Below are 576,716 nucleotides of genomic sequence, written 5' to 3' on the forward strand. Positions count from 1 at the left end.
ATCAGCAGGGTCCCTTCTCAATGCACCTGACGTCTTGTGGAAGGTTCTCAGACAACAGGATATGATTATGGTATTGAGCTGGTGTCACAACCCATTCCAAAGGCCCACGATAAATGGGAGACCTACATGCTTGTAGATCGCAGTAGGGTGTGAGCAGTTAAACATAGACAGGCTCCATTTTTCTCTGCCCCTCTCCCACCTCAACCTGAGCCCTGCTTTACGTGCACCCTATGCCCTTGGATCCGTCCTTGTAGGCCCACATTGCTTCCTTTAAGAGATTTCTTCTCCAGCTCTCTCTCCCTCCCACCAGTCTTCAGCCTTGCCCACCCTCCCCCATTCCAGGTGGGAAATCACTAGGGTGATCCTGGGCTGAGGTGGTAGGGGTGGGAAGATTCGCCAAGGGCTGTTCTGGAAGACAACGAGGCCTCCTGTGAGAGAAAGGCTAAGGGTCCCACAGAGCACATAGGGTTTCATTCAGCATAACCTCAACCTGCAGGAGACTTCAGCCTTGTCCCCTATCAGGATCTGACTCTGCAAATGTACAGGGTGAGCCTGCACTGCACCTTCTATTCCTCTTTTCTCCCCAGTCCTTCTGCTCCACCATTGCCCTGATCAGGGAACTCAGATGAACACTCCAACTCCTGGATCAACCTCAGTTCCTATCCTGCTACAAGATTCCCATGGACCCTTACAGATCTCAGTGATACTGTCTAGGGGTCTTGGGTTTGTTTTCTCTGCCAATTAAATTATTAAAAGGTGGGAATGTAATCTAAAGAATAAAGTTTCTTCCAGAGTATTTTAGAGAATAGGGAAGCAGAAACTGCAGACAGCTGGGGACTCAGGGGAGGGGGGATTTTCAGAGTTGGAAAAATCCACAGTTTCCATGGGAACTCAACTTTTATTGATTGGGAAAGCTCACCCATCCATAGTGTAGGATTGATCAGCTTGAGTGAAGTGAAAAATGCTAATTGGTTCATGGTGTGTCTAGTGTTGTGCATGTCCCAGGAAGCTTGCCAGCCAGCCTACCAACCAGATAATTCACCCATGCCACGAAGAAGGAAAAGCTGGGGTCACCACCCCCTTCACCATCTTGGGTTACCAAGGGCTTGTTTCTCCATGTTCTCGGCATAGCTAAGGAAACTGGCTGGCTCCTGTAGTGGTTCACAAACTTTTTTTTTTTTTAATTTTGGTTTTTCAAGGTAGGGTCTCACTCTAGTCCAGGCTGACCTGGAATTCACTATTTAGTCTCAGGGTGGCCTCGAACTTGTGGCGATCCTCCTCCCTTTGCCTCCTGAGTGCTGGGATTAAAGGTGTGCACGACCATGCCCGGCTGTTTCACAACCTTTTGATTCACATCCTTGCTCACACATGACACATGAAAAGACAAATGCCAGGTAATCTTCTCAGGAAATAAACCCAAGGATTATACAAGGCACTAGTCACATTAAATTTTTTTTTTTTGTCTATTTATTTATCTGAGAGTGACAGAGAGAGAAAGGTGGGGGGAGTGAACGTTCCAGGGCCTCCAGCCACTGCAAACGAACTCCAGATGCATGTGCCCCCTTGTGCATCTGGCTTATGTGGGTCCTGGCGAATTGAGCCTCAAACCAGGGTCCTTAGGCTTCACAGGCAAGTGCTTAACCGCTAAGCCATCTCTCCAGTCCGCTAGTCACATTTTTAAACTGTGCACTACAGTGCATGTGCTGACCATGTGGACAGGCAGCAAGGTCACTTCCAGTGCCAAGCCCCCTCCCCACGCTACCAAGCATCTCTCCCCACGGCCTATGAGAGCCAGTGCTTCAGGCCATATTTGTGCTTCTTCTGCCACCCCGATTCCTACATGCCAGATGACTTCCATGTCCACCCTGGGAACGCTATATGTAAGCCCTCAACCTTTCCCAAAAGGCTCCAAATGGAATCAGAGGCAGAAGAACATGGGTGGTATGTTTGTCCTCCAAGAGCACCCTTGGTTCCTGCTCCACTGCTGGTTCCTCCCAGTCTTGCTCCTCAAGGAGTGATCTGTGGACTCATATCATGGGATGTGTCAAAGCATGCATAGATGCAGATTCCATTTTTCCTCAGACTTTCTGTCATAGTCCAGGACACAGGATACGGGACCTGGACTGTGAAGCTAAGAAAATGGTTCAATTTTCCTTTCCTAAAAGTTATGTTTACAATTATTTTTGAAGGTCACACACGCTTTGGCTTATGTCTCAACTAGGGAAGACCGAGTGTGGGGTCAGAATGACAAAGTGTGCAGGAGCCCTACCCTAGCATCACCTAAGGCTCCTGCCTGAGCTGATGCCCCTTCCTGCGGGCACTCATGCTCCAGTAAAGCTAATCTACCCTAGGGGAAGATTGACCCATTCTCTTAGCTTCACAGTCCAGCTCCATTCACCAGGTGACCAGGTCTACCTTGAACAAGTTTTGTTGTCCAGCTGAAACTCACTGGTCTTTACTTCAGACGTTAAGGGTAGAACCAGAAACAGTGTCCTGGATTTTCTGACTTTCAGTCCCAGATGGAATCTCAGAGTGACTCAGATCACTCGGGATGGCTTACAGCAAACACTTTACTTCTCTTCAAAATGTTCTGATTGGGGAAAATGTTACAGTCCCTAACAAAAGAGATTTCAAAGATGTCAGTGTGCTGGCCCTCTGTCTCCACTTCAGAGACTTCACACACTCCCCTGCTCATCTGTAAGAGGAGCATTCATGCTTGAACAGGTTTCTGCTATTGCAGCAGTGAAGGAACCCATTGAGTGGGGAGGCATTCCTAGAGCCTCAGAGGACGGACTAAGCTCTCACCTGAATACTAAAGCCCTAGGATTATTACTTTCACACCTCCTGCAGGATCAGAGCAGCCTCCCTACTGTGTGCAGGGCAAGGGAACAAGCAGCAGCTGCCCTGGGCCACTATGCAGTGCCAAAGGAAGGGCTGGAAGTCAACAGCCACAACGTGGGACAAAATACCTGTAGAAATGCCATACTGACCACCTGAAATGCCACATTCTACAGAAGCCTTTAATTACACTATTTAATGAAGGAAAGTACCCTGACACAGGATAGCACGAGGCAACGGATCGCAGGGCCAGCAGATCCTGATGTCATGTGGCACAGGCAGGTCCTGTTCTGAGCGTCAGTCACTCCTCTCTGAATGAACATTAAACTTCCTTTGCTCTTCTCCCTGTAGGGGAACTAAAATCGACCAAGTGTGAGTTCTCTGAAAATGCCACGGAGTTGTAACTCCATCACAAAATGTAACAAATGAAGCATTTGTTATGCAAAATGCTCCACTGTGACAGCCACAGTTCTGTTAACGTAGAAGGAGGCAGAGAGTATCACAAATGGACTGTCTCTAAAAATAAAAAATAAAAAAAAATACTTGAGAACTCAACTAAGTTAAAAAGTTTGGGAATATTTGAATCAACACCCAAAGACCATTCTTAGGAAAAGGAAAACCTAGTTGTCCTGGAGGGCATCCAAGGAAGATTTCCACACTTACAGGGCAAGGGTGAGCCCCCCGGGAACTGGACTTCCATTTCTCAGAGCGCTCGCCAACTTTTCCAGCAGGCGCTGAGCTGGTTCAGGACAATGTGCATCATGGAACACTTCCGGAGGAGGAAGCATCGGAGGTCGCGTGGAAGGACCTCCCCAGCAGCGGCTTGGAGAGGTTGAGCCCTCTGAGCTTCTCCCCTTGCTCAAGTCATCATCCTGCTTACAGAAAAGTACAGAGCAGCATCCTGGCTCAAGACCAGGTGCAGAGCAGTGGAAGGCACTTTGCTGGAGCTAGCTCCCCAGCATTCTCGCGTGACTGTAAAGAGTGACTCTGTGAAGAGCCGGACCTTGTCCCAGGGCACCCTCTGCCAAGTCCCATCTCCAGTTGAATTCCAGCCAAGGCATGTAAAAGGATGACCGTTGTTGTGGTCCCTTGTGGAGCTCCCACACAATAACAGTAGAGCTCAGCTCTTGGAATGCCTCGCTATGGTGTCCATCGGGATGTGTGCCTCGGTCATATGATCAACGGCTTAGACCCAGATGTCCTCAGCCTACAGGGGGGGCTGCATGCAGCAGCTTCGTGGCAGACAGCGCCACCCGCTGCAGGCCAGAGGCAGAAGAATGGAAAACCACATGATGAGGGTGGGGGTGAATCCTCAGTACCTTGAATACAGGCCGGCCAGCCCTGCCAGATGTCATCACACTGAACTTAACCCTGTTTGGGATGAGCCAACTGGGCACAGTTGATGAACTTTCTAAGGAGAGAGTCATGGGCAAATGTGCTCAGGAGGGTAGGACACCACGTGTGAGGGCTGAAATGCCAGTGGGCCCAGTAAGAGATACAGGACAAGGAGAGTCCACTGCATCTCGGTGAGACAGGCAGGTTAGACTAAGAAAAACAACCCCATATCATAGGGCCAAGAGGCCTGTTGACAGCAAAGTGCTTCCAGGCTGTGTAGAAGCCTCCCCAGCCTCCTTATTTGGACTCCGGCTGCCTGTTCACCATCTACATGGCAGAAAGAAAGAAGTGGGCAATCACCCGTAGGTCTTGACATTCTCTTTCAACATCTTTCTTGTTTCTGTGCATAAAGTTCAACCATTTGCCAGTGACAATACTGCCTCTCTAAATTGGGGGCCCACAGCTCCCCAGTATAGCCCTCTTCCTTGCACACTCATCACATAACCACTATTCCCCAGGACATCAGCAGAGCCTGTGCTCCGCGCCAGGACAGCACAGCACAGCATGAGTTCTGCATGTGCTCCTTGGCCTCCTGTCCTGCTTTGTGATGTAGTTCAGTAAAGAACCGCCACTTTCCCCAGACAACAGGGGCTCCCAGTAACTCTGCAACTTCACCTCACCACTCCTTCCTGGGACTGGCAGTGGACACAGTGGTGCTGTGAGCTTGCATGTCTGCCTTTGCCTCTTTCCCATCTTCTTCCCATGAAAGCTCATCTTAGGAGAACTGCAGTCCATCAAGGTTGTCACAGGTCATCTCTTCTAGGAAGACATTAGCAGAAGCAGAGACTACAGAGCCAGTTCTGGCCACTTAGAAGAAAGGTTTGGGACTTCTGTACAAAGGAAGTAGAGATGTGCTTAGTTTCTTCTTTGAGCAGCTGTGCTGGATTCAGCTGTATGTGGAACCAGGAGTGAGACTAGTATTCCATGAATGATAGAGAAGCGGGCAGCATCTGGACCACTGATGACATGAGTGGGCCAGTGGGGACAGACATGAGGCTTCCTGCCTCTGGATGTGCCACCACCTGAAGCCATTACTGCTGCACTCCACTGGAGGGTAATCTTCTCTCAGTTAGGATTTCCAGAACCACTGGCCACATGTTCCTCAGTGGTTCAGCCTTGGAGGCCTAGTTTCAAATTGTGTGACCTTAACAGGCTCTCTGGTACACGTAGCCATGGGCCTGTCCAAACCCTTCCCAGATGGAAGCGGGTCTGGGACATTCTTCACTTGTCTCATTTGACCAGCTGAATCCCAGGTGTAAGTTCTTACCCTGCACACTGATATTCAGGACACCAAAAAGACTTACCCCATTCATGATGTGGACAGAAGCCTTCTTCTCCAAATGGATTCCTGAGACCTGGTGCTGCTGGAGAGCCCAGTCAACTGTAGCTCACCTCTTTTGTCAGCAGAGCTTTTCCTGTCAGCTGGATACGGTGGTGTTAGACAATATTACAAACACTGAGGACACTGAGGCATAAGGATGGCCACGAGTTAATGGGCTGCAAAGTGAGTTCTATTTGAGCTGGGACTGTAGTGCGTGAGAACTTCCCATCTTCATCCTGCATGTGGACAGGTGCTATGTGGCCCCTCCTGTGGTCACCAGTGGAGCTGACAGACAGAGGAGCCAGCACACGCGCTGAGTGTCCCTGCAGAACCCAAGGAAAGGATAGGGCCTTCCCCTGGATTGCCATGGGCTTTGGAGAAGGCCTTCCTGGGCCCAGAAGTGGGAGGTGTCCCCATGGCTTCAGAAGACCGAAATACAAGGCCAGGGCTTGAGTAACTCAAGGGAAACAGTAAATGACACTTCCCAGTGGAGTGAGGGGACATCTGCTCTCAAGCAAAATCAAAGCTTTCAGCCCATGTGCCCTCTCTGTACAGGAGCTTTGGAAGCCTGGTGCCACTTCTCCCGAGAACAAGTCACCTTGTGAAGATGCCCAGCGCATGTTGCCAACTTCTGTCCTGGGCCAGATAAAAGCCTCTGGTTTGGGCCTGCAGGGAATGTAGCAGTGCTCTCAGGCTCCTTGCTCGTGGTGCCTACTGCTGTTGTTACCCCCCCCCCCCCCCCCGCTGTAGTGGATGCATCTGCTGGTGATCTTGTTGTACCTCCTGCAGATCTTATTGCCACTCCTGCTGTTCTTCTTGCCTCGACTGCTGTTTATGTTGTCCCTCCTGAAGATCTTGTCCCTCCCTGAGGTCTTGGTGTACCACCTGGTTTTCCACAGAGTAGTGTGTGTCCTGGCTGTCTATGTAAGCTGCAAGGAGATGTGTTAGACTATAATCACTCTGCTGTCTAGAGGTCTCTATGCCTGATGCTCGGGTCTGAACATTTGTTCCCTGTGACCCACACTAATTTCCCTCTCCTCCCTACCCCTAGCCTCTGGCCATCGTGCTTCTACCATCTACATCTACATCGACTTTACATTCAACACACGTAGGTTCTGTGTGATTACTTTCTGAGCTGGTACCCTAAGCAGCAGGACTTAATTGTACCAGCGCTTGAATCTACACCTCAAACTTTATCCCATAAAATATGGACTTATAAGGACATTACTAGAAACATTGGTCAAATAAATTTGCCCACATCCAGCCTGCCCTCCATACCCGCTTGGTCCCCTGTGGGGATCTGATCTCTGAGATGTTCAGTGGAGTGACCTTGTTGCATAATCATGGCTGAGGTTTCTGCTTGACAGGCAGCAGCAGAGGCTTGAGAAGCAAGCCTTAATCCTCCCACCCCCCTGCCCCACAAACCTGCTCCGAGCGAGAGATTGTTTTTGGTGGGCTGGTTGGTGTCCTTTCTGGAGGTGGCCCAGTGGAGAGGGACATTTCTTCTGAGAGTGGTGTACTGTTCTCTCTGTGGTTCCTCATGCCTGCGTCATCTTCTGCCTGCTGTTCTAGAATCAAGTATGTCCCCATGTACTCATCATACTCACTGCTTTGCCATGAACTTATTAAGGTCCTATCCCATGAGGATTAGTGAAGCCGATAAGCTGGGGTCAGGATGGTTCATGTTGACCTCATGTGGTCGTCTGGCAGGCAGTTCCTCTCCTTGATTTAGCCAGGGATGTCTGATAATTTCACTCAAGGTGGGTCTCTCCTCACATCAACTATTAGTAGTTTACGCCTACATCTTTGGAAACAAAAGTTGGAAGCTCATAGGTTCCCTTGCAGATCTGCTCCTTTACCTCTGTAAAGCTTTTCCCTTTGAAGAGGTAATCACCAGTGATGATTTTATATAACACAACCCCCACGCTCCACACATCCACCTTCATGCCACACAGAAACCAGTCCAGAAGATTTCCCGGGGTACTAAATGAGTAAGTTCCATAGCATGTCTGCAGCCACTAACCAGGATTGTACTTGGTGGTCAAGCCAATGTCACTGACTTTTGCATTGTCCTCGCCTCTAAGATTTTTTGTTTTGTTTTGTTTTGTTTTTATGTCATGATGCATGGTATCTGCAATTTGTCTAAATATTCTCTGTGCCTCTTCCTCCTGCAGCCTGCCGGTCCATTTGATCCACTGTCTCAGCTCTCCTCCCTCTACCTATTCCATGATGATATGGAGACAACGAGGTGTTACAAGAATCCGAAAGACCTTGATGATGTTTCTGTCTCAAACTTTTCATTATCCCCACTTCATAATAAATGTGGTGGAGGTTCTTTGCTTCATTTGTCATAATCTTCACAGTCACCAGCATCCCTGTGAGGTGGTGATCAGCCAATTTGACAAAGCAGGTGGCGTCCAGTCCAGTGGTTCAATGGACAGCTACTGAGTCATTAGGCTTTCCTCAAGAGCGAAGGTGGCTATGAGGCTGGCTGTGCTTTCCCATTACTGCTTTAATTTTTGATTTATTAAAAAAAAATCTCCAAACACTATAACCACAAATAAAGCTGGAAACCTGTGGATCCAACAGGTCACCAGAAAACTCCCTGCTCAATATGGACAACAGACAGCTTGGCCAAGCCATTATATACACGAGGTCTCTTGTTCCCTCACAAGGGCTCATGGTGAGGTCAGAGCTACAAACCGACCAATCACAGCTGAGCACATCCCCCAGAGCTTTCACGGTGGGCCTCAAGGACCCTCTTGACTCTCACAGTAATGAACTCTTATCTCCTTCCTTTTGTTTCAAGGTGTAAAGGAGACTTCAATTTTCTTAGTAGATTATTATATCCAGAAGGATGCTCCAGTGTCTGTTAGTTTAGGAGTCTGAAAATATAAAATAATTTTGAGTTCTGAAAAGGCCAAGTGGTATTCATTGTCAATAAGCCCTTTACATATGGTTTGCCTTGTGACATGCCAGCTTTGCACTGGAAAGAGGTTCATCTAAGATGAGCTCTTTGTGAGTGCCAGGCTTCTGTTTCTAGGAAGTGAGGGATCCTAGACAAAACTAATTGTTTTGAAGCAGTAAGGTGTTTTGCCCAAAGGAGGTAGAGCCTAATATAAGTTGCAGTCATTGATTTTATTTATTCCTGTGATTGTGTGATGTCGACATTATGGAAATATCCTAAGGTGTATAACAGGAAGCTGGCCAGAGTCACTAAACACTTCTGGAAGGTCATGTGATCCCATGAGTGAGTATGCATTAGTGTCCATGAGACAGGGCAGCCTACTGAACAGGTGGAAGCTCATTTACCCGTCCTACTCAGGATGGGAGCCAGCACAGGTTCCAGTTGAAAGCAGACTGCACTCAGGATAAGGTGTTAACAGGTTCCTGTTTTCTGCCACCCCCAATTCCCAGGTCGAGGGTTGTGTACAAGCAGTCACCATCTTGGAATACTGGGTGAGAAAGATACTGGGTGGGCTCAGACCCCAGAAGAGCACAAAGATTTGGTTTTGCAAAAATGCTGAGCCTCTTAGTTTGGCCAGACCCAGAATGGCCACAAGGGATTGGAGAGACCCTCTTGGATTAAATGAAAGCCCAAGGTTTGATGAATGCCCTTCCCTGGACAGAGTCATGGACAGAATGGACGAAATACCTGCTGCTCTTGGAGTATTCTCCTTCAGGCCAGCCAGAAGCACCTTTACTTGGATACTATGTGTGGTGGTTTGCTCAGGTGTCCCCCATAAACTTAGTCGTTCTGAATGCTAGGTTCTCCAGCTGATGGAGATTTGGGAACTAACGCTTCCTGAAGGCAGTGTATTGTTGGGGGTGGGCTTATGGGTGTTATAGCCAGTTTCCCCTTGCCAGTGTTTGGTACACTCTCCTCTTGCTATTGTCCACCTTACATTGGCCAGGGGGTGATGTCCACCCTCTGCTCATGTTGTCATTTTCCCTTCCATCATGGAGCTTCCCCCTCAAACTTGTAAGCCAAAATAAACCTCTTTGTCCCATACAAGTTGCTCTTGGTTGGGTGATTTCTACCAGCAATGTGAACTTGACTGCAACACTATGTCTTCTGTCTAGGTCTATGTTGAAGAACACTATTTATAAGGACTCATGAGGTCCTCAGTGATCCTAGGTTTCCCTCCTCACCTCAGTACACTGTCCCAGATCCAGTTATGGGATACTTTTTTTGTTGTTTCTTTAACTGTACCCTGTTGTTGCATTAACTAACTGGTTGGGGGAAATGTGAGCCAATGTGTGGTCATGGCACATATAGTACTTAGGGCAGACCAAAAGAAGGATTTCAGCAAAGCTTGTTAGTGCAGCCTGAGGGTTTGCTTGTTCCTGGGTAATCCACGAGGGTAAATGCAGGTGCTTAACTTTGCCACAGAAAAGAGGGGGGCACATGGAGCCAGTTTGCAGCAGCTTCAGGGTTTAGAAGGAGCAAGTTTAACAAAGGTTGCAGCGCGGGGCATTAATGAAGAGGTCCTTCGGGAAAGAATGAAATCATACCCAAGCCTGAGTGTGGATTTCTTGAAAAGGGGGGGGCATATTTATATGATTTTATAATTCTTTTTTTTCTTAATTTTTCATTTTAGTTTTTTGAGGTAGGGTCTCACTCTAGCCCAGGCTGACCTGGAAATCACTATGGAGTCTCAGGGTGGCCTCGAACTCATGGTGATCCTCCTACCTCTGCCTCCCGAGTGCTGGGATTAAAGGCGTGCGCCACCACACCTAGCATGATTTTATAATTCTATTGATAAAGAGTTGCTAAGGACATTCTCCTCTTCCTTGTGATAGACAGTTCCATGTTGCTGGGGTGAGCATACAAACTAGGCACAGTCTATAGGAGGAAGGAATTTATTTCAAGCTTGCAGATATAGGGAAGTTTCATTAATGGCACAAGAAGCTGGCTTTCATTCTTAAATCCGAGCAGAAAGAGAAACCATCATCGGCCAGCAAAACCAAAAGCAGCAAGCACAACTGGCAACAAGCAGGACCCCTGAGCTTAGACTGCTCTCTCATACTTTTGGGCTGAAATTCAAGTCTAGTCTAGTGATACCCCCTCTAGCCAGGCCGCTGGAGACCCAAGTTACCAGCTTTTATAAAACCCCTGAGCCCATTGGGGACATACATTCACATTCAAACCGCCACATTCAAACTCTGGCTCCCATAGACTGATAACCATACCACACTGTAAATTGCATTAGCTCAACTTCAAAGGTCTCCATAAGCTTTACAACTTCTAGACAGTCCAACATCACAAATTTCATTTGAGATTCAAGACTGGGTCTTTGACTGTGATTCCTTTAAAATCAAAACAAGTTACATGCTTCTAACACATAATGGTACAGACTAAACATTTCCCTTGCTATAAGGCATAACAGGGAGAGACTGGACCAAGGTAAAAATCAATAACCATCAGGTATACATTAAACATCTGCAGTTCAAGTCCAACATCCATACCTGTGACAACAGTCTGTAGATTTTCTAAGTCAGGCCCCTCCAGCTGGGCTGAGTAGCCAGGGAATGCTTCAACCAGAGCCAACATTGCTCCATGGTAGCCAATGTACAGCCTAGGTGTATCCAAAACATCTTCTTGTCTCCATTACAAACCATGGACCATCCTCAGCTACATACATTGGATTATCCAGCATTTAAAACAGGACTATCCTGATTCCCTTGCCTCATCTCTGCAGAGGCTCCTATTCAACTCCAGGTAATGGTTTCACTTGTCACACAGGGAAACGACCCTGTTTCACTTGCCATGTTTCAGTAGCAGCTCCTGGAACCAGGCCCACGTCATAACCCACTTCCATGCATTCTTCATGCTTCCAAATCAATATCAAGTATGTAATGACACAGCCATATTGTTAATCCACCAACAAAACAAACTGTGACCTCAAGGAGCAGTTCCTTCCTTTAGAAAGAGTCTGCATTTCTACCCTTAAGTCTTTCCTGGGTGGAATCACCTCAGGCATTTTTTCACCAATGTAAGTATGTGGTCATCATTAATCAAGGAACTAAAACCTGTCTCTGTGCCAGGAATTATAAACTCACTTGAATTTTTGAAACTTTAAATCTTGTACCTTTCAGTTCTATATCTTCTGCCAAGCACAACAGTCTGTTACTTTCAAATTTAATGTTGATCATACTCTCTGGGTCTGGGTAGCAGAATGCAGCCGGCCTTTATGCCAGTAGCCCAGTGCCAACAAGGTTCTCTGCTGTCTTTCCTTCCCCTTTGAAAGTCCATAACCAAAGCCTCCAAATATAACTATCATTACATTTAACATTTTCAAATTCTCACCAAAATATCCCATAAAACTTGGCTTATTGCTCTCTTTGGACCTGTAGTCCAAAATGCCAAGTTCATTCATATTTCTCCTCCAGAAGTTCCAAAAGAACAAAATCAACATGGTTGGATTCACCTCAGCAACATTACACCATCCTGGTATCAAATTTCTGTTTTGGATAGCTTAATATTGCTGGGATGAACATCCAAACCAGGCACAGTTCATGGGACAAAGGGGTTTATTTCAAGCTTACAGATTCAGGGAAGTTCCATCAATGGTGGAAGAAGCTGGCTCCCATTCATAAATCCACGCAGAGAGAGAAACCACCACCAGCCAGCAGCACCAAAAAGCAAACACAGCCTAGCAGCAAGTAGGACCCTCAGAACTTAGATTGCTCTCTTACACCTTTGTTCTGGAATTCAAGTCCACCCCCCAGTAACACCACCTCTTGCCAGGTGCTGGACACACATGTTATAAGTTTTAAAAGCATTTGAGTTTATGGGGGACATACATTCACATTCATACACACCTCCTGCAAATCTTTCTCCCTTTTTGGTAAGCAAAATCATAGGTTGGCCCTGGAGGGTGCTTAGATGGAATAAAAATCTGATAAAATAAAGGGGCACAAATATTGCATAATGGGGTCAAAACATATCTATTACTATAAATGTTTTTGTGACATTTCTAGATCATTGCATGTTTATAGTTTGGAAAGGAGAATGCCCATTGGTGTTGACAGCTGCACAGTGCTGGGATGAACATCCAAACCAGGTACAGTTTAGAGGGGTAAGGGACTTACTTCAAACTTACATCCAGCGGGGGAGTTACATTAGTGGCAGAGAAAAAAGCTGGCTCTCATTCCTGAATCCAAGAAGAGAGGAAGACCACCACCAGAAAACAACTACCAAGAATAAAAGTAGAAATGGGAACCCTAACAAACACAAAGCAACAGCAAGCAGCGAGGACCCTGCCAGAGCGCAAACCACTCTGCATACCGTTTGGCTGGAATTCAGACCTGCCCCCAAATGCACCTTAAGCCTGGACTCCAGGACCCACCGCCAGTGACATCTCTTCCCACCCCACCAGGTGGCTGAAGAACCTACTAACAAGCTTAAAACACCTGAGTCTATGGGGACCTACATTCAAACCACCACATCCATATAGATGCTGAGAACTGAAGTATGATTTATTTTTATTTTAACATTCTTATTTGATAAGATTATTGGTAACCTTCACAGTAAATGCTGTTTTCTTGAAACTGATTTTAACAAAACAAGGTCTCATATAATTGAGGCTGGCACTGAAATCAGTACATTTCCCAGGATCAGCTTAATCTTCTGGTCCACATGATTCTCTTCCTCCACTTTATATTGATTATCAACATGTCCTATCATGCCTGCTTTACACAAGCCTGGAGATCAAATCTGGGGGCTTTGTGCATGCCAGCCAAGATTTCTGTTACCCAAGGTATATCCTCAGCCCTTCTGGAGAGGGGCTCTGACCAGACTCAGAATTTGTCTGTTTTACTTTAAACAGTCTGGTTTAGATCCCATAGTGCCCACATAATGCCAGGTGCACAAAGTGAAATATGCACGTGGATTTCCTTTGCAAGGTCAGAAGGACCTGGTACACCCATTGCCATTCTCATGTACCTCTAAAGTAAATAAAGTAATTCATAAAGGAAGCCGTGCTAACAGCAAGGCCCTTGCCGTCTCTGAGCAGGATCTAAAAGAGTTAAAGCTTTGGCTTTAGTCTATCTTACGGACCCTGACATTACAGCACACAGTCCCACTCTTCAATGAGCACACTCTCAGAAGTTTCACCATGCTTGCCTTGCACAGATACCCAGACCTAAGGCAAAACAACCCACACTTAGCAAAATAAGGAGAATTCCACCTAACTATCCACATATGAACCCCACACAGGTGGCTCACCTAGTGAGACTTAAATGATCATTCCAATTGGATATTAGGATAGAGGTAAGTAAAAGCTAAGCATGGACACCCAGATGTCCATGTGGCTTTAGGAACACACAGTTTTTTTTTTGTTTTGTTTTTGATTTTAAACTTATTTGAGAGCAACAGAGAGAGAGAGAGAGAGAGAGAGAGAGAGAGAGAGAGAGAGAGAGAGAGAAGAGGATGGGCAAGCCAGGGCTTCCAGCTACTGTGAATGAACTCCAGATGCGTGTGACCCCTTGCGCATCTGGCTAACGTGGGTCCTGGGGAATCAAGCCTCGAACTGGGGTCCTTAGGCTTCGTAGGCAAGTGCTTAACTGCTAAGCCATCTCTCCAGCCCCCCACAATTTTTTTAAATTTTTTTTGTTCAATTTTATTTATTTATTTGAGAGTGACAGAGAGAGAGAGAGAGAAGGAAGAGGATGGGCAAGCCAGGGCTTCCAGCCACTGCAAACAAACTCCAGACGTGTGTGCCCCCTTGAGCATCTGGCTAACGTGGGTCCTGGGGAATCGAGCCTCGAACCAGGGTCCTTAGGCTTCATAGGCAAGTGCTTAACTGCTAAGCCATCTCTCCAGCCACGCCCCCACAATTTTTAAACAACGTTCTTAGCAACCTAAGACCCTTACCTACAGTGGATGCACACAACTCTTCTCCAAATAAAGCAATACCAACTCTCTTCAGTCTCTCAGTGACTCCTTCTTTGTGGTTAGTTTCCAGTCATACATGTCCTCGAAACATGTCCTCTAACTAAGGGATATGGGGTGATCTGGTTTTTGGTACATGAACAGTAAAGTAGACTTGGGTCTTCTGAGGGGTCGTTTAGGGAGAATCCTGCATGTACCATCTTATGCCTATGCACGAGTCAGCATAAGATTGAGTAAAATCCCATGCATTGTGGGAAAGTACTTGCAAGAGTCTGTCGAAACAGAAACCCACACCTGCAGCATCTCTTCCTCCTGGACCCCCTCCAAAGGAAGCCTGGTCAAGCCTCTCCTGTTCAGCCCTTTTAGCTGCTCGGAGTTCCAGCAACTCTTGAGGCCTGGAGGCCCGTGGCCATGCTATTGAAATTGTCTGCTGCCTCAAGTTCCCGGAGGAGGTGTGTAAGTAATAAAACCCCAGGGCTTTGGGTTCCATGTGAAAGCTTGAGTCAGTCCTCTGAGACTCTAGGAATTCCTCCCTTTTCAGTGGGTTCTTTCTCTGCTGTAAATGAGTAGAGACAGTTGTTCATCCATGAGCACTGCTCCTAGTTGGTGAGCACAGGGTGGAGTGTGAGGTCATAGAAGTAGAAGGAGATCACCACCACACTCACATGGTTGGATTCTCTTTTTCAGAAAACCACATTAACCACTTTACCTCTCTGAAAGAGGCTCTGATTACGGGCAAATGGAGTCACCTGATGTTGGCCAGGAGGTGATGTCCACCCTCTGCTCATGCCATCATATTCCCCTGCCATTGTGTAGCTTCCCCTCAAGTCTGTAGCCCACATCTTGGTTGGGCGATTTCTGCCAGCAATGTGAACCTGACTGCAACAGTAAAATTGTTACTAAGGAGTGGTGTCAATTGCTGCTAGACACCTGACTGTGTGGTTTTGGCCTTTTGGAGCTGATTTTTAAGAGGAATGTGGAAGGATTTGAAACCTAGGCCTAAGAGACGTCTTGCAGTGCTGTAAGTACAGCTTGATGGACTATTCTGGTCAGAGTTGAAAGACCTGAATGCTGAAGGAGTGTCCTGTTCTTCAAAGTCTGCTTTATTTCTCCCCTAGATTAGCAAATTGGCACCCCACCTGGTATTATGCTGTATAAGAAATGCAGGAAAGAGAGGGTCATTGAGTTTGCAACACCACCTTGTGTTTTGGAAATGGCCATAGTGTAAAGCAGTGTAAAGGAGGTTTGCTAGATGCCTGTATGGAGAACTGATGGCGCCGTGAGGATGAACCGTGGGTTGCAGTGGAGACCCAGTGGAGATGCCGGGACCACAAGATGGCTGCCAAGGAGAGCTGCCGGCCCCATGAAGTTTTCCAGGATTGTGAGTAGCCTAGCTGGAGGGGCTGAATTGGAATGCCAGAGACTTGTTGTTGGTTAGAATTATTGGACTTGGAGATTTGTCACTGACTAGAGTTGTTGGACGTGGAGTTACAGAGTTTGATGTTTGCCCTGGTTGTTTTAAATCTTGTATTAGTTGAATATTTCTTTGCTATGCAAATGCAATCTTTTGTAGTATGAATGTTTATTCTGTGCCGTTATGGGGTTTGGGGGGATTTTTTGGTATTACAGCTCAGTTAAAATACCTTGGATTATGGGGGTGTTTGAATATCATTAGGATTGATTAAAAACTATGGGGACTTTGGACTGAATGCATTGCATTTTACATCATGTATGGATATCAGTTTATGGGGGAAAGGGGCAGAATGTGGTGGTTTGACTCAGGTGTCCCCCATAAAATTAGGTGTTCTGAATTCTAGGTTCCTAGTTGATGGAGATTTGGGAATTAACACATCCTGGAGTGGGTGTATTCTTGGGGGCAGGCTTATGGGTGTTACAGCCAGTTTCCCCTTGCCAGTGTTTGGCATGCTCTCCTGTTGCTATTCTCTGCCTTATGTTGGCCAGGATGTGATGTCCATCCTCTGTTCATGCCATCATTTTCCCCTGCCATTGTGGAGCCTCTCCTTGAGTCTGTAAGCCAAAATAAACCTTTTATCCCACAAGCTGCTCTTGGTCAGGTGATTTCTGCCAGCAATGTGAACCTCACTGCAAACTCTAATGGCATGGATTCAATACCCCAGTATCTACATAAAAAAGCTAGATGCACAGAATGCTACATGCACCTGGAGTTCATTTGCAGTGGTAAGAGGCCCCTGGCATACCAACTCTCTCTTTTTCTCTGCTTGCAAGTAAATAAAAGTTTTAAAAATGTAATTGGGCGAGAATGAAAATACTTAGTAGCAGAGGCCAGTAAGTTGAAAAGGAGACATAAAGGGTGGAGAAAGGAAGGGAGGAGGATTGATATTGTATATATGTAATTACAATGATTGTAATGGGGAGGTAATATGATGGAGAATGGAATTTCAAACGGGAAAATGTGGGGGTGGGGAGGGAGGGAATTACCATGGGATATATTTTATAATCATGGAAAATGTTAATAAAAATTAAAAAAAAAAATAAATTTAAAAAAAATGTAATTGGCTCCTCACAACATCCAATTAGGAAACTATTCCTCCTAACCACAAGACTCAACATGGCATGGAATTAAAACTCTGAACTTCTATGAGTTTCTCTTCCAAAAGGTTAAATGTGAAAGAATGCATAAAAATGATCATAAAGAGCTGTGTGTGGTGGCACACGCCTTTAATCCCAGCACTTGGGAGGCAGAGGCGGGGGGATTGCCATGAGTTCAAGGCCACCCTGAGACTACATAGGGAATTCCAGGTCAGCCTGAGCTAGAGTGAGACCCTACCTTGTAAAACAAACAAACAAAAAACGAAAAAATCATAAAAATAAAATATTACAAGACAGCCTATATAGTGTAATTTCTAAATCAGTATACTTAATAGCTGTTCTCATGTTTCCAACAATGCCATGAGACAACAGAGGTTTATTTTACAGACAATGAAAGCAGGCTTGTGAGGAATAAGCATCTGCCTAAGGACCAGAAGCTGAGAACTTCAGCAAGATTTGCCAACTCCAGAGGATGAATTTGTTCTATATATGTTCTATTTCAAAATTTTATTTATTTGCACATGTGTTATGGGGACACCAGGGCCTCTGTCCACTCTAAAAGACCATAAGATACTTGCACCACACTTTTGCACCTGGCTCACGTGGGTGGCTTGGAAATTGGATCAGTGGCAGGCTTTGGAAGCAAGCACCTTTAACTGCTGAGCCATCTCCTCAGTCCCCTGAAGGCTGTATTTAACATGGTAAGTGAAGAATTGCATTTATTTACTCTTTTTCCCTATGAATTTTATTAGACTGAAATTCACTGTAACAGGGACAGGGGAACAAGTCACTTGCACTCTATATCTAGAAGTTCTTTAGAATGTGCACAGTTGGGAGGATACCCCATAGAACCAAACTCTTAAATGTATTTTCTTTGCTAATTTTAAATTATATTAATAACACTGGTATTTTTTTAAGGCTTCAGATCATGGTGGACACGGTAGCACAAACAAAAGAAAACAAACAGGTTCTAAAGGTAGAATTAAGAGGCCATATATATATTTACCTAGATAGCTGCTTACCTGTGCCCTGTCTGGCCTCTGATACTGCGGCCCAGCTCAGCACTTCCTCTTTAGTACTGCCCAGCACCATGCCCAGATTCCTAGAATGTTTCTTCGGTCTTTTTGAGGCAGGGCCTAACCTGTAGCCCTAATTGGCCTGTAACTTGCTATGTGACCAGGCTGTCCTCAAACTTGAGTTGTCCTCCTGCCTGTGCACTGTAATGCTGGGAATACAATATGTGTCACCACACCCAGCTCAAGACAGTGAACAATGCATGTTCAAAATCAAACACATAATGAAGCCAAGGTGTTTGTAGCAGTACCTGCCATGTTGCATCATGGGATTTGGCTGCAGCCTTGAGTGTGAACACATGGCACACACTGCACTGTGCCCGCCCCTCATGACACCCAACACTAACCGTGATGGTTGTCAACTAGACAGGACTTATGATTACCATGGGGGAAAAATATCTCTGATCCTATCTATGAAATGTTTTCTAGATAGGATTACTTGAGGTGGGAAGGCCTACTCTAACTTTGGAAGGCTGATGGGCTGACGCCCTGGACTGTATGAAAAGGAAAAGGCATTCCAGTTAAGATGGCAGCATAGGAACCATGCCAAAGTAGCACAGGGGAGAAAAAACCAAAAAAAAAAGCCAGCAAAATATACTCTTCTACTAAAAAGTGAGGTGTATAAGAAATTATCAACTATAGCAGAGAAGCAGGAGAGATCCAGAGCATCTAGAGCCCACAGAAGCAGGCAGAAGCAGCTCCAGCAGTGGGGCACCAGGTCTGCATGGTCACAGATACCAGGCTTGGCCTGAGCCACAGGAAAAGCCAGGTGAGGGGATTCTCCACTCACACCGGCCTGCTCGCAAACTTGAGAAACATGGAGGGAGGACGGCAGGGAAGAACGGAGGAGCGGCTAGTGAGGAAAAGGGTCATGTGGACCAGTGAGAGAACTAGAACCACCATCCACATCCTCCCCTTCCCCACTGCCAACGCAAGTGTCAGCAAGCACCAAAGACCTGGGGAAGGGAGCTTACCAACACAGCACCTGGCACCTGGCACAGGTGACCAGAGCAGTGATCCAGCACCCCAGCCAGCCTACCTGAGCCCAGAGTGCAGCAAAGAAGGACCCAAACAGGAGTGCAGCATAACTGAGATCAAAACAATCCCAAAAGGTAACTGGGAATACACCAGGTCAGTACCCACCAAATAAGCCTGGTATATAGTCTTGAATCAGAAGTGTTAATTGGGACTTCCGGTTAGGATGGCGGTGTAGGTACCACGCCAAAGCATCCTAGGGGGGAAAAAGACCAAAAAAACTCAGCAAAATACACACTTTTACTAAAAAGTGAGGTGTATAGGAAATTGAGGCGGCAGCGGAGAAGTGGAAGAGATATAGAGCATCCAGAGCCTGCACAGGCGGAAAAGCGGCTCCGGCAGCTCAGCCACCCGCCGCAGCCGCGGCGCAGCAGAAAGCCGCCAGACTCTCGGCTTGAGCCGCAGGAAAAGCCAGGTGCGGGATTTTCCCCTCACACCGCGCTCTCCGCAACTCGGGAAACGTGAGGGGAGAGCGGCAGCGAGCAGCGGAGGAGAAGACCGCGAGGTAGAAGAACACGTGGAGCAGCGAGACAACCAGAGCAGCCGCGGCTCCCTCCCCTCCCCCACCGCCTGAACCCAGCTCCAGCGAACACAGCAGCAGCCCGGGACCCGGCCACGCCAACTTGGGCTGACAGCGGGACCCAAGCAGGAGCAGAGTTTGGCAGCAACTTCAGCGGCTCCAGCACCGGTACCAGCGGCCCCAGCAGCAGTGGACCCAGGAGCGGCAGTGGCGGCAGATCCCGCAGCAGCGGCTTCGGGGGGAGCAGCGGCGGTGGACACGGCAGCGGCAGCTTCAGCAGCGGTGGTGGGTCCGGTGGTGGCAGCTACGGCAGCAGCAGAGGCAGCAGCAGCGACTCGGTTTGCCCCGTAAGAAAAGCAAGTGCCCAGCTCCAGAAATCAGAACAGCAGCCCGACGACCCAGGCAGCAACTTGACTGAGACCAAAATGACCCAAGGTAACTGGGATTGCACCAGGGAAGGGTCTCACTTGGTCACAAGCTGACTTGGATACCTCAACAGACCAGAAATCTAAACCTCTTTGTTGATAGAGGATCTGGTCATTATAATAACTACTCTTGCATACATACTCGGGGCTGTTTTTGATGGAATGTGTACAGTGTTTAGTTAAATTTTAGAATCTACCTGTATTTTATTCCACTCAGCCTGCTTGAATATTCCTAAAGCAGGGAAACTCAACCCCTAAGAACATCTTTGTAGATACTCTGAGAGTCTTAAGAGCCACACCTAATACCTTAAGGTCCTACCCTGAAAATATATTACATCAAATCAATTGATACAGCTAAGAATACACAGCTAGCTAGAAAATCCAAGCATTAACTTAATCCAAGATGCAAAAATATATACATTATAACACAAGAAACACTAAAAAGCAAGATGATATAAATCCACCTAAAAGTATTAATGCATCAGAAATGTCCTCCAGTGAGAAAGAGTTAGAGGAAATGCCTGAGAAAGAGTTCAAAAGAATAATTATAAATATGTTCAAAGAGGTCAAAGAACACATGAAAACAATCAAAGAAGAAATCAAAGAGGAAATCAAAGAGGAAATCAAAGGAATCAAAGAAGAGGCAGGACACCGATTTAATGAAATAAAGAAGGCAATACAAGACATAAATAGGGAAATAGAAATAATAAAAAAAAACCAGTCAGAATTACTAGCAATGAAGAACACAGTTAATGAAATAAAAAACTCTGTAGAAAATCTCACCAGTAGGATGGATGAGGGAGAGGACAGAATATCTAAGCTAGAAGACCAGGTGGCAGACCTAATGCAGTCCAACAAAGAGAAAGACAAACTTATAGAAAAGTATGAGTGGGAATTTCAAGATATTCGGGACACTATGAAAAGATCCAGTATAAGAATTCAGGGGATAGTAGAAGGAGAAGAACTCCACTCCAGAGGCATAGTAGGCATCTTCAACAAAATCATAGAGGAAAATTTCCCCCAAATTGGGAAAGAGGTGCCAATACAGATACAGGAAGCCTTTAGAACCCCAGCCAGACAAAACCCAGAAAGAACCTCTCCTCGCCATATTATAATCAAACTTCCAAACACACAAACCAAAGAAAAAATATTGAAAGCAGTTAGAGAGAAAAATCAAGTTACCTACAAAAGCAAGCCCATCAGGATTACAGCAGATTATTCAACACAAACTTTTAAAGCCAGAAGGGCTTGGAGTGATACATTCCAAGTTCTGAAAGATAACAACTGTCAACCAAGGTTACTTTATCCTGCAAAGTTATCCATTCAAATAGATGGAGAAATAAAGACATTCCATGACAAAAGCAGGTTAAAGGAGTATTTGAAGACAAAACCAGCTCTACAGAAAATACTTGATAGAATCCTCCATGCTGAACAAAACGAAAAGCACACATATAAGGAACCTAGAAAAAACAAGCTATACTCAAATACCAGTTAACAGAAGAGAGCACAGGTAGAACCAGTAACACACACACACACACACAAATGGCAAACATAAATACACACCTTTCAATAATATCTCTTAATATCAACGGCCTCAATGCCCCAACGAAAAGACATAGATTTGCAGACTGGGTTAAAAAGCAGGATCCTACAATTTGTTGTCTCCAAGAAACTCACCTTTCTACAAAGGATAGACATTATCTTAGGGTGAAAGGTTGGAAGACGGTGTTTCAAGCAAATGGGCCTAGAAAACAAGCAGGGGTTGCTACCCTAATATCAGACAGGGTAGACTTTAGTCCGACGTTAGTCAAGAAAGATAAGGAAGGTCACTTTATATTGATTAAGGGCACACTCCAACAGGAGGACATTACAATCCTAAACATATATGCACCTAACATGGGGGCTCCCAAATTCGTCAAACAAACACTATTAGAACTAAGGTCACAGATAACACCAAACACAGTGGTGGTGGGTGACTTTAACACCCCACTCTCATCAATTGACAGGTCATCCAGGGAAAGAATAAACAGAGAGGCATCTGGACTAAATGAGGTCATAGAAGGAATGGACCTAACAGATATATACAGGACATTTCATCCAAAGGCTGCAGAATATACATTCTTTTCAGCAGCACATGGAACATTCTCTAAAATAGACCATATATTAGGACACAAAGAAAATCTTAACAAATTCAGGAAAATTGAAATAATTCCTTGCATTCTATCTGACCACAATGGAATTAAACTACAAATCAGTAGCAAGAAAGGCTATAGAGCATACACAAAATCATGGAAACTAAACAATACACTACTAAATGATGAGTGGGTCAATGAAGAAATCAAAAAGGAAATCAAAAAATTTATAGAGTCAAATGATAATGAGAACACAACATACCAAAATCTCTGGGACACAATGAAGGCAGTTCTAAGAGGTAAATTTATAGCCTTAAGTGCCTATATTAAGAAATTAGAAAGGTCGCAAGTAAACGACCTAATGCTTCGCCTTAAAGCCTTGGAAAAAGAAGAACAAGGCAAACCAAAAATTAGTAGACGGGAAGAAATAATAAAGATTAGGGCAGAAATTAATGAGATAGAAACAAAAAGAACAATCCAAAGAATTAATGAAACAAAGAGTTGGTTCTTTGAAAGGATAAACAAGATTGATAAACCCTTAGCAAATCTGACCAAAAGAAAGAGAGAAGAGACACAAATTAATAAAATCAGAGATGAACAAGGTAACATCACAACAGATTCCAGAGAAATTCAAAAAATCATAGGGACATACTATAAAAGCATATACTCCACAAAGTATGAAAATCTGAAAGAAATGGATGATTTCCTTGATCTATATGACCTACCTAAATTAAATCAAAATGAGATTAATCACTTAAATAGACCTATAACAAACATGGAGATCCGAACAGTTATCAATAATCTCCCAACTAAAAAAAGCCCAGGCCCGGATGGATTCACTGCTGAATTTTACCAGACTTTTAAGGAAGAGCTAACACCATTGCTTCTTAAGCTTTTCCAGGAAATAGAAAAAAAAAGGAATTCTACCAAACTCCTTCTATGAGGCCAGCATCACCCTGATACCAAAACCAGGCAAAGATAGAACAAAAAAAGAAAATTACAGACCAATCTCCCTCATGAACATAGATGCAAAAATTCTCAACAAAATATTGGCAAACAGAATACAAGAGTATATGAAAAAGATCATTCACCCTGACCAAGTAGGCTTTATCCCAGAGATGCAGGCATGGTTCAACATACGCAAATCTATAAATGTAATACATTACATAAACGGGTTGAAGGACAAAAATCACATGATCATCTCATTAGACGCAGAGAAAGCATTTGACAAAATCCAACATCCCTTCATGATAAAAGTCCTACAGAGACTGGGAATAGAAGGAACATATCTCAATATAATAAAGGCTATTTATGACAAGCCTACAGCCAACATATTACTAAATGGGGAAAAACTGGAAGCTTTTCCACTAAAATCAGGAACAAGACAAGGGTGTCCACTGTCCCCACTTCTATTTAATATAGTTTTGGAAGTCTTGGCCATAGCAATAAGGCAAGAGACACACATAAAAGGGATACAAATTGGAAAGGAAGAAATCAAGTTATCATTATTTGCAGATGACATGATTCTATACATAAAGGACCCTAAAGAGTCTACTAGCAAGCTGTTAGAGCTGATCAAAACCTACAGCAATGTAGCAGGATACAAAATAAATACACAGAAATCAGTAGCCTTCATATATGCTAACAACAGAAGTGTTAATTGTACCTTCCATATCAGGATAAGTCATATGTTAAATCTGATGGATGGTTGGACTTGCAATTCTTAAATAAGCTACATCTGGGGCTTGCCATTTGTTGTTTCCTGATTTAAAGTGCCTTTGTTTCCTCTTCTGTTGTTCATTAGGGAAGGGTCTCACTTGGTCACAAGCTGACTTGGAATCCTCAACAGACCAGGAATCTTAGCCTCCTAGTTGACAGGGTTAAGGGTGTGGGGCAACACACACCCTAAGGGACTACGACTTTGTAAGAGACTCTGGTTATCATAATACCTATCCCTGCATAAATATTCTGTGCTGTTTTTCAATGAATGTGTACATTGTTTAGTTAAATTTTAGAATCTGCCTGTATTTTTCTCCCCTCAGCCTACTTGAATACTCTTATAATAGGCAAACCCAACATCTAGGGTCACTATTTCAGAGTCTTAAGAGTCACACCCAGCACCTTAAGCTCCTCCTCTGAAGATAACATCATAACATCAGATTGATTGATACATCTAATAATGCTGCAGCTAATTAGAAAATCTAAGCATTAAATTAATCCTTATCTCCATGCACAAGAATTAAATCCAAATGTATCAAAGACCTTAATATCATACCTGAAACTCTGAAGCTCCTAGAGGAAAAAGTAGGGGAAACCCTTCAACATATTGGTCTTGGCAAAGACTTTCTGAATATAACCCCAATTGCTCACACAATAAAGCCACAAATTAACTGCTTGGATCTCATGAAATTACAAAGCTTTTGCACAGCAAAGGACACTGTGAATAGAGCAAAAAGACAACCTATAGCATGGGAAAAAAATCTTTGCCAGCTATACATCTGATAGAGGATTAATATCTAGGATGTACAAAGAACTCAAAAAAATAAATAAGAAGAAATCAAACAAGCCATTTAAAAATGGGCTATGGAACTAAATAGAGAGTTCTCAAAAGAAGAAATATGGATGGCATAAAGCATCTAAAAAATTGTTCTACATTCCTAGCTGGGAAATGGAACCAGCCTAGATGTCCCTCAACAGATGAGTGGATAATGAAGATGTGGCACATTTACACAATGGAGTTCTACACAGTGGTGAAGAAAAACGAAGTTATGAAATTTGCAAGAAAATGGATGGATCAGGAAAGGATTATACTAAGTGAGGTAACCCAGGCCCAGAAAGCCAAACGTCACATGTTCTCTCTCATATGTGGATCCTAGCTATAGATGATAGGACTTCTGTGTGAGTAGGAAGAAAACTCAGTAGCAGAGATCAGTAAGCTAGAAAGGGGATATAAAAGGAATAGAAAGGAAGGGAGAGGGTGACTTAATAGGATGGTATTGTATGTATGTAAGTAGAAAAATAGATTAATGGGGGTGAAAAGGCCTAAGTGAGGTCAAGGGAAGAGACTGAGTACAGGAAAATGGAAGGAGGCTAATCTAACCTAAGAGGATATAAATAAATCATATGAAAACCTATTTTTTGGACAATGGAATACACAGGAGCCAGAGATTGTTACTAGAAAATTTTCAGTGCCAGGAATGAGATACTCTCCAGTGAGTTGTTGGCCAAGGAGGTCCCTGACGCCCCCACAACATTATAGGCCATTGCTAAGACCCTTGGTTTCCCACCAGGAATTGACGGTAAGACCCTATTGCTGAAGACTCCACATACTAGGGCTGCAAGATCACTGAGAAATCCTGCTGGAACTGAGCTGAAGACCTCCTCCATGTAGATCACTGACAGAATCCTGGAAAAAGCCACACTGCATGAAGCGCAATGGGAGAGAGAGAAATCACCAGTGAAGATACTCCTCAGTGGACACTGCAAGCCTTGTATTTGGCCAAACAGGCCAAATGAGCCAATGGGTGTTATTGGGGTAAACCAACTGCCCTCTAATTTGACTGGAGGCCTGCTCCATGGGAGGGAATACATCCCTGATACTGAAAACCTGCAACAGGGGTAGTCATGAGCCCTAGGGGTGTAACATCTGCTGCTGTCTGGCTAAATGTATATACTGTGCTCATGAAACTGTCCAGTAAGCAATTCTCTTAATGTTCATGCCCTCATGTTAATGCCACTCTCACTTTTTATTAGAGAACTTTCTCTTTTCAGATGGCAGTGACCTTGGGATGGCTCAGAAGGCATCATGGTGCTAAGAAGAAGAGACAGGAGTGCTCAGCACTGCAACATCTCTGTCACACCTTCCAAGGCTCAGGGTCCATCACGAAAGAGGTGGTGGAAAGAGCGTAAGAGCCGAAGGAAGGGTAGGACTCCTTACAACGTGCTCTTCCAGACACAAAATGGCCTGGATATCCATGACCTCACAGTGCCTGACACTATCTACACAAGATCATCATAACAGGAGGAAAAGATGACATCAAAATAAAAGAGAGGCTGATTGAGAGGGGGAGGGATATGATGGAGAGTGGAGTTTCAAAGGGGAAAGTGGGGGGGATGGAGGCAATTACCGTGGGATATTGTTTACAATCATGGAAGTTGTTAATTATAAAAAATTAAAAATTAAAAAAAAAAAAGATTAGCCAGGCGTGGTGGCGCTCACCTTTAATCCCAGCTCGGGAGGCAGAGGTAGGAGGATCGCCGAGAGTTCGAGGCCACCCTGAGACTACATAGTGAATTCCAGGTCAGCCTGAGCTAAAGTGAAGCCCTACCTCAAAAAAACAAAAGGAGGGCTGGAGAGATGGCTTAGCAGTTAAGCACTTGCCTGTGAAGCCTAAGGACCCCGGTTCGAGGCTCGGTTCCCCAGGTCCCACGTTAGCCAGATGCACAAGGGGGCGCACGCGTCTGGAGTTCGTTTGCAGAGGCTGGAAGCCCTGGCGCGCCCATTCTCTCTCTCTCCCTCTATCTGTCTTTCTCTCTGTGTCTGTCACTCTCAAATAAATAAATAAATTAAAAAAAAAAAAAGAGCATCGTGCAGGTGGGAGAAAGCAGTTATCTGTCCTTGACTTAGGGTCTAGGGGCTCATGATGGTTTCTTTTTGCCCTGTCATAAAGGGACTTTGCCAGGAAGACAAAGTTTGGAATCCATATTTTAAGGAACCCAGCAAAGCCGAGAAAGGAGAGAATTTCTTCCTTAGAAGTAGGTGGGGAGAGAGAGCAAAGATGTTGTTGTCTAGGGTGAGTTGTCGTGAGGTGGGGTGAGGAGAAAACCCAGGCATCTGACTTGGGTTAAGGAAAGTTGAGCTTTTTTTGGGGGGGGAAACTCGATATCCCTTGGATCCAAGAAAGTTAAGAAGTTTGTTGATATATAGTTTAGATAGAGAAAGAGAGGGTGAGCAGAGCAAGAAAATCATGTACATATTGTAAAAATGTGCTGGGCAACAGGTCCAGGGACAAAAGGTCAGTGGAGAGAGCTTGGCCAAATAAGTGAGGGCTGTCTCTAAAACCCTGGGGAAGGACAGTCCAGGTGAGTTGAGAAGCAGTATGAATGTCAGAGTCCTCCCAGGTGAAAGAGACTGTAGGAATCAGGGTGGAGGGGGATGGAGGAGAAGGCATCTTTGAGGTCAAAAATGGAAAAATGAGTAGTGGAAGGGGGAATGTGAGAGAGAAGAGTAAAAGGGTTAGGGACTATTGGATGAATGGGCATCACAGCAGCATTGACTAGGTGCAAGTCTTGGACTAAGCGGTAGGTCCCGTCAGGTTTAATAACAGGCAAGATCGAAGTATTGCAAGGGGAGTGAGTGGGGCGAAGGAGTCCAGCTTGGTGCAGGTGAGAAACAATAGGTTTGAGACCTTGGCGAAGTATAAGTGAGATTGGGTATTGAGGGCGGCAGAAAAAGGATGTGGGTCTTTGAGTCTGATGAGGATAAGTGTGTGATGAGAGGCTAGTGCTGGTGAGGAAGTGTCCCACACTTTGGGATTAACTTCGGAGATGGGGGAGAGGAAGTCTGGATCCTTTGTAAGGGAGGAGTTTGGGGTGAGGAGGAAAGGAGACTGCTGGCAGTAAGTCAGACAGAGAGAAAATTTTTACATAAGATCCCAATCCAGGAGAGGGACAGGACAAGAGGGTATTATGAGAAAGGAATGGGACAGAGGAGTGCCCCCGATTACCCAGGGTAGGGGAAGTGATGCATGGGGAGTGGAATAGGCCATCAATACCCGACATGGAGATCTGAGAGGAAAAAGTCATACCAGAATAACGTTGTAGGACTGACAACGTGGCCCCCTTATCGACCAGCAGCGAGATAGGCCATCCTTCCTGCCTGGGTTGTGACCCTGGGCTCCTCCATTTTGATATGGAGAGTGTTGGTGGGGGACGAGGTCCCAGGGCCCATCAATCTTCGGCTGCCAGGCCCAGAAGATCAGCAATTGGCTCTCATGAGGAATTAGGGGAAGGGGCTGGCACACCTTGTTGAGACAAAGAAGGACAGTCCACCTTCCAGTGTCTGGCAAGTCTGCAGCGAGGGCAGGGTCCTGGTGCTGGGTGTGGGTTGTGGCAGGCTCTTGCCCAGTGGTCAGCATGGCTGCACTTGAAGCAGGGCATTGGTAGTGAGTGTTGCGGCCCCATTGTCTTCTTTGGAGGAGGCCTCAGGGCTGCAGCCAGGAGCTGGAATGGATGCCTGTTTCTGGTCAGTCTGTTCCTGGTCCTCTCTGTCATTAAAAACTTTAAATGCCAGGTCAAGCAGATCTCCCTGAGGGGTTTGAGGGCCCTTTTCTAGGTGTTTAAGTTTCTTCCTAATGTCAGGGGCAGGTTAGGGCAGGAAATCAATATTAAGAACTATCATGCCCTCTTGGAAAGTAGGGTCAAAGCAAGGGTATTAGGTGAATGCCTCAGTTAGGTTCAGAAACTCAGCTGGATTTTCATTAGGTCTTTGGGTAAGCATCTGGAGTTTGTCAAAATTGACAAACTTATGGGTTGCCCTTTGGAGGCCAGCCAAGAGACAGAGAATCATCCTATCACAGGCCACCCTTCCTGAGGAGTTAGCAGGAATATGGTATTTCCAGTCAGGGTCCTCTCTGGGGACAGCAACTGTCCCCACTGGGAAAGTGTTATCAGTTAAGCGAGCCTCATCAGCACGAGCCTGAGTGGCCACCCAGACACATTCTCATTCATCAGGAGTGAGAGTGGAGGAAAGAACTACAAAGAGATCATGCCAGGTGAGGTCATAGGTTTGGGTGAGGTAGCGGAATTCTTTGGTGTAGCAAGTTGGGTCAGTGGAGAAAGACCCTAGGCACTTCTCAATCTGGGATAAATTGGACATGGAAAAAGGAATGTGAACGCATACAATTCCTTCAGCACCTGTGACCTCATGCAAAGGGTATTCACCATCCCTGTGAGAACAAGTACAGTAGGTGGGAGGGGATAGAGGAGGAGAGGATATGGGAGATGGTGGTGGAGGTCATGGGGAGGGAGCAGGAGGTAGATGAAGGGAGGGAGGGGGGCAGGGTGTGAGCATCAGGCAGGGGATCAGGAGGGGCTGTGGGAGCTGGAGGAGCTGGTGGAGCTGTTGGAGGCAGATCTTCTATGACGTCTGGGTCGAAAGCAAAGGGTGAGGATGAGTATGGAGGAGGGGTTGAATTGGAGTGTGTTTCTGAGATTTTGGCCAAAAGGACCTGGTGAGAAGAACAGGCAGAACAGAGAGAAGGCTGTGCATACAGAGTTAAAAATGCTTGGATATAGGGTATTTTGGACCATTTGCCTGTATGTTGGCAGGAGTTTTCTAAGTCAGTGAGAATTTGGAAATTAAAAGTATCATTCTCAGGCCATTTGGACCTGTTGTCCAGCATATACTGTGCCCAGGCAGAGTTGCAGAGAAAGATTAGATTATGAAGTTGGATGTCATCCAGGAGTCATAGAGGTTTTAAGTTTTTAAGAAGACAGGCTAGGGGGTAGTAGGAAGTGGCTTGGAGTTTTTGTTCCCCATGGAGGTGTGAGAGTATAATGAAAGGGCTGGTGAAAGGAGACAGAGAAAGAACAAGACAAAGGTTATGAGAGAGACCAGAGCTTAAGCCGGATTCACACAGGATAACAATGACACCCCTGGCTGGTTAGGGTGAATGGGGCCTGCACCTCCCACGTGGGCAGAGGCTGTACAGGTTGCAACTGTCAGCTTTTTAGCTTGTTTAATGGGCAAGGAGGGCACTTGTGCTTCCGATGGAGAAAGCCACTGGCAGTTGAAAGAAGAGATCTCATGAGTGAGAAGAAGGAGGGAGAGGGAAAGGAGGGAGGGGGGAGAGAGAGTATGTCCTGGGATGGTGCAAGGGAACCAAAAGGCACCCTTTAGGGGGTGGTTAGACCAGAGAACAATAGACTCGAGGTTTATAGAGTGCTTCTTTCTGTCTTTCTCAAAAGCTGGGGTGGGGCCTCGTGGCCAAGGGGTGTAGCCTGGTGTGCTGGCATGGCTTTCCTGAGGAGGGGTGAAACCCGAGACAGACTAACCTGAGAGAATGGGACACTTAATTGAGAAGGGGGGAGACTGAGAGGAGGACAGTGAGGCAGAGTGGGACACTTACTGAGGCTGAATTGTGGTGGGTGTGAGAGCCTGTATCAGGCAGAGATGGCCCGAAGCCCTCAGAGGGTCAGATGGCAGCTTGGTGGTCTGGTCAGGGGAAAAGGAGGTCTGGCCACCCAAGAGGGCAGCCAGAGGCCTTCCTATCTGAGTCATGGCACCAGATGTAAGGTTCAGGAGTGACTAAGGACCACGGAGAGCACTCTGAGGCAAAGATGGAAGCTGTATTCTGGAAAAGCATGAGCTGCCAGCACTGACTCTCGAGGGGGAGCAGACAGTCTGGGGTTACAGATAGTGGGCTTTACAGACTTTTTTCAATTGGGGGAAGGTGAAAAAGGGGAAGGAGTGAGTTTTCTTGTTGGGGCAGTAAATCTCTGTTCTTTTACATCAGCCATATGGAGAGACCAGGAGTGACCTGGTGAGAGATAAGTCTCTGATCTCAGGGTGAGACCAGAAGTGACCTGGTGAGAGATAAGGAGGAGTGGTAAATCCTGTTCTTGGGGCATTGTTCTTTTTTGTTGTTGTTCATTTTTATTTATTTATTTGAGAGTGACAGAGAGAGAGAGGGGGGGGCAGATAGAGAGAGAGAATGGGCGCGCCAGGGCTTCCAGCCACTGCAAACGAACTCCAGATGCGTGCGCCCCCGTGTGCATCTGGCTAACGTGGGTCCTGGGGAATTGAGCCTCGAACCGGGGTCCTCAGGCTTCACAGGTGAGCATGTAACCGCTAAGCCATCTCTCCAGCCTGGGGGGCATTGTTCTTGAGGAATGTGGATGATCCATTTCTTTATATCTCCCTGTAGCCATCCTGTTTTTCTTTTGGTGATTCCCTTTTGGGAAGCCCATTTTGACCTAACACCACCTATCCCTCATGGGGTAATATCCCATGAGATCAATCCATCTTAGCAGAGGAGAGAGTCAGATGAGCACATGGGGGACATACCTTATGTTTAGAGCAGCCAGAAGGGCTCAGGTCCAGTTAAGCCCTGAGGTTATTCCATGCCCAACCCCTTATGATCACTAATCCTCCCATATCTCTCTTAAAAAGACCTTAAGGTTGCCAGCCCTGAACACCATCACACTGGCATTACAAAAACATTTGCCCAATAAGTAAACACATCAGCCAGGCAAAAGCCAGACTTCATGTCTATAAATGCCCTCTGCTACTTACACAATGGGACCCTGCCTAATAGCCTACCCAACTATGGTAGTTTGAATACATGGCTCCCAATATATTCAGTGTTTTATTAGTCTGTAGTTTTCATCTGCAGCCACCTGGCTGGAGGCAGTGTCATTGGGTGGATCTAAAGGTGTGGTGGTGGGTTGGAGATTTCAATCTAAAGATATGCAAGGTGTGCCTAGCTGGAGTTCCTGAAGTGTGCTGTGCTGTGTGGCTTTTGGCTTTTAGGCCTGTGATTCTCTCTCTCTGTGTTTGGTCCCGTGAAAGCAAGCAAGCTTCTTCTGCAATTATGGAACTTCCTCTGGATCTGTAAGCTTCAATAAATCCTTTCCTTCATAATTGTGCCTGGTCTAGAACTTCATTTCAGCAAGCCTGAAGCTATACCAACCAAAGTGGGGATATGGCTGCCCCCAGGACAGCAGTAAATAGTCTCTGAAGAAATGCCTCTCCCCATGTAGACAATCCCCTGAAGTAACACCAGCTGCCCCACCAAATGCCATCCCAGTCTGGAAAAGAATGAATTGAATTGGGGCATACTTTCCAAGACTCACGGGGCAAATGCCAGGCAGCACTCCTGTGGAGGTGGGCCCCAACCAACAAAACTCCAAATTACTAGCCATACTATCTATCCTTCATGGGATATGACCCCATAAGATCCATCAATAACTGAAGGGAGAGTATGATGCATACAGTTATGTTTAATGTTCTGGCTTGAAGTATGAGTGAAGCCCATGGACACTGGGGCTACACCATGCCCCACCCTGGATAATCACTACGCCTCCCCTATCTCGTTAAAAGACTCCAAATCTGCCAACCATGAACACCACCACCACCCAGCCATTACAACAACACTGACACCTCCCCAAAGAAACACCATCCAAACAAACGATTGCAGAAGTGACACCATGACTGTTAGAAGCCTGAAAAGTAGAGGGTTAGGGCATGCTTTTCAAGATTCTGATGTACCTGCCATGCCAGAAATCTCAGGAAAAGGTTCTCTAACAAAGTTGAGCTTGTGATGATCCAAGAAAGCAGAACCTGACTCAAAACCATGCAGGTGGTGTGTGTCAACTGTGCATTTTATTTCATCTATGTCTGTATCAATGCCCTTTTCAGTCCATATGCCTATGGACTAAAATGTGAGGTATAGCTATGTAGCCTCGGCATGATTATGTCCTGCTTAGTGCTGCAGCTCAGAAAGACACCCCACTAAATCTACACATGCAGAGTATAAAGGTGACATACAAGTAGACAGTAGAAGCATGATGGCTAAAGGCAAGGGGTGGGCAGGGGAGGGAAATTAGTGTGAGTCATTCAGCAGGAGCTGGCATAGAGATCTACTGGACAGCAGGGAGATTATAGTCTACTAGGTCTCCCCACAGTATACCTAGACAGCCAGAGGTCTGTGGAGCTGGACAAGAACAGCAGAAGGAAGAACAGGAGGGGCGCCTAGAATAGCATGAGTTGCACCAAGCAGAATGTTAATACTGCTGCATTTCCTGCCTACCCAATCCAGAGGCCACCATCCAGTGCAGGGGAGCAGTGGGCAATGTGTCCTAGGACTCTTCACAAGGCCATTCCAGTCCTCAGTACAGACAGCACCAGGCTGGCCTTACAACACGCCTGTGAACATGGCACAAATGCCGAAAGCTGTCATCTTCCTGGTGACCATAAAGCCTCCACTCTCCACTGGAAGACACTACACTGCTCCTCTTGTGACATCTACCCTACTCTTCCCGCTGCAGTGCTTCTATTCCCTATAACTCTTAGTTACTCCTCCACCCTCTGGGCTAAGGAGAGGTCTTTTCCATGGGTTTCTTGGTGGAAAGGGGCCCGGTACCACCCTACCTTTGTGGTCTGCAGGGGCACTCAGCTTATGTGCTGGCTCCATGTCTAGGAGCTCCCTAGGTAGCATCAGGAGGAGCTGAGTGACAATTCCAGCAGCTCAGTACCTGTCCATACACAGGATAAGGACTATAAGGACTAACTATATTTGTGGTGGTTTGACTCAGGCGTCCCCCATAAACTTAGGTATTCTGAACGCTAGGTTCCTAGCTGATGGAAATTTGGGAATTAATGCCTCCTGGAGGCGGTGTATTGTTGGGGGTGGGCTTATGGGTGTGCTACAGCCAGTATCCCCTTGCCAGTGTTGGGCACACTCTCCTGTTGCAGTTGTCCATCTGATGTTGGCTAGGGGGTGATGTCCACCCTCTGTCCATATCATTGTTTTCCCCTGCTATCATGGAGCTTCCCCTCAAATCTGTAAGCCAAAATAAACGCTTTTCCCTCCAAATCCGCTCTTGGTTGGGTGATTTCTGCCAGCAATGCCAACCTGACTGCAACAAGTCAAGGCTCAACTCAAACTCACAGAGCAGCTGAGCAGGCTGGTCATGGAATCCCTGCTGTGTGTTAGAATACAAGCGAGTACCCCATATCCAGCTGATAAGTGTGCTTCAGGGGTCCAAGCTGTAGATGCCACGGGGGTCTGTTGAAGGAACAGATCTCAGGTATCCATGAGGTTTTGATGACAACTACATCAGGAACGGTGAGTCTTTTAGGTATCCTGAAGACCTAGTGTGTGCTAGCTCTGGGGCCATAGAAAAGCAGAGATCTGCTGTCCTGTTTTGATCCTGGTATGTTTCCTGGACTGCCTGTGACAGAAGAGCTGTTCTCTGGGCCTTGTTAAATCTTTTCACTGAGGGAAGCATTCGTAGTTCACAGCACAGTTTGACAGTCCCGGGGGAAAGACAGAAGATGCTCCTGGGGAAGCCCCTACACCTGACCTCTGATGCTTCCTCCTCTCCTCAGGAAGTGTTTGATGATGAGGAACGTGAAGTAGTTCCTGTACTTGCTGGACAAGTTGGCAACATCTCTGGGAAGCAGAGAACATCTCTGAAAGCCTGGTGATCAGCTTTTCTGGATCATGAGGACGTGTTGATCTTCTGTTTCCCAAAGAATTGTGTTGATGTTCATTTTGTAAATTTTCATTCTTTCTAACTTAGTTGAGTTCTTTTTTTTTTTTTTCTGTATTTTTTATCAGAAAAAGAGAGAGAGGGAGAGAGAGAATTGACATGCCAGGACCTCTAGCCACTGCAATCCAACCTCAGAAGCATGCATCATCTTGTACGCATGTGCGCCCGTGTACGCTTGTGTCAATGTGGAGAGTCAAACATGAGTCCTTAGGTTTCATAGGCAAGCACCTTAACCACTAAGCCACTTCTCCAGCCCTAAATTCAGGTATTTTTTATTTGCCAAATGTTCTGCCTCCTGTTATTGTGCCGGACTTTTGTGGCTGTCACAGTGCTGTATATTTCATACTCACATAACATTTTGTGGCATAGTTACAACACACAGGCCTCTGACCATGAAACCAGCATCTGCCACTTCCAGACGTCGCCCTGGGTTGATCTAAAACTAGTTTAGTTAGCTTGAACATCATTCTTGGAGGACTCCACATCTCCAAACCCAGTGGAAACTGATTTAAAAAAAGTCATCAGCTGCTGGGCTCCCCCAGCAGGTACTGCGGACGAAGGACCAGGCCCGCTGGTTCCTCCCACAGGGTTGAGGAGGAGGGTGAGTGTCGATGGCCAGGAACACACCACCGAGCCGAGAGTCTCATCAAAGCAGGAACTCGCTTTATTGTAACAGGCAGCTGTTTATATAGTGGTGAGGACGAAGGCGGGGATCTCGGGAGGGGATAAGGCGTAAGGGGCAATAGCATACTGTGACTTTTGAGATGACCGGTTCTAAGCACGCGCACGCGTGGGAACTCTAACTTTCTATGTGGAAGTAGCAGGCCAGAGGCTATCTGGCACCCTGCTGAGTCATAGCTGGCCAGAGGCAGGTCGCCAAATTTTAGCTAGGCTCTGAAGGCCCAACAATCAGCTGCCTGCTTTGTGCAGGCCCCTAAGAGACAGTAGCACCACTTCTTCCCTTCCTTCTCAGCTTCTCCCTCTGTGTCCCAGTGTTTGCACTCATCCCATGGCTCAACACTTACATTCCTTCAGGGTTTTCACCCTTTCCCTCTCTAATTTTGGTTTTAGTTCCCTTTTCTGTTGTGTATACTTCCTGCATCTGCAGTTGTTTGGTGTCCCTTATAACCTCCTGTGTTTTGAATGCCTGATCACCAGCTGATGGAAATTTAGGAGGTGGAGCTTCCTGAGCAGGCGTGTTGCTGGGGGTGGACCTTGGAACTTCATCAGCCCTAGCTTGCCAGTGTTAATTCAGTTCGTTCTCCTGCTTCTGTTTTCCACCTGCTGTGGCAGAAGTGATGTCTCGCTTCTGCTCATGCCATGCTTTTTCCTGCCATCATGGAGCTTCCCCTCGAGACTGTCAGGCAAAAGAAACCACTTTCCTCTAAACAGCTGCTTTTGGTCAGGTGTTTTGTGTCAGCAATGAGAAAGAAACTACAGTCACATCTTGGACCAGACTTAATCCCCTCAAGGCAGACTTCCACAAACTCTTAGAAACCACAAGGCCTTGGTGTGGTATCTGGCAGTCATCCTACTTTCAGAAGCCTTTGTCATGTGCTAGGTTGGAAGCTAACCCAGCAGTGACCTCCTGTGATGAAAATCCCTGTCCAGGGTAGGAGTATACAAGTACCCCTCCTAGATCTTGTGTTCTTGGGAAAGCCACACCCACACCCTGGACAGAGGCTACCATGGCTTAGAAGCCTCCTCTGTAGCTGTCTTTTGTTGTTGTTTTTCGAGGTAGGGTCTTACTCTGGCCCAGGATGACCTGGAGTTCACTATGTAGTCTTAGAGTGGCCTCGAACTCATGGTGATCTGGCTATTCTGCCTCCCAAGTGCTGGGATTAAAGGCGAGCGCCACCATGCCTGGCTGTAGCTGTCTTTCTTGCCAGCACACTTCCTCTGGGCCTTAAGCTCTGCCCATATTAGTTATGGCACTGGTTCGTGTAAATAGCTGATCCTGAGAGGTGGTTTGGGAAGTGCCTTCCCTGCACTGTCTCACACACTGTCAGGAGTGCCACTCCGAATGAGTAGCACAACTTGTGATGTAGGCAAACAATAAACAAGGCTTGAAGTGTGTTGCACAATATGTGTTGAATGATGTAAACAAGGCCACACAATGGCAATGAGTCATGTGTACAGATATGTTACAGTCAGGTTCACATTTCTGGTAGAAATCATCCAACCGAGAGCAGCTTGTGGGAGAAAAGAGGTTTATTTTGGCTAATAGGCTGAGGGGAAGCTCCATGATGACAGGGGAAAATGATGGCATGAGAAGAGGGTGGACATCACCCCCTGACCAACATCAGGCAGACAATAGGGACAAGAGAGTGTGCCAAACTGGCATGGGGAAACTGGCTATAATACCCATAAGCCCACCCCCAGCAATACACCACCTCCAGGAGACTTCAATTTCCAACTGCCATCAGCTGGGGAACCTAGCATCCAGAAAACCTGTTTATGGAGGACACCTGAATAAACTACCCCATTCCGCTCCTGGCCCCTATAAACTGATATACATACATGGTATAAAATACAATGCATTCATAGTCCAACTTTATAAGTCCCCATATTTTTTATCAGTTCCAATGATGTTCATACATCCCCAAAGTCCAAGGTCTTTTAACTGAGCCATAATACAAAAAAAAAAAAAAAATCCCCCTAAAAACCCATAATGGCACAGAATAAACACACTGCAAAAGATGACATTGGGCATGGGCATAGCAAAGAGATATTCAACCAATACAGTTCTTATTGCATTCAGGTTTTCAACTCTGACCAGAATAGTCCATCAAGCTGTACTTACAGCACTGCAAGGCATCTCTTAGGCCAAGGTTTCAAGTCCTCACACATTCCTCTTGAAAATCAGCTCCAAAAGGCCAAAGCTGCACAGTCAGGTGTCTAGTAGCAAATGACACCACTTCTTGGTACCACTTTACTGTTGCAGTTGGGTTCACATTGCTGGTAGAAATCACCCAACCAAGAGCAGCTTGTGGGAAAAAGAGGTTTATTTTGGTTTACAGGCTCAAGGCGGAAGCTCCATGATGGCCGAGAAAGTGATGGCATGAGCAGCGGGTGGACATCACCTCCTGACCAACATCAGGTGACAACAGGAACAAGAGAGTGTGCCCAACACTGGCATGAGGAAACTGGCTATAATACCCATAAGCCCGCCCCCAGCAATACACCACCTCCAGGAGACTTCAAATTCCAATTGCTATCAGCTGGGGAACCTAGCATCCAGAAAAGCTAAGTTTATGGGGGGACACCTGAATCAAACTACCACAAGATGTAAACACAAATATGACTGCACTATGGATAAGACCAAGACATTCCACGTGCCCAAGATGTTAGAATGTGCCAGCAGGTAAAGTAAGGAAAACAAAAACAATCAGACACAGCCTTATCCTCAGCTGCCATCAGTCATTCCATTGTGTTACCATGGACTAACAGGCCATCTAAATCGGGGATAAAGGCATCCCCCCCACCCTCCACCGTTCCAAGAAGCCATTAGAACAGGGAGCTGGTGACCTCAGTGACCCCTGCTGTCTGACTCCACTTCAACCTTGGACTTCCCACCCATCTACAAGGAACTGCCTGTGCCCTTGGCTGCTCATCCCATGGCCAAGACTGAGTAGTTCAGGAACCAGACTCGAAGCTGGTGAGACTACTTGGGACTCAACTCAGTCCAGGCTAAGCGGATCCTGTCCACACAGCCACTCCAACTGAATGAAGAGGTGGAGCAGTACTCCCTGCTAAGGCCTAGCCAGAGGCAGAGACTGCAGGGGAGCGGACCACAAAGCAGAGGGAAGCAGTAGTTGATGATGTAGTTGAAGACTTCATGTGGGTGTGAGCCCATATGATAGCGGCTCCTGTGTCCCACCCCAAATTTACTGTCAGGGTAGGCACCTCTTTTTTTTTTTTTTTAATTTTTTATTTATTTGAGAGCGACAGATACAGAGAGAAAGACAGATAGAGGGAGAAAGAGAGAATGGGCGCGCCAGGGCTTCCAGCCTCTGCAAACGAACTCCAGATGCGTGCACCCCCTTGTGCATCTGGCTAACGTGGGACCTGGGGAACCGAGCCTCGAACCGGGGTCCTTAGGCTTCACAGGCAAGCGCTTAACCGCTAAGCCATCTCTCCAGCCCAGGGTAGGCACCTCTTACCCCAGCACCAGGTCTCGGGAGCTATAGGAGCTGGCCTACTTGGATCATACCCGTGTGAGGACCTGCAGAACACGAGGAATGGCTGTGACAGTCCAAGGCTTGGGATGGCCAAGTCCTGGGCTATGACTGCCACTGTGCAGATGGTTTTTGTCATCTCCCAATGTTTTGTGGTTACACCCCCATCACCCACAAACTTCTCTGTGATATTACTGACAACACAGCTGTTGGCCTAGATGCATAAAACATTTCCTTGCTCTAAAGCCTGGGATTCCAGGTGGGTGAGAACAGATACTAGTCAACCATGTTCTGACATTGCCAGCCTAGTACCTCATCCCCACCCCCGGCAAGAGACCATATTGATGGAAAAACTGGGCATGAAGGCTAGGACCCAATCCATAGGCAAGGGTGCAGTTGCTGCTGCCCCCAAGATGAATTACTGGGACAGATGGGTAGTTGGAGCACGAGGGACTTAACCTGCCTTATCTTTCACTTGAGGGCCTAAGGAGTATACTACAGGGAGGGACTTGCCCTCAGCAGCTCTCTAAGCAGGGCCATCATGCACCAGAGGGACTGCCAGCATCATGCTCCTGGACCAGCATCATGCCTACCCTCTGTCCTAGCAAAGCCATTGTGATCTGAGACTGTGTAAGGTCAAAGCTACCTTTGTATCCATTTGTCAGGCTTGCCCTTTCTTCCCTCCAGAGCCTCCCCAGCCTGAGATCTGGCTTCTTACTGCCTTTCATTTCTGCAACTCCTTCCAAAGGAGTTGTGTCATTCTTGCTGGCTGGCCATGCTCATGTCTGGCTTGGGTTCTTCCTTTGTCTGGGCCTGTCTTGGTGCTACAAAGGTGAACATCATGTTCAAAGCATCGAGGTGACAAAACCTCCTAACACTCAATGTCCTCTAGAGCCCAGTTTCCACAAAAAGGCCAGCAAGCGCAAATCTGACACCCCCAGCTTGACTGTCGTCATCCAGCAGGTGGCCCAGCAACTGGGGGGATCAAGTACTTCCTTGGGTGCTCCCTGAACAGCAGCTAGGAGATGGGTAGAGAGAGAAAACAGTGGTGGAAACTTCTGGCACTGGCCCTGCTTGCCCAGCCTAGGGCAGCTCAGTCTTTGGGATTTAGTCTTACAAGTTAGCAAGGGCAGTTCAGCTTCATGTCTGGCCTTCACAGGAGGCTGTGCAAGCAGCAGCCTTTACCCTTCTCAGGTGCCTGAACTTTGTTCTACACATTTCAACCTCATTTTCAGGGTTCTAATATTCATAAGGACACCCTGCACACACACACACACGCATGCATGCACGCACTCGTTTGCTCTCTCTCTCTGGCCTCACTTGCTAACTGCAGGCCAATCCATCATGTGTTCCCAATCCCTTGGCAGTTGGAGCTCCTTGGCTAGGTTCCAGTTCCTTCTTGTGAGGACAACTACCCATCAGCATTGACTCTAAGGGCTATCAGCCTCCCAGCATGACTGTTTACTATGGAAAATCCCCCTTCCTCCCTCCACCTACAACAGTTACTCTGATCTATTCTTCTTGCCTTTACCCCAGAAAGTGCTCCTGTCTGGGACACCCTGCACAACTGCATGAGAGCACACAGGTAGGAAGACAGTATACTCTGAGGTGCTATCTGCACCTGGCAAGTCTACAGTTACTTTATTGAAAAGTGCACTGCTTCTTGGGCTCAGGTCTTGAGTTATTTTATTTCTTCACACTGCTGTGTACTCTCAATCTCTTTAGACAAGAGGAAACCACCTCAGGGGAGGGGCAGGTAAGGCAGTCACATGAGCCCAGAGAGACAGCAAATACAGCCCCCATCTATGAAGACAGGTCAGGCACAGATCCGGAATCATCGACCAGCCCCCAAGGCCTCTGTTAGCAGCAGTAGCTGTGAGGGCCCCTGGCAAAGGAGCCTCTCACGCTAGTCTCACTGGCAGGAGAAGTGTCTCAGCCCCGCTACGACTCCCAGTCATCGTCATCCTCCTCTCCTGGTGGCTGTTGTGGGGGTGGCAGAGGTGGAATGGCATCTGACATTCGGGTGAAGGCTCCACCTGGCCCCTCACTGGACCCGGTCCCCGGTCCTTTTCCAGAGATACCTGGAAGGGAGAAGCCAGGGAGTGAGGATCTCTGAGGACCACTTCACCAGTCCCTGAAGATTTTAAAACAGGAATGAACAAAGGGGTGTGTAAGATGACTACCTTTGCGCCTCATGACAAGCTTATTAAAGAGATCAGACATCAAGTCCCCACCTTGGCTTGTGGCTCTCACTGCAAAGGGAAAGACAGGGGTTAAAAGAGGGTGAAGAGATCAACAAAGAAACTCTGGGGGCAGTCACATAATCTGGGCTCACTTATTCCAACCCTAGCTACATTTGGCCACCTGTCCCCCAGGTCTTAGCTTTGATCTGTCCACAGGCCCCAGCTTGGCCCTAACAAAGTAGTTAGTATATGAGTTCTCAGCCCCAGTGTATGCACAAGAACATATCATAAGGCCCAGGGCCACCCAGCATGTCAGAAGCAGGGCTGGAACACACACACAAGACTGGCATGCTGGGGCACTGTGAACCAAGGATGCCAAATATGGTGGCTTATAGAGCCTCATAGAAGAAGTTCGGGTATAATCCCAGGTCCCACCTCAGGATTTCAGGATTGACGACTCTTGACCAAGGTTCTACTTTCTCACGGTTTGAGCTCGGAGAGGAAAGTGAACCAAGGAGGCCACAGCCCAGGCCAGAGGGATAAGGACACCTGTCAGTGTGGCCATGAGGGGCATCTGGCAAGTCGGCTAGACAACCTGACCAGGTTGAGGGCAGATGGTCTTTAGCTGGGAGTCCTGAAACCTCAACAGAACACTGGCCCCTCACCTTGCTCTTGCTCCTTCTGTTTCTTTTTCTCCAGCTTGCGCTCCTTGACACTGCGCAGCTTGGCCTTGCCAATGCCCCCAGCTTGGCGGATAGATTCCAGCAGAGTGGCCCGGCCACTGGAGGGGTCAACCACTTCCTTGGGTGCTCCCTGAACAACAGCTTGGAGGAAGGGATGGGTGCAAAGATGAAAGAGTGTTACCCATAGCAGGACAGTATTCTCAGCCTAAGGTCAGGAGTTACCTTGGGATCATGGCTGATGGTGGGAAGCCAGCTGCTAAAGCTGAGGCTTTCAGAATTGTGCAGTGACCTCTACTGTATGGACACAGAGCTTGTAGGACTCATGTCCAGCCATCCCTGACCCTGCTCCAGCACCCTTTATAGGTGCCACTTTGAAGGGTAGACTGTGAGGTTGATATGCCTACAGTGTCCTAGCAATGCACACAAGCCAACAAAGGATGTGATGTCCCTCAAAGAGGGTGGGCACACACACGTATCACCTTTAAAGCTGACATTCTAAAATTCAGTTTCTTATAGACTCCTGTTCCATCAGTTTGACTTGTAACAGGAGATGCACAGCTGCATCCTTTTAGGTTCCCACTATGGTGGAAGTCAGAAATCCACAGCTCTGCAGACAGTGAGGAAACCACTGTTTCTTGTGCCCAACGGGATAACTGAAATGAAAACTCTCTGAAGATCTAGGACTTAATACTGTGTAACCTCCAGAGTGAGATAGGCATTGGACAGACAGAGGTGCCACATATGAGGAGACCCAACAGCCCCACCAGGCACTGCCCATACCTGCAGTTGGCATGCTGCTGCTGTTGTCATCCTCCCTGGCAACCTGGTCTGCTGAGAGCGTGGACTGGGTGAACACTGGACATGGAGGAGTGCTGTCTAGCACCGTGGGAAATGGGGGAGGGGGTGGTGGTGGTGGAGGTGGGGGTGCTGTCACCACTCCACCCTCTACATCTAGGAGGAAAGTTAGAAAGTGTGACAGCCTGGGGATCGCAGTGCGTAGGACATCCTGGACCAACTCCAGCTTACGTCCCAGCTCACCTGGCTGGAAAGGCTCAGCTATTTCTGTGTGGAAGGTGGGCAATTCAGGAATGGCACCAGGGGCAGAAGGGGCAATGCCTGGCTCTAGGTCGGCACTGTACATGAGGTCATCTGCAATGCCGGGAAGGTCAGGCAGGTAGGATGGGACATCAATCTCGGGTACTTGGCCCAGGTCTGGTACATAGAAGTAGTTCTCTGGAACCTGCAGGATAGGGGAGTAGAGAGAGCTGAAGGCTCTGCAAGAGCACAAGGCTCACACTGTGAACCTGAGACACTCAGTGGGGCCTGGACTGACATAAAACCTGGGTGGGCAGAGGGGTTGGTAGAACCCTCCCACACAGCTGTATTATGGCAGGGCACACCCACCAGAGCCCATTCAGTCCCCACCTGCTGCTCCAGCTGCTCTCTCTTGCTGATGGAAAGAGGGGCATCAAACAGCTTCTCCTTCTCTGTGCCCAGCATCACATGAGTCTTTGTTACAGCCCCAGCCAGGGGGTCTAGAAACACATATTTCTTGTACCTGTGGGTGGGGAGACTGGGTCAGGAGGCCATAACCTGCCCTGGTCTTGGGCTCCTTACAGTTACTCCCACTGCACCAGGGGTCTACTTTGCCCTTAGGGCTCCCAGGTCCTAGAAGCCAAACCAAATCTGTCAGCTCTGACTGCTGCACCAGTCTGAGGTTCCTGGTGCCCATAAGCTAGCTTCCCTTCTTCCCAACCCCATTCCCATGACTGTCTCTTTGACATACAGATTCTCAGTCGTGTTGAATAGTAGCAGTGAGCTGATGGAGCTGATGTTGCTGGGGAGCCCCCCAAGTCCCTCCTCAGCTTCATCCTCAGGCTCTGGCTTGGTGTTCACACACACAGGGAAGTACTTCAGCTTCTCCTGGAGGAAGATCACCGAGAGTGGCTCACGAGTGTCACCCCTCAGTCAGGCAGTGCCCCATACCATGCCAGTCAAAATGCACTTGAAGGAGTGGAACCTATTTTGGATTCTCCTCACTTCCTGGCTCCCATTAACCTGAGCTCCAAGGGTAGCTTTCAGACCTGCAGGGCACGTTCATCCAGTGGGCGGTGCTTGCTCTGGATCCTGTGGCGGGGCCATTTCTGCAGGCTAGGGTCCTGTGCACCAGTGAAGATGGAGCCATATTCCTTCAGATGCTCTGGAGCTGGGAACTTGGCACTGGAGAACACCTGAGGACACAGGAAACCTCCAAGGATTGAAGAGACTTCAGACAGCCAAGGGACTGTAGGCTGGCACTGGGAGGGGAATGGCGATGGGCTGCGGGAAAACTAAGTGTAGCTGAACAACAGGGCCACATAGGAAGATGGATGGACTGTGTACCAGCCATGAAACATGGGCCACAAGAGCTACCTTGATGGCCTTCTTGCTGCCCTTGATCTTCTCAATCTTGGCCTGGGACAATGAGACCCTCTCCCCAATGGCCTGCAGCTGGCGCCGGCTCAGCTCCACTCGCTGAGAGATCCTGCCACAGAAGAGAGGGAGAGGCTGGGGTCTGCTCCCAAGCTCTAGAGCCTCCATGCTGTCCTTACCTAAAAGACTTGCAACTCACTATGGCCTGGGCCTGGGCACTCAACACAGTGTTAACTGCCTGCCAGGGCTGGTCTTGGGGTCATCCGTGTGACTTTTACCTCCACTACCCAGCTCTAGAAGTTCAGGAATTGACTGCCATTAGGACCTAGGCAGGGAAAGTGGCCATCATGCCCCTAATTTGGCACGTACACATGCCACCTGAAAGGATGTGGCTCCTGTCACCAGGGCATTACAGCTCCACACAGGGCAGGTCTTGAGGATCTGCACAAAGGCACAAACTATAGTTGGCAGAGCATTTATACCCACACTTCCCCTCATGTTCATGTCATGTCAATTGACTTTGCAAAAGGGGAAACTAGAGTTCATTCATCCAACGACAGAGCTGCTGAGGAACTGTGCTGCATATAGTGAAGCCACATGGGAGTACACGGAACACCAATGCTGCGACTCAAGGCTCTGCGCGGACCTTCACCTCACCTCACCTCACCTCACCTCATTTTTCATGGGTGAGTGGTGTTCTCAGTGGCAACCAGTAGCCCTGCTGTGCTCTAAGAACAATCACAGTCTTGTCTCAGGACCTTTGCATCAGATAGGGTGTTGGACAGTACCCATGTGACTAGCCCATTCTCTTCAATAAAAGCTCCTACCCACTAGAGCTTCCCTGACCACAGAATCTAAAGACAATGTTCCTAGTACTTCCCAGCCTCCTAGCTTGCTTGCTTTCCCCACAATCCCTAGTGACAAGATGCATCTGTGACGTAAGTATGCCATGGATGTCAGGCCTTCCTTGTTTCCTGCTACACTTTGGGTACCAGCTATGAAACATGGGCCCTAAAGGCTACCTGGCACTCTCAGACATGTGGCCTCTGCACTGCTGAGCCACTGAGACCCATGCTGGCATCTGTAGTTCACAATGCATTTACAGGTAACTGTAACTGACATCCACAGGATTCACTGTCACTGACAAGTGACAGAAACACACAAGTCTTTCACTCAAAGCAAGTAATCCTTATACATGCTTTTATATATTGCTGGGCCGTAGAAGAGATTACCTCACAGTGAAGTTAGTTCTGACCACATGTGGCACACTGTTGTTTTCCCACAACTCTTCCAGCACTTGCAGCAAAAGTGCCTATCACCACCAAGTTCCCCATCATCCACAACAGGCCTAACATTAACCCTGTAAAAGCCAGAGCATGTTTGAAGCCAGACACTGAAGAGGAGAGGCCATGTTTAGTTCACAAGAACAAGTAGGAAGATGGTGAAATGACAGCAAGACCCCAGGGCCAGGGAATAGTGCGATTTCATTAAAGGATGAACTCAACTGTGAGGAATCTAGTTTAAAGCTCACAAACCATCTTGCCTGGAAACACAGGGTCTATAAGCCCTGCCTAAGTTTGCCTTACTGTTCTTGGTTCCCTCTTGTGTGGAGCTCAGTGAGGTGGCAGAGCTGGGGCACACAAGGACAGAAAGCATCCTGGTTGTCCTCCACAGGCCTGACAGTACAGAGGAGAAGGAGGGTGCTGCCTCACCCACGGGAGAAGCAGGGAGGATGCACACTGGCACTTCATCTTCTCAGCAGGGCGAGGTCTCCATCCATTGAAGTGGGCTTGGGGACAGTGGAGCTACCTCCCTCCAGATCCCTCAAAACCTCACTCTACCAAGGCAACCTCAGCAATATGTTACCACCACTTCTATGGAGAGAGTGGGAAGACACAAGAGCAAGACCTGGACAGCCTTTATGTGGGCACAGAACTGGCACGAAGAATAGGACAATTCTCACAAAGTTGCCAGCATGGAGCTCTGCAAATTTATAGAATGTCTGATTAAATGGAGGATCTGCAAGCATGTGAGAAAAGGTCAGTGGGTACCAGGGACCAATCCTGTTCTAAACTCATAGTTTTTCTCATTGTGAAGGGTCACTGCTGTGGTGTTTCAGGGGGAACCTTCACATTGGCACATGCTGGGCTGACAAGGATGTCCACAGGTTCCACCTGGACACCACTCCGGTGTGAGGACTGGAGGAACACACAAGGGAAAGATCAGAGCCAGAGGAAGGGCAGCCGCACAGGGCCTGAAGAGGAAAGGGGAGATTCTAGTCTGGCAAGCAGGGCCTGGACCCTGGGCAGTGCATTTGACATTTGGTAGAAAACTAGTATTTTGAGCGGAGTGGTGTAAGAGGACACCATGCAATCAGGACTCAGTTGTTTTTTTTTTTTTGAAAAATTAAAAAAAAATCCACAAAATTTCATTAATAAGGAAGAGATCAAAAGAAGGCATTTAGACTTAAACTCTTGAGTGCAAAAATATACAAGGTGGGATGACTTCTCAGCAGTTCAGGAAAGAAGGACCTGGAGCTTTGGGTTCACTGTGTCTCAGTAGCAGCTAAAAGCATTTATGTAGTTTCAAGGGGCATGAGATCTCAAAAGCACAAAGCTTCAAGGTTCTCTCCTGCCCCATGTTCCACCCTATAGACACCTCCTCTTGGAAGTGGAGACAGAAAAGATCCTGGATAAGGAGAGTTGTTCCAGGCCAGGCCTCACTCCCACCCATGGACATGTCTCCTTCCCATGGGCCCTGAAGCCCTTCCAGTCCATACAGCCTGTCTATTGGTTGCTAGGCCCCTACTATCTGGGACCCAGCCTGACAGAGCACAGGCTGAACAGAAAATAACAAATGATTAGATGTCCAGAGGAAGGAAAAGAGAACAATGAAGAGTGAAATACTCGTATTATATGAACACACTGGAAAGTGTTCAGCTGACATGAGATGATGTACAGCCATGGCAACTGCCCCCCCCCCATCCATGGGGAAGTTTCTTGCCCATGGGAAAGACAGGAACAGGAAGAAAGAAGGGGACCAGGGAACATTCCCTCTCCTAAGAGGAAAGACACGTTGGGGTGCTGCTTCTACAAAAATCACCAGATCTGGGCAGGCGGGGAATGAGACTAGGAGGTTATAGCATCCACATATCCACGCAAACTGTTCAGCTCCTTGCAAGGCACTCTAATGTCTCCCATGTGTCACTGAGGGTGTGGCAAGCTCTGATGGCCCTATTTGGGTACCTTGGCACATGACATCTTCAGGTGAGGGTGGAGCAGAGGGAGGGGCCAGCTGAGGGAGCATGTGAGAAAGGCCCCAGAGCTGCTTGTCTTCTTGTCCAGTGCAGGGGTCCCACTCAAGCAGCCAGGGAAAGCAGACCACCTCCTAGAGCTAATTAGAGCTCATCTTTCTGAACCGTGCCTAGTCTGTGCTGGTGCCAGATGCCATTAGATTTCTCCACTCAATTGTCTGTGCAAAATGTTCCCCAAAAAGGGGACTAAGTGTGTTTGTGTTGAGGAGGGGGTGGTGTATGCATGTGTCTGCAGTGGGGTATACCCCTCTGGGTTGGCAGGAGCTAGAGACGGATCATTTACTACCTCTTCGCTGGTTCTTGATCAAGCCTGAGTCTCTTACTGATCCTAGAGTTCGTTTTGTTTTGTTTTCATGAGCTTCAGCAATTCACAAGTCATTGCTACCCCCTGGACTGAGGTGACAGGCACAAATGGCCATGCTAAGCTGTGAAAGGTCAGTTCTGAAGAATCACACTGAGGTTATCTGAGGGCCCCTCAGGTCCTCAGGTCTGTGCAGGAAATGCACAAACCCACTGAGCCATCTCTTACAACCCCCTCCCCCATACATCTTTTCACACGTTGCTGGTGTCAGATGTCTTGAAACAGTGACAGAAAGACAACAAACATAAACCTCAAGCAAAGGTGACAAGGGCCTTGCTAACCTCAGCATCCTCTAGTGGCTCCACTTACACTGGCCTCTTTTCAAGTGCTTCTTGCCTCAAGGCTTGCACACAGTTTCTTCTTCTTTCTAGTGTTATTTCTCCTGTCCTACCCCCATGCCTCTCACATTTCACAGTAAATGTTACCTCTCACAACCCTCTTCCTGATCCATCTAGATCAACCAGGAAACCCATTACAGACCTGCAGCACCTCATGCCCCTTCACAGAGATGGCACACTCCCAGAGAATCAGAAGTCACAGTGCTTGGGATTGAACCCCATCTCTGCAATGTGGTCTAGTCTCCTGGCTTCACTGTGCGGAGCTTTTTTTCTCTATTAAAGGGAGTTCTCTCTATGCCTGTTTTTAACGCTAACAACTGGGAAGCACAAGCTGCAAAATCAGCAGTCCAAGGTTATCCTCAGTTACACTCCAAGTTCAGGCCTGGCTGGGCTACCTAAGACCTTATCTAGAAAACAAAACAAGGGCTGGAAGGATGGCTTAGTGGTAAAGGTGTTTGCCTGCAAGGCCAAAGGACCCAGGTTCAATTCCCAGGACCCACGTTAGCCAGATGCACAAGGGGGCACATGTGTCTGGAGTTTGTTTACAGTGGATAGAAGCCTTGGTGCACCCATTCTCTCTCTTTCCCCCTCCTCCCTCTTTCTCTGTAAATAAATAAATAAAATATTAAAACAACAACAACACACACACACACACCTGGGAGAAATAGTATTTTCCCTGAAAATGTCCCAAAGGTAAATGAGTAAATGCATCTAAATCAATCACTATTCATTGTTAATGGTATGTCAATATTACTGAAAATCCTAAATTTTATGAAGCTGTAGTTAATTACATACACAACTAGTTAGACTCATGTGGCACATAGTAATAGCTCAGGCAAAGAAGGACCACAGAGTGACAGTGGTCCCATAACACTACAAAGGAGAGAAAACCTCCCATCACCTAGTGATGCTGTAGCCATGGCAACACTGCCATAGTGCACTATTAGTCTGTTTGAGGAGATACTAAAGAATAAGCTTCCAGCTCAGCCAGTGCACACAACTATGCACAGTGTATAATACCTGGTACCGATAATAAATGACTCCTGCTGGTGTATGTTTTTCTATACTTTCTATTGTTAGTTAAAAATATATTCCATCTGCTTACAGAAGTCTACTATAAATGGCAGTATGGGTTGAACCAGCAATTCTGTCCATTTCACATTTATTATCAAGAAGCCATCAAAAATGGGTGACCTAAGCCATCCACAAAAAGACAAAATCATCTAGTGACGCGTTTCTCGGCTGGGGTTCAAGAAGACATGACTGTTCATGAACCTCTCTAGTTAGATCCTGCACTCCAGTTGGAAGGGGACAGCAGCTTCCTCAGTGGGACAGCTAGAACAGTGCACTGGGCTACCCACCTGACTGCAGACTCAGTAAAGGAGCAGGCTCCGGTAGGAAGACGCACAAAGCCACCACTGGGGACAGTGAACCGCAGGAAGCCCATGGGCTGCATGGGCTAGTAAGTAGGTGGTGAGAGCTCTAGCACACATGAAAAAACAAGCTTGCAACCTGAGCGTCTCTGACCTACCCTCCTGCTGCAGTCAGGTTCACACTGCTGGTAGAAAACACCCAAACAAGAGCAGCTTGTGGGAAAAAAGGGTTTATTTTGGCTTACAGACTCTAGGGGAAGTTCCATGATGGCAGGGGAAAACGATGGCATGAGCAGAAGGTGGACATTGCTCCCCGGCCCCCCGGCTAATATAAGGTGGACAACAGCAACAGGAGAGTGTGCCAAACACTGGCAAGGGGAAACTGGCTACACACCCATAAGCCCGCCCCCAACAATACACTGCCTCCAGGAGGTGTTAGTTCCCAAATCTCCATCAGCATTTGGAACACCTAAGTTTATGGGGGACACCTGAATAAGACCATGACACCTGCCCACACAGGGATGCCACTAAGTTCCCAGGACAAGAGTTATTAAAAGGAGCTGTTCTCCAAGCATGCATTCCTGAGACCACAGAGAACCTGCTCAGAACAGGGGTGGCCCTCTATTTACCTGCTGAAGATGTCTCCAGAGACGTTCTGTAGGTACTGCAGGGCATCTGCCACTTGCTGGATGGTCTCTTCTCGGCGCAGGTCTGCAGGGATAAGTGGTATTGCGTAGGGCTGACCTGCTGAGGAGTGCTGGGTCTTCAAAGGAGTCATGGTGCCTGTGGGTGGGCAAACTGAGGCACATCAGCTATAATGGGCCATACTGCTCCATGACAACCCATAACAAGGAAAGGTAATGTCACAAATAAATCCTAAAATGGGGCGTGGTGGTGCATGCTTGTATCCCTAAAACTTGGCGGGCGGAGGCAGAAGGATCAGTAAAGCCTTAACTACACAGCGGGTCAGAGGCCAGCCTGGGCTACATGCTACACTACTTCATGAGTGGGGGTGAAGATGACCTGGTGCCTGTCCAGCTTTAGTGTTTGTAAGGAGCATGAGGGTCTAAGAGCACTGAGGCGAAGCCATTATCTTGCTGCAGAAGGTCCTTTGCAGAAACTATTGAATGAATGGAGAGAGGTAGCAGCTTGGATTGGTAACTGGCAGGAAGTACAGAGAAGTTCACAAAATGAGGGGAACGCTATGACTCTACCCTAGTATGCTTGGTATCTTAAACACCTGTCCACACATTCAGTTCTGTTCCCCACACCCCAGGCCTGGGTAAACACAAAAGAAACTATGGCTGCAGAGCTCAAGGGGCCAGCGAAAGGGTCAGTGAGGATCACCAGAAGCTAATGTCAAGTGGTCCCAGACCTAGGAGACAGCAGGCTAGTAGTTACTCTTTGTCAGCAACTACCTACTGATCATCTACCAAGTTCAGACCCTGCCCTCCACCCAGAGGAATGTAAATACCAGGCAGGGAAGTTCAAATACAAACCTTCAGCCACAGGCAAGTGTGGAACACTCCTGAGAATAGGGGAGTCCTGCATAAGCCTTGCAGCACCATAGGTCCTCTCAACCATGAGACAGGGTGCAAAATCTGGAGTTCTGTATTACTATCTACTTTTACATAGGGGAAACTGAGGCTTTAAAAGGTTGACGGTTACCAGTGGAAGTGCCTATGAAATCATGTAAAAAGGATGGACACCTCTTGTTTACAAGAAAACAAAACAGCGGTTAAAAATTTACCAAATGTCCTCTTCTGTTAGGGAATTTGGTCATTCAAAACCCCAATTCCTTGCTTTCCTCACCATGGAATGCAGTTCATTCTGACCTTCTGACAATCCCTGCTTACTCATTTTCTTTTTTCCCATCCATTCCAGAAACACAGCCTTACATAACGGTATTTCCTCTTGGATCTAAGCCATGTTGATTAGAACTCCCCCCCCCCCCACATTAAGCTGACAAAGACTGTAAACAATTAATGGTGTCTGACATAGTTCCAAGGGTCCTGCCGGGCCTTGGTGCCTGGTACACAATAAGGACTGACAAACACCTGCGTCCTGTGCGGTTCCTCACTTCCACAGTCTCGGGCTCCCCGCAGCGCGCGGTCCTCGCCGAGCCAGCTGCAGGGAGTCCCCCTGCCGCCGCAGGCCACTAGAAGCCAGCCGAGGCCGCTCCCAAGAGCGGGCGCGGAGGGAACCGTGGAGGAGCTAGGGCGGCCCCGGACGGCGGCAGACACCGCGGGCGGGAGGCCTGGGGGACCCCCGCGGGCCCGAACCTGCCCGGGTGGGGCGGCCTCAGCGTCTCGCGGGGCCTACGGACTAGGGGACCGACTCACCGGCGCGAGCGCGTCCCGCCGACGGCCCTGGGATCCCGCGCTCCACTCGCCACGGGCTCGCCCGGCCCGGGCTGGGCAGCAGCTCACCCCGACTTCCGGTCCCGGACTTACTTTCCAGGGTGGAAACCCGGAAGCCCCGCAGCCCGGCATCGACGGGCTTCAGGACACTTCCGGTGCACGCTCCGCCCCGCTATCCCTTCGGCGATCCGGGTGTCGCTGGGTCCTAGCGCCATCCTTTCCCACTGCAAGGCCTGAGACGACTTTCTTCTCCCTGCAGTGCACCCTGACACCACGTTCACACGTCTACCTATGCTTTGAGTTTCCCAAGCTCCTAAAGGGACAGATCACTTGTATTCTGAGCTCAGGGAAGTCTTCCCCCATTACTTTACAACCTCAAGTTCAAGTCCCCCAGATGCCTCCTCCCCTCCAGCACCTATTTCCTGTTCTTACCCCTTGTTGGTGGGAGTGAGGGATGAAGATAATTTGGTTCTCCGTCTCCTTTATAAGGTTAATATAGAAGCCAAACACAGCGAGGCAAATAGTTGATCTGACCTGGTATAGACCAACATAGAAAGAATGGCAAATCCTGTTTATCAGGGCTGGGGAAGCAAAGCAGAGGGATGGGCACTTAATGCTTGCTGGAGTTTGGACAGTGGATACATTTGGACAACTGCATTTCTTGTCTAATGCTTTCTTCCCAACTCCCAGTCCGTGCTGCCGCTTATCCCTTCCAATTAATATGACAGATCTGTGCACAGTCCTGTCTCCTAGGAGCTCCTTTACTCCCAATGGGAGTCCCTAGCCCCCATATGCTGGTTATATGGGTAAAACACTGCACACAGCAGGTCCTATCCTTGACACCAGTAAGTAGATGGACTCTGTGCTAAAGTATCAATAGCAAGCACACCACAGTAGAGACATAAAGTAGCATGAGATATTTATTATCATTACCAAGTATATACTGTGAAAAACTGTACTGCTGGCTTGAATTTGACTGACCAAACAACAGATTTTTTTTTTTCTTTTTACTTTTTGATTTTTCCAGGTAGGGCTTCACTCTAGCTCAGGCTGACCTGGAATTCACTGTGTAGTCTCAGACCGGCCTCAAACTCACGGCGATCCTCTTATCTATGCCTCCCAGGTGCTGGGATGAAAGGTATGTGCCACCACACCGGGCTGCAATAGGATTCTTCTCACCAGCATCTCCTCAGACCAAGGAGCACTGTGTGTCACTATGGTGCTGTGATGGCTACAGTATGGCTAGGTGATTGGAGCATTTGTGCTGCACTATAATCTTACAGGGCCATCATCAAATTGATGTCTCTTCAATGAGTAAAATGTCATAATGTACACATGGATGTAATGAATTGTATGATGACTTAACTACGGCTTTGGTAGATCACAACATTTTGGGTACAAGTTATGATTGAGCATCATTGATCAAGGTATATGAATTCATTTAACCTTTTTGTAAGGTTTCATATTATATCTGAATTTTTTTTTTTGTCAATTGAACCTAGGGCCTTGCCCATGCTGGGTGTACCTTTTTACAGAGAAGGAAGACTCTATAAAAATCAAACAGACCACAGTAGGTCAAGAGTCATGAACAAACAGCAATGCCAGGGTTAAAACCCAAGGACCATGGCTCCAGACTCTGTCAGAACATTGTCATCTTTGAGAAGGGAGAAGACGAGCTAGTCTTGTTGTGGGCCTCCTGGCTTAATCTAGAGGGATCAGGAAAAGGGGTATCTGAGAGGTGACATTTACCAGTAAGATCCAGGAGTCATGAGTATAGGGGAAGAAGAAATAACATTCCAGAGTGAAAGGCAATCATGGAAGGCCTGAGTTGTGAATGACTGTGAAGAGGCTGGAGTGGCTTTATGAGGAGAGGCTCAGTGAGGTGGGCAGGGCTTTGCAGCTCAGTGGCAGTTTTGTAATTGTCAGGTTTCTGTCACTGTGGAAACACACCCACCACCATAAACTTACAGGAGAAACAGACTTTTAGGCTCACACATATAAAGGTTTCTGTCCCTTGATGCTAGGCCACGTTACTTTGGATCTGCGGACTGTGATCACACAGTCCATCCTGATGGGAGCAGATGGTGGAGAAGTCTGCTCACCTCAACGTAACCAGAAAGCAGAGAGAGAGAGAGAGAGAGAGAGAGAGAGAGAGAGAGAGAGAGAGAGAGGGAGGGAGGGAGGGAGGGAGGGAGGGAGGGAGGGAGGGAGGGAGGGAGGGAGAGAGGGAGAGAGGGAGAGAGAGAGAGAGAGGTATTAAGAGGGGAATGGACTGGTATTTCTATGCCTCCCCCACAATGGCATGACTTAGTCCTGCTAGACTCCAGCATGTAAAAGTTTCCTCCACCTCCCAATAACCCCACCAGTTTATCATGAAGCTTTCAACACCTAAACCATAGCCACTCCGGAGCAGCACAGTTTGCTGAATCTGCAGCACATGTTGATCACAGTCTTGGGGCTATAGTGATTCTTGTTTGTGATTGTTTCAATATGATTGAATGAATGAATGATGATGGCTGTTCTTTGCCAAGACATCAGATTTGTCTACCAATCACATCTTGTGTCTGGTAATAAATCAACTGATATGAATCTTAGTGTCCTACCTAGCTCTCCACACCATGCCCTCACATCATTTGTAATGACTGCCTGACTCAGATTCCCTTCTAACTTGTCATTCCCCATGTTTAAAGTCAGATCGGGACCCCACCTCTATCCCATGTAATCTCCTCTTCATTCAGCAGTTGGACATCTTCCTCTTCACAGATGTATCCCTGTCAAGTGAGGAGACATGGGCATTGTCTCCTACTGGACCTGGAATAAAAATTAGACCCTTGCACCTCCTTTTCACCTCTTCTCTGACCACTCACTCACCTGCCAGACCTAAGTCTGTGCAGAATGTGACCATAATGAGAGGCAGTGCACTGACAGTGTTAAGGGAGTCACCTCCGGGGTGGCTGCCGATGCTGAAATCTGGCCATTGATTTGCTCTGTAACCTGGTCATGTTGCTTAGCCCTTCTAAGCCCTGAATATTGTCATCTGCAAATGATAATAATGGGGACACTTCTCTGTAGGATTGTTGTGAAGATGGAATCAATTAAATCAAAGAAGCCATCGGTGCCTGGCACACAGTCAGCATTCAGTGCAAAGTCAGTTGGATATATTGACAGCTCTTCTGCTCCACCCTTGCCGTGTGTAGTCACCGTTAATGTTAAGATGCCCTTTTGGCTACTCATGTCCAGTGACAAAACAGGATGAGGAGGATATAGACTTAAAGAGACATCGGCCCAAGTTGATGATTACATTCCCAGGCATGTAAGCCAAATCCTCAGAAATGGTTGTATATCCTCATGAGACCTGTGACCTCATGGTTGCCCGTCTCCACTCTTTCCCCATGTCCACACTTGACATCTTATAGACAGCTGTATGTTCCCATGCCTGTGTAAGAGTAAGGAGGCCAGGGAGTAAACGTTCTAAGCAGGTGCTTAGGCACCTCACATGTCTGAGAGGACCTGGGCCTGCAACTATGTCTAGGCTGTCTATCATACAGTCTCATCATGCTGGGCCCTGAGGCATTACAAAGATGAGTAAGACATGTGTCCTTTGAGAGCTTAGAGTCGATGGTTGGAAAACAAAGAACTAGTTAAAATGCAATTGCTGGCATGATTTTGGTGAATTTAATTTAGAAAAATTTATGTGCTCCCATAGAAATCCTCATCTCCTTATAAACTACCTAGTAATCGACTCTATACTGATCACCCCATTGCTTGACAATCATTAATGTATTTTCTTTTCTTTTTAAAAAATATATTTTATTTATTTATTTGGGAGAGTGAAAGAGGGGTGGGGAGAGAATGGGTGTGCCAGGGCATCCAGCCACTGCAAATGAACTCCAGATGCATGCACCCCCTTGTGCATCTGGCTTATGTGGGTACTGGGGAATTGAACTGTGATCCTTTGGCTTTGCAGGCAAATGCCTTAACTGCTAAGCCATCTCTCTAGCCCATGTATTTTCTTTTTTTTTTAAAAAAATTTTTATTTATTTGAGAGAGAGGGAGAGGCAGATAGAAAGAGAGAATGGGGCACACCAGGGCCTCTAGCCACTGCAAACAAACTCCAGACGCATGTACCCCCTTGTGCATCTGGCTTACATGGATCCTGGGGAATTGAACCAAGGTCCTTAGGCTTTACAGGTAAACACCTTAACTGCTATGCCATTTCTCCAGCCCCACTAATGTATTTTGTATCTGGATAAATTTGTTTTTTCTGAGCCTTTTACATCAATGATATGATACACTGCATTTCTAAGGATCAGTATTTTGTGAGCTTTTAAACATAGTGCCCACAGTAATGGGCTTCATGGTGGCATTTTCCTACATACATGTTATTGTACTATCTTCTTCCAGCCCCCTTCCCTCTGTCCTGCTCCACCTTTCCTCTCTCTTCTTGCTTGTCCTTTTTGTCCAAGTGTTTTCCAGTTTTTTGTGTGTCATATGTATTCTATTGCCTTCTACATTTGACACCTTGTCCCTCTTCATTTATCTGTTTCCCTACTCTCACAGTTCCTTATATTTCATGACCTACACACACACACACACACACACACACACACACACACACACACAGGAACACACTCTTTAAGTCTAGATTCTGCACATGAGAGAAAACATGTAGCATTTTTCTTTTTGAGTCTGGCATCTTCTGGTTGGTGGGCATCTATTTGTCATTGTGGGTCCTACTTATTAGAAGTTATAAAAACATATGAGTTTATGAAGGACATCTGATTCAAACAACCACACTCCAGTAGAGGAATTTGCCAGTTTGTTAAGGTTTATTTGTAGGGTCTCTGAAAAACATCTTATTATGAATGCTTTTTTCCATGATTTATTTCTCAACAAGTTTGTAGTTTATGTATAGAAAAAATACAGTTGTGTGATAAAGTTGGGGTGTTTGTTGGGTCTAAGAGGTTTCAAGTGGAGTCCTCAGGAGCTTTTAAGTAGAGGATCAGGTCATCTGCAAATGGGGATTCTTGGTCTTCATTCCTATTCTATCCCTTTTGCTTGAGATTTGCAAATGACAGGCAGTAGCAGAGTCTTAAGCAGCATGTCCTCATCCTCCTCACTAGCTTCCAGTCAGGTGTCGTGTTGGATGGCCTGGCTGGTGTCACTTGAGGAGGTGACCCCCAGAGGAGGGATGTTTTTTCATAGACCTTGTTACTTCTCTCCATAGGGCCAGCCACAGCACCACTTGTGTTGGCTGGGATCTTAATGGGGGGTCTCACTGTCTGGGCAGCCTAGGGCAATGTCAGACCTGGAGGTGCTTCTGTGTATCTTTTGACTGGCTGATATTTCTTCTTCAGGCATGGGATGTTTCGCAGACAAGGTGATGTGATTCAGGGATGGAAAACTTACTGTCCTTTCAGGGGTGTAGGACTGGTGTAGTGATCAACAGGGGTAGGGCATGGTGTCACCAGTGGGTACCTGGGCATCTCTGGTTCCTCGTGCCTGGGCTTTTCTTCTGCCTGCTGTTCTAGCATCAGGTATGTCCCCATGTACTCATCATACTCTCGTTTTTGCAGGGACTTCCGGATCTTATGAAGGTCATATCCCATGAGGGACAGTACAGCTAATAAGCTGGGGTCAGGATGGTTTGTGTCGATCTCACTTGGTCCTCTGGCAGGCAGTTCCTTTCCTTGTTTTAGCCATGGGTACTCAATAATTTCACCCAAGGTGGGTCTCTCCCCTGCATCAATTGTTAGTAGTTTACCTATGAGGTCTTGTATGTCTTTGGAAACAAAAGTTGGAATCTCATAGGTTCCCTGGCAGATCTGCTGCTTCAGCTCTTTATAGCTTTTCCCTCTGAAGGGGCAGTACCCCGTGATGATGTGAAAGAGCACAACCCCCACGCTCCACACGTCCACCTTCATGCCGTCGTAGGGGCCAGTGCAGAAGATTTCCGGGGGGATAAATGAGTAAGTTCCACAGCGCCTCTGCAGCCGCTTACCAGGTTTGCACTTGGTGGCCAGGCCAAAGTCACTGAGTTTTGCATTGCCCTCTCCATCAAGTAAAATATTGCTTGTTTTGATGTCACGATGCGCAATGCCACGTTGGTGGCAGTAATGCACGGCGTCGACGATTTGCCTAAATACCCTCTGTGCCTCTTGCTCCTGCAGCCTGCCAGTCAGCCTGATCCGACGTCTCAGGTCTCCTCCCTCCGCGTACTCCAGGACGATGTGAAGATGACGGGGCGTTACCAGAATCTGGAAGACCCTGACGATGTTGCTGTGTCTCAGCCCTTCCATTATCCCCACTTCGGAATAAATGTGGCGGAGGTTCTTTGCTTCGTTTGTCATAATCTTGACAGCCACCGGCATCCCTGTGAGGCGGTGTTCGGCCAGAATGACTTGGCTGGTGGCACCCTTGCCTATGATTTGCTTGATCCTGTACTGCCTCTTCAGGCTGTTCTCACCAGGGAAAGTGGCCATGGGGCCCGCCCAGACCACTGTCCTTATCACTCCATACACAAGGTGGGGAAACCCCAACTCAGCAAAGGGACTAACATGCGAGCTACCCAGAAAGCTCCCACCTGGGCCAAGCCCTTATATGCATGAGGTTGCTTGTTACCTCACAGGGGCTCATGGTGAGGTCAGAGCTACAATCCCACCAATCACAGCTGAGCACATCTCCCCTGTGCTCTAGCATTGGGCCTCAAGGACACGTTTTACTCTCACAAAAATGAACTCTGTCTCTTCTTTTTTACTCCAGGACATCAAGGAGACTCATATTTACTTGTTTAGAAATTACAGCCAGCAGAATGCTCCGGTGATCTTCTGTTCTGGAGTCTGAAACCCTAAAACAATTTTTGGTTTTGAAGTGTGACCGTGGGGTGAGGGGGCTGCAATTTCAACAAGCACTCTGCAGAGGGCTTGCCTAAGTGTGACATGCCAGCTTTGCTCATCTGAAAGAGGCTCATCTGAGGTGACCTATTTGTGATCGCTAGGCTTCTGTTTCCCAGAGCAGACTTAAAGGGGTAAGGTCATTTGGGCAGATGAGGTCGGGCCCACACCAGTAGCACTCTCTAATGCTATTTATTCCTGTGATTGTGTGACTTCTGGGCTGTAGACATGCCCTCGTGTGCACATAACAGCTAGAAGGCTGGCCAGAGTCACCGGACCCTTTAGGAAGCTCTTGTGACCCCATTATGATGCATGCATTAGTGCCTGTGAGACAGGGCAGCCTTGTGCCTGGGTGGGGGCTCATTTAACAGCCCCTACTGAGGTGGAAACCATGTCAGTATTTCAGTTCACAGCACACTGCTTTAGGCGGCTGGAATCTTGGAAGACTGAGTGAGAAAAATACTGTGTGGGCTCAGACCCCAAAAGGGGACAAAGCGACTCTGAGTGTGGGGGTGAAGGTACCTTCTCCCCACTGGGCATGCGGTGTGGAGGCTCCTCACAGACTAGGAGGGATTTGCTCATCATCTATCAGGCCCAAGCCCAGAGCTAGGCATACCCCACTGCTGTGTTATCAGTCTTTCCTAGAAGTTTTTTTAGTTTTAGTTCCTGGTTGGGATAGGTTATGTGAAGCTATGGCTCAAACACACAGAGGAATTGCTCAGTATATGCTCCTCCAGGCTGCTAAAAGGAACATTTTAGTAGCTTCTTGTATCTCCTTCCACAGTTCCTTTGTGTTACACAAGAGAATACATCTCCCACACTGGCCCTGTCTTATGGATAAAGGAGAAGGAGGTGCGAATGCTGCTATATTCTGCTTGGTTCCTTCAACAATGCTCTCTGGACTTCCTCCACGTTAGCACCCAGAGCACTTCCCATTTCTTCGCAAGGCTGCGCTGTGTCCAGTGTGGGAGGAGCCACTAGGTCACTGGAGCTACTTTACTGGATTTCTCATCATGATGTCCCCTCTCTCCACCCCTTGGCCAGTCTCTTTCAACCAGGGCTTCTCCCCTCTCTTGATCCAATGCTATCAGCCTGGTATGGTGCCCTGTCTGTCCCCAGCTCGTCCCCTCACCTGTTTTCAGCATCCATTTGAGGACCCTTTCTTTTGCAGAATATCTCGGCTTCCTACTGGGACCCCATTGGCTCAGGGTTCTGTAGCCACAGGACGCTGACTCTACCCCATGCTTCTTCCCTGGCTCATGCCTATCTTACCCATGTCTTGCTCTAACCCCAAGGCTGGTTGCTCATGCCTCATTAGCTCCCAGGGAAGCAGCATCCCTGGTCTCCTCCTCTCACTCTGCAGGCTGCCAAGAGGGCCCTCCTTGGCACCTGACATTCCAGCTCTGAGCCCAGGACATTATCTCATCCACCCACCTGCTCACAGAATCACACATACCAGACATGTCAGGCCACCAGTGGTGACCTTGAAGTCTGTCACCTGGGAGTAGGCTTCAGGAGACCATGAGTTCTTCATTTACCTTTTTTCTTTCTTCTTTCCTACAAATGCTCTGCCTTCCCTTCCATGAGGGAACATGTCCTCAAACCATAACCCAGAACAAACCCTTTGTCCCTAATTTGCTTCTGTTACGTATTTTTCAGAGCAGTGAGAAAATTAACTATACAGAAAAATGGGTTGTGAGGAGTGGGAACCAAAATCTTGGTGCAAGTCAGAGTAGGAACTTGTATGCTTGGTAAAGATTTCAAATAGTGCCACAAACTTGCAGGGTAGACTGGGAGTTGGGAGCAGACCAATGACAGGTCAGTGCTGGGTGGGGTCACCCCTGACCAGTATCGCCTAGTTGTGCATACCTCTAGCCCTCTATTTAAACCTAAACCTCGTGTCAGTGTCCCCCAAATAGACCTCTGGGTCAATAGTCCCCAAATTTACAAAAACAGAGAGAGATTTATTTTTTTTTCTTTCTAATGTGGACACGTGGAATAAATCTCCTTTCTACTTTTCACTATTATATTTCTTTAATTTGTGTGCTTCAGTATGTCTGTCCAAACATAGACACATGGGTACACAGGCAGACCCTCCCCAGCTCCACATCTCATGACGTCTTCCTGTGTCTTCTCACCAAAGTGCTTATAGACTGTACTCTGGAACAAGAAATAGATTCATTGGACCTCCAGACTTTTAACCTTCAGTTTCCTAAAGGTTTTCTAATTGACTACTAATAATTCTGCATGGAATCAAGTTTTTTTGGTTTTTCGAGGTAGTGTCTCACTCTAGCCCAGGTTGACTTGGAATTCAATATGGAGTCTCAGGGTGGCCTCGAACTCACAGCAATCTTCATACCTCTGCCTCCCAAGTGCTGGGATTAAAGGCGTGTGCCACCATGCCTGGTGGACTCAAGTTTTAAAATTCCCTAGGAGCTGAATGTCATAGACGTTTGCTCTTGGGCCCTTGAGCTGCAGTGGAATCTGGTCACAGTCAAGACAGAGACAAAGTAGGTGCCATTTCCATGCATGGGTACGGAAGACCTGTCTGTTTGCCCTTGTTGGTCATCTTGAGTCTCAGCACACCTGGACAGGGCAGGTTATGGGACAGTCCTTGTCTTGCTGAGACTTGCTAACACTTCCAAACCTCTTCGACTCCTTGTGATCCAAGAGTGAGGAGACATAGCAGTATGACCAAACATAATGACAGAATCATCCAAATATGATCAAGCTGTACCAGGTCCCAGACAGAGAAACATGTCTGCCTGCAATGAGACTTGGAAGAGGAGGATAGTTATGGCTTCATGCCATGAAGATCACCTGCTGCAGGAGGGAGTAGGCCTAGCCATGTAAGTACTGCCACCTAAAAAGGGCATTGTGCACAGAGATCAATAATCAATAATGCCAAATAATAACCTGCTGTATAGTGGAAGCAACCTTCCGTTGAAGGTACAAAGAAAGCAGCAAAGGTGTGACATTGCATCTTGTATTCCCTGAGTGCGAAGCATCATTCACTGGTAATTAAAGGTCCTCCTAATGGATGGACCCATGCTAGAGCTCACTGTGACGCATCCATGGCTTAGCCAAATGAGTAGTTGCCAGTAAGTGTGCTAGCAACTCTATTCCCAACAATCAGAACCCCACAATCATGCTTGTCATGTCTGACATAAGCTTAGGCCTTTCCCCTCCCTATAATCTGTTCTTCCACTTATATATATATACAGTACCATCCTCTTAAGTCCTTCCCCCTCCTCCCTCTCTTATAGCCTTTTTCTAGCTTATGGGCCTCTGCTACTGATTTTTGGTCCCAGATCACACACAAGTCTATACATCTGTAGCTAGGATCCACATATGAGAGAGAACAAGTGACGTTTGGCTTTTTGGGCCTGGGCTACCTCACTTAGTATAATCCTTTCCAGATCCATCCATTTCTCTGCAAATTTCATTTTTCTTTACCACTGAATAGAACTCCATTGTGTAGATGTACCACATCTTCATTATCCACTCATATGTGGGGGGACATCTAGGCTGGTTCCATTTCCTAGCTATTGTGAATAGAGCATCAATAAACATGGTTGTGCAAGTATCTCTAAGGTAGTGAGAAGAGTCACTAGGATATATGCCTAGGCGTGCTATAGCTGGATCATATGGCAAATCTATTTTCTGTTTCAAGAACCTCCACACTGCACCACTGTACCAGATTACATTCCCACCAGCAGTGTAGAAGGGTTCCCCTTTTACTGCATCCTCTCCAACATTTATTGTCATTTGTCTTCTTGATAGAAGCCATTCTCATGGGAGTGTCCCTTGCCTTATTGCTTTGGCTAAGAATTCCAGTACTATAGTAAATAAAAGTGGGGACAGTGGACACCCTTGTCTTGTTCCTGATTTTTAGTGGACAAGCTTCCAGTTTTCTCCATTTAGTATTATGTTGGCTGTAGGTTTGTCATAAATAGATTTTATTATGTTGAGACATGTTCCTTCTAGTCCCAGTTTCTGTAATACTTTTTACCATGAAAGGATGTTGGATTTTGTTGAATGCCTTTGCTGCATCGAATGAGATGATCATATGACTTTTGTCCTTCAGACCATTAATATGATGTATTGCATTTATTGATTTGCATATGTTGAACCATCTCTCCATCCCTGGGAAAAAGCCAACTTGGTCAGGGTGAATAATCTTTTTGATATTTCTGGTATTCTGTTTGCTAATATTTTGTTCAGAATTTTTGCATCTATGTTCATGAGGGAAATTGGTCTGCAATTTTCTTCTTTTTTTTTTTTTCAAGGTAGGGTCTCACTCTGGTCCAGGCTGACCTGGAATTAACTCTGTAGTCTCAGGGTGGCCTTGAACTCACAGCGATCCTCCTACCTCTGCCTCCCAAGTGCTGGGATTAAAGGCATGCGCCACCACGCCCAGCCTTGTAATTTTCTTTTTTTGTTCTGTCTTTGCCTGGTTTTGGTATGGGGGTGATGCTGGCCTCATAGAAGGAGTTTGGTAGAATTCCTTCTTTTTCTATTTTATGGAAAAGTTTGAGAAGCAGTGGTGTTACTTCTTCCATGAAGGTCTGGTAAAATTCACAAGTGAATCCATCTGAGCCTGGGCTTTTTTTTTTTTAGTTGGGAGACTATATAATTGCTTGGATCTCTGTACTCATTATAGGTCTATCTAAATGGTTTATCTCATCTTGATTTAATTTTGGTAGGTCATATGAATCAAGGAAATTACCCATTTCTTTAAGATTTTCAAACTTAGTGGTATATATATTCTTAAAGTATGTCCTTATATATAATTGTCTGAATTTCTTTGGTATCTGTTGTAATAGTGCCTTTTTCATCTCTAATTTTATTAATTTTTGGCACTTTCTTTTGGTCAACTTTGCTAAAGGTTTATCAATCTTACTTATCCTTTCAAAGAACCAACTCTGTTTCACTGATTCTTTGGATTTTGTTTTCATTTCATTAATTTCTGCCCTAATCTTTATTGTTTCTTCTTGTCTACTGATTTTTGATTTACCTTGTTCTTCTTTTTCTAAGGCCTAATGGTGACGTATTAAATTTCTTATTTGTGAACTCTCTAATTCCTTAATATAGGCACTTAGAGCTATAAATTTCCCTCTTAGGACTGCCTTCCCTTCATTGTGTCCAAAGTTTTGGTATGTCGAATTATCATTGTCATTTGATTCTATGAATATTAATTTCCTTTTTGATTTCTCCAATGACCCATTGATCATTCAATAGTGTACTGTTTAGTCTCCATGAATTTGTGTATGCTATGTAGCTTTTCTTGTTGCTGATTTGCAGTTTAATCCCATTGTGGTCAGATAGGGTACAAGGGGTTATTTCAATTTTCCTGTATTTGTGGAGTATATGACTGCCAGGTCCAGGGCAGGCCCTAGAGGTTGTCCTTGTATCATCCTCCTTCCCCATCCTAGCCCATACTGTCTGATGGCAAGGGACATTCCTGAGCCAGAGGACTTCGCCTTTCTCTTCCCCCTTTTTCCTCCCTTCTTGTTCCTCTCACCTTTACACATTCAGATGTGCAAATCTGGCCCTCTTACCACTCAGACCACTTGTTGAAGATTGTTGTAAGCAAGGCTGGCTTCCTCAGCTGGGCAGTTCAATGACACATGATGGGATTGGCCAGACATATTCACCGGATAGATCGTTACAAGTTCTTAATGCATCTAGTTGTACTGTGGATATTAGGATTCCCCTGAGGCCACACCAATGTCCTGGAGGTAGCCCAATAGGATCGTGGTGTGACTGATTTTGTGAAGCACTGTGTCAAGTTAGGCTAAGTACTCTGAAAAGAAATAAAGGGGAGAAGGATGCAGAGCCTTGACGGGGACCACTTTATAAGCAGTTATCTGTTCTGGCGGCCACTTCATAAGGTATGTCCTGGAAGATGTGAGGGAAAGAGCTGTGTGCCTAAGAGTTTGCATTTGTTAGGAAGCCCCCATGGAGAAGGTTGAGAGGGTGGAGTGAGTTCGTGGAGCTGAGAGGGAGAAGGACTAATGAATCATGTGTGTTCTGGGATGAATTCAGACTTCGCTTGAGTGTTGTTGGAGGGAATGCAAACTGGGGAAGTGTTCACAGGCTGCCAATGAGCTATGTCTAGGTGACAGCTACATGGCCGGAGGTCCTGAATCCTAGTTATAGAGCAGTGCCATGGGGATAGCGGACATGAAAGACCAGGAGCCATGAGCCCCAAACCCCTCTGCATATAGGTCTCAGCCCAGAAATGCTGCAGACATTGCATGCTGTCAATACTCAGAGGCCTAAATCAGTTAGCTTGTCTGAGTAACAACCACCCCAGAATGTAGGATCTTGCACAGCAGGACGCACTGCCGACTGCTGCTGGAGGCTAATTGGGGTTTCTGTATGTGGCCATGCAGGGCTTCTGGTCTTGCCAAGCCACAGACCCCTTGAGACCTTCTCCAGAAAGGGCATAGCATCATTTCTACCACATGCTGTTGGCTGGAGCAAGCCCTGGATCATGTATGGATGAACATTGTGGGACTCAGACCCAGTGGGAAGAACCTGAGAGTCTAAGGAAGGGGTGAGGGGACAAGGGCATACTAGACACATAGGGAGGATCATGTTTCTGGGGGGGATGGTGGGCATCCAGGCAGCAAACGGAGGTACAAGGTGGAGCCTTGGACCAGACCACCCACCTAGGCTGTGTGTGCTACAGTGAGGGAGTCAGTGCAGGCACTTAGTCCCCAGGCTTCAGGCTCAGCCCCTTCCTTCCTTCAACACTGATAGTACTCTGCATGTACTGTCACCACGCAGAGGGCAGAGTCTCCACTAGGTACTGTTCCTTGGTGGCCTCTTTCTCCAGGCTGTGGAGAGTATGTGTGACTGAGCTCACCCTCCAGTATCACCTTGTCAAAGAAGATCTTGGTGGTGTGGTCATCTTCAGCTGTCAGCCTCTATCACCAGAAAGGCTGGGCTGAATACCCCCAGCAGGGATTAAGGAGGGCAGGCAGTAAGGTGTAAGTACTCATGGGGCGGGGGTGGGGGGATGGGGGAGCAGGACTTACCTGATAGGATATCATAGTCATGTGATGCGTCACAATGAGTGCTGCTTTTGAGCCTGTGGGCATCTTGATCCCTGATGTAAAAATGAGTCTTTTTTTTTTTTTTTGCTTTTCTCAAATCATCTGAGGTCACTGTGGCTCAAAAGAACTCTATGCCTGTGGGATGCCTCAACCTCAGCCTGGACATGACAGTTGTCACGTTTAGTAAGATTTGTCCTCCCATCCACAAAAATGATATGTGAAAGAGAGAGAGAGACTTGTTCCCAGAGGCACTTACCTGGGCATTAGGCAGAGACCTTAATCCCTTGGTGGGACCTCCGAAGCAGCATTCAGATCTCAATGGCAAGATGAATGCCTATGGGAGGATCCTAGGCCTGGCCCTGAAGCAGAGGCTGGAGCTGAGGCCCTGCTAGGCTGTTGTGGCTTTCTGTAAGGTACAGGTATTTATCACAGGGGTGGCTTCTGACTGGGTGCCCTCCTCTCAGGCTGAAGTTTTACCCAGTGTTCAAGATACCTTTTCAGTAGAAATACAGCCAGAAGCTCCCTTGCACACAGCTTTGTGGAACAGACAGCTCCCCCCGCCCCCATTTCTCCAATGCTGTCATTAGACTCCTTCCTCAAATGCAATTTTGGTGCCTTTCATCCAGAACAGGGCCTGGAAGAAGGTGGAACTTACTGAGGCCTCTGAGATCTTCCTGTCCCTTCCTTTTCCAGCCACAAAAGCCCCCTGGATCCACCTCCTTCATTTGTGGAAGTCACTTCTCTGGAGTCTGACAGGGTCAGGATCTCTTCTAGAAAAGCGGGACAGTGCTTCCCCTGGGGCCCTTACCTCAGTGTCCAGCCAGTGGATCCTGCAGTTTGGCGCTGCCCTTAAGAGGCATCTGGGAGTGCATTGGGGACTATGACCATGGGTCCTTGGTTTCCAGGAGCTGCTGGGAAGGTCTCTGAATGCACAGCAGCAGGGAGAATGTGTAGAATCCTGAGGAAGATGCCGTAGCCTCCTTCCACAAGTCACCAGCTCAAAGCCCTATCCACTCCATCCTTCCAGGATGCTGTTTTTGGAGATAAATTCAGGTTCAGGAGGTGTGTTATACAGACACCTGCCACATGAGAACAAAGTTATTAACTCCACGTACAAGGGGTAAGTTACTCCTCAAAAATCAGACAAGGACTTGTCACCTCCGAGGAGGGAAATGCCATAATCCTGACAAAAGTTCCTGGTGGGGTTTCCACTACCTGAGGTAGGACTCACCAACACACATACTTTTAGCCACTGAAAAGCAAAAGTCACCTGGGAGGGCTGGAGAGATGGCTTAGCGGTTAAGCGCTTGCCTGTGAAGCCTAAGGACCCCGGTTCGAGGCTCGGTTCCCCAGGTCCCACGTTAGCCAGATGCACAAGGGGGCGCACGCGTCTGGAGTTAGTTTGCAGAGGCTGGAAGCCCTGGTGCGCCCATTCTCTCTCTCTCTCTCCCTCTATCTGTCTTTCTCTCTGTGTCTGTCGCTCTCAAATAAATAAATTTAAAAAAAAATTTAAAAAAAAAGTCACCTGGGATGTGGTGACTCTCCTTGGCCTTGGCGTCTATGCCACCACAGTGGAAACAAACCCAACCCAGTTTCTCCCCCACCCACACACATACCAGAGGCAGAGGCAGATAGAAGGGGGCATTCTGGCATCCCCACTGAGTGCAGAGTGTGGACCAGTGTGGCTCACGGTTGAGTAAGACAGGCCTACTATGTGTCCTGTCCTGCCGGCTCTGCTACTAGTGCTCCCCTGGGTTGCCTGGCCCATCCTCCTCTGGTCAGGGAGTTTACAGCCTTTGCATTTTCTTATTTATTTGTTGATTTATTAGAGACAGAGAGCGGGACAGTGGGGGGCACGTCAGGGCCTCCAGCCACTGCAAACAAACTCCAGAAGCATGTGCCACCATGTGTATCTGGCTTACGTGGGACCTGGAGAATTGAACCTGGGTCCTTAGGCTTCGCAGGCAAGTGCCTTAACCACTAAGCCATCTCTCCAGATCAGCCTTTGCATTTTCTATCTGGTTGTTTGAACTTAGACACCCAACTATTCCAAAGTCATCGATGACCCTGAACTAGTTTGCTGGATCATGTGCCTTCTAGGGGGACAAATTACATAACTAGGTGTGTGTAGCTGGGTCCCTTCAGCTGCGTGGGACAGGACCAGACCTGGAAAAGGTACGGACTTCCAAGGACCATAGGATGATACAAGAGATTGCACTTTAGAGAAGGAGTACTTGAGCCCACACATTGGAGAACACTCTGAACAACTAAGTTTGACCCTGTTTTGAGACAGAAAAAAAATATTAGTATTGAACTATTGTAAGATGTTTCATGATCTTACTTTTTTAAAATTTTTGTTTTATTTTTTGTTCATTTTTTATTTATTTATTCATTTGAGAGTGACAGACACAGGGAGAAAGACAGATAGAGGGAGAGAGAGAGAATGGGCGCGCCAGGGCTTCCAGCCTCTGCAAACGAACTCCAGACGCGTGCGCCCCCTTGTGCATCTGGCTAACGTGGGACCTGGGGAACCGAGCCTCGAACCGGGGTCCTTAGGCTTCACAGGCAAGTGCTTAACTGCTAAGCCATCTCTCCAGCCCAAATTTTTGGTGTTTTTGAGGTGGAGTCTCACACTAGCCCAGGTTGACCTGGAATTCACTATGTAGTCTCAGGCTGGCCTCAGACTCACGGTGATCGTAATTACTTCTGCCTCCCGAGTGCTGGGATTAAAGGCGTGCGCCACCATGCCCAGCTCATTCTCATTTTTTAAGCTGAGCTCCAACCTCCACCCTACGTCCTGCACTCACAGGAGAAACTGACCTGTATATTGGGGTAGGGGAAGACAGGAGGGGTACAAGTACAACAGGGTCTTTTATTTTAACTTGCTCTGAGACCCCACCCCCTTTGTGCTGTCCACTCCATCCTTTAGGGATGCTGTCTCTGGTCATAAATTCTCTGTCTGATTCTCTGGACATCTTGTTCTTTGCTGAGTCCCCTGGTCCAAGCATCTCAGAAGGACCTTCTTCCCCACCCACTAGTGGTATAAGCAAGAGAGATGCAGAGTGCAGGGGCCAAACTGCTGCTTGAGAGTCACGGGACTCAGTAACACCTTGAAGTCAGGGGAGGCCTCGGGTACTCTGGGGCACACTCCCATGTCCCTTCTCTGACTTTCAGTCCAGGTTGGGGCTTAGGACTTCTGCCTCTTAGGACTGCTTGCTAAATAGAATCACAATGGGCTCACAGGACCAAAAGTTATCATTGACCCTCCTACAGAAGGTCACACTGAAGCTTACAATTCTGCCCTGAATACAGCTTAATTCCAGATCTGTACCTTCAGAAAAACCAGTCATGGGCTGGAGAGATTGCTTAATGGTTAAGGCACATGCCTGCGAAGCCTAAGAACTCAGGTTTGATTCTCAAGGTCCATGTAAGCCAGATGCACATGGTGGCACATGTGTCTGGAGTTTGTTTGCAGTGGCTAGAGGCCCTGACACCCCCATTCTCCCTCCCTCTCTGTCTCAAATAAATAAAAATAAACCTATTTTTTTGGTTTTTATTTGAGAGCAACAAACAGAGAGAGAAAGAGGCAGAGAGAGACAGAGAGAGAGAGAGAGAGAGAGAGAGAGAGAGAGAGAGGGAGAATGGGCGTGCCAGGGTCTCCAGCCACTGCAAACAAACTCCAGATGTGTGAGCCCCCTTGTGCATCTAGCTAACATGGGTCCTGGGGAATTGAGCCTCGAACCAGGGTCCATAGGCTTCACAGGCAAGTGCTTAACCGCTAAGCCATCTCTCCAGCCCCCAAATAAATCTTTTTTGAAAAACAAAATGAAAAGCTAGCCCTCTAGCCCTTGGGGAAGATCATAATCATTATCTGAATTTCACCTTTAGCTTTATTATTGAGGATTGACTGCAAGGACTATGCACTGCTCCAAAAGCAGGTGCAGCCTAGAGTCTGTGCTAAGAAGCAAACAGGGATGGGGAGATGGCTTAGTGGTTAAGGCACTTGTCTGTGAAGCCTAAGGACCCATGTTTCACTCTCCAGATCCTATATAAGGCAGACGCACAAAGATGAGGAAAGCCCAAGGTTGCACATGTCCACTAGGTGGCACAAGCATCTGGAGTTAGATTGCAGTGGCTGAGGCCCTGGAGCGCCAATTGATGTTCCATATTTCTTTGGAAGGGTGGAAGGGACACCCGTGCCTTCTTCACAGGCTCTGTTATGACAGGTCCACTGAGCTGCCTGCTTTAAATAAGTAGGGCCCCTGATTTTAGTACTGAGCATGACTTCCAGGTTCTAGTTGTCGGTGGGAGTGCGGGTTCACAGAGACTTTAGCCTCAAGAGTTTTGAGAATTAACATGAGGAAGTGTAGCAGAATGACGAGGTTGAGACTGCAGTCACTAGAGACATGTGCCAACGCCTCTGAGACCCTCTGAGGCCCGAACTTTGCTTTTTGTCTCCAAGGTTATTTATTTATTTGTGTGTGTGTGTGTGTGTGTGTGCTGCAAATGAGCCTCAGACCCATGTGCCACTTTTTGCAGCTGGTTTACATGGGCAGCTTGGGAATTGCAGAAGGCTTTGAACTGAACCATCTTTTCAGCACCTGGTTCCCCATTTTGAGAGCCACTGGGTGCCACCATGTGCTACAGGAAGAATTCTCTACATACTTACCCATTCACAAAGAGGAGACCACAGCACCACATCTGGTACCAATCTTCCTGATTCCCAAGAACACTCAGGATGCATCTTCTATGAGGGAAGGAGTTACAGTCCTCTGTGGGGATATTTAAATTCAAAAGTTGGGTATTAAAGGCAATACTGAGGGGAAGCAAATGGACCTGTATCAGTAATTTTCTTGTTGTTGGGACAAAATACCTGATAAAAATCAGTTTAAGGGAGGAAGGGCTTAGTTCAGTTTCTAGTTCTAGGTTACAATCAAGCATGGCTGGGTAGCTATGACAGGAGCTTGAGGCAGCTGGTCAGATTCAGTCCACAGTGAGGAAGCAGAGCGGAGCAGAGCAATGAAAACTAGTGCTGTTAGCCTTCTCCTTTTATCTAGTCCCAAATGCCAGCCCACAGAAAGGTGCTGCCTATGGCTAATCCAACCCAATTAACCTAATCAAGATAATACCTCACTGACATGCCCAGAACCTCATTTTCTAGATAGTCTAGGTCATGTCAAGTTAGGTCAAGTTAGTAATCATCATAAACCATCACAAGTCCATCCCCTGTCAACTTGACAGCCAATATAATACTTTAAAATCATTATAACCTTATAATCCCTGTCCATGTAGCTTCCTGTACTTTTCATAATGTAAAATGCATTCAGTCCAACCTTAGAAGTTCCTGTAGTCTTTAATTGCTTCAACGCTTTTAATTTATTTTTATTTTTACTTATTTATTTGACAGTGACGGACATAGAGAGAGAGAGAGAGAGAGAATGGGCACCTCAGGGCCTCCAGCCACTGCAAATGAACATCAGATGCATGCGCCACCTTGTGCATCTGGCTTACATGGGTCCTGGGGAATTGAGCCTTGAACTGGGGTCCTTAGGCTTTGCAGGCAAGCCTAAGCTTAACCACTACGCCATCTCTCCAGCCCCAATACTGTTTTGAAGTGTAAGTGCAAAAACTCTTTGACTGTGAACTCCTACCAGGATCCAAGTGACACCACAGAGGAATTGACAAGTTAAACCTGAGTGTGGCTGTCACAGTGAGCCTGACAGCCTGTGCTAGGGATATGGGGATAGACACTGAAGACACTCACATGTATCTAAGCAAAAATCCAGAAGTTGCTGAGAGCTGAAGACTAAAGTAGACTCAGGGAACATTGTAGAAGAGGGGAAAGAAAGAACCTGGGGCCACAGGGTGGGAAGGATCTTCCAGGGGCATTTCCCCCCTCCCAGTGACGGACTGCTGCATTCATAACCCATAAGCCCATGGTGAATACCAGTAATTCCACTGAGAAGGGGTCTCAGTGGAATGGAGGCAGGGAGGAGGGGATATAATACAAGGGGAACAAGACTAACACATGATTTGTCCATATAACAAAATTTCCAATTAATAAAAATAAGCAAAAAAAAAAAACTTTCAAAATACAATAACACAGAATAAGCATTTCCAATCCAAAAAGGGTAGAATGGTGCACAAGGAATGACTGAGCCAAAGCAAGATGAAAACCCAGCAGGACAAGCTCTAATTCTTGGTGCTTCATGACCAGCACCTGACACTGGTGATGGGATCATGTGTTCTCCACAGAGTTGGTAGAGCTCCATCCCCCAACTCCACTGCCTACAGCACTCACAGTCTCCCTCTTGGAGCAGCTCTGCTCACAGTCTGTTTTCCTCTGCACACGTGGTATGGCTCTATAATCTCCAGGGTCTAAGGGCTTCCACTGCAAATTACAGTTGACCTTCATGACTCCATACAGTGGCCTATCATGCTTTCCTCCAACACTACCACTATAGGTTTGGCTCTGTAAAACCGTGGAGCAAGACTCCATGACCTCTCCCTCATCAATCTTACATGTTTCATGCTTCCTGAACCAGGACCACATGTACAACGCTGCTAAGTTCTGCTACTAGTTTAGGATGTAAACTGGTCCCTTTGGACTACAGCTGTGGTGGCCTCTGTGTGCTCCCCAGGCTGACCTTGGCGAAGCATTTCCCCTCCTGTTTGTGTCTGAACAGGGAACCCTCTCAGTTTAGGCTTTCTTCCTTCAAATAAATTTGGATCTTCATAGGAAGAAGCCTCTGATGGGTGGTTTTTTTTTTTTCATCAAGAGGATATTTTCCTTGTTAAAAAAAAGGGCAGGTAGGAGGAAGAGATTGCAAAATGTTCAGAAAATATAATCTGGGGCTGGAGAGATGGCTTAGTGGTTAAGCGCTTGCCTGTGAAGCCTAAGGACCCCGGTTCGAGGCTTGGTTCCCCAGGTCCCACGTTAGCCAGATGCACAAGGGGGCGCACACGGCTGGAGTTCGTTTGCAGAGGCTGGAAGCCCTGGTGCACACATTCTCTCTCTCTCCCTCTATCTGTCTTTCTCTCTGTGTCTGTCGCTCTCAAATAAATAAATAAAAAAAAATTTTTAAAAACCAAAAAACAAAAAAAATGTATTAAAAAAAAAACAAAAAAGAAAATATAATCTGAAGGCGTTTTAAAGACCTTTTCACTTCTACTCTGAAAAATCTATAAATACTTTTGGCTTGAGTACTAAATTCCTTTTCCTTTAAACCCAAAACGATGGCAAATGCCCAGCTTGCACTGGGACCTGGGTTTGAACCTAAACAATGCCAAAAAAAATGTTAAAAGGAAACTGATGGTAGCATTTCATCAATACTATGTTACCATAAGCAAAAAGCCTGTTCCCTACGACACTGCTATAGTTTGGATCTGGAATGCCCTACCACCTCCCCACACAAGGCCCACACTTCATATGTTTTGTTCTGAGCCCATGGTAGTACTGGGAGTTTGATGACTCCCCTAAGAGGTAGGGCTTTGGGACAGTGTCATTGGAGGACATACTGGGAGCCTCCTCACCTTGACCCTTCTCTCTATGTTTCCTGGCTTCCATGAGGTGAACAGGATTGCATGGTTGTGGGTTCCCACAGTGATATGCAGGGCTTCACAGGCAAGTGCTTAACCGCTAAGCCATCTCTCCAGCCCAGCTGTCACTCTTTATACTCAGGCATCTTTAGACAATGGAGCCTCAAATTGTTCCTGGACAAGGTGTCCCAAGTGAAGAGGACACCTTCCATCTATGTGTTAAGTGGAGAGAGCAGCTCCACTGACTTGCAGTCTTCTGGCTTCAGGGACATAACCATTTTCATGCTCAGGTCCTTTGGGTCTGAATTATGGTGGTATTTGTGCTGAGTTCTGTACTAATGCAATGGAAGATCAAAATCCTGTGAGGGGATCTATCTAATGGAGAGAGAAAATGGCCATTGCTGCATCAAAGTTTGCTATTTTTTGGATCTGTGTTGCCTGCCCTTTTCCTGAGGAGTGGATTTGAATCCTTATCTCTTCCTTTTCTTCCTGGATGTGTTTTTCTGCTGTGATTCACTATAATACAAAAACAAAATATATTTAACCTACATAATGAGTTAAACGATCTATTTCTTGTTATTGTTATAAAAAAGCAGATAAACAGGAAGCTTATCTCTTTTTCATAAAATGAAATTACTTTTGAAAAGCAAGAAAACAAAACCAGATGGCTTGTAACTATTTTTTTCTTCCCTCATTGTGGATTAATAGTCCTTGATTTAAAGAAAAGTTCCTCAGCCCTATTTTAAGAGATAATTATACCTATATCAACAGAGCTCAGAAGAACCAGGGAGAGATTGTCTCCTCTGGACTTGTAAGCTGAAATAAATCCTTTCCTTCATAAACTATGTCTGGTTGGATGTTACTCCCAGCAACATGGAGCTGAGTATAACAAGTTTTTAGTGACTGAGAGAAAAGAAATAACTATCGTGCAAATATTTAAGAACAATCAAATTTTTGGAGTTATTTTTTGTTGTTTTTCAAGGTAGGGTCTCATTCCAGCCCAGGATGACCTGGAATTCCCTCTGTAGTCCCAGACTGGCCTTGAATTTATAGTGATCCTCCCACTTCTCCTTCCCACGTGCTGGGATTAAAGGTGTGTGCCACCATGCCCAGCTAACAATTCAATATTTTATTATCACTAGAAGCTATCCTATTATTTAGTGCCTGAATATAATTAACTAAATATGTTTGGTTCTATTTCCCTGGCAAGCACTCAATGCTCAGGTTTTTTTTTCCCATAATTTTTAATACAAAGCTGCGGATAGTTGGATACATGTGACCCTTAACATCTAAATTATTTTGACATGTATCTTACCCTGTTTTCTGTCTATTGTTTTTATTTTATTATATTTGATGTTCTGGGGATTGAGCCTGGGGCCTTGTACATTATATCATTTTCAAACTTTCTGCTTTTATTTTAAATTTTGTAGTATCTGACATAAACCATACAGATCGTTAAGTGTATAGCTACTATAGACCTAAGGTTATGCATGAAATTTCTAGAACTTATTCATCTTGAATAACTTAAGCTTTATGTTTATCAATCAGCAATTCTCCAGTTCCTCCTTCTCTTAGCCCCTGGACCCACTACTCTGTTCTTTGTTTCTTTGCATTTGCCTATTTTAGATACCTTATATAAGTGAAATCATACAGTGTTTGACCCTAGTGTTGGTTTACTATGCTTAACATGATCTTGAGATCTATCCATGTTGTTTAATAAGACAGGATTCCCTTCTTGTTAAGACTGAATGAGTCTTGCACATATACACTACATTTTAGAAATCTATTCATAGATTAATAGTTACATCCTGGTTATTGTGAAATAGTGATGCAATCAACATACAGCACGTGAACATTAATACCTCTGAGCTTGTAATATCAATCTTTCCTCCCACCCTTCCTTCCTTCCTTCTTTCCTTCCCCCCACCTCTTTCTTCCTTCCTTCCTTTCTTTTTTCATTGACAATTTCCATACTTACAGACAATAAGCCAAGATAATTCCCTCCCCTCCCTCACATTCCCCTTCTCAAATCCACACTCCAGCCTATCCCCCCCCATTAGTCCATCTTTTATTTTGAAGTTATCATCTTTCCTCCTATTATGAGGGTCTTGTGAAGGTATTGCTAGGCACTGCGAGGTCATGGATATTGAGGCCAATTTCTGTCTGGACGATTGCATTGTAATTAGTCCTACCCTTCCGTTGGCTCTTACATTCTTTCAGCTACCTCTTTCACAATGGACCCTGAGTCTCAGAGGGTGTGATAGAGATGTTTCAGTGCTGAGCACTCCTCTGTCACTTCTTCTCAGCACTATGGTGTCTTTTGGGTCATCCCAGTGGTCACTGCCATCTGAAAAGAGAAGTTTCTCTAGTTAAAAGTGAGAGTAGTGTTAATAAATGGGTATGACTGTTAAGTAAAGTGTTTACAGGGCAGTCTGGGGAGCATAATATATGTATTTAGACAGACAAGCGCAGGTGTTACACTCCTAAGGCTCATGATCTCTCCCACCATAGGCTTTTGATTTAGGTTTTCAGTACCAGGCATGTATTCTCTCCCATAGAGAGGGCCTCCAGTCCAGTTAGAGAGCCATTAGTTTCCACCATAACAGACATGCCACTATTGCACCCATTCAGTCATTTGAACTTGAGGCTTTCAGTGTTCACTGTTTTCACTGCTGATGACTTCTGTCTCCCATAGGGCTGCATGCAGTACAGCTTTTCTAGCTTTCTTTTAGCTGATCTATAGGGAGAAGGTTTTCAGCTCAGGCCCAACTTGATTTCTCAGTGACATGTGGAGTCTTCAGCAATAGGGTCTTACCATCTATTTCTTGTGGGAAACCAAGAGCCTTGGCAATTGACTGTAATGTTTTGGAGGTCTCAGGGACCTCCCTGGCCAACAATTCACTGGCAGGTATCCCATCCCCGGCACTGAAATTTTTCTAGTAACAGAATATGGCTTCTGGGTATGCCATTATCCAAAAAACTAGGTTTTCACATGGCTTATTCACAATATCTTGGATTTTGATTAACCCTCTCCATCCTCCTTTCCTTTTTTTTTCCTTCCTTCCTTTCTTTCATTCTCCCTCTCTCTTTCTCTCTTTCCTTATTTTTTTCCTTTTGACGCTAGATATTGAACACACAGCCCTACTGAGCTATATCTTAAAACTCTTATTTTAAAATATTTTTTTGTTCATTTATTATTTATTTATTTGAGAGCGACAGACACAGAGAGAAAGACAGATAGAGGGAGAGAGAGAGAGAATGGGCGCGCCAGGGCTTCCAGCCTCTGCAAACGAACTCCAGACGCATGCACCCCCTTGTGCATCTGGCTAACGTGGGACCTGGGGAACTGAGCCTCGAACCGGGGTCCTTTGGCTTCACAGGCAAGCGCTTAACCGCTAAGCCATCTCTCCAGCCCAAAACTCTTATTTTAATTCTTTTGGATAAATACCAAGGAGCCAGATCCATATGCTGGATCATATGGTAGTTCTATTTTAAAGTTTTTGGGGCCCATCCATACTATTTTGTATGGAGACTGCACTAAACTGCATTCCTACCAATAATGAAAGGGGTCCCAATATCTCCATATTCTTTCCAATGCTTGCTGTTTTTACTTGTTATATTTTTGAGGGAGGGGAAATAGTTATTGTACTGGTTTTTAGACCATTAATTAACTGGGCTGCTTAACAACTACAATTAATGAGTTCTTAGGTCATTTATATGTTGTTTTTGATATTGAGTTGTGGGACTTCCTTGTATATTTTGGAAATTAATTTCTTATCAGATCTATAACAATATTTTCCTATTCTCTGTTTTTATTACACACTATTTACTTTCTTTTTTATACAGAAGCTTTTCAGTTTGATACAGTCATTTGTCTATTTTGCCTTTTGTTACCATGCTCAGTATCACCAAAATAAACTGCAAATATTAATGTGTGAAGCATACCCTTTTTATTTTTAAAGTTACTTGTTATTTATTTATTTGACAGAGGAAGAGGGAGAGAGAGAGAGAGGGAGAGGGAGAGAATGTGTGCATCAGGGCCTCCAGCCACTGCAAACAAACTCCAGATGCGTTAACCCCCTTGTGCATCTGGCTAACATAGGTCCTAGGGAATCAAACCAAGATCCTTTGGCTTTGCAGGCAAGCACCTTAACCATTAATCCATCCCTCCAGCCCAGCATACCCTTTTAAAATCAACATTTTATTTACCAAAAATGTAATGGTTTTATTGTTACATTTTCATGGACATGCCATTATACTTTTCACGGTTACATTTTCATACATAAATGCCACTTGTCATGGCCAGCTTCACATTACTGGGATGAACTTCCAAACCACACACAGTTTATGGGAGGAACAGGATTTATTGAAGCTTACAGATCAAGAGGAAATTCCATAATGGCGGAAGAAGCTGCTGCCCATTTACAGGTCTACACAGAGAGAAATAATCATAAGCAGCACCATAAGCAAGCACCCTCCAGGATACTCCAGGCAAAGCCTACCTTTAGGCTGGAATTCAGATCTTCCCCTAGTAACACTTGAACCCCAGGATCCACCCACAGTGACACCTCCTCCAGCCAAGCTAGAGATCTAAGCTATAAGCTTTAATAAGCTCCTGAATTTATTGGGGGATATCTATTCAAACCAGCATACCACTATACTTGCCTATTTGTCCCCCACTGCCCCATCCTCCTCCTCTATGCCTCTTGATTGGCCACTTTCTCCCCTCATATGTTCTACTCCTCCTTCTGTTTTCACGTCACATACAGTCCTGTCATGCTCCCCTCTCCCTATTCCCTTAGGCATACTCCTCCTGTCTCATAGTCCTCTTTTCTATTCTCGTCTCCATTAGTTTCTTTTCTCCTTGCCTGTATTTGACAAGAAGCCACTTAAGGAAGAAAAGGTTTATTTTGATACGGAGTTTAAGAGAAGATACAGTTCATCATTGTGGGAAAGAAATGGTGGCAGAAGCTTGAGGAGGCTGGTCACATTGTGTCCACGGTCAGGGAGCAAAGAGTCGTCAGGAAGTAGAGAATTGACAGGAAGTGGGGACAGTCTATGAAAGGTCAGGCCTATCCCCAGTGACCCATTTCTTTCTTTCTTTTTTTTTTTTCAGTGACCCATTTCTTGTACTGAGGCACCACCTCTCAAAGGTTCCACAACCTCCCAAAAGTGCCACCAGGGAACCAAGTATTGAAATACATGAGACTGTGAAGGACATTTCACAGTTTAACCATAATAACATCCTACATATAAGCATATAGGTATATATACATTCCTGTATAAATTTAAAGTCTGAACATGCAAGTAAATGTGGTGCTGATCTTTCTAAGTCTGTCTTATTTCACTTCACATGGTGATTTCTAGTTCCATCCATTTTCTTGTGTTAGCCACAGCACTGTGAGGACCTGTCTTCATGCTTTCAAGGCCTCTTTGGTTTTCATCTACTCTGCTGGTGGGGGGTGGGGGGTGGGGTGTGGAAATACAGCTGTGGCTATCAAGTAGACCACTGGAGCTTCAGAGTTTGGGAGCAGTGGTGGTTTGAATGTAAAATGTTACCCATAGTCTTCTATGTTTATGACTAAGGCTTATACTTAATCCCCAACTAGTGGAGGCTTTGGGAGGTGGAGACTTGCTGGAGGAGGTGTGTCATGGGAAGTAGACCTTGTGGGTTATCAGTCCAGTCCCACTAGATGTTTTGAGGGCTCTTGCTGCTTCCTTCCTGCTGATTTAACAAGATGTGATGCCCAGCTATCTGCTTGTGCCGTGCTTTCCTGGCCATGATGAAATTTCCTTTCAAAACAGCTGAAGTAAACCCTCTCTTTCCATAAGCTGCTTCTGATTGGGTGGGATCTATCAGCAACGAGCAGGTAACTGCTACAAGGGCTGTAGAGCAGTGAATAAGGAGAAGTGACTCTAAGGTTGATTGGCCTCCTGTCCTCAGGCTCCAACTATCTTGCTCATTTTTCTCAGCTGATGAGATCTGCTCCCCAAGGAAAAGTGCTCCCCTAAGCACTTCACTGTGTGAGTTGAGCCTCCTTCTGCCTCCACCTTGATTTTTCTTTTTTTCTGAGGTAGAGTCTCACTGTAGCCCAGGCTGATCTGTAGTCTCAGGGTAGCCTCCAACTCACAGTGATCCTCTTACCTCTGGGATTCAAGGAGTGCATCACCACTCCTAGCTTTCCACTTTTTTTTTTTTCTTTTGGTTTTTCGAGGTAGGGTCTCACTCTGGTCCAGGCTGACCTGGAATTAACTCTGTAGTCTCAGGGTGGCCTTGAACGCATGGCGATCCTCCTACCTCTGCCTCCCGAGTGCTGGGATTAAAGGCGTGCGCCACCACGCCCGGCAGCTTTCCACTTTTTGACCTGTCAGAGTCAGGGCTTCTTCCTTTCTACAACTGTCTCCTAGGGGTGCCTCACATCCTGGGGTAGTGGCAGATTAAATTCAGTCTCCCCAATTTGTGATTGCTCCTTGCTGTTAGAATCCCAGGGCAGTGACTGCCTTCCACCAAGTCATACAGAGTAACAACACGGGGTCCTTCTTTGCCTCCATCTGACACTTCTTTGACCACTGGGTTCTCTTTCTCAAGGCCTGACTGATGGAACTTTTGGCTGCTTGTATTCCTTCCCCCAGCCAGGAAGCTGCATGACTGGAGTTATGTTGCACTTGGCTTTCTCAGTTTCCATGTGTTATCCTGCCTCCTTCTCTTCCCCTTTCACTCTGCCTACCCTCCATGCTTAAAGCCTTTCCACCCTTACTATTCCCTCTTCCACTTTCTACTACCCTTCCCCCAACCCTCAAGCCCATTTTTCTCCCTCTCATGAGCCCCATTCTCATTTCCTAGGCTCTACAGGAATTCATTCAGATATACATGCATGTATATTAAAATTAGCAGCTAAGATCTCCATTTGAGAAAGGACATGTGGTATTTCTCTTTCTGAGCCTAGGTTACCTCATTTAATATAATATTTCTCAGTGCCATCCATCTTCCCCCCAAACTGAGGAAGACACTAGAAGGTGGAAAGGCCTCTCATGTAGAAGGATTGGAAGGTTTTGAGAGTCAGGGCTAGCTCACAGAGACAACACCCAGGAGCCCAAATGACTTACAGTGATGTCAGGATATGAGCAGTCAATGTCCCTCCCCCATTTCAGAGGTTGGGACCACAATTCCTGGAAACCTAGGCCAACACAACACTGATAGAGAAGGCATAAAATGCAAGCTGTCCTTAGCCACCAAGAGGGCACAAGCAGAGACCAGGAACTGGCTGCAACATGTCCTAAAATTCTGAGCCAAAAAATAATTCTTCCTACATAGAGAGAGCCAAGACCCAGGTATGGCCATACTGGGCTGCGTATTTCCTTCAAATAGGCTGAAGAAAGATACCAAAGCCTGTTTGGTACGTAAACTGGCCCCTCTCTTCCATGGATTCCATATCCACAGACTGAACCAGCTACAGATGGAAGATGCTCAAAACATTTGCATCTGTACTGAATATGCTGAGACATTTTTCTTGTCATTATTCCCTAAAGGATAAAGTTTAACAACTGTCTTCACAACGCTTACTTGTATTAAGTATTGTAGGTAAGTAAATATGGTTTAAAGTCTACAGGAAGGGCTGGAGAGATTTCTCAGTGGTTAAAGGAATTTGCTTGTGAAGCCTGATAGCCTGGGTTAAATCCCCCAGTATCCATGTAAGCCAGAGGCATAAAGTGACACATGTATCTTGAGTTCATTTTCAATGGTAAGAGGTCCTGCTGTACTCAGTCCCTTTCTCTTTCTTCCTCTCCAGCTCTCTTTCTCTCTGCTTGCAAATAAATAAATAACATTTTAAAAGGTAAAGTATACAGGAAGACAAGCTCAAATTATATTCAAATATTAAGTATCTTATATGGTACTTGAACATCTGTGAATTTTCAAGGGCTTCTTAAGGAGTCCTCATACAAATTCATCATAAATGCAGAGTGCTAACTAATTTACACTTTGCTCGTATGTAAGTAAATTCATGCTCATATATATTTTATTCAACCATTTTAGAAAAATATTATCTGAATATATCTATATAGATTATCTATATATACTATAGCCAGCACTCTGATAAATGAATAAAAAGGCATTTCCTCTAAGATAAGAAACAATGTGAGGGTGTGTCCAGTCTTTCCACTCCTATTCAATATATTGCTTGAAGTCTTAGCTACAGCAATAAGACAAGACAAAGGAAATTAAAGATATACAACTAGGAAAGGAAGAAGTTAAAGTTTTGTTTTTTTTTTTTTCTCCTCGAGGTAGGGTCTCACTCTAGCCCAGGCTGACCTGGAATTCACAATGTAGTCTCAGGTTAGCCTCAACTTGTGGTGATCCTCCTATCTCTGCCTCCCAAGTGTTGGGATTAAAGTTGTGTGCCACCACACCTGGCAGTTAAAGTACTTTTATTTGTAGAAGATATTATTCTAAGCACAGGAAACCCTGAAGACTCCACCAGAAATTAGAGTTGATAAACACTTTCATCAAAATGTCAGGATACCAAATCAACATGCAAAAATCAGTAGGCTTAATATACATCACTGTAGTCATTTGGGCTCCTGTGTGGTGTCTCTGTGAGCCAGCCATGACTCATAAAACCAAGAAGAGCAAGCCTCCTCTGGGAACAGTTTGCAGAGGCAGTGGGTGGGGCCTACTCCAAAGAGCCCAGCAGTGAGCAGGGAGGCTGATGAAGGAAGTTGGGAAACAGAGTGCCAACTCAATTGTACAGCCCTGCTGTTCTGGTCACGTGGACTGAGAAAGGATTTTCTGTCATCCTGGCTGCGCTGTGAAAGGATCCATGTTTGGCAGTTGGCCGTGGAACCCTCACGTGTGTGCAGCAGACACCCAGAGACAGTCTTTCTTCCCCTCTTCACCCTCACCCTCTTCCTCTCTGAAGTCTAACTCGTAATGATCATTGGCTGCACTGGAAAGAAAGTGCTACTAGGAGGAAAAACACCTGTGAATTGTGTAAGTGGAGCTGCATGGCTGGAGTCAGCCTGGTCTCTTGCTGATAATGAGCAGAGCAGACCCTGTGCTGAGTAACAAATCAGCTAAGAGTTGCGTGTGCGTGTGCGTGTGCATGTGTGTGCGCACTTCCCTGGTGGAGTCACAGCCAGCCCAGTAGGACTCAGCAGTGGTCACTTCCTGCCATGTCTGTGAGTGACCGCAGAGGGGATAGCGTGGGGCTCCTGTCCACTCTGCCCTTCTGGAGCTGCTTCTCCTCTCTCTGGGTTCAAGTGAGCCTGTGGGGTGGGAGCGGGACTTTGGAGGGAAAGCAATACCAAATGGGAATTTTCCATGTGATGTTGTGATGTGTAAGGCAAATTCCCTTCTCTTTGTGCATTTTCTTTTCTTGCTTTCTTTATTTTTATTTTTTCAGGTAGGGTCTCACTCTAGCCCAGGCTGACCTAGCATTCACTCTATAGTTGCAGGCTGGCCTTGAACTCACAACAATCCTCCTGCCTCTGCCTCTGAAGGGCTGGGATTAAAGGCTTGCGCCACCATGCCTGGCTTTTTTTTTTTTTTTTGAGGTAGGGTCTCCCTGTAGCCCAGACTGACCTGGAACTCACTATGTAGTCTCATGATGGACTCGAACCCATGACCATCCTTCTGCCTCTGCCTCGTGAGTGCTGGGGTTAAAGGTGTGCACCACCATGCCTGGCTCTTCGTGTATTTTGAAAGACATTTCTGTAAAGACCCAAGGGTTTTCAATTTGTATCGTGCAGATGGCCCAAGAGAGGCCATCACCCCATCGGCCTGTATGTCAGTGTGTGTGTTGATTCAGAACGAAGTTGCAGCAGTAGGTGGAACCCTTGCTCTTGGAACTGCCCCCAGCGCTGGGAAAGCGACTGGGCAGTTTGCATGCCAGTTTCTTCTCTCGTCTCTCATTGTAGCTTCCGCTCCAAGGCATTCTCCCCTCCCTGTGTTTCCAAAGCCGCTCTGGGAAAGCCTCCAGACAGTCAGAATCTTTGGGGGCCTGCTTGCCTGGGGCTGTGGCTCCACCGGGGGTAGATGCCATGCTGAAGCCCAGCTCCTCTGTCAGGGGAGGCAGAGGCGAGTGACAGGGTTGGGTGGATGCCCTGGTTGTATTCTTAGGCTTGTTGCCTCTGGGAGCTGACCCACCTTGGGGCCTATAGCAAGTGCTTTCCCATCTTCCCCTCCCTGAAGCTGAAGGAGGAGATTTCTGTTTCACCATCTACTTGGTTCATTCATTACCCCTTACTTCACTCCAACTAGCTCTACTACCTCTACCATTTGCATGTGGAAACTCAACATACTAGTTTATTTTAAAATAGGCATCTTGCCACACACTTTGGTTGCAGGACATAGAGAAATGTAGACCATCTCAAGGCAATGTCCTGTGAGCTCTGTGTTCTAAAGAAGAAGGTAGAAAAGCTCTATTCATTTTCTCAGCTGTTCTTTTTTTTTTTTTTTCCCAAGGCAGCATCTCACCAAGCTGACCTGGATGTCTCAGGCTGGCCTTGTACTCACAGTGATCCTCCTACCTCTGCCTCCCAAGTGCTGGGGTTAAAGGCGTGTCCTGCCACAAACACCCATATTAATAATAATAATAAAGACCTTATGACCCTTCAAAATAAGTATTTTTTCTGATACTTTAATTCCATCTTATTTTATCACAATCCCTACACCATTATTCTGTTATTATTGTTTGTAGGAAATGCTTGTTTAGATTTACCAATGTGTTTACCATATGCTTCTTGCACACTACTCAAACTCATTCTTTTTATGCCATACTTATTTATTTATTTGAGGCAGTGTCGCGATCACCTCGACCAGCAAGAATGACGCGACCCGAGAGCTCTTCTTTAAGCAGTTTATTCAGGAACCTTGAACAATCGACCCACAAGCTAAGTAGTCCTGCGCTAGCCAATCCTAGTGAGCCACGTGGCCCATGCAGATAGGTCCACGATTAAGGAAGCAGAATTAGTTAAGCAGCCTCAGCCAAATAAGGACTTGTTTATCCCAGAGAGCGCTCGCTATCGGCTAGCGGTAGGCGGAAGGCGACGCCATCTTTAGGGCACGCACATCGCAGCTCTCCACACCTGTTTATGTACACATATGATGGGTGTGGGGATGTGGCGTGCATACCCATGTGGACTTGTGCCCATGCGTGTGTATGCATATTGGGTTTATATGTACATACGGTGTTGATGCGTGCGTGCCATGCATGTGCACTTGTGTACATGTAGTCTTTAAATGCACATGTATTGCATTCACGTGTATATGTCATGTGCTTGATTCCCTTCTGTGTCCCATAAAGAGGCATCAGGATGGAAGAGATGGCTTAGTGGATAAGGTGCTTGCCTGCGAACCCTAAGGACTCATGTTCGACTCTTTCAGGTCCCACGTAGCCAGATGCACAAAGTGACACAAGTGTGCAAGCTCACACATGTGAACAAGAGGGCGCAAACGGCTGGAGTTCAATTACAGCAGCTGGAGGTCTATCCTCTTACAAGAAAAAAAAAAAAGTCAGGTGTGGCGGTGCACACCTTTAATTCCAGCACTTGGGAGGCAGAGGTGGGTGGATCGCTGCCATGAGTTGGAGGTTCCCCTGGAACTACACAGAGAATTCGAGGTTAGCCTGGGCTAGAGTGAGGGAAAAAAACAGAAAAAAGACAAAAAAAAAAAAAAAAAGAGTCTGGAGCAGATGGTGAGGGTTGATGGCGGCACCTGGTGGTCATTTATAGGTATTACATGTAGGACTTGGAGGGTTTCCCTGGAGACACCTTGTCACCCACCATCAAGCCTCGCTTTTTTTCCTCCTCCCCCTCCTTTTCTTTCCTTTCCTCTTCCTCTTTCTCACTCTTCTTCCTTCTCCATCCTTCTCATTCTCCTCGTCCCTCCTCTTCCTTTTTTTTTTTCCACTCTAGCTCAGGCTGACCTAGAATTCACTATGTAGTCTCAGGGTGGCCTTGAACTCACCACGATCCTCCTACCTCTGCCTCCCAAGTGCTGGGATTAAAGGCATGTGCCACAACACCTGATATTTATTTTTGATGTTTTTATTTTTACTTACTTGTAAGGAGGGGTGGAAGGGGGTTGGGAGGGGAGATAAAGAATGGGTACTCTTGCCAGTGTAAATGAACTCCAGATGTATGTGCCACTTTGTGCATCTGGCTTTATGTGAGTGCTTGGGAATCGAACTCAGGCCATCAGGTTCTGCAAACAAGCACCTTGAACCACTGGGCCATCTCTCCAGTCTCATCCTCCTCCTTTTACACACGTGACCCCTTCTGCACCTGACTTACATGGGTCCTGGGGAATCGAACCTGGATCCTTTGGCTTTGCAGGCAAGCACCTTAACCAGTAAGCCATCTCTCCAGCCCTCATCTCCTCCTTTTAGACAAGGTCTCATGGAGTCCATGCTGATCTTCAACTCTGTGAATGACTCAGAACTTCTGATCCTCCTGTTTCCACCAAATGGTGGGATTACGGCTGTGCCACCATGATGGGCACCTGGCTTCTCCACTCTTAAATCTGCTCACACACATCCGAGAAGCCACCCAGTGCACAAAGGGGCACATGCATCTGGAGTTCATTTGCAGTGGCTGGGGGGCTCTGGCATGCCCATTCTCTTTCTCTCTATCTGCCTCTCTCTCTAATAAATAAAAAATATATATATTTTTTAAAAAGAAGCCATCCAGCAGGGCAGTGTCATAAGCACACTCTGTGTGGTTTTTTTTATTTGTTTGTTTGTTTGGTTTTCTGAGGTAGGGTTTCACTCTAGCCCAGGCTGACCTAGAACTTGCTCTGTAGCCCCAGGCTGGCCCATGAACTCACAGTGATCCTCTTACCTCTGCCCCCTGAGTGTGGGATTAAAGGCGTGTGCCACCATGCCTGGAGCCGCACCCTGACTCTTACATACTCCACTTACTGCAGTCCAGTGGCTTGTCTTCCACCATGCAATCCTGATGCTCCAAGGTGCTTCCCAGAGTGAGACCCAAGATGGGCATGGTGACTAGCACCCTAATCCCTGCACTCAGGAGGCAGAAGCAGTAAGATCACAGGTTCAAGACCAGCTTGGGCCACACAGTGAGGCCCCCTTCCCATCCCCCCCTAAAACCCCAAAACCATGCCAACAGAGACTGTTCAGTCTACTGACTTTACTAAGGGCCCTGCAAACTTGAGGAGCTGAGCTCAATCCCCAGAACCCATGTAACACTGGGCATGGTGGTGCCCATGTCTCGGCACTGGGGACGCAGAGACAGGAAGGGGCTCGCTGGTCAGTCAGTCCAGTCTAATCGATGAGCTTCTAGGTTCCAGGGGAGACCCTGTCTCAAATAGAGGTGGATCGTGTTCCTGACGATGGCACCCAAAGTCATCTGCTAGTTTCCACATGCACACCATGTACACTCACAAACACTCATGTTCACACACATACCTGCAAAAAAACAAAAGAAAAACAACCAAAAATAAACGAAATCGAGTCCATTGTATTATTAGAAACAGAAGGCTTGTGGCCTCTTCAGGCACTGCTGATAACTTCTGGATTGTAGCTCCCCCCACCCCAAGATAGGGTCTCACTCTAGCCCAGGCTGACCTAGAATTCACTCTGTAGTCTCAGGCTGACCTTGAATACACATGCTGTACCTCTGCCTCCCGAGTGCTGGAATTAAAGGAGTGTGCCACCAAGCTTGGCTTGTGGGTTTTTTTGTTTTTAGGGTTTTTTTTTTTTTTTTTTTTGCTTTCTGAGGTAGCCCAGGCTGACTTGGAATTCATGATGTAGTCTCATGGAAGCCATGAACTCACAGTGATCCATCTCTGCCTCCCAAGTGCTAGGATTAAAGGTGTGTGCCACAATGCCCGGCTTCCAGCCCATCTTTTGAAAAGAGTTTATTGGTGTGTGTGCAAATGCATACTCACATAGAAGTCAGAGGGCAACTATGAGCTTCTGTGCTCTACCTTGAGACAGGGTCTTTTGCAGCTGAGCCACGCAGCTCCCAGCCCCTCCCTGGGAATTCTAGGCAGGAGCTCTACCACTGTGCCATGCCCCCAGCCCCTCACTGGGAGATTCTAGGCAGCTCTACTACTGGGCTATATATAGTCTTACTAACTCACTAAACTTGTGAATGCTCTTATCTAGCTCATTGATGTGGATGGGCAAATATACCACTTTGCATGTCCAGGTGACTTTCACACACCCCCCTTCTTCCTCCCTTCCCCCCCCCCCATATGTTCAAGTGCAAAGCCAGGTTTCCTGGGAGTCTATCCCGTTAATGATTTTCCCTGCCTGTTCCTGTTGAGGTTCCTCACTGAGGACAAGGCATTCCATTCCCTGTGGCCCCAGCCCCGTGGAAGCCCTCCCACGAGCCCCTAACGCTTGGGTAGGAGATAGTTGGTGTCAAAGAACCAAGTTAAGACCTTGAGTGCACTCCTGAGCTAGGGGTCGAAGTTGTGTTTGGGGGAGCTGAAAAGGGTACCCCACAGAGAGAAGCAGCTGACTGCAGGGCTCCTGCACCTGTCACAAGCTTTATTGTCCATATGAGGGACTAGCCACACTTCCACAATTCCATCGAGAGGGAGGGAGAGAGGGTAGGGGCTTGGAAAAGGGACGTCACTGAGCCACACCTTGGCAGCCACACCGGGCAGGCCGAGAGGCCTACGAATGCCAACGCTCTTGTAGGGAAATGGCTTCTTGCACACACACCTGCCACAGGCAAGGCCACCCTCCCCAACCCTCGGGGCTAGGGGTGCTCAGGCCCTCCTGGTTCCTTGTGGGGCCTTTGGCTGTTAAGATTTGACAAGTCAGTCCTGTCTGTGCGTGGCACGAGGCTGCCCGACTTTGCTGGAACAAGAGCAGTACTCATCTCTGGGTTAGACTGCTAAAGCATCGATTCTAGGCTGTTAATGAAAACCACGTTGCGACGACTACCTAATACCAACAGGGAGTTGGAAGGAGGCCCAGTGGGATAACTCACTCCCTCCGGATTGGTAAGAGCACGAGTGCCCCCTACTGGCCGCTCATCGTGCTTGCAGAGAGGCCACATGGAGGGTTCCAGGACTTGTATAAAGCAATCCAGCTCAAGGGGGGCTCGAGGCCACCCTCTCTGGTCACAGGCGGAGCTGGGAGCTAGGAGCTGCCAGTGGCTTCGTGGGGGCAGGGCACTCTGGGCTTGCAACAAACACAGAGAGCCAGTTTGATTCTCCCCCTTCTCCTCCCCCCCCAATCCCAGAAACAGCACGTGTTTGTTGAAAACATTGGCTCCAGGCTCTAAGTCAGGACTGGCTCAAGGTCGTGGTGGGACGGACAGAGAGGCTTTGTGAGCTCCACTAATACTGTAGCGTTGTCTGCCGAGGCTGGCTGCACCTCAGCTGGGAGGTGTGTAAGCATGTTAGCCTGGTGTAGGGGAAGAGGGACCCTGTCCCCTGAGTCCTTGGGCCTGGCCCCTCCCTGGTCAGAGAGGCCCCTGGGACCTTGTACTACTGTGGAAGGAAAGTTGGCATGTGGGGTGAGATGCCCCGGGGACTGCCTTCACTTGGATTATACCACAGATGAGTTTCCACTGGGCTCTTGAAAACCAACCGCACCTGTCCTTGGACGGTGTGCCCATAGAGAGGCTGAGCCCTGCTCTGCCCCTCAGAGGCCTGTGGGGGTCCTGGGGACTTCAGAAGGACAAGGGGGAAGGGAAGTACCCAGGACACCCAGACAGACCTCAGGCAGGGCAGCCCGTTGGAGGAAGAAAGGCCCAAGGGGATGCCTCAGCCTCCATAAATCAATTCCAGAAGGTTCTGGGAAGGCCCAAGAGAGGTTCCTTGGGCCAAGCCTCGCTGTACTGCTTTCTGTGGGAGCCTCCTGGTCCGGCAGGGGGTTTGGGTGAAGATTGTCCACGTGTGAGGACATTATGGTTACAAACACAGTCTTGTCTCTGAAGGGACACTCCTGGCTCACTGCCAGGGCAGCCTGGCAGGGCTCTAGTGTGAACTGGCCACTCGATGGTGTCCCTCAGGGTCAGTGTTTGTCCTGGGAGAGAACAAGAGTTTGATCAGCAAGGTTTTTGTGTGTGTTTCCATATATGCATGTGCAGGTGCATGTGACCAGCACATGTGTGTGCGTGTGTGTGTTTGTGTGTGTTTGTGTCTGGAGGGCAGAGGAGAACTCGGATATCTTCCTCCATTGTTTTCCCATAGGTTTCCTCCAAACAGAGTCTCTCATTGAACCTGGAGCGGTGGTTTTCGGTCAGACTGGCTGATCAGCGAGTCCCAGGGATTCTGTCTCTGCTTCCTATGGGACTGTGGTTAAAGGCATGCATGCGTGGCTGCATCTACTCGTTTCCATGGGTGAGGGAGAATGGAACTCAGGGTGAAGCAGACCGTCTTGGGCCCTCATGCTTGCATGACAAGGGCTCTTACCCACTGAGCCATCTCTCTAGTCCTTTCACTTTTTTTTTTTTTTTATTATCCACCTATTTATTTGCAAGCAGAGAAAGATAGAAGAGAGACACTGACTGAGTGTGCCAGGGCCTCCAGCCACAGCAAATGAACTCCAGACACGAATGCTACTTTGCGCATCTGGCTTTCCATGGGTACTGGAGAATCAAACCTAGGTCGTTAGGCTTTGCAGGCAAGTGCCTTAACCGCTGAGCCATCTCTCCAGCCCCCTCACGTTGCTTTTTGAGATGGTCCGACTGAACCTGGAGCTCACTGACCCGGTACCTAGCCAACAAGTTCTGTCTTGGTGTCTCCAGCACCCGCCCCAGCACCATGGCCTGCCCTATCTCCAGCCCAGGGTGCCTGTCCTGCCCTCAAATATCTGGACAAGGACTGGCTTCCTTGCCTTTGTCCCCAAGCCTGGTCCTCAGCTGAATGTGTCACAGGTAGAAAGACAGAAGGCACGCTGACTCTCTCTGTGCTCCAGCGACAACTACCTGGATCACACTGCAAGCCATGGGCACAGCTGTTCCCAGACCAGGGGCTGTGCAGCAGGGGTAACACAAGTTGGATGCCTGGGACTGAGGACAGGGAGGAGGCGATCATGCTAGACACTTTCTCCAAGAAACCATGGGCTGAGGGCGTGGCTCAGTGGTAGAGCTCCCGCCTAGAATTCCCCAATAAGGGGCGGGGGGCGTGGCTCAATGGTATGATGCTTGCTTGCTTAGCAAGTATTAAGTTGCTTGGTTCCATTGTATTACCACGGGGGAGGGTGAGTGGGGAGACAGGAAAGCAATACCATGGCTAGAGCCCTTCCTAAGCAACCTTGCCGGTAGGGGACTCAAAACACACACACACACACACACACACACACACACACACACACACACACACACACGCTCCTCGTCCTTTTGTCTTTCAGTGACTTCTCGAGCTTCCTCAAAGGCCTGCAGGGGACTCAAAACACACACACACACACACACACACGCTCCTCGTCCTTTTGTCTTTCAGTGACTTCTCGAGCTTCCTCAAAGGCCTGCAGTTCTTACCTCCTGTTTGTGGGCTTTATCCGGGTGGTGGATACCATTGGCAGAACCGGAACTACCGAGGTCTGTGAGGGATGGGGGTGCGGGAAGGGGAGGAGCCCCTTAGTAGGTGGCCAGGGTGCAATTCCGCATCTACCCACTAGATGGCGATGTCTTCCCAACAGCACCAGCCAAGCTCCGAATTCCCAACCCCTTACAAGAGGGGTGCTGCCTCGTTCCGCACCCCGGGTTCCCAGGTCACGGTTTTCTCCTCCTCCTCCTCCTCCACGTGGGGGCTCCCCATGGCGCTTACCTGGGCCCGGTCCGAGCATCCCCTTAGGGCCTCCACGAGTCTCTCCACCTGCTGACCCTGGTCCAGGGCGTCCTGTAGCGCGTCTTCGGTGCTGGCCAGCTGATGCTGCAGCCGGAGCAGCTCCGGGCAGAGGCCCGGTGGATGAGGGAGTGCTCCGATAGCGACTTCTCCTTATCCTGGGGGCAAGGGGGCGGGTGAGAGGGACATGCACACACAGGAACACGCGTGGGTGGCCCCACCTCACCTCTGGGTCAAGCCTGGGGATTCCCCTGGTGTCCCTTAAGCTTCCCTCCCCGCTAAGGCACCTGGCCTTGCCTTCCCAACATGGCCTCATTTCCACCCTCTTCGTTTTTTTTTTTTTTTTAATTATTTCAAGTTTAAAAAAAATTGTTTATTTATTTTTACTTGAGAGAGAGAGAATGGGTGTGCCAGGGCCTCCAGCCACTGCAAATGAACTCCAGATGCATACATCCCCTTGTGCATCTGGCTTACGTGGGTCCTTGGGAATGGAACCTGGGTCCTTTGGCTTTGCAGGCAGACGCCTTAACCTCTAAGCCATCTCTCCAACCCTTATTTATTTATTTTTGAGGTTTCACTCTAGCCCAGGCTGACCTGGAATTCACTATGTAGTCTCAGGGTGGCCTCGAACTCACAGCGATGCTCCTACCTCTGCCTCCCGAGTGCTGGGATTCAAGGCGTGCGCCACCACACCCAGCTCAGTCTTCATTTTCAAGTCCCCGAATCGAGAACACCTCTCCTCGCATCCAGGCACCCTGAGACGCACCTGCTGGGCTGGCCTCTTTGCTTCCACCCCAGGCTGGGGCTCAAGCCCTCCATTCAAACCTTCCCATCACCCCACATCCTCCTACCTTCACGTGGCTTCTAGTCCCCCCCCCCCGCCCCCCAACAAGTTAGAGTGCTGAGAAGTTAACTAGACCAGTCTGGGCTCCAGGGTTATGGCTGTGAACCCAACACCTCGCTTCTCCAGAATAAAACTTCTGGCCGCCGTCCGCCCACTGCCCGGGGCCTGAAGCACCGGGGGCCGTGCGGCGGAGGACACGCGCGCCGGGCTCGGGCTCAGAGCGTGCGAGGACCGCGGCCGGCCCGGCGGCACCTGCGGGGAAGACCCCGAGCCGAGGCGGGAAGATGGCTGCAGACAAGCCCGCAGGTGAGACGCTTCGCCCGCGCCCCGGGCTCCGGAGCGGCGGGTAGGATAACTGTGGACATCACTTCTCTCCTCCACCCCCTACCTTAGCTGTCTCTGATGGGGGGGGTCTCTGGTCCCCAAGCCCAAGAGTTTGCCTTTTTCTCATTTACTGATCTATTTATTTATTTATTTTTGCTCAAGCTGACCTGGAGCTCACGATTGTAGTCTCAGGGTGGCTTCGAACTCTAGGCGATCCTCCTGCCTCTGCCTCCCGAGGGCTGGGATGAAAGGCGTGCGCCACCACGTCCGGTTTTCCAATAGTTTTTTAAAGTGCATTGTGTCTGCTCTCCCAAAGAACTCCCGCCTAGGCGGCTGAAACCCATCTTCCCGCTTCACAGACCCTTCGACTTTGCCCGATGTGTGTGTGGGGGGGGGGGGCGGGAGGCAGATGAAGGGAAGGTCCTTCCCACGCACGCAAGTTCAACCCCTTCCCCGACCTCCTTCCCCAGCTTCGGCCTGAGCTCTTTACAGCGTTGCATTGCAAAAGGAACTGTCAAAACTAAATAGGTATGAAATTTCAGTCTTTTGTTTTGCTTTTTAAAAAAAATTTTTTTTAAACTTATTTACGAAAGAGAGAATGGGCACGACAGGGGTCCGCAGCTTCTGCAACCAAACTCCAGATGCGTGTGCCACCTGTGCATCTGGCTTGTGTGGGTCCCGGGGAAATCTAACCTGGGTCCTTTAGTTTTGCAGGCAAGCGCCTTAACCGCTAAGTCATCTCTCCAGCCCCCTGTTTTGCTTTTTTAAAGCAGGGTCTTTGCTCTAGCCCAGGCTGGCCTGTAACTCACTTTGTAGTCTCAGGTTAGCCTGGAATTCACAGCTATCCTCCTACCTCAGCCTCCTTGTGTGCTGGGATTCAACCACCATACTTGGCAAGTTTCAGTCATTCTTACTTTATTATTATTATTATTTATTTGACAGAGAAGGAGGTAGGGGGAGAGAGAATGGGCGCGTCGGGGCTTCCAGCCAGATGTGTGCACCCTCTTGTGCATCTGGCTAACGTGGGTCCTGGGGAATAGAACTTTGCAGGCAAACGCCTTAACCGTTAAGCCATTCTTCTAGCCCTAATTCTCTTACCCTTGTTCTCAGATGTCTTCTGGTCAGTTACCTGCTTTTTCTCTAGCTCTTCAAGATGAACGACTTAGTCACCATAATTTTCTCTACGGATTAATTGCCCATTCCTACAATTTCCCCCATTAGGGAATTTTTTTTTTTTTTACAAGTCCACGTTTTTGTAAGGTCTGGCATGTTTCCTGCAAGAAAGTAATATTTCTCAGTGGCATTCAAGTTTTAGTGCAAGGAACTTAATTGACAGAACTTCTTACAGTAAAATTTAATTATAATAATAAAAAGACCTCAGTGCACTGGGCATTTAAAGTGAGTCCTGATCTCAACAACTGAAAAATAAACTTCAATTTGGAGTTAAAAAAACCAAAAAACAAAAAAACTTCTGGGGAGGAGAAATGGCACAGCAGTTTAAGACACTTGCCTGCAAAGCCAGAGGACTCAGGTTTGATTTCCAAGTACCCACATAAAGCCAGATGCACAAGGTGGTGCATGGAGTTCGTTTACAATGGCTAGAGGCCCTGGAGTGGTGGTGCATGGAGTTAGTTTACAATGCCTAGAGGCCCTAGAGTGCCCATTCTTTCTCTCTTTCTTTCTACTTGCCTCTTTCTCTCTCTCTCTCTTAAATAAATAGTACTTTATTTCAAGGTAGGGTCTCACTCTGGTCCAGGCTGACCTGGAATTAACTATGTAGTCTCAGGGTGGCCTTGAATTTACAGTGATCTATTTTATTTATTTATTTATTTTTGTTTACTTTTATTATTTACTTGGGAGAGAAGAGAGAGAGAGAATGGGCACACCAGGGCCTCCAGCCACTGCAAACAAACTCCTGATGCATGCGCCACCTTGTGCATCTGGCTTAGTGGGTCCTGGGGAATCAAGCCTCGAACCAGGTTCCTTGGGCTTCACAGGCAAGTGCTTAACTGCAATGCCATCTCTCCCAGCACTATTTTATTGTTTTTTTTTTAAGATTTATTTTTATTTACTTATTTGACACAGAGAGAGAGAGAGAGAGAGACAGACAGACAGAAATAAGCCCAGACGCGAGCGCCCCATGGTGCTGTGATTACAGGAGGTCATCACTGTGCCTAGTTGATGAGGCACTGGGGATCGGACCCAGGGATTCATGCATGCTAGATGTGGTAGTTTGAATGGATGCCCCCCCCACCCAGCAGATTGAAGATTTATTAAAGCTTGTAACTTGGCTGCAGGCGGTGTCACTGTGGGCAGATCCTAAGGTCCAGTCCTAAGGTATGTTTGGGGTGGATCTGGAATTCTATCATCTAAGGTGTGCAGAGTGCTTGAGCTCTGCCTGGGCTTCCTGGAGTGGGCTGGCTTGCGGTGCTGGCCGTGGTATTTCTCTCCGCGAGGACCTGTGAAAGGGGGCCAGCTTCTTCCTCCGTTAGGGAACTTCCCCTGGATATGTAAGCTTCAAATAAAAATAAAAAATAAAAAATAGTCTGTTCCTCCTGTAAATTATGCCTGGTTTGGAAGTTCATCCCAGCAACGTGTAGCTGGCAACCACACTAGGCAAGCACTTTACTGACTGAGCCACATACTTGGTCCCCTAAGAGTTCTTGATGGTCACTCCCTCCTCTCCAGCCTGTGGACACCCCCAAGGCTGAGCCCCATTTCTTTCAATCTCCCCCACATGGTAGAGGACAGGAGGCCTAATGGTCCCAGGTCCCACCTCACCCAAACGTTGCGGCTGGCCATGGAGGAAGACGGAGGAGACAGATGGCTTTGTCTTGTGCTACCAATGTGACCACCTGTCTCCATCCCGTGTGCAGACCTAGCTGAAGGCCAGGTTCCCATTTCCAGTAGAGAAGGAACCTCCCTCGGCATCTGGAAACCTGGGGCTGGAGGAGGCTTGAACGTCCTCTTCGTGAGAACCCCTGGTTTCTTCTGCACAGAGAGCTCACTACTGAATTGGCCTTTCTGGCTTCCACACAGGCAAGACTGGCTTGGTTTTTCGAGGTAGGGTCTCGCTCTAGCCCAGGCTGACCTGGAATTCACTCTGTAGTCTCAGGGTGGCCTCGAACTCACCGCGATCCTCCTCCCTCTGCCTCCAGAGTGATGGGATTAAAGGTGTGCACCACCAATGCTGGCACGATTTTCAATCCCCACTGTGACGTGGTGAACTTCCCACTCTTGTCTCCCACCTACCAGCCCCGTCAGCTTTTCACGCAGGCCCGGGATGTCCTCCTTGAGTTTCTGCTCTTTCATCCGCCATTCGGCCTTGTGCACCTCGCGGCTCAGGTCCCTCTCAGGCCTGGGGAGTGGCGATTGGCCTCTAACAGCAGCACCCGTGGCTCGTTCAGACTCCTGGGGGACAAGGTCACAGGGCAGCAGTCATAGGAACCCTCCTGGCCCCCACCACGTCGTGCAACGTGCCTGGACACCATCCACCACCAGGGGGCGCCGTCCACACAACTTCAGTGCCCCCAGGGACCCGGTGGAAGGGTGGGGACTTGAAGCTTCAGTCACAACCAAAGCAGCAAGATTAGGACACAGGACCATCAAAAGGGCGTGGCTGTTTCTGGAATGTTCTTTTCATTTTATTTACTTTACTTTCTTGCTTGGTGTTTTCAAGGTAGTGTCTCCCTCTAGCCCAAGCCGACCTGGAATTCACTATGTAGTTTCAGGGTGGCTTTGAACTCACAATGACTCTCTTACCTCTGCCTCCCAAATGCTGGGACTAAAGGCATGCACCACCATGCCCGGCTATTTTATTATTATTATTTCTAATTTATTTGAGAGAGAGGCAGACAGAAAGAAAAGAATGGACACACCAGGGTTTCTAGTCGCTGCCAGACTCATGAGCTAACTTATGCATCTGGTTTTATGTGGGTATTGGAGTTGGTTTGCAGTGCCTGGAGGTCCTGGTGTGCCTACTGGCTATCTGCCTCTCAAATAAATAAATAATAAATAGAAGAGTGTGGGCTAGAGACATGGCTTAGCGGTTAAGGCCCTTGCCTGCAAAGCCAAAGGAACTACATTCGATTTCCTAGGACCCAGATTAAGCCAGATACACAACGGGGGTGCATGCATCTGGAGTCTGTTAGCAGTGGCTGAAGGCCCTGGCATACCCATTCTTTCCATTCCTTTCTCTTTCTCTCTCTCAAATAAATAAAAAAAATAATAATAACTTTTTTTTTCAAGGTAGGGTGTCATTCTAGCTCATGTTGACCTGGAATTCACTATATAGTCTCAGGCTGGCCCCGAACTCATGGCGATCCTCCTACCTCCTAAATGCTGGGATTAAAGGCATGTGCCACCACACCCAGCTCCAAAAATAACATTTTTTTTTTTTTAAAAAAAGGATGTGAGGGCTCCTGTATGCCAAGCCCATGATGCACTCACCGTTCCTTCCTCAGCAGTTCTTGGCTGATGTGGACCAGCTGGCCTGAGGCATCATGAGTCTTCGGTGACTCAGTCTCCAGCTCCGCCTCCAGACCTCTCTTCTCCTTCAGAAGGGAGTCCACCTTCTTCTCTCCCGACTTACACTTGTTCTCCAGGGCTGAGGGGAGCCATGGGGGAGGGAGAGGATGGGTTAGAACATGAATGAAACTCCACCCAGGGACCCCACCTTGATCAGGATGCCCAAGGGGATGACAGTAGCATCACCCTTCAGAGGCTGGCAGTGCCAACTGCGCCACCTATCATCCCAGAACTGGAGAGGCTGAGGCAGGAGGAGCACTGATGTTTCTAGGCCAGCAAGAGCTACATAGTGAGACCCTGTATTAAACAGAGAGAGGACCGTAGGGCTGGGGGGACAGCTCAGTAGATAAAGTACTTGCCTTGAAAGCAAGAGAACCAGAGTTCAATCCCCACAAGCCACATAAAAACAAAACAAAACAAGCAAAAGAAACTCCAAACCTCAAGTCGGGCATAGTGGCGCAAGACTTTAATCCCAGCACTCGGGAGGCAGAGGTAGAAGGAACATGATGGGTTCAAGGCCAGCCTAGGACTACAGAGTACCAGGTTGGCCTGGGCTAGGGTGAGACTTTACCTCAACAAAACCAAACCAAAAACAAGGGCAGGACAGATGGGTTATCAGTTAAGGCACTTGCCTACAAAGCCTAAAGACCCAAGTTTGACATTTCAGTACCCTTGTAAGCCAGGTGCACTAGGTGACGCATGCCATCTGGAACTTGTTTGCAGTGGCTAGAGGCCCTGGGAAGCCCATTCTCTCTGTATATGCCTCTCTGTGTCTCTCAGTCTTTGTCTTTCTCAAATAAATAAATAAATAAATAAATAAATCAATAAATAAATCAATAAATGAATGAATAAATCACCACCACCACCTCAGTGTGGTGGTGCATACTTGTAATCCTAGCACTGGAGAGGCAGAGATAGGAGGATCCTAGCTCACTCTCCAGTTAGTCTAGCCTAATTAGTGACCTCCAGGCCAATGAAAGACCCTGTCACAAAAAGAGGTAGATGGACTAGAGAGATGGCTTAGCAGTTAAGACACTTGCCTGCAAAGCCACAGGACCCAGGTTTGATTCCCCAAGACCCACGTGAGCCAGATGCACAAGGTGGCACATGTGTCTGGAGTTTGTTGGCAGAGGCTGGAGGCCCTGGCAAGCCCATTCTTTCAACCTGTGTCTGTCTCTCTCAAATAAAAAAACCACCTGAGCCGGGAGTGGTGGCACATGCCTTTAATCCCAGCACAGGGTGGCAGAGGTAGATGGATTGCCATGAGTTCGAGGCCACCCTGAGACTACATAGTGAATTCCAGGTCAGTCTGAGCTAGAGTGAGATCCTACCTTGGGAAAAAAACAAAACAAAACTTTGAGTCTTCAAAGCCACAGGGAAAACCCAAGGTGGGTGGGACGTGAACTAGAGACTAATTCTGGGGAGAACTCAGGGCCTCAGCCCCATTGTTGACTGTACCCATCGCTGTAGCCCAGGTACATGCTCCAGACACATGGACTGGCTTGTGTCACTAAAGTCACACCCGCCGCTCCCCCACTGTCCCATCTACTGCACAGGAGAGAAACTTACCACTTACTTGGCCCTGAGCATCTCGATCTGGGACACCAAGGCTGCCACCTCTTTGTCCCTCTTGTTGAGCTTGTCCTGCAGGCCTGGGAGAGATGCCAGTGAAAGTTCCAGGACCAGGGCGGCATGGCAAGGGCCCGTGCCCGGGGAGGTCATAGGTCCTGGTGGGGCAAGGAGGACCTACCACCGATGCCAGTGTGCCGCTTCAAGTGTTACTTAATCTTGGTAACTTTCCTGCTAAACAGCCCTTGATTGGGCACTATTTACATAAAGGCTACCCCTTTTGTGGAATCTGCAGAATGGGAACCTTTTGAGTTGGACTTTATTTATTTTACTTTAGTTACTTATTTTTGTTTTGTTTTCATTTATTTACTTGGGAAAGACACAGAGGGAGAATGGGCTCACCAGGGTTTCTAACCACTGCAGATGAACTCCAGGTACATGCACCATCATGTGCATCCGGCTTACGTGGGACCTGGGGAATCGAACCTGGGTCCTTAGGTTTCTCAGGTATGTACATTAACTGCTAAACCATCTCTCTAGCCTCCATTTTGTTTTATTTATTATTATTATTATTTTGATTTTTTGAGGTAGGGTCTCACTCTGGCCCAGGCTGACCTGGAATTCACTATGTAGTCTCAGGGTGGCCTCAAATTCGGCGATCCTCCTACCTCAGCCTCCCGAGTGCTGAGATTAAAGGCATGTGCCAGGCTGGAGGAATTGCTTAGCGGTTAAGGCATTTGCCAGCAAAGCCAAAAGACCCAGGTTCGATTCTCCAGAACCCACGTTAGCCAGATGCACAAGGGAGCACACACATCTGGAGTTTGTTTGCAGTGGTTGGAGACCCTGGCATGCATTCTCTCTCTCTCCCTTTCTCTGTATAATAAATAAATAAAAATAAAATATTTTTTAAAAGGCATGTGCCACCACACCCAGCTACTTTATTTTTAATTTTTAATTTTTATTTTTTTCAAGGTAGGGTCTCACTCTAGTCCAGGCTGACCTGGAAATAACTATGTATATCTCAAGGTGGCTTCGAACTCACGGTGATCCTCCTACCTCTGCCTCCTGAGTGCTGGTATTGAAGATGTGAACCACCGTGCCCAGCTATTTTACTTTATTTCTGCTGAATTTCTGGTGCTTTTATCACCATTTACTTATTTATTTGAGGTAGGGCCTCCCTCTAGCCCAGGCTGACCTGAAATACACTATGGGTGGCCTCGAACTCACAGCTATTGTCCTACTTCTGCCTCCTGAGTGTTGGGATTAAAGGCATGTGCCACCATGCCTGGCTTCTTCTGATCTTTTAATTTATTTGTTTGCTATTTGCATGTAAAACTTTATCTGTAGGGCTGGAGAGATGACTTAGTGGTTAAGTGCTTGCCTGTGAAGCCTAAGGATCCCCGTTCAAGGCTCGCTTCCTCATGACCCATGTTAGCCAGATGCACAAGGGAGAGCACGTGTCTGGAGTTCGTTTGCAGTGCCTGGATGCCCTGGCACGCCCATTCTCTCTCTCTCTCTCTCTCTCTCTCCCCCCCCTTTCTCTCTCTGTCTGTTGCTCTCAAATAAATTAATAAAAATAAACAAAAAATTTAAACAAACAAAAGACAGGTCTTAAAAAAAAACTTTATCTGTAGGGTTTCTTTGAAGTCTTTGCTGTCTCTACATTTGCCTTGCTCATAGACAGGGGGCGCTGTCCCATGATTCGCACGACAGCATCACCTGGGCCAGGCTTCCTTCCAGCCAGCTGTGCAGACCACTGCACTCTCTTTCCCACCGCTTGACTTTTTGTCTTAAAGTGCCTTTTATTTTTGACAGTTCATTCTTCACAATGCTTTTTTTTTTTTTAAGGTAGGGTCTGGCAGCAATTCACTATGTAGTCTCAGGTGGCCTCAAAATCATGGCAATTATCCTATCTTTGCCTCCCAAGAGCTAAGATTAAAGGTGTCAGCCACCATGGCCAGCTACGATGGTATTTTTTAAACTTTTTTTATTTTTTATTTTTTTTTGAGGTAGGGTCTTACTCTGAGCCAAGCTGAACTGGAATTCATTATGTCGTCTCAGGGCCGCCTCAAACTCACGTGTGGCATCACACCCTGCTTAAATTATTTTTTAAAAGAATTTTATTTTTAAATTTTTATTTATTTATTTGAGAGCGACAGACACAGAGAGAAAGACAGATAGAGGGAGAGAGAGAGAGAATGGGTGCGCCAGGGCTTCCAGCCTCTGCAAACGAACTCCAGATGCGTGTGCCCCCCTGTGCATCTGGCTAACGTGGGACCTGGGGAACCGAGCCTCGAACCGGGGTCCTTAGGCTTCACAGGCAAGCACTTAACCACTAAACCATCTCTCCAGCCCTAAAAGACTTTTATTTTTATTTAGTTGAGGGAGAGAGAGAGAGAGAGAGAGAGAGAGAGAGGGAGAGAGAGAGAAAGTGAGAATGGGTACACCACTGCAAACGAATTCCAGATGCATGTGCATCTGGCTTATGTGGGTTCTGGGGAGTCAAACCTAGGTCCTTAGGCTTCCTAGGCAAGTGCCTTAACCTCTAAGCTATCTCTCCAGCCCTACAATGCTATTATTATTATTATTTGTTTTTTTTTAAATTTTTAAAAAATTTTTTATTTATTTATTTGAGAGCAACAGACACAGACAGAAAGACAGATAGAGAGCGAGAGAGAGAATGGGCGCGCCAGGGCTTCCAGCCTCTGCAAACGAACTCCAGACGCATGCGCCCCCTTGTGCATCTGGCTAACGTGGGACCTGGGGAACCGAGCCTCGAACCGGGGTCCTTAGGCTTCACAGGCAAGCGCTTAATTGCTAAGCCATCTCTCCAGCCCTGTTTGTTTGTTTTTTAAGGTAGGGTCTCACTCTAGTCTAGGCTGACATGGAATTCACTATGTAGTCTCAGGGTGGCCTCAAACTCACAGCGATCCTCTTACCTCGCCTCCCAAATGCTGATTAAAGGTGTGTGCCACAATGCCCAGCTCTCCTATAATGCTATTTTTAAAAAATACTTTACTTAGAGCCGAGTCTGTTGGTGCACGCCTTTAATCTCAGCAATCCGGAGGCAGAGGTAGGAGGACTGCCGTTAAATTCTAGGCCACCCTGAGACTACATAGTGAATTCAAAGTCATCCTGAGCTAGAGTGAGACTACCGCTCCCCACCAAAAAAAAAATTATTTATTTGAGAGAGTGAGAGACAGAGGAAGAGGCAAATAGAGAAAATGGGCTGTGCCAGGGTCTCCAGTCACTGCAAAGGAACCCCAGACACATGTGCCACCTTGTGCATCTAGCTTATGTGGATACTGGGGAATCAAACCTGGGTCCTTAGGTTTCACAGGCATGCACCTTAACAGATGAGCCACGTCTCCAGTCCTTACAATGCAATTTAATTATTTATTAAATAAAAAGGCCTAAAATAACTATGCTTATACACATAGGTTAGAGCTGCTCTGAGTTGGTCAGAAAAGCTTCTTTATTGCAGTGGGTGGTGGTTCGCGCACTCACACGTAATTGATCAAAACACTGAGTATACAGGACTAGTGTGTGCTCAGACCTACGCAAGGGGTCGTCTGCATGGCCCCTCACCAGCCCCAGGGCTCAGGACACATGGAAGAAGTGGTGGTGGCATGAGAAGCAGAGGGCAAGCATGAGTGCTGTGGACGCCTGTCTTCTGAACACAGCGTGGCCACTAGCTAACTGCGCGCCCACAGCAGCGGTGGCTATGAGCATGGACCCGCACAGAGATGGCCCAGTCACCGTTCTGTCCGGGAAGGGGAGGGGCTCACGAGACCTCCTCCACTTGTCCCAGAGGCGTTATTGGTTGCTGGGGGAAATGGAAGCATTTTCTTCACTGGTGGAACCACTAGGAAGTTGTCCACTCCAGGAAATAACCCCCACCCATGCTCGTACAAGCAACCCTAGTTAAACTCACTGGGACACACACACACACACACACATACACACAGCATGAAAGTAGAAAGAACACTAGCTGAGAAGGAATTTAGCAGGTGTGGAGTAAGAGGGGTTAAAGAAGCCGGGCATGATGGCGCACGCCTTTCATCCCAGCCCTCGGGAGGCAGAGGTAGGAAGATCGCAGTGAGTTCGTGGTCACCCTGAGACTACACAGTGAATTCTAGGTCAGCCTGGACCAGAGCTCAAAAAACAAACAAAAACTTAAAAAAGGGTAATAAAGAGTGAAAATGATAAAACTTATTATATATATATATATATATGTATAAAATCCCCAAAAATAAAATAAAAATTAGATCCCACCCAACCCAGGGACCACCCACCCTCTATGGTCTCCTTCATCCGGATTGTTTCCTCAGAAATATAATTGGAGTCGATCACCTAAAAGGACAGTCCTGTAAGGGAATAAACCTGTGCTCATGAGAAAGGGAGGGTCAGGGATGCAGGGGTCTGGTGTGCCAGCAAGGGGTGCAGGATCTTTGCTAGAAGTACCCCCCCTCCCTAAGGATGCCTGGGCAGCTCCAGCAGGATGCCTTGATCTACTCTGTGGGGGGGTGGGGTGCGGCGCGGTACTGAGGATGGAACCCAGGAACCAGCTAGACAAACACTGCCACTGAGCCACGCCCCCAGCCCCTCACTGGGGGATTCTAGGCAGGAGCTCTACCACTGAGCCACACCCCAGCCCCTCACTGGGGGATTCCGGGCAGGAACTCTACCACTGAACCACACACCAGCCCATCACTGGGGGATTCTAGGCAGGAGCTCTATTGCTGAGGCCCATCCTCATCCTTTATGTAAAAATTTCGAGACAAGGTTTCACCAAGTTGTACAGGTTATCCTTGAACTTGCATTTCTTTTTCCTGCCAGTCTCCCAAGTAATGTAATACTTCATGCCTGGGCCAATGTGAGAAGGGTTTGAAGAGGCTAGAAAGATGCCTATAATCCCAAGGGTATGTCTGTTCAGTTGAGCACCCAGCAGGACCACACTGGTCTGCTCAGACCACACTGGTCCCTACTATCACTGTGGCTTGTCACCCTGCTGATGAAGGAAGGAAGTTGGCAGCCCCTTCTCTGAGGCCACTTGGGCATCCTCCTCTTGAGGTAAAACCAAACCAAACCAAACCAAACCAAAAAAGTGGTGAGGGGGTGGGCTGGAGAGATGGCTTAGCAGTTAATGTGCTTTCCTGCAAAGCCAAAGGACCCAGGTTTGATTTCACAGGACCCACGTAAGCCAGATGTGCAAGGTGGTGCACGCGTCTGGAGTTCATCTGCAGTGGCTGGAAGCACAGGCATGCCCATTGTCTCTCTTATCTGCCTTTCTTTCTCTCTCTCTCTCTCTCTCTCTCAAATAAATAAATACATAAACTTCCCCTTACCAGGCACACAGCAGTACACGCCCACCCAGACCCTCCCCATCTGGGGTCACATGATGAGTGGTGTCTACGTGGCTATGCTGGGCAGAACACAAGGATTCAACCACCTGGAGTCTGTTCTCGGCAACCAGAAGCTTCTCCCGGAGTAGCTCAGCCTCCTGCCTGCTCTGGGCCTTGGCCCGCTGTAAGAGCTCATAGTCCAGCATCTTCTTCTCAGCCAGCGAGATCTGCTTCTTGAGGAACTCGATGGCCTGCGCCTGGCCCCGGTACTCGCCGTCGAGTCCCCCCAGCTCCTGCACGCGCAGCTGGGCGTCGCGGCACTGGTCCTGGGCTTCCTGCAGCTCGAGCCGGTGCTGGCTGGCCTGCGCCTCCAGCGGACCCGCCAGTGCTGCTGCAGGCCGGCCAGTTCGTCCTGGGACTCCTGCAGCTTCTGCCGCAGGCCCTCCTCCTTCCCACGCATGGCCGTCTCCAGGTCGTGCTTGGCTTGCAGGTTGCCCAGCTCCAGCTGGTGCTCCATCTTGATGCCTTCCAGGAGTGCCTTAAGCTCCCCGAGCTCCTTCTGCTGGGCCCCAGGGCCCGAGTTCAGCATGGCCTTGAGGTCCTCCAGGGACTTCTGGTGGTCAGAAGCCAAAGAGTCCAGTTTCATCTTCCAGTTGTCCAACAGCCCCACGTTCTCGCTGGTGGCCTGCTGGACCTTGGCTTTGAGGTCGGCCACCTCCCGCGCGTACCTGTCGTTGGCGGCGCGGAGCTTGTCCACCTCGGCCTGGTAGGACTTCAGGGCCGCCTCGTACTTCTCCCGGAGCAGGCTGCTGTCACGCTGGTGCTCCCTGCTGGCCGACAGAAGACGCTCTTGGAGCCGCAGGGTCTCGGCGGCCTCGGGGTGGTCGGGGGGCGGGGGGCCCGGGTGCCGCAGGCCCTGCTGAAGTTCTTCCATCTCGCGGTGTTTCAGGGTGAGCTCCTCTTCCAGCTGCAGGACCCGTGACTTCTGGGCCACCGTGGACAGCTAGCGGGAAGATGGGGGGGGAGACAGGGGTCAGTGGATAAGCCAGAGGAGGACAGGACACACCAGCCCCAATGGGGGAAGGTCAGGTGGAGATGGGAGGGTGCCCACCCTTGGCTGGGTGCCGTCGGGACAAATCAGTGGGTGAGAAAAACCTATGGGGAGTTAATGGCTTTCCAGAACTTTTTTTTTTTTTTTTTTTTGGTTTTTCCAAATTCACTATGTAGTCCCAGGATGGCCTCAAACTCATGCCAATTCTCTCACCTCTGCCTCCCAAGTGCTGGGATTAAGGGTGTGCGCCACCATGCCCAGCTTTTGTTTTTTTCTCTTTTGAAACAGTCTCACTATGTAGCCTAGGCCGGCCTCAAGTCGGCAGTCCTCCTGCCTCAGCCTCCCAACTGCTGTGATTACAGGCGTATGCCACTGCTCCCAGATCAATAAATCTTTTCTGATTTGGAATCTGGTTGCATCACAGATCAGGGTGTCTGTTTGGAGGGGCTTGAACCCATCCATCAAGAAAGGCTGGGGAAATTGCTCAGTGGTTAAACGCACTTGCTTGCAAAGCCCAAAATCCCTGGTTCAAGTCCCCAGTACCCAACTAAAGCCAGACACATAAAATGGCATGTGTCTGGGGCCACCAGGCAATGGCCAGTTGTAAGTGAACTTGTGTTTCTCCAGACACGGCATGTGTACACACCCACTTGTGATTAAATGGCCGCTGTTTCTCCCAACACCCCTACCGTCTACAGAGCCTTTTCCTGTCAATGCTGCCTGGCCAGTCTCCTCACCAGCAGAGCTGTGCTGTATACCAGGGCCAGTGGGACACTCTGAACTATCCTCCCAAAGTGGGTTAGTTTCCCAGGGTCTCCCTGACCTACTGCGTTCCTAAAGTCAGACTGCAAGCGGATACCCTTCCATTCCCCGGGGAAACAACCTCACCACTTCCTGGACCCCAGGTCCTCTGTGCCCCGTCCTCACTGGCCCCTTAAGCACTCCCTGGGCTAGAGAACCTTGGATCTGCACTCCTTTCTTCCCAGCCTCTACACCTTCAAGAGCGTGGACAGGATGCCCTTTTCAGCTCATGTGAGGGGAGAACATTCCAACTGTGAATACGCCAGTTTTGTTGGGCCAATGCACAAGGGAGGGCGGAGTCTCACAGGGCCACCTCGGCTTATGGGGCCATGAGCTGGGGAAAACTCCAGGGAGCCAGGAGCCCTGTCCTATTCAGTACCACATGGCTGCAGAGCCCAGCATGCCTCTAACTCTATTATTGTATTGTAATTATTATTACCATGTGTATGAATACACACATGCTCTAGTGTGCATAGAGAGGTCAGGGAACAACCTTGGGGTGCTGGTCTCCCTTCTATCTTGTTTTGAGACAGGGTATATTTTATCCTTTTTTTTTTTTTTTTTTTTTTTCTGCTGGGAAGGCCAGACTAGCTGGCTCCTGAGCATCAGAGTTCTCCTGACTTGCCTCCCATTGCTGCAGGCACACTGGGATTGCAGATGAAGACACCTCCACATGGCTGGTTTGTATGTGGGTAATGGGGATCTGCACTCTGATCAGAAGGCTTGCAGGGCAAGCATCCTTAACCAGTGGGTCTTCTGGCCAGAGCGTTATTATCCCCCCCAAGCCCCCAAGGTAGCATCTCACACTACCCCAGGCAGACCTGGAGTTCACTCTGTTTTCTCAGGCTGGCCTTGAACTCACAGCATCATCCTACCTCTGCCTCCCAAGTGATGGGATTAAAGGTGAGCGCCACCACACCTGGCTTTGGCTTCTGTCTACCTTTTTTTGAGGCCGGCTCTTTCTGTGGCCTAGACAATTAGGCTTAACCTGTTTGGTGGGAGAGTCCTGGGGGTCCTCCTGTCTCCACCTCCCCAGCACTGGGATTATAAGCATGAGTCACAATGCCTGGCTTTTTTTTTTTTTGGTTCGTGGGGTCTGGGGATCGAACATAGAGAGCCGAAATGGCTCCCGACAGTACCCAAACCCTCAGAATACACGTTTGGACCCCGACACTCCTAATTCTTTCTGGCTTGGCTTCAGCAATTTTTCCCTGGGCCTCTAAGGCATAAAGAATGTTGATACTTGCGGATGGGTTTGACATCACTCGCAGTTTGGGAGGACTCCTGTGTGCCTACTGCCTCAAACAGACGTCGGTGCTCCTGCTAGGCAGGGGCTCAGGACTCACTGGTAGGTTCTCTCTTCACCTGGAAGCTCTGCCTGTCCCATGTGGATGTGACCACTTGAGTCCCATGGGTGTCAGGGGCCTTCTTTCCCTAGCACACAGAGAGTCCCTGCATCTTCATGGCCTTCTCTTTGACCTAAAAGCTCCTGATTCTCTAACCTAAGGTGAGAGCTCCCTATGTTAGAGAATCGGGTCTCTTCAGAAAAAGGGTCAGATTTATATAATTCACAAAGATGGCCGACGCAGGGCCGTGGGCCAGCCCGAGTCATTCTTGTTCAAACTGAGCAAGTTTTGCGGGTTCAGCCCCTCACAAGTGGTGAGCCTACTGTCATGGGGCTGTCTGAAATGCGAGGGAGCACATTTTCATCCCCCCCACCCCATCTCAAGGGGGAGAAAAAGTATTTCACTTATTTAAGTCTGAGAGAGAAAGAGAAGAGAAAAGGGACAGATACAGTGAACACACCAGGTGCCCTAGCACACACGGGCACCCCCTTGTGTCTCAGACTCGTGGGCGGCCTGGCGATTCGAACTGGGATACTTTGGCAGCAGACCTGGGCCAACATCCATGCATGTTTCAGAAGAGGCGACACCTCATCAGCACCAGTGACAAGGGTAAGTGAGCAGTTCACGGAAGTGGACTGTTATGAGCATGTAAGGACCAGCATATGGTCCAGGGACAGTTTAGATAAATAAGTTTTTTTTCTTTGTGTGTGAGAGTAAAAATGCAAAGTCAAACTTTGTAAGCAAAAACTAAGAGTAAGCTGAGTACAATGACATAGTAAGAGATTAGCAGAAGGTTTGTGTGGAACCCTAGATAAGTAGTGGAAAATACAAGAACCCCAGCTGCTCAGCAGCCGTTGTCCCAGTCCTCCCGACACTATGACTGACTGAACGGCTGCTCAGCAGTCCGGACTGAGACCTCCGCGAGATGCATCACCGATCCGAATTCATATGCCCGACACGCTGTCCCAACGACCGAGACTTGCCTTGAAACACCGCGAACCGAGAGAAAAGTCGGAGCACGGACCCGCACCACCAGGTTGTAACGTCAGAAATCTCGTAGACTGAGTCTCGCGTTACTGCGTCCCAAGTCTCGCGATATCAGGTTGTATACATGTTAGACTCGTTAGAAATATTCTTGTGTTAGTAGTGATGAATATAGTTTGGTTATATATTATATTAGCTATAATATTAGTTGTGATAGTTTGGACTTGCTTGTGTGTGCTTTCATCCCAGTAAACTCCTTTGCGAGTACACCAGCGTCTGAGTATCATTGACCTTCGTGGGCACAATCCTCTCAACCAATCATCTTTGAGAGTGCTCGCGACAGTGGACTCAGATGTTCTCGACGGTTTTCAAATCTCTGAATGTTGGATATGTGAGGCAGGCTCTCCTGCTCTATCAGCTGGCTTGGCGTGCGGGGAGGCCCTCCTCCTCCCGCCAAATAAAGGATACTTTCTGGAGTTCTCTTATTCCCAGAGAAACACACCCTCCATGCCCTGCTCCCTCCCTCTTTGATTTGACCTTCTGTCTCACCTCTGCAAGCCACTCTTGCAGGAGCAGCACAAAGAGGAGAAGATATGCAGGGCTTTGATGTATACCCTATTTTTGAACAAAAAGATAGTCAAGGGAATAAAGTAAGATCTCATAACCCAACAGACCCGACCTCAGTTTCCTGAGACATTATCTTAAAGCCCCAGCAGAGGCTGGTACTCAAAGACGGGTAAGATTCTCTCGAGTTAGGTCAACCTAAGACAGGGCATGAATGATGGAATTCATGTACCAATGACAGATAAGGCCTAAATGTTGTAGAGAACAATGGAAGACAGACACAGTCTTTCTGCACCGAGGCCCAGTGGGGCCCGGTTCATAAAAATAATAAATAAAAAATTGGGAATTGTCCAGAGCCATTTCGCTGGACTTGTATCCATAGCTCTGGGCTTCTGGCAGCAAGACATTAGCAAAACTATAGCAGCCTACAGGTAAACAAGATTATATAAATTCAGTGTGGAGAAGCCCTTAGGCAGCAAGACCTCAGCACCTACTTGTAAGCAAGATTATGGATATTCAGCCATTTGGCTGGTCTTTTGTACTGAGAAGTGATTGAAGTGCAAAAACTCTGTAACAGGAAGGGTTTTTTGATAGAAACTTGTGAAGCTCATATAATCATTGTCCATGGAAAAACAGTTTGTAAAAAGATATAAAATGGAATGCTGTGAAATGAACCGTGTTTCCAGTACTGGCTTGAGGCCTTGTTTCAGCCCTGAACTGGGGTGAATCCTTTCAGTCTTTCTTCTGTCTTTCCTTAATCCTCACTCCCCAACAGGCTCAAAATCTTTCAGCTAGCAGGCTCCAGCAGGGTACAAACTCACAGGCTCCCTAGAACAATCCTGACCTGACAACGGATGCAGGTAGATTGTAACACAAGAAGGGTAAGTATTGGATAATCACGGACGTGCCCCTGGTTCATTGACTAGCCTTCACATATATCTAGGGAAATACGGTAAGTACATAACAAAGGGTCCATTGTGAACACAGTTAGAATTTGTTGCGGCCTCACATGCTCCTCACAATCATGAGAAATCCCTTGTAACATGGGAGAAAAAAAGCAGGCATGACTATGCTTTATGGTGACAGTGTATAAGGCACTGCACACCAGCATCTCCAGTGCTCCAAACAGGTTTTTGGGTATTGCACTGCAATGCTATCTTTAGTTGCCAGAAAATGATAGCAATGTCTTTGTGTCAAATATAAGTCACGTACATATTTCTTTCTAGGATATCCCCGTTGAAGGACAAATATTTAGGGCTGTTTGTAAAGTTTGAAAATCTGCGTAGTTTTCATTGAATCTCTGATTTTCAATAACCAGAGCATTTGAGTATGATAAACACAGGGAGATGGAGGTCATAGGAGGCACTGATAGTGCCAGTAGAGATAAGAGGATGGAAAAAAAAAAAAAAAAAAAAAAGAGGATGAACGTGACATTGCCGCCACCCTGTGGCTACATGCTGAATGGCAGGTCACCCTATGCTAGAATTTAAACCCAGCTGCAGATAGAAAGGGCAAAGGAAACCAGCCAAGGTGATGTCGTAGGCGGGAAGTGGCACAGAGGTTAGTCCTTTTGACTCTCAAGCCACAGGACCCCGGTTTGAACCGCTGGGCCGTTAGCAGGCCTCAGACACAAGGGGGCGCTCGTGTGTGCTAGGGAACCTGGTGTGCCCATATCCTGCATGTGTCCTCTTAACTCTTCTCGATCTCTCTCTTTCTCTCTCCTAGTTAAATAAGTAAAATACTTGGCCACCCCCCTTTTGTTTGGGTGGGGGGGGCGATGAAATCTTGCTCAACACAGGTTTCTGAAGAGACAGGGCCTCCTTGGCCAGCACCTGTACTGTGTACTTAGCAATTTGACTCTGATAGAAGGTAAGCAAATCAATTCCTATTCAAGACAAGTCAAGAAGGAATTCAAGAACCTATGGGAGTGGCATTCAACACACAAGCAAGAGTCCTAGCGCCTCTGTCATTGGGTGGAAAGAAAACAGCGCTCCTGACAAGTCCCGGAGTTGCCAGGCTCTCTCTCAAGAAACCTGCACCAGCATCCCTGCACGTTTCCGAAGAGGTGACACCTCATCATCACCAGTGACAAGGAAGTGGACTCAGACGTTCTCGACGGTTTTCTAATCTCTGTATGTTTGATATGTGAGGCAGGCTCTCGTGCGCAATCAGCTGGCTTGGCACTCGGGGAGGCCCTCTGCCTCCAGCCAATTAACGGAGACTTTCTGGAGCAGTCTCATTGCCAGAGAAACACAGCCTTCGCGCCCTGCTCACTCGCATTTCAGACAGCCCCATGACAGTAGGCTCACCACTTGTAAGAGCATTCGCTCTCACCCTAGGTTAGAGAATCGGGAGCTTTTAGGTCAAAGAGAAGGCCATGAAGATGCAGGGACTCTCTGCATGCTAGGGAAAGGAGGCCCCTGACACCCATGGGACTCAAGTGGTCACATCTGCATGGGACACGCAGAGCTTCCAGGTGAAGAGAGAAGCTACCAGTGAGTCCTGAGCCCCCGTCTAGCAGGAGCACCGACGTCTGTTTGAGGCAGCAGGCACACAGGAGTCTCCCGAAAATGTGAGTCACGTCAAACCCATCCGCAAGAATCTATATCCTTTATGCCTTAGAGGCCCAGGGCAAAATTGCTGAGGCCAGGCCAGAAAGAATTAGGAGTGTCGGGGTCCAAACGTGTATTCTGAGGGTTTGGGTACCCCCATACACAGGCTCTGGAGAACCATCCTGCCCCGACAATGCATGCAGGTGGAATGGACCAGAAGGCTAAATATTGGATCATCACGGACGTGCCCCTCCTTCATTGAGTCACGTCCACAGATATCAAGGGAAATACGGTGAGTACATGACACACGGTCCTCTGTGAACACAGTTAGGGTTTGTTGCGGCCTTGCATGCTCCTCACATCATGAGAAATTCCCAGGTGACATGGAAGGAAAAGAGCAGGCAGGACTCTACTGTATGGTGACATTGTACACGACACTGCACACCAGTGTCTCCAGTGCTCCAAACAGGTTCTTGGGTATGGCACTGGAATGATATCTTTACTTGCCAGAAAATGATAGCAATGTCTTTGGGTCAAAGGGAAGTCACATTCATAGTTCTAAGATATCCCCGTTGAAGGACAAACATTTAGGTCCGTTTGTCACCATTGACACATCTTGCATAGTTTTCATTTCATCTCTGATTTTCAAAGGTCAGAGCAGGTGAGTATCATAAACACAGGGAGCTGGAAGTCATGGCAGGCAACTATAGTGCCAGCAGAGATAAGAGGATGGACAAAAAAAAAAAAAAAAAAAGAGGATGAACATGACATTGTAGCCACCCTGATGCTACATGCTGAATCACAGGACACCGGTGGTAGAATTCAAGCACACCTGGAGGTAGAAAGGGCAAAGGGAACCAGCCGCGGGCAGCGTGTCAAACGGGAAGTGGCGCAGAGGTTAGTTCTTTTTGTATTTATTTATTTGAGAGCGACAGACACAGCGAGAAAGACAGATAGAGGGAGAGTGAGAGTATGGGCGCGCCAGGGCTTCCAGCCTCTGCAAACGAACTCCAGACGCGTGCGCCCCCTTGTGCATCTGGCTAACTTGGGACCTGGGGAACCGAGCCTCGAACCGGGGTCCTTAGGCTTCACAGGCAAGCGCTTAATCGCTGAGCCATCTCTCCAGCCCAGAGGTTAGTTCTTTTGACTCTCAAGCCACAGGATCCCCGTTTGAACCGCTGGGCCGTTAGCAGGCCTGAGACACAAGGGGGCGCTCGTGTGTGCTAGGGCACCTGGTGTGCCCATATCCTGCATGTGTCCTTTTAACTCTTCTCTATCTCTCTCTTTCTCTCTCCTAGTTAAATAAGTAAAATAGTTTGCCACCCCCCTTGTGTGGGGGTGGGGGGGGGCGAAGAAAACGTGGTCAACACAGGTTTCTGAAGAGACAGGACCACCTTGGCCAGCACCTGTCATGTGTACTTGGCAATTTGATTCTGATGGAAGGTAAGCAAATCAATTCCTATTCAAGACAAGTCAAGAAGGAATTCAAGAACCTATAGGAGTGGCATTCAACACACAAACAAGGGTCCATGGTATGACAGAAATACAAAAAAATCATGAGATGGGTATGGATAAATACCCATCTAGACAAATGACCCTTTCTAGAAATGTAATCTATCATAACTCTTTCATGAAGCAAAAGAAAACAAACAGATCAGTGAGTAAGGAGATTGAATCAGTTATCAACAACCTCCCAACAAAGAAATGCCTAAGACCTGATGACTTTCCTGCTGAAGTTATCAAATACTTGAAAGACCAATCCTTCTCAGATTCCTGCAAAAAACTGGAAAAGGAATTCCTCCAGATTTATTCATGAGGTCAGCATAATCTGTTTACCAACTACCAAAAGAAGTACAGGCCAACACTTTTGATACATATAGGGCCAAAAATCAACAAAATACTATCCAATGAAATTCAAAAGCATGTTTAAAAGGTCCTGCATCTTGACAGAATGGGATTTGCGCTAGGATGCACAGATGGTTGAACACATGGTTCCTGTGGTACTGGTACCAATTCACTGCCTGGGGGTCTACTGCTCTACAGTAGTCTACACAGGTACAAGTCATGGAGAGTCGGGGAGCCGCCAGAGCTTTTGTGTTTCATGGCAGCTAGAGGTGGTGCCGCATTCAGCTGGGCGCAGCAGTAGCTGGGGCTCTAGTTACAGCTCTTGTACAGACCTCAAACACCAGGATCCCTAACCTACCGTCAAGGCCAAAATTCCTCAGCCTTTGACTGTGACTGGTGTTGCTGCTTCAGGTCGAGGTGTACCCCTCAGGTGCTGGAACCAGTAGCCCTACAGAGATCCGTATTTCCACTCTTTTTATTTATTTATTTATTTATTTATTTATTTATTTATTTATTTGAGAGTGACAGACACAGAGAGAAAGACAGATAGAGGGAGAGAGAGAGAATGGGCGCGCCAGGGCTTCCAGCCTCTGCAAACGAACTCCAGACGCGTGCGCCCCCTTGCGCATCTGGCTAACGTGGGACCTGGGGAACCGAGCCTCGAACCAGGGTCCTTAGGCTTCACAGCCAAGCGCTTAACCGCTAAGCCATCTCTCCAGCCCCCGTATTTCCACTCTTATGCAGGTCTAAGATACCTGGACCCTTATCCTTGCAGAGAGAAGCGTTACATACAGCTCTCATGCAGGTCTTGAGCAGTTGAGATGCCCCAGCCTTTCACAGGGGTTAGTATCACACTAACTAACTAACACTCCTGCGTTGAGGGTATCCAAGACTCTTGGCCCTTAAAGCCACTGTTGCTACTTCTGCTGGTTTCAGAGCCGATGCTGCCGCTCCTGCAGCCTGTGTTACCTGCTGCTTGGCCGCTGCTGCTGTGCAGTACTGCGAGGCCGTCCCGCGCTCCGCTTCTCCCGCCGTTCTAGCTCTCCTGCCCTGCCCTGCCCTGCGCATGTGCCGGCACTGATCTACCGCCACACTTCTAACAGCCCAGCTGTTTCACTAATGACTGGGATCAAAAATAGGCACAAAAAAAGACCCCTGGGAGAAGCCTTTTATTAGACTTCAAGTTGCAATACTGTGTGTGGAGGAGGAAACGCAAGAGATGGGAGGTCCTACAAAAACAAACAAACAAAAAAGCCGGGTGTGGTGGCGCACGCCTTTAATCCCAGCCCTCGGGAGGCAGAGGTAGGAGGATCACCGTGAGTTCAAGGCCACCCTGAGACTACATAGTGAATTCCAGGTCAGCCTGAGCTGGAGCGAGACCCTACCTCACCAAAAAACCAAAAAAACCAAAAAACCAAAAAAAAAAAAAAAAATGCTGGGCGTGGTGGCACAGGCCTTTTAATCCCAGTACTTGGGAGGCAGAGGTAGGAGGATCACTATGAGTTCGAGGCCATCCTGAGACTACATAGTGAATTCCTGGTCAGCCTGGGCCAGTGAGAGACTACCTCAAAAAAAAAAAAAAAAAAAAAAAAAAAGAGGAGCGAGATGGGAGGACATCTGGCCAGGTCACAAAGTAAGCCAAACTTCCTGCTTATATATATCCAGTAAAAGGGTTTTGGCCCTCCATGCAAATGAAGGATTACATTCACACCATTCATGACATTATCCTCCCCTTTTGTGACACCGGAGTTTAAAGCTAGGTCCTTGTGCATACTAGGCAAGCTGTTTAGCGGGTCTAGCCTGGCATTGCCCCTTTTGCACCTGCCACAGCAATCCCTCTGCTAGGTGAAATTCTCTCCCCTCTGGCTTGGGTGGAATTTATTGCAGGACAAGTCAGGTGCCAGCTCTGATATGGTTTGGTCACAATTTCAGGAATCAGAGTGAGCATTCCAGCAGCAGCTGTAGTTGCTGTATAACTTCCTCAGACTTACCATGGAGTGTTCTAAATGTTGGTGCTAGCATAACGGTTGTCTGACCCATTGTTAAACTGGCAGTCAGTTTGGTCAAGGCATCTAGAGAACTAGTGAAGACTCTGATATATACCAATTAGGGAAGTCAAATTGCTCTATCTCTAGTTTTTTCTTAATTAAGTGAAAATAAATAGCTAGAGAGTATTTATTCTAAGAAGTTATTAGTAATATTAGCATTGATTTTAAGTGTTTAATAGCACTTTGAACTTCATTGCAGTCAGGTTCACAATGCTGGTAGAAATCACCTGACCAAGAGCAGCTTGTGGGGGGTGGGAGAAAGAGGTTTATTTTGGCTTACAGGCTTGAGGGGGAAGCTGCATGATGGCAGGAAAAATGATGGCATGAGCAGAGGGTGGACATCACCCTGTGGCCAACATCAGAGGGACAACAGCAACAGAAGAGTGTGCCAAACACTGGCAAGGGGAAACTGGCTATAATGCCCATAATCCCGCTCCAAACAAAACACTCTCTCCAGGAGGCATTAATTCCCAAATCTCCATCAGTTGGGAATCTATCATTCAGAGCACCTAAATTTATGGGGGACACCTGAATCAAACTACCACATTCTGCCCCTGCTCCCCATAAACTGATAACTATACATAATGTAAAATGCAATACATTCATCCCCATAGTTTTTATCTATTCCAGTGATGTTCATACATCCCCATAGGTCTTTTCACTGAGCCATACTACCAAAAAAATAACCTCAAAAAACCCATAATGGCAGAGAATAAACATTCACACTGCAAAGGCTGGCATTGGGCATAGCAAAGAAATACTCACCCAATATATGATTTAAACAGGGCAAACACCAATCTCTGTAGCTCCAAGTCCAACAACTCTAGCCAATGACAAGTCTCCAAGTTCGCCAATTCTAACCAGCAACAATTCTCTGGAGTTTCAATTCCACTGCTTCAGCTAGGCTACTCACAGACTTGGAAAACTTCATTAGGGCCTACAGCTTTCCTCAGCAGCCATCTCGTGGTTCCAGCAGCTCCACAGGGTTTTCACTGCAATCCACGGTTCATCCTCATGGCCCCGTGGGGTCTCCATGCAGGCCTCCAGCAAACACTGCCCATGACCAAATATTTCCAAAACACAAGACCGTGTTGTAAACTCAATGACCCTCTCTTTCCTGCATTTCTTATTCTCCACGATACCAGGTAGGGTGCCAATTTGTTAATCCAGGGGGAAATAAAGCAGACTTTGAAGAACAGGAGACTACTTGAGCACTCAGGCCCCTTCAAAAGAGTCTACGTTTTTCCTCTTTCCCCAGTGCAAATCAGCTGGCCCAATCTCAAAAGGTTGTAATCTCTCAGTTGCAGCTGAATGGGCAGCAATTCACCCAAAGATTTTTCTTTCTGTGCCATATCCCTCTCCATACACCAGTTCATTTCTATGCAAAGCAACCCTGCACAACTTCTCAGGACACAGGCAATTTAGCAGCAACCTTCTCACACAAACTGCTAGCCCAGTCCCAGCAAAGCTCTTTCTCACCCTCACAAGCCAAACCTCACAGTCCATCATTCTTACTACATTCAGCTGTTTCAACTATGACCAGAATAGTCTATCAATCTGTACTTACAGCGCTGCAAGGTATCTCTTAGGCCAAGGTTTCAAATCCTTCCACATTCCTCTTGAAAATCAGCTCCAAAAAACCACAGCCACACAGTCAGGACTAGCAACAATCCCACTCCTCTGTACCTCTTTTTTTTTTTTTTTTTTTAATTTGAGAGCGACAGACACAGAGAGAAAGACAGATAGAGGGAGAGAGAGAGAATGGGCGCGCCAGGGCTTCCAGCCTCTGCAAACGAACTCAGATGTGTGCGCCCTCTTGTGCATCTGGCTAACGTGGGACCTAGGGAACCGAGCCTCAAACCAGGGTCCTTAGACTTCACAGGCAGGCGCTTAACCACTAAGCCATCTCTCCAGCCCACTTCTGTACCTCTTTAGTGTTGCAGTAAGGTTCACATTGCTGGTTAAAAAAAAAAAAAAATCACCCAATCAAGAGCAGCTTGTGGGAAAAAGAGGCTGATTTTGGCTTACAGACTTGAGGGGGAAGCTGCATGATGGCAGGGAAAACAATGGCATGAGCAGGGTGTGGACATCACCCCCTGGCCAACATAAGGTGGACCACAGCAACAGGAGAGTGTGCCCAACACTAGCAAGGGGAAACTGGCTATAAAACCCATAAGCCCACCCCCCAAAATTCACTCTTTCCAGGAGGCGTTAATTCCCAAATCTCTATCAGCTGGGAACCTAGCATTCAGAAAACCTAAGTTAATGGGGGACACCTGAATCAAACCACCACATTCCATTCCTGCTCAGTACTCCAGTGAGGGGTTGATGCCTCTAATCTGTCTTAAAACCATAGCTCTTTGAGCAGTACATCTTAACAAAAAGATCCTTAGAAACAGTGACTAACAACCATGATTGTTTATTAGACTTTTCTTCACTGTGAGAATTGCATGAGGGAATTTTATAGGAGGAAACATTTATTTTAACTCATGTTCAGCAGTTTCAGTTTACTGTTTCTGGGCCTGTGATGTGAAGCAGATAATTATAACAAGCAGGCATGGTGGGGCTTAGCAGCTTATCCCACGAAAGCCAGAAAACAGAGAGGTAGCAATAGGACAGGGACGAGATATCCTTCAAAGGCATACTCCCAACCGCCTACTTCATCCAACAGGCCTTTCCTTCTTGCATTTCTACCACTATCATAAAGCCCATCCTTTGATGAGGGCAGAACCCTCATTCATGGTCCAGTCACTTCTCAGTGATTGGATCCACAAGCTGGAAAACAGGCTGGTAACATCTGAACCTTTTTAGGGGACAGCTCATCTCCAAGCCATAACATTCTGTCCCTGGTCCCCAAAGTCATATGTCCTTGTAATGCATTGCAAAACAGTATGTATCCTGCTAGTTCTAATATATCCTATAATGTCAGTTAAACCAAATTAATTTAGTCTCTAAGTCTGCAATTAAATTTCTGCTCCAGCATTACTGCCTTATGTGAAATAGAACTCAGACAGTGAAGAGACAACCTATTGGATAGGAATAATATTTATAATCCATACATGAAGAGGTTAGTATCCAAATATATAAGTAACTTAAGTAAGTCAATAATAAGAAAACACAAAACTATGAATTGGGCACAGGATCTGAGTAGACAATTGTCAGATGAAGTCATATCGGCCAAGTGGTATATGAAAACAGGTCCATATAACAAATCATTCGAAGTCTAATCATTTGTATCTAGGATCCACATATGAGGGAGAACTTGTGACATTTGGCTTTCTGGGCCTGGGTTACCCCACTAAGTACAATACTTTCCAGATCTATCCATTTTCCTGCAAATTTCATAACTTCATTTTTCTTTACTGCTGAGTAGAACTCCACTCATCCTAGCTACAAATGATTGAACTTCTTTGTGAGTAGGAATAAAACTCTGTAGCAGGGGCCAGTAAGCTAGAAAGGAGATATAAAGGGAATAAAAAGGGAGAGAAAAGGGACTTAGTAGGATGGTGTGGTGGTTTGATTCAGGTGTCCCCCATAAACTTAGGTGTTCTGAATGCTAGGTTCCCAGCTGATGGATATTTGGGAGTTAATGCCTCCTGGAGGGAGTGTATTGTTGGGGGCGGGCTTATGGGCTTTATAGCCAGTTTCCCCTTGCCAGTGTTTGGCACACCCTCCTGTTGCTGTGTTCCATCTTATGTTGGCCAGGGGGTGATGTCCACCCTCTGCTCATGCCATCGTTTTCCCCTGCCATCGTGAAGCTTCCCCTCAAGCCTGTGAGCCAAAATAAACCTCTTTTTCCCAGAAGCTACTCTTGGTTGGGTGATTTCTACCAGCAATGCGAACCGGACTGCAACAGATGGTATTGTATATATGTAAGTAGAAGAACAGATTAATGGGGGTAAAAAGGTCTAAGTGAAGTCAGGGGAAGAGATTGAGTAAAGGAAAGGTTGAGAGAGGGCTAATCAAAATCTAAGAGGATATAAATAAGTCACATGTAAACCTACTTTTTTGGACAATGGAACACTCAGGAGCCATAGATTGTTACTAGAAAATTTTCAGTGCCAAGGATAGGATACCTTCCAGTGAGTTGTTGGCCATAGAGGTCCCTGATACCCCCCAAAACACTACAAGCCATTGCTGAGGTCCTTGGTATCCCATCAGGAATAGATGGTAAGACCCTATTGCAGAAAACTCCACATACTTGGGCTGCAAGGTCACTGAGAAATCCTGCTGGAGCCAAGCTGAAAACCTCCTCCATGTAGACCAGCTGACAGAAAGCTGGAAAAAGCCATGATACATGCAGTTCAATGGGAGAGATAAATCACCAGTGAAGATACTCAACAATGGACACTGCAAGCCTTAAATTTGGCCAGCCAGGCCAAATGAGCCAATGGGTGCAATAGTGACATGTCTGTTATGGGGGAAACCACCCACTGTCTAATTGGACTGGAGGCCTGCTCCATGGGACGGAATACATCCCTGATACTGAAAACCTACAACAGGGATAGTCATGAGCCCTAGGGGTGTAATGTCTGCTGCTGTCTGGCTGGTATATACTATGCTCATCAAACTGCCCAGTAAGCACTTCTCTTAATGATCATACCCATATATTAATGCTACTCTCACTTTTGGTTAGAGAAGCTTCTCTTTTCCGATGACAATGACATTGGGATGACTCAGAAGGCACCATGGTGCTAAGAAGAAGTGAAAGAGGAGTGCTCAGCACTGCAATATCTTGATCACACCCTCCAAGGCTCAGGGTCCATTGTGGAAGAGGTGGCAGAAGAATGTAAGAGCCAAAGGAAGGGTAGGACTCCTTACAACGTGTTCCTCGAGACACAAAATGGCCTGGATATTCATGACCTCACAGTGCCCGACACTATCTACACAAGACCATCATCATAGGAGGAAAAGATCATGACATCAAAATAAAAGAGAGAGTGAGTGAGAGGGAGAGGGGATATTATAGAGAATGGAGTTTCAAAGGGGAAAGTTGGGGGAGGGAGGGAATTGCCATGGGATATTGTCTACAATTATGGAAGTTGGCAATAAAAATTAAAATTAAAAAAAAGTCATTAGAGACCTGGGCATGCAACCCACAGTGAGATGCCACATTGTTAGGATGGCTATTACTAGATGCCAAAAGGTGACAACTGCTGATAAAGATTCAGAGAAAAGAGAACCTTTGCATACTGCTGGTAGGAAAAAAATTATTACAGATAGTACATATATCAGTATGGAGAGTCTTTAAATATTAAAAGCACACTATCATATATGACCTAGTAATTAAAGCATGGAATATATAATAAAATCAGTATAGTGAGGACCTGTCCTCATATTCATATTCGTATTCATGTTCATATTCATATTCATATTCATATTCATATTCATATTCATATTCATGGTAAGTGGGCTCTCAAAAGGAATTGTGATATATACATGTGGTAGTTTAAATGTATGTTCCTCCATAGACTCAGGTGTTTTTTTTTTGCGGGGGGGGGTTGGTGGTAGGGTCTCACTGTAGCTCAGGCTGACCTGGAATTCACTATGTATTCTCAGGATGGCCTCGAACTCATAGGACCCTCCTATGTCTGCCTCCTGAGTGCTGGGATTAAAGGCATGCACCACCATGCCCGGTGACTCAGGTGTTTTGTTAAAGTTTGGAACTTGGTTTTCCAGCCATCTGGCTGGAAGAGAGGTCTCTGTGGGTGGATACTGGGGTCCAGCCCTAAGGTGTGTTCAGGGGAAGATCTGATGTCCAGCCTAAAGGTATGTGGAGCAATCTGAGCTCTGCCTTCGGTCCTTGTTGCCCATTTGTGCTTACTTGTGATGCTGGCTGTTTGGTGGTGTCTCACTGCTTGTATTTATGAATGGGAGCCAACTTCCTCTGCCATTGATGGAACTTCACCTGGATCTGTAAGCTGAAGTTAACCCTTACTCCTTTATACTGTGTCTGATTTAGATGTTCGTCGCAGCAACATGAAGCTGACTACGACAATACACAGTGCATTTTTTAGCATGATGCTGATTAGCCCACAAAATAAGAGGACACCCCAACAGGTAAGCAAGTGCTTGAAGGTGACACATAGCTAAAGTTTATCACTTTCATTAACCTCTGAACAGTCATGTATGGCAGTGATAATGGTCCCCGTGAGCTCTCCCCTCTTTTCCATGGCTAGGGCACCATGAAAGAAGCCAAGTGGACAATGGGTATTCTCAATTCAGGGATTCTTCTTCATGGGTCTTCGAATTTCTGTGGAGTGCTAAGGTGACAACCTGTCCACCTAGAACCTGTGTTTGCCTGCTAAGGACAGAGAGCCTCACAAACTGCCACATGATTCCACATCAGTGATTGGACTTCTGATTTACACTTTGTTTCTGTTCCTGACATTGCAGTTTATTTGTTTTTAACCAACTTGTAAGACGCATCTTTAAACATCAGATCCACAATGCCAAAATTAGGGCTGAGAAGTGGGTAGGAGCACTTGCTGTGCAAGTGTGAGAACCTGACTTCAATCCTAGCACCTGTATAAAAAGCTAGGCATGGCCGGGCGTGGTGGCGCACACCTTTAATCCCAGCACTTGGGAGGAAGAGGTAGGTGGATTGCCATGAGTTTGAGACCACCCTGAAATTACATAATGAGTTCCAGGTCAGCCTGGGCTAGAGTGAGACCCTACCTTGAAAAACTAAAAAAAAAAAAAAAAAAAAAAAAAGCTAAGCATGGTTGTGCATATTTGTAACTCCAGTGCTGAGGAAGCTGGAGACGACAAGAGGGTCTCTTGTCAGCCAGCCTGACCAAAAGTCAGCAGCTCCAGGCTCAATAAGAGACTCTTTCTCAAGTAAATAAGACAGAAGAGCAATGGAGGAGAGCCTCCAGTGTCCTCCTCTGGCCTTTACACACATGCACATGGGCCATACATATGCCCAAATACACACACATAGGTAAGTAAGTAAATAAATAAGTATGTGTCTTTCACCAAGTCATCTTTTCTTTTTACAGGTTCTGGGGATAGAGCCAGGCATGGTGGCACATATCTTTTATGCCAGTACTTGGGAGGCAGAGGGAGGAGGATCACTGTGAGGTCAAGGCCAGCCTAGGACTACAGAGTAGTTCCAGATCAGCTTGACCTAGAGTGAGACACTACCTCAAAAATAAACAAAGATACAAACAAACAAAAGCAAGGTTCTAGATGAAATCCAGTACTCATGTATGCTAGTGGGAGCTCTACCACTGAGCTACATACCAATCCCAGCACTGATTCCCTTTTAGAGGAACAGAGGTTACATATAAAATAAATACATAGAGCAAAACAGCAAAGTTATGACTTCATAACTGAGTTCTTCAAATAGTTTTTGATAAAAAGGGAAAATTGGGACATGTTTAGATGCATACCAATATTGCAAAATATAACAGTCAAACCTAAATCCCTAGGATAATATAGTTTATCAGATAAGAAAACAATCACATTGCCTAAAATGTCTTTCCAGATACAATAATTCATTGTATAAAACTGATCAATCTAGGCCATAAATAACTTAGGGAAATAAAAGCTCAAGTAGGTGGAGAGATAACTTGACCTCAGCAATTATACTTTAAAAATTAAATCTACTGGCATTGCAATTAGATATGACCTGTTTGTGAGAAATGTTTGCATGATTATTACCTTGCTAAAAATAAGCACAGCTTAGAAGGTGGATCTAAGAAATTATGTCAAAAGTGTCTAGTGGCACTGTTGTCTGGTGGGTCAGTTGCCTCGTTGGCTTATTTCTAGGTCCATTTGCTACAGGTCTTGGTTGTGTTTCCAAAGGAAAAATGGATATCATATAAATTCAGGGCTTGTCCCCAGCAAATTAAAAAAAAGTGACACTGATACAAGGTGACAAGCCAGCTAAGATTTTTGTTTTTGTTGTGTGTGTGCATGCATGTGTATATACATGGATGTTATATGTGGTGCACAGAGGCCCAAAGACAATGTCAGGTGTCCTTCTTTATTGCTCATCTATATTGTTTCCTTGGGACTGAATTTTTCATTGAAAAATTTTCCTTTGACTATCTGACCTGAGAGACCCAGTGACTTTCCAGTCTCTTCCTTTTTTTAAAATTTTTTTGTTCATTTTTATTTATTTATTTGAGAGTGACAGAGAGAGAGAGAGAGAGAGAGAGAGAGAGAGAGAGAAAGAGGCAGAGAAAGAGAGAGAAGGGCACGCTAGGGCCTCCAGCCACTGCAAATGAACTCCAGATGCGTGCGCCCCCTTGTGCATCTGGCTAACGTGGGTCCTAGGGAATCGAGCCTCGAACTGGGGTCCTTAGGCTTCACAGGCAAGCGCTTAACTGCTAAGCCATCTCTCCAGCCCATCCAGTCTCTTCTGTCCAGTTACAAGTATGCGAGGTCATACCCAGAGTTTTATGTGAGTGCATCATCTTTCTTGTGTAGAAACTGTTATCCATTGAGTCATCTCGCTAGACTAATCTTTTCTTTCATTGGAGGAAGGTGTAACAGTTACCTTCTCATTGCTGGGACAAAGCACTCAACCTGAAGCAACTTATAAAAAGAAGAAGTTTATTTCCAGCTTACAGTTTAAAAATATTTTTATTTGCAAGGAAAGAGAGAGACAGAGAGAGAGAGAGAATATGTATTTACAAGTATGCCAGGACTTCTTGCAAACAGTCTACAGATGCATGCACCACTTTGTGGATCTGGCTTTATGTGGGTACTGGGAAATCAAATACTGGGCCAGCAGACTTTGCAAGCAAGCACAGTTAACCACTGAGCCATATCTCCAATTTGGCTTACAGTTTTTTTTAAATTTTTATTTATTTACTAGAGACGGCAGGGGGGGGGAGAGAAAAACAAACATAGAGAGTAAGAATGGGCTTCCAGCCACTGCAAACGAAATCCATATGCAGACGCCACCATGTACATCTGGCTTATGTGGGACCGGGAGAATTGAACCTGGATCCTTAGGCTTTGCAGGCATGCACCTTAATCACTGAGCCATCTCTCCAGCCCTGGCTTACAGTTTTTAGTGGAAGTTTCATCATGGTGAGGAAAGCATGGCAGGAGCCATGTGTCACATCTTCACAACAGCAAGGAGGAAGAAGAGAGGGTGAGCTAAGTGCAGCAAAGCAGGGCTAGGCTACAGCACTCCATGGCCCACCCCCAGTGACACATACCCTTCAGCAAGGCTCAACTCTCAAAGGCTTTACCAGCTGGGGATTCAGTATGAGGCTCTATCAAAAACATAAGAGAAGGTGGGTGGTTTGTTGGCCCACTCCTTTAATCCCAGTATTTGGGAGGCAGAGGTAGGAGGATCATCATGAGTTCGAATACAGAGTGAATTCCTGGTCAGCCTGGGATAGAGTGAGACCCTACCTCAAAACAAAAGAAAACAACAAAAACAAACAAACAACAAAAAAAAAGCATGAGAAGTTGAGGCTGGCAAAGGGCAGGCAGTGCTTCTGGATAGGAGTGAAGTGCCCCCTGCTGCTGCTGGCATTTGTGGGGAAGCAACCCTGTGGGTGCACCTGGCATGACACTACCTCATCCGGCTGCTCCAGTGTGAATGGGACATCTTCCCCTGCTTCTGGCCTGCGAGCCTGAGCAGCACTTGAAGCACCTCCAACTATGTGAAAGCAAAGTGCATGACTGCGTTCCTTCTGTTGCTCCAGGGAAAGAAAAGGCGGGAGAAGAAGGAAGCACGAATAGCCCAAGGCAAGGGAGATGGGGAGGTGGCCCCCCAAAAAGCCTTGTAGGGATCCCTCGCCAGTCTGTAGACCTGTCAGTGATACAAAAGCCTCAGGTCATCTTGAGAAAGAAAAAAAAAAAAAACACATGTGAACTATGAGAAACTTTGGGGGAGCTCCTTGTGATCTATGAGCACTTCTTGTGAGAGGTCTTTGGGAAAACAGGTGTGTGTGAGAAGATTGTGTCAAGTAGTGGAAGGTCAGTGCATGACTCCCATCTGTGAGGTCTCTAGTAAGGTCCCTGTGCTTGACCTTTGTGGAACTATGTCAGATTCTGATCTTTGTGAATAACTATGGGAGGTTCTCCTGGCTGTCTCTGCATGAGGTCTCCCAGTTAACTTGGTCTGTGGGAAGGAATTCTCTGTATGATGACTGGGAATAACTGAAGGAATCTTTGCAAATCTGTGGGGTTTGAGGAGCCTGCATGTTGAGGTCTCTGTGGGCTGTGGGGGATCTTTTGTGTGTTTACTACCATTGTGAGAGGTCTTAGAGGGGTGTGGAGGAGTCTTTGTTTACTGAGAGGCCTGTGTGGAAGGTCTCTTTGTGGCATGGGATATCCTCTGCATATTTTCTAAGAGATTTCTGTTGGTCTCTGTTGATTGCACAGGTGTCCATATAGGTCTTTGTGGGTTTGTGAGGATGCCTACTTCAGTGAGGAGGAGGGACATCTGCAAATCAGGTCTCTGTGGGACAGACGTCTGTGTGGTCTTAGTGAAGGCTTCAGTTAAGGACACTATTGTAAAATTTCTGTGTAACAGCTTTCAGGGACAACTGTGTGGGATTTTTGGGGCTAACATGTGGGCTCAGTGAGCTGTGAGGTTCCTGTGGGAAGTTAGCACAGATCTCAGTGCATGAAGACACTGTGCAGCAGCGAGAGTTCTCTGTGTTGCGGGCATGGAAATCTCGCCAGGAGACTCCTTTAGATCTTTGTTGCCGACCTCACTGTATCTCTTGGAAGATGTCACAGCAGAAAAGCAAAGGAACTGTGTCCTTCTTGTCTTCTGGTCAGTGTTGCTAGTGTATTACCTGTTTTCCCAGCAGGAACCACAGGGTCCATGACCACCATCCAGAATTCACCTCTTGGTGTCTTGAGAGACAGACATGGCCTTTCCTGAAGTCAGAGTGTGTCTAGGTCTGCAATACCTCTCTGTTCCAGGTTCCATCCCTAGCTCCATTTTCACTGCTGGATTTACCCTAGAGAGTGACTTGGTCATCTGGATGGAGAAGCCTGGGGTGTCAGTATCTAGACCATAGGGGCCCTGTGCCTCCTCCTTCCACCAAGGTTCCAGCTCAGTCCCGAATATGAAGATAGAGTCCATCCATGTTGTCATTAGAATCAGTGATGCAGGTCCCTGGACCCCTGGGCATGAGGCCCTGGGCTGTACCTGTGGTATATCCCATGTGACACAGCATAGCACATGCTTTCTGTAGAAGCGGTTCCTCCTCATTTTCCCACATGGACAGGGCCTCCAGGAAAGGAAACCATTACAAGTGGAATGGAGAGCAGAGCCCAGTCCTTAGTTGCCCTAACCCATTTTGAACAGATACTTACAGCACAATCCCATCTGATTGCTTCTTTCTTTCTTTTTTTTTAAATTTATTTATTTATTTATTTGAGAGCTACAGACACAGAAAGACAGATAGAGGGAGAGAGAGAATGGGCGCGCCAGGGCTTCCAGCCTCTGCAAACGAACTCCAGATGCCTGCGCCCCCTTGTGCATCTGGCTAACGTGGGACCTGGGGAACCGAGCCTCGAACCGGGGTCCTTGGGCTTCACAGGCAAGCGCTTAACCACTAAGCCATCTCTCCAGCCCTGATTGCTTCTTTCTTGCTAGCATTGGTGATAAGCAAGGGTTCAGAGCCAGGGAACAAAATGTGACACCTGGCTGGGCTAGCCCTTCCATCCTTACAGGTTCCCACCTCTCCCCTACGGGTCATTCTGGTGCCTATAGAGCTCAGGGTCACCAAATGGAGGAGGCCCATTGTAATATCTTAAGATCTGCAAGTCCTAGCTTTTCTACCCATTGTAAACTCATCCCTTCTGGGGAAGCCATGGATACATGCAAACTTATTGAAGATATTAAGAAATGTACCTTTTCTAATTTGCTTTGTTTCTGCTGTAGTCTGGTCTCCTGTGTGGGAGCTACAAGTACCTTTGTATTTGCTTCAGGTCTGTGATCAGGAATTTAATACAGATATAACACTTGGATGGGGCCAGGATGAAGCACTCAACCTCTGTCATGTCCTTTCCTCAGCTTGGGTCAGGGGAACCTGAGAGATTCTTTCTTCATGGAATATTTATGGTACCCTCATGCTACTTAGTCTCCATCTTGGGCTCCAACTTTTTCACTTCTGTTCTTGGTCCACAGTGCCTACCTCTCTTCTATTCACCCAGAGTCCCTCCCTGGAGTTGACATAGATATGAGATGGACCAAGGCTAGTAAACTGTATTCCTTTGTGGGTAGACAGGGCCCTCAATGGCTTCTCTGAATAGGATGTGTGTTGGTACCCTGCTGCCCAACCCCCCCCCCCCCTAGTTAGAAGGAGCTGTTCTCTGTAGTGAAAATACAAGGTGGTGGAATGGAGGATGACTAAAGTTCTCCTTAAGGATGAACTAAGAAGGCCCATCTGCATTCCAATTTTTACCCAGAGGAGAAAGGGCTTTCCCAGGGGTAAGCATTAAGTCTTCTCTACCAGGAGAGCCACAGGCAAGCTTTCTCCTGCTCTGAACTCTTTACCTGTTTTGTTATATTTGCCTCTGGCCATTCCTTGATCCTGTGTGGGAATTTAGGCCTTTAGATGCCTGTGTAAACATGGTCCCTGCAGCTAATTAAAGCTTAAGGCAGAAAGAAAGAAATGAAAAGACATATTGAAGGAAATCCAGTCATCAGTTTTCCACATTTTATTTTTAGAGTGTTTTGGTAATATTGTTTCTGTAATAATGATACTTGGGGAGCTTAAAGTTCATTGAAGGAACTCAAGATGGAAGTGAGCTTGCAGTATCCCTCTCAACCTTTATTATGCTCTATTTCTTCTAAAAGCCAAACCATAAAACATGAAACAAACAGAAGTCATTACACACTTATGTGAGACACGTATCAATTTTATTGGGCTACCTTAAATACCTTGGATGAACTAATACGAGAAAAAAATTATTTTTTCTTTCAAATATTTCCTCCTAGCAAAGACTAGAGTGGAACTTCCTAGTTGACAAGAGCAGTTCTACTCTAAAGAACATGGTGCTTGGGGCAGTGTCAATGGTAGCTTGAGGAGCCTGGCTGAGGTCCCATGCTGGGAAAGATGCACGAGGACAAAAGCCTTGTTAGTGCGCTTAAGGAACAGCTGTTGTGGTACCTGTTGTTCATTGTTGAGTTGTGTGCTTTTCAAGGACTGTTTGCCTCCAAAGTGACTTTCCGGGGTGGAATACCTGTGAGTGAGGGTGTGGCTCCGTGACTGGGTATTCTCCTTTGCTCTAAGTAGGAGGGAGGCCTGTGGTCACGGGGTTGAGAGACTGGGGCTTGAGGATCCTCTTTGTGCTGACTGGCCTTTGAGGCCAAAAGTTTATGGTGAAGCATCATTTTCTTTTCTAGCATCTCCCCAACAGTCGCCATGAGCTTTTGAGCTTCTGTCACGCTGCTGTCTACATGTGGCTTCTTCCTCACTCCTCTCTGGCTCTGGGTAGTGGCAGATGGAGGTTTACTTTTTGTAGGGGGCTCTCCCTGCACTTTGATTGCATTTGTGGGTAAGACCCAGCAAAGAAAGCACCTCATGATATTTTGGAAAGGGTTTACCAGAGGACGCTGCTTGTGTTTTGGAGGGAGCTTATGGTATTTATTGTCAAAGGTACTTTCTGGTCCCTTGACCTGGGTGAACTTGGAGTTCTTCAATTGTTTAGCCCTTTCTTCCTGATTTCCTACCTTCTGTCTCTTACTGTCGTCACCTTCATGCAGAGGGGCAAGTGCTTTGTCTTGGATAGTTCCTGAGTCCTGCTGCTTTGGGACACTGGATTCTGGCTGTCTTAGGCTGTTTCTCCTGTCCTCTCCAGCTAACTGACCTAATCCCCGTGAAGCCAAATGATTGGCAGCATGGAGCAGGCCTATGGAACAGTGTGGAAAGAGCACATCCATGGCATAGAGTTGAGACTGGTCTGCCAACTTCATCTCCATTAGGGATTCAAATTGACTATCAACTTCTGCTTTAAGGCAGGGTGCCCTTGGACATTGGGCACCAGACCTTCTAGGTAGTAAAGAAGCTGCTTGTTTCTCTCTCTCAGTCTCTAGGACAGGCCTGCTCTGGCAGATTCTGCCCATGAGGTTATATGTGAGAGTTGCAGAAGGGTGCCTGTTTTCTTCTCTGGTTGGAGGGGCCTTTGAAGGGCTGTAGCCATCAACAGATGGGTTCCACATCAGGGGCCTCTCAATGTCCTGACATGAAGGAGAAAAGACAGTAAGACTCCCTGATGAGGAAGAAGACTCATCCATTATTGTGTTCTTTAACTTAAGGACATTAATGGGTTTAAGAACCTTGAGGGGTAGGCACCACCAGTGCCTCACCCAAAACTTTACAATGTGTGCTTCCAGGGCCTGCTGAATGTATGGATTGAGAAAGCCAAGATTCTGGGAGGTGCTCACAGAGTTTTCAGAGCTCTTTGAGGATGCTAAATGTCTGTTTTCCTTGTTGGTGTCAGACATGGAAAAGTCATTAAATAGAAGACATGAGTGACGCAGACTCGAGGGGGGAAGACCTTGGTTAATCTGTCCTGACTTTGTGTCCAAATGGGCTTCCAGGATGTTTTCTTCATTCCCATCTATGTTTCTCAAGGAGCCATTTCTTGAGTTACTCTTCAGGTCCTTGGCCAGGTTTCTTTCTAGTTCACCTGTGGTTGTTCCCTGAGCCTTCACTGGGGATCTTTCCAACCCCCTGGCTAATCCTAGAATCTGTCCTAAATTCTTGTCTGAGTCCTTCCCTAGTTGGAACTTCACTTTTTGGGCATCCTTCCTACATTCGTTGGTATACACAGTAGATTGTGAGGGGCCAGGTTTGTTGTGGGCCTTACATATCCTTGTTAATTCCTCCTGAAGTTGCTTACATTCCAGGGGTTCTTGGATCTTGTGGGGTAGGTCCCAATGATGTTGAATGGGCCATGTTTGAAGGTGTTTCTCCAGTTTCTCTTGGAGCTCAGGGCTGAGTGGGAGATTGTCAGGAAGGATAGATGACACCACCTGCTCTTGGGAAGGGTTGGGAGTAAAGGCATTATAGACTTGAGGTCTTTTGACCATTGAGGGGAAAACTGACTCACTTTCTTGTTGTTTCATCAAGGAGGGATTTTGTGAAGATGGATTTTCAGTGAAGATGAAAGACTTTGGCTTATTCTGGGACTGAAAGAATGATGTTTCACAGTCCCTAATGTGGGGTAAAGAAGAGGATGGTGTTGCTGGGGAGGAGGACTGAAGATGAGCCTGGACCTGATTGAGAGGTAGACACTGGATTTGGGGTAGGGACAGGGTTAAGGATGAAGAGTGGGACTCCACATAGGACAGGGCATGGGCCTGGGACAGCAGAGGAACCATTTTATCTTGCCTTGGAACCGGGTGAACATTTGAGATTCCATTGAACATCAGGAATGGAGACAGTAGAAGAGAAGCTCTGTGCGAGATCCAGGCAGCAGCTACCAAGGATTCACTATGCAGAGAAGGGAGACCCCAGAAAAGCTGGTCATATTTCTGCTGACTTCCTTGCAGCATCTTGGGATCTGAGAGTTCCTGTGTGCCCATTAGCTGCTGTGTTTTTTCTTTCATGTTACAGAAGGGTGGCAGGGTGGTGGTGTCCTGCTCAGCACTTGGGGACTGAAACGCATTCTCTAAAGAACTAAAGTGGTATCCTGGACTCATTTGTTCAAGACATGATCCATCTTTTTCTTTTTCTTTCAGCTTTTTAGGGCAGTCTCCACAAGCTGGAAAGCAGAAGATGCGGTTATGGTTGTGAAGAGAGAAGAATGATTTTTTTTTTTTTTTTAACAAGAGGCTAAATTATTTAGTCTGCCTCATTAGAAAAGACTGGTAAGTTAAACTCTGGAGCCTATTCATTAGTACCCAAGTCATATGATCCCTGATTGACAGTAGCTATGGGAAACAGGATGGGATCAGTTCAGAAAGGAATCATCCTTACTCAAGTTGAACAGCCCCACAGTTGACCCTGGAAGTCCCACCTCCAAATATTGGCTGCTTTGCTCTTACTACCCACAGCACCCCTTCTAGGCAACACCTAGCTCCTGACCATCATCACTTCCTTCTGTGCAAGGAACTGGATAAGTATAAAGGTTCTGATTTTCTTCCCAGGAACTTCCTTCTTTTGGGTTCTGCAACTGACATACTGAGAAGTATAGTGTTGGAACCTCAGCAAAAGATGTCTGCCTGTTGACCTTGGGCCTCAGGACTGAATGGCAGAGCCTTACCTTTCCAAGTGCAATACTTCTTCCTGTTTCTGTGCCAGGTCAACTGCATCTGATGAGAGAGAGGGAGGAGGAGGGCAAAGGGGTGGGGAGGAAGGGAGGGAGGGAGAGAGAGAGAGAGATACAAAAGGGACTGAATCCCAATTATTACTTTCTTCTATAGTTAAGGTACAGACATTCAGTGTCCATGAGTTTCATAGCATACTACATGGAATTAGTGCAGTTCTGTTTTTAACTTTTTAACTCATTTTTAAAGTATATGAAAATACTTTCTTATTCTCTTTGAGTGTGAGCTGATGTATCCCCCCTCTTTTCATATAGCAGTTTAAATCCTATTTTTTAAGGCTAGGGAGATGGCTCAGTCAGTAAAGTACTTGCCTTGCAAGCATGGGAACCAGAGTTTGATCCCCAGAACCCATGTGAACACCAGGCATGGTGGCCTATACTTATAATTCCAATGCTGGGGAGGTAGAGATGGGCAGATTCTGGGAGCTCACTGACCAGCCAGTTTAACCAATAGGCAATATGGCAAGCTTCAGGCCAGTGAGAGACTCTGTCTTAGAAAGAAAGGGTGGATGAAGAGCAATATCCAAGGTTGTCCTCTGGCTTCCCTGGACACTTGCACATGTGAACCCCCACACTTAAACACATACCATACCACATGCACAGTGATAATAATAAACACATAAAGGGATTTTCCACACTGAGATTGAGCATGGTTGTCCATAGTCAACTCTGCTCAGGAACCACAAGCTCCATAGGTGCCTCTGAACTTCCAGGCAGAATTTTGATTTCTTAGAGGCCAGAAGTGACTCTAGCTTTGGGCTCAGTTTGCCCCTCAGATCAGACAGATGAACCAGCACTCAGGGCCCTTCCCATCTCTTAGTAATCCAGTTCTTGCCCTGTGAGCCACAGTGTTTAATTTCTACCTTGGAACCTCTAGCACACCACACAGTTTAAGAGCATCAGGTAGATATCCTGCTTCCCATTTTACTCTTGTTGTGCTCTGCCAGTTCCCAGAAAGATATGGTTCTATTCTTTCCTAAGATTTCCCCTCAGCTGTCTCTACACCCGATTTGTAAACTTGAATATTGTAATAAAAGAAGATATAGAACTATTGGGCTGAAAGTTCTTTACCTTTCGAGTGTTTTTCTTTTTCTGTGGTAGTGGTGGTGATGGTAAGGGTGGATTACCCTGGAAGAAGGAGGATAAGAGATGGAAGAGTCCTAATCCACACACAAAGGCAAGGATCATGTCCACTGCCCACGTAGTGGAGCTGGGGCTCAGCCATGGGGCATCAATACTGTTCTGAGTAAAGATAGTCTCCATCTGAATCACACTGCTGCTCTCAGGCAACTGAAGTCTGGGAGTTCTCTCTGCAAGTTTGTATAAGAACCCAGGCCTGCATCATAGAGTCAGTCTCTGCATCATAAAGGGCTTCTGAGAGCAGGGGAGGGGCTACAGCCCCTCCCCCACCTCCAGCCCAGTAGGCAATCCTCCCTCATTTTTAGCCTTCTGGATTCCTTCTTTCAACTCTACTCGCTCAGCCTGACAGAGAAAGACTGTCCTTTATTTTCTGTACATCCTCAACCCACAACTCAGATTTTACCTGGTTCCTTTTCTCTATTGCCAAGCTTGGCTTGAGATCTACCACTTACATGTGTATGGGTATGTGTACATGCACATGCCTGTGTAACGAGGTCAGGTATCTAGGCAGAAATTAGGCTTGATGTCATGGAAGGATTGACCCAGCTACCCAAACTTCTGCTTCTCTGGTAACATTAGAAAGGAAAATCACAAGTGTTCCCCCATAGGATTTAAACTGCTATATGAAAAGAGGGGGGATACATCAGCTCACACTCAAAGAGAATAAGAAACAATTTATCTGAAGCCAAATATGAGTGGCCATGGCCTGAGAACACAGATTCAGGTTACCCCAAATTCCATGTTACAGTGTATAAATAATTTCAAGGAAGCTTTATAGTTACAGAACAAAAGAACCATAAACCAAGGCCATTTTCAAATACATTGATAGTTGTTGAGGGGCTGAAGGTATCCCTGGGTAATTTGTCTCTAATCTTGCAACAGTCTGCTTCTCTGTGATCGCAGGAGTTTTCTCAGTCCAATCAGCCTTGTTTGAAATTGATGTAGTGCTTTTCTGAAACTTTAGTTCACAAATGTGTCAGGCTTTTGTTGAGGCAAAGCTGATGATAGTTTTGTCTTTTGGTCTGTATGGGGACATGACATTCATTTAACATGAAACATGACATTATGGTCTCATTTCCCCTCTAAAGTTAGTCCAACTGAGTCTGTCCATCACTTTGCCAAGAGATAACCCCTCCCCTGCAGACATGCCAAGGAGGTGGAGGAATCTTTTTCTAATGAGACAAAGTACTTCAACATGTGGAAACCCCACCCTCGTTGCAGTTCCTCACAGACTCGCTGCTGAGCCTGCCTGGTTTTCTGAGTTCTAACCCAAAAAGCCTCACACTTCACCACCTCCAACCCCTACCACTTCCTTTCCTCATTTGGATGCCAGCTGAAATTCTAAGCATCCTTGCCCTGATAAAATCTTTTTCTTTCCCCCCTACCATCTCTCAATAGATCTCCTTTGCTTTATGCTGCAATTACTTTTTTTGTGGCTGGGACAAACATCCAACCAGAAGGAGCTTATGAGAGTAAAGGGTTTATTTCAGGCTGACTGATTCCAGGGGAAGCACCATCATGATGGAGGAAGCTGGCTCACTGTATTAAACATTTAAAGCAGAGAAACCAGAAGCCAACATCAGCAAGCACAAACAGCCACAGTTCCAACTGGCTCTCAGCACACCTAGTAGGGTTGGATTTAAGATCTGTCCCCAGTGAAACACTTCTTACCAGGCAGGGCTCTGCCTGATGGAGACTTAAGAAGCAAGATCATACTTAACCAAAAATCTCTGAGGCTATGACGAATATACATTCAATTCAAACCAACAATTTCTGCCCCAGCTCCCATATAGTCATAATCATCTCAAAATTCAAATTGCATTCAGTCCAACTTCAAAGGTCCCCAACTTTAACATTGTTCAAAAGTCCAAAATCTCATCTACGATCCAAGACTGTCTCTTAAATGTAAGTCCTGTACAATCAAAACAAGTTACATACTTGCAACACATAATGGCACAAAGTAGACATTTCCAGTGCTATAAGGCATAACGAGGAAAGACTAGACTGCTGCAGAATCAATACTCAGCAGGTAAACATCAAGTACCTGAGGTTCAAGTCTGACATCCATAACCAATGATGAAAGTCTTTGGATTCCAATTCCACCCCTCCAATTGAGCTGTTCACAACCCTGAAAAAAATCCATCCCAAGTAAGCAGTGCTCCATTGGCACCCATTACACAGTGCTGGTATATTCAAAACATCTTCAAGTCTGCACTTCAAGCCATGGTCCATCTTTATAGCTCCATACAATGGCCTTACTTGGCCTCTGTATAAGGCTTTATATCTTCCTTCATATCTCAGTAGTGGCACTTGGCACCAGCTCATCTTCATACATTGGTTTTACTGGTACTCCACACAGGGATTTCAACACTGCTTCACAATCCTGGAACTGTGTGTAATTCATGACGCACTTCTTTGCATTTTTCATGTTTCCAAAACCAGTACCAGGTATGTGGCAAAGCCAAATTTGTAAATCGAGGGGGATATAAACCTTGATCTTGAAGAACAAAACACTCACTTAGAATTCTTTCTTTAAGCCCTCTCCTTGTAAAAGAATTTGCATTCTGACCAACTTGAGCCTTCTATGGTTCACTCTCAGGGCATCGTTTCTATGGTTTCAAAGCAAAATGGTTGTCTCATCCTTAATGGTGTTAGTCTGTTTAACAGTTTCAGCTTAAGTGCACTAGACCTACTCTTTGCAGCAGTAACTTCAAACATGCCTAAATTTTTCCTGCAATAAACTATACTTATTTCAAATCTTCTGTTTTATACCTTTCACCAAGCACACCAGCCCATTCCCTTTTTTTTTTTTTTGCTTTTTTTTTTTTTGATGTAGGGTCTCTCCCTAGCCCAGACTGACTTGTAATTCACTATGTAGTCTCAGGGTGACCTCAAACTCATGGGGATCCTACTACCTCTGCCCCTAAGTGCTGGGATTAAAGGCATGGACCACCATAGCTAGCTTATTTGTAAGAGAAAGAGAGAGACAGATAGAAGAAGAGAGAGAGAGGTGGGGGGGGGGGGAGTGTGTTTGGGCATACCAAAGCCTCCTTCAACTGCAAACAGACTCCTTATGCATGTGCTACTTTGTGCATCTGGCTTTACATGGGAATTCAGGAATTGAACCTGGGCCATCAGGCTTTGTAGCAAGTGCCTTTAACCACTTAGCAATCTCTCCATCCCCCAGTCCATTACTTTTAAACTTAACCTGGCTCAAATTCTTAGGGTTTGGGCAGAATGCAACCAGCCTCTTTATTCTAACAAAGTTCTCATTTTCCCCTTTGAAGGTTCATAAACCAAGCCTTCATAGTCCACAATACTATCTGTATTTAACATTTTTAAACTCTCACCAGAACAGCTCTTCAAGCTCTGCTTATAGCACTATAAGGCTTCTCCAGTCCAAAGTAACAAATCCTTCCAAGTTCCTCCTGCAAACCCCTTCCAAAAGACCAAGCCACATCGTCAGGTTTATGTTAGTAATGAACCCACTTCTTGGTACCAATTTTCTGTTGCAGTTACATTTTCATTGCTCAGTAAACATTCAGCTAGAAGCAATTTATGGGAGGAAAGTGTTTATTTAGGTCTATTGATTCTAGGGGAAGCATCCTTCTGGCAGAAGAAGCTGGCTCACTCTATCAAACATCCATAGAAGAAAGACCTAAACAAACATAAGCAAGCATGAATAGCCAAAGCTCCAACTGTCTCTCAGTGACACACCTCTCTCCCAACAGGGCTCTGCCTGCTAAAGATTTACATAGCAAACTCAATATTAATCAAAATATCCTTGAGGCTATGGAGGGCATGCATTCAGATCACCACACTAAACTCATTCTTCCTTGTCTGCATTCCCTAATTTTTCTTGGACATGAGATGAACAACTCATCTGTGAAAATCTGCAACAAGAGAACAAACTTGAGTGTCATTTTTGCCTTCCACTTTGTTTGAGGCATGGTCTTTTTGCTGTTTTTCACTGTGTCTGCAGGGTGGTATGTCTATGAACTTCCAGGAAATATTCTGTCTCTGCCTTCCATCTCATTGTAGGAATGATGAGATTACAGACAACTCACTGCTGTGTCTGGCTACATGTGGACTCTGAGCATCTGAAATCAGGTCGTCATGCTTGCATGAAAAGTACTTTACCCACTGAGCCATCTCCCCAATCTGGGGTCTACCAATTTTATGGCTCTTAAAACTGTAAGGCTGGCCGGGCGTGGTGGTGCATGCCTTTAATCCCAGCACTAGGGAGGCAGAAGTAGGAGGATTGCCATGAGCTCAAGGCTACCCTGAGAATTCCAGGTCAGCCTGAGCTACAGCGAGACCCTATTGAAAAACAAAAGCAAAGCAACAACAAAAATCAAAGCCTGACCCTATAATTTCCATAGTTTTGCAGGACATTTTACTCTCAGCATCTCCTTTGTCCTCAAGTCTAACTTTGTTGTAAAGTGTTTTTATCTTCTGTAACTTCAGGGAAAGAACTTAAATTTTTATTATATTCATGTATAATGTTTTCTGGATTTTGAAATATTTTGAAAATATTGTCAATTTTTCAAAAGAGGAACATAAGTACTTAAAATTAAAAATTCATAAGCATAAATGAATTATAAGTATCCAAAACTTCAAATGGTATTTCTTCTTTCTTGTCATGGAATGAAGGGTTTATTTTGGCTTATACTTTTGAGAAGAAGCCTATCATGGTGGGGAAAGCATTACAGAAGCAGAGACTGGACATCAACTCCTTGCTGCAGCAGGTGGAAAACAGAAGCAAAAGAATGGGCCAAGCTCAAGCAGGAGGGAGCTGCAGATAACACCGTAAGCCTGCCCCAGCAACACACCTCCTCCAGCAAGGCTCCACCTCCTAAATTTCCATCAGTGAGGATCCAGCATTTAGAATATGTAAGTTTATGGGAGACATCTGATCCAGATCACCACATTCAGCCTCCAGATGCTGAGTTTATGGGTATGAGCCACTGTGCCCAGCTTCAAGTAATATTAGTACATGTAAAGCATAATGCTGTACTTGATAAAGCTTCAACTGTACAGAGGCTTTTGGCATTGTTCCATGAATTTACCCATGCACATTTGTCTTTATATACACATACACATATGCAAACACAAACACATATGCCATATTCTTTCATAAATCAATCTGGTATTTTTTAAAATACTTTATTTTATTTTTTAATCTAGGTAGGGTTTCACTGTAGTCCAGGCTGACCTGGAATTCACTATGAAGTCTCAGGGTGGCCTTGAACTTACATTGATTCTCCTACCTCTGCTTCCCAAGTGCTGGGATTAAAGGTGTGGGCCACCACACCATGCCTGGCATCAATCCCGTGTTTTGTTTTGTTTTCATTTTTTTTTTTTTTTTTGAGGTAAGGTCTCAGTCTAGCTCAGGCTGACCTGGAATTCATTATATAGTCTCAGGATGGCCTCCAATTCATGGCAATCCTCCTACCTTTGCCTCCCGAGTGCTGTGATTAAAGGTGTGCACCACCATGCCCGGCCAGTATTTTTGAGTCCAAGAATATACTATTGTTCATTGTCTTACTTTATATATGTATGTTTTACCTTTGTTTCATTTTTACAATTTCTTAAATTTTATTTTTTTCTGGAGAGAGAGAAGAGAAGGAGAGATAAAGCATGCCTCTAACCACTGCAAACAAACTCCAGACACATGTACCACTTTGTGTATCTGGCTTCACATGAGTACCAGGGAATCAAACCCCAGACCAAATGGCTTTGTAAATAAGCACCTCTAACTGGTGAGCCATCTCCCCAGCCCTCACTTTCTCATTATCTTTCACAGCAGGTCATCAAAATTGCAATGAGTTATCTCACCCCAGTTAGAGGGCATCATGTTCCTCCTCAAGAGTCTTGTGACTTACCCTTATCCCTTCTCCAGCTCGTATTAGGCATCTGATGTTAGCAAAGGACTTACCACTCAGGTTTCTTCTACTTCTGTGGCTCTTCCCTTTCTTCCAGGGGGGCTCGGGTGCTTGGCACAGACGTGACCTGCCAGGACCTCTGCACACTGAGCTGCAATGAGGATCCTCATTCCTGTCCTCTGAGCCCTGCAACTGCTCTTTCTTTTTGGACTGGCCCTGTACCCCTGCCAGTTATGCCCACAAATGCAGCTTCGGTGCTGCTGTGTACTCCATGGAGGCCTTCATGGTGCTCCCCTCCTTTTCCACTCCAACAGTATTTCTTGTTGGGTTCAGCTCTTGTGAGAACCTCAGGTTTCTGAATGGGTCCACAAAGAGGCTATCCCCCACTTCCTTCAGCATGTGGCTGTTGGCTACCAGAAGTCTTTCCAGTGAGGGCCACATGACCAGGTTTGGTTTTGGACCTGTGGCTCCCGACTCCTATCCAGCTCCAGCTCTCCAGTACTCAGCAAGGTGACCCCACAGGAAGCTATGCTAAAAGGACAGGCTCTGTCCATCTTGTCCATAGCCTGCACTGTGGCTCACAAGCAAGGCAGAGACCTAGCTGGGGCAGCTCAGCTGCCACTATCAGTGCATCGATGCTGGCCAGCAGATCCCCTAGGTCTGTCAGGAGTGGTTCAGAGCTTGACTCTTCATGGTGGCAGGTGTTACTGGAACAAGGCTTTAAGGTTTAGACCTTGGCTGTCTCTGGAAGGAGTGTGGCAGTTCCAGGCTAGACTGGGACTCACTCAAGACCATTTGGGTCAGGCATTCCTTTGACCCTGCTGCCATGAGCCTTCCCAGGGACCCCTCCTTAGTCTTTCCCAGTGACTGGTACAAAAGCTGTCCCCAGCACCAGAGTGGCACTGCACCAAATTCAAACAAGGCTGAAAGGATAGATAGAAATCCAGTGATCGCAGAGAGGTGGTATGTTGCAGGATTAGACACAAATTACCTTGGGATACCTTTAGCCTTCCAACAGCCGTCTATTATTACCCACCTCTGTGTTTGACCTAACATCCTTGTGGCTATTAAGTGACCAGATTAAACCTTTTTAGAATGTACTAATAACAGACCACCAAATTCCACTGATTCAAAGGCTAAGAATTCCAGAGACAGCAGCTTTCTCTTGCTCTTGGCCTTGGAATTGCTGCTTGCTCTATCTGTCCTGGAAACTATAAACCCTGCAGGAAGCTGCAGTGGTTGCCTGCAGGAGACCCAGGCACTGAGCACCACTGGGTACAGCCATGGGGAGCCTTCTAAGAGGCCAGGCTTTGCAGGGCGTGGAAGTACAGACCAGGCAGAGCCTCGCATGGCCATTTCAACTATGTTGGTGGAAATGTTAGCAGGTAACAATTAAGCAGGGAAATCTCTACTATAGGTTTTAGATGCTGTCTGATGGCATTCTTAGCTTTTGGGTTGGTGGAAGCCAAGTGAGAGCAATGGACTTACCAGAGATAGGCCTGGGACTTGAAGGTACTTATACTGAGAGCTGGTCTTAATATTTCTTTTGAATAACATGAGTGTATCTGACCTTTTGTATTATTCTTTAAAATCTTGTTCTGAATATTTTATTTATTTATTTGAGAGAGAGAGGAGAGAGAGAGAGAGAGAGAGAGAGAGAGAGAGAGAGGGAGAGAGAGAGATTGAGACAGACAGAAAGACAAAGAGAGAATGGGCATGCCAGGGCCTCTGGACATTGAAAATGAACCCCAGATACATGCACCACCTGTGCATCTGGCTTACATGGGTGCTGGGGAATCAAACCTGGGTCCTTAGGCTTTGCAGGCAAGTGCCTTAACTACTAAGCCATATCTCCAGACCCCTTTTGAATTATTGTATAAAGCTGTAAGCCAATGTGAAGACATGTTTCTGAAAATATGAGACTGATTTGATCCGCTGCTATGTAATTATTTACATATTTTAATAGAGATCTTAGAAAGTAGAGGCTATTCATGTATTTCTTTTCTTTTTTATTAAGTAAGAACTTTGTATGGACACCTTGTGTGTTGGTACCATCATTTCCCTCCTCCATGCCCCCATTCCCCTGAGGTTCCTCCTCAGCATGATTGCTGGTATTCAACATGGTGTTGTAGGACATGAGTTGTGAGAGCAGCAGTCAGTGATTGTAGGGGGAGGGAGAGGCAATGCCTCTGGATAATCCTTCCTACCCCATGGCTCTTAGAATCTTTCTGTCCCCTTTTCTGCAAATTCCCTGAGCCGTTGTGGGTATTTTAAGTCTACTTTAGTTTTGTGCTCTCAGCAGCTTCTGGATTTCTGCTTTGGTACATGTTTTTATTAGTTATGTATATATTGTGTATACATTGTTAGCCTTTTCCCTGTCATCCCTCCCTCTGTGGATTATGGGTGTAGCATTGTGGGGGTGGCCTTCAGTTATAGGGGAGAGGCAATGTCTGTGCATAATGACCCAACTTATGGCTCTAACAACCTTTCTACCCCGTCTTCTGTGAATTTCCCTGAGCTATGTTGGGTTAATTTTAGGTCTATTTCAGTGATAGGAGGTCTTGGGAGTCTCTGTGTCTCTGGATATCTGATTTGGTAGGAGTTGAGTGTTCTCTGTGTCTGTCTCATTCACCCTTGTGCTGGTACCATCCACAATGAGCTGTTGATCAGAGAGACCTACAAGGTTTTCCAAAAGAAGACAGAATTATGTCAGAGTACTTGATGACCCAGCAAAGTGTCTACTGCTGAAGACACCATATGCTGCTGGGATGGAAACTGGCTGGAATCTGGAAGAGAGTCAATCCCCAGATAGTTAGCTTGTCTAGTGCCAGAAAGTGTTATATAAGCGACTGGGGGAAAATGACCAACATTTGTCTAAGCAACTCGTGGTCTAAACTACTCAACAGCAATCAACCTGACATGATGTTCACACAAATGCAATAGTGGCACACAGCCATAGTGGGTAACCAACTGCTCTTGATTTGGCTAATGGATCCACTCAGTAGAACGGAACCCATACCTGGGATGGGGAAACAAGTGAGAACCATATTCAAAAACAAGTCTGCTCTCCAATATCAATATTCTAGCAATAGTGGGCTACAAGAGGGCCTGCACCTGTTAAATTCTCTCTAAAATAAGAATGTGTATCCATGTATTTTGCACTGACCTCGCTCTCCAATGGAAAATTTGCTTCTCTTTTACAGATGGACGTAGAATCTGAGGAGAGAATCAGCCCATTGTACCCCACCTGGGCACCAGCTGAAGCCATAGAGTTAGGGGAGTAATGAGCAAGAGCTGCTTTCTCTGTGAACCTGGTACCAGCACAATTTGAGTGTACTCAGTGTCTGCTTCCATGACCCCAGTGCAGGTTGTCAGGCTCGCCATGGAAGCATTTCTTAAAATACTTTCAAAGTGTTATTATTATTATTATTTTGCCTACAGTATAGGAATTTGACATCAAAAGGCATTTTCTATTATTTATATATCTAAATATTATTTCTATATCTACAAAGATAAACTTTATTAAAGATGTTTTAATGTGGGTTTTGCCATGAAAGTGATTTACAATTGTGTAGAACAGCTGGGCCTGGTAGCTCAGGTCTATAATTTCAGGCATCTGGGAGGTTGAGGCAGGAGGAATGCAAGTTGAAGGCCCATCTGGGCAACTCAGATCATGCCTTAAAATAGAATAAAATGTAGCTCAGTGGTAGAGCAGGCACAAGGCCCCAGGTTCATTCCCAGTACCAAAAAACAAAAAACAAGAAAACTAAACAACAACAACAACAAAAGCCAAAAAAGTGCAGTCACTGAAAGGTTAATGTCTTCCAAGATTCACATGTCCACAGGAAATGTATTTAAATTTTGTTCAATCAACTCTTTATCCCCAAATTACTGAATAGCATTACTGATGCTTATAGGCTAAAATACAGAAGAGAAATCATGACCCACAAAGAGCACAAGGTCCTTATGTCTATATGGGCAGTGTCAGAGGTTTAAAATGACATTGCGTCTCTATCTCTTATTAAGAACACAATCTTCTGGGATTACACAGAATTATTGGATGCTTGAGAGAAATGATGGTAGTTTCTCAATTAAACAGAGGTCACTGTAATTATGTAATTAGTAATTATAGCCATCAGCCACACGAAACCTGTGGCATACCAAGAGTACTGGAGGGAGTCTGTAAAAGCTGGGATGGGTCGAAAGCCTCATTGGACTTCTTGAGTCAGCTAGAGATTAAGAAGGAGATGGCCAGTGAGGAAGAACAGATGGCAGGCCAGGTAGACAAGGCTTTCTTCCTCGCAAAGCGGGACATGTTGAAGTCACTCTTCAGGTTTCACCCAGAGAGGAAATGGAAATCCACAGAGGGTGCTGGTAGGAAGGGCAGGAAAGCCCTGGCCAAAGGCCTCTTGGCCTGTCTCCAAAACCCTCCAGAGAAAATCAACCGGAGAGGCACACCAAAGCCAAGCAGACAGAGGTGGGGCTCAAGGCCAGAAGCCAGTCCAAGTCTGGCCATTCCTCACTCTGCTCACAAGTGAGCATCTGCTTCCACAGTACGCAGTCAGAGGAAGACTTCATGAAACATGAGTGGTCTACTCAAGGTTCCTCTAGCTGCATACTGACCTTTGTCTCCTGTGAGGCATGACGGCTGTGATAGTTAAGGTGTTGTCAACTTGATCTGTTTAGTAATCCACAGGCTGCTTCTAGGAAGGATCAACTAAAGGAGGAGGTCTTTCTCCCAGGGTGAGCCCTTCCCCCAGAGTGGGCGGCCCCGCTCAGAGAGGGACTTGATATAAGGAAGCTCTGGGTAGAAGAGTTCCCTTTTCCTTCCTTCCTTCCACTTGGCTGCCAGAGCTGCTCCCTACCTTCTAGCGTGGATTGAAGACCAGTGCGGACTAAAGACCAACATCAACTGAAGACCCACGTGGATCGAAACCCAGTGGCTCCTCAGGAAGCCTCCAGGCTTTCCGGCTCTTCAGGAGGCCTCCAGGTTTTCTGGCACCATCTGCAGTGCCGGGTCGGGACTGCTGAGGCATCTGGCCATGTGGACTGAGCAGTTACCAGGTTCGGTGATTCTCAGGCCTGCAACTGCTAATGGACTACTGTAAGCTAATCCAATAAATTCCCTTTATAAAATAATTCATTCTAGTAATTCTGTTCCTCTAGAGAACCCTGACTAATACAGATTTTGGTACCAGGAGTGGTTCTAGAGAAACAGAATTGTAAGGATGGATTTCTCTAATGGGCTTAGTGCTATCTGGGGTTGGTTCTCCAATTTCAGTGCTACCAAAGGCCCTACTGGTGATAAGGAGAGTGCCTGTACTGGAAATAAAGAGGGCACTAATAATCCATGGTGTGAACTTTTTAAAGAACTCCATGAGATAGATGTATTTGGTGACCCTGACTCATGTCTTGTGAGGAGCAAGGAATTTAGTGACTCTGTATTTAAAACATTTGAATATTTGTGGAAAAGTAAGACCAATGATGAGGCTGGTTGGTTGCTTTTAGCATCTCTAGACAAACTACTGAGGGAACAGCAGAAGCTCAAAAAACAAAATTCCAAGCTTAAGACCCACATACATGATCTCAAGGTTTCTAAAGGTGCCCTGGAAGAGAGTCTCCTCTCTAGCCAGAACAGGGCTCAAATTGCAGAAAACCAAACCCAAGCTCTCATTGTGAGATTAGCTAACTTGCAACGTAAGCTTAAATCCCAGCCTCACCAACTATCAGAAGTTAAAGTGAGGGCACTGATTGGAAAAGAGTGGGATCCTGTGACTTGGGATGGTGATGTGTGGGAAGACCCTGAAGAACCTGGAGACATTGAAGTGTTAGATTCTGAAGATGTTTTGGATGAAAATATGACCTGCCCTCCCTTAGCACCAGTTGTATCCCCACCCCCACATCCTGAAGGATTATCCCCACCCTTGCCTGGGGGAATTCATCCCTCTTTGTCTGAGGAATCAGCAGAAAATGCTGGTGATTCTCAGTTCCCACCCATCTTTGCCTCTAGGCCTATAACCAGATGAAAGGCTAGGCAGGCTCCTAAAGGTGAGATAGAAAGTGTGACACAGGAGGAGGTGAGGTACACTCCTAAAGAACTTCAGGAGTTTTCTAACTTGTACAGGCAGAAGCATGGGGAATATGTGTGGGAATGGATTTTAAGGGTGTGGGATGATGGAGGAAGGAACATAAGATTAGATCAGGCTGAATTTACTGAAATGGGCCTATTGAGAAGAGATTTTAGATTTAATAATGCAGCTCGTGCAGTTGGAAGGGGTGCCAAGAGTTTATTTGATTGGTTGACTGAAGTATGGCTCCAAAAATGGCCTACTGTGAATGAGCTTGAGCTGCCTGATATCCCTTGGCTTAATGTCGATGAAGGGATTAAAAAGCTCAGAGAACTTGGAATGCTGGAGTGGATTTGCCATGTAAACTCATCTTTGCCCCCACAATGGGAGCGACCAGAAGATGTGCCCTTCACTAAGACCATAAGAAACAGATTTGTGAGGGGAGCGCCAGCATACTTAAAGTCCTCTATCATTGCTCTTTTATGTAAAGAAGACCTCACAGTGGGAGCTGCAGTTGCTGCATTAGGTGATTTAGATGCAATGGGCATAACTGGATCTCGGGGTAACAAGGGCCAAGTGGCAGCGCTGAATCGCCAAAGGCGGGGTGAACGTGTTTTTCATAATAGACAGCATAGGCAAAATTATGCACATAAAGGTATGACTCGTATGGACCTTTGGCGTTGGCTGATTAATCATGGTGTTCCCAGAAGTCAAATAGATAAGAAGCCTACTGAGTTTCTTCTTGATCTGTATAAGCAGAAAAGTTCCACAGCAAGGGGACATAAAGCCACTTTGAATTATAGCAACAGAGAATCAAGGCCTCTTAATCAGTTTCCAGACTTGAGCCAGTTTACAGATCCTGAGCCCCTTGATTGAAGGGTTGGCCGGGTTCCCTCGGGGAAGGACCCCCCTACAATTGCCAAAAGTTTCAATATTAAACTTACACCTATCCTTCCTCAGAGGGACCTGAGGCCTTTTGCTAGGGTAACTGTACACTGGGGGAAAGGAAATAATCAGACCTTTCGGGGCTTACTGGACACTGGCTCTGAATTGACATTGATTCCAGGAGACCCCAAAAAGCACCATGGCCCTTCAGTTAAAGTAGGTGCTTACGGAGGTCAGGTGATCAATGGAGTTTTGGCGAATGTTAGACTGACAGTGGGTCCACTGGGTCCCCGGACGCATCCTGTGGTTATTTCCCCTGTCCCAGAATGCATAATTGGGATAGATATACTTAGCAGTTGGCAGAACCCCCACATTGGTTCCCTGACTTGTGGAGTAAGGGCTATTATGGTTGGAAAGGCCAAATGGAAGCCATTGAGGCTCCCACCACCAGGGAAAATAGTGAATCAAAAACAATATCGCATCCCTGGAGGGATTTCGGAAATTAGTGCCACTATAAAGGACTTGAAGGATGCAGGGGTGGTGGTTCCCACCACATCTCCCTTTAACTCTCCTATTTGGCCTGTTCAGAAGACAGATGGATCCTGGAGAATGACAGTGGATTATCGGAAACTTCATCAGGTGGTGACTCCAATTGCAGCTGCTGTACCAGATGTGGTTTCTTTACTTGAGCAGATTAACACGTCTCCTGGTACCTGGTATGCAGCTATTGATCTTGCAAATGCTTTCTTCTCCATACCTGTCCATAAGGACCACCAGAAGCAATTTGCCTTCAGCTGGCAAGGTCAGCAGTACACCTTTACTGTTTTACCTCAAGGTTATATTAACTCTCCAGCCCTGTGTCATAGCTTAGTTCGCAGGGACCATGATCGCCTGTCCCTTCCACAGGGTGTCACATTGGTCCATTATATTGATGACATAATGCTAATTGGATCAAATGAGCAGGAGGTGGCAACCACTCTGGAGTTGCTGGTACAGCATATGCGCATCAGGGGATGGGAAATAAATCCATCCAAAATTCAAGGACCTTCCACCTCAGTGAAATTTCTAGGAGTTCAGTAGTGTGGGGCATGCAGGGATATTCCTTCTAAGGTGAAGGACAAGTTGTTGCATTTGGCCCCTCCTACCACTAAGAAAGAAGCACAACGTCTAGTGGGCCTATTTGGATTTTGGAGACAGCACATTCCTCACTTGGGTGTCTTACTCCGTCCCATATACCAAGTGACTCGGAAAGCTTCTAGTTTTCATTGGGGCCCAGAACAAGAGAAGGCTCTTCAACAGGTGCAGGCTGCTGTGCAGGCTGCTCTACCCCTTGGGCCATATGATCCAGCAGATCCGATGGTACTTGAGGTTTCAGTGCAGACAGGGACGCTGTTTGGAGCCTTTGGCAGGCCCCCATAGGTGAATCACAGCGGAGGCCCTTGGGATTTTGGAGCAAGGCCCTGCCATCATCTGCAGACAATTATTCTCCCTTTGAGAGACAGCTCTTGGCCTGCTATTGGGCCTTAGTGGAAACTGAACGTTTGACAATGGGCCATCAAGTTACTATGCGACCCGAGCTGCCCATTATGAGCTGGGTATTGTCTGACCCACCAGGCCATAAAGTTGGACGTGCACAGCAGCAGTCCATCATCAAGTGGAAGTGGTATATACGTGATCGGGCTCGAGCAGGCCCTGAAGGTACGAGTAAGTTACATGAGGAAGTTGCCCAAATGCCTATGGTTGCTACTCCTGTTGCAATGCCTTCTGTCCCCAAGCATGCACCTATGGCATCATGGGGCGTGCCCTATGATCAACTGACTGAGGAGGAGAGATCTAGGGCATGGTTTACAGATGGTTCAGCACGTTATGTCGGCACTGCCCAGAAGTGGACAGCTGCAGCATTACAGCCCCTTTCTGGGACAACTCTGAAGGACTGTGGTGAAGGGAAGTCTTCACAATGGGCAGAACTTCGGGCAGTGCATATGGTTGTGCATTTTGCTTGGAAGAAAAAATGGCCAGATGTGCGGTTATACACTGACTCATGGGCTGTGGCCAATGGTTTGGCTGGATGGTCTGGGACTTGGAAGGAGCACAGTCGGAAAATTGGTGAAAAGGACATTTGGGGAAGGTGTATGTGGATAGACCTCTCTGAATGGGCAAAGGATATAAGGATACTTGTGTCCCATGTCAGTGCTCATCAGAAGGTGACCTCACTGGAGTATGACTTTAATAATCAAGTAGACAAGCTGACCCGTTCTGTGGATAGTGGTCAACCTCCTTTCTCAGCCACCCCTGTCATTGCCCAATGGGCCCATGAACAAAGTGGCCATGATGGCAGAGATGCAGGCTATGCATGGGCCCAACAACATGGACTTCCACTAACTAAGGCTGACCTGGCTACGGCTACTGCTGAGTGCCAAATTTGCCAACAGCAGAGGCCGACTCTGAGCCCCCGATATGGTAGTATTCCTCGGGGTGACCAGCCAGCAACCTGGTGGCAGGTTGACTACATTGGACCTCTTCCATCATGGAAAGGGCAGCGTTTTGTCCTTACTGGAATAGACACTTATTCTGGGTATGCATTTGCCTTTCCTGCACGTAGCGCTTCTGCCAAAACTACCATCCGTGGGCTTACAGAATGCCTTATCCACCGTCATGGCATTCCACACAGCATTGTTTCTGACCAAGGAACTCACTTCACCGCCTAGGAAGTACGGCAGTGGGCTCATGATCATGGAATTCACTGGTCTTACCATGTGCCCCACCATCCTGAAGCAGCTGGCTTGATAGAACGGTGGAACGGCCTTTTGAAGAAACAGCTACAGCGCCAACTGGGTGGCAACAGCTTGGAGGGCTGGGGGAGTGTCCTCCAGCAGGCTGTATATGCTCTGAATCAGCGTCCTATATATGGTACTGTTTCTCCTATAGCCCGGATTCACGGGTCCAGGAATCAAGGGGTGGAAATGGGAATGGTCCCACTTGCCATCACCCCAAGTGACCCGTTAGCTAGATTTTTGCTTCCTGTTCCCGCAACCTTATGCTCTGCTGGACTACAAGTCTTGGTCCCAGAGGGGGGAAGCGCTTTTGCCAGGAGACACAAAGAACATTCTATTGAACTGGAAGCTAAGACTTCGCCCTGGTCACTTTGGGCTCCTAATGCCCTTGAGTGAACAGGCTGAGAAAGGAGTTACAGTGATTGCAGGGGAGATTGATCCAGATTACCAGGGGGAAATTGGGCTGCTCCTCCACTATGGCGGTAAGGAAGAGTATGCCTGGAGTGCAGGAGATCCTTTAGGGCGTCTGTTAGTGTTACCATGTCCTGTTGTCAAAGTCAATGGACGACTGCAACAACCCAATAGAAGTAGTGTGATAAATGGCCCAGATCCTTCAGGAATGAAGGTATGGGTTACCCCTCCAGGTAAAGAACCAAGACCTGCCGAGGTGCTTGCTGCAGGTGGAGGGAATACAGAATGGGTAGTAGAAGAAGGCAGTTACAAATATCAGCTAAGGCCACGTGATCAGTTACAGAAACGAGGACTGTGATTGCAATGTTTCTGTCCTGCCTTGATAACAGAGTGTTGTATCTACACCAATATTAAGATTGTATCATTAGCTAAACTGTTGAATTTATATTAGACCCATTGTATTAGAGACTAAGCTTGTGTTGGGGGGAAGATTTTGCGGTTCCGGTTGTACGTGGGATAGTTATGCAATGTTAGGCGGAATTATGAGCTTGCTACTGTTTTCATTTGGAAATTAAGTATGATGTAAGGAGACATGATTTGATGCCAAGTTGACAAGGGGTGGACTTGTGATAGTTAAGGTGTTGTCAACTTGATCTGTTTAGTAATCCACAGGCTGCTTCTAGGAAGGATCAACTAAAGGAGGTCTTTCTCCCAGGGTGAGCCCTTCCCCCAGAGTGGGTGGCCCGCTCAGAGAGGGACTTGATATAAGGAAGCTCTGGGTAGAAGAATTCCCTTTTCCTTCCTTCCTTCCACTTGGCTGCCGGAGCTGCTCCCTACCTTCTAGCGTGGATTGAAGACCAGTGCGGACTAAAGACCAACATCAACTGAAGACCCACGTGGATCGAAACCCAGCGGCTCCTCAGGAAGCCTCCAGGCTTTCCGGCTCCTCAGGAGGCCTCCAGGTTTTCCGGCACCATCTGCAGTGCCGGGTCGGGACTGCTGAGGCATCTGGCCACGTGGACTGAGCAGCTACCAGGTTCGGTGATTCTCAGGCCTGCAACTGCTATTGGACTACTGTAAGCTAATCCAATAAATTCCCTTTATAAAATAATTCATTCTAGTAATTCTGTTCCTCTAGAGAACCCTGACTAATACAACGGCCAAGAACAGCAAGCCACTCACAGGCCCCATGCTGACCAAGAGGGGTCTGGTGGTCAGCAAGAAGCAGCCCTTCTCTATCTGTATCAAGAGACTAGGGTCTCTGTCAGTGACTTTTTGGAGGATTGGTTTGATCAAGGTTGCCAACTCCCAAACACAAAACGCCTTCCATGTTTTAGGGCTAGGGTGAGTGGGAGCGAGCGAGCCAGAAGGTGCAGATGGCTACCGAAGGGTGGCTCCAGGTTCTTGGCAGAGTAATCTGCTTGATGTGTCTTGGTTTGTTTTTGGTTTTAATTTGTACTCTACCATGGTGATAGCATCATTAGTAGCTCTTCCAGAGCTCTCATCACTGACCTGTTTTTAGTCTTCACTTTCCTGCACCCTCCTCCCTCTACGTTCCCCCTGACAGTCTGAAGACCAAAGTCCTCCCAGACCCCAGGTGGTGCTTGGCACAGACCTAGTGGAGGTGATTGCAAGAGCCTTGTATAAATGGACTTCTGCTGTGTGAGCATGTGACTGCAATTTTGGTGACATCAGATTTTTTTAAACATATTGAGATCATTAAAACAAAACAAAACAGAGTTGGCTGTGATGGCACTTGCCTTTGATTCCAGTATTCTGGAGGCAGAGGTAGGAGGAGTACAGTGAGTTTGAGGCCAGCCTGAGATTACATAGTGAACTCCAGGCCAGTCTGGGCTAATGTGAGACCCTACCTCGTAAAACAAAACAAACAATTCTTTGTAGGCTAACCAAACAATTTATTTAGAAATTTAAAAATATATATTAACAGTTGTTACTGTTTATAAATTTCCATAAAGTCAGTTTAATTATTAATAACACATTTTAAAATCATAGGATAAACATGACAAAACAACACGTGTTATAGAATTGCATGGAATGAAAAAAAAATTGTGTTTCTTTGCTATGTTTATTCACTTTATGTCTTTCCAGTGCCCAACATGACTTTATGGCTACTTTGATGAGAATGTAAAGCATGAGCAGGAGAGCAGTAGTGTAATGCAGGACAGTGTGCTGCCTTCCGCGTCCAACACAGTATGAGGCCTCAATTCCAGGTCAGTTTTCATTCATCTGCCTACATCCTGAACACATACCTGGAGAGTTTTCTGACACTCCACCATTCCATCCATCAATATTTTAGTGTCTATCTGCAGAGGATAAGTGTCCTCCTTCTAAAAGCAACACCTTAAAAATTAATGAGATTCCGTCTTACCCCAGTAAGGATAGCAAACATTAAAAAATCAAATGAAAACAAATATTGGTGAGGATGTAAAGAAATAGGAACCCTCATTCACTGTTGGTGGGAATGCAATCTGGTACAACCACTATGGAATTCCATATGGAGACTCCTGAAAAGGATGAATAGAGAGTTACCAACAGACCCACTTATTCCCTTATTAAGCATTTACCCTAAGAGCTCCACATCTCAGTTCAGAAATATTTGCTCAACCATGCTTATAGCTGCTCAACTCATAATAGCTAAGAACCAGAATCAACCTAGGTGCCCATCACTGGACGAATGGGTAACCAAGGTGTGATATATATCTACATGATAGAATTTTACTCAGCAGTAAGAAAAACATGACACAATGAAATTTTTAGAAAAATGGTCAAACTTGGAACAAATCATACTCAGTGAACGCATTCAATCACAGAAAGACAACCATTGCATGGTCTCACTCATCTGCAGTTCCTAACCTAGATCAGTCTGACTTGCTGACATAACTGAATAGTATCTTGAGGCTTGGACAATAGGGAGGGTAGGGCTTGAGGGGAAGGGAAGGGTGTGTGTGTGTGTGGGTGGGGGACACAAGGCTGAACCTAAATTCAACTGGTACCATAGAAACCTATATCCTCGAAATGGACTAAATGGTTGAGCCTTCAAGAGGACTTTAGGGGAATACCTGAATCAAAGGGCCCTGGAGAAGGTGAGATGAAGCCTAACCTTAAATTTTTCCTATTTCTTTTTCTTTCCTTTTTTTCTATTTTCTTTCTTTTCCCTTGGTACTGGCCTGTAACTTCCAATACTAGGATGCAGTTAACACCCACAATGAGCTGTTGATCAGAGAGATTACAGGGTCTCCCAAAACAAGACAGACTTCTGTCAGAGCACGGGATTGCCCACCAGAGGTTAATAATAAGACCCTACTGCTGAAGAGACCATATGCTGTCAGCATGGAACATGGAGAGACCTGGCTGGAATCTAGAACAGAGCCCAGTTCCCAGACAGTTAGCCCATCTAGTGCTTGAAGGCACTACATGAACTACTGGGGGATAATGGCCAACATCTGTCAGAGCAACTTGAGTTCTAAGCTACTCAGAAACAAACAACCTGACATGATGCTCACACATGTGCAATAGTGGCACACAGCCATGGTGGGTAACCAACTGCTCTTGGATGGGCTAACCAATCCATTTAGTGGAAAGAAAATCATATTTGGAACTGGGAAACAAGTCAGAATCATATACAGATAATAATGTTGCTTTCTAATATCAAACTTCCACTAATCTTGGGCTATAAGAGGGTCTACACCCTTTGGATTCTCTCTAAACTAATAATGGCTATCCCATTTAACCTGAGCTGACTTTAATCTCTGTTGGAGAACTTGCTTCTCTTTTCAGATGGGAACAGGGCCTAAGGAGATAAATGGCCCATTGCTGTTCACCCCAGCCCCAGCTGAAACCACAGAAGAACTTGGGAAATAAGCAAAAATGCTGCTTTCTTGGTGAACCTGATATCAGCACAAGGGTGAAGGAGATAGATACTGAGGACACTCCACACCTACCAAACCAGAAATCCAGAGGCTTCTAAGAGCCCATCACTGAAGTAGACTTAAAATGCATCCAACATGGCTCAGGGAATTTTGTGGAAGAAGGGGGGGGGGCAAGAGATTGTTAGGGCCACAAGTTGGGACATTATGGACGGAGACATTGCCTCTCCCCTATATCTGACTGCTGCCCCCAAAATGCATGACTCACAATCCCCATGGGGATGACCTGTATGCCCAATTGAGGCGGTCCCCTTTGGGAAAGGGGCAGGGATAAGGGAAAAGATGTTACCAAATGTGGTGTTTACATACTAAGTATGTCCATAATTAATAAAAATAAATTTCAAAAACAAAATTAACACTTTAAACCAAAATTCAATGGCCAAATTTTCTTTCTTACAGAATTTTTCCCATTATAAATAACCTAGATTCTGGTAAGATTCTGACACAAAAATGGATAACTGTCTGTAGGACATAACTTTTTCTTCCTCTCTGTTTCACACTATTTTTTGAACAAACTGGGATCGTTACACATCCTGAATATTTATGATCTTGGTACTTCTGTTGCATGTGACATGCTACTCTGTCTGCAGTATTTTTATAAAGCCCTGAGGTCATGATTATTTGCTCCTTTAGTTTACTGTCACATTTCCAAGCTCGGAATAGAGGTAGGTTGAAATTTCAGCAATCAGTTACGGACAGCACAGTATTTGTGGAACTTGAACTGAACGCTAGAGGGCAGTGCAGGCCGGCGGCGCGAGAGTGCGGGAAGTGCACCAGCCTGGAGCCTGCAACTCCTGAGCTATCCCGAGCAACCTTGTTCCAGAGCAAAAAAGGGAAGAACATTTACAAAGGCTCTGCAGGGGATCCATGTTAGCTGTGTTTGAGGGGCAGCAGGCTCATGCAGTTGGGAAAGATTTTAGGAAATGAGGTGTCAGAGAAGCTAGATTATGGGGTAACACGCAGACTGGTCTAAGGACTGTGCATAAGGAAGCCACTGGAGGCTTCGCCTGGGGGAGCAAGATCACCGACAATTTGTAAGGAGCACTCTGCCTGCTGACTTATAAATAGGCGGCAGCTGCAAGGCCAATGAGGAGGCGACTGCAATTTTCTGGGGTGGCTGATGATTTCCTATCTTGGAAAGCTGCTTACTTCATGCCTTTTTATTTCAGGCAAGTTCATCAGCGATTGTTTTGCAAATTCTTAATGAGCCTTTCAGGCTATTCAGAGAAGAAGGCATGTGCCTAAACAATCAGCACATAGGACTAGAAGAAAGAAATAATCCCAATAACAGGTGCCCAGAGAAGGCAAAATGAGGTTAGACTGCAGCTAACTTGGCATAAAAGAATGATACAGGCTTTTCCTTGGGACGGTCACAAATTCAATTACATATTACAGTTTTTATTTTAAATCCTCAGTAATACTCCAAAAAGTATAATTTTGTATTTATTTTTCCACAAAAGCACAATATATATATGTGTGTTGGGAGCATTCTGTAACTGTAACAGATGCCTGAGATAATCAACCTAGAAAGAGAAGCGGCTAGATTTGGCTCCTAGTTGTAGAGGCTTTAGTCCATGACTAGGTGGCTTCACTGCTGGGTCCTCTCCACAGGGAGCACCTCACGGCCAGCAGCCCCCGGGGAGAAAACTGTGCACCTACAGCTGGGGTGCAAAAGAGAAAGAGACCTGGGTTCCAAGTGTCCTTGGAGGATATGTACCCACTCATGTAAGACTTCCCACAGCCCCAATTAACGTTCCAACCTAGGGAACAAGCCTTTAACACACTGCAGGTGGAGCCAACTCCAACAATACACTATAACCTTTTAAAGTACATTTCAGTCCAATGAGTTAGGGTATGTACATACACACACACACACACACACACACACACACACACACACACGCTTGCGCGTGCGCGCGCACATGAAGAACACATTCTTTTTTGAGATATTTTTGTTTCGTAACCCAGTATTTTCCAGCCTGCGTTGAGTTGGGTCTCCAGACAGTCACAGCCAAACTTTGATCTTTTTGTTTAAGTCTCATGATCTGCCCTAGTCCTGTTCTGTGGGGAGTTATAGGAATCCAGGGTGTTTCTGATGTGGAGAACTCTGCAATACTTTTTGATTTGAGGCAGGGCTTCACTCTATTCCAAGCTGACCTGGTGCTCACTTGGTAACCCAGGCTGGCCTCAGACTCAGGGCAATCCTCCCACCTCAGCTTCTGGAGTACTGGGATTATAGGACTGTACCACAACACCCAGTTTGTATGGTAATATTTTTTAAAGATTTAATTTTTATTTATTAGAGAAAGAGAGAGAGAGAGAATGGGCACACCCTGGTCTCTAGCCACTGCAAACAAACTCCAGATGAATGCACCCCTATGTGCTTCTGGCTTATGTGGGACCTAGTGAATCGAACTGGGCTTTCCAGGCAAACGCTTTAACCACTAAGCCATCTCTCCAGCCTTTGTATGGCAATTTTTTTTAAAAATTTATTTATTTATTTATTTGAGAGCGACAGACACAGAGAGAAAGACAGATAGAGGGAGAGAGAGAGAATGGGCGCGCCAGGGCTTCCAGCCTCTGCTAACGAACTCCAGACGCGTGCGCCCCCTTGTGCATCTGGCTAACGTGGGACCTGGGGAACTGAGCCTCGAACCGGGGTCCTTAGGCTTCACAGGCAAGCACTTAACTGCTAAGCCATCTCTCCAGCCCTTGTATGGCAATTTTTGATGAGCGTTGCATGAGTGCTTTGAGGAGGAATATAATGAAATATACTTAGAATGTTCAGGAATAGATTATAAAAGGCTTTGTCCAGATTGATAGAGAAATACCAGAGTTTTAAATAAAAGGACACCAGTGACAGTCTTTTAAATGAATGGTGACATGATAGAACTATGGCTCAAGAACCATATGTTAACAACCATATGTATTCATTACTGATTGATGTGTTGGGGGTCCAGAAATAATAATAATAAAAACTTCTCATAATGATCCAGGAGAGTAGTAGTTGGTGGTATAAATAAGGAACTGTTCACTAGGATGTAGAAGTTGGAACGAATGTGAGAGAAGACATGGCCAATGGAAAGGAACGAACAAGGTCCAAAGGCCTCATGAGGGTTTTGAACACAGCAGTCTGAGGGAATAGGCCAGCTGGCTCTGCAGGTAGATGATAAAGAAGAGGCCTAAGGACAATTCAGTTTGAGTTGTAACCAGCTATGACTAGTGGGAGATGTTAAGAACATAGTTCTAAGTATCTTAATGCCAATGTCCTTATTCTTTTAATTTATTTTTATTGAATGTCCTCATTCTTAAATTTCACCTGCTTGTTCCAGAATATTCTATAGATATATTGATTAAATATACTAATTTAAAATTTGTAGAATAGTTTCGGCATAGTTTCCTAAGTAGATCTAGGTTCTTTATGAAAATTATAGTAATTTAAAATTATTTTTTACTTAAGGTCAGAATTGTCCCTTTTAAAAACATTATTGCTTTTTAACCTATTTATGCCATGACTTTAGCAGATTATTCATTACTCTGAATCCAATTTTGATTTTAAAAACTCTAAAAAGATCTAACTTTGGGTACAGTCTATGATATTTTGAGAAGTCAAGGAGAATATTTCAATGTAGCACCTAGTCTCACACTCCACGTGGGAGAATAAAAGCAGGCTATTACTGGTCCAGGTAAGTCTATCTCCTTTGCGTCTTCTTTTTAAAAAATGTATGTGTGTGTATGCATGTTCATATGTGTGTGAGGTGCACATGCATGTATGTGCACATGTGTGTGGAGGTCAGAATATTGATGTTGAATATCCTCCTCAAGAATGAAGAGCTCACTGATAAGGCAAGGCCAGCTAGCCAGGGAGTCCCAGAGATGCCTTGTCTCCACCTGCCCAGCTCTGGGATTACAGGCACACGCCACCTGGCCTTTTCATGTGAGAACAGAGGATCCAGACTCAAGCTCTCAGGCTGCAAGCATGTTATCCACTGAGTCATCTCCCCAGCTCCAGTGCTGGAGATTGAACCTACAGCTTCACACACACTAGACAAGTACTTTTCTGGCTTCTGAATCCTCTGTGCTCATTTTCTACTTTGCCAGAAAAAGAATTTGAACTTCATATTTTCCAAAGGCCTTGACTATTGGAGGGGAATCATAATTCTGCTATTAAAAAAATTAGAAAATATTTTATTAATTATTTATTTATTTGAGAGAAAAAAGGGAAAGGAGAGAGAGACAGAGAGAGAGAGAGAGAGAGAGAGAGAGGGAGAGAGAGAGAGAGAGAACGAGTCCTCCAAGACCTCAAGCCACTGCAAATGAACTCCAGGAACATTTGCCACCTTGGCACCTGACTTACATGGGTACTGGGGAATCTAGCTTGGGTCCATAGGCTTTGCAGACCAGTACCTTAACTACTAAGCCCTCTCTACAGCCCAATTCTGTTCCTGATCAGGTTTCCAGAGAAATTTACCTGGTGAGGGAGGGAAAAAAATGCATGTCAGTGTTCTGTTACCATCTCTTCATCTTCAAGCCTTTGGAGACCACTGATGTCCCAAGGTCCAAACTGGGAATTTACATTGGAGGGAGAATTACTACACATGTAAACTCTCTTCTAGAGAATACTCACTGGTCTCTTGTGGGCCAATAGTCACCCACCTTCAGTGCTGTCAGCCATACATTTCTGTGAAACCTAAATTCATCCAGAATGTGGAAAAGGAAGATGGTCAACCACTGCCTAAAATTATCAACATGTGACAGCAAACCATAGATCTACGAAGATGCTACTTTCCCACTGACATGAATTAAATGTTTGATTTACTGAAATAAATGAAATAACCACCTAGCAGAACACAAGGATAAACTCCATATGTCAAAAACTTATAAAAGGCTATTACTGTGTTGGCACTAAAGCCATCTAATAAAGAGACAGAAGTCAATTCCTACTTGTGTAACTGTGGTAAATAATTACTCTATCCATTGCTACACAGTGATGAGCTGGGTCATCCAGGGGAATACACAAATAAGGGTTTTTTTTTTTTTTTTGAGTGAATGAACCTTTACTCTATGAAGGAAAAAGTAAATATAGATCAAAGCTCATCTATATATCAATGATGTAGAAAAATCTATAAATTGAAACAACAATCTTTTGATGATGGAACTATTTGAAAATAGCTCCGCCAGATTTAAAAGCTAAATCAAAAATCTTCTTAGACCAGTCACGGGATTTAGTGTTTTGAATGATCATGTATAATTTCTGTTAAATGGAAGTTCCTAATTTAGAAGAACAGATCAAACATGTCCTTAAAGTGAACTGATCATTATTTCCCAGGCTTATAACATCATTAGCATACAACAGGTTTAATTTTCCTTGTTTTTTTTTTTTGCAGTTGGATTATAGGACTTATGGCAATATTTAGAGACTTTTACGTTGAGAGTATTTTTCCTTTTTTTTTTTTTTTTTTTTTTTTTTGGTTTTTTGAGGTAGGGTCTCACTCTGGTCCAGGCTGACCTGGAATTAACTCTGTAGTCTCAGGGTGGCCTTGAACTCATGGCAATCCTCCTACCTCTGCCTCCCAAGTGCTGGGATTAAAGGCATGCGCCACCATGCCCGGCTATTTTTCCTTTTTTATTTGGGGTTCCATGTTCAGATGAATTTTTACCTGTCAGGACACTAATGCATAACTCACTGATCAACGAAACATATAAAAGGTTATGCTATGTTACAAATGATAACTCTTTCTTAGGATCCATGGGATATGGTAGAGGGGAGCAGAAAATAAAAGCATGAGCGTGAAGCTTTTGTTAATTTGATCCCAATATGCATGTGCTTTGTTAGTTCCACGTTTAGAATGTGGAAGTTCCTAAAAGTGCAACAAGATATGTTTCAGATAGCTCAGAAGCCAATATTTTGGACTTCATAGGCTTGAATACTTGAACAACTTGAGCTGCAGGGCAGAGTCTATGAGACAGTCACATAGTGTGAAGGGGAAAACCACAAAGATTCTGTATGCCTTCCTCTTGAATAGTCTGGATGCTTATGTCCTCAAGGCCATCTCTTCCATTTCATCATCAATTCCTGAAAAGAAGTGAACAAAAAAGAAAAAAAAAAGTGTTATCTAACAACTCCCACGAAGATGCTGGGACATGCCTATAGTTCCAGCAATTGAGAGGCTAAGGAAGGAGAATTGCCGTGAGTGCAAGGCCAGCTTGGGCTACGTAGTGAGACCCTGTCTCTTAAAAATAAAGAACTGTTTTAAGTACTTTTGTTTCTAAAATACATCTAAATCCCACAATAAAGTATGAAGTCAGCTGTAGATTTTTTGGGGTGTTCTTTAATAGTTTTAGGATCTTTGTTTTCATTGCCTTATTTCCTGTGAATTTTATCATTAATGTATATTCGATATTGTCAAATGCTTTTCTGTATCAATTGTAATCGTTGATTTTTTTCTTTTCTCTTGTTAATGTGTTGGGTTACACCACTTGGGGTTCCAGTGTTGAACTAGTCTTGCATTCTTAAGGGAACTTCCAGTTGATCATGGTGCATAGTTTTTAAATGCAGTATTGGATCCAGTTTGTTAAAATTTTGTTCAGGATTTTTTTTTTTTTTTTTGTATCTATCTTGATGGAGGATATTATTCTGTAGTTTTCCTTTCTTGAAACACCTTTGGTTTTGATATGAGTGCAATCCTGGCCTCACAGGATGACTTAAGAACCTGCTTTTCTTGTTTCTCTTTCAGTTTTTAACCTAATGTCGGTTTTTAAAAGAAATAAAAGTAGCTAATTATGCTCTCTTGGTTTTAATTTGCATGGAATATTTTGTGTGCATGTGCGTGTGTGTTATGTGTGGTGTTTGTGTGTGCACACGTGTATACAGATGTTTTGGGTATCCCCTATTGCTCTAAAAGCTTATTTCCTTGAAACAGGGACTCTCACTGAACTTGGAGCTTGAGTCACTTTTCAGTTACATTGGCTGGCCAGTAAACCCCAGTAATCCCTTGGTTTCCACTTCACCTTGGTGAAGGTGTTACAGGTGTGTGTAGCCACAGTTGGCTTTTTATGTGATTGCTGGGGATTGAGCTCAGGTCCTCATTTTCATGCAGCCAGTGCTATTACCCATTATGCTAATTCCTCAGCCCTTTCATGCAATATCTATTTTTAACCATTTGCTTTCAGTTTATTAGTGTCCTTTAAAGTTAAATGAGTGTCTTGTAGGCAGCATATAGTTGGGACATTTTTATTCCATAAACAGCTACTACATGTCTTTGGATTAGAAAATTTAATACATTGGCTGGGGAGATGGCTCAGCAGTTCAAGGACCTTTCTTGCAAAGCTTGAGGGCCCAGGTTTGATTCCCGAGGACCCACATAAATCACAAATGGTGCATGCATCTGGAGTTCATCTGTAGTACCCAGAAACCCTGGCATTTTCTCTCTTTCTTTATCTCTCTCCTTCTCTCTGCTTGCAAATAGATAATAATATTGGGCTGGAGAGATGGCTTAGCAGTTAAGTGCTTGCCTGTGAAGCCTAAGGACCCCGGTTCAAGGCTCGATTCCCCAGGACCCATGTTAGGCAGATGCACAAGGGGGTGCATGCGTCTGGAGTTCATTTGCAGTGGCTGGAAGACTTGGTGCATCCATTCTCTCTCTCTTTTTCTCTGCCTCTTTCTCTCTTTGTCTGTCACTCTCAAATAAATAAGAATAAAAAATAAAATAAATAATATTAAAATAACAATATATTATGTGCAAAGTTATTACTGATAGGTAAGGACTTACTAGTGTCATCTAGGCTTTGATTTTGGATTTGTTGATCCTTTGTTTCTTTCTTCTTCTAGTCTTTTTTTTACCTTTTTGATTTGAAAAATTTCTATAGCAGTATGCTTCAAAACTTTTCTTTGTATCATTTGTCATTACATTGTTTATATTCTAGGGTTTTGCTTTCTGGTTACTCTGGGGTTAACATAACATTTACTTATAATCATAACTAGACATTCTAAGATGATAACTTTGATTGTATGTACAAAGTCTACATTTTTATTCTACCTCTTTCCTCTGCTTGTTTGATGTCACAATTTAGTTCTTTTAATTATTTGTATCCTTTAACTAGTTATTGTTTCACTGTATAAATAAAGTTTTAGTAGTGAAAAGATGATCCAGTGTTAGGAAATCATGATCACTTCTATAGATATGACCATATATTTGGTTGCATTAAATAAAATTCAGAAATACTCATTTAATTATGATATAACATACTTGTACTCCAAGTCTATAATTACACTAATGGTGAAATAATATGTATACTATTATTATGTTAGGAATTTAAATTTTTATTTTTATTTTGAATATCTGAGAGACTAAAAAAATTTAGCAGTATGTTGTATGTAATAGTAACATTAAGAACTCAATTTTGCCAGACATAGTGGCTCACTTCTTTAATCCCAGCACTCAGGAGGCAGAGGTGGGAGGATCACTTTGAATTCAAAGTCACTCTAAGACTATATAGTGAATTCCAGGTCAGGTTGGGCTACACCAAGACCCTACCTTGGAAAGCCACAAAAATAAAAATAAAAAAATCCACCATATATATCTATATATACACACACATAGATAGATAGATAGATATGAAAGAACTCAATTTTATTCTATATTATTGCTAAGTAATTAAAAGCTGTAATTGAAAATAAATCCCTGTTAATAAATAAATAGCAACATTTATTTTATAGTTACAACCTATCTTCTAATGGAACAGCATGCATTTTATTCTGTTCATGCAGGAGGCACTTGTCATTTAGTGTTGTTTTAATTTACAGCTTCCATAATTATAGACAATAAACCATGGTAATTTATGATTTAATTCTTTTTTCACCATTAAACATGGAAAAATTCCAATATATATTCATGCAGAATAGTATAATGAGTCTTTACCTCCCTTTTATCTAACTTTAATAATTCTTTTTGTTCAATATTCTTTCATTCAAATGCCAAACAACCTCCTACAATTCACTGGATTTCTTCTGAGTTAAATTTCAGGCATCATATAATTTTTTATATAAATATTTCAGCAAAGATTGCTAAAAGAAACATAAACTTTTAATTTGAGCCAGGTTAAACTTTTAAAAATCCTGTTGTATATCTATAACACATTTTCTTTTTCCACTCATCTGCTGAAGAATATCTAGGCTGGTTGAATTTCTTAGTTATTGTGAAGAATCCAGCAATAAACATGGGTATACGAGACTTTATGTGGTAGGATATAGAGTCCTTTGCATTGATTTCCGTAGTAGCTGCACAGTTTACAATCCTACCACAATCCCAATCCCCACTAGCATCTTTTATTAATGTTAACCATTCTGACTGAGGTGACATGTAATATAATGGTCATTTTAATTCTCATTTTCCCAGTGATAAGTGTGTTGAATATTTCCTAAAAAGTGTTTATTGAGAATTTGGTTTTTTTTTTTAATGAGTTCAATTCATTGCTCCTTTTACTGATTAGAAGAATTTTTTAGAGTTCAATGTTTATAGTTCTTTGTGTACTAGTTCTTTGGAGGTAAGCCCAACAGACTGGCTTTTTCGTTTTGTTTTTTGTTTTTTTGAGGTAGGGTCTCACTCTAGCCCAGGCTGACCTGGAATTCACTTTGTAGTCTCAGGGTGGCCTCAAGCTCATGACAATCCTCTTACCTCTGCTTCCCAAGTGCTAGGATTAAAGGCATATGCCACAATATCCAGCCAGACTGGCCTTTTTTTATGTGAGTGAGAAAGAGGGAGAGAGAGAAAGAGAAAGAGAGAGAGAATTGGCTTGCAGGGGCCACCAAAGTTGAATTCCAGACATGTGTGACATTTTGTGTGCATGTGTGACCTTTTATGCATGTGTCACCTTAAGCCACCAGTTTATGTGGACCTGGAGATGCAAACATGGATCCTTAGGCTTTACAGGCAAGTGCCTTAACTGCTAAGCCACCTCTCCAGTCCTCTTTGTGTATTCTGGGTATTTGGTGCCTCTCTGAAGTATAGTTGCCAAAGATTTTCTCCCATTCTGTAAGCTGATAGTTTCCTTTGCGGTACTGAAGCTTTTTTCAATTTAATATAATTCCTTTTGTCAATTCTTGGAGTTACTTCCTATGTTTTGTTCTTTTCAGAGTCTCTCTGTCTATGACCATATATTAAAGTATTGTCCCTATATTTTTCTCTAGCAATTTTGGTATTCTATATTAAGGTATTTGATCCATTTTGACTTGACTTTTGTTCATGTGAGAGACATTGATCTAATTTCTTTCTTGTGAAAGTGGATATCCAATTTTCCAATCATCATTTATTAAAGAGACTATCTTTTTTTTTCCAATTTTTTTTGTTTTTTCGAGGTCCAATGTGTATTTTTGATACTTTTGTTAAAAATTAGGTGGCTATAGCTACCTAATTTTATATTTTATAGTGTTGAGTTTGTTTTGGGATCCTTTATTTATTCCATTGGTCTACATGTTTGGTTTTGTTTTCTACTACCATGAGCCTATAGCATAACTCAATGTCAAATATTGTAATGCCTTTAAAATAGCTCTTTCTGCATAGGATTACTTTGGCTATGCAGGATCTTTGTTTCCATATGAATTTTAGCATTTGTTTTCTACTTCAGAAAAGAATATCATTGGAATTTTGATGGGGATTATATTGAATCTTTAGGCTGCTTTTAGTAACATTTTTACAATATGAACATCTATTTCTTTCTTCAGGTCTTAATGTTTTTATTGTACAAGTCTTTCACTTCCTTTGTTAGGTTTATTTCTAGGTATTTTGGCATTAAAATTTTTTTTGTGGTTTATTTTATTTATTTATTTCAGAGTGACAGAGAAAGAAAGAGGCAGATAGAGAGAGAGAGAGAATGGGTGCGCCAGGGCCTCCAGCCACTGCAAATGAACTCCAGACACGTGCGCCCCCTTGTGCATCTGGCTAACATGGGTCCTGGGGAATAGAGCCTCGAACCAGGGTCCTTAGGCTTCATAGGCAAGTGCTTAACTGCTAAGCCATATCTCCAGCCCTATTTTAGCATTTTTGAAGCTATTGTAAATGGTATTTTCTTCTCTGATTTATTTAATTTATTTATTTAAAAATTGCTATTTATTTGAGAGAGAGGCAGGGAGGGAGAAAGGAAGGGGAGGAAGGGAAGGAGGGAAGGAGAGAAGGAGAGAGAGAGAGTGGGAGAGGGAGAGAGAGAAAGAGAATGGGTGCACCAGGGCTTCTAACCACTGCAAACTAACTCTAGATACATGTGCCACCTTGTGCATCTGGCTTCATGTAGGTACTAATGAATCAAACCTGGGTCCTTTGGCTTTGCTGGCAAGTGTCTTAACTGCTGAGCCATCTCTCCAGCCCCTGATTTATTTCTAGACAACTTCATTATTGGCACATAGAAAGGATACTTACGTCTGTATGTTGATTATACATCCTGCCAACTTGCTGAGTTTATCAGATATAAGAGGTCTTTTTTTTGACATAGTACTGAGAACTCTCTCTATATATATCTGTATACACACACACACACACAGACACACACACACACACACATACATACATGTGTGTGTGTGTGTGTGTCTGTGTGTGTGTGTGTGTAAGCAAAAGGTCTACTTCAGATGTTTTTCTCAATTTTTCTCCACCTTACGTTTTAAGAATTTTACTGGCAACTCCCACACATCTACACAAAATTCCATGCTCATAATTCCTTCCCACCACCCTCTTTTCCTCCCCTTTCCCAATATCTCTTTAAACTCCCCTCTCCACTGAACCCCTTGTTTTTCCCAAATAGTCTAATCTTCTATTTTGGTGTCATTATTTTTTTTTTAACTTATTTTTTTTTATTAACAACTTCCATGATTGTTAAAAATATCCCATGGTAATGCCCTTCTTTCCACCACTTTCCCCTTTGAAACTCCATTCTCCATCATATCCCCTCCCCCTCTCAATCAGTCTCTTTTATTTTGATGTCATGATCTTTTCCTTCTATTATGATGGTCTTGTATATGTAGTGTCAGGCACTGTGAGCTTATGGCTATCCAGGCCATTTTGTGTTTGGGGGGAGCACATTGTAAGGAGTCCTACCCTTCCTTTGGTTCTTACATTCTTTTCATCACCTCTTCCGCAACGGACCCTGAGCCTTGGAAAATGTGATAGAGATATTACAGTACTGAGCATTCCTGTCACTTTTTTTCTAGCACCATGATGCCTTCTGAGTCATTCCAAGGTCACTGCCATCTGAAAACAGAAGGTTCTCTACCAAAAGTGAGAGTAGCATTAATATATGGGTATGAGTATTAAGAGAAGTGTTTAGCGGGCAGTTTAATAAGAATAGTATATACATTTAGCTAGACAGCAGCAGGTGTTAGACCCCCTAGGGATCATGACTATCCATGTTTTAAGTTTTCAGTGTCACGGATGTATTCCCTCCCATAGAGTGGGCCTCCAGTCCAATTAGAGGGCAGTTGGTTTCACCATGACAGATGTGCTACTATTGCACCCATTGGCTCATTTGGCCTGGCTGGTCAAATATAAGGCTTGCAGTGTCCATTGTTGAGTATCTTCACTGGTGATCTCTCTCTCCCATTGAATTGCATGCAGAAGGGCTTCTTCCAGCTTTCTGTTAGCTGGTCTACATGGAGGAGGATATCACCTCAGTTCCAGCAGTATTTCTCAATGGCCTTGCAGCCCAAGAACATGGAGTCTTCAGCAATAGGATCTTACCATCTATTCCTAGTAAGAAACCAAGGGCCTTGACAATGGCCTATAATGTTTTGGGGATATTAGGGACCTCCCTGGCCAACAATTCACTGGAAGGTATCTCATCCATGGCACTGAAAATTTTGTAGCAACAATCTATAGCTCCAGAGTGTTCCATTGTTCAAAAAGTATGATTCCATATGATTTATTTATATTCTCTTAGATTTTGATTAACCCTCCATCCACCTTTCCTTAACTCCATCTCTTCCCCTGACCTCACTTGGGCCTTTTTACCCCCATTAATCTATGCTTCTACTTACATATATACAATACAATCCCATTAAGTACCACCTCCCTTCCTTTCTCTTTACTTTATATCTCTTTTCTAGCTTACTGGTCTTTACTACTGAGTTTTCTTCCTACTCACACAGAATTCCAATCATCTTTAGCTAGGATCCACATATAAGACAGACTATGCAACGTTTGGCTATCTGGGCCTGGGTTACCACACTTAGTATAATCCTTTCCAGACCCATCCATTTTTCTGCAAATTTCATAACTTCATTTTTCTTTACCGCTGAGTAGAACTCCATTGTATAAATATGTCATATCTTCATTATCCACTCATCAGTTGAGGGACATCTAGGCTGGTTCCATTCCCCAGCTATTGTGAATTCAGCAGCAATAAACATTATTGAGCAAATATCTCTAAGGTAATGAGATGAGTCCTTAGGATATATGCCTAGGAGTGGTATAACTGGGTTATATGGTAGATCTATTTTTAGCTGTCCTAGGAACCTCCACAATGGCCATGCCAGATTGCATTCCTACCAACAGTGTAGAAGGGTTCCTCTTTTTCTATATCCTCACCAGCATTTATGGTCATTTTTTTTCCATGATGGTAGCCAATCTAACAGGAGTGAGATGGAATCTCAACGTAGTTTTTTTTTTTTTTTTTAAATATGTTTATTTATTTGAGAGTCAGAGAGGGGGAGCAAGAGAGAGAGGCAGACAGAGAAAGAGTGAATGGGCACTCCAGAGAAATATATGATTAAAACATAATTTTAAAGAGTATACTTTCTACACATAAAATTTTAATAAAATCATCTTTTCTCCAATTCCCCCAATTTTTTTTTTTTTTTGGTTTTGTTTTTCGAGGTAGGGTCTCACTTTAGCTCAGGCTAACCTGGAATTCAGTATGTAGTCTCAGGGTAGCCTTGAACTCAAAGCAATGAGACGACATAGTGAATTCCAGGTCAGCCTGGGCTAGAGCAAAACCCTACCTCAAAAAAGAAGGAGGAGGAGGAGGAGGAGGAGGAGGAGGAGGAGGAGGAGGAGGAGGAGGAGGAGGAGGAGGAGGAGGAGGAGGAGGAGGAGGAGGAGGAGGGAGAATCTTATAGACTTCATGGATTTTTTCAGATACATATAGGGAGCTCTGCATGTCCCGCAGACCCAAACTCCATCATCCCCTTCTCATTCCTGCATTCACCATCTCCGGTTCCTATAGCTGTTCTTCACAACAGCGTGCCCACCCATCTGTCCCAGTTTGCCAGCAATAGTTTTGGCACACAAGCCTGCCATCCCAGTTCAACGTAGTTTTAATATGCATTTCCCTGATGTCTAGGGATGCAGAACATTTTTCCAGATGCTAATATGCCAGCCCTATTTCTTCTTTTGAGGGTTCTCTATTTAGTTCCATAGCCCATTTTTAATTGGCTTGTTTGATTTCTTATTATTTAGTTTTTTGAGTTCCGTTTATATCCTAGATATTAATCTTCTATCATATATACAGCTGGTAAAGATTGTTTCCTATTCTGTAGGTTGCCTCTTTGCTTTATTCACAGTGTCCTTTGCTGTACAAAATCTTTGTAATTTCATGAGGTCCCAGCAGTTAACCTGTGGTCTTATTTCCTGAGCAATTGGGGTTATATTCAGAAAGTCTTTGCCAAGACCAATATGTTGAAGGGTCCCACCTACTTTTTTCTCTAGCAGTTTCAGAATTTCAGGTCTGATGTTAAGATATTTAATCCATTTGGACTTAATTCTTATGCATGGAAAGAGAGAAGAATCTATTCTTATCCTTATACAGATAAATATCCAGTTTTCCCAGCACCATTTGCTGAAGAGGCTGTCTTTTCTTTTCTCCAATGAGTATTTTTTATCAAATATCAGGTGGCTTTAGTTGGACTTACATCTGGCTCTATTCTGTTCCATTGGTCTATATGTCTGCTTTTGTGCCAGTACCATGCTGTTTTTGTTACTATGGCTCTGTAGTATAGGTTAAAATCAGCTCTGGTGGTACTGCCAGCCTTATTTTTGTTGCTCAGTATTGTTTTAGATATTTGAGACTTTTTGTGATTCCAAATGAATTTTTGGATTGTTTTTTCTATTGCTGTGAAGAATGACATTGGAATTTTGATGGGGATTGCATTAAATGTATAGATTGCTTTTGGTAAGATTGCCATTTTCAGAATATTGATTCTTCTGATCCAAGAACAAGGGATGTTTTCCCATTTCCTAGTGTCTTCTGTAATTTCTTGTTTTAAAGTTTACATTGTAGAGATCTTTCACTTCCTTGGTTAGGTTTATTATTTTTTATTGATGCAATTGTGAATGGGAGTGATTCTCTGATTTCATCCTCTGTGAGTTTTTTGTTAGCATATATGAAGGCTACTGATTTTTGTGTATTTATTTTGTATCCTGCTACATAGCTATAGGTGTTTATCAGCTCTAACAGTTTGCTGGTAGAGTCTTTAGGGTCATTTATGTATAGAATCATGTCATCTGCAAATAATGATAACTTAATCTCTTCATTTCCAATTTGTATCCCTTTGATGTGTGTCTCTTGTCTTATTGCTATGGCTAAGACTTCCAGTACTATATTAAATAAAATGGGGACAGTGGACACCCTTGTCTTGTTCCTGATTTTAGTAGAAAAACTTCCAGTTTTTCCACATTTAGTAATATGTTGGCTCTAGGCTTGTCATAAATAGCCTTTATTATATTGAGATATGTTCCTTCTATTCCCAGTCTCTGTAGGACTTTTATCATGAAGGGATGTTGGATTTTGTCAAATGTTTTCTCTGCATACAATGAGATGATCATGTGATTTTTGTCCTTCAGTCCACTTATATAATATATTACATTTATCAATTTGTGTATATTGAACCATCCCTGCATCTCTGGGATAAAGACTACTTGGTCAGGGTGAATGGTCTTTCTGATATATTCTTTTATTCTGTTTGCCAATACTTTGTTGAGAATTTTTGCATCTATATTTATGAGGGAGATTGGTCTGCAATTTTCTTTCTTTTTTTGTTCTATCTTTGCCTGGTTTTGGTATCAGGGTGATGCTGGCTTCGTAGATGGAGTTTGGTAGGATTCCTTCTTTTTCTATTTTATGGAAAAGCTTAAGAAGCAATGGTGTTAGTTCTTTCTTGAAGGTTTGGTAAAATTCACCAGTGAATCCATCTGGGCCTGCACTTCTTTTAGTTGGAAGAATTTTGATGACTGCTTGGATCTCCATACTTGTTATAGGTCTATTTAAATGATTAACTACATCTTGATTTAATTTAGGTAGGTCATATAAATCAAGGAAATCATTCATTTCTTCCATATTTTCATACTTAGTGGAGTATATGTTTTTATAGTATGTCCCTATGATATTTTGAATTTCTCTGGTATCTGTTTTGATGCTGCCTTTTTCATCTCTAATTTTATTAATTTGTGTCTCTTCTCTATTTCTTTTGGTCAGATTTGCTAAGAGTTTATCAATCTTGTTTATCCTTTCAAAGAACCAACTATTTGTTTCATTGATTTTTGAATTTTTTTTGTTTCTATTTCATTAATTTATGCCCTAATCTTTATTATTTCTTCCCATCTACTGATTTTTGGTTTCCTTTTTCCTTCTTTTTCCAAGGCTTTAAGGTGAAGCATTAGGTTGTTTACTTGAGATCTTTCTTTCTTTTTTTTTTTTTTTTCCTAGATAGGGTCTCACTCTAGCTCAGGCTGACCTGGAATTCACTATATAGTCTCAGGGTAGCCTCGAACTCTTGGAAATCCTCCTACCTCTGCCTTCTGAGTGCTGGGATTAAAGGCATGCACCACCACGCCTCGCTAATAGGCACTTAAAGCTATAAATTTCCCTCTTAGGACTGCCTTCATTGTGTTCCAAAGGGCTGATATGTTGTATTCTCATTATATTTGACTCTATGAATTTTTTTTAATTTTCTTCATCATTTAGTAGTATATTGTTTAGTTTCCATGATTTTGTTTATGCTCTAAAGCTTTTCTTGCTATTGACTTGTAAGTTTGATTCCATCGTGGTCAGATAAAAGGCAAGGAATTATTTCAATTTTCCTGTATTTGTTAAGATTTGCTTTGTGTCCTAATATATGGTCTATTTTAGAGAATGTTCCATGTGCTGCTGTAAAGAATGTGTATTCTGCAGCATTTGGATGAAATGTCCTGTAGGTATCTGTTAGTTCCATTTGTCCTATGACCTCCTTTAATCTACATGCCTTTCTGTTTATTTATTTTTTTTGCCAGGATGACCTGTCAATTGATGACAGTGGGGTGTTGAAGTCACCCACTACAACTGTGTTTGTTATTATCTGTGACCTTAGTCCTAATACTGTTTGTTTGATGAAGTTGGGAGCCCCCATATTAGGTGCATATATGTTTAGGATTGTTATGTCCTTCTGTTGGAGTGTGCCCTTAATCAATGTAAAGTGACCTTCCTTATCTTTCCTAAGTAATGTTGGACTGAAGTCTACCTTGTCAGATATTAGTATAGCAACCCCTGCTTGTGTTCTAGGCCCACCATTTTCCAACCTCTCACCCTAAGATACTGTCCATTCTTTGTAGAATGGTGATTTCTCGGAGGCAACAAGTTGAAGGATCATGCTGTTTAATTCAGTCTGCAAACCTATGTCTTTTGTTGGGGCATTGTGGCCATTGGTATTAAGAGATATTATTGAAAGGTGTGTATTTATTTTTGCCAGATTTTGTAGCTCTTCCTGTTTTACTTTTGCTCTTGTATTTACTAGTATTTGAGTATTGTTTATTTTTTCCAGGTTCCTTATATGTGTGCTTTTCTTTGTCTTCAGCATGGAGGATTCTTTCAAGTATTTTCTGTAGAGCTGGTTTTGTCTTCAAATATTCCTTTAGCCTGCTTTTGTTGTGGAATGTTCTTATTTCTCTGTCTATTTGAATGGATAGCTTTGCAAGATAAAGTAACCTTGGTTGATAGTTGTTATCTTCCACAACTTGGAATATACCACTCCAAGCCCTTCTGGCCTTTAAAGTTTGTGTTGAATAATCTGCTGTGATCCTGATGGGCTTGCTTTTGTAGGTAACTTGATTTTTCTCTCTAACTGCTTTCAATATATTTTCTTTGGTTTGTATGTTTGGTAGTTTAATTATAATATGGTGAGGAGAGGTTCTTTCCAGGTTTTGTCTGGCTGGTGTTCTAAAGGATTCCTGTATCTGCATTGGCACCTCTTTCCCAATTTGGGGGAAGTTTTCTTCTCTGATTTTGTTGAAAATGCCTACTGTGACTTTGGAGTGAAATTCTTCTCCTTTTAATTCTTATGTTTGATCTTTTCATATTGTCCCAAATATCTTGAAATTCCCATTCATTCTTTCCTATTAGTTTGTCTTTCTCTTTGTTGGAGTGTATTAGATCTGCCACCCAGTCTTCTAATTTAGATATTCTGTCCTCTTCTTCATCCATTCTACTGGTGAGATTTTTCTACAGAGTTTTTAATTTCATTGATGGTGTTCTGCATTGCTAGTAATTCTGACTGATTTTTCTTTATTTCTATTTCCTTATTTATGTTGTAAACTCTTTATTTCATTAAGTTGGTGTTGCAGTCGGGTTCACATTGCTGGTAGAAATCACCCAACCAAGAGCAGCTTCTGGGAAAAAGAGATTTATTTTGGCTTATGGGCTCGAGGGGAAGCTCCACAATAGCAGGGAAAACAATGGTAGGAGCAGAGGGTGGACATCACCCCCTGGCCAACATAAGGTGGACAATAGCAATAGGAGAGTGTGTAAAACACTGGCAAGGGGAAATTGGCTATAACACCCATAAGCCTGCTCCCAGCAGTACACTTCCTCCAGGAGACATTAATTCCCAAATATCCATCAGCTGGGAACCTCACATTCAGAACACCTAAATTTATGGGAAACACCTGAATCAAACCACCACCGTTGGTTTCCTGTTTCTTCTTTGATTCCTTTGATTCCTTCTTTCATTCCTTTAATTTCCTCTTTGACTTCTTTGAGCATATGTATAATCATTCTTTGGAAATCTTTCTCAGGCATTTCCTCTAACTCATTCTCACTGGACACCATTTCTGATGCTTTAATACTTTTTGGTGGATTTATATTGTCTTGATTTTTGGTGTTTCTTGTGTTATAATATATATATTTTTGCATCTTGGATTAATTTAAGGCTTGGATTTTCTAGTTAGCTGCAGTATTAGTAGATGTATCAATCAATCTGATGTTATATATCTTCAGGGTAGGAGCTTAAGGTGGTAGGTGTGGCTCTGAAGACTTTCAGAGTATCTACAAAACTTTGATGTTGGGTTTGCCTGCTATGAGAGTATTCAAGTAGGCCAAGTGGAACAAAATACAGGCAGATTCTAAAATTTTACTAAACAATGTATACATTCAATGAAAACATCACAGAGTATTTATGCAAGAATAGGTATTATGAGAACCAGATCCTCTAACAAAGCCACTGTCCCTTAGGGTGTGTGTTGCCTCACACCCTTAATCTTGTCAACTAGGAGGTTAAGGTTTCTGGTCTGTTGACTCTTCAAAGTTAGCTTGTGAACTAGTGAGACCCTTCCCTAATGAACAACAGAAGAGGAAACAAAACTACTATAAATCAAGAAGCAACAAATAACAAGCCAAAATAAAGCTTATTTAAGAAAGGCGGCCTTGGTCCCATGCTGCGGGCCCTCATTCTCAATGCAGGAGAAGGAGGAACAAGTATTCAAGTCCCAAAGACCTCTTTAATGACCTGCGTCCTCTTCTTGACATTTCTCTATGGCGTGGTGCAAGTCTGCTGAAAGGAGGCCAGGGGTGACTCTGTTTATCTTTAAATCAAAATTTAAAAACAGATTGGGAGGACTTGCCAGAAATCAATGCTTTGTACATTTACCTAGTTTTTAAATTGTGGAATCTGCTGCTTGTTCTGTAACATCGTAAATAATTTATATCTGAAGACAGAGTAACTGTGATATTCTGTAGATTAAATGAAGTGTGACACTTGAAAAGAAGAAAAATAAAAGGTAGAGAGCTTTAAAAAAAAAAAAAAGAAAAAAAAGAAAGGCAAATCCAACCATCCATCAGATTTAATATATAATGTATCCTGATATGGAAGGTGCAATTAGCACTTCCAGTTCAGGCCTATATACCAAGCTTATTTGGCAGGTCCTGACCTGGTGTAATCCCAGTTATATTTTTGTATAATTTTGGTCTCAGTTATGCTGCGCTCCTGCTTGGGTCCCTCTTTGGTGCACTGTGGGTTCAAGTAGGCTGGCTGGGTCCCTGGTTCACTGCTCTGGTCACCGGTGCTGGGTGCTATGATCTCCCTTCCCCAGGTCTCTGGTGTTTGCTGGTGCTTGTGCTGGCGGTGGGGGAGGCTGTGAATGGTGGCTCTAGTTCTCCCACTGGTCCACGTGATCCTCTACCACATGATCTGCTCCTCCGTTGTTTGCTGCGGTCCTTCCTTCATGTTTCTTGAGGTTGTGACAAGCTCCTGTGTGAGTGGAAAATCCCCTCAGCTGGTTTTTCCTGTGGCTCAAGCCAAGCCTTATGTTGCAGTCCGGTTCGCATTGCTGGTAGAAATCACCCAACCAAGAGCAGCTTCTGGGAAAAAGAGGTTTATTTGGCTTACAGGCTGGAGGGGAACCTCCACGATGGCAGGGGAAAACAATGGCATGAGCAGAGTCTGGACATCACCCCCTGGCCAACAGAAGATGGACCACAGCAACAGGAGGGTGTGCCAAACACTGGCATGGGGAAACTGGCTATAAAGCCCATAAGCCCGCCCCCAACAATACACTCCCTGCAGGAGGCATTAATTCCCAAATATCCATCAGCTGGGAACCTAGCATTCAGAACACCTAGGTTTATGGGGGACACCTGAATCAAACCACCACATTCTGCCCCTGGCCCCCATAAACTGATATCCATACATGATGTAAAATACAATGCATTCAGTCTGACTTTAAAAGTCCCCATAGTTTTAATCAATCTCAATGATGTTCATACATCCCCATAGTTCAAGATCTTTTAACTGAGCCATAATACCAAAATATAACCTCAAAAAACCCAGAATGGCACAGAATAAATATTCACACTGCAATAGATGGCATTGGGCATAGCAAAGAAACATTCAACCAATACAAGATTTAAAACAACCAGGGCAAACATCAAACTCTGTAGCTTCAAGTCCAGCAACTCAAACCAGTGACAAATCTTCAAGTCCGATAATTCTAACCAGCAACAAGTCTCTGGCATTCCAATTCCGCCCCTCCAGCTAGGCTACTCACAGTCCTGGGAAACTTCATCGGGGCCGGCAGCTCCTCGGCAGCCATCTCATGGTCCCGGCATCTCCACTGGGTCTCCACTGCAAGCCACGGTTCATCCTCATGGCCCCATGGGGTCTCTATGCAGGCAACCAGCAAACCTGCTTCACACTGCCCATGGCCATTTCCAAAACACAAGACCGTGTTGCAAACTCAATGACCCTCTTTCCAGCATTTCTTATACTCCACAATACCAGGTAGGGTGCCAATTTGTTAATCCAGGGGGGATTAAAGCAGACTTTGAAGAACAGGACACTCCTTGAGCACTCAGACCCTTTCAAAAGAGTCGACATTCTTTTTGTTGCCCCAGACAGGTCAGCTAGCCCAGTCTCAAAGGTTCTAATCTCTCAGTTGCATCTGAACGGGCAGCAGTTCACCCAAAGATTTTTCTTTCTGTGCCATATTCCTCTGCTCACATCAGTTCATTTCTACGCAAAGCAACCCTGCACAACTTCTCAGAACATGGGCACAAGAGCAAGCTTCTCACACAAACTGCTAGCCCAGTCCAGGCACAGCTCTTTCTCACCCTCATAAGACAAACCTCACAGTCCATAGTTCTTACTGCATTCAGGTCTTAGAGCTCAGACCAGAATAGTTCATTAAGCTGTACTTACAGCACTGCAAGGCATCTCTTAGGCCAAGGTTTCAACTCCTTCCACTTTCCTCTTGAAAATCAGCTACAAAAGGCTGAAGCCACATAGTCAGGTGTCTAGCAGCAACCCCACTCCCGGTACCACTTTACTGTTGCAGTCCGGTTCGCATTGCTGGTAGAAATCACCCAACCAAGAGCAGCTTCTGGGAAAAAGAGGTTTATTTGGCTTACAGGCTCGAGGGGAAGCTCCACGATGGCAGGGGAAAACAATGGCATGAGCAGAGGCTGGACATCACCCCCTGGCCAACAGAAGATGGACCACAGCAACAGGAGGGTGTGCCAAACACTGGCATGGGGAAACTGGCTATAAAGCCTATAAGCTCGCCCCCAACAATACACTCCCTGCAGGAGGCATTAATTCCCAAATATCCATCAGCTGGGAACCTAGCATTCAGAACACCTAGGTTTATGGGGGACACCTGAATCAAACCACCACACCTTACATCTGTGGTCCTGCAGATCTGGTGCTGCCACTGCTAGTAGAAGAGTGTATTTTGCTTTTTTTTTTTTTTTTTTTGGCTTTTGGCTTTTTCTCTCCTAGGCTGCTTTGGCGTGGTTCCTACGCAGCCATTTTTTAAAAAAATTTGTTTATTTTTATTTGAGAGTGACAGTCGGAGAGAGAAAGGCACAGAGAGAGAGAGAGAGAGAGAGACAGAATGGGCTCTCCAGGGCCTCCAGCCACTGTAAACGAACTCCAGATGTGTGAGCCCCCTTGTGCATTGGGCTAACGTGGGTTCTGGGGAATGGAGCCTCAAACCGGGGTCCTTAGGCTTCACAGGCAAGTGCTTAACCGCTAAGCCATCTCTCCAGCCCCCTACCCTGCCATCTTAACTGGAAGTCTGTCATTATTATTATTTTTTTGTCCTCATATTATGTAGGTATGTTACAGGGTGCATTATCTACTGTGAGATTATGAATGCAGTTGTTGGTTTGTGTCTGTAAGACAGAGTTTCAAGTCTCTCTTCCCCATCCTTTGGATCTTACATTCTTTTTACTAATTTTTCCAAGGTGGTTCCCGAGACTTGGAGGGTATGATATAGATGTCTCTCAGTGGAGCGCACACCACTGTCACTTCTTTACAGCACTTTTATGAGTTTTTATTCTCCCCATTATTCACCACCATCAGAAAAGAGAAGTTTCACTGGGCATGGTGGCACATGCTTTTAATCCCAGTACTTGGCACGTTGAGGTAGGAGGATCACACTGGGTTTGAGGCCACCCTGAGAACACAGAGTGAATTCCAGGTTATTCTGGACTAGAGCAAGCTCCTACATCAAATACCAAAGAGATAGAGAGAGAGAGAGGAATAGGAAGAGGGAGAGGGAGAGGGAGAGGGAGAAAGAGAGATAGAGATAGAGATAGAGATAGAGATAGATAGATAGATAGATAGAGAGAGAGAGAGAGAGAGAGAGAGAGAAGCTTCTCTAAGTAAACATGAGAGTGCTATTAATATATTGACATAAACATAAATATTTAGAGGGCAATTAGGTTGGCATTAATAAACCCATTTAGCCAAACAATAGTAGTAGCTTTCTCCCAGGGCTTATGGGCTTTTGATGATGTTTGCAGGTCCAGGCATGAATTCCCTCCCATGACGCAGGTCTCAACTCCAGTCAGAGAGGCTTTAGTTTCCCTGATAACAGACATGCCACCATTGCTCCATTGGTATATTTTGCCTAGTTGCCAGCCATGTAACTTGCAGGGTCTATTGCTCATAAAGCCAATTGATCACTTTTCTGCTCTACTAGCCTATATAGCAGTTTTTATAGCACTATGAGAGTCCACAAGGAAGAGGCTTCCAGCTCAGGTCCAGCTGGATTTCTTGTTGTCCTGCAGCCAGTTCAAGTGGTATATTCAGCAATATGGTCTAACCATCTAGTTCTGGTGTCAACCAAGATCTTTGTCAATAGCTTGTATTATTAGCTAACAGATCACTGAGAGGTATCCCACCTCTTGTACTGAAATTTTGATTCTATAAAATTTTTGATACTTTTCTTGATTTCTTCAATGACCCATTCATCATTCAGCAGTGTATTACTTAATTTGCATGAGCTTGTGTATGTTCTATAGCCTTTCTTGCTTTTGATTGGTAGTTTTATCCCATTGTGTTCAGGAAGAGTACAAGGAAGTACAATTTTTCTGCAGTTGTTAAGAATTGCTTTGTGTTCTAATATATGATATATCTCAGAGAAATTCTATGTATTGCTGAAAAGAGTATGTATTCTGTAACATTTGGAAGGAATGTTCTGTAGAATTCTGTTAGGTCTATTTTGTTCTATGATATCACCTGTTAACAGATGTTTCTCTGTTAATTAATTGAAATTATCTGTCAATTGGTGAGAATTGGGTATTGAAGTCACACACTACTATTAAACTTGGATTAATCTGTGAGTTTTTACATTTAGTAGTGTTTATTTAATGAAGATACGTGACCCCATATTTGGGGCATACATTTTGGAATTGTAATGTCCTCTTGTTGGAGTCTCCCCTTAATGAGTATAACATGGCCCTTATCTCTTCTGACTAATGTTGGTTTTAAGTCTATACTGTCAGATTTTAGCATAGCAATACTTGCTTATTTCCTAGGCCTATTTGCTTGAAATACCTTTTTCCATCCTTTCACCCTAAGGTAGTGTTTGTAATTTTGCTTGTTTTTAATGTAGGATCTGACTTTAGCCTAGGCTGATCTGGAACTCATTCTGTAGTCCCAGGCTAGCCTTAAACTCAGTAATCCTCCTACCTCTGCCTCCCGAGTGCCTTAGTGTCTGTATTTTGTTAATTTTTATTTTTATTTTTTGACAGAGAAAGAGAGGGAGAGAGAGAGAAAAAATGGGTATGCCAGGGTCTCCAGCCACTGAAAATGAACTCCAAGCACATATACCCCCTTGTGCATCTGGCTAATATTAGTCCTGAGGAATCAAACCTGTATCCTTTGGCTTTGCCGGCAAACACCTTAACCTCTAAGCCATCCCTGCAGCACAGTGTCTGTATTTTAAAGAGAGGTCATTTCCAGGAAAGAGAAGAATCTTACATTTTAACCCTTCTCATGCTAGTCTGAACATCTTTTGTTAGATTGAGACCATTGACATTCAGAGTTATTATTGAAGGGTGTGTATTATTTCCTGTCATTTTTGATTTTATAGCTCTTGATGTTTTTCTTGCATTAACTATTACTCAAATCTGGCTTATTCTTTGCTGTTGTCTTGTGTAATGCTTCTCCTTCTCTTCAGTATGGATTCCTGAAGTATATTCTATAAAGCTGTCTTAGTAGTATGTATTCCTTTAATTTGTTTTCAATCATAGAAAAATTCTTTCGCCTTCAATTATGACAGATGATTTTTGCTGTATGTAGTAGTTTGTTGACAGTTTTCAGAATTTGGAGTACATCACTCCAAACTCCTCTGGCTTTTAAAATTAGTGTTGAGAAATCTGTTGTTACCCTGATGGGATTTTTTTTCCTCATACTGCTGTCAGTGTATTTTCTTTGGTCGGTGTATTTACTTGCTTCATTATAATATGGCAATATTCTTTTCTAGTCTTGTATATTTGGTGTGCTAAATGCTTCTTAATTTTATATTGGCATCTGTGGTGATTTGAATAGATGGCCCCCAATATATTCAGTTCTTTATTGTTTGTAGTTTGCATCTACAGTCACCTGGCTGGAGGCAGTGTCATGGGTGGATCTTAAGGTGTGGTGGTGAGTTTCAGATTTCAATCTAAAGATATGCAAAGTTTGCCTAGCTGGAGTTCCTGAAGTGTGCTGTGGCTTTTGACCTTTAGGCTTGTACTTCTCTCTCTCTGCTTGGTCCTGTGAAGGCAGGCCAGCTTCTTCTGCCATTTATTGAACTTCCCCTGGATCTGTAGGCTTCAATAAATATCCCTTCCTCCATAACTGTGCCTGGTCTGGAAGTTCATCTTAGCGAACCTGAAGCTGTCTGCTACAGAACTTGGTACCGAGGAGTGGACTGAGATGAACCTGACCATGTGGATGTTGATCTTTTGGAAATTTTGTTTTGGAGGAATAGGCGTGGACTTGGTGCTTGCAACTGAAGATGTCTTCTGGAGAGGTAAGCCAAGTTTTATGGACTATTCTGATGAGAGTCTGTGAATGCTAAGTGCAGATAGCATTGGACTTTGAGGCTTGGCTTATGAGCTTTCTAAAGGGAAGAAAAGACTGCAGAGGACTTTGTTGGAACTGGGCTACTGGAATAAGGGCTGGCTGCATCCTGCTGCCCAGGCCCAGAGAGTTTGATAAAGGTTAAATTTGTAAGGGACTGATGTGCTTGGTTAAAGATATTGGACTGAGAGATCTAAGATTTTAAGATGGAAAACCTCAAGCAAGTTAAAATTACAGGCACTGAGACTGGTTTTAGGTTACTGAATCTGCTATTGTCAAACACATTAGCAATCTTAAAGGAAGATGGTCTAATTGATTTACCATGGAAAGGATAGCTGAGGAAAGACTATCATAGAAATGCAAACTCTTTTGGAAAGAGTTGACTGGAGAAGGCACATACTTTTCAAGGTTAGGATTTATTTTGTCCCTGAATTAAGAATATGGTTGTGTTCTCATTATCGTTTGACTCTATAAATATTTTGATTTCCTTCTTGATTTCTTCATTGACCCATTCATCATTTAGTAGTGTATTGTTTAGTTTCCATGATTTTGTGTATGCTCTATAGCCTTTCTTGCTACTGATTTGTAGTTTAATTCCACTGTGGTCAGATAGAATGCAAGGAATTATTTCAATTTTCCTGAATTTGTTAAGATTTGCTTTGTGTCCTAATATATGGTCTATTTTAGAGAATGTTCCATGTGCTGCTGAAAAGAATGTATATTCTGCAGCCTTTGGATGAAATTTCCTGTATATATCTATTAAGTCCATTCCTTCTATGACCTCATTTAGTCCAGATGCCTCTCTGTTTATTTTTTCCTGGGATGACCTGTCAATTGATGAGAGTGGGGTGTTAAAGTCACACACTACCACTGTATTTGGTGTTATCTGTGACCTTAGTTCTAATAGTGTTTGTTTGATGAATTTGGGAGCCCCCATGATAGGTGCATATATGTTTAAGATTGTAATGTCCTGTTGGAGTGTGCCCTTAATTAATATAAAGTGACCTTCCATGTCTTTCTTGACTAACATTGGACTAAAGTCTACCTTGTCAGATATTAGGATAGAAACCCCTGCTTGTTTTCTAGGCCCATTTGTTTGAAACACCATCTTCCCACCTTTCACCCTAAGATAATGTCTATCCTTTGTAGAAAGGTGAGTTTCTTGGAGACAACAAATTGTAGGATCCTGCTTTTTAACCAAGTCTGCAAACCTATGTCTTTTTGTTGGGGCATTGATGTTAAGAGATATTAATGAAAGGTGTGTATTTATGTTTGCCATTTTTTTTTTGTGGTTCCGGTTCTACCTTTGCTCTCTTGTGTTAACTAGTATTTGAGTATTGCTTGTTTTTTCCAGGTTCCTTATATGTGTGCTTTTCCTTTTCTACAGCATGGAGGATTCTATCAAGTATTTTCTGTAGAGCTGGTTTTGTCTTCAAATATTCCTTTAACCTGCTTTTGTCATGGAATGTCCTTATTTCTCCTTCTATTTGAATAGATTGCTTTGCAGGATAAAGTAACCTTGGTTGACAGTTGTTATCTTTCAGAATTTGGAATATATCACTCCAAGCCCTTCTGGCTTTAAAAGTTTGTGTTGAATAATCTGCTGTAATCCTGATGGGCTTGCTTTTGTAGGTAACTTGATTTTTCTCTCTAACTGCTTTCAATATTTTTTCTTTGGTTTGTGTGTTTGGAAGTTTGATTATATAATATGGCGAGGAGAGGTTCTTTCCAGGTTTTGTCTGGTTGGTGTTCTAAAGGATTTCTGTATCTGCATTGGCACCTCTTTCTCAATTTGGGGGAAGTTTTTGTCTATGATTTTGTTGAAGATGCCTACTATGCCTTTGGAGTGAAATTCTTCTATTCTTAATCCCATTCTTGTCCTCTTTTCAGAGGATTTTAATATGAGGCCTTTTCTTTGTTTTTCTTTTAACACTGAGATTATGACAAATTACACATGAATATTTAATGTACATTTTCTGACATTTAAAAATCATTAGTTCTTTTATGCATATGTATACCTTTCATATGTGTGTGGGCACATGTATACATGTGGCCTGAGGTCAACATTGAATGATCTTCTCACTCTCTCTATGCTTTATTCTTTGAAGCAATATCTCTTGATGAACCTAGAGCTTACTGGTTTGGGTCGATCAGTGCGACCCAGGGATTCCCTGTCTCTGTCTCCCCAGTGCTGGGATTACAGACATGTGCCACCATAGCTGGCACTTTAATCCTGAATCAGGTTCCCATCTTGTGTGGCAAGCATGTTACCTACTGAGCCATCTCCCCAACCCTTGATTACTTCTTTTTTTTTTTAAATATTTTTTTGTTCATTTTTTATTTATTTATTTGAGAGCGACAGACACAGGGAGAAAGACAGATAGAGGGAGAGAGATAGAATGGGCATGCCAGGGCTTCCAGCCTCTGCAAATGAACTCCAGACGCGTGCGCCCCCTTGTGCATCTGGCTAACGTGGGACCTGGGGAACCGAGCCTTGAACCGGGGTCCTTAGGCTTCACAGGCAAGCGCTTAACCACTAAGCCATCTCTCCAGCCCTTGATTACTTCTTAAAAACCCACAGTGTGATATAAGTTGAGTATACATTTGAAGAATGAAAAAAAAATGCTTTTTCAACTTCTATTTGTATAGTCAATGTTTGATTATCAGATGTCTAAAATCATGTATATTCTGAGATTTTTTATTTCTGTTGCTATATCACTACCATCATGCTAGTGCTTAAGCAGCATTGTGAGATGAGCTCTGGAGAGCCTGGATATCCTTCATAGACGACCCACCCACAGGAGTCTTCAGAAGCATGTGCTGCTATTGCTCCTGTTTAAGGGGGGAAGAGCTACTTATCAAGAGCTGCCTCATGAACCATGTCTCATAGGAAAATAAACTTGGCCTTTGACATAAGCCACACATGCTTAAAGGTATATTAGGAGGGTAATTTTTTTCATTTTAGTTTTTTTTATTTATTTATTGGTTTCTTAGCGAATACAGTCAGTTTGGTACCATTATTAGGTTCATCCGTGACCTACCCCTTCCCCTTGGCCCCTCCTTGTTGAAGTATATGGGTCATGCATTCTGGAGTTAGCCCACAGTTATGGGTAGGATAAATGTCTCTGCATATCATGACCCAACATGTGGCTCTGACATTCTTTCCGCCCCCTTTTCTGCAAAATTTCCCTGAGCCATGTTGGGTTCCTTTTTGGTCTGCTTCAGTGATGAGGTGTTGGGGGCCTCTAGGTCTCTAGATATCTGATTTGGTAGGAATTGAGTTTTCTCTGTGTTGATCTCCTTCACCCTTGTGCTGGTACCCAGTTTACCAAGAAAACAGTACCCTTGCTTGTTTTGCCAATTGTTCTTAGTTTCAGCTGGGGCCCTTTTGAGGCATGATGGGGTGGCTCTCTCCTTAGGATCTACATCTATCTGAAAAAGAGAAGCAGATTCTCCAACGTAGAGTAAGTTAGCACCAGACAAATGAGATAACCCGTACCTTTTTTATAGAGCATTTAATAGGTGTAGGCCCTCTTGTAGCCCATGATTGATGGTGGCTTGATAATGGAGAGCGGGCTTATGTTTGGTTATGGTTCTGACTTGTTTCCCAGCTCCAGATATGGGTCCTGTACCACTGAGGGGATCAGTTGGCCAAATTGAGAGCAGTTGGTTCCCCACCATGCTGTAGGTCACTATTGCACTTGTGTGGGCATCACAATGCGTTATTTGCTGCTAAGTAGGTTAGACCATGAGGTGCTTGAACAGATATTGGTCATTTTCCCCCTAGCACCTTCTGACACTAGATATGCTGACTGTCTGGGGACTGACTTCCAGCTTCCAGCCATGCCATTCCATTTTACATGTCAACCACAAAAGGTGTCTTCAGCAGTAAGGTCTTACCACTAGCCTTTGGTGGGTCATCAAATACTCTGACAGAAATCTTTCTTTCTTTTAGGAAACCTTGTAAGTCTCTCTGATCAAAAGCTCATTGTGGATGGTAGCCACATGCTGTTACTGGGAGTTACAGGTCAGTGCCCACTAAGAAAAGGAAAAAAAAGATCACTAATATAAAAGAGTTAGAGAGAAGAGAGAGAGAGAGAGAGAGAGAGAGAGAGAGAGAGAGAGAGAGAGAAAGAGAGAGAGAGAGAGGCTGTAGAAGATTAAGGTCAGTCTTCATCATACCCTAGGAAGGTAATTTTTTTAGGAGGAAGTCAAACATCAAAATTAACTGGTCTAGATGGGGACAAGTCCAGTGGAACTCTGTCTTCTGGCCAAAGCAAGGCCATTGTTTTTGTGACCTCACAGTAACTGTTGTACACACACAAGACCGACATACTATTTGGACCTCTCAAAATTCCATTCCATCATAGGGGTTGGGAAGATGGCTCAGTGGTTAAAGATGCTTGCTTGGAAAGCCTGCCATTCTGTATTCAATTCTCTAGCACTCATGTAAACCTGGATGCAAAGTGGCATATGTATCTGTGATCCCAATGCTCTTACGACAATGAGAAGTGAAGCCAGAAGAACCCAAAGCTCATGGGCCCATTAGTCTACATTCCTTTGCAGTCTGGAAGTTTGTTTGGAGAGGCAAAAGAATCTGTCTCAAAGAAGGTGGAGCAGATACCTCCAAGTTGTCCTTGACCTCCAAACACATGCACCCATACACACATAAATAAATAAGTAATTAAAAAAAATTAAAAATAGGGCTGGAGAGATGTTTTAGCAATTAAGGCACTTGCCTGCAAAGCCTAAGCACCCAGGTTCAAGTCAGATGCACATGGAGGCACATTCATCTGGAGTTTATTTACAGTGGCTAGAGGCCCTGGCACACCCATCCTCTTTATCTGCCTCACCCTTTCTCTCTCTCAAAATAAGTAGATAAATAAGATATTAAAAAATAAAAATTCTGGGCTGGAGAGATGGCTTAGCGGCTAAGTGCTTGCCTGTGAAGCCTAAGGACCCCGGTTCGAGGCTTGATTCCCCAGGATCCACATAAACCAAATGCACAAGGGTGTACACACACTTGGAGTTTGTTTGCAGTGGCTGGAGGCCCTGGCACAAGCATTCTTTCTCTGTTTATACAACCTGCCTTTTCCTCTGTCTCTCTGTCTGTCATTCTCAAATAAATAAATAAAAATATCAAATAAAAATAAAAATAAAAATTCCATAATAGATGCTGGAGGAGGATATGCAAGCCTCATCCTTCCCTGAGGAGTTATTGGCAGTTAGTGGTTGCTAGAGGGGGAGATATTTTCTTCAGTGGTTGAACTACTGGTAAGTTGCACGTGCTCATGCAAGCACACTTATTTAAGTTCAGGGAACACACACACATACACATAGAAAAAAGACATCAGGGCTGGAGAGATGGCTTAGCAGTTAAGCGCTTGCCTGTGAAGCCTAAGGACCCCGGTTCGAGGCTCGCTTCCCCAGGTCCCACGTTAGCCAGATGCACAAGGGGCGCACACATCTGGAGTTCGTTTGCAGTGGCTGGAGGACCTGGCGCATCCTTTCTCTCTCTGTCTCTTTCTCTCTGTGTCTGTTGCTTTCAAATAAAAAAGTAAAAAGAAGCAAAACAAAAAAAAAATTTAAAAAAGAAAAAAGACATCAAAGTAGAAGAAGGAAAAGAAAGAAGGGGGATAAAAGAAAGTAATGGAAGGGAATTATGATGAAATACATTATATACATGTATATTTGTTTCAATCAAGAAATAAAAATTAATTAGCTTATACCTGAAAAAGGAGTGGGTGTACTTAGTAATCAACTGAATACTTTGACAGTTTACTCAACCATGGCAAAATTTTGAGAAAACTTTAGGGCTTCCTTAAAATGACTCTTCATGGTATTAAATTTTGATTAGAGATGAAATTGGCTTAAGAAGCTAGAGCTTTAAAGTCTGTTGGCTACCCACTAGAGAGCATTCTGAAGCTGTGCTTTTGCTATGAAAGACGACCCCCTGCATCACCAGGCACCATATGCACTAATGGGCACTCAACAAGTTAACCACCTGTTAGACTTATCCATAGAAACAAGAAGTTAATAAGAAAAAAACCATGTGAAACAAAACAAAAAGCAGTCCTGGCATGATTGTGAATCTATATTTAATGGTAACTATGCTTAGGTGTTTATTGTGGGGTATGAAAATTTTATCATTTCACATTGGCCATTCAAGAGGATTAAACACATTGGCATAGACACTTTGAACCACAAAGAGTATACCTGATTCATTATTTATGTGGAAATTGTTCTAATGTAGCCTCATTCTGTAGTCCTAGGGGAAACTACAGGAGCCTAAGAAAGCAAACTGCTTATATTTACCCATAGATTTTCCCAAGGACTAACATTTTTACAAAATCAGTCTTAATATGTTTATGTATTTACTCATTATTTGGTTGTGTGTGTGAGTGCTGGTTTGTGTATATTGATTCTTTATGAAACTATAAATTTTGTCAGCTATGCAAACTTCCTGATAAAACAAACATCTAAGAATACAATACTCTCATATTGCCCAGAAAGTGTGGCAGTTTCACTATATATATCTAAGAAGCTATCTCCTCTTTTGTATTTGATTCTAGCTTCTAGATTGTGCTTTTACAGTGTTTGCACAGGCAGCGGCTGGAAGGCAATGGGAAGCCTCTATCAGTAAACAGGAAGCACGGCACTCCTGAGACAGAAACACTGTGATGGCTAGATATGAATATCCTGGATCTTCTCCGCAGAAAGTTAGGCCTGGAGAGAGGCTGTTCTTAAACACAATGAGAGAAAATCTCAAATGCCTTCCACTCCATATCTATTAGTTCTTGTCTTTTAAGAAACTGAGAAGAAAATTTAAACTTTTAGTTTACATTTATTTGCTTGATATTTATTTATTTGACAGAGAAAGTGGGGGGGAAGGAGAGAGAGGAAGAGAGAGATTGGTTGTGCCAGGGCCTCGAGCCACTGCAAACAAACTTCAGACATGTGTGCCCCCTTGTGCATCTGGCTAACGTGGTTCCTGGGGAATCAAACCTGGGTCCTTTGGCTTTGCAGGCAAATGCCTTAACCGCTAAGCCATTCCTCCAGCCCTGCTTGTTTTGTTTTAAACCTCCTATAGTTTGGAAAGATTAGGTTTTTAAATTAGTTTGTTGATTTCACAGAAAAATCCCTACATTTTTATAATTGCATAAAATTATATAATGTTTTAATAAAGAAGTATTTGTGGGCTGGAGAGATGGCTTAGTGGTCAAGGCATTTGCCTGTATAGACAAAGGACCTTGGTTTGATTATCCAGGACCCACATAAACCAGATGCACAAGGTGGCATATGCATTGATGTTTGTTTGCGGTGGCTGGAGGCCCTGGCACACCCACTCTCTCTCTCTCTGTCTGCCTGCCTCTCTCTCTCAAATAGATTTAAAAAAAAAAAAGCAAATATGTGCCTTTGTATTTGAGTTTAAAATTTTTTTTGTTTATTTTTATTTATTTCTTTGAAAGCGACAGAGAGAAGGAGGGAGAGAGAGAGAAATAAAGAGAGAGAATGAGTGCACCAGGGCTTCCAGCCACTGCAAACGAACACCAGATGCATGCACCCCCTTGTGCATCTGGCTAAGGTGGGTCCTGTGGAACTGAGCCTCAAACCGGGTTCCTTAGGCTTCACAGGCAAGCACTTAACTGCTAAGCCATCTCTCCAGCCCATGAGTTTTTTGATTTTTTTTTTTTTTTTTGTAAAATGCTGATTGTACTTGTGAGCTTTTCTCATAGCTGTGACAGAATCCCTGATAAATTGCTTAAGAGAGGAAAAGATCTATTTTGGCTCACAGTTTCAGAAGGATCAGTCCATGGTCAGTTGGTCCCATGTTCTTGGGAAGATATCATGGAGGCAGGAGAAAAGCTTCTTACCTCATGACAGACAGTAAACAGAGAAAGAAAACATACCAAAAAGCCCAGGTAAGATAAAGTATGAAGAACACATTGCCAGTGACATACTTCCTGCAAATAGGCCACTCCTCCTACCTCTTTCCACTGCTCCCAATGCTATCATATTCTGAATACACAGGCATTATTCTATTGGTTACCTTAGAGCCCTAGTGATTTAATTACTTCTGGAAATGCCATCATAGACATAACCAGAGGTGTGTTTTCCTGATCTAGATGTCTCTCAGTGCAGTTGACAAAGAGGAGTAACCATTGCACTGATGGATGTCATGAGACCTCACCATTCTCTGCTCTATGAGAACATCAATCTTCCTGTTTCTGGGGAAAAATAAGGCAAGGTAAGTAGACTCAGGTGACTTTCTGATGCTGAGGTTAATAAAAAGCCCTACTTTGGTATTCAGCACACTCAATCTTTGCTGTTACTATAAATAGAAAAATGAATAATCTGCTAAGTTCAGAATTCTGGTTTGATTTCTAGCAAGTACAACCACCCCAGCTCTTAAATTAAAAACAAACCCAAACAAAACTTTAATTTTCTGCTCCTAACCACTACTTTATGTGTTATTCATTACAGCACAAAAAGAAATCATTCCCACAGATGATATGATCACTCTGGTTTGATAATGAATGCCTGTGTTAATATGATACACTGGCTTCTCTTTGTTGAGCCCTTCCATATCACTGTCTAACCTTCTGCCATGACATCTCCCCAGAGACACTCAGCAACAAGAGGGATTCAGAAGTCTGAGCTCCAAGTTCTTCCATTTCACTCCCACTTCCAGCTCTGGGGCAACTTTTCACATCTGACTTCAGATCTCTCTAGAGATCTGTCCTTTGTGCCTGCAGATTTCTAAGCTGTAGCAACAGTTCTCCTCCTTCTGTGCCTCTGATTATGTGTGGTCCTGACTTCCTACCATGGCTATCTATTGGCACCACAACATGACTTGTTGGGGTCTGTTCTGGATTGCATGAGTGTCCCTCGAAGGCTTGATTCCAGACCTATGCTATGGGAAGTGATGGAACCTTCAGAGGTAGGACCTAGTGAAGGGAGAGAGGGAGGCCTTTAGGCCACTGGGCTGTGCCTTCGGAAGAGTGTATAGGACTCCAGTCTCTTAGGTTCTCTCTGGTTCCTCATTTATTCATAGTACGTTCTGCCTTGTACTCTGGCTATTAGGTGCTCTCTAAACAGAGGCCTCCAACAACCCAGTCTTGATTGGAACCTTCAGAACCATAAGTAAAAGTAAACCTTTTATTTTCTATAAGTGCCTCTGGTACTTTTGTTACAATGCAATGAGGCTGACTTATACAGAGCTTTTTAACGTTTACATTCTTTTTTTAACCAACCTCAGTGAATTCTACACCCTGCCTCAACTAATTAAAAAAAAAATTCAATAAAAATTGAATCAATGTCACATTACATTACTTAGGAAAATAAGAAAAATATTTTTGTACGTATGGTGTATGTATGCATGTTCAAAATAGGGTGAGTGCACAAGTGTGCAAATATTTTACATGTGTGTGGAAGACAGGCTGACGTCAGATGTCTTACTCAATAGCTCTCTATGTTACTTTTTATTCAAGTGTTTTAAAAATAATTTTTAATATTATTTGTTTATTTGAGAGAGATAAGCAGATAGATAGATGGGGGTGGGGGGAAAGAGGAGAGAGAGATTGTGCCAGGGTTTCTAGCCCCTGAAAATGAACTTGAGACACATGTACCACCTTGTCCATTTGGCTTATGTGTAGACACTGGGGAATCAAACGTGGGTCTTTAGGCTTCACAGGCAAGCACCTAAATCACTAAGCCATCTCTCCAGCCCCCATGTTAATTTGTTTTTTTTTTCAAAGTAAGGTCTCATTCTAGTTCAGGCTGACCTGGAATTTACTATGTAGTCTCAGGGTGGCCTTGAACTCATGGCAATCCTCCTACCTCTGCCTCCTGAGTGCTGGGATTAAAGACATGTGTCACCACACCCAGCTCCATGTTACTTTTTAAGACAGTATTTCTCACTTAATTCAGTGTTCATCTATCAGGTTAGACAAATTAACTTTTAGTATCCTGCTGTCTCACCTCCCCAGCACCGAGATTACAGGTAGGCTCAACCATGCCTGACAATTTTACATAAGTGCTGGGATCTGAACTTAGGTCCTCATAGAAAACACAGAAAAGAAAAAATAATTCTAAAGAGATGTGGCAGGGGTTATTGGAGCCAGGTATGGTGGCACATGTTTGTAATCTCAGCACTTGGCAGGTAGGGACAGGGAAATCAGGAGTTCAAAGCCAGCCTCATCTACTTGGCAAGTTTGTAATCAGCCTGAGCGATGGAACAAAGAACCCAACAAAATTTAAAAAATATAACAAAAATATGAATAAACAATCAATAAACAACAAGAAATGGAGCATAATTGCAAGAGTAGACCTATTTAGGACTTAAAGTGCCACTAGATTGACAGGCAAATGTGGTCGCGTTGTTTTAAGGTGCTCACGCTAATGTTTAGAATTGAAGAATAGACCACTAAATTGCAGCACACATTGGGACACACAGTTTATTACTAAGAGAGAGGATGGCAAGAGTCAGGGTAAAGCTGTGTTGAGATACAGTGCACACAACCTCATGTACAGGGTTGCATTTGCTTGGACACGAAAACACATTGCAAAACATTGTTATTTTGTTGTTTCACCTTTGGCCAACTTAGAAAATGACTTCCGTTTTCTCAGTTCCTATCTCACTCAAGGTAATTAATCTGTCAATCAAGAATTTACATTTACAAAACTTTCTGCAGTGAAAGGAATGATTTACATAGTTTTGTGCAAAGCTAGTTTAAGTGAACCCAATTAATAATTCAAGAATGGCTTCTTAAGATTCTTGAATTAGTATTACATTTGAATCCACTTTACAGAACGAAGGGCTTTCAAGCATACTTTCAGAGCTTTTTTTTTTTTCCCCAAAGAAAAGACAAAAAATTAGACATAGCTATTATTTGAGATAGTCCTTTTGTGGAACTTCACAATTATACTGTGAATTTAGGAAATACTCCCTTCCTTCCCCTTCCCCAGGCACACAGTAAATGGAACCAGCTACTTCTGCTCTGAACTCTCATTCCTGCCCATGAAGAAGTTACTTCTTTTTTTTTAAAAATAATTTATTTATTTATTTGAGAGCGACAGACACAGAGAGAAAGACAGGTAGAGGGAGAGAGAGAGAATGGGCGCGCCAGGGCTTCCAGCCTCTGCAAACGAGCTCCAGATGCATGCACCCCCTTGTGCATCTGGCTAACGTGGGACCTGGGGAAGAGAGCCTCGAACCGGGGTCCTTAGGCTTCACAGGCAAGTGCTTAACCGCTAAGCCATCTCTCCAGCCCTGAAGAAGTTACTTCTTTGCGCTGACAACGTGTACAACTCACATTCTAGCAGGGCCAGCACTAGGGTGAGAGGCATAAGGTAGCAATCTCAAGGTGCAATTTGGGTTTTGACACAGGGTCTCATTCCAACCCAGGCTGGCCCTGAGTTCCTACCTCAGCCTCCCAAAGTGCTAAGATAAAAGGAGTGAGCCACCATGCCCGGATGCAAGTTTTTCTTTTTTTAAATTTGTGTATATTGGTGCACACTTACCAAAGCTTGGTGTGGAGGTCAGAGGAAACCTCAGGGTTCGGTCCTCTCCTTCCACCTTGTCATATCTCTCGCGTTTGGCAGCTGGGAGGCCAGACTGGCTGGTTTGTGAGCCTCAGAATTCTCCCGACTCTGCTGCCCCTTGCCTTGGGAAACCACGTGGGATTACAGGCACAAGAGTTGCTCTCCAAGGGCCTTTACGTGGGTGAGTGCTGGGCAGCTACAGTCATGCCCTCAGAGCAAATGTTTTCTTAACCAACAAGCCATTTCTCTAATGCCTCCAGGCACAAATTGTAAGAAAGACAGTGAAAAAGAAACAATTTAATACGTTATTGAAAAAAAAATAATTTTAAAAGAGTCATCGTGGAGGTTGGGGATATAGGGGATGTAGTCAGTAATTGAGTGCTTGAACTATTTGTTCACGGCCCTGAGTCCAATTCTCAGGACACACACACACACCCATCATTGGGGAGGGGGGTGAATTAAACTTAAAGATTGTGACAGTCAACCAGTTTCACTGGCCTTGCCTAATCCTGGCCTTTGGAGTACCCAGAACAGCAGAAGTGCGCAACTCGTCTGGAGTCTACCTACAGAGTTCTTTCTATTCCCTCTTCTCTTTTGAGACCAAAAGCAATAGGATTTCCCTGGGTGAGCCCGGAGATACCGCCTGGCAGTTTCATCCAGCCGGTGGAGATTGGCAGCGAGGACCAAACCGTGAGTCAGGCTGGGAGCGGGAGCTGCGGGTGTGCGCGCGCAGGGCGGCTCCAGTCTCTGCTCACACTCGCATTGGCACCTGCCTCCTCCAGGGGCGGGTGTCGCGGGCCGCCAGGTGCAGGTGCGCAGCCTCGGAGAAGCGGGGGATGGGGACGGCGGTCCTCGCACGCGCAGCTGGAGCCGGGCTGGGGCTGCTCCTCTGCAGCCAGTGAGCACCGGAGAGCCGGAGCCGCCTGGAGGGAGGCGCGTGCGTGGAGCCGGGGCAGGGCTCCCGGATCCCGCCCGAAGCAGCGCAGGAGCCGAGCAGCCGCTGCTCTCGGATCTGCCGGGCGGCCGACCAGCCTGAGCATGGCCCGGGTCGCCGCAGCCATCCTCCCCGCGCTGCTGCTGCTGCTGCTGCTGCTGCCCACTCCTACCCGGAGCCCTGGAGTGGCAGGAGAACCGCGTAAGTACAGCCACGCTACAAACTTGCAGTAGGCTATCTGGAAAACTTTGCATTTAATTTCTGGCAATATTTGGATCTGGACTAGCAGAGCATGCGCCTGAAAATAAAGACCTTTCCAAATAAACCTTATTGACTTGCAACCTGAAACATGGAATTTTGTTGAAGACTTTCCTCTTGTGGGCGAGCCTATCTGACTTTTTAATCTATGCAGTTGAATGCTTATTGAGAAAACCGCTGTTTTCACAAAACCAAAGAGAACACCGTAGTAAGCCAATTCTGGCATTTATTCCTTTTGAGGACTGGAATATTTTAAAGGAATTAAGTCTAACAAGGCAATAACTGGCAGACATTACATCATCCTGCATCACTTTAGGTGTTAGCAGCTTAGTTTTGCAGACCACGGCAGCTTTAGAGTTAAGATGCTAATTAACTGCTGTGTTCTGGAGAAATGGAGCACCTGTAGACGAACCAAACTGTAGGATCCAAATTTAATAACTTGCCCAGCTTGCTAAGGAGAAAACACTCCCTTAACAAAGGGATTCATTTCAGGGCATAAAAGTTCTCGCTTAATGACGAAACTTAGCTAGTCGTTTAGGTCTCTGAATGCTGACCTTTTCCATTAAAAAAAAAAAAAAAAAGGCTTTTAGCATCCTCTTCCTGACTTGCCAAATTTTGGAAGTTTTTACTTTTTGAATGGATCATATTCTAATGTAATGATTGGTCTCAATAAATAGTTCAGGAAACCCAAAGCAGTCATATCTTATCATACATAAAAATGTCATAAAATGTCAACTTTTTTTTGGGTCTCTTCTAATTTAAACCACACACGAGGTTGTAATTGTTAAAAATATCTTCCTTCTTGAATTAAAATTAAGTGTTTTTTTTTCCGGCACTCCTAGCCTTCACACCTTCTTTCCAAAAACTCTCTTGAGATCAGCACAAGAATGGTAATGGTAATGTTCGGCTCCAGCGGTCCCATAACCATCCGTATAAGCTTGCTTAGCCAGGGTTCTCTCTTCCCTGAAGCTTGGCCCCGACATTGTCCCCACACTCTGACCCAGGCCCAGCCTGCACTGAGCTGTGCTATCAAGTCACACCTCATCCTAAAATATCAGCTCCTGACCCCGTCGGTCACAAGTTGTATTGTGTTTCAGATTCAACTTTAGTTTGGTTTTGTGAGAAGACTTTGCTAATAAAACGTGGATATTTAGACCAAATCAAATTCCTTGGGCATTGTTTTGCTTAAATAAGTCCATGAAGGAGAAATGAACTCCTGGTAGAAAGGCTAATAAATAGTAGTGACACACCAATGAGCTGGTAGAATCCAGCAACGATAAAACAAGTCACTAGAGGTCACTCTTACTATTCATACAGGACTTCAGAAAGACTTCCTGTGGAAACAAAGCAGTGAGATTGGTGGGAGATTCTAACAGCGCTCTCCCGGGTTTTGTTACTCTGTGGAGATTGCTTTTCCCTGGCAGCGTTAGTTGTCTTGACAATATTTTGCTTGGAATCAGATGGAAGGATTAAGGACTCAACACCAGTTAAGCTGTTCTCTCATAGTGAGCATTCTTGGAGGGGTAGGAGACATCTGAGAGGAACTGTGTCCACCACACTGATAAATGTTCAAAATGGGTTTGTTGTTGAAGTTGGCTGATGACACTTAAAAGTTCAGTACTAGTTTTGTGATATATATTTCCATCAAGGAGGTTTTAATATTTCCATATTTAATATATTTTTATTAATTTAAAATTACCTTTAAGATTGAAGAATTCCTCGATATCCATGACCTCATAGTGCCTGACACTTGCCTATCCAAGACCATAAGAGGAGGGAAAGATCACGACATCAAAATAAAAGAGAGACTGATTGAAATGGGGAGGGGATATGATGGAGAATGGAGTTTCAAAGGAGAAAGTGGGGGGAGGGAGGGTATTACCATGGGATATTTTTTATAATCATGGAAAATGTTTTAAAAAATTGAGAAAAAATAAAATAAAATAAGATAAAAAAAGATTGAAGAATTCTTACTATTCTTACAATTCTTTATTGATATATTACCAAGAAAGTGAGCCCATCTTGAATACAAATAAGGAAGTTAAAGCCGGGCCTGGCGGCCCATGCCTTTAATCCCAGCACTCAGGAGGCAGAGGTAGGAGGATCACCATGAGTTCGAGGCCACCCTGAGACTACATAGTGAATTCCAGGTAGGCCTGAGCTGGAGTGAGACCCTACCTTGAAAAACAAACAAAACAAAACAACAAAAAAAAAGAAAGTTAAAAGTCTCCTCCTGTTTGTGTGGACATCATGACTAACAACCACCTGGAAGCAAAATCAGTTATTACCAATGCAAATTGTGGCTAACAGCACAAAAAAAATGGCTGTTTGTTTGAAATGGGGTCATGAAAAGAGTAAACAAAACATTTTAAGGACTCTGTGTATTTAATTTGAATATTAGTTGCTCTGACAATTAAGTGGATAGTCTTATGTTAGGGGATTTTGCTTGGAAAGAAGTATTTTATTATCTTCAGTCCTCATGAATTTATTCTTTCTTTTTCTTACCGATTTTTGAAGGCTAGTTGGAGTTATCCTGTATACTTGTTATCTTTCTGAAGATGAAATATCTAAACACACCATTACAAAAACACTGACTATGCCACCTGTTCTTCTGAACTGTCCATGGAAGTGCTTATAGGATTGTAAACACAAATCTTCAGTTAGAGTTTTGTATTTTCTTTATGTTATTTCATGTGTTATTGCTACCAAAGGGTAAAATCCTGCCTGTGCCTCTCACGCTGTGATCATCCTTGCCCTGCGACTATTTCTGGACATTAGGACATTGTGGAAGGTGGGGGTAGTGCCGGGCAACTTGACTTCATTGTGCCTTAAATTAATCAAAATTGGTGTCCAAAGGCTGGAGAGATGGCTCAGTGGCTAAATATGCTTAATAATAATAATCAGGGCCTGAGACCCTCATGAAGCCATATTAAACAGCTGGGCATGGTCTTGTATGCCTGTAACCTGAGTCTCAGGTTATAGACCCAGGCATTGTCAGAACTGTCAAAAGAAAAGCCATAACAAAACACTGCAAACTACAGAATCAGTAAAAGATTGTGGCCCAAACAAGAACAGTTTGAAGAGTGATGGAGCAGGACATCTAATCTCCAATTTCAGCCACTGCAGCCGAGTGTATAGAGTGCTGCAAGGGTATATACATGTGTATGTACCATACACACACACACACACACACTCTGAGTCTGATAATAATCAGGCCTAATTTGTCTTAGCTTTTTTTTTTTTTCTTATCCTATCGCTTTGTCCACCTGTCTAAGAGTGACAAACAGGCCACTTATTGCTCTCACACAGAACCTGAAGATAGAAGAAAACAAAGAAGGATTCAGCTCTGGGCTCTGAACTTAAGGATGCCTAATCAGATGATTGGGTGAACCTTATAGAAGTGCCTAGGATGCTGAGCAACAGAACTCAATGTAACATTTATTTATTTATTTTTTTGAGAAAGAGAAGCTGGTCACTGGATCATTTATATTCATTGGTTAGCTAAAAACAATCATAGTGGTTTACTTTTTCCCAAATAGCTATGTTTTTCAAATTCACCAGATAGTCTGGGAAAAGAAGGATATGCCATAGAGCATGTGGTTTAGTAAGCAAATTCATTTAGGATATTACACAGTGACCCATGTCAGGAAAATTGCCTCCTATGAGTAGAGGGATAATTATTTTAGTAGGTGCTTCAGTATGGACCTTTTGGCAATACCATTTTTATAAAAAGCATTTGCAGATGAGTAATAGATGTCTAGTTTGTTAAAAAAGTCAGGACCTGGAGAGATGGCTTAGCAATTGAGGTGCTTGCCTGTGAAGCCTAAGGACTTATGTTCTACTCCCCAGATTCCACATAAGCCAGACACACAAAGTGACACATGCTCAAGGTCATGCATGAGCACAAGGTGGTGCACCCTTATAGAGTAAGATTGCAGTGATGGAGGCCCTGGCATGCCAATTCTCTCTCTCTCTCATAAAAAAAATGGAGTTAATATAACCTTCATACATTATCTCCTAACTGTGTGACAATCTTTACATAGCCTAAATACTCCATGCAAATAATAAATTCCAAAATTTTAATTCAGTTATGAGTCAAACAATTAAATTGCTTGTTCCTTGTTTCCCCTGTCTTCTGGAACAATTTGGTCATAAATCCCTTTGTGGAGCTGAGCAGGTAGACATCTATGTTGGCTAATGATGTGGACTAAGAACACTGTGCATCATTTAGGCACCTACCAGAGGCATCCACAGAGTACAAGGGATGGGGCCATGAGGAGGTGGCCCTGGTGGAGACTTAATAGCTGCCTGTGAGAGGTTCAGTCAGGTGAGGGTAGAAGCATTCACTGAAGGAGGAGAAGAAGGTGTAGCAGAGTAATGCTCTGCTTAGTTCTGGACTGGATGCTTACTCTACAAAGGACATTATCAGGAACCAATTAAATAGGACAAAAGATAAGGATTAATACTTGGAATTATCTTTATTATAATGGTGATGGTGTATTGTGGTATTGTGGGAGAATAAACTTTTTTGTAGGAAATACATACTAAAACAATCATAAATGATGAAGTATAGTTCTTCTATCTTTTGTAAATTGTTTCCAAGTTTGATGTGTATTTGTTTAAAAACATTCAAATTGCATTTCAGGGAAACATGGAACTATAGAATAACTCAAATAATTAAGTAAATTTAAATTGATACTTCTTCCCTGAGGGTGATACAGAGTGAGCATCAAGGAGATTTTTAAGAAGTCAAATAATTAGTGAGAAATAACATTTGTTTATAACTCTGAATAAAATTAGCCTAAATTTCTGAATAAAATAGGGTATTTGCCTTTGTTTGGGGTTAGTCTTCCATTCTTTTCTGGAATGTTTAGTGGCTGTGACTTTTCTATCACACACCTTCAGAGCATCTTCTAAGGTTTAGACATCTGGATGAATCCCTTAGACTGACAGGACTTGGTCAAGTAGGTCAGCTTCCTCACCTTTGGTATGACTTTTCACCTAAAAGTTGATTGAGCTTCAACCCAACTGGTCTGTGTTACTCAGTATTTGAAAACCTGGGTTGTATTCAGGCCAGATGTGCCTTAACATGACATTAGAATAGTCCTTTTCCACTTGGTGTGCAAAGCATACAAATGCTTCTTGTAAATATTTTTCTAAAGGATTTTATATATTTATGATATATATGATGTACTGGCATGCAAAAGTATCTATGAAATTCAACAGCCACTATTACAGCCCCACCTGGGCTACCATAGATTTAATTTTCTAAAGAATGGAGTATATGCTTACTTTGATTAAACATCCATGGTGAAACCACTTCTCTGGTAATAAAAATAGAATTTCCTAAAATGGAGGTAGAAATGATCTTGTTTATATTCTAGTTCATGAGTATTCTTATTGGAATCATATGCAGAGCTATTGAAGAAGTGGTTCAAATCTCCTATCACCTTGACTTCTCTTGTATGTTGCCAGAACCTCTTCATGGCCCTTTCAACATAGATCCAAACATTTATGGAATTCCAGACACAAATAAATGGATTTCTTTGGAAACCAAATAAGCAAATAGAGTTTCTCTTTGGTATGATTTGGTCTACAATATTAACTATACTTTAAGATACCTGTTAAATCAGAGATGCTTCCTACATAAAGAGATAATCTTTACAGACTATATTATCCTTCAGAGAGCTGGTAAGATTTGAGCTGCATGTAGTGACTAATGACAGAAATGCACAGGGAACTAACTTTATTTTTATGTAAGTATACATTTGCTCAGAGTGTAAAGTTGTAAAATACTGTAGTTTGGATCTTGAATATCTCCAACGACCATGCATTAAAGGATTAGTCCCCAGGGTGTCACTATTGGGAGGTAGTAGAAACTGTAGTAAGAAGTCTTTTGGTTAGTGTTGGCTCAAGAAGGGATGTGGGACACGCCTGTGTCCCTGCTGTTACCAAATGGTCCTGCTATTGTGTGCTTCCTTGCCGCTGGCTCAAAACAATGGGTTCAATTGATGATAAACTGAACCCTCTGAAGCAGTGAGCCAAAATAAACCTTTATCTTTATAAGTTAATTATCTTGGGTATTTTAGTATTGTGACCAAAAGCTGAGTAGCACATAGGTTATTAAAAACCTACTGTTTTAATGCTGCATGAAGTAAAATGATAATTAGCAGTTAGATGCATATGTTTGAGGATTCCTTCAAAATCAGGCTCCAGCTAACACCTCTGCAGCACACCTACTCAACGTACCATCAAACTATGGAAAAGGTATGTCCTCTTATACATCCTTCAATTACTCTCGTTTCTGACAGCTCCCTTCAGTCTAATCTTTTTGAGCACAGCAGTGAAGACAAGGAATGGGAATGAAGGGGCTTCGTTTAAAGGCCATTTGATATAATAGTACCCCAACTTATTTTGAAGACAAAGTAATTAACAAAGCCACAGCAATATTTTAAGTAAAGTTTTATTATGGCCGATGATCTCTTTGGGGTTGTTGTTAATTAGTCATGTAATTCTGTTATCTCTTTTTTATTTCTAAGTTATTTTATTTTGACTATTTTACATATGTACATAATGTATTTTGATCATATTCCATCTAATTATTCTCTCATACCCCTCTCAGTCCTAGTGAACCCCTTTTCTTCCTAACTAGTCCCACCTCTTCTTTGATGCATGTTTTTTATTTGTGTTTGTGACCTACTTAGTTTAATTGGGTTGCTTACATGAGTATAGGTGTGTTTTGATGTGTGTGTGTATGGGGGGGGGGTATTTAACAGAGCATAGGAAACTTGCCAAGTAGATAGACACAGAAGCCACTATTTACTAACAATTGCTCCTCAGGGAAGGAATGTCAGAATTTGATGAACCCAAGACAGATAACCTCTTAGGGATTGTTCACTTTGGGTCTCCAATTTTAGGTGACTTAAATATATATATATTTTCAAGCAGAGAGAAATAGAGAGAAGAGAGATGGACAAAGAGAATGGGCATGCCAGGGACTCCAGCCATTGTAAACAAACTCCAGATGCACATGCCACTTTTTGTGTCTGGCTTTACATGGGTACTGGGGAATCAAACCTGGGTTGTTAGGCTTTGTAGGCATGCTCCTTAACTGTTGAGCCCTCTGTCCACCCCTAGATGACTTTTTGAGGAGTATATATCCATAACAGAAATATATCTAAATGCTTAATATTTCTCAATGATAAGGACTTATGCCATAACATCATATTTTCTATAACTTAAATGCTTAAAATTTTATTATGAGGAGGTTGGGTTGGGCACGTTGGATCATGCCTTTAATCCCAACACTTGGGAGGTTGAAGTTGGAGGATTGCTGTGAGTTCAAGGCCAGCTTGGGCTAGAGTGAGACATTTCTTTTAAAAAAAAGTTGGTAAAAACTAATATATTGTCAAATATAAAAATAAATAAATATGTAATATTAAAAACTGTCTTGTTGCATGTGGACATGATTCTTGTGCTAATTTGAACTGGTGTTCAACACCATGGAAAAAGCCCACAGTTAATTAAGAAAGCCCTAGAGCTCATTAAATTTTATAGCACAGCTTGTCATATAGGCAAAAATCTGCAAGCACTGCTAAAACTTGGGAAAAGTTTTGAATTTTCCAATAGAAAACAATGTTGCTTAGCTTTAAAAAAATAACCAATTTACCTCCTTCTGTTCTCATTGTCTATGAACAAATAATAAGCCCAAATTATATTTTTTTATTTTTGTTTATTTTTATTTATTTATTTGAGAGCAACAGAGGGAAAGAGGGAAGAAAGGAGAGAGGGAAAGAGAGAGACAGAGAGAGAATGGGTGCACCAGGGCCTCCAGCCACTGTAAACAAACTCCAGATGCATGTACCACCTTGTGCATTTGGCCTATGTGGGTGTGCATTTGGCCTATGTGGGCCCTGGGGCATTGAGCCTCAAACTGGGGTCCTTGGCTTCACAGGCAAGTGCTTAACTGCTACGTCACCTGTCCAGCCCTGCTCAATTATCTTTAAATTTGTAGTAAAGCCAGAAAAATATCACATGCATTTTTCAGATAGTATGTATAAGAATGTAATAATGATTTTTTATTTTTTATTTGTAAAACTAAGCTTGGCATATGAGTCTTACTGAATAAACTCCACCTTCACTTGTTTCTCTTGGAAGTGTCAAATTTAATTTGTTAGAAGACTGATTTTATGCATTGAAAGATCATTCTCTATGAGTCTTTTCATGTTTCTTTACCTGTTGTGAATGAGGCATCATCTTTTCAAGGCTGCTTGCAGAGCACAAAGAAAAGTCATACGATACTTACATGACGACAGCAAAGAGCCAAGTTTGCTCAACACAGGATTCCTTTCCTGTACTGCAACCCACTGTGTGTGCCTGTGTCCATGTGTACCCATGTATGTCACCCCCAATGGACCTGCAGGCAGAGAAGCTCATTTAAATACGTTAATGCTCCTGGTGTTTGCTGTGCTGTTAGGAATAAGGTCTTTTTCTTGCCCAGAGACTTCTGCTGCTGTTGAGGTGGATTTCTTGTTCCCTGACTTCTTGAAGAAATGAATTCAGTCAAGACATATATTTTGAGTAGAAATTTATTCAGAAGCAAAGTGCAGCTAAGCAAACACTCCAAAGTGAGGCTGGAGTAGGCTGCCCCAGGTAGGGAGCACCAGAAAGGAGCACAGTGGGTCCTGCATTGTGGATTTTAGAGGTGCCTTATGAATATGGGGAGGGTGAAATATCCGTGAGGTGGGGTGACCACTTTCTTGTCCTAAATCTTTTTGGACTGGATTTTCCTTATAGGTGTTTTGTCCATAATCTCTACAAAAGAGGAGGGATGTCACCATCACAACACAGGTGATATAGTCACGTCAGGTGTTTTGAGAATACAAACCTTTGGTGAGTGTCTGTGTGTGGGTGAGTGCCCAGGTGCCATAGCTTCTGACGCAGTGGAAACAACCTAACTGTAGCTTCAAGCAAAGGACAAAGGGACATCCTGATTGCTAGCAGACAGTTACCAAGATGTGGTTGCAATTTTCCTTGGTTGCGTAGCTTCTTGCCTATGGGTGGTCTGAGGTGGTCTCCTTCCTGGAAGAGATGGAGGCTTTGTTACAAGCTGTTCTTTCTCATAGTGTAGTCTTCTGCAATAAGACACATAGAGTACAAGGATTTGTGAAAGGCAGTAGTGCCTTGCCTATGTTCCTGAAGGACGACTTCATGGGAGCCAGCCAGAGGCTGCTCAGACCATCTTTGCTGCTTTCCTCAGAGCATTCTCCTTCCTCTTATCTGGCCAGCTTGGGTGAGCTGACACCCAACTGTCAGCTCTATTTACCATCTTCAGTGTGCCTGACCTCATGGTTTTAGCCATAACCTTCACCTCATCTCTAACACTGGCATTCAGCAAATTGGCAGGCTAACTTTTTAGTTCATAAGTAGGGTAAGAGATCAGATCCTTTATAGGTCTTGCTTGTGAAATGATCATTTGCTTTATGGACATAACTGTAATGTGATATAGGAAATACTGAGAAAATAATACCTATATCTTAGTAAACATTTCATATCAGATGGCATTTGTTGTTTCATGAGACACAGCTAATGCCTACAAAAGAGGCCAAGAGGTGGCTCCTTTATCAGATAGAACAGTTGAATCTACTGCACACATTTGCTTTTCTGTATTCTCACAGATGAGGAAGTACTGCTCTGACAAAGTTAGTGTGTGTGTGTGTGTGTGTCTGTGCATGCATGTTTGTGTGTATGTGTAGCTATGTGTGTCACAGCCTAAACAGATTCCCTTTCCTTCTTCTTTGCTCTCTGTGACATCCATCCATTTGATTTTCTGCTATATATCATGCCATTACTTTAAAATGCCACCCATATTCACTTCTGAAAAAACCTTTCATCCTAATGAGAGTTTCTTCCAAAAGCTGAGCCTATGGTGGGCATATGTGCAGGTAGTCTGTTCTGGAAAGTGAGTTCATAAAAGAAGAGTGGGCAGAGCATGGAAAGAGTCAAGTAGAGAAGGAAATGTCAGCATAAAAGAGTGTCATTAGCTGGTCATTGCTGTGAGCAACTGGGGCTTGACCTGCCAGAGAACATTCAGAAGCCAGTAGAGTACATTTCAGAATTGACTCTTGCGGGATGGCTGGAAGATCACTTACCCTCCAACCTGTCCATGATAGAACCACTCTTTGCTAAGGGTTGAGGAGAGTGAGGAAGATGTCTGCTGGGTATCCACATGCATCCTGGGTATCTGCATGCATCTAAAATGCCAAGGGTTCAAAATTGAGAGAACATGCTTCTTGCCATTCCAGATGGTGCTGCCTCCTTACACTTGTGAGAAGCTGGGTAGCTGAGCCTTGAATCAAAAGTGAGCCAGGAGGTGCAGGAGGTGACCTGCCACACTGTTGTTCATAACCCCAGTGCCTTTGTTTATTCAATGTGAATTTATTAAAATTTGCTATATTTATATTTAGAAAGTCAGTTTGGCCTTCATGCTACAGTTCATTGTTAGATTTTTTTCAGCATTTCATTCAAGGTCAGAGAAAAAGCAAATGAGGATCTTAACAGCTGACCTTTCCACTGTTTCCTGAGGTACTAATTACCCTCTGCTTTCATCTGCCTCCAACAAGACAGGCTTCTTCCAGCCAGACACTTAACTTTATCCCCACTGCTCTATCTTATCATACTTGTCCAACTCTTGCTAAAATATCCATAACATATTTCCTCTAACTTCTGGAGGATGAAACATCACTGCTTGTATGATACCTTTCCCAAATTCTCTTCTTTACTTCATCACTCTATTAATGGAAAATCCCTACTTCCCTGATAGGCACCTCATTGTACCAGACATACTGCATGGCCATGGATTTTTTTGTTAATGTGTATGATATGTGTCTGTATGTATATATACATACATACATATATATATATATACACACACACACATATATTTATATATATACACACATATATATTTATATATATACACACATATATATTTATATATATACACACATATATATATTTATATATATATGTGTGTGTGTGTGTATGGTGCATGCATATACATTTGCACATGCCACACCTCATGTGTGTGCCTGCAGCCAAAGGATAATGTTTAATGTCCCCCTTCATCTGACTGCTGGAGAATTCTCTTAATTCAGAAGACTAGTTTGTTCTATTTAGCTCTTAACTGACTGGATGAGGACCACTTGCCTCATCAAGAGCAATTTGTTCTACTGAACTAATTGAATTGTTAATCATATCCAAAACCACATTGCAGAAATATCTGAAGTAAGTCAGGTGTGGTGATGCACACTGGGAAGCTCCTGTGGGAGGATCTTGAGTTCAAGGTCACCTTGGGCTATATAGTGATACCCTGTCAAAACAAGACAATAAAATAAACAACAAAGCCAAATGAAACCAAAAGCAAATGAAAATGCTGAGAATTATGGACTAAATATGTGGGTGTCCCTTGTAAGACTGATGTGGAAAATTGACTGCCAATAGCATCTTTATTTTTGTTGATGACTTATGTACCATGTGAAGTGTGTATTAGTTGTGTATATGTGTGTCAGAGTGTGTGTGGGTGGAAGTGCATGGATGTATGTATGAAGGCAGAGGTCAACATCAGATGTCTTCCTCAATCATTATCAACCCTAGTTTTTCTTTTTTTTAAATTTTTATTTATTTATTTGAGAGCGACAGACACAGAGAGAAAGACAGATAGAGGGAGAGAGAGAGAATGGGCGCGCCAGGGCTTCCAGCCTCTGCAAACGAACTCCAGACATGTGCACCCCCTTGTGCATCTGGCTGATGTGGGACCTGGGGAACCGAGCCTTGAACTGGGGTCCTTAGGCTTCACAGGCAAGCGCTTAACCGCTAAGCCATCTCTCCAGCCCCCCTAGTTTTTTTTTTTTTTTAAGAAATAAGTCAAGTTTTATTTCTCATATAAATGAAGAATGCATTTGTCTTATTTCAAATTTTATTTAATGCTTTTGTTCTCACTCCCATTTTCTGGTGCCCTCCCCAGTGAGGCTATACTATTCACTGTGGAATCATGAAGGCCTCAGTTTCTGTGCTGAATGGGGGTGGGACAATGCCTCTGGGTATTCCTAGCCACTCTGGCTCTTTCTGTCTTTTGGCCTAACTCCTGCAATGTTCCCTGAATAATGGATGGCCTGCTAGCAGTGTGATTTAGTGTTGAGTTCTCTGTAGTCTCTGGATTTCTGTCACCATTACCCTGGAGCTGGTTGTCAGGCTAGCAGTGAGAGCAGTACTTATGTCTCTGCTTCCTCTGCAGTTTCTCTTGGGCCCCAACAGATGTGGTAATAGTTGGCATATATGTCAGTCAGCTCTTTTCTTATCATACTGATGGATCTTGGATTTTCTTTGTTTTCTGTGCCATCTGTAAAAATAAAAAAAATGATTCTCCAGCCAACAGTGAGTGCAGCTTGGGTTAATGGAGGTATGCATAGTTATTCAAGAGATTTTTTTGGTATATAAGCCCACTCTTCTTATCCAGAGAGCAGTGGGGGCTTCTGTCTAGAGTACATGAGTTTCCTGACCATGGGACTCGGTTTCAAGTACCAGGTACGAGTTCCCTCCCACTGAGCAGGCCTCATGACTAATCAGGGACCAGTTACAAAGGCTGTATGCCACTATCACATAAGTGTCGACTTCTTGTCTAGCTGGCTGGTTTCATAATTTGCAGGGTTCCTTGCTTATTCATGCTGTTGGTGACCATTTTCCTCCAGTGGCTCCAACAGTGCTTTTCAGCATTATGAGGGTTAGCGAGGAGGGTGCTGGTCTCCCCCTTGGTTCCAGCATGGTATCCTGATGTCTTGGGACCACATCCTGAGGTGTTTTCAGCAATAGTGTCTTTTTTTTTTTTTTACTTCTGGCAACCATCTTAGCTTTAAAAGTATATTTTATTTATTTATTTTTCAAGCAAGGAGATACAGACACAGAGAGAGACAGATAGAATGTGTACACCAAGGCCTCTAGCCACTGCAAATGAACTCTAGATGCATGCATCACTTTGTGCATCTGACTATGTTTGTACTGGGGAGTTGAGCCAGAGTTGTTGTGCTTTATAGGCAAGTGCTGTTGCTGAGCCATCTCTCCAGCACTCATCTTAGTTTTTGAGACAAGGCTTCTCACTGGGCCTGGAGCTCATAGATTCAGCAAGACTTGGACCCTGTGGATTCACCTTTATCTGCCTCTCAAGTACTGGGATTACAGGCATGTGCCACCATGCTTGGCTTTTATGTGGGTTCAGGGATCTGAACTCAGATCCTCATGCTGACATGGTGTTGCAGTCTGGTTCACATTGCTGGTAGAAGTCACCCAACCAAGAGCAGCTTCTGGGAAAAAGAGATTTATTTTGGCTTACAGGCTCGAGGGAAAGCTTCACGATGGCAGGGGAAAACGATGGCATGAGCAGAGGGTGGACATCACCCCCTGGCCAACATACGGTGGACAATAGCAACAGGAGAGTGTGCCAAACACTGGCAAGGGGAAACTGGCTATCATACCCATAAGCCCACCCCCAACAATACACTCCCTCCAGGAGGCATTAATTCCCAAATACTCATCAGCTGGGAACCTAGCCTTCCAAACACCTAAGTTTATGGGGAATACATGAATCAAACCACCACACATGACAAGCACTTACTGACCTGAGCATGTCCATCTGGTATTGGTACTTACGCGCATCACATCAGCTTTAGAAAGAGATAGCTATTGATGAAATGCCAGTAATGAAGCTATCCTCTTTAGCACAATATTAGAGCACTTCTCCCAGATTCCCCTCTGTCTTTGATCCCCACAGTACAGAGGTCACCTGCATTTATTAACTTTCCTCATTATTCTGTGAAATAATATGGTTGGATATGAAGACAAATTAATTTGAACTCTTGACATTTTCGTACCTCACCATCACTCATCTTGAATTTTGGTTCTGTTTGGCTGGCATTTGTGTCACATTTTCCCATCTGAATATTTTCCTTTACAGATGGTGGAAACAAAGCCAAAGTTATTTATTTCTATTTTCTTCTTGAATTTTGGCAAGAGTGTATCTGCAGCTTCTTTGGCCATGATTTTTTTTTCTCTTTTATTAAGACCTTGGTGTATGTGTGTGTGTATGATGTGTTCATGTGTGTGAGTGTAGGCATGTGCATGCCCAGGTATATGTGGAGGTCAGAGGACAATCCCAAGTGTTGGTCTTTGCCTTACATTTGTTTTGAGAAGATCTATTATTGTTCATTGCTTGTATCCCAGGCTAGTTGACTGTAAGCATCCAGATTCTTCTGTCTTCACTTCCCATCTCAACACAGGAAGACATACTCCATGAAACAATGGAGTTATATTCAGACATAAGGCATATTTGCATAGAATTATGCCTACTGTTTTCAAGATTCATTTTTATTTATTTTATTTGCAAAGAGAAAGAGAGAGAGAGAGAGAGAGAGAGAGAGAGAGAGAGAGAGAAAGAAAGAAAGAGAATGGAATGAATGAGCATGCCAGGGTCTCTAGCTACTACAAATAAACGCAAAACAAATTCACCACTTTGTGTGTCTGGTTTTATGTGGGTACTGGGGAATCAAACCCAGGTTATTAGGATTTACAGGTAAGCACCTTAACTGAGCCATCTCTCCAGCTCTGCCTGCATCCTTTTGAAGTCTTAAACATTGTGTATTTTCAGGGTTCTCTCTTTGCAGATGTAATTTTAGTGTTTTTTTTTAAGCATTGTGTTATTTTTCCTTTAGTAACCAAATTAGAATCATGTGTAGACTAATGAATATGGTTGGATATTTTGCAAGTTTATTTCTTTGGACTGATAAAACTGTAGCTGATGTCAGTCATATTGGTGGGGTCCATCTTCAGAGTGCAGTTTGGAATACATCTGCTAACTCCTGCTTTATTCTCCCTCAAATGCTCATCTTTAATTTGCTCCCACATGTCCCTACACTTCCTCACAAAGTCCCTTGGAAGGGTTACAAGTCTGACACAAATTTCTTTCTAGCTTTCTGTGATGTTTTGAGAAGCTGTGTCCTTCTCAGATCTTGCATTCTGTTTCAGACCTGAATCCTGTCAGGTCTCAGAGATACATGAGAAACTTGGTAGGTTTGTTGCTATTTGTCTTTGTTTTTATTATTTCATTTTTATATCTTTGTTTAGTATACAAATAAATGAGTTATTTATATACTTAACCCTGTACTCCCATTTCTAATAATTAATGGTTAGAACTTCTTTAAATTAATTTGTTTTTAAATTCTATGTACCACTTTTAATGTATGATTTTTCTGTGTCATGAATGATGTTTTTCTAATGAAGTTAATTTTGCTGTTTGGTTTTTCCTTTTTCTATTTAACAGTAAGCCTCAGAAGAAGAAGCTTATCTTATTTTCACAGTAGATTCTTTATCTTTAGTCAGAAACATCTACAGGGTACATGTGTGCTTGTGCATCTGAGTGTGTGGATAAAGAATCATACTCATTCCACTCTAGCAAATAGCATGTTTTTCTCTTTATTGACCTACATTTTTATGCAAATAAATACCTGGCGTTGGTAGCTTTAGTAATGCTACTAAGCTAAAGGGTTGTTGTCATGTGAATATCCAACAATATCTAAAACCAATTGCTTTCCAGCACTGTGCATTATGATCCTTTTCAATATTTTCCAAATGCCATCAGATGTAATGTGACTTTTTTTTTTTTTTTGGTTTTTTGAGGTAAGGTTTCGCCTTAGCTCAGGCTCTCCTGGAATTCACTATGTAGTGTCAGGGTGGCCTTGAACTCATGGCAATCCTTCTGCCTCTGCCTCCCAAGTGCTGGGATTAAAGGCATGCGTCACCACACTGGGCATACTGTGACATTTTTGATGAGAAGGATTATTCTTACTATGATGGAAGCCTGCTTTACCCACAGAAGTGGGATGCCTGCCTGGGTCTAGTGCTGTGGCTCAGGGAACCTCTGGTGAGGCTGACGTTTGCTTGCTAAGCAGCAAAGAACAGTGAAAGAAGACCTCCAGCTGCCCTATGGCTCAGTTCGGCCTCCAGTCACCTCTGCTTGTGCTGGAGTCTGAAGGTTCTGGTATCCCTGATGCTTTGTCCTCCACATGAATACTGTAAAGACAATGTAGTGTGGCTGTCCCTTGGCAAGCCCATATACCACACTTGGGTAGGTCTTATGTTACATTAACTTTTCCTGGGGAGACATTCACCCCCTGATAGGGCACAAAGTAACGACTATACCAAAGTCCAACTTGATGAACCAGTGAGTTCATTGAGGTTACTTACAGAGCATGGTGAGGGTTGCTTATAGGAGCAATGCAGTTGTGTCACTGAAAAGACCAAGCTGCATCTCTGGAACTCACTGAATGAATTTCAGGCATTTCTGCTGGGTGCTGATGCCGGTGGGGGAGTCTCTATCCCCAGCAGTTGTTTACTGCTTGTCTAACTCTAGAGAGGAGCCTTATGGATCCTGTAACATTCCATTTTCCAGGACTTGTTTACCAGTCTCCTGAGCCTCCCTCCAGGAGAGAATGTTTCACTTTGAAGAAAATAGCTACATAACATCTTAATGTCTGTAGTCTTACAGAATCCTACACTGGAGCTCTGGGGTGTGTCTTTCTTTCCTTCTGAGCACCTCTCTTTCTCTTAATTCTCATGCTTAAAAATCTGTATTAACAGGGGCTGTGGAGGTGGCTCAGTAGTTGAAGGAGCATGCTTACAAAGCCTGCAGCTCGCACCCCCATTCATTCAATCTCCCAACACTCACATAAAGCCAGACACAAAATTGACACATACTTCTGATGTTTGTTTGCAGTGACAAGAGACCCTAGCATATGCATACTCACACATGCATGTGCATAATAAGTAAATAAATGAACAAATAATCTACACTCGCTAGTGTTGAAATTCTTATCTGTGTCAAAGCAATGAATCCTGGGTTTTGTCTGAATTGAGGTCCCTAAAAGATGAGAGAGCCCCTCAGACTGCTGAGGGTGGCAGTGTAGAGCTGTGCCTCTGTCCTCCATACCTTGGATAGCTGTGTTGAGGTCTGGTCAAACATCAGTGGCTAGTGGCCCAGGCAGACAGGAAGTCTGCTAGTGAGCAACCACTCCTGCTCGCCATGTGTCTTTTAGGGAAACACTAGACTAATGTTTTGATACTTCAACCCTTAAAGTTTACCTCTTACTCATGAGTTCACTTCCAGAAAGTGAAAAATGTGACTTAAATGCTGAATCAGGGAGCATACTACACTCACTTTCTCACAATGCATACTTAGGTGTTGTATCAGTTACTTTTTCACTGCTGTGAACAATTACCTGATCAAAATAAATTTAAAGGAAGGGAAATGTTTAGTTTGTCATATAATTTGAAGGGGAATTTCAAAGCAAAAGGGAAGGCATGGTGGCTACAGTTTGAAGACAACTCATCACATTGGCAGGCAATAAGTAAAGGACAAAAAGGGAGTGAGACTCACCAGCTGGGACTAAGTGTTCAAATACGTGAGCCTATTTCGTATTTAAACCACAACAGGAAACCCCCTTTCTAAAGGGGACTTTTAGCTTCAGACCAGTTCATCATTCATTTTTCTTTTAAAAATTTTTTTGTTTGTTTTTATTTATTTATTTGAGAGCAACAGAGAGAGGAGGAAGAGAGAGAGAGAGAGAGGGAGAGAGAGAGAATGGGTGTGCCAGGGCTTCCAGCCACTGCAAATGAACTCCAGACACGTGTGCCCCCTTGTGCATCTGGCTAACATGGGTCCTGGGGAATGGAGCCTCAAACCAGAGTCCTTAGGCTTCACAGGCAAGCTAAGCCATCACTCCAGCCCTCATTTTTCATACTTAAGTCATTCACCATGCAGGGGCATCTCTATGTCACCACTTCATTTCCTTACTTCGTTTAGTGCTTTAGACAGATGTTACTTTCAAGTCCCCTCTCTTCTCATTACTTTCCCCTCTCCCTCCTTCTTAATACAGTCAGCTTGTTATCACTATTTTCATCATGGTTATATTTGCTTGTTAAGGGAAGGTTACCTGGTACCCCTGGAGCTTTTAAGACCGGTGCCTCACAGCTTGTGGTGGTTTGAATGTAATGTCTCCATAGCCTTAGGTATTTTGGGTATAGATTAAGCTTCCTATTTAGTCTTCAGCAGGTGGTACTCTGCTGGAGTGTGTCACTTGGGGAAGATCATGAGCCCAGCCACATTAGGTTTTATAGAGTCAGCTTGTGCTTGCTGTTTTTTTTTTTTTTTATTCTCTCCTGTGAATGTATGCTGAAGTGAGCTAGCTTCTTCTGCCATGATGAAGCTTCCCTTGGAAGTTGTAAGCTTGAAGCAAACCCATTCCTCCCATAAGCTTCTTCGAGTCAAGTGTTTGTCCCAGTAGTGAGAAGATAACTGCATCAGAAGACTGATACCAGGAGTGGGGTTGTTGCTGTGATGAATCTGACCATGTGGGTTTTGGTCTTTTGGAATGTGTTTGTGAGTGGAATGTGGAAGGATTTGGTGCTATGGACTGTAGGAAAACTTGCAGTGCTGTAAGCAAATCTTAATAGGCTATTCTGGTAAGAGTTAGAAAATACTAAATATAGAGAGAATTATAGACTTGAAGTCTTGGATTATGAAGTTTCAAAGGAGAAGAAATAAACTTTGTTGGAACTAGGCTATTTGCAAGAAGGTTGGCTGTGTTCTGCTCATGCTCTAAGAGTTTGATGAAAGTTGAATTTAAAAGTAATGGACTTGTGTGTTTGGTGGAAGGTATAAAACATAAAGATATGATAGTTTATCACAGGAAGAAATCAGGAAAGTTTGAAATTACAAATGTAGACACTGCTTTTAGGTTATTTGAGCTACGATTTTTGAGGAGATTACCACCATTAATAATGGGCCAACTGTTTTGCACTGGCACAATGGAATTTATGCCCTGAGAATGAGTCATGAAAGGCTCATGCTAGTAAGAATGAAAATTCTTTTGAAAGGAGATGGCTTGAAGACTGATGTGGAGGACTATCCTACTCTTCAAGGTCAAGCTCTCCCCACCCCCCAGGCCTACTTGTTTGTCTATGCCTTCCACTTGGAGCTTATTTTGAAAGCCTGAAAAGTGCAGGGAAGGTCATGAAATGCACTGGTTCCAGAAGCCTCTGAGGTTTGCCATGTGAAGCAGAGTAGAAATCCATGTTTGGAGGCCTAGTAAGGCCATTGTATGGAGCTATAAAGATAAACCATAGTTTTCAGTGTAGGCCTGAGGATGTTTTGGATATATCAGGACTGTAGAAGATCTGCTGGATCAGGATGGAGTTCTCTCTGGGCTTTGAACAGCACAGCTGGAGGTGCGGAATTAGAAGCCCAGAGACTTCATCTCTGGTTATCGAGAATTATGCAGATGTTTGATGTTTACCTGCTGACTGTTTGCATTGGTCTTGTCTCTCTTTATTATGCTTTTTGTTTTTACAATGGAAATGTTTACTCTGTGCTGGAAGTATGTAACTTGTGTTTTGATTTAATAGGATTTATAGTTAAGAGACAGTCTTAAATCTCAGATGATACCTTTGACTTTGAATAATGTTAAAGTTGGTAAAGACTATAGAGACTTTCAAAGTTAGGTGGAGTGCATTTACATTTTAAGTTGGTCATAAGTTTATGGGCCAGGGGCAGAATGTGGTGGTTTCAATGTAATGTCCCCATAGCCTTTGGTATAGTTTTTAAAAAAATGATTAAGCTTTCTACTTAGTATTCAGCAGCAAGTTAACATGAAAGGAGAGCCTGTTCCTGCAATTATCCAAGTTATACTAGGTGCTGCTAGCAGAAACATCCAAACAATATAGGGCATCCCTGTCCGGGTGGTCATAATAGTATAGCATGCACCTCTAGGTCAACACCAGCTTCCAATAAAAATTGTAACGCTAAATGGGTCTCATATGGTAGCAATTACCTCACCAGTATGTGGTCAGGTAAACAGTGTGTGAGTCTTTTCCACATGGCAACCTATGCATCTGTGTGGGTGGCACTGCTCACAAAGCACAAGCTACAACCTGGCAGAACAGCCTGAGCTCAAGCTATTCAAAGCAGAAGAGCATAAGAGGGCTGGAGAGATGGCTTAGTGGTTAAGCACTTGCCTGTGAAGCTTAAGGACCCCGGTTCAAGGCTCAATTCCCCAGGACCCACATTAGCCAGATGCACAAGGGGGCGCACACATCTGGAGTTCATTTGCATTGGCTGGAAGCCCTGGTGCACCCATTCTCTCTCTTTCTCTCTCTATGTGCCTCTTTCTCTCTCTCTGTCACTCTTAAATAAATAAATAAAAATGAACCAAAAAAATAATAAAAAGAAGAGTGTAAGAGCCCTGAATGTGGATGTTTCACCTGCAGCCACAAGGGTAAAGGGGATTCAGACTAGCTGCTGGGAGAGTTTCTCTTACTTTCGACATTAATTTTGTGGTGCCAGAAGGAGACACTGCCACTCAAAGGAAGGGGCCAGCATCCTTTGGGTGAGTAAAGGGCTCAATGGTTGGTCTTCACCTGTCTGAGCTGAAAACACTACCCAGGTGACCTTCAAACTCCTTATAGTCAGAAGTCATACTCTAAAAATCCACAATAGCAGCCCTGGCTCCAGAGGTGGCATCTCCCACAGAGTGCTGTCTAGGCTTCCACCTGTGGGTTCAGCTTTTACAACAGGCAAGAACTCCTGGCCATGAGAAGCCTCCTGTGAGAATGCATAATCAATGCTCCCTGCAAGCTGATCTCAGCAGGCCGGACTGTCCTCCAGGGAAAGGGCTGGAGCAGCTGCTGGCCACCAGGACCCACCAGCTGTGGCTGAGAGACAAGACAATATGTTGTTGTTCTCTTGTGGAGTTAGGATACTTTGAGGTGTACTTTCTTTATAAAGTAATAGGCTCCTTGGCTTTCACATCACTCCGTTTCTACTCTGGAAGTTTGACAGTTCCAGAGCCTTTCCTGTGGACTTAGCTGAGGAAATCAGCATGGTTCTTTTGTTGGCTGCTGTTTTCAGCCTATGGAATGGTCTGCTCTTGTGCATCCTGCAGCATTCAGGTGGCACTCCTTTAGGTCACCTGTTCATTTCTGTGTTATAACAGTTGCCTGACAAATTCATCCTACCTCATGTTAGTGTGTAGGGTGACCCAGGCCAAAACTGCACTGATCTGTGAGACCTGAAAAAGCAGAGAGACCAAAGGGCTAGTTAGGAGCCTTTGAGCTGCACATACCTGTTCTTAGTTGTCATTTTTTTTTTTTTTTTTTTTTTTTTTTGGCATCTGGATTTACTTGGGGACTGGGGAATTGAAATAGGGCTGATTGGCTTTGCAAGGAAGTGCTTTCAACTGCTGAGCCATCTTCCCAGCTCTATTTGCCCAGCTTTTGGTGTCTGTCTATTGTCCCTGGCATGTCATGACAGGGTCATGGTTTTTCAGTTCTTAGGATAATCATCCTCATATAATTGGTAGCTATTCAAAGTTGTTGACTTTAATGAAAATTATCATATTCAAGTTTATAATTGTAAAGGATGCACAAATTGCATTTTAACATAAAACATATATCATTTGACAGAAACTGGGCATAGTTCAATTCTCTAAGATAAGTGAGTGATAAATCATTAATTTATACATTTTAGGACAAGTTATCCATCATATTATGCCTTCCCTTCTTTTTTTCCTTGTATTTCATTCCTTCCTGGTTTTGTGGAGCTAGTGAAGCTTATCCTGTTGCTGCGTCGGTCCCTTGCTACCTTCCCCTGTGGGGTGTCTCTCATGTGTTCCTCCTACACCTGGACTTGATGTTTTGCTATTTTCCATGTTTGTTTGTGTGTGTGTGTATGTGTGTGTGTGTGTGTTGTGCATGCATATCTGTATATGTGGGAGTGCATGAGTAGATGTACACACGTGTGGGACCCAGAAGTTGACATTGGGTATTTTCCTAAATGTTGCCCCCCTTACTCTGTGAGACAGAGTCTCTCACTGACCATAAAGCTTACTGATTTGGTTAGTCTAGCTGGACAATATGACCCAGGAATCCTCCTGTCTCTGCCTCCCCAGTGCTGAGATTATAGGCATATGTGGACGATAATGGCTTTTATGAGAGTGCTGGAGATCCAAACTCAGGTCTTCTTCATTTTACGTGTCATAAGATTAGGAAATGTGTATTCTTTTATTTGTCTGTTGACACTAAACTATGTGTGTGGTGGTTTGTTGTATGGGGCACATACCAGGGTAGGTAACAGAATTAGTAGCCCACATCTTTTTGAATAACATTATTTGAAATAGCAATCTGTTTTGAATAAATGCCTGTGGATCATTCATTCACACTTGTCTGTTCCTTTTCTCTTATTGTTAATATCTAGCTCAGATTATCATCATCAATCCATTGCCATTGATCCCTCCCAGATAGGGGACTGTCCCATTCAAATTCCTAAGTCTTCCTTGATGACTCTGAGGCAGTGGACTGGACTTTGTCTTCTCTGTCTGCCACTATGAAGACATGATGATGAACCCTTCCCCCAGTTCCCCAGAGGTAGAACTAGAACTGCAGAAGGTGCACAGTTGGCTGAGGGAGCCTCCTGCCTCCTGCATCTTGGGATGATGCTCAAGGTTACCCTGCTGCATCAGTGCTGGCCAAGGTCTGTTGTGTCACTGTAATTACAGGATGAGGGCAGTGATTTTCCTCAGTGCGGATAAAATAGCTAGAGCTTACTGTGAGGCAATTGTTTCCATTATAGAAATGCTAGGTTCTTCTAAGGATGAACGTCAATAACACAGCATATAATTCCTATAGCTGTGATGTAACTTGTCCAATAGCATAGACAGAACTCTCATGTGCTCAAAGTCCTTGAGGAATCTGTGAAAATAGGATGCTGTGTGTAGATAGAGTTGTGACCTCTTAATTAAAATATATATATATTTAGATTTACATCTGTCTTCCCAGAAAGGCCAAGTATGGCAAATGGCCTTGGACTCATCATCTCCCCAGCACTGAAGAATCCACCTTTAGGTGCTGGGATTTACTGAGCTCCATCTGCCAGAAGAAAAGGAGAGTTTTTTTGTTTGTTTTCTGGATGTTTTTCATCAGGACTTTATGTACTATGGGTATTTTTAGCCCTAGAGAGTCTGTGGAAATCATCTGAAATGTTACCATCAAATCCTTCAGGATTTCTGATAATTAAGGCTGGCTGGCTGTGTTACAAGGATCCCCTCCACTTAGCTTTACCCTGCCTCTCCTCCTGTGCCTCCTGCCCTCACTCTTTCATTTTCCTTTTTGCTCATCCAAAAAGACACAGGCCTATGTTCTTCATACAGATACTTCCAAAAAACAACCTACTGGGCTGAGAAGATGGCTCCATGAGTGAGACACTTGCTGTGCAAGCATGAGGACCCGAGTTCAGTCCCCAACACCCATATAAAAATCTAGGTATGGCCATGCATGCCTATAAACCCCTGCTAAATGGGGCATGGGGCAGAGATAGGAGGATCATTGGAGCTTACTGGTCAGCCCATCTGACCAAAAAAACTAGGAGATTCAGGTTAAGTTTTTGACACTGGCTCAAGGACGTGAGGTGGAAAGAGTGATAGAGAAAGATGGCAACATATACTTGTAGTTTCTGTGTGCTTGGGCATGGGACATGCACATCTATACAACATGTGCCTACAGTGTACTCAAACACACACATACACCCCTAGCTAGCATCTAGTAAGGACAGACTAATATGGACTTAGACTTTAATCAGCTTAACTGTAAGGACATGCAAAATATAAGGATAGAACAACACACCAGGTACGTTGCCAGAAGCTTCTGTGTTGGAGTCTGTATGCTTCATGGAGTTGGGGCCTGTAGGTTTTAGGGAGCTAGAGTCTATAAGCTTCATGGAGTTGGAGTTTGTATGTGTTCCCTTTAATACCAGTTTCATGACTCCACATCATGATGGGTGGGGTATGAGGGGCAGGACGAGGCTGCTCTCCTCATGTTTGTATGGAGAATCATTTTGTAAAATCTTTGCTATTTGGAAAACTGACTTCAGGAAAGATTACATGTGACTTGACACAGTAATGAGAACTGGAGGTGCTGCTTGGAGTATTTAAAAATCATCCTGTGCTTAGATTGTTTCTTGTCCAGTCAAGCCAGAGCAAAAGTGAGTAGGAAGCAAGACATCACATTTTATTTCATTTAAAAAATTTTTTTTGTTTATTTTATTTATTTATTTGAGAGCAACAGACACAGACAGAGAAAGAACAGAGAGAGAATGGATGCGCCAGGGCTTCCAGCCTCTGCAAATGAACTCCAGACGTGTGCGCCCCCTTCTGCATCTGGCTAACGTGGGTTCTGGGGAATTGAGCCTCGAACTGGGGTCCTTAGGCTTCACAGGCAAGCGCTTAACCGCTAAGCCATCTCTGCAGCCTAAGACATCACATTTTAATGAATAACTTTGTAGCACAGTGAGTGTAGCAAGACTGGATCTTGCAGACTTGGAAGATGGAAGCCAGCCAGCCATAGGGATGAGAGAGAAGGTTGCTGATCTGACTAAAAGCACCAAGGAGCTGGCATGGTCTGTATGTTCTTCACTGGTTGCTATCAAATGGCCATTAGAACTGTAAGACTATGCAGGAAACAGCCATGGGATAGTAACAGCTATCTAGGTGGCTAGTGCTCCTGGGGCATAGGCTGGAGAAGAACTAGGGAGATACATCAGGGCACCCTTGACTTTACTACACACCAGTTGCTGTATTAGGAAAATCATCTACATATTTGAAGAAACTAGATTTCCTACTGTATGTTCAATGAAAAGTATTCTTTTCAGGAAATAAAATCACTTTTCAAAAATATTTACCAAGCACCTCCTTAAATGTATCTTCTTTTATTAAATAATAGCTTACCTGATTTGTATGCACTTCTGTTTTGTAGTTCTTTTGAGATTGTTTTAAATGACATTACACTTTCAGAAGGGTGTGCATGGCTTAATAGGATGTGATAACAGAAGCTAAAAGAATTTTAAAAAATTAAAAAAAATAAAGAAAACTACCTTCTATTAGCAGCTTGTAACAATGCATTGCAGAGACTCAAGAATGAGTTAATAGTGCTTACCACCCTTTCCTCTTCAGAACATGTGAACGCACACACACACCACTATGCACATGCCATAGCACACACATGGACCTTTGAAAGCAATGCATGATCCCAACTGCCAGTGTTGAAGGGCACTTTCTCTGAGCAAAACAGACATTGCCATCTTCATCGGAAGCAGCTATGACTAATAGCCAAAGAGCCTCAAGATCAGGCCCATTGATGTTTCCCTCATAGAAAGAAAGGGTGGGAAAGGTCATCAGACTCTCGCCGAGATCTCACCACTCCATCCTGCATCTCCCTGTCAGCTGTATGTCACGCTGCCTCCCTGCACTTGCTATTATGGTCCTAGGAGGTGATGATGATATAGTGGATGTAAGGCTAGCTAAAATGGGAGGGGGCCTCCGTCCATGCAGCTGTAGGGAGGTCATTGTCTGTGCCGGGGTAAAACTTTTCAATAGTGCAGCTATGTTGGGTCACCCACATTCCTTTAACCCCTCACCTGTGCTCAGTAAGTAACCTCAAATCCAGGGCTCTATAACACACTAGGAAAGCACTCTATCACTGACTGCTTATCTGAGATATGATTTTATTATATAGCTCAGGCTAGCCTCAAACTTGTCATCCTCCTATCTCATTCTTCTAAGTGTTGAGGTAACAGCCATATGGTATATGTGTTCTCTGATTTTATAGATTTTTCTCTTTCAAATTTGTAAATTTTGGTAAGAATCCAGGTAAGATATCCAGTTCCATTTATGCCTTTTTCCATATTTTATTTTTTTATTTCATTTTTTCACAATTTTTATTACCATTTTCCATGATTATAAAAAATATCCCATGGTAATTCCCTCCCTCTCCCCCCCACACTTTCCCGTTTGAATTTCCATTCTCCATCATATTACCTCCCCATCTCAATCATTGTACTTACATATATACAATACCAATCTATTAAGTACCCTCCTCCTTTCCTTTCTCTTCCCTTTATATCTCCTTTTTAACTTACTGGGCTCTGCTACTAAGTATTTCCCTTCTCACACAGAAGCCCAACACCTTTTTTTTAAGGTAGCATCTCACTCTAGCCCAGGCTGACCTGGACTTCACTATGTAGTCTCAGGGTGGCCTTGAACTTATGGTGATCCTTCTATCTTGCCTCCCAAGTTCTAGGATTAAAGGCATGCGCCACCATGCCCAGTCCATATATGACATTTTAAAAGGAAGTTCAACATTTTAAAATAAGTATAAAGTACTGTTAAAGAAAACATTTTGTATCATTTTTTATCGTGATCTTCTAGCAGCACCACAGCATAAATACAACTTGGTGGCAGTGATCCCTACTTTCCTATGGTGAGTGTAACTGCAACAACACAAAATGTACAATAGCATGTTAAACCCAAAACTCTCTGTATGCACCAAATGTGCAAAACTACAGTGATCTTAACCACATTTCCAAATAAACTTCAGGAGTGTCAGGGCTCCTTAAACTCAGGTATGTTTGCCATATTTTTCACTTTGAATGTCTTAGATACTGTTGAGTTCAAAACAATCAAGGGAGGCCAATGAAGAAACCTGGGTATTAGGTATATTCTTTTATAAAATATATTACCTTTCTAAAGGGCGTATTTCTTCATGCCTATGTGTATAAATTTTCCTCATCACAAGATAAATCCTTGGCAAGCACATGTTATTGACTCTTGAATTTTCCAGAGAAGAAACTGAAATTTTCAAGAATTTTGTATCCAGCTGTCTTTATAGGTTTATTCTTTAGAGGTTTATACATGAACCTTACGAATCTTGCAGATCATCTGAGACCAGTGAAACCCGTTTGGAAAATTAATTAAGGAAGACCAAGTGAAAGCAGAGCAATGATGTTATGTTACATTTCTCCACAATTCTCTCTTGAGGTCATCTTAGAGATATGCATCTGTTGTATATATCAAGTCTTTATATTTTCTTAAGTTGTTTTCTGATTTTTTTTTAATTTATTTGAGAGTGACAGACATAGAGAGAAAGAGGGAGACAGAGAAAGAGAGAGAGAGAGAGAGAGAGAGAGAGAGAGAGAGAGAGAGAGAGAGAGGAGAGAATGGGCATGCCAGGGCCTCCAGCCATTGCAAATGAAATCCAGATGCATGTGCCACCTTGTGCATCTGGCTTATGTGGGTACTGGGGAATCGAGCCTTGAACTGGGGTCCTTAGGCTTCACAAGCAAGCACTTAACCACTAAGCTACCTCTCCAGCCCCTGGTTTATTTATTTATTTATTTATTTATTTATTTGAGAGCGACAGACATAGAGAGAAAGACAGATAGAGGGAGAGAGAGAGAATGGGCGCGCCAGGGCTTCCAGCCTCTGCAAACGAACTCCAGACGCGTGCGCCCCCTTGTGCATCTGGCTAACGTGGGACCTGGGGAACCGAGCCTCGAACCAGGGTCCTTAGGCTTCACAGGCAAGTGCCTTAACCACTAAGCCATCTCTTCAGCCCTCAACTCTTATCTTTTAATTTGAAAAATAAAAATCAACCTAATTAATAAGGAAGACAAGCTAAATTTCCTTTTTGTGATAATTATACTTGTTTACTTATTCAGTTAAGAAATGTTCTGCAGTAGCTCTTTTGACATGTGCTATCTTTCAGATTTCTGTGCCAGATTTATAACACACAAAGCTGCCTAAGGCTTGAACTGCATCTTCCAAGAGCTCATGATTCCACAGGGAGAACTAGACATGTCAGATATTAACCTGGACCCCTAAGGACATATAAAAGACTACTGCATCAGCATGATGAGCATAGTTAGCAGTTTTTAGAATGATGTAAGAATGTTTTTGGTGTGTGTAGTATATGGTGTATGCACATATGTGCAGATGCGTGTGTTCCTTATGCACATGTGTGGAGGCTTGGGGAGGATGATGAGGGTCCTATTATTCTCCTGCCTTATTTCCCTGGGACAGTCTCTCATGGAACCCAGAGTTCCCTATTTTTGGTTACACTAGCTTATTAGGGAGCTCCAGCAGTCTTCCTGTTTCTGAGCCCCTTATCACTGCAGTTACAGGCAAGTATGGCTATGCCCAGTGTTTTGTTTTGTTTTTTTTTTCAGGTAGGGTTTCACTCTAGTCCAGGCTAACCTGCCATTTACTCTGTAGTCTCAGGGTGGCCTTGAACTCATGGTAATCCTCCTGCCTCTGCCTCCCGAATGCTGGGATTAAAGGCATGTGCTACCACATCCGGCTCATGCCTAGCTTTTTAATGTGAATGCTGGGGATTGAACTCAGCTCCTCATGGCTAAGCAGCAAATACTCTTACCTACTGAGCTATCCTTAGCCCTGAGAATAGTTCTTATCTCATATTTTTACAAATATTTAATTTATTTATTTGACAGAGAGGAAGAGAGACAGAATGGGCACACCAGGGCCTCTAGCTACTGCAAATGAGCTCCAGATGCATGTGCCACCTTATACATCTGGATTTACATGTGCACTGGGGAATCCAGCCCAGCCCTTAGGGTTTGCAGGCAAGTGCCTTAACCACTGAACAATCTCTCTAGCCCTTATGCAATACTTTTGAATCCTACTTTAGAAATTGTACTCTGCTTTGTTTTTACCTCCAGCACAGAGAACATTAGACAGTCAGGAAATATTCCCCCAAATGATGTCCTCCTTACATTCTGCTCTGACTACTCATGGGGGCAAAAGACCTACTGTCTGAAGATGAGTCCAGGGTTAGTTCCCCTCTTGCTTTTTAGCTTCTTCACAGTGTTAAAATGTCCTTTTGGAAAACTTAAGCACATTTTTCAGCAAGTTGACTTAGTATTTCCTTTTTTTTTTCCTACCTATTATGTAGTGCATTTGATGAATTATGAAATTCTCACTGCCCAAGGCACACAGTATGTGGTCTGGGAAATCAGGAATTGCCTTATGGGGAAAATATGTGAGGGGGCATTTAAGAAGGCCTCAGAAGAGCAAACCTGTTAGATAGGCATGATCCCATGGTTGGCTTGCTGGGTACATTGAGAAAATCACAGGTGTTTCTTACCCCAAACATGTTAAATGGTTTCTATTCAGGTTGTGCTAATTGGTATGAGTTAAAATCGCAAGTCAAAGTGCCTGAGGCAGCAACATCAATATGATACTACCTCCAGGGAATATACAAAAAGATATTTCTATGCCAAATATTTGTATTTTTAAAATATTTTATTTTTATTTATTTATTTGAGAGGGAGAAAGACACAGAAGGAGAGGGAGATAAAGAGAGAGGGAGGGAGGGAAAGGGAGAGAGGGAGAGAGGAAGAGAGGGAGAGAATGGGCATGCTAGGGCCTTCAGTCATTGCAAATAAATTCCAGATGTATGGGCCACCTTGTACATCTGGCTTACGTGGGACCTGGGGAATTGAACTAGATCATTTGGCTTAGCAGGCAAACACCTTAACTGCTAAGCCATCTCTCCAATCTCATTTGTATTTTTTTTTATTAGTTGTGTGTATAGTGTGTATTCAGCCATGATGGTACCATTATTAGCCTCCCTGTCATCTCCCCCATGAGGATTGTGGGTGTTACATTGTGGAGGTGGCTCTCAGTTATCGGGGAGAGGCATAATGACCCAACTTACAATTTTTCCACCCACTCTTCTGTGAATTTCCCTGAGCCATGTTGGGTTCATTTTAGTTCTATTTTAGTGATGAGGTCTTGGGAGTCACTGTGTCTCTGGATGTCTGATTTGGGAGGAGTTGAGTGTTCTCTGTGTCACTACCCTTCACCCTTGTGCTGGTACCAGCTTCACCAAAAAAGCAGCTCTTGGTCATTACCCCACTAACTGTATGGCTTCAGCTGGTGCTCTGGTGGGTTGCAACAGGCTGATTTTCTCTTTGTGGGCTATGTCCATCTGAAAAAGAGAAGCAAATTCTCCAACAGAGAGTGAGGTTAGTATAAGATACATGGGTATAATAATAAATAATAATACCCATTATTATTTTAGAGAGAATTTAGTAGGTATAGGTCCTTTTGTAGCCCACTATTGGTGGGAGCTTAATATTGGAGAGTGGGTTAGTATTTGGATATGGTTCTGACTTGTTTCCCTGTTCCAGGTGTGGGTTCTGTTCCACTGAATGGATCTATTAGCCAAATCAAGAGCCGTTGGTAACCCACCATGGCTGTGTGCCACTATTGCACTTGTGTGAGCATCACATCAAGCTGATTGCTACTGAGTAGCTTAGACCACGAGATGCTTAGACAGATGTTGGCCATTTTCCCCTAGTCGCTCATGTAACATCTTCTGGCACTAGATAAGCTGTCTGGGGATTGACTGTATTCCAGGTTCCAGGTAGGTCACTCCATCTTCCATCCCAACAGCATATGGTGTCTTTGGCAGTAGGGTCTTACCGTTAACCTTTGGTGGGTCATCAAGTACTTTGATAGAAATCTGTCTTCTTTTGGGAAACCGTGTAGGTCTTTCTGATCAACAGCTCATTGTGGATGTTACCCACATGCTATTACTGGGAGTTACAGGTCAGTGCCAAGGGAGAAGAAGGAAGAAAAACATAGGTAATATAAAAGAGAAAGAGATAAATGAAAGAGAGAGAAGCAGGAGAAGATTGAGGATAGTCTTTATCATACCCTTTACAGACCCCTATGAATCAGGAATTCTCTCTAAGCACCTGATGAAGGTTCGACCTTTTAGTATGTCCTTCAGGATGTAGGATTTTGTGGTGCCATTTCCATTTGGGTCCAGTTTTTTGTCGTCTCCCCACATTACCTTCCCCTTCCACCCCATCATCCCTATTGTCCAGTCCTCAAGATGTTTCTTAGGTATGCCAGCACCATGGACAGATTCTGGTTAGGAGCCACAGAAGAGTGAGACCATGCAATAATTATCTTTCTGTGATTGGGTGAATTCACTGAGAATGATCTGTTCCAAGTTTGACCATTTTTCTTCAAATTTCATTGTGTCATTTTTCTTTACTGATGTATAGAATTTCCTCATGTAGATATACCACATCTTAGTTATCCATTCGTCTAATGATGGACATCGGAGTTGATTCCAGCTCTTAGCTATTATGAATTAAGGAGCTATAAACATGGTTGAACAAATATCTCTGAGCTGAGGTTTGGAGCTTTTATGGTAAATATCCAGTAAGGGAATAACTGGGTCTGTTGGTACCTCTATAGTTATCCCTTTTTAGGATTCTCCATATTGCTTTCCATAGTGGTTATATCAGCTTACATTCCCACCAAAGGTGAATGAAGGTTCCTACTTCTCCACAACTTTCCTAGCATTTGTTGTCATTAGATTTTTTTTTCATTTTTTTAAAATTTTTATTCACATTTTCCATGATTATAAAATATATCCCATGGTAATTCCCTCCCTCCCCACCCACACACTTTCCCATTTGAAATTCCATTCTCCATCTTATTACCTCCCCATTACAATCATTGTAATTACATATATACAATATCAACCTATTAAGTATCCTCCTCCCTTCCTTTCTCTACCCTTTATGTCTCCTTTTTACCTTACTGGCCTCTGCTACTAAGTATTTTCTTGATACTTAGTCATTAGATTTTTTAATGTTTGCTATCCTTACTGGGTTAAGGTGGAATCTCATGTTTTAATTTGCATTTCCTTGATGATTAGGGTTGTTGAACATTTTCTTAAGTGTGTGTTTGCCATTTGAATTTCTTCCTCTGCGAACTCCCTGTGCAGTTTTATGCCCCATTTTGTGAGTGGGCTGTTTGCTTAGTTTGCTTCAGTATTGAGACAAATTGTACATGGGTGTGAACACACACACACACACACACACACACACACACACACACAAACTGCTTGTACAATGTATTTAGCTTAGAATCTTTTTTTTTCAGCTTAGAATCTTTTAATGACATATTCAAGGTATATCATTCATCTTTTACTAAAATATTCCAGTATTTCCACAATTAAAAATACAGTGTTAAAATTAATTGACCAGTAGCCATGCTAGAAGAGGCAGCTCCTGAAATCCACCCCCTCCAAACTTGAATAGGACCTGAAATCATTCCTACCTTGGGGAGCTCTTTGCTGATGTGGACGTTGAGTCTCTGTCCTTCAGTCCAAGCCTGTTTCATGTTCAGACATTCCATGTATTTTATCATAGCAAGGCACTTATTATAAAGGATAATTCATTTTCAAAATTGGTTGGATTGAAGGATGTTTGAGGCAGATTTTTGAATTTTGAAGTTTTAAAAATGTTTATGGGGTGCTAGGATAGAACCCAATGCTTCATGCATACTAAGTGAGCATTCTGCCATCCCAGCGACATGCTGGTTCTGATAGATAGTTTTTTTTTTTTTTAAATTTATTTATTTGAGAGCGACAGACACAGAGAGAAAGACAGATAGAGGGAGAGAGAAAGAATGGGTGCGCCAGGGCTTCCAGCCTCTGCAAACGAACTCCAGACGCGTGCACCCCCTTGTGCATCTGGCTAACGTGGGACCTGGGGAACCGAGCCTCGAACCGGGGTCCTTAGGCTTCACAGGCAAGCGCTTAACTGCTAAGCCATCTCTCCAGCCCTGATAGTTTTGAGAGGGAGAGGAGGCTGGCTCAACCAGAGGCACTGAGATGAATTGTCCTTTTAGAAGTAGAGCTTTATCTGAAGAGGCCTCTTCAGAAAAGGGGTGGGGAGGAGGGAAAGGATGGTACCAACATGTGTTGTTTACATACAAAATATGTCCATATCTAATAAAAAACAAAAATTAATAAATGAATATAATAAAATAAGTAGAGCTTTATAAAGGTAGTTGTTAGCATCATGTAACAGATAGCATAATGGGATTCTGGAAAGAAAGAGAGAGAGAGAGAGAGAGAGAGAGAGAGAGAGAGAGAGAGAGAGAGAGAGACACCAGAAATCCGAGGAGCAAGGTGTCCCTTTTTGTGAGTTTCTGGGGACATGGGGGTGTGTCTGGACACAGTAGAGGAGAAAGCATAGGCAATGGAGAGTCAGAGATATAACACACTCTTTAAGGCTCAGAGAACATTGTGCAATAAGGGACGCTGAAAGAATGTTAGAGCCACATGGTGGAAAGTGACTCTGAGGCAGGCATTGTTCCCTGGCCCCACAGAGACTGACTGGTATATTCACTACCCCACAGTGACTACTGATAACCCCGCTGAGAAGGGCCCTCAGTGGAATGGGGGAGAGGGCACATGAGAGTATAACCGATGGGAATATGTCCGATTTGCAATATATTCATGTAACAAAGTTCTCAATGAAAAAAAAAAAAGCATTGGGAAGTTCTACTGAATTGAGAAGTTGTCAAAACCCCTCCCCCATCATTGTTAATCACAACAAGCTGTGTAATAAATCTTAGATAAATGGCTCAAAATGTGGCTAATTTGTTTTATAAATCTCATAAGAATCAACACAAGTTATAATAAAAAGGTATGTGGTCCTTCCAGGTCTTCCTGTGGGGCTGGAGGCAGTGGTTTTCTGCCATGTCACTCTATAGGAAGGCACTAGATAAAGGAGTTATAATTCAAGGTTGCCTTTGGCAGCAGGGTCTCTTCAAGTGCCTACATCTGTGTTTGAACATCCCCAGCCCTGATATTTTTTTAAGGCAAACTGCAAGCACTATAGGATTGCCTGAAGGTAATAGTGACATGCAGGGGTCTTCGGAATGAAAAGGCAGAGACACCCTATAGGAAATGGGAGATGCCAGGGCAAAAGGAGGAGCCTGCTAACCCTATAGGCAAACATCCCCAGTGTTTGCCTCTGAAGATATCCGCAGTGAAAGGTTGCCAGGTTTTCCCCACAGATGCTGTTGTTGATGGGTCCTGACCTCCTGCCAGGAAGTTTGATCTGAACATCTGGTGAAGGCTGTGTTTTGTCACTGATGGGGTCTGTGCAGGAGCTCTGTGACAATTACTAACCACAATTATGATTTGGGCAGAGAATTTCTACTACCTGTGTGTCTATGTGCATAAATAAATCAAGCATCAAGTTCAGTTTAATCTTGCGTTTGTGATGTACCCAGACAACACATGTGGAACATGAGGATATTTTGAGGCTAATGGACCTGCATGCACATAGTTGTCAAGGCTCATAGGACTATACAATTTAAACAAATTTCTTAAGAATTTTATTCTAAGTTATAATAAAATACATATATTTAATGTAAAACTTAAGAGCGATGATTATCCTGTATAGTGATTGTTTCTGAGCTATGGCTTTCCAGGCTGTATCACGTGTACTAACATATCCTGGCATTTTCCCCTGGCAGTTGATTGCGATGCTCCACTGGTCTCTGCTTTGCCTCTGACATCCTTCAGTGGCTCCTCAGAGCTGTCCAGCAGCCATGGTCCTGGGTTTGCCAAGCTTAATAGAAGAGATGGTGAGTGTACTTTTTGCTACATATTGATCCTTAGTGACTCCTAATGGATTTTCATTTAATCAAGTAATCATAATTTATTGGTGCTTTGTTCAAGGAAATAAAAGTTCAAATAAACTCATTTATTCAAACCCGGAACTTGGAGGATGCATGTGGCATTAATAGATTGATCACTTAGGCACCTTCATCTGCATGGGCCTCTCTTAGTATAGTCTCACTCCTGATTGTGATGACAGTTGATCTTTTTAGTCATTTTGACATTTAGGTATTGATTAAAGGTTTTACAAACTGCTTTGTTCTTTTGTATTCTTTTCTCTATGTCAAGCATCCATTTCTGTGTGTACATTGCCCCAGATTATTTTATTAGCTCAGTTTGAACAAGAAACGTGGCAAAATAATGAAGCATTTGAAATATTTTTATTATGCTTTAGTTACAACTCTTAGTTTCTCATTATGGCTTGTTACTTCTTTCTTTAGCATTCACTGAGGAGAAATAAATATATAACATTTTGTTCATGTTCTACTGTGCATATCTGGTTATATTTGTAAATATATCTCATGAGGAGTGTGCTTTCTTTTACATACATGTAAATACAAGGATAGGAAGTCAAATGTTAATTATCATGTGCTGTGGTTTGGGTAAGTGCTCTCCAAATACCCATTGTGTTAAAGGCATTATTGGATGGTCTTGGAACCTTTGAGAAGTAGAGCCTGTTGTGAGGAAGTTAGGCCATGGAGGATAACCTCAAAGGGGATATTGAATATTGGAAATTGAATCTCTCACTCACTGTCGCTATTTCTCAAACACAAGCACTTTCTCTCTTTCTCTCCCTAATTCCTGGATGCTATGATGTGAGGACTTTCTTCACTTCATGCTCCCACCATCATTTCCTGCCTTATCACAACCCAAAGGTCATAGGGCCAAGTAATCATGAGCTGAAACCTCTGTCCCCAGCAGCCCTTCTTCTTTTTAATTTGTCTTGGAGAAATCTGTTATACTAGTAAAAGGTTAACATGCTGTGTGCAAGAGAGATGTAAATACCACATATATACTGACAAGCTATCATCCTGGACTTCTTTAAGCAAAAACCAAGGTGAAACTTCTTTGATTAGAACCCTAGAAACTTGAAATTACACCATCCAGAGGAAATATTTACAGACATATATGAAGAAGATGTACAGTATGAATAGTGTGCTTCCCCATTTCTCCATGCCGCTTTATTATCCCTGCCTCCCTTGTCTTTAATTCCCTGATGCCTTCCTTGCTGTTTTCAATATATGAGAACATTTAGTACATTGCACATTGGACAAACTGGGATGTTATGGGCAATATGTTTACTAAAAATGAGCAGCATAGCTTTTGATTTTTTTCAAATATACTAATTTGTATATCTGCATTTACAAATCTACCAATAACATCATATATAAATTTTCAAATAACACATAAGCAAAAACATTTGCTAAAATACATTTTAAGTCTATTTCATTCATTGCTAAGATTTGGTTCTGGTTATTTACTGTAGATAATATTCTTGCAGAGACCAAATGAATGAAACCATTATCATTGAAACAGTGATTGCCACAGGGCACAGGAGATGAAGGAGTGAAAGGTCACTTTAAGCCATAGCTGTTATTGAAGCCAAATCAAATTTCATATTAAAGTGCATCACTGTGAGGTTTCTCCATCATAGGGAACATGTTTATTCTTACTTTATTTTCTTTCAATGCATACACTTCAAAGGCATGATAGCAATCTTAACAAAATTTATTTTCATATTTATGAAAGAAAAATAGACCTACATTTTACTTTAGTTATCATCTGAGTTGATCACAGTTCATTGTTGCCTTTTGTGTGTATAGGTGTATATGGGCATAGTCTGTATAACACAGTACGTGTGGTATTTGTATACATATGTTGTGTGTGTGTATGTACATGTTTGTGCAAATGTATACACACTGTGCACATGTCTATAGAGGCCAGAGGAAGGCACTGAGTATCTATCATGCTCCCCCTTTACTTGCTTGAAAGAGAGTCTCTTACCACACCTGGAGGTGAAGGCGACTGGCTGAGATACTGGGAGGCCCAGGAGTCTTATGTCTTTGCCTCCAAAGCACTGGGATTACTGGAATATGCATCCGATTGTTTTTTTTAAACATGGGTTTAGAGATAAAACTAAGGTCTTCATGCTTCTGCAGCAAGTTCTCTTAAACATTGAATCATCTTCCCAGCCTTCACGCTTGTCATCTTTAAATTAGTTTTGACTTTCTCCTTTCCCTTATGGTAGCTTGCAACTCTCAAAAAAAGAATTTCGAACAGAGTGTGGCATATGAAAGACTATAGATTACCTCCAGTGTATTAGTAAGCTGGCTTAGATTTATAGTGGCTTGTGGAAGAGTGACCAAACAAGTAGGCTGATCATAACATGTTACACCAGCACTTCTGGGTAAGATGGTGGACTAGGACAGCTCAAGTGTGAAGGGATAATGAACAACTGACCCTGGTGGACTATCAAAATTTCCTGGAACATAGCTTGTAAGGGGCATCTGTTACAAAGCACGCTCATAACTCAGATACCTCAAGAGCTATAAGGCCACCTCGGGGATGGCCCTAATCTACTCTAAAAGGTCTTATCTCCCCATTCTTCACTCCCAAGGAAAGCAAAGAGAAGATAGAAACTACCAAATGTTTAACTCTACCCTCATCTTTGTCTTCACTGGAGTCTCGCCCTTTAAATCTCCAGTCCTACACATTCATACATGGTAGTTTCATCCCAGGAGAGCTCCTGTCTCTTCAATAAAAATAATCTGTACTGTTGATGCTGACTTTTTTCTTCCCTCTTGTATTTCTCATATGGCTGTAGTCAATCCCAAATACCAACACAGTGCAAGCCAGTGAAGGGAAAAATTAAGAAAAACAAAAAACAAAGAGACTCTTGTCTCTAAAAGGGAAATTAAAGAACTCCAGAACACAACAAAAAAGTAATAGCAAAACAAAAGAAGAAAAAAAATATTCCAGCAACTCAGAGATTGGTATCTGTGATCCCCAGCATCCTGAGCACAGCTTAGAGCTCTTGGCCACAGAGAAAACTTCCCAGGGACTTGAGCACCAGGTACTGGAAATGAAAATTTGATGTTAAAGGGTCCCCAGGAGAGTGCAGGCAAGCATCAGATGAGGGGTTTGGAAACGTGCAATGAAGAGACTTACAATGCACAACCCCTCCCCAACCCTGCCACAGACCATAGGAGAACAAGATCACTTCCCGACTCCACGGGCTCCCAGATGCCAGAGGAGCTGCTCAAAGTGTAACAAGAGAACTCTCCTCCAGGGAGTAACCATGGACTACCCTCATCCACAGACTTGGCTCCAGAGAAAGGGAAGTTTGCAGCCCTGTGTAGTGGCCTGACTTCAGAACTAAGCGAACAAGCTGAACCGCCTGTCCCAGGAAGAAAGGAAGTCCCAGTGAAAGTCACCATTCCAGGAGCCAAGGAAGGCCAAACTAGATATAAATATCAGACTAGCCAGTTTTCAAATTCTATCTCTGTCCAGCTCTTGCTGTAGCTTATACTCATGCTATGTCCAGCACCTATTGTCATCCTGGCAGACCAGCATGGCCCCCACTCTACTTTTTCTCTGAGGCTTCCTTTGTTTTTAGCTGTATGAGGAAGGATGGTTTTGTACTTTGTTTTTTATTTTACGCATGTTGTTTAGCTTCTGTCTTCTCTTTTCTCCTCTTTCCCTTTGCATCATCCTCTCCCAAAGAACATTATGTGTTGTGATTTATAGGAACTCTGAGTCTCAGCTCCAAAGATGAAACTATTCCACGTTAGCTGTGAACATACTTTCACCCCATCTCTTTAGTCTATCTTTAGACAAAATCCTCCCATCATCCCCCATTTTTTCTCTTATAGCTCTACTTTTTATTCCCACTTTTTTCTTTTTTCTCCTACAGCTCCACTTTTTACTATTGTCCCCTCCTTGACCTTTTCTATATTAACCCAATACTGACTAATCATTCTATGAAATTTTCTTTATCTTTGTCTCTCTCTACAAACCCCCAATAACCAACATATTACTACATGTAATACTGTCAATGTTACCTTAATCTCTACAATGTTAGCATTTAAGAGGTGGTTGTTTTATAGTAGACTATCACTATAATAGACTATTACTATCTCAAGACAGTGACTATTACGGGGATTGTTCTCAAAGGGGAAAACTGGGGAAGAGTCTCGTGTCCTGAATACCGGCATAACAGAAGAAAATGACACCTTAACCCTATTAAAAGCCAGTCCTTTTTGCATGTAGCAAACACTTTAACTGAAAGAAGGAAGATAACCTAAGTTTAAAAATAAAAGGCCCAAAGTGAGGTCAGGGGAAGAGATTAAGAGATTGAGTAAAGGAAAGGTGGAGGGAGGGCCAATCAAAATCTAAGAGGATATAAATAAGTCATATGGAATCCTACTTTTTTGGACAATGGAACATTCAGGAGCTATAGATTGTTGCTAGAAAATTTTCAGTGAGTTGTTGGCCAGGGGGGGTCCCTGATGCCCCCAAAACATTGTAGGCCATTGCTGAAGCTCTTGGTTTCCCACCAGGAATAGATGGTAAGACCCTATTGCTGAAGACTCCACATACGTGGGCTGCAAGGCCACTGAGAAATCCTGCTGGAACTGAGCTAATTACTTCCTCCATATAGACCAGCTGACAGAAAGCTGGAAGAAGCCATTCTGCATGCAGTTCAATGGGAGAAAGAGAAATCACCAGTGAAGATATTCAACAGTGGACACTGTAAGCCTTATATTTGGCCAGCCAGGCCAAATGAGCCAATGAGCGCAATAGTGTCACATTTGTCATGGTGAAAACCAACTGCCCTCTAATTGGACTGGAGGTCTACTCCATGGAGGGAATACATCCCTGATATGGAAACTTAAAACATGGGTAGTCATGAGCCCAAATGTGTAACATCTGCTGCTATCTGGCTAAATATATATACTATGCTCACCAAACTGCCCAGTAAGCACTTCTTTTAAGGTTCATACCTATATATTAATACTACTTTCACTTTTGGTTAGAGAAACTTCTCTTTTCAGATGGCAGTCACCTTGGGATGACTCAGAAGGTGCCATGGTGCTAGAAAGAAGTGACAGGAAAAGAAGTGACAGGAAACATGTCCCCTCCAAAACCTACCAATCACAGAATGGATGGCCTCTCATGATAGAGACTTAGATAGGAAAGAATTCATAAGAATGATGATGAATATGAGCAAAGACATGAAAGAATTTTAAGATAACAGAAATAATCAGCTGAATGAAATAAGCAAGTCTATGGAAAAGATGAAAATAGAATTCAATAAAACAAAATATTGAAGTGATGCTAGATATGAAAAATACAATAAGTGAAATAAAAAAAAACTCAGTGGTAAGCCTCACCAATAGGGTGTATAATGAGGAGTACAGAATATTATGGCTTGAAGATGAGGTAAGGGAATTGATGTTTCGTCAAGGAGAATCATAAGCTTACAAAAATATATAGATAGTACATTCAAGATCTCTGCGACACCATGAAAAGAACAAATCTATAGATTGTGGAGATAGAAGAACACAATGGTAAAAGAATAAAAAATATTTTCAATACAATTACAGCAGAAAATTCTCCAAACCTAGGAAAGAGATGCCCGTCCTGTTGTAAGAGGTGCAAGAGAACAACAAATAGATAGGACCAGAAAAGCCACTCCCCACATCACATCATAGTTAAAATACTAAATGTGCAGAACAAAGAAAGAATATTGAGAATTGCAAGACAGGTACTCCGGGTCACCTATAAAGGCAAGTCCATCAGAATAGCAGATGACTTTTCATGGAAATCTGAAAACAGAAGAGCTTGGAATGATGTATTACAAGTTCTGAAACACCACAATTACCAACCTAGACACTATACTAAGCAAAGCTAACTGACATAATTGAAGGAGAAAAGAGAACTTTCCATGATAAAAATAGACTAAAGGAGCTTAAGACCATAAAGCCAGCTCTACATAGAATAGTAGAAGGAATATTTCAGAGGGAAGAGAAGGATAAACATAGTTAGGGAGCTATGGAGAAAGAAAGAAATGATGCTAGGATAGTTGTTTAGCAGCTAAGAACTAAGAAAACACCAAACACTTCAAAATGATAGCAATCATCAAACACCTTTCAATAATAACCTTGAACATCAATGATCTCAATTCCCCACTCAAAAGAAACAGGCTAGCTGAATGAGTTAGAAAACAGTCTACCATATTGTCTCCAAGAAACCCATGTAACCATGAAAAACAGACACTGCCTTAGGGTCAAAGGATGGAAAGAGATATACCAAGCAAATGGAACCAGTAAACAAGCAGATGTTGTTCTTTAAATATTTGACAAAACAAACTTAAAGTTCAACAAGAAAAGATAAAGAAGGCCTCTTAATATCAATTAAGGGAAAATCCATCAGAGGACTTTGCAGCTCTAAATATATATATGCAACAAACAGGCACACCTAATTTCATAAAACAAATGCTGCTAGATGTAAAGTCAGAGATCAACCTGAATACCATAAAGGTGGAAAACTTCAAAATCACAATATCACCGACAGGTCATCTCAACAAAAAAAAAACAAACAGAAATATCACAGTTAAATGGCATCATAGATCAAATGGATCTAATAGACATTTACAGACCATTCTATCCAAATTACACAATACATTCTTCTGAGCAGCCGATGTAACTTTCTCTAAACTAGAGTGTATATTAGGACACAAATAAACTCTCAACAAATATAAGAAAAAAATAAGTTCTTGTAATCTATATGGCCATAAGAGAATAAAGCTCAAAATCAGTATCAAGAGAAATTAGAAAACCCACATGAAATCATGGAGATTAAATAATACAATTTTGAATGATGAATGGGTCCTTGAAGAAATGGATAAGTAAGTTAAATAATTCCTAAAATTGACCAAAATGAGAACATACCATACCTGTACCTATTGGAGACAATAAAGGTGGTTCTAAGAGGGAAGTTTATAGCTCTAAGTCCCTACATTAAAAAATTTTTAAAAAGATCTCAAGTAAACAGCTAATAATGCACCTTATACCTTATGATCTTGGAAAGATAAGAACAAAACAAACCTCAAACAGTAAAAATAATTTCAATCACAGCAGAAATTAATTTAAAAAAATTAAAAGAATCACTGAAACAAGTTCATTCTTTGAAAAACAAAATAAACAAGATTGATAGACCCTTTGACTATTTAACCAAAAGAAAGATAAAGACCCAAATTAATACAATTAAAGAAGTAAAAGGAGATACTATGTACCAAAAACTTTCAGAAAATCATAAAGACATACTTTAAACATCTCTATTCCACCAAATTGGATGATCTAAAATAAATAAATGAATTTCTTTATACTCATTACCCACCAAAATTAAGTCAGAATGTGATCAATAATTTAAACAGATCTATAATAAGCAACAATTTTGAAGTAATGGAAAAAAACTATCAAAGGAAAAGTTCTGGTCCATATGGACTCACTACAGAATTCTACCACATATTTTTACTTTCTTTTATGGTGGGCTCTTACTTTAGCCGAGGCTGACCTAATTCACTCTGTAGTCCCAGGCTATCCTTGAACTCACACAATTCTCCTACCTCTGCCTCCAGAGTGCTGAGATTAATGGTGTGCACCACCACTCCCAGCTTCTACCAGAAGGAAGAGCTAAAGCCTATACTTCTCCATTTACTCCAAGAAATAGAAAGGGAAGGAGTACCAACACACTTCTACAAAGCCAGTATTACTCTGATGCCAAAACCTGACAATGACACAACATAAAAGAAAATTACAGGCCAATCTCCCTGATGAACATAGATGCAAAAATTCCCAATAAAATTCTTGTAAACTAAATTCAAGAACACATCAAGAAGATCATACACCATGATGGAGTGGGCTTGAGTCTACAAATGTAATTTATCACATAAATGGACTCTAAGGACAGCAAGCACATAATCATCTCAATTGATGCAGAGCAGGCCTTTGACAAAATCCAGTACCCTTTCATGATAAAAGTACTGGAGAGTGTAGGAATGGAAGGAACCTATCTCAATACAATAAAGGCTATATACAACAAAATTATAGCCAATAATCATGACAGATGGAGAAAAACTTGAAGCATTTCCGCTAAGGTCAGGAACAAGACAAGCGCTTCTAGTTTCTCTACTGCTATTCAGCATGGTGCTTGAAGTCCTATCTAGAGCAATAAGACAAAAGGACATAACAGGGATAAAAATAGGAAAGGACAAGGTTAAAGTATCCTCATTTGCAGATGACATGATTCTATACAAGGAACCCTAAAAACTTCAACAGAAAACCCCTATAGTTAGTAAACATGTTTAGCAAAGTGGCCAGATACAAAACTAGCATAGAAATATCAATAGCTTTCTTTTATACCAGTGAGAAATATATGGAGAAAGAAATAAGGGAAACAATTCTATTCACAACAGCCTCCAATATGATGGATGGATTATAAAGTTGTGGTACATATACAGAATAAAATTTTATTCAGGTACGAAGAAAAATAACATTTGTAGCAAAATGGATAGAGCTGGAGAAGGTCATACTGCGTGAGGTAACTCAGGCTTAGGGACACAAACACTGTATGTTCTCTCTTATATATGGATTCTAGCATTGACCTTCTAGATTAGTGGCTTGAAATTGGGAGCTAAATAGGCGTCATGGGGCTGGTTTGTAGAGGGATAGTGGAACTTGTGGGACATGAAAGAATCAAGGGTATAGTGAGAGGGAAAGGCTTAGTGAGGGATGGGGTGGGAGTTAAGAGAAAGAAGGGGTGATGGGAAGATGAGTCAAAACTACAGATATATGAATATGCCATATGGAATCCTATTACTTGGTAAGCCAATTAAAATATTTAAAATTTTAAAATGGTGTTTGAAGGTCCCCTATGTGCGTGCTTCCAGAAGCCATAGGTTATTAATCAAAAACTCCAGCACCAGGGATGAGATACTTCTCAATGTATTGGTGGTCACAGAGGCTACAAAAATTTCTAAAGCAATACAGGACATTGTCATTACTCTTAGTTGCCCACCAAAACTGGACAGTAATTCCTTATTGCTAAAGACACCACACATTTTTGTTGCAGGATAGTAAGAAAAAACAAAAACAAAAACAGAAGTGAGCTGGAAGTTTCCTCCTTGCTGACTACCTTTCTTTGTACCAGAAGGGTCTGTGCAGGCTACTGGGGGAGAAAAGCGATCAATAGTACATCTGTGTGTATTCTACAACCAACCTGCCAGGCAAGATATACCCACTGGTGCAATAGTGGCACGAATGGTATGGTAGTCACCACCTGCTTTCTGATTGGATTGAGGCCCACTCCACAGGAGGCACAGGAGGGAATTCATGCCTTTTACTGTAAACTTAGCCAGAAGCCTATGGTAGGGACATAGGCCCTAGGGGAGAAATACACTATAGTGGTTATGCTTGTTTCCATAGATTAGTACTGTTTGAAGCTTCAATACAGACCTTTCTTATTACAATGGATAGTGGTTAATGCAGAGATGCATACCTGGCAGAACTGCTGAGAATAAGTGACTGCTGTATGCACAGCCTCAAACAAAATATCAAAATCACCCACCAAGGCCCAGGGAGCCTCATGGAAGAAAAGGCAGAAAGAATTTAGGAGCACGAGGAGGCCTGAAAATGCTGTCTTCCTGATTCACCATGGCCATTAAAGTCATGAATTCATAGCAGCTGTGATTTCCTGAATAAGAATGAGCCTGTCAGTATGACACCTTTGATAGGGGAAGGATACTTAAGGCCCTGCATGTCTCAGAGTAGCTAATGACAGCTAATGGTTTCTGGGAGAGGGGAAGTCAGGTTTATTAGTGGTGTATCCACTGCAAAGTTGTCTATTTTATGGAAATTACCTTCCATTCATGGTTATGTAAGCAACCTGACTTTAACTCAACAGGTGGAAAAAAAAAAGGCATGAAAGTAAAATAGGGATTGATGTGAAAGAAGAAGGGTATGAATGGAAGAGGAGAAGATGAGAGAGTAATTGGGGGGTTAGGGAGATGGCTTAGTGGTTAAAGGTGCTTGCTTACAAAGCCTGACAACCCAGGTTCAATTCTGCAGCCATCCACATAAAGCCAGACTTTCCCTCAAAAGTGGCACATGTGTTTGGTATTTGTTTGCAGAGGCAAGAAACCCTGGCATATGCATAAGCACACATGTACAAATATATATATGAAGAAAATGTTAAAAAGGGGCTGGAGAGATGGCTTAGTGGATAAGGTACTTGCCTGTGAAGCCAAAGGACCCAGGTTCAATTCCTCAGAACCAAATAAGCCACATGTACATGGTGGTGTATGCACCTGGAGTTCATTTGCAGTGGCTAGAGGCCCTGGTGCACCCATTCTCTCTCTCTCTTTCACAAATAAATAAATAAATAAAATATTTTAAAAATATTTAAAATGGAGAAAAGCTATTTAAGGGGAATAACATGAAAATATATTGTATACATTTGTGAAAATGTCAAAATGGAAAATGACAAATGTAAAAAATTAATAATTACACCAACAAGTAAATGACCTCATGTCATAGACATTAATGCCTTTCTCTATTGGAGTCTAGTCAGTTAAATTTAACAGTCAGAAAACAGGCAGTCTTCCAGTTATACAGCCTAGTAGTTTATCTCACATGATGGGAAAATGCTGTGAAACCTTGTGTTGTTGTTACTAAAGCCCTAAAATGGGGAATAGTAGTGGTAACTATAATAAAAATTCCACCTGACTCATTTTAAGGGATTAATATTTATATTTTTGAGGTTCTTTCATGTCTTTTGGATACTCCTCCATCCTACTGAATGAAGAGCCCATGGGCCACAGGTTAACATGCTTATAAAACCAAGTTATTTTTTTTCTCTTTTCATGGAGAAGATCCTACAGCCAAACATTTCCCAGGTTATAAAGCAAAAATCCAAAATTGCTTTGTGTTGTTTGAATATGAAATATTAAAAAAAAATCTCTGCCGGGTGTGGTGACATATGCCTTTAATCCCAGCACTTGGTAGGCAGAGGTAGGAGGATCACCATGTGTTCAAGACCACCCTGAGACTACAGAGAGAATTCTAGGGTCAGCCTGAGCTAAAGTGAGACCCTACCTCGGAAAAAAAAAAAGAAAAAAATCTCCCACAGTCTCATATGTTAGAACACTTAGTCTCCAGCTGGTGGCGCTGTTTGGGGAGGTTGTGTAACCTCCCGTGCAGCAGTGGGGCTAGGGGTTGTAGCCCACCACCCATCTCACACAGTGCAAAGATGTGAGCAAGTTGTGTGGTGAGCTCCCACCACCACAGACCGAATCAAGTCTTGTCACCATGTCTTCCCTACCAAGAAATGGTGAGCCAAAAGAAATCCTTCCTCCCTTCTTTTTGTTAGGTATTTGGTTAGAGTAATGAAAAAGCAACTTGCAAAATTTCTATTTATGAGCTGGGCGTAGCGGTTCAGGCCTTGAAGAAGAAATAAAGGGGATGGACTTTCCTTGGTGGTGGTTTTCTGTTGCTCACACGATTGTGTAAAAGTGTTTGAAACTTTGGCTTTAGGTATTTTGTTATTAGTAGTTTTCCATTACTGGTCGATGTTTTTAAAGGTTTAGGAAAGTATTCATTAACATGACAATTATGTCAAAGCTGACATCAAATGATTATAAAAATAGAAGAAAAGGGGGAGAAAACAGATTCCTTGTGCTTGAAGAGAGGTTTCAACATTCGGTGCTAAACCTTTTGTGAGTTTCACTTAACTCTCATGGCTAGTGGGAAGAGCCAAGGGGAGAGGTGATGGGTGAAGTCCTGCGTGTCTATGGTCACAAGGAAGGCCATGTCTGTGGGTTGGTGTAGACTGAAGATGAGACCACCTTGCAGGGGAAAATGGAAGAAGATAGAGGCTCAGGTCTAGGGCGACAGGTTAGGAGGAGGACTATGGCATGTAGTGCAAGCATGTGTAGATGGCCTGCAGCCCATTTGCAGTGGGATGCTCTTACTAAAAGGCCAGAGAGGGCTGGAGAGATGGCTTAGTGGTTAAATGCTTGCCTGTGAAGCCTAAGGAGCCTGGTTCAAGGCTCGGGTCCCCAGGTCCCACATTAGCCAGATGAACAAGGGGGCACACGCGTCTGGAGTTTGTTTGCAGTGGCTGGAAGCCCTGGTGCACACATTCTCTTTCTCTCCTTCTATCTGTCTTTCTCTCTGTCTCTGTCGCTCTCAAATAAATAAATTAAAATGAACCAAAAGGCCAGAGTCTCATGCTTATCGAATCCCTAAAAATGCTGAGCCCAGGGTAGTCCCATGTCTGCAAGCATCCTCTGGCTCCTCCCTCATCACAGCTCATGGATAGCCACACCAAGATTTGTTAGTCCTTCAACACTAAAAGATATTTTATAAATATAGGAAAGATATGCTTACTTAGTGTTGCTTTAATTAATATGTGCTTGCTGTGTGTGTGTATGTGTGTGTGTGTGAGCACACACACACGTTATATGTGTTTGTATGTGGCTATGTGAGCTTGTATGCCACAATATGTGTATGAAAATCATGGTACAACCTTAGATATTGGCCCTCTTTCATCTTTTTTTGAGGCAGGGTCTCTGTTCACCTCTGTGTTTCCCCCAGCTGGCCTATGAGCTCTGGGTGACTCTCCTGTCTCCTCCTCTCATCTTGCCATAGGTGCACTGGGATTGTAGGTAGCTGATACAGCACCCAGCTTTATCCAAGCTCAGATACTCATGCCTGTGTAGCAAGTGCCTTAACCCCCGAGCAAGCTACCCTTACCTGTTTAAGACTCTAAATTTGTAAGTGATGTAAATCTTATAGAACAATTTGCCACAGGTTCAAGCATCACAAACTTGCTCTGGCCATTGGTAATGAAACCAAAACACTACTTTGAGCATGATAGCATGATGGTTAAAAGTAAACAAGAAGATAATGCATTACAATGAATGTAAAGATATTTTTCAAGACTTGTTTGTACAGGTTTGGACATACTATCTTGTCAGCAGTTGTGGTAGTTTGAATAGATGGCCCCAAATATATTCAGTGTTTTATTAGTTTTTAGTTTGCATCTGCAGTCACCTGGCTGGAGGCAGTGTCACTGGGCGGATCTTAAGGTGTGGTGGTGGGTTTAAGATTTCAATCTAAAGACATGCAAAGTGTGTCTAGCTGGAGTTCCTGAAGTGTGCTCTGCTGTGTGGGTTTTGGCTTTTAGGCTTGTGCTTCTCTCTGTGTTTGGTCCTGAAGCAGGCCAGCTTCTTCTGCCATTATGGAACTTCCCCTGGATCTGTAAGCTTCAATAAAAATCTCTTCATCCATAACTGTGCCTGGTCTGGAAGTTCATCTCAGTGAACCTGAAGCTGTCTACTACAGCTGCATGTAAAATTGATGGTAGGATTGTCATGGGTCCCAAATGGCATATGTTGCAGTTACCCTCTTGTTTCTGGGACAAAACACCTGACCAGCAGAAGCTTATGAGAGGAAAAGTATGTTTAAGGCTTATAGTTTCAAGGAAAGTTTTTTTTTTTTTTCTTTTTGGTTTTCCGAGGTAGGGTCTCACTCTGGCCCAGACTGACCTGGAATTCACTATGGAGTCTCAGGGTGGCCTTGAACTCACAGCAATCCTCCTACCTCTGCCTTCCAAGTGCTAGGATTCAAGGCGTGAGCCACCACACCCGGCGAGGAAAGTTTTATTCTGGTGGAGAAAGCCTGGCACAGCAGAAGCTAGGAATCACATCTTGTCACTTTAGGGACATAAGTCATAGCAAGAGTGAACTTGGTATGAATACCCAGTAGTTGACTAACAACTCTCTAAGTCCCCCTACAACCCCAGGGCTGGTCAGTGCAATATCTGAACCATGTTGCTGGAGTATTTCTTGTTGACATTTGACTGCCCTGAGCTTCTAATATATTAGCTTGGCTCATTGAAGAGGAAATTGGCCTATTGTAAATTTTAAGATGCTCAGAATCAGTATGCATTTCTGTATCTCTCATGTTGCATGACTTGAAGTTAAGAAAAACTGTGTGGCAGCATATATAATTCAGATAAATGGATAAAGCCTCAGGACAAGAAGTAAGATTTCTTTTTTAGCAGCACTGGAAAAAATGTTTTGAAAGTAGTAGCAAAGAAATTCAGTGTAGTAATCAAAACCAAACATTTAATTTTGTTGACATTATGTTTTTATTCCTTCCTTTTGCATGTAGTGTGTGTATGTGGTTGTGCATATTCATATCTGTATGAGTGCACACATATGTTGATACATATGCATGTGTGTGTGCATGCATGTGGAAGCTAAAAGTTGACATTGGGTATCTTCCCCAGTTGCTTTTCATCTTAATTTTTTTTTAAATTATTTATTTATTTATTTATTTGAGAGCAACAGACACAGAGAAAAAGACAGATAGAGGGAGAGAGAGAGAATGGGCACGCCAGGGCTTCCAGCCTCTGCAAACGAACTCCAGATGCGTGTGCCCCCTTGTGCATCTGGCTAACGTGGGACCTGGGGAACCAAGCCTCAAGCTGGGGTCCTTAGGCTTCACAGGCAAGCGCTTAACCGCTAAGCCATCTCTCTAGCCCTTCATCTTAATTTTTAAGACAGGGTGTGTCATTGAACCTAGAGCTCACTGATTTGGCTAGAGTTGGTAGCCCTGGAATTCCAGGGACCTGTCTGTCTCTACCTCTCCAGTACTAAGATTAGAGACACCTCTTACCATGCCCAGCTTTTATGTGGCACTGGGGTTCTGAACTCAGTTCTTCATGCTTGAGTTACAAGTACTTTACCAACTGAACTTTATCTCCAGACCCCTAATCTTTTTTATGTAATTGTTTTGGGGGACACTAACTGAAAATCTGAAAATTAACATGATTTAAGATATTGAATGCAGGATAATTCAAATGATATCTATGGTGGTTTGATTCAGGTGCCCCCCATAAACTTATGTGTTCTGAATTTCAAGTTCCCAGCTGGTGGCAATTTGGGAATTGGAGTCTCTTGGGAGAAATGTCTTGTTAGGGGTGGGCTTACAGGTGTTGCATCCAGCTTCCTCTTGCCAGTGTTATGGAACACTCTCCTGCTGCTGTTGTCTTCCTGATGTTGGTGATGTCTATCCTCTGTCATGCCATCATTTTCCTTGCCATCATGGAGCTTTCCCCTTGAGTCTCTAAGCCAAAGTAAACCCTTTCCTCCATAAACTGCTTTGGTTGGGCACTTCATACCAGCAATGTGAAGCTGAATGCAACAATATACTAGCACATAGTAAATTTTTGAATTTTGAATGAATGTAAGCTCTAAATTATGAAAATAAAATCTGTATATGATAAACGTATGTGACTAATTGTAGACTGGCTTGCTCCATGGCCAGAAATTGACTTCCAAAAGCTACTTAACTCTGCATCCACTGTCATTGGTCTTTTTTATCTTCATTGATGGATTGACCTATATTTTTTGTTAGCAGACATACTCATAGACGAATTGCTTTTACCTTTTTTGTTAGGTCTGCCTTTTCATGTTCTATAGTTATGCCTTGTGAAGTGAATTTATGAAAACCTAATGTCTTATTTTAGGTTATTTCAACAATTAATGGACATTATTATTCTGTTTTTAAGATGAAAAGAAATAGTGGTTCTGTATATCCTTTCATGTATTGGCTAATGGTGCATACTTATTTGCATATTTATTTGCACATTTTGGATTCCTTGCCTCCTCTACACATATTCATTTGCAGACTGAGCTCAAAGTTTATTTTTCTGTACTTCAAATTCCCTGCTTTGCACACTGATTGTTGTGAGGATAAATTTTTCTAAAATAAAAACAAAAGGCTTTCTTTGTTATTTTCTTTCTAGGTAACACTTGAGCTCTTTTATGCAAAATGATAGGCTGGAGTAAACGGATTGTAATTTATTTACAATGGAACAAATACAAGATACCTGAACAATTTTACCCACCCCCATGATTATTTATCCTTATTTTGAAACCTGAAATTCCTTTAAAGTTAATCTTATCAATAGCCAGGATACTACTGTCTGTCAGTAACTTTCTGGTCTTGTCCAAATGAGGCTTTCTCTGAGATAAATTGCAATTTCATTTTAAACAACATATAGTCTTATGGAAAATGGATTATCACTTTTGTTCAAATTGTAAAGTTAGAAAACATCTGAGATTTCCAAATGGAATAGTGCCTTGGCCACTTACAGACCAACATGAGTTGAAATAAATGCTGTGCTAATCCGTTTTCTGTCATGATAACAAAATGCCTGAGGTAACCAACTTATAAAGGAAGAAGGTTTAGTTTGACATGCATGTGTCCAACATACATGTTGGAGGTCAGAGGACAACCATGGGATGTGGGTCTTTATTCATTCCTTATTTGTGGCAGAGTCTCTCTGATATTTGCTGCTGTGAACTCCAGACTAGCTGGCATGAGCTTTGGGATTCTCCTGACTTCACTTCCTATTGCTGCAGGCATAGTGGGATTACAGACATATGTGCTACTTGTGTCTAGCTTTATGTGAATTCTGGGGATTTAAACCCTGGTTGTCAGGCTTATACAGTAAGTGCTTTTAACCAGTGAACAATTTCCTCAGCCACTTAAAACCTGCTTGGAGAGGGAGAGAGAAAGAGATACGTAGCCACAAACATATTTATTGTTCTAACTGGAGCATCTTCTGGCACGGTGTTACTTAGTTCTTTGTAGGATTTCTTCTTCTATTTATGAGTTTTCCACTTCAGAATAAAGGAATGCAGATATTAGCAGAAGTAGTAAGAATGAAGAATTTGGAGATTCAAAGCCTAGAAACTATGGGGACAATTTGTTGGCCAGGGAAGAATTAGCAGCATGTTATGGCATCGTACGAGTGGCTCCCCTTATCTACAAATTCTCTAGCTTAGTGCTCAAGCTGAGATGTGAAGAAGGTTGCTGCTTCTTTGTGACCCTGCAGTTAACAGGGTCTTATTCTATCTCTAGTTATATTGGCTTTACCAGACTTAAGAACCATTCTTAGAGAGCACAATTTAAAGAGAACAGAAAGAATTAATGAGGTGTGTCAATGTGTGGAAATGAGAAAATATCTTATGTTCTTGTATCCTGGGCAAAATTCAAGATTTTGCACTAACACAAATTCCAAATGCACCAGTAGATAGCCATATATTTTCATGGTCTAAGGAAGCTGGACAACACTATTATTCACAGAATGACATTTAGACAATTGTTCCTTCTAAAAATTACAAAGTGAATCAACAATACAAACAGAAATCTAAGATTAGCAAGGATAAAACTTAGCATGAAACTTAGTACTCAAGATAAGGAGACATATAATGAGTGAATTGACAAGTAAAGAAAAAAGGTGCACAGACATTTCTGTAAATGTCTATGTGTGAGAAGACCTGCTGAAATCATCCTGGAAGTTTTGACACAGGGCTTGAGAATACACACATTCCATGAGAAATTGCCTCTGCCAAGCCTATCCCATGAAACCACTGGATGAGTTGCTCTCTATTACTGTCAAAAGTGAAATGTCGATTCAGGTTTTATATATTTATTTGTATGTGTATGTGTGTGATGTTCATATGTGTGTGTGTGTGTGTGTGTGTGTGTGTGTGTGTGTGTGCACGCTCACATATGGAGGCTAAAATTTGACACTAGGTGTGAGGCAAGGTCTCTCAGTGCACCATGATAACAACTTAGGTAACTTAGCTGGCTGTCCCACCCTGGTTTGTGTCCATTCCCCAAGCAGTGGGATCACAGGCATACACAGGCATGCCTGGCTTTTATGTGGATGCAGGAACAGAACAAGATAGAGAGTATATAGACACAAATACATCTAACTCAGGTCCCCATGCTTGACTGATTAAGTCACCTCCCCGCCCCTCCCTGTGTTGATTTCCATTGCTTCCACCTGGATCCTCCTCTCTTTTCCTTCCCAGCAGTGACACCTCTCATTGCTGGCTTGATTGTTCATCTCATGGAAAACTTTCTGTGTTTAAGATTCTGCCTATGCAACTTGGGTCCATTGTAAACATATAAAAATTCTGTTATGAATTTCTACATTCTGCTAATTTCCCAAGATACAATCACACAGCAATCATGGCCACACATGTAGCACTTACAGAAAGGCATTGTCTCAAAAAATCCCTACCCAGTGAGTATTAATTTAGGTCACTCATTTTGAAAATATGTGCTTGCTCTCACAACTCAATTCTTTACTACTGCTGTTGTTGTTTTTGGTGCTGCAGTTGAACCCAGGGCCTTGCACATGCTAAGCTTTTTTCCACTAGCTATAATCCCAGGCCCAGTTCTGACATTTATTTTAGGAGGAAAATAATTTTGTTGCAAAAATGTAATCTTAAGAAGAAATAAAACTTTCTTACTTATTTAGCAGATCCCTTCTTTAACAAGCCACTCAGAAAAAAAAAAAAAAATGTCTGGAGGTATGTGTCAGGTTCACATTGCTGTCAGGAAACACCTGTCCAAAAGCAATTTGTGGGAAAAGGGCTTATTTTACAGACTCAAGGGGAAGGTCCATGATGGCAGGGGAAAAGGATGGCATGAATAGAGGGTGGATATCTTAATACCCAAATTTATGGGGGACACCTGAGTCAAACCACCACATCATGCCTTTGAAGAGCTAGAAGAGAGAATGAAGTGAGCTTTCGGATAATGACTTGCAGTAAATGATAGGAGATTCTTAAATAATCCACAAAATATTATTGCTACCATTTGACAAAAATAAGGAAAGCATGAAGAACTAAATGACCTAATAATAGTAAAAATAGCCGGGCATGGTGGCACATGCCTTTAATCCCAGCACTCAGGAGGCAGAGTAGGAGGATTGCTGTGAGTTTGAAGCCACCCTGAGACTACATAGTGAAAGTGAATTCCAGGTCAGCCTGGGCTAGAGTGAGACCCTACCTCCAAAAAAAAAAAAAAAGGAAAAATAGAAAATTAACCCCATTCACTAGGCCTGATAAGGGTTCATGAAGGCTTTCAGGGAGCTTTCAGTAATGAGACAAGATGTTTTATGCAGGAGTCAGTAAACAGCAGAGATGATATTGTCTAAGGCCTTTCTGATGGTGTAACACAAAACATCAATTGGCAATGTTTTGGGGATTTTTATACACTTAGAAACAAGGAGGGTTTGTATTTGGCTGTCAACTTGACAGAATCTAAAATTATCAGTGATTAGGTTACTCTGTGCAAATGCCTGTTAGGGATTATCTTGATTAGGTTAATTGAGGTGAAACCCACCTTCACTGTGGGCTGCAGTATTCTGCGGTCTGGGGCTTTGGACTGTGCAAAAGGGAGCTGGCTGAGCTCTCTCACTGCTTAGCTCTGCTTCCTCACTGTTGGATTGGCTGTGACCAGCTCCTATGACCATGATTTCCCTACCACGATGGACAGTACCCTGGAATTGTAAGCTGAAAGAAACCCCTCTTCTCTTAAACTGATTTTTTAGGTCAGGTATTTTTGTCTGGACAAAGAGAAGGTACCTGATACAGAAGCCATGTAGCCATCACCAGTGTCACTGAAGAGTATGGCATCAAAGAGGGAGTGCATAAGGAGGATGGACCTGAGGAAGTGTCACATGTTTGCAACACTTCACCTAAGATCTAGATATATGGAGGAACAGTGTCAGTACTCAGAACCTTGGAAGAACATTAGATCATTCTGGAGAGAGTCATAATGCATCCATGGCATTGCTGTCTGGGGTCCCCATGCAGCTGCCCCATTTGAGGCACTGCAGTAGGCCTGACAGTGACTATGATCAGATGACAATATAGAGAAGATTGACGAGCTATTGAAGAATTTTATAGGTGATCATCAAATGGTACTCAGAACTCTTCTCTCTATTCTCTGTCCTCCTTTCTTCTTGAGTTATTTTGGAAAACCTCATGTACTGAAGGTTCAGAAAAAGGGAAGGGGGACTTCTGGCCAAGATGGTGACCACCCAGCTGCGCTGCAAATCCCAGGGAAAGAAAGGCAAGACATTAAGGGTTTTCTGGGTCTTCTTATCAGTGGGAGGGCACCGAGGGGGGGGGGAACAGGGAATCGTGGATCCCCTCGTGGGTGGGTAGACCACCCCTAACACCAAAAAGCTGTCGTGCCCGGGGAAGGGCAGGGAGCTTAAAGGCAGTAAGTAACATGAATGGTGCCCAGAGCTAGGGCTGCATAACAAGCCCCTCAGATGGTGCCAGTTGACATACTGTGTCAGGTATCCACTGTATGTGTGGCTCTGCAGAAGCAAGAAAGGGGAAGAGATCCAGCTCCTAGTGCAGCCCAGCATTCAGCCTTCTGGGAGCAGACATGTACTTTCTTTTATTTGCACAAATAATTAAGTCGGCAAAAAATAGCAGTCTACATGGAATTGTCCTGAAAACAATGCGTGAATTTGCTCCTATTCAGTAAATATAGCAACACAGTTGGAGGTTTTTTCATCAAGTAAAGAAAAAAATTTTGTTAAGGGTTTTTCCATGTAAAAACTATCAGTATTTTGGGACCAGACAGTTATCTGTTTGATGTAATAAATAGAATAGATTCCAATGTCAGTAAGATAAATACTTTCTGCTTCTCTGAAGATGTCTCTGCTATAACATGGAGTGAAAAATGGTTGAACTTTGCTTGTATAAAATCCAAGGATCAATTTGTTACAGGAATAGCTATACTCCATGGAGATTGCAGGATATGAATACAAAATGGTATCCATTAAGGTTGTGGGGAAAACAATCATAGAGTCCTCGTTTTTTCCTCTCTCTCCCTTTTTCCCACATGCCCCCTTTCCCTTCACAATCAAATGCCAAATTCAGTGTATCCCTTCCTTTGAAATATTTTATGCTTTAAACCTTTTTTTTGCATCATTTCCATAGATTTTGCCCAAATTTGGTCCCTTAATGTTGCACTTAGATTGCCTTCATAGTCTCATGATTGTCCTACTTTTGAAAATTTCCTGAATTGAGTAAATCTTGCGCGGCATCTTCAATCAGTCTTCTTTGCAGCACTGTCTGCTGTTGTCACACATTGGCTCCCTCTCTGCATGACACCATCCCAAACTGTACTGCAGCAGCCTCCTCCCTCCAGTGAAGGTGGTTTAGGAAATGTAGGAGAAGCAGAAATTCACATTTCCCAACATTAAAAAGTGCAGTTAGTGAGAACATGGCCAACATTTAACTAAAAAAGCTGTCTCAACAAATGCTTCTTATATCTTTGTGTATGCTATCAATTTATTTAAGATTTACACTAAGCTCTTATTACTAAGTTGCACCATGTCTCTGCTTTGTGGAAATGAATCAGTAACCCTAAATGATTCTTTCAGGCGCAGAAATGAAAACAACAAAAGAAGTATATACTTCTGAATGTAGGTTGGGACCATTATCATTTACTAGTACTCACAAATATAAAAAGTGTCTTGATTAGCTTGAGCTGAAAGTATTCCTACATGTGACAGTTTTACCCAGCTGACCAAGGAATTAAATGTAGGAACAGTGTTTTGCTCTCTATGCATTTCTGGTTCTCACTCCTATTGCCTACTTGTGCCAACTGGGAATAGGATGTTTTCAACTAAGTTTAAAGTAAAATATGAACAATATCAGAATAGACATAGGATAATTTTTTCCAACATGAAATTGGTGGTGAATATAATGAGGAAAGGTAAGAGGTCAAGCCTGGGCACGTAGCTCAGTGTTGAGCATTTTTCTAGAATGCATTAGGCCCTGGGTTCAACCTCCAGCACCTCACATGTGTGTATACAGATGCAAACATACAAAACAGGGTGCTTGAGCCATACAATGAACCAGCATGGTGTTTAACTGAGGAGAGAAGTCCCACCCTATGGGTAGCACCATCCCATGGCCCACAATCCTAGAATCAACATCAAGGGGAAGGCGAGCTGGGTACCAGCATTCTCTCTCTTCTTTCAAACTGTGGATACAACCTGATCAGCTGCCTCAAGCTCTGCCACCATGCCTTCCTTGACATGCTGGACTGTAATCTTCAGATTGTGAGCCAAAATACATCCTTCCTTCTTTAAATGGTTTTGGTCAGGATTTTGCTTTTTTTGACACAGAAATAAGAAAGCTAACTAATACAGTGACATGCCCAATGCCAACAATGTGTATGCTACTTTATTGTGCCTATAAAATTTTAAAATTCACCATTAAAATCATGTTTTGAAGAACACATAGAACTAGCTACTGGCAATTTTTCTTTGGTTCTTTGGTTCTTCCTATAAGTGGTTTTGGTGAAAATAGGTTTCCATTTCAGGATGAATCATCTGGGGAGTCATTGTACAAATCAGAAAGAGTGGCAGCTACAGGAACTGTAAAACATAAAGTGAGCTGCAATGTGAATGAAAGTTGCCTCTGAAAGCCATTTGTGCTACTCCAAAGTTCAAGCAGAGCTGTTAGATAGTAACATTAATGAGCCTGTAAATTGTGGCCATTGAAAAGTCCAAAGTGTGTTAAATGTGTGTGTGTGTGTGTGTGTGTGTGTGTGTGTGTGTGTGTGTATGTGTGTGTGTACTTAGCTGAAGAAAGAAGTTAACATATTAAATCCATGCTGTTTCATATCACAGTACACTTGTAATTGGTCAGGAAACCATAATTGTTTGCTGTCAGGGTTAGAAAGTATAAAATCTTTCTTCATTACACACCTAATTCCTACAAAGGTCATTTCTAGATCAATGTGAGTGACTTGGTTCCTAGCTTACTGGATTCTTTCAGGGTACCTTAGGAACTCAGCTTTTGCTCCCAAATTGTGGATTCCTGGATTCTTGGGGCCATGGTTCCCTGAAGGCATCCAGGCAACCATGGAGAGCAGGGTCTTGAGCAGCCATGAGCATGATGGGAGGTTTTCCCCTCTCCACCCTGGGAGACGACTTCAGAGGGTTGTTCCTTGTATTCAGTAGGGAAATGGGTTTATAAGCAGTTGATAACAGGAAGAGGGTGCTAAGGGGATTGGTGGTTTCAAAGGTTGCTAGCCAATGCCAAGAGACATTCATTCCAGCACATAGGGAGAGAGTTGGGTGATCTACATAGTGTTGGGAAGAGGGTCACAGGGGGATGGGCTGAGTGAAGGCTGCTGGCTGACACCATATAAGGAGTTTCCTAGGCTATTGTCCAAAGGTCACAGGGCTATGGGCAAAGCCTAAGTCTCAGGACATCCAGGTGTCCCCGGCTGGGAAGAGTGTGGCCTCCTATAGCCCTGGGGCCCTTACGTGTGCCTGGTATCTCAGGCCCATTTCCTGAAGGCTGCAGCCTGTGTCTGGCAGTGCCCGACACTGAATCTGTTTGCCAGGAGTTGTCCTGTGCAGAAGAAAAGGGACTGCCCATGAACATGGGCAGCAAATCCTCAGTTCCTAAGTCCATATGCAAAGCCTGCATCTGAGGAGGAATAATACTGAGAGGGAATTGAGCAGGCTGAAGAGACATTGATTTTGTTTCTGTACCATTACTGTGGCTGGATGAATATATTACTCATAAAAATATGTCAGTTTTTTTTGCTGTGGTTTTCACCATGTGTTAAAGGCTTGGCATTCTGGGAGGTACTCTTGGGAACTGGCAATATGGCCTTGCTAGAAGGTGTTGAGGTTCCATTGAAGGGGATTGTGGGAGCTTGCTCTCTCCTTCCTTTAAGCTTCCAGGCTCATGAAGTGAGTAGATTTGTTTTGCTATGTTGTACTGCCTTGCCAGAGGCTAAATACAATGGGACCATTGATTATGGGCTAAAACTTCCAAAACTGTAAGACAAAACAAACCTTTTCTTGTTATAAGTCATTTATGCCAAGTGTTTTGTTCTAGCAATGTGAATCTGACTAACACAACCAGAGACTAGAAAACCTTGCCAGGGTTGGACTTTAGCACAGGCCCTCTACAGCGTAGCCTTCATGCTGGCACCTTAAGGAAGCATCTTGCTGAAAATCCCCACTGAAGCTCCTATGTGAGTTTTCACATCCACAAGTCTCATGGAGAAGGTGCATTCTGTCCTCCAGAGAAGTGTGTGCAGCATCCTGATGATGGGGTGGGTGGGACACAATGCATCAGCTGTGAGTGGCAGGCACAGGCAGCTCCAAATATTCTGAACTGGCCCCAGACTTTGTGATCAGTTTCAGTCTCAGCCAGAACTGGAGCTTTCATTTAAAACCTACTTGTGTGGGGATTGAGAGGATGGCTTAGTTGGTAAAGCACATGCCATGTGCTTTGTTGAGGATGTGACTTTGGAGCCTCAGAATCCATGTTAGTGCTGGGCCAGGTGTTGTGGTGGGTTGAATACATGGCCCTATAAACTCAGGCATGTTTGATTACAATTCCTACTTGAGCCCCTAGCAGGTAGATTCCTGCTACAGTGGCAGCGGGTGGGGGGGTGAGCTGGTGGGGGGATGTCACTGGGGCAAGATCTTGGAGTCCATTCCTAAGGTGCATTTGGGGGCAGGTCTTGCGTCCAGCCCTACCGGGTGTGTAGAGAGCAGTTGGAGCTCTGGTGGTTCATGGTTGTGGTGTTGGTTTTCCTCTCTCTGCTATAGATGTATGATGGAGCCAGTTTCCTCTAGCATTGATGGAACTTCCGCTGGATCTGGAAGCCTGACATAATCCCCTTTCCTCCCATAAGCTGTTTCTGGTCACATGTTTGTCCAGCAATGTGAAGTTGACTGCCATAGGTGTCTCTCTCAATTAGTGGCACTCTTGTATTTTCACGGAGGCAGGATCTCTCACTTGAGCTCACAGCTCACCAGGTTGGCTAGTCTAGCTAGCCAGCTTGCCCCAGGGAAGCAGTATCTCACCTCCTGTGTGCTTGGGTTACAGGTAACTGCAGTGTCCAGTGGCCCTTTCCCTGTGATTACAGGTGACTGCAGTGCTCATTGGGTCCTTCCCTAGGATTACATGCAACCACAGTGTCCAGTGGGCCTTTCTCTGGGGTTACAGGCACTTATAGTGCCCAGTGGGTCTTTCCCTGTGGTTATAGGTGACTTCAATGTCCAGTGAGTCTTTCCCTCAGGCAGTGATCTGAGCAGTACAGTGTCTACTGAATCATCACCCGAGCCCCAAGGTTCTTTTTGGTGTTTCATATTTTTGTTTTTCTTTGTAAAAAATGAAATATGATGCAAAAATGCTTGCAGCAAAAGTATTTCACACTTGTCCATATTAGGGCCAAGCACATCAAAGATGTGGAATCAAACCTTATTGGCCACTTTCTCCCAAAGTAGAAAGCTAGAATTCAGATTTTATATGTGACATTTGGAACAATTCAACATTTGACTGTCTACACAATGGAAGACAGCTCTGTGTGATTTTTGTATTTATAGTATATTTGGAATTATCTGGCACAGCCAGTGTCATTCCCAGGGGCCTATAGCTATGAATTAGCCTTTCTACTTTATAGGTGTAATGCAGTGAATTCACTGCTGCTCCTCATTGAGCACATTGAGCTTGGTATCATAAGTTTGTAAGGTATGACAAATACTGATTTCTCTCTCATCACCATAAATTATTAATATCATTCAATTTTTTGAAACACTGGTTCATTGCTAAGATTAAATTTGTAACTATCCTCTTTGGATATTCTTATAGTCTTTGACCCACACAACTGGTGAGTATTTACAATGTTCACAGTTGAGCACCTGTCCTCTGGACGAGTGTGCGGCATCTTCAGTGATGAGGTTCCCTCGCCCTTCTTGTGAGCATCCTAGCCCCTCTCAGAGCTCTCAGTGGACTGACTTGCATCCATCTGCTCTCATATCATTCATGTTTTTTGGGATCTTTCAGCCAAAACAACTCAATTCAGCTTCTTAAAATGCTATATTAGTCCATGGATTAAGTGCCTTCTCTTTCCCAGTCACCTCAGTCAATGAGAATCTTACCATACTTCACAATGGGAGCTGGAAAATATTCTTTGTAAAGAGACAGGTGGGGCCTGGGGAGATGGCTCATCAATCCAACTAGCTTGTTTGCTAAGCCTTCCACCCAGGTATGATTCCCTAATAGCCCATGTAAAGCCAGAGACAAAGTGGTGCATAAGTCTGGACTTCATTTTCAGTGGCAAGAAGCCCAGACATTCTCTCTCTCTCTTTTCACAAATAAATAAATAAAAATTTTAAAGAGAGACAGATTGGAAATGCTTTAGCCCTTGAAGGGAACTTAAGGTCTCTGTTGCATTCTCCTTCTCTTTCTTTTACACACACACACACACACACACACACACACACACACACACTTTTCAAAATGTAAATCCATTCTTAGTTCTCTATCTGAATAAAAACTGGTCATAATCCAGATTTAAGCTGCTTTCCAAAGGTTACTGATTCCTGAAAACTAAATATGTCTTTTTCTCCCCCAAATTTTCACAATATTTATCACATGCCAGTGTATTCATCACGTGTGTGTGTATGTGTGTGTTTGGGTACTCACATTCCTTAGCACATGTGTGAAGGTCAGAGGACAACTTCATCCTCACCTTCCATATTGTCTGAAATAGGGTCTCTCGTTTACTGCTCTGTGCATCAGGCTAGCAGGAGAACATCCAGTGATTCTCCCACGTCTGTCTCCTGTCTAGCCATAGATACACTGGGAGGACAGATATTTGCACAACCCTGTCCAGCTTTTTCATGGACTCTGGGGATCTGAACTCAGGTGCTCATGTTTACACAGTAAATGCTTTATCAAGTGAGCCATCTCCCTATTCCACTCCATGTTGTTTTTGTCTTATTCTATAGTCCTCTAGGGAAAAGAGCTATCTTACCCTTAATGATTAGTAAGAAATTTAGAATCACATGGCTCTGTTTATTACATTCTTTTATTTAAAATTTTAAGAGCCGGGTGTGGTGGCACATGCCTTAAATCCCAGCACTTGGGAGGCAAAGGTAGTAGTAGGAGGACCACCTTGAGTTCAAAGCCACTCTGAGACTACATAGTGAATTCCAGGTGAGCCTGGGCTAAAGTGAGACCCTACCTCAAAAAACCAAAAAACCAAAAAAAAAAAAAAAAAAAAAAAGGAGAGTGGGGGAGAATTGGTGTGCTAGGGCTTCAACCACTGAAATCAAACTCCAGACCCTTGACCACCTAGTGGGCCTGTGAGACCTTGCACTTGCCTCACCTTTATGCATCTGGCTTATGTGGAATCTGGAGAGTTGAACAGGGGTTCTTGGGCTTCACAGGCAAGTGCCTTAATTGCTAAGCCATCTATACAGCTCTGTTTTTAATTAAAAAAAATTTGCTTCTACCAACCATGTGACTTTTTGCCTCTACCAGGTATATAACTTAGGATAAATTTCTTTTTTTAAAATTTTTATTTATTTATTTATTTGAGAGAGACAGACACAGAGAGAAAGACAGATAGAGGGAGAGAGAGAGAATGGGCGTGCCAGGGCTTCCAGCCTCTGCAAACGAACTCCAGACGCGTGCGCCCCCTTGTGCATCTGGCTAACGTGGGACCTGAGGAACCGAGCCTCGAACCGGGGTCCTTAGGCTTCACAGGCAAGCGCTTAACCGCTAAGCCATCTCTCCAGCCCAGGATAAAGTTCTTTATCTTCCTGAGACATTTCTTCCACAATATCAAAAAGAATTAATAAAGAGTAGTAAGAGGTAGTTGTTAGAAACTGGCTGTATGTGAGTTAGGGGAAATAATACATAAAACCAGGAAATTGTACACTAGTATTCACAACACTTTCATTCACAAGAGCTAAAAAGATGGAAATGACACACTGGTATATGATTGGGTAAACAGGGTGTGATTGACATATGCGGTAGGATACTGATCCGTTTTCAAAGGAAGGGAGTTCTAACATATGCTAGTGCATGGATGAACATGAAAGTCATCCACCTAGTAAAACAAGGACAAGCAGTATATGACTGCGTCTATATGAAGTACCTTGAGTAGTCAAGGTCATGGGGACACAAGCTAGGCTGGTGGAAGAATGAGGAAGGGGAGTTCGCAATTGGTGGTTAATGAGGATGGGAACATGAAATGCTGTAAAGACAGATGAACCAAAGGTGACTGAAGAACAAAGTGAATTTGCTTAATATCACTGAACTGTGCACTTAAACATTTTGATGGTATGTATATCTTACAACATTAAAAAAATATGTTCTCATCCCAAGTAGCTAGTGTTTATTAAGTGCTTCTGAGGAAAAAAGTAGACAGTTGTATGAGGAAAGCCAGTAAGCATATTATGTGTCTGTCCCAAAGCCTTACAAAAGATAAATCCTAAACAGTATGAACCACTGGAGTTAAATCTAAGCCTCTGTAGTAGAAAATGCCAGAAAAAGCCAAGAAACAATGCCAAATAATGTCAGTTGTTATCAAAGAAATGTTAAAACCCTGAAGGAGCTTGTTTAATTAAATTATGGCAACTCCTGGGGCTTTTGTGGTATACAATTAGTTTACACGGCCTGAAACCTGGTGGTCTCATTTAAATTGGCTACCACTCTGCCTGCAGTGTGACAGCGAGAGAGGTTTTAAAAATTCAGGAGGAAATCTCCCAAAGACTGATGAATACATTTTTTCATGTCATTGACAACTATAATAAATATAGGAAAATATTACAATCTTATTATGCAGCTGGACACCAGTTTTAATACCTATATTAGGAGAATATGCATTTTTACATTTTAGTTAATTTCCGAAGGAATTCTAGTCATGGAGTGAATAGTTTTAGAATTATTACTCTAATTCTCAACCAGCTTTTCATTATTTACTTGTACTTCATTGAAAATTAAAGCTCAGTTATGGTTATACAGTAATATTTTATAAAATATTTTATAGAATAGTCCCATTGAGGGATTATTCTTCCAAAGAATGTATGTCTAGATATAATACCTACATAAAGTGAGCTCAGCCTCCCACAGTCAGTCTCATTTGATGTTTGTATATGTCTGTGCCTGTGACATTTTCTGTTTCGTTCAGATGGTAGAATATAAAATGAGGATGTGGGGTCTGTGCCTGTCATTCTCTGAATATATGACAGTTTAAAAGTTTATTATGGGGCCCGGAGAGATAGCAGCAGTTAAGACACTTGCCTGCTAAGCCTAACAACCCAAATTCAATTCCCCAGTGCCCACTTAGATCCAGATGTACAAAGTTTGTTTGCAGCTGCTGGAGGCCTTGGTATGTCCATTTTCTCTCTCTTTTTCTCGGTCTCTTCATCTCTGTCCCTCTCTGCTTATAAATAAATAAATAAATAAATAAATAAATAAATAAATAAATAAATATTTATTGTGATCTAGTGGAGAAGATACTTAAGCCAACTATCTTTGATCATGAAGCTAAGAATCAAAAAAAAAAATCTACTTTAAAGGGTATAACCTACTTAGAAAATTTATTGTTATTGGGGCTTAAAAGAATGCATTGTCTTAAACTGGGCATGGTGGGTCACAAATATAATCCCAGCACTCTGGAGGCTGAGACAGGTGGATCATGAGTATAAGGCCAGCCTGGTCTACACAGTAAGTTCAACACAGCCTGGAGTACAGAATGAGGCAGATATTAGAAAATTACAAAAACAAAATAACAAGAACAAAACATGATTTTCTTACTTTCTACTTTTGTGATGCCCAAAGTTGCTTAGTTTCCAATTTCTTTTTCTTTTGGTTTTTCAAGGCAGGATTTCACTCTAGCTCAGGCTGACCTAGAATTCACTATGTAGTCTTAGGCTGGTCTTGAACTCATGGTGATCCTCCTACCTCTACCTCCTAAGTGCTGGGATTAAAGGTGTGCATCACCATGCCTGGCTTCCTTTCCATTTTTTAATTCAGAATTAGAGATGCCATGAATACCAGAGCTCTACAAATTGAATGTGTGCCATCTAATTATAGTATTCTTCCTAATATCAGAAAGTTGTAAAAATACATTGAAAAATTAATTTAATTGGCCTGTGAAATTAATTTTTAATGGATCTGTAATTGATCCTAAGCAAGAAGAATTTTATGGCTTAAAGTAGCAATATGTATGAAACTGAATTCACACTATTGTTTAGATACTTAATAAAATTAGAGAAATGAATGTAAAATATACTTTAGGAAAGAAGCTGCAGCAGGGAAAAAGCAAGTATCTATGAGGTAGGCAGGGGGGCTGTGGTGGTTTGATTCAGGTGTCCTCCATAAACTTAAGGTATTCTGAGTGCTAGGTTCCCAGCGGATAGAGATTTGGGAATTAGCACCTATTGGAGGCAGTGTATTGGTGGGGGCAGGCTTATGGGTGTTATTGCCAGTTTCCGCTTACCAGTGTTTTTGACACACTCTCCTGTTGCTGTTCATCTGATGTTGGCCAGGAGGTGATGTCCACCCTTTGCTCATGCCATCGTTTTCCCCTGCCATCATGGAGCTTCCCCCTTGAGCCTGTAAGCCAAAATAAACCTCATTTTCCCACAAGTTGCTCTTGGTTGATGATTTCTACCAGCAATTTGAACATGACTACAACAGTAATACTGGTCCTGAGCAGTGGGGTTGCTGCTAGACACCTGGCTGTGGCTTTGACCTCTGAAGGTGATTTTCAAAAGGAATGTGGAAGGATTTGAAACCTTGGCCTAAGAAACACCTTGCAGTGCTGTAAGTACAGCTTGATGGACTATTCTGGTCAGAGTTGAAAGAACTGAATGCAGTAAGAACTATGGACTGTGAGGTTTGGCTTATGAAGGTGAGGAAGAGCTTTGCCTGGACTGGGTGGGCTAGAAGCTGTTTGTGTGAAAGGCTTGCTGTTACCCATGTCCTAAGAAGTTGTGCAGGGTGGCATTGCATAGAAATAGACTGGTGGAGCAGAAGGATATGGCACAGAAATGAAATCTTTGGGCTGAAACTTCTGCCCATTCAGCTGCAATTATATGAGAGATTACAACTTTTGAGATTGAGTCAACTGACTTGCATTGGGGCAACAGGAAGAATGTAGACTCTTTTGAAGGAGCCTGAATGTTCAAGGAGTGTCCTGTTCTTCAAAGTCGGCTTTATTCCCCCCTGGATTAACAAATTGGCACCCTACCTGGTATTGTGGAATATAAGAAATGCAGGAACAAGAAGGTCATTGAATTTGCAACATGGTCTTGTGTTTTGAAATAGCTATGGGCAGTGTGAAACAGGTTTGCTGGATGCCTCCATTAGATGGAGACTCAATGGAGCTGTGAGAATGAACCGTGGGTTGCAGAGGAGATGCTAGGACTATGTAATGACTGCTAAGGAAAGCTGCCAGCCCTGATGATGTTTTCCAGGAATGTGAGTAGCCTAGCTGGAGGGGCAGAATTGGAACTCCAGAAACTTGTTGCTGGTTAGAATTATCAGACTTGGAGATCTATCATTGACTAGAGTTATTGGACTTGAGCTGCAGAGTTTGATGCTTGCCCTGTTTAAATATTGTATTGGTTAAATATTTCTTTGCTATTCACAATGCCATCTTTTGCAGTATGAATGTTTATTCTGTGCCATTATGTTTTTTTTTTTTTTGTTTGTTTTTTTTTTTTTTTTGGTCTTGGACTATGGGAATGTTAAACATCATTAGGATTCATTTTTGGTCTGCTTCAGTGATGAGGTGTTGGGGACCTCTGGGTCTCTGGCTCTCTGATTTGGTAGAAGTTGATTTTTCTCTGTGTTAATCTTCCCCCTTGTGCTGGTATCTGGTTCATCAGGAAAACAGCACCCTTGCTTGTTTCATGAATTGTTCTTAGTTTCAGCTGGGGCCCTTTTGAGGTATGATAGGGTGACTCTCTCCTTAGGATCTACATCTACCTGAAAAAGAGAAGCAGATTCTCCAATGGAGAGTAAGTTAGCACCAGGGAAATTTTGCGGAAGAGGAGGCGGAAAGAATGTCAGAGCCACATGTTGGGTCGTGATATGCAGAGACATTTAGCCTACCCATAACTGTGGGCTAACTCCACAATGACCCATATACCTCAACAAGGAGGGGGCAAGGGGAGGGGTAGGTCATGGATGAGCCTAATAATGGTACCAAACTGACTATATTTGCTGAATACAAAACTAATAAAAAATAAAAAATTTAAAAAAATCATTAGGATTGATAAAAACTATGGGGACTTCTTTAAAATGCTTTAACTTTATTTTTATTTATTTACTTATTTAAGAGAGAGAATGGGCACACCAGGGTCTCCAGCTACTGCAAAGAACTCCAGATGTGTGTGCCCCCTTGTGCATCTGACTTATGTGGTTCCTCAGGAATCTAACTGAGGTCCTTTGGCTTTCTAGGCAAATGTCTTAACCACTAAGCCACCTCTCCAGCCCAGCCCCCTTTTTGCTTAAAAAAAATTTTTTTTAAACCATGGGGACGTTTAAAGTTGGATGAATGCATTGCATTTTATATGTGAGTCAGGGGCAGAATGTGGTGGCTTGATTCAGGTATCCCCCATAAACCTAGGTGTTCTGAATGCCAGGTTCCCAGCTAATGGAGATATGGGAACTATGCCTCCTGGAGGCAGTGTACTTTGGGGGGCAGGTTTATAGGTGTTATAGCCAGTTTCCTCTTGCCAGTGTTTGGTGCACTCTCCTGTTGCTATTGTCCACCTGATGTTGTCCAGGGGCTGATGTCTATCCTCTGCTCATGTCATCGTTTTTCTCTGCCATCGTGGAGCTTCCCCTTGAGTCTGTAAGCCAAAATAAGCCTTTTCCCCCCCAGAAGCTGCTCTTGGTCAGGTGATTACTGCCAGCATTGTGAACCTGATTGCAGCAGGGGCCTGGATAAGTAAGGAGAGGACAGGAAGCACACAGCGTGACCTGATAAGAGGACGGGCCAGTGGACTGGGGTCTGACCTGACCCTCGGTCATTCACGATTCCTGTAAACCTTCCTATCAGATTCCTCAGTGAAACTTATGGATATTGTAAGAGATAATAATTAGAACACTGCAAAGCAAAGAGTTGTGGTTCTTGAAAACACTATCAGACAAATGTGTCATTTTTATAGTCCTGATTTATGGGGCCAACAGTTGATATTGCTTCACATTTCCTTCAGAAAAGTCCTACTTGGAAATTTGGGTATGTATGTGTTCCTTTCTCATATATCATAGCTTGTTTCCTTCTTTATGTAAAGACCAGTAAAGGAATACAAAATTAATCATGGGCTGGAGAGATGGGCAGGAGTTAAGACCACTTCCTGTGCAAGCACACGGGCTTGAAGAGGTCTGTTATACTGCTTGAGTTTGATGCCCAGGACCCAGATAAATAGCTAGGTGCAGTCACACGTGTTGGTAATCCCAGTCTCAAGGGGAGTAGAGACCTGAGGATCACTGGAGCTCATGTTAAAAGATGACAAGCTCTAGGATCAGGAAGAGAGCTCCAGCTCAAGTAAGAACATTGAAAGAATGATGAAATGGAAACTCAATGTTCTGCCCTGCCACTACAAGTCATTGGGCACCACATGGGCATACATACTACATACCACCATCTTACACACACACAAGCAAAACCAATCACAATGATATGACTCATTTTGCCTAGCTTTGAAAACTGAAAAGTATAACATTGTTTATAAATAACTACAAATATGTTATGTGTGTCCCAAACCTGTGAAAAAATATAACTTTTTGAAATTTGAGAAATTAAACCTGCCCTTTGTTGTTATTGAATTTACATTGCTAGTTCCTAGCCTAGCACATACTAAGTCTAGCGTCTACAAAGTCAAGTGTCTTAAAATATGGTGGTGCACTCCAAACACAAAAACCCCTCTCCCCTATAAAAAGGAAAAGAAAAAGTTGTACTTCATTTTCTAATTTCAAGAAAACTATGTGAGTCAAGGTTTCTTAGACAAGAGCTCAAAAGGTAAAAATGGTTATAATTCGTGCTGGTATTTGATGATTCTTTGTACAACAGTTTTGATAGTGTGTGACTGTGTGACTGTGTTGTATGTATGATTTTGTATGTATGATGACAGGGGTGCATATGCCATGACACACATGTGCAGGTCAGAGGACACCCTCGAGTGGCAGTCTTTTCCTTTTGCCTTGTCTTTTAAAAATATTTAATCTATTCATTCATTCATTCATTCTTTTGCAAGGGGGAGGGAGAGAGAGAGAGAGAGAGAGAGAGAGAGAGAGAGAGAGAGAGAGAGAGAAAATATGAATGTGGGCACACCAGGGCCTCTAGCCACTGATACGCATGTGCCACCTTGTGCATCTGGCTTTATGTGGGTACTGGGGAATCAAACCTGGGTCCTTAGGCTTGGCAGACCAGCACCTTAACTGCTGAGCCATCTCTTCAGCCTTACTTTTTCTTCATTCATAATTTGTCTTTGGACATTTTCGTTCATATACATTATGTTTGGATCATAAGTACCTAACAGTACCCTCCCTTATCCCGTCAAAGTCACTGTACTCCTTCTCATCACTTACCAGTGGTTATGCCTCATAAAAGAATGACTCTTCCTCCCCAGCAATTTGGAGGTATCATTATCTCAGTAGTGAGGGGCTTCCTCCCAAGACCCTCACTATCTATAGTGGAATATTGACTGGCCCCATTATGTGCAGGTCTTTTGCATGTCAACCACATCTGGCATGAGTTTATGAGTACAGTGGCCTTGTCATGTCTGGACACCACAGTTCCACAGCACTCCTGCCAATCCTGTAGCGCTCACATTCTTTCCATCCCATCTTCTGCAATGTTCCAAGCCCTGCAGGGGATGGTGTGTATATGTCTCATTTAAGGATGAGCATTCATCAGTCACTTGTTTCCAGCACTTGACCAGTTATGACTCTCTGCTTTGACTACCTTGTTTTTGACACAGAGTCCATCTTACTGTTTGTCACTGCATGTGGCAGGCTAGGTGACCCACATGCTTTGGGATTCTCCTGCTTCTGTCGCCTTTTTTGACCCCTGTGGATGTGTTGGAGTCACAGGTGCTCATACTACACCTCTGGCTTTAATTTAGCTCTGGGAGCCTGAACTTAGGCTGTCGGGTTAATGCAGGAAGCAGTTTACACACTGACCCATCTCCCTGGCCTGTACCCGATGATTCTTTTGGATTATCCAAATCATGTTTTATGATGACAGTGCCTCCCATGGATATATGCATTGGTTTGGCTCAGTAGCACTTTATGAGAGCGATCTTCACGTCTCTAAGCACACGCCTTCCTCTGCTAGTATGACACAGAAGTGCAAGATTGGAGGTGAAATGAATACCATGCCAGAAGCAGCTGAAACTGGCTAGGCCCATGGTAAACATATTTTGTCCTCCTTTCCTGTTTCTAAGAAGGGCTTGCATTGACTCTTATTCACAGCCAGAGGCAATACTTTATTAATGACTCAGGAGAGCTTTATATTCTCACAACCAAGAATTCTGATGGACGTTGAGAGGCCAACAAGCAGCCAGGCCTGCAGAGTAGACTGAAAGCCAGCAATGGTGTGTAGGAAGCAGCTTTGCACAAAACAAATGAATGCTGGATAGTTTTCCTCCATTCCTCATATTTCTCCACCATCCAAATGTGCATTCACTTAATCATGTTTCCTTATGACATTGACTAGTTTCTATGAGTAAGAGACTGAGAAAATATTGATGTAGTGCTTCTGATAAAAAACAAATATCTCAGAACATTTTTAAGGGCCACTTGATAGAAATATATTCATTTTTCATGTTAGGAATTATAACCCCCTAGTGAGAACTTAGTGTCATACTTTAAAATCTGATTAATAAATAAATGAAAAATCCTTTCATTGGGAAATGACCTTTAAAATGTTCTGTTGTAGCATATGAAATTTCCACTACTCTGCACAGTGCAACATCCCCAAACAGAACTGAATATGAAATTTGTTTGTTCAGTGTGAAGTTTTCTTTGCTAAACTATAATCAATTCTTAGATATGCCACATTGTTTATATACTCACCAGTTGATGGATAGTGAATTTTTTCTCACATGAATAATGTTCTTATGAACGTTTATATTTTAGAGTGGACAAAAATTTTCATGGAGTGGAGTGGCTGGGTTGTGTGTCTACTCTAAAACTTAAATGTTCACAACAAGATTATATTACCTTTAGTAACAACATTTTATTTTATGTTATTAAATATTTTATTTTTATTTACTTATTTGAGAGGGGGGAGGCAGATATCTCTCCTCTCCCAGAAAAAACATTTTTAAAAACCCACTTATTTATTAGTTAAAAATATAATTATGAACAAAAAAGAGAGCTCTACTTAGGGCAGAATCATTTTATGGAAATGGATAATGTTGAAATAAATACATATACATACATATACATGTACTCATGCTCATACACATATACATAGACTGCATATATATAGGTAGAGAAATATTTATGCATATAGTTATAAGTATATACACATATGTAGAATGTTTATCTGAATTGAAACAAGATGTAGAGGAAATGCTTAAATTCCCCTCAATCAGAGATTGATGTATTGATTAAAACCTAGGAAGTTTAGGGCCTGGAGAGATGATGCAGTGGTTAAGGTGCTTGCCTATGAAGCCTAAGGACCCAGGTTCGATTCCCCAGTACCCATGTAAATCCAAATGCACAAGATACCATGTGCATCTGGAGTTCATTTGCAGTGGCTAGAGACCCTGGCATACCCATTCTCTCCCACACTCCTACCTGCCTCTCTCTTGTATCAAATAAAAAAACTCTAGGAAATTTAAAGTCCATGAATCCCAGAAGCAGAACAAGGAGTTTTCTTAAAGGCAATCCCTTCTCCCTTCCCCAGAAATGCTTGTGATCACTCTGGCATGGAGGGGTGCTGATGACTGTCACTCCTGCCTCCTGCTCACCATCAACAACACCTGAAATCTAGAATGATTCTGCTGTGGATTAAGATTCAATTATACAGGGAAACAAACATGCATATTTGGGCAGAAGTACATTTGAAACAGTTATCTTGGACAGAAGTGTTTCTTTGCAGGAAAATCCATTTAGTTATTTGTTTATCACATAGAAACCCCTAAGTGTGTTTATCTTGAAAACTACTTGGTTTACATTTCATGCCCTTGAGCGCCCTCTCATCAGACGTTGAAGAAAGTATATGATAGTGGTGGTGATGAGAGTGGTGGGTTACCTCTCTAGTTTCCTGTGTGAGAGTCTGCGCACTCTCTGTCATAGGGTACTGTGCTCATGGCTTTTTGTCATGGAGGGGCTAATACTCAGTCCATCCCCTTCACACCCTCCAGGTAGTAAAATAAGACCAGTGACCTGAAGCAAATAGAAAATTTTAACACAGACGCAGACAACTTATAAAATAGAGATGTAATTTGACCAGATATGTCTAAACAAAAAGCACTAAATGACCTAAAATGAACCCAGCATGGCCCAGGGAAACTCCTGGGGAGGGGGCAGCAAGATTGTTAGAACCACAAGTTGGGAGATTATGTAAAGAGACATTGCCTGTTCCCCATAACTGATGGTTAACCCTACAATGCATGATTCCCATTCCCAAATGAAGAGGGTCCCTTTGGAAGGAGACAGGGAGGAGGCTAAGGATGGTACCAACATGGCTGTTTACACACTGAGTATGTACATAACTAATAAAGGAAAAAAAGCAGTCAGTGATTGATAAATCACATAACTGTATTCTTGGGCAGAGCTAAAACATAAAAAGGAACTTATTTTAAATTAATATAATTTACGTGTTTCTAAATCATCTATTTTACTTTCTCATTGAGAAAGTCAAACCACTGAATGCTTTTAAAAATAAAATATGACAATGTTAAAGGAAGTATCTGTAGCATTCTCATAAAAAGTGAGCTTTGTAAGTTTTTTTGTTCTCTTTCTTTATTTTGTGAAATAAACAGCCAAAGTTTAATAATTTTCTCAGGGTTATGAACTTTAAAGTACAGAAATGGCAGGAGAGGCAAGAACATATGTGATTATTTAGAACAAAACAATTATGAAGTGTGGTGTACCTGCTATAGTCCTCAAACCAGCCTTTATGCAAGTAAGAGCCTTGCACTGGAGAGATGGCTTAGTGGTTAAGGTGCTTGCTGGCAAAACCAAAGAATGCAGGTTCAGTTCCCCAGTCCCCATGTAAAACAGGATGCACAAGGTAGCATATGTGTCTGGAGTTTGTTTGCAGTGGCTAGAGGCCCTGGTATGCCCATTCGCTCTTTCTATCTGCCTGTTTCTCTCTCTCAAATAAACACATAAAATATTTCTTAAAAAGAAAATAACAGCCCTTAAGAAAATAACTTCTACTGTTTATCAGGTGATATAATGTATGAGCAGATTCACAGTAGCTCAGCACAATCTCATTCAGGCACTAAAATGGACATGTCAGAAAATATATTTGTAACTCACAGGCTCTCAGAGTAGACAGTACATGTCAAGCCCTCTGGAAATAGTTCTGTAGAGTGCAATATGAACACTGCTTACCTTGGGTGCAGTGCCATGGCAGAAGGCCAGGTAAGGAAGAGGGTGAGGCAGAGAAGGCATGCTCGTGCTGAGGAGAAAGACTGAATGGGAAAGATGTATCTGTTCTCCATATATTGTGAATAAAGCTTTAGTGACTATGGCTTAGGAGGGCAGTATGGAAGATGTTCCAAGTGAATGACAGTCAGTATATAACCTTGTCACTACCAAAAGAAAAACAAGAGACAGTTTTTATTTAAAGCCAAAAAATTGAATATAACCTCTGTTCTAGTTTATTTATATTAATTGTTAATTTGACATTAATTGTTAATTTACTGAGAGTGAGTTAGCTTCTGTGCAACCCTTTGAAATCTTGGTTAGGTTGAGGGAAGACTGTTTTAACTACAGGCAGCACTGTTCCATAGGCTGGGGTTCTAGGTTGTGTAAAAAGGAACTTGCTGAGCAGCATTTGTCACTCTGCTTCCTCACTGTGGACTGAATAGGACGAGCTTCCTCAAGGTCCTGCTACCATGTATTCCTTGCTAAGAGACTGTGACCTGGGACTCTAAGCTTTTGTCAGGTATTTTGTCCCAGCAATGAAAAATGATATAATATTATATTTCACGATGTCCTTAGCATTCTGTGAGATGACTCTTAAGGCTATTATTATTCTACCCTCTTTCTCCGTTTTGTCTTCCTGCTTCCATTCTCTTCTCCTTTCTCTGCCTTCTCCTCCTCCTGTCCCTTCCCTTCCTTCTTCTTCCTCCTTGTTTTCCTTCTCATTCTTTCTTCTTCCTCATTTCATCTTTCTCATTCCTTTCCCCCTCTCCTTCTCCTCCCTCCTTCTTTAGAAAAGACAACTCTTTGTCCCAGAAAGTGAGTGACTGTGCACTCAATCACATATTCCAGAATCAGCCAATTTCCTATCTTTTCTTTTGCTTCTACTACCAAAGCAGCCTTTAATAAGGACAACTGGACTGGTGCTATTCAACAGTGATTTTATAGTACCCACCATTGCTAGTCAGCATGGAATTAAGCTGTGTATAAAGCAACACATCTTTAAGACCCAGCTGGGAGTACAAGTTTCCTGAGGCTGCAACATCCTGACGAGGTTTTCACCTAATGATATGGTTTCATTACTTTAGCAGTAATGAAACTATAGCTAAAAACTATGGCTTATTTGGGTAAGAATATGAGCTCTGGGTATCAAGTAGAATCAATTACCTGAAATGTGTCACCTTTGTTAGTAGAAGTGTAACTATTAAAACGAAGCCAGGAACTGTGAGAGAGCAAAGAACTAAAGCCCACATGGGCTCCTGTTTCATCTAAAGAAGACAGGACCCCAGTACAACAGGGTCATGTTGACTCATTTTCCCTCCTCCTGCTTCTCTACCTGTGTTTCCCTGTTAATTACTTATTATGGATCAAAAGTGAGAGGGAGGGAAAATTCCAAAAACATATTACAAGGAAATGCAAGTAAAGAAGGTGTCATCAGTGGTAACTCAAGATATGAGGCTGTGGATTTAAAATATTTCATAGTCCCTAAGAATTTTGTTGCAGATTTCTTACTAACCTTTGTCTCCCAACCATGAAAATTATACATGTGGATTATGAGCACTAAAGCAAAGAAAATTTATCTAGAAAAAGCCTCAGACTGCTAGGGCAAAAATGCTTGGGATTTTGATGAGTATCCAAAGAAGAGAAAGGAGGAGAAAAAGAAAAGTTATTCTTCCCGAGTTAGAAATCAGAGAAGTGGAAATGCTTAGCAGTGAAGACCAGTAAGCAACTGCACTAAGGGAGGGGTTTCTGGGTGCATACTACATTACCTCATTCAGAAGTTAATTATTCCTCCACCTCCTCAGCATGTCTTTAGGTGAGGAATGGTGTCTTGACAAGATGAGTTAGTGGCAGTGTCTGATTAACTCTTAAGTGAGAGGACAATAGCTCAGTCTTTCATATGGTATTTTAAATGTTCTTAAAAAACTAATCATCTATTTGTAAGGAGAGAGAGAGAGAATGTGTATACCAGGGCCTGTAGCCACTACAAACATACTCCAAATTCATGTGCACTTTGTATATCTGGCTTTACCTTAGTATTGGGGAATCAAACCCATGTCTTTGGGCTTGTAGGCAAGTACCTTAACCACTGAGCAAATCTCTCCAGCCTGTATTTTAAATCTCATGTCAATATTACTCTGATGTTTTTCTGATTGATCTTATCAGGAGGACAGGAGGTAGTGTTCCTTCATTAATGACCTCCAAGCCTGCTAATGTCTGCCTCTTACAACAGTTTTCAATTGATGTGTGTGTGTGTGTGTGTGTGTGTGTGTGTGTGTGTGTGTGTGTTCCTAGTATATTATATCAAGGTGATGAATTGGCTGATAGCATCTCGTTTATTTTTTCCCAACCCTTCTCTGAAGCCACCATGGGTTGGGGGATCATATAGTTAACTCAGACCTTGGGACTCTTGGTTAGTAGTTAACATAGACCTTGGGAAGTTTTTCACTCATTATATTTTTCAAAGGTACAGGAGAAAACGTAGATCTCAACAGAAAGATACAAGAGAAACATTCCCAAGCTGAGGAAATTGGCATACTTTTTATTTTTCTTAGTCCTGACACTTTCTTGAAGGCTGATAAAAAGATCTAAGGTCTAGACAGTTTATTATAATAAGTGGCGCAGATATTACCAGGCTTGGAGGTCATCAAAGAATGGGCCTTTTTTAGCAAGTGAAGTGGGAAACCGAAATGGGCAGAGGGAAGAAAAGAAATCTTAGAAAGAATTTGTAAAATTGGAAAGCATAAAGAAATAGCAGACAAGTGTGTGACCATCAACCTCAAAGAGGTGGCTATAAATATACTTTTCTGTACTTTCCCCTAATACCTTCTACTATAGTACAATATGCTCATTACTTGTTTCTCCTCTTAGCTATGTTACAATAGAATCAAATTTATTCAAACATGTATTTTATATTAGACATAGTACTAAGAATTTTATAAATGATAGTTTAATTATTTTAAAAACCTTTAAATCTTTAAATAGAAGATGCACAATACAGCTCAGTTATTACAATAAACTGTCTAGAACCTCTGACCTTCTATCATATCCTTCCAGAAAGTGTCTGTAATAAGGAAAAGAAAAAGTCTGTCAATTTATTCAGCTTGGAGATATTTATATTTTTAAATTGATAATTTAAAAAGTAGTGGTTAAGGGAAATCCTCCAATTTTAATTAGTAGTATGGAAAAATAACATATATCAGTAAGATATCACCAGGAATTCTTACTCATATTCTTGCTTTGGATGTGGCACTGATACTAACAACAATGGCAAAATTTATATTCTACCCCTCAATATTTTAATGCCTGACACCCCTTTCCATTAACCCTGAAAGCCCTCACACACTGAGGCCATCCTCGCTTTCCCTGTGATAGACAGAGTCAAATGACTTTACCCTGCTGTAGTAGACAGTTCCACAATGCTGGGATGAGCATCCACACAGGCAGAGTGCAGAGGAGGAAGGGATTTATTTCAAGCTCACAGATCCAAAGGAAGTTCCATCAAAGGTGGGAGAAGCTTCTTCCATCCATTCAAGCAGAGAGAAAAACTGCAGCAAGCCAAACACCAGCACCAGCTCACACAAGTCCACCAGAGCTCAGGCTGCTCTCTTACACCTGCAGGCTTGAATTCAGATCCACTCCCAGTGACACCGTGGGGTTAGACTCCAGGATCTGCCCCAGAGATACCTCCTCCTGCCAGGTGGCTAGAGACCCAAGTTAAGTTTAATTTTTGCCAGGCATGTTGGTGCACACCTTTAATCACAGTACTTGGGAGAGAGAGGTAGGAGAATTACTCTGCATTTCAGGCCATCCTGTCACCACATAGTGGATTACAGGTCAGCCTGAGATACAACAAGACCCTACCTCAAAAAAAAAGTTTAATTCTAACACCTGAGTCAGTGGGGGGATGGGATGTACAATCAAACTACCTCACCTGCCTATGTCTCACTTGTACACTAGCTATCCTATACTTGTTAATTAAAATTTTGTTCCATTTTCTCTCCATACTGATAAAACACCACTATATTCTCTGCTGCCAAGTTCCATTTATTTAGACTCTACACACCAGTAACACTTATTAAACAAGTACTGTATATTTTGAGTCATCCCTTTAATTTTATTTTTCATACTAAGCCTATAACCCAGGGCCTCACACATGTAAGATCACTTAGCCTTTTGAACTGTCTTTTTAAATGTCTATTTCTCTTGTCAGTCTTTAAGCACGTGTGTTTACTTAATGCTCAACACTGTACTTCCTGCTGTAGAAGATTAGTTTCCTGTATTTGGCAAAGAATAAATCCTGAACATGGACTAATGAATACACTAGCTTGAAAAAGTGGCAGGAACGTTGAATTTCTCTGACATCATTTTCTCTACTCAGGAGACACATGTACTGTAGGATCAAGAGGTTATCTAGCCAGGGCTGGGGAGATGGCTTAGTAGTTAAGATGCTTTCATGCCAAGCAAAAGGACCCAGGTTCCATTCCCCAGGACCCACATAAGCCAGATGCTCAAGGTTCACAGGCATCTGAAGTTCATTTGCAGCAGCTAGAGGCCCTGGCATACCTATTCTCTTTCTCTATCTGCCTCTTTCGGACTCTCTCTTTCAAATAAATAAAAATAAAAAAAGAGGTTATCTAGCCAAATGTGAAAACAATGTAGGGTCCATCCATTTACATATAATTCTAATGTGATTTTCTTAAATTTAGTATACATATTGATAATACTATAGTTTTTAATCCAAAAATAGATTTCTTCAATATTTTCAAAAAAATATTTTCATCCTCTTTACTATTTTTTTTTTTTTTTACCTTTTCTGTTCCAAAAAGGAGCTGGTGGCTGGACCCCACTTGTGTCCAATAAATATCAATGGCTTCAGGTTGACCTTGGAAAGAGAATGGAGGTCACTGCTGTGGCCACCCAGGGAGGATATGGGAGCTCCGACTGGGTGACCAACTACCTCCTGATGTTCAGTGACGGTGGGAGGAACTGGAAGCAATATCGTCAAGAAGAAAGCATCTGGGTATGTTTTCTCATAATTACTAGTAATAATAATAATAATTGCTGCCCACGCATGAAGAAAACATATTGTTTTTAGTTGGCACAACAATCACTAATATTCATAGGAAAGATGTGATATTTTAACACTTACCAGCACTACATAATAACCAAATCAAGGTATTAGTCTGGTGAAAGGTAATTTTGATAAGATTTCACCGAAGCAAACATATGAAATTATATCATCTGAAGCACAGTGCAGAACAACAGCATGGAGATGTTGCGGGGAGAGAGAAAATAACTAGTCAGTGTGCATCTCATGAGAAACAGCATCTTAAGGATCCCTTTGACAGTGTTTTCTCAATGGAAGCAAGGCATCTGTTTCAGGAAAACTTTGAAAAATACTATTGCTATAATAAGCAGTGTGGTAATTTAAGCATAATTTATTTTCTCTTCTTTTAGTTAATAAATTTATAATTGCCTTTGTATTATTTTGTATTACTATATTGAACTCATTCTTTATTTTCTCAATACTTTTGAAAGACACTGAAAATTTAACAAAATTAGCAAGTTATGTTTAACAAGTTGAGGAAGGAGACCTTGAGGTAGAAGTACTGTGTGCTTTTTACTACACAGCACAAGGAGTAATGCATAGGCTATAGAGCTCAGCAAGATCTCTGGAATACTTGGATGTTCTCAAAGCAGTGGTATCATTTCTAGCTCTGATTGTATGTGAATGTCTCGTTGGGAGAATCACTTTGAATTAATTTTTGTGACTATTATAAATTCATTTAGCTTATTAAAATATGCTTACTATAACATATTTGGAAGTAAATGTGTTTAGAATCTTGCTGTGTATAGATTATTGATATTTATTTATTGAGGAGAGTTTCCCTATAAAATGATATTGTGAAATGTGGATCTTTTATACTCTGCACACTATTCATAGCTGGACTCTCTTCTTCCTTTGCAAAGAATATATAAATGATGGAAGCACCATGAACATTTTTATTGTTCCATTAAATACTCCAGAGAGGAAGCCATCTGCCCTGTTACCCAATGGCAATACTTTCCGTCTTTTATCACCTAACTCTTGAAGGTTATGTGCCTATGGGGAAACAGTGTAAAGGGTAAACTCTTAGTAGAAAGGAACAATGATGCCAGCTCCCTAGTCCCATTCCCTGTAGGAGTGTGTCACACGTTACTGGAGTGATGATCCACTTTTCTGATGAACCATCACAGCATGAGCATCCCCTGAATGCCACAGTGTCTTTCATTCTTGCTTCTCTGCTATGGGTTGGATTGTCATCCTCTCAAACAGATACATTGGTATGTCCAGTACCTCAGTTGTATGATGTTATTCAGAAGATAGGTCTTTAAAGAGGTAACTAAGGAAAAAAATGAGGTCAGTAGAGTTTGTGGTAATCCAATATTACTGATGTCCTTACTAATGGAGGTCATGGGACACTAAGAGACACACACAGTGAGAATATGTCATGAAAATATGCAAGGAGAATGCCCTAGCAGACAGATTGGAGTGGTATGTCTATAAGTGAAGAAACCCTTGAGGCAGCCAGAAACTAGGAGATGACATGGAATAGATCCTTCTAAAGTTGGCATGGCAATGTGGACACCTTGATTTTGAAGTTCTGGCCTCCAGGACTTTAGCTAGCTAGATGTACTTTATTATAACAACTTTAGAAAACTGATATAATCTATAAGCATAGATCTTCCTTGTAACAACTAGATATCTTGAAATATGTACTGAATGAATGAAGAACATTCATGCTTTCCTATGATGCCTTTCATGAATAACCACATTGAAAGGAACTCCTCCTGACTCTGCTCATTTCAGGACTTATAAAGCAAAGATCAGGATGCTTAGGAGGGTTTGGGACTCTCCCACCATTTTGAGCTAGATAGTGTTTGAGGATAGAAATTAATCAGCACATCTTGTACATCCTCCATTACTATGGCTGGCAAATACTTCCATTTACTGAATTTGTTTCCTACTTCTGACTCACTGCATGGAATTTTGCATGGTGAGCAAAATGTCAATGCTACTGAAAAGATGGAATCTACAAAATAACCCAGAGATGATTATATTTTTAGAACTGAACTATGAGACACATTCCCTAAGAGATTTGAGAATGAAGTGGGGCTCAAATAGGCCTTGAAGAAAGTGCTATAGTATGGAGTGTTGGAAGAGATCCCAGAAGGCAGAAGTAATGTGAACAAAAGCATGGATAACTGACGGGACAAAAAGCAAGTAATGAAACATGAAAGATGCCTGGTCACAGTAAGATGGAGAAGGTGATGGCTTTGGCTACAGTTGTAAAACTATAAAGAGCAAGGGTCTTGAGTTTGCATTATAGAATCTCCATGAAGATAGGTGGGCTTCTTAAGTATGATGTCAGCATCTCCGGGTCCACAGTTCTTTCTTTTAGCAAGCAAGTATGATAGAATTCAGTAATGTACCCGGAAAATAGGACTGAATCATAATTATATTCTTGGTGATGTAGGGTCCTTCTTTTTTTTTTATCATAGCTACTTTTCTGAAAAATAAAGTTCACTATTTGTCTGTTTTATAATTACCACTTTCCTAATGATATGAGCTGATACTGTTATTTCTCCAAATTTACCACAGGGGCTTTACAATCATACGTTTGCCCTTTACCTAGGTATTCATTTTAGAGGTAGGTAAATGGAGTTAAAAATTCATAAACTTGGGGATGAGTAGATGGCTCAATGGGAAGAACACTTGCTGTATAAGCACAAAAATCCAAGGTAAATCCCCAGCATCCACATAAACAGCCTTAGACCATGCATACGTGTAACACCAGTGCTGATGGATAGAGGCAGGAGGATTGCTGAGGCTGTGTTACCAAAAACTAGTGTGAGCTCCAGGTTCAGTGAGAGATCCTGTAACAAGGAAATAAGGTAGAGGAGTAATGGAGGAAGACACCTGATGTCCTCCTCTGTCTACATGCACATGGGATGTGCACATCTGCTCACATGTGCACACACTGCACACACCCAAACTAGGTTATCCCTCAGACAAGTTAACAAAAATATTTTGATATGTAAAATGCTAACACTGTTAAAAATATTTTATAAAGAAAATTAGCTGGGCATTGTGGTACTCGCCTTTAATTCCAGCACTCAGGAGGCAGAGGTAGGAGGATCATAGTGAGTCCAAGGCCACCCTGAGACCACATAGCACACAGCAGGTCAACCTGAGCTGTAGCAACACTCTACCTCAAAAAAAAAAAAAAAAAAAAAAAAAAAAACAAAAAACGAAAAGAAAGAAGAACATTATATGTTCTAGAAAACACTTCACCATGATTCCTAACATGACCTCATACAATGACTCCTCTCCTGCCTTAAACTCATTGCATTAAACTTCCTCCCCCAGGAGAAGAGAATGCATCCCCAACTCTCTTCTAAGAAAACTGTTTTCTTCATTCTTCTGTCCAAGAGACATTAAAATTTCATTATCTGGATTTATACATTTCTTGGATGGTTTCCTTATCCTATCCTAATGGCCTTTTTATTTTATATTTTGATCTGGGCCCATCCATTATCCTTACTAATGTTTTCTATTATTAAAGATCTCTAGTTACTTATCTGTAATTTTGAATTCCAGAAGTGAACTTATTAAAATGATAAAATCCAAGCTAGACACAAGCACATTTAGAGGCAAAATCTGAATATCCTGACTTTGAGGCTATTTACATTCTTTATTTACCCTTTTAATGTGAATATCCTTATGTTTTATTAAAGAAACAGTAATGTGTGTAATTTCTACCTAGTCACTGATACTTGTAGGCTCAGTATGACCTTTCTAAAATCTGAGGAAGCAGCAAAAAACCCATCTGAATCTGAAACAAATCTGGAATTAAAATTTAGATAAGAAATATTGCACCTGTCATATCAATTACTGGCCAAACTCTATTCTTACTGTAAACCTCACATTGACTGCTTCAAGTGCTATGCTGGGTTTATAATGGAAAATGCCCAAGAAAATCAGAAATAATTGTCATATTTATGATTTTCAAATAACAAAAGCTATGCTTCAAAGAGAATAACCCAGTTATATAAGAACATGTGAAAATTTTCTACATAATAGGAAAACATTCACCATGTATCATATTTTTAATTAATAAAACATACTTCATGACAGATACATAGTTGGTATGAATAGATACCTTAATTTAATGTTACAGCACTTTAAAAGGTAAGGTGATTCAAACAAGGCCACAAGAATTAATAAGGGAAAAAGGCAGATAAAAGTGATTAAGATTATTTTCTGGGAAAAGTTGACAGTGTTTTCTGTTTCTTTTTTAATTTTAATTTTTTTTATTGACAACTTGCATAATTGTAAACAATAGTCCATGGTAATCCCTTCCCTTTCTCTACTTTCACCTTTGAAACTCTACTCCCCATTATATTCCCTCCCCCTCTCAATCAGTCTCTTTTATTTGGATGTCATGATCTTTCTTTTCCTCCTATTATGATGGTCTTGTATAGATAGCGTCAGGCACTGTGAGGTCATGATATCTGCCCCAGCCAGCAGGGAGTCAAACAAAGAAACGAGGGGAAAATTAACCTGAATGAAAGAAGGCAAACAGACACAAGAAGGAGACCATGCTAGATGTTTGTCACGGCCTCAAGAGTTTATTCTTATATGTAGATTTATATAGGGTTGTAGGGGGAAGGGGATGTGGTCAGGGCAAGGAGTTGTAGGGGGGAAGGGGACATGGCCAGGGCCAGGAGTTGTCAGGAAACCTTGAGGGGATGTAATGAGGTGTTCATCTAATCTTGCCTCACTGGCTTAACATCCTGACTGCACCAGGCTTCACATCCTGACCATAAACTGGCCTTTTGCAAAAGATAAGATTCTGTAAGCAGTCTGCTGACCCATTCCAGAAGTACCTAACAGAAAGCTGGATGGACCAGCTGAGTAATGAGTCAGTTTATAAGCAGGCCCAGGCAAAATGGAGAGGCTTTTGCTCTATGGCTCCGACATCTCCTCCCTTCTTTTATACAAAAGAGGGGGAGGCCCACTATTCAACGGGTGGGCTGCAATGCCTTTGTTTCTTCATCAGCTACCAACAGCATGGGAGAGTATTCAGCCAAGTGTATGATCCCCTGGTAGTTGAATATTAGGTGAGGAAGTAGAACCTTAACTTGCTATATGGCAGTCTTTGTTTCTGGTAGTTGAGTATTAGGTGGAGAAGTAGAAACTTAACTTGCTATATGGCGGTTTCTGTTAACATGGCTGAGGTTTGGTTCATAGCTCCCAACATCTCCTCCCTTCTTTTATACAAAAAGAGGGGGAGGTCCACTTTGCAGTGGTGGGCATCAACCAACTGGGAGAGTAGGGACCCAACTCCTCCTGTGGGATGTCTTTTTCCCACAATCTTTGGCCCTTGGTACCTTTGGGGAGGGGAGGCAGGGCCATGTGGCCGGAGACCAAGGCATGGCCTTAGTGATAACAGTTATGGTAGCAAACTCCATGCAAGCCTCCATGCAAGGTATACCTCTCAGGGAATCCAGAAGTGGTCAGATAAGGACCTTCCCTTGCAGTGCTTTGCCTCACACCCATGTTGGTGCCCATATCACACTCACTTTATTGTGAGCTGATATGTATAGGCCTGAATCCTATGCAGCTCCTAAAGGAGGGGTAGCTATTTGGCCAAGAGAGGTAGACCGCAGCGATAGCAGAGGTGTAGAGGACAGCAGTATAGTAAATAAGTACAGAATGTAAGATCAAGGGAGAGTGACAGCTGCAGGTGGCAGGTTTTCAGTGGCAACGCCTCGATCCGCCAGCTCCAGTCTGTGATAATGGACCTGTAAAGGCTTCACCTTAATGGCTTTAATCTGTTGACATATAAAAGACACGATTTTAATTATAATAATGGGTCTGATTGTGAGTGAGAGAATTAAGATAAGTAGAGGTCCTTCCAGCTTTGTCCTGTTAGGGATAAAGGGAGATTCTCTCAGGGAAGGGTTTCTTCCCTGGATATGTGAGATGTCACTGGAGGATCATCAGCTTGTTTTACAAGTCTCTCTGGTAGCCATCTCGCAGCATTTACTTTGGTGTCAAGCAAGCATACTGATCCTCGGCCCCAAATGAGTACTGGGTCTGGGCTATTCCATTTTAAGGTTAAAGGATCTTTCCACATGGCTTTGGCAAAGGTATTTTTTGTATTTGTGTGCCAAAAGCGATCAGCTGCTGCCTTTCCTTCAGCATCAAGGGTTAAAAAGTTTAGGACAAGCCGGACGTGGTGGCGCACGCCTTTAATCCCAGCACTCGGGAGGCAGAGGTAGGAGGATCGCCGTGAGTTCAAGGCCACCCTGAGACTACAGAGTTAATTCCAGGTCAGCCTGGACCAGAGTGAGACCCTACCTCAAAAAAACAAAAAACCAAAAAAACAAAACAAAAAAAAAAGTTTAGGACAAACAGTGCATGATGAAGAATGTTTTTGGAGAGCCTTCTATGGGATATAAATCCCCCGTTTTTAACTTTTGGAGGATAAATGTACCCAGAAGAGGAGCCCCTCCTGCCAGAACACCCGAGTGGGTGTAAATTCAGTAGCACAAATGACCAGGAGAAGAGGCTTTTTATAAGAGACAAAAGTGACTCTTTGGCTCAGAATTGTAGCCTCCACTATCTTCAGGGCCTCTAAAATTTACCACAGGTAAACTAAATGTAAAATGCTGATGAGGAGTGTAAGGGAATTGTAAAAAAGCAATCCTTTAGGTCAATAATGATTTTGCAATGTCCTGCAGGAATTGCTACTGGAGTGGGGAGGCCTGGTTGTAGGGCCGCCATAGTTACCATGGCCTTATTAATTTCTCTAAGGTCCTGGAGCAATACAAAGATAGGAGTATTCCAAGGAGAGGTGGTAGGTCCAATATGGCCTGCAGCAAGTTGTTCCTGTAGTAACATCGTGGCTGTAGCTAATTTCAGAAGTTAAGGGCCATTTATACATTTAAGGTTTTTTTTTTTTTAATCTTTGGTTACAGATATCTCTCTGAGTGTTTAAGACCATGCAGATAGCCAAAAGTTAATTAAGGATTAATTTTAGAGGTCATTAATGGTTCTCCAAAGAGACTTCAGGGACACAGGAGTAGCCGCATAGTTTACTGGTGTCTTGCCTGTTAGGATGAGTCAGGGCATGCTGGCCAAGTGATGTTCCCTTCTTTGGGAAGTCAGGAGGGCCGATTATTCCTCAATTGTGACTCTCCTGTTTTAGAATGTACACCAATTTTGCTTGGGTCTCCATATCCTCCCTGCTCAGGAAGACAGGTGACTTACCATGGGGCCAGTGTAGAAGTGTCCCATCATCTCCAGTGGCCTCATGACATGGGAGTACAGGCCAAAATATTGACACTTTTTACTCTAAAGATTCCAGTTGGCTTTGGCTTATACATAGGTGATTAACACAATCAGAAAGGAAGTTACATCAGCCTGGATGTGTGTACATATAGAGCACATTTGATTACTGAAATAGACTTAGTTAAAGAATGGTACAAGGGCTTCTAAAATTGTTTTGTCCTATCTTTAAAATTTTTGTTGTACTGTGGCAGCATAAGCCATATATCTGAGGCATAGGAAGTAGGCACATCTCACATTTTAAATATCTAACATTTATAAATATAGGCAGAACCTGTTACCAGTCTTGAAAACAGTAGCAATTGATTTATAAACTTACCTAATTTAACCTAGAAATTATCAGAAAAGAACAAGTAAGACGGTATAAGGTCTTAGCACCTGTGTGAAAACATCTCTGATTAGTTCAGATACCTGTGTGTGTACCAATTACCAAGGGAACATTGGAAACAGAACCATGGAGCTTGAATTTTATATATATATATATATATATATATATATATATATATATATATATATATATTTTTTTTTTTAGATGAGCACCATTGTTTGAGCATGAGGCTGTACCCCAAAGTAGGGAATATGTCTTAAGAGTTAATTTTGTTATAAGCACTGAACTTAAGATGCAAAAATTGAGACAGTTACTTTACATCTAATAGAGTAGAATTTGGCCTTTTTTGAGCCAAAATAGCTAGCTAAATATTAATATAACCCTTGATAAATTTTTTTGAAAGAAAAAACATTATTTGACTACCAATGATTTTGGTTTGAACTTGGTAGCTATTGATTTTATGAACCACATAAATATTTATTAACATAAAACAATTTTATGTTTTACCCATGACTTAAATTTGATAAAGTTTAAGTAAGCTATCCCAACAAATCCCAGAAAGATGAAAGTTATTATTACTGAAATTAAATCACTTAAACCTAAGTGATTAAACCTAGTTATGACCATTCAATAAAATTAGCATAAATAAGACAGAAGGTATCTGTAAAGTCACAATGTCTTTAGGTATGAGTACTTCACCTTTGGAAATTGACCGTTTCTATGTGAGCCTTTATCTTTAGAATAGTTAAAACCTTGATGAAAAGAGGAACCTAAATTACTTTACTGAGAGAGTCTTAAAGCCAGTTATATAACCCTTAAATCATAACAAATTAGCATCAGTGACCTGTTAATGAGTGAGGCCTTATCATATGACTCAGTTTATCTATTTAACATTTTGTCTAGTGAGAAACTTTATATAACAGATGTGACTTTAGGTGTTTACAAGAGAGGAACTAAAGAGAACCACAGTTATATGCTGTATTCCTTTTTCCTTGTCAGAGACAATTGGCCATTTTTGTCTCTAGTCAGAGTCTGGGGGACACATGGCTTAAACTTGCATGGGGTTTGAGATAAAGGGGGTTCCATCTGTTTTTTTTTCAGAGCCCAGGTTTCCATGAATTTAAGTAGCATATATTGGAAAGCAAGAGCAAAATGAAATTGCAGAGCAGAGAGATAAGCATCCTGACATTTCTTTCCTATTCCGAAGTTGTTTGTTTTTACATAGCAAATTTACCCATTTGCAAAACACAAGGTGATAGACTCTTGTCTATGTTTAACCTGGTTAAACCTCCAATTACATCTGTACTTATGACTTTGTGACCCACCTAACATAGGCATCACCTGTGTCTAATGTAAGATGAATTTAGATTAGGACTATGTCCCTATATAAAACTTTTAGAGTATCCTTAAGAGTCTGTAAACAGTTGAAGAATCTCTAACTTTAGGCATAGCATTTAGGTTTAGCCTGAAAATTCTTTCCTACATACGCACATCTTTATCCACATACTTTAACATTCTCAGTACCACTCACAAAGCATTTTTAACGAGCATTCTATGTCCCAACATTGAAAAATTCTTTTCCAGTTCCTTCAATCAATTCATCTTACCCCATCATTAATTATCTTTTCTCTCTTTTTTTATTTCCCCAAGGGGGTGCCCCATTCCTGGAAGTACTGCAATACCAGGTCGATGCGTGGAATGGACGGAGTAAGCTCCTATTCCAACTCCAAGCTCCAAAAAATCCATTTAATATATTGTCCTTGGATAGAGGACATATCAGATATTAAACTGAAAAGAACATATACTACACTTGATCTTAGCCAAAAGGCCGAGAATTGATTATCTTTCTTATAAGGCTATTAAAAAATTACACCAAATTGATTAATCCTATTACTAAAAAGAAAGCAGTTGTAATACAATTTTATATCATTAATACCAATAACACACTTGGGAATGATTTTATTAGGAGTAGTTAAGGCAAATTGTATTGTTATCTTGAGGCAGGCTGGCTCAGAAGTCAGATCAGTTGCCTCCTTCTTTTAAGTAACAGGACATTGCAATCTTTCTAAAAAATATCTGACAAATTATAAGTTACCTCTTTAGAGGAAGTTTTGTTGTTTTTAATGATCCTCTATGTAAGGTGAACTTGATCTAGAACAAATATCTGGCAAATTTACTCCTGTAAAAGACATTCAACTTTTCCTTTTTAATTTCTATGCTTAGGTCTTTGATTTCCCTGAAATGGTTCTCTAGAAGAGAAAGGAATGTCACCTGCGTCCGTCTCATCTCTTTAGTTACAAACAGTCACAAACATGACACTACTAGCAAGCACAGTGAGCACACATAAACACATATACACACACATGAAAAGAACAAATCCTCCTGATAAAATCAAAAAGCACTTGAAGCAATCTCAATTCCTTGTGTTTTTAAAATATCTTTTACTATGGCAATTAGCTCCTTTTTTTACTGTTTGTTAAATCTCTCTTTTTTTTTTTCTTTAACCCATGTTTCTTGTGCCTTGAGAGAAGTTTTAAGCCTTTCAACAATTTATGCTTACTTAGGGTCTGTCCCATGATAGAAAAGGAAAGGAGGAGAAACTGCAAGACCAGAGGGCAACATTCCTGGTCAGAGAACCGGCATGGGGGTTCCCTGGTGGGCCTGACCGTAATTCTAAGAGCTGGCAGCCTCTCTAAGAGCATTTACTGGCTGTTGTGTACCCAGTTTTGTTGATAGGAAGAGAGGCTAGATAGGAGGTCTTTGCCAATGCCTGAAAGGGTTGTCGGGATTCACACAGGGGGATAAGGGCCTTCAGCCAATGCCAGAGAGTAGCTCTGGCCAAGAGGCTTCAGTTGCCCTGTCGCTATGTTGCAATTCCACGTGATGGCACCAACCAAAAATAAAAGGAGGAAGAGAAGTGCAAAAAGGAAGTCCCATAGTTCTTGTGCATTAAAAAAATGACTCAATAGTCTTTACTTTAATTGCCTAAAATTCGTCACTTACCTCAAGCGGATCAGTTTCACGGGTGGGCTTTTTCTGTGATGATCACAGTGCGGGTCTGTATTACAGGTGAATTGCCTGTAGTGACCTCTATGCAGACCTTCACTCACCCCTCTGGTGGGGTGGTGGTCTAATGGCTGGGACGGCTGTCCACTTAGAGCAACATTCAGTTCACACTTCGTACCTCGGGCCTCACGTTCAGGTGCCACTTGCCCTGGCCAGTGGGGAGTCGAACAAAGAAACGAGGGGAAAATTAACCTGAATGAAAGAAGGCAAACAGACACAAGAAGGAGATCATGCTAGATGTTTGTCATGGCCTCAAGAGTTTATTCTTACATGTAGGTTTATATAGGGTTGTAGGGGAAAGGGGACATGGTCAGGGAAAGGAGTTGTAGGGGGAAAGGGACGTGGCCAGGGCAAGGAGTTGTCAGGAAACCTTGAGGGGATGTAATGAGGTGTTCATCTAATCTTGCCTCACTGGCTTAACATGCTGACTGCACCAGGCTTCACATCCTCACCATAAACTGGCCTTTTGCAAAAGATAAGATTCTGTAAGCAGTCTGCTGACCCATTCCAGAAGTACCTAACAGAAAGCTGGATGGACCAGCTTTCTGAGTAATGAGTCAGCTTATGAGTAGGCCCAGGCAAAATGGAGAGGCTTTTGCTCTATGGCTCCTGACAGATATCCAGGCCATTTTGTTTCTGGAGGGAGCACGTTGTAAGGAGTCCTACCCTTCCTTTGTCTCTTACATTCTTTCCTCCACCTCTTCCACAATGGACCCTGAGCCTTGGAAGGTGTGATAGAGATATTTCAGTGCTGAGCACTCTTCTGTCACTTCTTCCCAGCACCATGTGCCTTCTGAGTCATCCCAAGGTCACTGCCACCTGAAAGGAGAAGCTTCTTTTTACAGTAGTAGTAGAAGTAGGAGTAGTAGTGGCAGCTACCTAACAAAAACAAGTTCTTAGGATCAAGGAGAGAGAAGATATCTGAAAGTCCAGCCCATCACTGCTGTAAAAATGTCTGAGTCATGCTGAGAGATCACACAGTAACATTTTACAGACCAAGTACCAGATTAGCAACCACTGACATGGCTTCTTCCCTTGTGTTTCGTTTTCACTTGTTTCTATGAAAATAAGCAATCATACAAGGAAATAGATGTGATTTCCAATTACTGTGAGATTTTTCTGCAGGTTCTCATTGCATATATTTACATCATGTCCTGTCCTGACTGACATTTAAGCTTTTTCTCTAAGTCAGATTCTACTTCTGTTTGGATGTCCAACAGACATTTAACAATTAACATGCTCACAAATACCTCCTTCCTTTCACTACTAACCCCTTACCCTCCCACAGCTTCTGCTCACCAGTAAATGCCATAGCATGCACCATCAGCTTGAACCCAAGCCCTTAGAATCACCAGTAATATCCATTCCTTCACACTCCACCAGCATATGTACATGCCTGCATATAGATACACACACACACACACACACACACACACACACACACACACACACTCATATAAAGAACAAACAGTAGTCAAAAGGAAAAGGAAAAATAACAGGTAGTAAAATTGTATGGGAAATATATATTTTATTTTATTTTATTTTTTATTTTAGAGATAGAGAGAGAATTGGTGTATCAGGCCCTCAGCCATTGTAATAAAATACCAGACACTTGTACCACCCAGTGGGCATGTGCAACCTTGTATTTGCCTCACCTTTGTGTGTTTGGCTTATATGGGATCTGGAGAGTTGAACATGGCTCCTTATGCTTCACAGGCAAGTATCTTAACTGCTAAGCCATCTCTCCAGCCTGTTAAGAAATATTTTTTAATCTTTAAGTGTGTGTGTGTGTGTGTGTGTGTGTGTGTTTGTGTGTGTTAATGTCCATAAATTTAGGCACACACATGGTATAGCATGTGTATGGAGGTCAGAGGAAAATCTTTGGATGTCAATCCTTACCTCCTAAGGGAATACTTTTTATTCTAATGTTATCCACCAAAGTTTAGTTAGTGTGAGGGACAAGCCCTCCACCACATGAGGCCAGGAACACAGAGGTACTACCTGCCAAGACGGACTGAAACCATTGATGGTGGTTTGAATGAGACATGTCCCATACAGCTTCCTCTATTTGTGATTAAGCCCCCTACTTGATCTCTAGCTGACAGAGCCTGAAGCTTTATTGGAGGAAGTGTGTTGCTGAGAGCGGGCCTAGGGATATTACAGCTCAGCTCTTTTTGCTGAATTAAATTCACTCTCTCTGAATTCAGCTATTTCTACTTTCTCCTTGCTAATTTGGAGATCACCAGCTGTCTTCTCCTGCCAGGCTTTGCCCTCCAAGATGAAAGTTTCCCTTGAAACTGTAAGTTGAAATAAACTGTAATCTGTGAGGAAATCATTAGAGGTCTATAAGGCTTGGGCAGTTCCACCCCCACAGCGTCGCTGCTTGCTTGGGTAGATTCCTCCTATAAGTTGCTTCTGTTTGACTGTTTGGTCCTAGCAGCAAGGAGGTAATTGCTATAAAAATTGGTACCAAGAAGTGGGGTAATTGATGCAGTAAACCTGACCATGTGATTTTTAGTTTTTGGAGCATGTTTATAAGAGAAATATAGAAGGATTTGGAACTTTGGCCTAGAGAAGCTTTCTAGTGCAATAAGCTTAATGGGTCATTCTGGTGCAAAATGCAGAGAGAAGATGAACTGTGTGGCTTATTATATTTCATAGGTAAAATAGGTTTATATAGAACTGGGCTAGAGGCAGGTCATGTGATGTCTGGTAGAGAGGCTAGCTGCATTCTGCCCATATACTAAGAACTTGAACAAAATTGAATTTAGAAGTAATAGAGTGGTGTGTTTGGCAGAGGAAAATATAGAGCAAAAGGATTTGATAAGTATAGTTTGGCACTGAAAGAAATGTGAACAAGTTCAGGTCCCAGGCCCAGAGTGAATGCCATTGCTTTAACTACAATCATTATAGAGACCTCCACTACTGAGGATGGGACACCTTCTCTGCATTGTGATATTATGAAACATGCCTTGAGGGCAAGAACCAACCCATTGAAGGTGCAAGCTAGTAGGAATGTTGATTCTTTTGAAAAGGGGCCTCAAGGAAGAATGCTAATGAAGTTTCCTGCTCTTCAACATTGAGATCCATCCCCACCTGCAAAAACTATTAGCAGTGTTGCCTACGTGGTACTGGTTTCAGAAGTATGGAAAACTGCAAGAAATAGGAGGCCATGGGTTGCATTATGGTTCCATTGAGAGTGCAATGTGAGGCAGGGTTGAAATAGCTGTGAGGCCATTGCAGGAAGCAGTGAAAATGAACCATGGGCTCTAGTGGAGACCCCAGGATGTTAGAGATACCAGGACTATGAGGCTGCTGCCAATGGGAGCTGATGGCTTGGGTGAATTCTTCCCACAAAGCAAGCAGCAAAGCTGGAGCAATGGAATTCCCCAAGCATTTTAGAGCTCTGAAGATTTCATCACAAGTCCCAGGTACCAGACATAGAGATACAGGATTTGATGCTTGTCCTGTTGGTTTTCAGCCTTGCGTTTGTCCACTCTTTCTCTGCTATGTCCCCATTCCTCCTTTGAGGGAATGGGAATGTTTACTCTGTGACATTATGTGTTGGAAGTATATAACTTGTGCTTTGATTTTACAGGGCTCAGAATTAAAAGACTGTCTTGAGTCTCAGATAAGACTTTGGAGATTCAAACAGTTTTGGGACTGATTAAGACCTAATTATACCTAATGCATTTTGTGTCATGAGACGGCTATAAGTCTATGAAGACCATGGGGAAGAATGCAGTAGTTTAGAGTGTGAAATGTCCCCCCTGACCTCATGTGTTTGTGGTTAAGCTTTTTACTTAATTTCTAGCTGGTGGAGCCTTTGGGAGATAGAGACATTATGGAGGTGTGTCACTGGGGGCTGGCCTTAGGGCATTAAAGCCCAGCCCTTATGGCCACACTCAGGTCACTCTCCTTCTTTCTTGCTGATGTATAGATGTGATGCTCAAATGTCTGCTCGTGCTATACCTTCTCCACCATTATGAAAGTTCCCCTCGAAACTGTAATCTGGAAATAAGCCCTTTCCTTCCATAAGTTGCTTCTGGCTGGGTGTTTTGTCCCAGAAACAAGAAAGTAACTGGTATATCATTGTTGCTATGACTGAGTAAAGGGTTGATCCATAAGCCCCCAGAGCAAACACATGACCTTGAGAGATTATAAAAAATATCTGAATTTACAGTCATGTTATGTTGAAAGTAAGTTGCCTGAAAATTTTATAGATAATCAAAATGAAATTATGGATTGATATTATGAAATGATCAAAGATAGAAGTCAGATAACCACACCTTCAATGGACAAACTGTTAATCTTCCAGGTTTTTTTTTTTTTTAACCACTCTCTGTCCTAAACTTTTAAAAACAGTTGTGAGAATTTCTGAAATAACAGGGCTTTCCCACAATTCATTTCACAGCAAATGATCCTGTTTTTATTAGAGATTCTGTCCTTGGCCAAATTTTAAAATCAATAGAGCAGGTCAGTCATTTTGTCATAGGAATAGTAAAAATTCTCAGCAATTTCCTTAAGAAAACTTGTACCACATCCCCAAAGGAGACCTCAATAAAAGTCTAGCTTACTAGCCAGTCTTCAGATTTCCCTCTAGGTCCCACATTGATTGGAAGTCCTTTAGCCTCCTGACAAGAAAAAAAAAAATTATCCTGCGACTGTTCAGCTATCTTAAGACATAGCAGTGTTTATTTTAATTTAGTGATATTGGCAAATCAGAGCAGTTTGTTGTCCTAAGCAGTTTTACTTCGAGTGGTAGCATCTTTTCTACTCAAGATATTGATGGACAGCCTCTTTCTTTTTTCCTCCCTAAACTGTGATTTTGGTTAACTGCAATAAATTATGTCAATGAAAGTATAAGCATCTATATACTTATTGAGAATTCTGCTTAAATAATTATGAAAGTTTCTAGTTTCATATATACGTAGTTACAAGACAATGATTTTCATTTGTAGAGAATATTTTTCTATACTTCTGTAGAAAATTCTTATGTGATGTGTATTTTTGCATATTGGTCATCGTTCCCCTCACCTTACAAGTTACTTTCTCATTGCTGGGAACAAAAACCTGACCAGAAACAACAAATGGAAAGAAAATTGTTAATTAGGCTTACAGTTCCAGAGGGCAGAGTCCAGCATGGTGGGGAATTCATAGCAGGCTGGAGTAGGAAGCCACAGTCACTCTGTGGACAGGAGACAGAGAAAGCAAACAACACACGTGACAGGGATATAGACCTAAAGTTCTGCCCCCATGACAGCTCCCTGAAGCGCTGCTTCGCCACCTAAGGTTCCACAGCCTGCCTGCAGAGTCAGTATCCAAACACATGGGTCTATGGGGGGTATTTTGCATTCAAGCCCCACACCTACCTTTTCCTTTATCCATATTAAGTATTCTACTTTAGGTTGTATTTGAATGACTTGCTTTTAACTATAGTTCATTTAAGATTACTTCAGAGCAATAATTGCTCATGTATTCTTAACTACTACAGAAAATGCAAATGTACTGTGGAGGTCTAAATGGGAGCCTGTGCTGGGCCTTTAGATTCTTACAGAGCTGTTGTTTTGAAAACAAAAATCTTATAAATTATGTAAACATGGGGAATTCATTTTTTCATTTTCCTCATTTATAAAGTGGGCATGATTTTTTTGTGAGGAAAATAACATAATCTTCTTAATGAGCTTAATGTCATGCTGAGCCAAAAAATAAGCTTTCATATGGGCTTTGTTGTTATTTTTTCTTCCTCATACTTCTATAGAAGTGTTGTTGTACCACTGAAGATATGTTCTAAATTTTTTTTATAGTTTTTCTCATTTACAACATGTTATGCCAATTTTCATAAACATTGCTGATTCTATGTTATTGTATAGCAGAGTAAATGTACATAGGTAGAACATTATACAATATATACATATGTAATGGTTCTTTTAAAGTAGCTCATATTGTCTAAGTTCCTTCAAATTAATCCCTAGGAGCAAAGTGAAAATAATCTGCAGGGAAACATTTAACACAATAGAAACTTGGGTCTTGCTCCCTATTAGAAGTACACACATGTTTTTCTTTTTAATTTTTATTAACATTTTCCATGATTATAAAATATATCCCATGGTAATTCCCTCCCTCCCCACCCCCACACTTTCCCATTTGAAATTCCATTCTCCATCATATTACCTCCCCATTACAATCGTTGTAATTACATATATACAATATCAACCTATTAAGTATCCTCCTCCCTTTCTTTCTCCACCCTTTATGTCTCCTTTTCAACTTACTGGCCTCTGCTACTAAGTATTTTCATTCTCACACAGAAGCCCAGTCATCTGTAGCTAGGATCCACATATGAGAGAGAACATGTGGCGCTTGGCTTTCTGGGGAAGTACACACATGTTTAAAAGGAGAGACCTGACCAAAGCCAGGTCTTATGTAGAGAGAAAATGTTTCAACAAAGACACTGTATATAGAATGGGAGAAAATATTCACAAACTATACATCTGATACAGATTTAGTTTCTAGAATATATGGGAGCTCAAATCAGTAGCAGAAAGCCAATAATCAGGAAAGCTAGGTGTGGTGGTACAAACCTTTAATCTCAGCACTTGGGAGGCAGAGGTAAGAAGATTACTGTGAGTTTGTGACCAGCCTGAGACTACAGAGTGATTTTTCAGGTCAGCCTGGACTACAGTGAGACCCTACCTCGAAAAAAATAACCAGGAACTGGGGATTTGGTTCAGTGGATGAAACACTTGTTGCACAAGCCTTAGGACTGGAGTTCAGACTTCCAAAATTTTGGATGTGTGGCATGTACCTGTAATACCCAGGTTGAAGAGATAGAGACAGGGTAAACCCCATGCAAGCTGGCTAGCTATTTTAGTCAAACTGGTGAGCTTTGGGTTCAAATGAGAGACCCTGCCTCAATAGATAAAGTAGAGAATAATGTATGAAGACAGCTGACATCAGCTTCTGGCCTCCCCACCTGTGCACATGCATACTTGTGTCTATGAACATACATAGTCATATGCACCCACACCACATACACATTGAAAAAAAGAAGAAAAATAATTAGTGGACAAGCATCCAAAATCGACTTTTCCCCACAGATGTGTACATGAGTGATGGGTCCATGGAAAGTGAGCACTAGCACTGATCATCAGGGACATGCAGGTTAAAACCCTGTTAGAAGGCTGGAGAGATGAGTTAGTGGTTAAGGTGCTTGTCTGCAAAGCCAAAGACCACGGTTCAATTCCCCAGGGGCGCATGCATCTGGAGTTCTTTTGCAGTGGCTGGAGGTCCTGATGTGCCCGTTCTCTATCTGCCTCTTCTCTTTCCTTCCTTCATTCTCTCAAATAAATAAAAATTAAAAATAAACCTTAAAAAAGTAAATTATTGTATTCTACTGGTAGAAATTTAGGACATCCTAGTATTATGAAAAAGTATGGAGGTTCCTCAAAATGTTAAAATATCACTACTGCATAATCTAGCAATTCTACTATTGGTTACATATTCAAAGGAAATGGAAACAGTGTGTCTAAGAGTGATCTGCTTATTGAAACATTATTCACAATAGCCAAAATACATGCAATGTGTATCTCGATCAGGTTAGGTGAAATTGTACCATTGTAAGCATTACTAGTGGTTGTAAATTCAGTGGGAATAGTCTAAGACACAGAATTCTAACCTTAATATTTATTTTAGTGTTTTAAAAGTGAGAACATCTATTAATTTGTTTAATATTGGTAAAAGTTATTTATTCATTACCTAAATCACCCAACAATCTGCCCGTTTTATTATGTGATGGGAACAGCACCTGGCTAAAGGTAAAACTGGGCCTTGATCTTAAAGTGACAAAACATTTGACTAAATCCTCCTGGTGCCTGCCAGCTTCCTTTCCTTTCCTTACGAAGTAAAAGGTGGGAAGGAATCCAGTCACAGTAATGTTAAAACAGGACTCCCGTACAATCCTGCAATACTACTATCAGATATATATTCAAAGCATACAGAAGCAGTGTGTCTAAGAGAGATCTGCTTATTGAAACATTCACAGTAGCCAACTTACGGAATTGATCTATGTGGTCATCAGTAGGTGAGCAGAGAAAGAAGGTGTGGCATATCTATAATGAAATACTATTCACCCTTTAAATTTCAAAATGGAAACCCTGTCACTTACATCAGTATGAATGAAGCCAGAGGGCAATAAGAAGTGTAATAAACCGGACACTGAAAAACAAATGCTGCATGACCTTATGAATGGGAACTAAAAGAGTCGAACTCAACAGAGCAGTGTGAGATCAGCCAGGCAAAGGGTTGCTTAGAAAGGTGTTTCTCAAGGGATACAGAAGTTCAGTTATGTGAAAGAAGTTTAAGAGATCTGTTGTACAACTGAGTGACTTCAGCTTATGTCTTGTCTTCTTGAAAACTGCCAAGGAGAGATTTCAAGTGTTCAACCACAAAAATGATAAATGTGTGAAGTGTTGCACATGTGAAATGGCTTGATTTACTATTTCACAATGTGTACATATTACAAAAGTCCAGGTTGTTTGCAATATTTATTTGCCAATTAAAATTACATTAAGAAATGGCACAATAAAGAAATTAGACCAGAAAGTAGGAAAGTATTTAATAAAGCTGGATTCTGAATTTTAGAATGCTAGATATTGATATAGTGATATGTGCAGGAAAACAAAGTGTGCTAATGCAGCAATACAAATGATTAAATTTACTTCAACAAGAAGAAAGAATTATTCAATAAATGGTGTTTAGATAACTAGCTATCAATCTGGAAAAAGTGCTGCTGGATCCTTACCTTGCTCATTATATCAAAATAGATTTCATATAGTTAAAGATCCTAAGGTGAAGACTCCACAGAGACAGCACTAGAAGGTCTGGGAGAAGTCTGTATGTAGAATGTAGGTAGTCTCAGGGTGACCTTGAACTCACAGCAATCCTCCTACCTCTGCTTCCCTAGTGCTAGGATTAAAGGCATGTGCCACCTCACCTGGCTACCTTAGGTATTTTTGATTACACTTCCTGCTTAGTCTTTACCAGGTGGAGCCCTGCTGGAGCAGATGTGTCATTGGCAGTAGCTCTTGACTCCAGCCCTACTAGATATATAGAGAGCCAGTTTGAACTCAGGATTCTCATGACTGCTGGTCTTGGTTTTGTCTCTCTCTGCTGTGAATGGATGCTGAAGTCCACCAGCTTCTTCTGCCAGATGAAGCTTTCCCTGGAATCTGTCAGCCTGGATTAAACCCTTTCCTCCTATAAGCTGCTTCTAGTCAAGTGTTTGTCCCAGCAACTAAAAAGGTAACTGTAATGTTATATTCTGGAATAACATGCAGTCTTGAAAATCCATGAGGTAAACATATTTACTGGTATTAAACTTAAAGATTATTATTTCCTTTTTGTGATGTGGGGACTGGACATTGCCCATGAAGTCAAATGTTCTACTGCTGACCTATATCCCCACTCTAAGAAGATTGTTTCAAAGGCGATCAATAGAATAAGATATAGTCCCATCTGAAATTCTCTAAATGAATATATATTATGTGAATATAAAATAAAAAATATTTCTGGAAGAAAGCAGAAGAAAAATCATTATAGCCTTTTCCACTTTGCTGAATGGTAATAAGTATAAAAAATAGAAAATAAACCCATAAATAGTTTAAACTGCATGCATCATAGACTTTTCAGTTAAATACAAAGCTAAGAATTGTTCTAAAAAATAGTGATTTAGGGGGCTGGATGTATGGCTTAGTGGTTAAGGCATTTTCCTGCAAAACCAAAGGACCCTGGTTTGATTTTCCAGGACCCACACAAGCCAGATACACAAGGTAGCAGATGCATCTTGAGTTTGTTTGCAGTGGTTGGAGGCCCTGGTGTACCCATTCTCTCTCTCTCTCTCTCTCTCACACACACACACGCACACATACACTCTCTCTCAAATAAATAAAACTTAAAAAAATAAAAAAGTTTAATAAATATAAATAGTGATTTAAATGAAATTCCACTACTCATTGAAATCTTCCAAGGTGAAAGACAACAGGTAAAGTATTGCATACTGATAGAAAATGTGAGTATCCTGCTTTGATCTGAAAGTGGATGGATGGGTTGTAAAGAGAAAGGAAGGAAGAGCCAGGGCAAAGAGTAGGATGTATGAGCTTCAGAGGAAGGAAATGTATTCACCTGAGCTTTCCAAGGGGAAACAGTAGCCTGATGTCAGGAGAAGAACCAGGCAGGGAAGCCTCATGTAGTAACATGAAAGGAAACCATTGGAGTCTATTTTTTAGAAAAATTATACAATGTGTTTCTGAATCTAGTTAAATGAAATTATACCTTAGTGACATTTACTGGTGGCTGTCAACTCAACGGAAATAGATATGAAACATCAAATTCTAGCTTTAATATTTATTCTAATGTTGTTTTAGAAATCTACTCATTTGTCTAATGTTTTATGATTCATGACCTGAATTACAGAAAAACCTTTGACCATTACAGATGTTTTGGGGGCAGCACCTGATAAAGGTAAAATCGAACCATAAAACACTTGCCAAGCCCCAGGTGCTTAGGGTCCGCCAGCTTCCTTTCCTTTCCTCACAAAGAAGAGAAGAAACCTAGTCACTTGCTATGGGAAGAACCTATAAAATCATTAATATCTAAGTATTTTACCTCCATGAACAGAAATTCTATAAGACAAGAAAATCATGTTCTGAAATGAACAACATTTGTGGTGGTTTGAGTATATGTTCTCCAAAGCCTCGGGCATGTTTGATTAGGGTCAAGCTTCCTGCTTAAGCCTCCATCAGCCTGCTGGAGGCTTTGTCATTGAGAGCAGCTCTTGTAGTCCAGTCCCACTGAGGTGTGTGGAGAGAGCGCTTTGAGCTCTGGTTGTTTGCTGGCTGTTGCTGGTGTCTCTCTGCTCTGTATCTATGGAGGTGAGCCAGCTCTTCCACCATGCTCATGCTTCCCCTGGATTCTGTAAGCCTGAAAAAAGTCCTTTCCTCCCATAAGATGCTTCTGGTTGGATGTTTTTCTCAGCAATGGGAAAATAACTGCAACAATATTTTAAATAAAATCTAGTCTAAATGGCCTATGGTTTCACTAGTAGCACATAAATAGAATATTGAATCTAATATGCAGTATAAATATAAAAATGCTCTTATAAACAGTAGAATTTGAGCTACATGATGTTCATGTCCTTCCTTCCTTCCTTCTTTATTTGTGTGGTGCTTTTGTGGTTTTATATGCTAGGCAAGTGCTCTACCACTGAATTGTAACCCTAACCCTCACAGGGTTTTCGTATTTCCATTTGTATTTCCAATTCTTTTCTTAATGTGCTTTGTCTTTTCATTATAATATTAAAAATGTATTCCTGCTAAGCATGGTGAAGCATGTATGTAATCCCAGCATTCAGGAGGCTGAGGCAGGAGATTAAGAGTTTGGGCTACATACCCTATCTCAGAAAAAAAGAAAAAAAGAAAAAAAGAAAAAAAAGAAAAAAATACAGTATATTCCTCCCTCCACAAATGTCCTTGTGCAGTAATCTTTGGGTACCATGAAAAAGAATTATTTGGAAAAGATTGAAATGTCAAGCCATTGCTTTTGAAATTGCTATGAGTATGAGAAGAAAGATGGCCATTGGAAACATCACTATTCAGCTTCTAACTGTTTCTATTAAACAGAAACATTGTGGAAACAAACCTGTTTTGCTATGTACTCTAAAACAGAAAGTAGTTTTTGGGTGAGAACTCCTATCCATTGTTTTGTGTTCCTTAATGTCCTTATTAATCATTCAGATCAAATGCCTTATCTTTATTTCAGAGCCTAAAACATTCTAAAGACATAATGTCATTCTTTTTTTAAGAGAGAGAATTTAAAACATCACTTGAACAGTGAAAAAGAATCCACAGGGAGCTATTGGGCTACACTCTAGAAAATGCTTTGTGAGCCAAACGTGACTGAGAGGAAAAGTACGCTCACATTTGGGAGACTTCTAGTTATTATAAGGAAGTTTGCAAAGATTCCCCTAAAAATGTGTCAAGAAAATAGAACACTTTACTCTGGCCATATATCTTCCACACTTTCTGTCCTAAATAATAAACAGTGAAATGGTCAATACATTTCGATTTTCCACCCCTCACGCAGAATCAGTCCCTTAACTAGTTAATTAAGGAAGCTTAAATAAAAACCAGATTCCTTTATGAAGAACTTCCATGTCAGATATGCCAAGCCCCAATTAGAACACTTCTAAACAGAAGAATGAATGCTACTATGTTAACCTCATTAATTTGATGTAGACAAATATTTGAATATATATGTTGAGTTCTCACAAGAACTACTGTGCATTTCTCTCATTGTTCTATTTAGAACTTTTTCTCTATCAGAGTTAAATTTTTTAAACTATGAGACAAGAGGGTCTCTTCCTGAAAGGAAACATTTGTGCTCTGTGATCAGCTCAGGCAAGCTCTAGGAGCATCTGATTTCAGGCTTGGAAAATTGTATGTTCTCACCCTCCCTCAGTTTTTTATGTGGTACCTGCTTTTAGCATTAATGGAAGCTTCTAGTGGCCCTCTCTATTCAGGCTCCTTGGGTTGCAGCAGTGTGCTAGTTGGCCAAGGTTAGTGACAGCCACAAGTGCCTTTCTTTTTTTTTCTTTTAGTCTTTGTACATTTTTCTTCATGTATATAGTAGTCATTACTTTACTACATACCTTTCAGGATCACTTTCAGAATGAAACAGTCATTTTATATATAGTTATGCTATGAGATTATCAATGATTTTGTCAGTTGATAAGAATAGAGGCCTGAGCCAGCAAAAGGGACATGAATGAGCAAAATGAAGGATTTAAGTAGAACCCGGAGAGACCTGTGCACAATTATACCTGGATATTTTAGTGCATTTCTATTGTTATCACAGCATGCCTAAGGCTGAGTTATAAAGAATAACATATATTGCTTTTTGCAATGTGTATGTGTGTGATACACATGTATGTATGCATGTTCATATGTCCAGGAGCAAGTACACATGATACACATGTGTGCATGTGTGAAGACCAGAGGGCAATGTCAGGGTCTTCCTCAGTTGCTCTCCAACTTATTGAGAGAGGGTCTCTTGCTGAATTCAGAGGTCACTGATTCAACAAGACTATCTCATCACCAAGCTCCATGGATTCCTTTTTCTCACCTTCCCAGGGATGGAGTTACCTGTGCATGCCACAACTCCCAGCATTTTATATGGGTCCAGAAATCTCAACTCAGTTTCTCATTTTTGTGAAGCAAGCACATTACCCACAAAGCAATCTTTTCTACTCTATTGTCATGTAAAGAAGATCGTATAAAGAGGACATTATTGTGGCTCGTAGCTCTGGGGGTTAGGAAGCCCAGGAGCATGGTACCTGCACGTGCTCAGCCTCCAGTGAAGGCCTGTGCTGCTTATTTTCTCAGAAAGCAAGAAGCCGAGTGGGACTGCAAAGCAGAAAGCAAGGGGCAGCCTTGCAATATAGCAGCCCACCCCAGAGGTAACTGATAAGTGACATTAGTCTCTCTTCATGACCTATCTTCCTCTTGAAAGCCTCACTCACAACTCTACTACAATAGCATTCAAATTTCAAAATGAGTTTCAGAGGGACAAATCAGTCATCCCATAGCACTGAGGATGGTGGTGAAAGTCTGAGAGGTTGAGTGTAAGAGACACATGGAGTGGCTGAGGATCAAGGTCCCAAAGGGGAAGATATAAGAAGGATCCAGAATATAGAGGGCAATTTAAAAAGACAGTACTTCTTCTGAGACATGAGGAAGAATTATATGTGTTCTACTTTAGATTTCCTTCTTTTGTGTGGGTGGTGGGTACCTGTATGTGTGAGAGTCACATGCACATGTGTGTGTGTGTGTGTGTGTGTGTGTGCCAGTGGAAGGCAGAGGTTGACATCGGTGTCTGTTCTGATTGCTCTTCTTATTTTACTGAGCATGGTCTCTCGCTTGAGCCTAGAGCCTTCTGATTCAGTTAACCTGTTTGCTCTGGGGATCTCCTATTTCTGCTTCCCACGTGCTGGGGTTACACACACACATTTACATGGTGCTGGGTATCTGCACTCCAGTCCTGGAGCTTGCGTGGCAAGCACTTTATTGACTGAGTCATGGGGAAAAATTTGAACTGGGATGAGATGTCTGAATGTGTCTGTGATGACAGATGTGGAATAGAAATAGAAAAGAAACAAACACGAAAATCCTCTAGAATAGAACCTTCTACATTGTAAGTACTGACCCGAACATTTTTCAGATCAATCGCACCTGAATCTCAGGTGTGTGGCATCTGTCTGAACAGCATCTTTTATGGTTGACCTGGTGATTCATTACTCAGTCAAGGTTGAGAACCGCTAGCTGGTAGCATGAAGACCTCAGTTGCAAGCCAAAAATCAAGGCCTCTGTCTCAACTCAGAAACCATGTACACTACCAAAATGGAGATGTCAGTCTCAATGTGTTTTGGCTGCACTGGAATCCTCTGAGGTAACATTAAGTTCCTTTTTAGTTCCTTCTTCACTTCCCTTTCTTTCCCTCTATTTATCAGTAAGGATGAGTCCAGTGTGAGGCAAAATGCATTCCTACTTTCTGAAGAGATATAGATTTTCCCAAGTAAGGGCCAAGGGCATCTTCATGGGACAGAGCAGATGGAAGGAAAGACAAGTGTTGGGTCTTTGTAGCTCCCATTATAAGAAGCTCCTCACCTCTGCAGTCTTCAGTCATGGGGTTCTCTAAACAAATTTGAGCCCAAGCAGCAGGTCATAAATAAGCATGCTACTCTGGGAGTCAAGAATGAAAGGGAGACAGAATTACAAGAAAATGCAGAAGATGCCTGTTGGGGCACAGTGGACTCATTATTGCCAAGACTAAGGGAGGAGGTGACCTGAATGCTGCTATCTACCTCCCCTGTCTCCAGGTTTGAGGATGGAGAGCCCCACAGACTTGGTCCTTCATTTAGAATTTTTCTGTCACTCTAAAATTTCATTAAGTTAGTTAATTGATTAAATCTGTCTGCATATGATGTGTATTTGTGTGTGTGTGTGTGTGTCTGTAGCATGTGTTCATGTGCAGGTCAGCTTGTGGGCATCTGGTATGGGTATTTACCTTCCACCTTATTTTGAGGCAGGATCTGTTTGTCATTAACCACTGTATAGGCAGACTAACTGGTCTCTCTCCATCTCTCCTCTCACCATAGGTGGGTCAGGATTATAGATACTAGCAACTGCATCTGACCTTTCTGTGAGTTCTGGGAATCCAAACTAAGGTCATCATGCCAGTTTATACCCACTAAGCCTTCTTTTCAGTACTGGAATTTCATTTTTCCCCTATTTAAACTTATTTGGGGTTGGTATTGCTGTGGTTTTGCTTTCTGCTTTTCTCTACTTGGTTTTATCATTATTAATTCCATATTATATGTTTTTCAGTTGTCACTTTCTTATTATTGTCATTTTATTTTGTATGCCAAAGGCTTCTTTTTTCAAATTTCATTGATACTGTGACAACTCATAACACACAATCCCATAGTGAAGACCAGCAATCCCACTGAGGAAGACCCTCACTGAGGTGGGGGCAGAGAGGAGGGAAATGATGGTACCAACATATGATGTGCCCACACAAAGTTTCTGCTTAAAAAAATTCACTCATAGTGTTACATGATAGTACAGAGGGTCTGATTGCCCTTTATAAACATGACAGTATTTTATAAGTTAAGTCACTTGCAACTTGAAAGAAAATGTGTGCTAGATAGATCCTGAGAATTACTGCCCCTGGGGACAACCTCTGAACACTTATGATCGACATCTCATGACTTAGATCTTAAAATGTTATATATTATTTATGAGGACTGCAGGAGTTTGTGATTTATTTATTATTTGTTTGTTTTTGAGACAAGGTCTCACGTAGCCCAGGCTGGTCTGAAATTCACCATGTATCTGAGGATGCCCTTGAACTTCTGATCCTCTGATTCTCTACCTCCACCTCCTGAGCTCTGTGTGCCACTGCCCCTGGTGTTACGTGATACTGGGGACTAAGCCCAGTACCTCATGCACACTAGGCAAGCATTCTACCAACAGCGATACATCCCAGCCCCAAATCTATGTCTTGACTTTTCTAATTTATTTGTGGCTTTAATTTCCCTCCAAATCACTTACTATACAACAAGATATTAGGAAAGAATTGAGACTTCTGGTAATGACAATCTTGAGAAACAAACAAGATGTTGAGGGAAAAAAAAAATCTGCAGTGAGAACTGAAAATGACTGAGGATGTTGTGATCCAATGAACAAGAAAGACATGTTAAGGGTTGAGAGATGGCTTCGTGGTTAAGGTGCTTGCCCTCCAAGCCCAAGGACCCAGCTTTGATTCTCCAGGTCCCATGTAAGCCAGATGCACAGGGTGGCACATGTATGTGGAGTTCATTTGCAGTGGCTAGAGGCCCTGCTGTGCCTATTCTCTCTCTCTTTATCTCCCTCTGTCTCGGTCTAATAACTAAATAAAAACTTTTTTTTTAAAAAAGAAAGACAAGTGAAGAAGTTGGACCTGGAGGTGCAGTTTTGTAATCCCAGCTACTCAGGAGGCTGAGGCAGGAGGTTCACAAATTTAAGAGCAGCCTGAGCTCAGCAACTTAATGACACCTGTATCAAAAAAAATCTATTAAAAAAAAAAAAAGGCTGGAGATATGGCTTAGCAGTTAAGGCACTTGCCTGCAAAGCCAAAGGACCTAGGTTTGATTCCTCAGGATCCATGTAAACCAGATGAGCAAGGTGGCACATGCATCTGGAGTTTGTTTGCAGTGGCTGGAGACCCTGGCACATCCATTAAAAAAAAAAAAAAATCTAAAAAGAGAGTCAGGGTAAAGCTCAATGGTAGAGCATTTGCCTAGCTTGTTTAAGGTCTTGAGTTCAATCTTCAGTTCAAATAAAGACAAAATCTTGAGCCGGGTGTGGTGGCGCATGCCTTTAATCCCATCACTTGGTAGGCAGAAGTAGGAGGATAGCTGAGAGTTTGAGATCAGCCAGAGCTATAGTGAAACCCTACTTCGAACCCCGCCCCCCCCCGCCCGACAAAAAAAAAAAAATCTGAAAAGCATATGGCTTGCTGAGCTGGGCGTGGTGGCTCATGCCTTTAATCCCAGCCCTTGGGAGGCAGAGGTAGGAGGATATCTGTGAGTTCAAGGCCACCCTGAGACTACATAGTGAATTCCAGGTCAGCCTGAGCTACAGTGAGACCCTACCTTGAAAAGCAAAAGCAAGCAAAACAAACAAACATATGGCTTGCTGAGTACGGTGCATACCTGTTATTCCAGCTCATGGGGTGGGAGGAAGTTGGTGGCTAAGGCAAGATAATTGTGAATTTGTGATTATTCTGAGCTAAATAAAGAGACTCTGCCTCAAAAAAGTCTTATCTTTTCAAATTAAGTTTTCAACCTTAATTCTCCTTTTGTATGGTGACTCTGGGAGAATTCAACTCTGGGAGAATTTAGTGTAATTTTGAAATACAATTGCAGTAAAAGTTAAAAAGAATAAATTATTCTTTGAAATATACATTCTGCCACAGTTTCTTTGCAAGTTCTTAGCATATCAGAGATGTGATACCTAGTAACTGTATTCAGTTCCATTTAAACCCCTCAGAGAATTTGGTAGCATGAGATCTGAGAAACAAAGTCAAAACCTTTGCCTTCCTTTATTATTTTTTCCACCTCCTTCCTACCTTGCTTCATCCCAAAGTTGATTTGAAGTGGAAATCACTTTCCATAGTATGTCATCATATTTCTCACATGTATTTCTTCACAGGTAAAATGTAAAATTCTTGGTGAATGCATGCCTTTCATTTTGTAAACAAAGACATGGACATGAGGAGAGCCAGTGAGTCACACTGTAGTTGAAATTGTGATAGGCCCTAAGCTCAAATTTAGATCATCCAAGATTTTTTTTAAAATTCCCATACAATTCCCCCAAACCATTTCTGAAACAGGGTTTTTGGAGTTTAGGAAAACTTTTTGAACTCCAGCTTTTAGGTTTTTTGTCAGCTTTTAAGAAAGAATTGAGATACACTGAGAAGGAAAGATTCTCAATGATTGTATTCATTTAGGGGTATCTGTGAATCAAGGGAGGAGGCTGAGGATGGGGATGTACACCCACAGGGAAACAGGTCCTGGGAACCATGCAGGAAGCTAAGTGTGTAGGTGGAGGAAAAACATGAAGGGGGCTTTTCCAGGAAAGTTGGGAAGGAGCTAAGGCTTGAAAATAACTAAAAGATAAAAAGAAAATAATGAAATGAAAAAGAACAAGAAAACCTTTTCCTCCCGATTTCAGCAGCTGAAATGATGGGGTAGCAAGCGTTATTGGTACAGGGACTCCGAGGCTCAGGTGAAGCAAAGGGGAAAGCCAAGAGGAAGCAAAAAAGACCTTACCCATCTGGTAAGCCCCATTTGTAGCTCACTGGAGTGGGCTTAGCCCCCCGGCTCAGGTAAGTTCTGAGAGAGGGAGCTGATTGGTTTGGACTCAGGGCTGGCCAAAGAGGCCAGCATACTTGAGTAGAGGGGGCTGTCACTGAGAGATGAGACTGGATCAGATGCTGAGTTCCAGTTATGCTGAGACAGGTGGTGTGACATCTCTTTTGTTCTCTCTTTGGACCCTTCTCTAGTTGACTACCTATCAAAAGAATTACCTTGGGCTGAAGAAATGACTTAGTGGTTAAGGCACTTGCTTGCAAAGCCAAAGGACCCAGGTTTGATTCCCCAGGACCTACGCAAGCCAGAAGCACAAGGTGGTACATACATCTGGAGTTCATTTGCAGTGGCTGGAGGCTTTGTCATGCCCATTCTTTCTTTCTCTCTCTCCTTCTTTCTGTATCTCTTTAAAATAAATAAACAAAAATCAAATATTTCTTTTTTTTAAATTACCTTGCTCCCATTTTTCACTCATCTACATCAGCTTTTAAGAGGTGGAGCTCACTATTTATCCAGCCTAGCTGTTGTCAATACAAACGAAACAGCTCTCACCTCAAAGGGGATAAGAGATAGTTTATTCTGGAGGCAAATAAGAGTTACCATGTTCCAGGAACACAGATTTAGGTTACCCCAATTTCATGTTCCCACATGTTAACAATTTCATTTTATAGGTTTTACAGAAAGTCATAAATCAAGCCACTTTTAAAATACATTGGCTGACCATTAATTAGGTGGATGGATTACAGCAAAGTGGGAAATCTCCACCACAGGTTCTGGATGCTATCTGATGGCATGCTTAGTCCTTGTGTTGGTGGAAGCTGGCAGTCTGCTGGTACATTCCCAAAAGGTCACACCTGGTCAACTGATAGTCACCAGGATGTGAGGTCAGACACAGAGGTGGGCAATAAATGGCTATTAAGAGGCTAAAGGCAGCCCAGTGTAATTTGGCTGTGATCCTGCAGCACTTGTCTCCTGTGGTCACAAGAGTTTTATTAGTCTGTTTAGCCTCATTAGAAGCAGATGCAACAGGGCTGGAGAGATGGCGTAGTGGTTAAGCGCTTGCCTGTGAAGCCTAAGGACCCCGGTTCGAGGCTCGGTTCCCCAGGTCCCACATTAGCCAGATGCACAGGGGGGCGCACGCGTCTGGAGTTCGTTTGCAGAGGCTGGAAGCCCTGGCGCGCCCATTCTCTCTCTCTCCCTCTATCTGTCTTTCTCTCTGTGTCTGTCGCTCTCAAATAAATAAATAAAATTTAAAAAAAAAAAAAAGCAGATGCAACAGATGTAGCACTTTTCTGGAAACCTTAGTTCACCCTATAAAATGGCTCAAGCTCCAGGTTCAGTGAGACTCTGTCTCAGGAAAATAAGTGATAAGAACACCCTGACACCTTCCTCTGTTCTCCACATGTGTGTGCACAGGGTGTAGGCACTTACACATGCACGTGTGAATATAACACATGCACACACACAAAACTCAGTGGTTTTACTACACTGTATTTAACTAAATTTTCAATATGAGATGAGCTGAAAAATATCATATAAGAATATTAAAATTTGTTGAACTAAAAAAAATTGTTGAACTAATTCTGTCATATCCACCTTACTTATTCATTTACATTTATAGAATTTCTGTGAATGTGCTTCTATGAACATAAGAGGACAAATATAAACTGCTCTTTGAGATCCCAAATTTAATTATTTCAGATATATTTGCAGAAGTGTCATTTTTATTTATTTATTTATTTGACAGCAATAGACAGAGAGATAAAGAAGCAAATAGAGAGAAAGAATGGGTGTGCCAAGGCCTCCAGCCACTGTGAATGAACTCCAGACGCTTGTGCATCTGGCTAACGTGGGTCCTAGGGAATTGAGCCTCGAACCGGGTCCTCAGGCTTCACAGGCAAGCGCTTAACCGCTAAGCCATCTCTCCAGCTCAGAAATGCTATTTTTGAGTTATGCAGTAGTTCTGTTTTTTAAAATATTTTTGGGTTTTTTAAAAAATTTATTTGAGAGCAACAGACAGAGAAAAAGATAGAGAAAGAATGAGCATGCCAGAGCCTCCAGCCACTGCAAATGAACTCCAGGCACATGTGCCACCTTGTGCATCTGGCTTACATGGGTCCTGGGGAATAGAGCCTCAAACAGGGGTTCTTGGGCTTCACGGGCAAGCACTTAACAGCTAAGCCATCTCTCCAGCCCCAGTAGTTCTGTTTTTTAATCCTGTATTTGAGTGTGGTATGGGCACATTTGTGTATGTGAAGAGCAGAGAGCCAGAGGCTGATGTTAAATGTCTTCCTTGATCACTCTCCACCTCTTTAACTAAGGTGGGGTCTCTGACTTGAATTCAATCGAGATCTCATGTAATTGGCTAGTCTCGCTAGCCAGCTTGCCCTGTGACCCCTTGTATCCACCTCCCCACTGCTGGGATTAAAGATGTGTCAACTCGTAGTCGCACTCTTGAGTGCACAGCCTTGTGAATACAGGCACAAGACCTGACCAGGTCCTGCCAACCTACTGCAATGGGGGTGGGAGGAATCACCCGACCCACTATGAAACCACAGCTGGAAATGAAGGAAAAAGTCTATCACAAAGCAGAAGAGCTAAACAATGTTTTTAACTAAATGAAAGGGATGCATCAGATTCTCTCTCAGATCTCTTGTTTTAATGTTTTTATTTTATTTATCTATGAGGGAGAGAGAGAGAGAGAGAGGAAGAGAGAGACAAAGAGAGATAAAATGGGCATGCCAGGGCCTCCAGCCACTGCAAACAAATTCAGACGCATGTGACACCTTGTGCATCTGGCTTGTGTGGGTACTGGGGAATCAAACCTAGGTCCTTAGGCTTTGCAGGAAAGTGCCTTAACCACTAAGCCATCTCTCCAGCCCTTCAGATCTCTCTCTCTTTTTTTAAAGTTTTTGTGTGCATGTATGTGATGTATTGCAGGTGCACATGTGCAGGTGGTGTCTGTGGAGGCCAAAGGGATAAGCTCAGGTGTCATCTTTAGGAATGATATCCACATTTTTGGATACAGAGTCCCTATTTGTCCTTGAGGTGACCAGTTAAGCTGGCCTGGCTGGCCAGTGAGCCCCGGGAATCCTCATGTCTGTGTCTTCTCAGTTTTGGGCTTACACGTACTGCCCCACCATGACGAATATTTTCACTTGGGTTCTCAGGATTGGACTCAGGTCCTCTTGCTTGTAAGGCAAGCATTTTATGGACTGAGCTCTCTCCCTAGCTCCTCTAAGTTCTCTTAAATGAGTTTTATCTTGATGAAGTCAGGAATGTACTCCTTGAGGTTTTGCAGATTTGATGTGAGCCTAGCCTGTGACACAGACTGGCTGCTAGGATCAGAGCAGATCGGATTGAAAAGGTGACTCTTTCTGTGTGCGGGGCGTTGTGTGGATATGCTATGTGCGTATATATGCTTGAGAGATGTGTGCATATGTGTTTAATCTCTCTCTTTCTCTCCCCCCTTCTCTCTCTCTCTCTCTCTCTCTCTCTCTGTGTGTGTGTGTCTCATTGTTCTATGTTGCCACATTGGTGGCCTGGGAGCCACTGAGGATTCTCCTGTTTCTGCCTCCCATCATGCTCTAGGCACATTGGAATCACAGATGCCCACACAACTGCTTTGATTATCATGTTCAGTTTACATGGGTTTTGGGGATCCAAACTCAGGCTTGTGCAACAAGGGTTTGATTTCCTCTCCCTTTCCAAAGATGAAAACTGAATTACAGGGGGTGCCACACATGAGAAGTCCTCCTGAACTTGTTTACTAATATGTAAACTAAAAAGAATAAAGGGAGCTAATGGAAGACTTAAAAGAAGTTACAAACTCCCCACTCTTAAAATTCCCTCTTCATAAAATTATTTTTTAAAATTTTTTTGTTCATTTTTTATTTATTTATTTGAGAGCAACAGACATAGAGAGAAAGACAGGTAGAGGGAGAGAGAGAGAATGGGCGCGCCAGGGCCTCCAGCCACTGCAAACGAACTCCAGACGCGTGCGCCCCCTTGTGCATTTGGCTAACGTGGGACCTGGGGAATCGAGTCTCGAACCGGGGTCCTTAGGCTTCACAGGCAAGCGCTTAACCACTAAGCCATCTCTCCAGCCCTCTTCATAAAATTTGAGATCAGAATTCACAGAATTCTGAATTTATTTTACATAGTTATTTAGTCTCAAAAGTGTTTTCTACCATCATAAATATGATCATCTAAGAATTTGAGATGTGTGGGGAGATATTTAGAACAAATTTCTGAATAATCATGCATCATAATACATGTATAATTCATCATCTAAAATTTTATATAGGTGGAAATTGTATTTCAGAAACAAACCCTGAAGACTAAAATTATTCAAGCAGAATTTAGTGTCATCAAACTTAACTTGAATCAGTCTGATATATATAATTCATGAGATTGCTTGTTTCTCTAGTTTGCCTTATGTTAAATATGAATAGTAAATAGGTCACAAAATAGTTGTAATTGGTGCCTTTTTGAGGTGGTTAAACAAAATATTTCTGCAGTCACCCTGGTGAAAGAGATGAGCTTAGATGTTTTTTGCTTTTAAGACTGAGGAGAGCGTGGCCAAGGCAGACGTGCTGTGCTCCTGGCCGAGGGGAGGAAGGCGCAGAGAGGCTGCCTGTGAAGAGAAGGGACGGGGTGTGGCTGCACCCCCCGAAGACCACTTTCTGGTGGGGAGCAGGATTTAACAAGTTTTCCCCATACTATCCTCATGACCTTGTGGTCTAGTTTCTTTAGAATATTGTGAATGTTAGAGGTGAATCCCACAAGGAAGAGAAAGCGCTATTGTTCCCCATTTCTGCTTCTCTTCTGTGCATGCTGTGGGAGTTCCTATCACATAAATCACAGATAAGGGTGGGGAGCTACTATAAAATCTAGAGGTTCTGAGAAAATATTATCTTTTTGGTGACAGAGTCCCACTGTAGTCCAAGCTGACCGAGAATTCACTCTGTAGCTCATGCTACCTCAGACTACCATGTACTGGGATTAAAGGTGTGATCCACCACACCTACCTTGAAAGGATTGTCTTTCAGCATGCCTCTTGCTTGGCTCAAACAGAGAGGTGGTGCATGCCACTTCCTCCTCCTAGAATGTTGGATGTGCCAGTTACTTCTTGTTGCTGGGACAAAATACCTGACAAGAATCAGTTTAATAGAGGAAGGAAGCTGGGCGTGGTGGCTCACGCCTTTAATCCCAGAACTCGGGAGCAGAGGTAGGAGGATCGCGGTGAGTTTGAGGCCACCCTAAGACTACACAGTGAATTCCAGGTCAGCCTGGGCTAGAGCGAGACCCTACCTTGAAACAAACAAACAAACGAACAAGAGAGGAAGGGATTATTTCCTTCTGCACATCCAGATTACAGTCCATTGTTGGGGGAATAGCATAGTGGCAGGGTCTTGAGGAAGCTGGTTACTTCTAGTTCATAGTGAGGAAACAGAGCACGAAGAATGCTAGTACTAAACCAGCTCTTTCCTTTATATACAGTCCAGGACCCCAACCCATGCATGGTGCCACCCACTGTTAAGGTGAGTCTTACCATCTTAACTAAGCTAATTAAAATAATCCCTCACAGGTGATTCTGGGTCCTGTCAAGTTGACAATCCATACAAACCACCATACTCTACCTCTAAGGTTGGTAATAGATACTGGATAGAATTTTATAAGCTTTAATTTCATCAAGCACTTCTCTATAACCCACAGGGTACTAGATACTAGAAACTCAGAATCTAAATGAGAGAAGACGTTGTTGAGAACTGGCCCATATGCATCTGAAAATAGACTCAGGAAGATAGCACTTGAATATCATAAGTGCTATTAATGATGACAGTTACAATAGGGGTAATATGTAGAGTGGAATGGATGGGAATGGCAGGGTAATGAGAGGCCAAGCAAAGAAGTGATACTTGACCTAAAAACTGGATTGTAGGAGGACCTGCCTAAGGCATAGCAATCAGCTGAAAGTACTTAAAAGAAATAAATGTGTTCACTATAACTGGAGATCAGAAAAGTGAGAAGGCTCTGAGAGATAGAATGAGGGAGTGAAATTACTGTAGGCCTGTGATGGAGGCAAAGAACTGAGGGAAAGGCATTTGATTTCTTAAGAGTGATGTTCGTGTTTATTGTGACATCATGAGAAGCTGGGAGCAAAAAGATGGTCAAAGTTTGTATGAATCTATGGAAGTGAGCCAGCTTCTTCTGCCATTGATGGTGTTCCCCTGAAATTTGTAAGCCTGAAATAAAGGCTTTACCTCAAAGCCATTCCTCCCCTTAGCTGTTTTGGTCAGGTGTTTGTTCTAGCAATGAGAAACTAACTGCAACAATATAGGTAAGAGGCATTAACCAGAGAGCAGGCAGACAGATGTGTGTGTGTAAGAGAGAGAGAGAGCAGGCACTAGCTATGTGTCTTTGTTGACGCTTCTTTCAGAAGTGTTAAGATCATCAAAAGTGTCCATCCTTCAAAACTGTGCTGATGGGCTGGAGAGATGGCTTAGCGGTTAAGCGCTTGCCTGTGAAGCCTAAGGACCCTGGTTCGAGGCTCGGTTCCCCAGGTCCCACGTTAGCCAGATGCACAAGGGGGCGCACGCGTCTGGAGTTCGTTTGCAGAGGCTGGAAGCCCTGGCGCGCCCATTCTCTCTCTCTCCCTCTATCTGTCTTTCTCTCTGTGTCTGTTGCTCTCAAATAAATAAATAAAAATTAAAAAAAATTGTTTAAAACTGTGCTGACGTGTGTCAGAATGTCAGCATATAGTATCACATACTTGAGACAGATGTTGCCAGCGTATAGATATTTTATTAAAAATATTTCTACCACATGCTGTGGTATTTTATTAATTCACCATTGTTGACAATTTAAAAATAGCTGCACAAAATTAAAGTCAGCACCATTTTAGAGGTAAAATTCTTCACTGAGCAGGCTTCTGGGGAATGAGAAGATGAGAAGCCAGTGAGCGGTGTTGTGGCCCTGGATGGGTTTGGCAGACCGCGTGTGTTTGTAGCCCTTCCAAACCTCTCTCCCTCACAGTGACGCAGACCCAAATTACCCATGAAGCCGAAGATCACCAAGGATTCTGATATTTAAAGATAATATCAATTAAAAGATAACATTTTACATAACGTTTTGAAATTCTTGGTCTAGAGTTTATTAGATTATTTTTATCCTAACTATATCACATGGCACATAAAATATATGCATGCATGTGTATGAATGTTCATGGGGGGTATGTGTGCGTGAGGGGTCTGTGTGCTTATGTGCACGTGCATGTGGAGGCCTTCAGGCGTCATCCTCAGGAATGTCATCGGCTTCCTTTGAGACAGGGGCTCTGATTGGCTGGAGCTCACCAATTAGGCTAGACTACCAGCCAGCAAGTTCCTGGGATTCCCTTGTCTTTGCCGCCTCAGCATTGGGATTACAGGCTCATGCTGCCACATGTGGTATTTACATGGGCTCAACCTCAAGTTCTCACGCCTGAGGAAAGTATAGCTTTTGTTTATTTGTTTGTTTTTGGTTTTTCAAGGTAGGATTTCACTCTAGCCCAGGCTGACCTTGAATCCACATGTTGTCTCAGGCTGTTCTCTAATTCGCAGCAATCCTCAAATCTCTGTCTCCATAGTGCTACGATTAAAGATATGCCCCGCCACACCTGGAGAAAGTACAGTTTTGCAGGACCATTAACCATCTAATAGAACCATTATTTATAAGTTGGCACTTTTCTGTTTTATAAAATTCCACCATATAAAGTTTGTATGGAAAGACAGATTTTTATTTTGTGTTTTTCTACAGCTAATATTTTTTAGCTCTTAGCTTCTCTGTGTTATTTCTTCGAAAATTGTCCATATGGGGTGTCCTATGCACATAATTGTGTTTCTTCAAAATTCATATGTTGATGCTTTCATCCCCAATGTGACTGTAGTGAAAGGCAGGGTCTTTGACAATATAATTAAGGTTAACTAAAGGCATAATGGTAGATTCTGTAATCTGTGGTCTTCTCGGAACAGGAAGAGAGCGAGATTCTCTCTTCATGTCAGGACAGGGCACCAAGTTGTCATAAGCAAGCAGGAAAGAAAGTCCTCACCAGAAACCAGCCATGCTGATACACTTAACTTGGATTCCCCAGCCTCCAGATCATACTTTAGGCCATCCTGCCTAGGATAGTATGAGGCTATTATTTCTAAACAGTAATATTTTACATTCTTCTGGGCTGGAGAGATAGCTAAGTGGTTAAGTGCTTGCCTGTGAAGCCTAAGGACCCCAGTTCGAAACTCAATTCCCCAGGACCCATGTTAGCCAGATGCACAAGGGGGTGCAGCCTTCTGGAGTTCGTTTGCAGTGGCTGGAGGCCCTGGTGAGCCCATTCTCTCTCTCTCTCTCTGCCTCTTTCTCTCTCTGTCACTCTCAAATAAATAAACAACAACAAAAAAATTTTAAAAAATATTTTACATACTTCAGCCATTACCATGAGGAGTTAAATTCACCCTGTGATTAAAACTAGACAAACAAAGAGGAGATGAACTCCAGGGGTTCAAATGATTCTCCTGTCAGCCTGCTGAGTGGAGGGTGCCTGTCCTTTGGCTTGAATGTGAAAGGTCCTCTGTAAGTTCATGTGCTGAAATTAGTTCTCAGCTAGTGGTGCTGTTATGGAAAGTTCTGGTACCTTTAGGAGGTCAGGCATCATTGAAGGAAATGGGTCACTGGAGGCAGGCCTTGTTTGATAGCTGGGTTCCACTTCCTGTCTCTTCTCAGTTTCCTGACTGCTGACTGAAATGAGATCAGCTGCTTCAGGCTCCTTCTACCATCTCTGTCATGATAGGCTTCACTCCTTCAACCTGTAAGCCAAAATAAGCCCTTCCTCCCTTTAGGTATTTGTTACAGCATGAAGAAAAGTAACCAGTGCAGTGCCCGACAGAGTTTCACTGAGGGAGGGTTTCAGCCTTAGACCTGTAAGTTGGTAAAGTTCAGGGTCAGCCTGGGCAACATACTAACACCTTCTTGAATGCTGTCAGGGGGCTTCAGCTTTAGACCTGTGAGTTGCCCATGAAGTTGAGGGACAGCCTAGGGAAGATCCTGGCACCCTCCTGTATATAGTCAATGGGCATTAGCCTTAGATATGTGAACTCAAAAATTAAAATATTAAAATAACTATATATATGGATAAGTGATATCAAACAACTGATTTCCCCCTTCCAACCAATACATTTGTTTTTTGTTTATCTTGTGAAAAAACACTTAGAATTTTATCAATAATTTTTGAGTAAGAAAAATTAAACTCTAGTAAGCAAATTTCAAGATTAATAGTAATCAAACTCTAAGTATAAAAATCTTACATCATACATTATTTTAAAATTCAGAAGACACGTCTTATTAAAAGTTTAAAGTTCAGTTTTTTAAAATATTTACTTGAGAGAGAGGGAGAGAGAGAAAGAGAAAGAGAATGGGCATACCAGGGCCTACGGAAACTGGAAACAAACTCCAGATGTGTGTGCCATCTTGTGTATCTGGTTTATGTGGGTACTGGGAAATCAAACCTGGGTCCTTAGGCTTTGCTGGCAAGCCCCTTAACCGCTAAGCCATCTCTCCATCCCCAAAGTTCAGTATTTTTAAAGCCAATTTACATGTCTATTTTTTGCTGAAAGTTGAAAAATAAACATAGAGTTTTCTTTTCTGACAGAAAGTGCTGATATTTTTCCCCAGACTGGCCTGGAACAGTTGTAAAATGTAAATAAAGAAATTTTTTTAATATATATATTTTTATTCCCAACTTCTATACTTACAGACAATAAACCATGATATTTCCCTCCCCTCTCCTTCCCTCTCTCTCTTTCCCCTGAATAACTCTGCTCTCCATCATATCCCCTCCCTCTCTCCATTAGTCTCTCTTTTAGTTTGGTGTCATCATTTTTTTTTTTTCCTATTATGAGGGTCTTGTGTAGCTAGGCACTGAGAGGTCTTTGCCAGCTACACATATGATAGAGAATTAATATCCATTTTATACAAAGAACTCAAAAAACAGAACAATAAGAAATCAAACAATCCAATTAAAAAATAGGCTGTGGAACTAAATAGAGAGTTCTCATTGGAAGAAATACAGATGGCACATAAACATATAAAAAAGTGTTCTACATCCTTAGCCATCAGGGAAATGCAAATTAAAACTACTTTGAGAAGTATAACTTTTAACACTGGAGGGGTGGCTTAGCAATTAAGGTGCTTGCCTGCAAAGCCAAAGGGCCCAGGCTCAACTCCCCAGAACCCATGTAAGCCAGATACATAAGGTGCCCTATACATCTGGAGTTCCTTTATAGTGGCTGGAGGTCCTGACACACCCATTCTGTCCTGTCTGCCTCTCTCTTGTTCAAGTAAATAAATAAAAATAAATAAAATAAATAAAATAAATGTAATTTTAAAAATCAGTTGTTTGGTATTTTATAATTAATCTTTTTAATGCTGTAGGTGATTGTTGCAGTCAGGTTTGCATTGCTGGTAGAAATCACCCAACCAAGAGCAGCTTCTGGGAAAAAGAGATTTTGGCTTACAGACTCGAGGGGAAGCTCCATGATGGCAGGGGAAAACAATGGCATGAGCAGAGGGTGGACATTAGCCCCTGGCCAACATCAGGTGGACCACAGCAACAGGAGGGTGAGCCTAACACTGGCAAGGGGAAACTGGCTATAAAACCCATAAACCTGCCCCCAACAATACACTCCCTCCAGGAGGCATTAGTTCTTAAATATCCATCAGCTGGGAACCTAGCATTCAGAACACCTAAGTTTATGGGGGACACCTGAATCAAACCACCACATTCCACCCCTGGCCCCCATAAACTGATATCCATACATGATGTAAAATACAATGTATTCATCTAACTTTTAAAGTCCCATAGTTTTTACCAATTCCAATGATGTTCATACATCCCCATAGTCCAAAAACTAACCTCAAAAAAAAATAATAGCATAGAATAAATATTCACACTGCAACAGATGGCATTGGGCATAGCAAAGAAACATTCAACCAATACAAGATTTAAAACAAACAGGGCAAACATCAAACTCTGTAGCTTTAAGTCCAGCGACTCTAGCCAGTGACAAATCTTCAAGTCCGATAATTCTAACCAGCAACAAGTCTCTGGCATTCCAATTCCACCCCTCCAGCTAGGCTACTCAGAGTCCTTGGAAACTTCATAGGGGCCGGCAGCTCTCCTTGGCAGCCATCTCATGGTCCTGGCATCTCCACAGGGTCTCCACTGCAAGCCACAGTTCATCCTCATGGCCCCATGGGGTCTCTATGCAGGCAACCAGCAAACCCGCTTCACATTGCCCATGGCTATTTCCAAAACACAAGACATGTTGCAAATTCAATGACCCTCTTTCCAGCATTTCTTATACTCCATGATACCAGGTAGGGTGCCAATTTGTTAATCCAGGAGGGAATAAAGCAGACTTTGAAGAACAGAACACTCCTTGAGCACCCAGGCCCCTTCAAAAGAGTCCACATTCTTCTTGTTGCCCCAGTGCAGGTCAGCTAGCCCAGTCTCAAAGGTTGTAATCTCTCAGTTGCAGCTGAATGGGCAACAGTTCACCCAAAGATTTTTCTTTCAGTGCCATATCCCTCTACACACACCAGTTCATTTCTACGCAAAGCAACCCTGCGCAACTTCTCAGGACATGGGCATAAGAGCAAACTTCTCACATAAATTGCTAACCCAGTCCAGACAAAGCTCTTTCTCACCCTCATAAGCCAAATCTCACAGTCCATAGTTCTTATTGCATTCAGGTCTTTCAGCTCTGGCCAGAATAGTCCATCAAGCTGTACTTACAGCACTGCAAGGCATCTCTTAGGCAAAGGTTTCAACTCCTTCCACATTCCTCTTGAAAATCAGATCCAAAGGCTGAAGCCACATAGTCAGGTGTCTGGCAACAATCCCACTCCTCAGTACCACTTTACTGTTGCAGTCAGGTTCGCATTGCTGGTAGAAATCACCCAACCAAGAGCAACTTCTGGGAAAAAGAGACTTATTTTGGCTTACAAACTCGAGGGGAAACTCCATGATGGCAAGGAAAAACTATGGCATGAGCAGAGGGTGGACATCACCCCCTGGCCAACATAAGGTGGACTACAGCAACAGGAGGGTGTGCCAAACACTGGTATGGGGAAACTGGCTATAAAACCCATAAGCCCACCCCTAACAATACACTCCCTCCAGGAGGCATTAATTCTCAAATATCCATCAGCTGGGAAACTAGCATTTAGAACACCTAAGTTTATGGGGGACACCTGAATCAAACCACCACAGTGATCAATGACAGATAACTTTTAAGGTCGTGAAGTCTCTTTGGAAAGATGTATAAGAATGCTGACTTTAGTATTGTTGCCAGACAAATGAAGGCTCCGGCAGAGACTCCAGGAGATATGAATGACAGAGCCTTTGGACAGGTCACTTTAGTCCAAACTGCCCACCCGTCTAGCATAACTAACTACTTGGTACAATGCTCAGATCCAACTGCAGATTCAAATATGAGGGGCTCCACCTGCTTTATCTACAATACTAAAGGAAAAATTTATCAACATCACCCCTATTACTTTTTCAAAAATAGACTTCATCAAGCCAGACATAAAGCAGTGAAAAGAAAGCCCATGGAAAAGGAGGAATTTATTGAATATAGCCAACTTTAGGCATCCCTAGGATAACTAGTTGTCCCCATGGATACTGGCATGTGTATATTGTAGTCCTTTATGGAGATGACCTCCACTTATCCTCCCATACTTTAAGTAATCTCTAGACTCCTTATAATACCTAATGCAGTGCAATAACTAATAGCTAATTAATGTAAACACAACTAATTAGTTGTGGTACTGCATTGTTTGGGGAATAATTACAAGGAAAGAATGTGCATATTCAATGTGTATTTGATATTGTTGATCCTTGCTTGGTTGAATCTGTGGATGTGGAACCCACTGATATAGAATGCAGACCAGGTACACATTCTTTTTTAATATTTACTTAATTAATTTATTTGAGATAGAGAAAATGAGAGAGAGATAGAAAGAAAGAGAGAGAAAGGGCACGCCAGGGCCTCCAGCCATGGCAAACAAACTCCAGATGCATGTGCCCCCTTGTGCATCTGGCTTATGTGGGTCCTGGAGAGTTGAATTAGGATCCTTTGGCTTTGCAGGCAAAAGCCTTAACTGCTAAGCCATCTCTCCAGCCTCCCAACACCTCCCCCCCCCCACGCCCAGGTACACATTCTTATGAGCCAAGTCTGAAATGGTTCACATTTATCAAATTTCACTTTTAGAAGATATAGGAAAAGGGAGAATTAACTGAGTAAGAAAACTTCACTCAAGTTTACTCATACTAACTCAGGCTGAACAAAGGTAGGATTAATTTCTGAGAGCCTCTCAGGCAGATTAATTAGTGGTTTTTATCTCCAATATGTGCATCTGGACTCTGTGGAATAGTCATAATTTTAGCAGTTATTCATGTTTTGCTCCCTATTTTCAGTTTATTGCTGAGCCCTGTGTCTCAAATTTAGACCAGTATATTTGGAACCATTTCTTGGCTGAAATTTATATTGGCATTTTTGCATGAGAAGTGCAACATTACAGTAAATATTCCCATTAGTAACAGATACAGAACTCATGTAGCTTGAAGCTTAGGCAGAGCCAAGTGATTTTAAGTCAGAATTGCTGCTAATCCTACCATCTACCAAAACTCTGGTGGAGAGCAGAATGGAAAGCCAGGGTGGAGAAGCTATTTAGAAATTTCCTGAGGCTGGGCAAATAGCTCAGTGGATAAAATGCTTGAGGTGCAAATGTGAGTACCCAGCTCAGCACCCTAGCACTCTTGTAAAAAGCCATATGTAATGGCAGCTGTTTGTAATTTCACCTATGCCTATGGACAAGAAAGGAGGTAGAGGGCTGGAGAGATGGCTTAGCAGTTAAGCGTTTGCCTGTGAAGCCTAAGGACCCTGGTTTGAGGCTCGATTCCCCAGGACCCACGTTAGCCAGATGCACAAGGAGGCACACTCGTCTGGAGTTCGTTTGCAGGGGCTGGAAGCCCTGGTGCGCCCATTCTCTCTCTCTCCGACTCTTTCTCTCTCTATCACTTTCAATTAAATAAATAAAAATGAACAAAATTTAAAAAAAAAAAAAAAGAAAGGAGGTAGAGACAGAAGCTGCAGGAAGCTCCAGGCCTGGCCAGCTAGCCTTGTGAAAGCCACAGTAAATATTTACTGTAATGTTGAGATTCTGCTTCACAGGAGGTAGATGGTGAGGACCAAGACCTGAAAGTCTTCCTCTAACCTGCATGTGTGCACCGTGGATCATGTGCCAGCGCTCCCATATGTGAACATGCACACACGCGTGCACACACACACACCCATACACACAAATACCACTCCAAACATACATACATACATATATATATATACATACATACATACATATACATATATATATATATATACATACATATATATATGTATATATATATATGTGTATGTATCCCAGTTTTTATAAATAAAAAAAGGTGGAGGCAACTCACCAAAGTGACTTAATGTTTTCACAAAGTAAAAGCATATCATGAACCAACCCAAATGTGTTAAAAATATTAAAATGACATTTTGGTGATTTGAGATTGAAAAGGGGAAAAAATGAGAGAAAAAAATCAGACAAGATTATTATCCTAGAGCCTCAAACATAGAGATAATTATACTTTTTCTTCTTTCTGTTTTTATTTAAGATATCTACAAAAGAAGTAATTTTACTAAGCAAAAGGTGAAAGAAGATGAATACGAAATACCATTACTTTCCATCTCCTCATTTGTGTCGGAGCTCTCTTTTAGTTATTCTCTAAGTATATAATCAATTATTGTGAACTATAATTACCCCACCATGCATTACAAACTAAAATTTATTACTTCTGTCTGGGTTAATCAAAATTTTTATATGTTTAAAGAAATGGAAATGTTACCTTCCTTGATTTGCTACTATACTATGCATGTATTTAATTACCAGTCTGTATCCCATAAATACATGCAATTAAAATAACAAAATATAAGAAGTACCCTTTGAGGGATTCTAAGGTCTTGGAAGGGTCTAAGAACCCTACATGGCCCCACTGGTCAATCCTAAGGTCTCTCTGTCTGTCTTTCCCTCGCTTGCTCATTGTGTCTCCCTCTCCTCTTCCCTCCCCACTCCCTCTCCTCTCTGTCTCCTCATCTCTCTTGTTCAACCCCTATTTTGGGACAGAAGAAGCCGGTTTTGTTTTTGATTTGTTTCCTGAGCTGGTGAAGCTCTCTGAAGCCTGAAGCACTTGGCACAGATGAGGGAAGGGGAGAAAGGATGGGAGAAAGTAGCAAATGTTTCTGCGCCTCACCCTTAGGCAGGAGAGAACTAATCCTGCCATCCTGAGATCCCAGAGTGTAGTCGAAGTGTGGAGAATGAGAGGGCCAAGGGCATACAGAAATCCAGCCACATGAAAGCCCAGAACCCTAAGTGTTCTTGGGGAGGACATGGGACAAACAAACACTCTGAGTGGGATAATGTCACCACCTGGCTAAGGATGAAAACATAAATTCAAAAGATTACCAAAGCCCCCAGAGTGACTTTTTATTGACTAGATGAAAGGATGGCTAATACCTATTTATCTTAATCTTGCTGCATTGTTTTAAATTTCTGTCTTTTTTATGTTGTTTTTAAAATTTTTTTGTTCGTCTTTATTTATTTATTTGAGAGTGACAGAGAGAGAAAGAGGCAGAGAGAGAGAGAGAGAGAATGGGTGCTCCAGGGTCTCCAGCCACTGCAAACGAACTCCAGATGCTTGCGCCCCCTTGTGCATCTGGCTAATGTGGGTCCTGGGGACTCGAGCTTCAAACCGAGGTCCTTAGGCTTCACAGGCAAGCGCTTAACCGCTAAGCCATCTCTCCAGCCCCCGTTTTTATGTTTTGACACATAAAAGTTGTACATACTTATGGGTAACTAGAGACATGCATACACTGTATGATGATCAGCTTCATAATCCGTATTTCTATTTCCTTAAACACCTACATTATATTTAAATTTTTATACTAAATGTGTATATTGCTTTATTAATACTTATTTTATGTCAACGGGTGTCATCTAACTAGTAAGCTTATGAATCATATTTTGAATTTGTTTTGCTCTATTCAAAAACAACAAAAACAAATATGAGTGAATCTTCCAAATGGGCATCTATCGGGCACTGATAAAAATAAAAGACATTTTCCCTCATATAAGAAACTATTAGAGTGATATGTTAAAAATGGAGACTTTCCTGTTTACTTAAATGATGTGCATTTGATTGCTGTCCCACAGGGAGTCAGAGAACACCTCCTGGGGCATTGGTTTCCTACACAGGCTTGTACAGCTTCCAAGTGAAGTACGTAGGCACGTGATGTAGAGCAGGCACAGAAACAGACCGTCACATGTTCTTTTCATTTGCCTTTTCACATGAGCAGTGCATGGGTCAGTATTCTCTAGAACAGAACCTATAGGATAGATAGATGATACATAGATTTGATTTAAATTAATATCTCCTTTAAATGCAAAGCTACTATTTTTGAGAAACTTTAGATGTTATTTTTACTTTGCTTGTGTGTATATGCGTATGTATAATGGGGTGCAGTGTGGTGTTTGTTGGTATGGTGTAACATGGTGTGGCACCCCATGTGCTTGCCTGCAGCAGGGGGTGCTTGCCTATGGTGGCCAGAGCTGAAGGCCTGGGAGCCCACTCCACCACTCTTCTGTCTGGTCTTGTTTTGGACTGGAGGCTCAACTGATACTGAAGCTATCACAGCTCAGATGATTCTTGGGTCTCTGTTCCCCTGTGGGACTTGGGTTACAGGAATGTGTGACTAGACTCAGCTGTTTATGTGGGATCTGGAGATTTAAACTCTAGTAGTCTTAAGCCCTCTCAGGCCCTCATACAGTAAGAACACTTAGCTACTGAGCCATCTTTCCAACCCTAGCTACTATTTAATGTGTAACAACAAACACCTATGATGGCATTTTTCTTTTTTCTTTCTTTCTTTTTTTTTTGTTGTTGTTTTTTCACAGTAGGGTCTCACTCTAGCCCAGGTTAACCTAGAATTCACTATGGAGTCTCAGGGTGGCCTTAAACTCAAGGCAATCCTCCTACCTCTGCCTCCCGAGTGCTGGGATTAAAGGCGTGCACCACTACACCTGGCTAATGGTATTTTTCTCATAAACAGTATAAAATTTAATTAGCTCCACTTGATCTACTTAATAAAATGCCTCAGGTAGGCTGTCTTTGTAAAGAAAAGAGGTTTCTTTGCTTGTAATGTTGGAAATTCAAGGTCATGGCACTGGCATCAGTCCACCTCAGATGAGAACCCTTTTGGCCACATCATCTTATGGTGTGGGAGAGAAACAGACATTATATCTCAGACTGAGGAGCCTCAATGCCTTTTGAAGGCATGTCCTCAATGACCAATAGACCTCCCACTAGGAATTACTTCTGAGAAGACCCATCTCTGACACAAGAACTTTTGGAGGGCTAAACCACTTAAATCATACCAAATACACATCTAGAAGTTCTAATTTGAGAAGAAATTTTTGAATAAGATAGTTTTCATTTTATTTTTGTGGGATTGTTTCTTAATCACCAAATGAACTTATACTCTACAAGATAAAAACTAAAGCTATAAAAATTGGTTTGGAAAAATGTTACTAATTTAGGAGTTAGTGGATGAATGTATTACTCTTGATTGGGAAGTTATTGAACTTTTTGTCAAATGATATTTGGTCTAATTTAAGGTGATTTCGCATAAATTGTAGTTGAAATTATTGCTGAGAAAGGGAGTATTGTTTTTCAAGGCCACTCCTGTTCTTGTAGCCATTTTTTTCTTATGATATGAACTCATTTCAAGTTAGTTCTCTAGACATAGTATATGCTTTTCAGCTGGAGTCTGGTGGTCTCTGAAGATGCTAGAGCATTTTCTTATTTACATGTTGTCAACACATGTTGTAAGCACAATGAATAATCTTAATCTCAAAAACACATACTTGTTCTTTTGGCTAATTCTTGGGAGAGCAATTAATAGTTGTTCCTCATAAAGTTATTAGAAAATACAAGCAAATAGTTTTAAGGCTCTTCTTTCTGGTGTCATGTTGATGGCAATTTAGAAGTATGGCTAAGGCTCAGCAGGTGAGAGCGCTTGCTGTGATTGCGTGAGGACCTGGGCTCTGTCCCCAGCACTGTACAAACGTGTACACATACTACCTGCACACGCACACTCACCACGCATGCACACAAAACAATGTACGTCTTTTCATTTTTCCTTAGTACAGAAGGCATGTTTCTGTCAGGTGGAATGGGTCTATATAATAACAGTATTTAAAATAAATTCTATAGAAGTTATATATTGCCTTTGTCCCCATTAAACATAGATTATTATTTGCCTTTGGTACTTCTATTTTTTTTTTTAGTCCAAGAAAAATTATTATTTCCTAAAATTACTTATCTCCCTCTTTGTCATGCATACACTCTTAGAGTTCACCTCGTTTGTGACCTATTTGATTTTCCACAAAGTGTCATTAGCATACCTTTGTATCTTTTAAAGTCTGAATAAATAAAAACATGTTCAAACACACACCACTTATTGATTAAATTCATTTTAAGAAACAGAGAATCAAATCATTACATTCAGAACTTTAACATTTTAGGAAATGAAAGCTCTGAATGGATGTGATTTTAACAACTCAGGCAGTCATTTCATTTTAAATATCCTTGTTGCTTACAGGGAAGATGTTGGCTGGGCTTTTGCATAGTCATTGTGAGGACCCCACCAAGCTGAACCGGGGGGTTCATGCTGTAGAGAAGCTGACCTTGGTCCAGACGTGCTGATGAATGTTGAAAGATGGGGCCCTCCTCAGTACTGATGCACTGTTAGGAGCAACAAAGGCTTCTGACAGAAAATTCTGAAGACCATGACCTCCGAGCCAGCCTGAGAGTGAAGTATGCAGAGCAGCACGACTTCATTGCGGACTCAGTGTAACTTCTGGTGCCTGTCCAGTATCTACTGCAGGGCTGCTAAAAGTAGAATGCATAATCCCAACAACAACTTCTCACTCCATGTCGTTAGAGCTCGTGGGATACCAGTTTGTATCCAGAGTGTCTGTTTGTTCAGTAATAGGATAACTAATCCTACCTTTAAGAACTGCCATGTCTCTTTGGATCTTGATTGTTTCCTTTCACCAACGATTTTGTGATGAGTGTGAAATTCGTTTTCCTTTCTTTGTTTGTTCCTTCCTTCCTTCTCTCTGTGTGTGTGTGTGTGCATGCCACATGCCAGTGTGGAGTTCACATGTTGGATCACACTAGGATTACAGAAACCTGCCACAGCTTCTGTCTTTTGCTTGGGGTCTGGGGATAGCAACACTGGTACTGAGAGTTGCACAGCAAGTGCTTTACCCACTAAGTCATTTCCCCAACCAAGGGTGGGGATTCTTGAGTGAGTCTTTATTCTTTCTCTCCCTTCCTCTCTCCCTTTCCTCCTCCTCCCCCTTCGCTCTCTCTCTTCCCCGCTCTCTGTGATAAAATACAGGGTGTTAGATTTAGCTCAGTGTTGTAGTACTTGCCTAGCCTCTGTGAAGCCATGGGTTTGATTCCTAGCACTACAAAACCTAAAACAGAATAAAAATACAAAATCAATTAACCCCAAAGGGAAAGCTACCTTTGTTTACTAATGTTTTCCTTCATCTACTTCTGCATAGAAGCATTTGCGTTCACTGGAAAATTAAAACCTTCACTATGAATTTTGAGCTACTATTGAGCAAAATGTTTAATATGGGCTCTAAGATCTGGTTTGATTTTGTGTCGTTTTTAATGTCAGAATAATTGAGGAAGCCCAGAATGTTGAGGGCAAGCTTATTCCTTAGCCTGCTAATTTTTCTCTATCATGCATGGACCAGGCATATAAAGTAGCACATTGCATAGGAGTTTTGATGAAAAATACCCATCCAGTACAAATGCTTTTTTTGTATCCCCAGGATGAATGTTATTCAGTAAACAACAATAAATGGTTACAAAGATGGATTTAACAACTGGAGGAAGAAGCCAGAAGCATTGTCTGTCCCTATCTCTCTCTCGGGTCACTGTCATTCTGATTCTGCCCTGTCCTGTGCTCCTTCTGCTTCCCTTTATCCTTGTTTGCCTCAGTCCTGAGCTTCTGAGGAGGGAGGGAGCGGTCTCTTGGATGGATGGTACTCCATGGCTTTGTAAACCTATGTGTGGTTAAGTCCCTTTACCCTCCAAAGAATCACTAGAATAGACAGACAAAAACAAATGAATTGCAGTACAGGTACACATGGAGGCAATTGTAAGGTGTAATTTCCCACTGGCTCACAGAATTCACAGATCATGTACTTCTCCGTATGGAGGAGGGAGAATGCAGCGCGCAGAAATTTGTAGAGGAACAGCAAATTTAAGAGAATGCAGTGGACTTGAAGAAACAAGAAAGGGTCTTAGGCAAAGTCCCTTGGGCCTGTGCTTAAACCTAAAGCTCTGTTAGCTCTTCAAAGATGGGTTGAAATGCTTAATTTTCATGTTCCCAAATGACCATTTTGGCTAAAAATTCCCTTTAGGTCAGTTCACCATTATATTTGCTTGCTTTCTTTGGAGCAAAATGGCTCCAAAGATGTGATGCTGGATTCTGAGTGATTCTGTTTAGAATATTGAATGCAGAAGAGACAAAGGACAATTGCATATGAAGAATGTCTGCCCAGGTGTGTGGACATGCTTCTGCCCTCTTCCTTCAGCATGAGTTTGATTTTAGTTAACAAAAGCTGTGGTAATAGACCAGAGCAATTCTCTCTTCTTTGTAGGGTATGGATTTATAGCCCTAAGGAAAATCTGTAGAAAGCTTCTCCCTGCATTTGGAGTTGGCATGAAGAAGCAAGACAATGTTAGAGGGACTGTGATTCTGTGCCTCTTAATCTCCTCTAGATGAATTTGTTCAGTATGTAAATGCACTGTATTTGGGGAGTCTCGCTTTCTAAGTCCCAACATCTGTGATGACTGCTCCTTGGAAAGGGAAAATGTCAGCCTTATGAGACTACTCTGAAATTGGGTGTCCCTGTCCCGACCCAGCTCTGTAATTCCCTGTAAATCAAATTTGAAAAAACAGAGCTGAGGAACCATAGATGATTAAGAGGGAAAATCAAACAGTCATTCTGCATTTAGGTGAGAGATTGTATCTAGAACATAGGCTTTTAGTTGTTGGGTGGTTGCCCTGGTAACCTGGAAGAAAGAGGGGAAAAAAAAGGAGTGACATTCCTGTGCCAACACTAGTGCTGAGACTGTAGCTCCAAATCAACCAGCTTGGTTTTCATTTTAGTATGAAGAAAAACAGATTTACCCTTTTGCCTCTCCAGTACTGAAATGCCAGCATCCATATGGCCTTCCCGAGGTCATTGTTACCCGTTTAAAGACTTCTTTGCTATTTCTCTTAGAAGACTGACAAAACTTTGCAGAAGTTGTCTGCAGCATCTTTTCAGTAGACAGCCATACACGGGGCTGGGGGTGGGGAGGGCTGTGCACTGGCTGCTGTGTGACATCTTGCATCTGGGTGTCTTGCTCAACTAATATAACAACAAGTTGGGGGCACATGATGATCCCCCTCAACAGAAAGTTCCATGACCTCAGGGAGCCACATAGTGGCCTTTGCCAGTAATGTAACTGGAGTCCAGGTAGAGGCCGGACTTGGGATTTCATCATGCCAAGCCTTGCCATTTGCTCTAAAGAAAGCAAGAAAAAATAATGGTGAACTGACCTAAAAGGAATTGTTAGCCAAAATGGCCATTCGGTAAGATGAAAATTAAGCATTTCAACCCATCTTTGAAGAGCTGACAGAGCTTGTTCAAGCACAAGGAAGTGTTGTGGTATAGGTTAAAAGTGTCCTCACTCAGCAGTCTTGGTTGAAGGGTGATCTGGCTATTCTGATTCTTCAAGACAGGCATGGGGAAGTTCTTATCATTGAATCGGGACAACCCAGTTCCTAGGAGATGGCTGCTCCGGTGGCATCATCTCATGATTTGTCTGTGAGGCTCTGCTGTGACTAGAATCCAAGGACTGCAGATGTAAGACAATAGGTGAGGAGATTTGGGTGATTTCTGTGAGGTCTGAAATAGGACTTCGTAAAAGCTGACAGGAGGTTACTTTAGTTACTCTTCTTTTTTCTTGCATGTGTATGTCTGTATGGTGTACATGTGTGTGTGCGTGTGTGTGTGTGTTTATGTGTGGGAAGGGTGCACATGCACATCCATGTGCGTGTGTGTGTAGTCCATAGGTTGACATCAGCCTCAATTACTTTAAGTAAAAGTACTAAAGGAAAGATTGACTTAAAACAAGGGCCTGTTTGATAGAGAGAAATGAAGAAAGACATTTCTTTCCTTGGTCAAAAAATGTATTCAAGGAAGTCAGTAGGCTGTAAAAGAGTATGGTGGAAGCCAGAGAGGCTTTGGATTCTGAGGAAACAAAGAAAGCTTCTTCCTTTTCTAACTTTTGGGAGTATGTGAGAAAATTCCATTCCATGTGACTCAGGGTCCCTGTTAAGAGCCACGAAGGCACTAAAGAGGAATAAAAGCCATGACCCAGGTGGACTTGGGATTCCTTGGCAACAGGAAGCTGCCCTTCTATAGCAGGAATGGAGGTTGGAACAAGGCAGGAAATTTCGTATATAAGAAAGTAAGTTATAATTCAAGGTTGCCTCAGCTCTAGCAACAGTGGGGCTCCTAAAGTGACCACATGAGTCTCATAATCCCTACCTTATTCTTTGAGATAGAGTCTCTTAGTGAACGTGAATCTCACCAATTCAGCTAGACGAGCTAGCCTTAGAAAGACCCAAGGATCCTCCTGTCTCCACCTCCCTTCCCAGGGCTGGAATTATAGGTGCTTGCCACCATGCCCAGCAATCCAATGGTTGCTTGAGACCCTTACCCAGGTTTGCATCATGAGGACTTCACTGACTGAGCCATCTCCCCAGTTCCTAAATTAGGTATCTTTTCTTTTGTCTCCAGTCTTGAAGCAGGATGAGATAGGTTATAGATTTTTCCACACTCTGCGTGCTGAGTTGAGCAAGAGTCTGATCCAAAGTGAAGGAGACAGATATAAAAGTGAAGGCAAAATGTTGGCTTCTATCCTCCTTAGTTACCTTGTGGCCTAAGTGAAAAGCCAGGGCCTTTCAGCAAAAGCAGTTTCTAAGCACCTGGTTTAATAAGTCCCATTGCTGTCTGTGCCTTGGAAACCCAACCTGATGGGGAGTGGAGGAGAGGCTGCTTCTAGAAATGCTGCCAGCATATACTCCCTGGCCAGGCATGACCCCTGCTGATTTCACCCGGAGTTCACTGAAGTGCTTTCTAAGTGTGCATGTGGCAACCCAGGAGAAGATTGGAATGCAGCCTGGTCCCCTGCTATTTTATAGCTAGGTTTCCGCGCACCCCCTCCCCCAAGAATTTCTTGCCTGGAACTTTCAGAAAAAAAAATATAAAATAACTGTATGCCAAGGGAAGACATTGCTTGTGATTCTTCCAGCATCTGTAGTACCCAGCTTTACAGATACCAGAATTAAAGGTACTTTTTAGTTCTCTTTAAATTAAGAATCAAGATTCTTCTTTGCTTTTACCTACACCAGCTTCTTTCAATATTTGTGACAAGGGACCCCAAAGGATTTAGAGATTCATCTCTGTATTCTCTATGCATTTGCAAGAGAACATAATTTTCCTCACCTCAGGACTTCACACTAATTCAGTATGTGGGTAATTTATTCATAGCTGCTGACACTGTACCTGTTTGTAAAGAAAAAATTAACTTCACTAAAATGTTCGACTTCCCAAGGACATAACACTGTCCCAGATAAACTGTAAGACAGTCAAACTAAGACATGTATTTCAGACATTTGTGGTGAAGCAACGAAAAATAATACCATCCTAGTCCCACTATTTTACAAATAAGACCACCTACCACCAAAACCAAGTTCGTCGGCTAAGCCTTGAGATTTGGGCATCTGGCTAAGGTGTCACATGAAGCACGCCAGTACCCTCACTGTTGTCAGGAGAAACTGCAGGAGGTTTGCAGTTCCATTAAACATCCATTGCTTTCCCATGTGTGCTGCCAATTCCTAAGCTGGCAAAGCACCCCGTTTTCCTTTTTGTTTGCGTGTGTGCGTGCGTGCGTGCGTGCGTGCGTGCATGCGTGCGTGTGTGTGTGTGTGTGTGTGTGTGTACACATCTGGAGGTCAGAAGTTTATTTTGGGTAACTCACTCCATCGTTCAGCACCTAATTTTTCTGTGTGTGTAGTATGGTATGTCATGGTATGTGTACGTGTGTGTGGTGTATACATGTATATGTACAGATAGGCTCACAGGCCCAGAGAAGCCAGAGGAGAATGTTGGGTATTATTCCTCTATCACTCATCATGTATTTCCTTGAGATGGGGTCTGTCTTTGAATGCAGAGCTACAGTTTTCCTAAACCCAGCAATTCCCAAGTCTCTGCTTCCCACAGGGCTGATGTTATAGACCTGTGGTGTATAGCCACAACTGTGCTGTTTATATGGGACTTGGGGAATCAATCCCAACCCCAGTGTCAGGACCTCACACTTATAGAAACTACTCTTTCCTGCTGAACCAGCTCTATAGCTCCTATACTTTAAGTACCCATTGTGTTCTCATTCATGCCCAGAATTCCCACAATGGCAAACTACTTTTTCTATCAGAAAAACAAAGGAGTCACTAGAAGTATGCTTACTCAAAACTTAGTCTCCTAAACATGGGGCTGCTGGTTGCTTTTCTGGGATGTTAGGTTCTGTTCTTCTGGGGACACTGGACTGTCTATAACATACTAGCACTCAGGCATGCCCAAACTGCAATCCTGGGATAGCCATGAACATGGCCCAACACATTTACAATGTTATGTAGTGTCATAATGTCAAAAGGTTGGCCATCCCTGTTAGATCTTCTGGTTGAGAAAGCTCAGCTTTGACTCCAGAACACAAAACATCCTTGTGTCCCACACTAATGCTGTTCACTCACAAAGTGATGCCCAGCCTCTGCTCATGCCACCTTTCCCCTAGCAGCTACAACCATGTCTCACTGCCTAACTCTATGTGTTGATGGGAGGTAGAAACTTTTGCACCCAGCTGCTTCTTTGTCAGGTCCTGATCATATAGATGAGTATGATGGCATTGTGGTCACAGGTGACACATAGCCTTGCTCTGATTTATGTCATGCTCCTATCCCAGTGACAGTGAAACTATTCGTGGATGCAGCTTGTGTGAGAGACTTGGAGGGAAGTGGTGTAGTTACCTTCTCTGTGCTGGCACAAAGTACCTGACCAAAAAGCAGCTTGTAGGAAGGAAGAGAGTTATTTATTTTGGCTTACAGATTCAAGGGGAGACTTCATGATGGCAGGGGAAAATATGGCATAAGCAGAGGCTACACCTCACCTTCTAGCCAATATCAGGTGGACAACAGCAGCAGAATGCCAAACACTGGCAAGGGGAAGGTGGCTTTAATACCCATAAGTCTGCCCCCAACAACACACCTACTCCAGGAGGCTTCAATTTCCAAATTGCCACCAACTGGGAACCTAGCATTTAAAACACATGAGTTTATGGGGGACACATAGTTCAAACCACCCACATTCCGCCCCCGGCCCCGTTAACTCATGACCATCCATGATACAAAAGCAATACATTCAGTCCAACTTTAAAAGTCCCCATGGGGCTGGAGACATGGCTTGTCTGTTATGGACACTTCCAAACTGTGAAGGCCTAGGTTCAACTCCCTAGTACTCATATAAAGCCAGATGAACAGAGTGGCTGTGGTGATTTGATTCAGGTGTCCCCCATAAACAGGTTTTCTGAAAGCTAGGTTCCCAGCTGATGGAGATTTGAGACTTAATCCCTCCTGGAGGCAGTGTATTATTGGGGGCAGGTTTATGGGTATTAAAGCCAGTGTCCTCTTTTTTTTTTTTTTTAAATTTTTTTTTTATTTATTTATTTGAGAGCGACAGACATAGAGAGAAAGACAGATAGAGGGAGAGAGAGAATGGGCGCGCCAGGGCTTCCAGCCTCTGCAAACGAACTCCAGACGCGTGCGCCCCCTTGTGCATCTGGCTAACGTGGGACCTGGAGAACCGAGCCTTGAACCGGGGTCCTTAGGCTTCACAGGCAAGCGCTTAACCTCTAAGCCATCTCTCCAGCCCGCCAGTGTCCTCTTGCCAATGTTTGGCACACATCCTATTGTCCACCTTATGTGGCCTAGGGAGTGATTTCCACCCTCTGCTCATGCCATCATATTCCCCTGCCATTGTGGAGCTTCCCCTCAAGCCTGTAAGCCAAAATAAACCTCTTTTTCTCACGAGCTTCTCTTGGTTGGGTGATTTCTACCAGCAATGCTAACCTGACTGCAACAGTGGCAAATGCACCTGGAGTTCTTTTACAGCGATAGGAGTCCCTGGTCTGCTCATGTTCATTCTCTCTCTTTGTATGTTTCTTTCTCTCTGCCTCTCTCTGAATGAATGAATAAAAATAAATATTTGTAATGTCCCCACAGTTTTTTATCAATCTTGATACTGTTCAAATGTTCCTATTATTTAAGACCTCTTTATTGAGCCATAATACCAAAAATATAAAATCAAAAATCAAAACATAGTAACACAGAATAAATATTCACACTGCAAAAGATGGTATTGGATGTAACAGGGAAAGTTTGAATGAATACAAGACTTAAAACAAACAGGGAAAACATTAAATTCTGTAACTCCAAGGCTGATGACTAACCAGTGACAAGTCTCCAAGTATGATAAGTTCTAATTCCACCTTCCAGCTGGGCTCCTCACAGCTTGGGTAACAATGCATCCCAATAACAGCTCTTCTTGGTGGACATCTCACAATTCTGGTACTTCAATAAGTCCTAGGGTCTCTACTGCAACCCACAGTTCATCCTTATGGCTCCATGGAGCCTCCACACAGGTAATCTAACACACAGTAATCTACACAGGTAAACCAGCTTCACATTGACTGTGGCCATTTCCAACAAAATAGTGTTGCAGATTCAATGACCCTTTCTGTCCTGTATTTGTTATATTCCATAGTGGCAGGAGGGCTGCCAACTTGTTGATCCAGATGAGAAAGAAATAAGTAGAACACTCCTTCAGCATTCAGGCTCTTTACTTCAAAAGAATCTGCATTCTTCCTATAGTCCCAATGCAGGTAATGTGGCCCAAATTCAGTAGTTGTAATCTCTAAAATAATTGTAGCTTAACAGGCAACAGTTTTAGTCCAAAGAATTCTTTTTTCTATGTTATATCTATCTACTTACACCAGTCCATTCAGGCTCAATACAACCCTTCACAAGTTCTCAGGACATGGGCATAACAGCAAGCCTCTCACACAAACTAGCTTCAGCCCAGTTCACAATCTTTCTTCCTGTCATTAGCCAAACCTCACAGTCCATAGTTCCTGCTGAACTCTGGCCAGAATCCATCAAGCTGTACATATAGCACTGCAAGGTATCTGTTAAACTAAGCTTTCAAATCCTTCCATATTCCTCCTGCAAATCAGTTCCAAAAGATCAAAGCCACACAGTCAGATTTCTAGCAGCAATGATCCCCCACCTCTCAGTACCAATTTTATTGCTGCAGTTAGCCCAACAACAAACAGCTTGTGGGAGGAAAGGCTTTATTTTGGGTTATAGACTTGAAGGAAAGCTCCATAAGGCAGAGGAAAACATGGCATGAGCAGAGGCTGGACATCACCTCATGGCCGATATCAGGTGGACAACAGCAGCAGGAAATGATGCCAAATGGTAAGATGAAAATAGCTGTAACACCCATAAGTCCACTCCCAACAATATACCTGCTCTAGGAGGCTTCAATTCCCACGCTGCCATGAGCTGGGACCTAGCATTCAGAACATGTGAGTGTAGGGTGGTCACCTAGTTCTAACAACCACAGAAAATAAAAATACATCTTTTGCACCTGTTATTTTCTAGAGAGGACTTTTTCTCAGAATATTCTGTGACTACAAGTGTAATGTGGTGATGGACTTAAGAGATGGCTCAGTGGACAAAATGTCAGATGTTCAGAACCCATGTAAAGCTGTATGTGGTTGCTCTCATTTGCAACCCCAACATATCTACAGCAAGGTGGGAGGCAGAAACAAGAGAATCCCCTGAAGCTTACAGTTCAGCCAACCTGAAGAACATAGTCATGTACAGGAGACACTGCATCAAACAAGATAAAAGACAAGGATCTATACCTGGGGTTGTCCTTTGACTTCCACATACATGCCATAGCACACACATGCCCACAATCCATATACACACAAAGATATAAAAAGATGTTATGAGGGCTTGGGAGATTGCTTAGTGGCTAAGAATGCTTGCTGCTTAAACATAAAGGCTTCTCATACCAGAGACCACTAAGTTCAACTCCCTAGTATGCATGTAAAAAATGGGTGTGGCCATGTACAACTTGAGGGGGGAAGATGAGAAAAAAATAGTTAGGGTTCACTGATGGACAGTGGCTCTGGCTTAAGGGAGAAACCCCATCAGAAAGAAATACTCAAATGAGCAATAAACTAAGGATATCCAACATTCTCCTTTGAGCTCCACATACATATGCATGGGGCATGCACATCTGCACACACACAGGCATATACTACATATCATACATACCACACCACACCACACAGTTCATACTCTACACACACACACATACAAAAATGTGATGAAATAAAATATTTTTGCCTTCTATATGACTTTAATGGTTGAAAAGTCAAATAAAAATAGTAAACAAGTATTCTAAAAGTTCTGGAAACTATTGCCATAGCTGTTATTAGACTGTCTGGACTATAAGAAACTTTGTATAGTAGCACACTAATCATGACTATTTTAATGTGCATATATTATATCTCATACTCAAAGAGAATATCACATGGGTCATCTAGTTTGAGGCCCACAAATTTTTATATAAAAGTAGATAAATGAGATTTTGCCTTAAATGGACAGAGTAAATTAAATCTATTGGGTGGACAGTTACTGACAAATAAACATGTGATTAGAATAACAAAAATACTGAGAACACTGATTTTATAATAGACATTCATCAGTTATTTATTTATTTATTTATTTTTGGTTTTTTGAGGTAGTGTATCACCCTAGTCCAAGCTGACTTGGAATTCACCATGTAATCTCAGGATGGTCTCAAACTCACAGCAATCCTCCTAAGTGCTGGGATTAAAGGCATGTGCCACCATACCCAGCTCATCAGCTAAATTTTTAATCTGTATATTTCGGGATCACCAAGGATGAGAAAGAATGAAATTATTCCAATTACATACATTGCTCAGTGGCTTGTGGGAAAGTACTAATTAATTGAGTTGAGATGTGTTGTGGTTTGAATGTGCAATGTCCCCCCATAGGCTCATGTGTTTGAACACTTGGTATCCATCTGGTGATGCTACTTGGGAAAATTGTGAAGTCAGTGCTTCAGCCTGATGGAGAAAGTGAGTAGCCAAAGGTGGGCCTTCAAGGTGTATAACCCAGACTCACTTCCTATTCATCCTCTGCTTCTTTACTGTGGCTACAATGTGACCAGCTACCCTCCTGCTCCTGAAGCCATGCCTTCCCTACTATGATGGACTTTATCCCCTGGAACTGTATGCCAAAATAAGCCATTTCCTTCCTTATAGTGCTTCTTGTTAGGCTTTTGCTTATTGCAATGAGTAAAGTAACTAATACACAGTGATTGTAAAGGTGAGGATGGAGGCAAAGGAAGATAGATGCTAGACTATACAGCAGAACTACAGCCTGGTCCAGCAAGACAGAACAAATACAGTACTACAAGACTGATGCTAACAACTGGGAAAAGTGTTAGACTTAAACTATGTGTTAAACACTGGTAATGGCTAGGAAGTGTTCGAAAGCAGTGTAAGTCTTGGGGACCACAGCATAAGATTCAACATAGTAGATGCTTGTTACCCTTGGAGAAGTGCTGTTTCTAAGTGATACCTCCTCTGTGTCTGATGAGGTTGGCCACTGAACATTTCTAAGAAATTAGAGATGCCCCAGTGAGACAGCCTGAACCTTAACAGAGCACAAAGGATCATACTTATGGTAGGGATATCAGATCAGTGTTCCAGATCCAAGTCAAGTATCAGATGAGATGACTCATTTGCTTTTTTTTATTTAATTTTTTTTTGTTTATTTTTATTTATTTGTTTGAGAGTGACAGACAGAAAAAGAAGCAGAGAGAGAGGAGAGTGGGCGCGCCAGAGCTTCTAGCCACTGCAAACAAACTCCAGATGTGTGCGCCCCCTTGTGTATCTGGCTAACGTGGGTCCTGGGGATTCAAGCCTTGAACTGGGGTCCTGAGGCTTCACAGGCAAGTGCTTAACCACTAAGCCATCTCTCCAGCCCTCATTTGCTTTTTAAAAATGTATTTTAGCATTTAATGGTGTCATTAAAGTCAATAGCAATATCTCAAGAAGAAAATGCACTAAGATATTTTATATATTAGTTATAATCAGTAGAAGACTAAACAGTCTATTCTCTTTATTATCTGAATTTTTAAAAATCTTGGTGTGTATGTATGTATGATGTATGTATATTTATACATGTGTTTGTGTGTATGAGTACAGGCACATGTACCATGGCACTTGTGTGGAGATCAGAGAGCAATTCTGGGTGTCAGATCTCATCTTCCACCTTGTTTGAGGCAGTGTCTCTTGTTTGCCATTGTATATGCCAGGCTAGCTGGCCCACAAGCATCCAGGAATTCTCCTGCATCCACCTCCATCTCTCTTTAAGGCACTGGGATTACAGACCCATACTTCCACACCTAGCTTCACATGGGATCTGGGGATCCAATCTCAACATATATGTTGAAAAACAGTCTTAATGCTGCCAGGGTTTCTTGTTCAATTTCTCTATAACAATCTCAGGTCACCATGCTTGTGCAGCAAGTATTTTATCCGCTGTGCTGTCTCCCAAGCTCCAGAACTATTTTTAACAACATTTACGTTCATCTAAATTTACACGTTGGATGCTTCATGTTTCTGACTGCTATTTCTCCAAAGCTGTCAATAGTTAGCATGCACAGGAAGTATTTATTTATTTATTGATGCAGTCATTTATTTTTGTGGTTCTGGGAATTGATCACAGTGTATTATGTATACTACATATACTCCACCGCTGAGCTACACCCCCAGACTGTCAAAACTGTCATTTTACATACAAGCTGCACTTTGTTTTAGCCCTTTTCATTTGCAACTCAAATATGGTGAATTAATTTCTTTCTTTTTTTAACTGCAGAATACTCAAGTATGAAATAATATGACATTATTTGTGCCTCATTTTTCAAATAATCACATATTTAAGAAATGAAAACACATGTGTAATATACATAAATGTTGCAAATATAGTGTTAATGCTGCCAGAGAGTATTATTTAATTTCTCTATTACAATTATGCTATTTGTACCTGAATATTAACTTCTAAGTGTAAGGATTACAGGTATGCATTATTGTACCTGGTTTCATGCAAGGCTGGAATCCAACCTAAGACTTCATGTTTGCTGGATAAACCTCTATCAAATGATCTATATCTCTAGCCCAGATCATGGGATTTTTTTGTTTGTGTGTTCTTTTTTATGCATTTTCTTTTTTTTTTTGGGGGGGGTATTATGTATAAAATCAGTATATAGTATATTTATACCAAAGAACTTAACTTCTGTGGGGTTAATCCACCAAGTTAGTGATGAAGAGGAACTGTTATTAATTTCTAATAGGACTTGGAACTCTCCACTAGCTTTTTGTACCCACTTAAACAATTTAGCAAGAGTGGACTCTACACTTGTTTGATAGGCTTGAGACTTCAGGAAAAATGAAGTTATCGGTGACCACCAGGCCCAGAAACCATCAGGCTGAGCAAAAGGATGAGGTCAGTGCTGATTATGAGAAGTTACCAAGACTATACCTTGGTTTCACCCTTAACATGAAAATGTGTAGTTCCCTTAACATGACAATGTGTAGTTCCCATGAACAAATATATTTTCTTCAGTGTCCACAATACAATTGTCAGGTCAGGAAATTTAACCACAATACATTCTTTTACCTATTCTACAATCCATATTCCACTTCTTTCATTTATGTCAGTGCAATTCCATATAGTGTTGCCTGCCCCAGAGTGCACCTCAGCCAAAGATCACACAGGTAGTTAGTTGTCAAGTTTCTTTGGTCTTTAATCAGGAACATATTTCTTCATTGGTATGTTCAAAGAAGCCAAGTCAGTTATTTTAGGAAATGTTATTGCTCTTGTTTGCTGTTTCCTCACAATTTTATTGAGGTTTGCAATCCTCTGAGAGGGTATGGGCAAAGAGCTGTGTGGTCTCTTTGTCTTGGCATCTTAACTGGAGGGCACCATGTCACTCTGCCCCCAGGAGTTAACAGTGTTCACCTGATCCAGGTATTGACTGGTTTCTCCACTGAAAAGCTACAATTTTTCCTTTGCAAATTAAAAAGGAATTGTTGGCTACATCTTCTTTTCACAGTTGGTAGTGACTTGTGAAGGTGCTGAGAACAAATGACTGGCAAGTGTTTGGTGCCAAACATGACATCCATATTACTCACTCCACGGCTCAGGGGACACTGTGGAATGGAGATGCAAAAACTGTTAAGAGCCAGAGAATGGGGAGCGAGTGCTCTGGAACACTGTCTCTGGATAGGAAGAGGCTGTTGCCTTCATGACCACACCAAGACTAGGTAAGACAGTTTAGGAAGAGATACAGTCCATGATGTCAGGGGAGGCATAGCAACATGAGCATCAGACAGCTGGCCACATTGTATTTGTACTTGGGAAGCCTAGACCATGGGTCTTGAGTGCTAAAGAGAGAAGCTTTGGGTTTCTCTGTTGTACCTTCCAGATAAACTGAAACCTGGATATGCATATGTGTGAACAACCTCAGGTGTCCTTCCTCATGTACCATCTCTTAGGCCTAGAACTCACCAGCTAGTCTAGGCTATTTGACATACAAACTCCAGGGATCCTGTCTTGGCCTCTTCAGGACTGGAATTACATGTGCGTGCTATCATACCTGGCTTTGTTTTAATGTGGGTTCTGGGGAATCAGACTTAGGTCCTTGTGCTTGAAAAGTAAGCACCTTACCATCTGAGCTGTCTTTATAACCCTGGTTAATAAATTATTATTATTATTATTAATTCAAGGACATTTCTTTTAAAATAATTAAGTATCAGTATGCATAAACTCAATTACATATATTAATTTAAAGAAGAAGTTTTGCATTATATCTCACTATCTATAATCCTCTGGAAATGGCAAGGAAAAAAAATCCCTATTCCTGCCACTGCTGCAGACCTACAAGATGAAGATGAGTCTGCGTTAGAACCAGGGGCAGGTCTAAAGACTTGTGGAAAATAATGGGGGTGTGACTATGCTTATTTCCCAATCAATCCCTGATTCAGAGAACAGTGCTATAAGAATAAAAGGAAGTATCATTTAACACAGCAACAGTGATAAAAATATGCACTGTGAGGTAAGATATTTGCATGCTGGTCTTGTTCTAAGAACTTCCAAGACATGAGAATCCTATATCTGGGGTGTAATTATTCCCATACCCATGAAAATGGATGGATACTCTATGTGGCTGTGTAACTTGGTCACAGTCACAGAACCAGTAAGTGTTATGACTTACCTCAGACCCTGGTCTTCTTAACTTTGAACTTTCTGTATTTTCCACTTAAATAACACTCCAAAACTAATAAAAAGCCTTTGACTGTGTTTTAGTCTGTGTTCTGACAACAGAGCGCCACAGACCAGGCAATTTATTAATAGAGATGTATTGGACCTCTGTTCTGAGGGATGGGTGTTCAAGGCTATGGTGCTGGCATCTGATGAGGGCCATTTTGCTGATCATGACATGGTTGAAGGGCAAGTAACAATGTGAGGATTGGGGAAGAAGTGGACCAATCTCATCCTTCTGAGTGTGCAAAATGTATGTGGTGTGTTATGTATGGTGTATGCAGATTCACATGTCTCATGTGCTTGAGTATCAATTTCAGATGTCCTTCTCATATCACTCATCCAATTATTTCTTTCCTTGAGAAGGGGATTTTCCCTCAGCCCTAACCTGTTCAATCCATCTGTGAGTCCCATGCCCCCCGAACTGGGGTTACAGATGCATGTAACCATGCCCAGCTGTTTACATGGGTTCTGAGTTGTCAAACTTGGCAGTCTCTGCCTGAGAAGCCCTCATGCTTAAGCAGCAAATGCTCTTGACCACTGAGCCACACCCTTGCTCAACCACGTTCTTTTTATCAGAAACTCACTCCAGTGGCAACTAATCCACTCCCACCATAGCTACATCTCTTAATGCTCTTAGAATGGCAACGAAATTTCAACATGAATTCTGGAGGGTGCAACAGAAGGGTAAAGGATCCTGAGGTAGATACTTGAATCCACAGGCTGGATCTAGTTTATGCGAATGTGTTGGTTTTATTTGGGCAGATGCCACGGGTTTGGTGAAATGTCTGCCTCAATGAGGTGTCAATGAGAAATGATTGTTCAGGTCTGGATAAGGTGCTGTCCTCTGGCATTACTGTTCATTCATTCACTCACTAACTTATTCATTTATCATTCCTTTGGTTTCCATATTTTACCAGCCCAATTTGTATGTATTCTTTTAAAAAAAAACATGATTCTTTTGTTTATACACACTTAAATTTATATGCAGTGTTGTTTTATATTTTTAATTTTGCTTTATATTGATTAGCTTTTATATAGATGTAATTACACTATTCAGAGTAAGGTAATAAATATATTCATTTTTTAGTAACCTGTAGAAATACCATTTTAACTGCTTCATAAAATGTTCTCAGGGCATATGCCAAGGTAATTACATCATTAATGTACATTTTTTCTAATAATACTTACATATTACAAAGTAACTTAATCAAATAGTCTTGTTAGCATAACTTAATGGGGAGCAGCTTAATTGTATCTTGCATTTGTATCACTCCTTAGAATTTTCAATGGACTTTTAAAAATAATTTAAACAAAAATAATTATAGTCAGCTGGGCATGGTGGCACATGCCTTTAATTCCAGCACTCAGGAGGCAGAGATAGGAGGATTGCCATGAGTTGGAGGCAACCCTGAGAGACTACACAGTGAATTTCAGGTCAGCCTAAGCTAGAGTGAGACTCTACCTCGAAAAAGCAAACAAACAAAAAATAATAATTATAGTCATTGACTACAGAACTACAGAGCACTTCTTTACCAAGACAACTTTAAATAATAACATTATATTGGAATTCAGAATCACATTTGCTACATTAAAGTATTCAGAAAACTTAATAAGTTGCTGCAGAATCAAAATCATTTTTAAAATTTTATTTATTTGTTTGTACATGTGTATCCAGGGCCTCTTGCCACTGAACACACCTCTAGTGCCCCCCAAATTAACCAAGAAATGCTTCAACATAAGAAAAGTGTAAGACATTTTTAAAAATAGCTGCTGATAAATCTTATACTGACAGAGCAAAGTTTCCACTGAAGACTGCTGACTGCCTATCTGGCATATTACTAATCAAGAATATTGAAGAATTTCTCTTTTGTTTGCAAGAGGAGGAGGTCACCAGGGTGTCAGAGCCCATTCTGCCTGAGCTTGATGGATGGGACCAATGCAACTGTGAGAAGCTAATCAAAGTAGGAATTCAGAAATATCTAAGTAATATCATCAATGCCTAAATTATTTAAAGAACATATTTACAGTGTGTGTGGACCCCAGTCATACAGATTTCAGTGATGACCATGTATTCATAAGAAACAAGTTATAGAAACTGATCATGTTATCTGAAAACATTCACTTTAAGCTTTGCATATAACTCAGTTGTGATGTCTTCAGTGAAAAAACACACATCAAATTTGACTTTTCACCTTTCAATAAGAGGGATACTCTCACTCACACATATGCACATCTCACACAATACACTCATACATTACTCACAAATGCACACACATGTACACAGTACTCACTCACAAACACTTACACACATATGTGTAGATATACCACTAGCCGCAGAATACTGTACAGATTCACTGTGCATATATTTTCAGATAGCTATTATTTTTCTACTTTAGAAAAAATGATGACTTCCACCAAAGTCACATGTCTAAAGAAGGACAGAAAAAAATTTAAAGGACTGTAGTCTAAAAAAAAAAGTTCATTCTCAACAGTGTGCTGTCTTCCATATGTCTCTAAATGGAGAGTTAAGCAAAATTGCCGACAGCTGTGTGTTTTCATAGAGTGTTCTCCACCCTATTCTTCCACAGCCTTTCTTTTCTAACCTTACAAAACAAGGCAGAAATAGGACTTTATGTCAAATGCTCTTTCTATAAATTTGTATCGGTTTGTCCTGGAAACTCTCAAGGCAAACTTTGAATTTAATAAATAAAAAACTGTATTGTTTTATAAATACACATTATTATATTGCAAACCATAAAGAACATTTTTAAATGATTTTATTCATTAATTAGTCCTAAATGTTATGTCAGTAAAATATTAACATAGATTTTTCCTCTCCAAAGTATATCCTTTAAAATTTCTATATCATCCAAGAGCAATAGTTCATTGAACTTATCTACTGTGAAATTAAAATGTGATTTCTCAAAATTCAAAAGAATTAATGTGATTATATCCAAAAGTTTGAATACACACAGAATACATGCACACTCACATTCATACATTTGAATTTATATGTGTGGGTGTTCCATTCATTTTTATTTTGAGGTGTCTAGGTCCTTGTTCATAGTGAGAATGTGCTATATCACTGAGTTATATCTTAGCACCTTAAATATGTTTTAATTACATACAATAAATTTTTGACTTTGTATTCAAATCTCTAAATTTGATGTAATATTTCATCTGCTCTGCTCATATATTATTAGCTCAGGTCTGTTTAAATTTCTTAAATAGTAACTAATCTATTTAAATTCTACTATAAAAAAAATAAGACAATGTATCATTTTGCTGCATTATGCTATGGTCATACCAACCATAAGTATATTTTCCAGAGTTTGAATTTTAAAATAAACTTGAGGGCTGGATAGATGGCTTAAATATTTTAAATATTTTAAAAATATTTATTTATTTGAGAAAGAGAGTAATGAAGAGGCAGAGAGAAAAGGAGAATGGTCGTGTCAGGGGCTCCAGCTGCTACAAATGAACTTCAGATGCATGTGCCACCTTGTGCATCTGGTTCACATAGGTTCGGGGAAATCAAACCTTGGTCCTTTTGCTTTGCAGGCAAGTGCCTTACCTTCTAAGCCATCTATCCAGCTCTAAAGTAAAATATTTTAAAAAGAGTAAAATAAGGGGGCTGGGAAGATGGATTAGCAGTTAAGGTGTTTGTTGCCTACAAGCCTAAAGACCCAGGTTTGATTCCCCAGAACCCACATAAGCCAGATACATATGGTGGTACATGCACCTGGAGTTCATTCCCAGTGTCTAGAGGCTCTAGTGTACCCTTTCTCTCTCTTTTATCAAATAAAGCAATAAAAATTAATTATTTTAAGAAAAAATAAAATAAACTTGAGATAGAAATAATATTTGGTATGTAAGAACAACAAAACAAGACTGTTTAGTAGGATTCCTTGGAAAGTTTTTTTTTTTTTTTTTTTTTTTTACTTCTTTTGCTTCTTAGTGTATTTGTAGTATGTGGGATGTATGTGGGAGGGTATATGTAATATGTATACAAGTGTATGTACACAATGGTACATGCTTATGGAGGCCACATGAAGATATCAGGTGTCCTCCTGTATCATTCTTTAGCCTTGTGTCCTTGATACAGGATCTGTCACTGAGCCTGGAGCTCACCAATTTTCATTTAGACTGGACCATCAGGGAGCCCCAGTAATCCTCCTATCTTTGATCCCCTCAGCATTGGGATCACAGTTATGCATGGCCATGCCCAGTTTTTATCTGGCTCTACAAATTGAAATCAGGTTCTCAAGCTTGCAAAGCAAGTACTCTGCCCATTGAGCAATCTCCCTGTCACCCAAACATATTCTTTCTTTTTTTTTTTTTTTTGTTTTTTTTGTTTTTTTTGTTTTTTGAGGAAGGGTCTCACTCTGGTCCAGGCTGACCTGGAATTAACTCTGTAGTCTCAGTGTGGCCTTGAACTCATAGCGATCCTCCTACCTCTGCCTCCCGAGTGCTGGGATTCCCCAAACATTTTCTATTGTATTGCTTATACTGAAAAAAATTTAAAATATCAGCTACAGGCAAAATTGATTTTAATGCTTAGAATTTCAGTGTTGAAGGCAAAATGCCCACGATAGATAATGTCCTTGGGTTATCTGAATGTCTGATATTAAACTCCAGTGAGAACCTGAATGGTAGGATTTACATATTGCAGTGACCAGATACTACCGGCCTCTACCTAGAGCCAGGAGCACTTCCTTCCAGCTAGCTGATGGACAGGTTGATAATTATGGTACTTAATTTTTACTCCAACTGTTGTTGGGACAAAAGACCTGGCAAAAGCAAATTAAGGGGGAAGGGTTTGTGTCAGTTTGCAATCCAGGCACGATGCCATCCATTGTGGGGAAGGCATGGTGGCAGGAACTTGAGGCAACTGTTCATATTCAATCCACAGCCTAGAAACAGAGAGAGATTAATGTGACGTTCAGCTCGCTTTATCCTTTTATTCATTCAAGGATCCCCAATCCATGGAATAGTACCACCTACATTTAGTATTCTCACCTCCATAAACATAATCTAGAAAATACCTCACAGACATGCCCAGAGACTAGTTTCAGTGGTGATTCTGAATTCCTGTCAAGTTGACAGCTAAGATTAACCATTGCACCAAACTTAAGAGTTAGGTTTTATTAAGCAAAGCCTGTAGGCAAGAAAACTACAGCTTGCAACAGAGAATAATTGCATAAAGTCACATAGTGTAAAGAAGTGGTACTGAGATATAATTTCTGATATTCAATAGGTTATCCTAGATGCCCAGTTGAAAAGTTCAGGGTGGACATGTTTGTAACTTTGTTTTGAAATGTAGAAAGGCTGCAAGTGCTAACTTAAAAAAAATAATGTTCATGTAAGTGAAGATTTCACTTTATTTTGGGTAATAGTTCCATGATTAAGTATTGGTATTAACTATCCATAAAAGATCTGAGTGCTTTGACATATACATGGAAATTAAAATTGACCATACTTACTTCCATTTTCTAATTTTCAATTATTTATACCAAGTATATTAATAAGCATTCTCTAGAGGAACAGAGCTGATAACAGAACTGTTATATATTATATAAATGGGATTTCTTAGGCTGGTTTTCGAATATAAGCTGGCAATCGAACAAGGCTGTCTGCAAGCTAGAGAGCTGAGAACTGGGCAGCTGCTCAGTCATTAATTAAGAAAGCCCAGTCTGACACTGATGGTCTGGAGGATTGCTGTTGAACCTCTGGTCTTCAGTCCATGTTGGAAACTGGTGAAACTGGGTTCCAGTGACCATGAAGAATAGCCAAAACAGGTCAGATGCACATACCAGTGAATAGCACAGGCAGCTAGCAAAATACCCTGTGTCCTCTTAGAGTGTCTTTATATATAGTCCATCATGAGAAGGATTGCCTGCTCTGGGGGAAGGCTTTCCTCCCTCAGTTGATCCCTCTTGGAAACACCCTCACAGACTTGCATAAGAGAATTATCTGTCATTTGATGCCTAATCTGATCAAGTTGACAATAGAATTTTACCATCACATATGAGTAAGCCCACATGTGCTCTGATTTTTTTCATGCCTATGTGTGTGTGGTATACATGCAAGTGTGTATTACATGCCATGTATGTATACACATGTGTATTCAGGGACACACAATTTGAGTCTCTGATGGGCAGAGTCATGCTAGAGTGGGGAAGGTATATGTCACTGGGGTGGATCTTGGAGTCCAGCCCTAATAGGTGTGTAAAGAGCAGTCTGATCCCTGGCCTGTGCTGGTATCTCTCTGCTGTAAATCTATGGAGGGAAGCAGCCTCTTCTGCCCTGATGGACATTTCCCCTGGAATCTATAAGCCTGAAACAAAGCCTTTGCCCCAAAAGCTGCTTCTGTTGGATTTTTGTCCAGCAACAAGAAGACAATGGCAACCATGAGTATTGTATTAACTTTTTCTGAGGAGACATGAACAGACATCTATTTATCCCAGGTAGGGTACAAATCACAGACCAAAGTACCAGCCCCTCAAAGTGAACTTGTTGAACTAATGAGCCTATTGGGATTATTGATAGAGTGTGGCTAGTTACAGGAGCATAGAGACCTGGAAGCAGCTGCATCGCCTCTAAGTCCCCACCCCACAATGGACCGCAGCCTCATAGAAGCTGTATCATGGAGTCCCCATTTCAGTCAACCTTCCACTTCCTATAAGCTCTGTCATTTCCCAAGATTCCTTGTGGCTGGGAGAGGGAAGAAAGGAGTAATAGCTGGGCACCCAGGTGAGGAGGCTGGGTCTGACTATCATCATATTACTCTATTTGGATTAGCTGTCATGGCTACTAGGCCAAATTAATGTCTACTCCAAAAAAGCATCATGTCAAGTATATTGGGAAGAAAAAAGAATGCCTTACTTAATAGTAAGACAAAAAAAGTATTAAAAACAAACTTCTCTGCTCTCACTCTGGTCCTCCAGTGTTCAGACAGCAACATTGGGCAACAGAGTATCCCTTTGTCCTGAAAAGGTAATGGTGATGTGTTTCTTGTAAGCACTCACTGAACACTGGCCCCAGGATGCTTTGGTGAAATGGATTCAGGCTGATAACATAGAACAAATGCTGTGATTGAAAATGTCCTGGATGTAATCCTACCTGATCTACATGATAGCTTCCCTACCACTATCCAATCCTTTCCTTCTCTAGTCTGTATTTTCTCATTGATAACTTAAGGGAGTAGGGCTAGGATAATGCTTTAGGTCCCTTCTAGCGCTCAAATTCCAGCCTCTAAGACTCCCTGCAGATCTACTGAACATTCGTTACTGTGGTGCTTTGTCACCCTCCACGAGGAGGTTCTGTGGAACATCTTTACTTCTTGGGCATTGGGAATGTGGTTGTGAGATGGGCGTTTTAGAAAAGCAAGTATGATAGTAGTTACCATGTTTATGGACGCATTAATAGTTCTGCTATTTAGACTACCCTGTATACCCAGAAACAGACAATGGTGGCTCATCCTGGACAGAAGCAAAGTCATGATATTTGGGTTAAAAATTAACAGAGTTCTTGGAAATAAGGCAGCCTTTCACATATCAACAGAGTGACTATGTCACCATTCATGTGACATCATAGTGATGATGTGGAGATGAAGCTGTATAGATACATTGACTCTCCCTTCTTTTCTCCCAGGGCCTTCCAGGAAACACAAACGCAGACAGTGTGGTGCATTACAGACTCCAGCCTCCCTTCCAAGCCAGATTCCTTCGCTTCCTCCCTTTAGCCTGGAACCCCAAGGGCAGGATTGGCATGCGGATTGAAGTATATGGGTGTGCATATAGTAAGTAGTGTTTATTTTCCATGTGGCATCATCATGTGCATGAGATGTTTTTAAAGCTAATTGAACTTGACCTGCTCTAACTGTTTAAATAGCTAACAAGTAGCACTTATTTTAAATCTTTTGTTTATTATTTATTTATTTGAGAGTGATAGACAGAGAAAGAGAGAGAGAGAGAGAGAGAGAGAGAGAGAGAGAGAGAGAGAGAGAGAGAGAGAGAGAATGGGTGCGCTAGGGCTTCCAGCCACTGCAAACGAACTCCAGACACGTGCGCCCCCTTGTGCATCTGGCTAATGTGGGTCCTGGAGAATCAAGCCTCGAACCGGAGTCCTTAGGCTTCACAGGCAAGCACTTAACCACTAAGCCATTTCTCCAGCTCTAGAACTGATTTTTTTAAGAAGAAACTTCAGTTGTTATCGATTTTGTTGACTTTTATAGTTGAATTTAGAAGTGGACCTGAACCAAAACTATCTTTTTATTTTTCAGAGTTTAACAAAGAAAATCATTGTGATATTGTATGCATTTAGTAAAGCCAATACAATTCAACTAATAATAGATGGTGCTAGTGTTCTGTAGCTTAGATGGATGGCGCTCAACATACGGCACAGTACTGAAGTTAGGGACAAATTTTTTGTGCACAGTATCTGCTCCATAATGGTGTAGTTCTAACTCTTCTTTATCAACATCACTGTGAAACATATTTGTATAGTACACTGTAACTTTGCTTGATCTTCATTTGGTGGGAATATATTTCTGTTTTAAAGTACCTTTTTAAAATATTTTATTTATTTGTTTACGAGAGAGAGAGAGAGGGAGGAGAGAGAGAATAGACTTGTCAAGGCCTCCAGCCACTGCAAACGAACTCCACATGAAAGCACCATCTTATGCATCTGGTTTTATGTGGATACTGGGGAGTCAAACTTGGCACTTCAGGCTTTGCAGGCAAGCACCTTAACCACAGCATTTTAATCATCTGTTAATTGTAGTCACAGTGTAAAGAATGGAGCCATAGAGATATAACACAAACATAAAAAGTAAGCATTGAATTATATGTCAACACTTACTCAGTTGTTACTTGATGATCCAAAATGTGCTTGCATTATTTCTTTACATCATCATCAACATGTTTTGCAATATTATAAAAATGGCACAAAAGTAAAATATGCATATGGACTTTAGCATGTGTGCACAGAGGCATCTGTCTGCCATCTTTGGATGCAAATTGAACATATATAAAAAAGCGTTCCTGTCTGTTGTTTTAGCCTTTCAAGTATGTGCCATGACCTTGAGTTAAGCATACCTAAGATTGTGATGGCCACCTTTCCTTCTTGAGCTATGACCTTAAACAGAGGATGCTCAGGAATGTGCTCCTTAACTGTCAGCCTCAGGGACCTGCCTGCTTCCAGGGTGCTTTCTTATATGAATGTGCACAGACTCCCCAAGAAAATTCCCAGTGCTCCCTTTGTTTTAAGGGGCACTGCTTCTGATGCAGGTAAAAAAAAAAATTCTTGACTCCTTTACTAAAATAAAAAAAAAATTGTTTTAGGATCTAACTCATTTGGTAAAGTGCTAACTTAAGGTACGTGAACAGGGTTCAGTCCCAATACCACATAGACTAGGCATGGGAACAAGCACCTGTAATCCCAGCTCTCAGGAGGTGGAGGTTCATATTTTCTAAGTCATCCTCAGCTATATAGCAAGTTTGAGGCTGACCTGGACAACATAAGACTGTCTCAAAAATAAAATAAAAATAGATAGATAAATAAATAAATAAACATGTGTAGAACTAGACTGGATAAAATGTCTTAAGCTTTTTAGATTTGAGTCACAACTTCCAATGGCTCTGATTCTTTGCCAATTGTAACTTTAATCTTGAAGAATGATAATTTTATGCAATATAATAATCCTTGAAACATTTAATGTCTTGGTCACTATTCCTTATGATTTATTATCAAACCCCTACACAACCCAGGTAATTTCCCATCTCTGACTCTATTTCTAAAGTCAACATCTTCATGAAGGATTAAATGGGATGGTGGTGTTTTACTATCAACTTGTTTTTCTTGCTCCCATCAGCCATTTCCTTCCATCACTGTGTTCTCAGATCTGTACCTCTGCTCACTGTTGCAGTGGCTATGATGTCTGATATGTAGAATTTCTCTTTGATGCCATGAAATTAGCTTGTCCTCCCATTACTCTGAAACAACTTCAGGTTTACTCACTTCAAAGCAGAACATGCTCTTTGATGGGGATTTGCCATTAGCTTTATATTCCTTCATGAGCAGATATTTCTCCAGTTCCTTGGGCTCAAGGTCGATATCAGAAGGATCAAAGCTCTGTATCCAATTCTAAGTAGGGCTGTGCAGCTGTCACAGATTTTATAGGCACAGTTCCTGCAAACACAAACTATGGGGAACAAGAGGCTGGCTACTAGCAAAAAAAGTGCACACAGGCAATATATTATCATAACTAAACAATCTATCACCACTGTTAGCTAATTCAAAGTAACTTCTCTAGAAAGAGTGGATCCCCAAGTTATGCTTTTTATTCTTAGAGTAATTATTGCCCAAGTACATCCATTTTATTTTTGATACATTTTACATTATGATTTTTGTTGATAAGGGTGAGGGATTTTTTATGTTGTCCTTTGAATTTTTTAAATCTTGTGTGTATGTGTGTGTATACATGCATAACACCGTGTTTGTGTGGAGACCAGTGGACCATGCCAGGTGTTGGGTCCTCGCTTTCCAAATTTTGTGACTCTTGTTTGCAGTTGCCAGGCTAACTGGCTGAGGAGCTTCCAGGGATTCTCCTGTTTCCACCTCCCATCTCACCATAGAAGCCCTGGGAGTACAGACATATGCTACCATGCTCAGCTTGACATGAATTCTGAGGATCTGAATAAGGTGTTTATGCTTATAGAGTATGCACTTTACCTAGTGAGTCATCTTCCCAACCCTCATTTGTATTTTCATTGCCTTACTTTTATTCAAGAATTATGCTTATCATGGGATGTGATGTTGCTTAGCATTTTCTTTTCCAGTTTTATCTACTTTATTCCATTTCATTGGTACTAAGAGACTCACTACCTTTTCATGCATTGTGGGATTTTATGAATTGTTGGCTTAGCATATACATTTTCTGAACTTCCATTCTTAGACTGAATTTGGGTTAGTTTGTATTTGCAACCCAGATTTGAGGACCTTTAATAACATTTTCCCCTCTATCCCTCCATGGAGCACTTCTCCTTCCTGGGCCTGTGAACTTTAAGGGTAAACTAAATTAGTATTCCTATAGTTTTCTCTCTTCTGTTATATTCTATCTCATAAAATTGTACTTGTAGCCATCTGTTGACCTAAGCTTAGTCCTATCTTTAAGTATGTATTGGATCTGTCCATCAATCTCTTTTCAGACAAGAGAGTCTGAAGTTCTCCTTAGCCTGCAGTAAACAGAAGCTTCTAAGGAAATGAAAGAACTCAGGGAAGTAAAGTTTTTCTCCTTTTGCTTTTCAGAGTTCATATTACAGGAGGTTAATGAATATGGACCCTGTGCTTACCATTTCTTAGAAGCCACTCCAGATTAAATACCTATTAGCAGAATGTCACCATGAATATGGTAGAAACAATTATATTTTAACATCTATGTCCTTCTTTCTATAGTGAGTTTCTTAATCCATTGCCTCTGCATTTTCATCTCCCACCCAGCATATGGTTAGTCTTCAGTAATATCCACTGCATGAATGAGGACATAACACATACTTTAGTAAAATTAATTCTGACACAGTTCTTCCTAGACTTCTGTGACAGAGTTCTTTATCTTATAGGAAGTACTATTTGAGAGCTTTTGAACACATCTGTCCTCAGTTCTTTTCTACTATTATGAGAGAATGTGTAGAGATAATATAATTGCATGAATAATCCTTAAGTATCATTTTTAAACTCTTCTCCAACACAAGGAAACAAGATAGTCAGACTTCTGAGAAGATTTAGGCCAGCATTGATTGTAACAGTAAACCCAGCAAGCACACAGCAGCTATAGGGATGGAGCTGCACAAGGACAGAGTTGTAAATCTCAGTCTTTGTAGATCAGGTCTAACCATGTGGCTTGAACTTTGAAGATCTCTTGCATACTTCAAAAATACAGCTTGTATTAGGCCACTTATTTTCCTCTAAATCCTCCGTGTGCTATTTTAAACTAATTTCCACTTATCTGCCTTGTGCTTTAACCAGCATCCACTGGGATGGCGGGGGGCATTCCAGTGCCAAATACAGTTGTAAAACTGTACAGGTATTAACTCATTGAACTCTCTCAACAGTTTGTGAGAGGTGACATTTTAATCATGCTGCACAGATAAGGAAATTGGGCCACACAGAGGGTATGTGACCTATCCAAGATCGACTCCTTATGCTATAATTTCTTAGTCCTATCTCCGAACTATAATACTATATTACAATAGGAGCCATTAAAGGAAAAAAAAATGGCTGGCAGTAAAACTATACCAAAAGTCTAAATATAAAAGCCTAAATTTAACCTCCACACTAGAAAATGTAGCTTCTGATTCTGAACCTTTTTGTATTGGGATGCACATTGTTAGTAATAATATAGCAACTAAAGCTATTGTCAGCAGTGAGCAAGGCTGAGATTAAACCCATGGTTTCTCTCAGCTGCCAGAGAGTTCTGATTTCAGTAGTCTCCACCTAGACAAATCCCTGGGTTCATGGGTTCAGTGCTAGGATGAATTCTAGGAAGAGCCAATTGATGAAGTAAAGTTGAGAAATATTGGTGCTCTAGGAAAGGGACAGAAGTGTATGCAAAGTAGAACAGAGGTGAACTTCTCCAGAGTTAGAGTCTAAGAAAAAGAATAAGTCATATCCAAGTTGGGTGCAGGCTCCTGAAAGCAGGGTCACAATTACTTTTCTTTGTAGTGTGTGCATGCGTGTGTGTGTGTGTGTGTGTGTGTGTGTGTGTGTGTGTGTAAGTATGCATGTGTGTGGTCTTGGAGCCTCTCAAGTTATATCCCTAGAGGTTGCTAGGAAACTACCCTTTACTTCTTTTTAACATTGTTCAAAGAATGTAACATGGCAATGTTAAAAGTTAAGGGATGTTTCTTAGTAAACAAAGTTGTAAGGTATATTTAGGAGGGGTGTTCCTTAGGTCCAGGAGAGAGGAGTGCTAGGAACTTAAGGTTATAGATCATTTTGGCCCCAAGTAATGCAATTTATTTGCTGTCTTTGACAAGATGTCTTTAAGACAATATAGATCATTTCCATGGGCCATCTGGTCTTACTACAGTCAGTAGCATAGGAAGTTTCCTACCATTATCAATAGAGAGGGCAAGCCACACTCCTCGGATGGTAGGTAACTTTCCTGTCCCATGCTGTTAATATATTTCCCTGTCTGTCTAACCTGCTTCATTGTGACCTCATTAACAATGTTAGAAGTTGTAGACTAAACTCATAAAATAAAACAAGCACTTCCTACTTTAAGCTGAGTTGAGTTGATTTATTTATTCATTTGGAATGGCCAATTCTGAAAACTTTAAGAGATTTTAGATATGCATTATAATCATAAGTACCCATCATTTCCAATGTCTTACCACATTCTCTATTTAAATAATTGAATTTCATACAAATGATTGTTTCTGAGGAAAGACTAAAATTGTGGTACTAAGTGATATTATTTTACTATTTTCATTTCAAAACATATCGTGGTAGATTTTGATATATGTTTATATTTGATGATGACCAGTAAACTTGTTTGAGCTAATAAGTGCTTTAAACTTCAAAAAAAATGATTTGGGGGGTAAGTGAGGAGAGGGTTTGCTTGTTGATTACTTCTAAGCCCCATGACTTCAAAGCTTTTTTTTTCCAGTGACTGATCACATTTGAAAGAGGGTGGGAGCTTTCTCTCACCCTGGAGAGTGAATAGCTGACAAGCTTCTGAACTAAATCTTCTCTGCCCTAAATAGCATTTTTTGTTAAGCTTCATATTTTCATGAATTTACTCCACAAGTAAGAGTTCAGTATTGTTTACTTCTTTTAAAGTTTACTGATTTTGAATTTTACTATATGAACTTTTGGTCATATTCCCATAGGGTTATACTCTTATGTTCTCTATCTCTGTCCCCATTCCACTGAGGGCCCTCCTTCATGGGGTCATTGGTTTTAACTGTTGGGTCATGAATGTACCAGTCACTCTCTGGGGTGGGGAACATTGCTTTTCCACCTGTGGCTCTTACAGTCTTTGCCCCCTTGCAACATTCCCTGACCCTTGTAGGGTGGACTGTCATCTCCTTTAGTGTTGAGCCCTCTGCATCCTTTGATTTTCCACTTTGTTGAGTTTTGAGTCTCCTCAGTGTCTATTGCCATCTCCCCAGAGGAAGTTTTTGGGGTACCCAAGAGAACAGCACTCTTCCTGTGGTGTCTCTTGGGACCTGGAAGCTGTGATAGAGATGGCCTCTCTCCTGCTAGACACTTGGCTTTCTTTTTTTTGCAGCACTTATGGATCGTGGGTCTCCCTGATATTCATCACCATCTATAAAAAGCAGATTCTCCACCCAAGATAAGAACAGACATTTTAAAAACCTTTATTATTATTTATTTGAGAGAGAGAGAGAGACAAAGAGGGAGAGAGGATGGGCGTGCTAGGGCCTTCAGCCACTGCAAGTGAACCCCAGATGTGTGTGTCCCCCAGTGTGCATATGCGACATTGTGCACTTGCTTCATTGTGTGTCTGACTACATCTAGAGATTTGAACATGAGTTCTTAGACTTTGCAGGCAAGCACCTAACCACTTAACCATCTCTCCAGCCCTTAATAATCCTTTTGATGGCTACAACCTCTCATTTTAGTTGAGAGCTTCCCTCTGGTCTATGTTCTTCTTATCTATAGGCTTTTGATTTTGTTCTCAGTATGGGGTATGGATTCCCTCCCACTGTGTGGGCCACCTGCCACTTAACCTGTGTGTCACTGTTGCACAGGTGTGTACATCTTGACTGGCTGGTTGATTTTGTGGTTTGTATGCTTCCTTGTTTGTTCATGCTATTGGTGATCATTATCCCCCAGCAGCTCCCATACGCTGCACTATGAAAACCAGCCAGCAGAATGTCCTCAGCAATAGTGTCTTACCATTTAGATCTGGTCAGTAACCATGTGTGTGCTTTGGCAATGGTCTGCATTGTCTTGGGGACCTCATGGGCCTCCATGACCAACAGATCTCTGTGGGGGTAACCAAGTTCTGGCGCTGGGATTTAGCAGGAGACTGTGGTTTTAGGATTAAGCTCTCTCTATCCCCTACAGGGTGCTTCTGCCTGGACAATTCCCAACCCTCAACCCCTGCCTTTAATGGAGTTGTACCTTTTAATTAGCCAAACAAGAAAAACATTTATACAGTACTGATTCAAGCTGTTGTTAGTTTTGTGAATTTCCTCCCTCCCACTTTTTTTTTTTTTTACCTCAGTTGTCCCCAAGACTCTGCCACCCCTGTATTCTGCTCCTCCACTTGCTGTCACGTAGCTCCTCCTCTCATCCCTACCTGTTTCCACTCTCTCCTAACCTCATTCTAGTTCCTTCTCAGTGCTAATGATGCTTACTACAACTTACAAAGAAATCATGCTGTTCCATGTTACAATCTGCATATGAGAAAACATGCGGCATTTTTCTGTTTGAGTCTGTGTAACCTTGTTTAGTATGACTTTTTCCAAGTCCACTTATTGTCTTACAAATTTTATTATTTCATATTTTGTTACCACTGCTTTTTACTGCTTGATATGCTTGACATTTTATTAATTTTTTTTCATTAAAACATACATAATAAGCTAGGTAGGGTGGCTCATGCTTTTAGTCCTGGACTGAGGTAGGAGGATAACTGTGAATTTAAGGCAGCTTGGGTTATAGAGTGAGTTTCAGGTTAATCTGGGTTAGTGTGTGACAGTGCCTCAACAAACAAATAACTAGTAATAAAGGTATAATAAAAGTATGTGATCAAATTCTGAGATATGAGCATTAGTAGTAATCGTGGAAAGTTCAGTCATTGCGTAAAGAACAAGAAATTTAATGTAGAGATATGACTCAGTGGTTTAGTGAGTTTACTGCACAAACATGAGGGCCTAAGGGGGCCTAAGACAGCCAGAGTTCAAATCTTCAGATTCCAGGTAAACAGATGGGCATGGCCATATGTACCTGTAACTACACTCTCTCAGGAGAACAATGATCCCAAGAATTATAAGAACCCCTCAAGCTCTGGAATCAGTGAAGATCCTCAGGCTCATAAACAAGACGGGGTTAAAAAAAAAAAAGCCATGGAATTCCACTCTGATGAGTGCCCCTCACTCGTAAGTGAGCACCTTTGCTGCAGAGGGGTGATACCACACTGTACGCACACACACACACACACACACACACCACATACATCACATTACAAATAAATTTCAATCAAAAAGAGAAGGGGCTGGAGAGATGGCTTAGTGGTTAAGCGCTTGCCTGTGAAGCCTAAGGACCCTGGTTCGAGGCTTGGTTCCCCAGGTCCCACGTTAGCCAGATGCACAAGGGGGCGCAGACGTCTGGAGTTCGTTTGCAGAGGCTGGAAGTCCTGGCGCGCCCATTCTCTCTCTCTCCCTCTATCTGTCTTTCTCTCTGTGTCTGTCGCTCTCAAATAAATAAATTTTTAAAAAAAATTTAAAAAAAGAGCAGGAGTTTCAAGATTACTACTCTGTCTCTTTCTTCTGCTAACTTTTTGCTTTTCTATTTTGCCTGAGGAAAACATCCCAGGAAATATTCTTCTTTTGTGTGAGAAGATCAGTATGGCCATTGCAGAGGAATAATGGTCATCATGAGAACGGGGGAGACAACACAACAGGTTGAAATAATTTAGCGCAAACTTTGTTAGAAAACTTAAAAAAAAACATAAAGCTCAAACATTACACATTATGTAGACAAAATAAGACAAAGATAATGGCTTGCCAAAATGTGACAATCTTTCCTCATCTTTTAGAAAGTTTCCTCTGTTTATTGCCACCTCATAATCATAGATGGCTTCATTTGGATTCTCAGGGCTGTGTATTTTTATTCATGCACAGCTACTTTATACATAAGGAGGGATAATTGGTTAGCGTATGTGTATATCACAGAGGACAGTGATGAATTACATGTATTTTACACAGTACAATGATGTGTGCATGCATTTGATACACTCAGACCTCATAAATATTCTCATTCCATGGAAGAAAAGGACACTTCTACATTTTCAAATAATAACTGTATAGTTTTTACATATTATGAATGAAATAGATAATCACAAAAGGGCAATAATGATATTTTTGTGAAATTAGACATGGTAAATAATCTATCTTGTTGATTTCAAACCAGCTCCAAATAGATTTTGCACTCTGTTTCTTGGTTCATCCTCATTGATTGAACAAATATGTTTTACCAAAGATGATGGCCTCTTTCTTTTCTTGTCAGTTTTGAAAAAATAATAAGAGATTTTAATGGTAAAATTAACTTCCTAGGCCATTGTTCAGCATTCATCTGATTCTGACAGATATTCTTTTATATTATTTATAAAACACACGTGTTTTCTGAGGAGCCAGAATGCTTATGACCTTTATAGAGAAACTGTAAGACACTGTCACAGAGTAAATGTCAGAATTATAGATCTGACAGGCTATAGCAGAAAGCTCCAAAATAGTGCCAGTGAAGTTATGCTCTTAGCAAACCTTCTAAGTAAAAAAAAAAAAAAAAAAAAAAAAGTGGAAAGAAGAAAAATATAAAAATAATTTATCTTCATTAGTTAGGCTTCTCCAGAAACATAGAATTAGCAGGGCATATATGTCTATTAATGTGTTTTTACAAATTAGAAAATCTTTCAAGTGCATGTTTAGAAGTCAACCACTAAAGACAAGAGCTAGGGCTGGAGAGATGGCTTAGCGGTTAAGCGCTTGCCTGTGAAGCCTAAGGACCCCGGTTTGAGGCTCGGTTCCCCAGGTCCCACGTTAGCCAGGTGCACAAAGGGGCGCACGCGTCTGGAGTTCATTTGCAGAGGCTGGAAGCCCTGGCGCGCCCATTCTCTCTCTCTCCCTCTATCTGTCTTTCTCTCTGTGTCTGTCACTCTCAAATAAATAAATAAAAAATTTAAAAAAATGTTATGTTATTAAAAAAAAAAGACAAGAGCTATAGCTTATGTCTTCATCCAACCTGCCTTGCTTATATATTTATATCATCATGTGCCATGGAACTTCATTCCTTGGAGTATAAGATGTGTCACGAAGATACTTTCCCTGCCCTTCTTCTCTCTCTTTCACTCTACTTCTCATCTACTCTCCTATTCATTTATCAAAAGGCTTTAAATCAACCTATAAAAATAACGGATTTTTTTTTCTAAGAGGTGAGAAATCCCTCCTAAAGGGAGGTAAATATGGTAGAGCCATGGTAATATGAGTACACAAAACAGCAAGATTTTAGATGCACAGAATTGTTTGTGACTGCCCAGCTTTAATAGATACAGATCTAACTTCTCATCTTATTGACATTATAATGTGACACTTTGTCAACTATTTCTAATATTCTTATGGGTATAACTTTCTGTTCATAATAAGATTCTATGCATCCTGAGGCATATTATTTTGGCCCCTAATATAAGACTTAAATTCCTAGTAGATTCTCTGTCAACATTTATTAAGTTGAAATGACTTTCATACATTAGGAGTTAATAAGTATTTCTGGACAAAAAAAAGAAGTTAAGGCTATTGAGCATGAGACATTTAATATAAGAATGATATTTAAATTAAAATTAATATAATGGAAATGCAAAATTCCTTAGTTTTGAAAAATACATTTTTCATTTTTATTTATTTGAGAATGATAGAGAGAGGAAGAGAGAGAGAGAAAGGTAAATAGAGAGAATGGACACGCCAGGGCTTCCTGCCACTGTAAATGAACTCCAGATGCATGCACCCCTTTGTGCATCTGGCTAACATGGGTCCTGGGGAATCAAGCCTTGAACCAGGGTCCTTAGGCTTCATAGGCAAGCGCTTAACTGCTAAGCCATCTCTCCAGCCCTGAAAAATATTTTTATCAAGCCACGCATGGTGCTGCACACCTTTAATCCCAGCACTTGGGAGGTAGAGGTAGGAGAATCACCATGAGTTTGAGGCCACCCTGAGACTATGTAGTAAATTCCAAGTCAGTCTTAGCTAGAGTGAGACCCTATCTTGGACCCCCCCCCGCAAAAAAAATTAAGTTTATTTACAGAGAGGGGGGAAGGGCATACAAGGGATATTGACACTGGAAACAAACTCCAGACACATGTGACACTTTGTGCATCTGGCTTTGTGTGGGTTCTGGGCATGAAACATGGGCCTCAGGCTTTTCAAGCAAGCACCTTTAACCACTGAGACATCTCTCCATCCAGCCCTGTTTCTTTCTTTCTTTTTTTTTTTTTTTTTTTTTTTAAATGAGGTCTTGCTATTTAGCATGGCTGACTTTGAGTTCATGGTCGTCTTAGCTTCCTGGACTGGGATCACAGCTACACCATACGTGGCCTGATTGTTTAAAATACAGAGTAAGAAGTGACCTACTATTACAGGAACTGCTTATAGGAGATTAATAAAAGTATTTCTAGATGATTATGCTGGGGAAAGCCTAACTGTATAGGGCATATTAATTCATAATACCAACAGAAAATATGTTATTATAGATTTTTATCTGTAATGAATAGACTAGAAATGTAATATAGTGTGTTTATGTGTGTTGTGGTATATTAAGCCACACATTTTAATGTATATCATGTTTACATTCAGTACTGATTTTTAATCTTTCTTTTCTAGGATCGGAGGTTGTTTACTTTGATGGACAAAGTGCTCTGCTCTACAGGTTTGATAAAGAATCCATAAGACCAGTCAGAGATGTTATTTCTTTGAAATTTAAAGTAACACAGAGCAGTGGAATTCTGCTCCACAGAGAAGGACCACATGGAAATCACCTTACTCTGGAATTAGTCAAGGGAAGGCTTGTCTTTTATCTTAATTCAGGTAAAAAGTATTTGCATTTTTTATTTTATTTTTATTTATTTATTTGACAGCAGGAGAGAGAGAGAGAGAGAGAAAGAGAGAGAGAGAGAGAGAGAGAGAGAGAGAGAGAGAGAGGGAGGGAGGGAGGGAGGGAGGGAGGGAGGGAGGGAGGGAATGGGCGTGCCAGGGCTTCCAGCCACTGCAAATGAGCTCCACACGCTTGCGCCCCCTGGTGCATCTGGCTAACGTGGGTCCTGGAGAATTGAGCCTCGACCTGGGGTCCTTAGGCTTCACAGGTAAGCGCTTAACAGCTAAGCCATCTCTCCAGCCCAGTATTTGCATTTTTTAAGTTTGTGTAGATAAAGATGAATCAGTTGCTACTTAACTTTTCAGCTCAGTAAAGGAACAGTATCATTTAACATCTAAGCCAGAATATTTTTGAGAGTTAAAAGAAACACTTCGGTAGTTACTTGGAAATAATGAGTGCAAACTAGGATTATCCCAGGAAATGTCCACAAAAGATGAGCAGCATTGCTGAGGAAAGCACTATGCATGTGCACATGTCTCCAGTGTTAGGAGACATATGTAAAAAGCAAAGGTCTCGATAACTGTGCAAGTCCATTATAAATCCATGATGTAAGATATGACATATTGTGATTATATCTAACCATACTGATAAGAATAGAACATTGTAAAATTATGAAATAGTGTTATAAATGATGTTTTGGCAAAGAAAATTCTCATAAATGGGAATGTCATAAAGAGTAATAAGAAATCACTAAAAATGAATTTCAACAATGCATAGATATGAATAAGAAAGAAGTCACAAGAGATGTAAAGATACTGTGTTCAAGCTGAAGAGAAAGTCAGATGACACCCATGTGGGACAGATACGCATTGTAATGTCATCTAGCAAGGGGAAAACATGGCCTTAACAAAACTAACTCAGTGGTGTTTTTCTTCTTTTTTAAGGCAATGGGAACCTGCCCCCCACTCATGCTCATACCAACTTCACATTGGGCAGCCTGCTCGATGACCAGCACTGGCACTCGGTCCTCATCGAGCTCCTGAACACACATGTCAACTTCACTTTGGACAAGCACAGTCACCATTTCCATGTGAAGAGAGAATCCAGTTATTTGGATCTTAATTTTGAGGTTATTATACATTGTATCATTTAACTGGAATTATAATCTGAAAAAATAGATCCTGTATGGAAATACTACTTCATAGTAATTCAGACATGTGGTGACTAATAACATAGTGTTAGGTATGTCCACTTGCTAGTAAGATGTAGATTGATTATAGTTTAATGTCATAGGCCACCTTTCAAATGAAAGGAAGTGACAAGTCACAGCATTAGGTGAAGGGATTTGTGATGGTTAAGGTGTTGTCAAGTTGATCTCTTTAGTAATCCACAGAAATACCTCTTGGGTGAGTCTCTGAGGTTGCATACAGGATCATTCTACTAATGAAGAGGTTCTGAGGAAGAAAACAATATGATTAATGTTTTTCCTTGGGCTGGAAAGATGGCTCAGTGGAGAAAGTGCTTGCTAAACAAACCTGACCTGATACCCCAAGTTGGGATGCTCAGAGCCCACAGAAAACTTGATAGTGCAAGAGTCTGTAATCCCAGCATACCTGCAGGGGAAAAGAGACAGAGACAGAGAACCTGAAGCTCACGGGCCAGGTTTCCTGGCAAATGCAAGAGACCTTACCTCAAAACAATGTAGAAGACAAAGACTGGCCCTCAAGGTTGTCCTTTGGTCTCCACACATGCACCATAGTCTGTACGCACCTGTGCGCACACACACACAAACCCTCTCTCACACATACATACAAAAATATTTTTGTATTTCATCTGATATATTTATCTTTTGGCTGTAAACAGATTTCTAGGGCATTTTTTCTTACATTAGTATATCATAACCAATATAATATTATCTAGGATGGCTTTGAAGTTACCAACCTATATACAATAAGTTTGTTAAATAAAAAGAGTCAAATGAATGCATGTAAATTTTTTAAAGGACATAGCTTTTATTTCTGCAATATGTATCTAATCTAGACTACTAGATAACATGTACTCTTCCAGTGCTTTAACTAGACACTTCCAGTGTTTGAAGGATTAGAGCAAACCAGGACAACTGTGGTATTTATTTTGCACAAATTGTTTCAGCACAAAATATCTACAGAAGACCCGGGGCCTAAGCCAGATTACCGACAGTTTTAGTCCTTGAATTTAACAGTCTAGCAATAAGGTAGTACCCAATGAAGAGATTGTCATTTTAAGAGCCTTTGGGCCAAAGCTGGCCTTTTAAAATTATTGCTTAGATATAAATGGCTTCTGATTTTTAAAAATGTTTTATTGGAACATATGTCAATGTTCAAAGAATGCACATCATCAACTGCTGCTTTGATGGTATAGTGATATCACTAAGTGATGAAAAAGAGACCGTAAGACCCTAAAACCCCACATTTACTAGGTGGCCTTTTAACAGGAAATGTTTGCTGGCCTCTTTCTTTCAAGTTGACTTGCAAAGTCTAGTGCCAAAAATCAGACTATCAAAAAAAAAAATGCTGCAATATTAGGATACTCTTCTGAAATAAAAATGCATAGAAATAGCGATGGAAGTGGATTTGTGACAGTGAGTAGTGTGCCTGTTCACCACAGATGTTTCAAGTAGAAAATAGAGGATCACTAAACGAGGTTTTCAATGTTCTTCTTTCTAAGATCAGCTTTGGAGGAATTCCGATGCCTGGAGGATCACTGGCATTCTCACATAAAAATCTTCATGGATGTTTAGAAAATCTTTACTATAATGGAGTTAATCTCATTGAGTTAGCCAAGAAACACAGACCACAGCTCCTCATAATGGTAAGGGAACCAAAGAGTAAAGGGATATTATCATTTCTGTGCTTAGGAAATGTTGCTGTTAGGTCTCCGTCTGACATGATAGTTTGTTTGTTTTTTTTTTTTTAAACTCAGCTTATGTTTCTAAACAGCTGCATGTAATATAATGACTTATTATGCATAGAAAGTTAAAAGTAAGCCTACCTAATGGGATGTGGTTATTTAATTTCAATATGAATTAAGATAGCATCTTATTTTTGCATTGAAATCAGAATTCACGTCTCAAGTATTTTATGTATTATTATTCTCAGGAGACCAATTATTTTGCAACGAAAATCCCTAATGAACTATTCTCTAATCAACTATAAATGTTTCCAGATAAATAGTTTATAAGCTTCTTTTTATGTTTAAAATTTAAAATATTTAACTTTTGGGTTACAGGCCAAGTTCATGCTTTATGTCAGCAAATCTTAGATGCATACTCTACTGTTCCTGAAAATGTTTGCTTTCCTGTAACTTACCACCAGAAGTTGGGTGGTAGTGCTCAAACCTGAAAATATCTTTGGTTCTGATGCAACAGGACACAAAATGTCTACATCACTTGGGTTAGTATGTGATATAGGGCAAGAGTAATCCCAAGGCCTATGAATCTTCTAAGAAGGTTAAGAGGACAAAAAAATGAAGAAATAAAAAAGATATGTCTAAAACCGACTACAAGCAGCACTGTGCTGAGACGACACAAGTGACCAATGGTATCAAGATGCGGGAGAAGGGAGATTTCACCAGGAAGATTGCAAAGACCCCAGAGAAAGCAGGTGTCTGTGACAAGAATAAATGTAAATGGAGAGCAGATACATTGGCCAGTCCTATCTAAAGTGCCTGCTCAAGGAGAGACTGAACTATTAAGTAGTTCTTGAGCAGGAAAGAGAAAGGAGGTAGCTGGTCACTGACATCAGCTTCCTGGGAAGGACTATATTGGAAATCATGCTTATGCAAAGATTTGTCTGGCCAATGGGAAACCATACCTGCAAGCCCAATGTAGCACTTTCTGAAACTAGAGTTGTCTTTTGTTTGCCATGGTGCGGTATGAAAAAGAATCACCCCAAACGCACTAACGTCTCTGGGCTACTATCCCAAGTTTTGTTTTGAAATAAATGGAGTAAACAATCACACAAAGAATATAAACAGTAGTTTTTCATATTAATTTCATATTACTCTAGATTATGGATGGATTTATTGATGGTGTTACTTCTAGCCAATCAATCAGGGGAACCACAATTATCCCAAGCTCTCTGGAATCCTAACTATCCTAACAAAAATGGGTTGACTAACTACATTGTAGAGAGATGTTGAAATGTTTGAGTTTTACAGAAAAACAGACCAGAAGAAAATACTTTCTAAATTGAGCTATATAAAAATAATTCAATTTTGAAACCTTTATACTTTTTATGTATTCTTTGTGAAAAAAGAAAAATAGTTGTTACAAATTTTCCAGGAAAATATTTCACAATTTAGCAGAATTGTATCAGATATGGTTCATTCAACTTTCATCCATGGCAAGAAACTGTTTCTGTGTAGTAGTGAGCACCTGCCCACTAATCAATGAGGTCAAATGTTCCAGAACAACTTGGCTCCAACCTATGACAACCAGCCCCATAGTGCAGCGAGAATGAAGAAAAAGAAGTGGCACATCAAGGATTGACAGAGCAAAATTTACTGAGGGCTTACTCACAGGAACATGGTTCCCAGTACTAGTAAGACCAAGTAGATTCCTGACTGAGTCAGAAGTATATGCAGGTTATACAAAATGATCTTAGTCCAGCCAGAATATACCTCAGTTAGATTAAGCTAACATCAAAGAATTATGTATATTTGGGGGACCAGGATCAGAAGATCATAGAGGTTACCTCTCAAGTTGGCTGCAGTCATGTTAAGCTAAATCTGTACAATCAATAAACCTGGAGCTGATAAGAAAATAAAAACCCTAATGGTCAAATGACTAAATGTAAACTGTGTAGAAGTGTCTATTACTGTTAACCTTTTTGTGTTTATTAAAAAATATTTTATTATAAAAACATTTTATATTCAGCAGATTTTTTTAAGAGGTAAAAATAAATGTTCTGATATACATGCATGTATACTTATATATTAAAGAATATTTTTAGATGAAAACTCAATTTTGTTAGTTTCTGAAATACATTAGGACAGATATTTGAAATATATATGTAATTTAGTCTTAAAAATGACACCAATTCCTTCACCAATGTTTCTTAAACTTGGATTTATCTTGAAAGGATCTGAAGCTTAAGAGATAATGTGACTTGAATCTATTCACAGAAATTGGGATTTAATGGTTCTGGTTGTGGGGTTTTAATAGGTCTATGGTTAGTTGGCCATTCAGCAAGGGTTGAACTACTGCCCTTAGCTTATCTATATTGCTTTAGTAATGTTTTTCTCTAAATTTATATATAGTATAATAATAAAAACAATTCAAAGAAAATTCTAGTTAGGACCAGGATTTCTGGAATTTCCCTATTAAATTAAAATTCGCATGTATGAATAAATACCTAAATATTCTCTATTCCACCACCTAAAATAAAACAAAACAAACAAATCAGTAACATGGGTAGTAACATGGTTAGATATTAAACAGCTAAGAACCACTATATTGGAATCAACATGATGTTGGATAGGAATAGACAAGTTGATAGAATAAAGTAGACATCCCTGAGAGACCCTAGAGCCCATGCAGAGTCATAGTGATAAGATATATGTGTCTATTCAGTGCAAAATTCATGACTTATCTCATAAATTCTGCTGTAACAAATAAATGTCTACATGCAGAAAATAATCTGAATCTCTTTTACATATTTCATATAGCAAAACATATGTAAATTTCAGGAGGATGATAAACAAGTGACAACAATAAGAATTCTTGGAAGAATATCTGAAGGGTTATGTGTTGAATGTAGTAGAAGGTGTAAAACTTTTCTAACAAGACTGGAAACTGAGAGTTATAAAAGGAACCACAGATTGTATAAAAGTTAATATTTTCATGCTAAAACTATGCAAGAAAACTGCTAGATATAGAAAACATTTGGTATACCATCAAAGTATAATTTCCCAAAAGCTAAAAAAACATGTCTCATGCAAATATCAAACAAGCATGTATCAAAGATAGAACCAGCTCATTAGCTAATGGAGGAATGAGGAAAAGAATGAAGCTTCTACAAAGCAGATTGATGTTTAGGACCAAATGGAGCTCAGAAAGACAGAACATGGTACTGTCCTGCCCTTGCAGCCTCAGGCTGAGCAGAGGGACTGAGAAATAAATGACTCGGAGTAAACCCCTATTGAGTTGGTCATGTTATTAAGTCCTTTGCTAAGTGGAGAAATTCAACAACAAAAATGCCTTATGGGTTGGTTGGCCAGATGACAATAATGCTTACAATGGAAGATAAACATAACCTTGATCGGGGAGTTTATTAAGACTATATGAACCTTTGCCAAGCCTATCTCTAGCTGGACAGAAGTACATGCTAAGGTTTTTAACCTATCCTTTGGTTTTATTTATAGGGAAATGTGTCCTTCTCGTGTCCACAACCGCACACTGTTCCGGTGACATTTCTGAGTCCCAGGAGTTATCTGGCTCTTCCAGGCAACCCTGGGAAGGATAAAATATCTGTCACTTTTCAGTTCCGAACATGGAACAAAGCGGGGCATTTGCTTTTTGGTGAACTTTGGCATGGTTCAGGAAGTTTGGTCCTCTTTCTTAAGGATGGAAAACTCACACTGAGTCTCTCCCAGACAGGACAATCCCCAAGGAACGTCACAGCAGGTAATACAATATCCCATAAACCTTACAAACTACCAGAAGATTGTTGAGCCATTTTGTAATAAGTGGGATAACAAGATACTCGAGGCCTTTATTCAGAAGAAGGGGTTTGTCATCTCCATGTTAGGATGTTCCAGGCTGCTTATACCCACAGCCTTTATTGCTATAGTAATATGTCACAAAAATTATCATGTACAAAAATAAGAAATACACATTTAATAAAATCTCAATATTCATGAAAAATTTATATTACTCTTAAGCGCTATTTCCTGACAAAAGCAGCCTACATCCCAAAACATAGAAGAGACTTCCTGAAGCAGATACCACAAAGAAGCATTCACTTTTCCTCTCTCTTCTTTACTCTGATGGGTAAATGTCCACTAGTACAGTAGGCAGTGGACAATCGTCACCTTCTCCTGAAAGGAGCCATCAAATACCGAGCTGATGCTCATGCATGTTCTCAGCAGCCCACGTATGAGTTAGGGATCTCTGGAGGAACAGGTTGAATATATGTACATATTATGAAAATGGCTTACATAAGAGTCTGGGTAGCCCAGCAATGGCCAGCAGACCTTGGAGAGGCAGAGACCCAGGAGCTGCTCAGTTTAAGGAGGAGCCTCCACAAGCCCAGCTCATCATCGAGGCCCTCGAAGCACCCTGGAGGGTTGCTGGTATGGAAGCCAAAGAAGCCAGCGTCCAGTGCTCATGAGAAACGGCATCAGGGCAGACGCAGCAGAAACAGACCTTGCACGTGGGCACTGGCATCCTTCTCCTCCAACTTTTTCTGTCCCATCCTCAGTCCATTCAGGGGTGCCACCCACACTCACAGTATCCCACATGTCAATCCTCTCTTGAAATGCATGCGAAGATTCACTCAGAGGTGCACTTCCCCTCCGCTGGGCATCTTTCGATCAGCCAGGTTGACAACCAAGACAATTCTCACAGCCTAGCACTGAGCTCCTCTACCGCCCTTGGGATTGAAAGTCACAGGACCTCAGTTGTCTTCACTTAAGAAGTGGTAAGCCTTAGGTCTTTTTTTCAGGAAGAACACTTAGAAGGAAATCTACTTTTATTAGGAGGATGCCTAACCCCTGACGGCCCTCTTTTGTCCCATTTCCTATTAAGGATGTGGTTGGGCATATATTTTGCCTACTGAGTTAGGAGTTCAAATCCCCTTTACATGCTATATGCTGAGGGCAAATTTTGCGACTATGGAGCTAAATGTTCTGATTGGATTGGCAAAGTTAGGACAAGATCTAAGTCCTATGTCAGCATCATGCCAAAATTGCCATCAAATTACATGAGAACTTTTCTTATAATAGCAGGAACTTTTCAGGGTTTTTTGTTGTGGTTTGTTTAGTTTTTTTGTTTGTTTGTTTTTCGAAGTAGTGTCTCACTGTAGCTGAAGCTGACCTGGAATTCATTATGTAGTCTCAGGGTGGCCTCGAACTCATGGAGATCCTTTTACCTCTGCCTCGAGACCAGGCATTTGTCATACTTAAAAAGGGGGATTACTTTTGGCTCACTAGAGCCACCTTTGAATAGACGTTTTTATGGCAGGAGGATTTTGAGGCCTGTGAAGAAAATTTCAAATGGCGGGGCCTTATTTCATCATTTCATAACTTCTGGAATCATCTAGCAAGCCCAGATATTATAATTCGTACCAACTACCTCAGTTCCTTAGTAAATAATGGGGGTGAAACAGAGATATTCGTAGAAGATATCGATTTTCTTTTGTTGTTTTATTGTTTGTTTGCTTAGACAAGGTCTTATGTAGCCTAGACTTACCTCAAACTCTCTGTATAGCTGAGGAGGTCTTTGAATTTCTAATCCTTCTGCCTCTGCCTTCCAAATGCTGGGACTATAGGCAGGTGCCCCATACCAGGTGATATATGTTCTTTATCTTTTAAAATTGCAGACCTATTTTCTCACTGACAGGGCTTGTCCCTTAAGAAAGTATAAAATCATGACGTATATATAGTGACTATGTGTCAAGGATTTTATTTACCTCATTAATCAATGAAGGAACCAGTTTTGGGGGAAATAAAGATAAAATTTCCTGTCAGCATAGTGAATTCCCTTCACAAGATAGAAAAGAATGAAATAGCTTTACTACTGCTTAAGTATCGAACCAGACTGAGATGTATGCTTCAGGCAATGCTAAAGAGATCACCAAGGCAGAAAGCCATTGCCTGCAAGCCAGTTTAACCCATGGTACAGATGTCCTTGAGATAAAAAATGAGGACTTCATAGTATTGTTTGCCACCTATAGTCCATCTTAAATTTCCCTAGGAACCGGAGAGAAAGGTGAGACCCCTGCAGCATCTCATAGGAAACCCAGCAGTTCTCCTATCTCAATAACAATCAGAGAGTTAAAACTTGTACTGTATCTAAAATCCCACAGAGAAATATTGTTGCTGAAGAGAGCCTTGAGAGGGCTTTGAATTCCCCAAGTCAGTGGCTCTCATGTCTTAAGTTGTTGTCTATGAGTCGCAAAGAATTAAAAACTGCAGACACAGAGAAGGGTAAATTATGAAAGATTTATATTAGGAGAATAAAAATAAAAGCGAAGAAAAGCTCCCAAGCCAAGAGGGATCACCCACTCTCAGACAGGGAGAGAAGGAAGGACTGAGAGATTCATGGCAGGCTTGGATCAAGTCATTTTATCATTAAGCATCCAATCAGGATGAGTCTCAATGCCAGGTTCAAATGTATATAGTGGACCTTGATTGAGTATGGGTCTAGGAGGAGGGTCCAGGAGGCTCAGAAAGGGCCTGCCCATGAGTGGCAACCCTGCTCCCCCACCCCTCCCCCACAAAGTTCAGGAAGAGCTTTCAGGAAGAAGCAGGAAGCTGCTGCTACCATTATCTTGGAGGAGGCTGAATCAGATAGTTCTAGTCTCTCCAGGGCAGGGCAGAATCTGTGATCTTTGTGGCCTGTGTTGCTGGCCAAGTACTTGCAGAAGAAAATTACCTTGCTTGTACTCCATGCCAATATGCTAGTTTTTGTGTTTTGTTGTTTTTTTGTTTTTTTTTTTTGACATCTACATTTCAAAGTAATGTCTGCAAAGACCTCAAGAAAAAATGTTTCTTAGGTCATAAAACTAGGAAAAAAACTAAACAAAAGTGAAAGAACTTTTAAACAATATTTTTAAAAGTTGTTTTAAAACTGAACTTTTAGGGAAATAACTTAGTGGTTAAGGCACTTTCCTTTGAAGCTTTAGGATGTAGGTTTGGTTCCTCAGAACCCATGTTATCCAGATGCACAAGTTGGCACATGTATCTGGAGTTCATTTGCAGTGGCTAGAGGCCTTGGAGTGCTCATTCTCTCCCTCCCTCCCTCTCTCTCTCTCTCTCTCTCTCTCTCTCCCTGCTTTTCCCTCCTTCCCCCTCTCTTTCTTTAAAATGAATAAATAAATACAAATTGGACATTTTTTGTTTTGTTTTTATTTTTATTTATTTATTTGAGAGCAACAGACAGAGAAAGAGACAGATAGAAAGAGGGAGAATGGGTGCGCCAGGGCCTCCAGCCACTGCAAACGAACTCCAGGCATGCGCCCCCTTTTGCATCTGGCTAACATGGGTCCTGGGGAAATCGAGCCTTGAACCGGGGTCCTTAGGCTTCACAGGCAAGAGCTTAACCGCTAAGCCATCTCTCCAGCCCTAAAATGGACTTTTAAAAGTATTTGCATGTACCTCAAAGGAAAAAAAAAACAAAACCAGAAACAGCAATAGGTTTTTCAGAAGGAAGTGCTCTAAGAAAAAGAAGAGTAGATCTCACCCTAAGAGAGGTTGCTGTTTGTGTTTTTGCTCTTATGTATGTTGTTTGCTTCTTTCTATCCTAGTAAAGTCAGTTTAATAAAGAATTTTCAAGTCCCACGTGTTTCTAGTTGAAAAGGAATGCTAACATGAAATTACAGGCAATTGCAACCTCACAAAACCTGTCAATATTCACAGCAAAGGAAAAATTGACTGTTCCTTTCCTGCAGAGTGTGGACTGCAATGGACAAGCATAATTTACATCCCTGCCTGGTTTCTACAAGTTAATTGCTATCACTACACAGCTGCAAAACAGCTTTGTCAAGAATAAAGGTTTATCACCTGATGAAATCAGAATAATCCTTCCCTCAAGAAGAGAGGTACCCAGTAATCCCTTTTGCCCAATTCAAAGGCATCAGTCTTTTCCTACATTAATTAAATCGGAGTGAGGAGCTGAACAAGCATTTTCTGCAGTGATCGTTTGCACCATAACTAGAATTAAAGATAATGAAAGTCCTTAGAGGCTCAGAGAGATGTCCAACAGTTAAAGGCACATGCTTACAAAGCCTTGTGGCCTGGGTTCAAATCCCTAGTACTAACGTAAAGCTAGATGTACAAAGTGGCATATGCATCTGGAAACTGTTTGCAGTGGCAGTAGACCATGGTGTGCCCATTCTCTCTCCCTCTCTCTCTCTCTACTTGCAAATAAATAAAAAAAATATTTAAACTAAACTAAATAGATAAAGGTTCTTAAGTCAGTCAGCACTTGCTTTAGCTCAGAGTTTTGTGAAGGTGACTATGTTCCTCTGAATTGAAAAATGTTACAGACTTGACACAAGATCATACAAGAGCTTTAAAGTAGTATCTCAGTTATAGAAACTAATTTGGAGTCCACCCAGGTATGCTAAAAAATAAACGATTTCAATAATTTACTTGTGGTTCCTAGGTTTATATCAGTACATCAGAGCATGTATATGAAAGTACAAGTAAAACTGTCTAGGGGAACAAGGGGTTAATGGGAGGGGCAAAAGGAAGGGAAGGGGACAATCTGGGAGAACATGCTGAATGCATAACACATGCCTGTATGAAAATGTCTTTATGTAACATAGTACCATGTACAATTAATACACACACACACACACACACACACACACACATATATGCATATATAGAAAGTTTTTAAAGAACGAGTTTTCCTCTACATTATTCTTACATATTTCTGTGTCTGATTTACACATCACTGAAGGCTAAAAGGGAAAACTGTGATATTATTGATTTTTTTAATCCTAAGAACTAGTATATGTGAAATGCTGATGATACATTAATGATACAAAAATGCATGTATGGAAAGGAAATCATTTCCACACAGTCATTCAATAATTAGCAGGTTTCCTAAGAACATTGTCTAAACATCAAAGTTACAGAAATCTCCTATAAGTCTAAAGGTTATTAAAAGATATTTGGTTCCCATATTAGTTTTTATCTTGGCCTGTTATAAACATTAGTGCAATGTTAATAGGACAAGTTGATTTTAACCTATTTATCAACATGTACACTTCACATATTGAGATTACCATGTGAAAACAAAGATAGACTACCTGTAGTGATTTTTAATGCTTAAATTTATGATAAAGAACAATTCATATCATATTATTTCAGAAGTAAAATTAAAAGTAAGAGTAATATAATAATTTAGATGTAAATGTAAGCACTTAAAAAGAGTATACTTATATGTACAATATACCTCTAGTAATTGTCTGAGCTTTCTTGTTTGCTTGGTTTGGTTCTTTCAAGGTATCGCTCTAATTTAGGCTGACCTGGAACTCATTCTGTAGACCATACACATACATACACATATATATTGGTTTTTTGAGGTAGGGTCTTGCTCTAGCCCAGGCTAACCTGGAATTCACTATGTAGTCTCAGGGTGGCCTTGAACTCACAGCGATCCTCCTGAGTGCTGGGATTGAAGGCGTGTGCCACCATGCCTGGCTCCGTCTGAGCATTTTCAATCAAACATGAAATGATGTTTAAAAGAAGGTTCAGTCATACCCATAATCATAATGTGTTTATTCCTATGACACATGAGTATATATAAAGAACTTTACTTGGGCTGGGGAGATGACTCAGTCACTAAAGTGCTTTCTGCACACATATGAAGTATGAGTTCAGATCCTCTGGACCCACATGAGAGCCAGGTGTGGCAGTGGATGCCTGCAATGCCAGTGCTGGGGAGGTGAAGATGGGGAGACCTGAAGTTGCTGGCTAGCCAGTCTAGTCCAGTCAGTGAACTCCAAATTCATTGTAATAAAAATAATATTGGGTTGGAGAGATGGCTCAGAGTTAAAGCACCTGCTTACAAGGCCCAACAGTCTGGGTTCAACTCCCCAATACCATTGTAAATGCACAAAATGATGCATGCATATGGAGTTCATTTGCAGGGGCAGGAGGCCCTCATGTGCCCATTCTCTCTCTGCCTGCCTCCTTCTGTCTCTGTCTCTCAAATAAATAAAATATTTACCAAATAAGATAGAAAGTGATTGAGGAAGATGCCCAATGCAAACCTCTGGCATTCATACACATCCACACACTAGTGAGTATGCATTTGCACACACACACACCTGTACCCATACACATATGAACACACATATACATAGACACAGGCACTACACACACATACACATGCAAAAATTAATTTTATTTACCTCATTAATTAATGAGTAAATTAGTCATATAACCAGTTTAGGAGAGAATTCAAAGTATCAGGCACATAAGCAAATAAGGATTGCCAAAATAAATTTATGGGCAGATATGAATCAGTACAATAATGAGTTGCATCTCACAGGCAGAGTAATTTGCATTTGTTTGGACAAAAATTATTTTGCATTACTGTCAGTTTTCTGCAACTGGCAGAGCTATGAAGTTGCTCTCACAGGAAAAGCAGCTTGCCTGAGTGGGCCCCAGGGTAGGCTGCTCATGATCTTTGCTTCCCATTCAAAGCCTTTCACAATTATTCTTGACTCTATTTTATCAATTCTCTTTCCTAACTCTTTGAAACTATTTCTTTTTGTTAGAGTCAATGAAGCAAGTAAATTTTGCATTTGAAACTGAACTAAACTACCTTTGAATCCCACTGAAAAAGACACCTGACACACTTATTTGAATAATTAAATTTAAGTGATACTTTCAATGCATTGTCAGCACTGATGATAGTTGACTCTTTAGAGGGAAGGCTTTTTTATGCATGTGTTGTCATAATAAAAACAACCCTTTCATTAAGGAAAAGTGGCTACTTTTTTCCTTTCAGTAAGATATCTACACATAAATCATACTTTTCTCCAACTTATTCAGTGATCTGGAAACAGTTCTCAAGTGGTTTCAAAGTTCAGAATTTAGATGTCTGTATGTAATTTTATTTCTTCCAGGTGCTGGACTAAATGATGGACAGTGGCATTCTGTGTCCTTATCTGCTAAATGGAGCCACCTGAGTCTGGGGGTGGATGGTGACACTGATGTTCAATCCCTGGTGCTTGAGCTCATTCGTTCAGGTGACAGCTATTATTTTGGAGGTGAGTGAAGGCAACTCAACTGCACTGGCAGACAGTGAGACATTTCTCCTTTACTGCCTTGCATTCTGGGCCTCTCACCACATTTAATCGAGTTAATGCTAAGAGATAAATTATGTCTCTATCACATACCACATATCTTTGTAGGTTTATTATTTATTTATCTTTATTTATTATTAGTTTTGTACTCAGTGAATACAGTCAAGTTGGTATCATTGTTAGTCTTCTCCCTGTCCTCTCCCCCCACACTCCACAGAGATCCTTCTTGTTGGTCTTATAAAGGTATATAATTCAGCACCCCTAAATCTCTCGAGGGCTCTTTCCATTATGTTAGGACATAGCAAGAAATCACCATTTATGAGTCAGAAAACAGGCTCTTACCAGACACCAGATCTTTGGGCAATTTGATCTGTGAGAAATGATGAGTCCATGGCATTTAGTTATAGCAACAAGAACTGACAGCAATCAGTTGCACCCAGGAAGACTCTTCCTAGTATTATTCTGGATAAAAATGTCCATTTTTTTCCAATATAGAACTCAATCTGTTTCCATATGGGATATAGTATGAATCAAAATATTACATTTATGTACCCTGGAAACCAATAATCAAGTGAGAAAACAGAGCACATTAGCATGGATCCCTGCACATTCAAGAATTCTGTTTTCATTCCATAGAAATAAGAAAACTCATTTTTAAGTAGAAAAGTCTTCAGTAGAAAAATCCATGGCAAATGTAGACTTAGTCTCACAACATATTTGGCGAATGCATAAACACTTGGTGCTAGTTAAGTAATTCAATCATGTGTAATACAGCCCCCCTTTCTTATAAGAGCTAAAAATCCTACACAAGAAGAACCACAGATCTAGGCGAAAACACTTTCTGCACGCAGTTATATATATTCTGCATCATCAGTATCTGTAAAATTTCACAAAGAATGTGTGCACTGTGAATACTCAAGCACAGTTTTTGAGGTTAGAACTGATTTTGTTTTATTTGAAATGTGCCATGGTAGAGTTCTTTGTTATTTTTGTAACATTGTTAATTAGGTATGCAATAAGTACATTTATTCAAAGATTTCACTGATGTGTTCTCTGCCACGCAGTATATATTTGTGTTGTTGAAATAAATTAAAATTGACTGAAGAATCTCTGAGCAAACAAAACCAGGTTGGCCTCATAAGTGACTTGAACCATGCTTGGTTTACAAACAAGTAAAACTTAATTTGGGTTATTTCTTATAAGTAAATGTCTATATTGCAGCCTAGTAGGCAGTAATGGCGAGTTCAAGCCACTATTTTTGTGGATATTTGGACTATGGGAGGCAAAAGTGCTTCATATGAATCATAGTTATGGCCTTGCTCATACTTCCTATGTATATGTGTGTGTATGGATGTATGTGTGTATGTGAGTATGTATTTTTATACTGGGGATTGAGCCAAAGACCTTGCATATGTTAGGTAAGTGCTCTACCACTGAGTTACATCTCCAGAACTCTTTTTGAGACAGGGTCTCATTGAGTTGCCCAATCTGGTCTTGAACTCGTTATGTATCCCAGGCAGGCCTTGAACTTGTGATCCTCCCTCTCCAGCTTCCCAAGGACCTGGGATTGCAGACCCATGTGACCAAACCTGGCATTCATGCTTCTTGTATAAGTATTCCTCTTCCAGAAAGCCTACACAGTGAACAGAAGCTATGTCATAAGCATTACTATTTGTATGTGACCTTGGTAAACCTAATTTATGTGTGTGATGAGACTCATTTTAAACTTATACTCTCAGAAATAATCAAATGTCAGTTCCATTTCTTTCTATTCACGAGGCCTTCTGTGCTGGTAATTATCTATTTATTATTATGTACCCTAACTCTGTGGTGGCTCCTATTACTTTTGTGTTAAATTAGGATATTGTCTTTGGTTATATAAGTGATTACAATATTTCCTTTAAAATCACTGGAAAATATTTCAGTCCAGTCAGGATAGATTTTTTTAATATTCTCAAATGTACATACATCATAACAAACAAAATACTTACTGAGTACATGTTTAATATATTTTAGCCAGATGGGAGCATTCAACTGTGTATTGTAGCCAGCACATTTCTTGCTTCATAAGTCCAGCATCTCTTAAATGAAACATAGCACATAATTTATTTAATTTCACCTCCATTTTCATTTCTTTCACTTATACACCAAAATGTTAAGTACACAATACTAAAATGCATCCTAATGTCTTAGGCATGATTTTAAAGTCTAGCTTTTCTTCACCTGGATAAACAACAATTCTTGCTATAGAAATGTTAACTTTTAATTGTAACCCATTTTTTAAAAAAATTCTGAATTCTAGGTATTATCGTACAAACAAACAATTCTAATACGTGTCCTTATGGCCTTTCTAATGAATGATGTAACATCACATCCAACTTTGTGCCTCGGGAACGTCAGCAAAAGGAAGCTGCAGTCTTCTTATAGCTGACTGTGGAATTTTGTTATGGTGTCTGACCTCTTACTGTTGTGTCTTGATTCAGGCTGTCCCCACAACAGGTCTAGTTCTGGTTGTGGAAGTCCCCTGAGAGGGTTCCAGGGCTGCCTGAGGCTCATCTCCATCGGTGACCAAGAGGTGGATCCTATCTCAGTACAGCAGGGGGCGCTAGGGAGCTTTGGTGACCTCCAGATTGACTCCTGCGGCATCACAGACAGGTGAGGGCCATCCTAGGTCGTTTTTAGCCTATTTTCAAACGCGGGAGAGGAAAACAAATGGGGTGAAATTCCATTGTGTCTTTTTTCTATCATCTCTCTTCAGAGAATAAAATAAACATATATACAGTGAAGATTAGAAAAGCGCCTCTTCATATCTTCAATTGTACAAAACACAATTTTTTTCAAATGATAACTTTTTTGGGGGGGGAAGGGTGTTGTTGAGGTATGGTCTCACTCTAGCTAAGACTGACCTGGAATCCACTATGTAGTCTCAGGGTGGCCTCGAACTCTGGGCGATTCTCCTACCTCTGCCTCCCAAGTGCTGGGATTAAAGGTGTGCACCACCACGCCCAGCTTATCAAATGATAACATTTTTAAAAAATATTTTTACTTATTCATTCGCAAGAGAGGGAGAGAAAGAGATAGATGTGCACACTAGGGCCTCTTGCCAAAGCAGACAAACTCCAGATGCAAGTACTACTTTGTATAACTGGCTGTATGTGTACTGGGGAATCGAATCCAGGGTAGCAAGCTTTGAAACCCAGTGCCTTTTCTTCACTGGGTCATCTCTCCAGCCCAATGGTATCTTTTTTTTTTTTTTTTGGTTTTTCGAGGCAGGGTCTCACTCTGGCTCAGGCTGACCTGGAATTCACTATGTAGTCTCAGGGTGGCCTAGAACTCACGGCGATCCTCCTACCTCTGCCTCTCAAGTGCTGGGATTAAAGGCATGCGCCACCACGCCCGGCTTTCATTTTTAAGAAGATATTTCCCTCATGAACTTTAACTTAAAATGGCCCCAGGTTCATGATTTTCAAGTCAGTGTTTGCAACCACACCTTGGGGGTTGGATGATATTTGGGGGCGGAGGAATTGGACAGGCTACCATTCTTTCTACTTGCAGCAGCATCAAATTCCACCTGCTCTGCAGAGCAAGTAAGAAGTCACGTCCTTGCAGAAAACACTGAGCCCTAGAGGCTGAAGATGTGTACACAGTGCTTCAGTGCAATGTAGAGACAAGGCAAACATGTTTACGTGTGTGTGTGCATGTTTGTGTGTGGGGGCACGTGTGTGGGGGCCAAAGGACAATGGATATCAGGTAATCCCCTTCTATTGCCTCCACCTTAATGAGACAGGGTCACTCACTGAACCCCGGGCTCACTCACTCAGCTAGTTTACCTAGCCAGCTTACACCAAAACTCTGTCTACCTCTGTCTCCCAAGGGCCTGGACTACAGGTGTGCACACCCAGCTTTTACATCGTTTCTGGGGATCCACACTTAGGTCCTCATGCTTGCATGGCAAGTATTTTATGAACAGAACCATACCTTTGGCTCAAACATTTTAATTTTGTAAAACTAAATATTTTTGTTGCCAGTTGTACTTTACCTCTGTAACGATTTTGGTTGAAAGTAATCACTTCTCAAACATGACAGAACCCTATATCTACATAGAATATGCCTTAGTGTCTTGCCTTGGATGTCTGTTGTCACTAAATAAATGCTTATCATTACATACATACATGGATGAAAACATTATACTGCACCCCCAAATCTGTACCATTATTATGTATTGGCTAAAAATTAATTTATTAATGCCATAGATTAACATTTAAAAGCTTATATCCACATGTAGAAGACTCTTCAGAATTCATTTTCTTCTACTTCATGGAGAATAATCTGTTAGTCATCCTGTTTTAAACATTTTGTATAAAGCCACAAGCTAAGCAGGTTTTAGTCTATAATCGTGCGTAGTGATGTATTAAAAGAACATAATGCCCACCAAATGAACAATTCACTCATAAGAATTTGATTAAACACAGAATAATGTCCCTAAGAACATTTTATTGACTTGTAGGAAAAAATTAATTGATCCAAAGATGAAGAGTGTATATGTAAGAAGCTGTTCCAATTACTATCACTCTTGCCAATGGCATTAGAATTCTTGGAACAGACTCAAGACTGCATCAGCTTGTGGTTATGGTCACGGGGAGTTTGTTGGGATGGCTACCGGTTGCCTTCTCACCAAGCAAAGTGCAACCCCACACTCAACTGTCACTGGGTCCCAGGAGATGCCTGACAGGCTCACATTGTCAGTGCTGAGAGCTGTCAGCTCAAGGGTGATACCTCCACTTGTAAGTCATTGTTGTGCTATCTTGCCAATGACTCACAAAATATGTTCAAATTAAATCTGTTATGAAGTGCTATAGATAAGTGTCCTCTCCAGCAGAGGTCTAGGTACCAGCCTTTGGTTCTATTGGGAGGTGGAGGGGAATATTTAAAAGGTGGAGCCTAGGGTAAGGAAACTAGGTCACTGGTGTTTGCATTTTGAAAATACAGTATTATATGTAGTAAAAGATAAAACGAAGACTTCCAGTTAGCAAACCATTTTTATAAACATTAACAAAAGAGCTTCACACTAGAGCTTAGGCTAGCCTGGACTTCAATATGTAGTCTTGGTTGGCCTTGAGCTCACCTGTAATCCTCCTACCTCAGCCTTGTGAGTTTTGGGATTATAGGCATAAGCCATCATGCTGGCCTCAGATTCTTAACCTCTGCTCTTGGTGCTGTGTGATAAGCTGGAAATGGGACTCTGTACTTGCTTGCCCTGTGGAGCTCCCTAAGCAGGGAGGTACCCCATCTCCTCGCCTAGATGGTCCTAAGCAGACTCTTTCTCCAGCATCTTCTAGCTCACTTTGTGCTCTTACCCCCACACTGCATGTAAATTCTTCCTAATTGAGAGCATTCGGTTGGAAGACTATGATCATGATGTGCTCTCCATTGTTTACATAGCTTTTATGTTTAAATATTGTAAAATAAAGTTACACTGTCCTTGTTGACATCAAGCTGTGGGGACTTCTTATCTTTTTAAAGTTTGTAGAATCCTCAAGTTAGGTATGGTCTTAAAGTGTTCCATTATCTTCAGAAGTGGAAGTGGGGAAGGGAAGGAGAGTTGCTATTTTAAAAGGTGGCATGGGGGACTGGGAAAACAGCTCTGCAGTTTAAGGCATCTGATTATAAGCCTGATGGCCCAAGTTCAGTCTTCCTCAGTACCGTTGAAACCCAACACAAAGTGACACCCGCCTGTGTAGTTGCGATGTACCCACTGCAATGGGAGGTGGGGCCAGGAGAATCCCGAAGATCAAGCTAGCAAATAGTCTTGGCAAGAGAGAGACCTTTTCTCAAAAGAAGGTGGAAGGAGCGCAGAAACACCCTGAGGTTGCCCCCTGACCTGCACGGCGCTGACCCTGGCTGTTACGTGGGTGCTGGGGTCTGAAATCATGTCCTCATAACTATGCAGCACTTCACTGACTGGAGGCTCTACTTTTTGTGACCTCAGGCTCTCCTGTGACAGAGATCATTTCCCCCCACCGCCCCCCTCAGCCCAGATTCTTCTAGTAATCCCTGGAGGCAGAGGGTCTATGATTCTATATACTGTGTGCAAGGGGAACAAGGAATTGAGTTAGAAAATTTTGTTAGTGTGATATATCTCTTTAACTTTGTTCATTTTTGATGATTGTTTTGGCTATTCTGGGTCTCTTGTGATTTCTCTAAAGTTTAGGATGGACTTTTCCAGTTTTGCAAAAATACCATTGAGATTCTGACAGAGATTTGATTGAATGCACAGATATATTTGAGTAGTACACACAACAATACTCTCTTCCAACAAATGATTTTAAATCTAAGAGGCAACATACTGACCTAAAGGAAAGTTCAAAATTCCTCAAACTGGTGCTATGTAATAGAAATGATCCTGCCCTTGTTCCCCTGTCTTGTCCTTTCTGCTCTTTCTCCATTCTTTAAAAAAATGTCCACAAAGGGGCTGGAGAGATGGCTTAGCGGTTAAGTGCTTGCCTGTGAAGCCTAAGGACCCTGGTTCGAGGCTCGGTTCCCCAGGACCCACGTTAGCCAGATGCACAAGGGGGCGCATGCGTCTGGAGCTGGCATGCCCATTCTCCCTCTCTCTATCTCCCTCTTCTCTCTCTGCCTGTCACTCTCAAATAAATAAATTAATTTTTTTTTAAATGTCCACAAAGTAGTAACTGAGCATGCCAAATTTTATGCTTTTATGAATTCAAATAATTTTGCTAGCCATATGTTAATCTAGTATTTTGTAACTTTGGACAAAATTTTTAAAATAATTTTAAAAGTATGCTTTTAATTTTCATCTTTAATTCAGTGATCATAGATACACATATCACATGCAAATAGCTGTATTACATAAAATTTATGATTTTTAAAATCTTGACAGTGGACTTAGTAATCACTAGTCATGTCAAATTTTCTGACTATGCCACAATTTCACATTAATCCATGTTGATACTTGTTTTATAATGATTGACCAAGGAGAATAGCAGATATGTTCATTTTCTTGTAGGTGTTTGCCCAGCTACTGTGAGCATGGGGGTGAATGTTCCCAGTCATGGGACAGCTTCTCCTGTGACTGTGAGGGCACAGGTTACACAGGAGTGACCTGCCACTCCTGTAAGTATTACACCTCATTGTCCTCGCTTCTATGTCTTTATCAATTCCATATCATTTCATTTTGTGCATTTGCATATTTGAATCACGTAGAATATCAGAACAAGTATTTTTGCCCCCAGCTAACATCTAGTTTATTCTAAGCCACTTTATTGATTATTTAGTACTGGAGCGTGAACCTAGGGCCTTGTTCATGCTCGTCACATGCTCTACACTGAGCTACACCTTTCTCCAACAAGCGAGAGGGTGCACAGAAACACATACTACTAAAGAAGGGCAAAAAGGGAACCTGGTGGGCAATGGCACAATAAGTATAGAAGAATGACTTATAGTCAAGGGTAAAAATAGGATTTAATTAAATGAAAATGTGTGGTGTAGCATCTTGTTCCTTTACTTGAGTTTTAATTCTGAGAATCCTTCAGTCAAAGAAAGGCAGAAAAATAATAATTTTCCAGGCTCTCAAGCTTGAATGTAATAAAATTAATGATTATTAAATAACACTGGCTAAAAATGCCACATGATAAAATTTCAGAAGAGGCAATTAAGGTCTCTTACAACTGTGATTTTCTTTGGTGAAGATAATGATGAATAATCATAAAAGTGTGCACTTACTGAATACTTAAACGTATCTGTTCTCTTCCAGTGATTTCCATGAATTCCCTCCTTTAACCCTAAAGGAGCTTCAAGAATAAAATACTATTATTATTTTCACTGCTAAGATAGGGGTAGAAAGTTATTTCCTAGGTTATTGGGTCTGGTTTTTCTGATCTGGTTTTAATATGCCCTGTGCTCATGTAGCCCCAACCTACTTTGCTAAATTTGTAGTTGCATCTCTCTACTTTTAGGGAAAAGTTGTGTATCCATGGGTGCCTTTGGGTGGTGCTGGACAGGTGACAGTGGGGAGGGAAGCTTCTGTGGGCATCAAGGTACAAGATGCCTCTGCACTGCGCTCAAAATGGAGCCAATGTTGCGTGTCAACTGAAGTCACCTAAAGCAAGGCCCAGCCTGAACACTGCTGCTTACACAATACAGAGTCACTTAGAGCAGGGCACACCTGACGGTCCATTTTAACCAACCTCCCGTGGGCTTCTGATGGACATTACAATGCAACATTTCAAAGCCATTTAACTTGTGGTAAAGGTTAGTTGGCCTTTAAAACCAGGGGGCTTTGTAACTTGATAAGATCACAGAGCTGGCACAGATCTGTTAATTCCAGGTGGTCTTCCATTCTCCAAGCTATCAAACCTAAAATACATGCCTATGGCTAGAGAGATGGCTCAGCTGTTTAGGTGCTTGCCTGCAAAGCCTGCTGACTCATGTGAAGTCCCCAGTACTCACATAAAGCCAGATTCGCAAAGTGGGCCCATGTACCTGGAGTTTGTTTGTAGTGGTTGGAAACCCTGGTGGGCCTGTTCTTTTTGTGTGTCTCTCTTCTCCCTCTCTCTCTCTCTCTCTCTGCTTGCAAATAAATAAAAATAGAAATATTTTCATACAAAAATGAAAAATAGATGCCTAGTCCCGTGCTTTACTTAATTCTGTGTCCTCCGTCATACTCATGTCACCTCCTTTACATTGTATTTAATGAGCTAGACTTGTCAATACATAATTATTCACCATATCAAAATATAACTCCAAAATTTCTGAGGGAAAATTTTGGAAGCTTGAAAATAGAGATATTTAAATTACTATTTGATTTGGTAGTTTGGTTAATAATTGTGGCTTTCAAACATATACAAATGAAGGAAGAATTTCATTTCATGGTCACTGACCAGGAGAGTACACACAGTTAGTTATACTTAATCATAATAGGTCAATTTGTTTTGGAAAGTCATATAGTTAATGTACATTGTTATTTAAAATGTTAAGCCATTCATATAAAACAAAAGTTCTCCTAGTAAGTCACCATAATATGTTTTCACTATCCAAGCCAACAATCCAAATCTAGCCATTGTTATAAACCCAACTGGACATGTGCACCTACTTGCTTAAATAAATACACACAAGTGGAAAAAATAATAGCAGAAAAGCAATCCAGTTCACAAGTTCAGCTGCCAATGCTCTCACTTTTAAATCTGGTAAAGGAACACTATCAACTCAGAGAATTGTCTCTGGGGCCATTCTCAGATGACAATTGGCTCTATTTACCTTAATGTTGTTAGAGTTGTGATTTCTTTTTGCAAATAAACCATCCTGGGGTCCTATTAAATGGAAACTATATTTAAAGCTTTAACCCAAAGGGCAGAAGGTCAGCAGAGATTTATGGTGCTTAAAGGCTGGCATGTGTGGGAGTGGGCTTGGGCATGTCTGTAGCCCAGTTCACAGATTCAGCTGTAGGTATATCTAATAAATACATGATTAACAATGCTCTTTGCTTCCCATCTTAAGTGCTCTGAAGCAATACTACTCATTTTGGTTTATTTCTTTGACATCCTTAAGTGCTTCAAAACATTTTTCAGGTAACAGGGATGTAAATAATTCAATTAAAAATGTCCTTGTTGTGGGCTGAAGAGATGGCTTAGCGATTAAGCGCTTGCCTGTGAAGCCTAAGGACCCCAGTTCAAGGCTCGATTCTCCAGGACCCACGTTAGCCAGATGCACAAGGGGGCGCAGGCGTCTGGAGTTCGTTTGCAGTGGCTGGAAACTCTGGCATGCCCGTTCTCTCTCTCTCTCTCTGCCTCTTTCTCTCTCTGTCACTCTCAAATAAATAAATAAAAATGAACAAAAAAAATTTTTTTTAATGTACTTGTTGTAATGGTACAAATATATCCCCTTACCTCTCCCCCTTTTTTGTTCACATTTGTTTTTTGTTCTATTTGTCTTCACGAACTTGGCCTGTGCAGAGTCCAACCTGGGCTGATGTAGCTGGGCCTGGCCTTTAGGGCTCTAGCAGAGGGTCCACCATGGTTAGCATTAGTCATGCTTCCTCTCTAAAAGCTATTCACGTCCTTCATCTTCTTCCAGTACATTCTTCCCAAGAGGCCAATATGTTATTTTGCTGATTTTTCTTTGAAATTTAAACTGAAGATTAAAAATGTCCATTTCTGCACAAGTTAATACCATATCTCGGTAAAACATTTACTTGTACAAATGAAAATATTCAATTATGTCAAAATAAATTAGCATCATATAGGCACATTTTTCATAAGCTTTTTCTCTCCTGTTTTGAATTATTTTGATTTATAATTCGAAAATAATCAAGGAAATTTCTTTTTCGCATCAATTTTAATTACTTTTTGATGATGAGAAGTTGTTGGTTTATAAAGGATATTCATGTCTTTTAAATATTCAATTTTAAATATTAAATATTAAATTTAGACTGTTTTTAAGTAAGTAAAGAGTATAATTACTGAATTATTTAAAAATATTTTACAGCATACTTGTTGGATAATACCATATTGCTTCAGTAGGTTAAGCCTAATTAAAGTTTGTTAGATATTGTTTTTAGAGGTAGAATGAAATTTCCTTTGTAAATTGTAGCACTTACTTCTGAAGTATAGTTGTTGTGATTTTGAACCATTGGAAAAAGCATGTGGGATGTGAATTCGTAGTTTCCCTAGAATTCCTCTTGCATCTTTTGCACTGTGAGTTAGAAGGTGTTTTTTTTTTTTTTTTTTAACTTAAAACCAAAAAAGAACATTGAAGAGAAAATACAATTCCTAGGTATTGTCAATGAATGACTATCTCTTGGATAGTATGACATACCCACAGTTAACCTGTAGCTTCATGTTGCGTGTGTGTGTGTGTGTGTGTGTGTGTGTGTGTGTGTGTTACTATGCAGACTCCTGTGCCCTGTGCACATGTGTGTGGAGTCCACAGTAGAACACTGGGTGTTCTCCTCTACCAATCTCTCTTTCCTTTTAATGGAGTCTCTCACTGAGCCTGGAGCTGCTGTTTGACCAGAGAGCCCCAGTGATTTTCCTGTCTCTCTACTACTCAGCACAGGGGTAAAAAGCATGCATGTCCAAGCCTGAATCTTTATGTGGATGCTGGAATTAAATTCAGGTCCCCATGCTTGCACATCCAGCACTCTTACCCAGGCAGCCATCTCCCCAGTCATCTATCTTCATTTTAGGTTATCAATATACTATTTTCTTCTTCTTCAAAATAGAAACATATACCAAATATTTATTCAGCACTGAATAATGATCTTAATTTGGTAATTTCCCTCTCCTTTATTATTAATAATTTACTTTTTATCTAATCAAATACAGTGCCATATGAATTAATAAAATGATGTTAAATAGTAGATATCACATGTTCATAATTTAGAAACAGGAATCTTTTGTGCACTGGGTGGAATTACTGAGAACTCATTCTGTTTCTGATGGGTGGTGTCCCCTGCAGCCAACTATGAGCAGTCTTGTGAAGCTCACAGGCACAGAGGCAGCCCCTCTGGCCTCTACTACATTGATGCAGATGGAAGTGGCCCCCTGAGACCGTTTCTTGTGTACTGCAATATGACAGGTATGTTAGTCGTTTTACATTTCTATATCAGTTGTTTATAAACAGACTTGAAATTTATAATGTTGACAACAGTAAAACATGTGGTATAAAGTAATATATTTGTATAAAGTAGAAATATTACATACATGATTATTAATTTTGTTGTCATAAAATTCCCATGTCCTGTTTACCTGGATTGGGCTAGAGACAAGACTTAAGGCTGTGCTAGGTCAGCCCTGTGGCTTCCGCAATCTGAAAATTATATTGTTTGCATACATAAAGCTTTGACTCTGGAAGTTACATATTTGTACTATTGAGAACAAAACATAGGTATTTAATAATGCTAAGAAATAATATGTATGTTCAAGTATGTACTCATTTATTAGATAATTCAGAGATCTGTATGGCATACATTTTTTCCCTAATCAAGGAGATTTGATTTTTTAAAAAATTATTTGATATTATGGCCCACTCCAGGTTTTGGTGTTATTACAAATGAACACAGCTTGATTATGGAAGATTGCATTAAAATTCCTTAGATAATTAAGTTTTTACAGAAATTTGCTGTCACCTAGCTCTTGCAACACTCAAGAAAGAGGAAATCTGAAATAAATAGCTCTCATTTGATATGCTGAGAAAATTGTTTCAAAGCTTCATAAATTTGGACTGTAACCAAACAGGTCAGCAAACACCAAGAAAAAAAAGCAACCGAATGAAAGAACGTATAAATTAAAAATGCTTTAGTAAAGAGTGCCAAACTATTAAAACAGGGGAAGCTTAGATGCCTCAGAACCACCTGCACAAAAATGGACTGAACATAATGAAGCACCAAAGTCTGCCAAGAGACACTAATTATCTTGCCAACTCTGGGTTCAGACCATGTCTAGAGTGAGACTGCATCATGTGTTTTTCTCCTCTTCTTAAAATGGTAATGACAAAGGTCCTTCGTTTTGAACCTGGTGGGTCCTCTGATTTTTACCAAGTCAACTTTATGGAAATAACCCATTTAAAAAAGCCAGAGAATGCTAATGTCTCCTGGGAAAACTATACCATGTAGCTTTTTTTTTTTTAAAAGGGAGGAGAAACTCCACTGTTTAAAGCCAATAAAATATTCTCTAGTCATTTGAATCAAGCAATAGCAATTCGAAAAGGTCAGCAATCAAAATTCTTTTCTTGAAATTTGAAAATGCAAATGTGGAAATAGCTTTGAAAAATAGTAGTTGGGCTAAGGCAATGGCTCGGTCAGTAAAATGCTACTACACAAATGTGAAGGTCTGAGCTCAGATTTCCAGTCCTCACATAAACGATGGGTGTGGTAGAACACACCTGTAATCTCAGGTCTCAGGAGGTGGAGACAGGTGGATCCCCTAGGTAAGCTGGCCAGCTGGACTAGCTGAATCTGCGAGCTCTGGGTTCAGTGGGAGACCTTCTCTCGATAAGGAAGGTGGAAAGCAATTGAGTACACCTGAGATTGACCTCTGGTCTTCACATTCATGTGAGCATGCATGCAATTCCAACCACACGCATATGTGCACTCACACACATCTGGATATCCACATACACACATATGGGCACTGCATACACATACATATGCAAAAAGGAAAGAACAGGTCTTCTGTATGGCATATTAAGGAGCTTAGATGTCATCATTCCTTTTTAACAGGTAAAAGGCTAAACAAAATGAAAAGTTAGCTCTTTCTAGATCCAGTAGAGAAGTGAGACTGCAGAGAAAACCCCTGTTGCCCAAGTTAGAGAGACATACAGCAGATAGAGAGAAGCACAGTTTATCTGAACAGATACTAGACAGCAGACACTGCCATCAGAACAGTGTCAGACCTAAATTGCAAGGGACAAATTTCTCAGAGGGGACATGTCTGAGAATTAAAAACCCAAGCAAGACTATATTATGGAAGCTCCCCATACTTTTACGAACTTCCCCACTTAAGAGCTTGAGCAGAAGAATCTCACAATGAGCATTAGAGAAAAAAATCTATCCATGCTTTTAAAAGAGGGTGAAGACCTATTTTGAAGCATACTAGAACATCCAATATTTCTCAGCAAGTCTTTTTCTCAAGAGGAAATATTTTATTAGCACCTAAACCAGTGGGATCATTTTTTCAGCTCTTAACTACCTGGCAACAGCAAAATGCCCAACCCCAGCCCTCTCTAGTCCCATCAAAAGGTAGGGAGGTGATGAGAAGTACTTACAAAGTTCCTAGTCCAGGGGCCATTACAGGATTATGGAATGCCTCCCTTCCTCCTGCCTCTTATATCACTGGAAGTCTAATTACAGCTATTACTTTGCCCCAGTATATCATGTCCATCTACCAGGGAAAAAAAAATTAAGGCATATTAAAAGGGAAAATGTGCACCATTTGAAAAGACAGAGCAAGCATTAAAAACAGATGTAGACACGGCAGAGATGTCAGAATTGTCAGAGGGGAATGTAAAATCACTAAGATTGATATGCTAAAAGCTCTAATAGGTAAAGTAGACAGTGTGCAATAATAGAGGAACACTCTAGGCAGAGAGATGGGGAATCTAAGAAAGGAGCAAAGGAGAACAGTAAAGAGCAAGAATGCTGCAACGAAAGTGAAAAATGTGTGCAGCAGGCTCATTAGCTGATACAGCAGATGAAAAAAAGCTTCCCAAGCAAGAAAATATGGCAATGTTAACTTTCAAAATTGAAAAGCAAAAAGGAAGAAAAGGCTGGAAAACAAAGTAACAGAATATCTGAGAACTGTGTACAAAAGACGTAACTTACCTGTAAGTGGAATATCAGAACATGACATAGGGGCTGGAGACGTGGCTCAGTGATTAAAAGCACTTGCTTGCAATGCCTGTTGGCCCAGAGTTCTTGTTTTTTTCTTTTATTTTTTGTTGGCAGCTTCCATAAGTATAGACAATAAAACCATAATATTTTCCTCCCTCCACTTCCATTTTCCTCTCTCAAATCCACTCTTCATTCAATCTCTTTCCCTCCCAATTAATCTCTCTTTTCTTTTGATGCCATTATTTTTTCCTTGTATTATGAAGGTCTTGTGTTGGTAGTATCAGGCACTGAAGTCGTGTATATCAAGGCCACTATGTGTCTGGAAAATTTGTGTCCATGTAAACCTGATGAAAAAAGTTGCACACGCATGTGGAGTTTGTTAGTAGCGACAAGAAGCCATGGCACACTCATATACCATACACACACATGTGAAAATAAGTTAAAAAATATATTATAAAAAAGAGAAAGAGAGCTGGAGAGATGGCTTAGCAGTTAAGGCAATAGCCTGTGAAGCCTACGGACCCAGGTTCAATTCCCGAGTACCCACTTAAAACCAGACACACTAGATGGCCCATGCATGTTGAATTTGTGTGCAGTGGCTAGAGACCCTGGCATGCCCATTCTCCGCCCCCCATAAATAAGTAAATAAAGAGAAAAAGGAATGGAAAGTAATTGTTTTATTTTTATATATAACAAGTTATACTCTTTTATCCCTTCACCCTTGCTCCCATTACCCTGGGGCCCTCCTCAGTGGGTAATGGTATTTACTATGGTTCATGAAGTCCTCAGTCAGTCACTGTGGGGTAGCGGGGGAACCATATCTTAGGTTATTCCTATCCACTCTGTGGAAATTAATTTCAAATTATTTCTGAGATTTCTTATAAGTTGATGTCAGTCCTTCTATTAGCTCCTTTCCTCATTGTTGTCCAATAAATCAGTTATTCAAGCAACAGGGCAATGCTTTACTTTGCCAAGCATCTTTTATAAATTTAGAGAAACAGATCACAGATAAGGAAAATAATTCATTTATGAAGGACAGACGTTCACTCTTAGTTGATGTCATAGTTTTAACATGACGTCACAAAAGCGTTCTCATCCCCTCTCATCCCCAATCCAACTCAAAACTTTTTTTGCTGCCAACTCGCTGCACTGCCACTGTCCCTTGAATTTCACCCACACTGCCCCCAGTGATGCTCCTCTCTTCGCCCGTTGCAGACGCCGCGTGGACCGAGGTGCGGCCGAGCGGGTCCGGCGCGGGCACGGTCCGAGGCGGCCCCCGGGGTGGCGCGCGCTCCGCGGCCTTCGCGTACGCGGCGAGCGCCGGGCAGCTGCGCGCCCTGGTGGAGGCGGCCGAGCGCTGCGAGCAGCGGCTGGATCTGCGCTGCAGGGCCGCGGGGCCCGCCGAGGCCGAGGCGCGAGGTAAGCCCGGGCTGCCAGCGCGTGGTGGGGACAGGCTCCGCGGAGCGGGCAGAGTTCCCCGGGAGAGGCCAAGGGAGCGCCGTTTAGAGCTCACCTGGAGGACAGGGCGCTGAGGAGCCCTCCTGCAGTTTCCTGCGCAAGGCGGAGCCTGCCGGGGTTACATCGTGTATGGGGAAGGGTCCATCAGACCCCACACCTCCCAGAGAAGCCAGGGCAGCGAAGAGTCGCTGGGGGAGGCCGTCGTGTTTCACGTTTTCAGCCGCTGCTAAGTGGAGGCCCATACTCCAGTCAGTAATCTGCCACCCATGCAGATGCAAGCAGCCCTCATTTAACTCAGTGGGTAAAAGCAAACAAACTGAAAACAAGCTGTGAGCGTGGGATGGGGATGAATTGGGAAGAAGTGCGGGTTTTACAAGGGAAGATGAGAGATGAAAGAGAGGGTAAGTGGGAGGAATGTATCGAAATACATTATGTGAAAGTATCAAAAATTAAAATTAAGAATCCTTGCAGTTAGTGAACACTCAGCATTCGTGTGCAGAATTAGTGACATGGTGTGTGTGTGTGTGTGTGTGTGTGTGTGTGTGTTGAAATCTAAGGAAGCTTAGCAAATAACATTATGGTTTTCTTAGCCTTCTGCCCACAGTTGGGGGGTAATGCTAATTCACATGGAGGTCATCTAGCAGTCCTTCGTGGAGTCCAGCTAGAACCCCTATTGCCTCCTTGTGCTCCAAGATCTACCTCTGCCTCTCCCTGTACCATTTTGTTTGCCTCCTTTAAGATTACCTAGCGAGGGCCGGAGAGGTGGCTTAGCAGTTAAGGTACTTGCCTGCAAAGCCCAAGGACTCGTGTTTGACTCTCTAAGGCCCACAAAAGCCAGACACACAAAGGTGAGGCAAGTGCAAAGTCACACGTGCACATCTGGAGTTCGATTACAGTGGCTGGAGGCCCTGGTGTGCCAATTTTCTCTCTCTCTCTTTCTTTCTCTGTTTTTCTCTTTTGCATAATAAAGGCCAGTCTGCTGGGTTTGCCTCAAAAAAAAAAAAAAAAAAAAAATCTAATGAATGCCAGAATGTCATTGTACTCCCCAGGCCCATTTCTCCCATGTTTCTAGGTGAAATAATTATTGAAGTTATTGCAAGAGTTTTTCTACTGACTTCCCATTTCCTGCAATTTATCCAATGTAACGTCTTAGTTCTCCAAGTGATAACCTTTAAGGAGCTCCATTTACATCATAAGCCTTTTATGTCATGGTCAGACTTTTCTCCTTTCAGGAACCCTGCAATCTCCTACAGAGCCCCCCACATTGTTCCCCAGTGTGCTTGTCATACAGTTTGCTGCAGATAGATTACTGATAATCAGTGCTGAAGTTTGCCACTCGTTCTGTAAATGCAATCAGAAATAATGTATGTTAGTAGCAGGAGAAAGCCACCCTTCAATTCTCAAACCAGTCGTCTATTAAAATGAGTTGAAAAGTCTTGAGGCTTGATCTTGTCCACTACTGATGTGACTTGCAGTACCACTGGTGTACACGCTTCCTTATTTTCCTCACTTGCATCAGCTCCTTGGGATATTCCAGACCATGTTTTTCCTTATGGAAAAAGCTTCCTCCACCTGGATGGGTCCCTCTCACTTTTGACCCTTAAATCATACCCATTGTGCCAGACCTAGATGGCCTCCCCATGGGCCGTTTTCTGTGACCTGTGTCCTCTTCTATGGTTGTCACCAGCCAATTCGAAGTACAAGAAAGAACTCAGGACTTTTCATTTTCATTTGCAAGCTTGAAGTCCAAATTCTAGATCTGTTCCTTTACAATTACAGAAATCTAAGCAATGGCTTAATCTGTCCAAGTCTGCTTCCTCTTCAGAAAAGTGGGTGCCAGAAGTGGGTCTCCTGGGGGATTCCTTACAGAAATGAGGTAACAATGTTGAGTTCAGGAGGAATATCTTACTGCTAGATGTCCAGTAGGTTTTTTTTTTTTTTAATGTATAGTTGACATTACCAAGTTCATTTATTTGTTAGTTTATCAATACTGAATTTTAATCAGAGAGATAATTACAGGACTTTGGACCATAACACATTGGGTAACTAGCCAAGAATATGTGTGTGTGTGGGGGGGGTCAAGATACATGGCAGTTAGTCTGTAATAGAACTGGAAAGCCACATCTCCTAGTATTCAGTGAACAGGTGCTACACAGGGACTAGTCCATAGCCTGGATTCACCCACCAGTCAGCACGGAACTTGTCCTGAGGGCTAGTGCTTAATCAGTGTATTTGCTAACTATTGCTCATTGGGATTTCCTTTCTGACACGGGATTATTGTAAAACAACCAAAACACATCCTTTTTAATTTGGAGCATGGATGATTTTGAAAGTGAAAAATCTTTGAATATATGAGCATCCCTTATTAGTATGTCATATAGCTGCCACTGCAGCACTGCCACTGGGGAACTTTAAATACAAACTTAATTCTGATGAACATCTAAAATGGGCCTGTTTCCAGAAGTTCTTGATTTGGGTAGAGATGAAGTGGGAGGATGACTTCGCCTAGGATGACAGGTCACAGTTAGAGTGTGGCCAGCTTTGCCTTGCTGGTGCATAAAGGAGACTAAGAGGAGTGGTGCTCATATACTCTGTAAGTGTGAAGTGAAGTCACATTTGACTCTGGAAATATCCTGATGCTGTGTCTTATGTCCAGAAATTTAATTGACCTGTGGGGTAGCTTGGGCTTTGGAATTTTAAGAGCCTCTGGTGAATTTATGGAAGCTGCTATAGTAGGGTTTAAAATTGCTAAGGAAATAGAACATTCTATTTCAGTCATGAATGAGTTTAATTCCCTTTGATAGGTTTTTCTCTTCATTCCCCTCCATCTTATAAGTGTGTAACCCTAGAGTGCCACTACTCTGTTCTCAGTTTCAGTGCATTTGTAATTGTTATTTTTATTTAAAGAATACTATGTAAATGTGATTGTATAGTATGTAACTTTTGGAGTTGACTTTTTATACCCACCATATTCCCATTCAAAGTCATTAATATGTGTGAATCAATAAATCATTCCTGTTAATTGCTGTGTAGTAATTTCTGGTGTGAATGTACCAGTATAACCATTCATTCACTTAAAAGGGACTTGGAATCTTCACAGTTTGTGGACATTTTCTTTCCCAGGGATAAATTCCCAAGAGTGCCATTGCTTGGTAGTAGGGTAATTGAATGACTAGTTTAATTTTAAAAGAACCCTAAAGATGTCAAAGTAAACCAACAGAAACATCCTATGTGTCTTCCAGAGTGGCTGTAATATTTACATTTCCAGTGGTAACTGAGAAGTCATTATCTTTCAGATCCCCCATTGTATTTTGCAAAGCTGAAGTTTTCACTGTCATGAGGCTCACCTTATCACTGTGCCTTGTGAGTTGTGTATTTGGTTCAAATCTAACTCTCTTTTATCCTACTTCCAAAGATTAGTTCTGTTTTCTCTAATAGTCATATTGTACTTTTAATTCCATAGAAGTCTGAGGTTTTATCAAGTTTGCCCATTTTGGATGTATGAGATTAGCATTTTGCAATTAGTTTCTCCAAGTTTGTGGCTTGTCTTCTTGTTATCTTAAAGTAATATCACAGAGGACTTTAATTTTAATGAATTCCAATTTATAAAATTTTTCTTTCATTGAATTTTTTTCTGTTGGTCTAAAACTCATCAATATACCCAAGATCACCTTGACTTTCTCCTGTTTGTCTTTAGACATTTTATATTGTCTTGAATGTCCATCATTCATTTTGAATTAACTTTGCATAAGATGTAAAGTGCCAAGACTCACTTTCCTTGGCACAAGGATTCGTAGTCATTTTAATACTGCAAGTTGAAGACTTCCTTTTCCAGTGAGTTCCTTTGCTAACTTTTAAGATCTGTTGATTCTTTTTGTTTGGGTATATGTCTCAGCTCTCTCTTCTGCTCTGTTGATCTGTATAATAGCAGTGTGTCTTGAATACTGCTGTCTTAAGTCGCATCAGCCTTCCTACTCCATTCTTCCTCACAGTGTGTTGGACATTGTGACTTTCTTTATAAAACTTTAGAATCAATTTGTCAATATCCACAAAAGGACTTGCTGGGGCTGTGATCTGGACTGCATTCAGTCTAAAAATCAACTTGGGAAGAATTTACACCTTCACACTAAATATTAGGTATTCCTATACATGAACATGGGGTAGCTCTTTATTTTTTTTAGACCCTTGACTTATTTCTTCAAAATTTCATAGTTTGCTTCATATGGATTGGGTACAGACTTTATTAGATTTATAGCTAAGTTTTTTTTTTTTTAGTTCTAATGTAAGATATACCACACTTTTAATTTCAACTTCTTTTTATGTATTGTTGATATATAGGAAGAAATGGACTCTTGTCCTACAAATCTTGCAATAATCATTTTTAGTTGCAGGAGTTGATATTTTCTATACGTATAATAAGTTATATGTGAAAAGTATTATATTTCCTTCCTATCTATTTAATTTTTGTTTGATTTTTGGTTTACCACTCATTTCCTAGAACTTAATGTGGAAAAGCAGTGGCATGGAGTGACATTTCTTTTACCTTGTTCAAAGTCATTGGGAATCAAATCATTTCTCACCTTCAAATGTGATGCTAGCTGTGGGAGTCATATAGAAGTTCTTTATCAAGTTGATGACTCTCTCCTTTATTCCTAGTTCTCATGAAGCATTAATTTTTCTTCTATTGATGAGAGATAAATTAAATTTTAAACTTTTAAATTAATTGAGTTTTTAATGTTAAAGATATACCTAGAAACAAATTCCACTTTGGTATAAGTCATAATTTTTATATGTTGCTGGATACATTTGTTTATGTTTTCTTGAGGATTTCTCTGTGTTTGGGATATACCTTTGCCTGCCATTACCATTCCTCCCCTCATTTATTGTAGTGTATTTTGGCATTAGGGTGATGTTAGCCTTTTGGAAAGAGCTAGGAAGGAAGTGTTCACTCTGCTTCTGTTTTCTAGAAAAGATTATAGAGAACTGGTATTATGGCTGGTAGACTTCTATGGCAAAATCATTTGGGCTAAGGGTCTTTTGTTTGTGAGTTTAATAATTATTACTTATTGGTCCACTTTATTAGATATAGTTGCATTAGTTTCATATAGCAACTATACCAAAGTCCCAGAATCAGGGTAGTTTAATGCAGCAGGAACTTGGGCTGGAGAGATGGCTTAGCAGTTAAGGCATCTGCCTGCAAAGCCAAAGGACCTCGGTTTGATTCCCCAGGTCCCACATAAGCCGGATATACAAGGTGGCTCATGCGTTTGGAGTTCATTTGCAGTGGCTGGAGGCCCTAGTGCACCCATTCTCTCTCTCTTCCTCTGCCTTTTTCTTTCTCTCAAGTAAATATCTTAAAAAAGGAAAAACAGTAGGAACTTACTGTCTCACAGTTCTAGATGCAAGATGAGCAAAATCAAGGTGTCAGCAAAGCTGTATCCCTTTGTATTCCTTTTCAACAAAACTGAAGACCTGTAGCTTCTAGTGGTTTTTAAACAGTCTTTGGCTTTCTTTTGCTTGTAGATTAATTACTCCAAGTTTCTGACTTTACATGACATTCTCCCTATACGTTTTCACATCTTCCTTCTGTATGTCTGTTCTTGGTAAATGGCCTCTTTCAAGTGGTTTATCCTTTTCATATAAGTTATTAAAATTGGAGATATAGAGTTGTCCTTCATTATTATTTAAATGTCCATGATGTCAAACATATTATATCTTTCATTCCCAATATGAGTAATTATCCATTTTTTATTTCTTTTCCATAGTTATCCTGGGTAAAAGTTTATGAATTTTATAGACCTTGTCAAGGAACCACTTTTTACCTTCACTAATTTTTCTCTGCTAATTACCTTATAGTAATTTTTCTGGTCTCTGCTATAATTTTTTCAATTTTTCTTTTTTTCATTTAATTTGCTGTTTTTGTCCTAATTCTCTAAAATGAAAGCTTAAATTATTGATTTTAGGAGTTTTTTATTTCTAAAATAAGATGTAAATTCTAAACACTGCTTTTACTTTATATCACAAATTCTGATAGATTCTATATTCATTTTCTTTTAGAAGAATTTTTCTTCTCTTGAGACCTGTCCATTGCCTGTGTTTGACTTAGAAGTGTGCTGCCAACTGCCCACAAAATTTTGGATCTCTGGAATCTCTTTCAGTTACTGTTGCTTTGGTTATATTACTATCCATACTTTAGATGAATTGTGTTCTCTTAAATTCATTCAAATGTACCTTATCAACTTGAATGTGATCTAACTGAACACATCATGAATGTGTATTCTGCAATTGTTGGATTAAATAATCTACAAATGTCAATTACATCTGTTTAACTGCTGGTGCTTTTTAGCTTAAGCATATTATTTATTATTTTCTGCCTACTGTATCTGTCAATCCCTGATAGGGGTATTGAAGCCTCCAGGGGTTAACAGTGGACTTGTCTCTTTGTCCTTGGAATTCTATCATTTTCTACCCCATGTGGTGCAATTCTTACATTATTGTATCATTTTAGGGGACTGACCGCTTTATCACTGTGTCATATTCCTCTTTTTCCCACGCTCTGAAGTTGCATTTGAAATTAATATAGCTACTCTGTTTCCCCGTTAAATAGTGTTACCCACAGGATAGCTCTCTCCATCCTTTTGTTTTCCTCTCTTGTTTTTACATGTAAAGGGGATTTGGGGAAGCAGCACACAATTGGATCTTGTTTGTTTATCTAGTCTAACAATCTCTGTCTTTTAATCAGCATTAATTGGAATTAGACCACTCACATTTAGGGTGACTATTGATGCTTTGATATCTGCCACACTGTAACTCTTCTTCATCACTCTTGAAAAAGATGCATACTATAAGGCTGTGTACTGTTTAACTACCCCATTTCCATTTTTATACAACATAACTCCACCTTATTGACACTGCTGGTCCTCTCTGTTCCATCTCTTGTTATACTGCAGTCCTTTAATTTCACTTACCCATAAACTATAACTACTTAATACATCATTGCTATATTGTTTTTAACTGTTATCTACCACTTAAGAATAGATAGTGTATTTTGTTTTAGCTTCACTTATTACTTCTCTAGTGGTCCTTTATTTAGATCTGAGTTTTCTAACTTATGCCACTTTTGTCTCTCTGAGGAACTTCCTTAACATGGGTGAGGAGTTGTAATGAGACACAATGCAAGACACAATCATTTTCCTCTAGTTCTGGGGTTCCATCCAGTTGACCTTCCCAGTGATCATTTTATCATCTCAAACAGATATTCTCAGTGAAGTAATAAGTCTGTTTTTTTTTTGTTTTGTTTTGTTTTGATGGTAAATTGTTGCATGTTATTTTATGGAGAATATCCAGTCTCATGTGCAAATAAATTAAGGACTCATCTTTGAATGAAAGAAAGAGAAGTGGATTTAGTTAAGCCTTATATCAAAACATTACAGAAGGCTGTTCAGTATCAGTAAAGAAAAATGTTCTTGTTGGCAGGGGTAAAATACAACCTCTCAAGTACACATGTGCGTGTGTACACCTGTGTGTGTGTGTGTGTGTGCATGCGCGCGTGTGTGTGTATCTTTCCTGGGAGTAAAGGGGACTGTATTGAGGTGGTGGTGTTGGTTCGTTCAAGATAGGTGTCATCTTTCCTATACCTGTCTTACAGATGGAACCCCGCTGAGCTGGTGGGTTGGAAGAACCAATGAAACACACACTTACTGGAGAGGCTCTCTGCGAGATGCTCAAAAGTGCACTTGTGGATTAGAGGGGAACTGCGTTGATTCTCAGTATCACTGCAACTGTGATGCTGACCGGAATGAATGGTGATTTCTGCATGATTTCCCTGCACAAAAATTCAGTTTTTATTCCTTCATTGTGCATATCTAATTAACTATTGATCAAGGTGGGATATAAAAAGCAACTAGTGTTCAAGCAAGTTAAAAATATGTTTAGGTAAATTATGATCAATGAATTTAAAGATTTAATTTCATGATAAAAGATTCACTATTTTACGTTTAATAGTATATGTTATAGATAATGTGCCTTTTACTCGTTTTACATTGGAAATTCTTAGTAAGCTTCCCACCCAGTAGATGTCAAAGTCTCTAAGGTTCATTTTAGCACATCAAACTAGTACTCATGTACTACAGCAACTCACAATGATAATTCAAAAGGTAAATTCCTCCAGGCCTTTGTCTCGTATAGATTTAGGTTGTAATTCTGCATGTCCACCTTAACACAGTAAAACTCTGTGGGAGCCTGCATACAGACTGTTGTGCAGTTTCCCACACTCCTTGGACTCTTCTTAGTGTGATCCCAAGGCCTCTGGAGCAGCTAACACACAGGACTGCAAGGGAGTTTGAATTAGACTTCACATTTTCTTAAAGGAGAATTTTCTCATGGAGATTGCAAAGCTTCCTCCCACAGGAATTATTTTTAAGGTTACTCCTGGAATATATTCTCATTTGTAATATAGACATGTTTAAATCTCTGAATTCATTTCAGCCTTTCAAAACACATTAAAATAACAAGACAGTGTAGAGTATACTCTTAAAAAAAGTTCACTGGTTAATCAGAGGTCCAGATAGTCAGCCTATATAGCATTTGGAGTAATTAGTAATTTGATTCAGGAAAACAGAGTGCATCATTTTGACTTTGTGGTATTCCATGTGTCTACCTTGCATATACAAAGCCTGATCTGTTTTACTTGAAAAAATAATGCTGAACTTGAAAAATACACTTGGCTACATTAGAGATATAAATGAAATACATATTATATTACTACATAGAGAACATTTTTGGCCCTCTTTAAGTATAAAATTTAAAAATATGTCAATTAATTTATGATACAGTCCTTTTCAGTGTTTTGATATACAATCTCAATACATCTTTATTCCATTTAAACACATATATAGTACAGTGAGAAATGGTAGGGGAGATATGACCTGTAATTTCAAATTGTATTACTGGTAATTCCAGGTCTTCACTAATCTCCATCAATTAAAATACCTTTGTAAAATTTAAGATAATCTATTAGACATGTCTGGTATTATAATGACCCAACACTTTTAACTTTGGGCCCCTTCACAAGAGAAATGTCCACATTCAAATCTTTCTGAAGTGCCTCTCTAGCAGTCCTAGAGTACTCCTCTTCCTCCCTACACATGGGCTTCTGGCTGCTCAGGAGGCTGGGATCTTGGGCCTGTTCCCATCACTGGTTTCAACAGGGCAGATAGGAGAGTATAAGTCAGAATTGACTATGATCTAGTAGTTCTGTGTACAACAAGCTGAAAGAATGTTAGGAGATTTATTGTTTACATTATAGAACAATGAATCCTCACTAAGTGCATTTTTTATTTTAGACTTCACATTCACTCAAAGCAGTTGCCAGAGAAACACATCATCTGAAGAATACAACCATCTCTACAATGAGTGACCTTCCTACCTACTGAGGGAGGGAACAGGGAAACTAAGAGTCCTTGCTCCATGGCAGCCTCTGCCTAGTTTATTCAGGTCTTCTTAGTAACAGGCTACACTTGTGGGCAGAGACACTTGGAGGACAGTTTGGGATGGAAACAGAAAAAGTCACGTGTTAGTTTCAGAAGAGTGATTGTAGAGATACATCCTTTTTCAACTTAATTACTTTGAAGATTCCAGTAGACAGATCTTATTCAACTCTAAGAAATAACCATTCTCAAATTTTGTCCCAACCTTTGCAGAATATGTTTTACATATGAGGGTGTATGAAAGAGAAGTGCTGGGGAATTTCAGAAGGATTTCAGGTATTTGCGGATTTAGGAATATTTTCATATACCTGATGATATATCTCAGAGATGCAACCCAAGTCTAACTGTGAAATTTTCTTAGGTGTCATGTACATCTTATGTACATGGGCTGAAGGTCATTTCATACAGTATTTTTAGTGCACCTGAATTTTGACTTTGTCACTCATAGAATTTTACCCTATTGCAATATGTCATAATTCAAAAAGCTTGCAATTCTGGAACATTTCTTATTTTGGATTTTCAAATGAGTAGTGCTTAATCTGTAGTACAAACTTCAGGAACTGAAAGAGAACACAGAGTAAAGAATGATAGTCCTATTGATGAGAAAGTTTTAAGGCAAATCCTCATTGTTCTATATCAGTTTTAAAGGTTGGGATCTGCCTGTACCAATGACAAATTAGTAGACATGTTATACATATTGTAGCAGACAGCTTTAGGTTTTCTGAGATGAACTACCAGACTAGGTATGGTTATGGAGGAAGGGACTTATTGAAGCTTACAGATCCAGGGGAAGTTCTATCATGGCAGAAGAAGCTGGCCTGCCTTCACAGGTCCATGTAGAGCGCAAGAAGCACAAGCCAAAAGCCACACAGCACAGCACACATCAGGAACTCCAGCTAGGCACACTTTGCCTATCTTTAGATTTAAATCTCAAACCTACCACCACACCTTAAGATCTGCTCAGTGACATCGCCTCCAGCCAGGTGGCTATAGATGCAAACTACAAACTAATAAAACATTGAATATAGTGGGGGCCATCTATTCAAACTACCACACATACTTAACCCAAACTGAAAAACAGTACTACATGTCTGCTCAAAGGCAATTAAATGCAGTTTCTTCTGTGTCCTGTTACACAGCTCAGTGTTTCATACACTATTGATGTTAAAAGTAGAATGACACTTGCAAATTGGTCTTTTAAAATTCAAGCATCTTGACGAGCAGCTAAGGGAATTATGCTTCCTCTGCCAGACTATCTGCCTACAATGGTGCTCACAGATACTGAAATGTTTTTTGACACCTACCATATTAAGGACTTCCCAGAATGAGCTTTTCCATTGCCCAGGAGATATATGTCTAGCTTGTCTACCATCAATCCATTTCAAAGCTGACTTTTATTCATCCATGCTCTGTTCTTTGCACAATTGTTGAGTTACAGAACCTTAACTAGGGAAGCCAGTGAGGTTTCAATCTTGGTTTTAGAACAAATCTTTCTTCATCAAATATCTCATATGCTCCAGAACAATTAATTCATATTAGTTTACATCACTTTATATGCATTACAGGTTGCTTCATGTGTTTTTACAGGATGAAAATCTTAATATAGCTATTTTATTTTAGTTCTATATTTTCAAGCTGGTTCCCAAAGTCTTTTACAAAAATTCAGAAAATTTTAGTATTACAAATGCCAAGGATTACAATGAAGAAATACTAGGTATTCTGATCTTTTGCCACAAATTTATAAGAATGTAGATAGTGGAAATAAATAATTGGAAGAAAATAGTTTTATCTTCTAGAGAGTCTATATCAGAAGGAGTAATTAGGCTGAGAGTGTTCTATCTGTAAACCACAATATATGTGCAATATGAGTCACATATTTTGGTCAGAGAGGAAATTAGGGGAATATTTGAGAAAAGAACCCCATGGTCTCCAAGTGTCTCTTCCAGCTTTCTTTAAATTGAGCCAAAAATGTAAATTTATTTTCAAATCATTTCCATGTGGGATGGTTATGATGATGAAAATATTGATGATGACAAAAATTAATATTCAAAGGGTTCAATGGACTATATGCTTTTAGGGGACAAAGTCTGTTTTCCACTGTGGGTCTCCAGTGCCTGGCAGCACCTGGTCCATCGCAAGCAAGCGCTGTGGTCCTCTGAATGAAGCAGCCTCCACAGAACAACCCCCACTCACCAGGCTGTGTACAGGGAACATTTCCCATTGAAACAACCACGGCTACTTATAGTGGTATTGGATTTATTTTAGTTTAGAATCTGTTAGTTTGGCTTACATTTTACAGAAAGAAATGTACAATCACCACAAAAGACTTAAAAATTAATGTTAAAATAAAATCTGTGAAATAGCTAAATCTAGAGCATGTTACTTGCAATGAGACTCATTTAAATATTATCCCGAGCCTATTTTAGGAAGAGCAGTTGGATGCTTCATTATCTTGAAACCAATGTTATCCTGTGCTTACAGAATGACCAACCATCCTTGTGATGTGTCCCTTTCCTTTTGTTTTTCTTTGTGGTCAGGGATTGACAAATGGGTCAGGATTTGTTAATCTATTGCTATGGCTCAAATCTACCCACTGGCCTGCTTACTTACAGCCCATTAGCTAAGATTTTTTTTTTTAAGGAAGACTTTAAGGCACAGAGAATTTTCATGAAATTAAAAGTTCAGTGTCTGCAAGATTTCATTACAGCATAGTGATGCCCACACAATACCCATGGCCACTTTCATACTTTGGTGTTGAGCAGGGATTCCAGAAGCTGCATGGCCCCGCCAGTCATAGTCATTTGCCAGGTGACTCTTTATAGAAAATATCTGCCAATTGCTGACCTTGATTCTTCTTTTTAACTTTTTATTGATGTCTTGTGTATATACAGACAGTATACCATGATCATAACCTCCTCCTACCACATTCCCTTTTGCCTTCTTGAATCCCTCCTCTACTGAATCCCTTCTTTTTTTCCAGCTAGTCTTTTTTAATATTACCATTTTCCCCTCTTATTTTGCAGGTTAGGTTCTTGACAGCATCTGTGTTATCAGAACACTCAAGCATTCAATTAGGCCCTGTAACATTAGTTTTAAATTGCAGTAAGAGGTCATAGCTAATTACATCTGTATGTGACTTAGAATGCTTTAAAAGGCTTGGGTCATTGTATTTTTTAGGACCAGTGATACAATAGTCCTTTCCCATAAGGAGCACCTGCCAGTCACTGAGATTGTGGTGACAGACACAGGCCATCCACATTCTGAAGCTGCTTATGCACTAGGACCTCTGATTTGCCAGGGGGACAGTAAGTAGTGGCAAGAAAATGCTTTCTTTTCTTCTGTTCCTTTTTTTTTTTTTGGTGGGTGGATGGGTGAGTGCATGCATGCATGTGTGTACATGTCAGAGGACAACTTCCAGTATTGATTTTCGCCTTCTCCATGTTTGAAGCAGGGTTCTTATTTCATTGCTCACTGGTGCATTCACCAGGCTAGCTGACCTGAATGTCTCTGGGAGAGTCTCCTGCCTCTGCCTCCCCAGGACACACTGGGATTACAGATGCTTGCACTACAGCATTTGACTAAACTATCTTTTCATAATATGTTTGGATTATTAGAAATAAAGAAATGCCTTTGTTTTGGCTACAGAGAAAGTGAGTGGTGATTCTAGGACCAGGATTTATTTGAGAAAAGTGCTGTCATAGGTAGCTTCCCATTGTTGTGACCAAATACTCGAGATAAATGACTTAAAAGGAGAAAGTTTTTTGTTAGCTCATGGTTTCAGACCATGGGTTCCATTACTCTTGGGACCCGAGGTGGGATGAAACATCAGGTAAGGAGTATGGGGTTAAGTGCCCAGGAATTTGTGACCAGGAAATGAGTTGAGAGAGGATAGCCCTAGAATCCTAGTCTTCTCTCCAAGGACATCTCCTTGATGACTGCCTACCTTCCATTACGCTTCTAGCACATAGGCCTTTGGGGAATATCTGAGATCTAAACCAGAATAAGCGTATTGTCTTTGCTGAATATCAGTGGTTCATCAGTGAAACACAGTGAAATATCCCTCATAGAAAATATTTGAGATCAGTTTTTCAAGTTCTGAAATATTTGCCTATACATAGTATCATGGAAATGGGACTAAAAATGTCTAAGTGTAGAAATCATTTATAGTTCTTATCAGCTTACATGTGTAGAGTGAAAGTAATTTTATATAATAATCTTTGTGCACTTGTGGTTTGACTATAACCTGTCATGTGAGCCCACGTGTCAATTTTTCTGCTTAGGGTATTATTTCAATGCCTAGAAAGTTTTGGATTTGGAATGTTTGGATTAGTGATGCCCAGGCTGTATGAGCTTATGGAGAGTGAGATATGCTTGCTGCTTGGCTGACTGCATTCCAGATTTTCTTCCAGAACAGTGTTTAGGTGAAGTGTTCCCTGTGTCTGGGGCTGCTTGAGAATGTTCATTTACCATCCTTATGCCCTTAAAACCACTTGAATAGTATAAAATTGTTGAAATGCCCTCTATTGTTCAGACCTTTGTAATACTATTTTACCATTATGTGGCAGTGTGTTAGAGTAGTCTTTTTTTTTTTTTTTACAAGATATTCATCTATGATTCCATTCCACAGTCAAGAGGTTCCTACCCCACATAGGATCCATTACCACCATATCCCCAGAACTCTTTTTAATCTGAAGTTCTGCTTATTTCTTTAATAGGTAAACTAATACTAAACATGATACAAAATTCTCTACTTGGAAAAAGTTTAAGTAATTATGTTCCTTATTTAGTAACATCATATGTTGCAGTGGAGAAACATAAAAGTAAATTTATTTTAGTTTGTTTACCATTAATATTGGAGGATAGTGTCTACAGAGATCATAGTCCAATGGGGCCCTAAACACCCTTAAGTGTTCTTGCTGTGTGTTCTATCCCCTAATGCTGAGCAGCTTCTGTGACTAACTGTGTAGGTACCTCAGTAAGTCAGGGGTTACAAAATCATTACCAATGACTACATACTCCCCACAAAGGAGGCCATTGGCCAGCTAGCTGCTTTCCCAACAGTTCTTTGTTGGCTGGGGAGATGACTCTGCATTTAAGGGTGCTTGCCAGACAAGCATAAGAGGGACCAATGCCATCTGAGTTTTATTCCCCAGAACCTATGTAAGCAGCTAGGCATGGCCATGTGCACTTATATCCTTGCCCTGTGGAGAGTGAAGATAGAATTACTGTGTGTTGTAGTCAGCTTTGCATTGCTGGCAGAAAGTACCAGAACAAAAGCAGCTTACAGGAAGAAAGGATTTATTTTGGCTTACAGACTCGAGGGAAACTCCATGATGGCAAGGGAAACCGTGGCATGCACAGAGGCTGGACATCGCCTTCTGGCCAATATTAGATAGAAAACAGCAGCAGAAGATTATGCCAAACAGTGGCAAGGGTAAGCTGGCTATAACACCCATAGGCCCAACCCCCAACAATACACCTCCACTAACATTCTGATTCCTAAATTATAATCAGCAAGGGAATTGAGCATTCAGAATGAATTTATGGGGGATGCCTGAATTAAACTACCACATTCTGCCCCTGGCTCTCATAAACTGATAACTGTCCATCATGTAAAATGAAATGCATTCAGTCCAACTTTAGAAGTCCTTGTAGTTTTATCAGTCCCAATACTGTTCAAATATCTGCATAGTTTATGTTTTCTTAACTGAGTAGCCACACAAAAAGAAAAAAAACACAACAGCAGCACAGAATAAACTTTCACACTATAAAAGATAGCAATGAGCATAGCAAAGAAAGACTGAACCAATACAAGATTTAAAACAAACAGGGCTAACATCAAATTCTGTAACTCTAAGTCTGACAACTCTCCAACCAGTGACAAGTCTTCAAGTCTGATAATTCTAACCAATGACAAGTCTCGAGTTCTGTTTCGACCCCTCCAGCTGGGTTCTCCACAGCATGGGGCACGATGCATCCCAAGCTGGCAGTTCTTCTTGATGGACATCTCATAGTCCTAGCATTTCAAAAAGGCATAGAGACTCTACTGCAACCCATGGTTCATCCTCTTGGCTTCATTGGGCCTCCACACAGGTAATCCAACAAGCCTGCCTTATATAGTCTGTGGTCATTTCCAGAAAACAAAACCACTTTGCAAATTCAGTGACCTCCTTTTGTATTGCATTTGTTTCACTCCATAGTGCCAGGTATGCTACCAATTTGTTAGTCCAGGGCGGAAATAAAACTGACTTTAAAGAGCAGGACACTCCGTTACCATTCAGGCACCTTACTTTCAAAAGAATCTGCATTCTTCCTGCTGTTCTAATGCAGAACAGCTGACCCAATCTTAATGGCTTTAATCTCTCAAATGATTGCTGCTAAACTGAGCTTTTGGCTTTAGCCTGAAGCTTTTATTTCTTTCTGTGCCATATCCATCTGCTCACATCAGTTCATTTCTACACAAGCAACTCCTCACAAATTCTTAGGACACAGAGAGGAAAAACACAGAAAGCCTCTCATACAAACTACCTCTAGCCCAATCCCAACAAAGCTCTTTCTCACCTTTATAAGCTGAACCTCACAGTTCATAGTTCTTATTGTATTCAGGCTTTTCAACTCTGACTAGAGTAGCCCATCAAGCTGTATTTATTAAGCTACCACATTCCTCCTGTAAATCGGCAAAAAAAGGTCAAAAGCCACACAGGTTTATAGCAGCATTGACACCATTTCTTGGTACCAATTTTACTATTGCAGTTACCTTCAAATTGCTGGCACAAAACACCTGTTCAAGAGCAGATTGTGGGAGGAGTGGGTTTATTTTGGTACAAGGGGAAGCTCCATGATGGCAGGAGAAAATAATGGCAAGAACAAATGGTAGATACCACCTCCTGGCCAACATCAGGTGGACAACAGTGCCAGGAGATTGTGGCAAACACTGGCAAGAAGAAGCTGGCTATAATACCTATAAATATGCTCCAACAATACACCACTTTCAGAAGGCTCTTATTCCCAAATTACCACCAGCTAGAGACCTAACATTCAGAGCACATGAGTTTATGGGGGACACCTAATTCAAACCATCACCCTGGGTCTCTCAAAAAGTGTAGTTCTGGGTTCAGAGAGAAACTCTGTCTCAAAGATCATACATAAATGAGTGATAGAGGGGGACATCCAGTATTCTTCTCTGACATCCAAAATGCACACATCTGCACACATGCAAACACACCCACACCCACATTATACTACCATACTGTTTATGCACATGCACAGAAAAGTTCTGTTAATTTGTCCCTGGGTCCTCATCTGAGATGTGAAGTTCCAGTGTCTAAAGGACCCACCTGGCTGTGATCACACATATGTAGGTCATGGAAGAGTGAGGCTGTGATTTGGCAACTGAAGCCCATGCCACTTTCTGTGCTGGGTGTAATGAAGTCCTTTCACTCTGACCAGAGTATATATTTTCTATTAGTGTCCGTGTAACTAACAAGCTATGTTCTCTTTTAGTTTCAAAACCTACCATCCAGAATATGCTTCAGTCTTATGCATTCTGTGTTGTTTCTTTTAAAACAAAAATCATCTTTCAGCTAATAATTTTGACTTCCTTTAAGAAGAATGAATTCATTTGCTTTGAATCCACGTTGTGTAACATGTGTTGGATTCTCTGCACTTGAGATGTGTTTATCTTTGCCCTCCAAACATTTTCTGTTTTCTCCAGTTGCTTTAATCTCTTGTCTTTTCCATCTGCATTCAATGTGATAAACTGAGCTTTTCCTCAATGTCAGTGATTTGATATCAGGCATATTGGTTCTATTTCTATATTTTACAATTTTTCTACTACTTAAGCTGGTGATCTTGTTTGAGTCTCTATTATGTTTTTCTTTGTAATATCTTTGTATTTATTTATAAACTGTCTTCTTTGTCCTTGCTTTATAAGAAGAGGATTTCATTATTTTCTTTTTATTGACAACTTCCATTATTGTAAACAATACCCTATGGTAATCCCCTCTCCCCCCCACTCTCCCCCTTGAAACTCCACTCTCCATCATATCCCCTTCCCTCTCAATCAGGCTCTCCTTTATTTTGATTTCATCATATTTTCCTCCTATCATGGTGGTCTTGTGTAGGTAGTGTCAGGCACTGTGAGGTCTTGGATATCCAGGCCATTTTGTGTCTGGAGGAGCACCATTGTGAGGAGTCCTATCCTTCATTTGGCTCTTACATTCTTTCTGCCACCTCTTCCACAATAGACCCTGAGCCATGGAAGGTGTGATTGAAATATTTCAGTGCTGAGCACTCCTCTGTCATTTCTTCTCAGCACCATGGTGCCTTCTGAGTCATCCCAAGGTCACTGCCATCTGAAAAGAGAAGGTTCTCTAACCAAAAGTGAGAAAGTGAGAGTAGTATTAATATCCAGGTATGGACATTAAGAGAAGTGCTTACTGGACAGTTTGGTTAGCATAGTATATACATTTATCCAGAAAGCAGCAGACGTTACACCCCTCAGGTTCATGACTATCCCTGTTGTAGGTTTTCAGTGTCAGGGATATTTTCCCTCCCACGGAATGGGCCTCCAGTTTTCTTGCTTTGAAACTTAGGATTTTCCTTCCCTTGGATTGTAATTTTTTCCTTCCTCTCATTCACTTTACTCCATTTGTCTTCTTTCTTTCTTCCCTCTCTCCTTCACTTCTTTCTTCCTATACATTTTGGTTAAGAACCATACTGTACTATTCAGAAGCCCAAAGTCTTTTCTGAGACTCACTGTAACCTATAAGGACCTGGTAAATGAAAAACAAGTTTCATACTCCCAAAGCAAGGGCAAAGGAAACATTACAATTTCAAAAGGGAAGAAGGAAGACAGAAAGAGCAGGCCAAACCAAGACTGAAATCTAACAGGGCAAATAGAAAATTCTGTGAAGATGTCCATACTCTTGGAATTACAATAGCATCATCTTGGATAATGTGGCCTTCCCCTATGGCCTTGCCACCTACAGCATGCATGGGTTGTCTTGGACCATCTCCACTCTGTGCCTGCAGCTTTCCTTAGTGCATGACCCATGGTCCCGACATCTCCAATACTTTGGGGTTTACATTGCAACTAAGGCGTTACCTTCATAGGCTTACACAGTGGCCTCTCAGGACTCCTCTACAGGAACTACCACATATTGCGTGGCTATCCAGCTGATCTACTAGAGCATAACATAGCTGCCATGATCTCATGACTCTTTATTCTACCTGCCTGCAAACCGTCATTGTATTGATGATGGCAGTTCTACTACCAGCTTGAGATATAGTTTGGTTCTGTTTGATCACAACTTCAACAGTCCTCAAGTGCTTGGGTAGCTAAACTGGGGAAAGCATTTTCCTATGTCTTTGAACAGGACTCCCAGAAGCCCCTGTCTGTGCTTTCAGATGAATTTACCTTTTAATGCCCTGGAGTTTATGGTGGATGGGGTCTTTGGTTTCTCCTGAATCTTGTTAATCTCTTTAACAAATATGGTTTCTATTTTGTCCTCACCTACTCTGTCTGCCCTGTCTGTAACTTTAATCACATTTTCCCAAATGACAGATTTTCCCATCTTTCTGCTCTTTTTTCTTTCCATTCATACACAGTGAGCACTAACCATATCATAGCCTGACTGCTATCTTGAAATCCCCTCTCCCAAACAGATTAGTCCATTACTTTTAAACTCAGCTTCATTCAAATTCTCAGAACACAGGAAGAATGCAGCCAGTTTCTCTGCCAGAATGTAATACAAATGTCAACTAGTGCAGTTTCTGATAGAATCCTTGTTGCCCCCTTGGAAGCCCAGGTACAAGGTATTAGTATCTACATTTTAATTGGCATTCTGCTCTTCAAAGTCCCACCAGAATGATCCATTAAAGTCTGGATACAGTTATAGGACTTCTATAATGGACAGTTCCACAGTCTTCCACATTCCTCCCGTAAACTCATTCCAAAGACCTGAGGAGCCATGGTCAGGTGTAGCGCAGCAGCAACCCCACTCCTGATATCAAAAGAACTTGAGAAGGCTCCCAGTGGCTACACTGAGGAAAATCTAAACATTAGAATAAGTTATAGTAATAGATTATTAGGCCATTAAATGTCATGAATGGGGCTGGATAAATGACTCGACAGTTAAAGGCACTTTCTTGGAAAGCCTTTATGGCTTGGGTTTGATTCCCCAGTACCTATGTAAAGCCAGATACACAAAGTGGTGAATGTGTCTCGAGTTTGTTTGTGCCTATAGTCTCTCCCTCTCTCTCTTTTTCTCTCCATCTCAAATAAATAACTTTAAAACATATAATGAAAATACAATCATGGTACTGTTAGAAAGTTTTAAATGGATTTTTTTAAATAAAATAGTCAAAGAAAAGCTATTTTTAAATTATTTATTTATTTATCTATTTATGAGATTGAGAGAGAATTGGCACACCAGGGTCTCTAGCTGCTACAAATGAACTCCAGATGCATATGCTACCTTGTAAGCTATTCTTAAGAGAGGGATATCAATCTATTAATGCAGAGGAATGTTCACACTTAGAAAATAAATCATTAGTAGCAACCATCAGGACAGCAATTCAAGAACCAGCGACAAATTATAAAACTAGCAAGTAAAAATGTAAGGCTATGTGTAGGCTTTGAGGTGTCAAAATATTTACAAATGGCAAAGAAAAAAATAGTAACATTTCATGGGAGAAATGACACCTTGCAAGGCAATCAAAGTGATCATGACAAGAAAATGATAACACTGTGTGTCTCCTGATAGGACACACTAAGAGCTGGTATCACTTCTGTAGCATTCTTGACAAAAATGCTTATCATTTATCTAATGATGAGTATCAGAAAAACCCAAATCAACTGCAAAATGCTATAAAAATGTACAGCCACAAAAGGCAAGAAAAGTTTCAGAATAAATGACTCTAGAAGAGATTTAGTAAATAAATGTGACATGTGACCCATGATTCGATTATGGACAAGGATAATCTAATATGCTTAAAGTAGGCTTCTTAAAAAATTGTTATGGATGACATTATTACTTTTATGGTTATTATTATTAACAAGATGTTTCATATGGATATATCATGTGCTGATACCCTCTTTTCCCTCATCCCTGCCCCCATTCTGTTGGGGATGCTCCTCAGTGGGGTTGCAGGTATTCCCCATGGGGTTGTGATTTATGCATTGTGGGAGCAGTAGTTAGTTATTTTGGCAGGGGGAGGGAATGCCTGTGGTCATGATGTCTCAACCTGTGGCTCTTCCAATCTTTCTGCCATCTCTTCTGCAAAGTTCCCTGAGTCATGGTGGGTGAGTATTAAGTCTACTTCAGTGATGAGCTCTTAGGAGCCTCTGGATCTCTGCTTTGGTAGGTACTGAGTATCTTTAGGGTCTGTCTCCTACACCCTGGCACTGATTATCAGGAGCAGCATGGAAGGAGCACTCTTGCTCATCTCCCCAGTTCCTCTGTGGATTCAGGTATGGCTTGGCTGAAGTGCAAGGGGTAGTTTATCTCCTCGGGTCTCACTACCTTCTGAAAAAGAACAACATATTCTCCAACAGAGAGTGAAATTAGCACAGTTTAAGTGAGATAAGCATTATTAATTTAGGGAAAATTTGATGTATGTAACCCCTCTTTTACCAAAGACTAGTGACAGCTCTACACTGGAGAACATAATCTTTCTCTCCTTAGGATTCTGATCTAGTTCCCAATTCCAGATATGGGTTCCTTTACACTGAGTGGATCTCTTCACCAATCAGAAAGCAATTGGTTACCCAGTGAGGCTGTGTGCCACTGTTGCACTGACATGTACATCATATCAAGGTGTTTGATTCTGGGTTGTTCAGACTGTTGTTAACCATTTTCCCTCAGTAGTTCGTGTAGTGCTTTCCACTTAGTTAGGCAGGCTAACTGTCATGGAACTGGCTTTCTTCTGAATTCCAGCCAGGTCTCTCAGTGCTCTGTGATAGCAGCATATGGTATCTTCAACAATAGAGTCTTAGCTTTCACCTCGGGTAGGTAATTAAGTGCTTTGATAGAAAGCTGTCTTGATGTGGAAACCTCGTAAGTCTCTCAGATCAACAGCTCAATGTGGGTAGCTAGCAGTCTCTGGTACTGGGAGTTACAGGTCAGAGACACAAAAAAAATTCTTTAAAGCTTAGGCTTCATCCCACCCTCACCATAGCCCTTCTTTTCGGGTGCTCCCCTTTACTCCTATTGAGGGTTTATCTTTTAGGTTCTCTCCATGGATAAAGGTTTCTATGGTATCAACTCATTTTGGATTTAATTTAGTGTTTGTTTCTCCACCTCCTCTCCCTTCTTCCAAAACCTTACCATCACTATTGTCTGGGCCTTTAGTTGCCTCTCAGGTATGACAGCAACTCGAGCGAGTCCAGGTTAGGAACTGCAGATAGGTGACACCATGTGGTGTTTGTCTTTGTGTGATTGTGTGAGTTAGCTGAGTATTATCTGTTCCAAGTCTATCCATTTTTCTAAATATTTCATTGTATCATTTTTTTTTTCTTATTGCTGAGTAGAATTCCATCATGTACCACAACTTCATTATCCATTCATTCAATAATGGGCATCTGGGTTGATTCCGGTTCTTAGTTATAATGAATTAAGCAGCTATAAACATGGTTGAGCAAATGTCTCTATATTGATGCATGGAGCATTTAGGATAAATGCCCAGTAAGGAAATAACTGGGTCTGTTGGTAGCTCTATGTTCATCTTTTTCAGGAATCTTCAAGTTGATTTCCATAGTGGTTATACAAGTTTACAATCTCACCAACGGCGGATGAGGGGTCCTCTTTCCCCATATCCTCACCAACATTTGCCACTGTTGGATTTTTTTTTGATGATTGCCATCCTTATTGGAGTAAGGTAGAATCATGGATGACATTATTAGGTCAGTGGGGTTTGTTGTTTCCTAGTTTACAACAAAGATATAAAGCAAGGGTCTGTGATCTGGCTCCAAAAAATATATCTAACTGTCTTCTCCTAAACTGATTCCAAAGCTGCTTTGTAGATATTTTAGGTTTAACATATCCCAAAATGTTCAACTTGCTTCTTCAAAATTATCCCAATCCCAGTATGACCAGAAACCAGAGTGTCATCTCACACTTCACTCTTCCTCTAATGTCCCTCATTCCAGCCACTCTCCAGCTTGAGAACAGATCTGGATCCTTGTGGTTACCCCTACCCCATTGTCACCTTCCTAGTTCAAGCCACCATCCTCTGTCCACATCACTGTTGTGATAACTGGGGATACTTTTCTTCGCTTGCCTCAGTATTTCACAACAGAGAATCTTAGTCCTCAAAATGATCACCCTGTGGATGTTGCTGTCATAACTCTGTGATGTGAAGGTTCAGAACTCCCAGTGAAGGCTTATATAATTATTCATTTCCTCACCCGTAAAAATGATTCATGATTTTTCTTTTGTAACAGAGTCATTTTGGAATTCAGCCTCCTTCAACACTGAGACTTCATATCTTCATTTCCCAACTTTCCATGGAGAACTTACTGCTGATGTGTCCTTCTTCTTTAAGACCACTGTCTCCTCTGGTGTGTTCATGGAGAATCTGGGGATCACAGACTTTATCAGGATAGAGCTGCGTGGTAAGCTCTCTACTCTGCCTGTCAGAGTTTTCCTGATTAGCAATGAAAACTAATGGCAAAATTTCAAAATATGTCTTATTTCACAGCTTTTCTTCATTGGTGACTTTAGTCAGTACTTTTTAAGAGAAATTCAAACTATGGAGCATAAAACACAATGTGATCCATAAAAATGTTATATTTTTTCTTGATTATAGAGGAATATGCTTGGAATTTTAAACCAATCTCATCAAATTGTTTACTAAATTATGAAATATTTGATCAGAATTTTTCATATAACCAAGGCCTAATTTATGACTGTCAAAATTTGCTCTTTGCATTCTTAAAATTAAATGTTATTGAATCATTTTAAAGTAAAATTATGCACACTTATAAAACACATTCTATTTTTTATTGTAGTTATAGTATGTACCTCTGCTACTAAGGAAGCAAGATTATATCAGAATTTAGCAAGACTGATTAGTAAAGTCTAAATAAATATGTTGAAGCTAGCTTTGTTTTATTTTATTTTCCTCTAAGATACAAATTCATTATACCCCTTAATCAACTCACAGTCATTCTCTTCATGGCATGATGTTTTTGTGTTTACTTAAGATTACATTTTCTTCTCCTTGAGTTTTCTTTATGTCTGATATTCCTAGCTCCCACAGAAGTAATCTTTTCCTTTGATGTGGGGAATGGACCTTGTGAACTGACCGTGCAGTCACCCACTCCCTTTAATGACAATCAGTGGCATCATGTGAGGGCAGAAAGGAATGTTAAAGGAGCATCTCTTCAGGTGGACCAGCTCCCTCAAAAGACACAACCTGCCCCTGAAGGTGGGCATGTCCGCTTACAGCTCAACAGCCAGCTCTTCATTGGTGAGTGCCATTGGCTTATACTTGAGCTTGGTATTGACTTCAGAGATAGGCTGAGACAAAATCATGTCTATCAAAGTACATTCAGTAATAATTACAGACAACTGCTGTTTAAGTACTATTTGTTGGTAATTCAGTAAGTTTCAGAAACGTACGGTGAGCTTCTGACTTAAAATCTCATATTGCAGATATTATTGTCAGCTTTTTACAGATACTAAGTATAGAAGAGCTAACATCTATCCCAAAGTATCCTATGTTTATGTTTGAAACAGTTCATGTTATAGGGGATTGGCATTGATAAATGCTACATTTTTCAATATTGTTAGTGTGAGAAATAGCAATAGTGTGATAATTTACACAGTTCTTCAATTATCCTTGTTAGTGGAATTAGATAATTTCTCATAATTAGGACAGAAGTCATCCAGATCAACAACAGATCATGGTGGAACACACACACACACACACACACACACACACACACACACACAGATCCAAATGATAAATGGGAAAATGAATTTAATAGGCACTTTTCAAAAGAAGAAATGCAAATGTCCAATAACTACTTGGAAAGTATTTAACAATATTAGCCATCAAGGAACTGCAAACTAAAAAGGCACTGAGATTCCCTATCACCCCAGTCAGAAAGCTATCTTCAAGAAAACAAAGTCAACAAATTCTGGCAAAGATACAGAGAATGAGGAATCCTCATACACTGCTCATGAGAAGGTAAACTTACACAGCCACCATGCAAATCAGTATGGAAGTTCCTCAGAAAAATAGAGTTATGATATGATTTAGCATGAACTCTTATTATATAATTAAAAGATTGGTAAATTGTGCTGGGGCAATGGCTTAGCAGTTAAGGCATTTGCAAAGTGAAAGGGCCCAGGCCAGGACCCACATAAGCACAAGGTGACACATGCATCTCAGTTTCATTTGCAGAAGGTGGAGACCCAGGCATGTCCATTTTCTCTCCCTCCCTCCCTCTCTCTCTCTCTCTCTCTCTCTCTCTCTCTCTCTGTCAAATAAATAAAAACAAAATTTCAAAAAGGATGGTAAGTCCTACGACAGAAATACTTGAACATCTACATTTATTGCTGCACTGTTCCCAAGAAAAAAGATGATGAGTCTAGTTGCCCATTAATGGAATAATGGATAAAGAAAAGGTACTATATATACAAAGGACTGTTCTTTAGCCATAAAGAAGGATGGAATTATGGCACTTCCAGGAAAATGGATGGAACTGAGATAATTATGCTAAACAACTTAAGCCAAACTCAGACAATGATCACATTTTCTCTCATATTTCAATGAATTTCAAAATATATGTACTTATATGCATATAAGAAAGACTAAGGGGGGAATCTATGAGTAAGGAGAACATATCTTAAAGTGAGGGGAAAGATGGAAGAAAACAGACTGGGGAAGAAAATATATGTTCAGAGTGAAACTTCTATAGCAAGATGTGGGGGGAGGTGATTCAATCTTGCATTTACCCCTCTCTGTCTTCCCTTCTCATGCCCTCACACCTTGTTTCCATACACCCTGTGCTCTCTCACCCTCTTCCCTCTCCCCCTGGCCAACGTTAGGGACAACAAGGGCAGAAGAGTGTGCCAAACACTGACACAGAGAAACTGGCTATAACACCCATAAGCCCCCCCCCCAACAATACACTCCCTCCAGGAGGCATTAATTCCCAAATCTCCATCAGCTAGGAAGCTAGCATTCAGAACATCTAAGTTTATGGGGGACACCTGAATCAAATCACTACATTCAACCCCTGGCCCCCATAAACTGATATTCATACATGATATAAAATACAATGCATTCAGTCCAACTTTAAAAGTCCCCATAGTTTTTATCAATTCCAATGATGTTCATAGAAGATCCCCATAGTCCAAGGTCTTTTTTAAAAATTTTATTTATTTACTTATTTGAGAGCGACAGACACAGAGAGAAAGACAGATAGAGGGAGAGAGAGAGAATGGGCGCGCCAGGGCTTCCAGCCTCTGCAAACGAACTCCAGACGCGTGCGCCCCCTTGTGCATCTGGCTAACGTGGGACCTGGGGAACCGAGCCTTGAACCGGGGTCCTTAGGCTTCACAGGCAAGCATTTAACTGCTAAGCCATCTCTCCAGCCCCCAGTCCAAGGTCTTTTAACTGAGCTATAATATCGAAAAAAAATCCCCCCAAAATTCATAATGGCACAGAGTAACCATTCACACTGCAAAATTTGGCATTGGGTATAGCAAAGAAATATTCAACTAATATAAGATTTTAAAACCACCAGGGCAAACATCAAACTCTGTAGCTCCAAGTCCAACAACTCTAGCCAGTGACAAATCTCCAAGTCCAATAATTCTAACTAGCAACAAGCCTCAGGAGTTCTAATTCTGCCCTTCCACCTAGACTACTCACAGTCCTGAAAACTTCATTCAGGGCTGGCAGCTCTCCTTACCAGATATCTCGTGGTCCCAGCACCTCCATTGGGTCTCCACTGCTACCCACAGTCCATTCTCATGTCTCCATTGGGCTCCCTGCAGGCAAACCAGCAAACTTGCTTCACACTGCCCATAGCTGGTTCCAAAACACAAGACTGTGTTGCCAACTCAGTGACCCTCTCTTTCCTGCATTTATTATACTCCACAATACCAGGCAGGGTGCCAATTTGTTAATGCAGGGGGGAATAAAGCATATTTTGAAGAGCAGTACACTTCTTGAGCACTCAGGCCCCTTCAAAAGAGTCTGTGTTCTTCCTGTTGCCCCAGTGCAGGTCAGCTAGCCCAATCTGAATGGATGTAATCTCTCAAACAATTTGCAAGTGAATGGGCAGCAATTTAGGCCCAAAGATTTCATCTTTTTCTGTGCCATATCCCTCTGCTCACACCAGTTTATTTCTATGCAAAGCAACCCTGTACAACTTCTCAGAACACGGGCATAACAGCAAACTTCCCACCCAAATTGCTAGTCCAGTCCAGGCAAAGCTCTTTTTCACCCTCATAAGCCAAACCTCATAGTCCATAGTTCTTACGGCATTCATGTCTTTCAGCTCTGACCATAAGAATCCGTCAAGTTGTACTTACAGCACTGCAAGGCATCTCTTAGGCCAAGGTTTCAAATCTTTCCACATAACTCTTGAAAATCAGCTCCACAGGGCTAAAGCCACACTGTCTAGCAGCAATCCCACTCCTCAGTATCACTTTACTGTTGCAGTCAGGTTCTCATTAGTGGTAGAAATCACCCAACCAAGAGCATCTTGTGGGACAAAGAGATTTATTTTGGCTTACAGGCTCAAGGGGGAAGCTTCATGATGGCAGGGGAAAACGATGGCATGAGCAGAAAGTGGCCAACATCAAATAGGCAACAAGGACAGGAGAGTGTGCCAAACACTGGCATGGGAAAATTGGCTGTAACACCCATAAGCCCGCCCCAAACAATACCCTCTCTCCAGGAGGCTTTAATTGCCAAATCTGCATCACCTTGTAACCTGGGATTCAGAACACCTAAGTTTATTGGGGACACCTGAATCAAACCACCACACTCACCCTGTGCTCACCCTCCCTGGGTCCTCACTCTCTCTGTACCCACTCTCCATGTGCCCTCTCACTCTGTGCCCTTTTACCCTGTGCCCTCTACACTGTGCCCTTTACAGTGTGCTCTCTCACCTTGTGCCTTCTCACCTTGTGCCCTCACACCCTGTGCCCTCTCTCCCTGTGCTCTCACACCCTTTGCTCTTTCTCACCCTGTACTTCTTGTTTGCAACTGTGTCCTGCTCCTTTTTCGTGTCCTCCATTTGTTTAAACCTTACAGCTCTGAGTAATTGATGCCTTTCCTTTAGCTTTATTATTCCTTGACCTATTAGCAGTTATTTTCCATATACCTATATTTACCTATATTGCTTTTCAAAATGCCCCCATCAGACTTAGAAATCAATCATATCAGGTCCATAATTTTTACTTTTTTAGATCTTATCTATCTTATATATGGACACAACTTAATTAATACTGGAATCAATTACAAATAATTGCACAAAGAGGACTCAGTGCATAGGAGGACCCATACAGCTTCTATGTACTAATTGATCATGAATTGTGTGTGTGTGTTTGCACATCTGCACACTCACCTGCAAGAAGGAGTGAGAATACCATGTTTCCATTAAACATAGGTGAGAGAAGGAACACACAGATGAATTGTATTAGTTACCTTTCCATTACTGAAAGAAAGACCTGATCTAATAAACTTGTAAAGATAACAGATTAATTTTGGCTCATAGTTGTGTGTGACTCAGTCTGTGACCAGGCAGACCCCTTGTTTCTAGAGCACATATACATTGCTTGAGATCAAGTGCTGGACATGTTGTGAGCAAGTGACAGAGCAAAGTGCTTGCCTCCTGGTCAGGAGTGACAGTGAACAGAGCAAAGTCCCATCGTTTCTCCTTTGAGGATGTTTGCACAGTGACCTTCCATTAGACCCCACCTCTCCAAGTTGATATCACTTCCCCACCTTTGAGGACATATGCATACGGACCTTCCATTAGACCCCACCTCTCCAAGTTGATATCACTTCCCCACCTTTAAGGGCATGTGCACAGTGACCTTCCATTAGACTCCGCCTCTTCAAGTTGATATCACTTCCCCAAACATCTTAACACATGGACCTTGCAGAAAGCCACCAGTTTTAACTTATGATGGGAATCAAGTTAATGAGTTGTATTTTCTCACTTATCATCTTGAATATTTTTTTTAGTAAAAAGCCTAGTAATTAGAGTAGTAATTCACCTAAGATAAGCAGTCATGTTCATGTAAGGCTTATAAAACTGGTGGGGGAATAATTGGCTTTAGAATCACACATGAAATTACTGATGAATAATTTAGATTTGGGGATCCCTTTCATAAACCCATTAAATCTGAATCTCTGTGAAGAAGGTTCCACAATCTTCATTTTTCTGGGTTAATTCCTATACTCCACACAGAAATAACATCATTGCCTACATAAAAGCATTGATCCTGACACACATGTTAGCTACCCTAGTGTCTTCATCCAAGTCTGACGTGATGAAATGTGCATGCATATAATATTAAGTTCATACTAACCACTGTATCCTTGGTAACAAGTATATGTAGTAAGGGACAACTCAGAATAAGTTCGATTTTACTTCTTTCAGCATCTCAGTTTCTTCGTACTTTATCTTAAGATGTCATCCTAGCAAGACATTTAACTTCATGTATTCATATCATCATAAGACATTAGAAAGGTCAAATATGACAATTATAATACACTTCATTGTTTATGAATACCATGTGTAAAATAATGTACATATCATTTATATTTTTGAAGCTAAAAATGTATTTCAGAATAAATATTTGCCAATTTCATTATATTTAATGTTTCTTTTAATGCATTTAGGGTTTTATGATATCTTAAGAAATTTCATTTCTTCAGTATTGTATATGTTTAACAAATTGCAAATTTTTTGCCACTCTCCATAAGGTTTGAGTTTGACATGGACATAAAATTCTAAATAAAATACCAAGGAACACATTTGTATTTGCAGTGTTTCCCTTGTAGGTGGAACGGCCAGCAGGCAGAGGGGCTTCCTGGGCTGTATCCGGTCCCTGCAGCTGAATGGGATGGCCTTGGACCTGGAAGGAAGAGCCACGGTGACTCCAGGAGTGGAGCCAGGCTGTGCAGGTCACTGCAGCAGCTACAGTCACCTGTGTCTCAATGGAGGGAGATGTCAAGAGAAACTCAGGGGTATCACTTGTGACTGTACCTTCTCTGCTTATGATGGGCCACTCTGTTCACATGGTGAGTATGACCAGCAGATGGATAGACCATGGAGAAAAAATGGGAGACTTGTGAAGAACACTTATGGCATTTGACATTATAAAGAAAGTATAAAATGATGCAACAATTTTAAATAGAATGATTTGTGTCCCAACTCCTCCACTGAATTTAGGAGGCTTTATGGCTATTTTTGGAAGCCTATGGTTGTTAACTAGAATGCCAGCCCCTCTGAGTCTCTTACGTGGAAGCCCCATGAGATCCTCCTATCTCTTCAGTGCTGTTGTCCTAAGAATAATTTGGTTTTCAGAACTCTGTCTTTTGGCTGCTCTGGTTTTAATATCATTAAAGCATCATTAATACTTACCACTACAACTGGGATGATATAAAAATACCATTATTAATATTAATATTGCTGTTTTATATACATATTCTAACTGGCAGTAAATGAACATTTTATTAAATATAACATGGTGCTAACAGGACTTCTCAGTCACTTGGCTGCAAGGTGTTTGACTATTTATTGTACGAGGAGCATGTTAGTACCATGCCTGCAGCTCAGGGACAAGTGTTATTTTTGAAAGGAACACTTTGAGTATATACTATTATACTGACTTATTCAAAATACTTGCATTTTAATATTTTAAAATATTGAGTATGTGGGGGGGCTCAGTTGTGTGCAGTGTGTGTATACATGTGTGTGCATGCCTGTGGAGACCAGCAGTTATCATCGGGTGTGTTCCTTGATCAATCTCCACTTTATTTACTGAGGCAGGGTCTCTCATATGAACCCAGAGCCCACTAACTAGGCTAGTTTAGTGGTCACACCCCACCCCCAATATTTATGTGAGCACTGGCGATCTGAACTCTGGTCCTTTTGCTAGCATGGCAAGTACTTTGTCCACTGAGCCATTGTCTAGCTTCATTTTTAATATGTTTATGGAACTTCTCAGTGATTTATCACTACTAAATTTAAAAATGAGTGTGGTAGTGCATGCCCATAATCCCAATACTCACTCAGGAGTAAAAGACAAGAGTACCAGCAGTTCAAGGCCGTCCATTCATGGCTAAATGGCAAGTTTGAGGCAAGCCTGGACTACATGAAACCCTACCTAAGCCATCCCCATCCAAAATTAATAGCTTTCTGGGGTGTTTCTGGGTTGTCACATTTGTTTAGCAATGCAAAGGGATGTCATGGTTTCAAAAATCATATGACTTTAAAAGAATCTTGAGAATTCCTTATTTATCAGTCATTGAGTCATTGATTTTTTTTAAAGCGCCATTTGAAAAACCTTCCATTCATCTTCTTGAATAAGTTTTAACTTAAGATTTATTTGTGGTAAAAAGAAAATCATGTACAGAGCATCTAATGGTCAACTTCAGGGAGCACCATTTCTCTGTGCATGCAGCAGTGACGGCTGAATAATGCCCAGTCTCCATTAGCTAGGTGTAATTTATATAAGACATAGACATTATGTTGTGGTAAATAGGAATGCCCCACCAATTGTGAGAGGGTAAAGGTTAAATTTCTTAATCTAAAATGTACGACCTGCATTTCCAGTGAGTTCTTCATGTCTTATGGAAGTGGAGTAGTATTCCAAGGCAAAGAACATGTCTCAGCATCTTTGTTGTGTTTATATGTATGTGTGTATGTGTCGAGTTGTCTTTGTTCTAAATATTTTTGTAATTTGATTTTGTAATTGATAAATTTAAAATGTCAACCTTTATTAAAATCTTGTAGGAAAAGTTAATAAATTCTATACATAGTCTCCCATACAAATATAGATATTACCTTAAATAAGATATTTTTAATGAGAATGAATATTGAACATTAAATTTGAACAATCCTTCCTTGCATATCTCCAATCTGTGTATTTATCCCCTCATACAAACTTCAACTCTACTCCCTTCCTCCAGACATTCTAAACTTTCCACTCAAATACTACTGCCCTTTGTTCTTAAAACAATCAGTAAAGCACACACTCTCTACAAATACCCTATGGACAGACTTTCTGTCAATTAATGGGAACAGAATGGTAATACCAAAGGTTATCCTACAGCTGAGAAAAACCACAATGACCAAGTCAGTGGAGCTCAACATTGGATCTACCTCCTGAAAACCCGAAGCACATACACTTCTAGGGAAACTCACAGCACTTACACAAGACAAAGAAACAACCAAATGAAATCCTCCATTTCCACAACTGCCCAAGACATGGAGAAACACAACACGTAAGGGACATAAACCATAACTCAGTCTCAATTTCTCAATCCCTAGAATGGGAGCAGAAAATAATGAGATAGCTAAGATGTCAGGGAAGGGATCTAGAACTCTACTTGTAAAAATAGTTAACCATATAGATACCTCAAATAAGCAGATGAGTGATCTAGAAGAAAACATATTCAAGACTTCAACAAGAAAGTCTTTAAAGTGAATGAAACTGAGTAAATTGAAGGAAAAAGTCATAAATACTAAGGAAAACTTCAGCATGGAAATTAAAGTGATGAAAAAGAATCAAACAGAAATTACGGAAATGTAAGTAATGATAAATCAAATAAAAACCACATCTGGGGGCTGGAGAGATGGCTTAACAGTTAAGGTGTTTGTCTGTAAAAGCCAAAGGATCACAGTTCGACTCTCCAGGACCCACATAAGCCAGATCCACAAGGGGTGCATGCATCTGGAGTTTGTTAGTGGTTGAAGGCTCTGGCATGCCCATTCTCTCCTTCTCTGTCTGTCTGTCTGTCTCTCTCTCTCTCTCTCTCTCTCTGCCTCTTTCTCTCTCTCAAATAAATAAATAATATATATTTTTTAAACACATATGAATGCATTACTAATAGATAAGAGCATAAGAAGAACAAATTTCAGAGGAGAACAGAGTCAAAAAAATAATATATATGGTAAAGAAAAAATAAAGAACTTGACCAATATTCCAAAATTCTGGAATAAATTCAAAGAGACCAAACCTCAAAATACAAGGATAGAAAAGAGAGCTGAAATAAATACAATCAGATTATTTTTAAATTAACTGGTTAATGAAATTAAGAGAGAAAATCTCTGAAGCCTAGAGAAAGACCCCAAAAGTCATATGGGCCTCCAAATAAACATGACCAGAGAAGGTCCTCTGCATGAGAAAGAATAGTAACTGTGGTGGTTTGGTTCAGGTGTCCCCCACAAACTTACGTGTTCTGAATGCTAGGTTCCCAGCTAATAGAAATTTGTGCATTAATGCCTCCTGGAGGCAGTGTGTTACTGGGGGCAGGCTTATGAGTATTATAGCCAGTTTTCCCCAAGCCAGTGTTTGGCACACTCTCCTGCTGATGCTTTCTGTCTGATATTGGCCAGGAGGTGATGTCTTCCTTCTACTTGTTTTGCCACGCTGGCATGGAGTCTATAAGCCAAAATAAACCCTTTTGCCCACAAGGTGCTCTTGGTTGAGTGTTTCCTGCCAACAATGTGAACCTGACTGCAACAGTATCCATATTAAAATACAAAGTAATGTAATGCTACAGTTGGTGATACACACTTTTCATCTCAGCACTTGGGAAGCTGAGGCAGGAGGATCACTGTGAATTTGAGACTACTCTGGGCTACAGAATGAGCTCATCAGCCTGGATTAGAGTGAGATCCTGCCTCAGAATTTCTTTTTAAAAATCCAAAATAATGAAATGGTACTAAAAGCTATAAGGGAAGAATGCAATCTCATGCACAAAGTCATGAATATCAGAATAACTTCAGACTTTCTATCAGTAGCCCTAAAAAACAGATAAGAATGGAGTGATATATTCAAAACTTTGAAAGTAAATAACTATCAGCTAAGAATGCTATACTCAGCAAAGTTAATTTTCAAAATTTATGGAAAAAATAAGGATATTTCAAGACAAACACAAACTAAGGCAATTCATTTCAACCAAACCAGCTCTGCAGAAAATTATACAAGGAATTCAATGCAAGGAAGAAGAAAGAGCCCCATTTGTGAGGATACATACTAGGATATATCTCGAGAAAGAAACAGATAAAGAAGAAAGAAAAGAATCAGCTCTGTCTAGTGCAACAAAATCAGCAAAGTCTCAGGGAAAAAGAAAAAGAATGGCCAATAATCCAACCTATGAAAATATCACCAAACATTAGGGATTAGCAAGTCTCTTTCTGTAATAACTCTGTCAGTGGCCTCAGCTCATCAATTTAAAAAAAAGCACACTCACTTTCAGAAGCTTCTTTTTTCAGATGGTAATGACTACTGGGGAGACTCACACTCAGCAATGTGCTGAAAAGAAGCAGCAGTGCAGTGTGCAGCACTAAGTGAAACGTATCTGTCATACCCTCCAGGGCTCAGAGACCATTGTAGAAGAGGGGCAAAAAGAATGTGAGAGCCAAAGAAAGGGAGGAGTGCTTACAATACCGTCTTCCAGACACAAAATGGCCATGGTATTCAAGACTGCACAGTGGTTGACACTACCTATACAAGACCTGCATAAAATGAGGGAAAAATGATAACATCAAAATAGCAGACTAGCTGGGCATTTTAATCCCAGTACTTGGGACGTAGAGGTAGGAGGATCCCCGTGAGTTCAAGGCCACCCTGAAACTATAGAATGAGTTGCAGGTCAGCCTGGGCTACAGTGAGACCCTCCCGGGGGGTGGGGGGGGGAGAGGGAGACTAATTGGAAAGAAGGGATTCAGTACAAGGAAGGTCCAGGAAGGGAAAAGGAATGGTGGTGGTGGGATGGGATTGTGATCATGGTTCATTGTATATATCTACAGAGGATGTCAATAGAATGTTTTAAAAATGCAGACTAAATGACTGGATTGAAAAACAAGATCCAGGGCTGGAGATATGGCTCAGCATTTAAGGCACTTGTCTGCAAAGTCTAATGACCTGGGTGTGATTCTCCAGTACCCACATAAAGCCAGATATGTCTGGAGTTCATTTGCAGCAACTAGAAGCCCTGGCATGTATATGGTGTCTCTCTCTCTCTCTCTCTCTCTCTCTCTCTCTCTCTCTCTCTCTCTTTCTCATTCTCTTTCCCTGTGGAAATAAATTATAAATATATTTATATAATTTTTTAAAAATCAAGATCCAAGTATCTACTATCTCCAGTAAACACACCTAACCAGTGGAGATGTCCAAAATAAGTATCAAAAGGTAGAAATCAAACTACCAAGCAAATCGAAGCTAGAAACAATCAGAAGTGGCTATCCTTATATCAGACAAAGTGGACTTCCAACCAAAACTAATCAGAAAAGACAAAAGGGATATTTTGTTGCAATATAGGGAGTAACTCAACAAGAAGATATTACAGTTGTAAAGATTTATTCGCTAAATATTGGAGCTCCCAGTTTCATCAAACAAGGACTAAAAAAAGACATAAAGGGTCACATAGGCCCAGCCACAATGGGGGAGTTCAATATACCACTCTCATACTTAGAGCTAAACTACAGTATAGATCAACCGAACCTAACAGATATGTTTAGAGTATTTCACCTACAGATAGGGGAATACACATTCTTCTCAGCAGCACATAGAAACTACTCCAAAATTGATAGCATAATAAGTCACATAACAAACTTTAACAAAAAAATTAAGGTAATCCCTTGTACCTTTCAGACCATAACTGAATAAAACTAGAAATCAACAGCTAGAGAGAACATAGAAACCACACAAGTTCTTAGAAACAGAACAACACACTTTTCAGTGAGCAGTGGGGTTATTGAAGAAATCAAGCAGGAAACTTAAAATTCTTAGAAACAAATGAAAATTATAATACAACTTATCAGTCCTCTAGGATACAGCCAAGACAGTCCCAAGAGGAAAGTTTATAGCTATAAGTGCCCTTATCAAGAAATTAGAGAGATCTCAACCTAATAATCCACCTCAAAATTTTTAGAAAAGCAACAAGGAGCCAATCTAAAATGCAGTAGATAGCAAGAAATAATAAAAATCAGGACAGAGATGAATGAAATGACACTAAAAGAACAATATAGAATTAATCAAACAAACAGTTCTTTGAGAAAGAAAGAAAGATTATTGACTTAAGAGCAGTTATTTTGAGACACGGGCTTTTGTGTTTTGAATATATCTTTGTATCCTACAAGGATACTTGGTGATGGCAATGACTTGGTGGAGAAGCAATACTATGTATCCACATTTGCCTTTAGTTATTTCTTTGAGCTGTACATACTGAGAAAGTTTGCATTATGTGAGAGGTTTGATTTTATATCTTTGTTGGATCTTATAATCAAAGACTTGTATAAAAACCAAAAAATAAATCTGAGATCCTCAGAGACAGTGGTGGACTGGACACAGCCCCGTGACACAAGTGAAGGAGAAGAGTCGGGATAAACAAATATATATTTACATATATATATATATATATATATATATATACACACACACACATATACATACATATACATATACATATACATATACATATACATATACACATACACACACACATACACACACACACACACACACACACACACACACACACACACACATATATATATATAGTATTTCAAAGGGAGAAAGAGAAGAAAAGCTTCAGATACTCATAAAGATAGTGTTAGGGCAGCTCACAAATGTAAGAGAAAAAAGTGTTGGCACAGTGAGGTGGTTTACCAGTGTAGGAGGGTAAGCTGAAGCCACAGCCGCAAAGGGATGCCATGTGGTCTTGGTTCAAAGAGACTGGCAGTCCTGCACTCAGGATGAGCCCACAGCCTGTGGAGTGTTCAGTCCCACCCTCAGAACAAGCCCACAGCCCTCAAAGAGCTCAAACTCTTTTGGTGAGACAATCCCTCCTTTGGATGGGTCACTAGTGGAAAGGAATCTCATGTTGTCATTCTACATGACTGTAAGAGCAGTGACCAAGAACCGTCTTGAGAGGGACTGTAGGGACTGTATTGTTTAAAACAGAGTTACCTTGGGGGTCTGATTGTAGGGATCAATCACAATTCAAGGAGCCCTAATTTTACCAGCCAAAGCCCATGACAGGAGTAGATGAGCATGGCAGATCTGGGAAGGAGTTCATCATCTGATACAATAAACAACAAATCCTGAACACCAATAGGAGAGAAAGAAAAGAGCAAATCATAATCTAATGTACCAGAAAAACAACTGTCCAAAGGTTAAGAATAATATAAGAAAGTCCCCACTTAAAGTGCTAGAAGTGAACACTTCAAGATATAGGTGTCAGCAAGAACTTTCCATCTCACTCCTTGTCAGAATGACTATGATCCAAACCAGAAAACAAAAGCAAATGCTGACAAAAGTGGAACCCTCATGCACTGCTGATGGGGCTGATGGGAATGTAAACTGGAACGTCCACTGTGTGAATCAGTATGGAGATTCCTCACAGAACTAAAACTGAACTGCCATATTATCCATCTATACTACTCCTCAGTATATACCTAAGGATTCTAAGTCAACCCCACAGGGTACCTTCACATTCTTGTTCACTGCCGTACTCTGTAGTATAGCCAAGACATGGAGAAAGCCTCGAAGTCCATCAGCTGACAAGTTGCTAAAGAAAATGTGATTTGTGTGCACAATGGAATTTTATTCGGTTGCAAAGAATGAGATTATGACATTTGTGGAAACATGAGTGGGATTGGAGATCCATAAATTAAGTGAAATCAACCATATTTAAAAAGACAAATAGTACATGCTTGCTCTCATATTCATTCTCTCTCTCTCTCTTTCTCTCTCTCTCTCTCTCTCTCTGTGTGTGTGTGTGTGTGTGTGTGTGTGTAACATGAAAGTAGGAAGGGGATTATAAGTGGGAAAGAAACTATCAAAAGGGAAGGGGAATAACAGAAGGTAATAGAATATATGTCACTTAAAAGCAAAAAGTGGGGACATGGTGGATGGAGAAAGTGAACCAACAAGAAGGAGAAGAAACAGACTGAATAAGAACAAAGTATAATGATGTATATGTTTGAAAATAACACAATTACTTTCAGTGATAGCTAAAAGAATATTAATAAAATAAATATCTTGAGTTGGGGAATGAATAAAGTGTTTGCCAAACCAGCCCTTGAAACAGAAGCATGAGTGTCTGAGTTTATTTCCCCAGACCCCATGTAATAGCTGGAAACTTATGGGCTTCTGTAATCCCATCACACTTACAGTGAGATGGGAGGCAGAGTTAGTATTTCCTGGGAACTTGCAGGCCAGCTAGCCTGGAGTAGAGATCTGTGAACAATACTGGGAATGACAGACCCTGCCTCAACTGAGGTGCAAGGTGAGGACCAATAGTCCAAAGTTATTCTTTGACCTCCATACATGTGCTGTGGCATGTATATACCCATACACACATACATCCCCAAATTAAAAAAATGGAAAATTCTTAATTCTGATATTGAAGGAGTAGATCCCCAAATAATAACAGGTGAGGAGACATTACTACTGGCCTTACCAAAATTACATGGATTGTGAGGGAATACCATGATGAACCATGTATGTCAAAAAATTAAACTTAGAGAACATAAATTTCTAGAAAGATACAAACTACCAAAATTGATAGAAGGAAGAGAAATTTGAATAGCACTGCTGCAAAGAAAATAATATATTTATTTTAGAACAATTGTGCAATTAAAACCTCAGCTAGATAGTTTCACTGGTTATGTATATAAACATTTAATTGAAAAAATAGTATCAGGTCTTCAAAACAACCTAAAAGAGAAGCATTTCCAACTTATGTAAAGCCCTTATATCCCTGATATAAAAACTAGACATCAAAAGAAAACTGCAAACTAATGTAAGTGCTTGGATGCAAAAACCCTCAACAAAATACTGCCAAGCCAAATACAATCACAAGTAAAATCATTATAGGCCTAGACAAAGTGGCGATCTCCCAGAAACTGAAAGCTGGATTAATAGCTGAAGATTAATTAATAAAGCACGACTTCTCAATAGCACACAAGACAAAAATGTGATCATCTCAAATGAGCAACAAAATCACTAGACAGAATCATAACACTTCTCTTTCATGAAGAATGGAATCTGAGGTGCTACTGAAGGAAGGCCCTTTAATCTAACAAATGGTGCCCGAGCAAGTAGAAAGAATGATTAAAAAGTTTGTCACTCAAAAGGCTCCATCAAGAAAATGGAAAGACAAGCCAAATAATCAAAGAAAGTGTATGCAAATCATCTACTTTTGTGTTGTTGTTTTTCTTTGAGACAGGGTCTTATGTAGCCCAGGCTGGCCTTAAACTCATGGCAATCTTCTTGTCTCAACCTCTTGAATGCTGGGATTATAGGTATGTATCACTACTCCAAGCTACATTATTTATCTTGCAGAAGTCTAGAAACCAACACATTTGAAGAGCTCTACCAATTAAAAAAAAAAAAAAGACAAATACCCAATGAATAATGGTCAAAACTTATAAGTAAGATTTTCTTCAGCATATGCATATATAAAATAAACATGAAAATATGTTTGGTAATGTTAATAGTAGACAAATATAAAACAAAGCCATCATAAAATACAACTTTATACTCAGCAGAAATTTTTATATATGTAGATTTTAATTGGCATAGCAATTATATGTACATATTTGTGAGATACGATGTGATGTTTTAGCATATTACATAATATGTCATGGTCCGATCAGGTCAGATAGCATATTTGTCTCCTCAAACATATGTAATGACTTTGTATTGGAAACATTAAAATTTCTCTGCACTCACTATTTTGAAATCTTCAATTAGTACCAACCATAATTATAGAATAAGTACAATTTATAAGAAAAATAATAACTGTTGGTGAGGCTATGGAGATATCAAAACTTCCATAATTTCCTGTTGAGAATCTAAAATTGTTCAGCTATTTTGGAAAAAACAAAAGACGTGAAGGCTGGGGATGGAACTTTAGTAGCAGAGTGCTCATCTCGTGTGCGCAAGGCCCTGGGTTCAATTCCCAGCACTGACAGAAAAGTTGATAGTTCCTGAAAATGTTCATGATGCAGTCATCAGTAGACTGAACAATTTTTTTTTCTCCAAAGTTTATTTATTTATTATAGCCTTTTTAAAAAAAAAAAAAAACAAAAAAACACAAATTTAACATCCATATCCTTTGGCTCCCAAAGACTGATATTTCAAACCCAAGCTATTTTAAAAAATATTTTTGAAAGCTTTAGAAAAGGAACAATTTGTAATTCGGGCATGTTCCTTTCACATTATCCTCTTTGATCTCTTTTGTCCCCTCTTTCCTGCCACCATCTTTCCACTGGAAACCTTCCCCTTTCAAGGTAGTCCTTCCTCTGGTCTGTTGTGTCATTCTTTTGTCCTCCTCAGACCTCTGTGTCACATTGTTTATGGGCTCATAACAGTGAAGGTATTGTGGGGGTATTAATAATCACTGTGCAGTCATGAACAAAGGGCTTGCCATTGGACTGTAGGAAGTAATAAAGGCACCATTTTAAAGTCACTGACTGGGGGCAGCTTAAGGGAAGTCTAGCAAATTGAACATGTCTGGTGGTGGTGCACTTCCACAGGCACTGCAAGGCCATAAATGATAGGTCAAGGTCAAGGAAAGGTATGCCTAGATCAACAGGTGTGAGCATTGGGAACAGACACAAGCCCAGGGGTCACCTGACCTAGTGCTAAACTTTTCAGAACAATCAACAGACAGACAGGGGTCCTGAGTGAGCAGGACAAAAAGATAGGGATAAACTGTAACGACATGGGAAGAAAGGCATGGTAAGTAGGAAGCTCTGCTTGCCAGGTCTCATCTGTTTTACTAATAGAAGACTTGAGATATCTAACACTATTGATAAGGGAAAAACAGAAGACTTCAGACCTCAAACAGCGTTAAGCTCTGAGCAGAACCTCTGGGAGCCAGGTGGCCCACTAAGATAATACATTGAGTCTTTGTGGACTGAACAATTTTATTGCTATATATGAGATAAAAAATATTTTCACACAAAAACTTATACATGAGTATTCACAGTAACTTTACTTCTAATAGCCAAACACTAGAAATGCCCCAAATATCCATCAACTGATAAACTGATTAACAACATGGATCGTATCCATACCATGAAATGTCATCAATGAAAATGAATAAAATACTGATAAATGCTACAAAATGAGTGAATCTTGAAAAATATAGCATGAAAGAAGTTAATCACAATAGATACATTGTGTCCTTCTACTAATCTGATCCTCAGATGGGCCTGGGCTGAGGTGTTGGGCTGAAAACACGGTAACTTACATACGGCATGGCGGTGTTACAGGAGACAGGGAGAGGGCTGATCAAAATGTTCTGAACTTGATTGTAATCCTAAGAAACATGGAAGTTTTGTCTATTTTATAGCATATGGATTATATTTTAGTAAAACGGTCAAAAAATGAATCTTTTAGAAAAGAGTTAGACTTTTAAACTATGTATTTCAATATGAAAACTAATCTTATATAACTGTAACATTCATAAAATTTGGAGAATTAAATGAAATTTCTACTAGATGTTACTCAATTTTCAATTTTTAATATATCAAAAATTATTACTTTTTTCAACTTTACTTTCTTAAGAAACAACATTTGAAAGGTTAAAAAAATCAAAACAGGAAAACGTTTCACTAATCTCTCAGGATACTTAAGGATTTGAATCATTCTTTAAATATACTTTAAGTGAGATTCTATTTACTTCCTTTTTGTTACTGGAACAAAAATGTGTTTTCTATTCCAGAGATCTCTGCATATTTTGAAACTGGCTCCTCAGTGACCTATAATTTTCAAGAACATTCTGCCCTAAGTGAAAATACTAGTACTCTGGCTTCTTCGTTACACGGGGATGTGACACTGAGCAGAGAAACCACCACACTGAGCTTCCGGACCACGCGAGCTCCCAGCTTACTGCTTTACGTGAGCTCTTTCTACGAGGAATACTTTTCAGTAATCCTGGCCAACAATGGTGAGTAACTTCTGAGTGAACAAAACAAGCAAACAACAGAACCAAACAAAACAAAGCACTAATTAGAAAAAATAGGATTGTAGCGACATGGGTCTTTTTGGCCTCCAAACTACAGTGAGAAAATAACAACTTTCAGTATCTTTGGTATTTCAGTACGACCTATGATAGTTATCATAAACGTCACCATTTCAGGATTAAATTAAGATGCTTTCATAATTACAAATATTTGATATGAAAATATGCTTACTAATAGACTGTCTAATAGTGCACACTGTAACTCTGCTTTGTAGTTTATTCTGAAATACGATATTTGGGTATTGGCTATTCATCCCTTTGTTCGTTCTAATTAGGGGAGCATTAGTGTGGATGATATAGTAAAACTATATAAAAGCCAATTACTATATAAGCAACTGATAAATACAACTGCCAGATCACACCCACACAAGGAGAAAAATGAAGTGACAGCCCCTCACTCAGTGGCATTTGGGCATTCTAAGGCTTGCATAAGATGAACAATAGGCCTTTAAAACAATAGGCCTTTAAGGTTTTTAAATATCAAATCAGGACCTTTTTATTAAGGAAATAAAGATCTTAGAATAAGCTGTAAGAGAGCCACAGCAATTCATGTGGACCTATGATGGACAAACAGCAGTAGGGTGTTAGGATATACAAATGCCCCAGAAGCCTTGTCCTCGAAAAAATCTTTTCCTTCCCTGTTTTTGATTATGAAAAGAGACTTCAAAAATGGTCATAAAGGGCTGGAGAGATGGCTTAGCAGTTAAATGCTTGCCTGTGAAGCCTAAGGACCTTGGTTCGAGGCTCAGTTCCCCAGGTCCCACGTTAGCCAGATGCACAAGGGGGCGCACGCGTCTGGAGTTCGTTTGCAGAGGCTGGAAGCCCTGGCGCGCCCATTCTCTCTCTCTCCCTCTATCTGTCTTTCTCTCTGTGTCTGTCGCTCTCAAATAAATAATTAATTAAAAAAGTGGTCATAAAAGGAATTTTAAATAAGTATGTTTTATTCAAGTTGGAATTATAGGTGAATAATCATATGATATCACACAGATATTTATTATCTCATAGAGGAGACAGCAGATCAGAATTTAGATCTGAATTCTGAATTTTCAGGTATATGACTTAAACCTCTTTCTTAAGAAACACTTGGAAAACTGCTTATTACCAATGCATTTGGCTTTGACTTTTAAATATAACATAATTGGACTTAGAGTTTGGCACTGGAATAGACAGAAGCAATGATGTGTATTTCATGGTGGTACTGTTGGGTAATTCCAAGTCACTGCTAAGTAGATTCCAAAGAACCCTCAATGAATAATAATGAAAGCACTCCCGAGACTACATTGGGAGTTCTGTAAAATACCAATTTAGTTTACAAACATGTTATTTTTCTCTTTAGGAAGTTTGCAGGTTAGGTACAAGCTGGACAGACAGCAAGATCCAGATGTTTTTAACTTCAACCTGAGAAACCTGGCAGATGGACACTTCCACCAACTGCTGATTAGCAGAGAAGCAGCACTGCTCTCCATAGAGGTACTGCCACAAACCCCCAAGTCCAAATGACTGCTGTAGGAGCCTGGGAATATTCCAGAATGCAAAAGAACATTACTAAGCATTAACCAGAGCAGTACGTTCTGTGTCCTTTTCCCAAGTACATAGGCTATAGGGAGGTATGGGGAGGGGAAGTGGGTATTTATTTACCGATGAGTCTGTCAAACTCATTATTACTCTTTGGCCTTTTTAAATGTCAAGATGTTCTCACTTGTTTTATTTTATTCAATAAAGAAACGTCTAGTTTATCATGGTGACTGCAGGTGGAATTTGTTAGCACTTCAGTGAGAATTTGTCTTCATATGATTATGAAATCAAAAACCATACCACAGCAATTTAAACATAAGGTTAGAAAGCACACCAGATATTCATTAAAATGGGGATAAGTAAGAAAAGAGACCTGGATCAGAAAAAAGTAAGGTGATTCACACCACATACTCCTTAAAATGGGGATAAATGAGAAAAGAGACCTGGATCAGAAAAAAGTAAGGTGATTCACACCACATACTCCTTAAAATGGGGATAAATGAGAATAGAGACCTGGATCAGAAAAAAGTAAGGTGATTGTCACTGGCATTTGAATGAAAATATGTACTTAAGTCTAATCATAAAACTTTTTTTTTTTTTTGGTATTTTGAGGTAGGGTCTCACTCTAACTCAGGCTGACCTGGAATTCACTCTGTAGTGTCAGGGTGGCCTTGAACTCTTAGCAATCTTCCTACCTCTGCCTCCCAGGTGCTGGGATTACAGGTGTGTGCCCCATGCCCGGCTTAAAACTTCATAGTTTTGGCTTCATATGTCTAGTTCTTTCCAGAGAGTAAGTTTAAAGTTTAAGACAACCTATTCCATTCTTTTGTGGAATCTACCGATTACAGATGCACATGAGGAAGAGCCAAGAGTGGGTTGGGAGTCAACTCTGGGAGAGTGTGAGGCTGTAAAGGATAGCCTTGCCCCTCCCCTACTGAATACTGAAGGTGATTTATTAACACTTCTTTGTAGCACTTACAAGTGATTTATTTGCATCATTTGCTTCCTATTCTCTTCCTGCTTACTTATCATTAAAACTGCCCCTTCTTCTGCTGTTGGCTCTCATGGGACTTTTTATAGGTTAACCAGAGTGCAAGGGGACAAGTCATCTTATCCTCGGGGACAGAATTCAATGCTGTCAAATCGCTCATACTGGGAAAGATTTTAGGTAAGTGGAAGGAAAATCTCCCCTCACCCTGAACACATCAAATTCTAAGTGTCGTGTCACAAGCTCTGGAAGTATTCATTATGCTGAAAGAAGCTCCTTGTCTTATTTTAATAATAATTTCACAGTGAGTGACAATCAAGGTACAAATTGTACATGTGTTTGAGTGCACATGTAATCATGAGCAAGTGCTGTCTGGAAGATGAGCAGTCATCCTTGAAAGCTACCTGGCACTTACTTACCTGCTCACTTAGCAGCCTTGCATAATGAGGCATGCTCTTTCTGTAATACTTCTTGAAAAGTGAATGTTACCAAAGTACACAATCTCAGCAGCAGCTCCAGGAAGCGCCATCCAGGGAAAACACTACCTTTGAGCTGATCATGGGGAAAAGATATGCATCTCCTTAAGCAGGAGAATACAGTTTGAACAGTGCTCAAGGCCTACTTGACCTCATGTTTCATCTTTGATGACTCCAAACAGGTCAGGCAAGGCACAGATCCTGAGGAATAACTGGGTCTGGAGTGATGGCTTAGTGGATAAAGTGCTTGTCATGCAAGTATGAGTACCTGAGTTCAGATCCCAGAACCCACATAAAGATGAACACTGGAGCACTAACAACTGTATTCCCAGCTCACCAGAGTAGGAAGGAAGTGGAGGCAGGATAACTGCCCTGAAGCTTGTGAGCCAGCTAGGCTGGCATAGGCAGCAATGAACAAGAGACCCTTCCTCAAAGGATGTGGAAGGAGAGGACTGATACACAAAGTTGCCCTCAGACCTCTACACGTGTGCCATAGCACACGCCCACACTCATGCACACATGTACATGCACACACCAAGAAAAAGATGTAGTAATTGTTCATTATATTAATGGGAGCATTTTTAAACCTGAGCCTAATTTTTAAAAGTTAACGACATGGTAGCTAAGAAAAATAAAATCTTTCTAGGGAGGAATATATTTTTAAATTAATCAGGAAAGAAAATGAACTGTATTATGTAAGTTGTTAGAGAAATTGATATAAAAATGTTCATTGTATAAATTCTTGTTTTCCCTCCAAATAAATAAGTACATACAGTTGAAGACATTAACGTTCTGATGTGAGAAAAATGTGTTCAAAGGCATAAAACTTACAATTTAAAAATTTAAGTTCAAAAGCCAAGTTAGAAGGTGTCACAGAAGATGTATGTAAAGTTCAATTGATGTATGCACCTTCCATTATCTTTCTGTGGAGGTACCTGCCTCCTTTACTACATGTTACATGTTTATAATAAGTCAGCCTGTACTTGATTTATGAGTGCTGGCAGATAAGACTCCTGGTTCAAAGAAGAAGCACTGTATTACTCATGTCACACGAGCCTCAAAATCATGTGCCATTTGCATTGTTTCCTGATACTGCTAGCCACACCCATCCAAGGTCTCAACTCAGCCCAGTGGCCTGACAGGAGCATGAACAGTATAATGCTCTAATCACTAAAAAGATGACCTTGTCATTTTGTTTGTATTTCTTTATCTTGCCATTATTATTATTTAGATTTTTTTCTTTTGTCTCTTTATAACCATGAACTTCAAAATGTACCAAAACAAAACAGAAGGCATAGAATGTGAAGATAAGTCTTCTTTCAGAAAATGAAGCAATGCTTTGTAAATACTCGCATATTAGTTTAACTACACTTATGTGAAAATACCAAATAATTTTGGTCATTGGGCATTTCTGGAAATGGCTTTTTGAGATGAAGTGATATCCCAAAAGATGTATGTAAAATTCAATTAATGTATATATTTTCCATTACCTTTCTCTTATAGTACTTGCCTAATTTAAAAAAGATTTTTATATTTTGAAGCTGGAATTTGATTCTTACCTTTTCTAAGCCAAGTCAGCCTGTACTTGATTTATGGGTGCTGACAGAGGACATAAGACACTTGGGTCACAGATAAAGGACACTTAGTTATGTCACATGGGCCTCATGAACATGTGACATTTGTATGATTTCCTTCTAAGTGCTTGAATCTTACAGGGACAACGGCAGGCGCAGAAGAGTGCTGAGCCTGGGGTGGGCTTGTTTTGCTGCCGAGGAGCACACAGCTCGGGGAAGTCATAGATTTTGTAACAAGCATAAACTGGCTTACCAACCTAGGAGGAAAGATGACCTCCTCCCTTCAGAGTGTTTCCCTCACACACATACTTGAGAAAGGGTGTGGGAGACGTGCTCTTAAGTCCTGCATTTCTTGGTTTACCTGGCAAAAGCATAGAGACACTCAGATCTCATGAGAGCTCTCTGCTCCCAATATCGTAGAGCAAAAACACACAAGAAGTCTTTAAAAAATGTTAATAGGATATGAGGTTTTTACACTTAAGGATCAAAGATTAATTTGTAAATTAACCCTTCTTGATAGCACCATAAAATAAGGAGACTAAGCCAAGCATTGTGGTGCACACCTTTAATCTCAGCACTTGGGAGGCAGAGGATTGCTGTGAGTTGGCTACCATGGGAATACAATATACATGCCAGGTTAGCCTTGGCTAGAGGGAGACCCTACTGTGCAGAAACAACAACAACAAAAGGAGGCTAGACCAAATTGTTTCCAATTTTTTCTTCAGCTGAAAACTGAGATTTTTTTTCTAATGTAATCCATGTAGTAGGCGTCAGCAACAATGATGTGTGGTTTCAGATTTTTGAATTTGTAAATTATCTTGGCTGATGCTGACCACTGGAACTGTGTGAGGATGAGCATATCCCTTATCACAGTCGCTAGACACATATGGTATCTAAATACTTTCAATGTGGCAAGTGAAGCTTAGGGAGTTAATTTTTAATTTTATTTAGTCTTAATATCTGCCTTGGCTCATGTCTGCCCTATTGCATATTATTAAAGATTGCCTCACTGTCTTATCAACTTTTTATTTTAGTCCAGCCATGTACACTGGGAAAGTGGCCCTACCTCCCAATTTTTCCCTCATGTGCTAATCTCTCAAACTCCATAATGAGAACCCCACTGGAGGTGGGGGGACATGGTCTTTCCTTCCTCTTAAAGCATAGCAGCAACCATAATAAGACATTTATGCAAACATAAATTCAATCAGAGTTACATAGATTTCAGAATAAAAAGAGGACAAAGAATTGGAAAGGTCCTGGGTTCAGGACCATGAGAGGCAGAGAAAGCTCACAGCCAAGAGGACAAGCCGGCCTACATTTTTAAAAGAAGATTTCAAAAAAATTATTTATTTATGTAAGAGAATGGGTGCACCAGGGCATCCAGCCACTGGAAATGAACTCCAGACGTGTCCGCCCCCTTGTGCATGTGGCTGACATAGGTCCTGGGGAATCGAACCTGGGTCCTTTGGCTTTGCAGGCAAGCGCTTTAACCCCTAACCCATCCTTCCACTCCCAGGCCTGCATTTTTATTGCAGATCATCAGCTCGGAAGAGCAAAAATGAAGAGTTTTGTTGTGCTGATAGGGAAGCAGAAAGGTGACTTTTCCTGACTGTTCTGTTAAGAATCAGTTCCTCATAGCATTGGTAAAGCTTCGGCTCCTGGTTCAACCAATGTGTGATTCATTGCATAAACTCAGGCTCATCAAAGCAATTCCTTTCTTGCAGTGTTTTTCACTTTAAACAAAAGTCTTTGTTGGATCATTTTTTTAGTTCAGAGCTCTGTTCTGTTTTATCACTTCCAAACTAAAGGATTGTTTAATTCAGCATTTGTAAGGAAAAATCTCCACTAGAAATATATGACTTGCCTGAAAATAAAAGTATTTGATGTAAAGTCATCTTGTATCATGTCAGATGCCTTTACTCTAAATGTGAATGACTAGTCATAATAGATTTTAAAAGTAAGTAAATTCTCTTGCAGTATTTGAAAAGAAAAGGTATGCCAAGAGTATCAAGCCATATATGCTGACACATTCAAGAAATGAAATGTTATGCTGAGCATGGTGGTACACACCTTTAATCCCATCACTCAGGAGGGAGGTTGAAGTAGGAGGATCATGTTGACTTTAAGGCCAGTTTTGAGATCCTGCCTCAAAAAGAAAGAGTCAAAGAAATGTACTGTTACTATCACACCAGATGGAGTTTAAGATTAGAAGCATATGAGTAGCTAAAATTAGACATCTTCTGGTGATAAAATGTCCAAATTAAGAGAACATAAAATTCATAAATCTATAAACATTGTTAACATAGTTATTTTGAATAAAATAAGCAAAAACAAATGAAAAAATTTCTAAACCTCAGTCCTCATCTACAGGAGTCACATAACTAGCATTTCTTGGATTGTTGCCCTTGAGTCCCAAAGTATATTTTAATGGTCTGGTTTTTAAAAAAAATAAATGAATTCAGATCAATGACTTTCACACCAGGCGAGATGGCACTTGTCTATATGCCAGCCCTCGGGAGGTGGAGGCAGGAGGATCAGGGCTTCAGGGTCATTTTCAGCTACGAAAGGAGTGGGGCCAGTCTGGAGGCAGCGCTCCACGACAGGAGGATGCGGGCTGGGCGTCCTGACCGTGTCCCCTCTCTGCCCGCAGAGCCCCTGGACGCGGACCCCGACACGCGGCGCGCCGCGGCCCACGGCTTCACCGGCTGCCTGTCGGCTGTGCGCTTCGGCCTGGCGGCTCCGCTGAAGGCGGCGCTGCGCCCCGGGCCGACCCGGGTCACCGTCCGCGGCCGCGTGCTCCCCGCGTCCCGCTGCGCGGCGGGGCCGGGCCTGGGCTCCGCGGCGCGGGAACTGGCTCCCCGGCTCGCGGAGGGCGCAGGTGCGTGGCCCGCCGTCCCCCACTCCACCCGGCCGCGACCGCCGGCTCTGGGTGCGGCTGCTCTCTGCCACTCTCCCCTTCTCCACCGCAGGTCACTCGGGATCGGCGGATGAGGGAGAGCCCCTGCTGAATGCTGAAGGGAGTGACTCCAGGGTGATCGGAGGTAACGGGGCCGTCCGTGGCCGTCGTCTCCGCGTTCCTACCACGAACACGAGGGACAGACAGCGAGTTAGTTACTAGAGCACGCTTTCCAAGGGACCAGCGCGCAGTGGTGAAAGCGGTGCTTTAGAACAAGTACTGTTCTCCTGAGTTAGTGTTTACTCATTTCTGCCTACCTGGAGATGCTTAGCTTCACAATTCCACAAAATACATAGTTTTTCAAAAGGCGCTAAAAATTGTGAGTTCTTCATTTGAAAACATCTGTATTAGCTAGAATACGAGAAATATCTGTAAAGACAGGCGAGTGACTGGCTCTTTGAACAGAGCTACAAATAATTAAGTTCAAAGCAATGGAAACCTAAGCTAAGCTAATGACCAGAACACATGTCTTGATGCTTTTATTGAATATCAATATGCATTATTAGAATAGCTTCCTTAATAATATTTCACTTGAAAATTAAATGCATGTATAAATAGCATCATTTACAGTGCAATTTTTAAAACGTTCAAGTCAGTTTCATTATGCACATTCACAAGTTTGTACATGGTATGTGTGTGATGTGCTTGCATGTGCTTGGCTGTATTTGTGTGCAGGTGAGCACATGTGTGTGATATATATGTGTGGAGGCCAGAGGTTGATGTGTGTCTTTTTTGATGACTGTTTACTCGTTGAGACATGGTATCATGGTTGCACCCAGAGCTTGTTGATTTAGCTAATCTAGCCAACAAGCTTGTCTCCTGTATTCCCTGTCTGTGTCTCTTGAGTGTGGGAGGGACACCACACCCATCTGGCATTTACATGGGTGTTGAGGATCGAACACAGGTGCTCATACTTGCATGGCAAGCACTTTATCCACAGGGCCATCTCAGCTCCGCATTTCACTTTTAATTATACATCAGAAAGATTTCATCAGATAGGCTGTTAGTCTGTGGGTATGTGTGCACGTGTGTGTGAGTGCATGTGCAAGTGTTGCAATGCTAGAGATGGATTATAACCCAGAGCCTTGCACATAGTATGCTGAACTACATTGCCAGCCCTCTTTGGTTTTTATTTTACTTAGTTTTATTTATTTGAATGAGGAGGAGGCAGATGAGAGAGAAAGAGAAACAGACAAAGAATGAGTGCACCAGAGCCTCCAGCCACTGCAAACAAAGTCCAAACGCATGTGCCACCTTGTGCATCTGACTTTATGTGGGTACTAGGTAATCGAACCTGGGTCCCTAGGTTTCACAGGCAAGCTCCTTAGCTGCTAAGCCATCGATCCAGCCCTCTTTTTTGTTTATTCATTTATTTATTATTTGAGAGCAACAGACAGAGACAGAAAGAGGCCGAGAGAGAGAAAGAGAGAGAGAGAGAGAGAGAGAGAGAGAGAGAATGGGCACATCAGGGCCTCCAGCCACTGTAAACAACTACAGATGCATGAGCCATCTTGTGCATCTGGCTTACGTGGGTACTGGGGAATGGAGCTGGAGTCCTTAGGCTTCACAGGCAAGTGCTTAACTGCTAAGCCATCTTTCCAGCCCCTCTTTTTAATTGAGACAGTCCCATGTAGTCCAGGCTGGTCTTGAACTTACTATGTAGCCAAGAATGATCTTGAACTTCTCATCCTCTTGCCTCTGTCTCCTGAGCACTGGGATGACAGGTGTGCATTACCACACCCAGTTTATGCAGTGCTGAGGAAGGAGCTGAGGGCAGGCACCCTACCCAGAGTAACATCCCCACTTCTCAATTAATTTTTTCTTGGAACTCAGTAAAGTATGGAGAAAAAATACATGATCTGACTGGCTCAGTGGTTAAGACACTTGCTTGCAAAGTCTGACAGCCTGGGTTCAACTCCTCAGTACTCATGTGAAGCCACATGCACAAAGTGTTGCTTCACTTCTCTCTCTCTTTTTTTCCTTTACTTCTCTTCTCTTCTCTTGCTCCTTACAAATAAATATATATGTTTAGTAAAAATTACATGATCTGATGAACAAAAACTCTTAAATTTTCTTTGAGAATGTCATCAGCCCATAACGCATATTCAGAAGTACTTTTGTTGGATTTTAAATCAAGTATATTCCTTTATGAATCCGGATTTTCTTTGGAGAAGACTTTATTGCAATGCAGACATTATTTGAACATGAAAATAACATTTTCAACACAGGTTCCCAAGTCCTGCCAGTGTTTGCACAGCGTTGTATTAGTACCTGGGCTGACAAGAGCTGGAAAATTGATAAGGAACACAAGATCTTATCTTCAGAAAATTATTTCTTTGAGTCAAACATCATTAATAAGATTAACTGACTGAGTGCAGGGATTTGTAGCTGTTAAACATGAGTCCTAGCAGTGATCTTGCTCTCGCTTTGGGCCCTGAGGGAGATAAAGAGGCTGTGTTTAGAAGGCATCTCTGTGGTTTCTTAATTTAATTTTTTAAAAATATATTTTAATTATTTATTTGAGAGAGACAAAGACAGGGGGAGAGGGGGGCGGGAGAATATGGGCGCTCCATGTCCTCCAGCCACAGCAAACGAACTACAGATGCTTGTGCCCCCTTGTGCATCTGGCTTACGTGGGTCCTGGAGAATTGAACTGGGATTCTTTGGCTTTGCAGGCAAACGTCTTAACCACTAAGCCATCTCTCCAGCCCCTTAATTTAATTTTTATTTTATTTATGTTTTCAGACAAGGCTCTGACTCTGTAGCCACTGTGATCTTCCTGTCTCAGCTACCAAATGCTGGGACCACAGGCCTGCACTGCCACACCAGGGACAGTTTTCGTTTTCTAACAGTCACTAACTGGAGTCCCTTTGTAAATTAAGTGTGTCACATGGACAGTGGAGCTTGTCCTTGTGTGTACGCTTTCCTTCTTCACACATGTTCTGAACAGTCGGCCTTCTGGGGCAGGGCTGTCTGCTTTAGCTTACTGGCTGTGAATCAGTTCACAAAACTTTGGTGCAGGCACTCAGGCCAGCCACTGATGTCCCACTTCACTGATTCAGTATGTATCCAGCGTTAAGTGTCACAGCATCTCCAGGACAGTCAAGATTTTAGAACATTTGCACCCGATTCTTTCAAACAATCCCCATTGGACAAAATCTTAATAAATGCCCTTGTAATATTTTAGGTATTAAGGATTGCTTACATATGTGCTCTGCTACTGCAGTTCGAACATCTATTATCGTGGAGTTATTTAAAACAATTTTCATAGATGATGTACCCATTTAGCTTTACTGGCAGTAACATTTTTCTATGGTAATACTAAGTCTTCAGCACTTTAATTTTTATAATTTGCAGGTATGTGTTTGTGTAAGGGAGTGCAAGTTCCTCCATGTCTGTGGAGGTCAGAGGCCAACAGGTGCCTGTGTGCTTCCTCCTCCTTGCTTAACACAGGGTCTCTTCCCGATGCAAATGAGCACCGGCTAGCTAGCGGTGCTCTTCCCGCTCTCCCGGCTCTGCCCCCCATCACGTATATACATGCCTCTTTGCATCAGGCTTTATTGTGGGTGCTAGGAAGTTAAATTCAGGTCAGCAGCAAGCAAGAGGCTTTTAACTGCTGATCCATCTCCCCAGCACCTATTTTTAAAATAATTTAAAATGTCCCTTCAGTTAGTTGAAGGATACACATGGTCTTGGAGACTTGTGGATGTTTGCACTTCGGGGCTATTTAGTGGTGTTCACATGTGTGTGTGTGTGTGTGGGGGGGGTGTATGTGTGTGTGTCCATGCACAAGCCAGGGGTTGATGTCAAATGCTCCCTTGATCACTTTCCACCTTGTTTACTGAGATAGGACCTGAGCACAGAAGTCATCTATTCAGCCAACCTTACTAGCCAACTTGTTCCAGGGACCCCTATGTCCACCTCCGAAGCATTGGGATTACAAGAAGACCAACACACCCACCTGGCGTTTATGTAGTTTCCTAGGATCTGGACTCTGGTCCTTATGCTTGAGGGCCAGCTCTTAGGTCACTGAGCCATCTCTCCAGACCCATGTTTACACTTTCAAATCTGAAAGTATTTGTTGAAATTCAGTCATATGCCTTTAAAGAAAAATCCTAACAGACATATGTAAAAGGTGTAGTAACTCAGAAGTACACCAAATTTTATAATACAACATGGCCTTAACATTCCCATGTTCTCATAGTTCCAGTAGCATACGGCAGATGGCTGGCTTATTCTAACTCAATCAATCATGACATCAGGAAAGTCTCCAACCAGGGCTTAGGATTCTGACTTTGTGTTTTTCTTTCCTCTCCTCAGGCGTGATAGCAGTGGTGATATTTATCTTGCTCTGCGTCTCGGCCATAGCCATACGTGTCCATCAACAAAGAAAGTTCCACAAAGCAGACGAGTCCAAAGTCTCAAAACATGAAGAGTGTTAGGACTGCTTTAAAACGTGAATTCAGTGGGTCGGAAAGAGTTGTCCTTTGTGGGCAGCTCCCGCTTGGCTGTCCTGTTCCTGCTGTCTCTGCGGGCCTGGCTGGGGGTGCCCTTCTTTCCTCAGAAACCTCCTCTGCCAGCTGCTACCCCAGCAGGGAGTTTAGGGTGGTCATTAATCGTGGTTCACTGGCTCCCTGGACAAGAATGCTCTTTTGCAATTAGAGATTTAATTTGTATAATAGTTGTGAATTTTAGCTGGAGAGAATAAATGACCATCAAGGTCCGATCCTGCTTACTTAAAGAAATAGGACAGAACTTTTGTTCAGATACAAAAGATGAAGTGAACCTTGTTTTGTTTTGTTTTTGTACTTAGATGCTTACCTGAGCTCCCTTGATTGTTTCTCTGCTGATCTGCATAAAACAAAATGCTTTTCAGATCACTTTCACCTGCATTTCCATAATCCTGGGATCCAGAGGCACATGACCTACCAAAAAGTTAATTGTGCTTTTACTTTCCCTGTCTTGCTGTTCTACACAATGAGAGGCCTGCAAATATTATTTTTGGTGTATTTTTTTTCTAGTTGGCTGTTTTAAATCACTTTGATAAACTTTAATGTGGAAATTGGTATTGAAAGTTATGAAATTTTAATATTCAATTTTGTAATGGAATGGAAAATCAACAGGGAACAAGATGCATAGAGAATGTCAATTTAGAAAATCTGCCTATTTTTTTCGTAATTTGTAATTATAGTTTTTGTAAATTGTAATTATGTTTTTAACTAAATTTATATCCAGATACAAATACTGCCTCTTATAATGAGTTATCCTTTAATTATATCAGTAATACTTGTGTAAAAACATAATCCTAAGCATTTTTATCCTCAAATATTGAAAGATTCTGTCAGTTTTTATTCACTATTCTATATTTCTCTTTCTCTAAGGTTGTTACCGATAAACCTTTTGTTTCCTATGACCATTGTATAGAACACCTTTCAATTCATTTGGGAAATTAGTTTAAATGGAAGCACTCCAATTCTCTTTCTAGGTTTTGAATTGCTTTAAGCATAAATATGGTATGTTATCTACTATCTGTCTAATTGCTTTTGGAATATAAACAGTAGGCTACTTACGCCACAGAATGATGACATTTATATAATCTGTATTAAACCTGCAGTTCTAATCAGAGGTTTATAATAACAAGACTGAATTTCATAGATTACCCCAAATTGAATATGTGCTACCAGTGGAAGTATGTCTCATTAGGATTTATACACACACTTCAATAGCAGAGGGTGGAATTCATTTAGTGGAGATAATAATGAGGCAGAGGCAGTGGTTATTTGGTAATTGCAAGGAATGACCATGTGGTTTAAGTAAAATAATTATAGTACGCAACGCTCGCTCTCCAGAATCCAGATAATGATTGCCCACCAAAGACTAACTGGGTAGTTTGTTCAGATCGAAGCAAGGTAGAAATCTACCATCACAAAATGAATTTCTACCTTATTTGTATTATTTTGGGGATAATGAGTAGAGATCCTCTCTTAAATCTGTTCCTAGCAAATGATTACTTTCCAGATTCCTCATCTCCATTGATGTCTGTGTGGGTGATGGAGTTTTCTACTACTGTGTTACTGTATGTAATAATATAGAGGGACACATTTTCATAAGTGAAAATTTGCTTTTGGTTTTCTCTCAAAAGACACACTTGGATGGGGAAATATTCAATAAAAATACAGTACATTTTATCAGTCATGTCATGCTTGCTACCGCCTTTGCAGTGGCTTCTTTTATTCCACAGAAGATTCTGGAATCTGGAAGCTCACAGGGTTGTAGAGGATAAAACACCACAGCCCCTGCTCTGTACTTCTTGCAAGTCAGCAAAACAAAGGCATCAGATTACACAGATTGCCATCCACGACCAGACCAACTGCACTGATTTTTAGACTTTACCTTTTTATTTGAAAAATAATTCATTTTTAGAATAAAATGAGAAAACTATTTTAAGGTAAGTTGTATAAATAAATTCACTTTGGAATAAAAATTATTTTAAGGGAAGTTGTGAAAACTTGAGTTATGTAGTTTTTCCTAATTAACACAAAAATGTGCAGATAAATACTTACTGTACTGGTTTGTGCATTACTGTTGCTTGTAAATTTTGAGATTATTAAAATGTATTTATTTACCTTTTTATGATCTGATACTTATCAGGTGATAAATTTTTTCTTTGAGTTTATTAAATAAAATGGAAAAAGACAAATCTTTGCTGATTGTTATAATAAAACTATCTATGAATGTCTACATTTAAACACTTGCCAGAATGGAATTGTCCAATGATCAGTTCACTAAAATCTTCATGAAATATTTTTGCTGTTCCTTCAGAAAAAATTGAGCACTAAGAATTCCTTAGATATACAGATGTTGGTTGCAAGTAGCAACCTTCTATGATATAAAAGTATGTTTTCCACAATTTTATTCTCACGCTAAAAGAGAAAACAATTTATGTTTTGATTTGAGAAAGATAAAGTTTTTGATTCTTAAGAACTATAAATTCTGGGGCTGGGGGGTAGCTCAGAGAGTAAAATGCTTACCTAGGTAAGCATAAGGATCAGAGTTCAACCCTCAATACCCACATAAAATTACAGACATGGTGGCATGTGCCTCTAATCCTTGTCCTAGGGAGGCAGAGTTGGGAGGATCCCCAGATTTCAGTGGCCAGTTAGGCCTAGCTGGTGAGCTCCAGGGAAATGAGTGGCCCTTTCTCAAGAAGAAGTGGTCAGTATTTCTAGAATAACTTGTAAGGTTGTCCTCTGGCCTCCATACATACACACAAACACATGTAAAAGAAATTACAAAATTCTAGCACTCAAAAACATTATTACTATAAAATATATAAATATATAAAATTCACCTACTGTAAAGTAGATGAATGGTTTTATCTTGATGGCATGCCCAAATTCACCCTAGGAGATCACTCTAGTTCTTAACACTTCCTAAGAGCCAACAATTCAAGCATAAACCTAAACTATTTTTGATCACAGTTAATACTGGTGCCTAATTTAATCTATGTGTGTCTCTATGTTATCAAAAGTTCCACAATCTTTGTGTGTGTGTGTGTGTGTGTGTGTGTGTGTGTGTGTGTGTGTTGGCCAAAGGACAACCTTGGTGTCATTCCTAAGAAATCCTGTCCACCATTTTTTTGTAAAATATTTATTTTATTATATTTCAAATCATTTTATTTATTTATGAGGGAAAGAGAAAATGGGCATGCCAGGGCCTCTAGCACTACAAACTCCAGACACATGCATCACTTTATGCATCTGGTGTTACGTTGGTACTGGGGAATTGAACCTGGATTTGCAGGTGCCTTAACTGCTGAGCCTTCTCTCTAGCCTGTATCTTTTTTTTTTTTTTTTTTTTTGAGGTAGAGTCTCACTCTAACCCAGGCCACAAGAAATGCATCCTATAGTCTCAGGCTGGCATTGAACTTACAATGATTCTCCTACCTCTGCCTCCTGAGTGCTGGGATTAAAGGCATATGCCACCTGGCCTGGCACATAAAGCCATTTTTAAATGTGAGTTAATTTAAATATAAAGATTAATACTAGGGCTGATGGTTCCTGGAAATGGGATTTCCACTTTTTTGCTCAATATCGATAAATAAACATGGTGTAGGCAAAGAGCCTAATCAGATTCCTGGAGGTCCCCACTAAGGTACAGTGTTCTAATCCAGAGCAAAGAGCAGTGACCCTCTCCCCACACCCCACCTAGGTTAAGATACATAGAGGAGGTCAAATGGCAGAGGGAGGAAAGGGTAGGAATGAGAAGAAGAGAAAGGTACGGTGAGTCTCCCCTCCTTCCCCTTTTCTCCTCATCTTCCTTCTCTTCCTCTTCTTCATTTCTGGTGGGTTTTGGTTTGTTTGGTTTTTCCTGCTTTTTAAAGATTTTTTTTTTGTTCATTTTAATTTATTTATTTGAGAGTTACAGACAGAGAGAATGGATGTGCCAGGGCCTACAGACACATGTACCCCCTTGTGCATCAGGCTAATGTGGGTCCTGGGGAATTGAGCCTTGAACCGGGGTCCTTAGGCTTCACAGGCAAGTGCTTAACCGCTAAGCCATCTCTCCAGCCCTGTTTTTGTTTTTTTGAGGTAGGGTTTCACTCTAGCCCAGGCTGACCTGGAATTCACTCTGTCCACCATTTTTTTATTAGTTATAGACATAGTCATTATGTAAACAGCACATGTTGATACCATCCTTACCCTCATCCCTGCCCCTCCATCTGAAGGGACCCTGCTCATAGGGGATGCCGGTTATCCTCATGGGGATTGTGGGTCATGCATAGTGGGGGTAGCCATCAGTTATGGGGAAGATGCAGTTTCTTTGTACATAATGCCTCAGCTTGTGGTTATAACAACCTTTCTGCCCCCTCTTCCACAAATTTTCCTGAGCCACGTTGGGTTTGTTTTAGATCTGCTTCAGTGATGAAGTCTTGGTAGTCTTTATCTCTGTATCTCTGGTTTGGGAGGAGTTGAGTGTCCTTTGTCCATCTCCTTCACCCTTGTGCTGATATCAGGGTTCACCAAGAAAGCAGCACTCTTGCTCATTTCCCCAATTACTCTATAGTTTCAGCTGGGGTCCTGGTGAAATGCAATGGTCTGAATCTCTCCTCAGGTTCTGCATCCATCTGAAAAACAGAAACAGATTTTCCAAGGGAGAGTGAAGGCAGCACATGTTAAATGGGTTAGCCATTGTTAGTTTAGAGAGAATTTAATAGGTGTAGGCCCTCTTATAGCCCAAGATTGGTGGGAGCTTGATAATGACGAATGGATTCATTATCTGGATATGATTCTGACTTGTTTTCCAGTTCCAGATATGGGTTCCATTCCACTGAACGGATTTGTTAGCCAATCCAAGAGCAGTTGTTTACCCACCATGGCTGTGTGCCACTATTGCACTCATGTGAGCATCAGGTCAGGTTGTTTGCCTCTGAATAGCTTAGATCTCAAGTTGCTCAGACAGATGTTGGCACTTTTCCCAAGTAGCTCATGTAGCACCTTCTTGCACTAGATGGGCTGCCTTCCAGGATATAGAATTGTACGGTACCAGTTCCACTTGGGTCCAGTTTTGTGCCCCTCTCCTCCCGACACACACACCATTACCCTCCCCTCAAGCCCTACTCTCTCTATTTTCTGGTCCTTGAGATGCCTTTTATGCATGTCAGCATCTTGGACTGATCCAGGTTAGGAGCCACAGATGAGTGAGACCACGCAATGATTGTCTTTCTGTGATTGGGTAAGTTCACTGAGCATAATCTGTTCCAGGTTCAACCATTTTTCTACAAATTTCATTGTGTCATTTTTTTTCTAACTACTGAGTAGAATGTCATTGTGTCGATGTAGCACATCTTGGTTATCCATTCATCCAATGATGGGCACCTGGGTTGATGTCAGTTCTTAGCTATTATGAATTGAGCAGCTATAAACATGGTTGAGAAAATAGCTCTAAAGTGAGGCATGGAGCTTTTAGGGTAAATGTCCAGTAAGGTAATAACTGGGTCTGTTGGTAACTCTAGTCAGCTTTTTAGGAGCTGCCATATTGCTTTTCATAGTGGTTGAGTAACAGTCTATCCTTACTTAATGAAGTACATTTGTAGTGGCCAATCCAGAAGAAGTCCAATTCTAAAACCAAAAACCAACGAACACTAAGAATCCAGGGCAATAACAGCCAGCCTTCCTCAGCTCTGTTCTGAAATCTGGATATCCCTTGGCTTATTAAATCTCAAGGCCAAAATGAGGAAGGGACCACATCAACTCCTGCCTTCCTGTATCATCAACAATGTTTCCTCTCTTATCTTTCTGGGTTACAAAATGATAGGCCTTTTAATACAATGAATGAGGAATAGAATTCTATCACCTACAACAAAATGATGGAATTAGAGGACATTATGCTGGGTGAAATAAGCCAAACCCTGAAAGGCAAGAGGTACCTGCCCTCATTTTATATATGGGATCTAAAACAACTGAAGTGGAGAATAGGATAGTGGTTACCAGAGGTTGGGATTGGAAGTAAGGGAGATATGGTAATTCACAGTACTAAACCTTAGTCACAGAGGAGTGCTACTCCCTCTTTTCCTTCCTTGTCTCAAGTCTTTTTTGCATGTGTATAGTGTACTTGTGTATGTGTGCTCATAAGTGTGTATACACACATGTGAGAGTGTTGCATGCACCTATGTGCATATGGAGGCCAGAGTTGTATCCATACTTGCAAAAGGAACCCCAAAGAAAACAATGACTGCTGCTTCAAACTGTAGGATATTTTTCCTACTCTGTAGAAGAATATTTCTAAACTTGGTCCTAATCCCTCTAGGAATGCCACTTTACTGATTTGTTGCAATGATAACAATATATGATCTCTGTTTTAATATTATATATGTCAATTAGGTTAATGCTAAAGATAATTTTAACTTATTGATTTCTTTAAAAAAAACTGAGGTTAGTTTTCAAAATACAAGTGCTCTTTCTATATATATATATATTAAAAATTATTTATATATATAAATGTGTATATATATATATATATATATATATATATATATATAGAGAGAGAGAGAGAGAGAGAGAGAGAGCGCTTTAATATACTGGAAATGATTTTGGAGTAAATTTAATTATTTGTTCTGATATTATAAAATACATTTAACTAAAAATTGGTAGGCAAGTTAATTTTTAACTTGAGAATTATTCAATAAAAACTGCCTGGTTTTTGAAATTGTCATGCTAGATAGACAACTACAACATTTAGTTTTAAGTAATTACCTTACTGCCCAAAGATATTCATTTCTTACAAGCTCTCTTTCTCAAGCTTGTGAATAACAAACATCTTTAATCTGTCTTCACCAGTATCAGTTCAGTGGATACCCTGGGGCAGATGTATTGTGGATTTCTACTCTGCAGTATTTATTGAAATTCATCAGTGTCTTGGTGATGAGAAGGTGCAGGAGGAAGGCTAGTAAGAAGGGTCATGAGAAGGTGGGTTGGGGCACAGCAGCTGTTGTGTTCTATGGTTTCACCAAAAGAATAGTTTTTGTAGGTATGGGAAAATTTACATGTTCCCCAAAGTCAAGCATTTATCTGTATGTAGGACATTAGAAATTAAAAAAGAAGATGTTTATTTTCCTTACTTGGATACTTTGTAAGAGAACTGGAACTATGCTAAGTGTAGGAAAAAGTGGGCCTACCATCTGTTACAAATATGAAAGTAGGCATCAGGAAGAAATCTACTATAGACATGTCTATTTACACAATGTATGTCATTTCAATATGTTTCTAACTTTGGCAATTTATTTTGTATGTTCAAATCATTAGATCTGGTGAGACAGTGGTGTGTTCATGCTTCTCAACAAATCAACCCAGAAAAACTATCATGTAGGATATGTTATTTCAAAGCAAATCTGAATTATTTTTCTGCATTGCCAACCTTGTCCATCTTGATGCAAATTCAATAAACATAACAGCAGAGTAGAAAATGTTGTGGTGTGGGTATGGGGTATATGCACATGTGTGCATGTCTGTGCATGAGAAAGATACCCTTGGCACTGGGGTAACAGAAATGTACAACCATGTCCAGTTTTTTACATGGGTGCTGGAGTTCAAACTCAGGTCCTCATGCTTGCACAGAAGGTGCTCTTAACCACTGAGCCATCTCCTTCACCAGCCCTAAGCTGGGTTTTAAACCCACACAGTGTGGCTCCAGAGCCCTGTCTCTTGACTACTATGCACAACTATCTCTCATAAAGAAATTCCTTTTGACTATTTGAGACAATATTAGCAAAGGGATTCTACAGACGGTTATTGTACTCAGATAATTCTAAATACATAAAATTTCTATGTAAAATCCTACTTCCTTAGTACTTGAAATACTTTTGTCAGATATGCTCATGATTTAAAAGTTACAAAAAAATTATTATAAACTATGCATATTAAGCAACATTCACTATAATAAAACAATGGAGACTTCTGAAGAGACAAGTTTTGTTTGGGCTTATAGGAGGTTATAGTCCAAGGTCAGGCATCCCTATGGCTTCAGGCTTCAGATTACGCTGTACTGCAATGGCAAGGAGAATGTGGCCAGGAAGAAATAGAGAAAGGAGAAAGGACCAAGGCCCCATAGTGCCCTCTGGGAGCACAGCATCTGTGACCTAAAGACCTCCCCAAGGCCTGGCCACTTCATAGTTCACAGCTTATCCAGTAATACCATCCCGAGGACAAAACATTCATCACACAATGTTTGGGGAAAACTTAACATCCAAATTATAACACCATGTAACTCTTGACTAAGGAAACATAATTTTATTATACAAAAGATATTTTTGAATGTAAAAATTATGCATTTTGAATATTGAATGACAATTTAAAAAATAGTAGCATACAGAAGGAAGGCATTTTTAGTATATTACAATTATATAAAATTTATGCAATTTCTCTTATTCTGTAATATTACCTTGTTCATTAAAATTTTTCAATAGAAAAGGACCATGAGAGGAGAAGTGATCTTAAAGATGTGGGATAATGGAACATCTGTGACATGAAAGCACAAGGGAGGCTTGTTTGTGGGGAGATGGAGTTAGCAAGAAGGGGGAGGGCATGTGGGGAGTAAGATGAATTTCAACAAAGTATAATGGCATGGATGTCAGAAAATGCTATGAATCCCATCGCTTAGTATGCTAACTTAGATTGTTAATTTAAAATAATTTTCACCATTTTACAAATATGTAAAAACAATGGAGGATGTATAAACCTAATCCGAGAAGTTTATTTTATGTGTAGGAATTTTTGGAATAGCAATCACTAACAGAAGACTAGAAAAATATTTCATTTTCAACTTTCAATTTCCAAGTCACACAGTCACCTTTTCAAAGAATGCCCTGGAAATTCTGGCATAAAGCCCAGAAGATAAGATTATCAATCAACGTTTGAAATATTATAGAAATGAATGACCTAATTTACAACTGTAGCCATGTGAATATTAATGAAAATATACAAAACCAATTCAAATTCACCTAGTATAAACAACCAAAGGCAAGAAAACAGGGTAGTCATAGAAAAAAATTTCTTATACATAATTAAATTATCATTTTGCTGCAATGTGGCAGAAACAGAGTTGTTATTGGGGACCACCCTAGTGCTAGGATGCTGGCTACAAAATCTATAATCCATAGTAAAATTTGTAGACAATAGATTCTGACACTACATTATAACACAAACTGAAATTAGGTAGCACAGATGCAATTGGCTTGCCTCACAGCTGAGTGTCTCTGTGGAATACATTTCAGAAATAGAACTCAATCATCAAAAGTAAGTGAAAAATCCACTGGAGTCTTAAGAGCCACGTCAAAGAACATAGCACTGAGAACCTCCTTCCACTAACATGCTGAGCGCTGGTGATGCTCTTTCACTCTCTTTGAACCTAACCACCTGAACCTACATGGTCATTTGCCATTTCCTACAAGCTGACCTCCCAGTCTTTTTGAAATGAAAATTAACCAATTGAGTCCACATTGTGTTTTGCAAATCCCTATCCATTTCAACCCTTTCTCAGGATGCTAGACATCTACGGCTCAGCTCTGAAGGTCTGCACTCTCATATTGCTAGCGTACGATGAAAAATGGAACCTCCTCTATAAGCACTTTTCCTCAGGACACATGACCTCTTTGAAACTGTGAATTTTAAGAAGAGAAAAAGATTCTTGGTATTGCCTGTGTCAAATATGGGACACATTGTTTAACTGCTCAAGTTTCCTGTCACCATATGAAAACTATCACCAAACAACTGGCAGCTGAACCATTTCCTGTGGGCATGCAAATTGATAGAGCTGCCAATAAGCGTGGCTCAGCGCTGGCTGCAAACGCCACAGACTAGACAGCTTGAATGTGTCATTTTTCTCAGTTCTGGAAGCTGGAAAATTCATGATCAAGTGCTCTTTAAAAGCTAGAGCTGCTTCCTGACTGGCTACTACTCACTTTGTGCCCACATGGTCTTCTCTCAGTTTGAAAACATAGACATTGCCTTCCTCATCCTCTGTGGGTGATAGTATCTACCACTGAAGATTGTAAGCTTTAACAAGTGATAGTATTTTTAAAACAGCTCTAAGGGTTTGGTAAAAATAAGCAAATAATACAGACCGTTCCCACATACTTCTCCTCCATCACAGTTGCTCCTATCACTACTGTCCTGCGTTAGTGTGGTGCATCTATTAGCAGAGATAAACCAGTACTGATAAATCATTAAAGTCTGTAGCTTACATGAGAGTTCACTTGTGGTGTTGGACAGCTCTCAATGTTTTGAACTAATGCACAACATCATACATGCACCATAGCAGTATCACCCAGAAATATGTCCTGCCCTAAAAAATCCCCTTTGTAATATCTATACCCCTTCTATTCCTCTGCACCCACAATTTGGCAACTACTGATATTTTTCGTGTCTCTATCATTTGCCTTTTCCAGAATATCATATAGTTGGAATCATAGTGCATAGCCTTTCCAGACTGACTTCTTCCACTAAACAATTTACATTTACGTTATTTTGTTTGTTTGTTTGTTTTTGAGGTAGGGTTTCACTTTAGTCCAGGCTGACCTGGAATTCACTATGTAGTCTCGGGGTGGCCTCGAACTCACAACAATCCTCCTACCTCTGCCTCCCAAGTACTGGGATTAAAGGCATGCATCACCACATTTGGTTACATTTAAGATTTCACTGTGTCTTTTCTTGGCTTTATAATTCATCTTTTTCTTGCCAATATTTCAGTGTAAGGAAGTACTAGTTTATGCATTCATCTTTTGATGAACAACTTGGATGCTTCCAATCTGGGGCACTCATGAACAAAGCTACAACACAAAATCATGCACAGGTTGTGTGGACATGTCACTTGTTGAGGTAAGTGCCCAGGAGTGACAATGATAGATCCCATGGGAAAACTACATTTAACTCAGTGAGAAATTGTCAAACTGTTTTGAAAAATGCTTGCATTATGGTAGTGGACATTTCCCTGCAGATGTGCTCCCGTCCTGAGTATGTTAACAGGTATTATTGGAAAACAAGTCCACAGGAAAATGGATCTTGTGAGGCTAAGTTGTTGTTGAGCCCTTACCCTGGAAATTACATTAAGAATCTTCAAGAGTGATATGGAGGTACAACAGTTACTATAGATACTTATGTACAATATGATATTTTTCTATTGAAACAACATGAAAGGTTTTATGATAAAGAATAATTTAAGAAATGGGACATGGTGGCACATACATGTATCCCCAGCACTCTGGAGAGTGAGGCCAGAGGATGATGGTAAGTTAAAGGCCAACCTACATGACCCCATCTACAAGTAAAACAAAACAGAAGCCAATTCATGTGACTTTTGAATCTTGGAGATGATAGTGAAGAAATGTCACCATGAGACTATTAGTTGCCATGTTAAATTCTTATTTTGTGGAACTGACTTATAACATCTTAAATCTGAATGAGCAGTATGAACTTTAAATTGTTCTTTGAAGCTACAGTGTGCATACTATGGCATTGCCTAGTTTGGATTTGGGTTTTGACAAATTGTGTTTTCAGCTACTGTGGGAATGTGGCAGGAGCACAGGGAGGACAGGGACCACTCAGCCAGATTCCTGGACTCACCTTACTTTAGAATATTTTGGCAAAGCCAGTATCTAGACTCCACATAGATTACAGCCAATATTATAACATTATTAGAATCCATATGATAGCAACCAATTTGTGTGGGGCAGGCAGAGGTCAATGTTGGTGTTTGAACTGATTACTGTCCACCTTCTGCTTTGAGACATGGTCTTGTATTGGACATAAAGCTCATCAATTCAGCCAGACTAAATAGCCAGCCAACCCTAGGCACCTTCCTTTCCTACCTTCCCAGCCATATCTGGCTTTTTACATGGGCAATGGGATCCAAACTTAAGTTTGCATGCTTGTGCACAAGCACTTCACTGAGCCGTCTACCCAGCCGTGTGTGTGTGTGTGTGTGGGTATGAAGCCAGAGGACAACCTTGGGTGTCACTGCTCAGGGATCATCTACCTTTTTTGAGACAACATCTCTCACTGATCTAGAGCTTGCCAAATAGTCTAGACTGGGCTAGTACATAAGCTCCAGAGATCCTCCTCAGTGCTGGGATTACAGTGTATTCCACCATGTCTAGATTTTTCTCTTTTTTTCTTTCTTTGAACATGGGTTCCAGGGATTAAACTCAGGTTATTATGCTTGCAAGGCAAACACTTTATTGACTGAGCTATCTCCAGAGTCTCCTGAGCAATTATTTAAAAAAAATATTATCTCACACTTCAATAGAGGATGTTTAAAACTCAAATTTGGTTTGGTAACAATGGGGTTAATGGATATGTTATAAGAAATTTTTTCATCAAACAGCTTTGCATCGGGCTGGTGAGATGACTCAGCCATTAAGGCACTTGCTTATAAAGCCTAACAACCCAGATTTGATTCCCCAGTACGTATATAAAGCCAGAAGCACAAGGTAGCATGTGCATCTGGAGTTCATTTGCAATGGCTAGGGGCCCTGGTCCACCTATTCTCTTTCTCTTGTGTGCGTGTGTGTGTGTGTGTGTGTGTGTGTGTGTAAAATATTTTTTGAAAAGAGCTTTGCATGGAAAGAGTAGAAAATAACTAGTTGTCTGTTACTAATTGTTCTGACATTAGTTATGCTATGGGGAGATGGGCCATGGCATTGGGTAAGAACTAAATACTGAAAGAAGGTCTAGTTCGAACATGTCTGAAAGAATAAATCTACATTTCATTAACGATATGCATCTAGGGTAGTTAGATTGATCTAAATATACTGACTGACCAGTTCACAAATCTTGAAAGTTCACTTCAAATTTGAAAGAGGTTAAGAAAAAGTTATGTCCCCTTTACACACTTCCAGATCAACACTTGAGTTTACATTCCCTACATTGATCACCATCAAGGCCATCACACACCTGCAGGCAATGGGGCCTCAGAGCCACTGCCTTTCCTGAACATTCTCACTCTTTCATAGTTACCTTTTGTTTTGATTACATTCCTTTCTGGATTCTGGGTTCAGTGACAGCTAATTCAGCTGCACAGAGAAAATCTTTGGTGTTCAATGAAGCTGATGTCACTCTGAGTTTGGAGTTGCAGCTAACACAGTCAACAAGACTTGGCAGCCATTGATTATCTGTGCTGGAGAGCACAGACCCATGGTGCTGTCTCAAACATCATGCTGCTTTCATTACTTCTGTAAAGGGTTAGTCTCCATAACATGGCAACATCTGTTTCTGTCAAGAATTTGCGCCTTACTCAAATGTCCCCCAAATATGTTGGAAGCAGCCAGTAGGGATCCAGCTTCCCCTGACACCAAAGCTCTCATTTTTTTTAATCAGTTTTTTATATGTTTGGTCTAATGTATCATTTGAAGTGACCAAGCCAATTTCAGAGACCTTACAAAATTTCAAGTATTTTGAATAAATATATGATCAATTCTCTCCCATTTAGATGTCCTTTTTCCAAAAAATTAGAAACATTCTTATGACATTAATAGGAAAAGCAATTTCACTAAATGGGAATATTTGTCAAATTATGCCCCTTCACAAATACAGCACTCAGACTAACATATACTCTTGTCTTGACTAGGACCCTTTGAATCATGTAGAAGGAATCTTCATAGTGTGCATCATTCTATACACATTGTGGCAAGATCATGCTAATTGACAATTTATAATGAATGAATCAACTGAATACTATAATGTATCTATGAAAGGTGGATTGCAACCAAACACCTGCCCATTAGAATTTTTAATCAAGCTGAATGAAGCATTTTATGTTTTTATGATGACTATTAAATTATCCTTTCAGCTTATTTTGGATGAAAATTGAACCTTACATGAAAAATAATAGAATAGTTTTTCATAAAATATACCTCTGAGCATGAGAAAAGTGTTAATTGTAAATTAGCTGTCATTCACACCTAATATTTATCTGAACATAAACCTTAGCAGCCAGCCTCAAAGATAATGCTAATTTGTCTGTAGCCAAGAATAGTTTGTGCTACAAAGCCTGTCACTTCTGGCTTAAAAATATTCCCTAGAATGTAATATTTCATTTACTTGACATACATAGGAGTGCAAAAATATGTACCTTTTAATATTTATAACAACAACAAAAAATCCTTTAGTTCTGATATCTTGGCAAAAACAAGGCATAAAAGGTATAGCTTTTGGATAAATGAATGTTAAGTATATTTTCATAATTAAAACAAAATTCTGACATTGAACTAGAAAGTATTAAGCTGATCTCTCTCTCTCTCTCTCTCTCTCTCTCACACACACACACACACACACACACACACACAAATACACATACAATCTCTCTTGCTTATTTGCTTGATAGCTGCATTGTGAATGTGTGCATGCATTTGTGTGAGTGTATTTGTGTGTGTGTGCATGTACAGGTAAGGGGTTGATGTGGGTGGTCTCTAAAATTTTATACCTTGTTTTGAGACAGAGACTCTCACTGAACCCAGAGCCCACTGCATCAGCTAGTTGAGCTGGCCAGTGAGCCCCCTGTCCTCCCTGTCGTCACCTTCCCAGCATTGGGATTGCAGGTATGTGCCATCATATCCAGCTTTTGCTGGTCCAGTGTTTATGGTGGTAATATCTCAAACAATTGCAGCTGAGCCAGCATACTCTCCAACCTGAAATTTCCATTTCTTTCCATGCCATATTCTTCTTCTCACACCAGTCCATTTTCTTCTAAATTCAACCCTACTCACATTCCTAGGACATGTGCAGAACACAAGAGTCTTTCACAAAAAGTACTTATAGTCCAAACAAAGGTCTTTCTTCTTCTCATAAGCCATGCCTACACAGTCCATAGTTCTTTCTACATTTAGATCTCTGAATCTCTGACCAGAATGGCCTATTGCAGTCTGCTTACAGCACTGCAAGATATCTCTTAAGCCAAGATTTCAAATACTTCTAGATTCCTACTGCAAATCAGTTCCAAAAGGCTAAAAGCCACACAGTCAGGTTTCTTGCATCAATGACGCTACTCCACAGGCACCAATTTTCTGTTGTGGTTATCTTCTCATTGCTGGGGTAAGGCACCTAACCAAAAGAAGCTAACGAGAGAAAGGGGTATTTATTTATTTATTTACTTATTTATTTATTTATTTATTTATGAGAGAGAGAGCGAGAGAAAGAATGGGCATGCCAAGGCTTCTAGCCATTGCAAGTGAACTCCAGATGCATGCACCACCTGGTGCATCTGGCTTTCCATGGGTTCTGGAGAATCAAACAGGTCCCTCAGCTTTGCCAGCAAGTGCCTTAACTTCTAAGCCATCTCTCCGGTCTGCTTTATTTATTTTTTTTAATTTGGCTTATAGTCATGACTGTAGGTAAAAGCCTAGCATGAGTAAAGTCTGGACAGCATGTCCACCATAGCAAGTGGAAAACAGCAGCAGAAGAGTGAGAGGAGCTCTGGCAAGCAGAATCTTACTACAACATTCCTAAACCTCCTCCCACCCCAGCAACACCCCTCATTCAGCAAGGCTCCAGCTCAGGACCAATCATTCAGAACATATGAGTTGAAGGGACACATCTGATTCAAGCCACCATAGGAGCTATAGTGTGGCTCACTCAGGTGGCTTTGGTATGCAAATGGAAGCACTTGGACAGCAGAGAAATAGGTCAAAATACTGGACCTGTCACTATTTTTTCCTTGCAATACTGAATCTGCTACTAATACATGTACCTCACAGAAGCCAAATAAAGGACTTGCCTAGCTGACAGATTGGCCAAGTGAATAGCTTACAAATATTCCTTTTATTTCTCAAAGTTTGTAGTTTTCAGGAAAAGTGATATTGACAAGGGAATGTGTGGTGATTCACCTCAAAAAATCTTGAAAGTCCCAGGTGCCTTTTTAGAGTCACAGTTAATGTTAATATTTTAAAGGCAGTGAGCAATGTGGATTTTGTTTAGTATTCCCTATCTTTTTTTGTAATCACAGCTGTGTTACTAGTACCACTTAGTAACATGCTTGGACTACTGCCCTATAGAAGCATTACAATTATTGCCACCTATATTAATTTTCCAGAATTTCTACAATACAATAAACAGTATGGCTTAACATCATCCAGGGTTGTTCTTTCAAGGTTCTAGATGCAGAAGTGGAAACTCAAGGTCAAGACAAGGTTGGTTCTTTCTTGGCATTACAAAGGGAAAAAAAAAAAAAATCCCTTCCATGCCTTTATCCTGGCTTTTGGTAGAGCTGGAAATTCTTATTTACTTATTTATTTATTTGAGAGAAAGAGAAAGAATGGGCACGCCATGGCCTCCAGCCACTGCAAACGAACTCCAGACACATGCACCTCCTTGTGCATCTGGTTTATGTGGGTCCTAGGAATTAAACTGGGGTCCTTTGGTTTTTCAGATAAGCACATTAACCAGTAAACTCTCTTCTCCAGCCCAAGAGCTGGCAATTCTTGATGATCATTCGCTTTCATCTACATGATTCCAATCTCCGACTTCATCAATTCATGGCTGCCTTTCTACAATGACATGTCTGTGTGAATATGATCACATTGTCTTCCTTTGGGGGTGTGTCTCTGTGCTTTTTGTACTCTTTTTTCTGGTAAGAACACAATTCAGGTTGGATCTGAGTGTCACCAAACTCTCTATAACCTCATCTGAATTCAACAGTTAAATTTGCAAGGATGCTACTTCTAAACAAAGTCACTTTGATGTTCTAGAAAGAACATGTGTTCAACCCCAAGGCATTACTCTTAAAATACCTAAACTAGACTTTCATGGTTATTCCTAGTCACATTAGAACTTCAGGGGTGAAATAAGACAAGATTTGGGGGACTCCAGTACTAGGGGAGACCTAGAAAACCCCCAGTGGGTGGATGCTAGGTTGCATATTTGAGAATCTACTGATTCGTACACACTTGGCACCACAGCTACTGTAAAAAAGCAGGAAACATCCTGGTCTCTTACACAGAGAAGAGCTGATGCCTGCCAAACTCCCACTCAGAAAGACTGAGTTCTGGTGGGTGGGACAGGTGGTGATCGGATCTTCCTTCACATCCAGTCCTCTCAGACAGGGGACTAACCCACAAAGCAGGTCTAAGCAAGCCTGACACAGACAGAGCAGGAAATCAGGGTCTATATCCTCACTAAGACTCATAATCACTGCTTACACTTACATTGCTGCTTGTTCTGGTGAGTAGCCCATTCCCCACATGCATGGGCCAGCGTAATTAAAGAAAATCAGTGAGATCTTAAAAGCAAGATAAACAAATTGAAGGTGAGTAAGTAAAGAGGATCTCAACAATCAGTTGATTAAGCTTATTGAAGGCATGACCAAATGCAAGAATTCTAAGAAGCATCAAGAAAATTAAGCCTTGACTTGAAAATGGAACTCAATCAAGGGATGGATATGATGCAAAAAAAATGCAACAGAAAAATTGAATAGAACTTTTAAAAGCTTCCCAGAAATCCTCAGTAACAGAGTAGATCAGGTACAGGACAGAACCTCAGAACTCAAAGACAAGAGAGAAGAAATTAACCAGGAGTCCAAAAGCTTTGATAAGTTAAAAAAAAAATGCAAATTGAATATGAGGAAACAGTGGGATACCCTAAAATGGCCAAATGTCTGGATCATAGGTATACAAGAAAAGGAGAAAATACAGGCCAAAGGCATTGAGAATATATTGAACAAAATTATTAAGAAAATTTTTCTATTTTTGCAAAAAAGAGAACCATCCAGACACAAGAAGCTCACAGAACACCAAACAGTCAGGATCAAAGAAGAAACTGTCCAAGGTGCATCATAGTTAAAACTCTAAATAACAAAAACAAAGAGAAAGTGCTAAAAACAGCAAGAGAAAAACAACTCATTACTTACAAAGGCAATCCCATCAGAGTTACCTCACATTTTTCAATGGAAACACTAAAAACCAAGAAGGTTTGGAATGGAGTACTTCAAAGTCTAAAAACCTATGACTTCCAACCAAACTACTATACCCACTGAAAGTATCCCTCATAATAGGAGAAAGGAAAATTTTCTATGATAAAAGCCAGCTTTATGAATTTGTGAGTCCAAATCCTATAGAAGACACTTCAGGGAATACTCTACACAGAAGATTCAACCATATCAAAAGCCTACAAGAGGGAGAATACAATAACCAGAACTAGAGTAGATGTTAAGATGTACAAAGCTCAAGAAAGCACCAAATCCCACAAAGTCTTCAGCATGCCAGATTAAATCTTACCTCACAGTTATAACTTTAAACATTAATGGACTCAACTCCCCAACCAAAAGACGCATTTAACCAGGTGTATCAGAAATGGATCCATCCATCTGCTGCCTTCAAGAAAGCCACCTTATCATTAAGAATAGACATATTCTCAGGATGAAAGGATATAATATAATTTCCCTAGCAAATGGGATAAGAAACAAGTGGAATGGCTATACTGCTATCTGACAAAATAGACTTCTTCAAGCCAAAAGTAATCAAAAAGTCAAAGAAGACCACTTTTTACTCAAGAGAATGAGCCAACAAGAGGATATCACCATCATAACTTCATATGCACCAAACAAAGGTTCACTACTTTTTATAAAATAAAACCTACTTGACAACAAATAAGAAATAAATCCCAATACCATCATAGTAGGAGACTTCAATACCTCATTATCATCAACAGGTAGATCATTCAAGCAGAAAATTAACAGGGAAATAACAGAGCTTAATAACACCAGAGATCAATTAGCCCCAACAGACATATACAGAACATTCCTTCCAAATGCAACAGAATACACATCCTTCTTGGCAGCTCACAAAATATTCTCCAAAATAGGTCATATATTAGAGCATAACAACAAGGAAAAACAACAGAAAGTACACCATCTCCTGGAGACTGAACAACATGCTATTAAACAAAGAATGGGTCTGGAGAGGTGGCTTAGTGGTTAAGCAATTGCCTGTGAAGCCTAAGGACCCTGGTTCGAGGCTCGATTCCCCAGGACCCACATTAGCCAGATGGATAAGGGGGCGCATGCATCTGGAGTTCATTTGCAGTGGCTGGTGGCCCTGATGCACCCATTCTCTCTCTCTCTTTCTGCCTCTTTCTCTCTGTCTGTTGCTCTCAAATAAATAAATAAATAAAAATAAACAAAAAAAAAAAAACAAAAACAAAGAATAAGTCATGGAAGAAATCAAAAAGGAAATTGTAACATTTATAGAACTGAATAATGAAAATACAACACACCAAATCACATGTGACATAATGACAGCAGTCCTATGCAGAAAATTTATACCATTAAATGAGTTCATAACCAAGACAATCACCTAACCACTCACCTAAAGGGTGGGTGTAGTAGAGCATGCCTTTAATCCCAGTTCCCAGTACTCAGGACGCAGAGGCAGGATTGCTGTGAGTTGGAGGCCACCCTGAGTCTACATAGTGAATTCCTCAAAAAAAAAATTCACACAAGTAAATAATTCAATGATTTTCTTTTAGTAATTTTACTAAAAGTTTAAAGTAAGTACCATAATAAATAAGCTTTTTAAAGTTTTTCTTTATTTTTAAGGTTCTTCCTTCTATTTTATTGATAATTTTCATATGTGTATATAATACATGTAGGTCATAATCTCTCATTACTTTCTCTGGTCTTCCCTTCCCTATCTCCTTTCCACTAAAACCCCTCTTTTTATAAAATAAAATATTTTTTAATTTGCATAATTTCCTCCCACAACCTTCCTTTGTCCTTTCTTGTTTCTTATTAGTCCTTCTTCTATATTAATGTCTTTTTACTTTTTATTTTTGCTCTCCTTGGTCACCCACCACAACCTGTTGTTAGGCCCAATATATCATGCAGCTCTTGTGCAAGTAACAACAGCCACTGTGAGGTGATGAAGACCATGACCAGTTCATGTATGGGAGACAGAGTTCCAAACAAACCCTTTCTTCTTTCCTCTTCTACTTTGATCCACTCTTTCTTTCATTAACCCCTCCTCCACCTTCCATGACAGAATGGTGATGGACCCAATCTTGTGTAGGTCTTGTATGGTAATGAAGCCAGTCTGAGGCAAGGAATACATCAGCCACTTCATGTCCACAACACAGCACTCCACAGCACTCCTCCCCATCCTCTGACTCTCACATTCTTTCTGTCTCACTCTTCCACAGGGTTCCCTGAGCCCTGGGAGAGAAGGGATGAAAATCAGTTTGGGAACATTTCCATTCCTACATCCTATAAAAAGTGGCACATGCATCTGGAGTTTGTTTGCAGTGGCTAGAAGCCCTGGAGTGCCCATTCTCTCTCTGTCTGTCTTGCTCTGCTCTTCTTGCAAATAAATAAATAAAAATAATTTAAAAACATTGTTTTGGCCACTATACGTATTCTGAAATTTCATGGAAACTTTCAGATTTGCTTGCTAATTCCTACAAAAGCACATTGGAATTTTGCTAAGACCTACATTCAATCAGTAGATCTTTTTGGTTAGAACTTTCATCTAAAAAACATGGATTCTTCCAATCCATGAGCCAGATGTCTGCACATTTGTTTTGCTCTCTCCTGTCATTCCATCAACAAAGATACATAGTTTTCAGTGTACAAGACTTGCACTTGTTCTGTTTAAATCTATTTCTAAATTTTATTCATTTTAATGCAGTTATGAGTCAAATAAAATGCTTTCTTTTCCTTTTTTTTTTTTTTTTTTTTTTTTTGAGGTAGGGTCTCACTCTAGTCCAGGCTGACCTGGAATTCACTATATAATCTAGGGCTAGCCTTGAAGTCACAGAAATCCTCCTATCTTGTCCTCCCAAGTGCTGGGATTAAAGGTTTGCATTACTATTCCCTATTTGGAAGAAAAAATAACTACTCAATATCTCTGCATACAAGCCAGGTGCATAGTGGCACACACCTTTAATCCTAATACTCAGGGGGCTGATGTAGGAGGATCGCCATGAGTTCAAACCACCATGAGACTACATAGTTAATTCCAGGTCAGCCTAAACTAGAGTGAAACCCTACCTCAAAAAATTTTTTTAAATCTACATAATAATTAATTGTTAGCTTCATATTACTTTGATAAAACACCTGAAATACTCAAGAGGAAAATTTCATTTTAACTTATGGTTTCAGAGATCCATGGCAGGTTGGCCCTTCGGCTTTGTTTCTGTTGTGGCGCAGAAGCACCTCATGGCACAGCTCATGATGGTAACAAGAAGATACCCTTCATAGTGACCAGGAAGCAAAAAAAGACAGTCCCAAAATTTCCTTCAAAGGCACAATCTCCAGAGACATGACATTCTTCCCCAATCATCATTTTTGTTTTGGCGCATGTGTGCTGTGTGCATGTTATGTGGGTACATGTATACATATGCATGTGGAAGTTAGAGGACAACCTCCACTGTCATACTGAGAAATGCCCTCCCCTTCGCCTGTTACAAGGTCTCTCATTGGCCTGGAGCTCACCAGTTAGACCAGACTGGGTGGCTAGTGATCTCTAAGGCTCCTTCTGCCTCTTCAGTGCTGGGATTACAGATATGCAGCACCATGCATGGCATTTTTCTATGGATAGTAGGAACTGAATCCAGGTCCTCAGGCTTGCAAGGTAAGAACTTCACCTACTAAGCTATGTCCTCAGCCTGGCTTCATCACTTAAGGGTTTTACCATCAGCTCCCAAAAGTACAGGGAATTCTAAACCAAGCCTAAGGCCCGTGGAGCACATTTCATATTCAAATTCCAGCATTAAGGCATTGACACCACTGGAATAATAGATATCATTTGAATGACACAATGAGTTTTCAATTTCAAAGACAACTTTGCTACACTGAAAATATACACTAAGAGGGCTGCGGGGGGGGGGGAAAAAAAGGTGAGGAAACCAGCAGGATGCACAATGGTGGTATTGAGTCTATGGGGCTGCCAGTGGTTAAAGATTATAGAGTGTATACGGATAAATTGTTGATTAAGTAAACATGAAAGTGAGGAAAACAGTGGAGTCAGGTACATCTCCTTGGAGATGTATCTGCCAAGACAGCAGGCATCTGCCATTGAAACTGAGTGGTGCCCAGTCTGGGGAGGATGAGAGAGGGGGTTTGAGCCTTTCATACTATCATCTGATTTATAGTTGATGGTGCTATTCCCTGGAAAACCTGATCTGTACATTGTGAAGACGTGTTTGGTAAAATGTTCGCTAAATTTAGGAGAAGGGATATTTGAGATGACATTTTCTTTAAAACAAAGCCCAAAACAGTTCCGGGGGGGGGGGATTTTAAAATGTCTCTTTTAATCTTGATTTTTTTTTTCTTTGTTACATTGCAAACTAGTCACTTACTCATGCTTGTCTGCATGACCACGTGGGAGAATTCTTCAACTCAAGGCAAGGTTTTAATCTTTAAAACATAGACTGAGCACTTGTCCATCTGAAAATAGCTCTGCACATGCAAGTTTTTCTTTTTCAAATTATATTGCCATCAATACAATGAGAAAATCTTATGTTACTGAAGCTAAAGAAATAAATACCAGCCCTAAAAGTATGAATAGGTAAAAGTAGATAAATAGTAAAATGGCTTCACATTTAAATTCAGGTAGAAAAGGCATGAATGCCTATCAGTAGGAAATAGTGATTAGGATTATCTATAAAATATTTAGTTAAATGCTTATTTTTTAAAACCTATCAAATCAAACACCTAGACTTTTCATTTAATGATAAACAACTTAGTAGCAGAATTTTCATTTTATATCTAGATTACTTTTGTACTACAAAAGTCCCATATATCTTGTGTCTGGATCACAAACTAAAATAATACATTTATGCTTTGATTCAGATTGTTGAGTAAAAGAAAAGCATCAAATATAAGTTCATTTCCCAAAGAAAACCATGTGTTTAAATATGAATTTAAAAAATATTATAATTTCCAATTAGAACAAAAGTTGTCTGACCCAGACAGAACCAAACCAAAACCCACATCTGAAGGTAGCTTCCTCTGAAGAGTGTGTCACTGAAAATGATTCAAACTCCTACAGGTCAGACGGCTCGTGCCTCGGTGACGACATCCCATTGTCTTTGAGAAAGGGTGATGATGGGAATCAGAACTCAATTTCTAAGTAATGATATTAGAAAATATTAGTAATTTTTGTGTAAACTAGTCGTGTATAAAGTGACACAAGGACTGGAGAGATGGCTTAGCAGTTAAGGCACTTGCCTGCAAAGCCTAAGGGTCCAGGTTCGATATCCCAGTGCCCACATAAGCCAGATGCATAAGGTAGCACATGCATCTGGAGCCCTGGTACACCCATTCTATCTGCCTTTCTCTCTCTCTCTCTCTCTCTCTCTCTCTCTCTCTCTCTCTCTGTTTCTGCTTCTCTCTCTCATATAAATAAAGATTGATGAAAAAGGCTTAAAAATAAAATGAAAAAAGCTTTATTTTTTTATTTTCTTTTAAAAATATGGAACGCTTCACGAATTTGCGTGTCATCCTTGCGCAGGGGCCATGCTAATCTTCTCTGTATCATTCCAATTTTAGTATATGTGCTGCCGAAAAAATCTTTAGCTGAAGAGAAAATTCTTAGAAACATGATTAAAGCCATTGAGATTTATGTCCCTAGACTTTGGAAGGAAACTTTCTCTGAAGCTGTGGTTGTGAATGGACAAATAAGTATAGGAACGTTAAGAGAGTGGAATGATATTTCTCAGGAGAATGCATATTTGAAATTCTCTTGAGACACTCTCAAAATGACAATAATACCTACAATATTGATTTATATCTATATTGTTTAATTCAGTAAATGGCTTTTCTGAATCTCAATTTTAATTTTCCTTGTGCATTAGGAAATGTGCAAATTTGAATCCTGTATTTTATTGATGTTTTGTGACTGTATGTGTATATGTGTGTTCATATGTATATATGTGTACACATATTGATTTTTTGTGGGTATATGTGTGTGTGTGTGTAGATGTGTATATGAAGCTGGAGATAAATATTGGGTTTATTCCTCAATTGCTCTCTGTCTTATTTTTAAAGTATTTTTATTTATTTATTGTGAGAGAGAAGGAGAGGGAGAAAGTGAGAGAATATGTATGTATAGGCATTCCAGGGCCTCTTTTTACTACCATTAAACTCCAAGCTCATGTACCATGTTGTGCATCTGGATTTATGTGAGTACCAGCTTGTCTTTGGAGACAAGATGTTCACTTCGCCTAGAGCTTGCCACTTTGACTAGACAAGCTAGCCAGCCAGCTCCAGGGAGCCTCATCTTCATCACTCTATCAATGGCGTGACAGGTGTTCACAGCCACACTCTGCTTTCTCATGCATGCAGGAGATCTAAACTCAGAAACTCATGCTTGCAGTGCAAGTGTGTTAGCCACTGAACCATCTCCGTCATCACAATCCTGCATCTTAACCATTCTAAGAAATACATGTGTTGGTCAGGTATGACTCAGGCTAAAGCAGGCCAAGTGGAGATGCTGAGCTAGTGCACAAAGGATTTAGGATCAATGATGCCTATTCTGTGAAGAGTCAGGCAGGTGACAATAAATACAGGGCACATGAGAGTTCCGGGCCTCTGGGGTCACTGGGTGGATATAGTCATATGTCTTTGTGAGTTTCTCATCTAGGGATACTCAGGGCTCCAGTGGCCTCATGTAATAGGAAGAGGTGGAATCACTAGTTCTTCGTTCCTTTGCTTCTGTATCACTGAGATGAGCAGTCGCTTCACTGCCTGATTCTGACTGTACTCTCCATACCCCTGTGATGGGTCATTTCTACTGTCAACGTGAATATATCGGAAATCAAGAGTCAGGCTTCTTAAGAAGGTGTGTGAGGGTGTTTCCAGAAAGACTAATTGAGAAGAGGAAAGATCATCTCCCCAAAAGGTCAACTCTTCTTGTGAGATATACACATATATATCTCATGTACATATATACATAGTATGAAAATATATGTATGTATATTTTCTGCATATATATATGTATGTATATATACAGTACGTATGTGCGATGTATGAATGTACGCATGCATGCTGGGCTGCCCTTTCTCCTTGCAGGGAGTGTATCTATGCTGCCTCTGCTATCTTTCACTGACATTGGAACCCAGCTTCCTCAGTCTTCCATGTGATCTCAGCTCTCCAGGAATCCCTCAGGCCTTCAGAACGAGATTGGGACTACTGGGGCATCCATCCCTGTGGACCAAGCTACTACCAGGTTCTCCTTTTCAGCATAAAGACAACCTCTGTGGTTGGGCTGTCCAGCCCATATCATGTATGCCAATCTAATAAATCCCCTGAGGAGTATATTTATCAGTGTGTTGTAATATCATTCTGTTCTGTCATTTCTTTTCCCCTAGAGAACACTGACTAGTAACAGTCCAAGAACACAAATGTTTTACTGGCCTTATATGCTGCTCTATAGAAAGGTTCAGCAAATAAATTTATTGAGATTTGCATGGTTCTCTCACACTACATGTTAATTTGTATTTGTATCTTGATTATAGAACCTCTTTGCAACCTAGTTGTGAAAACTCTGGGACATCTGGATCGTCAGGTGGTCCTAGCCTCCACGAATGTGGCTTCCAGTTAGGGTGTGTCAGTCACATGTGCTCTTTGAGCATCAGCTTCGAGCTTAGCTCCTGCTCTAGGCTCCGGTGCTAAGGAACCTCACACCTCTACTGGGGACACATGAGCTCCTACTCCCCAGGACTAGTCCAGAGCTTAGACTAGTCCACATTCTGGTTCTTACTGAGTCAAAAGGCTTTAGTTTGTATGTTTGTTTTGTAGACAGATTTACTTGCTTGATAATTTTCATTCATACATACTGTATTTTGATCATAATCCCCTCCCATTCCTTTCATTTGTCCCCTTTCCTCAAACCCCTTCCACTGAACCCCTTCTTCTTCCCAACAAGTCCCTCTCCCATTCTTATGTCTTTTGTTCCCCTTCTCCCTCATGCATAACGAAATGTTGATGGGTTCGATATTGCGCAGGTAATGACAGCTGCTGAGACATCATGAGTGCAAGGATCACCACTGAGCTTCCTTAGGAAACTGCTAATCTTACTTTCATTATTGTTCTTTCTGCTAAATATAGGTGTAGATTTCATGATGAGCAGAATTCTTTCAAACTCTAGCATTTTCTTTCTATGATGGCACGGCAGCCTGTGATTAAATTTCACAGTATGATAACCATTGTGGGAGTTGAGAGAACAGGGAGGATGTATGAGTGGAAAAGAAATGAGAACAGAAGAGATAGTAACCAAGGTGGGGGAGGGGAGGCTGGTAGGGGGGTGGGTGTTCTGAAGGTTGTTGATTGTTGGGAAGAGCCCAACTACATTCTAGTTAGTAGCAGCACCACTGGATACACCCCCAGCCCAATGTCAGCATTTACTATGTGGAAATCACCTCTTTCTTTTATCTCAGGAGATAACAGTTGTAAAACTTCATGAATTTGTGTGCCATCCTGGCACAGTGGCCATGCTAATCATCTCTGTATCATTCTAATTTTAGTATATGTGCTGCTGAAATGAGCACTACAGTTGTAAAACTAAACCTCCCTAACACAGTGTACAGGTCCTTTCAGAAATATCTCACCTTTTACTATCATCCTAAAGTTCAGGAAAGTTGCCCCCATTCCCTTATTCCCCACAAGGATGGACAGTAATAATTAGAAGATAAAAGGCAGAAGGCACTTCTTTTCTCCCCAGAGGCCAACTAACTTCCCTGTTTCTGCTAATGAGCAATCCATAGCTCAAGTCCAACACTAACAGCGAATGGTAAGATTGACCATTTATTTGACCCCCATATTGATCAGGGATTATAGTAGTTTCTCTCCTCACTTTACTGGACTAGAGGAGTGTCATTTCTCACTGACAGTCTGGGTATCAGTAGAATAAACCTTACATGATTTTCTTACTATCACTACTGATCCAGATATCGATTTAGCTCAGAAATAACAGGAACATTTGCCATTGTGTGCAGCTATGGATTTATGAAATCGCTTCCTTTGATATGCAGCCAGGCAAGAAGCAGCCTTCTGCTTCTCATCACGGGAAGTATGCCGTGGGTAATGGTGTTCTGAAAAGATACGGCTGTGTTTCCTGGATTTAGAACTCATTTTCACTGGAGCATAGAACAGCTCCTGTGATGGAAGGCAGGAACCATAAACTGTATTGAGCAGTCACTCTTTTGTAATGCCTTTAAGCAAAAGGCTCCATGTGAAGAATCCAGGACTGTGGGAAGTATAGCCAAAACATCTAAAATTCATATGGATTGAGGTGCAGCCAGGTGTGGATGTGCAAATGGACATCTCTTTGTTGGATTTCTGGGAATTTGTGGCAGGAGCTTAAACTTGCTATCACCAGTAACACATTAGTAGTGCATTCATCAAGGATCTTTGCTTCTTTCTTTGGAACTGGGTATCCTAACATGTGGATGAAAGTCTCCTGCTACATGGGTCCCTACATTGATTTATTATTAATCACTAAAGTCCAGAGTTTACTCCTAATGTTGAAATGCGCAATGACATGTGTCCACCATTACAGTACCAGAGAGAAAGTCACTAGATCCACTCATCCTCCCCTCCCTGCAACCTATGGCACGATAACCACTGGCTTCCTTACTGTCTCCATAATTTTACCTTTTCCAGAATGTCATACACTTGGAATTAGATTTCTCACTGGCTTCTTTCACTTAGTAGTACATATTAATCTCCTAAAAGTTTTCTTCTGTGCTGACTAGCTCATTTCTGTTTACTGTGACCTTATATTCCATTGACTCATTTCTACCATATTTCCATTTGGCTATGGAAGGACATGTTGTCACTTGCAAATATTGGCAGTTACAACTAATGCTGCCATAAATATCTGTGTGTAGGTCTTTGTATTGGCAGAAGTTTTCAGCTCCTTTGAGTAAGTACCAAGTAGAACTGATCACATGGTTGCATATGTTGGAGTATGGGCAGTTTTAGAAGAAGCTTTTCAACTGTCTTTCCAAGTATGTATCATTTTTCATTCTCTTCAGCAACAAATGAAAATTTCTTTGGACCTGCATTCTCCAGCCTTTGATATTATTAGTTTTTTTTGGATCTTGATAATTTTAAACAGATAAGTATTTTCTGTTTGATTTGCATTTCTCTGATGGCAGAGCATGAGCATCTTTTTCGATACTTATTTGCCATTTGTATAAGTTCTTGGGTGAGGGATTGGCACATCTGTGATGGTTAAGTTCTATTGTTATCTTGATCATATTAGGAACCAAGAGACACACCTCAGCCACACTACCACTGTCATCAGTAGGCACTGTGAAGCACCAGCTACTCAGAAGGGTAGAGTGCCCAGGACTCTTGGAGGGTAAATTATAAGTCTCCTTTAGTGTTGAGCTCTCTGCACAATCTGATTTTGATAAGTTTTGGGTCACCTCAGTGTCAACTATCATCTCCCTGAAGGAGGGTCTAAGGCCAGTGGTGAGAGCAGTACTCATGTTTAATTTGCCTCTCCTAACATAATGTTTCCTGGGATATGGCAGATGTGAGAGAGATGGCTAGTCTTAGACAAGGCAGATGGCTTTCTTTTCTGGTTGAATTGATGGGTTTGGGGTCTACATTAGAGCTACTTAGAAGAAATTCCACATAAAAAATTTCAAAGCATGATTATGAGAAATATTTATAATAAACTTTAAAAGGACATAAGTAGTGCTAAAGAGAAGGTTTAACAATTAAGGCACTTGCCTGTGAAACTTAAGGACCCAGGATCCATTCCTCAGTACTCATGTAAGCCAGATGCACAGATGGTGCTTGTGTCTGGAGTTTGTTTGCAGTGGCTAAAGGCCCTGGCATGCCCATTCTCTCTCTCTTTTTCTCTCTCTCTCTCTCATGAAGAAATGAATAAAATATTTTTTAAAATACATAAATAAACACCTGAATGAAATCCAAGAAACCTCAAACACTCAATTGAAAGAAGTCAATAGATAAATGAATGAATTCAAAAGGAATAGAAGCAAATGCTTGAATTCATCTAAGAGAACACAAATAAATAACTAAATGAAATAACATAGTCAAATCAAGATAGGAAAATTAAACTAAATAAAGAGATAGAAATGCTGACAAAAAACAAAATGGAAATAAAAAGTGACTTAACACATATAAAAACCTCCCTTTAAATCCTTACCAGAATAGACCACATGGAGAACCACAGAGTAATCAGGACATGATAACAAGATAGGGGAAGTAGATCAAGATTCCAAATTTAGTGATGAGGTAAAAACGTGGAGTAGTAGAACGTAAGAGAAATGTGAACACCTTTAAAAAGAACCCAAAGGTTTGAATTATGGGTGTGGTGGTTTGATTCTGGTGTCCCCCATAAACCCATAAACTTAGTTGTTCTGGATGCTATGTTCCCCGGCTGAAGGCAACTGGAAATTTGCACTTCCTGGAGGCAGTGTATTCTTGGGGGTGGGCTTATGGATGTTATAGCAAGTTTCCCCATGCCAGTGTTTGGCACATTCTCCTGTGGCTATTGCCAACCTTATGTTGGCCAGGGGGTGATTCCCACCCTCTGCTCATGCCATCCTTTTCCCCTGCCATCATGGAGCTTCCCTCTCAAGCCTGTAAGCCAAAATAAACCTCTTTTTCCCACAAGCTGCTGTTGGTTGGGTGATTTCTACCAGCAATGGGAACCTGACTGCAACAATGGGCATACATGGTGAAAGAACTTCAGGTTAATGGCACTGAAATGTTTTCAATAAAACTATAGAAGAAAATAGAGAAAGAGGTGTATCTAGGTATAAGAAGCACATACAGGGATGAAGAGATAGCTTAGCAGTTAAGGTGCTTGCCTGTGAAGCCCAAGGACCTAGTTTCTATTCCCCAGAACCCATGTAAGCCAGATGCGCAAGGTGGCACATGCATCATCTGGAGTTCATTTGCAGTGGCTAAGGGCCCAGCACACTCATTCTCATTCTCTCTCTATCCCTCTCTCAAATGAATAAATAAAATATTTTTTTAAAAAAAGAGGCATGTAGAATCCAAATAAACAGGACCAGAAGAAAATCCCCCACACAATATATTCAAAGAGTAAATACATGGAGTAAAGAAAGGGTACTGAGGGCTATAGGAGAGAAACTGCTCATATTATATAAAGGCAAGCTCATGAGAATAACAACCAATTTTTTAGTTGGAAACTCTAAAGTCAGAAGGGCTTGGAATGATGTATTTTAATACTGACAGAATATATCTGCCAACTCAAAATTTTATACCTAGCAAAATTATCTTTTATAATAGGAGAAGAAAAAAAAACTTATCATGATAAAATCAAGCTAAAAGAATATATGAGTACTAAGTCAGCCCTACAAAGGATACTGGATGGACTATTCCACATTGAAGAGAAAAATATTCAAGAGGCTACAGGAGGAAACCCCATAACCGAAGCTAAAATAGTTGGAAAACAGATGAAGGTCAAGAAAACACTATACTCTACAAAATAATCAACATGGAGGGGATTAGCTCACACTTTTTAATAATAACTCTGAATGTTAATAAACTTAACTTGCCAAACAGCCATAGACTAAAAGTCTGAATCACAAAACAACAGGATCTATTCTTTTGCTGTTTTTAAGGAACTCACCTTAGAAAGATGAATGCAGCTGGGTGTGGTGGTGCACACTTTTAATCCCAGCACTCGGGAAGCAGGGGTAGGAGGATCACTGTGAGTTCGAGGCCAGCCTGAGACTGCATAGTGAATTCCAGGTCAGCCTGGGCCAGAGTGGGACCGTACCTCAAAAAAAAAAGAAAGAAAGAAAAGAAAAGAAAAGAAAAGAAAGAAAGAAAGAAAGAAAGAAAGAAAGAAAGAAAGAAAGAAAGAAAGAAAGAAAGGTGAATGCAACTTTAGGGGGAAAGAATTGAAAAAGTAATTTCAAGCAAATCAAATCCAGAAACAAGTTGCTATTCTAATAAGACTTTACACCAAAATTAATCAGAATACTAAAAGAAGGTCATGTCACAATGATCAAGGGGACACCAAGCAAAGAAGCATCTAAGTTCATAAAACAAAACCTACTAGATAAACTTAATTTATAGATAAATCCCAATACTCATAATGGTGGGCAACTTTAATACCCTACTATCACTAACCAATAGGTCATCTAGACAATCGGTCGTATATGAAGACATTTCTTAAATTTGAAAAAAAATAGGTCATCTACACAAAAATAAACAGGAACGGTAGAATTAAATGACATCATAGACCAAATGTTCCCAATGGACATTCACAGAAAAATACATCCAAACACCACAGAATAAACATTCTTCTCAGCAGTTGATAGAACTATCTCTAAAATAGATCACATAATAGGACACAAAGCCAATTTTCAAAAATTTAGGAAAATTGAAGGAGCTCCTTGTATTATGTCTTAACACATTGTAACAAAGCTCAAAATTATAAGAGAAACAATTTAAAATATACAGGTGCCTAGAGATTGAATAGCATATTTTTGAACAATGAATGGGTCACCAGCAAAGAAATTAAAGAGATTAAAAAAATTCCTAGAACTGAATAAAAATGAAAACACAACATACCAAACCCTATGACACACTGGATAAAGTGGGATGTTTATTGCTCTAAATGCCTATATTACAAGAACAGAAAGAACTCGACTAACAGTGATGAACCCAAAGGCTTTGGTAAAACTGGAACAAACCAAACTCATAACTACCACATGGCGAGAAAGAAATAAAATCATGGCAGAAATCAATGAGATAAAAATGAAGAAAACATCTTTTTAAATGAATAAACCAAGAGTTGGTCCTCTGAAAGATAAACAAGATTGATAAACCTTACCAAAATTAAATAAAAAAGAGAGAAAGAAGACCCTTATCAATATGATTAGAGATAAAAAAAAGAACACTACAACACATACCAATGAAATTGACAAAATCATAAGGATTTACTTCAAAATCCTATATTTCATCAAACTGAAAAATCTAAAAGAAATGGATAAATTTCTTGACACATATGACCTACTAAACTTAAAATGATAAGAGATAAATAATATAAACATATATAACAGGTGATGAGTTTGAAGCTGTAATTTAAAATATTTCTATCAAAAAACTTTGTACATCAATATATCATGCTGGAACTGAGAAGGAAACGAGTTCCCTCCCAGATAAACCTCTTAGTGCTGGGAAGTACCATGGGAACTGCTGGGGAATAATGGTCACCAACAGTGTGAATAAACAGGAGATCCTATAAGATATAAAATCAAACAGCCTGGTATTAATTACACAGCTATACCACAGCAGAACACAGCCCATGGGGGTAACCAACTGTTCTCAGATTGGGCATGAGGGCTGCTCAGTTGAAGAGAACTCATACCTTCTTGGAACCAAGTCAGAATTGATGAATAAGAAACTCATACTTCAGAGAGAACTTCCACTGCTCTTTGGCTAAGAAGAAAGCGTATACACATAATATTTATTATAATATAATATAATATAATATAATATAATATAATATAATATAATATAATAATATAATATAATATATAATATTATAAAACATATAGTATATAATATATTTATATAAAATATATAATATAATATATAATAATATTATATAATATTTATAACATTTTAAAACAATACAATTTATTTTTTTAAAAGTCCTAGTCCAGTTAAGTTCATTGCAGAATTCTATAAGACCTTTATGAAAGATCTGAAATCAATTATTCTCAAGTTATTTCATAAAATTGAAAAAGGAGGGAATACTCCCTAACTCCTTCTATGAGGCAAACATTATATTAATAGCAAAACTACACACACACACACACACACACACACACACACACAGAAATCCCTGGTAAATATAGACCAAAAATTCTCAATAAAATTCTTGGAAATTGAATTCAAGTACATATTAAAACCATAACACTCCTTGATCAAGGTGTTATTCCAAGGATGCAGAGATGGTTCAACACATTGAAATCAATAAGTATAAGAATATATCACATAAGTAGAGTCAAGGACAGAAATCACATAGTCATTTTAATAAGTATAGAAAACACCTCCAACAAAGTACAATATCCTTTCATGTTTAAAAACTCTGGAGAGATGGCTTCACCATTAAGGTATTTGTCTGCAAAGCCACAAGACCTAGGCTTGATTCCTCAGGACCCACGTAAGCCAGATGTACAAGGTGATGCAAGCATCTGGAATTCATTTGCAGTGGCTGGAAGCCCTGGGACATTCTCTCTCTCTCTTTCTCTGTCTCAAATAAATTAAATATATAAATAGTTTTAAATCTCTGGCGAGACTAGGGATGGAGGAAACATATCTTAACATAATAAAGGCTACATATATTAAGTCCAAAACCAATTATTACACTAAGTGGAGAAAAATTAGGAACATTTCCACTAACATCTGAAACAAGACAAGATGGTCCACTTTCCCCACTGCTAGAGCAGTAAGACGAGAGAAAGAAATGTCGGATATAGACAGGAAAAGAAGACAAGGAAGACCAATTATACTTACTGCAGATGATAGGATTCTACTTATATAGTACCCCAAAGATTCCAGTGAAAGACAATTAGAGCTGATAAAATGTTAGGCAAAGTGTGCAAAACTAACACTCAAAAAATAGTAGCCTTCAAGCCGGGCGTGGTGGCGCACACCTTTAATCCCAGCACTTGGGAGGCAGAGGTAGGAGGATCGCTGTGAGTTCGAGGCCACCCTGAGACTCCATAGTGAATTCCAGGTCAGTCTGGGTAGAGTGAGACCCTACCTCGAAAAACAAACAAACAAACAAAAAAAAATAGTAGCCTTCTATACCAAAATGAACAAAATGCTGAGGAAAGTAAGTCAGGGGACAGTCCTATTCACAATAGCTGCTCTCTCCATTGGCTTCTTTTTGGAGATGGCTATGGATGCTGTGTAGACTCAAAACTCATCAAACTGATGAAAATAAAAGGCTGTTCAGAGCTTGGTGCTAAAGGAAACATCTCTTTCATACCCTCTTAGGCTCAAGGAACATTACAGAAAAGAGGGCACAGTGGGGAAGCATTATCCGGGACACTACCCTCTGTGTATAAACTGGTGCATTCATGATCTCACAGTGGAAGGTGTTACCCCCATAGACCTGCACCATATCGACATAGATGATGGAGGAGAACAAAAGGAATGAGACATCAAAACATAAGAAAGACTGCTTAGAAAAGAGAAGGAGTTTCTGTAAAATGGGGTGGGGGTTAAAGAGGGTGGCCAAAAGAGGGTAATGGGAAGGGATTATGATCAATTTACACTTGTCTTCATATACTAAAAACTTCAACAAAAATATATAGATCATGGCTTGTTGGGCCTTGCGAGGCCCAGGCGTGAGGTCTAGTGGAACTTCCTGAGCTGAGCTAAAGTTTGGCGACCTGTCTCTGGCCAGCTAGGACTCAGCAAGATGCCTAATGGCTTCTGGCCTGCTACTTCCACGCAGGAGTTGGAATTATCATTTCAATAGTCACAGTTTACTTTTGGCCCTTACCTCTTCCCCCATCCTAAAATCCCCACCTTTGTCCCCAACATTATATAGGCAACTGCTCACAACAATAAAGAGTTCCTATGAGTTTCTGCTTCCACAAGACTCCCGACTCAGTGTGGTTTTTCTCCAGTGACTAGGAGAGGTTTTGAGTTGTCCAACGTCCACCCTTTTCCTCAACCTCTTGGGAGGAACCAGCTGGCCTGGTCCGTCCCCAGCACTACCTACCCACTGGGGAGGAGCCCGGCAATGTCTAAATGAAATAATGGCTCCACATAGAACAATAATTTTGACCGGAGTTCTCCCTGCCCAGGAGTCTGTCTTCTAAAGAAACTGTATCATACAGTTGATTAGATTTTTTTTTCTGTGTCTCCGAAAAGACTTCTGAGGAGGACAAGGTTCCATATTTATCAGCCCTGACTTCATCACTTGAGACCCAGGCTCTCTACGTATGTAACTTAAACTGTGATATGGCTATGACAAAGTATTAAGATATGGTTGAAGCAAGTGGACTTGAGAACGATTGCTGATCACACAATAAGCAGTACTTTCATGGTTACATACAATTGTTTGAATTTGAATTTCTTGAGCAGTGTGTGTGTGTGTGTGGTATGTATGCAGGTATACATGTGTGATTTGTATGTGTGTGGGCTCACATATGTGTGTGATGCACAGTCAATCTGTTACAGATATGTGGAGGCCTGAAGTCACAATGGGGATCTTTCTCAGACATTCTCTATTTTATGCTTTGAAACAGACTCTCATGCTGAACCTGGAACTCACTTATTGGGCTGAACTAGCTAATCAGAATGCCCCAGGAATCCCCTGTCACCCTCTCCCCAGCATTGGAATTACAGGTGTACACACCAGAGCCAGGCATTTTATGCGGGTTCTCAGGATCTGAACTCAAGTCCTCATGCTTATATGACAAGCACCTTACCCCCTGAGCCATCTCCCCAGCCTCCTGAGAAGTTTTGAGGAAGCATTTCACCTACTACACCTGAACATACAGACTCATTTGTCTAACATGGAAGGCAAACTATTGTCTGGAAATTTTTCTGGGTCTTTCACATTTCTGCACATACTGTTACCTAAGGTCCAGACTGGCGCTTGCTTTAGAGTAGCTGGTCAAGAAACTAGTGTTTCCTTCTAGAGTAAGTATACTTAAACTCTTTCTAAGAGATGAGGATTCCTTAAGTGTGGGCTCTTCCTTTACAGAGAAACTCAAGGCACACTCTTACATCCATCTGAGTTTGTCCATGTCATTCCTGTGAGACTGGGTGACAAAGAAAGCTATCTGCTGGTGCTCATGCTTATGTGGCTGTGGGTCTTGAGCACTGGAGTCCTATGTCTATGATTCAGGACTCTCATTTCTTCCACCAGCATCCATGGTTCTGCAGCAGATCAACTTGTCAAAACTTCTATAAAATTTCAGACCCTTCATCATTCTTGCCAAAATGATAAGGCATTCAATTGATTAAACACTTATGAAAATATACTCTGTGAAATTATTTCTAGAAAGGATTATTTTTAAAAAACATAAAACAAGTCACACCTAGTAGAGAAATAATGTTGCATAAGGAATGTAACCTCTAAAAAAAACCACTGCTTGTCTGTGATACTAGATTATAGAAAATTGATGCATTTTGCAAGTATTTTGCATTTAAGTTTTCTCACAGCTGGAAGTATAATTAGCAGCCTGAGGGTTTAAAAAATAGTTTTACCTAATGGTACCCCCCCTTAAAATTTACATTTCCAGTTACTTAAAAACTAACAGATGGGTTGGAGAGATGGCTCAGTGTCTAAAAGCATTTGCTAGACATAAGGACCTGAGTTCAATTCCTAGCACTCATGTGAAGAAGATGAGCATGCCTGTAACCCCAGAACTGAGTGGAGGGCAGAGAGAGGAGGATCACTGGGGCTCCCTGGACAGCCAGTTTAGCCAATATTTAGTGAGCTCTAGGTCCAGGGGAAGAGGAATAGAAAGTGTTACCCAACATCTTTATGTGGTTTCTGCATGCGTGCATGTGGGCCACATGCATCTCACACACATATACATATACCACATGCTACATAAGCACACAAAAACCCTCCAAAACTCTAAAATCATTAAAGAATTTATATTTCTGTTGGCCAGCTAAAAAGTTAAGAACATATTGTTGGGAAACATTATCAGTTAAACCTGTTCTCTAAGTGGCATCATGTAAGGCCATCTCATCTTATTTAGAATCTTTAGAGTACTATTTTAAGTCAGATCAGCTCATTCCTAATGAAGGATCTGGTCATATGTGAGTCAAAACTAAAACAAAATGGGGCTAAAGCAGCAGTTCAGAGGCAAGACTTGCTTGCAAGCCTGCTGGCCTGAGTTCAGTTCTCCAGCACCCATGTAGAGCCAGTCACAAAGTAGCATGCACTTATGGCAATGGAAGCCAAAGCCAAGAAACTCTCACAGCTTGAAGGTCAGCTGAGCTGACACACATGTGGCAGCAATAATAACAAACACCCTGTGTCTCAGAAAGAAGGCAGAAGCAGAGGACATACGTCCAGGGGTGGCCTGTGGTGGCACATGCACCCACACATATATACATTGTACAGATCCACCCAATCATACCTACACCACAAATAATAGCAATAGAAGGCTATTTTAAAATAATAATACAATAAAACTAAACAACAACATGAAAGAAACCTCTCTAGTTCCCTGTAAAATAGACTTCAGATAGGTGCACACATTGTCCATGGAACCTAACAACAGTCTATTAAAAGCATTTATATATAAAGCACTCTGGACACAATAAAAACAAGACATTTCTCCCCGTAGCAATTAATAATAATAATAATGATATCTCTTATAAAAGCATCTTCAACCCATCAGACACAGTGTAACTAAAAGCTACGTGAGACATTATTTTATGCCCCAATGTTCACATGATTGAGCTGAGCCTGAGAGAGTTTAGTCTGTTCAATGTCACACAGGAAGACACAAGGATTCTGAACTCAGCTTCTCAACTGCATAAGATCCTATATATAATCCTAATAGAAAACTGACCCACACCCCTAACCTGCACCCCAAAATGACAGAGGCTTCTGAGCACACCGTTAGACCCACGAAGACCCTTCCAATCAACTTCACCTCCTTAAGTGGCTGACAGCATATTTACTGGAAACACTGGAGTGGAAGCAATGAAGCACAAATGCAGTTGACATCTCAGGACACCTGAGCCTTTGTCAAAGGTGTTTTAAATTTCAAATCAATGTTTAGCAGTTAGTGAAAGGAAGACTGAAGGCAAGAGCTGAGGTCTATTTTGAATTTTCTTCCTAGTGAAGACCTGTGTTGGTTGACTTTATGCTTTTTATACAGAAGAACTGCCTATTCACATGGGTTTCAATTACCTCATTGGAAAAAATTCTCATTAGATATTTTCTTTATGAAATATTTTCCACTCTGCTTGTCAGTAGCAGACTCAAAATGATAATGCAAAACACGGGCTGGAGAGATGGCTTAGCGGTTAAGCGCTTGCCTGTGAAGCCTAAGGACCCCAGTTCGAGGCTCGGTTCCCCAGGTCCCACGTTAGCCAGATGCACAAGGGGGCGCACGTGTCTGGAGTTCGTTTGCAGAGGCTGGAAGTCCTGGCGCGCCCATTCTCTCTCTCCCTCTATCTGTCTTTCTCTCTGTGTCTGTCGCTCTCAAATAAATAAATTTAAAAAAAATGATAATGCAAAACATAAGACAGAATTTGAAGGAAGGGGCTGGAAAGATTGCTCAGCAGTTAGGTGCTTGCCTAAACAGCCTAAGGATCTGGGTTTGATTCCCCAGTGCCCACATAAAGATGGATGCTCAAGGAGGCTCACAAGTTTGGAGTTTGTTTGCAGTGGCCAGAGGCCCCAGAGAGCCCATTCATCCTCCTCTTCCCCTCCACACACATACACCTACACACACACACAAATAAAATAAAATAAAAAGAATTTGAAGGAGGGCTAGAGGCTCCAATAAAGTGAAGCTCCTTCCAGACTTTACCCCTAACTTTTATTGAGGGTTTAAGGCCATAAAAGGGGAGTCTAGGCCAAACTAAAAAATGTTTAGTATTCTCAGCATAAAACAAATCACACATTGCTGACTTATGTTTATCATGTCAGTTTGGTATAAGACAGAGCACAAGTTGTTGACTTGTGCTTATGGTATCAGGAAACATTTGGAGAAGCTATGGAATTTCTTGTGTCCCAGGAACTGACACCCAAGGAACATAGTTTTCCATGCTCCCAAGCTTAGCCTGTTGCAGATTAACCTGTTGTTGATGAGCATGATATCCACACCAGTGCATTATAAAGGAAGTGAGTCTTGGATCTTAGAAAATCCTGTAATATGTTTATTTTTAAAAATTAACTTGGACATGTCATTTGGTTAAATATAGAATATTTATTTTTTAAATTTTTAAAATAATTTATTTGCCCATTGTATATGTGTCTATAATGTATTTTGGTCATATTCACCTCCATTATTCTCTCTTGTTACCTGCCACTGATTTCAGAACTCATCCCTCTTCCCAATTGGTCCTCTTCCTACTTTCATGCCCTGTTTTTGAATGCCCTGAGTTAACTAGGGTTGCTTGTATGAGCATGGATGAGGGGTTAGTTATAATTATAATAAGGGGCTGGAGAGATGGCTCAGATGTTAAAGGCACTTAGTTGCAAAGCCTGGGTTTGGTTCCTCAGTACTCACCTAAAACCAGATGCAAAAAGTGGCACATGTGTCAGGAGTTTGTTGGCAGTGGCAAGAGGCCCTGGCATGCCGTTGCTCGCTCGCTCGCTCACTCTTTCTCTCCTTGCAAGTAAATAAAATATTTTTAAAAATTGTTATAAAATATCTTGAAAATGTTTGTCCAATCTTTAAAGGCAGACTTAAACAATGTCACAAAAACAGGCAAAACTTCTATCTTTACTTATTGTTTCTTAACATTAAAATGAGATATCCTATTTAAGCATAAAATTGGCATGAAATGTCAAAATAAATGCATCAGTGATATAATTAAAGGATGTTATTCTTTACAAACAATTAATTATGACTAATTTATAATAAAGTGTAATCCATATATGGTTAACTATCTAATGTTTTATCAAACTTTTATAACAGCTGAATATTTTAACTCATGTTTACCAGGAAATCCTAAAAAGCTCATTTGAAATGTATCATTTGATTATAATGATAGAAAAAACAATGGAAGATGATGGCTATTGTGTCCATAAGAATTCAAAGACTAAAAACAATATTGAAATCATTCCAGTGAATAAATGTACTTTACAGAGATCCAGAGGCTCCTAAGAGCTCATTATTAAGAGCCCAACATGGCTCAGGAAATTTGGTGGAAGAAGGGGTGGAAAGAATGGAAGAGCCACAGGGTGAAACATCATGCCCAGAGGGATCCCCCACCCCCACACAAAACCTTGACTGTTGCTCCCACAACACATATCCCAAAACCCCATGGGAATACCTGTAACCCCACTGAGGAGGGTCCCCAATGGAATGGGGTCAGGGACAAGGGAAAAGAGGGAACCAACACATGATGTATCCATATAAAATATGTTGTTAATTTTAAAACTTATAAATAAATGTGCTTTAAATACTGTGGAGCCTTATATCTGGGGTGAATCAAGCCAAATTCTATTTTCCACCTTACAGTGAATGATTCCAGTTGAGGAAGAGAAGAGTTGCTCTTTGAAAAGTAAAACATTAAAATATTTGGAGGCATGCCAAAACATCACTGCCAGAATTTTGTTTTACTGGGGAAAATGGTTGAAGGAAACAAATCAGGCAGCTGAAATAATTAATTCTGGAGTTTTGCAGTCTTGGGTTGTTCCTCGGTTATGGAACAATGACCAAGCGTCAACCTGAGTGATGGCGGTTTCACCATGAGGCTTAAAGGAGGTTCAATGCCTGAGAAAAGGCAGCCGAGTAAGGAGAAAAGGGATACTTTCAGACAGGCAGGTACTGGGCCGGGAGTAAGCCCATGGCCATTGCTTATATAAAAAGGATTAAATGTCAGAATGAAATAATATACTTCTTTCTCTTGTTTTCCTTTTATAAACTCCTGCATTTTTCCAAAATTTTTCACTGGTAAAATAGAAAATGAAAACAGGGAGTTAATGTTCAGCTTCCACAGTCAGATTTCTGAGCTCTTGACAACATAATCGAGTTGAAAGATGAGCTTTGTTGAGAGAGAAGAGTGCACCAAACTCCCAGGATTCCTTTTCAAATGAAATGCCATGTCAGACTGACTCAGAGTAGAGAGTCTTTCTCTAAGTCACAATGCAAAATATCTGAGACAGATAGATCCTCCCCACAGAGAAGAAAGGACAGAGTAGAGGCTGCCTGGCTGGATGGGGTACCCAGCAGCACTTTCCATGCCATATGGCTGAGAGACACATGTGTGGAGTTCCCTCATAAATACGGGGTCAAGAGCCTCCTCAACCTACAGCTTCCTAAAAGCCAGCACTGCTCCTCAGTGACATTTCTGTCTTACACACTCTAAAGTCTCACCTCATTTCTTGAATGGAACTTCTAAGTTACAATTTACTTTTTGGCTAGAGAATAATTCCTACCTTTTAAAAAAGAAAATCAGGGATAACAGACTACATGACCAATCATGTCTAATATTCATATTTCCCCCAAATCCACATTCATTAAGTATGAAGACCTATTATTAACTTGTAATTCCTTGATGCTTCTGTCAAAGCAAGATTTCAATATTCGCAGACACTGAGAAAAAGAAATGTTTTCAACTACTGCTTTCTAATACTGGTAAGGAAAGTTTCATTCTCACCACGAAGCTTGGACTTCAAGGACAGAAACTCCCTGAGAGTAACAGGAGTTTTATTATCCCTTGAGAGGGTCCTAGAGCTATATGGGACCTACGATGATTAATCCTTGTCAACTTTAGTGAATTTAGAATCACCATGGGAACACACTTCTGGGTATGTCTATGAGGATATTTCCAGAAAAGCTTAACTGAAGAGAGAAGAACCACTCTGAATATGAGTGGAACCATCCCACCACCTGGGGCTCCAGATCCATAACAAGGAGAAAGTGAACTGAGCACCAGCGCTCACCTCTCCTTGTCTCCCAACTGTAGATATAATGTGAACAACTATTTCATATTCCTGCCACCTGACGGCCCAACTGTGACTATGCTGTCATACAGCCTGTGGTTTTCGACAAATGTGTAGTGACATGTATCCATCCTTCTAGTACAGTACAGAATAGCGTCACTATCTTAAAACCTTCATGTCCTATCTATTAATCCCTCCCTCCTCCTTAACAACTGTTGGCCCATAAAATAAGCCCTCTTTCCTTAAGCTGCTTTTGTCAGACATTCTGTTACAGCACTAAGAAGTCACTGATACAGGACCTTAGGGGAATTCAGTCCAGCTCTGCAGAGACACTGCAGCTTGGAGATGTCAGATGAGTGATGAGTAATTTGTGAACACATGCAGCCTTTCCAGCAGTGAAATCATACTGCCTATGCCATTTCTCCATTAAGTACAGCACAGTTCAGGCAAAGGTGTAGACCCACTGATGGGCCTGGTACTCTAGTCAGTGTTAAGGAGGCAAATACAAACCACTCCTCCTCAAGAGAAGGAGCCCTGAGGTGGGCTGGGAGCATGGGTGTGCTTGTTGGCTGTACTTGGTAAGAAGTACCTTCCAAGCACTGTTCTCTGAAGAAACTCCAGGAGTTGTCAGGGCTTTGAAGTACAGATTGCACCTCTTTGGGAGTGACAAAAAATGTCTGCTACTTGTTCTATGCTTAAAAATAATAAAAAGAGCATGGAATGCAAAATAAACTTGGAAAAGGAGATTGTCATCATTTGGATATGGCTTGAGTGTCCCCACAATGGTTCATGTATCAAACTGTGACCCCCATTGTGAAGTATGTTGAGGGTGAAAACTTTAATTTTCAACTATGATGCTTACAGATGGAGCTTTGGGAAGGTAATAAGGATTAAATAAGTTCATTAGGGTAGAAACCTATGATGGAAGAGAGAGCAGAAGAAACGCATGTACAGAAAGGGTCTCCCTGTCTTGTCCTATCTTTTGCCATGTAATGACGTATGTTGGCTCAGGACTGCCATGCAAGGCCATCAGCAGATGTGTCCCTAGACCGTGTATTTCCATGATTCAAATAGACCTCTTTTCTTTTGTTTTTAATTTTTTGTTTATTTTTATTTATTATTTGAGAGTAACAGACAAAGAGGCAGAAAGAGAGAGAATGGGTGCATCAGGGACTCCAGCTACTGCAAACAAACTCCAGACACGTGCGCCCCCTTGTGCATCTGGCTAACATGGGTCCTGGGGAATCAAGCCTTGAACTGGGGTCCTTAGGCTTCACAGGCAAGCACTTAACCACTAAGCCATCTCTCCAGCCCAAATAGACCTCTCTTCATTATAAAGCAGCCTACCTACTATTTCAGTTAATAATGAAAGGGAACCAAATCACAGTGACATTCTGCAAAGGACAAAACTATGGAGATGGTAAACAAGCTCAAAGGTGGCTAGTTGTGGAGGAGGCGGGAGGGATTACTAGGTAGAACACGAAAGTTTTGTGAGACAGTGAAACTATGTACGTTGTACTAGAAAGATGGACACACGTCATTACACAGTTGTCAAAGCCTACAGAATGTACCCCACCAAGAGTAAAACCTGATGCACACACTGTGAACTTTGAGTGATAATAGTGAGTCGTGTAAGTTAGTTGTAGTAAATGTGCCACTCTGATGAGGAACATAGATTATGGAGGACATGGTGTATGTAAGAAGATAAAGAGATGGCACTTTTTTTTTTTGAACTATGTGAAACTTTATTGCCAATGAATGTAAAAATGAACCTTAATGATAGAGAAAAGCTATGTTAATTTCCCAATGATTCACTTCTTTTTTTTTCTTTTCCAATTGTTATTTTATTTTATTTTATTTATTTTTTTAATTTAATTTATTAGTTTTCTTTTCAGTAAATACAGGCAGTTTGGTACCATTATTTAGGCTCATCTGTGATCTACCCCCTCCCATTAGACCCTCCTTGTTAATGAAAATGGGTCGTGCATTGTGGAGTTAGCCCCCAGTTATTGGTACGATAAATGTCTCTGCAAATCATGACCCAACATGTGACTCTGACATTCTTTCTGCCCCCTCTTCCGCAAAATTTCCCTGAGCCATCCTGTGAACCGGATACCAGCACAAAGGGGAAGGAGACCAACGCAGAGAAAAATCAACTCCTACCAAATCAGAGAGCCAGAGCCTCAGAGGCCCCCAACACCTCAGTACTGAAGCACACCAAAAATGAACCCAACATGGCTCAGGGAGATGGCACTTTTGACTCAATTTTGCTGTGACTCAAAACATTTCTGAAAATTAATGCCTTTTTTTAAAGTAAATTCTGTTTAAATTAAACAATGGGTCTTGAACATTATTAACAAGAGAGAAGGAGGTTGGAGAAATGGCTCAGAGGTTGAGGCACTTGCCTGCTGAGCCTAACAACCCAAGTTCAATTGCCCAGTACCCATGTAAAGCGAGGTGCACAAAATGCCGCATGTGTCTGGAGTCTGAATCTGTTTGCAGCAGCTGGCAGCCCTGGCACACGCATTCTCTCTGTCAGACTCTCTTCTCTTTCTCTCTCTCCTTGCAAATAAAACATTTTTACAAAAGAAGAAGGACTTCCAATACAGATGTTCTAGGCTTTATTGGTGCTGATCAAAATTAAAAAACAATGGTAAAGAAAGTTAATGTCTGCCATTAATTAGTGTAAACTTAATGAGAATTGTAACTGCCTAATTTGATGCTTATCACAGGTATTTAAGTAAATTCAGCTGTTTAAGATTTAACTAAAAAGGTGACTATCTTAATCTGGGCACATTAAAAATTTCAATAAATATAGATTTTTTAAAAATGTTTTTCATATTTTATTTATTTAGTTAGTTCAGAGTGAGAGATAGGAAGATAGAGAAAGGGCATGCCAGGGTCTGTAGCTACTGCAAAGGAACTCCAGATGCTGTACCACCTTGTATCTGGCTTATGTGGGTACTGGGGGATCAAACCTGGGTCCTTCAGCTTCACAGGCAAGCACCTTAACTGCTAAGCCACCTCTCCAGCCTGAATCATAGATTTTAAAATGTCATAAAGCAGACACAAAGTACGACATGCAAGTGACTTTAACCACTGATCAACCTCCCAAGACCCTGAAATGTATTATAATAGAAAAAAAGACTGCCTATTTAAGAACACCATGTTGGGCTGGAGAGATGGCTTAGTGGTTAAGCGCTTGCCTGTGAAGCCTAAGGACCCCAGTTCAAGACTCGATTCCCCAGGACCCAAGTTAGCCAGATGCACAAGGGGGTGCACGCATCTGGAGTTCCTTTGCAGTGGCTGGAGGCCCTGTTGAGCCCATTCTCTCCCGCTCTCTCCCCAGCTCCTTCTCTCTGTCTGTCACTCTCAAATAAATAAAAATAAGCAAAAAAAAATTTTAAAAAGAACACCATGTCATCACTATTTTGTTGTTGTTAATTTGATTCATAAATATTGATAAATATCAACATATTGTTATTGTAAAAAAATTATGAATCATTCAAGTTAAGAAACTTCACTTTTATTCTATTTATTTGAGAGAGAGAGAGAGAAACAGGCAGGAGAAAAAGAGAGAGAGAGAGAGAGAGAGAGAATGATCACACCAGGACCTTCAGGCCACCTTGTGCATCTGGTTAATGTGGGTCCTGGGGAATCAAAACTAGGTCCTTTGGTTTCACAGGCAAGTGCCTTAACCGTTCAGCCATCTCTTCAACCCACCCTCACTTTTAATAGCAGAATTGGCATGTGCTAGCTGTTTCCCTCTCCCTCACGAGTAAAGCATCTCAGCTGTTGCTGCAGGGCCGAATTTCCAAGGATCCAGGCAGCTACTGCCATCGAAAATGCTTAAGCCAATGGACCGAGGAGTGACTACCATGGGCGTGGAGCTGGAATTTGCCAGTCAACACCTGGAAGCAGCTTTTGGATCCGGCGGGGCCAGACTACTGGCTTCTGGGTGTGTGGCACTTCGGCCTGTAGTGTGTGGACAATATAGGATTGTCAGCCTACCTGACTAAAACTCCATAAAAAGATAGCTATCTTGGGCTGGACAGATGGCTTACTGGTTAAGGCGTTTACCTGCAAAGTCAAAGGACCCAGTTTTGATTTCCCAGGACCCACATAAGCCAGGTGCACAAGGGGCACATGCCTCTGGAGTTCGTTTGCAGTGGCTACAGGTCCTAGTGTGCCCATTCTCTCTCTGTCTCTCTTCTCTCTATCTCTCTTTCTCTCTGCTTGCAAATAAATAAATAAAAATTATATATAAAAATTTATATATTAAAAAAAAAGATAGCTATCTGCAGAGGAGGTCAGGAAGGGGAATTTCAGCCAGTGTGTGTTCCCGGAAGCTCTTTCTACAGGTGAGACCTACTGCCCCTGCCCAAAGACGGCTGTCTCTGGGGGTTCCAGGGGATGCAGGCTAAGCTCAGCAACTATAACATAGAAACGCACAAGTCTGGGCACCAACTCCAAGCCTCCCACCCAGCACAAGCTAACCAGGGCCCAGTGGGAGGAGAGGATCAGGTGTGGTGCAGAGCACCATGGGATGCTCAAACACAGCACTGAACTGGAACACCTGAAGACTGCTCAGGTTTTGCAAAAGTATGGGATCAACCATTACTAGCCATCAAAAATAATCAGGTAACAGACCACTGACTTGTAATTGATTCCCTGAGACTAAATATTTGTAAGAAAGATGACAAATTGACTCCAAAGAGTGGCTTCCTTTGAAGTGAAATCAAGAATATCTCTTTCAATAACAAAATATTTGACATTCACCTTATGAACAACCCACCCCCTCCAGTGTGTTCCAGTCCCTTAGAAAAGAGCACTTACCTGACCAGGAACCAGTGGAAGCCTCCCTGGCTAATTCTTCCAAATTCTTTCAGAATGCCAAACAGGAAATAGGCCTGAGTTCTCTGACAGTTACTGAATCTCTTCCTGTTTCATACCTGGAGTAGAAATGATGGGTTTCAGATACCTATCAAATCTACCAAACTTCACTCTGGTCCATATGACACAAGGTTTGGTATCATTAAGACCACACTGTGGCTTAACATCCATGCCATCCTTTCCTACTGTTGAAATGATCTCAGATTGGCTGATTTGTTCTTGATTTCTATAAAGGATCCATCTTTGTGTTTTAAGGGGTAAACAAAACAGAAAACACTTTACTTGTTTTAGTCTTAACTGTTAGACTACATGGTTAAACTTATACACCTAATGATCTGCTATGGAGTACAGTGTGTGTTTGTGTGTGTGTATGTGTTAATAAGGGATTGTGGCATTAGTTTTATTTATTTATTTGAGAGAAAGAGAGAGAGAGGAAGAGGCAAATGCAAATGGAGAGAATGGGCACACCAGGGCCTCCAGCCACTGCAAATGAACTCCATATGCATGTGCCACCTTGAGCATCTGGCTTACATGGGTACTGGGGAACCAAACCTGTGTCCTTAAGCTTCACAGGCAAATGCCTTAACCACTAAGCTATATCTCTAGCCTAGTAACATTAGTTTTCTTAAAAATGAAAGTTTTATTACATATATTTTAACTTTTATAGAATGAAATAATTACATATTAAAAACAAAAACTACAAATTAAGCATTATTAACACATTTTTTCAAGAGTCATAAGACCTCACACCAATGGTCTAGCAGGAGAAAAATATACTCATTTTTATGCATTAAAAACTATCTCAGAGGCTGGAGAGATGGCTTTTAAGCACTTGCCTATGAAGCCTAAGGACCCCGGTTCGAGGTTTGATTCCCCAGGACCCACGTTAGCCAGATGCACAAGGAGGCGCATGCATCTGGAATTCGTCTGCAGTGGCTGGAAGCCCTGGCATGCCCATTTTCTCTTTCTCTCTCTGCCTCTTTCTCTGTCTGTCGCTCTCAAATAAATAAATAAAAATAAACCCCCCAAAATTAAAAAACAACTATCTCAGTCTTTACTATCCAATGTAAGATGCTTAACTTTTTAAAAAGCCATAAGTCCTAAACAAAATGAAAGAAACAATGAATTACCTAGTGACTCAGCCAACATAAAAAGTAGGCTCATCTCTGACACAAACATTACAATTTTCTGAGAGGGAATTTAAAATAACTACAATTAATACAATCAAGACTCTAATGGAAAAGGTAGAACCATGAAAAATCAGTAGAGATTTGGGAACTGTACTGTGAATAAAATGGAAATGCTAGAAATAAAAACCATGGTAACAGTGACTAAAGGAGTCTGTGACAGGCTTCTTTTAAAAGGCATCATGTGGCCAAGGGGAAAAAAAATTAAGCTTAAGGAGAGCTCAATGGAAAAGGAGATTTAAAAAAAAATGGGAAGACAAACTGCGCATGGTGGCTCATGCCTGTAATCCCAGCATTTGGGAAGCTAAGATAGGAAGGCTATCATGAGTTCAAAGTCAGCCTGGACTACAGAGTGAGTTCCAGGTCAGCCTGAGCTAGAGAGAGACCTGCCTCAAAAGAAAAAAATAAAGCAAAATAGGCCAAAGCACCCAAGCACTACAGTATATCTTTTTCATACCAATCAAATATCTAATATATATGTATATAAGTATATAACATATATACTTAGAATCTGAGAGAGGAAGTTAATGAAACATTTTCAAATGAATTTTTCAAGCTAAAGTGGCCAGCAGACCACAAATGACAGATGAGAGACTTAGAGCTTATCAAGTACACACAAGCAAACAAACAAACATCTAGGCATACCACTTGCAAATTGCTAAGATAAGATCTCATTCTATTTTGTACAGTGTTAAGTGGTCTTTGTATGTGTTTTGTGATATGTGTGTGTGTCTGTTGGTATAGGTGTACATGTGTAAGGCATGTGTGTGGAAATAAGTGGGTAACCCTGAGTTCCACTCCTCACCTGCCATCTTGTTTGAGGAAGAGTGTCTTGCTGATTACCATTATGAATGCCAGTTTGTCTGACCCTTGAGCTTCCTAGGGCTGGGGTTACAGAAGATCACCACTGTGTCCAACTGTATGTAGGTTCTGGGGATCCAAACTCAGGTCCACATGACTGTACAGCAAGTGCTTTAGCCACTGAACCAACTCCCCAGCCCAAACTTCACTCTGGTCCATATGACACAAGGTTTGGTATCATTAAGACCACACTGTGGCTTAACATCCATGCCATCCTTTCCTACTGTTGAAATGATCTCAGATTGGCTGATTTGTTCTTGATTTCTATAAAGGATCCATCTTTGTGTTTTAAGGGGTAAACAAAACAGAAAACACTTTACTTGTTTTAGTCTTAACCTTTAGACTACATGGTTAAACTTATACACCTAATGATCTGCTATGGAGTACAGCGTGTGTTTGTGTGTGTGTATGTGTTAATAAGGGATTGTGGCATTAGTTTTATTTATTTATTTGAGAGAAAGAGAGAGAGAGGAAGAGGCAAATGCAAATGGAGAGAATGGGCACACCAGGGCCCAAACTTTAAAAGGAAATAAGACCCTTTTAGGAAACCATAGAAACTATGACTTTCCCTTGCAAGGATAGAAACCAAACTTAAACAGCAGATAAGAAGATAAAATTTCTCATGCGTAATGTGCTCAGAACTAAGGATTAAACAGTGTCCTGGAAATTCACTGATTACCTCTCACTGAGCCTTTCTCTCTACTGACCAATAGTGTGATCCAGTAGGATTCATTACATAATCAAAACTCCAAAAACTAATGCTAAGTAAATACTGCTTAGTTTATGGCAAATATCCTCTACTTTGATCATCAAAACTTTAAAATTCTCCATCAGTGACTCATCCTTACTAGCAGTGCTAATCATAATCAACTGAAACCATTTCTAAAACCTCATCCCTAGTCCAAATGGAAACAAAGGTGGGCAGGACTCAAAGATGCACCTTTTGAAAAGGTCTCCATGAGATTCTGATGTCTTCTTGTTTCTGTAGTTAGGGTCACAGCCTAGGCCCTGGCCGCCCTAACAAGCCAGGTTTGGCCATCAGCACCAAATAAGCCAATTAAAAGAGCCAAGCTCATAGTGAAAAAGCTCATAGCAGAAAAAGATTTATTGAATGTGACCATACTAGAGAGAGGGACAAAGAGATCCCAGGACACTCCCCACCCCCCCATCACAATCCATCTTGGAGGTTCTGACATGAGGTTTAGGTTTAAGTAGAGGGTCAGAGGTATGCACAGAGAAGCATTCCTAGTCAGGAAGTGACCCTGCCTATTGTCTGGGCTTCATTCTCTCCTGCAAGGCGGTCTGACAAGTTGTCAGCACTGTATGGAACCTTTCCAAGAGACAAGATTCCCCTCTGACTGGCAGAGGGGTTCATCCTTTTCTTTCTCCCAACATGAGATTTTTGGGGGAAATCCCAATTTCTTAGTGTTCATTATTAGTAGTGTGATAACTACAGAATGACTTTATTTTAATAGATGAGACAGAGGGAGTGTGGGGAGAGATGGGGTAACAAAGAGAAAGAGAGAGGAAGGCAGCGTTTTAAATGTTGTAGGAAGATAAGAAGGGAAACTGCCCTGCCTCGTGAGGGAAGAGCCTTGGGTGACGAGCTGAGGGGAGGCTGAGAGAAGATAGCATTACCTCCTCTCAACCCAGAGGTATCCTCAATTGCCATAAAAGGAGGTGGCTCCAGAATCCCAGACCTAGACTGAGCAAAGCCAGGTGAGGGACAGATTTGGGCTGACATCCCAAGAATAGAAAGAAAAAAAAAAAGGAAATGTTATGCTTTTTGAGTTAGGATCCAGGAAAGTGGACAGGCTCCATGAGGGCCTGTATGCAACTGCATCGAGAGAGGGGCTTCTGGGGGCAGAATACATTATTTTGTTAAGGATATAAATATTCCTCCCATCTCCTTAGTTTGTCTGTAGGTGAGGGCTTGTCTCTTGATCATGTGAGTAACTGACAGGAAGGACTTTGTTTCTTTGGGTAGGAGGAAGTGGCTCTTCCCTTCGTAGGCCTAAGCAAAACTAAACAAAGGACTTTGTGCTTCCATCTTCATCTCTTTCCTTTGATATTTTATTTTATTAACCTTTTATTGACAACGTTCTGTGGTGCTTTAAATCCTAGGGAGAAGCAATTGTGCTGTCGCTCAAGTCAACCTTATGGGAGAAACAGGATGTGGGAGTTTCTCCTTCAGTTACCTCCAAGGTTGCTAATGTCTATCTAGTTACCTGTCGAGGGGAGTTTAGGGGAACACAGGCTGGCAAGAAATGGGTCTAAGGAAGTGATGACAAGGGGGAACAGGAATTGAATCAGAGTCCAGATGTTTTGTTTTTGATTGACCAGAACAGATGACCATAAAAGCAGAAGTTAGAAAGAAAGGGCGGGAGGGGCTGGGGAGAGAAGTGAAGTTAAAACAGCTAGCTGAAAACCAGCTATTTAGAAGGCCTGCCATATGTGTCCTGGGCTAAGGCATGAGCTAAACCCTGACCCCTCATTGTCATGCTAGGAGGAGAGGAGTGAGACCCAAGCCCTATAAATCCCAGTTACCATGTCCACTCCAGTGGCCTCCCAGCTCTGGGCCCCTCCCTTCTCCAGGGGAGATTTTGCTTGTGGCCATGCAAAATAAATTGTGCAACTCCTGCTTTTTACTGTATTTCTGAGTCTCTCTTCATTTCCGGAGCTTCCACACCTTGAGTAGCTTCAAGAAAGGCCATCTGGGGAAGTGCTTCTCCCAAACACAATCATGAGCACGTCCCGGTGGGAGTAAGGAGGGAGCTCCGCTGAGGCCTGTGGGGGTAACAGGGCTCCAAAAGTAAAAGTGAGAAATGTCCTTGAGCCTGTAAGGGGGAACTTGGCTCTTCTGTAGCTTTTTTTTTTTTTTTTTTTTTTTCCTAAAGGAGTTCTCCCAGGCCCTCCTTGCTGGAGGTCAGAAATGTCTCTCAGAAAGGTCTGGCCTTTCTTTATCTCTTCTTCCCTCAAGGAATTCCCCCTTTCCTGGAAGAGATAATCACCTTCCTCCAAGAAGGATAATTTCCTTTCCCAGCAACAATGTAAGAGGACTTATCGTGAAAACCTGAACACCTGAAGTGGGGCCTGGATGACCAACTCAGCCCCCAACCAGTAAACTCCCATAACAGAGCCCAGGGTCTTCAGGGGAGCTTTCAACTTCTGAATAAGATTTACATTTTAATTAAGTTTCCAAGCAATTCATAGGCTTATTAAAATGAAGAACAGCAACTCCAATTCCCCAGGGTATAATTGTGTTGGAAATAATAGAGTTAAGAATGGAGCGCAAGCACCAGAAGCAGGCAGAGACAGAGGTACATCTCAAAGGTGGGAATCAGGAAAAAGTTGTACACTCAGAGGCAAGGAAAGAGAGGGATTAACACCTGAAAATCCCAGCGTCAGATATGGCTACTGAACGACTGATAACTCCATGCTTTGAAAAATCTACAGGGCTTTGAATGACAGAGCTTTAGTCAATCTAGTAAAGTGGGAAGAGGCCTGGCTACATACAGATAATCTGTCCCTTATGTTTTGTATGTCTGTGTGTTTGTATGTATGTAGGCATGTGTGTGCATATATGTAGAGGCCAGAGGTCCACAGGGGCTTTCTCCCTCTATCCCTCCACCTTCCTTGCTGAGAAAGGATTTCTCACTTGGGTGCAGAACTGACCTGTTTGTCTAGTTTAGCCGCCCAGCTTGCCCTGGGGTCTCATCTCTATCTACAGAGCACTGGAATTACAAACAGGCTACCCTGCCCTCCCCACATTTACATGGTTTCTGGGGACCCAAACTCAGGTCTCTTTCTTGAGCAGTTTTCTTCACTAAGTCATCTTCCAGATCCTAGACTTTCCTTTTGAGAAGGTTACACTTGAAGAGGACATATCCATGGCTGATAAAGGGAGTTGGTGGAACCCTAACCTGTAGGCTTGTCCCCTTTAAGATGGGGGAGGGGGCGGACTGGAAGCTGAGTAAAGTGGGAGGAAGTGTGGCAGCAGTGCTAACAGTAAGTTTCCTTAGAAGTTTTCTTGGTTCATTTGCAAGACAGATACTGTCCTTAATGATGAGGAAACCAGGAAAAACGGCAGAAATGAAAACCAATGATGGCAAAGTAGAAAAACTCCCCCTCTTCTATGACGGAGTCTATTTCAGGAAAGGTACTGCGGTCTTAAGGGGACAATTGTTAACATGACTGACAGACTTGGTGAATGAGTGTAATCTGATTGTTTAACCATCTCGTCACCTATCCTGATGTTAACAACTCTATCAAGATGGGAGTGGGCACTGAAGATTGTCTGTGTATAGAGTATGAATCTAACAAACCAAAATATCCCTTAAAAGATGTGATTGTTGGAAACATTTACTTCATATTAGTAAAAACAAAAACACAACAGATGAAGTTGCAACCAATCAAGAAATGGGCCATAAGAATTGGACCCTGCACCACAATGGAAACAGAAACAATCAGCAAATGTGAGATAACAGATGGTGCACCACTCAAAGATGAATCTATTTCAGTAAGACCTGTCTTCAACAATGAGTAATGTGAACACAAAGTTTTCAGCTGGGTACATTTTTTTTAAGCGAGGGTGACAGACAGAGGGAAGGAGAGAATGAATCAGAAGAGCAGGGCCTCAGCCACCGTACTTGAACTCCAGATACTGGCACCACCTATGGGCATGTGTGACCTTGCACTTGCCTCACCTTTGTGTGTCTGGCTTATGTGGGATCTGGAGAGTTGGAAATGGGTCCTAATAATTAACTTCATAGGCAAGGGTCTTAACCACTAAGCCATCTCTCCAGACCATCAGGTACTTTTTTAATGTAGTTGATGAGGAAGACAGAAAGTGCTTCAGGCAAGCATCTTAACCACTGGGACATCTTTCGAGCCCCAGAAAGTACTTCAAACAGCAGGAGATCATCTCATGGAGAAAGGCCCCTGAGAAACACTAGAGAAACAGGACACCAACTTTCAGCAGCTATTTCAGTCTCCAGAATCACAGAAATCTGCTGAGTATCCTGAAATGTGAACTGAAGGGAAGAGAAACAACTGTACCAATGATGAAGCCCAGCAGGGCAGAGTTGGCCACAAGCTTGTGGGGCAAGCCCAGGGCTCCATACACAAAGGTCCTCCTCGATCTTGGAGTGCTGGCTGCATGTGTTTCGCAGAATAATGAAATGCTCACCATGTGTATATATTTTTACAAGTGCTTCCTTTGAAACAGTGGGGAATCTGAAGCTGTCTTGTTTTGTGCCCACTAATGGCAAGCACTCAGCTGCATCAGCATAATCATTAAATATCTTCATGAGAGTAGAAAAAAATAAATAAAATGGAAAACCTGTTCACTGTGTTTATCAATTTAAGACATTAAAACTATATGAAAAGGGGGATGCAGATGTTACCCACTAAATAGCATCTGGAAGATAACTAAGAAAACAATGTGAGGGTAAGCTGGCTGTGAGAAAGAATTGTCTCCTTCCAAGCCTGCTGATGATGCAAGACAAGAACGACCGATGCAAAGACAGGTGTCTTCATGATGGTTGGTTGTTTTAGGGCATGGACATGGGAAGATGAAGGACTTAGTCATTTGTAAATTTTCTTTTTAGAGTGAGAGGCAAAAATCTGCTGAGAAGGTGAGATTACAAAGTGTACACTTTGTAAAGTATGATGAAGATTTTGGTGGAGCTGAGGAAGTAAATGAAAGGGATGCAGCCATATTTGTAAAACGGCATCGATGGCTCAGCCAAGGTTAAGGTCTCTGAGTCAGAGCAGTGGGTGATGGTAACACTGGATAGTTCAGGGTTAAGAATAGCGAAAATTTTGCTTGGTTGATGCAGTATGAAGACATAAATGTTATGTGCAGCAAAACAATGGCCTGAAGTACATGGAGTATTAGAACCAAATCCTTAGAGAACTGAGGCTTGGAAAAACTTAAATGCAGAAGAGGGACTACATGAATAAATGAAATGAAAAGAAGATATAAATTTAGGGCATAAAATTTTGAAGAGAATTGATTCCAAACCATGAAGTAGCATAGGGTATGGTGAATAAACAGAGCAGTGAGGAGAACTGAGTATAACTGGGGCCCACATTAGGATTATATAAAAATTAAAGGCTGGACACCATGATACCATCGTACAGATATCACTCGCTTAAGACAACTCTCTACCTGAGTTTAGAACATTTCTGAAAGTATATATTCCGCTTTTCCTATTTCGATCATTGTTATTGAGACCAGTTTTCCTGACTCACTGAAATGCAGATAATAACTATTTTTTCCTTTTTTGAATGTATGTGTGTGTTTGGTAAGCACATGCATGGGTGCACATGAGTGTGGAGACCAAACGTCAACCTTGGGTATCTTCCTTAATTGCTTGACCTCCAGCTTATTTTTTGAGACAGCGTGCCTTATTAGTCTGCAGCTCTCTTGTTCAGCTTGATCAGCTTCCCAGCAAGCCCTGAAATCCTGTCTCCACCTCCCCAGGGCTAGGATTACTATGCCCAGTTTTTATGTGGGTGCTGGGAAACTGAACTCAGGTCCTTATGCTGGTGTGGCAAGTTCTTTATCAACAAATTCTTCTCCCCAATATTCCCCATGAAACAGAGTGTCATTATATAACTCTGCTTGACCTGGAATTCTCTGTGCAGACCAGGCAAGCCTAGCATTCAGAGATTCACCCACCTCTACCTCCCTAGTGCTGGGGTTACAAGTCTGAGACACCATGTCCATATATCTCCTTCTTAACCAACTGAAATATTTGAGCAGCTGGAGAAATACAAGAAATGAAAATCTCGGCGGGCGTGGTGGCGCATGCCTTTAATCCCAGCACTTGGGAGGCAGAGGTAGGAGGATTGCCATGAGTTCAAGGCCACCCTGAGATGACAGAGTTAATTTCAGGTCAGCCTGGACCAGAGTGAGAGAGTGAGACCCTACCTCAAAAAACCAAAACCAAAACCAAAACCAAAAAAAAAAAAAAAGATAAATGAAAATCTCATAGTCATCAGAGCTGCCAGAAAGAACTTCAAATTACAGATCCTAATGCTCAGTCTAAGACCAAACTAACTCATTTGAAAGACATTCTGGAGGGTGCGTTAATATGGACAATTATTACATAGTGAATGCAGACTATGAAAGTTATATAGGTTCTGGTGATTAAGGAAATCAAAGGTGTAAATCAATGAATACGTTATGCTGACTTTGAATGAATAAAGGGAATAAGATTGTTTTAGTCTATTTGTGCTGATATAACAGAAATCCACAGACTGAATAATTTATGATGAACAGAAATGTATTGCCTTACAGCTCGGTGACGTTCAAAGCCAAGGGGATATTGTCTTGTGAAGGCCTTCTTCATCAGAGCATGGCAGAGAGCTAGACAAAAAAGATAAGTGGTCAAACTCACCATTTATTATAGCCCCCCCAGGGTGAGTCCCCTCTTACAGGTCCCACGTTTTAATTCTGTCCCAATAGCAGTCACATTTCATCATGCATTTCGGAGGACAGGGGGCAAACATTGCAACCATATTAGCATCTAAGATGTAAGAAAGGTCACAGGCATAAATGTGTATCACATATGCTCATGGAGGGGAAGGAAGTGGCCTACATAAAGCTGGGATGCTGAGTTAGTGTGTCAAATGACACATTAGTAAAGTCTGTAGAGCTCACATTCCAGAGCACTTGGGACCCATGACTGCATGGTAGTATACGCTAGCCATCAGGTCCAGGGATGAACCTTCTCATACTAAAAGCAATTGAAGATATTCCCCCTAAAGTGAGATTAAAATCAAGTGCATAAAAACGTAAATATTCATATTCAATATCTAAGAACTTAAGAAAGTATGAACACCCAGCATGAAGCAATAAACATATTAATATTAATGTCAATTATGATGAACTCTTGCCAGAAATAGTAAGCTGACAGCCATATGCTGTGTAATTTTTTCCTCTAGTGAAATCTTCTCTCCTGGAGGGAGACTCCTTAAGAGTCAGGAAGTCAGCAAAATCAAGTCTCAAGAAACTCCTGGAATTTACAAGATTCATAAGGCCTCTGCTCACTGTTATACAAATAGTGACAGAGGCCCTCCTACAGAGTCATGTGGGGAGCTCCAGGGATGTGGACTGCATGAGTCATTGCCCAGAGTTATTAGAGTCACCCATGCTCCTATATGTAACCCTTCATGCATGTTCTCTAAGTAAGCCAAATAAACTCATTGGTCTGCCAAGTTTGACGTTGGTGGAATCATTGCTTTGGTCTGTCGCTGGTGTTTTATTGGCAGTTAATAGACATTTGTTTATGTGTCCCCAGGAAGAGTCCCATAACCATATGGAAAAAGCACTGCATGAATCTCTATATAGGTTCAACATTATTACTTAGAATCCGATGCCACAACAGAAGTTGAAAGACAGCTTTTCTTCACAGGTGCTCATGCCAGAGAAGAGACGGCCCAAGGGCATGGAATCTGAAAGGATTACTCTGGCTTTCTGCCAGACAGCTGCTCCATTCTCTTCTCCTCTCATTTGGTGATAAAGTCTCTTTGGTCTGAAAAGCGCCTTTCCTCCCTGTGTTCTTATTCTTCCATATACTGCAATAAAATGGCCTGTTTATTTTTTGGTGAATTTTATACAACATTTTATCTTAGCATTTCTAACCCTATTCTCTTGTTTTCTACAGCTTAATTTATCTATTTTGTTAACTCTGATTTTTTATGACTACTGATGATGTGATAATATGCTAATGATTGAGTAGATATTCTTCAAAACAAAGAACAATACATACTACTGGTCAATATAGGCTTGAAAACATTTTTAAATTAAGGTATGATGCTGGGCGTGGTGGTGCACACCTTTAATCCCAGCACTTGGGAGGCAGAGGTAGGAGGATTGCTGTGAGTTTGAGGCCAGCTTCAGACTACATAGTGAATTCCAGGTCAACCTGGGCTAGAGCGATACCCTAACTTGAAAATCCATAATATAAAAAATAAAAAAATAAAGGTATATCTGGCTAGTTTCTGATAAATGTAGGGCTTGCAAATTAGTGAAGTACATACTCCTTATTTTCTACTATCTTATCTTTTGACTTTGATATAATTTTAACTTGAAATTTGACAGAAAATGAAAATAGAACTTTGGCATTCATTTCTTTGACTCTCAAGAACATTACATAGTGCACCCACATGTATACTCTGAGTATTTGTAATTTTCACTGTTTGCTTCTAATGAAAAGTCATCCTCAGGCTGGAGAGATTGCTCAGTGGTTAAAAGTGCTTGCTTGCAAAACCTGTTAAGAGGTTGATTACCCATTACTCACATAAAGCTAGATGCTCAAACTGACACATGCATCTGGAGTTTGTTAGTAGTAGCAGGAAGCCCTGATGCACCTATTTGTTACTTTTTTTCTCTCTCTCTCAAAGAAATAAATAAATAAAAATTTTCAAAAGTCAACCTTCATTCAGATAGCCTCATATATATCCATATGCTATACATATAATATATGTGTATCTATATATTTTCCCTTTACATTAAATGAATCCAAATTCTCTGCTAGCTTCCAGCATATAGATAAAGAAAGTACTTGTCTCTCAAGCATGAGGACCTGAGTTTGATCCTCAGCACCCACACAAACGCTGATTATGTGATGCATGCCTGTAATCCCAGTACTAGGAGGCAGAGACAGGTTACCCAATCAGTGAGCTCAAGGCCAGTGAGAGACCCTGCCTCAAAAATAAGCAAATAGCATATGTGAGGGTGACATCTGAGGGGGTCCTCTGACTCCCACATGTATGCATACACAAATGCATACACATACACACACACACACACACACACACACACACACACACACACATACACACGTACCCCCACACATAAAATGTGTGTCTCCACACATATGAACACACACACTCTCTCCTGAGAAAGATTTTACAAAGGGAGGGCTGATGAGGTAGCTGTATAAGATTGAGCACTTACCTACCATTCATAAAACCCAGAATTTGATTCTCAATACTACATAAACTGGGTTTGGTACCACATGCCTGTAACATCAGCACTCAGGAGATAACAGCAGTAGGGTCAGAAGTTCAGGTTTATCCATAACTATATAGCAAGTGTGAAGATAGCCTGGATTACACAAAATCCAGTCTAGAAAAAAAATGAAACACAAAACACATTTTGTCTTAAAATTCATTAATCCTACAAGTTTGATGAGTGCTGCAAAAATTGTTCCATCTTCATCATTATCAAGGAGTTCCTAGTCACACATTCACAGGTAGGGCCTTCGGCATGCAATGCTGTTCTCTGGGTGTGACATGGCCATCTATGTCTTGAAGTCTCAACAGCTGTGATTATCCCCACTAGACCAGCAAAAGATGAGGTCCATTAATATGCCATCATGGAGGAAGGGAGGCTCCTGAGGTCTAATCCCTCCCCAAGAAAATATAGGAACTTAATGATTGCTGGAGGATGGCCTTATGAGGCCTACCCCACCTTGAGGATTTAAAAGAGATTGATGGGAGAGTGATTTATCTTCAGTGGTATAACCTCTGGTAAATTGCCTATGTTTCTGTAAATAGCCCCTCACTCAGGCTTCTATGAAAAACACTAAATAAACCCATTGGTTCAATAAGCTCATTGGGTGGAATTGTCTGTTCAAGCTATCAGTGCTCTATCTGGGATAGATCAGTTCACAATCTTCTCTCCCCATTACTTAGATGAGACAAGTAAAGACACAGACATGTTCTCAAGTACCATTATAAAGCTCCCCCTCCACCGAGTTTTCTTTTAGTTCTAGTCAAGGCAAGGTGAAATTCATCATCATCCATAAGGTACATCTAACTTTTCCTAGGAGGGTACACTGGAGCTAGGTAGACAGAACAGCAAACTATTCAGCAATGGGATTGAGACCCATGTCATTCATGTAGATCTGTTGTGTCAATGGCCCTGTGCCTATGTCTTCTATCTGTCACTATGAACACACGTGCCAGCCCTTTGCCTTGCACATTGTGGCAGGAAAGGGTTTATTTCTGGCTTACAATTTCAAGGGGTGTTTCATCATGGTAAGGAATGCATGGTGGGAACAGACAGTTGAGTGTTCCAACTCCACATCAACAGAAATGAAGGAGAGAGTGAGCTAAGTGTCACAAGCAGGGCTAGATGCCCGCAAAGGCTCCACCAGCTGGGGACTAAGAATGAGGCTAAATTGCAAACCCAGGAGGCTACGGGGGACATTTTACACTGGAACAACCACAATCCTACCTTACCTGCAGCAGACTGGTGAGGATGGGAATCACTGCTTCTAAAGTGTCTGCATCTAAAGCTGTCCCCTACAATTCATGGTATCAAAGGCAAACCTTGTACCTTTTCCAGGTGCTCCTTTGACCCTCTCTACTGCCACCACCTCACCACTGTTGATTTGTTCCACACAGCTATCAGGCCTGAACTTTGGCTGATAAGGTAAACCTCACTCAATGGAGGTCTTTCACACCAGACAGTGATTTTCCAACCCACTAGCATGTCCTGCTCACCTAAAATATAAACCACATAGAGAAGGAACCTGAAATTTGCAGGAGTGAAATCCAAGAGGCATCCTAATCAAAATGATGGACAGAAGACCCAGGGGAGCGTGGTGATCAATAGAGAGAAGAAACAGATGTTTTCAAAGGGTCATGGCAGAGAGAGAGAGAGAGAGACAGAGAGAGGAGGGGGGAGGAAGAACATTGGATGCCAGCATTGGCAACAGCCAGAGAATGATGAGCAAGAGAAAGAAGGCGAGCCAGTAGCAAACCTGAACTGCCCAGGTCACGCTGCCATGCACCCACTTCCTACAACCCTAAAATAGCCCTCCGAAGCAATGGGGGAATAAATTACTTCACATTTTATCCTTACCAAAGTCATTGTAATATACTTTTGAAACCTGCATTTTACTTGTACTTAGCACATTGTCAAGTTTAGCAGCAGTTGCTTTTCCTTGAGGGAAGAATCTTGCTAGTCCTCTTGTGGGAATTTGTTGTTCACTCATGAATGGCAGGGCCATTCTTCTGAGTCATTCTTCATAACTTCTGATGAAACGAACATAATCTGTCAAACTCCACAAAATCCTATGACCACTGGCCTTTGTTCTTTGCTTTGGGGAAGCATCCCTCTGAGCCTGTACTGTCATTCTTTCCTTTTTATCTGTCTTCCCATGCAAGACAATCAATCTATTGTTCTGCCTAGTACTTTGGTTTCTAAATCATTTGAAGAGAAGGTGAGTAAATAAATGGGAAAAATGAATTTAAACTTAAAAATCAGAAGCAGAGGTCTGAGGATGTAACTCAGTTGGCAGAGTGTTTTCCTAGATGGTGTGAAGCCCTGGATTCCATCACTAGCAGCATATAAAGCAGGGCTGGGCTACAATTAAAACCATTTAGAGAGCATTAATCCTGTCAGCTACAATTCTGTTATATTTTGCTTCTTTGAAATCGGACAATGTTTGTCACAAGAAAGTTTGAGAAGGAAAAATCTTTCAGTTCCTTTGGCCAAATCCCCATTTTCAAGTTTTGAAAAGAACAAACAACACAAAACAGGGCATACCTGTAATCTCAGCACTTGGGAGATAAAGGCAGAAGGATTAGAAAGGTCAAGGTCATCTCAACAACATAGGGTATTGAGGCCAGCATGGGCTCCATGAGACCCTATTTTTATATTTTCAAAACAAAAAGACAAGGGGGCTGGCGACATGGCTCAACAGTTAAGGTGCTTGTCTGTGAAGCTTAAGGACTCAGGTTCAATTCCTTAGATCCCACGTAAGCCAGATGCACATGGTGGTGCATGCATCTAGAATTTACAGTGGGCAGAGCCCATGGTGTGCCCATTCTCTCTCTTCCTCTCTCTTTTCCCTCTCTCCTTCACTCTCTCCCTCACTGAATCTCTCTCTCCCTCCCTCTCTCTCTAATAAATAAGTAAATAAAATTTAGAAGAAAAACATAAATTGAGGCTGAAGAGATATCTCAGCAGATAAATTGCCACACAAGCATGAGTACTTGAATTCAGATTACTGGAAGCCACTGAAGCCAGCAGTTTAACACATGAGTGTCTGTAATCCCGGTGCACCTACAACTAGGTGGAAGGTAGAGACAGAAGGAATCCCCAGAAACTAGGGCTAGTTATCTTGGTGAACGCATCCGTGAACAATGAGATACTCTACCTCAATCAACACGGAAAATGATAACCAACCCTGGAGGTTGTCCTCTGACCTCCACAAGAGACATGGCATGTGCACGTGCACACACGCACACACACCAAAAAAATATAAACTTCACTGAAATAGGACAGGAAAAACTGAAGGTTGGAATGAAGTCTGGGAGTGGTAGTGAACTGACATTGAAAAGTCACGTAGATACAAGACTTTCTTCTGACAACAGTCCAAGTTAAAGGGACATGTAATGTGGCTCTTCTCATTTACAGGAAATGTCAGCTCCCTTGGTGTGCACTGCTATTCTGGCTGCTGAGTCTAACATTTTTCAGGAATGACTTCTAATGTCACATGAAGGGAGCGAAGTAATGGCAATCTCTTTTTGGATGAGTGATTCTAAGCCATGGCTTCTGTTTTACCTCCACTCTTTCCATTCACCTCTTGTAAACTCACTTATAACCAGACCACAGTAAAATAGCTAAAATGCACAGAGAAAATTCACAGGGTTTAAGCACACCAGCAGAGCCACACTGTCTAGTGGAATCTCACCACTGTTCTAATTTCTGCATTTGAAAACCAGGAGACTACTGTTTTCTAATATGCTTTGCTTTGCATATTTAGAACTAGTTTGTGTGTAACTGAGCATAAAATCTATAATTTAGGAGCACTGTGGCTATATATTGGCCCTACTATTCAAAAAAAAGTGTATTGGTATATAAATCTTTCTCAAATTTTAGGCAGTTGCTTGAAAATAAAGCACAATGGCTCCCCCACACACACCAGGAAATATTTGCACATGGACATTTAAGGACTATCACAGGACTAGTCTCTGGGTTTCTCTTTTAATCAATGTAGACATCTAGGCAGCAGAGTATTTAGCCTGCAATACGTTTGATTGATTGATTGATCGATTGTTTGTTTGTAGACAGAATCCCACTATGTAGGTGAGGCTTGCAATCAATTCTCAATTCTCCCTCAGCCTCCTGACTGCTGGAATTACAGGTGTCTGACACCATAATTATTGCCCAGCGAGATTAGCTTGTTTTTACAAGCTTTAAAAATCTGTGATTGAATAATATACCCTTGAATCTTATCAAAATTTGATATGAAGTATCTATTTGTGTACCCTGGAGAATCACTGATGAAAATGCTCTGTCTTTTAATCAGTTTTCTTTTCTATGGGATAAATTACTCACATTGTTCATGATCAGTAAAATAAGAAGCAAGTGAACAATAAAAATAAGCTGAATAAAGAATAGAAAGTGACCTTTCTTAAGAATCTTGGAGCAATTCCTGTGATCAGATCACTGCCCAAAGTCTGCCCATATCTTCAACTTGGCCAACAAACACCTAGAAACTATATTGTGATAATCACATTATCTTCAACCTTACATTTCCCAATTAGTCTAAAGAGTTTTCTGTTTTTACTCTATCTTTAAGCATATGCACCTCAGATCCCATTTGGAAGCTAAAATTGAACAAGTTATCGACAACTTCAATATTTCTGCATTACCCGAGATTTCTCCTAAATTTCTCTTGTCCCCCCACTACAACACTGGCCACTGGTGCCACAGCCTCCAGAGTTTCTGTCCTTTTTCTAACTTGTCTGATGATTTTTCAGGAGTTTGGACTTCCTTGTTTATTGACACATACTTGTCCCAAAGGGTCAGCAGAATGATTCAAGAAGATATGGAAAATAGAGAGTGTTTTCAGTTTCTGGGATATTACTAAAACTTCAATAAGTATTAGTGTGTTTCTTTTTGTTCCTCCCAGGATTTGGGTTCAGAACAACCAAAGGCTGGGAAGCTAGATTTCAGCATGATGTAGCACACTGATAGGCCAGGGGCATCGACCTGCTGTCCATGTAAGGGCATCTGCTCCTGTGAGGGCAGACTCACCCCTTACTGAGAGGCAAACAGAAGGCTTAAACAATTATAGAGGGGAACGCAAAATTAAGATCCTTTGACCAGGTCTAGGGCAACAAAGGGAGCAGCAGATTTGATGCATGTCCTTTCTCCATAGACTTGGGAGCCTTCAGAAAGGATAAACATGGTCCCAGGGGCTTTCTGTCACTTCATAGAAGCTGAATAAGTGCAAATTCCTAAATTATAAAATGGATATTTGGGGACTGGAGAGATGGATCAGTGGTAAAAGAGCTTACCAGTCATCTCCCCACTCTTATTTTAAAGGTATCACCTTCAAAATGAAGGTTACATAGAGTCTTTTCAGAACTGTAATCAGAGACTTCCAGGAAAGATGACTGCATAGGAGTCACAGCAAACCAGCGTAGGGAGGGATTTAAGCAAAACCACAGCAAATTACTCTTTTCTTCTGAAAAGTTAAGGTGTATAGTTTTTTGGGGTTTTTTTTTGGGGGGGGGGAGGATTTTTGAGATAGGGTCTCACTGTGGCCCAGACTGACTGTATAGGTTTTTGTCAGCCATAGTGGAGAAGCAGGAGAGACCAAGATCTACCAGAAAGAAAGAAAATGGCCAAAATCCTGCAGGGACACTTGCGGCCCACGTGGATCTGCACGCCCGATGGGCCTGGTGCCCAGCTGCAGGAGCAAAGACCAAACAAGGGGATTTTCCAACCTCATCAAAACTGAAGGGGAGACAGTGGAGATCAGCTAAGGAGCTGCTGGAAGGGATACAGGTGGGACCAGCCGAGCAGTTCCAGTAAAGCTGTAGGCTTCCTGCACTCTCCCATCGCACAACCATCAGAACCACACGCTTCTGGAGAATGCAGTCAGCCCCTGGCAGCAGGACATCCCAGCACATCTGACCAGAGCACCGGCTCCACAGCACAACACGGAGGGGTAGTGGTGGGTGCTCAGCATTGGTGAGATTGGAAGCCACTGCAAAAGATAACAAAGCCGACTGACAAACAAGCAGGTACACAGGCGTGCATTGGAAGTGCTAATCTCTCACTCCCTGTCAGGGCAGGTTATGGGTTATGTATTCTTGGTTGGGTTTACCATTCTCAATTAAGCTGTATTTGGGGATTGACCATTGTTGCCTGAGATATGTTCAGATTCATAGGGCCTTTGTCTTTTTCTTCTGTCATGATTGGGGGCAGGGTATAATTCAGACCCAGGCTGACCTGGAACCCATTTCAGAACAGAAATCTCAACCTCCCAGCAGACAGGATTAAGGGTATAGAGCAACACACACCTTTAGGGATTTTGGCTTTATAAGGTTATCTGTTTCAATCCCCACACTTGCATACTCTGTGCTGGTTTTTTTTTAATGTGTATGTTGCTCAGTTGAATTTTAGAATTTTGCCAGTAAATTTCTCCACCCAGCCCACTAGACTTGACTAGCAGGCAAACTCGACACCTAGGATTACTTCTGTGGTTGGACTGGAGAACAAGAACTACACTTGGCACCTTAAGCTCCTACTCTGAAGGTACATTAAGATGAATTTCCAAATCTAAAAGCACCACAGATTATTAGAAAACCCAAGCATCAAAACAACTCAGGATGCAAAAATTGCAATGTTATAATTCAAGAAACACAAGGAATAAAGACAATACAATAACTCCCAAAATTATAAATCCATCAGAAGTGGCCTACAATGAAATTGCTTTAGATGAAATGCCTGACAAAGATTTTTTAAGAGAACACAGGAAACCAGCTTAATGAAATGAGATGAGAAAAGACATGAGTAAGGAAATAGAAATACTGAAGAAAAACCAGGCAGAAATTCTAGAACTGAAAACACTGTGAGTCAAATAAAAAGCTCTGTGGAAAGTCTCACCAGTAGAATTAATGAAGGAGAGAACAGTATGTCTAAACTAGAAGACCAGGTGGCAGATCTAATATAGTCAAACAAAGAGAAAGATAAGTGAATAGGGAGGTAAGGATGGCAATTTCAAGATATGCGGGACACCATGAAAAGATCAAACATAAGAATGCAGGGTATAGCAGAAGAGAAGAATTTCAATCCAAAGGCATACTAGGCATTTTCAACAAAATCACAGAAGAAAATTTTCCCCAAATTGGGAAAGAAATGCCAATGCAGATACAGGAAGCTTTTAGAACACCAGACAAAACCTGGAAAGAACCTCTCCTGGCCATATTATAATTAAACTACTAAATACACAAACCTTGGAAAATATATTAAAAGCAGGTAGAGAGAAAAAGCAAGTCACCTATAAAAACAAGCTCATCAGGATTACAGCAAACTCAACTCAACACAAACTTTAAAAGCCAGACGGACATGGAAGATAATAATTGTCAACCAAGGTTACTTTATCCTGCAAAGCTTTCTATCGAAATTGAAGGAGAAATAAGGAGATTGCACAACAACAACAGGCTAAAGAAGTTTATGACAACTAAGCCAGCTCTACATAAAATACTTGAAGAAATTCATCATGCTGAAGAGAAAGCAAAGCACACACATGTGGAAATAGGAAAAAATAAACCATACTCAAATAACAGTTAAAACAAGAGAGTAAAGGGAAAATAGGAAGCACTACAAAACAAGAAGAATGATGAGAATAAACACATACTTTTCAATAATAACTCTTAATATCAATGGCATCAATGCCCCAACCAAAAGACACAGGCTTGCAGACTGAATTAAAAGGCAGGATCCTGCTGTTTGTTGCCTCCAGGAAACTTATTTCTCAATAAAAGATAGACACTGTCTTAGGGTGAAAGGATGAAAAATGGTATTACAATCAAATGGGCCTAGGAAACAAGCAGGGGTTGCTATCTGACAGGATAGACTTCAGACCAACATTAGTGAGGGAAAATAAAGAAGGTCATTTATACTGATTAAAGGAACATTCCAACAGGACGTTACAATCCTCAACATATATGCACCTAACATTGGGGCTCCCAAAATCATCAAACAAACACTACTAGACTTAAGGCCACAGATAATACCAAACACAATTGTAGTGTGTTTACTTCAATACCCCACTGTCATCAATTAACAGGTCATTTTGGCAAAAAATAAACAGAGACACATCTAGATTAAACAATGCCATGGAAAAAATGGACCTAACAGATATCTACAGAACATTCTATCCAAACACTGCAGAGTATAAATTTTTCTCAGTGGCACATGAAACATTCTCCAAAATAGACCATATATTAGGACACAAAGCAAACCTCCACAAATACAGGAAAATTGAAATAATTCCTTGTACTTTATCTGACCACAGTAGGATTAAACTACAGATCAGCAATAAAAAATCTACAAAGCATACAGAAATTCATGAAGACTAAACAGTACACTATTAAATGATGAATGGGTCATTGAAACAATCAATAAGGTAATCAATAAATTCATAGAATCAAATGATGATGAGAATACAACATACTTTGGGACACAGTGAAGACAGACCTAAGAGGGAAATTCATATCCCTAAGTGCCTATATTAAGAAATTAGAGAGTTTACAAGTAAACAATTTAATGTTTTACCTTAAGGCCTTGGAAAAATAAGAACAAGGCAAATCAAAAATCAGTAGACCAGAAGAAATAATAAAGATTAGGGCAGAAATGAATGAAATAGAAACCAAATATCAATCCAAAGAACCAATGAAACAAAAACTGGTTCTTTGAAAGAATAAACAAGATTGATAAACCCTTAGCAAATTTGACCAGAAGAAAGAGAGAAGAGACAAAAATTAATAAAATCAGAGATGAAAAAGGCACAATTACAACAGATACCAAAGAAATTCAGAAAATTATAAGGGTATACTTTAAGAATATATATGCCTCTAAGTTTGAAAATCTGAAAGAAATGGATGATTTCATTGATTCATATGACCTGCCAAAATTAAATCAAGATGAGATAAACCATCTAAATAGACCTATAACAAGTATGAAGATCCAAGCAGTTATAAAAATTCTCCCAACTAAAAAAAAGTCAAGGCCCAGATGGATTCACTGGTGAACTTTACTAGACCTTCATGAAAGAACTAATGCCACTGCTTCTCAAACTTTTCCATAAAATAGAAAAGGAATGAATTCTGCCAAACTACTAAGAAGCCAGCATCACCCAGATACAAAATTCAGACAAAGACAGAACAAAAAAAAAAAAAAGAAAGAAAGAAAATTACAGACCAATCTCCCTCATGAACATAGATGCAAAAATTCTAAACAAAATATTGGCAAACACAATACAAGAATATCTCAGAAAGATTTTCACCCCAACCAAATAGGCTTTATCCCATAGATACAAGGATGGTTCAATATATGCAAACTGAGAAATGTAATACATTATATAAATGGACTGAAAGACAAAAATCACATGATCATCTCAATAAATGCAGAAAAGGCATTTGATAAAATTCAACATCCTTTATGGTAAAACTCCTACAGAAACTGGGAATAGAAGGAACATATATCAACATTAAAAAAGCTATTTATGACAAACCTACAGCCAATATGATACTAAATGGAGAAAAACTTGAAGCTTTTCCACTAAATTCAGGAACAAGACAAGGATGTCCACTGTCCCCACTTTTATTTAATATAGTACTGGAAATCTTATCCAAGTAATAAGTCAAGAGACACTCATAAAAGTTATACAAATTGGAAAGGAAGAGATCAAATTATCACTTGCAGATGACATGATTCTATACATAAAGGAGCATAAAGACTCTACCAGCAAACTGTTAGAGCTGTAGCAGGATACAAAATAAAAATGCAGAAATCAGTAGCTCTCCTATATACTAACAACAAACATGCAGAGGATGAAATTAGGGAATCTCTTCCATTCACAAATGCATCAAAATAAATAAATAAAGTACCTTGGAATAAGTCTAACCAGGAATTGAAGGATTTCTATAATGACAACTTTAAAACATTCAAGCAAGAATTATAGAAGACACAAGGAAATAGAAAGACATCCCATGTTCTTGGATTAGAATAATCAATATTGTAAAAATGTCAATCTTACCAAAAGCAGTCTACACATTTAATGCAATACCAATTAAAATTCCAATGGCATTCTTCATAGAAATAGAAAAAACAATCCTAACATTCATCTGGATGCACACACACACACACACACACACACACACACACAATACTAAAAAAAAAAACTCTAATTGCCAAAACAATTTTTAGCAACAAAAATAAGGCTGGTGGTATCACCATACATGATATTAAGCTATATTACCAAGCCATAGCTACAAAAACAGCATGGAATTGGCACAAAGACAGACATATAGATCAATGTAACAGAATAGAGGACCAGATGTTAATCTAGGCAGCTACAGCCATCTGATTTTTGACAAAAATGCCCCAAATATTCATTGGAAAAAAGATAGCCTCTTCAACAAGTGGTGCTGGGAAAACTGGATATCTATATGTAGAAGGATAAAAGTAGATCCTTGTCTTTTTCCATGCACAAGAATCAAGTCCAAATAGCTCAGGGACCTTAATATCAGACCTGAAGCTCTGAAACTGTTAGAGGAAAAAGTAGGGAAAACCCTTCAACATATTGGCATAGGCAATGACTTTCTGAATATAATCCCAATTGCTCAGGAAATAAAACCATTGCATTGGAATCTCATGAAATTACAAAGCTTTTGTACAGCAAAGGATACTGTGAATAGAGCAAAGAGACAATCTACAGAATGGAAGAAAACTTTTGCCAGTGTTACAATTGACAGAGGATTAATATTCAGAATATACAAAGAATTAAAAAAACAGAACAATAAGAAATCAAACAACCCAACTATAAAATAGGCTATGAAACTAAATAGAGAGCTCTTCAGGAAGAAATACAGATGGCATATAAACATCTAATAAAGTGTTCTATATCATTAACCGTCAGGGAAATGCTAATTAAAACTACTTTTTTCGTGATTCTATCTCATTCCTATCAGAATGGCTATCATCAAAAAAACAAATGAAAATAAATTTGTCGATGAACCCAACATGGCTCAGGGAAATTTTGCAGAAGAGGGGGCGGAAAGAATGTCAGAGCCACATGTTAGGTCTTGATATGCAGAGACATTTATCGTACCAATAACTGTGGGCTAACTCCACAATGCACGACCCATTTACTTCAACAAGGAGGGTCCAATGGGGAGGTGGTAGGCCACGGATGATCCTATAATGGTACCAAACTGCCTGTATTTGCTGAATAGAAAACTAATAAAAGAATAAATAAATAAATTTGTCGAGGATGCAGTAAAAGTGGAACCCTTCTACACTGTTGGTGAAAATGTAATCTGGTACAGCCATTGTGGAAATCAGTGTGGAGGTTCCTGAGACAGCTAAAAATAGATTTACCATATGACCCAGCTACAGCACTCCTAAGCATATATTATAAAGACTCTTCTCACTACCTTAGAGATACTTGCACAACCATGTTTATTGCTGCTCTATTCACAATAGCTAGGAACTAGAACCAGCCTAGATACCCATCAACAGATGAATGAATAATAAAGATAAGTATATGTACACAATGGAGTTCTATTTAGTGGTAAAAGAAAATGAAATTATGAAATTTGCAGGGAAATGGATGGATCTGGAAAGTATTATGCTAAGTGAGGTAACCCAGGCCCAGAAAGCCAAACACTGCTTCTTCTCTCTCATATGTGGATCTTAGCTACAAATGTATAGACTTGTGTGTCAGCTGGAACCAAAAGTCCCTAGGACTCACATAAGCCTGATGCACAAGGTGGCACATGCATCTGGAATTCCTTTCCAATGGCTGGAGGTCCTGACACATCCATTCCATCACTCTCTCTCTTAAATAAATAAATAAAAATAAATATTTAAAAAAAAAAACTGTAACCAAGGTTGGAAAGATAGTCTAGTGGTTAAGTGCTAGCCTGTGAAGCTTAAGGACCCTGGTTCGAGGCTCGATTCCCCAGGACCCATGTTAGCCAGATGCACAAGGGGGAGCACACATCTGGAGTTCATTTGCAATGGCTGGAGGCTCTGGAGTGCCCATTCTCTCTCTCTCTCTCTCTCTCTCTCTCTCTCTTTCTCTCTCTCTCTGTGTGTGTGACTCTTTCTCTTTCTGTCTGTCACTCCAAATAAATAAATAAAAAATAATAAAATATTTTTTTAAAAAACTAACCATTACACTTTCAGCTTGGTTTCTATCATCAGAGAGAAGCAGATTGTGAGAGATAGGCACACCAGAGTCTTAATCCACTGCAAACAAACTCCAAATGCATGCACCACTGACCTTGTGCATCTGGCTTTACATGGGTCCTGGGAAATCAAACATGGGTCCTTTGGCTTTGCAAGCAAGTGCCTTAACTGCTAAATCATCTGTTCAGCCCAAACCAAAATATTAAACCTAGAGCTTTTTCTGAGTGTTTCCATCTTTGTTTCAGAAGGCTTCTATGACATGTGAAATTAAATAAATGTGCTTAGCTTTTCTTTTGGTAATCTGGTTTTTTTTTTTTTTTCAAGGTAGGGTCTCACTGTGGCTCAGGCTGACCTGGAATTCACTATGTAGTCTCAGGGTGGCCTCTTACTCACAGCAATCCTCCTACCTCTGCCTCCTGAGTGCTGGGATTAAAGGCATGCGCCACCACACCCAGCTCGCTAATCTGTATTTTGTGATGAGTGACCCTTATGATCACCAAGTCAATACAGGGGTGTAACAAACCTTTCTTGAACAAAGAATACAGCCCAACTCCATGTCTTTTATTTAGTTCTTAGATATAAAAATGTAACTATTTACTGCACAATAAAAAAGGTTAAGAGAATATATAGCTATAGGAACAGTGCACAATTACAATACTTACGGAAGTGAAAAAAGGTATCACTTACAAATTAAGTTTAAACTAGTAAAATCATGCCAATTTCACATAGCAGATCCAGAATTTGAAAGATCAAAGAAGCATACTGGAAAAGATGTATTTTCCACAATTATGCCTGAAAATATGATCCATAATATAATATACTTAAGTATTCTTTATCTAAAATTCTTTGGACCAAAAGTATTGCAGATTTTGTATTTTTTAAGATCTGGTGACATGTGCATACACATAATGAGATGTTTTGAAAGTAGGATCCAAGTCTCAACAAAATGTCTTTATGTTTAGTAATACCTTATGCACATTGCCTAAAGTTTCAACTACTGAGAGAGAGTGGAGGTTCTTTTCGACAGCAATGGAGACATTATTTGGTCTTATCATAGTGGGTCTCCTGCATGATGCACACATGTACACAGCTGAACTTTCCTGTCTGTATCTTGTTACGTGTTCAATTTTATAGCGCAAGATTTTTTTTTTTTTTTTTTTTTTTTTGAGACTGGTCATTCCTGAAGAAGCTGGATGTAAATGGCTGTGCAAGATCTCATACATAACACGGGAGAAGTCAGGCTCCAAATGCTTGTGGACTCATGGTTAAAGTGTGGGAATTTTGCTTTTATTTTTTGTCTTTTGTCTCTACAATTTCCTCCTGACATTTCTTCTCACCACCCACTAGCCTGCCTCCTCCTGCTATAATTAATTGATCCCTAAGTTCTTTTGAGCTCTTTTATAACACCTCTTCAAATCTTGAATTCATACCATCATCACCTGCTCTTTCTGCCTCTATTCTTGCTCCCCTCTAACATTTCCCTCATATTGACATTTTAAAATGCAAATCTAACCCTGCCATCCTTATTTAAAACTCCCCTAAGAGTTTGCTGTGGTTCTGGGGCTCCTTCGTTCAGTACAGAAGTGCATGTTGATTGAATGCTGAGTGAATGCATGTTGGTGTGAACTGAAATTCGTAGAAATCAGCTGCACCTACATCCACCCTACGTGGCTGATTAATGAGAATTACAGAGACTGTGGAGAAATTTAAATGTTGCCGGACCATAGCAAAAGTATCCTGGGCTATCTTAGCTGTTTTAATTGCCACTTATCACCCATCTCTGCCTGAGACCTAACATCCTGTGACTTTTCATAAGTGCTGTACAAACAGAACCCCCAGCTTCCACAAACCCAGAGTCTAAGAATGCCATCAGATAATGCCTGAGGCCATAGCAGAGATTTCCCCACTTTGTTATAAACTGCCTACCTGCTGCTTATACTAATGTAGTTGAAAAATGCCTAGTGTAGTCTTTTCCTTCATTCTACAACTATGAAATTACTCATATGTTGGAACATGGAATTTGGGAGTCTGTAGCCATGCTCACTCATATATGGCTCCAGAATAACCTGTCTCTTATTCTTTTTGAAGTATGAGAGAGAGTGGAGGTTCTTTTGGACAGCAATGGAGACATTATTTGGTCTTATCATAGTGGGTCTCCTGCATGATGCACACAGACTTTGGGTTTGTGGGTGTGTTTTTTTTCCTTACCACTGGGATTATATAATAGAAATTAAAGGCCATTCACCTCCCAGATCTCAAGTGTCCCAGCTACAATTCTAAAGCCTCTTCTCACTCACTCCACTCGCTGACACAACGGCAAGGCCTTAACAATGCGTAGGTTGCCAGATACCAGCTGGAGATGATCAAGGCTTATAGAACCTGAGGACGCTTTTAAAACCTCTGAATGGGGGCTGGAGAGATGGCTTAGCAATTAAGCACTTTCCTGTGAAGCCTAAGGACCCCGGTTTGAGGCTCGATTCCCCAGGACCCACCTTAGCCAGATGCACAAGGGGGCGCAGGCGTCTGGAGTTCGTTTGCAGTGGCTGGAGGCCTTGGCATGCCCATTTTCTCTCTCTCTCTCTCTCTGCCTCTTTCTCTCTCAGCCTGTCGCTCTCAAATAAATAAATAAATAATATTTTTAAAAAAAACAAAAAACCTCTGAATGGTTGGTGCCAGCTGGCCCATGAGACTTGACTCTCAGAAGCAAATTTCCTAAATGATTGCAGCAGTGAACCCAGTCAGGCTAGAACGTGTGTTTGACCCTGGTCACTCAGCCTTACAACACTGAAACACTCCACTTGTCATAGCAAATATGTTCCTTAATAAGTCCTCTACACAGGGATACAGGGAGGCTTCCAATGCAGACCTTGGGAATCTATATTTTCTTGCTAATCCATGATATCTTTTTAAAATTTACTTATGTATTTGAGAGGGAGAGAGAGAGAGAGAGAGCATGGGCATGCCAGGGCCTCCAGCCACTGCAAATGAACTCCAGATGCATGTGCCACCTTGTGCATCTGGCTTACATGGGTCCTGAGGAATCAAACCGTGGTCCTTTGGCTTTGCAGGCAAGTGCCTTAACTGCTAAGCCATCTCTCCAGACCCATTATATCTTTATTACTCACAACTTTAGATAGACTATTCTTACAATCCCAACATCTGTGCGCCTGTTGGATTCAGATAAGCTTGATTCTCTGCTTACACAGCAAAGAGTGGATGGCAACCTAGAATTCATATAAATTGGAATCAGATAAAACTATAACCCTAAACGTGACACATTAGTGCAATCTAGGGTTATTTATATTCTGATAAGTCAAAATCACCTCAAAGATGCCATTATGCTCATTTTTATTACATTTAAATGAAGAGATAATGGTGGAATTGCATTCTTAATTTTCTGCATCAAAATCAGTTAAAATTCAGAGCTTAAAGGCACACAATTCAACAGCTTTGGTATACAGAGAAATATCGTTTCTGAACTGCTTTTGGATGATGGAGAAGATATATTTATTAATCCTGCTTCTATCCCACTCCTGTACTCTTCAGGCTGTGCAAAAGTGATGGAAAGCAATAAGCAGAAAACATGAAACCATGATGTTCCTATCCCGAGGCAAGAACATTTTCTAGTATCTTTCTCAGAGGAAGGTTTGAGAAGCAAACTTCAGCCAGTGGTTTTTAATTTGATTTTAATTCTTTTGAAATAAAATCAAAGCTTTTTAAAAAATAAAATAAAATAAGATGTATAGGTAAAAAGATAATATATAAATTGAAGGGTATAGATTGAGCTGAAATGTTAAATGAGCTAGAACAAGAAAGTCAGTTATGCTCCTGCCCTGAGAGGACCCAGATCCTTCAGGCTTGGGGTTCCAGGGTTAATGAGCACAAGGGGCTGGGAGCGGAGCTTGGCCTTAGAGCACTTGCCCAGCATGTGTGAGGCCCTGTGTTCTTTTCCCAAAAACACCAAATCAAAACAAAAAGTAACTTTCTTACTAGGTACCAGGCATGGATTCAAGTTTAAAATATTAATTTATCCTTCTTAAACCCATTTTTACATGATGAAATGAAAGTATGTCAAGATTAGGAAACTTTTACCAAGTCACATGCCGGGGGTATGACTTCTCGAGTCCTGGGATTTCAGGGAGGCCCCAAAATGTCTGGGTCAGTTTTACCTGTTATATTTAGGTTAATGAAGTATTTAGTTTGGGTTTTGTATGATAAAAGTTATGAAAGATATGGGCCAAACTATAAATTTAATGGGGTTTTATTAGTGTTGGTATTTCTCTTTTTTAATATTTTTTTTTATTTATTTGAGAGAGTGAGAGTTAGAGAGAGGAAGAGGCAGATAGAGAGAATAGGTGCACCAGGGACTCCAGCCACTGCAAATGAACTCCAGATACATGTGCCCCCTTGTGCATCTGGGTTACGTGGGTCCTGGGGAATTGAACCGGGACCCCTAAGCTTAGTAGGCAAATGCCTTAGCTGCTGAGCAATTTCCCCAGTCCGGTATTTCTCTTTAACATGAAGCTACTGTCCCTATACCCAAGACAGAGGACTGAACCAGAGAGACCCCTAGCTGCAGGATCTGAGCTGCTATGAGGGTTGCCTCCTCACATCCCCTTTCCAAAACCTAAATCTAAGGTTCTTTTATCTTTAATTTTTTTTTCAATTTTATTTATTTATTTGAGCGTGACAGAGAGAGAGAGAGTAAGACGCAGATAGAGAGAGAGAGAGAGTGGGCGCACCAGGGGTTCCAGCCACTGCAAATGAACTCCAGACGCTTGTGCCCCCTTGTGCATCTGGCTAACGTGGGTCCTGGGGAATTGAGCCTTGAACCGGAGTCCTTAGGTTTCACAGGCAAGTGTTTAAACGCTAAGCCATCTACCCAGCCCTAAATCTGAGGTTCTACAAATGAGCTGTTCAGTGTGAGAGATGCCTGACCTAATGACTGAGGAGGACATCTAGGCCAAAGAGCCCCTCAGGGTTCATCATGACAGAGCCCCACACAAATGAGTCATCAGAAAAGCCCATTTTTAAGCCACCTCAAGAAGTGTTGAAGCTGTGCATGGTGGTGCACGCCTTCAACCCCAACACTCCAAAGGCAGAGGGAAGAGGGTTGTGAGCTTGAGGTCACCCTGTGACTGCATAGTGAATTCCAGGTCAGTCTGGGCTAGAGTGAGACACTACCTCAAAAAAAAAAAAAAACACCTAAAAACGTGCTCAAGATGAGCAAAGTGAAAACAAAAGGACATGAAACGGAAACACTATTGAAAGAGAATTTCATAAGACTGCTGAGAGTTTGGTAAAGGGTCGGATTTAGACACAACTAAAGCTTCTTCCTGTAACGGTGAAATGTTAACCGGAAGATATGAAATGGCAGCTGTATGATTATTTTTTATTGTTAAGAAAACCAGCTATTTCATCCATCAGAGATTGAAGTATGCAGCAGGGTACCTGCCCCAGGTACTTCAGGAGTCTCCCCCAGATCTGGTCCTCCCAGATCCTGTCTTCATCAAAAACGACAGCATTTTGTTAAAATTAATGAGAAAATATCCACAGTGAACATCTTACTAGGACATTGGCATTTTATTTGTCATGGTTACTGAGTCTTCAGTTGACTTCTTAGGTTTGCATCCCAGGTGAACAAAGTACTTGTGGGCCCCAGTTCTGGCCCAGGTGCAAGACTCCTCATCAGCTTTTTGCTTGTATAATTGTTCATTATGTTCTCCAAATTGCCCACAGAAAATAACTGGATTGCAATCTCCCCGTTCTTTTGTATTCAGCATACTTGACTCACTACCAAAAGACAGCTTTTAGAATGTCATCAATACTCATGCTAGAAAATGGCCCATATATCAATATTTGCACATGAAATAGAAATTTTTGGAGATTCCAGCTGCCAAACCGTGAAAAGGTAGATGTTTCCAGGTTGCCTTAGGTAGTGAAAGGCCCAAGAATTCAGAAGCTCAGAAATACTATCACGCTCCAAAGGGAGCTTAAGCGGGCCACCTGCATACCTCAAACTCCAGGTTTTACTCTCTGTTAGAAGCAAGTAAAGAATCCCTCTTCTCATTGTATCAGAGCCCACTCCTAATATAAAACTAGGTAAAAAGGGCATGAGATAGCCCTCAGGGATGGGAAATGAGTAATAAAGTAGACCACTTATTTAGTTTCTGTAAATAGCCTGCACCATAAGCCTTAATAGCCCACACTGTAAGCCTTAATAGCCCACACTGTAGCCTAGTAGCCCACTGTAAACCTTAGTAACTCGCACCATAGGCTGTAGCAGCCTGCCTCAGACCACCAAGGTCATAGGAGGCTGATACCATACTCTGTTACCCCCACCTAAGGAATTGCACAAGTGCTGACCTCCAAGGTCACAGGAGACTGGTACCACACTCTGCTACTCCCACCCAAGGACCTGCGCAAAAGCTGACCACCAAGGTCATAGTCATAAGAGAGTGATTGGTCCATGAGGGGCTTGAGCAAAGTAAACTAATTGGCTTAGAAACTGTGGGGTGGCACAAACTGACTGGCTAACACCCTGCAGGGGCTCCTGATATTAAATGATTGGTCTAATACACAGGCTTTGTTAGAAACCCTATAAAAACTACCCCATTCCTGCATTCGGGGCTCTGCAGTCCTCTACCCCTGTGAGGTGTACGACTGTGGGCCCCAGCGCGCTTGGAATAAAATCCTCTTGCAGTTTGCATCAAGACCGCTTCTCGTGAGTGAGTGATTTGGGGTGTCGCCTTATCCGGGCAGAGCGTGGGGACCCCCTGGGGGGGTTTTTTCCCACAGTAGCAGTTGACAAAGGACAGACATTGCTTTGGTGTCTGCTCCCTGCTGGGCACCACTCAGGGTCAGTGCAGATGTCAGGTCATTAAAATGCAAAACTTTCTGAAAGCTGTCTTGCAATTCTTCTTTTACATCTAAGAAACCAAATGCCATGAATAAATCAAGATCCCAAAGCAAGTAAATAATAATTAAATTTCAAATATGCATCTTTTGGATCACAAATATTTTCACAGGGTCATGTTATCTCTCATTTACTTGAGACTAAGTATTGGTCATTATAGATTACATTTTAGAGTTTAAAAAAAGTCACAGAACGTGGTGGCCCAGGCCTAGCTACTCATGAGGTTGAGGCAAATGGATGGCAAAGTGGAGTCCTCTCTGAGCTACAATGTTAGGTTCAGACAGAAGCACTGAGACAGGGCTTTCTTGGGGTAGCAATCAAGAGAGGGGGGAGAAGTCTAGAGGCAGGAAGGAAAGTGGAGATCATGAGCCAGAGATAGGGAGACAGCGAGGTGGCTGCCAAAGGGACAAGTGTCACTGGCCCACTGTCATGCAAGTTAGTGGCATGTCTGACGTGGAGATGGGTGGAAGAAGGGATCAGACACCAATAAACAGAGGGGGTGAGATAGAATAAATAGAAGGGAGAGATAAAGGAAGAAAAGGTACATGCAGAGAGGGGGCAGAGAAACAGGAAGAGAGAGAGAGATGGGCACACACCTTAGATCAGGAAGAAACCGAGGGAGAGATAATGCTTGAGGGACATGGCCCCTATAAGAGCAGGGCCTTGGGAGGTGTATGCAAGTGTGAGGGGGGGATTTGGGAAAAGAGCCAGGTTGGCTGAACCACCAGTGGGGAAGCGAGGCTTTTCTTAGTTTCAACTGTGGTCAGTTGGAACAGGAAGAGGAGAATATGGGAGAAGAAGCTTCTGATAGTCTTACATACCGTTTTGTAGTTACCTTCTTGTTTCTGGAACAAAGCTCTTGCCAGAAGCGGCTTATGGAAGGAAGTTGTTTGTTTAGACTTACCGTTTGGAGGGAAGCTCCATGATGGCAGGGAAAAGCATGACATGAGCAGAGGCTGGACATCCCCTCTGCCACAGCAGGTGGAAAATAGCAGGAAAGTAAGCTGAGCTCTAGAAAGGAGCTGGCCGTCACACCCCTAAGCCTGCCCCCAGGAAGACTCCTCCTCCAGCAAGGTGCCACCTCCCAAATTGCCATCACCTGGGGACTAAACATTCCAAACATGTGTGTTTATGGGGAGCACCAGATTCAAACTGCCACACAAGAAATATCCAAGGGCAAGCTAGATAGCTAGGCTGTTTGAATCAGTGAGCTATGGGTTCAAATGAGAGATCTTATCTCAGCTATCAATGTTGAAAGTGACGTAGAAAAATATTTGATATCAACCTATAGCCTAGCTACACATGAACACCCATGTTCAAGCACATCTACACATGAATTTCCATATACATTTGCACACACATACACACACATTCACCCTCACCTGCCACATACCATACAGAATATAAAGAATAGAGAAAATGCTTGCACACACACACATCTATAACATATTTCAGAGAACGTTCAGGCTGATTCGGGATTAGAGACATGGATCAGTAGGCTTGTCATTGTCACATGTTCCCCTCTTCAGAAACTGTGTCCACATGATTGCTGCCTTCCTCTCAGAGAACATCTCACAGTGCTTAAAGCGACATTCACCTGGGGAGTCCGATTGACTAGGAAAGATATGTGGAGAAGCTTGCAGCATTTCTCACCCACCATTTAAAAAAGTTGATAAGCTCCGTGCTCTTTAAAAGTTAGAGCGGGGAAGTAATTTAGCAGTTCTTACCTTTAGGAAGACAAATAACGCAGTCGGGCCCCATTGTAAATTCAAGGTGTATTCTCACCCAAATTACCATTTCTATTGTTTGGAAAGTCTCCACACATTCAAATGAAAGGCAAGTGAGCCTTTTCAAAGGGAAAAAATGTGGAGCCTTCATTCTTTAAAAATTCTCTTTGAAAAACCACTTTGCCAACAGTGCCAGTTCCCCCCTTAAGTTGTGAGTCACGAAGTACAGAGCAGAAGTAAGGTAGAAGCTTGAGGATGTGTGCCAGTGACTTTAGCACACAACTGTGAATCGTGTGTGTCATGGAAACTATGTACAACTCAAGGCTCATATTTAGTGAACACCTATTATGTACCAGACAGTGAGCTGAAGGTTATACATGAGTTATCTCAGCACAAGATTATACTATTCAGTCTCATTTGTACGTGTCAGATGAATGAGCCAAGCTTTAAATATTTAGCAATATCCCCCCAGACTGTGCACTTAGAACCCATACCCTGTTGTTCTCAGATATCATAATGAAATATTGAAAAATTGAAGAGTGTGCATTTTTTTAAAAATTTTATTTATTTATTTGAGAGCGACAGACACAGAGAGAAAGACAGATAGAGGGAGAGAGAGAATGGGCGCGCCAGGGCTTCCAGCCTCTGCAGACGAACTCCAGACGCGTGCGCCCCCTTGTGCATCTGGCTAACGTGGGACCTGGGGAACCGAGCCTCGAACCGGGGTCCTTAGGCTTCACAGGCAAGCGCTTAACCGCTACGCCATCTCTCCAGCCCTAGAGTGTGCATTTTTGAGTTATAGAACAGACTCTGGTCCCGTTTTCTTCCGATGCTGTGAGCTAAGGGCAGGGAGCTGCTGCAGCTGCTCCTCCTGCCACGGGAAGTGCCCGGATGTGACGGTGATGAGCGGGAAGCCACAGGAGGCACATCCTGACCTGTATCTGTCTTCTATTGTGCCTGTCCACAGTAAAGAGAGCATGGCTCTGGGGCTTCCTCCACATGCAGGGCTACCCTGCTTACAATACGTTATCTAAAGTCACACAGCTCCCTCCTCAGTTTCGCAAGCTTGCTTGTTGCCCAAGTTTCCATCTGTGTCTCTAGTCACGTAGCTCTGAAAACTGTCCACACAGCGTAGGCAGCCCCAAACTCAGACTTCTGGAGGTATGTCTGCAGCACAAGCATCCCTTCAGCCCACTGGCATAATAATAATAAATTCTTGAGTTCTTGTGGCTTTCTCACTGACCCAAACCCAAATTTCTGCAATAACTAGATATACCCTGGACTGTGTAGGTTAACAAAGACATATGACCCAAAGAACCTGTCGAGTTTCAGAACATGATTCCCCCAAATTTGGCACCAGCAACTGAGGAAACCACAGAGGCACCCAACTTTGTGTGTGACTCATGGTCATAAATTCCCTGACTTATTGAACCAAGGAACCACCTCCAGTTTCACTTGCCTCTAGTTTCTTGCTGTTATCTTCAGTTCTAGAGGTTGCTTAGCTAAACAATAGACTCATGAGCCTTGCTAAAGATAATCCCTCTGAATGATGTATGGGCCAGATGGTAGCCGTGATGGTTACTTTAACTTTTTTGGGGTGGGTTGGTGGCTGTGCACAGAGGCCAGAGAAATCGTTGAGAGTCCCCCTGTATTACTCTTCATTATTTCCCTAATTCATTTCTTCTCACTGAACCTGGAGCTCCCCATTTTTTAGATGAGTTAGCAGACCAGGGAACCCCAGTGATCCTCCTGTCTCTGTCACCCTCAGCATTAGGTTTGTAGGCATGTGAAGATATGCTAGATTTTTTTTGTTGTTGTTGTTTGTTTTTGTTTAAAGTTTTTATTTATTTATTTATTTATTTATTTGAGAGCGACAGACACAGAGAGAAAGACAGATAGAGGGAGAGAGAGAGAATGGGTGCGCCAGGGCTTCCAGCCTCTGGAAACGAACTCCAGACGCGTGCGCCCCCTTGTGTATCTGGCAAATGTGGGACCTGGGGAACTGAGCCTCGAACCGGGGTCCTTAGGCTTCACAGGCAAGCACTTAACCGCTAAGCCATCTCTCCAGCCCTATGCTAGGTTTTTTACATGGGTGCTGGGCATGGAATTCATGTCCTCATGCATTCATACCAAGCACTCTTACCTGTTGAGCCATCTTCACAACCTGTGACGGGTAATCTGTATTTTTAAATTGATTGACCTGAAAGACATCTAGAGGTTAATAAGAGGCTCTTTGCAGATATGATGAGATCATGAGGGCTCTGACCTGATGGACTGCTTGATCCACTGATAAATTCAAAATCTGAATAGACTATTAGGAGTTGCTGGGACTGTGGAATTGGATCTACTTGGAGAAAGTGGGTCCTTGAGGATGGGCATTTGGAGGGTATCTCTTGTCCCTGGTTCCTTCCTGTCTCAGTCCATTGTCTGCTTTCTGGATGCCTTGTGGTAGGCAACTTTCCTCTGTCATGCCCTCCCACTGAGGCGGTCTGGGGTATCCCAAAAGTAAAAGTAAGCAATGTCCTTGAACCTGCCCTTGTACTCTTCATTTAGCTAAAGATCAGGGAAGGATCTGGTTTCTCCTTGAAGGAGTTCCCTAGATCTGTTTTTCCTTAAATTCAACCTGTGTTCCTCCCTAGAGAGGTGGTTCTCTTTCCTGGAAGGATTAAACCTGTCCCCTACTTAGAAATTTGGTGACTGTAAGAGGTTAGAGGGTCCAACATAGAGGATCTGAGACCAGCATGTGAATTAGTCAAGAATATGCTATCATTGGCTCAGAGCCTAGTGGTGAGTAGCTTAAGAGGAGAGGAAGGAGGGGGAAGTTCTGGGAGGTTGGGTGAGAAAACCTGTGGCCAGTTGGCAGGTATATAATGTCTTCTTACAGCTGAGGGCAACATGCTGGGTAAAGGCACCAGCACAGGTGGCTGCTGGCATGCATGCTATGGCAGAAAGAGAGAGGGGAGAAGGGAGGAAAGGAGAGTGGGAGGAAATGGGAAAGAATGAGGGAGGGAGAAAAAGGAGGGAGGGAAAAAAAGGAAGAAGGGAGAGAGAGCCTACAAGAGTCCCGCACTGTGCACTTTGTCTGCTGTTGGTTACAAGTGGTTGCTTGTATACCTGCTAAGGCTGCCAGCCAAAGGAGAGAGGATGAAAGGATGAGAGAATGAGTACGAGAGAATGAGAAGAGAGACAGAAGGTGTGTACATGAGCAGAAGGGGAAGCAAGGTGAACAGGCAGGAGATACAAAGAAATATGTGCACGTGGGGTGTGGAGGACTCAGAAGAAGTAAACAGAGGAGTGAGGCTAATGGCAGCAGGGCTTTTATGTCGTGCCCTTGGGGCATGGTAGGCTGGCCAGTGGGAAGGGGTTTATGGGGGTGTGAGCTCAAGAGAAGCCAGATTGTCTGGGTCCCCTGTGGAACAGAAGAGTGCTGGCCTTTTGAAGGCAGACTTAGGTTTTGAGTTGGGAAGGGACAGGATCTCTGAGACCGATGGTGACTGCACTCAGTGGCTCAGCCTCCATTCAGAACCTGTGGATGACTTACTTCAGCCAGGGTCTTGAGGCAAGCTTTATTCTGCTCCTGACTTCTCATGGGCAAGAGCTCTCTTTCCCTTGTCTTTTCTTTTCTTAAGTGCTTTAAGTTCTATCCATAATCTAATAAAACCTGAATACCTTACCCTCTGGTCAGGGGATTTTAATTCTTTGAATTCATAAGACAAAAATCCTTAGGCTACCAACTAAGTGGAAGTTTTATTGAGAGAAGCCTTGTTGCTCTCAAAAGACACCTGTATTCCCATATCCTATCAATGCTTTGGTGTATCATATTGGTGGTTGGCAAGGAACCCCATTTCCTCTGTCACTGTCATGGTGTCTCTGCCTTGCCATTGTGAACTAAAGTTTCCAGAAAAAAAACCACAACTAATTCAAACAAGGCTCAATGGACTGATAAAACTCCTGTGATCACAGAGAGATAGGGTATTGCAGAATCAGAGCCAAATTACCTTGGGCTGCCTTTGGCCCCTTAATAATCATTTATTGCCCACCTCTGTGTCTGTCCTAAAATCCCAGTGACAATCAATTGATCAAGTGTGACCTTTTTGGATGTGCACAGACCCTCCCCTGCCCCCACCTCAGTTTCTATCAACCCAAGTGCTACAGATGTCAGCAAATAGCATCTGAACCCTGTGGTGGCGATTTCCCCACTTTTCTGTAACTCACCTACCTGATGGTCAGCCAGTGTATATGAAAAGTGTCTTGATTTATAACTTCCTTCTGTTCTGTAACTATAAACCTTTGTAAACTAGTTAATATGTGGAAACATGCAATTAGGGTAAATTATATCTGTGTTCCTGGGCCATGGTCACTCATATTTGGCTCCAGAATAAACTCTCTTATCCCCTTTGAGGAGAGAGTTGCGTCTTTTGCATCAATATCATAATCCTAAAAGCAATGGAGCCAGTGGACCATGGGTTGATATCTCTGAAATTGGGAGGTAAAATACAATTTTCTTCCTTTAAATGACTTCTCTCAGGTATTTGTCACAAGGATGGAGTGTCTGACTCACAAGGTAGTGAAACACTACAGGAGACAGGTCCGGGCTAGATGATTAGAAAAGAGCCCTTGATCACACCAGATACTGAAAGGAGGCAATTGCTTCTCTTTCTTCCTGGCCCGGAGGAATTTTTTTTCCCTTCTGCTATGCTTCTTGAGACCTGTGCAATACTGGATGCACCTTAAAAACAACAGCACCTCTTACCTTTAATCAAGCCAACCAAGCACACATTCCGGATGGGACTTTCCCCTCTCAATGAAAGTTCAGGTCCCCTACAGACTGGCTTTTCCAGCTCTGGAAGCTCACTCCTCTGTGAAGAGCTTTCTTTCGTTCCCCCTCTTTCTCTTACTCTAAGATAAACTTCATTATTTTAAAATACTTTTGTTGGGAGCCATAGAGCAAAAGCCTCTCCATTTTGCCTGGGCCTGCTCATAAATTGACTCATTACTCAGAAAGCTGGTCCATCCAGCTTTCTGTTAGGTATTTTTGGAACCAGTCAGCAGACTGCTTACAGAATCTTATCTTTTGCAAAAGGCCAGTTTGTGGTCAGGATGTGAAGCCTGGTGCAGTCAGGATGTTAAGCCAGTGAGGCAAGATTAGATGAACACCTAATTACATCCCCTCTAGGTTTCCTGACAAGTCCTTGCCCTGGCCATGTCCCCTTCCCCCTACAACCCTATATAAACCTACATGTAAGAATAAACTCTCGAGGCCATGCCAAACATCTAGCATGGTCTCCTTCTTGTGTCTGTTTGCCTTCTTTCATTCAGGTTATTTTTCTCCTCGCTTCTTTGTTCGACTCCCCGCTGGCTGGGGAAAATGGTGCCCGAACGTGAGGCCCGAGGTATGAAGAAAGACCTGAACATCACTCGAGTGGACAGCCGTCGCAGCCATTAGACCGCCACCCCACCGGAGGGGTGAGTGAAGGTCTGCATAGAGGTCACTACAGGCAATTCACCTGTAATACAGACCTGCACCGCGATTGACGCAGAAAAGCCCGCCTGTGAAACTGATCCATTTGAGGTAAGCGACAAATTTTAGGCAATTAAAGTAAAGACTATTGAGTCAATTTTTTCAAGGCACAAGAACTGCAGGACTTCCTTTTTGCACTTCTCTTCCTCCTTTTACTTTGGTTGGCGCCATTGCATGGAATTGCAACATAGCGACAGGGCAACTGAAGCCTCTTGGCCAGGGCTACCCTCTGGCATTGGCTGAAGGCCCCTAGCTCCCTGTGCAAGTCCCGACAGCCCTTTTGGGCATTGGCAAAGACCTCCTATCTAGCTTCTCTTCCTATCAACAAAACTGGGTACGCAACAGCCAGTGAATGCTCTTAGAGCGGCTGCCAGCTCTTAAAATTGCGGTCAGGCCCACCGGGAACCCCCCGTGCCAGTTCTCCAACTGGGAACGTTGCCCTCTGGTTTTGCCATTTCTCCTCTTTCCTTTTCTATCATGGGACAGACCCTAAATAAGCATAACTTGTTGAAAGGCTTAAAACTTCTTTCAAGGCATAAGGAACATGGGTTAAAAAAAAAATTAGCAAAAGAGTTAAAAGGAGCTAATTGCCATAGTAAAAGATATTTTAAAAACACAATAAATTGAGATTGCTTCAAGTTCTTTAAGCAAATTTTTTAATTTTATCAGGAGGAGTTGTTCTTTTTATGTGTGTGTATATGTGTTTATGTGTTTATGTGTGCTCATTGTGCTTGCTAGTCGTGTCATGCTTGTGACTGTTTGTAACTAAAGAGATGAGACAGATGCAGGTGACATTCCTTTCTCTTCTAGAGAACTATTTTAAGGAAATCAAAGACATAAGCATAGAAATTAAAAATGAAAAGTTAAATGTCTTTTACAGGAATGAATTTGCCAGATATTTGTTCTAGGTCAAGTTCACCTTACATAGAGGATTATTAAAAACAAAAAAACTTCCTCTAAAGAGGTAACATATAATTTATCAGATATATATATAAAAAGATTGTAATGTCCTGTTACTTAAAAGAAGGAGATAACTGATCTGACCTCTGAGCCAGCCTGCCACAAGATAACAACACAATTTGCCTTAGCTATTCCTAATAAAATCATTCCCAAGTGTGTTATTGGTATTAATCATATAAAATTGTATTAAGACTGCTTTCCTTTTTAGTAATAGGATTAATCAATTTGGTGTAAGTTTTTAATAGCCTTATAAGAAAGATAATCACTTCTCAGCCTTTTGACTAAGATCAAGTGTAGTATCTGTTTTTATCAGTTTAATATCTGATATGTCTTATATCTGAGGACAATATATTAAATGGATTTTGGAGCTTGGAGTTGGAATAGGAGCTTGCTCCATCCACTCCACGCATTGACCTGGTATTTCAGTATTTCCAGGAATGGTGCACTCCCTCAGGGGAGGAAAAAGAGAGAGAGAGAGAGAAAGAGAGAAGATAATTAATGATGGGGTGAGATGAATTGATTGAAGGAACTGGAAAAGAATTTTTCAATGTTGGGACATAGAATGCTCATTAAAAATGCTTTTTGAGTGGTACTGAGAATGTTAAAGTATGTGGATAAAGATGTGCGTATGTAGGAAAGAATTTTCAGGCTAAACCTAAATGCTATGCCTAAAGTTAGAGATTCTTCAACTGTTTACAGACTCTTAAGGATACTCTAAAAGTTTTATATAGGGACATAGTCTTAATCTAAATTCATCTTACATTAGACACAGGTGATGCCTATGTTAGGTGGGTCACAAAGTCATAAGTACAGATGTAATTGGAGGTTTAACCAGGTTAAACATAGACAAGAGTCTATCACCTTGTGTTTTGCAATTGGGTAAATTTGCTATGTAAAAACAAACAACTTCGGAATAGGAAAGAAATGTCAGGATGCTTATCTCTCTGCTCTGTAATTTCATTTTGCTCATGCTTTCCAACATATACTACTTAAATTCATGGAAAGCTGGATTCTGGGGAAAAAAAAAAAAAACAGATGAAACCCCCTTTACCTCAAACCCCATGCAAGTTTAAGCCATGTGTCCCCCAGACTCTGACTAGAGACAAAAATGGCCAATTGTCTCTGACAAGAAAAAAGGAATACAGCATATAACTGTGGTTCTCTTTAGTTCCTCTCTTATGAACACCTAAAGTCACATCTGTTAGATAAAGTCTCTCACTAGACAAAATGTTAAATAGATAAACTGAGTCTTATGATAAGGCCTCACTCATTAACAGGTCACTGTGGCTAATTTGTTATGATTTAAGGGTTATAAAACTGTCTTTAAGACTCGGTAAAGTAAATTAGGTTCCTCTTTTCATCAAGGTTTTAACTATTCTAAAGATAAAGGCTCACATAGAAATGGTCAATTTCTAAAGGTGAAGTACTCATACCTAAAGACATTGTGACTTTACAGATAGCTTCTGTCTTATTTATGCTAATTTTATTGAATGGTCATAACTAGGTTTAATCACTTACGTTTAAGTGATTTAATCTCAGTAATAATAACTTTCATCTTCCTGGGATTTGTTGGGATAGCTTACTTAAACTTTATCAAATTTAAGTCATGGGTAAAACATAAAATTGTTTTATGTTAATAAATATTTCTGTGTTACATAAAATCAATAGCAATCAAGTTTAAGACAAAATCACTGGTTGTCAAATAATGTTTTTTCTTTCAAAAAATTTATCAAGGGTTATATTAATATTTAGCTAGCTATTTTGGCTCAGGAAAAACCAAATTCTACTCTATTGTATGTAAAGTAACTGTCTCAATTTCTGCATCTTAAGTTCAGTGCTTATAACAAAATTAACTCTTAAGATATATTCCCTACCTTAGGGTACAGTCTCATGCTCAAACAATGGTTCTCATCTAAAATTTATACATACATATATATATATAAAGCTCCATGGTTCTGTTTCCAATGTTCTCTGGGTGATTGGTACCCACACAGGTATCTGAACTAATCAAAGATGTTTTCACACAGGTGCTAAGACCTTATACTGTCTTACTTGTTCTTTTCTGATAATTTCTAGGTTAAATTAGTTAAGTTTATAAATCAATTGGTACTGTTTTCAAGACTGGTAACAAGTTCTGCCTATATTTATAAATGTTAGATATTCAAAATGTGAGATGTGCCTACTTCCTATGCCTCAGATATATGGCTTATGCTGCCACAGTACAACAAAAATTTTAAAGATAGGACAAAATGATTTTAGAAGCCCTTGCGCCATTCTTTAACTAAGTCTATTTCAGTAATCAAATGTGCTCTATATGTACATACATCCAGGCTGGTGTAACTTCCTTTCTGATTGTGTTAATCACCTATGTATAAGCCAAAGCCAACTGGAATCATTAGAATAAAAAGTGTCAATATTTTGGCCTGTACTCCCATGTCATGAGGCCACTGGAGATGATGGGACACTTCTACACTGGCCCCCTGGTAAGTCACCTGTCTTCCTGAGCAGGGAAGATATGGAGACCCAAGCAAAATTGGTGTACATTCTAAAACAGGAGAGTCACAATTGAAGAATAATTGGCCCTCCTGACTTCCCAAAAAAGGGAAAATTACTTGGCCAGCATGGCCCTGACTCATCCTAACAGGCAAGACACCAGTAAACTATGGGGCTACTTCTGTGTCCCTGAAGTCTCTTTGGAGAGCCATTAATGACCTCTAAAATTAATCCCTAATTAACCTTTGGCTATCTGCATGGTCTTAAACACTCAGAGAGAAATCTGTAACCAAAGATCAATAAATATAAATATGAATATAAATATAAATTATAGATATATATATATGTATATATATCCTTAAATTTATAAATGGCCCTTAACTTCTGAAATTAGCTACAGCCACGTTGTACAGGAACAACTTGCTGCAGGCCATATTGGACCTACCACCTCTCCTTGGAATACTCCTATCTTTGTATTGCTCCAGGATCTTAGAGAAATTAATAAGGCCATGGTACCTACGGGGGCCCTACAACCAGGTCTCCCCACTCCAGGAGCAATTCCTGCAGGACATTGTACAATCATTATTGACCTAAAGGATTGCTTTTTTTTTTTTTTTTACAATTCCCTTACACTCCTTGTCAGTATTTTACATTTAGTTTACCTGTGGTAAATTTTAGAGGCCCTAAAGATAGTGGAGGCTACAATTCTGAGCCAAAGAGTCACTTTTCTCTCTTAGAAAAAGCCTCTTCTCCTGGTCATTTGTGCCACTGACTTTACACCCACTGGGGTGTTCTGGCAGGAGGGGCCCCTCTTCTGGGTCCATTTACCCTCCAAAAGTTAAAAACGGGGGATTTATATCCCATAAAAGGCTCTCCAAGAAATATCCTTCATCATGCCTTGTTTGTCCTAAACTTTTTAACCCTTGATACTCAGGGAAATTCAGCAGCTGATTGCTTTGGGCACACAAATACAAAAAATACCTTTGCCAAAGCCATGTGGAAAGATCCTTTAACCTTAAAATGGAATGGCCCAGACCCAGTACTCATTTGGGGCCGAGGATCAGTATGCTTGTTTGACACCAAAGAAAATACTTTGGGATGGCTACCAGAGAGACTTGTAAAACAAGCTGATGATCCTCCAGTGACATCTCACATGTCCAGGGAAGAAACACTTCCCTGAGAGAATCTCCCTTTATCCCTAACAGGACAAAGCTGGAAGGACCTCTACTTATCTTAATCTTCTCACTCATAATCTGACCCATTATTATAATTAAAATCATGTCTTTTATATGTCAACAGATTAAAGCCATTAAGGTGCAGCCTTTACAGGTCCATTATCACAGACTGGAGCTGGCGGATCGAGGCGTTGCCACTGAAGACCTGCCACCTGCAGCTGTCACTCTCCCTTGATCTTACATTCTGTACTTATTTACTATTCTGCTGTCCTCTACACCTCTGCTATCGCTGCGGTCTACCTCTCTTGGCCAAATAGCTACCCCTCCTTTAGGAGCTGCATAGGATCCAAACCTATACATATCAGCTCACAATGAAGTGAGTGTGATATGGGCACCAATGTGGGTGCGAGGCAAAGCACTGCAGGGGAAGGTCCTTATCTGACCACTTCTGGATTCCCTGAGAGGTATACCTGGCTTCCATGGAGGTTGGTATCATAACTGTGATCACTAAGGCTGTGCCCCACTCTCCGGCCACATAGGCCCAACCTCCCCTCCCCAAAAGGTACCAAGGGCCAAAGATTGTGGGAAAAAGACATCCCACGGGAGGAGTAGGGTCCCTACTCCCCCAGTTGGTTAATGCCCACCACTGCAAAGCGGGCCTCCCGAGGAGATGTTGGGAGCTATGAATCAAACCTCCACCATGTTAACAGAAACCGCCATATAACAAGTTAAGTTTCTACTTCCTCACCTAATACTCAACTACCAGGGGATTGTAAGCTTGGCTGAATACTCCCTCATCCTGCTGGTAGCTGATGAAGAAACAAAGGCATTGCAGCCCACTGCTGAATAGCGGGCCTCCCCCTCTTTTGCATAAAAGAAGGGAGGAGATGTCAGGAGCCATAAAGCAAAAGCCTCTCCATTTTGCCTGGGCCTGCTCATAAACTGACTCATTACTCAGAAAGCTGGTCCATCCAGCTTTCTGTTAGGTACTTCTGGAACCAGTCAGCAGACTGCTTACAGAATCTTATCTTTTGCAAAAGGTCAGTTTATGGTCAGGATGTGAAGCCTGGTGCAGTCAGGATGTTAAGCCAGTTAGGCAAGATTAGATGAACACCTAATTACATCCCCTCTAGGTTTCCTGACAAGTCCTTGCCCTGGCCATGTGCCCTTCCCCCTACAACTCCTTGCCCTGACCATGTCCCCTTCTCCCTACAACCCTATATAAACCTACATGTAAGAATAAACGCTCAAGGCCATGACAAACATCTAGCATGGTCTCCTTCTTGTGTCTGTTTGCCTTCTTTCATTCAGGTTAATTTTCCCCTGGCTTCTTTGTTCGACTCCCCACTGGCCAGGGCATACTTTCTTGCCTTTTCATTCTTTAATTGGCAATGGCTATAAGATGTTTATTAGGAATGCAGAGGTGTCTCAACCCAGTTGAAGCCACTGACTCTTTACTTTGTCCTGTGAAAGTGCCCAGTAAGTGATCTTTTGTTATCAAAGGGCCAAACCTTGCTGAGGGAATGGCAATGCCATAGCCGTGAAACCAGCTACTAACAGGAAAACAAAACAAAACAAAAAACTTCCTTTGTCAAGTTCACATCAAAATCTCCCCAGAGAAGATAATGGAGCCTTGATTTATTTTTCACTTTATTTAGCTCTGACTTCTGCCTACATAATTCTTATTCTTTTTGCTGTTTCCCAAGTCCCAGGATTCCTTATCTTTACAACTGTTTTCCCAACTCCCTTAAGGGTGAGCCTTCAGTTACTTTCTTTTTTAATCTCTCATCTGTCCAGTGATCAACCTTCTCAAAATTCTCACAAGAAACTCATCTGTCATAATTCTCTTGTTCTTATTATATACTAATATCACTTCTGACTGTTATTCTCTTACATGCTTTTCAAAAAGAGACCTGATTTCAAAATAATGAGAAATGTAGAGCTACAATAAATTAAAATATGAATTTATGCAGATGCTGTAGAAAGTAACACAATTATATTCACTACCTCAATATGTTATAATAAAAAAATGAAGATTTGAGGCAGCCTTCTGCATAATATTGCCCCAATTCTCCAATTCACTTTGGATAGCTAAACTTGATGATTTTGTTCTTGGATAATTTACCTTGTGATGCAGAGAGAAGTAAAGGTAGACAACTCCCTAACCATAAATTCTGGACAGAAAACCTGCCTGCCCGAGCATGAATGGTTTTTGGAGCCCATCTATGACCCCTACTCTTCAGCCATTCCCAAAGCACAGAAGTCAAATATGAGCATTTCTCACAACCAAAGAGCATGTCTCCTATGCTTCATTTTTTAATCTCTAGAAGGAACTTAAACAGTGCTTTGTTTTCTACAACCTCAAAAAACAGAGGTTCCCTAATGGAAGCAGCTGTGAAGAACCAAGGAAGCGTGCATATTAGCTAGATACTGTGCCGCTCAGAATTTAGACAACCACCGAGACAGTTTCCTTTCGGACCCGTGGTTTTATTAAAGTCAACAAGGGGTTGATTGGCGGGTTCAGAGCAAAGGCAGTGAGGAGGGAACTTTGAACCACCTAGTAAGAGAAAGAGAAGGTTTTTAAGTCTTTTTGTGGGGCAGTATGGAGGGAGGGTCTTACACTGAGTTGTGGACTGTCTGGCCCTCCACGTGGGGTGTTGGCTTCACACACTGGTGGGAATTATACTGGAGCCATACCATCCAAAATCTTTGTAAGGTGGGCTTTTGATCTTGGTTTGCGCCTAAGAGAGAAATCATTTCCTCTCATTCAGGTATACAAGGACCCAGGAATTACCATTATAGAAAGTGTTAATCCCAGACTAAGCCAACACTTTGAAACCTCAATTTCCATAATAGAGGGTAGCTTCCTCAGGGAGTTAGAGCTGGGCCAGAGGGAACTAGGGAGGGTGTGGATGAAAGGGAAGACTACTGAAATCCTTTAAATATCACCTCTCAGAAGTCTCTAGCCATTTTCTTGGGAGGCTTGCAATAAATTTAATATAGTATTTCATATAAAGTTTTTTTTATTGAAACCATGTTTGGCCCATTAAACATAAATAGGACACTGCATATACAGAATAAATATTTAGGAAAAAAGAAAAAAATATGTGTAGTGAAAAATATATTATTATTCAGCCCTCCATTCATCCATCCGTCCATCTATCTATCCATCCTCTACAAACATTCACAGAGAATATATATCAGGTTGAGCATTGTGATAGATGTTAAGAATATCAAAGTAAATAAGATACATCAAGGTTAATATGTGCTTCCATCTTTTAAAAATCGATTTGATTCATGGGAAGAGCCAAGCCTGGTAATAAATGAGAGCTCAAGCTGAGAACTGCTGGTTTTAATCACAAACAAACAAACAGAGTCCCACATTGAGACAATCAGAGCAGCTGCCTGAAGGTCTGTACGCGTGCCTCTGCCCTTTCGTCTATGTTTTGCCGCTAGGCAAACCTTGGCTCCTGCAGCTTCCCATAGATAATGAGCACTGTGCCTCACAGACATGTTCTGTGATCCTCTAATGTCAGTGATCACGTCCTGCTCTCCATCATACTTAATGCTATACATAGATTTCTTTCTTCCTTAACTACTTCTTGAGGGCAGGGACTATCTTTCTTGCTTGTCACTTCCTATTGTACATGATATTGCACATATTAGGTATTTTGTCAGTATTTGAAAACTGAGGACTTGATGTGAGAAGGGAAAGTTGGTTCAGTGGTGGGAGATTTTACTTGGAAGAGAGGAAGGGTTTTTTTTTTTTTTTTTCCACCTTGAAAGATAGAAAGAACTATAGGGAAACTGGTATGAAGTGAAAGCTCATTTCTAATTGTCAGATGAAATGATGCATCTGTTAGGTCAGGACAGGCTTCCAAAATGGAGTCACCAAGGACAGTAGGATGGCAATAGACATAAGGAAGTGGATTATCCACATTCCTCAAGAAACTGCCCAGCCATTATCCCTTCCTTGCTAACAATACCCCCAGGTCATGATTTCCTGGCCCCTTATCTCCTAAGTCACCTGCTCACTGTTCTGGTCTCACATCCTAGCTATTTGAAATGGCTAATGGAAAGAACAAAGGAGTTCATTTCTCTTCCTCACTTTCCCCCAACTGAAGAAGCCCTATAAAGGCACTATCTGGAATCTCAGGTTGGCTGTGCTCTGCTCTTGAGAGCCAGCCCTGGCAGCTCATGTGTTTCCTGAATAAAAGCTTTCATCTTTGCCTCAGAATGGTTTACATGGTCTCGGCCACTCCCAAACCTTACATCTGGTGCCATGACTCAGATAGGAGGCTTCCAGTTGCCCTCTTGTGTGGCCAGACCTCCTTTCCCCTGATCGGAACACCAAGCTGCCATTGACCCTCTGACGGCTTCAGACCATCTCTGCCTGTCACTGGCTTTCACACCCACCACAATTCAGCCTTGCTCTTCTTCCCTTCATCTCCTCCCTCCTTCTCGGTACGTGTCCCTCTCAGGTTGGTCTCTCTCAGGTTTAATCCCTCCCTCCTAGTAGAAGCCATGCCAGCATGCCAGGCCCACCCCTGGGCTGCTTTTGGACCCCAACCCCATGTCTCAAGAAAGACGCACTCTGGACACCTCATGTCTTTTGGTCTCTGGTCTACTGTACCCTATGGGGCCCCACTTGGCTCAGTTGCACCATCTCAGAACACTCTCCTCCTCCCTCCTCTCCCTCTCCCTCCTGAGCTCTCATCTTTCACTGCCAGCCGCTTTTGCCATTGGAAGCACAGTCACTCACCTCACCCACTCACTCACAGGCTAAAAAGGCAACAGGAAGGAGCAGGCCCGTTCACTCTGATCGGCCAGGGGTTCATATTGGTACTCTGTAGAAATCCAGCTTAAGCCTTGGTTCCTTTCTCTCACCCTTGTTTTGCTCTTTCCCTGCCTCCTTACAGAACTTACAGCCTCTATGCTTGGATGACATCTTATCTTTCTCTGCAACTCTGTCTGGACACTATATAAGCTGGACAATGGGTCCAAATGGCCTGAACATGGTACTTTTGATTGCCAAATTCTGGTGATTTAAAAATCTTCTGCCAACATGCAGGCAAATGCTCCAAAATATCCTATACTCAAACATTTTCACTCTGCATTCACAACCTTCTCTCTGCTCTACCTGATCTTCTCACCAGGTCCCTCTAGCCAAGGTCTCAGGAATGCGCTCTCATTCAACCCCTCCCCCATACTCATCCTCACCCTCTGCTTTTGACCCAGATGCCATAGATGACCTCACCCCAACAGCTCCTCTGGCTCCTCCAGCTCCCTCAACCTCTCCTGACCCCTTGCCTGGTAAAAAGGTTTGATTTTAGTCTCCAGAGTTGTATATAGAATAGAAATTTAAGATGAGAATGCATAGCTTCTGAATAAATAAATGAAATGAATGAATATGTAAAGGGGAAGTGGTTGTCTAAAGTCTATATGAAAAGTGCCCATAAAATGAATGTGTGTATGTGTGAGGATGTATGTGGCTCACAGCCCTAAGGCTGCAGAAAGATTTCTGTTCTAAGCAGTGCCATTTCATTTCATTTCATTGTGGGGGATATTCTCCACCAAGCCCACTGCATTAGATAGCATAGCCAAATTTTACTGTTGAGTGTCCCCCAGAAGGAACACTAAAAGTAATTAAGATGATAGAAAAAAAAAGTAATATTCTCCTCCTTTCAAACTTTTAAAGAGTTGTAAAATGGCAGGATCAGAAAGCCTCCTTGTAGTGCTGAGAGAAGTCCAAAACTCTCCCTGGAATTTAGGAAGAAAAAAAATGGCTCTTTCTTAGCTTCCCTGCCTTGCAGAGCCAGGGCATTGCAAGCACAGGGAATCACAAGATCCTGGTACCAGCATGATGATGGGTGAATGCCAAGTTGCTGTGAATAGATGGGAACTTCTTATAAGAAATTTGCAACTGCTTTACCTTATCCTTCTATGCTTCCATGAAACTACTAACAAACAACAGCCTCAAAATTTGTGCTTAAAAATAGAAGTACTTGATATTGATTTTGCAAAAAAAAAAAAAAAATTCTAAAATTTCTAGTAATGTTCAAATTTGCTTTCATATTTTTTGAAAAATGTGTTTTAGGAAAGTTATAAGAAACAAAGTTCCAAAATCAATAAGTGATAAAATCTATATGTTTATTCTGGGTAAATAGTATAAGTCAAATCTGTTCTTTTACAAACAAGTTATTGCAAAAGGCCTTTTATTAAAAGTCATATGGTAAGGACAATTAAGTCAACTGGCTTAAAGTTCTTGATAAAGTAATTGATAAAATATTGTTTTCAGGGCTACTAAAATGTTCTGCCTATACTTATAACTAACAGATACTTAAAAGATAGAATATGTATGCTTTCTATGATCCAGATATAGCTTACAGTGTCACCTGACAACTAAACTTAAATATTAATCAAAATAATTTTAAACCATTGTGTCATTCTCTAACCAGATCTGCTTTGCTAACCGGATAAATTCTGCTCCCTTTTAATTAATCTGTTCTTCTAATCAGATATGTATAGTCTCTCTGAGTGATTAATAACCATATATAGAAGCCAAACTGAATGGGAAACATTGGAGTTAAAAGGATAACCAATATTTTGGCTCCTGCCCCTGGGTCAAAAGGCCACAGGAGATGATGAGACACTGAACTTCTAGCCTTTGTTATGTTACCTGTCTTCTTGACGAGAGCCAGAAATGAATTACAAGTCAGTGTATCTGTAACAGGAGAGTCACACTGGAGAAAAATCAGTGCTACAGGCTTCCCAAAAGAGGGAGGGTCACTTGGTCAGCATGGCCTTGACTTATCCTAGCAGATGACAATGCTGAGAGTCATAGAACTCCTTACAGGTCCCTAAGAGTCTCTACTACAGCACCATTATGGACCTCCAAATATATAGTTAATTCTGGCAGCCTACATTATTCAACCAGTAAGAAAAATATAACTACAATATAAACAAAGATTCAGACTAATAGGCTCCCATGTCTGATGTTGACTTACAAAATGAAATTCTAACATTAACTTATGCCTTCTGCCTCTGCTGTCCATGATTACTTCTGAACTCCACTTAAACTGGCTCCAGCTCCTCCCATTTGCCTTAGCCAGAATCAGAGCTATTCCTTGGGCCCCCTCCTTCCTTAGCCCTTACCCTATCTCATCCAGGGATAAGTACTCTGCAACCTCAATGGACACTCTAAAACTTAAACTCTCTTTTGTTCCTACTCTTTCCCTGATCCCAAAATGCTCCTCTTGAATATACTGATGCCCCTCTGCCTCCTCTCTCTTGCCCCAAGCCCTCTATCTCTCTCCTTGGAATGCTCACCCCCCCTTTATGCCTGACATTTTGATGTCATAGCTGTTGACAAGATTAACAAGCTCCTTAATTCTCCCTTCTGTCTTCTCATGGAATGCCCAGAGCCCATGTCCTTCTCCTTCTCTGTAATGTGTCACCAGCAACTTGCCTGAAGCCAGCTCAATACAGGGATGGTACAAGAGAAGTTTCTGTTTCATTCAAGACCAAGTAGTAACAACATGCTACAGTGGTGCTATTGATCTCACCACTCTGCCATCTCTAGCCACCATAAAACTGTCTCCTCATCACCTGTCCTGAAGGGAGCCCCCATCAACTGCATTATCCAGCCTCTCCCATAAGAACTCATCACCCTTATGGCCAACATGAACAAAATAACCTCAGTCTCTTATCATTAACAAATGGCTGGAATGTTAGGTTGGGACAGGCTCCCAAAATGGAGTCACCAAGGGCAGCAGAATGGCAACAGACATAAGGAAGTAGATTATCCACATTCCTCAACAACTGCCCAGCCATTATCCCTTTCTTGCCTGACAATGCCCCAAGACCATGTTTTCATGTCCTCTTGTCTCCTAAGTCACCTGCTCACTAGTCTGGTCTCATACCCTAGCTATTTGAAATGGCTAATGTAAAGAACAAAGGAGTTATTTTCTCTTCCTCACCTCCCCCACAACTGAAGAAGCCCTATAAAAGTGCACTATCTGAAATCTCAGATTGGCTGTGCTCCTCTCTGTGAGCCAGCCATGACAGCTCATGCTTTTCCTGAATACAAGCTTTCATCTTTGTCTCAGAATGGTTTGTGTGGTAATGGTCACTCCTGAACTTTACAGCATCAAAGATGCTACTGCTGGGCTGGAAAGATGGCTTAGTGGTTAAGGCACATGCCTGTGAAGCCTAAGGACCCCAGTTCGATTCTCCAGGTCCCACGTTAGCCAGATGCACAAGGGGGTGCAAGCGTCTAGAGTTCTTTTGCAGTGGCTAGAGGCCCTGGCTCTCTTTCTCTCTGTGACTCAAATAAATAATTTAAAATAAAATCTTTAAAAAAAGATGCTACTGTTGACAATATTGATTATTATAATCTTTTTAATTATATTACTACAAAACTGTTTCAACTTTAAAAATTATTTTCGGGCTGGAGAGATGGCCTAGCGGTTAAGCGCTTGCCTGTGAAGCCTAAGGACCCCGGTTCGAGGCTTGGTTCCCCAGGTCCCACGTTAGCCAGATGCACAAGGCGGCGCACGCGTCTGGAGTTCGTTTGCAGAGGCTGGAAGCCCTGGTGCGCCCATTCTCTCTCTCTCTCCCTCTATCTGTCTTTCTCTCTGTGTCTGTTGCTCTCAAATAAATAAATAAATAAAAAATGAACAACAAAAAAAAAATTATTTTCCATAAACTTCATAGAAAGGGGAGCCCAACACAATTGGGACTTTCTGGCATTGAGTTCAATTGTTTTTTCATCCTACCTCTTTGATTACACACACCACACACACACACACACACACACACACACACACACACACGCACACACACACAATATGGATAATTCTTTTAGTTTTCTGCTTATTTCTCCAATTCTCTCTTAAAGTATTAAGACCTGATTTGGGGCTGAGGAGATTTCTCAATGGGTAAAGCATTTGCTGTATAAGCATAACCCTGGTTCTGATCACCAGAAAACACAGAAGCAAGTTGCATAGGGCAAGCATGTATAATCTCAATGTGCCTCCAGCAAGAAGGAAAATGGTAACAAGACAATCCCACCTGCCTGGCAAACATAGCTATGAACAATGAGTAAGACTGCTTCAATCAAGGTAGGAGGTGAAGACTGGTATTCATAGTTGGCTTCTCATCTCCACAAATGCACCATAACATTCACATACCTTTATTCAAACACAGAAGCACTCCCCTCTCCCTCTCTGTTTCTCCCTCTCTCTCTCTCTCATACACACACTTACACACACACACACACACACACACACACACACAAGAAAAAATATCTAATCTGAAGTAATTCATTATATAATGTTGTTTTATATCAGTTATAGAGTTCCTGACTTCCTTCCTATACCATTTTGTTACAATCTATCCAGATTTTGTTCCAGTTAAACAGACTGGTAAGTAAGGCACTGAAGGAAAACATGCAGTGATATCTCATTCTCTTTTCATGGATTGCCTGGGTCTTTTTCACTTTCAAATTAGTTAAAATCATTAACATTGCTTTCCAGGTGTCAATCACGTCCCCCTTCTCCTCTGAGTCAGATTCCTTTTTTCAGCTGGAAGGAAGATAGCATACATGTGCATGAATTTAAAATTAAATAAACAAACAACATACACCTTTGGGATGATATGTTGATAAGGCAGTAGTTGTCTCAAATATGCTTTATTTCACCCTAAAGTGAAGGAATTGAAAAAAGTATAAGGACATAGAACAATGCGAAAGCCACTTTTCATTTGGGACCTGGGATGATGCCTCAGTGGATAAAGTGTTTGCTAGGCAAGTGTGAGTACCTGAGTTTGGATCCTCAGAACACACATAAAAAGTGAGCAGCACAAATTCCAGTGTGCCCATGGCACTCTGCACGAGGAAGGCAGAAGAAGAAGCTCACAGACCAGCTTGCCTGGCAAACGAGGCAGAAGGCAAGAACCAACACTCAGGGCTGTCCTCTGACTTACGCACATACACTGTGGCATGCATGCAACCCACACACATGTGCATGCCCGTACATACATACATACACACACATACACGCACACACAAATTGTTTTTCTAAGTTATCCAAACTTATATTTTCTAGACATGGTTGCTATTAGAAATCTCAAAGTCATGATACTGATCCTTGAATTATTTTCACTTTGATATCAAACTTAAAGCACACTTTATACTTAGTGATTCGTACATCTTTATACAGTTTATATGTATATACACAAATCCACCGTAACTACTATTACTCAAAATGTTTTTAAGCTTTTCAAAGGATGTAGTTCTACCCAGTTATGCTAACAACATTTTCTTTTCTTGAAACAGGATCCCATGTAGCCCAGGTTGGCCTAGAACTCAGTATGTAGCTAAGGATGATCTTGAACTCTGCCTCCATCTCCTGAGTACTGGGATTAGAGGTGTGCACCACCATGCCAAGTTTATGTGGTGAAAAGAATTGAACCCAGGACCTTATGCATCCTAGGCAAGCACTCGACCAATTAAACTACTCCTCCAGCCTGAAGATAAAGTTTTGATATATAAAAATGCCTCACCTAACTTTTATCTATTAACCCTTCAAACATATAACAAGCTAAAATGCTACTTAAAATATTTTGAATTTGTAGAAGTTTCATCTTAATATGTAGGTATCTGCCTTTTTGCGCTATTGGGGGGGGGGGCATTCTGGATAACTCCTGGAATTTGCCTATCCAGGTGTGGGCAAACTGCATCTAAGAACAGAGCCTTAGAAATAGAACTAACTCTTGGGATACCCAGCCTGGGAGTGGGCTAGCTGTCTCAGCAGCAGCCCAAGGAATAAAGAAGCTCAAGAGGAGTTTAAGCCATTAGTAAACGTGTTGCATCTGCTGTAGCTGCCTCACTGCTCTTCCTGTGGCTATAGCTTTCTCTACATGCAGGTACTCATTGGCATTGCCATTGAACAGGAACAAAAATATCAGTAATACTGACTTTGGGCAATCCTTAAACATTTGTCAGAGAGAGAGATGTAGGGGTACGACCTGCTGTAGTCTGTTGATCTAGAACACACATATCCTTGATCACAAATGTAACTGCATTAAGCCCTCCTTGTATGTGAGCTCTTAGTTATATACCTCATTGTCTTCAACACTATGGCCGACACTTCCTATGCATGTGTGCTTATTCCGGATCAAGAGTCTAACCAGGGCACTGAAGAAATTAGGCAAACAGCATAGCTTAAGATCAGCCAGCATCTCTAAACATTGCTTGTTGATATTGGTCATCTGTGCTGTTCAGGCAAAGGTACTCCAAGACAGAGGAAACCTAGTCACATTTCTGTAAGCAGGTGGATAACATAGTTGCAAGGTAACCTTTAGGGTAAGTTACAAGTAAGAAATTTAGCATGTCACAGCAATAATTTCAGAAAAGTTATTTGTAATATACATAAGAAATATTCCCACAGTTCTTTCTCATAGTTCACCCCCATATTTCATACTTCTAGTTAATTCCCACAACTTGTTCTTATAGTTCATCCTCACAATTTGCCCCAACACAGTACTTTGTGTAGGCCAGTAATATTACCAATTTATTTATCTATTCAAAGATTACTGAGGGCCTGGAGAAATGGCTTAGTGGTTAAGGTGCTTACCTGTAAAGCCAAAGGACCCATGTTTGATTTCCCAAGACCTACATAAGCCAGATGCACAATTTGCAGTGTTTGGAGGCTCTGGTGCGCCCATTCCCTCTCTCTATTTGACTCTCTCTCTCAAATAAGTAATCTGAGAGTACAACAGGAATCTTAGTTCTCACTTCAGTCAATAGATTCACTGCCCTAAAAAGGACATCTTTATCACCTCCTCCAAAGCTCAGAGAACACTGTAGAAGAGGGGACAGAAAGAAAGTAACTGGAAGATGAGGGAGAGTGCTATGCAATGCTGCCTTCTAGTTGCAATATGGCCCCTTACCCTCATGAACTCATAGAAGCTGGGATTACTTGCACACACTTGAGCCCATCCACATTCCACCTTAGATGGGCCCAGGAGGCTCGCATGCTCCCTGAGGAATGATATTGGCAAAAAATATTTGTTGGGGATGGGGAGTCATGTTCTTCAGTGATGTAGCCACTGGTTTAGTTGTCCATACTCCAATGAGTACCTCCAACCCGAGCTTAGGAAAGAAGTCCTAATTTAACTCAGTGAATCACAAAGAAAATACAAATGTATGAAGGGGACTAGCTAGGAAGAAGCAGGGATTTAGCAATAATGGGAAGGAATAAGATAGAGTAATGGGGAGTGAATATAATAAAAATATATACATTTATGAAGTTGTCAAAAATAAAAACTTTATCCGCAACTAGTTGAGGGTTGTGACATTAGTGTTCCTTTGCACTTGCACCTGACTCTGAGGAGTTTGGTCAAATATAAGTAACGTTGCTATGCCAATGGCCAGACAGGAGTGCCTGTCCACCTGCCCTTCAGGGTTGATGTCAGGTAGCATTTAAAACATGTCCCAGGAAAGGATCGGGTCTCTGTGAACTCCACATACCTCTAGCAAGGGAAGGACTCTACAGTTCATTTTACTTATGACACAACTATGCTGGAGAGCTTTAATGTGAACTGTGAGCTGAAAAGATAAATTGAAAAGTTGTGGGAGGATGAACTACAGGGGGCAAAGCAGAGGCAGGGACATGAGGTGAGAGGTGGTGTCAGCAGCTGACAAGACTAATTGGCTGCATTGTCCCTGGAAGTTGCTTTAGTTCACTGTATTTTACTTTATTATTGTTTTGCTGTTATGACAGACTATCTGGCTTGGGAGATGGCTCAGTGATATACAAGCATGCGTACTTTTTGCTATCTTCCTTCACCGCAAACTTTCCTCTCTTGCCCCAGGATGACTGCAGGTATCAGCTCACCACAGGTGGGACAGCCCCTATGGCAGGAAAGACATGCCTTTCTTCTCTCTTCAAATATTTCTTTGTTTGGGAGAGAAAGGGAGAAGAATGGGCACACCAGGACCTGTAGCCACTGCAAACAAACCCCAGCTGCTCACGCCACCTTGTTCATCTGGCTTTCTACAGGTGCTGCAGAATTGAACCTAGGTCCTTGGGCTTTACAGGCAAAAGCCTTATTGGCTGAGCCATTTCTCCAGCCCCTCTTCTCTATATACCAACATTTCCTTAAGTTTCAGTGGTCAGAATCTGGTCACATGTTTCTCCTAAATCAACCAATGAGAGTGGGGTTGCACTCCTCCCAGCATGAGCAAAGATACTCTAAACAGAGACTCTTGTGCCTTCTGTTTGGCTATTAGACTCTTGAAACAGTGATCCCTAAGGAATCTTGTCTTGTAAGAAGGAAACAGCCAAAGCACATTTGCAACCAAAGGGGGAACTTATCTGACAGGAAGGGATTTCACACAGTTCTGATTGGTCAGACTACTTTTCAGGAGAGTTAAGAGCCCAGGCAATCAGGGGTCAATGATGGATGTGACCCTACCTCAGCCAAGGCTGCTTAGCTAAACATTACCTCTTGCCCTCTAAACCTAAACCTCCAATCAGGACCCTGAAGATGAACTACAGGTCACTGGACCTCTTAATTTGCTCCTTCTGTCAATGTTGCCACATTGAATAAATCTCTATTTTGCACTATTACCTAGCTCTTTAGCTGGCCCATTAAAGACAGTGACTGAGCCTGGCTTGTTAGGGCTTAGCATCCTTGATACTAACAACTCCAGTAATAAGGATCATCATGACTTCATGGTGTTTTTACTGCTGGTCTGAAAACTAGACCACTTTCTCGAGCATGTCTGAGTGAAAGGAAGGACCTGACAGAAAGGTAGCCAAGCTGCTATGGAGGAAGAAGGGCCAACGACCACTGTAAAACTCAGACCCCCATGTGGGCCCATCAGAGTGTGCCGACTCTGAGGGAAACAAAAGTCACCATTTGGCGGCAGGTGTTTTGCATGTGCATGCTGTCGAGTATCAGACTGTGAGCAGCAATAACTATCACAATCCATAGCTAACCAGTTGAGAGACGGGAAGCTGACTCAAGGACTCTCTCACCCCGAAGGAAGAAAGATGTTCTTCATAAGTGACACGCTTACAGCTTGACCAAAGTATAGTCAGGCTCCTGATCACTCTGCAAGGGTCACCATGCACTTTTTCATAAAACACAGCATAAGGACTGGGAAAATGGCTCTGTGGGTAAAAGAGTTTGCTGTACAAACCTGACACCTGATTTCAGATACCTAGAATCCAAATACAGCTGAATGCAGCAGTGCACATGTCTGTAATTCCAAACCACATGTGGCAAGATGGGCGATAGAGGAGGGATATCTGTAAGTTCACGTGCCAGCTAGCATGGCATATGCATCAGCAAACAACAAGAGAGCCTGCCTTAAGCAAGGTGGAAAGTGAAGACCAACACTTGAAGTTGTCCTCTGACCTCTGTATGACTGTGGCACACACACCCACACACCCACGTTACACACACAAAATTAAAGATAACCCAGATGGGTAAGAAGCCTGCTAAATCAGGGTCACAGAAGCCCTGCTCTCCATCTTTGACCGCCTGTGTGATGTCTGTCTGGATTTTTTATTCTCCCTTGCCCAGATAATATCTCATCACCCTGGTCTGTCACTTTGAAACCTGATTCCCAATGCAACAGTGGTGAGAAGCAGTGTGACTACTAAGAGAGGAGATGGCCATCTAATGTCCTCTGAGGTGATACTCGTGGATATTAATATTTCCAGAGGACTTTTTTGTTTGTTTGTTTTTAGAAGTAGGGTCTCACTCTAGCCCAGGATGAGCTGGGATTCACTACAGAGTCTCAGGGTGGCCCCGAACTCACAGCGATCCTTCTACCTCTGTTTCCTGAGTACTGGGATTAAAGGCATGCGCCACCATGCCTGGCTCAACCAGAGGACTTTTTTTTTTTCTTTTTGGTTTTTTGAGGTAGGGTCTCACTTTAGCCCAGGCTGACCTGGAATTCACTATGGAGTCTCAGGATGGCCTTGAACTCATGGCAACCCTCAACCAGAGGACATTTTAAAAAATATTTTTTATTTTTATTTATTTGGTGGAGATAAAGAGGGAGAGAGAGAGACAGAGAGAATAGGCTCACCAGGGCCTCCAATCACTGCAAACCAACTCCAGATGCATGTGCCACCTTGTACATCTGGCTAACATGAGTCCTGGGGAATAGAACCAGGGTCCTTTGGCCTTGGAGGCAAATGCCTTAACTGCTAAATAATCCCTCTAGCCCCAGGGGGTATTCTTTTTTTAATATTTTTTTATTTATTTATTTGACAGCGACCGACAGAGAAAGAGGCAGAGAGAGAGAGAGAGAGAGAGAGAGAGAGAGAGAGAGAGAGAGAGAGAGAGAATGGGCGCGCCAGGGCCTCCAGCCATAGCAAACGAACTCCAGACACATGCGTCCCCTTTGTGCATCTGGCTAACGTGGGTCCTGGGGAATCAAGCCTCGAACCAGGGTCCTTAGCATTCACAGGCAAGCATTTAACCTCTAAGCCATCCCAAAGGGTATTCTTGAAAAGGGAGGTTTCTCCATGTGTCTCTCTCTTCCATATGAACCTACCTGCTTTCCACTTCCGATGGAGTTGATGCAGCCCAATGTCTCCACTGTGCTGTTGGACTTCCCAGTCTCTAGAGCTGGGAGCAAATACATCCTTGCTTTGAAAACACAAGCATCCCTGTAACTCCAGTCCTGGGGCTAGGGACAGAATGAGATAGAAGGATGCCCGAGGCTTGCTAGCCCACCAGCCCCCCCCCCCCAAATGGCAAACACCAGGTTTGGTGAGATTTTTGTCTCATGTACATAAGGTGGAGAATGGTAGACAGGACACTCAACATCTTCCTCTGGCCTCTGTATGTGTGTGCTTGGACACATGCACATTCAATGAACCAGATACCAGCACAAGGGGGAAGGAGATCAACACAGAAAATCAACTCCCACCAAATCAGAGAGCCAGAGCCCCAGAAGCCCCCAAAACATATCACTGAAGCAGACCATAAATGAACCCAGCATGGCTCAGGGAAATTTTGCAGAAGAGGGGGCGGAAAGATGTCAGAGTCACATGTTGGGTCATGATATGCAGAGACATTTATCTTACCCACAACTGTGGGCTAACTCCACAATGCATGACCCATATACCTCAACAAGGAGGGGCCAAGGGTAGGGGGTAGGTCAAGGATGAGCCTAATAATGGTACCAAACTGTATTTGCTGAATACAAAACTAATTAATAAAAAAATTAAAAGTTACCCACTCTAGGGCTGGGTAACTCATGATCAAAGGGTGTCCTCTGACCTCCACACACACACAATAGCATACATACACCCACACGTGTGCATGCATACACACACACACACACACACACACACACACACAGTTAGCCATCTGAGGGATTATTTTTTATCTTAACAACAGAAATGAATTAAGGCACTCTTGATAAATTCTCTCCTTTTCTAAGGATCCATTGCCTATAAATCCCAACTTGCCCATTCCATGTTTAGAACCCAGGCTATCTCCTCTTCTGTGACCTGCCATCGTGGTGACCCCTGCACTTATCTTAATAATCTCCTTCTCCCACTCTTTAAATAAAGTCTCCCTCACAGGTATTTTAACTCATACCATTTTGTATTGCTTGATTTCAACATAAGAGAGAGGAGAGGCCCTGCCACGTGCGGCACAGCTGAAATGTAGCCTGCATACATTTGCACTTTGGATGTACTCATTCACTCACCTTCTCATTCATCTGAGAGAAACTGGTTGAATACCAATTGTTCTTACGTCTTTTTTTTTTTTTAATTTATTTATTTGAGAGCAACAGACACAGAGAGAAAGACAGATAGAGGGAGAGAGAGAGAATGGGCGCGCCAGAGCTTCCAGCCTCTGCCAATGAACTCCAGACGCATGCGCCCCCTTGTGCATCTGGCTAACGTGGGACCTGGAGAACCAAGCCTCGAGCCGGGGTCCTTAGGCTTCACAGGCAAGCACTTAACCATTAAGCCATCTCTCCAGCCCTGTTCTTACGTCTTGATGGACATGTAGATGATGGAATGACTCTTGATCTCTAGAAAAACATGGTTACACACGCAGAGAGCTTCACAGGGTCAGGGGCAGAGTCCTGGGAAAGGCCAGAGAACTGGTGGTCAGTGTGCTCCTGAAGGAATCAGGATCACACCACAGAAGCAGCGACCTAGGAGCTGGGTCTGAGACGTGAAAGAAATGAGAGCAGAGCATCGGGAACAGGACCCCCGGCCTTGGCTGCAAACTTGATGACAGGACACGTGAGTACTGAATCTGTGTCGGCCTCCCTGCATTTAGAAAGTGTGGCGGGAGCGACCCTTCTGCTTAGTCTAAATGCTAGTTGAAAAATATCACGGAAGCATGAGAAAGAAAATCAATTGATATTTGGCACAAAAATTAAGCACATCTAGCTGCATGCCTGCTGAGGTTGCTGCCAAGATCCTGGCGTAGAGAAGTGATTCCAGCAATTTGCAATGTACCACTAGCTTCCCCCCTGATTCTGCAAGGAAACAGCTGCTCTTGCCGTGGCTTGTCAGCAAGCTCATTCCCTTTAATTTTTGCTTTGCAGCATAGGATGTCTCAGCAAGAGGTGAACTAGAAGACAGAAACTGCCTCTCTATGAACTCTTTCCTCCAGAGCAGGGACTTCAACCTGGGGGAAGTTTGCCCCTTGGAAATCAACTAGTAATGTGTGGAAAATTTTAAAATATTGTGTGTGTGTCTGAGTGTGTGTGTGTGTGTGTGTGTGTGTGTGTGTGTATGAGAGAGAGAGAGAGAGCTGGGTGTGTGCTCATGTGTACACGCACACGTGCTATGGTGCGTATGTGGAGGTTAGAAGACAACCTGTGTGCTGGTCCTGGCTTCTTACTCTGTTTTTTTTATTATTATTTTTTTTTTAAATTTTTTAAAATTCATTTATTTGAGAGTGACAGACACAGAGAGAAAGACAGATAGAAGGAGAGAGAGAGAATGGGCGCGTCAGGGCTTCCAGCCTCTGCAAACAAACTCCAGACGCGTGTGCCCCCTTGTGCATCTGGCTAACGTGGGACCTGGGGAAGCAAGCCTCGAACCAGGGTCCTTAGGCTTCACAGGCAAGCGCTTAACCACTATGCCATCTCTCCAGCCCTCTCACTCTATTTTGAGGTAGTGTCTCTTATTGTTTGCAGCTGCCTATGCCAGACTGGCTGGTGCACAAACTTCTGGGAATTCTCCTGTATCCGTCGCCAATCTTGCCACAGGAGCTCTGGGATTATAGAAGCTTGCTGTGATGTTGATGTGGGTTTGGGGATCCAAACTCAGGTCATCATACTTGCACAGCACATGCTCTTGCCCACTACGCCATCTCACCCATACTAGAAATGTTTTGTTTGTCATAACCTAAAGGGAGGAGCTGTTGGCATTTTGCCAGGTTTAAATATCACTCACATTCAATCAAGCAGCAATCCTCTCCTTTGCCCAACATGTGTGAGTGTGTGTGTGTGTGTTGAACACAGGAAGGAGATGTGTATTTCTATGTATCTCTTCCTTTCTCACAGGGGAGGGAAGCAGAGATAACTCCTGCCTTGGCTAATCATGTTGTTTGGGGTGAAGTCCTTCTTTTGTTCTGACTATAAGTTCCCCTTAGGTGACGGGCATACAAATGACAATTCTTTTATGGAGTCAAGTTTTAGAAACCTTGCAGGGCCTGGGGCTTCATTTCTGTAGTGATTTGCCATGGTAGGGCCTGCTCACAGTAGACAGCTATGCAGCTTATGGCCAAGCTCCCTCCTCAGCAGGCATCACTCTGAAGACGGACCACCCAGCCCAGCAAGACAGTACAAATCTCAGGCCCAATGTGATTGGCAGTCTAGAGACACATGTGCTCCTGCGCACCTCCACATGGTAGAGATATCTGTCCTTTGATTCTCCTTTCTCAACTCTACACCCCTACACCTTCCTCTCTCTCTCTCTCTCTCTCTCTCTCTCTCTCTCTCTCTGCCAGCCTTTTTGGTTCATGTTTCCTGCATGGCCTACAGTTCAAAATTCTCACCAATGCCCAACATTATGGTTCTTCTCAATAGAGCCAAGGACACCATGTGAAAGTGATCATTTTTCTACATGTTTCTTCTCCACCTTACATTTCCATCTATATGTATTAACGTGAAAAGTCAAAAAGCTCACAAAGGAAAGTAAAGCTCACTGGTAAAGACTGGCCTTTCCATACACATCCACCATTCAGCCAGGGTTCTTCAGAGTCTGTCCAGAATGAGAGAAGCTAGAGTCTTCATTGTGTAGCTCATAATTTGCAGCAATTCCAGTTGGCCATATATGGTTGATGGTAGCAATTCAGCATAACAAATCTCTTTGCTAGATGCCTTCTACCAGGGGCAGGGACATGGCTCAGTGAGTAAAGTGTGGGTCACATAATCATCAGGACCTGAGTTTGGATCCCGAGCACCCATGTCAAAGCTGGACATGGTGACACATATCTATAGCTCTATATGCATACTTTTTATGGACTTTACAAACAACTTTTCTAGAAATGCTTTTGTGGGATGCCTGTGCTGATATACTCTTGCCTTGATCCAGTAACTAAGTTAATCCTGCGCTTTAAAGTCATTCAAAACTCTATATCCACTGTGTTCTTAAATCATGTACACAGCATGCTTGTGCAATGCTATCAGCTTTACTGTGCTTCCTACTGCCCGTGTCTCTGCACAGCCTAGAGAATCAATATTTATGAGGAACGATGCACACTGATACAATCTTAAACCGTGCTCCTTACTTTGTCTCCCCAGCGACCTGGTTATGCTCATAGGTCAGAACAATGTGTTTGTGGGTAAGATGTGGCTATTAGATCTAGGACCACTGCTGGAAACAGTGACATTAAAAGTAATGATTGCCTACAGAAATGCTAAAAGCAGCGTGTGGGTTTAGACTGATAAGATCTGTAAACTGCGAATGGTGTGTGTGTGTTCTGGGTCAACATATGTCAACAGCCCCTGCCCTTAAGTGCCTTCCTTTGGATAATACTGCAATAACTTTTTAAAGACAATGTTCCTTCTCCCTTTCTCACATAGCTGACTTTGCTTATCATAAATGGTCAAGAGCAGAAGGCTCACTCTTAAATGACCCCAAGAGTCAGTTTCTTTATTTAAGACACTGCTGCATAACTCCAGAGATTGGGAGGCAGCAACAGGTGAATGAATGGCTCACTGGCTAGTTAGACTAGCTGCATTGATGAACTCTAGGTTCAGTGAGAGACCTTGTCTCAAAAGGATAAAGTGGAGGGCTGGAGGGATGACTTAGCAGTTAAGGCATTTGCTTGCAAAGCCAAAGGACCCAGGTTCGATTCCCCAGGACCTACGTTAGCCAGATGCACAAGGGGGCACATGCGTCTAGAGTTCATTTGCAATGGCTGGAGGCCCTGGTGTGCCCATTCTCTCTCTCTTTCTCTGTCAAATAAATAAAAATAAAACATTAAAGAAATAAGGTAGGGAGTGATTAAGGAAGACATCTGAGATCAACCAATAGCCTCCAAACACACACAAATACACATGTACACCCACAGGCAGATATGCATGCACACCACACACAAAATACAAATGTCTGGCATCTGGTAGATGATTTTCTTCTCTAATGATTTTCTTCCATTCTAAAATTTATGTACATAAGTAAAATAAGGACAGAGTCATTAATATGATCACATAGCAATAATCTCATTGAAGTGTTTCGCCATTTACTTTTCTAAAAATAGGCAATGAAAAATATTATGATTAAAGACTGGAGACCTTTCTCATTACATCGAGAAGATAAATGTTGAGTAGAGTCACATTCGTGTGGCTTTTCTCTGGCACATGTCATCAGCTGATTTTCTTTTCAATTGACTTTGAATACTGTTAGGCTAAAGTTTGGAAAGAATGCTCTCATCTATTTTTTTTCTTTTTCCCTTCTTTATTTTTTTGAAATATGGTCTTACACACTCCCATCATTCTCTCTTATCTCCCTTCCACTCACACTGAAACTTCTTCCACCCAGCTAACCCCCTTTCTACTTGCATGTCTTTTTGTGTGTACATGTGTGTGAGTCACTGAATTAAACTAGGGTTGCCTGTGTGAGCAAGGGTGGTAGATTATTTTCTGGAGTATGGGCAATATACCAATGGCTATCGGACCAAAGAATGGGACTTGGAATGCTGTTATCTTTTTTCTTAAGTGTAATTCTACATTTGCAGCAGAGTCTGTCTACACAAAACTTTTATGGTACTATTTTCTCTGTGTCCATAGTCTGTCTTTTCACTTCTCTGTTGTTCCTCTTCCTGGGCATAAACCTTGCAGTTTCACACACTCCCACTTACTTTGTTTTGTTTTCCTTGTTTGTGTTTTAGACATTATGTCCAAAACAATGTCACCAAGACCAATGTCAAGGAGCTCCTCCCATTGCTTTCCTCTAGGACTTATATGGTCTTAGGCTTTACATTTTAAGACTTAATTGATTTTGAGTTAATTTTTGAGTATGACACCAGGGCTCAATTTCAACATTTTGCAAGGCACATATCTGATAAAAGGGTAACATTCAAAGTGTACAAGGGATTCATTTAACCAAGGGGCAGAAAAACAAATAATCAGTCACAAAATGAGCAAAATACCTAACTAGACAATTCTCAAAAGAAAACATGCTGAAGGCCAGCAGGTGTGTGAAAACGTGTTCAGGATCACTAATTACCAGGGAAATGAAAATAAAATGAGAAATCACCTCATGAACTCTGCTTCTTGGGATGGCTACTAATTAAAAATAGTAAGTTTGTGAGGATATGAAGAAAATATAATACTCGTAGACTGTTGGTGAAAATGAAAACTGAAATTGACACAGCTCTTCTGAAAAATAGTGCCAGCTATTCTCAAAACAATTAAAACTAGAACAATGATCTCTTTAGCCATTGTCCAATCTCATCCTTTGAGAGCATGCTATACTCTACCCTGAAATAAGCTTTATCTATATTCTATACTAAAAAACAAAATAGAACTACCATAATACTGAACATTCTGTATTTAAAAAAAAAGAGAAATCAGAATATTGAAGAGGTGACTGTAGTCCCTTGTACATTGCACTATTATTCACAACAGCCACGGTGTATAAAAAACATGAATGTCTATCAAAATTGATAAGCATGAAGGAATTATTGTGTGTACATGCAGTGTGATTTGCAGAGGCTAGAGGCCCTGGCATACCCATTCTCTCTATCTGCCCCTCCCCTTCTCACTCTCTCTCCTGTCTCTCTCTCCCCAATAAATAAATTTATTTAAAACATGGCAATGGTAGCTATAATTTGCTGACGTATTGTGTGCCAGAAGCTTGGTCATTGGCATATTGATGGTGGCTTAGTTTACTTTTCCAAAGAGAAAGATGTTGCAAAGTGAAAGTCTTTGGAAGTATCTTCTTTTTAAAAAATTATTATTAGTTATGTACATAATCAGTTTGTGAACAGCACATGTTGGTACCATCCATGCCTTCAACCCTTCCTCCCCCCTCCGAAGAGACCCTCCTCACTGGGGCTGCCAGTTATCCCCATGGGATGGTGGGTCATGCATTGTGGGGGTAGCCATCAGTTATGGGGAAGAGGAAATGTCTCTGTGCCTAATGTCCCAACTTGTGGCTTTAACAATGTCCCCTCTTCTGTGAATTTCCCTGAGCCATGTTGGGTTCAGTTTAGGTCTACTTCAGTGATGGGCTCTTGGGAGCCTCTGCTTGTTTTCCAACAGTTACCATGCTAAAATATTCAGCCTATACTTGCCATCAGTTTGAATCTCTTAGGATGACCATACCTTTGAGAATCATGTCCCATGCCAGTGTTTGAGAGGCCAGTGTTTGTCCTAACTTTTTCCTTTTAAGAGAGAGAACACTTTTTATTTTTATTTTTATTTTATTTGAAAGAGAGAGAGGGAGGGGTAGATATAAACATATATAGAGAATAGGCATGCCAGGGTATTCAGCTGCTACAAACAAACTCCAAAAGCAGGTGCCACCTTGTGCATCTGGCTGATGTGAATATTGGGGAATCGAACCTGGGTCCTTGGACTTTGCAGGGTGAGAGCCTTATCTGCTAAGCCACCTCTCCAGCCCAGGAGAGGACACTTTGACCTTACTAAATTCTCTTTGATGAAGTCATCCTAGGTCTGGAAATGTAACTGAATATACAATAATAAAGATTTACTCATATACCAATATAATCTATAATATACTCAATTATTGTTTATGTGAGCTATTCTTTGGTGTCTTCTACAGTGATAATATAGATAATATGACATGCAATACTATCATTGTACCTCATGTATTTTATAGCCCCACCCATCTACAGAACATTGCTCAGTCTGTGCCTATGGTTTTCATTGATTAACCTTTTTTTTCTATAACATCATCCAAGGCAGTTTTGAGCTAAGGAGCATGCATTCATCTATACAGGATCACATTATCAGTGCCAGCTTTAGAATTTATCAACAATCTAGTCCCTCCTAGCCTGAATGAATGAGTGGCCCAACTCCTTTCAAAATTATTTCAGCTGACTTACCTTGGCTTTCCAAGAAGGGACATTAATTGTCATTTAACTTGGTAAAATATGTTAAACATTCATTTATTTTTTCCAAACTTGTGTCCATACTATGTGAAACAGAGGGCATAAATGAGGCTTCATCACAATTTATTGAAGTAAATGACAAGCTTCATGAGTTAGTTCATTGTGCAGCCAAAAGCGCTTCATTTCTCCCACATAATTTTGAGCTAGGGAGTATAAGAACATGAGGAACCCTTAAGTGTCTTTCATAGAGCTGTGGCCTCATGTTCAGGGAAAACTTCCACTGTTCCCTTCCACCTTTGACCTATGGTAGCAATGCAGGCCCTCCTCATGGTTTCTTCCTGCACAGTGGCTTTCCCAAGGCAGTGCCTTGGCCTCCCGCTCATCCTCAGCTGGCTCCTAGGCTTCACCCTAGACCCACTCTGTTGGAAACTACTGAGGGGTTAATAAGTCCTCCAGAGGATTCTGATGCATGTGAAAGCTAAAGAGCTGTTGTCTTACAGGACAGGTACCAATGGAGAACGGCATTTGTTTTCATGGCTGCCTTCCCACCTTATTGTGCATGGTCACTGTCACGTACATTGGATTCAAAGATCTGCACGCGACAGAAAGTACTGCACGGGATCCAGAAAGAAAAGCTTATGATGTAAGCCACTCCAAGCAAATAGTTACGCCTTGTAATGTGAAGAAAACTGACTTAAAAATTGTTGAAATATTGGCACCTTAGCTAACAGTATGCTCTGGAGAGCTGAGCCATCGGTGAATATAACTTAGTTACTTCAGTGGACTGGGTAGCAAAGAAAGGATTATAGGACTGTGAATGAGTTCACCCTTTAGAGCAGAATAGGAAGAGTGTGTTGAGGACACTCCCAGAGTACATAGGCTGAGTGTGAAGTAGAGTACTACAGTGTAGGGCAATGGCTATGGGCCATGTCTAGTTGAACAAAGCACTTTCACTATTACAGTGTGCTTCCTGGGTCAGTTTCCTGCATGTATTTTGTGTCTTTCAAGGAAGTAATACAGACCTTACTATGCAGCGTGTATTTCTGGGAGATTAGTATGAACCACTGGGCCTATAATGTCCAGATGTATAATCTCCACCAAGCAAATAAGTGTCATTCGACTAAGGACACTCCTGATCCAAGGATCTCTGGTCACAGGGTGTCAGGCTGCAGGATGTCAGGTTAAAACATTCCAAGGATAGCACTTTGGGACTCTTGGGGCCAAGCTTGTTGTGGGTATCAGCTCAATTTTGTTGCCTTTCATTAATGCTCTTCCTTCGACAGGTGTAGTAGACAGCCTCAGGTCACTGAGATGAACTTCCAGACCAGGCACAGTTGTGGAGGAAGGGATATTTATTGAAGCCTACAGATCCAGGGGAAGTTCCATAATGGCAGAAGAAGCTGGCCTACCTTCATAGGTCCATGTTGAGAGAGAAAAAGCCACAAGCTTCCACCAGCAAACAAGCACAAGTAGGCAATATAGGCAGAGCTCAAACACTCTGCACGTCTCTAGACTGGAATCCCAAATCCACCTTAGGGCTGGACCCTAAGATCCACCCACAGTCACACCTCCTCAGCCAGGAGGCTGTAGACCTAAATTACAATCTTTAATAATCTCCTGAGTATATCGGTGGTCAACCATTTAACTACCGCAACAGCTATGGAAAATTTCATAAAATATTTAATCTGTATTTTTAGGAGACATAAAATTCTGAAGTGAGGGTTTTTCGTTATTGTTTGTTCATTTTTTAACTAATTTACAAGCTATTTGATCAAACGTGTAGGCTACGTCAACATAACATAGTTCATTTGTGTGTGCGTGTGCGTGTGTGTGTGTATAGTATGTGTGGTGTTGTGGTGTCTTCAATGCAAAATGTTCACTATAGCCTAATATGTTTGAATACTTAATCCCCAGTTGGTAGTACTGTTTGGGAAGGTTGTGAAGCCTTTGGGAGGTATAGCCTTGCTGGAATAAGTGTGCTACTGGGGGCTGAACATGGGGTGTTATAGCCATTTGCTGCTTGCCACATTTAGTTCTTGCTGTATTCTTCCCATTGATGTGAAGATGTGATGACCATGCATTCCCACCATGACAGAACTTCCCTTTAAGCTGTAATCTGGAAATAAATGATTTTCTTCCATAAGCTACTTCTCATCAGGTATTTTGTCCTAGCCACAAGAAGGTAGCTGCTATACCTGTGGCATGTGTGTATGGTGTATGTGCATGTGTATGCGTGTAGATGTTAGCAACCCTTGCAAATGTGTGCAGAGGCCAAAGGAGAATGTCATATGTCCTCCTTGTATTAATCAGCGTTCTCTAGAGGAACAGAATGGATAGAGGGACTATGTATTATAAAGGAGATTTATGAAATTAGCTGGCAGCGTATGGGCTGGGAAGTGGAACAATGACTGCAGACTGAAAAGGTAGATGCTCAGACCATGAGGCTGCATGCCTCAGCAATCCCAATCTGGCACTGAAAGCATGGAGGATTCTTAAAGAACCATTGGTCATTGGAAAGCCAGTGAATCTGGGTCTGACGTTAGCAGCAACAGGGTAGATAGATGCTCGCATAAACAAGTAGCACAGGCAGCAAGGCAAAAGGCTTCATTCATGGCCTTCTGGAGCTGTGTTAATAAAATAGTAGACCACCAGAAGTGCCACCCACTCTGGAGGAAGGATTTCTTCCCTCTGCTAATATTTCCTGGAAATGCTGTCCATAGATCTGCCTAAGAGATGTGTCTTACTTAATGAGTAATCTTACCAATTGGCAGCAGAACTTAACCGTGACATTACCCATACATAGTTTGCATATTTCTTTGAGATGGAGTCTCTCACTGAACCTGGAGTTACTGTTTTTGTGAGCTCTAGTGATTCTCCAGTCTCCACTCTACTCAGGACTGGGGTTTGCCAGAGCCACACTCAGCTGTTTACAGAGATGCTGAGGGATCAAATTTAAGAGACATCAGGCCTCTCAGGTCCTCATACTTGTGGCAAACACTCTTAACCACTGAGTCATTTCTCTAGCTCTATAGTAGTTCATTTTGAAAATCCAAACTTGACTATCCCTGTGGTCTGCTGTATTTCCACCAAAACTTTCTGCATTTCATTTGTGTGTCAGCCATTTCTGTGGAAAACTGTTGTAGTTTTATGGAACTAGGTGGGTCTGCAATGTCCAATACTCCAGATGTGTGTTTGTGACTACTCTAGCTGGAAGGAAGGTATTCTAAACAGATACCATGGCTCCTCCCTTTGGGCATTGGGTTATTGAAACAATAGACCCCAAAGAATTAAAATTTCCCTAGGAATCCCATCCTACAGTAAAGGAAAGGCTAATGCCCTGGTACTATTGCAGATTTTCATATTGTCAAATTCTCTGTCTTGTGACCATGAAAAATTAGGCACACAAATGATGACCAAGGTAAAGAATATTTATTAGAAAAAGGTAAGGTGCCCCAAAGTGTTAGAGCAAACATGCTTAGGATTTTGGCTGGCATCCAAAGAAGAGAAAGAGAATAAAAAGCAAAAGTTACACATTCTACCAAAGAGAGAGAGAGAAGAAGAAGAAGAAGAAGAAGTTACACATTCTGAGTTGGAGCTGAGAGAAGCAGACATGCTTAGCAGTAAGGGTCTATAAGCCCTTGGGAGACATAAGTGCCTATGTCACCATTAAGGGAATAACTATTTCTCCCCACACATCCTAAGCTTACCTTTAGGGTAAAAGGGTATTTTTTGACCAGGTGATTGACAGGTTCTGTTGGATTAAGTCTTAAGGAAGTGAACCACAGCTCTCATACTTCCACCCTCTATTTCATATCAGGGATAGGTGAGGCAGAGTGTTCCATCCATGACTTCCAAGTCTGCTAATGTCTACCTGTCTTCAGCAGTACCGCCCCAGGAGAAACTTGCCTCCCAGAAAGAGACTTTGCACTGTTCTGACAGCTGAAGTTAACACATGCATCATTCCTGGCTTTTGTTCCATCTTTTTCATAAACTTGCAAACACTGCTACAGAAGAAGAGTAACTACAAATATTTCTTTGTCAGGTTTGGTCAAATTTTAAATAAATCTATTTTCCTTTCTCATTCTGCATCCTGATTTCTTAAAGAAGTGGTGGGTTTGTGAGTGTAAGTGCATCCTGTAGTCAGAGACGGGGCCGTTCCTGTGGAGTGAGGCCCGAGGGATCAAGGCTTCTGACGGGAGGAAGGACTCACATACTTGCACCAGCGTTCCACAGTCGAGGCTAAAGCAAAGTATTTCGTTATCCTAGTCTAAAAATAATGAAGCTGCACACCAATAATCGGTTCAGTTCTTAAAGCACTAAAGTGCTTAAAAATTGGCAGCTACATGGCAGTGCCCAGCATGACACACGTGGAGGAGACAAAGAATGACTTTGGTTTTTTTTTTTTTTTTTTTTTTTTTTGGTTTTTTGAGGTAGGGTCTCACTCTAACCCAGGCTGACCTGGAATTCACTATGGAGTCTCAGGGTGGCTTCGAACTCACGGTGATCCTCCTACCTCTGCCTCCCAAGTGCTGGGATTAAAGGCGTGCGCCACCACGCCCAGCTTGACTTTGGTTTTTAAAGCACTGTCAAAGGTCAACATTTGTTTATTCGAAGGAAAGTACACCAAATGTAAATATCAAAATTCATGTACTTTCCCAGAATTTATGATTACCTGCTATTATCTTACCTGATATAGATGTCTCAGCAAGTAAGGTGTACACTTTTCCATGGATGTGACTGCTCCTAAGAATATTTCCTTTTCATGCTTGTAAATAAAACATCTGTACTTAGCAGGGAAGGCATGAAGGTAAATGCAACGAAGGCTCTCATGTCAGAAAGCGGAGCTGCTGGGATGAAGCAGCCATTGGAGGCAAACTAGGAGATGGGGGATGAATGCTCCAGATTTATTGTGAAAAATGTGCCTCTGAAATTTATGCAAAATTCCTGACAAACATAGCTCCTAAAACATCATTGCCCCTCCATACACAGGAAGGACTCTCTATCTGGATGTCCCACTGACAGGGTGCAGCTGAAGAGCAGAGTGGGAGAAGGTTAGGGTCGAGGCTACTCCTGGGTGTAGCGAAGTTAACCCGAGACAGCCCAGGTTCCATAGCTCTCCCTGCAGCCTCCTCTGCACGTCTGCTGAAACACAAGTCTCTGCATGGCTCAGCCTTGATCCTTCACCCAACTTTATCATACACTGGTACTTGCTTTAATATCAACTAATCAAAACATGAACTCATACCATGTGGGTTCCTCTTAGATTGTGATTAACAAAATCAAGGTTAAAAATTCTAAAATACAAGGGATTTGTCTATTTCTAATAATCTTAGGATCATCAATTTCCCCTTTCTTGCTTGTTTTTTTTTTTCTTTTGTTTTGAGGTAGGCCTCACTGAAGATCAGGCTGACCTGGAGATCACTCTTTAGCCCCAGCTGTCCTTGAATTCAAGGCAATCCTTCTTCAGCTCCCTAGTGTTAGGATTAAAGGCCTGTGCCACAATGTCTAGCTCAACATCTCTTTTCTTAAAGTGATGTAATCATGAACTTATTTTAAAACATCACTCTCAGTAGTGACAAATGAGGATACCTTCTCATTTTGAAGGCCCAAAAGGAGGGATGGAAAGATGGCTTAGAGGTTAAAGCACTTGCTGGCAAAGCCAAAGGACCCAGGTTCGATTCCCTAGTAAGCCAGATGCACAAAAAGGAAGGGCATAGTAAATTTAACGTCTCAGCAATGAGAAAGTAACTGATACAGAGGATTCATACCAAGAGTGGTGTCATTACTGTGATGTACCTGGCCATGTGGCTCCTAGGATTTGGAAACTGGTTTATGGGAAGATTCTAAGAGTTTGGAACTTTAGACTAGAAAAGCCTTATAATCCTGTCAGCATAGCTTGATGAGACACCCTTGTGAAAGTTCAAAAATAAAAAAATACAGAAGGAAAGAACGAAGGACTGTACAGGCTTTGCTTATTCCATTCCAGAGGTAAAGGTATCAGGAACTGGGCTAGGGACACTTCACATGATATTCCAGCAAAGAAACTGGCAAGATTCTGCCTGTAAATTGAGGACTTGGATGAAGTTGAGCTTAAAACCACAGTTTAAATAGACGACAAGAGGTGCGCATAACTAAGCAGTCCTGGTTACGTCCTTCCCATCATGGGCCCGTTTCTCGGCTTTTGCCTGATCTTGAAGGTAGTTGGATAAGCTGCTTGAACTGTAGAAGCTCTCTTCCTGGGAGACAAAGTCCTCCTCTGGCTGGTCAGGGCTTCAGCCTTTTCTTTCCACCCTGATGGCATTCTTAGGAAAATTCTAATTCTTTGGAGACCATTGTTTCAATAGTCTGATGGCTAAAAATGGGGACACAAGTGTCTCTTTTCCATATTTCCTTTCCTGACAGGGCAGTTGTGAGAGGCCAGGTTAGCCAGAGAGCCATCAGCAGGCGGGCTGGTCCTTGTAAGGAAGCACTCCGGGCCCCAGAGTTTGTCCTCATCAGGGTTATGTGAGTAGCTAGTTTTCTGAATTATTGTTTCCTCTGAAGAACATATTTTTATCAATCTCATCATAAACACTACATGGTGTTTATGTTCCTCTTGCCACACCAGATTGCTCTGCACATTCCCACCGTCTCTGGTACTCCTGAGGAGCCTATGCCTCTGACTTGCACCTGCCAAGAAACAGTGGTTTTGATGTTAGTCATCAGTGTTCACTCCAGGGCTACTCTACTGAGAGCCTCCTGTCGCCTTTAGTCTGACCATTAGTCAGTCCTTGACATCTCAAAACAAACAAACAAACAAGCAAACAAAAAAACTTAAGGAATTTGGAAGCCAAGAAATACAGCCAACTTTTCATGACATTTATTGGCCTTGTTTCACATCCAAGCACTAAATCTAGGCCACTGTAGTTGCTGGCCATTAAGCATGTAGAGGAATAAATAGAATTTTGATAATTGCTTCTTTACATTTTTACATGTGTGTTTCTACAAATTCTCATTGAATTACAATTTTGATTAGGGGATTTTGAAGCTGGATCTGAGATTTCCTTGTATGCTATGTTAGGTCTTGATGCATTTGCCCACCCATAATCCAGAACATGTTTTTGGAGGCCACGAGACCCCATATAAGGTAATGCATTCTTCACGGTACTGCTCCAGGGGTTCACTGGCCCCAGGACCCCTCAGACTTCTTTAGGCATTGGCTCCATATTTTCCCCAGCCATCTTGCCCTTCTATATTGGATATGCTTGGTAATTAACTATGCCTTGTCCTCACTTTCTTTTGTTTTCAGTTTCTCTTCTCTGGCTCTTCATAGCCTTCTATCCTTCATCCTAGGCTCTGTACGTTCTCCTGCCTTCTCTATGTCCAGCACAATCAATGTCTTTGACTTCTGGTGCTCAATCACTTCTGCCCTTTTGGGATCCTTCCTCAGTCTTCCTGTCCCTGCTGCTGCTGTCCTCATGACTACCTCAGCACGGAGCCACTGCCTGTGCCACCACGGCCACTCTGCTGCTCCCACTGTCTTCTCTTCACATCACCAGAGAGCCCACTCTACAAGTAATGATTGAAAGTAGGCAAAAGAAGAAAATGCTCTTTTCACCTTCCACAGTGCCTGTACTATGTGTGAATGCATGTTTGTAGGTATATGTGCACACGTGTGCGTGGATATGGAAGACAGAAATCAACAGCAGGTGTCTTCCTCAGTCATTCTCCATCTTATTTATTGAAATAAGGTCCCTCCCTGAACCCAGAGCTCACTGATTCAGCTAATCTTCTTCTGGGGAGCTGCTTGTCTGCCTCCAGAGTGTTGGGGTTACATGTGCATGTCACCATGCCCAACATTGACATGTCTGCCTGTGAGTCACACTCAGATCGTTATGCTTGTGTGCCAAGTCTTACTTAGTGACAGAGTCATCTCCCCCTACCCCATTATTTTTGAATGTTCCTAACTTCCCTTTTCCTATTTTATTCCCTCAACCCATCTTCCTTTGATACATTCTATCTTGTTCCTCCTAAATTCAATGACATCTGATGTTATCTTTCTAGTCTGCTGACCCAAATTGGGAGTATCCTAGGTTTAAGAATTTTTTAGATTATTGATTTATACTTAATGTGATCATGTGACAAATACATTTTTAGTTTTTATTTGAATAATATAAAGCATTGAGAGCATAAAGCTTGAATTTACATAATATCTAATGCCCTCAGTGCCTGAGAAAAGTGGCAAGCAGGTAAACTGGTGAGGAAGCATGCCAATGGGGGCAAAATTGCCCAGCCAGGATACTGAGGACATCTAGAGTGGGGAACATTGGGTGAGCCGATGATGACTGAGTGGCCAGTATAGAGACAGAAAGGCCAAAAATGAAAGCAAAAGTTCCACCCTTTAACAATCAAACACCGCCTGCTTGGAGCCTGACTCAATGACCAGTGATATCTTTTACAAACACTTACTGCTTAACTCCCACTGGCCCATGGGCCTGGCCACAAATGACCAGTCCCAGGAGAGGCAAATGGTGCTGCAAAATTTACCACTTACCAAGATAGGGAGAAGTCAGCCTACCCCCTCAGGCATGGACTCCACACAAACGGACCATGAGACAAGATTGAATAATCTCCCCTTAATTTCTATGCAAGACTGTCATCTCCTCTCAGCAATGTAATGAGATTCCTTCCTAGGGAGCTCACTCACTGTGGCTGTCTGCGGTATATTTTAATAAAACCTTCTACTTCTCTCCTTTGGTTCTCTTTAGTAAATTCCTTACAGCTCACACATCTCCAGACAGTCACCATCATCCACACATCAGTCAGGAGTGAGTTAGTCCTCATTTCACTTTCTTTGTTTCTCACACAGGTTCTCGTGTATTCCAGTCTGGCCTCAAACTTCCTGTGTAGCCAAGAATGACCTTGAACTTCTGATCCTTCAGTACTAGGATTACAGGCGTGCCCTACCACGCCTGGTTTATTTGATGCTAGCGATTGAATCCAAGGCTTTGTGCATGCTAGGGAAGCACTTTACTAACTGAGCTATGCCCTCAATGCCACTTTTTTTTATTTTAAAGAGATCTTACCTTGCCTTTCCCAAGACTGAATCACTCTGTGGCTCCCTGTGGTTCCATGGATTTAAATGTCTCACTTTACTTTCAAGGCCATCTCCATCATTGCTTCCTGAATCCTGCCAACCATAGTCCACCACTTGCACCTGCCCATAGCCACTCCTCCTAATTTTCTACACATGCTGTTAAGTTTCCAGCCCTCAGCCTTCTTTTCTGCCCAAACTGATCTTTCCTCACACTTACAAACGTGAAACTACAAATCTGAGCTTAACTGCTAATTCCCCAGGAAATTGGACTTAAACTCCCTGTAAAAAATTCTCCCTAGAGAAATATGTATTTTCTTCATGCTGGTCCTAAAAACCATGGGACTCACTGGCACACTGACTCACTGAAACATGTGGTTTCAGGGGAAGAGAAAAGATGAAAATGTAGAACATGAGGAATGTTTGATGTCTGGAGTTATAGGGTCAACCCACAGGTGCAGTTATACTGTGATCAGTTGCTAAATTGTACTGTGATTGGCTGCTGAATATGAGAGGTATATTGGAATTTAGAAATGAATGTAGACTCAACTCCTGAGGTAGTAACTTATTGGATGCACATGGTAATAATGAAACAGTGAAATATAAATCCCTTGGTTATTATCTGTAATAGTTAAAATGAGAGTAAAATGAATGTTACCAGGCCCTTGGGTCCATAAGTCCATTGTTTCAGTGTTCCTTTAATTTCAAGACACCAGGAAACAGAAGTTGGTAAAAGAAAATGGATTTATGTGCAGTTTGGCCAGAACTGGGCAGGGAAAAGTTCTTAGTTTCTCTTTGTCTGTGCCTGTGGCAACCTTAGAATTTGTAGGAAATAAAAAAAGAGATAAAGGCCGGAAGGTATGTAGATTTAACTGTGAGAAAATGTAACTGGCCTTTGTCTGTGGGCCAGACGACTCAGGATATGAGGCCCCAGGTGGCCTCTGATATCAACTGATATCAGGGTTCGGTTGGAACCTCCAAAGGGGTTCAAGGTTCTTGTGTCCTGGAACAAAGAGCTGAACAAAGACGCATGGATACTAGCCAGCAAAGCAGGGGATTCATTACAGAAGAACTTCTAAGGGAGGAAGTAGGCCGGAGCAGACAGAAAGGAACCTTAGAAATTCACAGGCAAGTGCTGTCCAAAGGATGAGGCTTTTGTGCATTTCCTGGGCCTCGGGAGTCATTTGCATAGTCTGGGCTGGTTTACACACGCATGGTTACGTGCAAGTTATAGTAAGCTACAGGTCATTTTCTGACATTCTGGGTCACCTCTGCGCCTGCCCCAGGAGCTGCAGCCATTTCTAGTTGACTGCAGCCTGGGATTTCCAGATTTCCTCTGTGCCAACAGGCTTTTTGCACACGTAGGCTGTTAGTGGGTTTTTCTCTGCTTGGATCTGTGGAAGGAAGTCAGCTTCTGCCATTGAAGGAACGTCCATTGGATCTCTAAGCTTGAAATAAATCCCTCCCACCCATAAACCGTGTCAGATTGGATGTTCATGCCAGCAACATGGAGTGGACTGCAACAGAGAGCTTGACTCAGACAAACCCTTAATTTATGGTTTTGATGGGGAGAAAAATCTTGGGATTAGCCAGTATGAAGTAGAATTAGAGTTTATTAAAAATATTTTTCTATATGGGCTGGAGAGATGGCTCAGCGGTTAAGGCGCTTGCCTTCAGAGCCTAACAACCTGAGTTTGATCCCCCAGTACCCACATAAAACCATATGCACAAAGTGTTGCATGCATCAGGAGTCTGTTTGCAGTGGCTGGAAGCCCTAGCACACCCATTCTCCCTGTCTGTCTCTCTTCTATCTCTCCTGCTTGCAAATAAATAAAAAGAAAAAAAATTACTATACATGTTAAGCTTGAGGGATAAAATAAAGAGGTACTCTGAAAAAAAGACACACCTAAGAGTGGATGTAGAGTTGTAATTAAGCGTCTCAGCATGAGCCATAAGTGCCATTTGGGTGGAGCTCAAGTTACATCTCATATGATTGCTGGTAAATAAAGTCCTAGTAGGAGTGGTACTGAAAACCCACAGTACCCCCACCATACTGATTTGGGCTGATCCATACATGCCCCAGGCTGAAGATATGGACCACTGGGTCAACTCAAAAAATGAACTTCCAAGTACAAAGATAATTTCTCTTCCCTCCTGTGGTGGTTTGATTCAGGTGGCCCACTTAAACTTATGTGTGCTGAATGCTAGGTCCCCAGCTGGTGGCAATTAGGGAATTGTAATCTCCTGGAGGCAGAGTATTGTTGGGGTACATTTATGGGTATTATAGCCAGCTTCTCCTTGTCAGTGTTTGGCATACTCTCCTGTTGCTGTTGTCCACCTGATATTGGTGAGGAGGTGATATCCACCCTCTGCTCATGCCATCATTTTCCCCTGCCATCATGGAGCTTTCCCTTGAGTCTTGTGGTAGTTTGAATGGATGTGGATATCCCCAGATTGATTCAGGAGTTTGTTAAAAGCTTGTAAGTTGCATCTGCAGCCACCTGGCCGGAGGAGGTGTCCCTGTGGGCAGGTCTTAGGGTCCATCCCTAAGGTGTGGGGCTGAATTTGGAATTCCAGTCTAAAGATCTGCAAAGTACTTGAGCCTTGCCTGGAGTTGCTGGAGTGTGCTTGCATGAACTGGTGGTGTGGCTTTTGTGTTTTGGCTTATGGTGTCAGAGGTGTTTTTTCTCTGTCTACATGGACCTGTGAACGCAGGCCAACTTCTTCTGCCATTATAGAACTTCCCTGGATCTATAAGCTTCAGATAAATCCCCTTTTCTCCTATAAACTGTGTCTGGTCTGGAGGTTCATCCCAGTGACCTGAGGCTGTCTGCTACAAGTCTGTAAGAAACCCTTTCCTCCCACAAGCTGCTCTTAGTTGGGTGTTTTCTGCCAGCAATGTGGTACCAAGAGTTGGTACCAAGAGTGGAGTTATTACTGCTGGAAACCTTACTGTACCTTGGCCTTTTGGAGCTGATTTTCAAGAGGAATGTGGAAGGATATGAAACCTTGGCCTAAGAGACACCTTGCAGTGCTATAAGTACAGTTTGATGGACTAATCTGGTCAGAATTGAAAGACCTGAATGCAATAAGAACTATGGAATGTGAGGTTTGGCTTGAGGGTGAGAAAGAACTTTGTTAGGACTGACCTAGAAGCAGTTTGAGTAAGAAGCTTGCTGTGTTGCCTGTCTTTGACCCGGAATCCTGTGTAGGGTTGCATCATATAGAAATGGACTGGTGTGGGCTGAGGGATATGGCACAGAAAGAAATAAAATCTTTGGGTAGAAATTGCTTCTTATTCAGCTGCAATTGTTTGAGAGATTATAACCATCAAAATTGGGCCAGCTGATCTGCATTGGGACAGCAGGAAAAATGCAGACTCTTTTTTGAAGGGGTCTGAATGCTAAAGGAGTATCCTGTTCTTCAAAGACTGCTTTATTGCCCACCCCCAAATTAACAAGTTGGTAGCCCACCTGGTATTATAGAATAGAACAAACCCTAGAAAGTGGGGGTCATCGAATTTTCAAGCATTATGGTTTTTTGGAAATGGCCATGGACAGTGAGAAGCAAGCTTGTTGGATTACCTGCATGGAGCCATGAGGATGTAATGTGCATTGCAATGGAGATCCAATGGAGATGCCAGGCCTATGGGATGGCTGCCAAGGAGATCTGCCAACACTAGATGAAGTTTTCTGAGACTGTGAGTGGTCTAGCTGGAGGGGTCGAATTGGAACTCCAGAGACTCATCACTGGTTAGAATTATTGGACTTGGGAGACTGGTTAGAGTTGTTATACTTGGAGCTACAGAGTTTAGTGTTTGCCCTGCTTATTTTAAATCTTGTATTGGTTAAATATTACTTTTCTATGCCCAGTGCCATCCTTTGCAGTGTAAATGTTTATTCTGTGCCATTATGTTTTTTCCCTGTTTTTTTTTTGTTTTGTTTTTGTTTTGTTTTGTTTTGTTTTTGGTATTATGGCTCAGTGACAAAACCTTGGACCATGGGGAATGTTCAAGCATTATTGGGAATGATAAAAACTGTGGAGACTTTTAAAGTTGGACTGAATGCATTGCATTTTCATCATGGATGGTATCAGTTTATGGGGATGGAGGGCTCGAGGTAGAATGTGTTGGTTTGATTCAAGTGTCCCCTATAAACTTATGTGTTCTGAATTCTAGGTTTCCAGCTGGTGGCAATTAGGGAATTGAAGACTCCTGGAGGCAGACTCAGTAGTATTGTTGGGGTGGGCTTATGGGTGTTAGATAGCTTCCTATTGACAGGGTTTGGCACATGTTCCTGCTGCTGTTGCTCATTTGATGTTGGCCAGGAGGTAATATCCACCCTCAGCTCATGCCATCATTTTCTCCTGACGTCATGGAGCTTCCCCTTCAGTCTATAAGCCAAAATAAATCCCTTTCCTCCCTCAGGCAACTCTTGGTCAAGTGTTTTCTTCCAGCAACAAGAAGTTAATTGCCACACCTCCCTCTAAGTCTTCTTGTGGAGGAGGGGAAACCAAATTGTACATTTATTCTTTCTGGGTTATTTTAGGTGCAATTTTGTTTTTTCCCCATGGGCATAAAAGATGTCAAACAGTGTGCATGCACCCTCCTGCCTCCTGGCTAGCATGCAGCAGGCCTGGGTGGAGCCTAGTGGGCTCTAGCTTGGGGAAGTAGCCCTATGCTATTGATAGCTGCTTTGTCTTTGAGGTATAAATTTTCTAAAGAATACTGATTAAAAGTATAGATTTTAGATTAAGGATTGCTTAATGGTATAGAGTAACTTGAAGCCAGGGCAGGGGCACTTTGACCTGATGGTCTGAGTTTTCATGTTACTTATATAAGAAATAAAAAAATTTAATAACTTTTAATTATGCATGTTTTTTTAAAAATGTGCTGCAGGTAAAGCTATAGTGTTTACAGGAGAAATGATTGTTCAAAAGCCAACAGGTGATAAAGTGTATATGCGTGCATTAGGTAAACATACAACATACTGGTTGTTATTTCCTTGAGCTATCATGAAAAACTTTTTTTTTTTTTTTTTTTTTTTTTTTTGGTTTTTTGACGTAGGGTCTCACTCTGGCCCAGGCTGACCTGAGATTAACTATATAGTCTCAGGATGGCCTCGAACTCATGGTGATCCTTCTACCTCTGCCTCCAAAATTCTGGGATTAAAGGCATGTGCTATGCCTGGCCTAACATTTTTAAAGGAGCTTCTTGGTGACAAAAGAATAAAAGAGAATTTTAAGTACTAAGCATAAAGACATATGTCTGCATAAAAAGAGTTTTAGACTGAGATAAAATGAAAACCTAGAAGGTTCAAACCTATTTTAGAAAGTCTGAATAAGTTACGCAAGCTTTATAAATCCTAGAGACATGTATAGGTATGAGATATGGGAAAAATAAAGAATTTAAAGAGTTCCAGTGTATTAAAATTTTTTTTGTTTATTTAATTTATTTATTTGAGAGTGACAGAGAGAGAGAAAGAGAGAGAGAATGGGTACTCCAGGGCTTCCAGCCACTGCAAACAAACTCCAGACGCGTGCACCCCCTTGTGCATCTGGCTAACGTGGATCCTGGGGAATCGAGCCTTGAACCAGGGTCCTTAGGCTTCACAGGCAAGCGCTTAACTGCTAAGCCATCTCTGCAGCCCTTCAGTGTATTTTAAAACGTAAATACAAAAATGTAAAGGCCAAAGCACTCTGGACTTCAATTCTTTCTAGAAAGGCCTAAAGGAAAGTAAAAGTTTCCAGATTAGACTCAGATAAAGCTCTGTTGCCTGTCACCTTGGTGTGTCACAGGTTGTAAGCACAGGAACAATTCTAACTTAGTTTTTATTTTCTATGGGTAAATATAAGAATAGATGATTTCTTCCCAAAGTTTATCATCACGACTCTAGGCACTATAGCTATTCTGCTTAGGAACACAGACCAAAGAGAAGGACACAAGAAATTTCAAACCAAGGTAGAAAAGTGGCATCAGTAATGGTAGATACTCTGTCTGTGGCTTTTCTCTCGTGGTCTCTGTAAATGGCTTTTCTCTCTTGGTCTATGTAAATAGCTAGGAATATTTCAGTTGACCTGGCTTTGAGGGCTGCCTCAAAGGATGCAAGAGTATATGGATGTCAGAGAGAATCTTTTACCCTATCTTTTCAATCTCAGTGTGCGTACCAGACCCACAACCAGGTCAATGTCCAGTATATTCTGAATTGGAACTCCTCTGCTCCTCAAAGCCTAAAGTAATCTTCCTCTGCACCACTGCTTGATTGGCCTATAGATTATAACATAGAAAAGGCTAACCAGTTGACATGCCTTCTAGTTCTTCAAGAAACATAAGTGTCTTGTGTTCAAGATGGCAGTCACAGGGCTAAGACATTGAGATGCTTGGTTCTTTGTATACTTTTTCTTTTTCTTTTTCTTGTTCACTGTAAGATATTAATACATTGTTGAGTGCTGTTTAAACATGTTAAAATGCTGGCTGGATTCTCAGACACATAAACACTTTCCTATCTCAGACCCCAATAAAATTTAATTTAAAATGAATTCTACATGTCTCTTCTGAGATAGTTGGCCCCCTTGCTCTTGTGACAAGGAAAAGGAGAATGGTAAACAGCTTAAAGATTTAATATAAAAGTTTTAAATTCTCTATATATTTTCACTCTTGCCTTTATTAGCTACAAGACATCTATCTAAGGGCACTAAAGCGGTTATCTCTTTCTAGAATATAGTTCTCAGACCTTTAAAGGACAGAAAAAAGGCACAAGAGGGCCTTCCTTATTAGTTGCTGGTTTTTCTTTTATAAAACTACATTTGAATATCATACCTGAGAAAGTTGTAAATTTCAAGGTAGTTTGTTTCATGTTTTGTTCAAAGATAGAAATAAAATCTAAGTGATGTGTGGTAGTTTGAACGTATGGACCCCAATATTCTCAGGTGTTTAAAAAAAATTGTCTCAGCTGTCTGACTAGAGGAGGTATCACTAGGGCCAGATCTGATTTCTAGCCTAAAGGTATGCAGAGTGCTTGGGCTCTGCCTGGGCTTCCTCGATGTTTGTGGTCCGAGTGTATTTGCTTTTGGTGGAGTTATGGTAGTTTTTCTCTCTGCTTGGACCTGTGAAAGGGGCCGGCTTATTTTGTGATTATGGAACTTCTCCTGGATCTGTAAACTTCAAAACTCCCTTCCTCCTATAAATTGCATCTGGTTTGGAGGTTTATTCCAACAGTGTGGAGCTGACTACAACAGAAATTGGTACTGACGTAAGTGGGGTGATATTGCTGTGATGAATCTGAACATGTGGATTTTGGTCTATTGGAATTTTTGTGCTAGAGGAATGGGTACACACAGCCTTTATCACCCATTGGCTTTTGAACAATTATTTCTCTTATAAAATCTACAGCTTTACCTGAAACACGTTTTTAAAGAACATACATAATTAAAAGCCATTAAAAAATTAAAAATTTCATATATAAGTAACATGAAAACTCAGACCATCAGGTCAAAGCACCCCTGCTCTGGCTTAATATAAAGTTTATTCTTTTAATCAGTACTCACTATTCTTTAGATAATTTATACCTCAAAGACAAAGCAGGCATTAATAGCACAGGGGTACATCCCCAGGCCAGAGCCCAGTAGGCTCCACCCAGGTCTGCTGCATGCTAGCAGCCAGAGGTGGGGTGGGGGGCATTGGTATTTGCATCAAAAGATGGCTTCCAAGGCAGTAAGCCAAGTTTTATGGCTATTCTGATGAGAGTTATGAAATTATAAGTACACAGAGAATTGTATTTGGAGGGTATTGCAGTCAAGTTCACATCACTGGCAGAAAACACCAGACCAAGCAGTTTAATTTTGGCGTACAGACTTGAGGGGAAGTTCCATGATGACAGGAGAAAATGATGGCATACATCACTTCCAGGAGACTTCAGTTTCCAAATTGCCACCATCTGGAAACCTAAGCATTAAGGACACATAAGTTATGGGGGACAACTGATTCAAACCCACACATTCCACTCCTGGTCCCCATAAACTGATAACCATTCATAATGTTAAATGCAATGCATTCAGTCTAACATTAAAAGTTCCCATAGCTTTTAATCTCAGCACTTGGAAGGCAGAGGTAGGAGGATTGACATGAGTTCGAGGCCACCCTGAGACTACATAGTGAATTCCAGGTCAGCCTGAACTAGAGTGAGACCCTACCGTGAAATCCCCCCCATAAAAATGTCCCCATAGTTTTTATCAGTCCCAATGATGTTCAAACATCCCCATAGTCTTTTAACTATGCTACCAAAAAAAGCAAAAAAACAAACAAACAAACAAAAAAAAAAAACAGAATGACACAGAATAAACATTTAACCTGCAAAAGATGGCATTGGGCATAGCAAAGAAATATTCACCAATACAAGATTTAAAACAAACAGGGAAAACATCAAACTCTAACTCCATGGCTGAACAACTGTAATCAGTGACAAATCTCCACGTCTGATAATTCTAACCAGTGACAAGTCTCTGAAGTTCCAATTCCACCCCTACTCACAGTCCTGGAAAACTTCATCCAGTGCCAGTAGCGCACCTTGGTAGCCATTATATAGTTTCAGCCTCTCCACTGGGCCTCCACTGACACTTACAGTTCATCCTCATGACTCCATCAGGCCTTGATGCAGGTAGACCAACAAACCTGCTTCATACTGCACATGGGCACTTTCAAAATACATAACCATGTTTCAAATTCAATAACCCTCTCTTTCCTGCATTTATTATACTCTATAGTATCAGGAAGGCAACCAACTAATCCAGGGGGGAAAAAATCTGACTTTGAAGAACAAATAGGATACTCCTTCAGTATTCAGGCCAAACCATTGTAGCTGAACTGCCAGAAGTTTTGGCCCAAGAGGTTTCATTTTATTCCATGCCATATCCTCTGCTCACACAAGTCTGTTTCTATGTAATGCAACCCTACACAAGTCCTCAGGACATGGGCATAACAGCAAGCCTCTCACACAAAGTGATTCTATCCCAGTTCAGGCAAAGCTTTTTCCCCTCATATGCAAAACCTCATATTTCTTTCTGCATTCAAGTCTTTCACCTCTAATCAGAGTAGCCCATCAAGCTATACTTACAACACTGATAGATGTCTCTAAGGCCAAGGTTTCAAATCCTTCCACATTACTCTTGAAAATCAGCTGGAAAACTCCAAAAGCCACACAGCTTGGTTTCTATCAGCAACGACCCAACTTCTCGGTACAATGTTACTGGAAGCAGAGAGTTTTGATTAGCTGCATGAAGAACTCAACCAAAATCAGCCTGTGGGAGGAAAGGGCTTATTTTGGCTTACAGACTCACGGGGAAGCTCCATGATAGCAGGGGAAAATGACAGCCTGAGCAGAGGTTGGACATCCCTTCCTTGCCAACATCAGGTGGATAATAGCAACAGGAGAGTATGCTAAACACTGGCAAGGGGAAGCTGGATATAACACCCATAAGCTCACCCCTAACAATACACCACCTCCAAGAGGCTTCAATTCCCAAATTACCACCAGCTGGAGACCTAAGTGTTCCAAATACGTAAGTCGTTTTGAATCAAACCACCATGAAGGTTTTGCTTATGAACTTTCAAAGGGAAAGGAAAGACAATAGAGAACTTTATGGGAACTGGGCTACTGGCATAAGGACTGGCTTTATTCTTCTTTCTAAACCCTAAGAGTTTAATCAAGGTTGAATTTTAAAGTCATGATGTTCTTGGCAGAAGATAGAGAACTGAGGCTTTTAAAGTTTGAAAAATTGGTACAAGTTTAAGGTTACTGGAACTAGACAGGTTGTTAAAGCTGCTAATGTTAAGGAGATAGTGCCATGATTAAGGATGACCTAACTACTTTATACTGAAATAAAGGAAAGAATGCTTTAGATAAAGACTGAATGGTAGAAGTGCAAAAGCTTTAGAAAGGAATAGAAGTGTTCTTCAAGGTCACAGTTTATTTTGTCCCTGAATCCGCAACATGGCTGTGTCCTGCACAACTGGTATTGGTTTCGGAAGCATGAAAAAAATGCATGTAGTGGTTCATGAAGTGGACATGATTCCTGGAGCTGCTACTGAGAGACAGCATCTTAGCCAGACTATAATGATCCTTATAGAAAGACAAGTGAAGCCATTGGAAATGAACCATGGCTTGCATGAAGACCCAAATATGTTTTGTGTATACCACGACTATGCAAGGGCTATTATAGAGCTCTGTTGGCTCAAGATGAAAGTTTCCTCTGGACACTCAGCCCAGCCTTGGTAGCCATCCCATAGTTCTAGCAGAAGTAAAAAATCCAGAGACTTTTCACTGGTCATAGATATTGGACTTGAACTTCAGATGTTATGGTTATTGATTTTACATTGGTCCAGTCTTTCCTTGTTATGTCTTATAGCAATGGGAATGTTCACTCTTTGCCATTATATGTTAGAAGTATGCAATTTGTTTTGATTTTATGGGACTTACAATTAAGAGACAATCTTGAATCTCAGACGAGACTTTGGAATAGTCTTAAGTTAGTAAAGACTATGGGACCTTTGAAGTTGGATTGAAAACAACTTATAATGTGAGATGGTTATGAGTCCATTGGGATCTAGGAGTGGAAAGTGGTAGTTTGAATGTATATCTCCCAATAGACTCAGGTGTTTTTATTATTTTGTTTGTTTTCAAAAAAGCTTATCTCAGTTTTTAAAAAGCTGGCTAGAGGAGGTGTCAGTGGGCTAATTCTGTCAAATGTTTCATATAATAATACTTTATGATTTCTGGTTTCCTTCATTGTGAGTTTTGTTCTTAGAAAAGCAAGGATTACTCTGTGCTTTCTTAATTCAAAGCCATATTGAGGGGCTGTATTTCCAATTCATAGGTCAAAATGAGTTAACTCCAAGTCATAGCACTAGAATATATTATTTATAAACACTACTGATATTTTTTAGACAGAAACTATTGGGGATTTTGTCTCAACTTTTTCTATTATAATAATCATGAGTAACAAATAAGATATAAAATTGCTTTATATTAATCAAAGTACCTCTGATGTACATCGGATCAATTGCTATATATTTCTCTGTCAATATTTAGTGAAGAACATTGCTTGTTTACCTTTATCTTCTCTTTGAAAACAAATCAAAATTTATACCTTGTCCAGTTTAGACAAAAAGAGAGTTATTGTAAAACCAAGCTGTTTTAGTTTGTCAATGACCAGGTTCTGCTTTATTGATATTAACATATATTCATTCAAAGTCTATTCAGGATTTCATTTGGTAAGTGACTGTCTCAGTTCTGATATCTAAAAATGATCCTATTGCTTAATACACATAAGTATATTGACTCTCACAATATCTCCTGCTTCACACTCAAATAATTGTCTTCACCTGAGAAAAATGGTCCTCTGGGCTCTATTCTTCCTGAAGTCCAAAGATTTGTTCAGTTCTGTTTTCAGCTTTCCTTGCTTAATTGGTATGCTTGCCTCCAAAGGTATACAGACAAACTCAAAATGTTTTAAATCAGAGATTTCAAGACTTTATGCTCCTTTAGTTTCTTTTGGACAAGGACATTTTCTAGATCTGTCTTAATCAATTAATTTAAATTTATTGGTAGAAAATTATTTTCATGATTGTTAACATATTTTACCTGTACCTACAGCTTTTAGATATTTAAAGGTATGGTACAAATGCTTTATATGTTTTAGATATGGCTTGCAATGTCACCAGGGAACCGAAGTTAAATGTTAGACAAGATGAATTTAAGCTTTATATCATTCTTTACCTTGATTTGTTTTGTTAGGGACATAGGTGATCAGATGTGCTCTGGATCCATACTTTTCTTCAAGACAGGTGTAACTGTTCTTCTAGGTGTTCAATCACCACATAGAGAAGTGAAAATCAAAGAAGGCCCTGGGGACAAAAGGACAAACAATACTTTGGTTCCTGGTCTGAGGTCACACCGGCTCCAGAATATGTTGGGGCATCTCTGCTGTCCTACAACTCTGATGGGTCATTTGTCGTCTTGATCAGAGAGGTCATGGTGTCATGTAAATTTTTTTTCCCTGGAGAGACACCAACACACTGCCTAGATGGAGAACAGTTGACAGACTAAATTGGTTTATACCAAAACCAGTTTTGGTGAACAAGTGTGTGTATTTGGTTTACTTCCACAACAAGGTGAAGGAGCAATGGAAGACTGAAAGGCAGCTGCATCACTGAAAACCTCATCCCAGCATAGGAGACGACTCTCAGAAAGTACATCTTTCAAGCACAGTGCACGGCCTACAGTTAGCTCAGCTGGTGGGAGACTCTTCTTCCCAAGCAGTTGTCTGTCCTTTATATATTCTTAGTAAGGAGTCTTGAAACCTTTTAAGTTTAGAAAATTGCTGCACAGCATTGGTTAGAGTCTGCTCCTTCACAGTTGTTGACTGCTCCTATAACATTGGCAAGTGTTTCTGTGACCTTGTAAGTTTTAGCTCTCTCTGACCTGTTGACCTCCTGATGCCCTCTTCTCTTCAGGAGAGAATATTTAAATTTGGAGGAATTTCTGTACAACCATGGAGACCTAGGGATTGAATTCTAACCAATATATATTCTGCAAAAGAGGAAAAGATTTTCAATGCTTCCTAGGGAAACTACATGGTCAGAAATGTCCTGACTCATGCCAACAGATGCTACAAATGCTAAAAGAACCATCGAGCTTCTCTGGATCACTAACAGTCATTCCTAAGGAGCCACAACTGACTTTTACATATATGTTTAAATTTTGGGCATTTAATTAGTCTTAAAACACCCACTAGGACAGTATAACTAAAGCATATTATAATATAAACAAAGATTCAGCCTTATGGGTTTCCCGTTTTAATTCTAAATGCAAACATCCACTTCTCTTGGTTCTACACTCAGGGTTTATGATGAATGAATGCTAAGCTTTTACATAGACTTATGTATACATAAAATATACAAATAATATTATAAGATCCTCTCCTACTATCTTAATAACAATCATGGTGTTCTTACTATTTATCTTTTATAAATGTTACCCCAAGCTCAACAGAAGCATACTAAAGAAAAGGGCCTATGCAAAGTTGGTGATGAGGCATCGGACTGATACATGAGAAATGGAAAAGCCTTTTTCATCATGGGTTTTAGATCGCTTTCTCTATAGGAACTGGCAGAAATCTGGGAAAAGCTATGCTGCATACAGTACAATGGGAGAGAGAGAAATCACCAGTGAAGATACTCAACAGTGGACATTGCAAGCCTTACATTGGCCAGCCAGGCCAAATGAGCCAACGGATACAATAGTGGCATATCTGTTATGGGGTAAACCAACTGCCCTCTAATTTGACTGGAGGCCCACTATACGGGAGGGAATACATCCCTGATACTGAAAATCTACAACAGGGGTAGTCATGAGCTCGCTAAACTGCTCAGTAAGCACTTCTATTAAAGTTAATACTGATATGTTAATGCTATTCTCAATTTTGGTTGATGAAACTTCTCCTTTCAGACAGCAGTGACCTCGGGATGACTCAGAAGGCACAATGGTGCTGAGCAGTGACAGAGGAGTGTTCAGAACTGAAATATCTCTATCACACCTTCCAAGGCTCAGGGTCCATTGCAGAAGAGGTGGTGGAAAGAATGTAAGAGCCAAAGGAAGGGTAGGACTCCTTACAACATGCTCCTCCAGACACAAAATGGCCCGGATACCCATGACGTCACAGTACCTGACACTACCTACACAAGACCATCATAATAGGAGGAAAAGATCATGACATCAAAATAAAAGAGAGACTGATTGAGAGGGGGAGGGGATATGATTCAGAGTAGAGTTTCAAAGTGGAAAGTAAGGGGAGGGAGGGAATTACCATGGGATATTGCTTACAATTATGGAAGTTGTCAATGAAAATAAATAAATAAATAGCAATAAGGAGCAGCTTCCTGATTCTTCCTCCTTAACTTTTCCTTGGCATGCGCCCTCCGTTGCTGGGCCCATGCTGAGTCCTCAATCTCCTCCCATTAAAGTCTTCATACACATGTGAACTTGGCAATGAGTTTCATCCTATTGGGATTCCTACTAGTTGGATTTACAAAAAGACCTGATCCCAGTTTGCTATGTGGATTTTCCTTCTGGGGACTTCTCCCAGTTTGGGCTTGGGGAAGAGCTAGTTTGAATGTGAATGGATGTACACCATAGCCTCAGGTACTTTTGATTATTGTTAAGCTTCCTGCTTAAGTCTACAAAAGCCTGCTGAAGATATCCCTGGAAGTGGTTCCTGGGGTTCAGCCTTAAGGTGTATTTTGGGGCAAATCTTGACTCCAGCCCATAGGTTTGGAAAAAGCGGTATGAGCTCTGGCTGTTTGCATTTGTGGAGCCAGCTGTTGGTGGTTTTTCTCTCTCTTCTTGGGTCTGTAAAGGGAGCCAGCTTCTTCTGCCATGGATGGAACTTATCCTGGATCTTTAAGCTTGAGATATATCCCTTCTCCCCAAACACTCTACCTGGTTGAGTATTTATCCCTGAAACATGGAGCTGACTACAACAGAGGGCCACCTTTCTTTGCTTGGAAGCCTTTCCTGCTTTGTTTCTACTCTTTCTTAAAATAAATCTTTCATAATTTACCTTTATTCATGGTTATATTTTTTCAATTCCATGCTAATTTTAAGACAAAAAAAAAAAAATTTGAGAGCCACATGTTTGGAGAGCTCTCAGCCTACCCAGTACCAGAGAGCCATTGTTGGCTCTCAACCTTACCATAGAACTGCCTTTTTCAAACATTTTTCTTCTTATTATGAATTTTTGCTAAATATAAGCTCCTTCAGGGAAGTAATAGTATTTTATACTTTTTAATTTTAAATTTAGTAGTAACTTAGCAAATAGATTAGTCTTAAAATACTTTTCCCTTACCTATGGGGGACATATTCTAATATGTCTCTCCAGGATATGCCTGAAACTGGATAATATCAACCACTATATATACTGTGTTTCCTTTCTATATACTGCAAACCTATGATAAACTTAATTTATAAATAAGCACAGAAAATTATTAACCCCAATAAAATAAAATTAATAATTAGATTGAATAAGGATAACAATATAAGGTAATAAAATTTATTTAAAGGGCTGGAGAGATGGCTTAATGGTTAAGGAACTTGCCTGCAAAGCAGAGGGACCCAGATTGAATTCCCCAGTACCCATGTAAACCAGACAGACAAGGTGGCACATGTACCTGGAGTTAGTTTGCAGCAGCTGGAGGCACTGCTATGCCCATTCTCTCTCTCTCTCAAATAAATAAATACCACTATTTCTATCTCTTTCTGCTTATAGAATAAAGAATTTAAAAAATAAAGAATAAAAAGAATTAAAAAAAATTATTTAAAGCTATGACTTGCGTGTTTCTAGAATTTTCTATGTGAGTTTTTATTTTTTTATTTTTTCTCGTGAGGGAGAGCGTGAGCACTAGGGCCTCCAGCCACTGTAATTGAACTCCAAATGTGTGTGCCACCTTGTGCATCTGGCTTATATAGGATCTGGCAAGTTGAATCTGGGGGCTTAGGCTCCACAGGCAAGTCTCTTAACCACTAAGCCATCTCTCCAGCCCATGTAGTGCTTTTAAGTCTGTGGTAAATGCAGGTATTTGAAACATGAAGGTAAATTCTTAGTAAGGGATGCTTCTATGTTAAAAGGCTTTTCTCAACAAAAGGACTTCTTTAGCTGCTAGTTTAAGGATACATGTTATTTACTCTGAAGACAGGAAGTAGCTGAATCAAACTCAAGAGATAAGGGATGAATCCTGGGGAGGAATCCCAGGTCACCATCAAGTAGTCTGTCCTAAGTGAAGATCTCCATGAGACCCTAAGTGATTGTACCACTTCAAAATTCATGTTGCCCTTTTAAGGTGAAATTGTCATTTTATAGCATTTTCATGATGATTATGAAATTCTAAGTGTTTAACATACATAGGGTTACTATACTAGGAAAGAATTATACCTTGGGGCTTAAGAGATTACTTAGCAATTAAGGTGCTTTCCTGCAAAGCCTAAGGATTCAGGTTCTATTCCCCAGTACTCATGTAAGGCAGATGCACAAGGTGACACATGTATCTGGAGTTGGTTTGCAGTGGCTAGAGGCCCTGGAATGCATTCTTTCTCGCTTTCTCTGTCTCTTTCTACCTATCTTAAATAAATAAATAAAAACAAAATAATTTTTAAAAGAATTATCCCTTCCAAGTGGTTAAAGGGAACCTTGATTAAGGGAAATATGAATATTGATACTCTTAGAATGTAGTCTGGTGGTTTGGAGTCCAACATATGGCCATTACTGAATTTTCTATGTGTTTTAATTAAGTAAGCATCCTTTTATTAATTTAATTTTTATTATCACCGTGTGTATGCTGTGTAGGTATCTATGTATGTGTACGTGTGAGTGTGTGTGAACGTGAGTGTGAGGAGGTGAGAGGACAACCTTAAGTGTCAGTCTTTGTTGCCTACCATGTTTGAGGGAGGGTCACCCGGCCCAAGAGCTTCCAAGAGTCTCCTGTCTCTGCCTCCTATCCCACTGCAGCGAGGCAAGGATTACAGATGCTTGATATTGTATCCAGACTTTGTGTGGCTTCTGGGGATCCAAACTCAGGTACTCACACTTGTGTGTAAGCACTTTACCCATCTCCATAGCCCAAAAACTATAGCTTGTTTGATGTTTATACATGCTTCTATTATGCCCAGCATACTTAACAACAAAAGACAAGCTGTATACTTACCACTGTCATTAATCTTGCAATTAAAGTTCTAGTTTCTCAGGTACCTATATTTTCTTAATAATTATCTTAATCCATCTGCTCTGTGCAGAAAGACAGGAGAAGTCTAATTTAAAGTAAGCTCAGAGGCAGCAAACAAGAAAGAACATGGGAAAATGTAGAGCTGAGAATGTCATGTCCACTCTTGGCATATGCTCCTAGAGAGCTTCATTCTCTCTTCTTGTATTTGCATCTTTATTTGCGAACAAGATTATTCATGCAGCTGTCCATTGACATTCCAGAATTATAAAGTTGGATGTAAATTGGGACAGAAATTAGGATGCAAAGTCCATGAGCCATTCAAATGAGTCTCAGTGAGATTACTCTCCTGTCTGGTGATTGCGTCTGACTCATCAGTACAGGCACAGCCTGATCATTTCAAAACTATCTTGACACAGATTCCTGCAAGGTGTTGAAAAAGTCAAGTTCCAAGATGTTAAACACGAAAAAAAAGTGCCTCAGAAGTTCACAGGAGTCGTTTTCCATCATATTTACATAAATGAGTTATGTTAAAGCTAGCAGAAATACACAGTGGGGATTTGAAATTAGGTGCAAATTTTTCCAAGTATGCAGGTTGGCTCTGGAGGTAGATGGGCTGCGTTCAGATTGCACAGCTGCCATGTACTGGCAGGATCCCATTGCTACAGCAGACCTAGAGAGGCGCCTCCTGGGACTTTCAGGTTCTTGTATTCTCAAACAATAAATTGGACAGGAATATGTGGATAGTGGTAGAAACAGAGACTTGGTATTAAGGAAAAGAGAATTTTAGAAGCTCAGTGACTAACACTGATTGGGGCTTTTATATCTCAGTATCACAGGCTTTTGAGTCGTTCACATGTCAAACACAGTTTTGTACATAGGGGCTGAGATATTGTACATATAGATAGAGATCTTGTTACATGTTTGCCTGTGGTGCCCAGGAGTTTTCCAGTCTTCATGTTTGCTCTGATTTCTTCTGCATGTCAATGTTTGCCTCAGTCTCCACACTTCTCTCCTGCTACGTCATGTGGGCCAATCTTTAGTGCCTCACTGCTCTTACTTGAAAGGAGAAAACTGGGCAGTGCCGAGCACAAGTGCTTGTGAGGATTAAATGACTATTCAATGTCCTGAGCACTGTACATAGCACCAAGGGGCCGCTAGGCCATGTTTCCTTTATGATCCTCCATACTTATCCCAAAATGCTGAAGACAATTTTTCTATGCTTTTATAGTATGTCCCTCTGATATTCTGAATTTCTCTGAAATCGGTTGTGATGTTACCGTTTTCATCTCTGATTTTATTAATTTGTGTCTCTTCTCTCTTTCTTTTGGTCAGATTTGCTAAGGGTTTATCAATCTCGTTTATCCTTTCAAAGAACCAACTCTTTGTTTAATTAATTTTTGGGACTTTTTTTTGTTTCTATTTCATTAATTTCTGCCCTAATCTTTATTATTTTTTCCCGTCTACTGATTTTTGGTTTGCCTTGTTCTTCTTATTCCAAGGCTTTAAAGTGAAGCATTAGGTCATTTACTTGCGACCGTTCTAATTTCTTAATATAGGCACTTAAAGCTATAAATTTACTTCTTAGGACTGCCTTCATTGTGTCCCAGAGATTTTGGTATGTTGTGTTCTCATTATCATTTGACTCTCTCTCTCTCTCTCTCCATATATATATATACTAGTAAAAGGTGAAAGGTTTATTCAGTCTGAAGAGAAACCAGAGTATGACTCTATAAATTTTTTGATTTCCTTCTTGATTTCTTCATTGACCCATTCATCATTTAGTAGTGTATTGTTTAGTTTCCATGATTTGTGTATAATCTAAGCCTTTCTTGCTATTGATTTGTAGTTTAATTCCATTGAGGTCAGATAGAATGCAAGGAATTATTTCAATTTTCCTGAATTTGTTAAGATTTGCTTTGTGTCCTAATATATGGTCTATCTTAGAGAATGTTCCATGTGCTGCTAAAAAGAATGTATATTCTGTAGCCTTTGAATGAAATGTCCTGTATATATCTGTTAGGTCCATTCCTTCTATGACCTCATTTAGTCCAGATGCCTCTCTGTTTATTTTTTTCCTGGGATGACCTGACAATTGATGACAGTGGGGTGTTACAGTCACCCACCACCACTGTGTTTGGTGTTATATGTGACCTTTGTTCTAATAGTGTTTGTTTGATGAATTTGGTAGCCCCCATGTTAGGTGCATATATGTTTAGGATTGTAATGTCCTCCTGTTGGAGTGTGCCCTTAATCAATATTAAGTGTCCGTCCTTATCTTTCTTGACTAACGTTGGACTGAAGTCTACCTTGTCAGATATTAGGATAGCAACCCCTGCTTGTTTTCTAGGTCCATTTGCTTGAAACACTGTTTTCCAACCTTTCACCCTAAGATAATGTCTATCCTTTGTAGAAAGTGAGTTTCTTGGAGACAACAAATTGTAGGATCCTGCTTTTTAACCCAGTCTGTAAACCTATGTGTTTTGTTGGGGCTTT

General features: G+C 41.8%; 4 protein-coding genes, 4 non-coding genes and 2 pseudogenes across 8 annotated transcripts; 3 read left to right on the forward strand and 7 right to left on the reverse strand.

The window, feature by feature from the left end:
* Positions 1 to 40,259: 40,259 nt before the first annotated feature.
* Washc1 (WASH complex subunit 1) lies at positions 40,260 to 51,796 on the reverse strand. Its single transcript, XM_004656845.2, has 11 exons — positions 51,666 to 51,796; positions 49,953 to 50,106; positions 43,939 to 44,050; positions 43,611 to 43,757; positions 43,313 to 43,449; positions 42,952 to 43,084; positions 42,565 to 42,766; positions 42,307 to 42,477; positions 41,509 to 41,667; positions 40,844 to 40,912; positions 40,260 to 40,741 (listed from the first exon to the last, which is right to left on the reverse strand). The coding sequence occupies exons 2-11, from the start codon at positions 50,099 to 50,101 to the stop codon at positions 40,602 to 40,604; spliced, it is 1,419 nt and encodes a 472-aa protein (XP_004656902.1). The 5' UTR covers positions 50,102 to 50,106; positions 51,666 to 51,796; the 3' UTR covers positions 40,260 to 40,601.
* Positions 51,797 to 57,088: 5,292 nt separating this feature from the next.
* LOC101595625 (putative sperm motility kinase W) lies at positions 57,089 to 58,165 on the reverse strand. The gene has a single exon (XM_004656517.2). The coding sequence runs from the start codon at positions 58,163 to 58,165 to the stop codon at positions 57,089 to 57,091; it is 1,077 nt and encodes a 358-aa protein (XP_004656574.2).
* Positions 58,166 to 87,672: 29,507 nt separating this feature from the next.
* On the reverse strand, positions 87,673 to 113,766 carry LOC123458657 (annotated as a pseudogene).
* Positions 113,767 to 127,875: 14,109 nt separating this feature from the next.
* Positions 127,876 to 190,780, reverse strand: LOC101595925 (spermatogenesis-associated protein 31-like). Its single transcript, XM_045143506.1, has 2 exons — positions 190,498 to 190,780; positions 127,876 to 130,445 (listed from the first exon to the last, which is right to left on the reverse strand). Exons 1-2 carry the CDS (start codon positions 190,778 to 190,780, stop codon positions 127,876 to 127,878), a joined length of 2,853 nt encoding a protein of 950 aa, XP_044999441.1.
* LOC101596216 (contactin-associated protein-like 3) lies at positions 190,534 to 437,307 on the forward strand. The gene is made up of 24 exons (XM_045144614.1): positions 190,534 to 190,875; positions 225,234 to 225,344; positions 268,561 to 268,754; positions 339,460 to 339,607; positions 351,429 to 351,632; positions 352,584 to 352,768; positions 354,346 to 354,489; positions 358,042 to 358,303; positions 365,484 to 365,627; positions 368,147 to 368,318; positions 372,691 to 372,797; positions 377,139 to 377,258; positions 381,226 to 381,429; positions 389,117 to 389,273; positions 394,134 to 394,261; positions 404,401 to 404,571; positions 405,210 to 405,428; positions 410,994 to 411,233; positions 422,904 to 423,128; positions 424,540 to 424,673; positions 425,799 to 425,886; positions 430,407 to 430,634; positions 430,726 to 430,797; positions 435,033 to 437,307. The coding sequence occupies exons 1-24, from the start codon at positions 190,779 to 190,781 to the stop codon at positions 435,152 to 435,154; spliced, it is 3,876 nt and encodes a 1,291-aa protein (XP_045000549.1). The 5' UTR covers positions 190,534 to 190,778; the 3' UTR covers positions 435,155 to 437,307.
* LOC123458888 lies at positions 278,108 to 278,299 on the reverse strand. The gene has a single exon (XR_006635838.1). It is a non-coding gene; the product is annotated as a U2 spliceosomal RNA (small nuclear RNA).
* Positions 437,308 to 458,655: 21,348 nt separating the features above from the next.
* On the reverse strand, positions 458,656 to 458,760 carry LOC123458956. Its single transcript, XR_006635889.1, has one exon. It is a non-coding gene; the product is annotated as a U6 spliceosomal RNA (small nuclear RNA).
* Positions 458,761 to 461,630: 2,870 nt separating this feature from the next.
* Positions 461,631 to 461,737, reverse strand: LOC123459010. The gene has a single exon (XR_006635942.1). It is a non-coding gene; the product is annotated as a U6 spliceosomal RNA (small nuclear RNA).
* A 26,221-nt stretch (positions 461,738 to 487,958) lies between these two features.
* Positions 487,959 to 488,796, forward strand: LOC101596518 (annotated as a pseudogene).
* Positions 488,797 to 521,392: 32,596 nt separating this feature from the next.
* On the forward strand, positions 521,393 to 521,582 carry LOC123458886. The gene has a single exon (XR_006635836.1). It is a non-coding gene; the product is annotated as a U2 spliceosomal RNA (small nuclear RNA).
* The last annotated feature ends 55,134 nt before the right edge of the window (positions 521,583 to 576,716 follow it).

The sequence above is a fragment of the Jaculus jaculus genome, chromosome 2 (genome assembly GCF_020740685.1).
Source record: "Jaculus jaculus isolate mJacJac1 chromosome 2, mJacJac1.mat.Y.cur, whole genome shotgun sequence".
Taxonomy (NCBI): Eukaryota; Metazoa; Chordata; class Mammalia; order Rodentia; family Dipodidae; genus Jaculus; species Jaculus jaculus.

What these genes read in the sequence shown, in the direction of transcription:
- LOC101596216 (XM_045144614.1), top strand. Translation starts at nt 190,779, where the DNA reads ATGGCCCGGGTCGCCGCAGCCATCCTCCCCGCGCTGCTGCTGCTGCTG. An exon ending in AGGAGTGACCTGCCACTCCT is followed by an intron (nt 372,798 to 377,138) that starts GTAAGTATTACA and finishes TGTCCCCTGCAG; the next exon opens with CCAACTATGAGCAGTCTTGT. An exon ending in CAGCACTGCTCTCCATAGAG is followed by an intron (nt 424,674 to 425,798) that starts GTACTGCCACAA and finishes GACTTTTTATAG; the next exon opens with GTTAACCAGAGTGCAAGGGG.
- LOC101595625 (XM_004656517.2), bottom strand. Translation starts at nt 58,165, where the DNA reads ATGGCCACTTTCCCTGGTGAGAACAGCCTGAAGAGGCAGTACAGGATC.
- LOC101595925 (XM_045143506.1), bottom strand. Translation starts at nt 190,780, where the DNA reads ATGCTCAGGCTGGTCGGCCGCCCGGCAGATCCGAGAGCAGCGGCTGCT. An exon ending in GGAGGCAGGTGCCAATGCGA is followed by an intron (nt 130,446 to 190,497) that starts GTGTGAGCAGAG and finishes TCTGCTTTCCAG; the next exon opens with CTTGTGGAGACTGCCCTAAA.
- Washc1 (XM_004656845.2), bottom strand. Translation starts at nt 50,101, where the DNA reads ATGACTCCTTTGAAGACCCAGCACTCCTCAGCAGGTCAGCCCTACGCA. An exon ending in GCAGCAAGAAGGCCATCAAG is followed by an intron (nt 43,758 to 43,938) that starts GTAGCTCTTGTG and finishes CTGTGTCCTCAG; the next exon opens with GTGTTCTCCAGTGCCAAGTT. An exon ending in AGCTGAGCCTTTCCAGCCAG is followed by an intron (nt 42,478 to 42,564) that starts GTGAGCTGGGAC and finishes CTTTCCTCCTAG; the next exon opens with ATGTAGAGGGTGGAGTGGTG.